This window comes from Chelonus insularis, unplaced genomic scaffold (assembly GCF_013357705.1).
Source record: "Chelonus insularis isolate UGA/USDA-ARS -01 unplaced genomic scaffold, ASM1335770v1 contig_88_pilon, whole genome shotgun sequence".
In the NCBI taxonomy this organism is placed as follows: Eukaryota; Metazoa; Arthropoda; class Insecta; order Hymenoptera; family Braconidae; genus Chelonus; species Chelonus insularis.
The window spans coordinates 3,879,641-4,324,299 of NW_023276776.1; the positions used below are offsets into that span (position 1 = coordinate 3,879,641).

At 29.5% G+C, this 444,659-nt stretch overlaps 51 protein-coding genes, 2 long non-coding RNA genes and 2 other non-coding genes across 99 annotated transcripts; 31 read left to right on the plus strand and 24 right to left on the minus strand.

Annotated features, from left to right (window-relative positions):
- The first annotated feature begins 5,714 nt into the window (after positions 1–5,714).
- Hdc (histidine decarboxylase) lies at positions 5,715–14,898 on the plus strand. 6 transcript variants are annotated; one of them, XM_035091746.1, is made up of 16 exons: positions 5,715–5,790; positions 7,535–7,567; positions 8,182–8,468; positions 8,652–8,906; positions 9,013–9,156; positions 9,680–9,746; positions 9,874–10,036; positions 11,906–11,976; positions 12,291–12,310; positions 12,399–12,497; positions 12,569–12,789; positions 13,286–13,395; positions 13,483–13,653; positions 13,756–13,832; positions 14,012–14,135; positions 14,509–14,898. In XM_035091746.1, the coding sequence occupies exons 2-16, from the start codon at positions 7,540–7,542 to the stop codon at positions 14,811–14,813; spliced, it is 2,142 nt and encodes a 713-aa protein (XP_034947637.1). In that variant the 5' UTR covers positions 5,715–5,790; positions 7,535–7,539; the 3' UTR covers positions 14,814–14,898. The 6 variants fall into 6 exon arrangements, with proteins under 6 accessions (XP_034947637.1, XP_034947640.1, XP_034947636.1 ...); XM_035091749.1 differs by lacking the exon at positions 5,715–5,790 and adding an exon at positions 6,473–6,514; XM_035091745.1 differs by lacking the exon at positions 5,715–5,790 and adding an exon at positions 7,205–7,462.
- A 2,953-nt stretch (positions 14,899–17,851) lies between these two features.
- qvr (protein quiver) lies at positions 17,852–24,644 on the minus strand. Its single transcript, XM_035091570.1, is given in 7 exon segments — positions 17,852–19,056; positions 19,058–19,262; positions 22,103–22,249; positions 22,380–22,427; positions 22,913–23,057; positions 23,663–23,908; positions 24,075–24,644. Coding segments are annotated over 5 exon segments (525 nt in total). The 5' UTR covers positions 22,938–23,057; positions 23,663–23,908; positions 24,075–24,644; the 3' UTR covers positions 17,852–18,956.
- Positions 24,645–26,073: 1,429 nt separating this feature from the next.
- Positions 26,074–30,844, plus strand: LOC118071810 (uncharacterized). 2 transcript variants are annotated; one of them, XM_035091222.1, is made up of 3 exons: positions 26,074–26,297; positions 30,036–30,200; positions 30,283–30,844. In XM_035091222.1, the coding sequence occupies exons 1-3, from the start codon at positions 26,231–26,233 to the stop codon at positions 30,729–30,731; spliced, it is 681 nt and encodes a 226-aa protein (XP_034947113.1). In that variant the 5' UTR covers positions 26,074–26,230; the 3' UTR covers positions 30,732–30,844. The 2 variants fall into 2 exon arrangements, with proteins under 2 accessions (XP_034947113.1, XP_034947114.1); XM_035091223.1 differs by lacking the exon at positions 26,074–26,297 and adding an exon at positions 29,733–29,847.
- Positions 30,845–30,962: 118 nt separating this feature from the next.
- LOC118071631 (MATH and LRR domain-containing protein PFE0570w-like) lies at positions 30,963–34,622 on the minus strand. Of its 2 annotated transcripts, none has more exons than XM_035090865.1 (6): positions 34,214–34,622; positions 33,863–34,134; positions 33,618–33,791; positions 33,055–33,523; positions 32,850–32,971; positions 30,963–32,632 (listed from the first exon to the last, which is right to left on the minus strand). In XM_035090865.1, the coding sequence occupies exons 5-6, from the start codon at positions 32,908–32,910 to the stop codon at positions 31,074–31,076; spliced, it is 1,620 nt and encodes a 539-aa protein (XP_034946756.1). In that variant the 5' UTR covers positions 32,911–32,971; positions 33,055–33,523; positions 33,618–33,791; positions 33,863–34,134; positions 34,214–34,622; the 3' UTR covers positions 30,963–31,073. The 2 variants fall into 2 exon arrangements, with proteins under 2 accessions (XP_034946756.1, XP_034946755.1); XM_035090864.1 differs by having other exon boundaries at positions 34,209–34,622.
- Positions 34,087–39,085, plus strand: LOC118071630 (4-coumarate--CoA ligase 2-like). Its single transcript, XM_035090862.1, has 10 exons — positions 34,087–34,216; positions 35,598–35,839; positions 35,997–36,204; positions 36,902–37,071; positions 37,165–37,351; positions 37,419–37,573; positions 37,658–37,838; positions 37,919–38,244; positions 38,335–38,530; positions 38,615–39,085. The coding sequence occupies exons 1-10, from the start codon at positions 34,096–34,098 to the stop codon at positions 38,692–38,694; spliced, it is 1,866 nt and encodes a 621-aa protein (XP_034946753.1). The 5' UTR covers positions 34,087–34,095; the 3' UTR covers positions 38,695–39,085.
- LOC118071632 (transcription factor CP2-like protein 1) lies at positions 39,074–41,412 on the minus strand. The gene is made up of 3 exons (XM_035090866.1): positions 41,239–41,412; positions 40,318–41,099; positions 39,074–39,226 (listed from the first exon to the last, which is right to left on the minus strand). Exons 1-3 carry the CDS (start codon positions 41,283–41,285, stop codon positions 39,180–39,182), a joined length of 876 nt encoding a protein of 291 aa, XP_034946757.1. The 5' UTR covers positions 41,286–41,412; the 3' UTR covers positions 39,074–39,179.
- Positions 41,413–41,652: 240 nt separating this feature from the next.
- Positions 41,653–53,093, minus strand: LOC118071602 (transcription factor CP2-like protein 1). 2 transcript variants are annotated; one of them, XM_035090807.1, is made up of 11 exons: positions 52,414–53,093; positions 51,416–51,653; positions 49,455–49,602; positions 48,562–48,642; positions 47,235–47,570; positions 47,014–47,158; positions 46,596–46,808; positions 46,250–46,498; positions 45,719–45,795; positions 42,837–43,438; positions 41,653–42,654 (listed from the first exon to the last, which is right to left on the minus strand). In XM_035090807.1, exons 1-11 carry the CDS (start codon positions 52,543–52,545, stop codon positions 42,602–42,604), a joined length of 2,274 nt encoding a protein of 757 aa, XP_034946698.1. In that variant the 5' UTR covers positions 52,546–53,093; the 3' UTR covers positions 41,653–42,601. The 2 variants fall into 2 exon arrangements, with proteins under 2 accessions (XP_034946698.1, XP_034946700.1); XM_035090809.1 differs by lacking the exon at positions 48,562–48,642.
- Positions 53,094–54,058: 965 nt separating this feature from the next.
- LOC118071603 (probable inactive tRNA-specific adenosine deaminase-like protein 3) lies at positions 54,059–59,235 on the minus strand. Of its 8 annotated transcripts, XM_035090811.1 has the most exons (5): positions 58,932–59,235; positions 58,701–58,837; positions 58,432–58,612; positions 58,163–58,268; positions 55,698–57,133 (listed from the first exon to the last, which is right to left on the minus strand). In XM_035090811.1, exon 5 carries the CDS (start codon positions 57,095–57,097, stop codon positions 55,910–55,912), a length of 1,188 nt encoding a protein of 395 aa, XP_034946702.1. In that variant the 5' UTR covers positions 57,098–57,133; positions 58,163–58,268; positions 58,432–58,612; positions 58,701–58,837; positions 58,932–59,235; the 3' UTR covers positions 55,698–55,909. The 8 variants fall into 8 exon arrangements, 5 of the variants coding, with proteins under 5 accessions (XP_034946702.1, XP_034946701.1, XP_034946703.1 ...); XR_004690923.1 differs by lacking the exons at positions 55,698–57,133; positions 58,163–58,268 and adding an exon at positions 54,391–54,498; XM_035090810.1 differs by lacking the exon at positions 58,163–58,268.
- A 1,611-nt stretch (positions 59,236–60,846) lies between these two features.
- On the minus strand, positions 60,847–80,504 carry spri (sprint). 4 transcript variants are annotated; one of them, XM_035090846.1, is made up of 12 exons: positions 80,058–80,504; positions 73,518–73,682; positions 72,416–72,489; positions 67,523–67,649; positions 67,190–67,396; positions 66,644–66,828; positions 64,529–66,396; positions 64,134–64,437; positions 63,632–63,867; positions 61,526–62,361; positions 61,232–61,427; positions 60,847–61,150 (listed from the first exon to the last, which is right to left on the minus strand). In XM_035090846.1, exons 2-12 carry the CDS (start codon positions 73,602–73,604, stop codon positions 61,047–61,049), a joined length of 4,224 nt encoding a protein of 1,407 aa, XP_034946737.1. In that variant the 5' UTR covers positions 73,605–73,682; positions 80,058–80,504; the 3' UTR covers positions 60,847–61,046. The 4 variants fall into 4 exon arrangements, with proteins under 4 accessions (XP_034946737.1, XP_034946736.1, XP_034946738.1 ...); XM_035090845.1 differs by having other exon boundaries at positions 64,529–66,399; XM_035090847.1 differs by lacking the exons at positions 73,518–73,682; positions 80,058–80,504 and adding an exon at positions 68,616–68,748 and having other exon boundaries at positions 64,529–66,399; positions 72,416–72,470.
- On the plus strand, positions 74,782–75,824 carry LOC118071622 (general odorant-binding protein 72-like). The gene is made up of 6 exons (XM_035090849.1): positions 74,782–74,939; positions 75,028–75,106; positions 75,183–75,271; positions 75,347–75,461; positions 75,530–75,597; positions 75,672–75,824. Exons 1-6 carry the CDS (start codon positions 74,853–74,855, stop codon positions 75,687–75,689), a joined length of 456 nt encoding a protein of 151 aa, XP_034946740.1. The 5' UTR covers positions 74,782–74,852; the 3' UTR covers positions 75,690–75,824.
- On the plus strand, positions 76,238–77,953 carry LOC118071623 (uncharacterized). Its single transcript, XM_035090851.1, has 5 exons — positions 76,238–76,333; positions 76,862–76,910; positions 77,012–77,064; positions 77,143–77,257; positions 77,411–77,953. Exons 1-5 carry the CDS (start codon positions 76,277–76,279, stop codon positions 77,485–77,487), a joined length of 351 nt encoding a protein of 116 aa, XP_034946742.1. The 5' UTR covers positions 76,238–76,276; the 3' UTR covers positions 77,488–77,953.
- A 246-nt stretch (positions 80,505–80,750) lies between the features above and the next one.
- Positions 80,751–83,078, minus strand: mldr (mitochondrial ribonuclease P catalytic subunit). The gene is made up of 5 exons (XM_035090780.1): positions 82,826–83,078; positions 81,889–82,743; positions 81,543–81,798; positions 81,309–81,445; positions 80,751–81,205 (listed from the first exon to the last, which is right to left on the minus strand). The coding sequence occupies exons 2-5, from the start codon at positions 82,740–82,742 to the stop codon at positions 80,851–80,853; spliced, it is 1,602 nt and encodes a 533-aa protein (XP_034946671.1). The 5' UTR covers position 82,743; positions 82,826–83,078; the 3' UTR covers positions 80,751–80,850.
- A 180-nt stretch (positions 83,079–83,258) lies between these two features.
- Positions 83,259–85,846, plus strand: LOC118071586 (leucine-rich repeat-containing protein 58). 3 transcript variants are annotated; one of them, XM_035090784.1, is made up of 5 exons: positions 83,261–83,437; positions 83,539–83,880; positions 84,083–84,804; positions 84,890–85,079; positions 85,166–85,846. In XM_035090784.1, the coding sequence occupies exons 3-5, from the start codon at positions 84,112–84,114 to the stop codon at positions 85,330–85,332; spliced, it is 1,050 nt and encodes a 349-aa protein (XP_034946675.1). In that variant the 5' UTR covers positions 83,261–83,437; positions 83,539–83,880; positions 84,083–84,111; the 3' UTR covers positions 85,333–85,846. The 3 variants fall into 3 exon arrangements, with proteins under 3 accessions (XP_034946678.1, XP_034946675.1, XP_034946677.1); XM_035090787.1 differs by lacking the exon at positions 83,539–83,880 and having other exon boundaries at positions 83,259–83,437; XM_035090786.1 differs by lacking the exon at positions 83,261–83,437 and having other exon boundaries at positions 83,493–83,880.
- On the plus strand, positions 85,844–89,166 carry SrpRalpha (signal recognition particle receptor alpha). The gene is made up of 5 exons (XM_035090781.1): positions 85,844–85,996; positions 86,320–86,743; positions 86,834–87,650; positions 87,759–88,173; positions 88,267–89,166. Exons 1-5 carry the CDS (start codon positions 85,880–85,882, stop codon positions 88,390–88,392), a joined length of 1,899 nt encoding a protein of 632 aa, XP_034946672.1. The 5' UTR covers positions 85,844–85,879; the 3' UTR covers positions 88,393–89,166.
- On the minus strand, positions 88,569–92,281 carry Rh50 (Rhesus blood group-associated glycoprotein Rh50). Of its 2 annotated transcripts, none has more exons than XM_035090782.1 (9): positions 91,848–92,281; positions 90,563–90,749; positions 90,265–90,415; positions 90,043–90,190; positions 89,725–89,943; positions 89,410–89,492; positions 89,168–89,311; positions 88,856–89,021; positions 88,569–88,763 (listed from the first exon to the last, which is right to left on the minus strand). In XM_035090782.1, exons 1-9 carry the CDS (start codon positions 92,023–92,025, stop codon positions 88,600–88,602), a joined length of 1,440 nt encoding a protein of 479 aa, XP_034946673.1. In that variant the 5' UTR covers positions 92,026–92,281; the 3' UTR covers positions 88,569–88,599. The 2 variants fall into 2 exon arrangements, with proteins under 2 accessions (XP_034946673.1, XP_034946674.1); XM_035090783.1 differs by lacking the exon at positions 91,848–92,281 and adding an exon at positions 91,437–91,621.
- A 1,403-nt stretch (positions 92,282–93,684) lies between these two features.
- Con (Connectin) lies at positions 93,685–151,068 on the minus strand. Of its 3 annotated transcripts, XM_035091226.1 has the most exons (7): positions 151,034–151,068; positions 150,665–150,731; positions 100,940–101,516; positions 98,944–99,437; positions 95,016–95,192; positions 94,789–94,931; positions 93,685–94,427 (listed from the first exon to the last, which is right to left on the minus strand). In XM_035091226.1, exons 3-7 carry the CDS (start codon positions 101,497–101,499, stop codon positions 94,203–94,205), a joined length of 1,599 nt encoding a protein of 532 aa, XP_034947117.1. In that variant the 5' UTR covers positions 101,500–101,516; positions 150,665–150,731; positions 151,034–151,068; the 3' UTR covers positions 93,685–94,202. The 3 variants fall into 3 exon arrangements, with proteins under 3 accessions (XP_034947117.1, XP_034947116.1, XP_034947115.1); XM_035091225.1 differs by lacking the exon at positions 151,034–151,068 and having other exon boundaries at positions 150,665–150,850; XM_035091224.1 differs by lacking the exons at positions 150,665–150,731; positions 151,034–151,068 and adding an exon at positions 104,134–104,336.
- LOC118071814 (glycogen synthase kinase-3 beta) lies at positions 104,922–117,995 on the plus strand. Of its 2 annotated transcripts, none has more exons than XM_035091229.1 (7): positions 104,922–106,554; positions 111,641–111,831; positions 112,014–112,097; positions 113,112–113,222; positions 113,309–113,546; positions 114,461–114,654; positions 116,453–117,995. In XM_035091229.1, exons 1-7 carry the CDS (start codon positions 106,470–106,472, stop codon positions 116,840–116,842), a joined length of 1,293 nt encoding a protein of 430 aa, XP_034947120.1. In that variant the 5' UTR covers positions 104,922–106,469; the 3' UTR covers positions 116,843–117,995. The 2 variants fall into 2 exon arrangements, with proteins under 2 accessions (XP_034947120.1, XP_034947119.1); XM_035091228.1 differs by lacking the exon at positions 104,922–106,554 and adding an exon at positions 110,235–110,894.
- Positions 123,079–124,351, plus strand: Prosalpha7 (proteasome alpha7 subunit). Its single transcript, XM_035091233.1, has 4 exons — positions 123,079–123,229; positions 123,318–123,400; positions 123,484–123,875; positions 123,965–124,351. Exons 1-4 carry the CDS (start codon positions 123,209–123,211, stop codon positions 124,231–124,233), a joined length of 765 nt encoding a protein of 254 aa, XP_034947124.1. The 5' UTR covers positions 123,079–123,208; the 3' UTR covers positions 124,234–124,351.
- LOC118071816 (blue-sensitive opsin-like) lies at positions 124,479–127,110 on the plus strand. The gene is made up of 6 exons (XM_035091231.1): positions 124,479–125,066; positions 125,144–125,238; positions 125,593–125,703; positions 125,924–126,180; positions 126,674–126,789; positions 126,875–127,110. Exons 1-6 carry the CDS (start codon positions 124,887–124,889, stop codon positions 127,088–127,090), a joined length of 975 nt encoding a protein of 324 aa, XP_034947122.1. The 5' UTR covers positions 124,479–124,886; the 3' UTR covers positions 127,091–127,110.
- Positions 129,879–136,265, plus strand: LOC118071812 (UDP-glucuronosyltransferase-like). The gene is made up of 7 exons (XM_035091227.1): positions 129,879–130,796; positions 131,049–131,327; positions 132,195–132,393; positions 133,038–133,214; positions 134,398–134,715; positions 134,997–135,225; positions 135,331–136,265. The coding sequence occupies exons 1-7, from the start codon at positions 130,572–130,574 to the stop codon at positions 135,470–135,472; spliced, it is 1,569 nt and encodes a 522-aa protein (XP_034947118.1). The 5' UTR covers positions 129,879–130,571; the 3' UTR covers positions 135,473–136,265.
- On the plus strand, positions 136,628–139,875 carry Dnai2 (dynein, axonemal, intermediate chain 2). Its single transcript, XM_035091787.1, has 8 exons — positions 136,628–136,819; positions 136,913–137,074; positions 137,524–137,782; positions 138,169–138,775; positions 138,848–138,983; positions 139,129–139,275; positions 139,397–139,603; positions 139,778–139,875. Exons 1-8 carry the CDS (start codon positions 136,628–136,630, stop codon positions 139,865–139,867), a joined length of 1,800 nt encoding a protein of 599 aa, XP_034947678.1. The 3' UTR covers positions 139,868–139,875.
- On the plus strand, positions 140,411–145,353 carry LOC118072146 (jouberin-like). Its single transcript, XM_035091788.1, has 4 exons — positions 140,411–140,854; positions 141,074–142,262; positions 142,585–143,689; positions 144,198–145,353. Exons 1-4 carry the CDS (start codon positions 140,411–140,413, stop codon positions 145,351–145,353), a joined length of 3,894 nt encoding a protein of 1,297 aa, XP_034947679.1.
- Positions 146,301–149,395, plus strand: Tmx3 (Thioredoxin-related transmembrane protein 3). Its single transcript, XM_035091230.1, has 9 exons — positions 146,301–146,574; positions 146,818–146,906; positions 147,063–147,226; positions 147,320–147,503; positions 147,571–147,715; positions 147,784–148,024; positions 148,104–148,296; positions 148,535–148,730; positions 148,851–149,395. Exons 1-9 carry the CDS (start codon positions 146,529–146,531, stop codon positions 148,883–148,885), a joined length of 1,293 nt encoding a protein of 430 aa, XP_034947121.1. The 5' UTR covers positions 146,301–146,528; the 3' UTR covers positions 148,886–149,395.
- PDCD-5 (programmed cell death 5) lies at positions 149,357–150,442 on the minus strand. Its single transcript, XM_035091234.1, has 4 exons — positions 150,125–150,442; positions 149,897–150,005; positions 149,646–149,809; positions 149,357–149,559 (listed from the first exon to the last, which is right to left on the minus strand). The coding sequence occupies exons 1-4, from the start codon at positions 150,188–150,190 to the stop codon at positions 149,512–149,514; spliced, it is 387 nt and encodes a 128-aa protein (XP_034947125.1). The 5' UTR covers positions 150,191–150,442; the 3' UTR covers positions 149,357–149,511.
- Positions 151,069–152,114: 1,046 nt separating the features above from the next.
- Positions 152,115–159,901, minus strand: LOC118071684 (uncharacterized). 2 transcript variants are annotated; one of them, XM_035090994.1, is made up of 7 exons: positions 159,820–159,901; positions 159,674–159,736; positions 154,476–154,925; positions 153,802–154,187; positions 153,470–153,741; positions 152,735–153,354; positions 152,115–152,618 (listed from the first exon to the last, which is right to left on the minus strand). In XM_035090994.1, the coding sequence occupies exons 2-7, from the start codon at positions 159,706–159,708 to the stop codon at positions 152,180–152,182; spliced, it is 2,202 nt and encodes a 733-aa protein (XP_034946885.1). In that variant the 5' UTR covers positions 159,709–159,736; positions 159,820–159,901; the 3' UTR covers positions 152,115–152,179. The 2 variants fall into 2 exon arrangements, with proteins under 2 accessions (XP_034946885.1, XP_034946886.1); XM_035090995.1 differs by having other exon boundaries at positions 159,807–159,881.
- TRNAL-AAG (transfer RNA leucine (anticodon AAG)) lies at positions 156,504–156,585 on the plus strand. Its single transcript has one exon. It is a non-coding gene; the product is annotated as a tRNA-Leu (tRNA).
- On the plus strand, positions 157,116–159,070 carry LOC118071685 (uncharacterized). The gene is made up of 3 exons (XR_004690929.1): positions 157,116–158,466; positions 158,537–158,554; positions 158,618–159,070. It is a non-coding gene; the product is annotated as an uncharacterized lncRNA (long non-coding RNA).
- On the plus strand, positions 159,519–159,590 carry TRNAA-UGC (transfer RNA alanine (anticodon UGC)). Its single transcript has one exon. It is a non-coding gene; the product is annotated as a tRNA-Ala (tRNA).
- Positions 159,902–160,744: 843 nt separating the features above from the next.
- Positions 160,745–164,062, plus strand: Jabba (jabba). Of its 2 annotated transcripts, none has more exons than XM_035090765.1 (10): positions 160,745–160,947; positions 161,552–161,591; positions 161,746–162,066; positions 162,125–162,214; positions 162,395–162,538; positions 162,665–162,844; positions 162,952–163,167; positions 163,264–163,435; positions 163,516–163,617; positions 163,749–164,062. In XM_035090765.1, exons 2-10 carry the CDS (start codon positions 161,574–161,576, stop codon positions 163,880–163,882), a joined length of 1,377 nt encoding a protein of 458 aa, XP_034946656.1. In that variant the 5' UTR covers positions 160,745–160,947; positions 161,552–161,573; the 3' UTR covers positions 163,883–164,062. The 2 variants fall into 2 exon arrangements, with proteins under 2 accessions (XP_034946656.1, XP_034946657.1); XM_035090766.1 differs by having other exon boundaries at positions 163,516–163,622; positions 163,749–163,875.
- A 95-nt stretch (positions 164,063–164,157) lies between these two features.
- Positions 164,158–175,476, plus strand: fdl (fused lobes). Its single transcript, XM_035090764.1, has 6 exons — positions 164,158–164,816; positions 169,066–169,119; positions 170,719–170,865; positions 171,362–171,624; positions 171,802–173,137; positions 173,461–175,476. Exons 3-6 carry the CDS (start codon positions 170,729–170,731, stop codon positions 173,606–173,608), a joined length of 1,884 nt encoding a protein of 627 aa, XP_034946655.1. The 5' UTR covers positions 164,158–164,816; positions 169,066–169,119; positions 170,719–170,728; the 3' UTR covers positions 173,609–175,476.
- LOC118071577 (uncharacterized) lies at positions 167,059–169,839 on the minus strand. Its single transcript, XM_035090769.1, has 4 exons — positions 169,196–169,839; positions 168,743–168,972; positions 167,840–167,993; positions 167,059–167,658 (listed from the first exon to the last, which is right to left on the minus strand). Exons 2-4 carry the CDS (start codon positions 168,913–168,915, stop codon positions 167,368–167,370), a joined length of 618 nt encoding a protein of 205 aa, XP_034946660.1. The 5' UTR covers positions 168,916–168,972; positions 169,196–169,839; the 3' UTR covers positions 167,059–167,367.
- A 1,980-nt stretch (positions 175,477–177,456) lies between the features above and the next one.
- On the plus strand, positions 177,457–180,444 carry LOC118071576 (vasoactive intestinal polypeptide receptor 1-like). Its single transcript, XM_035090767.1, has 7 exons — positions 177,457–177,722; positions 177,799–177,994; positions 178,448–178,764; positions 179,093–179,353; positions 179,492–179,779; positions 179,935–180,165; positions 180,248–180,444. Exons 2-7 carry the CDS (start codon positions 177,925–177,927, stop codon positions 180,434–180,436), a joined length of 1,356 nt encoding a protein of 451 aa, XP_034946658.1. The 5' UTR covers positions 177,457–177,722; positions 177,799–177,924; the 3' UTR covers positions 180,437–180,444.
- A 218-nt stretch (positions 180,445–180,662) lies between these two features.
- Hexo1 (Hexosaminidase 1) lies at positions 180,663–183,290 on the minus strand. Its single transcript, XM_035091361.1, has 4 exons — positions 183,130–183,290; positions 181,270–182,634; positions 181,070–181,200; positions 180,663–180,937 (listed from the first exon to the last, which is right to left on the minus strand). Exons 1-4 carry the CDS (start codon positions 183,273–183,275, stop codon positions 180,705–180,707), a joined length of 1,875 nt encoding a protein of 624 aa, XP_034947252.1. The 5' UTR covers positions 183,276–183,290; the 3' UTR covers positions 180,663–180,704.
- A 458-nt stretch (positions 183,291–183,748) lies between these two features.
- Positions 183,749–184,825, minus strand: MED10 (mediator complex subunit 10). The gene is made up of 3 exons (XM_035091090.1): positions 184,681–184,825; positions 184,436–184,519; positions 183,749–184,237 (listed from the first exon to the last, which is right to left on the minus strand). Exons 1-3 carry the CDS (start codon positions 184,818–184,820, stop codon positions 184,048–184,050), a joined length of 414 nt encoding a protein of 137 aa, XP_034946981.1. The 5' UTR covers positions 184,821–184,825; the 3' UTR covers positions 183,749–184,047.
- Positions 184,826–184,891: 66 nt separating this feature from the next.
- LOC118071953 (epimerase family protein SDR39U1) lies at positions 184,892–186,573 on the plus strand. The gene is made up of 6 exons (XM_035091461.1): positions 184,892–185,084; positions 185,202–185,314; positions 185,448–185,721; positions 185,794–186,059; positions 186,119–186,232; positions 186,321–186,573. Exons 1-6 carry the CDS (start codon positions 185,063–185,065, stop codon positions 186,444–186,446), a joined length of 915 nt encoding a protein of 304 aa, XP_034947352.1. The 5' UTR covers positions 184,892–185,062; the 3' UTR covers positions 186,447–186,573.
- An 84-nt stretch (positions 186,574–186,657) lies between these two features.
- Positions 186,658–188,651, plus strand: or (AP-3 complex subunit sigma-2 or). 2 transcript variants are annotated; one of them, XM_035091463.1, is made up of 3 exons: positions 186,658–187,016; positions 187,103–187,486; positions 187,784–187,983. In XM_035091463.1, exons 1-3 carry the CDS (start codon positions 186,948–186,950, stop codon positions 187,847–187,849), a joined length of 519 nt encoding a protein of 172 aa, XP_034947354.1. In that variant the 5' UTR covers positions 186,658–186,947; the 3' UTR covers positions 187,850–187,983. The 2 variants fall into 2 exon arrangements, with proteins under 2 accessions (XP_034947354.1, XP_034947353.1); XM_035091462.1 differs by lacking the exon at positions 187,784–187,983 and adding an exon at positions 188,279–188,651 and having other exon boundaries at positions 186,663–187,016.
- A 316-nt stretch (positions 188,652–188,967) lies between these two features.
- Positions 188,968–190,087, minus strand: LOC118071715 (GATA zinc finger domain-containing protein 1). The gene is made up of 3 exons (XM_035091051.1): positions 189,631–190,087; positions 189,352–189,557; positions 188,968–189,263 (listed from the first exon to the last, which is right to left on the minus strand). Exons 1-3 carry the CDS (start codon positions 189,907–189,909, stop codon positions 189,068–189,070), a joined length of 681 nt encoding a protein of 226 aa, XP_034946942.1. The 5' UTR covers positions 189,910–190,087; the 3' UTR covers positions 188,968–189,067.
- A 148-nt stretch (positions 190,088–190,235) lies between these two features.
- Positions 190,236–191,116, plus strand: LOC118071703 (uncharacterized). Its single transcript, XM_035091031.1, has 3 exons — positions 190,236–190,472; positions 190,548–190,860; positions 190,933–191,116. The coding sequence occupies exons 1-3, from the start codon at positions 190,277–190,279 to the stop codon at positions 191,114–191,116; spliced, it is 693 nt and encodes a 230-aa protein (XP_034946922.1). The 5' UTR covers positions 190,236–190,276.
- A 47-nt stretch (positions 191,117–191,163) lies between these two features.
- Positions 191,164–203,117, minus strand: kkv (hyaluronan synthase-like protein kkv). Of its 2 annotated transcripts, none has more exons than XM_035091021.1 (13): positions 202,208–203,117; positions 199,128–199,245; positions 198,305–199,053; positions 197,849–198,205; positions 196,195–197,769; positions 195,971–196,125; positions 195,059–195,364; positions 194,678–194,925; positions 194,299–194,605; positions 193,871–194,047; positions 192,458–192,625; positions 192,154–192,382; positions 191,164–192,071 (listed from the first exon to the last, which is right to left on the minus strand). In XM_035091021.1, exons 2-13 carry the CDS (start codon positions 199,229–199,231, stop codon positions 191,755–191,757), a joined length of 4,692 nt encoding a protein of 1,563 aa, XP_034946912.1. In that variant the 5' UTR covers positions 199,232–199,245; positions 202,208–203,117; the 3' UTR covers positions 191,164–191,754. The 2 variants fall into 2 exon arrangements, with proteins under 2 accessions (XP_034946912.1, XP_034946911.1); XM_035091020.1 differs by lacking the exon at positions 195,059–195,364 and adding an exon at positions 195,547–195,852.
- On the plus strand, positions 201,460–207,230 carry Taf9 (TBP-associated factor 9). Its single transcript, XM_035091029.1, has 4 exons — positions 201,460–201,660; positions 205,797–206,245; positions 206,343–206,789; positions 206,988–207,230. The coding sequence occupies exons 2-4, from the start codon at positions 206,107–206,109 to the stop codon at positions 207,134–207,136; spliced, it is 735 nt and encodes a 244-aa protein (XP_034946920.1). The 5' UTR covers positions 201,460–201,660; positions 205,797–206,106; the 3' UTR covers positions 207,137–207,230.
- Positions 203,169–205,843, minus strand: LOC118071699 (myb-like protein H). Its single transcript, XM_035091022.1, has 5 exons — positions 205,711–205,843; positions 205,440–205,582; positions 205,192–205,361; positions 204,862–205,110; positions 203,169–204,685 (listed from the first exon to the last, which is right to left on the minus strand). The coding sequence occupies exons 2-5, from the start codon at positions 205,571–205,573 to the stop codon at positions 203,463–203,465; spliced, it is 1,776 nt and encodes a 591-aa protein (XP_034946913.1). The 5' UTR covers positions 205,574–205,582; positions 205,711–205,843; the 3' UTR covers positions 203,169–203,462.
- LOC118071705 (cilia- and flagella-associated protein 20-like) lies at positions 207,213–208,571 on the minus strand. Its single transcript, XM_035091033.1, has 4 exons — positions 208,449–208,571; positions 208,153–208,344; positions 207,821–208,053; positions 207,213–207,764 (listed from the first exon to the last, which is right to left on the minus strand). The coding sequence occupies exons 1-4, from the start codon at positions 208,530–208,532 to the stop codon at positions 207,245–207,247; spliced, it is 1,029 nt and encodes a 342-aa protein (XP_034946924.1). The 5' UTR covers positions 208,533–208,571; the 3' UTR covers positions 207,213–207,244.
- Positions 208,572–208,951: 380 nt separating this feature from the next.
- LOC118072147 (uncharacterized) lies at positions 208,952–210,394 on the minus strand. The gene is made up of 2 exons (XM_035091789.1): positions 209,285–210,394; positions 208,952–209,174 (listed from the first exon to the last, which is right to left on the minus strand). The coding sequence occupies exons 1-2, from the start codon at positions 209,503–209,505 to the stop codon at positions 208,952–208,954; spliced, it is 444 nt and encodes a 147-aa protein (XP_034947680.1). The 5' UTR covers positions 209,506–210,394.
- A 409-nt stretch (positions 210,395–210,803) lies between these two features.
- LOC118071700 (oxysterol-binding protein-related protein 2) lies at positions 210,804–214,553 on the plus strand. The gene is made up of 6 exons (XM_035091023.1): positions 210,804–210,949; positions 211,389–211,587; positions 211,999–212,108; positions 212,183–212,542; positions 212,621–212,921; positions 213,016–214,553. Exons 1-6 carry the CDS (start codon positions 210,927–210,929, stop codon positions 213,331–213,333), a joined length of 1,311 nt encoding a protein of 436 aa, XP_034946914.1. The 5' UTR covers positions 210,804–210,926; the 3' UTR covers positions 213,334–214,553.
- A 105-nt stretch (positions 214,554–214,658) lies between these two features.
- Positions 214,659–215,717, plus strand: ND-18 (NADH:ubiquinone oxidoreductase subunit 18). The gene is made up of 3 exons (XM_035091032.1): positions 214,659–214,799; positions 214,955–215,284; positions 215,357–215,717. Exons 1-3 carry the CDS (start codon positions 214,699–214,701, stop codon positions 215,532–215,534), a joined length of 609 nt encoding a protein of 202 aa, XP_034946923.1. The 5' UTR covers positions 214,659–214,698; the 3' UTR covers positions 215,535–215,717.
- Positions 215,718–215,849: 132 nt separating this feature from the next.
- Positions 215,850–220,738, plus strand: LOC118071701 (tumor protein D54). Of its 4 annotated transcripts, XM_035091026.1 has the most exons (7): positions 216,967–216,989; positions 217,054–217,657; positions 217,865–217,989; positions 218,071–218,219; positions 218,436–218,495; positions 218,652–218,814; positions 218,907–220,738. In XM_035091026.1, the coding sequence occupies exons 2-7, from the start codon at positions 217,210–217,212 to the stop codon at positions 219,045–219,047; spliced, it is 1,086 nt and encodes a 361-aa protein (XP_034946917.1). In that variant the 5' UTR covers positions 216,967–216,989; positions 217,054–217,209; the 3' UTR covers positions 219,048–220,738. The 4 variants fall into 4 exon arrangements, with proteins under 4 accessions (XP_034946919.1, XP_034946916.1, XP_034946918.1 ...); XM_035091028.1 differs by lacking the exons at positions 216,967–216,989; positions 217,054–217,657 and adding an exon at positions 215,850–216,184 and having other exon boundaries at positions 218,907–220,690; XM_035091025.1 differs by having other exon boundaries at positions 216,895–217,657.
- A 1,659-nt stretch (positions 220,739–222,397) lies between these two features.
- LOC118072011 (hyphally regulated cell wall protein 1) lies at positions 222,398–245,202 on the minus strand. Of its 3 annotated transcripts, none has more exons than XM_035091558.1 (2): positions 245,076–245,202; positions 222,398–224,707 (listed from the first exon to the last, which is right to left on the minus strand). In XM_035091558.1, exon 2 carries the CDS (start codon positions 224,641–224,643, stop codon positions 222,811–222,813), a length of 1,833 nt encoding a protein of 610 aa, XP_034947449.1. In that variant the 5' UTR covers positions 224,644–224,707; positions 245,076–245,202; the 3' UTR covers positions 222,398–222,810. The 3 variants fall into 3 exon arrangements, with proteins under 3 accessions (XP_034947449.1, XP_034947448.1, XP_034947450.1); XM_035091557.1 differs by lacking the exon at positions 245,076–245,202 and adding an exon at positions 239,362–240,520; XM_035091559.1 differs by lacking the exon at positions 245,076–245,202 and adding an exon at positions 227,887–227,966.
- Positions 245,203–258,582: 13,380 nt separating this feature from the next.
- Positions 258,583–262,282, minus strand: LOC118072043 (serine protease inhibitor 88Ea-like). 2 transcript variants are annotated; one of them, XM_035091607.1, is made up of 4 exons: positions 261,309–261,675; positions 259,953–260,300; positions 259,480–259,849; positions 258,583–259,274 (listed from the first exon to the last, which is right to left on the minus strand). In XM_035091607.1, the coding sequence occupies exons 1-4, from the start codon at positions 261,321–261,323 to the stop codon at positions 258,679–258,681; spliced, it is 1,329 nt and encodes a 442-aa protein (XP_034947498.1). In that variant the 5' UTR covers positions 261,324–261,675; the 3' UTR covers positions 258,583–258,678. The 2 variants fall into 2 exon arrangements, with proteins under 2 accessions (XP_034947498.1, XP_034947499.1); XM_035091608.1 differs by lacking the exon at positions 261,309–261,675 and adding an exon at positions 262,123–262,282 and having other exon boundaries at positions 258,592–259,274.
- Positions 262,283–263,011: 729 nt separating this feature from the next.
- On the minus strand, positions 263,012–266,329 carry LOC118072042 (thiamine transporter 2-like). Of its 3 annotated transcripts, none has more exons than XR_004690973.1 (8): positions 266,119–266,329; positions 265,833–266,023; positions 265,381–265,765; positions 264,836–265,198; positions 264,520–264,712; positions 264,235–264,376; positions 263,330–263,991; positions 263,012–263,249 (listed from the first exon to the last, which is right to left on the minus strand). XR_004690973.1 is itself a non-coding variant. In XM_035091606.1 (7 exons), the coding sequence occupies exons 2-7, from the start codon at positions 265,953–265,955 to the stop codon at positions 263,851–263,853; spliced, it is 1,347 nt and encodes a 448-aa protein (XP_034947497.1). In that variant the 5' UTR covers positions 265,956–266,023; positions 266,119–266,329; the 3' UTR covers positions 263,012–263,850. The 3 variants fall into 3 exon arrangements, 1 of the variants encoding a protein (XP_034947497.1); XR_004690974.1 differs by having other exon boundaries at positions 265,833–266,040; XM_035091606.1 differs by having other exon boundaries at positions 263,012–263,991.
- A 910-nt stretch (positions 266,330–267,239) lies between these two features.
- On the minus strand, positions 267,240–278,574 carry krz (beta-arrestin protein kurtz). Of its 6 annotated transcripts, XM_035091609.1 has the most exons (10): positions 278,398–278,573; positions 278,124–278,312; positions 277,985–278,040; positions 274,608–274,813; positions 274,027–274,396; positions 273,145–273,438; positions 272,459–272,596; positions 269,859–269,945; positions 269,269–269,403; positions 267,240–268,947 (listed from the first exon to the last, which is right to left on the minus strand). In XM_035091609.1, the coding sequence occupies exons 4-10, from the start codon at positions 274,738–274,740 to the stop codon at positions 268,869–268,871; spliced, it is 1,236 nt and encodes a 411-aa protein (XP_034947500.1). In that variant the 5' UTR covers positions 274,741–274,813; positions 277,985–278,040; positions 278,124–278,312; positions 278,398–278,573; the 3' UTR covers positions 267,240–268,868. The 6 variants fall into 6 exon arrangements, with proteins under 6 accessions (XP_034947500.1, XP_034947501.1, XP_034947506.1 ...); XM_035091610.1 differs by lacking the exon at positions 277,985–278,040; XM_035091615.1 differs by lacking the exons at positions 277,985–278,040; positions 278,124–278,312 and having other exon boundaries at positions 278,398–278,574.
- Positions 278,575–278,805: 231 nt separating this feature from the next.
- LOC118072046 (protein FAM8A1) lies at positions 278,806–280,812 on the plus strand. Of its 2 annotated transcripts, none has more exons than XM_035091617.1 (6): positions 278,806–279,174; positions 279,246–279,432; positions 279,491–279,646; positions 279,908–280,028; positions 280,178–280,310; positions 280,378–280,812. In XM_035091617.1, the coding sequence occupies exons 2-6, from the start codon at positions 279,246–279,248 to the stop codon at positions 280,720–280,722; spliced, it is 942 nt and encodes a 313-aa protein (XP_034947508.1). In that variant the 5' UTR covers positions 278,806–279,174; the 3' UTR covers positions 280,723–280,812. The 2 variants fall into 2 exon arrangements, with proteins under 2 accessions (XP_034947508.1, XP_034947509.1); XM_035091618.1 differs by having other exon boundaries at positions 278,806–279,170.
- Positions 280,813–281,132: 320 nt separating this feature from the next.
- Positions 281,133–286,331, plus strand: Rab6 (RAS oncogene family member Rab6). Of its 2 annotated transcripts, none has more exons than XM_035091359.1 (6): positions 281,133–281,376; positions 281,722–281,780; positions 281,876–282,035; positions 282,312–282,517; positions 282,603–282,669; positions 284,321–286,331. In XM_035091359.1, the coding sequence occupies exons 1-6, from the start codon at positions 281,307–281,309 to the stop codon at positions 284,392–284,394; spliced, it is 636 nt and encodes a 211-aa protein (XP_034947250.1). In that variant the 5' UTR covers positions 281,133–281,306; the 3' UTR covers positions 284,395–286,331. The 2 variants fall into 2 exon arrangements, with proteins under 2 accessions (XP_034947250.1, XP_034947251.1); XM_035091360.1 differs by lacking the exon at positions 284,321–286,331 and adding an exon at positions 282,916–283,421.
- A 166-nt stretch (positions 286,332–286,497) lies between these two features.
- Positions 286,498–395,784, minus strand: Nlg3 (Neuroligin 3). Of its 2 annotated transcripts, none has more exons than XM_035091181.1 (11): positions 393,197–395,784; positions 299,405–299,563; positions 296,218–296,415; positions 294,370–294,485; positions 293,457–293,683; positions 291,293–291,505; positions 290,883–291,021; positions 289,017–289,168; positions 288,798–288,916; positions 288,565–288,695; positions 286,498–288,337 (listed from the first exon to the last, which is right to left on the minus strand). In XM_035091181.1, exons 1-11 carry the CDS (start codon positions 393,585–393,587, stop codon positions 287,762–287,764), a joined length of 2,421 nt encoding a protein of 806 aa, XP_034947072.1. In that variant the 5' UTR covers positions 393,588–395,784; the 3' UTR covers positions 286,498–287,761. The 2 variants fall into 2 exon arrangements, with proteins under 2 accessions (XP_034947072.1, XP_034947071.1); XM_035091180.1 differs by having other exon boundaries at positions 290,874–291,021.
- Positions 371,196–372,287, plus strand: LOC118071785 (uncharacterized). Its single transcript, XR_004690940.1, has 2 exons — positions 371,196–371,600; positions 372,118–372,287. It is a non-coding gene; the product is annotated as an uncharacterized lncRNA (long non-coding RNA).
- Positions 395,785–406,433: 10,649 nt separating the features above from the next.
- Positions 406,434–441,937, plus strand: LOC118071932 (uncharacterized). The gene is made up of 11 exons (XM_035091429.1): positions 406,434–408,005; positions 409,351–409,593; positions 430,814–430,963; positions 431,969–432,163; positions 433,208–433,490; positions 433,600–433,717; positions 433,792–434,034; positions 434,596–434,753; positions 437,985–438,100; positions 438,176–438,905; positions 439,745–441,937. The coding sequence occupies exons 1-11, from the start codon at positions 407,774–407,776 to the stop codon at positions 441,882–441,884; spliced, it is 4,608 nt and encodes a 1,535-aa protein (XP_034947320.1). The 5' UTR covers positions 406,434–407,773; the 3' UTR covers positions 441,885–441,937.
- The last annotated feature ends 2,722 nt before the right edge of the window (positions 441,938–444,659 follow it).

Here is a 444,659-nt window from a genome sequence, read left to right on the forward strand (position 1 = left end):
TTGGAGTCTGGTATGTTACAACAATTATATTGATTACTCCAAAAATAAAATAATTGAATAAATTTCATTTTTTTTTATATCTAGATTCTTTTCTCTTTGGATAGCAAGAAACAATTATTTTAATAAACTCATTAACGATGATCCAACAAAAAAAAAATCAAATACAAACGGTGTTGAAGCCATATGATATCCCCGTAAATTCTATTTTATGTTTCATCAAATAAGGCTTCCAATGATCATATTAAATCACTGAAGTTAAATCCTAAAGTATGTTGCTTATGAGGTGAAGGGTTAGTTGCCTGGAGTAGTTTGAACATTTGAGAGTTATAAAATTATCATGTTTATTGCATATTACAACTGAATTAACTTGTATTGTAATATGTACTTGAACATTAATCCAATGGTATGAAGGTTATTCTACTTCAATGAAATATATTTAGATAAGTACTTCATTCTTTCCAACTTTATCACTCATGAACATAATAAGCCTGGTCCTTATCTATTACTTGAATGCAAATACTATTCCCTAGCATCATTAAACCATCATCTGATCTGCTATCAGTAAATTATACTTTCTTTCTATCAGCAGAGTCTACATCTCTTGCTGGATAATTGAGTTGCCCAAGAGTTGGATACCAACTAGTAGATAATTTTTATTCAAAAAGATATTCCAAAAATTTTATGAAATAAATGATGGCATATTTTATTACAGTTTTTAATAAATTTAAAACTCTATTAATTTTTATTGATTAGAATAAATTCTTATCAGAGTTGAATATAGAAACTTTGAAATAACATTCAAAATAACTGGAAACGGTGGAGTATGTTTCCTAGGCTACTCTCTCCATCATATTTATTAACTATTAGCTATGATTTAAACAATAAACAGTAGAAGGTAGCTCTTAAAAAGCCATAAAATATAAAAGAAAAGGAAAAGATATAAAATATAGCATAATTTTATCAACATATCATAAACTTTCTTCATTCCTTGCAATGATTCTGCTGGTTCCCATGGACCATTTGCACCAACATTACCATAAATCAGGAAATGCGTTTCAATAATTTATCACTTAGAGCTTGAATGTGAAAACACTACCTATCACTTATTCCGTCATCTATATTTTACAACTGACGAAGAGTCTTTGATTAATCAGTTTAGATGCTCATGATTCATCACTATAGTCTCTTTCTCTTTTACATTTATATATTTCTTTTACCATGAACTCTCGCGTGTAATTGGCACTTAACGCTGTGGTATAGCGGTACCCCGTTCCTTCTCATGTGCGAAGCTTCATAGTATGTAATATAATGCTTCTGAGTACCGTCGCACGCGACATATTGTGCCGTTTCTCGCCGAGGGCACAGAGGCCACAGGGGGCAAAACTCAACAGACTTTGAGATACAACAACTTTTTGCTGAATCGTGTTATTGATACACCAATAGCTTTACGTGATTGTGAGAAGAATGAATTTTTACCTCACTAACAAAACGATACTTTTGGATCAAAAATAATTCATTATATTCTTCAATAATACATACATAACATGAGATAATAGCAGGATGGATCCAGAAACATCATACTATTTCTGTCATTATTCTGCCATCATATGGATTATGTTGAACAAGTATTATTGGTTTATTTAAGAATAAGGGTACATACAATATATTTCAGGAATTTAATTATTCACAACTAATTTTTTTCAACTTAGTCTTAAGCACATAAATTTTAATCTTTTTTTAACATTAATTTAAATTTCTAGATCTTGCTAATAATAAATGATTTTTGTTTGGCATTATTGATATAACTGAAGGAATGTTTTAAAAAAATTTGATCAAAGTTAATAATTGCAAGCCATTTACAATTGATCCTTAGTGCAAAAATTTGTCATAATAATTCAAACAATTCATCTCTCAACACAATCGATTGGCAAACGTGATTGTTTAGCATTGTTATCCTATGGACCATTAGCTATACGACTCATAAACCTGTTTCCTTTGTTCTCGTTGTTGGCTCGCTCTCTTGACTCATCTTTTAGCACAGCACTGGATACAATATCTTCCCTCTCACATTAGTAAAGTAATGTTTTATCGAATCAGAAAAATTTATTCTCCAGACAAAATCGTTATCCAGAGGCGAAGTAATCGATTCAGGTAAATTGTAGGCACGTGCTGTGCTTTCATCTTAAGAATACAACTAGAGTGTAAGAGAGATAAACGTCTTTTCAAGCTGTCTCTCCATAAACTTGGTACAATAGAATAGCGTTTCCGTATTGCGCGATAAACAGGAATCAACTGAGAAGAAACTTTTAAGAGTTAGGCTCTTAGCGGTATCCAAAGACAATCAATAGATCGATAGATAGATTCGTAGAAGTCATGACGCTAAGAGTTATGGTGATAACTTGGCCAAGTATCCTTTTTTACCTCTTTTATCTTTGTCTCTCAATCTGTCTGTCTGTCTGTTTTACTTGAGGTTATTTAACTCTTCATGAGTAGCATCTGGCAATTTTGACACGTCGTTTTAATTACGTAAATATATAAACATGACAGCTTGTTACACTAAATATTCGTTTGTATATTATATAAATAACCTATTCGCTTTCATTTAGAAATTTTTTTTTTATTCACAATAGCACGTCATCAAGATTAAATCATTATGTACATTTTGTACCATTATTTACTCCGTTTAAAATCAATAAAATTTATCAATTATTTAAACTTTAAAATAATCATCAATGACAAGAATTAAAATCGTTTTTAAATAATAATTTGAAAAAAAAATATTATGTAAAATTTATTTGTTTATTTTAGTTTTTTACAGGGTTATTTATTTAATTTGATTTTTTAATTAATTATGATGATGGATCAAAACATTTGAAAACTTTTCATAATAACAAAAAAAAATTAATCCATTTATTATATCGTTATTATTATTATTGTAAGAAGCAAGAGGGACTATAAGACAAACAATATCTCAGATGACTCGTGAAATTAACATAAAAAATTTGAGAAAATGTCTCAAGCTTCGAGCCGCAAAAGGAACATCAGAAAGATCAAAGGGACAAGGTAGAAGTACATGGCTTGAGGCTGTTAACGGTACCTTCACATAACGTGGTATAACGTACACATAACGTGGAACCCAATCTCATAAACATGCGGCACCATTACCAATTATACATCGATTTACTCACTCACATTCATTATACCAAGTAAAAATGATTCCTAACCAATAATTAATCATTTTTATTGAATTAATCGAACCAGAAATGAAAAAATAATCAAGTAAATGTCATTGAATAATTCATTTTAAATTTATTGACCAGTTCAAATTTTTTTTTTTACTTCTCTCCAATCCAGTTGAATTGTCTCGCGAAATATAAATTCATAAATATTTTAAAATATCTGTCAGCATCTATCTACTTTCCATTCATTATGGTCATCAAATTTAGGTGAATTATTTTCTCCATTTTCTGTACATTAAATTTGCATGTAACATTAAAAAATCACTCGTAAGCCGTTAGGTTAATCGAATATTGTATGAAGAATTTCATGAGTTCCGGATTAGGATTTTTCGCTAGTTATGTGTATCATAAATATAACGGTTCAATCGGATTCGATGCATATTTTGCTCATAAGATTATGAAGCCATTGATTTCGATTAAATCGATTGAATTCCTTCAAAAAAAAAAAAACTTATCTCACAAATAATCTTATTAATATTCTTACTCATCATCAGTCTATTAATATAATCATGATGATAAAATTAATTGAATTAATCATTCAAGTCAATTAATTTTAATATTTTAATTAATTGCTGATAATTAAACTTTACATAAGTACAGTAAAAATTATTAGTTCATTAGAAAAATAGTTGTAAAGAAAGTTACATCATGCAATAAGTTTTCTCAATCATGATCAAGATCATGATGAAGAATCAAGTTACATTATGACGTCAGAGATTAAGAGATGTGATACCCTTGGCTTAAGGCAACAATGCTTATGTTAGATAGGATGTTGAAGTAATATATATGTATACAGAGTTTAAATGAAACATTTATTACCTTGATCAGGTATGCCATGTAGCGGTACAGTAAATTTGAGAGAGACTTCGATTGGTTAAGTTTTGTGATCCTGTTACTCGACTGTCGAACCAAAGTGTCATCAATGTTTCTTTCACCATTTTAGTTTTATAACATTTTTTTATTTTATAGAAAACGTGTCCAAAGTATAGATGTCGTATCAAAGCACTTCAAATGGCTTTTTATAGCTGAAAAAGTACTTGATACGTGGAAAAAATAACATAAAATGTAAGGAAACTTGTAAATACATGGATATAAAAAGTATTGGTATGAATACAGCTTGAAATTTATGAATTTTATAATACTCGAGCAAATATAAATTTTTCATGATAAGAATCTGTAATAATGATGATGATGATGATACTATCATGCAAACAATGTAATGCAGATTAAACATTAGATGAACATCAAAATACATACTGAGTAATAACATGAGCAAAATTGATGCTTGGTTGAGCATAAAGTGAATTGAAATTTAACTTACAATTAGTTATTTAGATGTTAATTTAACATCAAGATCTTGTAGTGTTAGGGATGAATAATGGGTATCGAAAAATACTTGTCAATTACAGACAATTATTCCTCGATTATTTACATTAATATAATTGTTGCTAATGACAACTGATATTACTTAATATGTTTCATTTTACAGCTGTATTTCCTTTGAATACCAAAGTATGACCTGACCGCATGTAGCTGTGCAGTCAGGGGTATGACCTGCATATGTAATTTTCTACTTTTCAGCTATAAAGTATAATTTTCTTAAGAATTCGTTTTTCAAGTGAAGCATTTATTTATTGAATTTTCTGATAAGAATAAAGAACATTTTTTTAAAGTATTTCCATTAAAAAAAAAAAAAAAAACATTAATTTTTTTTTAAATGCTCAATAATTATATGATTTAATATTTTTATTTATTAAAATAATATTGGACTATTTAAACAATTTAAAAATATTTTGAAATAGCTTTTGTACAAAGTAATTCCATCTGTGAGGTGACTCGTGATTTTTCAAAGCAGCTGCCCTACTTTCTCTTCACCACGAGCTATTCCTACTTTGCCCAACGTCAGTAATATTGAGTGAGATTCAAAAAGAAAACCACCAACATGATTTTATTACTTAAACCTTTTCCAATTGTTCAATTATTATTGATAAAAATATTATTTATCTTCAAAATTGCCATATTTGTTTTTTTAAATAATGAAATGCTTTCGAGTGTCATTTTGATAAATATAAAAATTTTTCATTTCCTTTTAATGGCGCAGATGTTAGGATTTTTTAACTCATTATAATTAAACAGCAATCTCACGGATTCATCAAGGAAATGATAATACAAAAAAGTAAGAAGAAATGATGTTTATAGAGACAACAGTAGTCACAAAAATACTTAGAACAAACTGATTTGTTCCAATTGAATTGTCGTAACTATTGTTGTCGAAGGATATAAAGTAAATCTTAGTGTCTGTCTAAAGACAAGTAAGATTGAGAAAAATAATGCGATTCCCAAAGGATCATAAAGTGTTTCCAGAATATATTCCTGAGGACGCGCTTGCGCGATATCTTTTCCAAGTATCTCCTTCGGGGGTTCCTATATAAAACCCGCCACTTGTTGAGCAATGTTCATACCTTCAGAATACTGTAGGTATCATCTGTAATCACCGTCCAACATTCGAACGTCCAATTAATTCAAAAGATTCGTAAATATCCGGCATAAGGTAAATACACGAATTCTTTTAATCATCAATTCTTTATTTTCAATTTAAAAAAATATATTCTTATTAATTTCTCTTGAGACTTTTTGTTTTATTTAAAATTATTCCAATGAGTGTTTTTTTATTTAAAAAAAAAAAGAATTTTTAATTTCCCTGTCAATGTAAAATTTTTTTTCCTCAAAAGACAGTTGATATTTTTTTTTTGCTTTTCTCTCTAATAAAAATCAAGTAAGCGAATTTTCCATGACAGTAGGAAAATTTCTCGTCTCATTTGATATGAAAGCTCTGAGGGAAATGAGAAAAGTCGGAAGTGCCGGACGGCCACCAGGCTTTTAATAATATCGACTGTCTTTTTCCTCATTTATAAGCTGGATCATGATGATCGTCACGTGAAAAAAAATCAGTGCTCATTCTTTCTTATATATTCTTCGTCACTTTACATAAATGTTCACTCCTGGAATCATCCAATAACATTATAATACAAATACATATAACGAAAAAAATTAAAATAATTGTTCGAGACATTTATCCCTTTAAGTTAATGTTTTTGAACACGTGGATGTCCTTAGTGGATTTCCTTGTTACTGAAATGTACTTATCAAACTTCGCAGTCAGCCCCTCTCATATGCTAACGTTCATTTTGTATAGATTTTTTGAGTGAAAGTGGTTTTGGTGGAAAAATTTTACAGCATAGAAAACCAGTTAACTTCTAATAAAAGATCAATAGGTAATTTTCCATTTTAATGATGTAATAATAATATCTGAGTGATTAGACGTTAAATCGGATCGCTGAAGTAAGTCATGTAATAGATAAATTAACACTTTTACGTCTTCTTTCACTTTTATATTTCACTCTTTTAAGTGAATACCAAAAATAATCACGAAAATGTGTCATTTAACGAAAGCTTATTTCTATTGTGTTTAATTTGATTTAAATCATTGATTTTATCTATTTTTAATTTAAATATTTATTTTTATCACTATTTTAAAACCTTTATTCATCAAATATTAATGCAAACTGTCAATTTTTTAAAATCATTTCTCCATAATTCGCCCAATTTGAATTAATAAAATAAAATAATAAAATATTATTTAAATAAATTATTAAAATTTTAAAAAAGTAATCTTTAGGACTGATAAAAATTAAATTGTGATTGAATACTTTTTTGATTAGTCTTCATGGTTGATGATAGCCAGTGCTACTGGTTACACTAGAAGATTTGAATACTTTAATTAATCCGAATGATGTTAATGATGCAAAAATGAATAGAGAAAGAAAAAATTAAGTTCGAGGTTACTCTGAGCTTTGTCACACTAGCCTAATAAGCTTGACGAGTGATAGGTCATTGGATCGATGATGAAACCGTAGAAAATCATTAACTCTAAAAGCTCAAGTCACTTCAGATCTTCTTTCGTTCATAGAATTTATTTAACAGTCATTTGATCGAGTATTGACGTGATGACTCCACGTTGCATGCAACTCACCAACTCACCTTGAATTTCATCAAAATAAGTGGTTAAAATCTTCAAGTCAGACAAATGCGTGTAAAACGGTGTGATAGAAACTTTGAGATTTGGGTATTGTGAGAAGAGTAATCATTCATTGATCCGTTTGTTCGAGAGAACGCGGTTCAGATCTTGGAATAAATGTTATTTTGAAAGGCTGACAAAGAATGTAAAATAGTAGCAGGAAGAAAGAATATTTTTTGATCAAGTGAATTTAATAATAATGAAAATTTCTTTACAGCAAACATGAATTTGGAGGAATATCGTAAGCATGGTAAGTGAACAACTATTTGCATATACTTTATGTTTATTATCTTCAATAGATAAATTTTATCTGAATAAAAAATTGCATTCACTTACTACTGAATTACTGATTGAAATTAGTTTAACTTAAAATTTTCCCATCTTAGACAGAACATTTTCGTTATTGTTAATTCTTGTGATATTTCCATACAGATGTACAGTTGTGTAGATTGTAAGATGTTGTTTTTTAAATAAATAAAATCAATTCAAAAGAAAAATGTCTATGTAGGAACATCTAGAAGCAATAAAAATCAAATAAAATAAAGCTTAGAATCGAATAGATTGGCTTGTAAAGTTTATGTAGGGAATAATACAGTCCTGTGACATTTATGCCTTTCGTTTTCTCCTCTTTACGATTTCGAATGAATTTAAACTAACTTTTACTATTTATCAAGTAAGCTTTTTTCAATTTTACATAGTAATACCTTTTATACACAACGTAAAACTGTCTTGAATCATACAGACGTTATAAACTTCCAAGATATCAAAAATACTTAAAAGTATAATCGTTTACTTTATCACTTGACCCATCTTCTGATTAATTACTTTCTTGATTAATGTCTTTGTCTGTTTACTGAAAACAAGGTAAAGAAATGGTGGATTATATTGCGGATTATCTTGAGACAATTCGAACCAGAAGAGTTTATCCGGCAGTTTCTCCAGGATATTTGAGAAATATACTACCATTATCAGCTCCAGTTGAAGGCGAGCCATGGGAAAATATCTTCCAGGATATTGAAAGGTGTATTATGCCAGGAGTAACACATTGGCAAAGTCCTCATATGCATGCATATTTTCCTGCACTTAATTGTCCTGCTAGTCTTCTAGCAGACATGTTAGCTGATGCAATCAATTGCCTTGGATTCACTTGGGTAATAATCTATGTTTAAGATTTTTTTATTTATTTCTACAACACTCATTTGCATGAGTTAAACTTTAGCTATAACTAAATGTAATGATTAAAGGCTGTCAATCATTAATTTTATTTTTCTAAGTAATTATTGATTTTTTTGTGGGAAGACAGTTCTTGATTGATAAGGACATTTTTTTTCTAGGCATCAAGTCCAGCATGTACTGAATTGGAAACAATTGTGATGAACTGGCTAGGAAAAATGATAGGACTGCCTGATGAATTTTTGCATCGACCTGGTGGATCAGGAGGTGGAGTTATTCAAACTACTGCTTCAGAGTCAACTTTGGTGTGTCTTTTGGCAGCAAGAACTAGAGCCATTCGTGCAATCCAAGAAAATGAGCCTGAACGAGCACCAGGAGAAATAAACTCCCATCTTGTTGCCTATTGCTCTGATCAAGTAATTATTTTTCTTGATTATTTAAAATGCTTATATGAGTTATAAATAATTGAGAGAACGATTAATTACTGCTATAATAAATCGTGGATGTTTTATTGAATTTTAGGCTCATTCAAGCGTAGAGAAAGCAGGACTCATTGGTCTAGTGCAAATGCGGTACATTGAATCGGATGAAAAATTAAGCATGAGAGGAGATATGCTAGTTCAAGCAATAGCTCGAGATCGAGAAGCTGGTCTCGTTCCATTTTTTGTAAGTAAAAATACATTGACTGACTATGAATTTATATTTTAATAACAATTTTTAAAATTAGTAGAGACTGTTTGATTTATGAAATTCATTATTAAAACTGGAGAAAGTAAATGTATCTTCATGATAAAGTAAAAGAAAATGCAAGAAAAAGACACATGAACAGACAATCTTCTTAGTTCTACTTATTTATACATTGATTGACTTGTTTCTCTAATTATTTCTATGTTGGATCAAAAGCAGCTTAAGTGACTCGAGACCACCAATTTGTCTAGAGATGATTAAATTTCAACTAGTAAATCTATGGTAGTTTAAAAGTAGGGGTTTTATAAATAAATAAATTTTTTATTCCGGAACCTCCGGACTTGCTCTTGGAGGTCATATCCGTCAAATACTTCCAATCATACGACTTTAAGAAATTATTGATGTTGAATATATTTATCTTTCGCGAGTATTAAACTCAATCATTTTCACTAATTATTTAATTTACCGTTTAATTAATCATGAATGTCAATCTTGTTCTCAGGTTTGTGCTACTTTGGGAACAACAGGTGCTTGTTCATTTGATAATTTGAAGGAAATTGGTCCAATATGTAAGTCATACTGCTTAAATAAACCAATTAATAAATAGTTTAAATTTGAAAAAGAATTTATTTATTAATTTCTACCAATAAAGTTAAAATATTCCACTAATATTAATCCAATTATCCATCCGTTAAGGTGAGAAGAACTGTATGTGGTTACATATTGATGCTGCATATGCCGGAAGTGCTTTTGTCTGTCCGGAATTCCGTGGTTGGCTCCAAGGAATCGAATATGCTGATTCAATAGCATTCAATCCAAGCAAGTGGTTAATGGTTCATTTTGATTGTACTGCCATGTGGTTAGTATATTCTTGTTCTCACTCGATGTATTTTTTAACAATCCTTACAGTTATTTTTTCACTTATTCATTCAAGTACACAATTTCCGGAAATTTTATTTGAAGTCAATTTATCATTTCCTATTCCAAGACATATTTCAAACTTCGTGGAACTATAGGGAACGTTTGGGGAATAAAATTATTTTTTTTTTGCAAATTTTTCCTCTCTACACCAAACGTACTTTGAATGTTTTCTACTTGCAATTAAATTGGAGCAATTTCCGGTTTTACTCCATTTTAGGTGTGAAAGAATCAATTTTTTGAAAGTTTGACCGGATTCCGCATTTCTACGCATTGAGACGAAGAGAATGAGTGGTCAAACTTGAAAATCGGACAACTTTGATTTTTCGACCCCAAAAAATGGCAAGTGGTACCCCTTTCCATTTTTTTTGGCCAAAAAATAAAAGTACTTCGATTTTCAAGTTTGACCACTCATTCTCTTCGTCTTGATACGTAGAAATGCGGAATCAGGGCACCGGTCAAGCAAAATTCACTTTAACACCCTCAAAGAGGGGTAAAACTAGATACACATTAAAAGTCATCATCCCCTTGACTTTAAACCCTTATAACTCATAAACGGACGTCCAATAACTATTTTTAGGGACGTTTTAGAAACTATAAAATCCAAGCTACATATGGATATCCATAAAGTAGGTTAAAAAAATTTCCTTCACCCTTAAAATCGCTAAAATATAGAAGAAAATCACATTTTTTTGGGAGTTTGCTAACTATTGTGGCAATTTTGAGGGTGAAATAAATTTTTTTAACGTTTATCATGAATATGTATATTTAGATTAGATTCTAAAGTTTCTAAATAACTCTTAAAAATGATAATCTGTTCATTATTTCACGAGTTATAAAGATCCGAAGTCAAAGAGTAGATGATTTTCTGACCGTTACTCGACTTTGGACCTCAATAACTCTCATACAAGTTACCTAATAACGATTGTGAGGAGGTCTTTGAAAACTTCAGAGTCTAAGCTAAACAAACATATCCATAAAAAACGTTAAAAAAATTTATTTCACCCTCAAAATGGCCAAAATAGTTGGCAAACTTCTAAAAAAATGTAATTTTTTTTAACTTTTTAGCGATTTTAAGGGTGAAGGAAATTTTTTAACCTACTTTTATGGATATCCATATGTAGCTTGGATTTTATAGTTTCTAAAACGTCCTCAAAATTAGTTATTGGACTGTCCGTTTATGAGTTATAAGGGTTTAAAGTCAAAGGGATGATGACTTTTAATGTGTATCTAGTTTTACCCCTCTTTGAGGGTGTTAAAGTGAATTTTCTTGATCGGTGCCCCGATTCCGCATTTCTACGCATCAAGACGAAGAGAATGAGCCCTCAATCATTGAAAATCGGAGTACCTTTATTTTTTGGCCTAAAAAAAATGGAAAGGGGTACCACTTGCCCATTTTTTGGGGGTCGAAAAATCAAAGTTGTCCGATTTTCAAGTTCGACCACTCATTCTCTTCGTCTCAATGTGTAGAAATGCGGAATCCGGTCAAACTTTTAAAAAATTAATTATTTCACACCTAAAATGGGGTAAAACCGGAAATTGCTCCAATTTTAGCATGAATTATGGTCCAATTATGATTTTAACAATGTTGACTCTTTTCCTTTCGTCCAGACCTTCCATTTGAGCCCTCGATCACCCTCGTACCATCATTTGCATAGAAGTTATGTACATTTTCATACCTTGCATTTGTTCTCCTAATATTCTCTATAGTCCCACGAGGATAACGTCGTGGAACCTTTGGGGAACAAAATTTTTTTCTCCGGGTAAATATTTCCAATTTGTATACTATTAATAACTTTATTTTTTCCAGGGTCAAGAATAGTCAAGCTCTTCATCGGACTTTTAATGTTGATCCCCTTTATCTAAAGCACGAAAATTCAGGTGAAATTTTTTTTCTATCGCTTTATTGCTTTATTATATCCGACATTCCAAAATAAATGGTGTTGTATATATTCAGTTTATACAGTTTTAGAGTAAAAAATATTATAAACAGTTATACCGTCTTTCTTTGGCTCACGAGATAGTACAAATAAGATTCTTTATATTACCGTAATACCAGTTACTCTTAACTAACTGTAATAAATAGTATTGCTTCTATATATAGCTTTAAACCTCAATTAATCAGAACTCTGTTATTTTTTCAACTTTAATTTTTCTCACTTGATTCTTTAAATTATTAATCGAATTAATTTCAGGACTTGCAATTGATTATATGGTAAAAATTCATAATTTAATTAATATACATTTATAAACAATAAAATTCGATTTTTTAAATATTTATTTTAATTGTTCTTTTTTTTTAGCATTGGCAAATTCCTTTGTCTAAAAGATTTCGAGCATTAAAGCTGTGGTTTGTGATAAGAAACTATGGAATAACTGGACTTCAGAAACATATTCGTGAGGTGAGTATTAAAGTATTGTAAAAATTTTAAAATAAAATATTATAATGATTTTCACATTTTTATTCATTTAGGGTGTTCGATTAGCTAAAAAATTTGAAGCTTTAGTATCAGGTGATGCAAGATTTGAAATTCCAGCAATAAGACACTTAGGAATGGTTGTATTTCGTCTGCGAGGAGAGAATTCTTTAACAGAAAAGTTACTGAAAAAAATGAACACAAGAGGAAGAGTTCATTGTGTTCCTGCTGCATTGCATGGAAAATATGTTATTAGATTTACAGTCACCTCCACTAAGTATGTTTTCCATTTTTTATACATTAAATAATGATCTCACTATTATTTTATACGTAACAAAAATATTACAATTCTTGATCATACTTTTTAAATGATATTATTTTAAATTGTTCTAGTTAAATTTTCATTTTGTTATTCTGACAAGCCAACAGTTAAAGTGGTAAAATCACATGAAGATGGTAAACGTTTTTTTTATTTGTATTTATATCGGTCATAAAACTAACGGCAAAGAACAGTGGAATGGAATAATAAATAGAGTGAATAAAGAAATGAATTGTAATAAAATGTAAAATAGTAATTACGGTAAAATTGATGCGAGATTGTGACCTTAGATTGATTTTTGTTAGAAATAAAGTGGGTCATAATTTGTTCTTGATCGCGATTTAATTAAAATTACAAATGTGAAGAATTGATCTTTAGATCATAACTCATATACTCTTAATTACATTAAATTAAAATTTTTCTAACTATTAATTTTAATATTATTCTGTTCAAGTACTACAAATGAAGATATCTTGCGAGATTGGGCAGAAATAAAAAGTACAGCTACGGAGATTTTAAATTCAACACCTGGATCACCAGCTAGAGTTAAAGTTCCACTTGCAGGTATTTCTGTTATAAATTTTCCAGATGATGTTTTTAAAAAATAAAACTTTATATGTGATAATTTACATGGAATATTTATAATTTTAGAAACGCGTCAAAAGAATGAAAACTTTGGATCAAGTTTATTATTGGCTAACTCGCCAATGTCGCCTAAAATAGTGAATGGAAGTTTTGCGGCAATATATGATACAGCAGATGTTTTTAATGAGTGTATGAAGGCATTTGGTCAAATTCGCTTAGAAGCTCATGACAGTCCAGGTAAACTTATCAGAAAATTTGAAGACTTACATTCTATCTAATAATAAATATAAGTAATAACTAAATAATTCCTTACATATTTTCATTTTTATTTAATTTTAGCCATGAGACGACGTATACGTGGGATATTGATGTCTGGCAAACAGTTCTCTTTGGATTCACGCATGGATTTAGTTCAAGTTAGTAAAGTGGTCTATTCATTTTATCTAATTAATAACCATCTACCTTCATTACAATTATTTATATTTTCAACAGTTGTTGTATTAAGTAATACTCAATGAATTGATTTTTGTAAAGTTTATTTAACATCTATCGGTACCTGATCATTGATTTTATATTAATAATGAATATTTTCCAGGGCTATGTATCATGTGGACGTCCTTTATCAGAACCTGGAACTAATCTTCCACTGATGAAAGAGGACGAAGATTTAGCAAGAACTGATTCAGACTTTAGTCTTGATACAGCTGAACAAACCAGTGGTAAGGAGGTTAAAATAAACAGCAATAATTACCAAAAGTAATCAGAAAAATAATGAATCATGTTTTAGTTTTGGTAGAGTTATACTTAAAACAATTGAACATTTTTTTAAATTAATTCCTCATTTAAAATGTATCGAATCCTGTAGAAAATGTTAAAACTTTGGAATCAGTAGATAAAATAATTGTGACAACCTTGTTTAATTTTAAAAATACATTAACTTATTAGCTTGTCGACATCGTAGTTATTCAAATAAATTAATAAAATAAAAAAATTTTGTTGTATTTAGTCTGTATCACATCAGTAGCTGATTGACTAAATAAAAATAAATTAGATGACAGTGGATAAATTATTAAATAATATCGAAAAATTTAGGCATTTCTAACGATAACTTAACATCGAAATCGAACTCTTCAGACTCAATCAACATGCATTTCCAAAAGAATGAACAAAAATCTGTGGTTGGTAATAAAGAAGATACTGAAGATGAAAAATTGAACAAAATCAATGGAATTGGTAATAATTATGAATTCCAAATTAATAAAGGAATATTCAAGAGTGAAACTATTGGTGGAATCAGTCAATTAATTAACACCATCACAATCCAATCAAAATCTGATAATGAACCTGAAAAAGAAGATTCTATATGTGCTAAATGTGGTCATTTAAAAAACAAATAAGTAAATATAAAATTATCCAAGAATGTTATTTATTAATCTGTGAGTAATTAGTTTTAATTTTCATGCTTTCATCAATATATTTTAATTATTTCCATACATTAATTTATTGTAAAATTCCATTGAAATGATTAAATTTAATTCAATAAAAAAAATGATTTAAAAAATCTACTTTTCTTCATCTTCTAAAATACTTTAATAAATAAATACATTAAGTTGAATTGTTAATTTATTTATCAGTTAAATTTATTTCTAACAACTTTATTAATAAAAGGAACAAATAATACACGTATTTTGTTTAGACATAAATTTTAATGCGAGAGATGATATGACATGATAGATCACTACAATTTAATTGTATTATTTCTATTTTCTTACATTTTCAACATTTTCGCTTTAAAATTAATAATTTCACAAATTAACAATTAAAATTTATTGCATCAATATTATCTGGATTTTTTTTTAGCATAATCACTCATTCTTACATACTAATGATATCTTTTAGAATAAAACTAATGTTTTATTCGACAATAATACTCTTATTTGGAAAACTCTTATCTGAGCACATTATCTCTATTACTCTATGATATCTTTGCAGTGCATCGCAATTGTTAAAAGCTATAGATACTTTTAATTGACAATAATAAATAAAATTAACATTAATTATATATAATAACTTGTTAGATTGATTTTCACGAATCATTTATAGAATTTAATCGTTCAATAGCATATTTTTGTAATATTTGCAATAAACAATTTTGTATAAAAATAAAAATATAAGTTGTAAGCATTAAAATGATATAATTTGTAAGCATTAAAAATTACATATTTACTGAAGCGATCTTAAAAATAAAGTTCAAATTAATTTGATGATTTTTTTGGTCATAAATATAATCAAATTTTCTTAGTTTCTATATATTTTAACCAAAAAATAAACTCTAATATTTGTAACAACATTATACATATATTCTCTGGTGATAAATATTTTTAGTTTTCTATTGGTTGATTATAACATAATTAAACATAGTAATTAGTTGGTCTAGAAAAGTATAGATGTTGTCATCTGATAACTAGTTTCATTAGAATTTATCTCTTATTTTTTGTTTAATTTATCCAAACTGTTTATAAAACAAGGTGTAATATTCAATAACTAATCGGCTTCTTCGGAGCAAGATATTTGTACAATCTACGTCGTGCATATCGATCGTAATTATTCTTCTAATTCCATATAATCCCAAAAGATTAAAACTTTTATTCGACAAGTTTATTAATAAAAAATTGTCAATGAAATGACCCAGCTCTATTGATCAAAGTGCACGATATCTTACTGGATTTTGCAACGAGGATAATTAATTATTGTTGAAATAATTATGTCTAACATAAATGTATGGATTAAAGTGCTGCGTCCAACGTTTCGACACTCAATATGGGTGCAACATAAATTATATGTTATACATTAAAAATTTAAAGGTAAAAACATGTCATTTATAATTACATAATGCTTTTACGTTATTGATAATTGATGGCTTATCGATATATATGCAAGGTATATATATATATTGATAATGCTGTCTAATCATAATGATGTCATAAATATGTATAATGTTAATATAAAAAGCTTCTTTACTTGACTGCCAACATCCAAGAAAATTTGACAATCGCGAGAATCTTGTTATTCTTAATTTCATTCACCTCACATGGCACGTGGATTTGAATCGACTGCGAGGCCAAATAACTACTAAATATCATCTATTTAATAACTCATTTTTGAAATAAAGTTCTCAAATCATTCGCACTTCAATTTGGCATCTATAAATAATTTTTAAGTCATAGCTTGAAAATTATTCACACGAATCTAACGATAGAGACTAAGGCACTTTTATTTCGCGTGATTATAAAATAAAGTATTGGTACTTATGGTAGTTTTACTATAATTTTTTGGCAATAATATAAGAAATAATTAAGTTAACATTAGTAAATAAGTCATTTCTGAGTTGTAAATAAGATGATTTTTACATGAGTTAATGGTTTGAATTACAGAATAAATCTATTTACAACGATGTTAAGAAAAATGTTAATGGACGCTTTTAGTTGTTAGCAAATAATGTAGCAAATGGCCTCGCCGACGTGCGTGCGAAAATGAACAAATGACGCGACACGAGCCGCATGGCTTGCCAAATAAACCTCTCGAATCTATTATTTGGGAATCGTGAAGTTTGTTTGGCAAAAGGCTCCGTTATAAAGCCTTTCTGTGAGGACATGCGCGTTCAACTCAAGCTTGATCTCTATTTTTCACCTTCATCATTATACATTTAAAAATAATTATTAATTTAACATTATAATGATAATTGTTAATTCAGTGAATCGTGAAATTTGAGACAAAAATCAAGAGCTGAAGGCCCACGTAGTGCTTTCGTTAATTTTTTATTTTAGGGTGGTAGGTGGGTTAATTAATTGTTCATTCAAAAAGACATTATTTATATCACCATTATAGTATGCAAAAAAAAAAAGAATTTTGCATGAGAATAAAAAATTATTATCAAATTTACTTAATCTTAAATAAATGAATTTAATTCATTAATATCACAAAAATTTCTGATTAACTAATAAGTTAATTAAATGTCACATTTGAACAAACAATTCTAGACAATGGAAGAAATATTTACATTAATATATCAGGGAAAAATTATTCAAAATATCTCATGCAATCATGCATAATTAGCATTCGTAAATTTATCACATAAAGAATCACATTAAATAGAAAGAATATTTTAAAAATAATGAAATAATATTTTCGATTGAGTGAATTTTAAAAAGAGCATGTTTAAAATAGTTCACAAACCTTATGACTACATTCTTTCATCCATTATCATGCTGAAGTAATATCGAAATTAAATTGAAATAACTAATTTAATTATTTGAAAACATACTTATATAAAATAACAAATATAACATATAAATATAAATAAAATACAATGTTCAGTTCTCGTGTTGAACATTTGATTTTTCAAGAGAAATAAAATATAAAACTAAAAGCATACTGAAGATTAATTTAATAAGCTTACTAATTATATATAATATAAATAATTATAAATAGCATATAAAAATATTTAAAATCATCAGAGATAGACTTTTTAAAAATATTAACTAGAAATTCGTCACTTTGATACATCTTCCAATTTTAGAGACTCCATTCCATACTCGTCATATCTACCTAAATATTCATCTATCTACATTCAATTAAATTTGAAAGCTCCAACCGGAAATCACCTTCTAATTATATTTCACATAAATGAACATGTTTGATTTAATTTTATATATTTTAACAAATCATCATTAACCATTTTTCATTTTAATTAGAAAAAAAAAAGAAAAACCTTGACACTGATATGATTTTTTTTTTGCAACATAAATACTACTAAAGTCGCATTTTAAATTAATACATGTCCTTATAAATCATTTCCAGTTGGAAGTTTCTAATGTAACACAGCTAATTGGTGGGCATGCTATAAACACGCCGTGAAAGACGCTCTCTAAGCGTATCTAATTAGTTTTTTCTTGTTCTGAGAGTAGATTTGAGGATTCAGAATTGTAAGAAAAGGTTGGATTTTATGATTCCTTGTGGAAAGGCAGGAAAATATTTTTTGTTTGTCATTTAAGTATATGTTAATATATAACAAGAAATATTACTTTTCTTACGCAAATTTCAATAATTAATTATTTACTTCTATTCAATCCAATCGCTCTTTTTTTTTAAAAATTAATTATTATCTTTTTTTTTTAATTAGATACTTTTATCTTTCTAAACTCTATATGATAATGATATCGATTTGCATTGATCGTTAAAATGACGATAAATCTTTTATAGACGAGAAAAATGTAAAATTTAAAATGTAATCTTTATCTATATTGTCAAGCTTCAATTTGTCTGAATGATAAGCGCAAGTTAAAATATTTATTAATACGATAAATTATTGAAATGTAGCTTAAATTTATAACCGGTATTTTTGGAAAAATGTTAAATTTATATGAAATTATTAAATGAATAATATTTGAAATATTTTTGAATCAAAAATCGAATTGTTGACGGTATATATAGATTGAGAGTGTATGAAAAAATTTGTAATGCCAATCGAAAGTGACACATTATGTGTACTCATCTATGAGGACTTCTACAGGAGAAGAACGAGCAGTGTAGTTACAACGGTGATGATCACAGCGACCTACAAAGCAAGCCGGGGCTCCTTAGGAGCGAACTAAGAATTAGGAAAAATGATAGGATTAAAAGGAAATCTGTTTTTGAACATGAGGATGGAGGTACGCGATTGCACATATCTTCCTCACAGAAGCACATGTGACCAGTGCCGGTACTTTCCATCATGCACACGTGGTCCACCATGAATAAGTTTATTTGTAGTTGTGAAGTGCACGTTCTCCGTACACTTTCGTAAGCTGCAAAAATAGTTGATTTATTAATCTAAAAGCTTCAATGATTACTTTAAAAACATAATATTTAAATATCAATAGAACTATCGAGTATAAGAAAATTTCATTCCCCGACGTTCTCCTGGTGGGACTATGGGGAACAAACGGAAAGCATAGAAATGTGCATAACTTCCATGCAAATGATGGTACAGGGGTGATCGAGGGCTCAAATGGAAGATCTGGACGAGAGGAAATAAGTCGTTATAGTTAAGATCATCATTGAAGCCTAATTAATGCTAAAATTAAAGCAATTTCCGGTTTTACCCCATTTTATGTGTGAAATAATTAATTTTTTAAAAGTTTGACCGGATTCCGCATTTCTACGCATTAAGACGAAGAGAATGAGTGGTCAAACTTGAAAATCGGACAACTTTGATTTTTCGACCCCAAAAAATGGCAAGTGGTACCCTTTCCATTTTTTTTGGCCAAAAAATAAAAGTACTCCGATTTTCAAGTTTGACCACTCATTCTCTTCGTCTTGATACGTAGAAATGCGGAATCGGGGCACCGGTCGAGAAAATTAACTTTAACACCCTCAAAGAGGGGTAAAACTAGATACACATTAAAAGTCATCATCCCTTTGACTTTAAACCCTTATAACTCATAAACGGACAGTCCAATAACTATTTTTAGGGACGTTTTAGAAACTATAAAATCCAAGCTACATATGGATATCCATAAAGTAGGTTAAAAAAATTTCCTCCTCCCTTAAAATTGCTAAAATATAGAAGAAAATCACATTTTTCTAGGAGTTTGCCAACTATTTTGGCCATTTTGAGGGTGAAATAAATTTTTGTAACATTTTTTATGAATATGTATGTTTAGCTTAGATTCTGAAGTTTTTAAAGACGTCCTCACAATCGTTATATGGTGACTTATATGAGAGTTATTGAGGTCCAAAGTCGAGTAACGGTCAAAAAATCAACTACTCTTTGACTTTGGATGTTTATAACTCGTGAAATAATGAACAGATCATCATTTTTAAGAGCTGCTTAGAAACTCCTGAATCTAAGCTAAACATACATATTCATAAAAAACGTTACAAAAATTTATTTCACACTCAAAATGGCCAAAATAGTTGGCCGACTCCAAAAAAAATGTGATTTTTTTTTAACTTTTTAGCGATTTTAAGGGTGAAGGAAATTTTTTTAACCTACTTTATGGATATCCATATGTAGCTTGGATTTTATAGTTTCTAAAACGTCCCTAAAAATAGTTATTGGACTGTCCGTTTATGAGTTATAAGGGTTTAAAGTCAAAGGGATGATGACTTTTAATGTGTATCTAGTTTTACCCCTTTTTAAGGGTGTTAAAGTGAATTTTCTTGACCGGTGCCTCGATTCCGCATTTCTACGTATCAAGACGAAGAGAATGAGTGGTCAAACTTGAAAATCGAAGTACTTTTATTTTTTGGCCAAAAAAAATGGAAAGGGGTACCACTTGCCATTTTTTGGGGTCGAAAAATCAAAGTTGTCCGATTTTCAAGTTTGACCACTCATTCTCTTCGTCTTAATGCGTAGAAATGCGGAATCCGGTCAAACTTTTAAAAAATTAATTATTTCACACATAAAATGGGGTAAAACCGGAAATTGCTTTAATTTTAGCATTAATTAGGCTTCAATGATGATCTTAACTATATCGACTTATTTCCTCTCGTCCAGATCTTCCATTTGAGCCCTCGATCACCCCTGTACCATCATTTGCATGGAAGTTATGCACATTTCTATGCTTTCCGTTTGTTCCCCATAGTCCCACCAGGAAAACGTCGGGGAACTTTCCCCCACTGAGGAACATTCCGGAACCTTTAGGGAACGATATTTTTTTATACACGATTTTCCAAATTTACATTAATTAAAATAATTTTGTTTGTTGAAAACATATTTAATCAATAGTTATAAATATTAATACCTTATTTGCATGTGATATTTAATTAAAGAGATTATTTAAATTCAAGTGGAATGTATTCATTGAAAAAGATAGATAAAATTTTATCTTTATCATATTTACTGGAGCTTCAATAATTGTAACTTTAGTTGAAATAGTTTTATCAATATTTTAGTTATGGACTATATTCCATATCTCATGTTGAAACACTTTTTCAATACCGTTCATGTTGATATAGAATGAATTCACAATAGAGACAGAATAGAATAGAATTGGTGTGAGTCGTTTTCAATGAGGAGTTTGAAAGCTTTTATAACTTTAAAATTCGATTTTTAAGAAATATGTTGGTTTTTATATTGTATTAAAATTATTATAATTACATTAAAAAATATTTGAATACAACATGAACATTTATATTCAATTTACTTCGAATAATTCTTGGAAAAATATAATGACAAGTTGAAACTTTTAAATTGAATTTCAAAGAATTAAGTATAATTTTCTTAATAGTTACGATGGTATAATTGGAAGAACTTGGAGTTCACATTGATTTTTTAAAAAATAATGTAACTCAGAGAAAAGGTAAAATATATTCAGATTATTATTTTTTTATTTATAACTATGTGAATGATTAAAATAAAAAAACATAATGAAGAGTTTTAAAGTATACTTATGAAGAGCTCAAGCTTTTGAGAGATATTTTTTTAATGTCAATAAAACCATTTCAAAGAGATTTACAATTCCATAATTATAATTCTAAAGAAAAATTTTCTCACAGTGAAATAATTTTAATAAAAGTTTTCAAACTATGGAAATAGTTTAAAATCATCAGCTGAATATTTTCCCAATGTTATGTAGAAAATTGCTAAAAATACTGATAGCTATTAATATTGATAGGAAATGAATGATTGATTGTCACTCACGTGATTTGGCATTTCGGACCATTTTAACGCAGCATCCATTGCAAGTCATGAGTGGTGGTTGGTCTCTTGGTAGTGCAGTGTAATTGAATGGATCTTTGCATCTCAAATCTGTCCATGAATCACATTCATAGCAATAAATGGAGCGTGCTGTTGAATTCATAGGAACCACAAAAGTTTAATTAAAATTTATTTCTACATGATAATTAACTTAATTTTATCATTACTCATATTCAAACGCATATCACTTATTCTCAACCTAATCCTATTAATCACTCACTTTGACATTCAGCATGACAGACGTTTGCGACCGCAAGTAAAATTGACACTGAAAAATATCCAATGGTATTTTAAAAAAGTTTCTCTAATATTTTACTCAAAAAAAAATCTTTCAATTTATAAAAAAAAAAAATTTCCATCATAAATCTATGTTACAATCATCAAATAAACATCACTACTAGTCTACTAGTTCAATTAACTATATTCTACCTGTTCTACATTGAAACCAATTGTTGTTTACTCAAAAAAATAGTTTATTTACATTTGATTTTCTCTTGTATTTACTTTTTCTACTACCGACTTACCCTCAGCTGATATATCACCGTATGAAAGCTCATTATTTCCACTAATGTCATTAATTAATATTATACGCAGTCTTAAAGACTAAATACAAATCTAATTTTCTGTGTTGATTATTTTTATCTTGACTATTTAATGTTATAATATAGATACACACGTTAAAATACAAATATTTTTTCCTTTTATAGACACAATAATAAAAATGAAATTTAATTGTTTATAAAATTAACGAACCTGCTATTAAATAGTCAAACTCCATCGTTGACACTTTTTTTAATTTTCTATTCAAAATAAAAGTAATTCTTATGAAGCTCACAGCAACATTTCCAATGTGCTATTTTATGTGCTGAATGCTTGTTATATGCCACGTGAACTCGACCTGAAAAATAGGATTATCATTAAATGACCTTTTAAAAATAAAACCTTGAAATGATTTGATAGGATAAAATGTAGATTAAACATGACATGTTTTATTCACTAAAAATAATCCATCTTATCAACACCAAAGAAGACTTTTTCAGTCTTTTAAATATTCTAAAAAAAACAACTAATCACAATAATGATAAAAACATAATCAATTAAATCACAACAATTAAATTTCATTGATTCATCTCAACTAGTGTGTGAAAATGTTTTTATTTCAAAATTAACATATTTAAGTTCCATGCTTTTGTTGAATATTCATTACTCCATGAATACAAAGAACGTTTCTGTAGCAATTGAAAATGTGGGTCAAAATTTTTAAAAATTAAATGGATCTTTTTTTTACAATGGCTCTCATTTGTTCAAATAATTGTCAATGAAAAAGATTGATTCTTTACACAATTGTTGAAAAATTTAAAAGTTACTGAATAATTAATAAACTCCATATTATATAAGAAATTTTGGATCATGGTAACTTTGAAATGTCAACCAATATCATTGATGTAGATAAAAGGATGTAGGTGTAAGAAAAGATATAGTTAACATTCTTTAATTAATTACCTGGTGTAGTTTGTACTATCCCAACTAAACTGAAGTTAATAAGATCTCACGATTATTTGCTTCAAAACGAATTTACTCGTTGTGGCACTCGTCCAAGGCCATAAGAATTTTATTGTTAACTGCATAGGTGAGAAGAGTAAAAATATAGAAGAGTTTCAGGGTTTATAAATGATATGAATACCATGATGCTGCTTTGAAACCCATTCTTCAAATTTTTTCGTGCAACAGGAGTATCATGTACAATAGCTGTTCATTGAATAAAGAAAAACTGTATTTCTTATTTTTATTATTTTAAAATATTAATTTACACATCTGTATGTCAATCACAGTTTCTGTGGATTTCTTTCTTTATACTATTAACCACTAAGTGTAAAATAATTTCATTCAATGATATTTTTTGTCATTTAAATACCTTAAAAGCTTTCAGTAGAAAAATAAATTTGGAATAATAACAATAATTAAGAAGTTAAAAGTGTATATTGCACTAAATGATTATTGATGGAATGTCACGATGAATTCATTGTTGAAATCAGTTTAGGAAAATAGTACTCATTTGAACAGCTCAGTGATGCTATTCATTGACTTATCAATCCAGGTATCTGAAGCCTAAATTTCAAATCAAAAATGTTAACATAAAATGTTGATAGAAAAATACGATTGTTATCATGAAAATAATGCACGTGATCGCAAGTATTTTTAGTTCATAAAAGTAAACAAGTAAATTACATTAGAGGTTTTTAAAAAATTTTCTTGAACGAAATGTTACGTTATTTCATTTATCTTTAACTTAGAATTAAGAGAAAACATAATACTAAATTATAAGAAAGATTTCAAAAGTATCAAATTAATCATAAAATAAGATTCATTCTATCTGTTAACTAAGACAAATCACGTGCAATACAACTTGAGAATTATTTTCCTATCTTTCACCCACGAGAATTGAGGTGACAGTTTCGAGGCGAATTCACTCACTGCACTAGTATTGCGGATTTACATAGACTATGGCAAAAGCATTCAAGTGGCGCTGGTGAGCTTTCTCACAGAGCTTGCAAAAGCTTCGTGCGATTGCGCATTGCAAAATCATAAAATCCACCAAGTACAAGTGAACGAGATCAATATTATAAGGATTACTGCAGCGGCGTCGTTTTCAGATAGGGGTAAAAGTACATGCATACTTGCGCAAGCGTTTTATTGACTTTGTAATGTATAATAGCACCAAGATGATCAACTGAAAAACTTCACGTGTACGAGAACCGCGTTAATGTCATTATCTTTATTTCCTGTCACTTTGTTCTATTTTGTTATTTTTAGAGTAATCAATTTTTATTTTTTAACTATTCATCATATCATAGATAAAAATAAATATTTCTGATTGTTTTCCAGGAAATCTGATTTTGCATAATGACTAAATCATTGCAGTCTATCATTTTCATGATTTCAAATATAATAATCCAGTATTTATAATTAATTAATAAATATTTATTAAATATGAGATACAAGAAAATGAATTAAGCTTAGTTAAGGGGTTTTTTAAAAGCATACTTGTGCTAATTAATTTTAAATTAGAATAATAGCTTGCTCTTAAATGGTAAAATTTATAATATAGCTCTTCTGCAGTGCATTTTAGGTATGTGACTAATTTATTGTTCAGTTCAATATCGATAAATTTTATTAGAATATTTAATAATACTTTTAAGGGTATCTATGAGAAAATTCCCACATGATTCATCTATTATTAAAAAAAAAAGTCATTTGCATTCCAGTTAATAAAAGTACGTCCATACTTGCTAAAATAAACTTCAACTATCTATAAAAAGTGTAGAAGAGTAAAAAAAAATTGCTCCTTTTTTTATCTCAATGGACTCGTTTAAAAATTCATTTATTGGTTTGCTGGTTCTGCTTTTTCTTGAAGAAAAAAATTATATGCGCAATCAAACACTAATTTTCAGATTATTTTTATTGCTACTAATGCTCATGATAAATTGAAAATAAATAAAACATATAATTTATGAAATTTTGGTGTATATAAAATGATTGATCCATTTATTGTACAATTAATCAGATATGATGAATGGATCATATAGATATTATAAGAGTATTTGGTGTTATAAATCACTCCTTGATGTGATAATTTGATTTCTCTCCCTACACAATGAATAAAATGTTTACCAAAACAACAATACCTTTTAGACATAATTCTAAAGACATTTATATGATCATGTTCTAAATAAAGAAATAAATGAGATAAGTAGTAGTGAAGACCTTCTTAATTGGCTTTATTAGTTTGCTTTCATCAGTTAATAAATTTGATCCATTAATTCAATTAAAATTTTATCATTACATCCTTGGATACTAAATCAGGTTCAATTTATAGCTTGAAATAAATCTTGCTATCTTGATACCTTGTCGTTGAAACCATTAGATTTTAGTGCCTGCTACCACTACCTTGTTATTTTAGAAAGACAGAGTAACTTGAAAGTTTGTTCAAGTGGTTTAGTAGATATGACTAAGTTATATCCCAACTTTGAAAATAAATAAAAAAAAACCAATCAGTGAAAAAATTGGAATATGATCCCAGAAGTGTATTTGCCAATATTATTAGCATTAGGAATTTCTCATCAAGTTGAAGAAATTTGTAAGTCACTTCAGTTTTTTTGCATAAAAAAAAAATTATTTTTTTTAATGAAATAAAAAATTGTCAGCCAAGATTTTTTATTATTTCTTCATTCAGAAATATTTGACCAATAATATAATAATAGTACGGTCCTGAATAATTGGAAATGTCTTGAAGAATGATGTTTCATTACCAATTCTCTTCAGTAGGAATTAATAAATTTATCACATGTCCAAAGAACAATCAAATTCATGTTACACTCATTGGGAAAATCATTACATTTTAGTTTAGTATTTCAAACACTCTCAAAACTAAAATATCTTTTAATTTAATTACATGATAAGCTACGGAAGTGTATTCGTTGATCTGAATCATTAATTCATATTGCAAATGAGAGAATCAGCGTAATGGTAATGTTACTCGTCAATTATAGCTCATGAGTACTTGCAAAAACAGATATATTTATTTCAATTTTTATTCTCTGTTAAAATGAGGTGGTCGAATTATCTTTTAGTTTTGCTATTTATTTCGATTTCTGCAAAAAAACCTACACCTATATATATTTATGATCATTACAAAATTCCTAATGTAGTAGATCAGGAAGAGTCAGGTATGATAACATATATTGTCGAGAATTTTTTAATATATATATATATTTAAAGTTCAACATAACAGAATTTTATCAAAACAATTTAATTTGATAAATTAAAATCGATGTGCTGTCATTATTGATGTTTCCATTTTTAGAGTCTGATACACAGGAAGAGCCATTCGATCCAGAAGTAAGTTCTCGAATATTTTTTGGCGATGAATTCAAAAACATGAAAAAAGAAATGCAAACAATTAAGTCTCAAATTTCCGAGCTGTCTACAAATGTGACAGAAATATTCGACTCAGTTGATACAATACTATTAAATGTCTCGGACATATATAATGTCATTCAAGCAGATTATTCTGGATTGTTGAATAACTATCAAACATTACAATGGAACGTAAGCAACTTTGCTGAAAGATTTGAAATAATATCTGCCATGTGGAAAGATAATGCAATTCAAATGAATGATACACTTGCCCACCTTAGTTCAATATCTTCTGATTGTGAAAGAGTCATTACTCGACTAGATGATCAAGACGTCACAATGAAATCTCATTTTCTACGCATCGATAAGAAACTCGACCATGTGGTGATCAGCATTAATACAGAAATAGCAAGAGTTCACAGTGATATGATAACCTACTTCTTAAATTTTGCTAATCGGTTTTCAAATTTGGAAAGTTATCTAGGAAACTGCACATTTTGGAAGAACTGCGCATCTGTGCCTGGTAAAAAGATTGCTGGTACGCCTTTACCCTTCCAACAGCTGTCAAGTCCACCTACTTCATCATTTACTATGTATCCAACTTCAAATCAATCTTCAAATCTTGTCTCCGATACTATGCTTCCAATCAGTCCATCTCCTACTAAAGAACCTCCAACTCTTGTTTCCACTACTATATCTCCAGCAATTCAACCTTCTAGTATAAAACCTACGATTCCTATTTCCAGCACTTTATTTTCAACAAGCCAATATTTTAGTAAAGAAACTTCAGTTTTTGTTTTCAATACATCCACCACTCCAAATAAATCTTCGACGAAACAACCTCTAATTCTTATTTCTAGCACTACACCTCAAATAACTCAACCTTCCTCTAAACAATCACCAATTTTTATTTCTATCACTACACCTCTAATAAGTCAACCTCTTTCTAAGCAACCTTCAATTTTCATTCCTACCACTACTCCCCTAACAATTCAGCCTCCTTCCAAACAACCTCCGGTTCTTATTTTCAACACATCCACCACTCCAAATACAAATTTTGTCATAAATATTCCTTTTTTCAACACCAAACCAATCATTTCTATCAATGGCATTAATAATCAATTGTTTAATCAACAAGGCAACAAATTGGGAATATTTGGAGGTCTTGGAGGGTTCATATTTTTTTCAAATCTACCTGTTTCTATAACAGGTAACCTAACAAATGGTCCACAGCTTTCAGCAATAGTTCAATCCCCAATAACCCCAAATGTTGAATGTAATCATAGCGATACAGGGCATCTTTTATTACCTGGCTCTCCAGTAACAGCTTGTGAAATTACTCCTACCACTTCTCCTTCTCCTATTACTACAATAAGTACAGTTTCTACAACTCCAACATCAACTTCAACCACAATAATAACTACTTCATATCTTGAATATCCTTTCATCAATTTATCGACTTTATTAACACATCCTGAGACTCAAAAACCTTCATCTCTGCCTTCAACCTTTATTGAAGACCTTTCAACTTTAATTACAACTATTTCTTTTTCAGAAACACCTTCGCGTTATCCATCACATCCTGAAGATCCCACTATCCCGACTGATTCTACTTTTGCTCCTCAACCAAGCCTTGTACCTAACAGCACTACTCCTTCATCAACAACTCCTACAACTACGACAACGGCAAAAACAACATCTACAACTACAACTACAACAACTACTACTACTACCACCACCACTACTACTACTACAAAAATACCAACAACTATAACATCAACAACAACACTATCACCGCCAGTAACATCTACTCCATCCCCCACTGTTATTGTACCACCTATGCCTCTGGATAAAGCAGGTTTCAAGGGGCAATGTCTCTGCATTTGTGGTTGTCATTGTCGCTGTCCAATAGTCTCTTCTAGCATACCTCGTGGTCGAACTCCAAAGAAAACAACGTGGCCTAAAGTTTACACAGCAGTTGATGCACCACTTTGCAGTTGCCTTTGTCCATGTCCTTGTGAACATAGTACAATTACTACGCAATTAGTAACCACTTCAACAGTCAGTTTTGTTACTACTCCGATCATAACTACAACTACTCCAATACCAACGCCTGAATTAACTTTTCCTGGAATTGAACCAGTTACTCCAACAGAACCATCTTTAGATTATGGTAAACCACAAGAAGAAAATTGTGTTCTAGATTTATGTGCAAAAGTTGATAGAATTGAAGAAAATATGTACAGAATAAAAGGAGTACTTTTGGATCAAATGACAGTTATGAAGACAGGACTTAAAGGATTGATCAATAATAAGATTGATGAAGTTAATTATTATATATCTCAATCGTATCATTCCAATTTTGCTCTTCATTATGACACTAGAAATATCACAGAAAATTTAGGCCGTGAAATTACTACAAAATTCAATGAGGTTGTTCATTTCTTTTACAGTATTTCTAATATTTTATCTGAAATACATACAAATACTGATACCCTAGGTAAATAAAAAATCATGATTTTTAATGATAAAGAAAAAGATCACAATCATTCTCCGTAGTTTTTTAAAATAACATTAAATATTTTCAGTGCATAAAATTAATGAACAAGAAACTCATTATGACAATGACATATATTATCCTGAGTCTGAAAATAAACCTATAAGTGGTGCTAGTGGAAATAGTCCAGACTATTACGAGCAATACAAGTCTCCAAATACAAAAGAAACTGAAAAAAAACCAAAAACTCCATAAATAATTTTTAAGTATAAAGGTAAAACAAATTTAATTGAGTGAACATATTGTTGAAGTAATAAAAATTATTTTCTATTAACATCATTTACTAAAATCTATCTTGGCTGACATTTTTATCAATGCTAAAAACATTCGTTTCTGACATTTTATAATTAAAAAGTTTTCTATCTGTAGCATTTATTTATTTTCCAAATACTATTTTTTCAGACAATGATCGTATAGAAGTAATGGATTTGATTGATAACAGTAACAGCTTGAGGGTAGAATACATTCATCCGACAACTTTCAGACCAATTGACATCATACACAGAAGAAAATATAGCAAAATATCAACTGGATATATAAATCATCATTTTAAAAAAAATCGTTACGGTAAAGATTGTTTTTGTTCTATTTTAGTTTTGTTTTTTATAAATAAGTGATATTTAAACAATAAAATAGTTTGTTTTTTCAGGTCAACAGTCAAGAAATATGAAACACAACTCCTTAAAAAGTCCTTCTCTCCGTAATCGTATGTCTTCAAATGGACTTATGAGACATATTTTTCCTTTCAATGTTTATGTCCCTCAACTAAAGTTACCAATGATCATTCGTCGACCAAATAAACCACTTCTAACACCTATTAAAATTCACTCATTCACAACAAAACATATTTTAAGTAAATTACCTTCTATTCCACCTAAAATTATTGTGGCTGCAAATCAGGGTAAACCTTACAGTTTATCATACAGTGATGGAAGAGGAACTAACGTGAATGTTCATGTTAACCGTCGAAATAAAAATTTTATCGACGATAGTAATAGTGATGATTATTCTGAGGAACAGAAAAGTGATGATAATGGAAATTTAAGTGACGATAAAACTGGAAAAACTTACAATAAAAATCAAGAAGACGAGACCTGAATGTAGTTAAGAGATCATGTTTATCCTGCAATGATCAAAACAAGTAGAATAAGCTTTTAAATAAATGTAAGATGGTAGAAATTGGGTCTAAGTGAAAGTGACAAATTGTTCAATAAAGCCTTGACATTAAACATTTATTCAACATGTAAATTGTTAAGCGGAATTTGTAAATCCAATAGAAAGTTACTGACTTCATGAGAAATTAAATTTATTTCAACACCAAAGCTCTAATTAAAAATACAAGCATCAAATAATTTTATCAACTAAATTAGCTAAGTAATCATTATATAACATACGCAAGCAAAATAGTTATATATATATACTTTTAATTAATAATTTTAATTAATTAATAGATTTCACGTTAGGATATAACTTCCATGAATTTTTAGACTTCATAGATGTCTTCATGGGAACCCATTTAACTTTTTCTTTAGCTTTAGATTTCCATTTTTTCACATCAGGTTTTGGAATATGAGCTTTTGTCGATTTTTTTAATAAAACATTGTCATTAACTGACCTTCGAATTCTTATTTCAAAATTTTCATTATCAATATTAACATGTGCATTATCAGGTTTTGTTTTCTGAATTTTTTGCATACCATTATGATAAGAAATCCTCTCAGAAGCAATAGCCACTGGTTCTTGATCTTCAATTACATTACGATTTTTATCAACATATTCATACAGAGAGTTTGTAAGACCTTTGGAATTATCCATATTACTTGAATGTTTATTTTCTCGATTGATTGAAGTCAATAAAGCAGCATTCTGTAAATTATCATTTATTGCAACATAAGTATTTGTATTATCCTCACCATCTATTTTTATATCGTTATCAGTGTCAGTTGAATTAAAACGATCTATTATGTCTTCTGGGTTTTGTATTATCTGTTCTACCTCTTTAAAGTCTTCAACTTGAATATTTATTGGAAATATTTCTTGCTTAACTTTATCGTCATCATTATTATTCATTGTTTCATTAACATTTCCGTTATTTATTATTTCATAATTTTTATCTTTGCTTCCATAATTAATCTCTTCTTTATTGGAACTCTTAGTAGGTTCTACATAATTTACAATGCTGTCATTATAGCAAGATGAAATCACTTGACCATCAACATCGATTTCTTCAGTACAATCATTGGTAACAGCACCATTCTTTTCAAATTCATTTGCAGTGACGTCTCTTGTATTTCCCACTCTATTCGCTTTATTTACTACCGAGCAAGATGACTCAACACGTGGTTCACTCAATTGAATCACTCGTTGTTCAGTATTTTTATAAGTATCTGAAGGAACTTCAACTTGATTTATTTTATTTATAGAGTTTTCAACAGCTTCTTCTGGATTCCAATCTTTGGAGATATTTTTATCATCTCCAGAGGATTTTTCTTGATAGTTGTCATCATCTACAGCATTATCAAATTTATGGAATTGATAAAAATCACGACGGATCGGATTAGTTTGAGAATTTTTTCCATGCTTTTCATGTTTTATTCGTTGATCTCTGTTAATTATTGCGTTATTATAATGTTCTAACTTCTTCTTTTGATCATAAGATAATGGATACCTTCTATAACCTCGAAATTTTTTTTTCAAATTACGTAGATTAGTTTTAGATCTAAACTTTTGTGGTAAATAATAATTAATTTTACCTTGATATGTTTTTGTTAAAAAACCTTTTTGATCTCTGTTGTTAGAGATATCAGACAATTTATTTTTTAAAGAAACTGATTTATAATCTGATTTGAGTAGTTGATTTTGCTTAATTCGTTCAAGTTGTCGCCTGAAGTCCAAAGTTAATTGGTCTACATTTATATTTGTTGGAGAATTCTCAGGTATGACTACAGATATTATATTGCCAACGTCCAAAGAGGCGTGCGTCATCACTGAATGTGATTCTACAAGTTTTAATTATTTGATTGTCAATCAGAAGCTAGTAATTGAAAAAAAAAAAATTTTGAAATGAATTCATCAAGTAAATATAAATTGAACTTCAATGTATATTTATCAATCATAATTATTCCAATAATAAATAATTTTAATAATTTAAAAGTGCAAATAAATAATAGAACAGTGAAAAAATTAGTATAATTTGTCATGTCTGTTTTTTATTACCAACAACACCAGTCGTGCACCAAATGAATAAAAATACAAACGAAATGGATGCAAATCTCATGACCTTTTGATTCTTATATTCTTTATTCAATCCAATTCACCAACTAGCCAAACTCTATCAGCTATAAAAAACGACATTGCAAAATGAATGTGCACAATAATTTAAACCAACAATACCATGTTTATAAAACTAAATGAACAATACCACTATAATTAGATCCTTTTATAGTCGATTGAAAGTACAAGTGACATTTTTTTAAAATATGAATATCAACATTAGAGTAATTACGTATATTTTGGAGCGTAATTATTCAGTATTCTAATGCTAATTATGCAATGCTCTGAATATTTCATTTCCATTGATTTCACATAAGCTGAATTGAAGAATAATAGCAATATAAATTCAACGAATCGTAATAAACTACTAATGTTAAATTACTATTATGTAATATAAGTTAGGAGACTATTATTTTGGTAAACTACAAAGCGGCTTTTGAATGTAAACATAATTATGTCCATGAAATTAAGTGTGGCAAATTACAGTTATTCGTCATAATTTGTATAATTTTTAAAACATTAAAATAACTCAGAAATCATTAATGTCATTATTTTTTATTCAAATCAGTAACATTTGTATCTCATCATTGAGGTTCGATGATACACTTTATAATTATCTGAAATAAAATAAATAATTGTGATGATTTATAACAATAACAATTTATTAATAAAAATCGATTTTTTAAAAGTTTTCCTTAAGAAAATCAAAACCTTTAGTCACATAGTCAAAGTCGATGACTATTTTCTCTTGGTGCTCATGAATTAAGTTTTGTTTCCATTGTTTAGAAGTGCGATATTGTTATGCAATAATTTTATTAATTTCACCTGACGATTTTTATCATCTAGTTTTAATTCAACTATAAAGTTTTTATAATTCTAATCAGACTGTAAAATAAAATATTAATCGTAAATGATAAAATCTGTATCAGAAGACTGTAAAAAATAGGAAAACTTACTTGATTGTAAATAAATATGACTTGTTTTCAATGTAACTACTTTTATTGCTATTTAAATTCAAGAGGTCATTTAATATTCACTAGACATCATTTTTCCATAATTTTGCTTTTGTATAAATTGAATAAGTGTATAAAATAAAAAATCATGTATTTCCGCTTACGTAAAATACAAAAGTCCGAGGACATATTATTAGTGGAAATAATTCAATGGAGGGGGAATAATTGCTATCTGAATGCTAAAAGTTGAACGGCCATCCATATACCCTACTAGTCTGCAAAGCAAACGTACATATAACCGGCTGAACGAACCAGTCGTCAAAACAACAAGTTATACACAAATATTTACGTCACCAGGTACGCCAGTTGCTTCGGATTCTAATTTTTACTCGAAATTTGGAGTGATCTTACGCCTTTGGTCGATCACATCACTAATATAACCCATACAACATCAGTCCCACATGATTCCAAGAACACATTTACACACAAAAACAAGCATCGAGTCTGCTTCATTCCATACACTAAACCTAAAGAAGCCTTGCATCTTCTCTTTTTCCATAACGGCCAGTCTGGTTCAAACTCGTGTCGAGCCTCCTTCGTGTTACATATGTTGATGTGTGTATTTACTATACCATATCGATTAATATTTCACTACACGCGACTGCTTTAAAAAAGTCCAATAAAAATAGATAAAGATTGTGATAAAGTTTCTAGTGTTTCTACATCAGAAAATGTATAGACTGTTTTCTAAAAGAAAAACATCTCAAACTGGTTCAAGAAAATTTCATCTCATTATATGGAGCATACTTTTATGGAACTGAGACGTAGTTTTTACAAAAAACTATTAATAAACAAGTTTTTTCATGTTATGTAAAGGTTTTTTTTGCATATTAATTCCACATTGTTTATCAGAATATAAATAAAGCGTATGATAAAAGGAAATTGTAAAATATTAAATAATCATTTACTTTTGTTTAAATGTTGATAAATGTTAAGTGAAGTAGACACTTTTTTTATGAATTGTCTGAGTAAAAATTCTTATCAATCAACAAAGTGAATATGATAGAGATGAGATAACAGACATAAAAAAAATATTAAAAACTGATTATGATTGTTATTTATAACGTTGATGTATGGAATACTGGACTTTGATTCAGATGAATTATTAATTTTGCACAGTCATTAAGATTTGGTACTTGTTTCATTGATAATACAGTGTAAAGTGATATCATAATGATATACTGTTATGAATAGTATAGTTAAAATTATATTTAAATGTAAGTTACGTGAAATATTTTATCATTATGAATGTATTCGTGCAACTTGGACTTTGAACCGGACCATGCGAAACTGATAGATTCCAAATGTTTTTATCATTTGGGGGATTGACTTTTTATCACTGATAATTTATTTGTATGCATTTTTAAATCTATGTTTTATAATTATTGATAAAATTAAAACAGTCCTTTTAGATTAGAGACTGATAAATACTCGTCTTCTGATTATTAGTGAGACGTGCCCCTAATTTTTTTATTACTCATTTTTGATTTGCTCAAATCAGTCTACCCAAAGTCCAGCCACAATTTTTTTTTAATAAATATTAATTGTATTAGTTAAAAAAAATTATTTGCAGTATTCTTTTATAATAATTTTTTGGTTTTTTTTTTGGTATTTATTTTTAATATTATTTGAAAACATTGACATTTTCAGAAATTAAAATCATTTTATTAATTAACAGGAAATATGGAGTCACTCAGACGCGGAGTACAACGTTTAGGATTAGTTTTAAAGAATGGTCAGAGGATTGCTAATAAAGCAGCTGTACGACAATCATCAACTTTGCCTAGATGTAAAGAAATTATTGGTAACAACGGCGAACGAATTATTTCCTCATTCTATGAAGACGTAGAAATTCCTTCTGTCACAATACCTGAATACATTTGGCAGAATGTAAACAAATGGGCGAAGAGAACTGCAGTGGTACGCACAATAATTACATTAATTACCTAACTATTACATAATTATAAAATTAACATAATAATCTAATGTTAAAAATAGCAAACTAATTATTAAAGAAACAATTACTTCTTTTAAAAATAAAGTTACCAGCAATTAAGACATAATTTTTTCTTTGTAGGAATGTGGAATTACAGGGAGAAAATATACATATGCACAAGCAAGAGACAATGCTAATTATATTGCAAGAAGTCTGAGAAAAATGGGATTGAGAGAAGGTGATGTTGTGGCTCTCATTCTCCCTAATTTACCAGAAAGTCCAATATCATTTCTTGGGATCTTAGAAGCTGGTTGCATCGTAACTACAGTTAATCCAATGTACACAGTTGGTGAGTGGATTAACTCCATCAGTTTACTTCTGATAATTATTTTCTTGGCCTTAAACCTTCATCAGTAAGGTCAAGTGCATTTGTGTTTATGACCTATCAACACATTAAATTTTTTGTATTTACTTATATTATATAAATCTTTGAAAACTATAAATTAAAAAACTAAGCATCCAATTTAATGAAGAAAGTCACTTATCTGATTTAATTCTTGATTAGATTTGCTTCGAGATTCTTAGATATATTTTTATTCTTAGTTAATTTGTACTTAATATTATTTCCATAACAAATTAAAATCAAATAGTTAATAATATTAGGTCAGTGATGTATTTAGATAAGTTTGACCTACACCACTTACATGTTGATTAGCAACTAAGTAAAAAGTCTGTAATACTTTTTATGAAAATATGAGCAAAGTCTAGAAGTAGCCTTATGTTTTTTTTATCATAAACTTCAACATTGTTGATAGCAATAAAGAAAACATGCTATGGAAATCATTATGTAAAATAAGAATTAAATTAAAACTTAGTATAATGCGCATTTCTTATCCTATTCAGAAGTCAGTCATGTATTATATGTTTAGATGTAGTCTGTAATATTAATAGTAATGTTAAGATTGAAATTATAATATACTTTTTTTATAATTAAGGAGTTGTCAACAATAAATATGATCAAAGTTTCCCACCATTTTATTTTATAGATGAAGTTTCAAGACAATTACATGCTTCAGCAGCTAAAGCAGTTATTACATCAGCAGAGATTGCAGAAAATGTTTTAAAAGCTGCAAAAGCGACCCTTCCACCAAATTCACCAGTTATTGTTGTTGATGACGGGTTTCAATCAGCGCCGGACGGCACGATTCGTTTCCAAGTAATGAGAAATATTCCAAAATAAATATTAGAGTTCATTAAATTCAATTCAAAATATTTTATATTAAATGAGATATTGTTCACTCGATAATAGGATATTCTAACAAAAGGAAAAACACTGCCACAAGTTCCTGAAAAATGTAGACAATCACAAGATATAGCTGTGTTACCATTTTCGAGTGGAACTACTGGCCTTCCAAAAGGAGTGATGTTAACCCACTATAATCTAATTTCGAACATTGCTATGACTGAAGGCAGCTGTGATGTTCTATCGGTACCAGGTAATTTGACATGAAAATTCTTAAAACTCACTGAAATAATATTTTTAACTTAAATATATATTTTTAGATGGTTTTCAAGACGTTGTACCTATTGTTCTACCTCTTTTTCATATTTATGGAATGAATGGAGTAATGTTACCGAGATTAACGGCTGGTTCTAAACTAATTACATTGCCAAAATTTACTCCCGAGTCCTATATAAAGACATTAGCAAATAATAAGGTATTTGTGATTTTTTATAATAACAAAAGTACATTTTTTAATTTATTTGAAAAAGTACCAATTGTTGATTGCTCTTGTGAATAGTGTACTTTGCTGTATTGTGTGCCACCAATTGTGCTATTTTTTGGAGCACATCCTTTAGTCAAAACAGAATACTTTGAAAATGTAAGATGTCTTATCAGTGGTGCAGCACCTTTGGCTGCTTCAGACGTTGAAAGAGTACAAGAAAAATTTAAAACAGCCGAAACACTGAGATTCCTTCAAGGTAAAACTCTGTAATATTTGAAAATATTTTTAAAATACTTACCATTTCAATCTTTAACTAATTAATGATATTTCTAACAGGATATGGATTAACAGAATGCTCTCCAGTGTCATTCTTTGAGATGTCAAATAAAAAGTTTTCGAGCATTGGCCATCCAATAAGCAGATGTGACGTACGCTTAGTTGATCCAATAACCGGGAGTGATGTTTTAACTCCAGGCCAAACTGGAGAAATCTGGATCAAAGGTCCTCATGTGATGTTAGGATACTTAAATAATGAAGAAGCTACAAGAGAAGTACTTCAAAATGGATGGTTAAAGACAGGCGATATTGCCTACTTTGATGATGATTTTTCCTTTTTTATTACTGATAGACTGAAAGAGCTCATTAAAGTGAAAGGATTTCAAGTAAATAACTCATAATAGAATTTATGAATTATAAGTGACATTTCCTAGTGAAGGAATATTTCTTATTATTTTTATGAATATAATCTGCAGGTACCCCCAGCGGAACTGGAAGCTGTATTAAGAACCCATCCTGCCATAGCTGATGCAGCAGTAATTGGAGTTCCGGATCCAAGATCGGGAGAAGTTCCTAAAGCTTTCGTGACCCTTAAGAAAAATCAAACGTCTACTGCTGAAGAAATTCAGAACTTTGTAATAGGAAAAGTATCTGAATATAAAGAACTTAAGGGTAAATAAGAATTTTTTCATGAGTACGCGATGAAGATGTTTTTATATTCATTTTATCACGAGCTCAAACTTTTTTTTTATGTAGGAGGTGTTGCTTTTGTCGAATCAATTCCCCGAAATCCTAGTGGAAAAATATTAAGGATGCAGCTGAAGAATCTCAGTTAGAGATTAAAAATATTTTTTATAATTGTTTATAAACAGTGAAACTCTGTTTAATTAATAATTTACAATATAAAACAAATGCACTGTGCCTCAATTAATTTGTAAAAATATGAAAATGAAGGTGAATGAAAGATAATATCAATTTTAAAGAGAATTACACGACAAAAAATATAAGATGATTCAAGACCTCTTGTGCCTGTAAACTATTAAATAACATATTTATTACTAATAAGAACTTGTGATTTCTGATGAGAACTATCTTAGCAGCAATTAAGTGATGTGATTTTATAATTTTCTGTAATATAATGAAGTTAATACTTTATTTTTATTTTGTATTTAAGAAATTTTCTAACTGATTGTAATTAATGTAAATAAAAGAAAATTTTAAGGGTTACAAGTAATTTTATTTCTTCACAGAATCATTTTGTTGTTTTTTTTCTCAACAAATAGTACAGTTTTATAAACTTTAGTCATTGCAATGTAATTAGTTACAAATATTTTTTTAAAATAATTTTATAATGCTCCACGGCCGGATCTGTAAAAAAAAATAAATTAATTAATTAAGAAGTAACTGAGTAACTGTGAAAATAATGGAAAATTGAAGGTTAATTTGATAAATTTACTTATACTTTAATTAATAAATCAAGGATTTTAGTTTAATTTAGATAATATAACATCAATATAATCATAATATCGAATATTACCATTAAACATTAATTATTTAACGATTTATTGAAAAATTTTGTCGTACACTATTCTTATACTGACTTCGCGTGGATTTAACGTCGATTTAGCGTCGTTAAATTCTCAATAGTATCCGGATAACATAAAGAGGGTGAAGCTCTTACGAATTTCCGCTTATGTCGGTAATAGAAGAAAAAGTGAAGAGGTATTTTATTTTTTAATATGTTTGATCACCGACAGATGTCATTATCGGTATATTTTGCCAATTATGAATAGACCAATCACAATGCATGAATTCAAATTTTTTTTTAAATATTCGAAAACTACCGAAGTTGTACGAAAATTACCGAAGTTATACGAAAACTAGTAAGACCTCTTCGTCGATCATGTTGCTCGGATAATAACGAGAATTTTTCGAGCGGTAATAGTCGCAAAATAGTGGTTAAAGCCGGTATAAAGTCGGTGTAAACATTTTATAAGCGTAGCATATGGCTATAAGTTCTTTAATAAATCAATAAATAATGTATGTTTAATAGATAATGTTTCATAATGTGATTATATTGATCTTCAACCTATTGAATTGAATTTTAAACAATAAATTTATTGATAAAAATATAAATAAATGAATTAAATTAATCCTTGATTGTTAATTTTTTTCATACTCATTCAGGTACGCGAACTCGTTTTTCAAAACAAACTTATTAATACAATTAAATCAATAATAAATTTTGTATTTATATACTAAATAATTAAATGATCAATAAATTAATAAATATTACGAAAAAAATCAAATTATTATAAAAAATAGAGAAATTGTTAACGCTTGTAATTAAACACTTATAGACTGGTGTGAATAAAAATTGTATCAAAAATTCATTCATTGACTTAATTGTGTATTGAATATTATTATAATTATGCAGTTACCATGACAAAAATACTTACATTCAACCAAACGAATTAAAAACATGTCGTTATCCTCCATATATTCTACAAATTCATTATTTACAAGGATATGAATTCCATAAGGCCCTTCTATCCAAAGTGAATGTTTACGTGTTGATAACTTGAATCGTGCAACAATTTCTGCATTAAAGTCGATAGCACTCAAACAATGAAGATAAACTGGTTGCCATATCATTTTATTGTTATCTATTGGTTCCAAAGCACAATAAACAGTCCTTAAAGGTCGAACTGGTTTCATTTGTACCGCATTGAATATTTGAATTCCTTTTACTGTTCCACACATTTCAATAAAATCATTTCGATTCAAGCGTCGCAAATCATAATAGTTGAATCCATTGAAAATATCGATTAAGTCTCCAAAGTTATTATATCTTAACCATGCAGTAATATCTTCCTGGGTTGATGATGGTCCTAAATGGAAGAATTGTAACAACGTACTTCCATCATCAGATCCAACGTTATCATCCTCAGTACAATTTACATTATTACACTCGGTTGAAATAGATTCTTCTGTTTCTTGAATTTCCTCTTCACTTTCTTTCGAATTGAAACTTTTATTTAAAAATTCATCATCTGGTGAATTTGTTCTCATTAATATAATTTTTTCACGTAGTCTATCAATAATGGAAGCTGTGTAATCCTTAGAAGATAATGATATTTGTGTATTCACATCATTCATTGAGGGTTTCATATTTTTACTAACAATACTGGAACTGCTTGAGTTTGAACTACTTGAACTACTTGAAGATGAATCATCAGATCTAGAAAATTCAGAAAATATTTGCACAAATTTATTTCTACAATTATTAGAAACCCAACGATTAGTAATTAATATTTTTATGAATAAGCTATCTTTGAATGTTTATACAATTATTTATTATATAAAAGAAATGAATTTACGTGTCATCGTCTGGAAATTTGTATGCCAATACTCCACTCGTTTCCATTTTCAATAGAAATTAACAAAAATAAAATCAGGGTTAAAATTAATCAACTTAGTCTTCACTTTCTACACTAACGACTAAACTCAAGAACCAAGTGATCCTCGTTTGAAGCGTGGGTCCCCACTTATTTTCGTACAAAAACTTTTCTTCGTTCTCACTAACAATATTAACTGATTGCTTTGAATTTGAATTTCTATTCAAATTTATATCTATACACCTATATTTATTTATACTGATTTCAAATTTAATTATACAGTAATTTTAATGTATAGGGAAAATGAATGGATAATAAACTTAGATACCATTTGAATTTTAGAACATTTATTCGTACTCGAATAAAGCTTCGAAATAACTGTAAAAATTTTCTGCTATTTATAATTATAAAATATATCATTTAATTAATACATTTGAATAACAAATCTATAAAGTTTTCTTTAAAAAAATAGTATGACTGTAGTCAATTTTCATTAAATTTATTTGAAACTAAAGATTTACTATTAGCTACCCACATGCTGAAAAATATTTCCAATCATTTCGTTTCTCATTCAAAAACTTTTTCTTTCTGCTAATAAAAGTAATATATAAGAATAAAAATAAAATTACTTGTATTATTAATGAATTAAATGAAAATTCGGAAAATCTAATACTAAACAATTCATCATAGATAAGATATGTAATTATAAATTTACAATTAATCGTACAGTACAATAATTATTTTAAATGAATCTCTTATTGGCTCAAGGTCATTCTAAAACTATTAACAACGTAAATCTGTAAATAGACATTACATTATAATAACAACAATACAATTATTGCTATTGTTATCAATAGCAATAAAAATATTGGTGATTTCCATAATTCTAGCAATTACAATTACAGTTATAATTAAAGAAATAATAATGATAATTAGTAAACTCTTATTATTCTAAAAATATTTTGATTACTTGCGATCCAAAGAATCAATAAAAATAACAAGAAATTAAAATTAATAATATTCATTCGAATGCATATCTAGATTTGTTTTTCTGCCTTTAAAACAATTACAAAGTAATCATTTTTTTTCATTACATTCTATTTAGTTGTCAATTAAAATTCATCAATCTACGTATTGACTGTAAAATCTTCATGATAAAAATACAGTACAACTGTCAACCGATATTGAGTTAAACCGTGATAGAAAAATAGTTGATAATACAATATTGACAGATGTTGTTATATAAAAATATCAGAAGAATAGTTGATGTAAATTATTCCTGAATATCTACTCAATCACGTCCTTTTTGATTAATCTCCTTTCATTCTTTAGCCCATTTTGAAATTTATCCATGAGAAAATGGTTTTAGAAGAAGTTTATAACGATCATTCGGCGAATCTGTAATGTTAAAAAAATTTCTATTAACAACAAATACTAAAAAGTTTAATAACATCCAATAAATGTTTATTTTTAGAATACCTATTGATTAATAAATAAAAAATATAAATGGTAATAAATTAATTATCTGAAGAGAAATTAAAAATATGTAGGCCATCAATAAAAAACACTTGTGAAATTACCTTTAATAATTTCAATTAAATACAAGTTTTCTTCCTTCATGTTTTCCACAATCTCATTGCAAATCAGAATGCGAATACTCCGAGGTCCTTGAACCCAAATGGAATGTAAACGGTCTTGAGGAAGATTAAATTTGCTGAGTAGTTCAGTTGTAAGAGCTTCACTTGTTAGATTGTGAAGATATACAATTTTCCATACTGGAGAGTCATTATTCTCAACAGCAAAATACAATGTTCGTAGAGGTGCCAAAGGTCTTGATTTTATTCTATTGTACAGCTGAATACCTTTTACTAAACCACAAATTTCAATCAAATCATTTCGTGTAAGATGACGAAAATCACTTGCAGAATAATCTCTAAAAGTTGCTTCTAAACTTTGGAAGCCATTAGCACGTAACCAAGCACTTGTTTGAATTGGATTGGCGTTTTCTGGAAGTTCAAATAAACCTCCAGTAATATTGACATCAAGATTAGATGTCTGATCTGGAAGAACAGCTTGAGGAGATTGTAATCTCGGCATTTGAGGTGATCCTTCACTGGTATCTTCTTGTCCAGAATCTGAAGGAGATCCACCACCACCAGGGTTTCTAATATTCTGGGTTAAACTGCAAAAATAAAAAAATGCAATACATGTAATTATAATTTTTATGGAACGTTTTGTATATTATTATTACTGTTGTATGTAATGATTATGTTTACACCGAATAATACTATCTAAAAATAAACATCTCCCAGTTAATACAATTCGTCAAATCGTCATGATTATCTTTATGACTGATTTTTATTGAAGATTGGGAGTGATCTCTGACAATCAGTGAGCTATTTTAAGAAGATTAAATTAAAAAAATATAATTGGAAATACTTTAAGACTTAAAAGATAAAATAAAGTGAGCATTTATTATTTAGTTAATTAACAAATGAAAATGAAAAAATAAAATTGAATAAAAACAAATAATAATGATCACATTCTTACATTAAATTTTTTTTTATCATCTGAATTCTGTTCACAAGGTTCTTTTGATTTTCTCGTCTTCGATTTCCATTATTACTTGAGATGTTTGTAATTCTCTTTAACATATGTCGTTTTCTTGATAATAAATTCATTAAAGAATTACGAACAGAAATGTTTATCGGTGTATTATTACAAAATAGGGTATGTAATAATTTTGCTACTATTTTGATTTTTACTCCACCACTCTGGCCAACTTTTGTCTCTTGCTCAAGAATATATACCAAAATCATAGGAACTGAACGTCCCTCAACGAATATCCAAATTGGCAAATTCTGAGGCATTTTATAAAATGCTAATTTGAAATGAAGCTCAATTTATTGATTATTACGATAAATAACAAATTTTTTGTTTTATATCGAATTATCTTTTGAGTTTTTGTTTCTTCTTTAATGATGATTAACACAAATTTTTAACATCGGGACACCGATGATCAGGCTGCTCGTCATCTTAAAAAACGAGCCTTTCCTGGAATTAATTTATTTGTTTCTAACATCATGTTGAAGTTACCCAAATTATATTGACAGTAACTAATAACAAACATTTCCATGGATAACTGAATTTTCATCAACTTTTGCAAAATAATGATTAAATTATGAAATACGCTGCTTGACAATGTAAGGAGCTTGTATTTTTTCTGCTCCAAAAGATAAAACACAGGTACAATAAAAGTGATCATTCCAATTACAATCCAATTAGTATTACGTCAATGTTTATAGTCGGATCTCTGTATCACAATATATAAATATATGTATATATATATATATATATATATATATATATATAAATTCAATAGCGAATAAATACTTGAAACAATTATAATCACTGTATTATTTATGAACAAAAACACTGTAACATTGATTCACAGGAATCAACAAAGAATATTCTAACGATAAATCATGACTGCGTTTTTTAATCGTTCTATTACAATGCCAAATTATTACAATTTAGTGAAAAATATAAATGGAAAAATCTTCAGGTGTTCTTTAAAACAAATTTACAGTAAAAGATCAATGTTCAGCTTTGATAGATGCGTGAGTACTGATGAACTTCTTTTTTGAAACTTCGAATGTCTTATTCGTTTGCTCTCTTACTCGTGCTGCCTCTCTACAATCAACTTAAGTTTCTATCAATGTCTGTTCCGTTAACGACAACGAAATAAATTATTGCGTAAGCTTTGGATTTAGCTAGTTAGTTCCAGTTGATGGTCGTATGAATAAACTCAAAATAACGATAGGTTCAATTGTCCACTCTAAGTTAAGTCCCCGGGCGTTGGCCAGAGGCTTCAAAATGATTCCGACACGAAGCCACACTATGGTCAGATTGTAGATTCTGGATTGTGCCAGTTTTAGCCGGTTCAGAGGCTCGGCTAAAGCGTTTGCGAATCAACGAGAAATGTTAGTCGTCCTCTACTACTCCACATTCGCCTTCTGTGAATTCTGGTTGGTTCTTCATGTTATTACGTCAATTTTCCCTCTCTTCGTCAACTCTCTTGCCCCTCTTCTACTTTGTTAATCAACGGAACTACGCTGGATATTTGCAATTTAACCGACTAAAATCAACCCAACGAAAACTTGAATGCTAGGACAATATGTGGATTCAATTGCCAACATTCTCAAGTGATAATATGACTATATTATTTGTTAATATTACTAATTTAACTCTTTCCATAGTACAACTTCAAAATATTCTCATTAGAACTAATTGAAATAAATTAGTAAAACTAGGTCTGAATTTTAAATACTTTCGCTCTTTTCTTCATTTTAATTCTTGACAATTATACCACAATTATACATTTACATAATTTATTGGTATTTTCAGTACGCAATTTGAAACTGAAGTTTTATAATAAAATTAACAAAATATTTTGACTTACATTATGTCACTAGCGATGAATGGACTTTGGGAATTCCGTAATTTTGGACTGGACGGTGGTAATAAATTTAATGGAACCTAGAAAATGAATAAAAATAATTTTTTATTGAGCTTTGATGATAAAAATAACTGATGATTCATTGAATAATAAATATAAGTTGTATTGTGCTTGAAAAATTGAAATAATTCAAAAAAACACAATTGACCTACCACTAAAAATAAAATTTTAGAAATCGTCTAATTGTATGATTAGAAAAATATATTAATATTATCATTTCAGGTGGAACGTTCACGATGAAATCTGATAAGAATGAATTCTCTATTGTTTAATTTCGTTCTTCATTGATTTAAAACAGCTTTTTTGGTATATTAAGAAAAATATTTTTATCAATTATACTTAACTATGAACATTAGTATTCATTTAATATCTAGATAACACAGTATGCCTACTAAAAATTTTGTAGAACTAAATTAAATATTGTAATTTTCTATGAAAAGGATAGCAAAACTAGAAGTTTATTATTTTACTTACATCAGTAAGAACTGTACATTCACAACTTGATTGATACAACTCCTGTTTTTCGAGTGGCTTTCGACGTATCTTTTCTTGATCTTGTTTATGTTTACGATCAGCACCTTTCAATTTGAAAACCTTTATTTGACAAGAAGCAGCATGGAGACGTAGGCCACTACACAAACGTGTTTCTACTTGTATTCTAAATGGAACACCTTTTTCTCCACCATGTTTTTTTGCTGTAAATTCAGTACTGATACAATTGATCTGAAAATAATTTTTTTTTCCATGAAAATATATTATAAAAACCGAAAAAAATAAATGTAATATCATTGATGTGATTAATAAAAAAAATAATCTTAACCTTGATATAAACATTGGCTTCTTTGGTTGGATCCCACGTAATTTCAACAGTATTTTTTGGTAAAGAATTTTGACTAACTTCCAACATTCCATAACTCAAAGGCACATCAACTTCTAACAATCGCTCACCAGGTCGTGCACGTTGCCAAGCCATCATTTGCTCACGTTCTGTGTATTGCAGTCTTCTTTCATGGAAGCATATTTTTATGGTAGACTAAAAAAAAAATATACATATATGGCTCTATTATTATAATATTATTTAATTCTTAATGAATTTATAAAATGAAACGCACTTCAAACTAGTTAGTTCTCATTCTATGATCTTAATTTTAACAATAGAATGATAATAATACTAACTAGTTGAAGAAGCAAATATTTTGTCATATAAATATGCTTATAAAGCAAATAGATTATTTCACCTTGAGTATTCTTCCTCTGTATGCAGACAAATCTCCAAGCTTTTTTAATTTTAATTCATAAGGCTGGCCCTGATTTAAATATGTTAAAGTTTCTTCAGTCAATTTTATCGCCATACTTGTCGCTGCGCCGAGGACATATTGAAATCTATAAAAAACAATTTTTCATTTAAACAAATCATTTAATTTTAACTGTTTGAGAAAATATAATTATTAAAACATACCGTGTATCTCCATTGAATTCAGATTCTTGTTGAGATGATGAAACGTGATTGCCCGAGGATGAAGAAGAAAATTCTTCATTATTTGAATATAATAATTGATGAAAATTATATGGTGTCATCTGCCCTTTTCCATTGTTGCTAATATTTCGAGAATTTAGTCCTGAAGCTGTGGTATGATGATTCTCTCTGTCAATATTGTTTGTAGAAGCTGTTGTTGTTGAAACATTATTACCAGTTGTGTTGTTATTATTGTTACTATCAGGTTCAACTAAAAGACCAATGTTCCCACCATTTTGAAATGAACCATTTATATTTCTTTGAGATACATGATTTAAACTGAAAAAGAAAACAATAAATCATAAATATATAAATAATTAATTTTTAGAAAAAAACATTAACAAGAAAATATATTAAGAACAGAAAAAATTTGATTCTTCTAAACAAAATTAGTAGTTTTGCTATAATTATTGACTGTATGAATTAATACAAACTTTGTTAAGATAAAGTGAATAAACATAAAAGAAAAATATAAATAATGAGTATCTAAAAATTATCAGCATTGATTTATTATAATATATGCTGCAGAAAAGATTCTTAGATTATAAATTCTAAATTAGTAATAGATTATTTCCACTCTAATAGTAAATTTTTTATTGAATACTAATATATTATTTTTTAACTGAATAATTATTGTTTAGTCTCATCTTATGTACTTACTACTAGGCTTTAACGAAAATATTATGGTACATAAAAACATTTAATACACAAATACGTCATATGGAAATGAAGAACTTGTTATAAACTACTACTAGTGTAATTCCACATTCATCAATATTTACAGCAAAACTAGAAATTATATTAATATAAATGATAAGAAAAAAACAGAATAAAAAGTATAAGTGTAATACAGGAAACTAAATAATGAACCCAAAGAAGTTGGTGTATTCTCTGCTGAGTTTCTCATTTTCAATTAATGAAATGATAGCACAAAGTAACGGCGTTAACTCTGTACGAGTATATTCATAACTAATATGTAAGTTTCGGAAGTTGAAGAAACATCAGAATTCAAAGAGCCATGACATACGCATAAAACAAGGCAATGAGATAACGTTTTTATCATGATAAACGCTACGAACATGTTGGGTTGAGACCGGTTTCATGCAGAATCTTGATATATAAACTACACTAATAATCCATTCCGTAAAAGAAGATTGTTCCAAGCTCTTTAGTATGTTCTTCATTCTCATTATATTTTATTACTTTACTATTATGACTAAAGTAGAGAAAATCAAGTGAGGTAAGACCGATGCGAAGATTATGCACTCACTTTGAATTGTTGATTTGATTTTCTGGCGACGGAGCTTCCTGTTTGAAGACAGTCAGTGAGGGCAACGCCAGTAAAGCTTCGCTGAAACAACCCTGAATTTAGCGAACAAATGCGACAAAGCTATCTATATCTGCTGATAATGATTTTTTACGATTACCTAGCTTTCGCGTGCATTTTTAGTTATGTTATTTAAAAATTCTGTTGATTAACACTGAAATACTTACATTTCATTTAATAGTTCAGATAAACAGTCTAAAAATGTGGAGCAATTGACTGTACCTAATGGTTACAATTCGATTTAACTATTTTTCATAATATTGAGTTTATGAGAACACGATTAAATAATGATAATTAAATTTATCTTTTCAAATTGAAAACCGTGATTTATTAACAACAATATATAGCGGTGTAAATTTAACATACAGATGGTTAAATGGTTTCAACTCTTCTCAAGAAGAATATAATATCATCCTACATGGAATACATGAGTATAAGAGCAGCATAACCGAACTAAACGAGATATGAATTTTTGTATGGAGAGTAATCTACACTTAATAATGATTAATTCATCATTTTACGTTATCCGCATCTATCATTACGTAATTGAATTTAACTTGTAGTTAATTTTTTTCAATCTTTAATGTCGAAAGCGCATGCTTATTTTATCCAGCCTGAAATTTGACATACTTACTAATATTTCATTAATTTTTTTACAATCAAACTTCAATTAAATATATATACTCAATTGCTTATGTGTTTTTTATCACTTCCATATTATTTATTTGTTTGTAAACATTCTTTACGAGTATTTTGGTGGCTACTGTTGCATCAATGTAACTAATCAAATCCAATCTGTAATAAATTTTTTACTGTATTAGAAATCTCATCCTTACCTCATATTATAAGATGCAACAGCATTGACAAGGTCATTTGCTGCTATTGCAGATAACGATCCATCAAAATCTGCTACCAAATGTTCAGCAAATTCCTCCACTTGTTTTGAAGACCATCCTTGAGATGAAACATTACTGCCAACTGAACCTAAAAATATACATTTAAATGTAGTTTCAAGACTCATTTAATTTTAACGTAAATCACTATAATTAATTAAGTGTTCATAAAGTATAAGATGGGTATTTCTCTAGTAAATTTTCTTTTGAAAACAGGATATATCTATAAAAAATTCGTTAAACTCTACTACTCAATGTAACACATGATTCACTTTTTTTATGCTATATTCGATTTTGTAGAATTTTAAGATAATTATTTTTTAACTAAATGGCTTATTTCCAACTTGATGATTTAATTTTCATAGTAAATTGTTTTAGTACACTGAAATTGATCCAAAAATTTGTAGACGATTTTGCATGCTATAAACTAGAATGAAAGTTTAAAATGGTCCATCATTTTATTTTATCAATAATATTTTTACATCAGTAAGTAATATTTTCATATCGTTATTGATAAAATGAAAGTTTATACACAGAAAAATTATTGCTAAAAAAAGATTTGTAGTACTAGCAGACTATTTTCAAAGTTCCAGTAAATTTGATAAAAAAGAAGTTACAAAACTCTTTGGTCATTATAAAATTCTGCTACGGACTATAGTAAATTCTGTTTTGGGCTTGTTGTACAAGAGAGAAAAAATTTCTCATTGATCTGGACCTGAAAATACAATAAACCACAGTAGAAAGTTTTATTTTTCTTTATGCATTTTCATTTTTCTTAAAAATGTTTTGAACGTGGATTAAATATTCATAATTAATTTTAAAAAAAATAATTGACTTAAAAACTTATAATCGAATTCAAGTTCGAACTAGTTCGATATTGGACTTTCTACTGTAAAGTTTTTTACAGTGGTTTGTAGTATTTTCAAGCCCAGATCAAGGGAAAAGTTTTCTCTTAAGACATTCTACTATAATCCATAATATAAAGGATTACAAGTTTGATCTAGACCGACATCATTACATCCTATAATAAAATTTCATTTAAATCTGTAGAAAAAAATAATGTAATGTGTACTAATAATCTTGGCTAATATAATTTTGTTACTATTTCACATTGATTTTATTTTTAGATTCCAGTCCTCGTTTACATTTTACATGGTAAAGCATAGGAAAGTAAACATTTGATTTTATGTCAAGTTTTTATCAGTTTTATGTTTTACCAAAGTTAAATATTTTCAAACAGTTATCTATTACTATTTTTTAAGTATTAGTTACATGACAATCTAAATTTCAATATCATGTAACTTGTGGGGTTTAAATAACCTAAAATATAAATACAATACTTCCTCTTATTACAACATGTTTTAGTTAAATAGAAGATAGTTTTTTTTTATTAGCCAAGATAAAACGTAAGAAATGAGTATTAAAAAAAACTATTATTTACGAAGATAAATCGAAACCACACATCAACAAGGTCATCCAGTGGTTCATAAATGTGGCTCCAATTCTTTGTCTTGAAATTCTATGATACGACACATAATATTATATGAATAGGAAGACAACAATTTTCATTAAGCAAAATAAGACAAGAAGGCAGGGTCGTGGTTGATGCTGTTGATATCCCTACTCTAATACTGAAATCTACACAATAACAGCTGATGAAGATATGTGTCTGTGTATAACAACGAATGAATTTAGTTGTCGCACAAATTTGCGTCGGGACTACGATCTCTGATGGTGGAAACACGTGATCGTCTCGAGGAAATTAACAATTGACCCGACATTTGAAGCTTCACAATGTGTTTCATCTTTTTCTGCTGTTGTCCTTGCTTACTACTATCTTCAGAATCAATCGAACAAAATTATAATCATAAACTTATAAGGACATTCTAATATAAACAATTTACCATCTCTTTTGATGTATTTTCTATCCAAATCATTAATTTGATTATTCTCATTGGATCGTCGTTTACGATTATTTAAATATTGATGATATGATGTTGATGGCTCCCCTCCAGACGGAGAATTTTCACGAGTATCAGCATTAGCTTGTAAAGGATCATTAGAGTCGGGTGAATTTCTTGGCGATTCATGTTTTTCATGCCACAAAATTGCTCCATCTGGTATTTGATAACCCATAGATATCTGAAAATTTTTATCATTAATTAAAATACAGAATGGATTTAAGTTTTAATCGAGCAGTTTTATATATTATGACGCATTTATATCTCTCATTCAGCTTAGAAATGTCTGCTTGAAAACAATTCAGTGTGAATTTTAAGTTAAACTAATTTGACTGATTTTTTAAATTGATCCATGGGCCATCCATAAGCCGTGGATGTAATTTGATATTTTCAAGATAAATTGACTGTTGCTTATAAATTTTGAGGTGAGGAATCCAAATTCATTGGTTATTTTTTTCTAAAGTTACCAATTTTTTTATTATAATCAATTTAAACGGTTGAATGCGATTTACGACTCATCTATGAGAAATTGCATTTAATAATTTAAATTGTTTATAATAAAAAAATTGGTAACTTTAGAAATAAATAACCAATGAATTTGGATTCTTCACCTCACAATCTATAAGAAACATTTAACTTATTTCGGGGACATCAAATTGCATCCACGGCTTATGGATATCTTATAGATCAAACAGAATATGAAAACACAATTAATAATAAATTGTTCAGCTTAAATGAGTATTTTCCAGCTCTCAATCATTTTTAATAAAAGTATGATGAATAAAAGATATGAAATGGTGATAAGTTGCTTGGATTATTACAATATTTCGGTACCAAAATGGTTTAATTTGATTTTTAATTAGTTTTTAGTGAAATAAGTTGAAAGAACTATAAAATTCCATTGACATATTGATGAACATAAATCATAATATTAAACATACTTGTTGAGTAGCAACGACGTTGCGTCCGCCCTGTTGAACAGGCGGTGATAATTGTTGATACGATGGTGATGGTGACTGATCAAGCCACATCGTTTCGTTCAGTGTGTCTGTGCCGGTCTCTTGTAACTCCATTCTAACAAATTCAGGACAATGACACTCCTCCTTAACAATACTTTTATTTTTTAAACCTTTCTCTCTTAATCAATAATTGCTATGAATTTCAAACTAATAAAGCAAAATAAAATTTACTGACAATTCGATCAAAATGCATAAGAGAAAACAGTTTCAATATCAGCCAGAATCCAAAGTTCATAATCCCAAGTATCTTGAATGTTTCCTTTATTGCATTTTACTCCAATAGTTTGTTGTTTTCTTTACAATTTGGCTGCTTTAACTTATCATTTTAAACTCATTCAAGTCTGTAATCTTGTTTTTTTCTATTTAATGATTTCTAGAAAATATTATTTTTGTCACTTTTAAGTTGTAAATAGCACAGTTAACTGAACGTGTAACCCTTTAAAAATTTTCTTCTCTACAAAGATATATTCTGAAATGATATACTTCTCGACTCATCACACACTAATTGCAATGTGGATGCTAATTATTTTCTTCAACTAGGAAAATGTCAATTAAAATTCAAATGACAGCTACGAGTTTTTTAAAAGTTAACTCGTCTTTAAAACATGACAAAGAAACTATTGTACAATTTCTTAATACCAGTCGTTTCACGCTGTCGGTGTGTTTCCAATAGTGCACATCCCCGTGATTTCAGCGATAGGAAACGTGAAAAAACAACAAATGCATCTTGAAACATCATTGTAGAACCTCGGTTGTATCGCATTTTGTGTTTCTTTTGATCAAATATTATTTATAATTAATTGAAGTTAATTTTTTCTTTTATTTTTCAATCACTTTCTTCGAAAATGGAAATTTTTCTATCTTTCACTTTCTTACGATACCCAATTGTATATTATTTGTAACAGACTTTTTTGAAGCCTTTATATATCGAACAATTATTTTTTCTTCAATTAATATAACTCCAACTATTCCACAAATTTTAATTATCAACAGTGACTAATGATTGAAATAAACACTCCCTTTGTAATTCACAAGCACCAAATGATTTCTTGGAAATTCAACAAGTTAGCAGCTTGTATATTGTTTATATTTAACGTCAATTTTTCTTATGAACTTGTTTATTTTACCTTTTTTATATTTCTTTTTATACGACCATTCACACACTTGATAGTGTCTTGGTTGGCGACGAAGGCCTTGGTGCTTGCCACGTAGTCACAACATTTTCAAAATTCTTCTCTCCATAGTGATAAAATAACTGATATTATTTTCAAAAAAATGTTCACTTATGTTGCAACCACCCAATAAATTTATTTGTTTCGAAACTTCACCGATAAATTATCCTTTCAATCGTTCCGTTATTTACTGCAGTAGAGCTTCAATGTGTCTTTTCAGAAGAAAATATTGGAAATGACTTTGTATATGGTTCGATTTATGAAAACTGGCTTTCCAAGACAATCTATTGAGCCACGTCTTAATTCTAAGTGAGTATGATAACTATCACCGTTAGTTCTAAAGACTCACTCGGGGCTAATTTGATGTTTCAAAATGGATAGCTTTAGCGTTATCTGATAAATGGTGAGTATTTTTTGATTTCAAATAGACTTTCACTTCTTGAATTTTAACTATGAAAATGAGAGATCGGAACTGAGATATCCGATCTTTTGAAGCTTATACTATCAACTGTTTTTAAGTGAATAACTCGGTGGAGTATTAGAGTTAACGATGTAACGTTAACAGTGTTGGTGATGAAGAGACACACAGAGAATAGCTGTGATGAAGGAGGCGATCGTCTAAATGACGACAAGAATGACGGAAACTCGTTGTAGTGGTGCAGCGTTTGGATCTTAGAAGTCAGGGGATTAACCGTCTGGCCAATAAGAAATCACTCGGAATCTTTGCGTCAATTAATTTCACTCAGGATTCATTGTTTTTTTCAAAATCTATATCTTCTTCAAGGAATACCACACGAGGATGCTCAATTTTCAATTATTTGATAGCCAAGTTAATCTGAAAAATAAAAAAATTATTCTGAAAACTTATTAACGACGAATTTTATGAGGTTTTTTGGTTTTATCATAACCAAAATTCAACATACAATAAAACTTTTCTAAATCCTAAACTAACGTAAGAAAAATGTAAACGATTAAATTCCCTGTATTTTTTGAAAGATGGAAAGATTTTTTGAAGAAATAAATGATATCAACTTCAATTTATGACGATAACTAAAAAAAAATTATTTTTCTATATAAAAGATCAGTTTTTATCAAAATATTAAATTATTTCTCATAATTCATGAAGTATTTAACTTATTGTATATTTTATAAAATAATTTAATTAGTTTTTTAACATTTATTTCACTATTATATAACATAGATTTATGAACAGAAATTATTTAAGTACAAAAAAATTATATAAACTGTTGAAATGATTTTTATTGAATAAAATGCTTGGATGTCAATTGAAGACACTAAAATAAAATGATCAATTTAAGAAAAAACTTCCAACGTTTGTTTGAACTTTAACTAACATTAAAATATCGTTTAAATAAAAAACTAACCATTTTTTCCCTTAAATAGAATTTATCCTTGAATGATTTATTTCAGTTGACAAGCATGATACCAGTGTTAATGAAAAAATCGACATGTTATATATAATCATGTATTAAATCTACCAAAAACTAACATTGCCATTTAAACGTAAATAATTCTGATACAATTTAATCGGTTACACAGGAAGTAGATGCTGAATAGATGAGGTTTGCCATTAGAATTGATCAGATACATCATAGGCTTGGCGTTCAATTTTTTTTACTCTGAACAATAATTTTAATTTGAATTTATATAAATAGAGGTTTTATAAAATATTGTAATGTGCCTCAAAAAAATTTAATCATCAAATATATTGTAAAACGTTTTTCAACATATTAACATTCATTCAAATTAAATAGTTTTTTAAACATTTCCTACCTCACGTATTTTTATCATTATAATCATTGACCAAATTTACTAATTGATGAATAATTGTTGAAAATGATAATCCGCAGGTATTACTTACTTTGTTTTATTATTAGAAAAAATAATAAAATAATGGAATCTAGTTCGTTGAAGGAATTTATCAGATAAAATGATAAAAGTTTTTAAAACCAATTCAAAATTCTATTGTAATTAAAAAAATATTTAATTTTTTTTAACCTTTTATTCGTGACACATATGCTTAATAATATCAAAATAACATTATCTCCAGAAAGAATCAACAACGTAATAAAAATATGATAAAGATTATTCAGTCCCTGCGTAGAACATCATCGTTCTTAATATTTAGATCAGTTAACTACAATTTTAGCTAACATTGAATCATTTATGTGATTTGTACTGTACATTCATAACTACCATTCATTCTGGACACCACACAAATTTTTCTAAATAATTTTATTGCTGCGTTGAGAAATTTCGAGTACAATTCTCATACAATCATCCTCGAGGACACTAGACCAGACTTTATAACGATGATTTAATCCAGCCAATGTATGAAGCAAAGACTTGCTCCCTAGAACTCCACGAGATTTATTTGAAGCTCCATAAAAAATCATTGAAACTCTTGAATGCAATAAAGCCATTGCACATAAAGGACACGGTTCTTGTAATAAAAATGCCCAATAACTTGTACACAAATAGGAGCAATCTGTATCGTTGTTATCATTATTATATTTGATTGATGACTTAATGTCAGCAGTTTGTGTGAAAATAGGAATATCTATTGAGTTTAAGCATTCAGGATAACATAAAGGATTTTGTTGACACTCTAATTTTCTCTTGTGATAATCAACAGATAAATTTTGAGAAAAATCATCAGAATTATCTTTTGTAATTAGTTTCCATGCTCCTCTACCTCGCATTTTAGCTACAAGATCCACTGCAAGCATTGCTGAGTGCCATAAAGGATGTTCGTTTAATCTTGAAGCAGCTACTGCAATAATTCGACCAACGCTACCGTCATTAGGATTGAATATCACCGTACTTCCATTACAATTATCATTCCCAATAGATTCTCGTCTTGCTGATTCAATGCAAACTTTCATACATGCTTCAATAATTTCAAGTTGAGCTGAATTAAAAAAATCTCCACTTAACAATTCCTCTATATGAAGATCAGGATGAAAATTAACTGGCCAATAGTGTGATGCCTTTTTAGCTTGAATCTTTGTTTTTGGTGCATTTTTAGGCACAGTCACAATTAAAAAATCATGTTTTAATAGTTCTAGGTTAAATTCATGATCAATTAAATATTTTTTCAAATCTTCTTGTGAAGTGAATGATAAATAATGACCTTTGTCTTGATTTGATTGGTCATTAAAAAAGGTGAGAAGTAATTTACCATTAGAACATCGTTTGAAGTATCCAGGTAATGGTAAAATAGTTGTTAAACTCTTGATTGCAGTAGCTGTATTTTTTTTATCTTTCAAAATTCCTGCAAAAGCTTTAGTAATATTTATATTGTCTGAGAATTCATCTCCCACAACTGGTTTTAAAACAATTTTTGGCTTATCAAGGGTTGCTTCAGCATTTTCAGACATCAATCGTCGCTTCTTTTCTTTAACTGATGTCATCTTTATTGTGTCACTGCATTTGAGTCCTCAATTAGCCTGAAAAATGCTGCCTTCATTTGACTCTTATCATTTTAATTTCTTAGCTTACTTATTGTGCATTATTATAACAAAATTATTTTAAATCCTATTTTAATTGTTAGTAACATCAATTTATTCTGATTGAATACTTTCAAGATACTATTAAAATTGATATTATCAAGAAAATAGATATTTATTGAAAAAAGATTTATCTTCAAAGATATACACGTCATTACCTATTACGAATCTTTATTACGATTAAGTTGGGCCACGGTCAAATCATTTGTCAGAGTTAGGCGCAATTGTTAAGCGGCAATCTTAAGAATATACCATAATATAAGGATTATTTCATACAAAAGAAAATCTAAATGGTTGGTAGTTATTTCATTGATGTAAAATGGCTGATTAATGAGAGATTTAACTAATAAATTGTAATTGAAGCTTATCATTCTAATATTTTAATGCATTAATAATCAATTAATATCAAAGTAAGAAAAAATCAACTCAAATGGTGATGCTTCATGATGCAAATGAGTCATGAAAAAAATCAAAAATAAATTTTCAAGTTAAAAATAGTAAAAAGCAATGCTTCAATATATAAAACAGTAGTCATAACTTTATTCTAATTTTTCTAGCATTGAAAACATAAAAAATAAAATACCAGGTTTTTTTTTTAATTGTTTAACTTCACTTTAGCATGAAAATTCCTAAATCGTTAATCAAGAAAATTGAAAATTATTTGAATAAATATCTATGAATATCTAAATGATATTTCATTCAGTAAATATATAATTTTAATCATTTCATTTTCCTCTTCTACTCCTTTACTCTAATGTCGTCAATGTATGTCATTCCAAACGCACGTGATTTAAAAAGCGCGCGCAGTAATTCATCATAAAACACACATGAAGAGTGTAAATTCGAGACTTATGATTGTGAGAGTAATATCTTATATAACGTTAACTATATTTTAGAAAATTTCAAGTAAAAACGTAGAATATTATAATCAAGTAATCAAAGTAATCGAAAAGCAAAGATACTACATACTTGTATTTTTCTTACTTATAACCCACGTGTTAATCTAGAACAAACACATATGAATACTGCATGGTTGCACGAATGTATGCTTATCCTTTATGATATTTCCTCAGTTCTAGAAAATTATATGATGAAATCGAACAATTATGACCTTGTATATTAATTTTTTTTGTAAGTATTAAGAAGTTCGTATTGCTAAAGAAGCTCACTGTCAATTACATTACAGAAAAATCTATCGAAAAACAATTTAGGTATTCCACTAATTCTTGACAACTAACCTCGAAAAATTTCTTGATAGCTTGATTTTTCAATAAACTATGCTATTGACCTTATATTCGAGTTTAATTATTAATTTTTTTCTTATTAATTGTTATCGTTTCGATACCAGACTTTCCATTGGAAGCAAAAGCGTCGACGTCAGGTGGCAGCGCGTTCGTCATGTGTTTGTTGTAACCTTTCCTATCGTGTGATAAACCATTTAATCTTTTATGTAGGTCACATTGGTACAATTTTTTATTGACGAATAATTCATTAGATTAATGTTTACCTTATAAAGTTTCCACCAAATACTTGATGACAATTTAATCCAATTATCTATCAAATATTTGTGATTAATCTAAGGCACTTTGTATAACAATTCGCACTCCGCAAGACGTTCGTAAACACTATGGTAACGGCACGAAGCTAGAAAGGAAAAACGATAAGAAAAAATTAAATTGACGTCATTATATTGATTTAGCACATCAATTATGATGTTTTTAAATAGTAAAGAACGTACTAAGTATAATTATCTAAAACTTTAGAAACGGAGTTATCGTCTTACGAGATAACGGTGGTAGCTGAAGCTGTAAGGTAACGAATAGGAAATGGTGGGGTGAACAAGATGTGTAGTTGTAATGTTACTTGTGTTATTTGTATATATGTATTTAATGAGTATATCAAGTTTTATTCACACTGTTATGTAGTAATTTTGCCGTGCAGATACTTTACATATTTACAAATGACAGAAAATGTCATTCGATGCCAATACATTCATTAAATATCTTCTGCTGGTAATGGAATTTCGCAATTATTTATTTCTTATCAATTTATATTGCACACAAAAAATTAATAAATATAATAAATATTCATTATAAGTATTTATAAATTTTCAACTGCTAATTCATCTTGTGAATTTAATTAATTGATTTTTTAAGATACATTGTTTTGATTATTCAAAAAGACAAAAAATTGTTTTCGTAAATATAACTTTACATTTATCAACACCCTTTAATTGGCTCATTGTTTTGTAATGATATGTTTTTTTCTGAATAAAAAATATTATGTTGAGATATTCGATTTAATAAAGGATTTCTTATTTAGTAATCGCCAATAATAAAACATTCAAGATTAATATTTTATTGATAACAATTTGTATAGAATAAGAGAGGCTTATTAAATTAAAAGTTGTTTCTTAATAATTTCATATTTTAATTATTATCACGTATTAAAGACAAGAACAAAATTTACATGTATAATTAAATTCGTAAAAAATAATGAATGAAAAATATTGTTAAATCGTTCTAAGAATTTATAATCACATCATAATTTTTTTTTTTTCAAAGTAATAATAATTGAAATTATTATTATCACATTTTAATTGTAGAAAATTGTTTATTGAGCATTGTTACATATAATTATGGTAATAATAGTGACGATGACATCGATAATGTAATATAATAATAATAATTAATAACAATTGATATTTCAACAAATAATAATTGATATTGCAGTAAAAAAATTTTTTAGTTCTCTCATCTCCACCTGTTTGACTAGCATGTTAAAAGCAAAAAATCAATGCAGCAAATAATTTTCTTATATTTTAGTGTAAATAAAAATAATTGTTCACTCAATTTAACAATGAAATTTTACAAACAAAATACGAAATAATAATTAATAAACATAATAGATGAATTATTAATTCGGTAAAATCACAAATCAACTAAACTAACGCTGCTTAGTTGGATTACATATTATAAATCTTATAAAATCATTCGTCACATACAATTGTACAATTGGTATAGAGAAATATATTTGTATAAGTTTGTAAACTCCACTAAATATTGTTATTTCACCTGGAAAAAGTTTTGCTTACTCGTTACGTCATTAATGATTCTTTTAATATATATAAATTAATAAAATAGATCCTAATATTTATGTTTTAAGTTTCTTATTGGAAAAATTATCTCAAATTTTTCTAAATACATAGTACGACTGATTGTATAAAATGAGCAAAGTTACATTTTCACATTTTAATATTTTTTTAAATTAATACTTAAATAACTTTGCTTTTTTATCCATATAAATAATTAATAATTGATAATTACACAATTTTTAATGGTGTAATAAATAATATTAACCAGATATAAAATGATAGTCATTTTTCATTACTCTGATTAAGTAATAAAATGAGAAATAAATACTTAGAGAATATAATATAAAAAACTGCAATTAAATTGCATATCGTTTGGTTTTTTAAAAAATTTAATAGATATTTAAATAAAATTATTTAAATTGATTTCAACTTGTAAGTAGCATTTTTAATTGTATAAAAAATTACTGAATGATTTTTGATTATCAAGTTATTGCGTATCGCATAATTTGAAAATTTATATTTTCTAATCTTTTATCAATTTGATTTTTAAATGATTGCTTATAGTTATTTATTTTTCAGTTCGATTATATTATTATTAGTGCGTAATTATCAAATATATTGTTTGAAAGTTTTAAAAATTTTAACTGTCAATTTTTGAGATTTATTAATTGCTTTTACTTACTCCTTGATATATGTTCTAAACTTCGGTATTAAATACCTTCAAAGTTTGTTTTGTCATAGAACACAAATTTTTTCGTCTTAAGACGTAGTTTTTGGCCAGGCAATCTTGGCGTCAATCCGTTTGTAAGCAAAAAGGCAGTGAGATAGCTCTTGCGGACATTCATGATCACCCAATAATGTTTCTAATAAGAAAAGAATATTTAATTGAAAATTTGAATCACCTAATATTTGATTTTACAATGTAAATAGAAGTTAATGTTTACCTTCGCCTTGAACGAGCTTGAATAGACCATAGTCTTGTGGATTTGTGCATCGAGTTTTGTGTGCAAGAATACGGCAAATTTCTCTAGTATTCATATTTGGCCTGACTGGGAGAGTTCTGGTATTTAACGATCCATGAATTTCGTCTGGTACGAGAACTCGAAGTACAGAAGAGCAGCAATCTGGTGTTCCACAACCCTTAACATTGTTTAATACAAGCAATTTATTATTACCTATTGAACTTAATCAAATATTTTATCATTATAATTCATTCTTCTTCATGCAAATCAACTTACATTCGACGTAGACATAGTTCCCTGACTATTTTTAAATGTTTTTAACACATGAACTGCGCTGGACAACGTTGTTAAGTAATATCCGCCCTCTCCGGTAAGTAAAGACGGATGAAGAAGACCCCACATAAATTCAGCTTCAATTTCAGCATCTACAACTTTTCCTCGGACTAAAACCCACACCAACAATGGTAATAAGTCATCAGCGCCGAGAGTTACATGTTTTTCACAATTAGAATGCTTGACAGAATTAAAAATGGTTGATATGGCAGCTAAAAGATGCTCCAATTTTTCCAGAGGTGAATCAGCCTTTTGTAAACGTTCAATATGTTTAAGAATTAAATTTAAGTAAGCATCAGTAGGTGGAATAATTGTAGCACGAACTCCTAATTCTTGAATATGTTTTCCATATGCATACTGAATACTGTCTGCAAGTGTTTTGAGTGATCCTGTGGTACCGTAGTGTTCAACAAATAATTTGTACACGTGTTCCCTTAATGGACGAACGACAAGTTTCATCATTACACCCTCTAATATAGCGTCTAGATTAAGAAACTCATTAGGTTTCAATTTAAGTCTCTCTTTCTCTACTTCCTTCTCAAATTCTCGTTCTCCATGTTTAACCAAATAATTTTTCATTCCAGACATAAATTGTCTGATATTCCTCATAACAACATGAGGACTTGCTTCCTTTCCTTCCATAGTACATTGAATAAAGTTATCAATATTCTGTGAAAATGTTGTAGTCTTATCAGCAGCAAGTAGTAATGCATATGTTCTTATACTCGATCCTGTTCCACCAGCGTCACGATTTTTCAAGGCTTGCAATCTTGGAGGAGCTAAAAGGAATAGAAATATATGAATTAATCAAAATTGTTTGAGAAACTTTAATTAAATTTTATCAAATATTATCGATTAAATATTTTTATCAAAAGAATTTTTACATTTGAAAAATATTCTACTACGCTGTAATTTCTGACAGAAGCATCGAAACCAATAGCGCAGCTTTTTAAACATTTTCGAACTATAAAATGCCTTTTTCACACTAACCACTTGTTCAGTTGTTATTAAGTTGGCTTCACTTTAATTATAATTCATTGATGAGTATAAGTTACTTGAGTTGATTAATAATTTAAGAATATCTTGATATTCGTTCAAGTTGATTAGTTTACTGGAATCACGCAAGCACTGGACATTTCTAGCACACAATACTTTGATAGAGCAAGATAGAGTAAGACAAAGAGAGGGAAAGCAATGAAAGATAAGACTCGTGTCAAGCAGATCAGTAAAGCAGACAAGCTTTACTTATACAAGAAGACTGAATGACAAACGTTGATAATCTTATAAATAAATCATTGTCTTGTGAGGTCGATACCTATAGATATGATGAACTTTTTTGTGGATTGTAATGTGCACTATTTTTAGTATTATCCAAAAGTAATCGTATTATTTTATTTTATTTTAAAACTGATAAGCTACTATCATTTTCAAATCCTTAAATTAGAACTACCGATATCAATTTGTTTCAATAAATGAAATACGGTCAAACCGATTGATATTTCAACATCATCATCAATCATTTTCTATAATAATATTCGAGTAAATTTTTTATGAAACTAAAGTGTTATCTAAACACGGGTACTTGAAGTATTAATTTAAACACTTTTTAATGTTAATTATAAATCTATGTACGATATCTCTATATCAAGTTAGATTGTAAATGAAAGTCATCCACTTAAATATGTTTTAATCGTCGATCGAAGGAAAAAAAATATATTTTTAAAAAAAGAGAAAAATTTATAACACTATTTAATGATATAAACTTTCCAGTTTCTATTTTTAAAACCCGCATAAAAGCTTACGTTACGCTAATTAGCTCAATTATATACCTACTAGTAAGCCGTCTAGTTTTGACAACGACTGCATTTTACCGGTATAATTTTTTATTTTCTATTTATCTTGAATAATCGTATCTATTATTGGCTTGAACTACATTATATTTTATAATCTTTTAATCATTACTAATATCTCGAGTATTGCTTTTGTGTTACCAATCTTTTCTTCCGGATATCTATTCTGATGCTTATTAAGTAGACAATAGTAACTTACACAAAAGTGGATCCAAGCGTTCTTTAAAACTAGCTTTTCGTTTAATTCTCTCATGATCACTATCATCAGTATCTACTGTAGTTTCCCATTCAGACTGTTCAAATGTTGTCTGATCACCATCCCAATCTGATGGCGTTGTTTCTCGGTCTTTTTTCTTCTCTACATTGTCATATGATGAATTTCGATCACTGTGAAGAGTTCCTGTTATTTCCGTTGTTTTCACCAACTCTGGATATCTATAATAGAAATTTATATATCAACTTATTACGAATAAATGTTATAAATTTTTTATATTTAATTTATATTCTAAAAGTTATCAATGAATTAAAAATCTTTAAAATGGATTTAAATATTGATACTTTTACAAAACAGGTAGGATAAAAAAAAATATTTAGAAATGATTTGATTGAGTATTCTAAAACAATATTTAAGAATGAAAAATACGATTGTCTTATATAAATATTTATCCAAGATTTAATAAAGAAAAAAGAAGAAAAAGTACCGTTGAAGGATAATACTTTGAACAGTGAGACAATTTCCTCCATCATCTTTATTACTTTCATCTCTAGGAAATTGTCGCAATAAAATATCACCCACAAACTCGGGGCCATCTTCAAAATCCGTTTCATTTTCTGTCTTAACGTCGCTAACATTATCATTTCCGTTCTCGTTTCCATTCTGCTTCGGACTTTTCTGTTTACTTTGACTACGCTCACTTTCACTTCCATACTTGTCCTTGTTTTCATCCTCATTCTCATTTTCGCCTCTACGATCAACGTCAACAGCCGTTTCATCTCCTTCATTCCCTAAGTATAATAAAACAATAAAAATGAAAAGTCATTTAAAAGTGTTATAAACATTAAAAAAAATCATATCTTAATAATAAAAAAAAATTACCAATAAATTCCCAACTTGAATCAACAGTCCAGGAAGTATCAGAAACTTTCGGTTTAACTTTGGGTGGTTGTACAGGTTTGGCTCTCGGGTAAATTTTTTTATTTTCTTTACCAGCAAGTCTTTTAGTTAAATTATCAACGGAAGACGAAATAAGTGGAATTTTATCCTCAGTTTCTTCAGATTCATTCCAATCGATAGGATGAACTTGATTAAAGTGATTATTTCCTGGCATTTGAAACCATCCGGGTTCACTGTGTCGATATTTACTCGTGATTCCTACATTTTTATGTCTTCTTCGAGGTACCAGAGGTTGAAGTTGTTGAATGGCATCAGCAGGCTCAGCGTAAAAAGGGCTACTTTGCTTAGATTCGGGAGTTAAGGGACTATTGCTTTCAGACTTTGTAAACATCATGGCTAATTTATTTTTAACGGGAGTAATGGCAGTAACAGTTGGGCTATTTAAAGAATTTGCGCTACAAACTCTCAACAATAGATCTGGTCTTCGAGGAATGCCAATCTCTTCGGGAGAAGTTGACCCTCTAGGACTTTTAGCGCACGATTCTGCTATTGGTTTAAAGCTACTAAATTCAGGGCTTGCAATCTCCATATAACTCAGCTTCTCTCGAGATCTTGAAGACCGATCATTCCTTAAAAGCATAACTCGATCAACTCCGAAAGGATCTTTAGCTGCAACTTGGCTTGGACTTAACGCTTGTGAATCACTTCGGTCGTGTGGAGACCAACTAGCATTAGATCTATCAGTTGTATTCCAAATATCCTCGTAATCAGAAACTTTATCTGCTGGTGAACTTCTACAGTAAGACTCCAGGATATCTGATTCTTGATAATGTTGAGAATTCTTTCTTGCTTCACGTTCTTTGCGTCTCCGTGATTTATTTGTACTTAACGGAGTCGTCGGAGATAACATATTTGGTGTTTTAGATCCATTAAAGATCATTTTCGATGTCGGAGACAGCAATGGTGTGCTCGGTGATAGTGTAGATCTACTAGTAAAATTGGAAGAAAATGATTTTGTTGATGTAACACTTTGAGGGCTTAACATAGAGCTTCTATCAGAAATTGTTTGTTGAAAACTATCACTCTGATTTACATTCAATGATATCACTGTTGTCGTTGTTACTGTTACGTTGCTTTGACTTTGATTGCCGGGTTTGGCCCACCGTGGTGGTGGAGTTGGTGGTGTTTTAATATTTGTTCCTTGTTCTTGATTATAGACAACTATATTTCGTACTTCAGATAAGCTGCTAGGCGATGCAGTGCTCTCACTTAGATTACTTTGACCTGCTCTATGAAAGTTAGTCTCAAAATTAAATTTTGAGTCGGTGGGAATAAGTACGTTGTTTTCAACATTGTGAACTACGGGAGAACGACATCGAATACTTTGCACAAGATTTGGTGATACAAGTTTTTGACTTGGTTTTTCACATGGCAAGATTACTTCAAGTCGTTCTTTTTTGTCATCTAAAGGCTCGTTGAACCTCTTTAAATTCAATGTATTTGGAGGTGTAGGTCGGGGCAATCTTGGTTGAGGAACGACAGTAGTTGTGGTAGCTGGTTTATGAATTGGAGCTGCTGAATTTGGTGTTGAAACAGGGCTTAAATTTAAAACAATACTTTTGTCTCTTGGTATTTCAACATTATTGTCATCATTATGAATATCGTTGTTGGTATGAAAGCTGCCGAGACTCGAAGTATTACTACTGCTTCCCGCACTTTCTGGCTGCTTCGGATTCGCCATCGGATATCTCCAAAATTCTTGACCTAAAAGTGCAAGTGAAGACAGCTGTTGTCTATTTTTAGCCTCACGCATGGCTCGTGGCAATGTCAATTGTACAGGTAACTCGTCACTGCTTGACAGAAGAAAGTAATTATTTATATAGAATAATTTTTGTTAATCATGGTAGTTAAATAAACTCCACTTAAAGTAAAAGTGTGATTTATTTTATGATTAATCATCTGACCGGTTTATGAGTTAAAAATAAAATTTCGAAAATATCTTCAAGAGAAGAATAAATAATTAAATTTTAAAATTAATTATGTTGATAAATTCATTATTTAATAGATATTTTATTGCTTTTAATTTTGCATACTCACCAACATTGTGAATAGTGTGCTATTAGAGAAGGAATGTTATCAAATAAATTGTCACTGGTCTCTAAACTTAATTTTCCGTTATTAGCTTGAATTAGATAGTGTTCGATGTATGGTCCTTTGCCTGCGGGCAGTCTTACTGATAGCGCCATCGTATCGCTTTGACTCGATTGTCGTACGACAAAATTCTACACAGAAAATAAATACAATTACTGTACCAATCTATCGAAACTTTTTATTCATTTAATCATATTATTCATGCACTCGTTCACTTCATTTTTTTACGAATAATTAATGCAAAATTAAACTCTTTTATTTAAATCAATTCAATTATTAGAATTCTTTTGAAAATTTAAATATGTAAATTGTGAATCCACCAGCAATGTGAAAAGCGGATAAATTCCTTTGAAAGCACACGCATGCTTTGATCAAATTCGTATCTTTTATTGTTTTCCTGGCTTTTAGAGCCTTTTATCTCTATTGATAGAGAAAATTCTTGACATAAAAGAAATCTTCAATCTCATATTTTGTAGCTACTTTAAAACTTACTCCTTCTTCTTTTCCCTGCAATAAATGAAATGCGCCGGCTCTTTGAATACCAGGAAGAAACCAGATTGGATGAGAACGTATTAGTCTTTCTATGAGTGTAATATCGCATGCAACTTCACTTCCTGAGTCTGAAGGAGAGCCTGAAGAGTCTGCAGCTGATGTACCTTGGACTGAAGACTCTCCCTCAGAAGAGAGTGATTCCGAGCTCTGAAATTATTTTTTGTTCATTGGAATCATCATCACGTTCATTTATTAAATATAAAATTAATAAAAGAATAATAAAAAAATAAGTAGATGAAGATATAAAAATATTGCGGCTCTGAAAAGAATTACCTGAACATGATGAAGGTGCGCAAGTTGATGCTGCATAAGTGGATTAGGCGGGGGTGTGTCAGGCGAACCATCAACTTCCGAAACAGTTCCATGCTGCTGTAAATAAGGTTCAAGGAAGACGTCGTTCCTGAAATTTTTCGATATTATTAACATCATAATTCTTGGTATTTGAAAAGCATTATAGTCATATAAAAGGTCGTGATATCCTGTGGTTATCATAAAAGCAGTGAAAGAAAAAAAAGAGAAAAAGCCAGAGAGAGAGAGAGAAAGAGTATGGATGGCTTCCCTGTCTTTGTACGGGGGTTGCCATGGCAATTGGAGGTTCTCAACACGTGCTCGATATTTTCTCATTTCTCTGGCTTCTATTCACCACCTTTTTGTATGCTTTTTTACACATTTTTTATGCTTTTTAAATGAAGTAGCTCGTCTTTTAACGAGCTACAATTTTCGGAAATGAATTTACGCATGAGATATACTGGTAAACTAAAGAGATCCCTGTTACTGGAGCAAAAAGAAACGAGTAGCGAAATCGAAGCCGAATAACGTCGCTTGGATTTCACGTTGGGAGTCAGAGCGAAACGAGATTGAGTTACCATTTCATAGTGTGGATTGGCAGTCCACAAGACGTTGTAATTTTTCAGTTAATCATTTTATAAGGAAAACAACATTGTACATCTTTGTTTTATTTACGTATAAATTAATATTCATTGGTTTGTGGTTTCAAAACCAATATGAGTATTCAATAATTGAAAAAAACTGACTTTTCATGTTTGTTATCATAATAAATTTATTGCTCTCTTTTAATAATTAATTAACAATGATATAAGTTTTTTAGTATTTTTCTTTAATAATTATTATTAAAAGTTTTAAATTTTTCCATGAAACCTATTAGTAATTATATGAGGTTATTTTATCAAGAACTACTAATAAATTTATGATTCAATGGAGACATGAACTCTCTTTATTGATTAATAAATATTAAATATTAAATATTGATGTTTTATGCAGTTATTCAAGTTTTTTGGCTTGAATAAAAAAGATGAATCAGCCAAATCAGTTACTAATTATTTGAAAAATCCATTTTTTTATTTACCTTCGGATAGAAATTTCTGCATAACGACCTCTTGTTGCTGGACTTCTAGCTTGTCTGTCGTGTGATGGACTTGCATAGAAAGCCATGAAACCACCATTGATATGGCTTAAAAATGGTGGTAACATTTTCTGCCCTTTTTTAAATTAACACACTATTTATTATATTATTTCACATTATTTCAATATTTATTTTTTAATACTGGGTGCAGCTTAAATGTTCGGAAATGATTATCAGTCTTTCATACATGATTGTTTCTTTGGTCTCGTGCACAGGCAAAGAGCAACATTACGCAATTTTATCGTATTTTGATGAGTATTCAAGCATGACAGTGAACTTAACATAATTGTTTAAATAAATAACCGGACATACTGACTAAATGCACTTCTGAATAGGCTATAAATTGGATCAGTAGTAATAATAATGAATCAAATAATTCTATGTTAAATGGACTTGACAACGGATATTGAGAGAGTAAAATCCCTAGCAACGGCTAAAGACAACAAATCAGCTTGCAGACTAGAATCTTTGATAAACCTTTGACACAGTTCTTTTTATAACATTAAAGAGTTAATTGAAGTCTTAAGAAAACCCACTGACACACTTGTTCACTCTCTAATGCAAGAAATCACGATGATTCTTCACTAATACCAGGACGTTGATAAAAATAAATTAATGAATAACAAATACGAAGTTCAATTTGATGAATGTAGCATATTAACAACAATATTTCTGTGATGGCTTCTTTCTCTTGGCACGTTTATTTACTTTAATATATTATTGAAAACCTTTGTTCTGTTTTATGTAGGAAAATTTATCAAGGTGGAGCATAGACGAGAGAACAATTTCAGACACCGGTCGACGTCGCACTGACTAGCGTCCGAGACGTCAGTGGTGATGGTGACGTAGAGGGGCGTCGCGACGCTCTCTATATACCCACCTACACATAACGTCGCCATGTATATGCTTTCATACCCAGCAATGGCATTTTTAATCTCTCATCTTAGCGCTACGTTTAAAGTATCAACGAATCTGCGGCTTGCAATTATTAGTCAAGGTCTGGGGTCAAAGTCTCCTATTACTTGACAGCTTTTGTCCTGCCATTTTTTCACCAGTTTTTCAACTACCTTTTTTATTTCAATATTTCAAGTGAATGTGTTTTTAAAGTGTTCGAACATATGGCTGCTCTTGACGGTTTGATCGACTGAATAATCCCATGACTTATCTCTTGCTTTTAGGTTTAGGGCTGCGGTTTGGTTGTCACTGATCTTCGAGATAGAATTTTTTAGTAATCCGGTGATCACTATAATTAACTGGGAGATAGTTTTAAATCAGGTTCTTTTTGTTGATGCTTGACTTTTTAATATTTCATTTATAGCAGTTGAAAGAAAAAAAAATGGCTTTTATTCCAGGTCTTTAGGAGTTATCAATAATTTTATACAATATAGTCTGGTTGTTTGTACAGAAAATTGAATTTATGAATATTTAAAGTAATTATTATAATTAATCTCATTGAAAAGAATTTCTTTGAAACTAAATAATTAAATTCTCATGGAAATGAAAAATTTAAGTCTTTTCACAACTTCATTAATTCTTTGCAATATGAACCATATTTCAGGTGGTACTAGATACTAATTATAGCTAGAAAAGTATTCATCATTCATACAACACACAATGTAACTAGAATTTTTTTTTCTGTAATAAAAAATTTATCAAGAAAGTGTTTGATGCAAATTAAGTTAAAACATTTCATGAGAGTATATATAATAGTAAAAGTTAAAAAAAATATATATATATATATAATTTTTAATCAAATTAAACTCTTTTCTCGCCACTCTTTTTCTGTATTTTATTATCACATGGAAACAAGAATTTCCTTATGAAAACAAGTCTAAATTGTAAATAAAATGAGATAAAAGTTTCTCGTGGTATCATTTGTTTGTACTATTTGGAAGTAAATATTGTGAACAAACATTCTTTCTCACTAATTAAAATGTGAAAAATGAGTTATTACAAAGAATTTTATAGATCATTCCTTTTAGAACCAATTTCTTTCAATATTTTTACTCTTCTTGTTCTATTTCGAATGTTAGAGACAAATAACCTTAGAGATGAAGGTTTTTTCATTTAATCTTCTTTCGTAGTATACCGAGATTGATTTAATTTGTAGCTTTTGGCTGAGTCTAGCAATAAAAATCCCACAATTCAGAAGATCATCTTCATCAAAACCTTAAATTATTAACCGCCAGAAACATGATCAAATGTTTTAAATAATATTTCTAATATTGTAATGGACGTGGCGAAAGTTCGAGGGGGCGAGAGACGACATTTTAGCAACGGTTTTGATCTCATCGGAGATGCTGGCAAGAAAATTCTTGTTCTTGCTATATTTAGAGCTCATATTTCGTTTCATGGCACTCTAGCGAGGGCAAACTCATACAGAAGCAAGAAAAAGGGGAACCAAATAAAATGTTGAACCCAATCTCCTTGACAATACAAACTATGAGTTCTTTCCTTTTTTTTTTCATTTCAAATAAAAAATAGTGACAAATGTTTACTCAAGCATACAGGATTGATGACAGTAAGTATAATAAATATAGTCTGCTAAAGTTAGAAAAATAGATAATAGGAAAAACAAAAGTTGATTATATTGATTATGAATAATCATAAAATACATCAAATAAAAAATAAATTGTCTACAATTATTCTCAATTAATGGTTTAGAGAACTAAGTTATATAAATCGTGTAACATAATAAATAGAAAATTAAGAGAAAGTTAGATACATCAATGATACCTAATAGAAAACGTTCACCTGATTCTATGATTATTTAAATAACAATCTACTCATTTCTTATAATGAAATTCATTTTTCAAACATTTTTTTTTCATTATTATTATAACAACACTAAATTATCCTTCATTTAAAATAAAAAAATTCCAGAGAAAATTCATCGAGGTATTTTATGTAGTAAAGTCTACAATTACTTTTATTACATTGTAAAAATGAAGTAGAGTAATTTCACGTCACTGCTTGGTTTCTTAAAAAGAGCAAAAGTAACAAAATTTTATAAGTTTAATTTTTCGCATGATCAAATGTCGATAGCAGCATCTATTCAAGCAAGAGTATGTGAACAGTATGACTATAACGGGGTAGGACTTGACCCTCGGCGTTTTAGAGGGATACACCCCTCTTGCTACTGCTAGCGGCCATTGTCTGCCACCCGCTTTCACCTCATCCTCTTAGTGATATTGTAGTCTGTCAGCGGGTAGGCTTTTATCTCTTCCCAAGCTTTGCCATAATATCTCGCTTTATGTATCCACGGAAACACATATACACTTGAAAATGGTACAGTGCAACAGTCAGATAGATTGTGAAAAAATGTATGACAATCTGCTAGTGCACCTGGCACTCGTTTTAAAAAATAGCTTGAAGCTAAGGAGAAAACCAAGCGAATCAATTCAATTTTTTAAAGGATCACGACCCTTGGAGTTTGTATCTATATTTCACGACGTTGCTTCCCTTTTTTCATTTAATTCATCCATTTATTTAATTTAATAATTTAAGGAACAAATTTATTGATATACGTGTTATGAATGCATGTTCTTTTACTGGCTTATTTATGCATAACCGTTAACATCGTATCTGCGTGACTCGCAACGACAGCTGCTCTTGTAATCATTTGTTGCTTGTTTAATAAAACTATATTTTTGCTTGTATTTTTTATCTCACTTCCTTTTATGATACTTAATCACAGATTTAATTGTCAGTTAGATAGATTAATAATAAGTATTTAACCTTACCTCTGATACCGATCAGGTGGACTACACAATTCACTCAACATGCAGTCCAAATCGTTGGCAAGTGAATTAAGTAACTGAAACATCCATCATTATTATGTTTAATTGATATAATTATTCTTTACTATTGGATAAATTAATCATTTTTTTTTATTGAAAGAATCTTTATCAACATTTGAATGTAATCATTTAAATCTTTATAATTAATACTTGATTTATTTCATAGTTGAGCTTTTTAAAGTATAATTTCTTAAATCAAAATTTCCATCAATTAAGCTAAATCTGATAAAAATGATGCAATTCATCTAATGAGTAAGAAGAATTTTTTTGCAAGTCAGAGTTATTAAATTTATTAAATTAGAAAACAACACTACTATTGACCCAATGAAGATTTCTATATTAGAAAATAAGTTTTTTTATGATCAAGTGTAAAAAGAAGATAAAAATATATAATTAAAATAAATGTTATGATTAATCTATCCAACAATTAAAAATTTGTAAATTAATAACTGTTACAGGTATGATGGATGTATTTAATAATCGCTCTATGTTAATCTGTTGCATGAATCATAGTTATTTATCAGGCGATAAACCACATTTTTTAAACGAACAAAACTCAATAAATGAAAATGAATTTTTTAGTTAAATAATATTCTAGATTAAATTGAAAAATTTATCGATGATAATTAAATTGTTTCCAACTCAATTAATTTATCTTTACTCGTTTGGATTCATCATCAACTTCCTGTTTAATTCGTTTCAGTTCATCAAAAAATTGAATAGGTTCCAACTCATGATTAAATAATTAGTTAATATTAAATAATTCACAAAAAAGTTTTTAATTAACAGTAGAAAGAGAAATAATATATGAAAGAGTTATTTTACCTAAAAGATTATTTATAACGATTGAAAACTTCCATTAGAATGTAGTTGTGGCCTCAATAACTCAATTCACAACTTTTTATGAGTTAAAACTATTTTGCAAAACACTGTTCAATTATTCAAACAAAAAAGTGTCTTAATTGCGGTGAATTTTTTTTTAAAGTGGTGAACAATCATCTTTTTCTTAGTATTTAACAGGCTCTTAATAAATGATGTTTCTTACTAGTAAATAGCTGGACGCATTACTGCTAGTTGATTCTCTCTTCTTCTGATTATGAGACCCAGTGTCCCTACTAAGAAGTGACATCATCCAGTTCTCATGTTAGTCACCGCATCCCAAGCTCTAGCAAATATCGACATCCCTCTTAGCCATCCGCTTCAACAACTTCTGCAATCACATACAAACTTATTTAATACATTATGGTTTCGATTTCAGTTGATACAAACATCAGACAAACAATGTAATCCTGATAATCTTTTATTACTCTACAAAAGTTTCCGTCAGCAAAACCCAGAATCTTACGACTAAATTTATTATTTACCATAAATTAGACATTACTCCAAAAAGCAGTAACAAGGATTACGTTTTTATTTATGGTTTGAAAAATTACTCAAGACTTATTTGTATATTCAAATCACTTTTATCCTATCTATTACCTAATTTTATTAATGGAAATTATGTTAATACTCAGCAAATAAATATTTTATACTTTTGATATGAATTGTAAGTAAAAATATTTTTATTTTATCAAAGATTTTAGGAATTGTTTATTCAGATGAATGGAATGGAGTGAAAAATGTATGGAATTCATAACGAGAATTAATATTGATTTGTAAGGAATGAGTGACATTGATATAATGAAAAAATCCTCTTAAAGTTGAAGATGTTTTCTATGAGCAAGGATGAAATTTTTCTAAGAAACTTCTCGAGTTAAACATCATTTCTTTGACAGATGCTGACTATTTAAACCACTTCCTTACTCTAACTATTTATAATTGAGTTATGTAATTTGGATCTTACTATATAACATTTGCATTGTATCCAATTAATTTAACACTATCAAAACTGTGTAAAGTATAAAAAATGTCTCATTAAAAAACTATAAATAGTATTCATTATAAAATTAATTTACTTTTTTGTAATTATACAAAAAAAAATTCTTACTTTTATCTATCAAAACATGACTAAAAATTGCTAGCATCTTATGTCAGTAATGCTACATGAAAATCATCTTTCATTCACTATTTCGACTTCCGTAGCTTCTTCTATCAACACTTTAATTGCACATCAAGCGATCGTTGGCCAGTGGAATATTATTTGTCCTGTATTTTAAAGCTTACGTAAATGTATATTATTCGCTAGTTGTAGTAGTCATATACAACTTGAAATACCTATTTGATACACTAATTACTCTATAATTTGAATAATGGAAACCAGAGTAGAGGATGAAATAGCAAACTATAAAAGCGAGCTACTATTTTTCTTCGAAGATTCTTTATTTAATAAGGCAGTTGAATAAGTGAACCAGTGTACTGTCGATTTAATTATCCGATAAAAATGAAAAGAAACGGAATAAGTCATATTTTTGTCCTCACATTCGTTATTTCTATTCTTGTGGCGATCAATATCCACGATGTCGATGCTGTAAGTGCTGATTTTTTGCCCTAATAAATAATAATTGGTCTAAAAATAAATATTCCTTTTATAAGTATATTCTTTGTTTTATTTTTAGAAAATGAATCCAGATCAGCTCAGAAATATGTTGAAACCTATGGCTAAAACTTGCATTCAAAAAACAGGAGTGGACAAAGGTAAAAACTGATTCATTTTATTATTTTAGTTAAATTTTTTCAATTATTAATAAAAAAAAATTTAACATTACTCTAGATCTTGTTGCTGCCACGAAAGACGGCGTTTATGCAGATGATCCGAAACTTAAATGTTACGAGACTTGTCTTATGAGAATGATGAAATCTGTGAGTATTAAAAAGTAGTTTTTTATTTGAATATAATTTAGAAACAATTTAAAAACTTTTAATTATTTCTTTTAGATGACAAAAGACAATAAACTCGCTGTTGATTCTATGATAAAACAAATTGAAATGATGGTTGAAGATGAATGGGTTGAAAAAATGAAAACAGCGACAATAACGTGTGCCGAAAAATGTATAAAAATTTACATTAATTGTCATTTTTAGAATTTTAGTAAATTAAACATAAATTTTTTTTTACAGCATCAAGTACTGATCCATGTGAAATTGGCTGGGAGTTTGTGAAATGTTACGATGAATTTGATCATTCGGTAATTAAAATTATATTATCATTATCTTGATTATTAAGAACAATGATTAATAATTGAAAAATTATTTGTTTTAGCTGACATTCTTTCCATAATTTTATGCAACAAGAATCAAAATATTTAATCGAATGAGGAACTAATAAATATTTATGATAAAAATATTATAAAAAAAAAAAATTCTGATTCAATAAAGAATTACTATCATTATTAATATAATGGATAATAAAAAAATAATTTCTTCCTGTTGTATCATGTTTTTTCCGAGAAAAAGAATTATTTTATTCTTATTTTACTTTTTCAATTTTATGATTAGTAAAAATTAGTAAATATCAGATCAGCAATTTTTTTATCAAAACCAATTGAACACATTGTTGTATTGTCAGTGTTACGTAATTAAACAGAATCAGTCGGTCAAAAGGAAGTATAAATTATTATGAAACAATGTTTTGAGGTAGCTAAAATAGTTATACAATTAAGAACACATATTCGCTTATAAAAAAAAAAATAATAAAACCTACAGTGATAAGATAAAATTTATTTCAAAAACTATCAATAAAACATTTTTTTTCATACGTGAGATTATCATCATTGATTTCTTCGGCTTATATATAAACGCTTGCCATGATTATATTTATTGTAACCAGTTCTGTGATTGAGATTGTAAAAAACCTCATTTTGCACAATGTCTAAATTTGTCGTACTTGCTTTATGCGGTGTTTATCTTACAATTTTTGCTGCAGTAAGTATTAATTACTTATAGAAATTTTTTTTTTTATAATAAAGATGTTTCTTTTTTTTATGAGTAAAAAATTAATTTTTCGTTTGATAATTAAAGATAAATGATCGAATAATGAACTATGACATTAATTGTTTTCTATTCCACAATCAACTTCAGTAATTAAAAAATATATTTATTTGCATTGAAATATTGCGTGTTTTTCCGAATATTAATAATATTAATAATGTATGAGTTTTTATTTATTAGATTAAAAAATAGCTTTATTTAGTGTAAAATGCCAGGTTTATTATTTTAGATTCTAATTATTTTTTAACCGATAATCATTATTACTGAATTTCATTACTGAAGAATTAGAGAGACTCTGTTCGTATAAATTAATAAAATGCTCAGCGACATACGGATTCTTATTACTACTTTTTTAGAGTTTACAATTTTTATTACAATTACTCCGAAAATTTCATTTAAATAACAATATTAAGAAAATTTATTTTATTCTTATCATGGTAATTTATTAAAATTTTTAATCAGGTATCAGCTCAAGAAGAGAGTAATAATACCGGCGACATGTTTTTTTCAGGTAAATATCGAAAAATCATTATTATTCATATTATTATCATTAATTTTATTCTAATTACATTCTTTATATAAAATTTATGTTTCCAAAAACTGTCCAAACAGTCAATTTTATTGATGAATGTACGCGCATGGTATTCGATATAATTTCACGATTCGTAAGAAACCACAGTCATATTAAATATTCTATTCACAATTCAAGAATCTTCATCACTTAATCTATGTGCTTTTCACAGGTCAACGAAAGACAGCTTGATATCAGAAATTTGGTGGCAGAAATTACTGTAAGGATTAAGGATGCTAATCGGGCTCAAATAATCATAGAAATCATTAGAAGATGTGCTGTGTCAGGTAAAGAAATACAAGTATCATATTATTGGTTCTAATATTTAGAAAAAAATTCACCAAGATTCATGCTTGAAGATAAACTTCAGCTCGATATTTTTCTAAATTCATATTAAAAATATTCTTAAACTAATTCAAATTTTTATTTTATAATTGAAGGAATAATAACAACTGATCTCGAAATTCAAAATTTACAAAATTGCATCAAGAAGGAATTGCAACAACGATCAACTTAATTTCACCATGTGATGAATGGAATTGAATTATACTTCGAATAATACACAAAAATGCACTAAATAATAAAGATTCACTGACTGCAAAGAAATTTTGAAATGGAATTAAAAATTTCTGCACAAAAATAAGAGAACTTAAAAATAAATAATATTTAAATATATACCTATATAAAAGCATAAAGTTTTTCTTGTACTTCACATAAACAAGCTAAACTTGCATAAAGTTTACTTTAAAATTTATTATCCTTCATTATTTCTATGCCGTTAAGACTCTAGACTTTAGAGCTTCAAAGAGAATTACGACCTTTATATGTTTAAATAAAGAAGAGCGTTGCTCTTACAAGCAATAGTGATGTATGTACAGCATGCAGCTAGGTCTCGTCCATATCTCAACTACCGTCGAATCGATTTTAAGCTCATGGGACACCATAGGCGTGGACCAACCGGTGTCGCTGTGAGCTTTAGTACTCTCATATATCTATCCCCTCAAGCTTCGTTTAATTTATTAGCAATTCATACTACGAATTAATGTAATTCACCTGTTTTAGTAACAGTTGTTCCAAATAAACGATCAAACAGTATGTGATTTAACAAAATTACATTTAAGTTGATTAATTAAATAATTGGTATTTAATTAAATAGGAAATAAATGGATAAAGCAATGCTATAAATTGAATCTCAATGTATATTATCGGCTGAGAAAATATTCAAAGAAAAAGGAATGAAATCCATGGTCAATCGACTTACGGGCCAAATACGTAATTCGCGTGGGTTTTAAATTTTTCACTGCACCTACTCGAATCAGATGAAAACGGGTTTCGAGAGAGCCGAGCCCACTTGATGAACCTAAAGAATCGGTCCAGCAAAATATATCCATTACATACACATTCACTTTTGCTTAACAAAGAATTTAATTAGGAAGTTTCATTTCAAGAATTTTTACCAACTTTATTTTATATTCTATTGATATTAAAATAGGAGGTATTAAATATCTTTAATTAATCTTTAGCTGTTTCTTTTCTCTTATAGTAATTTTAATTATGTAATACTATCAATTATACATATGCATGAGAATAAAGCCTTTAAAATAATTATATCTGTATTTAATAAAATTTATTTAACCTTAAGAATAACATTTTCTGATATATTTAGCTTGTTTTTGCAGTAAAAATTTATTGATAATTTTTTATGAATAGATATGGAAAAGATAAAGATTAAATTTTTCATTTAGAAAATATATTTTAAAAATTATTCTTTAATGTTAGTCATGCTTTTAAAATTGTAGATTAGTTATTAATATGGTATATTTAATAATCCATATTTAGACGTCCTCATTCTGAAACACTCACAGTGTTTAATTCATTCAATTGTCATTTACTCGTCGACAATTATTAACATTTAAAAAAAAACTTGTTAAAATTTGAAGATAATTTATCTGAACATGACACAAAAGTATGAAAATGATAGAATTGATTTATTTATAAATGTTTCGGCAAAATATTAATGAATTGCATTGAAAAAAAAAATAGGTAGACATAGGTTGATATTTAATGGTGATACTAAATAATTACAACACCTGTAATTAACCCTGATGATTATCTAAGCAATGATGGACGTATACTAAAGTCAATATGTACTTATTGATAATTAGATTAACCAGAATATAGACTGATAATATTAAGGCATACTTTTTTTTTACAAGGTATTGTATTTTATTTAGCTCATTTGACAAATTTACATTTCAACAATAAAAGCTAAATCAAATGTTTATTTTTACTCCAAAACTTTTATATTCTAGAGTTATCTATGATTTACATAATTTCCCTGAGGTGAAATTTATGCAGACCATTTTTGACTTTTTATTCTTTTGCTCCATTGTGTCTAAGTTTCATTCTTACGATTCCCCAGGCCATACTCAGTTCATTCTTCCTTCAATGATCCTTATTATTTTTAATAATTCCAGCTTGCGTGCGCAGAGTCAACATGGCGTACTTAGTCAAGGATATATGTATAACAAGTATATATTCAGTCTCGTATTGACTGTAATCATATCAACTATAATATATTTGCCAATTGTTATTTCCATTGAGAAAAAATAATTATACTTGATACTTTCCATTGCAATGTTTTATTGGTTTAAAACTAAGAATTGGCTTTGATCAAGTTAATAAAAAAGAATGGTGGCAATTGCTCAAGTAAAGGAGTTTACAGATATTGTATATGATATATCATGCTGACTCAGACTTATCTGACAAGCTGCACATGGTTTAGAGTAGCTTCTTAATAAAACGTGTGAATCAACACTGCGATTTTAATAGTTACAAAATGCAATTTTATTATTACCCTTTTTCAACATATTTTCATTTGTCAAAAAACCAAAATGACTCTTGACAACTGTAATAATGACTATTAAATAAACTATAAATAGAAATAATGATTACTATAAACATAATGATAAAAATTACGGTTTGTTTATTTTTTTCATCCATGAAAATAAGGTTGACTGTATAAGAAAAAAAATAAACATACCTTTGAAAGACATTTATTTTAAGATGAAATAAAGAGTTACTCACACTCTCGATGATCTCCTGACGTTAGATTGAAAGTTTTCGCTTTTGTTTGTTAATCACATTTCTTATGAACACACATACATACTGCCACTTACTGGAGAATAATTAGATAGTTTGAAAAAACAGTAGTAGACATTAAACTACTCAAATTCGTCACGGTTTCAGTCCGTTACAATCGACAGGAAGACAAATTTCCGGCTCGAAAAACAAAAATAAAGACTACTCACAAAAGACGCACACTGCACTTGGTAGCTCTCTTTATCACGTATAAAATGTAAGGTAAACGTGGGAAAAGAAAAAACATGAGACACATAGCACATCACCTGTTGCGTTTCTAAATGCGACGGAGGGAGACAACAAGAGGAGTAGAGGGAATACAGTCAAGTGGAAGTATCAAATGAAATGGAATAAACGAAGAACTAAACAAGCAAATGTGTGTGCGAAGTACCGCCTCCATGCCGCCATTTTAAATGCCATCTGATGGTGAAATTCTAAAAATAGACGCGCCAATATTCAAAACAAACCTTTAACTTATTTAAAGAGACTACGGTTTCTGTGACACCGCGCTTTTTTTTAACAGGTAAAATTTTATTCATCATTTTATTCTTATTTTAGTCCGTTTTATCGGAATTTATCATTATTTTGCGACGCCACGGAAATTATAGTCGTGGAAAAAAATAATTATTAAAATAAAAGTATGTCTAGAAATAAAAATTTTTATTCAAACCTTGATACAAAATATAAGCTTTAAGAAACTATCTTATGCTGTTATTTTGACTGATTAAAATTTTTCTGGTTACGACAAATTCTTGTTTTCAATTTTTTGTTTTATTCGTAAACACATCCAACTTTTTGGTAGTTCATTTTCAGAATTTTCAAGACTTTCACGGTATGGTATATGCCAACCTTTTTCATCTTTATGTAATGTTATAACATAAGGAGGGGGATAGATTATCTGCAAAACTGATACAGAACCGATCTGTTTATAATAGGGCATTATTTGATGAGTTAGTTGCCAATTTCGGAATATTCGCTTTATTTTGAGATCTGTTAAGATGAATTTATGATCACGTAGAAAATCTCGAGACATTATATATGTATCGCTGCCACTAACTAAAGCTGCATAGATGGTAAATAAATCGTCTTCAGACCTGTATTTTTATTTTCAAAAAACACAATATATCAATTGAACCGTATGGTTAGTATAAAAAATTCAGTATTATATAAATTAATTTCAAATATTAAGCTACTTACGTATTGTTAGTTAAAAATAAAAAGCTATTGTTTTCTATAATATTCATTTCTTTTCTTGACCACTTTAACATATGTCTCTTTCCCAATATAAAAATTCGTTTTTTTTGTTCACGCAAGAGAGTAACTATTTTTCTCAGCTAAAAAATAAGTATTCTAGTAAACTTTTGATTATTTCTATCTATGATAAATTTGAAGAATTTAGTAATAATTTTAATATAAATATTAATATTATACCTCTTTTGCTCGTTCAGTAGGCATTTTAGATTTACGATTCAAAGAGTAAGCAGCATTTAATCCATCAATAACCACATCATAAGGCTTAGTCTCGTCGATGTATTTTAAAAATTTATTCAATTCTGTTGGTGTAGTATTTTGAAAAACATCTTTTCCTACAATTGCATTATTTAGGATATATTTTATTAATGCCTTATGATCTTCTTCACTCATTTCAAAACGAGGCATAGAAGTATGGCAACATCCACACGCACCGCTATAAAATAAAATTACAAGGTAATAATTTGATGAAGTTTTTACATACTATGAAGATTTGGAAGAAAAAGTGGAAAGTACGAAAACTTACTCCTTATCAACAGTTGTAGATGCATAATTCCAGTTCCCAGTATTACTAAGATATTGCATAAATGCCATAATAATGGTTACGTGAGGATATATATCATGTCTTACCCAAAAATCAAACATTTTTTCTATAGCTTCTTTCGATTCATCGAAAGTATGATAATGTCTTTGACAGAACTGTATATAAGCTACGTAAACCTTTTTCTGTGGTCTTTGATCAGGTCTTGTTTGTTCCAAATATCTCCAGGCAATTTCTGGTTCATTATTGTTAAAAGCTGCTGTTATAATTGATGTATAAGCAATAGTTGAAAAATTACCAAGTTTTCTGCTCTCTTCAAATATATTGATAGCTTCTTTCCATCTATTTGTTAATGATAAAGCAAGAATGCACCCTTCAGCAGTTTTAGAATCAAGAACATCATATTTTTTTCTAATGTCATCATAAAATTGAAAAATTCGCTTTACATCTTCAGAATCTAGAGTTTGTTTATAATTGCTTAATAATATAAAATATTTTACAATTGAAGCAATATTCAAATCTTGCTTCCTTTCATCTACTAAATAACTGATATAATTTAATGCTAAAAATTGTTTGTTAGCTTCACAACATCGATTAATAATAATATTATCAACATTGAATTCATTAACAGTGCTGACAGTAGTTAATACTTCTTCACGAACGGTTGACCATTTTTTACCATCTATTTGCTCATTATTTTCAAGTAATCGATTTAATGTTAATTGATTTGTACGTTTTATTATGGACTGCAAATCAATTTGCCTTGAAAAAAATGATTGTTGTGATTTGGGTAGCCGTAACAGTAATAAATTACTCCCAAGAAGTTTGCGTACAGCCATTCTGTAAAAAATAAGGATTTATTTATTTTTTTATAAAATTACATTTAATTTCTTGATAATTTTTTATAAATATATTTGTTTACTGTTATTGTATTAATTATCTTCTATCTCTAATAAAGTATTCAAACGAGATTTAAGCATAACCTAGAATCTAACATGCCACATAATCACATGTTTCACATTAAGAATACAATGATTTATTAACTTAAAAAATGTAACTGATTTTTTAACAATCCATCGTTATTATTATATCAATTTCGCTTGATAGTAATATCAATTATCTGTTAAAATAAACAAAAATATTATAAAGTAATTTACATAAGTACTTAACTTGGATTGTGTATTAAAAAGCTTTCTATTGACTAGTTGAGTTAATATACTCGATAGGCGCGAATTTTTAGCAAACTTTGAAGTATAAAAAGATGTACGTCCATATTAATTGATAAGACTATGGTAGTAATGTTGCAATAAATCAATGAATAATTTTTATTAGAAAAAATTCTTTGCAATTTATTTGAAGTGAAGGTTTTTCATCATAAATATTCATTACTATAATTATTATTGGTATTATGATCACAGCTATTTTAATCAATTAAAATGTTTATTGTAAAATTTGACCTTTCAAATCGAGTGATCAAAAAACACCGTGAAGTTTTGATGAATAAAAGATAATAACGATAAGTTTACATATTTAGGTAACTATACTGTTAGTCGATTTTATAATAGGAATATATATTAAAAATACATTTTATTAATTATAAAGTTATAATTATATATTGCATTCATGATTATCCAGTAAAAAGTTGGATTTTTTTCTTAAAATAACTTCACATAACCTCAATTCAACGATGACGTTTTCATACTTATAAAGAAAAAAATGAAATAACGTTGAAATTGAAGTGATGTCGTTACTGCAAAGATTCTTATAATTGATAAGACGACTTGGATAAAAATAAAGCTCTCTGGCAATAGTCTTTTATTCAGTGAGACTTCGTGTTTGAGATATAATGTGGTTACATCAATTCAAAATTTATGGAGAGTTGTATATTTTATAAATAAATTGGTGATTTCCAGTTATTTAATGTTTATTGAAAAATTTTTATTAAGGAAAATTAAATGAAAAAAATTTCAAGATCAGGTAAATCATATTTTTTATCAAAAATGTTAAAATTTTCTTATTTTTGATTCAGGTTTTTTGATAACAACATTTTCTACAATGACTTTTCATTATTGCAGACAATAAAAATTTATCGATAAAAATTTTACAAGTCATAATTATATTTCATGTAAATTAGTATTTATATTATTTTATTCTAAATAAATTATTATTATATTTTTAGCTCAATAATATAGGACAATATTGTAAAAAATGGAAAATTATACATCAGACTCAAGTGATTCAGATTCTGGGTCAAAAACTCTAGATTTATCGTACTTGATGTTGGATTTAAAACTCTTGGATCAGCACCTGAACAAAGAAACAAAAGATGCTAAGAAGATAGAAATTATTTTAATTCATCAAAATCGGATTGAAAAAGTTCCACAAACTATAACGAAATTTACCAATCTTCATACATTAGATATCTCTCATTGTAATCTTACTTCTTTACCAGATTTCATTGGTGATTGTCCATTAACTTGTCTCATTGCAAAGCAAAATTGTTTAACCAATGAATCTTTACCAAAGACATTTGATAATTTTCCTATATTACGAGAATTAAATTTAAGTGGCAACAGATTGACAGAATTTCCCGAACAGATTGTTCCATTAAGTGAATTGAAATATTTGTATCTTGGTGGAAATAGTATTACAGAAATAAGCAAAGACATATGGAAAATGCACAAATTAAAAATACTTTCAATGGGTGGAAATAAATTGACTGAAGTTCCTGCTAGTCTTGGAGGATTAACATCTTTAAGTGCTTTAATATTATGTGATAATATGTTAGAAAATTTGCCTTCTTCTATAGCAAATTTGAAAAACCTCAAATCCTTGTTGCTTCATAAAAATCGCTTAAGAACTTTACCCACAGAAATTATCACATTGAAAGGCTTAACAGAAGTAAATAATTTTTTTTTATTTCATATAATTAATGCACAAAACTTAAAAAAGAAACATTACAGAGTAATGATATCTATTGTTGCAGCTTTCGTTACGTGACAATCCATTAGTTGTAAGATTTGTAACAGATATGACCCATAATCCACCTTCGTTACTTGAAATTTCGGCACGTGTGATAAAAACTATTAATATTAGTTACGAGAATGGAAATTTACCGAGAACTCTAATTGATTATCTCAACAGTGGACACCGTTGTGTCAATCCAAAATGTCAAGGTAATATTTTGAAAAATATAATAACCACTTTCTTCTTGTGTATTATGTAGCGAGATAATTAACTCTATGGAATTTATTTTTTTTAGGAGTTTTTTTTGATAACAGAGTTGAGCATATTAAATTTGTTGACTTTTGTGGAAAATATCGTTTACCTCTTCTTGAATATTTATGCAGTAGTAAATGTATTGGACCTTCTGACACTGAAGAAGAGGTTGTCAGTGGTGCAATGATTCGAAAAGTCCTCCTAGGATAAAAGTTTTTATAATTTTATTAATTATTACTTCAATCATGATTAGATAATGATACTACTTAACTCCTACATAAAAAATACTTTATGTAAGAGTTTAATAATATTCTGAGTGAAATCGAGTTGAATAGAATTATTAAACGGTATTATAAGAGTTTCATTTTTACAAAACAAAAATATAAAGTAATTATTTTGATTTTGTTATATAATATATAAAAATATATCAATATTTTTCTAAAACATAAAAATATTTCTCAAGTTGTTGGATACAAAAAATCCTTCTTAGTAAAAAATTTATTATTATGTAAGAAAATTTGAATCATTTAAATTAAAATGAACGTACGCGCGCTTTTTGATGACTCAATTCCTCTTCCGGGAATATGACGTGTACAAAAAACATATGGATGTAGGAGAAAGACAACACACAAGACATTTAATACACATAAAGTGTAACAGCTGTAGGTTAGCTCCAATAATCAAAAAATAATACATAAGAAAAATAAAACGAATTAAAAACATTTTAATAGAAGATTAAAAATTTATTGTTATCATAATGTTAGATTTATTTACTATATTTAGTAAAGGTGGGATTGTTTTGTGGTGTTTTCAAAGTACTTCACAAGTATTTACACCTAGTGTAAATGCACTTATTAGAAGTGTCATACTGCAGGTAATAAATTATTTGATATTTATACCATATTTTTTTAGTATAAAAATCTTATAACTTTATTACAGATTTACATAAGGTATTATTTGTATGTTACTATGAATTCATAAGAGTTTTTAGGTTAGACAGCACGTTAATTTGATTAAACATATGTGTAGAGTAGGTTTGGATGACTTGAAATTTGCTTGTCATTTGAATTATTAAATATTTATAAGGATACTGATTATTGAATACATTGGAAAAATTTTTTTCAAGTATATGTAAATATTTTTAGAATTACTTAATACCATCTTAACTAAGAACACAATTTTTTTTATAATTTACAGGAACGTACAGGGGTTAATTCTTTTGAATATGAATCACTTCGTCTGCAATATAAGCTCGACAATGAGTTTGAACTTGTTTTTGTTGTGGCTTATCAAAAAATACTACAATTATCCTACGTAGATAAATTTTTAAATGATATTCATTTAGAATTCAGAGATAAATTTAAGAATCAATTAGAAAAAGCTCAATTATGCTTTAATTATAGCTTTGATGATAATTTTAAATGTACTTTAGCTGCTGCTGAACAATGGGGTAAACAGCAAGCTAAATTACCAAAACGAATGCGAACATTCGATGAGAGTATGAAGTCAAAAAAGACTGTTGCTAGCATGATTGAAAGAAAAGATGATAAAGATAATAAAAAACAACAACAGCAGTCAAACAAAAAGAAAAAAGGAGTTACTGATAACGGCGACATTGAATGTAAGTAATAATTGTATCTAATATTTTTTCAAATGATTAAGTAGTAATAAATAGATAAGAGTAATGAATATGGTTCGTGACTGATTTCAGTGGAATTTCAAGAACACCAAACAAGTAATGGAATAGACGGTATGGTAAATAATGAAAAAGAAAATGATAATTCTGATACTTTGATTGTAAACCGTATGAAGCTCGCGCAGAAATTGAATACTATCAAGAAAAAATCTGAAAAACAAAAAAGTCCTAAAGAAGAGAAAGCTGGAAAGAAGCCGCGAGTTTGGGAACTTGGTGGTACAAACAAAGATTTACCCAATTTAGAACGAACAAAAGACAAGCCTTCAGAGTCTAATGAGCAAATACAAGCTAATACTGCTCTTATTGGACAAATGAAAGGAGCCATTCGTGATATAGAAGTTGAAAGCGACTCAGAAGATGAAATAGAACAGGCTCCTGTAAAAAATAAAACTCAAGCTAATAAATCAGCTGGAGGAATGTTTTCAATGTTGAAAGGTTTGGTTGGTAATAAACAATTAAAATCAGAAGATTTGAATCCCATTCTTGATAAGATGAAAGATCATTTAATTTCAAAAAATGTTGCTGCTGAAATTGCAATTAACCTTTGTAATTCAGTACGTACCAAACTTGAAGGAAAAGTTCTTGGTACATTTGAAAGTGTGGCAAGCACTGTAAAATCTACTTTAACTGAATCATTAGTACAAATTTTATCACCGAAACGAAGAGTTGATATATTAAGAGATGCTTATGAAGCTAAAAAAAATAAAAGACCATACGTAATGTCTTTTTGTGGGGTTAATGGTGTTGGCAAATCAACCAATTTGGCTAAAATTTGCTTCTGGTTGATAGAAAATAATTTCCGTGTTTTAATTGCAGCTTGTGATACATTCCGGTTAGTATTTATTGTTGATTTTAATTTAAAAAATCTTATTAATACCAAATTTCTTGATAAACGTGAAGTAAAACACAGAAAGATTATTAAAGTCAATTAAAATTACAGAGCTGGTGCAGTCGAACAGCTGCGTACTCATATGCGTCATTTAAATGCATTACATCCACCAGAAAAACATGGAAACCTCACTATGGTTGAATTATATGAGAAGGGATACGGGAAAGATGCAGCTGGTATTGCTATGGAAGCAATTCGTTACGCAAGAGATTCAAGATTTGATATTGTTTTAATAGATACCGCTGGAAGAATGCAAGACAATGAACCTTTGATGCGTGCTCTTGCTAAGTTGATAAAAGTTAACGAACCAGACCTCGTTTTATTTGTGGGCGAGGCTTTAGTAGGGAATGAGGCTGTTGATCAGTTAGTGAAATTCAACCGAGCTTTAGAAGACTATAGCAACTCTGAAAATCCTCGAATTATCGACGGAATTGTTTTAACAAAGTTTGATACGATTGACGACAAGGTTAGTATTTAATTAAAAATTATTTCAAAACTTCAAAGTAAAACTAAACTTCTAGATGTTTTTATTCATTTTTTTTTCCTTGTATTAACGTAGGTTGGTGCAGCTATTTCCATGACTTACATCACAGGCCAGCCAATTGTCTTTGTCGGAACAGGTCAAACTTATACAGATTTAAAAACACTCAATGCTAAGGCTGTGGTTCATGCGCTCATGAAATAAATTTACAATTAAATCCATAAAATTTGTGGCAAAAAATTTTTGAATCATTAAATTTGAAACAAATAACCAAGCAATAGATTTGTTTGTAAATATTTATTGATATAACTATATTTATATAAGACTTCCGCAGTATCATAAATTGTAATTATTTCAACAAAACTGAACCAAAATTTCAATATACGAATTATTATTGAGAAGGGATAAATTTTACATATTACTCATTACAATTTGTTCAACTCTTGTTATATTACTTTCTCGAGGTTTATGGGAAATTTCTTGTTCAGCATCATCTTCAAGTTCCCAATGGAAATTATCGTTAAATTTTTCGTCTTCCGTTACAATTCCACAAATATCCATACGTAAAATTATTCCTATAAAAAATACTAATTAATATAAATTTTTTACGTACGTAGAAACAATTTGATTCAATTTCTCCATAGTTAATAAGTCAAAATCACTTTACCTGTAATTAAACCGGATACTATAGCATTTGCAAGAGTTACAGCAAGTGCAGCTAATTGATAAACAGCTTGTTGACCACCAGTTCGATCAAGACCAGCACATATTCCTAAATTATCTCTTAATTCAATCAGCCTTCCACCTGAACTGGGAGCTCGCGCAGGAAATATCTGTCAAATTAAGATTTTGATTTTTCCTTTTTAACTTTAAATATCAACTTATTGAAACTATTGTACTGTTAAACAAGATATTTATAATAACATATTTATATAACAAAAAAAAATTTTGAAAATATTAAAAATTTGAAAGTTTAAACCTGGTATATTGAATCATTGTACATGTCTTCAGTAGCTATGCCTGCCATCAAAGCACCAAAAATTCCAGCAATTACTCCCGGCATTCCATGCAAGTTATGTACTCCGCACGTGTCATGAATTCTTAGTCGTTTTTGGATTAGTGGCTAGAAAAGTCATCAATAAGAAATATCTTCCTTCATCTACTTTAATTAAATTTATGATTACTCAATAATAGTAACAACAATTTTAATCGATAGCTTACAGTGAGATATTTGTATCCAAGAACACTCAAAACACCGGCTAATCCACCTAAAACTAATGCTCCAATTGGTTGACACATCATTCCTAAAATTTAACAATAAACAATGATTAAAATAAGAAACATTGAATGTTAATAAACTTACTGATTGATGAATAAATTTTCAAAAGAGGATTATGTTCTAAATTCATCAATGGCAATTCAAAGAGAAACTTGAGTATTAAATTTATCGATTAATTAATCCTTGTCAGTATGAATTGTGTATTAACTTCTCTAAATAATTGATTATAGTTGAGTTTGAAAAATCATAAATTTCACCTGCAGCAGTCCCAATGGCCACACCGCCCGCCAGTGTTGAATTTTGAATGTGGACCATGTTGAATTTATTTTGATTAGATACGAGAGCTGAAATAGCAAAGGACATCACACAACTTGCAACTATTGCAAGTAATGTATTTATGATGGCTCGTTGTTGGTCATCGCCTTGAAGAGTGGCACTATTGAAGGAAGGCCAGAAGAGCCATAGAAAAATTGTTCCTGTCCATAAAAGATTTCATTCGTCGATTAAATATGGATTAAGATCATATTAGTTTGTTATTGAAGATGATGCAATGAATTATTCGTAAATATTGTTACCAATCATAGCAAAAATATCAGATTGATACGTAGACCCTTCTAGATGATGCGCTTTAGGTTTCTCTTTCATCCCAAAAGCAAAACTCACAGCCAATCCAAAATAAGCTCCAAAGACGTGAACGAACATGCTCCCTCCAGTATCAACTGCCTGTGAAATTTGAGAAAAATCAATAATAATAAGGGAGCGAATGACTATGACAGTTGTAAAGAAAACATACATACCATAAAATAATACTCGCCAATGTATTTATTGACCGTGTACATTGCAAGTTCGACGATACCCATAAAGATAAGTTGCATATAGGTAGTTTTACCCAGAACCGCCCCCATAGAAATTAAAGGGGCTGCAACTGCTACATCAGCATTCAAAAGTCTACATAAAGAAGAATTATTTATTAAACTGCTAACGTTTCTGTTCTTGAGTTTTATTTGTCTGTTTAATTATCGATTAATACATCATTCTTGTCTCTTAATAATTTATTATAAGGATTTAGTTTTATTTATGTTTAAAGAAATTTACCCTATTAAAGATAGGGGAGCCTTCCCGTTCTTGCTAACATTGACGACTCCATCAAAGAGCAAAGCTACTTGAACGAGTATGGCGCCAACCAGAAATGTTAATCCAACTGCGCTCTGCCCATATCGTTTAGGAAAAGTCATTAGGAAGCCGAATCCAATCCATATCATGACGTGGATGTCTTGATACACTTAATTAAGATATACAATAGTAGATTAATCATAAGCTCATTCATAAAGGTCTGGATGTCAGAAGTTTTTTTTATAAGCAAAGAAAAAAACAGATTAAAAATTTTTTAATGAATAAATATTTTAATTAAATTTTAGAATATTCTCTGAATAAGTTATTTTTGTTATTTAATTATTAAAATGAATTTTGTGTTGGTTTTATAATGTTATTATTATTCACAATAAATTCTTCTTTACAAAGTTTTTTTAAACTCTAATGACCTTTCATTTCGAGTTCATTGTTGACAAAAGAAATACCACATCTCGTTAATGTAGACTATATAGACATAAGTAACTAGTACCTATAATAGACGTTATGATATTGGGTCGAATAAGATCTAACTAAATGAGTCATTATGATCTCGTCACTAACATGCCACCAATTTACACCAACTAAGCTACTATTTTTACAAGTGAAGTTTTATTTAACTCTAGTAGTTTATTGATTCACTCAACAAAACCTGAAACTTACTTTTAAAGATGTGAATTTTTCATCAGCTTTTTAACTATATAACTAAGTTATTAAATCAAAAATTACAAAAAAAAGTGTTATAATAAATGTTGTCAATTTTTATCCAATTGAATAATATTTTCATTCATTCAACAATTTGTATTCACTATTAATGGAAGAAAAAATATAAGTAACTCACGTGGATAATTGAGTGGCAATGAAACAATTTTTCCATTTAAATGCGCCGAAAAACTATTCTCACTACGGGAAGCATTTGCTTCGGGTGCATAATCAAAGGTTGCTAAAAAGCCACAGACTAGAAACCCTTGAAGGAAACAAAGGATTATCCCAAGAGCAAGGCTAGTCGTCATATTGCAAACTCAAGTATCTCTACAATACTCTCGGCCTTTTATTATAGGAGACTGAATAAATTTTTACTACTTCTCTTCAACAAATAACTCAAGACCTCAAGATCTCTCAAGACAATTTGCATTCGTTTTCATATCTGATCCAACAATCGAGTGAACACTTTTTAACTCATCTTACTCTCATTCAAAGTCTATAAAATGATTTTTAAAAATATCTCGGTTAGTAGTGGTACTATACTTACTTGGATAGACAGATGTGTCTTTTTGAATTTTATTTGATGCTTCAGAAGTAGCCTTGACCGTCACATTTCGTGGTGACACCTCGGGTCCATAGGCTGTGAATAATCCCATCAGTACCATCAGAATGACTTCAATAGCGATAAGACGCAGCACCTGGCTCTTTTCTGACCATCCGAACATAATTGTTTCCTAATGTTATCCACTTTCAATAATTTACTTTTTGTGACTGTTAAAAAGGAAGACACACTTATACAAATAATAGTTACTTTTTGATGATTTATCACTGAAGAAGACAATCAGAATCTATTTCAATCGTGTAAACCCACTTCTAAATCAGCTTTGATATCGTATCATCATCTGTACTAGACAGCTCTTTGAGAAAATTACTCAAGCGGATATACGCGATCCTCTTAATACCGATACTTCCGATGCACGATCAAGCTCGTTGTCCCTCACTAATGCACTTTGCTTGCTCGACGTCATGTATTCATAACTACTTATCCATATTTATTTTGTCCTTGTCATAAAAAATATTTTATATTTAAAAATTTTATTGAGTAATGACAAAATATCTTTTGAATTTTAACAGAATCTCTTTATTGATATAATATTAAATGATTTATAGATATGACAAATGGAATTTTATATTCAGTTTTATTGGCTGTGAACTAATTTTGATTCATTCCAAGTGGTCCTGATGAGAACTTGTCTATGACACGCGAACATTGATCACTGAACATGGATGTCTTTTGTGCAGGATATTTCAAAGAGAAATATCGACATCTGCTACTACTCTAACGATCGATTTATTTTATAATTCATCATCTTAGACATTTATAACTAATTTAATTATAAATTTATGAAAGGAGAAACTTTTCATTCTTCTTTAACTTATTTAATTTAAATGAATAATTTTGACATACCTTCTAAATTGTAATCAAATTTGAAGATTTGTTTCTTTTAACAATTTTTTATTTAATAAAAATTAATAGCTTATTGAAAAATCATTACACTTTTATCAATAGATACATTATTTTTTTTAAAAATTATAAGCTATTCTAATTCCGTTCAGTAATTCAAGGAGAATTATTAAATAATCTGTATTGATAGAATTTTTTACTACAGATAGGCACCAAAAGTGACTAGTCTCGATTCTACTGCATACAAGTAAGAATATTTCTGTGCATAAATAAAATTCAGCTCATCATAAATAAAGCATTCTTTCTTGGTATTTTTACAACATTCAAATGCAAATTAATATTTTATCAGTTAATTTTTTACTTATGATGAAAAAAATAGATATTTATTAGCAGAAAAATTCTGTTTATTAGATGTAAAATGAAGGCTAGTCTTTTTTCTAGCTAAAAAATTAACTCATTGTGAGGTTTATTTGAATAATTCATTTTTAAATAATTAATTTCTTTATTCTTAAATTACATAGTCAATTATAAATAAAATACTAAAAGTAATGAAAATTAAAAATTATTGAATGTACGATATTTAAATTAATTTATTTATTTATGTTACTTTAGATTAATCGTATAGAAAAATTATATATATATATGTATATATGTATATATATATATATTAGGTTGTGAAATATTACAATAATAACTATCATTTGATATTGAATACCTTAACGACATTTCGAGACAATTATTAGTCGCTAAGATTTGTTTAATAATTTTACATTTGACTCTAAAATAAATAAAAGAATTTAAATACAATTATTATTATTATTAAATAACAATTATTATAATGACTAAATATAGCGAAATTTATCTTGAAGCTACATTGTCAAGAAGCGACTGATAACAATTATCAAAGATTTCACCCGAAAGTCATTAGAGTATTCAAATTATTATATTATAATCATTTATATTAAAGTGAATATTGTACTTCAACATTCTTCAGTGATTTATCTAATAATAATTATAATGAATGATTTTAAATTACTATAAAATATTGATGTACAAATGGCAAAAAAGAGTTAATTGGCAATAGATTAACTATTAATTTCTTTAGTCTACCTTGGAGTCCAGGACAGATTGAATGAATGATCTTAATTATTAATATGGCACTGGCCAAGTGAAAATACTAAATGCACTGGTCGATACTTTACATTCATAATTCATTAAGATAATTTAATCAATAATGACAATCACTCAAGCACAGAAATGATATCAGATTGAGCAATGAAAATAAATTGCTCTTAGAAAATCAAGCAACTTTAATGATTATTATGTTCTCATTTTTTTCATCATTATTTTCCTTGATTATACTTTAAGTTTATTTGGCATTATTTGTGCAGAGATTGATGCACGATTGATGATTCATTGAAGATGAAAAAGCATATTTTACACAAGAAGCAACGGAGCAAAAAGAAGGAGCCATTGACCTATCGTGACTACGTGTTGTATATGGGTAGAAGCTTCTGAGGCGACAGCTGCATTTTCCCGACGATTCGAGGGTTGCTCAGAGGCCAATGGATCATCCCTCGATTGTTCCGGACACGGGAGTTTCTCTAGCTTCAGCTCAAAGAGATGTTTTATATATCCCATTCTTCCATCAACTAACTGGAGCTATGAATAGAAACAATTCAAGAATTTTTCGTTTATATTTTTTCTATAATACCGTTACCTATTGATGTTAACGAAAAAAGTAAAAAAAAAAAACATTCTTTTAGGTGAAAAGATGATTTCATTCAATGTCTTCAATAAATGTAACTTTTTTTGGATTATTTTTTAAATTAATCTTAATCTTGGGTAAAAAAACTTTCTTTCCAATTAAATTAATTTACTGAAGAGCTAAAAAAGTAAATATTAGCCAACGAGAAGTTAACGTTTGTTCTCCTTCTATCCATTTAGAGTATATTTCTCTTTTCTGTGTGGTTGGAGTGTGTTCATGAGTATATGTAAGAGAAAAATAATTGTTTATCAATACCTTGGCATTGTTTGTCTTCGATGGTGAGTCTGGGTAATCTTCGTAATAATCGTTGTCGCTTTTATTATTGTCGTCCATGTAGCTGGCTGTCTCATGCTGTACGTGATGTCTTTCCCTCGACTTATTGACGTCGAGAATTTCCCCTAGAATACACATGAATTATTCTCTCGTTAATCACTATCATATATAGTCTTGTTCGTATACGTATCTAAGTGTATAATTCTCACCAGTACTTCCTCCAGCCGTTCCAGTTTTAACTTCTTTAGCGTCAGTGTGAGTGCTTATATTTTTAGCTTCGCGGAAACATGTCAAGAAATCAAGAGAATCCTTTAATTTCTGGTTGATTGTTTCATTTTTCAATCCTTCTATCCATGCCAGGTTGCAATCGCAAATTAGTTTATTATCTGAAATGGAAATAATTCGATATTAATATCAAATAAATTTATGTATTACTCTCAGAGTTTTCCAGTTTTCATGCTAATATTAAACTATGAAAATTTTTATTTTACTTCAGGATATTTTTTATTTGTTTTTTTTTTGCTCTTTAAAGTTGCAACTTGTTGGCTGTATATGTGTACGAATGAAATTGCTTGTGTCAATTCATTATTCATCCAAATATGTCGAACCGTATGTGCTCTTATATTCATTGTGACTTCCAATACATGGAAAATTTTTGTCTTCTTAACTTAGGTCACAATTTTTTTATTTTTATTTCTATTATTAGACTAGTGAATAATATTGGAATTATATTTAGTTTAATTTTAAATTATTAATTTTAAATTAATTTGTTAATTTCAATTGAAAGTTTACTTCTAAATAATTATTCAAAAAATTAATTAATGAATCATTTCGACACGAATGTCAGATAATAAGTAAATATTAATTGTAATGAATAATGAATAAATTGATTAGCATTGCAAACTTGCATTTACTATTATACTGAATTGTACATATTGAAAGAATGAAAGGTTGAAAATTTTACGATCAATGTTTAAATTTTTTATCTACTGCGAACTGTATTTCATATTTAACAAAAAAAAAAATGTCTAAGCTCCAAAAAGTATCATATGGAATGAATGCACCATTTTTCGATATTTCCATTTATTATCTGATATGAAAAATGGTTTTTATTTCGAAGTAAGTAAAAAATAAGTATATTTACAAATGGCACCGTAAACTAGCTATTAATTTATGTTTTTTTTTGTTTGATATGAATTAAAGCAAATCAATATTTGAAAAAGCTGAAGTAGTACTCCATAAAAGTGAAGTGTACATAAGTGCGATCTCGAAGGTTTGAGGAGAAAAGTGGACAAGATTTTAGATTGGAGATGTTATTTTTTAAAGGGTGTTAGTGTGGTCGTAGTGGTCAACAGTATAGGGAGATGAGAATAAAACATGAAGATCTGTTGAAATTATTCCATTTTCACTCTGTGTACTTTACCATACACCGTGAGTTTCAGCGAAATAAATTTTTTTTAAATTAAATATAGAAATGCAAATTATAATATTTAAATATCTACTGAAAAATAATATACGAATTAATGTAAAATGGTGAAAAGTGGTATAGCTCTATCTACTTCATTTTTAGAATTGATTAAATATCCATGTCATGATATTCTGGTGATTATTGATATTTTATTATAGAAGAAATATAACAATACTGGTTAATAAATAAATTAAATTAAAAACAAATTTATTTATGAAATTGTTATTAAATCTTTTTAAAATAATTGATGAAAAAACAAATTTTAATGTCATTAATTTATCTAAAAACGAAACAAAATTTAAATATTATAAATTTAGAGGTTTTTTCACATAAATCATTCCTTCAAATAATATTTAGTAAACAAGAGAAAATAGATAGTAACATTTTTCCTGGAATATTTTATTTTCTTATGATAGAATTAATTTTCTTTCATCGCATCTATCTCCATAGCTACCTTGGAAACTGAATGAAAAGATACCGTCATTTCTGTGTCGAATTTTATTTAGATTTATTTTACTATTGAATCAAATAAAATAATTAAACAATAACTGGAAATATTAATGAAAATGAATAAAATAAAGAAAAATGTTGCGTATAATTGACAATTGGTTGAATGAATCCTATTTTATTATATATGTAAGCAATGCGTTGCACCCTTGCGGGCTAGATATTTCCTGCGTAAGCTTCCCTACGTAATACTGGCCTGAGGCTCTTAGAAATTTATATGGCGAATGGCAGTGAGGACGCATCAGAGCTCGGCAGTCTTTACGCCTTGCAGGCTATAGAAGCTACACGAGAGGTTCTTTTATACAGTATGTATGTAGAAATACAAGAAAAGAGGGAGAAATTGGAAAAAAAAATTGAGGAGAAACCTTTTTTCCTCGAATACTCATTCAGGTAAATAGCAAACGGCATCAGCACCGGACGTCATTGTGACCTCAGAACGAACAGCCAGGTGGTCTCCGGCTTTTTATTCAGATGGTTTGTTGTTGATGGTCAAAGTGGCACACATAAAAATATCTTGACAGTGGTGTCCACGTTTTTGCAACGCATTAGAAGCTTGTATGAGGAAAACGATTTGTTTGATTGTTTAATGAGAAAGATAAAATGAAATAGAATGCCTTTGGCGACTTAAAAGTGGCTATGGGGATTGGAAAAGATAGACAGACCAAGCAAAAGCAGACAGGAAGGGGTGTTCCCGGTAGGGAAGCAGACTACCACGCCTCCGACCCTGAAATTTCATCCCCTAAATGATTAAAACCTAATATAGGGGCACGCCTACTACGCGATGGAGCTTCGTGAAAGTTCACCCTCTCCTGTTGCAAACAAGTTCACTTTCTGTCAAATTATATCCTGCAGTACCAAGTGATGTAATTTTAGAAAAAATAATAAACTCTGAATAAAAAGAATTTTTAACCCTCTATTACGTTCCATTTTCTCTTTCGTTATTATGCATGGATTATATATATTTCCACAGGTTCATAATGCTTACTGTCCGCTGGATAACAGTGTAAGTAATGCACTTGAAGGGTAGAATTGGAAATTGTTTTAATCATAACATTTCAGTCATATAATTATAGATAATTGATCTACTTGGAGAGTCATGGAGACAATGTGGGACATTTTAACCCTTCATTTGAAGTATTAAGCATGCTTAATCGGAACATTATTTTCGTCAAAAATTTTTGGAGCAACTTTAATCACTTCTATCAATCGAAGTAGAATAAATATGCAATTTATAAATGAAAAATTCATATTTTAATTGATTGGAATATTTTTATGATATCATTACCTTAATTAAATTCTTGAAAGTAAATTATGCAAATAGTTAATTATTTTATCCATCTATCTCTAAATTTTTTGTTATTATTCATCCAAATGGATAATTTCAATATTTATGAATTCCAATAGAGAATTGTGAATATAATAAAGTATGAATTATTTTGAAATTTTTGAAAACTTTATGATACCATTGATAGAACAATTTAACTTGATTTTTTTCTTTATTAAACAGAAAATTATTTGTTTTAATCAAAATTAAATTATTGTACCGATCATATAACATGACAGTAAAATATTATCTTTTTTTTTGTAAAATAAAAAACAATAAACCTGAATCGATTGAAAAGTTAATCAACAGAAATTGGATTACATTTTGACAGCACAAAATGTGCATTGTTTTTCTTATCATTTTTTTTTAAAAAAAGTAAATAAAACATATTATTATTATCAATAACTTCTGACATTGTTCGACATTAAATATAAAATCTCAAATATTTTGATTCAGCCCCAACGAGATGTTTAGTAAAAAAAAATATACAAAAGGCAGAAGATCCAATTGTATTGAGAGATGCAAGGTTGAGTATATATAATATAGTAGCTTCTACATCCTACGAGAATGTGAATCAAAGTGAAAGGAATAGGAGTAGGGTGGGAGAAAAAATATGCGGAAAAGGGTTTGTGAATTCGATCCCTCTACGTAAATGTAAAATCAACGGGTTATTGTTCTCTGTTGGACTTGCTGCATCGTATGGGGTCCACTTTGGGGACTGGTTTACGTGCCGGTTCTATATGTACTCATGGTTATGAATAAAAACAGATGCAAGTAAGAATAAACATACAATTCATAATATCAAAATTATTGGGTAAAATAAACCTCAACAACTTACCTTCAAGATACAAGTAGCCGGTATCACCGTAAAAGTTTGTTACAATAGGTTTGATGTTGTCAAAGGTCATTGTGACCAAAGAATTATTTCGGAGATCCAGAAAATTGATGGCCGTAGCACCAGCAAAAACATCTGCCTCCAGCTGAGTCAGCTTATTGTCACTTAGTGACAATTTTCGTAGATTCCTCATCTTGTCAAAGGCATTTACCGAAATATATTCAATCATATTTCCATCCAGTTCCAACTCCCTCAACTCCGGCATCTCAACAAATGTGCTATCTCCTATCATAGAGATTTTATTCGACCTCAGTATCAATCTTATCAGTGATTTCAATCCATTGAAATTATCTGTAGTAATTACTGAGATGTTGTTGTCACTTAGCTCGAGTTCTTGAAGAGAAGTTAAATGCTTGAACGCTCGATCATGAAGGAACGTAATATTGTTACGGTTTATAAAGAGCTTCTTCAACACCGGAAGATGGACAAAGACCTCCCTAAAAAAAATTTATTGAAGCTTTAATCTCTAGTTTTTTTCACAGCTACTGAGGCGTTAATAGTAGTCATTTTTTTTTTTACAATTTATATGCTGTCATGGTTAAAATTATCCAAACTTCTTTGAAGGCTCATATAATATATACTGAACTATTCACCTTAGAAACATTTCAATGAATGCTCCCAAAAGAATACACCGAACGATTTCTAGAATTGACATATCGGAAGTTTCTATTCTCTCATTTGTATCGGATTCTGGTTAGTCAGTTACCGCTTACATAAATAAAAAAATCTGTTTTTTTGTTAAGATGAAAAAATAAGGGAATTTTATATTCATTTTTTGGTAGTTTTTTGTGATATTTTTGTAAAAGAACTTTTACGAGATATTTCATCAAGGTAGATGACCTCTTAGAATATTGAAATTATTTTAATTAAATTAATTCCAAAGTAAATTTATTCGAATATAAGATAGACATTTTGAAGAGTAAATTTGATGAAAGTATGTCTCCAATAATCAAATCATTTGTTTGATTGAATTGTCAATTAAAATTGGAAATTTTCTAATAATTTTTCAGCTGAAGATATCATAATTGAACATGTACGTAATTTTGACGAGATATTTATAAATGTGAACAAATATCATGTTATTTTATTTTTGTTATTTTTATTTTAAAAAGGCAAATGAAAGTTGATGATAGTAAATTGAAGTATCGAGAGCTTTTTTATAGACTGCCTGTTGAGGCCTCAACCGCAGCTCAATCGATGCATTAAACTTGATTACATTTAAGCTGAATCAATCAATTCGTGTTCATGAAAATAAACGTTAGTTTTTTTTATTGGAAACGAATCTATTGCTTTCAGTAGTCAAAATAATAATTAATAATAAATTAAAAATTTATAAAATAATCATAACCTTTGTTCCATTTAATTACAAATTTTTTAATGAAATTATATTTAGTCAAGCATATTATAAAAAAATGTATGACATTTATTTCAATTAAAAAATAATCTGATTAAAAGAATATATTTCCAGATCAAAGGCTTTGCTTATCAGACATATTCTTTACGATTCATTTTAAATTAATTTCTAAGAATCATATTTTTTTACAACATATTTACATAAATTTTATATACTATTTACATGAGAGTAAGTAATTAAATCAATTTATTTAATTTATATATTAAACTTAATTAATTGCAAATGATTGATTGAATTTTATTCATTTATCAATTTATTTTCATTTCAATTAATCTTTAATGGAACAGTTTTTTTGCTTTCAATTAAATAATTCATCAATTTATAAAAAATTATTGAATAAAATTGATGAATGTATGAAATAATTCCAAGTTACTGCATTTTATGTGCAATGGTTTTTGATAATTTAATAAAAAAATATTTCAGCTTAAATTTTCCCATTAATTTTTTTTTTTGTGCACATTCATCACAAAAAAATTTTTTAACTTATACTGATCAAAAAATAATAAATAAAAATAAATATTTTACCTGTTTATTTCTACGATGTGATTGTCATCAAGATTAATAACATCAACTTTACTAATATTGACGAAGGAATGTTTTTTGAGATTTATAATCCCACATCGAGCGATATTAATTACAGTAATGCTTGGTAAATCTGAGAATGCTTTCTCAGCAACTTCTTCAATATTCGCATACTGGATATTAATAACTTTCAAATTAGGTAATAATCTAATAGTTTTACTCGGTACATGGCTCATATTTCCTCCTACTCGTACTGTCAGTGATAATTTTTCAATAGCAGATTGACTATTAAAGTAACCCCATATCAAATCATCAGATTTTAACGTCTCCAAAATAAGGCAATTGGCATCTGTGGCAGTACCAATCTCATCATGATTACAGTAACAATACATGGGGGCTTGTCGTTGCTCCAAGTTACATATGTTAAGTTCAGAGGTTTTCTTCCCTTTGTGCTTCGGTGAAATATTACTAATCGTCTGTACAGACAACTGACTAGATGGAAATGAAAAGCTGCTATAAATACATAATTGCAGAGCAATTATCAGCTTGGCTAAGTTCCTCATTTTTTCTCAGAGTTGTTCTGAAAATAAAAGAAAAGAAATTATTGATTATCTCCATTGTGCTTTTATTTTTATTGCATGAAAAAAAAATATTAGACAAGTATTATTAATTATCGTGCGTGATGAAGTTTGCTTAATAATACTAAAATATTTTTTCATTTACTTAGGATGTAGATGTTGCGAGATAATTAATTAAAATTATAATGATAATAATTCAAGTAAAGTCATAGTCGGTTTTATTGTTATGATGTCTTATATTCGTGTAACAAATAATTCTTTTGTCAATTATTTTTTTAATTTTCAATAGAAGCTTTTAACGTTTCTGTTGTACTGCCAATATCCATTTAAATCAATGAATGTATGATGCGATAATCTAATGAAAAATGCTTTTGTTTTATATTTGGTCAAACTAACAACAAAAGTATTGTTTAACTTGACGTATTTACTTACCTACTTTCAATATAACTAAATTGATATCCTGATGGATGTTAAAAAAAAATTCTCTCATTTGTCATTCAATATTTTTCTAGAATGCTCTATTCAATTTATCAAAAAGTATTATTAAACTTTTTCTACAAAACATTTGCTATCATTTATCATTAATTTATTTATTATGTTCATAATTCATTAAGATAAAATTATTTAAAAAAATTTTGTCTGGATAAATTTTGAATATACATTTAATGATCTACTCATTGGAGTACATAATTCAAGCAAACTTCATTGAATAAATAAAGTTTTAAAAATTTTTTGTCAAGTACTTCCTTAGAATATTTTCAAGCGTATTTTTCTTTAATTTTTTTACAAAGTCGTCTGCAAGAGGCAAGAAAAAAAGTAAAAGAGACGTTTTTTTAACGCGGAATAACGTCAAGATAAAAACATATACTGAAGTTCATATAACCTTCGTGAGTCTCTTTGAAAAATTATCTACAAAGATGGATAACTCTAGAACTTGTTTCTCTCACAAAAGACAGACTAAGTGATATTTCAAGCAAGTTTAATATGCACTGTAGATCAATTCTATTGAATAATTAATCCTGAAAGTTCTGCCTGTACGTTCACAATTGATAAACCCTACAAATACATCATATCAAAAGTTTATATTCTTATAACTTTAATATGGTCACTTTGGAGAATTGTCTAGTAAAATCGACTGGAAAGATAAAAAATAGACAAGTGTCTCCAACCAACTGAATGAAAAATAACTGAGTTTAAAAACGTATCAAAAACTGTATAGAATTACAAAGAAATAAAACTAAAACATGAAAAATGAAAAAAATGATAAAAGCAACAATGAAAGATTATCGAGTAACATTTGTCGTTTACCCTAGTACATTTGTATTTATATATTTTTCCCTATTTCATCCAAATAACCAGACCGAAGAAATTTCATACCAGCTACCCTCTCACCCATCGATTCGTCATCCCGCATTAACCGTCTGACTAAAAGTGCATTCGAATAAAAATGATTCAAATGTCCCGCACGAGAGAAAATCTCCTCTCCCCTAGCAAAAATGCGTTGCACTTCCCACGATGTCACTATATTCTTATCCTGCACGTCTTTAATTCAAATCAAAAGCCGCTTTTATAATTTACCCCTCTTTCCCTAGCTTAACTCCCATTAGCATCCATCGTACACATACGATTTAAACCTTTCCACTGGTACATTACCTTCATCAATAATTAACAGCAAAGATTACACTTTTTTTTTAAACTTATATTCTTTCATTACGGCGGGATAACAGTGGTACATACGGTGGTGTATCGAGTCTAGTGGCTTGGATTTATCAGGAGGGTCACTCAGTGGGCTCATTCGATCAACTCAACGGGGTGCTTGACAAAAACCATTGTTGCTCCAACACAGCTGTCGAAATGAGCATGTAGAGGCTACCACCCCTGGCTCAAAAAACAGGGCGCCAGTACTCAAGTAAATATAATCTAAATTTAAAACATGCTAACTCATTTTTATTACATACTCTAGAGTGAAGCTTCATTTGGTTTGATAATCAATCAGCTACGATTTAGGGATGAACTATGATGCGAAGGAAAATATTATTCCATCTACCTGTTTAGTATCTCCAGGGGTTTTTTCTAATCCTAAACTGGACCTTTGAAACCAAAATAACCCATTTATATTTTTCTTTTAGGTTCACGTTGGAATGTGTCAGTTATATATTTTCATGTCAAAGTTTAGTGGACGTAAGACGTGACGCGATGACACGGTCTTAGCTAAATTGTAAAGATGCAGGTGCAAATCGGTCAGGTAGCCAATAGTTTTTGTTATACATCGTAGTATGTTTAGCCGTCAAATGAATCTGAATAACTGCGTACCGGTCGTTCTTTCTTAAAATTCAAGATTCTTCAGGTAGATTTTGTACCTGCGGTACTACTTATAATCCCTTACGTCCTTTCTGTTGCTTTTTCGCATCCATAGACCGTAAGAAAATTCTTAAGCGCTAAACTTTTTTATGCTCAGAATTTTCCGTTCTTAACTGGTCTTTTTTCTTTGTATTTTTATGGTATGAGAGAAAATGTTTATATCAAGTTGTTTTTTACTTTTAATAATTTAGAACTAGAACTCTTTTTTATGATGAAGTTTACATAAATAAAAAAAGGATAAATAAAGCTATTGCTTACCTTTTGTACTTAAGTTAACTCTAAAAATTTAGAAAATAAATAAAAACAAAATGTCACAATAATATTTTAGCACAATTCATGAAAACACAACAACTAATAAACACGCGTAATATTCGCTCCAAATATTGCGGAGAAAGTGCGTAATAAATACTTAAACGAACCTATACGGAAGGAAGCTTTGAGATACATGCGCAGCGCGTGGCTTCCAAGATGCAACTTAAACGTCAGCCCGCGCTTCTCACGAATGAACCCGAAAAGCTAAAAAAATTCCTGGCTTAGTTTGTAAAGATGCTACCTAGGGGGTGTAGTTGTTCGTGAAGCCAATTTTACGCAAGCAGTCACTGCTTGATAACATTGGAAATCTGTTACCGACAATTATCGACACAAAGTTAGTTAATGAAATTATTTATTTAACAATACTGTATAATAAAATAACATTTTAATATACTCAAAAATTAGTACAAAAATGTCATTCCGTCTTATTTTAAAATTATTATAATTTAAGAATTGAAAAAATATTTAAATAAAAAACTAATATTGAGTATTTGTTACAATGTTTAAAAAAATATAAGTTTATTATTGTGAAAATAATAAAAATATTTTCATTTTAAAGCATAATTTAATGCTAAAATTAGATATTGTATTTAAATTAAAAATTCAAATTTCGCGGGCAATGAGGAATTGACAACTACTGCTTCCTATCAGCCACTTATGAAACTAAACATTGAAGAGGGAAGCGTTGACGTCATGCTCGGGAAGATTCGTAACTGCTCGAGTGGCCCGATCTCGCCCGAACGGGTCAATGTCTGAGAAGGCTTCGAAAAATCTGTGGCTGGTGTGGTGTTTCCGTGGACAAGGATAAAGGCGGAAAAGAACGACGAGACCCAGTTCCGCGTTAAATCGCGCGAACACTTACGACTAAAAGTCGTAGTTAAAGGTAGTGATTAGTAGTTGATTAATCGTTGATGATAACGACAAAAACGGTCGTGACGCCGCCCACACTTGGTCGTCAACGCGAGCTTGGCTTTCGTCGCCCCCGCGCGAAAATGGTGTGCACCAAGACTTGTGTTTCATCTACTGCTAGTATATGATATAAAATGACAATAATGAACGACTCCTGAAGTCTATGGGTCGATTATTTAAACAATTATTGAAGACAAGTGAAGGAATCCTTGAAGAAAAGTGAGAATTAAGTGCAAATGGTGATCAGAAGAGCAAGTTATCATACTGTGTGAGCTAGTGATAGAGATAGACACTGACACGAAACGAAGAAGGACAAGAGAGAGAAATAGACGAAGAAGACAAAGTAAAAGGAGCAAGAAAAAAGTAAAAAACGTGAACGAAACCTCCGTAAAAGGAATGGTTATGACAATTTGTAATTAGTGGAGCAAAAAAAATGGTGTATTGAAGACAGAGACGTAATAAGTAACAGATAAAGGTGGACAGTGTAAATTAGGTGATTAAATTCTTTTCTTGATTTTAAATAAAATGAGCATAAAACATTAAACTAGGAAGTGATTCTCCGTGCTAGTTCCTAGAGTAAAAAAATTTTCAAAGTGGTGAGTGTGTGTGAGCAAGAGAGAGAGAGAGAGAGAACGAAAGAGAAAGATTGAGTGTGCTATATAATCGACGTGGTTTAGGCCGTGCTTGGCTATACACCGTTCCAAAAACGTAGAGTCACTGTGCTCTTCTTTTTCGTATCGCGGCACCCTCTTGTCCGCTCATACCTCGATTATTAGCAAGTGCGCCGTGCCGCTTCTTCTCATCGTTGTCAAGAGTTAGCGACGAAAACGGCAGAAAAGAGAAAAAAAATAGAAACGACCACGACGACGAGGAAAAAGCAGGCCACATTATTGCCCCGTCAACCCCGTGGGGCAGGATCATCAATAACCGGCAGGTATAACACGAAATCGGGGACCAGAAGCCATAATAACAACGGAAGTTGGCACTTTATTAGTGAAGAAGTGAAGATATATCTGAAATAATAAAAATAATTAGTTATTTCAAGTGCTAACGTGTGTTTGTCCATACGACATCCCCGTTATTGTCGTACGTCTGATTAATAATCGTGTCTGTTAATACCGATTGAGTTCATAGTGGTGAGAAAGAGCTATCAGTTATCATTCGTAATATAGCAGAACGGGTAACGCGATGTGATATTGGTTGTCATTGATGTTCGTGACGTTTAATACGAGTAGTTACGAGAAAAGTTCACGTGTTTCAATCCAAGCGGAAACGTAGTATTGCCATTGTCAAAAGGGGAGCAATCACAGGTCATAGGCATCTGATTTGGTCAAAGCGGAAGAGGCAAAGGTGGAGGTGACTGACGATTCAGAATGTTCGGCCGTCCAAGGACCACCTCTTTCGCTGAGGGTACCAAACTTCCCGCGAATCCGCCCCTGGGCGGCATGAAGATCAGCAGTGAGTAGTATATACCACGCCACTCCATAACCTAACCTTTCGCAACTTTTTTTTTACTTCTCATACATGTTAGCACTCTAATCTCTTTTTTTCTATTCCATTTTCCTTGCATTTTACTTCCGTTCATATCACATTACTTTGCATTTTTTTTTACCATATCTTTCTGCTCATTTCATTCTTTTATTTACGGTTAATTGATTGTAATTTACACCAAGATCAGATCTATGACAAAATAAAATTTATTACTAACGAATCGCTACGTTGTAAAATGAAATTGATGGCTTTCTATCGTGGAATTGGGTTAGCAAATAAAAAAACAGTGAATTATCCGACATACGTGCTTCTATATTGACTCTGATGTTATGGAAGACTGCATAGACTTTATTATTTATCACATCTTCAATTTTTCATCCATGAAGCACTAAGAACTTTTTTGTCATTTCCATTAACGGTTTTCAATGTAATCAAATTTATTGCTATTAGTGATGAACCATTTCCATTAATACAATTATAATAAATTCAATCTTAATGAAAATCTAATTCAATTCTAGATACTTTGAAGCCTTGAGAGGCTATCTAGATATTGTTTTATCATTTTAACTTGATATCATTTTCATTTTTATGATTAATTTATTTTAAACCATTCATTCTTTTTCTTCATGTTTTTTTTCTTACAAATTTAATATTGCTAGCACGTTCCTAACCTCTATTAAACTATTTATTTATTCATTAAAGATATTATATTAATTAAGTCTCGGTGATCTTTTATGTAACAAATGGTGTTAATTTCATGCAAAAAATTTTCTTAATTTCATGAAAATGCGTATTTTTCTGCCTTATTTAAGTGATAAGATTTCCAACTTCTTCGAACATTGAAAGCTAAATGAGATTAATTTTACCGTTATCTTGGTATAACGAGGGAATCTCTTGAGAAATATCATTGGATTTTACAGTTGAAAATATAAATCAATCAATTAATAAATCAACACCCCCAAAAATGCATACTTCATCCCGGCCCTGAACTGCTTTAACTTTAACGTCAGCAGAATTCGTTCTTGCGACACTTTATAAATAAATCTTTTATTTTTGCAAACCCATTGACGCATTTATTGGCTACTTATTTATTTTAATTATTAATTTCTACCGATCCAAAACTAGTTTTTTTTTACGTTTGTAATATCATCTCTATCATCATATTTCTTAGTTTATTTTAAATTGTTCCTTTGATTAATGTTACACATTGGTAGAATTTTCTATGTATTTTTGTTGATTAACATCTCAGATTTACAAGTCAATAATTTTTTCTAAAATATATTTATCAAAAGTTTAACCACTATTATGTTTAATTAATAAAATTTCCTATCATTTCTCGACTTGACGATAATGGATAATATGGTGCGCCCGCGCTTGCGCCAGCGCATTTGCAACTTGTATTCACCTGACGACTGGATTAAAATGAGACTAAAATTCATTTGATAAAAAAAAATATCCCTTAATTGAGTTAACACTATATCAAATTAAATATTTTTTATTTCACTTTTTTTATTTATTTTAATTTGTCAGGTTCTTTCTAGTTATTATTTTTTAGCAGAATATTTTTTTCATTCCATGACAGCAAGAGAATTTAATTTAAAATAACAAAAAATTTATTATTAAATTATTTTAATAAGTAAACAGCATAAGCTTTCTATTTTTAAGTCAAAAAGAATGGATGTTTTTTTTAAATAATCTACAGTTACTAAGGAGACTGGCGATAGTTTATTAAAATAATACATCTTTGCTATTTTTGTAGTTTACAGAATAACTATGAGCTTAATAATATTTATTAAATGTTGATTTATCGATTGTTTTTTTTTATGAAGATTAGGAAAATTCTTTTCTTTTCTGTTCAAATTCCTATTAATTCAGGTAATATATCCCCTCTATTTTTTGTTGCCCTCATGCCTCCACATAAGTTTTTCCGTTATGTCATGTTCAACTAATTATGATTCACAATATGGCATAAAAAATGGTGAACAAATGAGGATTAATATTTATTGCTTGTGTTCAAGCTTGTAACTACATTCTTCATGCTTTCTGAATTTAACAAAAAAAAATATTCAAAAAACCTTTTTCCCCTAAATATAAAGATTAGATGAAACGGTAGATTATTTAACAAAAAGTAATCAATGCATTGAGAAAGTTGAGTTTTCAAAAATTATCATATCTGATTGAATATAAAATTTTTTCTACTAAAATAATAAAATGGCTGATAACAGTAATTGTCTAGTAATAGTTGAATTAAAATAAATATTAATAATAATCAGTAACAATGGTAATGAATTTATTTGTATTATAATTTCAACAGTAATAGTTCTTATAAAACAATGTGAATAATAAAGAAAAAAATTGTTGGATTGAAAACAGTAAAAGAATTGAATTCACAACATAACAATAGCTTTCTTATGTCTAACATTATTTTTTTTTCTCTCTCTCTCTGTACAATTATCATTAATTTATAACAATGAAGTCTCTACTTTTATTATACAAATTTTTAGTCACAATTATGAGTAATTTTACTGAGGGAAATCAATAAAAAAGATAAATTGATCTGTCGAGCTATCAGTTCAATTACTCTTCGTTTTATCAAGTCAATAGATATCGATTATTCATATTAAACAAAATTGATATAAAATCGAAAGTATTTTTAGAAAAAAATATTTAGTTTTTTTTTAGATAACAAATTAATGGAACATTATCGTTAGTCATAAAAATAATTAATTTTAACTAGAATTTACTTTGACAACTTATGGCTTAAAAGTAATTAGGCTATTAATGTTGAGATGTGCGGATTTTGACCTTAAAGTATTTACTTATCATTAAACGATTTAACTGAGGTTAATAAAATTACAGGAGTTATATTTATTCAGTCATTTAAATCGCTAATTTATTTTTGATAAAATAAATGAAATGTATTTTACATGAGAAAAAAAGGATTATAAACGATAGAAAAATTAAATCGTTACGCATCATTGAACTTGATAACATTCGAAAGACTGTTGAAGGACGTAATACGACATTGATGACGACAGTGCGAACCTCAACCAACGCTGTCAAACGGTTGAGAATAGACTTTGATGTGCTTCTTCGTTAATCGTTTGAATCCTTACATATTTCACTGAAATATTGGGAAAAATTGACGTTTTTAAGCCAAAACAAACTTTACTTCAAAATAACTAACTTGATTATTATTCCTAACCATTTTTATGTCAATTTAATATGGAGCTAGCAGTATTTAAGTAAATAAACATTATATTTAAACAGTAGAATTTCATAAATGTTATGAAACTCACGGAATATCTTCTGAATGGATTATTCGAGGTCGTGTAGTAAAAGATATCACTATATTTTATCTAGTATCATCAGTATTTAATTATTAATAGTTATTTATTTATGAATAATATAAACTCCAGACATTTTGACATTAATAACAATAATCTGTTGTAAGTGGAAACTGAGAATTAATAATAAAATTTAAATTAGCATCAATTGTCAACTGCAGATTAAATAAATGTGATATACAACTAAGTATCCGAATGATAAAAACAAACAAGAAAGTTGACACAAAATATAAGATCACTTATACACTTGATTTGTGCGCTGGCGCACTAGGTCTTATCTGTTCAACATTATCTTCTTACGTTGACTACCTAAATATAGCGCGGAACATTCAACGAGTAACGTGAAAGTGAGCATTACCACGTTATCGTAGTATTTTAAGGATATATTTTGTAGTATTTATAAATTATTATTTTTTTTATATTTTTATATTTTTTTATAATTTATCAATAGTATAAATTATTTTCTAAATGTGAAATAATCAATTAGTTAGTGATAGAAAAAGTGTGAATAGTATATGTATCGTTAATTACCGTGCTAATATGATCATAGGTATCAGTTGCTATTGCTAATACATTCTTTCACAACGATCGATAAAATTATAATAAAAGCATGTGTATTTGTTGTCTTTGTATGAAAACGATAAAGTGAAGAAGTTTTATAATTTTCCATTTTTTTTTCTTTTTTGGAATTAAATGAAAATTTGATAAAAGTGTGATTCTTAGTATTGCTGTTATTAAGAATGACCTCAGTTACTGTTGTGAGTTGGTCAGAGCCATGTCAAAATTGGAGATATCCAAAATTTAATAATTTGAAAACTAAATCTATTATAAAATCAAAGGGTATTGGAAATAATGACAATAAAGTAAAAATCAATAAAGCACAAGAAGAAAATAAAAAAATGTCTATTCGCACTTACAAAAGAATTCACAATCTATTTGTGAAATTAACCTCGATTAAATGTGAGTAATTTATATTCTATATTAAAATCTAGTAATTAAAAATTGTACTTGAAAATATTCGATTTAAAGTTAATATAGAATCTAAATTTATAATTATAAAATATTAAATAAAAGAACAGAATATTGGTGTATTGTATTTGAAAATGATAAATTTTTCTCTTTTTCAAATTTATCTGATAAATAATAAGTATAGTGAAATATATAGTATATTTATTCATAGGAAATGGAAATGGAATGTTTAGTAATGAAATACTTTTTTCCTATTCAAGTTCCATGTATTTATTTATCGATGCACAGTCGATTAAAAGTAATTTATTTCTAATTAACAAGTTTATATGTGATCGTATATTGGACTGTATATAAGTTTAACTAACGTCAGACTGTTAATCATGATTTTACTTACGCTAGACAAATAGGTTTTGATTCACTAAAATTCCCTTGTTAGGTCTTTTTGTTCTTTAAAACAAAGCTTTATAATTTCTAATAGATAAACTGATATATTTTTATTATTTTTGTTTCTCCAATCAGTATTTTTAGAATTTATATTCCCACGGCAATTTAACCAACAAATACCTCATAAAACTATTTTTATCAATCCTTTATCTGTATGAATATTCACTCTTCTTTTCTAACATCATCTTTCTACAAGTTTCTTATTATATAACAGTGTTTTTTTTTGATAAAGTTAACTATATTTTTTGGTATTTTATTTTTCATTTTTATGGATAACAAAATGTACTCCACAGGCAAGGATGGCAGTAAAGTGACAACTGTGGTGGCAACCTTAGGTGCCGGACCAGATGTTCCCTTGGAAGTATCATATACTGATACAAAGGTTATTGGAAATGGAAGCTTTGGAGTTGTGTATCAAGCTACACTATGTAACAGTGGAGAGATGGTAGCAATCAAGAAAGTACTTCAGGATAAAAGGTTCAAGGTGAATATGATAAAACATACTCAATAGTAGCATTTTCATTATCAACTAAGCATACAAAACTTATAGTACAAGCTCATAAACTTGTACCTATAATTAAGATTGCTAATTTAATTTATTATCTATTGTTTATGTGACATTTATCATAAGATATTAAAATTTTTCTTCTATTTATTATATTTCAGAATAGAGAACTTCAAATTATGCGACGACTTGAACATTGTAATATTGTTAAGCTTAAATATTTCTTCTACTCCTGTGGTGAAAAGGTTAGTAATTTTTATATTAATATTTCTTTCTATAAGCTGTTAATTATATTTATAGCAATAATAATATTCACTAATTATAAGAATTTTTATTTTTTATTTTTTTTTTAATTTATGAAAAAATAATTAATATAAGGTCATTAATATAAAATACTTTAATAGTTATTTTATTTTATGAAATATGTTCAATAAAATAAATAAAAACGTATGCCGATACTAAAACAAATTTTTTCATTGTAAATTATCATAAAATTTAAAGAAACTTGTACATGAATCTCATTTAATATTAATTTTAATAAGTTGAAGCTTAATAAAAATGATTTCATGAATAAATTGATTTAAAAAAATAAATGAGAAAAATTTTGTTCAGTATTTAGAGCAATGCATGAACAATTGTTATTCCTTTATTATTTTGTAGAACGTCTTAAATGCGACTAATCCAGTTTTTCATGTGTCCGTAAGTTAACAGCGTATCCAGTAGTAGTTTTTCAGTAATTTCTCTTACGATTTTTAGGCTAAACACGCTTAACTTATGTGATTAAGCTTGAATGCATATTTAAAAAAGAATAAAAAAATATAACTATTAACTTCAGTTGAAATTTAATGTAAAGACTAATTATCACTAGAATTACTATTATTATAAATAACAAAAAATCGTAACGAATTATTATTAAATTAAAAATTGAGTAGTAGAAGCAGCTTCATTAGTTTACCGAAATAGTGATAGTTGATTGTGCGAGTTGTTAATAAGAATATTAAAAAATATTTCATGTAATCGAGAAAAAAAAAATTATTCTAAGAGTCACATTATGAGTGTTTTTAATGCCAATCAATCACTTTTTGCCATTTGTAATAAAACAATAAATGGTAAAAAATTACTTAATGACATAAAGTAGAACTAAATGTTTGCTTATGATTATTATGAAATTTTTCGTTGGTTATTTATTTCATTGGTTTATTTTTTATTATTTACTTTTTCAAAAATATTATATTGATTGAAAGATTTATTTCCTTCAGAGGGATGAAGTTTATCTCAATTTAGTCCTGGAATATATACCAGAGACGGTGTACAAAGTAGCGCGGCATTACAGCAAAAATAAACAAACCATACCTATGAACTTTATTAGGGTAAGTTTTATAATAAAATTTATTTCTTATGAATATTTATTTTCAATATATAAAATTGATTTAATACATAATAAATATATTTTCAGCTGTATATGTATCAACTGTTTCGTTCCTTGGCATATATTCATTCATTAGGAATCTGTCACAGGGATATTAAACCACAAAACTTACTTCTCAATCCAGATACTGGTGTATTGAAATTGTGTGACTTTGGTTCGGCTAAACACCTTATGCAGGGAGAACCGAATGTGTCTTACATCTGTAGTCGTTATTATCGAGCACCTGAACTCATTTTCGGCGCCATTGATTACAGTACAAAAATTGGTAAGTTTAATTACACATATTATTGTTTATTTATCGTTATCATAATTTTTTATTTATAATTCAACGAAATTTATGACACCAAATAACTGTAAATAAGTTTCATCCATATAATTACTTTAATTTTATTACAGTTTATAAAAATATTAAAGATTTATCGATATATATTTTAGACTTTCATTAATGACGATTCCTTTAGCTTCTTCAAAGAAAGTTGGAAGTGTCATTTTCATACAAAATGATTAAGTTATTCAACTCGAGGAAAAAAATTAAAAATAACTATTCGTCATCAGACAGAAGAAAGAGTAAATATGCAAAGTGAAAATGTGATTTAGTTGTTTTTAAAATAATTTGACTGATTCATCAGACAAATAACTATCAAATATCAAATTTAATTCATCACTTTTTAATATAAAATGCAATTATAAATAACATTGTGTGAATATGCATATTATTCATTTTTTTTTTTATTCGAAAAAAAAGAGGTACGTCTTTAAAAGAATTCATCATCGTTACTGACCTATCGTACTTTTATTCTTTGTTTCATTTGCCAAAACCTGTTTTTACGACATATTTTACAACATTGGAGTAAATCCATGTATAAAGTTCACAGTCTAACTCAAAATTTATTCTTTAATTTTCTAAAAATAATTAAGAATAATTAATAATTTTTTTCTTTTTTTTTTCATGAAAAAAATTCAACTTTTTTATATGACTTTATTCGACTCAATCATTCGATTTAATAAGATAATTATAAAAAAAAAGCTACATTATATCAAAATTTTTATTGTAAATAATTATCAGTTGAATAATTTTTCTATGGTATACATAAAAAATGATGCTAATTTTGGCTGCTAATTCCATTATTTAAGTGATAATCAAATAGGAATAAATTAATGAATAATTTCTGTTATCAGATGTATGGAGTGCTGGCTGCGTATTAGCAGAACTGTTACTTGGTCAACCAATTTTCCCAGGTGATAGTGGTGTAGATCAGCTTGTGGAAATTATCAAAGTTCTTGGAACGCCCACTCGTGATCAAATTCGCGAGATGAATCCCAATTATACAGAGTTTAAATTCCCACAGATCAAATCACACCCCTGGCAAAAGGTATAGTTACTTGATCGATCAAATATTCCTTATAAATTATGTTTACCATGATGATTGTTGTTCTAATTATTTCAATTCACATCATGCTCTTACCCCATGTCAATACCTACAGGATTATTAATCATTAAAGTGCTTGTGAAGTCTGTATATTATGCCTCATTATCGCGAACCAGCATTGAAGATGAAATTGATAGGAAAATTTATTGTAATTGAGTTATTATTACTATTTTTCTGCGTTTTATTATACGTGTTATTCAATATTAAAATTAATTTTTTTCTGTTACTCGTGTAATATTATTCAACATCTAGATATATTCTCGTCATTACAGTTCATGCTCCAACGAATGAGCGCTCCAAAGTGTACGACAAATCATCAGAAAATTAGAGTAAGTGGTGTTTCTCTTCAAGCAATGCTGCAAGTTGTCACGGATTTTTCTCTTTTTTTCTCCATTTACCAATTCAAACTAACATTAAACGGCTGATATTATGACATGATAAAAACATCAAATCTGTAAAACCAATCAAGATTTTATCTCATATTAATTGGTTATGTAAATATTCCTCTTAAAATTTTTTTATATATTATGGTTTTCACTCCTTTTTTTTTCTTTTTTTTTTTTAATTAAAAAAATTTAATTTTTAATTAAGAAAAATATTAAATTACAATGATAATTTTTGTGTCGTGTGATTACCAAATATCTATCGAGTTGAATCCAAAATTTTCATTCGCTGAATCATCGAAAATTAACACTACTAATGACAAAACCATTGTATTGCAAATGATGACATTGGAGCTGTGCAGAGAGAAATCACTTACTCTATAATGATGTTTTACAACAAATTGAAATGATATCAAAAATTCATCTTTATAGAATTAAATAGCTAATTTTAGTTAATAAATCATTTAAGCTTAAGTCTTCAGACAAACTCACAAATTAAAACTTCTATTGAGGTAAAAAATCTAGTGCTTTAATAAAGCTAAAGTTCATTTATCATTATTAACTATTTCTCCGCTAAATATATTAATATTTTATATAATTTATAAAAATTTTATAAAATAAATTATTTTAATAGTACTGATTGAAGTAAACAATCAATAACTTTATTTCATTATTATAAGAGCTGTACTTGACAAAAGATATATGTTGATTTTTTGAAATGAATTGAAATTTTTAGATAAACTTGTAGTAAATATCAATATTTTTGTTACAAATGAAAAAAATATATGTACGATTGTAAATGGAAATTGCAAGGTTCAAGTATATTTATAACAATAAATGAGTCATTCAATATTTAATATTCAATCAGTTAAATCAATTTACAAACATGTTGTGAAATTTATTCATGTTATATTTTTTATTAAGTGTTGAAATGTTTTTGAATGAAAAACACATTATTAAGTATTGCATCGAAAAAATCAATAACAGTCACTGTTAAAATTTTATCTTACAATAGACATAGAAACGACTGCCAATTTTGTTCGAGTAAATATTGAATTACTATTTTATTCAATAAAAATCTGAATAGTTTTAATTGATCAAATTCGTTTGTAGTATTATCACATATTTAATTTTAATGAATTTCTAATTAAATTATAATATATAAAGAATAATGAAGTTTTAATAATTGTCTCATTATCGATTATTAAGACTTTTATTTTATGATTATCAATACTTGCTTATTTTCTCATTTATTTATGCCCTAATAATTGGCCGATTGCGCTTACAATACCAACCGAACCTTAGTTAATAAATATAATTGATTGTAAATAAAGAAGTAATAATACAATTTGTTTTAGGTATTTCGGGCACGTACTCCACCGGAAGCTATGGAATTAGTTGCCCGACTATTAGAATATACACCACGTTTACGAATAACACCTCTAGGCGCCTGTGCTCATCCATTCTTCAATGAGCTTCGAGAACGAGGAACTGTTCTACCGAACGGTCGAGAATTGCCACCATTATTTGACTTTACAGAGCACGAATTGCAGATATCACCAAATCTCAATTCAATATTAATACCTAAACATATGCAAATGTTCGAATCAACAACTGAAGACCAACAACCGGCAGAAACTACGAGTAATACCGCGGGTGCCAGTGGCAATTCAACTGAGAGTAATGTTAACACGTCTTCACCATCAGAAACACAAAATACTGATCCTAATCAATCGACCATGGCTTAAATAAGCCAGATTACTATTATTAATATTATTACCATTATTAATATTATTTTTATTTTAATCGTTAAAACTCGAAGATTTATCATTTTAGAAAGCACATCCTACAAAATAAAAAAAAATAATGATAAATAAATAAATATATCTTTAGACACTGTAAGAAAGATGTTCCGTTTGTAAATTAAACTTGATTCAAAAATTGACTATGCTGGTATAAAGTTACTTTGTAAAGAGGAAAATGAAAAAATTATAATAATAAAATGCTTAAGAAAAACTTAATTATTATTCGTAAAATAATACATCCTCATTGCAATCAAGTCAAAGTAAAAATTTATATCGGCTTTGTCATAGATTGAATTCAGTGTATATAATAATAAGAAGAACTGGTGTGAGGCCTCTAAAAAAGGTTTATGCTAATTATACTTGGTTAAAGAGATGTATAACGTAATAATGTGGTAGTACGTTAAGTTGTTTGCGTCGTCTTTTTATCGAGTTTAGCTTGAAAGAGTGCAGGTCAATATTGAAAAATAAACATAGACCGCATTATCACATATTTAAAAAAAATAACAACAAAAAAAGAATAAAGTTAATATGCAAACATAAAATACGCTGTTGCATTTGCGTGATTGGAGAAAGAGCTATTCTTGATGTTCGGTTATTGTTATAAACGAGTGTTTTAATTATTATAATTATTTTTATTACTTATAATTGAATTTATTATTAATCTAATTATTATTATTTTTTTTAATTATTATCATCATTAATAGCGTTATATTTTTTGTATTCAACGTGGGATTTGATTTTAAATTAACTGTAACGTCACAATTTCGTGAATTATAGTATGAATATAAAGTATAAGAAATCTTCCGAATTCAATTTTAATGAGTTATAATTAATTAATTATTCATTTAAAAAAATATTCAAAAAATTATCGACTGATTTAATATATGTATAGTGAGCCTCGCACTTCTGACGAGTTATTGTCAAAATTTTTTTATGTTTTCATTTTTTTGACGAATGCTGTAGCGTTGTGTGATATATACTGCGCCTATTAGCTCGATTCAGACTTAATCGTAAACATTATTATTAATTATTAATTGTGTAATTAAACATTATAGATAAAATGTCACGACCAAATAATACTCTTTGCACTATATAATTGTTCGTTTGTGTCTAACAATTACTGTTGGCAGTGTATTTAACGAAGAAAAAATTTAATCGATCAATTTTTTATTGGTTTACTAATGTTTCTTATTGTGTCAACTTTCTAACCCTTTGAGAACTATGATAAGAAATAATCCGTTTATTTCGCTTATGTTCATTTATATATTTTCTTTCGTCAATTACACTAAATCATATTATTATCATACTAAAATTAGTAATCGTTATAATTCATTCGCTATCAGTGAAAATCTGAACTACTTTTTTTTTCCTTCAATTCTTACAGGGTGTTTGTAATGAAAGTGCGCAAGCTTCGACAACAGATTGCAGAGCATAGTTCAAAAAATATAAATCTGAAAATGTGAGCTTACTTATTCTCAATTTTTAAAATATGGCAGCTTTAATTTCTATTTTTAGATTATAACTAATAAATTGCTTATCAAAGAATGATAAAACTTTTTCTTCAAACAAATGAAAATTTCCTTATTTTTTAAACAGATAATTTATTTTGATCACTTTATCACCCTAAAATTGTTCTCTATTCGAATATATTAAATCATTTGTTTGTGAAAAAAATGATCATTTTTGATAAATAATTTATGAGTTATAAGCCAAAAGTGCGTGATATTTTAATAAATTGAGCCAAGTAGTTTTACATTTGACAGTATTATCGTAGATTGATGCAATTACATTCCAAACACTTTGTACAATACGAGTAATGAATGTTTGAGTTTGATTAGTTTCTAAAGAAAAAGTTATATATTATTACATAAAAATTCATCGCACATCATTCACAAACATATCATTGTAATAATACACAGCAAAAAAAGTGAAAAGGATTTTTTTATCTCTAACAATATATTAATAATTAATAATAAGTAAGTACAGAATACTAGATGCAATAAAAGAAAGAGCAAATAAAATTATATAATTCAATTTGAATTGTTATAATATATATAATATGATTTTTTTTCTACAATAATTTTGTGAATGAAATAATTCAATGTAAAGAAAATTAAGAATCATTAATTTTATTTTTATCAAATGATTTGACCATTTTTCTTATTTTTGGTCAGCCGAGTTATTTATATATATATATACCAATACATGCATGTTCAGCGCCTACCAAATTATTAAACTACATAATATATAATAATAATTTAATTTCTACTAAATATTGTTCATTTTCAAAATGAATAAAGCATTTCAATGATGAAATAAAATTCAGAAAATATAAATATAAATATAAATAAAATGAGCGGTCGATGATGATAATAGTAATAAAAATGAAATAATGATAAAATTGAAACAATAAAAAATTGTAAATGATTGATCGTTTAGCACTAGACACAAAGTGACTTATTTAATTTAAAAATTAATTGGGGTTATAAAATATAGTATGTTGCTCGATGATTAATACGTCAATATTTATCTGACCTGCGATATTCTGAGCGTATCTTACAATGCAGCTAGTTGAATTAACTGTAATAATTGTTTATAAGAAAAAAGAACGCGCATAGATCTTTATATGTATGAAAATGCATATACATTTATTTAGATTGCTTGATGTTATTAATAAAAAATAAGAGTGTATAATATATGAATATATCTATGTGTGTGCAAAAACATGTATATAATGCAGGTACTTGAAACTATAGATATAAATAATTATATATACATTATTTGCCTTTTAGGAAAGTAGAGAAGAAAGTCAAAGATTATGTGATAAAATTCACACTCTTAACTTCCTTCACTCTTGCCTTTATTATTATTGACTATTAATTCATTCATTTTTAATTTAAAAAATAAACCAATAAATCATCTATTAACGACAAATGATGAAGTGAATCTAAATAATTCGGGTGAACTAATCAGAATATGGATACTCCAAGTTGTACCACTTGTAATTGTTTACAAGTTTCGATTTTCATTTAACGGTGATATAAATTAATAATATTCTTTAACAATAATTAATAATACACCCCATTTTTAAATTAATCGATGTTAACTGAAAAAATGGATTTAGCGACATTTATATAATAAAATACACTTGATTATAATTTTTTGTTTTAACAGAATGATTATAAAAATATTACAGTTAATAATGTAGAATTAATAATCATATTACAATCTGTGCTAAATAGAGTTTATTTTCAGAGGAAACAAATATTAGTTGATGCAATTTCAATTAGTTTATATTCTCATCAATAAAAACTTTATTAACTCAATATTTAGTATTCATGATTTGGCAAGTTTACCCTTATCTATTAACTTAATAGTATTGAATTTAATAATTAACATTTATATTAATATATATTATTTAATTCACTTCTTTGATAATGTATATTATAAATAAATGCCATCTCAGAGTTACGTCCGAATTTAATTTTATTATTTTATTATTATTATTATTATTATTATTATTATTATTATTATTATTATTATTATTATTATTATATTATATAGCTGTATATGTAATTTTCAACAAAAAATATGTATTCTCAGATAAAAGGACGATGCAACGGAAATCATGAATCAGTTATACAGTTAAATATTAATCTATGAACAAAAAATAAATAAACTCTGTACAAAAAAACTACAAACTACTGCTACCACTTACTTTGAGCGTTATATTCACTTTTTTTTTAATAAAAAAAAATTATAATAAATTAATTATTAATAATAGTAATTATTATTAATTAATTGAGTAATTAATAATAATAATGTACCCATGTTGGAGAAAATGAATATACGAGTGTAAGAATCTTATTGAGCGTAATTTACGTCTATTACCCTGGCACGTATTAGTGATAGTTATTGTTTTCCTATATGAGTAGAATTTACAAATTCAATGACAAAAAAAATACAAGAAATACATGACAAGTACCCAGATAACACTATGTTGATAGCGATTTTAGGCCAATTTTTAACGATGATTATCTTTTAGATCAATAAATTGATTGAAAACTCATTTTAAAAAATTTGTGAAGTATTAAAGCTATTTGGAAGATTTATTTGTTGTGTGAAATAAGTGTGTATAGATAACATGTCAATTTATGACAAAAAAAAAAAAATATTGATCAAATTCATGATTTAAATTTAACAATGATTGATAATTTTTCTTCCTCCTTTCTACCATTGTCTTATAAAATAATACCACGAGGACACGCTTCAAATAAAATACAAAATAAATTGGTAAAGAATAACTAAATAAATAAAGATAAAATAAACAAACAAATAAAATGAATGCTTTTGATTCATAAAAAAATTATTGGAGTAAGTTTTTACACCTTAGAAAGCAATGTATTGTGCGAACTGCACGCTTTCCTAGTTTCCACTTTTTCATATAAAAAATGTATTAATATAAAAAACTAATTGTTTATATGATGCATTATACTCTTGTATATGCGGCAATCACCGATATTTCAGAGCTACTTTGTGTAGTATAAAGTGAACTAAAAAAATAGATTATTATATAATAAAAAAAAGAATTAATAATAAAGTTGATGAAACTTAAATAAAAGGGAAATCAACTAAAAATATTCGCAATTGATACAGTCGTATAATCATACAGAAGAAAAAACTAAAGAAAAAATTATGTAACTGCTCATTTCATATTTTACTTATACACATTACAATCATTTATTTGAACAAAAACCAAAATAAATAACAAAATCGTTATGAGCGATTGCTTATCTTAGATATAAAATAAAAATACAGCGGCTTTTCTTTCTAATAGAAAATATATTAATATATTGACATGAGATAAATAAATCTCATGATGTAATTAACATCATTAATTGATTCGATTTCAAATATATAGTGTAATTATAAATTTCCTTTAATAAGGAATATAAAAAGAATTAAATAAGTTTATGAGGAGTGATTTAAGTAAAATAATACATTAAAGAATGGAATACTGGATATTATGGTGAGATTAAGAAATAAATAAGAATCATCAGTGTGAATCTTGTAATATTTGATGATTTTTCAGTGTATGATATTAGGAAATAATTGTTTAATGCGTTTCACAGCACTATCATTATAATGAAAATTAACAGTGACCAGAAATAAATAATGAATAAGTAAATAAATATATAAATAATTAAATAAATTTAATTAATTATTAAATAAATAAAGAAAATATAAAAATGTCAAACACCGTAGACGTGCATGCTACTCATACAAAAATTAATGAAAAGTAAGAGTACCATAAATTTTATTCGCTGGTGCATAAAACAAGAGAATAAGAATAATATAAGAGGACGAAAATGAAAAAAAATAACTGGAAATTTGAGTGTACGAGAGAGAGAAAGAGAGAAAAAGAGAGAACGCGAAAAATGAGAAGTGAATTGTGGGCGTGTGTGAATTTAAAATATATGAGAGCTAGCAAGACATAAAAATGGGAAGAACGTTTATTAGTGCAAGTTGAAAAAATCATACGAAAAATTACAGTGTATACATACATATATGTATGTAACATATGTATACAGGAAAATACATGTATATGAAGTATGTATATGTATGTATAATTACATTATAATTACCTTACACGATAACCATAGCCAATTATTGTTATTAACATTGTCATTCAAATGATCATCATCGTTATTATATTTTATTATTATTATTATTATTATTATTATTATTATCGAAATTATTTACAAGAATAATTTTTATCAAAAATAATAATAATTATTATTATTTTTTGTTTTTTAATATAAATCTTTTTTTAGTATAATTTTATTTTTATTGAACTATTTAATCGGTCTTTGAAGTTTTTTTTTCATTTATATCATGCATATTTAAGCAGTTAATTATAGCATACCAATTAATGTATTCATACAGAATTTGGTTTCATAAGCCAATCCCAGTCAACTATATGAATGTACATTTCGTGGTTTATTTAAAAATAAAAGATTATCTGTCACGTCAGTCAATTTATTTCTAAAGGAGTGTTCAAATATAAAATTGATAATTAAACTCGTGACGACAATATTGATTGAAATTTAATTTAGAAATCAGCCCTAACGCCATCTGTCTACGTAGGTCGGTAATGTCACTGGAGGTTTTTTCGAACGTTGTATCAGGAATCCGGTGACAAGAATGATGTGATTTTCGCAAATTCACGCGATTACAAAGCATCAATACTTGTGGAATTGCGTGTTGTTTGAATAGTCAGTTAAATAGTTGAATCAAATTGTGTTCAAAATGAGTTCTATTGGAACTGGGGTAATTAAAAATATACATTTCTAAAATTTAATCCATATTCTATCAAAAATATATCAAGTCATTTACAACTAACCTAACAATTTTACAGTATGACTTGTCTGCATCACAATTTTCACCTGATGGACGAGTTTTTCAAGTTGAATATGCACAGAAAGCTGTTGAGAACAGTGGGTAAGTATTGTTTATTCATTAAAACCACTTAATCATGATGTATAAACAATCTTTACTAGTAATGAATTTTTTATTATGTTTAGAACTGTGATTGGTTTACGAGGAAAGGACGGAATTGTATTTGCAGTAGAAAAGTTAATTACATCAAAGCTTTATGAACCAGGAGCAAATAAACGAATATTTAATATTGATCATCATATTGGTATGGCAGTGTCTGGATTAATATCAGATGCACGACAAATAGTAGAGACTGCTAGATCAGAAGCAGCAAGTTATCGTTCTCAATACGGAATTGGGATTCCAGTAAAATATTTAAATGATCGTGTGGCCATGTATATGCATGCATACACTTTGTATTCTGCTGTAAGACCCTACGGATGCTCAGTTATTCTTAGTGCTTACGAGAAAGATAATCCTGCTATGTATATGATTGATCCTTCTGGTGTTTCTTACGGATACTTTGGTTGTGCTGTAGGTCAGTAACACTGCCAGGTTTGCAGATGAATGTTTAAATATTTATTGTAGTTCTCTACGATAGTAAACTGAAGCTTTTAAAAATTTCAGGGAAAGCAAAACAGTCAGCAAAGACTGAAATTGAGAAACTGAAGTTAGCAGACATGTCGTGTAAGGATTTGGTGAAAGAAGCTGCACGAATTATTTATCTTGTTCATGATGAACTTAAAGACAAACAATTTGAGTTAGAAATGAGCTGGGTTGGAGCACATACAAAAGGTAGACACGAACGAATTCCACATGAAATCAAATCTGAAGCTGAAGCAAAAGCTCGTCAAGCAATGGCAGAAGATTCTGATAGTGACACTGAAGATATGTAAATGTAAACAATATTAAAAAATTTATCAATATTAATCTTAAGGATAAAAAATGTTTTTTAACGTACTACTTTTTCAAACATCGTTATTTTCATCACCAATAAATTTAACTCTTCAAATAGATAAATTCCTTTTTTCGATACCATCATAAATTGATATTTTTATCAATATAATTGGTTTGACTTCAACATCTTTAATTAATACATATCAAGGACATCATGGGACAATTGTTGGTTATTTTTTTTCGTACAGATGAACAACACTTTAAAAAACGAGATGTATAGAACAATTGTCAATGTTTAACTATTATTCTCTTCACGTTTAAAAGTATTTGAAATACTAAATCCCAATTATTCTTATAATGGAATAGCATTTTATAATAAAAGATAAAAGTATAAATATCCTTTTTGTTTAAAAATTTAATAATTTTATTGATTATTCACAGTAAAGAAATTAATTTTCTAACTATAGCACGTTTTAACTTTTCTAAAAAAGTAATAGGTTTTGCAGAATAAGTCATTATTTTTTAGCTTTTGATCTCACGAATTCGTGGTGCGCAGTATCATCCTTCGACATTAATATATAAACGATGTGAAATTCGAATCCTACTCGCAGTTGTGATCGAAACACCCGCGAGTTGTTCAAAGTATCTAACAATGTCTAATGATTCTTTGACATTAGAAGAAAAAAATCATGCTGGCTATTTAGCAGTCACAGTTATACTCAGTTTTATTGGATTATTTGGAGTTGTTTTTAATTTAACTGTTATTGTTGTCATTTCTGTGGATTCTAAAATGCGTCGAACACCGATTAATGTTATTTTAGTTAATCTTGCGGTGAGTTATTTCATCTTTTATTTGTTGCTAAATCCAAAAGTAAAATTATTATGCTTAATCATTTTTTTTTAATGAAGATTGGGGACTTTTTAGTAGCACTTTTGGGTGATCCACTTGCTTTAATATCAGCTTATCACGGAGGATGGTATTGGAATCATGAAGCTTGTGTTTGGTAATTTATTAAATAAAATATCAAAACAGAATATCATTTTTAAATTCGTAAAATATTATTTTACATTTTTTCTTTAAACGTAGTAATTTTGTGTAAATTTATGTTTAATAAATAATTTTTATTTATACTTTATGGAAAAGTAGAATTTTTATTTTAACTACTATAGTTATTTAAAGAAGAAAAAAATGTCAGTAATGCATCTATAAGTATTATATTTCATTGACAATTATAGAATATAATAATTGGTTCATGAGTATAACAATTTCGTTATCATAGAATATAATTTTATTCAAATGGAGTTATGTTACAAGTATCTCATAAAGTTGACAATTTATAATATATTCTGAATTGAAGGTATGCATGGCTCATGTGCACCTTAGGACTTGTAAGCATTGGACATTTAACAGTCATGGCAATTGAACGATGGTTCTTGGTAGTAAAGCCAATGTACACACTAACTTTTAAGTGAGTTTACATTAAAAATTATTTCCATGCATGAATTAAGTAAATAAAAATTCTTAATTTCTCAATTCTTATCACTTAATCAGCCATAGATAAATAATCATTTACAATTTTTTTAGATTTATACAAAATAATAAAATGATCAATTATTGTTTAATTTAATTATGTGAATTAATATCATTTTTTTAAGGGTGTTTTTAAGAAATATTATTCTAATTATTAGATCTACGATGATACTAGTATGTTGTATATGGGTCTATGCTCTGTCTTTAAGTCTACCACCTCTAATTGGTTGGGGTAGTTATGGTCCCGAAGCTGCTAATGTATCATGCAGTGTCCGATGGGAAGTTCGCGATACTAATCATACAGATACCTACATTGCATTTTTATTCTTTTTCGGATTAATTATGCCAGTTATTATCATAACGTCTGCTTATGCTGACATCATTTGCACTCTGAAGAAAGTCAAAAAACGAATAGGTATGCTATATTATTAATATTCATAAATGATTTGATTAACTAACCTTGATCAACTTTTAAGAAACCTAAAAACCTAGATTTATCCAAATATTTTAATAATAAATTTTTATTTTTTTTTATTTTATTGAAATAGAATTGCAAAAATAATTACCATAAATGAGTCAGCAAGTCTTTTACTAAAATAAGAGTGGAATGGTTTGCCAATAATTTTCAAAAAATTTAATTACCATAAAAATATTATTTTTTAATGGAATATCGTATTATTGTTTATGAGCTTCAATTACTTTCAATTCAATTTTTTTTTAATATCCACAGAGTAAAACAAGGCCGTGACTTGGAAAAATTTTCTTTCTTAAACTAATCTATTTTCCAATAATTAATGATCAAAAGAAAGTCTTTGAATTTTTCTTTCAATAAGTCTAGTATCATACATCGAATTTTTCTTTAATTTTTCATTAATTATTAATTATTTTTAAATAATAATGATCAATAGGGACCAGCAGAAGACGAGAAAGAAGAGTAACCATCATGGTAGCATTAATGATTATTGCATTTTTAATTGCTTGGACACCTTATGCTATATTTGCTATCGCAGTGCAATATTTTTATGTAAGATATGACATATTTTCAAGATTATTCAAATGTTTTATCTCACGAAGTAATTTTATGTTTTGAATGAAAATATTATTTTCAGTATCATCCAACTGGTTTAATTACCATCATTCCTAGTCTCCTAGCTAAAACTTCAATTTGTTACAATCCTATTATTTATGCTGGATTGAATACACAGTTTCCTCGTTCATTAAAAAAAATTCTCGGAGTCAAAGATTCGACTTTTTCGACAACAACCAAATGTCCAGATACCAATGCTGTAGCACTCAGATCAATTAATACAGATGATAAAGAGTAATAAATACTTTAAAACTTGTAAGTTCTATATTTAAATTTCCTTTAATTTATCAGTATTATTTCTTAATAAAACTAATTAAAAGAATTACATTAAATAACTTATCTTGTAATTAATTACTAAATGAACTTGTAAGATAGAGCACTTTTTTGATTTACTCCTTTATTCCATTGTTACCATTGTGTTAAATATCACACGGATAAAACTTTTATTTAGAAAATATTCTAAAGACTTTATCGTCTTCAACTTAGTATCTAAAGTAGTGATGTGATAACAATGTGACTGGATCGAAGAATGTGAAAAGTTAATTCATTTATTACGTTTTAAGATGAAAATAAATGTAATTGTTATTTTCAAGTTAAAAAATTATCTTCAGTTTGAAAATTTGTCATCATATTTAAAAATAAAGAATCAAATTTCTAGAAATTTCGTTCAATCATTTGTATAAAAATTCTAATTAAAGTAAATAAATGATATTTTTATTACTTAAATTATTTTGTAATTGAATAGAAATTATTTTATTTATTTAATCTAGGATATACATTGTTCGTTAATGAGTGTAATCTAAGATATAATGTTATGATCCAGTTTAAATATCTGTATTATTTAAAATAAAGTACAATGTAAAGTTGATTTAATATTAATATTAGCTATTGCATAAAATAATCAATCAACAGTTATTATTTCATACCTGTATTGTGAAACCATTTTCATGTAAACTACTAATTGTGTAGATTTTCCATTTACATAAACATTAAAGGCTTGTCAGCTGCATTATAAGATTTCATATAAATTCAAGCACAGTACGGAGGTAAGCAGGGGTTTGGAATTCAAAAGTTGATTGAACATGATCATTTCATCAAACTTTAAACGGTGATACCATAAATAAAAATTTCGTAAACGCTATCCTCAATTTATAATCTTGTTTTTAATTAATTGTCCATATCTAGTTTGCAGTTTATTTTTGTATATATTATGCTATAATTTACTGAGTCTTTATTTAAATCACGCAAGCGTGTCTCCAATCGCTACCAACTAAAGGGAAAGTGGAATTGCATCAATTGCATTAATTCTTGAGTCACTCAATTAATTAACTGACAGGATTTTGACACTTGTAGTTATGAAGTTTTTAAGTCATGTTGATATTGGAAAAAAAATTTTTTCATTGTTTTTAAAAATTATGTTTAAGTTGAATCTTTAATAATATTTCTTTTAACTTGCAATCTAAGTTGAGATGAAGTTTTCAGAATATGAAAAATTTTTTATAAAAGTTGGAAAATTATTTCACCATCATGAAATATTGATGTAATGTAACTATGAAAATAAGGTTCATTTGTAAATAAAACACCAACAAATACGTGTGGCATTTTGTATGTTTTTATTAGACTTAAATCAGGTTTGATTTCATGTATAGAAGAATTATGTCAGCATAACTTTTTCTCTCCAAGTTTATTTTACTACCTACTTGAGTTAACTTTAATTATCTAAGTGGTAATCATAAAACCGATCACGAGACATCCATAAATGATCATAAAACAATTGATATTATGGTGAAATATGTAAATAGAATAATATTTATAGTTACTAAGTCAAATTTGGAACTGAGCCAAAAAAAAACTATAAGAAATTTGCAAGTTAAATTTTTTAGTCAAATCATTTATGAGAAGAGTTAAGAGATGAATTAGTCAATAACTTAGAAATTTATGAGTGATTTATTACCATAAGCATTATATTTTATGGTCTAACTAAATATTCAATTAATACCTCATTTTATTTTAGTGGCCACAATAATTGATTTTTTTTTTTATGATCATAACATATTAACTTGAAGATAAAATTACCCACTTTGTCCTAATTATTTTCTATTCATTTCTAGTCCTTCAGCAACCAACAATTATTTACCAATTCGAGTTTTTTCTTGACAAACTGATATATTGTAATCATATTTTTTACAAACACACACTAAAAACGCACTAACTGTCAAAATAAATTGTTTAGTATAGAAATAGAAATTATTTTATTTATATAACAGAAAGAGTGATTAGGAAAGCAATCAAAGTTTAAAATTAGACGATTGCTCCAATTGATTTTGAACAAAAAAACAAAGGTTTGTTGACCTCTACATGAGTGTTTTCCTTTGGGATGTCCGCAATTTCACTTAATTCTTTAGCTATAACCAAACAACTTACATACCACCAAGTCTTGCGAATAAATTATTTATCACATGTATGCACTGAAACATTGATATTTTAATGTTTCACTTAGTATTTCTACAAGTAAACGAATGATTGCATATGTCGTGCCAACTATTATGTGCACTCTACGCAATATAATAAGAGTCAAGTCATGAAGCTGAAATACAATTTACGAGATAATGCTAGTCGATAATTATTAGCAAACGTCAGAAAAGGAGTAAGTTGATCGAAGAAGATATTTGATCACGAAACTTACTCTCTCTCTGCATTGATATCCCTTTCTCTTACAATTTCTTCTTTCACTCTAAACACTCCCCACCTACTTTTAAATATATACTTCCTTCACTCTCTCGGCATATTTGTATCATTCCTTGAAACTTTTTGTTCTGTTATATTCCCGTTTAATTCTATAAAAATACGCAATATCCAGTTATCAATTGTTAATTAATTCATTAAGAAAATATTTAACTGATTTATTTTTATCCGAATGGGTAAAGAATGTACAATATTCGCTTGCGATAAAAGAGTGAATGAAGTTTAGACGTTTAAATGAGAAGCTATTGGTGGGAGAAAACTCGCTGTATCTCTTTTAAGTAAAGCCTTCGCCAATGATTAAACCTGGCGGTAGACCCTGGTCAGTCAAACTTTCACACTCCGTGTGAATATTTCAAAGCTGCTTCCGTACCGCGATTTCTCATTGCTCTACTAATAAAATCAACCGTGTAAAAGAGTCCTAGTTTAATATAACAGTGTCCAATTTATATCGATAAATCTGTCGCCTTTCTAAAAATGTCTCATAATAAAAGTCTATCCATTATTTATTTTACCATCATTTTCATTGATTAAGTGTACAAAAATGATTATATTAATCATTTGAAGTCAATTTGTATTAAAATTGTGAATAATAATTTTTATTTTATTATAATTATAGATAAATTTTAATTATATATAAGTGAAAAGATCAACAGAATTAATTGTCTGTTAAAATTCATTAGTGTTTAATTTTTTTCATTGAAATAATTATGAAGCACTAATAATCATAATTGTTATGGTCTCCAAAAATTATTTTCACTGGTGTCATACTGCAAAGGTCTTTCATCTAATAGCAATTATTTTCATGAGTTAAAACTATGAATAACTTTGTAGTATTACAAAGATTACATTAATTAAAAAAGCAGAAGGGAAGAAAGTATTGTTTGGTAACATTGTTTACCGTGTTGATAGAGAAGAAAGAAATTTCAATTAGCGGGGGGAAAAAAATATTATTCTTACTTTAATAAAACGTTAGAATGAAGAGAAAGACGATTTTCTTAATCTTTGTACTGTTTTGTAATTATTCGGATGGTTATAATGTTCTTTTGGCGACAATGGGTGGTACGAAATCCCACACAATTCCGTTTGTGGCTCTTGGAACAGCTTTAAGATTAAGAGGACATAATGTTACCCTAGTGAGTGCATTTTCTGGTCCTGCCGCTAATAATGGACTACGAGAGCTGGTTCCCTCTATTTTCGAGGTATTTTTCAACTATTTATTTTTGTATCTCCAATAAAAATAATAGAAAAATCTCGAGTTTTCATTTCATATATAATAATTCAATTGCAAAGCAATGTAATTGTTGATTTTTTTATTTTCAATTTTTCAACATTAACGTTTGAAAAACATAAACAAAGAGAATTTTTTTCAATAGAAATAATGATTACTTTCTGTTATTATTTGCAATGTATTATTTGCTTTGATTTCTCCATTTTTTCAAAATACTTAATAGGCTTATGTCGGTAATTACACTTCCGATTGGGACCTAGTGGGATCACGATTCCGAAACGAGCTTCCTCTTAGTCCATGGGATGCCATGCGATACGGATGGGAATCCTGTGAAGCAGTTTTACGTGACAAAAGCTCTGTTGCTAGAATCCGTCGACCGGACGCAAATGAAAATTATCAGGCAGATACGAGTTGGGACGTTGCGATTCTTGACGGTGCTTTTCCTGAATGTCTTCTGGGAATCCTACATGGAGAAAATGTGCCTACAATGATGCTAAATACGGTTAGAAATACTTTCCGATTGAAATCTCATCGGAAATAATTTATTTGTAATTAGCATTCATAAAAAATTGTTCAATGTGAAGGAAAATTTTTTTAAGAGTGTAATTTAATATAATTCTTGATAACATAAAAATATTCTTCCTGTTAAATTTATTTTTTTGAGTGAAGTAAAAACTAATAACAAAATACTGTTATTATTTATTTTTAAAATAAAATTTATTCATCATAAAATAATAAGTAATTCTATGAGAAATTTTTTAGGAGAAACATTACTTAAATAAATTTATTTAAAAGTATATAAAATAAAATTTATGATGACGCAAGTAAAAATATTTTTGATCGTGCTTGCAATTCCGGATGTTCTGCAAGCCTTTTTCATGCGTGTACATTTGTACTCAGAGATCCTATCATCATACCAAACAAACGAAAACTAATTAGAAAATAAACTAGAGAACAGTTTTTCCAAATAGACATAAAAGTAATGACGTATTTTTTTTTTCTTTCATCAATCATTCATGCAAATAAATATTTTATTATCTGAGAAATTTTATTATTTTCAACTTTTTGTACAAGTTTCAAATAAAACTCTTAATATCTTCCTAGAGAGAGAGTTAATTTAAAATAAAAATGAGTAGTATTGTCTTAAATTATTCTAACCATTAATATTCACAACTTTCTTTGAATTAATTCGAGCAAAAATAAATTAGAGATCAGCTAAAGAGTGTATTACTCAAATGCAAAATATTATTAATTAATTTATAAAAATTAGTTATATATTCACTCTATTTTTTACAAAAATATTTAATCTGAATAAATATTTAATGAAATGTTAATAAAATAAATTGAATTATTTAAATATATTTTCCAGGTTGCTCTTTATAGTGGATCCATAGCTCGTCAAGGCAATCCATCACCATGGTCAATAGTTCCATATTTCGGCAAGGGTTATACTCAAGACATGAACTTTTTCGAAAGGATAACCAATGTCGCCTGTTTGGCTATCCTACAAATCATGCATTGGGTGATGACAACAGGATTTCTTCAACCAACATTGAGAAAATATCTAGGTAAGAATTCTAATAAAAACTAGAGACATCCATAAATTAAAAGTTTTACGATTTAATTACGCAAAATTTGGCATGCTGAAATTTTTCAAGTATCTTCTAAAATCAATAAAACTAATAGACAGAAAGTTAAACTCTCTAAATAATAAAAATAATCATATCTTAACATACTAAAAATTTTATTTTTATTTGAAGATGTCCATTTTAAATTTCTTAGATGATTGACATCTAAGAATTCACGAATATAAACAAACGTGTTTATTCAAGGCTAAACTTATTGGAAACAACTACTGTATATTTACTTATGCAATCTTTAATTCTATAACAAAATTTATTGCTTCACATAAAATTACTTAACATGGCTACTTCAAGTGCATAATAACATCCTTGATTAACATATCTGTTTACTCTTTAATTATATTTTTCAATTTTTTTTAGACGACTAATTTATTTTTTCATTTTTTTTCCTGTCATTCTTCAATATTTATCAATACTTAAACTGCTAATCATTTTTTTTTTTTTCTTATAAATAAACATTCATCTACACATTGAAAATGACATGTATGAACTTTTCTTTCTAACAAAGTTAGTTAAATATTTTCTTTTCTAATTTTTTAATTAAACATTTAACATTTTTTTTTCTACAGGAGATCAAGTTCCTGATGTGAGAGAATTAATTACTGAAGTATCAGTGACACTTCAGAATAGTCATTACTCTGTAGGAGAATCTATGCCTTATCTACCGAACGTAGTAAATGTTGCTTGCCTTCACTGCCGTCCTGCAATGGACCTCAGTCCAGATTTAGAATCATTTCTTCGAAAAGGTATTTTATTTATACATTCACCTTTCGTAACTATTCTTTTTTTATCCTTTCCTTTTCAATTAATTTTTACACTGTTTCGTATTTTGTGAATTATTCAGCTAATGAGTTGTCTACCATCAATCATGATACTTGCATCAGCCAAACACATTAGACAATGAATACACGATTCTTCTTATTGAATTTTTCAAGAAAATATTATTTATGTAAATTGGCAGTCATTTAAAGTTATATTTTAGTTTTCTTAGTGATCAGTATCAGCGATTGTGGTATTAATCAAGTTTTAAAATAGTTAAAATTCAAGGTTTTCGAATTCTTTAAAAAATGGACTTGGATTAATTTTATTAATGATGAGCAGGTAGTACAGTAAAAGTCAGTTAAGTTGATTTTCTAATTCTCTCAAGCGAATGAGATATAATTTGAAAGAAGTGAATTGATAATGTGAATAAAAGAACTTCAAAGCTTTGTAATAACTAAAATATTTCTGATAAGTATCTTGATTAATGATGAATTTTATTTATAACATGAATTTATAAAAAAATGTTTCATTATTTTGCTTATAAGAAATGTAATTAAAGAATATTTTTAAAAAATGAAGAATATTTTTTCACACATAAATATTTACTTTACTTCACTTGCTGACCCTTTATACGTCATTCCCACTGGAAAACAAGCAAAAAGCTTTTGATTTTAAGCTTCTTTTATCAGCACTTGATTTTTGTTTGCATACAAATTGTTAATAGAACTAAAGTAAATGCCAATTTTTTAACAAAAGCAAGAGCATTTAATACGATCAAAAGAAAATTAATTGAACAAAAAAGAGCTAATACATTGTTATTTTTTTTTATGTAAAACATTAATTTCAACTAATAGTTGAAAAAATATTTTGAAATAAAAGTTATAGCTTTTATAATTGTATTTAAATAATTCATTTTATTATGAGCATTCGTGTGAAATGACTACTGCTTAAATCTTAATTCTCTTGACGAAAAGAACCCCTATATTTTTTCCAAGCTTACAAAAAAAAAAAGTAGAAAAATGATCGTTAATGTGAAATTCTTTTGATCAAAGAAAGAATAATAAAAACTTAGACCTTTGTAAGAAAGGACATAAAATGCGTCACAAGCAGATAAGTAGTTGTAAATGATAAATATAATTATAAAGATATTTCAATTTATATTTACAGGTTTTATATTTGTGTCAATGGGCTCATCTGTACGAGCGTCAGGAATGCCTGATGCTCTAAGGGAAACATTTATTGCTGCTTTCTCTACACTACCTTTTAATGTAATATGGAAATGGGAAGGAAGTAAAATAAAAAATCTGGCAAGCAATATTAGAACTGGTGCTTGGTGGCCTCAGCAAGAACTTCTTGGTCATCCACATTTAAGAGCATTCGTATCTCATGGTGGACTATTGTCTCTTCATGAAGCAGCTTATCATGCAGCTCCTACTTTAGTACTACCAGTTTTCTGTGATCACGATGGCAATGCTGCTCAAGCTGGTAAATTATTAACTTCTATATCAATATAAATAGGCCAAATTTATACCTTTATTATTATTATTATTATTAATAATAATATTAAAAGTATCAATGCTACTGATCAATAAGTCCTGACCATCTTACTCGTAGAGATCATATCTCTCTAAATAGAGATGTAAATTATCCCTTAAATTGCATTCCTAGGAATCATCTTTATAATATCAAATACCACATTATTGAATTATTTATTATCCAGCTTTATACAAGCCACTTCTAGGAAACTTTTAATATGCGAATTTCAGAAAAGCTTGGCTATGCTCTGGTGATGAATTTAGCAAGTATATCAGTAAATGATTTACGTGAAGCTATCCTCAAAGTAGCTGCACAGCGAAATAATCCTTATAAAGAAGCGGCAAGAAGAAGAAGTGCGTTATTAAAGGATCAGCCACTAGGGTCTAGAGAATTAGCTACTTGGTGGGTTGAACACGTAGCAAAGTATCAAGGTGCTGAACATCTCAAGAGTTCTACAAGGTTTATATTTATAATTCATTATTTACTTTAATAACTAGTATCTTTAATTAGTTAATTATATTTATTGACTTATGTTTTTTATGACTTATTTATTCATTCTTGAAGGTATATGGGTGTCCTTCGATACTACTCAATCGATGTTTTTGTCTTCTATATGGCTGTGCTTTTCTTATTGGTAAAAACTCTTCGAACATTACTTCGACGGTATTCTTCAAAGCATATGATTGTTAAAGGCAAAATTGAATAATTTGTTTACCTTTAAAATGATTATATCAACGCTAATGAATGGACTTTCTTTATCGACAGATTTTCTAGTTACTTTACGGATTTATAGCTGTGTGAGGTAATTAATATCTAATAGAATTAACTAGAAAATCTGTAGGTCATTGACATTCAAGTATTAGCATTCATGTGTATTTGTTTGAATAATACTATTTAGAATTCTTTATTTATATTTATTCAAAATTATTATTTTATTGTTATAAATCTTCAAATAATGTATTAAATATGATAGACAATAAGCTGTAAAGTTATGATAATTAACATTGTAAGTTTAGTGAATAATGATACGTCTTTACTTTTTTTCTTTTATGAAAATGATGCAATATTAATGTTGTGAGAAAATTGTGAAATTTTTATTATGATTTTGAGGAGAATGTATGTTTTGCATGTTCGAGTTGTTACTTTGTAAATTCCACCTGACGTTATAATTGAGGAATTTTCATGATGACCATATGTTGTAAGTCTGACAAATTAGTTTATAAGTTTCCTACTGATTATGCACGTATACAGATGTGATTCGAAATGAATGAATTATTTGTATATACGTACATGGGCTAAGAAATAATTTATTGTTAATGAAAAATATCATTAGTGATAGTGAAAAATGTAAAATTTTTTGAATTAAATTTTAAGTATTAATGTTATTACAATTGTTTAAGATTTTTATATTCCCAGGAAGTATTGAATGTATAATATAATGTTAATAGAAACTTGTATGAAAATTGTATTAAAAAAATTAATAAAAATTTTATAATTTATTCTATTTATTAATTTCAATATTTTATATAACTTTTGTTCTAACTATTAAGTGAAAAAAATATTGTACAATATGATAATAAATTTTTGATCAATACAACTCCAAAATGAATATTAATTTTTTATGCCCTTATGATTGTAAATATTTTAAACAGAACAAGTAAACACATTGTCTTTAGTATCCTTGGCCACTATTGAATCATCGATTCAACAAAGTTAAAAGTTTGTTGTGAGATGTAAAGTCAACAAGAATATCCATTAGAATGGGGAAAAAATTAATTTTTGAAAATAGATTTTTAATATATTCATAAGTAAATATTTTTTATCGATCGTAAGCACTTATGAAAAAAGTAAAATTAAAAATATGGAGAAAGAAAAAGAAACTCAGTATGTTTACACAAAAAATCGAGGACAATTTGGGAGATGGTGTAATTTTACGGAACAAGATAAAGTGGAAGTTGATATAAAACCTGATAAAAGTCTAATGAATAATTTTATTCGACTTGATCCAGTAACTGCAGGTACTCAATGCAGTAAGACATTTGCAGCCCATGAGGTATATCACTAACAATAGCTCCAATGGAAATTATATTTTTTTTCATTTTTATTTGCAATCTGTTATTGAGTATTTTACTGAATATATTTCCAGATAAATACAACAACTGCGACTTTCAAGGAGTCGGGAATGCATCATGTTGAAGGTGGATGGCCAAAGGATATAAATATGCATGATTTAGAACAAACAGTTCGATACAGGCGTAAAGTAGAAAAAGATGAGCTGTACATTCATACTATGCTTCAATTATTACCAGTAATAAGCAATGTATTTGTATAATTTATTTCCATTATCATATTTTCTTTCAAGTCAACATATCTGCATTCAAATAGAACTAGGGTTTTGACCTTCTCGATAATGAAATATAATTTACCCTATGTATATTTATTTCGACAGAACAAAGAATGTGAAAAAATTATTTGAAAATTATTATTACTGTTTTTTTTTTTTAACTTTCTTTGAAATTAAAACACTTTTTTTTATTTGATACACAAAAAGTATGCCAAAAAATTTCAATGATTGATAACTTTCTAAACGAACGAAAGTTAAAAACTTTATTGAATACAAATGTGTCATATCGTGAATTCTCTTTAGTCTAAATATTTTATTTGATGTTAAGAATATTTAAAAAATGCATTGAATAGTGTATGTTAATCAATTTTTAATAATAATGAATTGTCGATGAATGATTCATACTTTTTCAGGGCATGGAGCATTGTATTCTTCAAAATAATGCATGCAATATTTATGAACAATATTTTGATGATACAGAAGCAGTTCCTTTAATACGTAGGGCATTTTCTAGAACCGTTAACGTTTATCGTGACCCGATTCCTCTAAAACGTCCTATTACTCATCTTTCATGGTCTCCAGATCAAGGAACACGAATGGCAGTCAGCTATTGCAATATAGACTTCAAGAAATCTTCAATCCACAGTAATTTTTCATACATTTGGGATATAGGTAATTGGAATATATATAAATATAGACAAAAATAGTTACTCCAATTTTTATTTAATTTTAAAACTCTGATAACAATCTTTATACCTTGGAGGTGTTTTGAAAATTAGAAAAAAGAATTCTTTTAAAAAAAAGATATTCTATTTGAATTTTCCGTAGGCAAAATATGGATCTCTGTTGATAAAATGTTTCTAAAATACATATACAATTGTAGAAAATGACTAAACTTTTATTTGAAACTTTTTTGTGTAAAATGACTAGTGAAAATGAACAAACTTCTTTCTAAAAATTTGAAAAGTGAATTTTGAAATATACTTTTTCAAGCTTTTAAAGTAATAGCGAAAAAATTGAGAGTAAATGGTTTTAAAATGTACCTCATAAATTTCCAGAAAATCCCAACAATCCTTTTGTGACATTCAAGCCTTTTTGTCCTATTGCTTCAATGGAATACAATCCTAAAGACAGCAATACCTTGGTAAGTGGATTGACGACAGGTCAAGTAGCTTGTTGGGATATCAGACGAGGCTGTGAACCCGTAGAAACTAGTATGATTGAAAACAGTCATCTAGACGTTTGCAGTAAAGTCCTTTGGATCAATTCCAAAACTGGTACAGAATTTTTCAGCTCATCAAAAGATGGACAAATAAAATGGTGGGATACAAGGAAACTCCAAGTACCTATGGATACTTTGGTAGTTGATCTATCAAAACCAGAAGAACAGGACATAGATCGAGCAACCGGAGTCACGGCCTTACAATTTGAACCATCTATTGGAACGAGGTTTATGTGTGGTTTAAAAAATGGTACTGTTATTTCTGGTAATCGTAAAGGAAAGACACCTGGAGAAAAAATGGCTATTAGATTTAGGGCTCAGTACGGACCAGTGATCAGTGTCGAAAGGAATCCAACTTTTGTGAAAAATTTTTTGACTGTTGGTGATTGGACTGCACGACTCTGGTCAGAAGACTGTAGAGAATCTTGTATATGTTGGACTCCGTAAGTGTTTACTTGATAATTTTGACATTTTGTTTCACATTCAAAAGTGTTTATATGCTATTTAAACTTCAGAGGTCATCGTGAGCTTCTGACTGGAGGTACTTGGAGTACCACAAGATTTTCAGTTTTTTTTTTAACCAAGCTAGATGGTACTTTAGATGTTTGGGATTTACTTGTTCAACAAAATGCTCCAGCTTTGAGTATAAAAGTAAGGAATAATTATATAATAATTATACTCATTTTATGTTATATTGAATGAAATTTAATTGTGAATAATTTTTTGTTGATGTAAAAAATGCTTCAAAATTTCCTTTGAAGTGAAAATGAATTAACCCTTAGCATTTTTATTTTAGGTTTGCGATGAAGCTTTAACTTGTGTTAAACCTCACGAGCAAGGCCAACTAGCAGCGGTTGCGGGGAAAAATGGAACAACTTACTTATTAGAATTTTCTGAGACTCTTACTGTCAATCAAAAAAATGACAAACTATTATTCACTGCTGTAAGTATTCACTTAAATAAATTGTGTTTTTTTTTCCTTTTACTTTGTTGTCTTTAATTATTTCTATTATTTATCTATGAAGGTAAAGTTATTAAAAAAAGCATATAAAAACTTATTTTAGCTTTTAGAACGAGAGACACGAAGAGAAAAAGTGATAGAAGCAAGGAACCGTGAAACGCGTTTGAAAATGAGATCAGTGAAAGTCGAAATTGATCCCGAGCTTCAAGGAGTCAGTTCAAAATCTAAAAAAAAGGTATCATTACCACCCGACCCTCAAAACCCTGCAATTCTTCAAAGTGAAAACGAATATGAAGTTGCACTAGAAGCGGTAAATACCTACTTTTTAGATCATTCAGACATATTTACCTAAATTCAACATAGATTATGTTACCGATTATGACTAATGATGGCCTTGGATGTAAAAAATTTCATGTTTTTAAACAAATAATTTGATGTAAATATGGACTCTGCTAACAAACATAAAATATTCGTAACTTTCTAGGAAATAGCAAGGTACGCATCAATGGAGGAAAATGAAGTAAATAATAATCATCTGCCTAATGAAGTAAATGGAGTGACACCGGTAATATGAACTTTAAGAATGAAATAAATAGCAATTATTTAATTCATGAAATAGATAAAATAATTTTTGTGATACAAAGTTTTGCCGTATTTAATAATAAATTATATATTACATAAAAATGCAAGAATGTCAAGATTTCTTCATACAAATTTTTTCTCAAGACTCGACAGAAATAAAAACTTTCTTTTTCTTTTCAATTTTCTTATGATTGTTTACAATATTTATATCAGATATTCAGAGCCTTGGCTCGACTGGGTTACTTTTTCACCAAAAGAAAAAAAATTAAAAATTTCGGTTCAATGACAGATATTTGCAATTTTTTCATTCATTACTAAATTACTATTCACCAAAAATTCAATCTAATAATAATTGATTTGTTATAAATGGTATAAAAATAATAACTCACTTTGTTGTGGTAAAAAATATCGATTGACGTTGCATGGATACGAGTCTCGTGCAGAGACTCTAGCAGCTGGTAGTGACATACACCTGGTAGATTTACTGACACATCTATGAATCTCTCCCATGGTTTTTTACATATAATTATTGACCATGTTAAAAGAATCTAAAAGTAACACAAGTAATGATAAGCCAGTAGGACGTGGCAGTAGTTTGACAACAAAGTTTCCTGGACTTGGTAGCAAGATGCAGAAAATTTTTCGTGTGTTCCGCAAAGACAATCTTAGCCAGTCTACACAAGATTTGATGATGGAAGAAGGTATGCAAAATACTTCTCAATTGAATAAAATAAAAACACAAGACAGTGATGATAATGGAGACGAAATTGTGAAAATTATCCATGAGAAACAATTTAATAAACAAAAAATAGTTAAAGAGAAACGAAAGATGATGGTAAGAGCACAAGCTTTAAGTAATTCTGATTGGTCTTCTGAAAATGATTTCGGATCAAAAACAAATTTGGTACTTGAGAAGGGTGAAATTGATGAAGGGATACAAGAAATTAAAGATATAGATAATAATAAAGGGGTAGTGGAGGTATTGAATTCACGGAAAATAAATAAGTTAAAAAGAAGTGAACAAATTCGCTCGAATGGTCTAGAATCAAAGTCTATGGATGTTGTTGTAGATATTCATCAAGAAAATATTAATAAATTACAGCAAGAAAAAAATGAAATAGAAAACATTGAAGAAATATTATCAGAAACTAATGAAGAAGAAAATAACAATCAATTTTCTCCAAGTATTCATCAAAAGTTATTTGAAGAGCGAAATAAAAACTCATTCAGTTCTGGAAAAAAACAACGAAAAAGATGGTCTACACCTATAGATACTCATATTATTAGTGTTCCCAGGAAAGGATCGTCTTCGAGTACATCTGAGAAAGGTAATTCATGGTTTAAACCTGTCAAGCCAATTCCTGCTCCTAGAAAGAATAAACTCGTTAATGTTGATAATAATGATCAAATTGACGATCTTGGGTTGGATAATCATGGTTTTGAATCAGACCAAGATAGTGTTGAACAAATTCTAAGAATTGAAACAGAATATGGGTCAGTTAAAACGATGAAGATGGAAATGGGATCAGTGAGAGGTGATTCTGAGGAAATGCGAAGTAATTTAGAGGATATTTCTGAAATTGAAAGATTGTCAGTGCATTCAAACAAAGATTTAAATGTTTTAGATGTTAAAGACAGCGATAAAATAGAAAGACATCCAAAACCTCTGATGAACATTGATTCTATTGATAATGAAGTTCAAGATAATGTGAGTTTAGCAAAGAGTTCATCGAATAGTACATCATCACGACGACAAAAGAAAAAAAATACAAGAAGAATTCCTCAAGAGGTTGTAATGACAGATGAATCTACCAGTTCAGTGGCTTGGAATAAACAATCAAAATACAATACTGCTAGAGTGGAAGAAGATGAAGCAGTAGCGCGAGAAATAATTAGAACCAGAAAAGAAAAAGTAGAAAAGTCATTGTCCTCATCAAGTCATAGTCAGACAACATCACCATCAGACATTTCACATTCAAATAAAATTAAAAGTGCTACTAAATCACGAAAGGTCAGAAAAAAAACGAAACACCTTCGCAAAAAAAAATATATTTCAATAACAGTTTTTAAAGCTGATATGCTAGAAATTGATATTATGGCAAGACATCCTATGGTAATTGTTCATATTGTAGAAGAGAGTACAGGAAATTATTTGCAAATTCCTAGTGAATCAAGTTCTAAAAATGTGTCCTTGCAACCTTTGATAACTGGAACATTTGATTTTCAACAACATAAAACTATGGTACCTCATTGGGAAGAAGAATTGATATTTGAATATGACTTTGAAGCAATTGTGAATACCAGTGAAAGTAATAAAATCCTGATTTTATTTGAAATAGTTGATCTTCCAAGCTTCGCTGATGCCAGAAACAATTACGATCATTTAGGTAATAAAAATGAATCGCAATTAATGTAATTAGCGAAAAATAATTATGCAAGCAAATATCTACAAAAAATATCTTTTTAGTAATTACTGTGATTAATTGGAATTTAAAATATTAATATAATAACAATAATAGTTGTAATTGCAGTAATAATCATGAAGCATTATTATAAATAAATGCTTTATGAAAGTCTATAAAAACCTCAAACCTCAATCCTTTTGTTGGAAGTTTTTAAAATATCTTTATCAAAATTAAAGTGTTTTTTTTTCTTAAAGAAAGTAAGTTTTACGAAAAATTATTAATATAAATATTTTAAAACTTTTAGGTGGTGGAAACTGTTGGTACAAAATAGCCTGGGCATTCTTAAAACCAGTAAGTGACAGAGGTGTGTCACACATCGATAAATCATTAAGACTGCAATTATATAAGCCCAAACGGAACACGAAGAAATCGATCAAAGAAAAATGTGAGCCATACACCTGGTGGAAATTAGGGTATCGAGATAAGTATCCAAGTACTTTATACGTCATGGTTACGTCAGTGGATCAACCTCACTTAGAACCAGTTTATTATGGGCAATTATTACTGAATGACTTATCAGATGAACAATCTAAATCCAACAAAGATTTAAGTCCGTCATCTTCAGACGCAAAAAAGCATACACAATGGAGTCGTTTATCATCTCAATCGTGCAAAATTCCGAATGAAGTCTATTTTAATACTGAATCAAGTGAAAACGGATGTTTTTTCGTGGCTTTCAGTAATAATGGAAAGTATTTAGCTTGTGCGAATTGTGAAGAATATGACTATCCAATAACTGTATATAGAATTGATGAAGAGAAAGTTTTCATTAAATTTTCTGGTCATAAGAGTTTTATTTACAGTTTAGACTGGTCCAGTAATGACCACTTTTTACTTTCGGTTTCTTCCGATCAAACAGCCAGAATTTGGGATGTCAAAAATAAACACTTCCATGAAATAAACATGCTTCCGCATTCTTCGTATATTTATTGCGGCAAATTCAACCCAAAAGATTATCAAATCGTCGTAACAGGATGTTATGATCATATAGCAAGAATGTGGACCCATAACAGTAATCGTCAAAACTATGAACTCATCCAGGAACTTGAGGGACATAAAGGTTTTATTAATTGTATATGTTTTTCAAAAGAAGGTGATTTTCTCACGGGCGATAGTTTAGGTATTATAATTCAATGGAATGAAAAAAAGAGAAAGGGAAGATCTTCCACAGAATGGGTCATTACAAGAAAGATTAAATTAAAAGAAACAAACAACGTCGTGATTAATACTATTATTTTATATTCTACAAGTTCACAATTAATTCTTCATACTCGAGATAATCAATTGAGGATGATCGATTTGACAACAGGAACTGTCGTTCAAAGATATAATGGATTGAAAAATTCAAGGTAAACTTCTAATTTAATGCTAATTTATAGACAGAATTAAATTAATCGATTGAAGTGTCTATTTTTATTAAAAATTTTAACTGATATATTTTTTATATTTAAGAATAATTTAAATTACTTTGACCTAAATTGACAAAATTTTTTTAAATTTTTTTAATAAAAATAATTTACGAAGGTCTTTTTTCCAAAAAAAAAAAAAAAAGAATAATAATAATAATAATAATAATAGTTAGATACTTGCAGAGAAAAAGTAAAAAAAAAAATTAAAGGTTTTAAAAAATAATCACATTACTTTATTAATGTAAAAAGTCTTGTTATTATGTTAGTAATAAAATACTTGTTATCATTTTAATAGAATTATTACTTTTTTTATTATTTTAACTTTAAATAATATTTTATTAAAATTAGATAAAAATTTTTCATTTTTTATTTAATACAAAAATTATTAGTAAACTAATTATTTTGTATTTTTGACTTAATTAAAGCTAAACTCATTTATTTCCCTCAGGATTCAAATAACAGCAAGAATATCTCCATGCGGCAAACTACTTCTCTGCGGGGGTGAAGATGCAATCTTGAATGTGTGGAATATTGAAACTGGAAAGTGTATTGCAATGTATCAACAGAATGAATCAGACGTAGCTATTACTTGTGTTGATTATCATCCTCATGAGCATGTGCTAGCGTTTTGCATTTTTGGATGCACATCAGAAGTGAAAATATTACGATTTAATCGACTATTGTCTGGAGAATCAGTGGGATTAAAAATGCTTGATCCAACTGGAAGTAAAAGAATCCCAAGTGGTATACAATCTTATGATTCGAGTTCACCATCCAATTCAATTTTGACAAGAAGAGAATCTGATGATTCTGATTTATTAAAAAATAAAGAAAATAAAAACCTGGATGAGAATCTCAATGATAGTCGTGAAGATTTACGATTACGATTGAAAATGTATCATGAGCATGAACAAGAATTAAAATCTAAAAGTACAAACAAGTTATCTGGTATCATTGCTAAAATTGACAGAATGTTATCACACAGTCCCTCTATACCTCGATCATCATATGACATCGAAGTAAACAAACTTGAAGATACTTTAGATTCAGTGCAATCACCAAAACTGAAAAGTTTAAAAAAATCTAAAAATATTTCTTCACTATCATCAACCTTTAAAGATAAACTAACACCATCTTTAGAAACAGAAACAATAGAAATGGAAAACTTAAGTAAAAGACATTCCAAAATGCGAAAAAGGTCGAAATCTAGACATAAAAGGAATTCTTTCTCATCGAAAAATCAAACTGATAATTTAAAGAATGTTTTACCAGATAATACTAAAAGAGATTATCACAGAAAATCACGGAAGCGAACAACTAAGAGTTCTTGTCGAGCACGTGATCAAATGAAAGAGATTCAAGAAAGAGAGAACAGAATGCATGAAAGTAGTGAAGGGAGTGGTGGAACGTACACAGTTGATATTGATAAGACTCCTAAAAGTGATAGAAGTGATGATGCCAGGGGTGAAAGTGGTAGTTCTGTTAGAAGTAATGTTACTTTCATTATCGAAAAAGAAAAACCAGTAGCGAAACCGAGAAAGAAAAGTACTAAAACTTCTGATAACAGTATCAATCATAAATCAAGCCTCCATGATCTAGTATAAATGAAAAAAATATTGATAATAAAAAACAAAAATAAATAGATCTACAACATGAAATAATAAATAATTATTGAGCAAGAACTGTCTCCAAGAATATCATGTTTATTGAACAATTATAATTCATCGTTCAATTAAATAGCAATGCTGAGAATGAATTAGACAACATTTTTTATTTTATCGTGAGATATTTATTGAAAAGGAATTTCTAAATGTATATATTAAAACAGAGTATGTAGAATAAAGCTAGGAAAAAAGCTAAATAGAAACCATGAAAAATAGAAAAAAGAATGTTAAATATTCTTTCTTTGTCAAATATTTTCTTTCAATGTCGAATTATTATGCAATGTCTATTACACAATAGTTTCAGATTTTTTATTAAAATTTAAACAATGGTACCGTTAATACTGAATTATGTTTTTTTGTTAAACTCCAATCCTCAATCGGATGTATTATCTAGAATAATTAAACACAGTTGATAAAATATTCATTTCTAATTACCGGAATATTATCCTATTTATTTTTAAAGCAATTAAATTATTTATTTATCTATCAATTAATAATTATTTACTCACTGGAAGTTTGTTTTTTTAAAATCTATTTTTATGATTCTAGCAAAATATGATCTTAATGCATAATAAATATTCAAGACTCTTATACTCAAATTTCAAGTATTTATTATTAATTATATCAATTGTTATGTAAATATCTGTAAATAAATATTGAAAAAAGATGTAGATAAAAAGTGCATATTTTCTGTTGATTGTAAATATATTTGAAGTTAATAAATGTTTCTAAAAATTATTTCATGCTGTGAACAAATTATTTCGTTACATTAAAAGAGATACAATAAAATGCTTACGTGAAAAAAGAAATAGGGGCGTATATTCAGTATGATAAGGGTGAGATTTTTAATGTTTTTGACGAAGAAGAATCTTTGAAACATCTGCTCTACGCATAATCCACTATGGCGTCAGCAGTACTAGTCACGATGTGTCGAATGTGCAACGTATAGTATCGAGTTGTATTTCTTAAGTATTTTAAAGTGTATAAATTAATAATAATGAAATGAAACTGAATGTATATATTTTAATATAATATCAAAGCATTGAGCTGCTATACTATTTTATAATTTCATACTCAAACTTTTGATATTTAATCATCAACATACACAAATCATCATGAAATCACTTTTCACAGTTTGTTTGTCTACTATTATTTTTTGTGGTAAGTACAAAAAATTATTTCTAATTATTTTTAATACAATTTAATAATTAAACCATGAAAAATACTTTCATACTTGGTTTTTATAAAAATACAGTTAATAACCTCAATTTAATGGATCAATAATCTGAGTTGATAATCTGTAAATTAAATTTCTCATTTCACGATTACAGCAATAACAACAAATTAAATAAATTTAAATTATTTTCTTAGATAATAATAAATCATTTACTTTTTTATTTACAGTTTTTATTGTGAACTCAGCTGGATCTCGAGTTATTGAATTAAGTGACAGGTTTCTTGACATTTATCAAGATGGACATTGGCTAGTAATGGTATGTTAAAAATTAAATATCAACTACTTGTAGTTATTTAATAAAATATTCAATGAAGTCTTTTATAAAAATGTTAATATTATATTGATTATATACACTGTAATTCAAAGGATAATTTTATATAACTTAATTAAATTGATTAATTGTTTTCTTCAGATGTATGCACCATGGTGTGCACATTGTAAAAGACTGGAACCTATATGGGCTCATGTAGCTCAACACTTATATGCGAGTCCCATCAAAGTCGGCAAAATCGACTGTACGAGATTTAGTAGTGTAGCTCATAGTTTTAAAATCAAAGGATTTCCTACTATTTTATTGTAAGATTACATTTGTTTATGAATTGGATTAGTTATTTGATTACTTTGATTATTCGTGTAAAGTAAATCTCTACCTTCAAATGTACTTTACAGCTTGAAAGGAGAGCAACAATTTACATATAATGGAGACAGATCAAGAGAAGAAATAGTCAAATTTGCGCTAAGATTAAGTGGCCCTCCTGTTCAAGAAATAACTAGAACTCAAAGTTTTGAAACACTTAAGAATGAACGTGATATATACTTTTTATATGTGGGAGAACAAATTGGACCACTATGGGTAATTATTTTATTACTTCGTTTATTCAATAAGAATAAAATTTTACATTTCTTTTTACTTCTTTCAGGAAATCTATCACAAAGCAGCTCATACATTTCAACCCCATGCATTTTTTTATCAATCACATCCAGTTGTTGTTGATAAACATGCGCCTGTCGAAAATACACCAGTGATTTTCGTTTATAAAGAAAATTCACATTATAATTTTACTGGTAAAGTTTATAATTGCTTTAACTTTATTTTACTTCAATCATTTTCTTATCTTTAAATATTTTCTCAGCACATAATTACAGTGATGTGGATACTCTGAATAAAACATTACACAGTTGGGTTAATGCAGAACGTTTTCCAACATTTCCTAAAGTCACTCATGGTAATATACATCAGTTATTTAAAACGAATAAAAATTTAGTACTTGCAGTTGTTGAAGAAAATGCAGTAGAAGATGTATCACCAGATATGCTGGAATTTCGTGACATGGTAGAGTCAGTAATAAAACGAAAAAGAGATAAATATCATGAGTAAGTAATTTTTATGTATGAGATTTTTTTCTTAACTTTGTATAATGAGTAATTCTGATGAATATTATCTTCTATTAAGACATTTTCAGTTTGGCTGGGTAGCTAATAGCAACCTTGTAAATAGCATAGCTATGACAGAAATGCCTTTACCAAGTTTAATAGTCATAAATACAACTTCACATCATCATCATATTCCAGAAGATGAACCAACCAAACTCACAGTTCAAGCAATTGAAATGTTTTTGGAGCATATTCGTAATGAAAGTGCACCGGTAAGAAATCATATAGATATCTTATAATGCAGTATTCAAACTATTAGAATGAAATGAATATGATTTGTTATATAAGAGAAGAATTTTAAAATTTATCAAAAGCAATTTTTATCATAATAGAGTAGTTATTTTCATTACTTGAGATCTTCAATTTTCATTTAATTTATACATGAAAGTTTGAATTATTCATGATAGAAAAATAGAAATGAATGACTTAATATTTTCATCTAATTCACAGAGATACGGAGGAAATAGTATTCCAATACAAATGTACCGAACATGGTATGATGTTAAATCATCTCTCCTTTCTATGTGGAGAGGGAACCCCGTCTTAACAATAGTTATATTTGGATTACCAACATTATTTTTGATGCTAATTTGTTACGGTAGTTGTTGTCCAGATATTTTTGATGCAGCAGAGGACGAAGAAGAAGGTGAGAATTATAAGTTTTTTCATTTTAAAATTCATATGAATTCGTAAAGTTTTTTATGATTAATATGATAATTTTTCATTTTAATATTAAAACATTGTAACATTGTAATTTTTGTTACAGAAGATTCGAGCCAAAAGCACATGAAAAAGGATTAAACAAGATTGTGTAAAATCTTTAAATTGAATGAAATTGCTTCCATTTACTCTGAGTATTTCACAAAAATTCTAGATAGGTGAATTATTTATCTAATTTGCAATATATTACATTGTATAGATGTTATTTAATTTATACATAGAATGAATGTGACAGTGCCATAGTGTCTTAATAACTATCATCGTATTTAATGCAAGAATGCATTATTAATGAATGGAATTTTTATCAGACAATACTAAATAATATTGATAAATATGTTGGTTTTAGTCGCGTGAATGTGTTCCTATAAATCTGTACAAGAATGGTTTGCTTTTTAATTGTTTTATGGTCACTACGTAAAAGTGAAATTCTATTGAATTTTATTTATTTATTTATTTTATGAGCATCGAAACAATGTAGTTCCAAAATGGTTGGAAATGGAGAATAATTTATTAGAATATAATGAGACAAATATTAACATCAAAGATTAAAATTTGTAAAGTTTATTGATAATAAAATGTGAATGGAGTAAATTAAACTTAAATACTATATCTCAGATAATAATTTAAAAAAAAATCGCAAGTCTTTTTAGTTGTACAACAAAAAATTAGCTTAGCATTGTAATTTACGAAAAATGATTTTAACGGTGCTAAAAATCATCATCATCGGAATCTAGTGCTGCTCGTCTTCTATCGAACTAACTTTCAATCAAATTGGAAAATCGGAGTTAAGTGATATAACTTTAAATATTCACTTAAAAACTATAGTAAATTTAAAAAATACCTTAACAGTAGTAGTTTTTTGCGTTTGTTGATTAACACTTTCCAATATATTAATCAATTCTTTTTCGCCTAATTTACCAGGTAGCTGACCCCTTTGAGCCATGCTTACAAGCATTTCTTCAACCATTCTAGCTTTTTCTGGTTTTCCGAGAGACAAAGTGTTTACTACAAAATTAATAATAGTTTATCAATCAATTGCTTGGTCATAAAACTGTTAACAAATTTATGAAAATAAAAATGTAATTTCTTTACATCTTGCTCGAGCTGATTGATCCAGTACTTGTGTTAATATTGAATGTTTCATATCTTCCATTTGCTGTCTCCTCTCTTCTGCAGCTTTTTGATTAGCATCATTGCCTCCCTAAATAATTTAATCATCAATTTTTTTGTTTTTAATGAAATAATAAAGAACATACTCTATTGTTATAAGAAATAACCTCTAATAACACTTATAGGTTAATGATTACTTTATTTCCATACCTTAAACTGAGATTGCAATTCAGCCATACGCTGTTGCCGAAGCATTTCTAATTCAGGATCAGCCATTTTTTTTAAAAAATTGTATTGTTTAACTTCTTTCTTCTTAAGAATAATAAATCACAGATTTACTTAAATACACATTTTTTATGGCATTTGACGGCACCAACACAGCACTGGTTTTACTTGTATATATCAAGAACTACCATATTCGGTTATTTTCGATTTATTTCGGGATTCATCGCCATTACATTGCAGTTGGATGAATCCCACGCAATGAAAAAATTATTTTCAAACACCGAATTAAAGATAATTTGAAAGAATGGTAAATTTCGGGTTGAAATTCTTTTATATTAGTTTAATTTATAATGAACGTTATAAAGATAGTAAAAAGTAATCACATAGAAGTAACAAAAATTATTTTTAGATTGAACATGTAAATACGTTTGAATTGGAGCATCATAAAAGCGCATTCGGTAAAATAGGAATCAAAAATTTGTTTTATCTTCATTGGATAAAATAGAAATAGCATGCAAGGCTTACCGGTCGATAAATTTCTGCGAAACAGTCGACGCTCTCTCTCTCCGGCTTTTCTTCGAAAAACTCCTGTCTGGTTTATGCATTGAAAATTGATTAATATTTCTCTTCTCTGGCATTAATTATAGCTATTTCTCAACAAAAACATAGAATCTACTTTTTTCAATTAATTCACCAATTCTACCATCAAGAAAGACAATATCTTAGAAAATTATAATTATATGCACGTAAATGGTAAAATTGATGAATTTTTTAAACTAAAAATCCAACTACACTGTCCACAATTTAAACATGATATCATTTTGATTATATTTTTTTACTTGACTCAAACTAACAACAAATATACAATCACGATTATTTTGATTCCATACATACACGTCAAAAACACTTTTATTAAATCTCCACTTTGTTTTCACTGTTATTCACATAAATAACCGCACAAAATGCCGGTTGTCAATATTATTTTTCATAAGATTTAACATTTTATTGTTATAGTTTGTAAAACACTTCAATAGCAATTTTTTATCACATTATTCTGGAAATCGAACCTGTGTTGTTGTCTAATGGACTAAATCTGAAGGCTTTGTAGTCCGTTGCCGCCAACAACAAACAACGATGGTGGGGGCGTCACTTACATTGGGTATTGGCACTGAACATCACTCTAGCTCCTTCTTCTATTAGCCTTCCACCAATAATAAAATTAAAATCAGTCACATTAGTCTGTGCCGTATAATCAACAAGTGTGTATCGAAACGTGAGCTTTATATTTTATTAAATTATTATAAGAATTATCTGGATTCTTTTTATAACAAATAGAAACATATAAAGCAAAAGAATCATTTACTTTTTATCAAATTATTATCTTCGTAATTGTAATTTTAGTTCTAATTAGACGTCAAAGTAAAATAATTTTACGTTAAAAAATTATGAAAGAGTGAACACAGTGTGGTAAAAAATGAATACATAAAAAAAGGATTTTTTTGTCTTTTCAATAGTTATTTTTTTATGAAAAAGTAGTTTATTGTGAGATTATTATTGTAAAAAATGGATATTGTATTTTCTTAAACCATTTTACAAAAATCATTTCCGAGAAAAGTCGTTGTGGCTAAGTTCATTCAATTGATGGTAAAATCGGTCACAGACTTATAATACCGTTGATAAATAAGCAATTTTTATCATCAACATAAAATCACAGTTGATTGAAAATTTCGATTTGAATTGTTTCTAATTAGGAATGAAAATATTTTTTGCTCAAATAATTAACATTGTCTTTTGAAATATTTAAGTAATTATCACTATATACGAAGCTCAAAATAATTCTCTATTTATTTTTTTTTTATCTGTATATATACAATCATTTAAAATAATTACATTTTTCAAATATAAACAATTCTCAATAAAGCAATTCAAAATAAAAACAAACACAATAATTAGTATTAATCTCAAATGGGCTTTCGGCAGTGAATTTTTTGAATAAACATCAAATTAATCGTTCATCTAAAACACTTCATTTTATTAAAATTAAATTGTACTCGTGTTATCATACCAGGGAGGCATCCAATTAGGTGGAGTTTTATTTCTGTATCTTATTTTTGGATCTCTCGACATTTCATTGTTAGAATTATTATTAAAACGTGTTCGACGTGTCTCTGACGTAGCTTGATTATTCATTGAATCATCTAAGACAACAAAAGCACGGTTTCCATTGTTATTTGGTTTTGGCTGTTTTCCAAAGCTAGGAGAATATGGTCTTATATTGTCTTCATCAGCAGTCGCATCAGCCATAGGACTTGATTGATGCATGGATGCTAATTGTCGACGACGATTAAAACCTCGAGTTTCATCATCTACGTTACAAACATGTAATCGGTAAGTTGGGCTTGGAGATCGATTCTTTACTGCTGATGGGCTCATAATGTCTAGATGTGTGGGTCGAACAGCTTGAGATAGAATAGAACTCCTAAAAAGCAAATAATTTTAAAATTAGAATTTTTTTAATAATTATTCTTAGATTTTTAATATTAAAAATCATGCTGTTATATTTAAAAAAAAATTTTTTTTGATTTCAGATAATACCTTCTACTTCCTGCTGGTGGTTTTCCAGCTAAATTATCATGCTCAGCTTTCGAATGGAGTATTTGAAATGCATTTTGTCCGGAATCAATCATTTCAGTTTGATCAATAGTATGATCATTAAGGTTATTATTATTATTATCATTATTATAATTCATCCAGTTACTACTTCTTCTTCTGGAGCCACTATAACTACGATCACGATTCCTATACCTTGATTCAACCACCGGATGATCTTTTTTCCTACAATAAGCATCTCGATACTCTGGTTGGAGATTCATACTTCCTTCAGGACGTAAACTAATTGGTCTTCTGAATGTTTCTACTCGTGGTACATGTCCATATGGTACGTATTGAGATCTAACTTCACTTGTAGGCACATAATGTCTCATATCAGGAACTAAACGTTTACCAAAATTTGAACCTCCAGAAGGCCTTCGTGACATTGGAGGTTTCCTGTACACTGGACGATCTCTATCAAGATACTTGGACTTATATTCCGGATCTTGGTCTATTTTTGTTGAAAACTTTCCTGAACTTGATGACAAATGAACTTTCGAACCATCTGCACGACCAATTTCGTCCTCAGGTTTCAAGAGTTTTGGCCTTTCTCTTGGAAAATCCTGTTAAAAGTTTTAAGAACTTTAGAATAAGGTAAGCTAAGTTGATTATAGAATAAAAATTTAATTAATATTTATCAGTAATCGTTATCAGTTTAAAATTGGTGTTTTCTTTTACTTTGTAAGCATCTTTGTATTCAGGTACTTCGAGAGGTGGTCCTTTAAGGTGTTCTAACTTTGACACAATCATCTTCATGTCTTCTTCTGTTCTTTGATTATCATTCTGATGTTTGATTTGATTTTCTGTATCTTCAGTATCAGAATCCTTATGTCTGTCATCAATAGGAACTGCGCCTCTAGGATCGACAAAGTTTTGAAAATTTTCAGTATGTCCACTGAAATCTCCGCCAGTTTTTAAATGAGATTCTGGAAACATTGGATATCTTTTCTCTACAAAAAAATTATCATTAGAAATATTGATCATCTACAGAGTTTTAGATTATTTCATACCATGTCTAACATGTGGTCTGAATACATCAGTATACTCCGGAATAAAGTTCGATTCTCCTTCAAGTTTTAGATGAGCATTCTGACGAAGTATTTCCGGTCTTCTAGCTCCAATAAATGGCACATATTGGTCGTGACTTTCTGTAGAGGTTTCCAGTCGACCCTCCATTTTCAAGTGTGTAGGAATTCGTGCCAACTCTGGTCTACCGACGTTCATCCACCCAGTAAACTTCTCACACTGCTCGGTGACAGTTTGCATGTCTCCCTCCATTTTCAAAGACGTTGGTCGACGAGCTAGTTCTGCACGATGAATACCTTCGTATGTTTTGTAGTTGGTAGAAGACTCTGTGTCTGAATAAAATTCACCACCACGTCTTAAACTGGTACCTCTACAAGTAAAATCAATAGAGAAGATTTATAATTTATTATGATGTCGATATTTATGATATTCATCTATAATATATTTTATATTATTCATATTTTGAAGTAAGAACTAACTTTTTGCTGATTTTAATTAAAACATTGACCTGATTTTTATCAACTTATATGCATAATACCTAAGAAAACACTGATTTACGTATAACACTGTTTCCAGTATCACAACTGTGCGTTTCAGAATGACTGAATATCTTTTTTATAGTGCACTTTGATCTATACATTGTTCATTTTTTCATTACCGTCTGATTGGCTGTGGTCTGGAGGCATGACCAGTAATACTCAAGAGTCCAGTATTGGACTCCATCGACTTATCATCTGGCTTATTCACTTCAGTACTAGTACTCAGCTCTGCTGAAGTTTTAGTTTGTAAATTTCGTTCGAAATTTCTTAAGTAATTATCCCGAAGAAGTAATGAATCTTCACTAAATGCTCTGAAAGCTCTTCTATACTCGGTAATAAGATTTTCAACAGCACTGTCACTTTCTCCATGGTAATATGGATCCAAAGTATCTTTCAGGATATCTTGAACTCGTCTTCGGCGATGAAGGGCGAGTTCGTCGACCGTAAGAGTTTCGATAGCCTTTGGCCATGGTAGTAAATCCCTCTTAGACTTACGGTCTTTGAACTTTGATTGGGCTACCTCAGAGTCCGAACAGGACTTCTGGGTACCCCGAAATACAGCTCTACGTCTGTAAACAAATTCATTTATTAATTATTAGTTTACGAGTTTGCTACCTATAAGGTCTTGAAGTTTGTTGATATTAATTACAGTTAATGAACCGACTGAAAGTGGAGTTGAGGAAAATGAATATTTCACAAGCAGTAAAATATGTTGACTAGAAACTATTTCAATTTTGAGGTCAATTATTTGAATTCATTTATGAAAAATTATGATTAACATAAATTCCATTTTAAACTTCTTTCTCTCAAGAGAAATTAGGTAAATTGGAATAATTATTTTTTGAATATTAAAATGAAAGTAATTGTGATAATAACATTTTTTATCTAATAAATTGCTTCAGTTTTGCTATTATTTTACCATCATTCAGTTGTATAAATTACTCCAATATTTTACATCTTATTAGGAGATTCATGTAAAGATACGTTTTGATTCATATACATACTTCTAATCTTGCTAAAAATCTCACCACAAATGAAGATTAATTACGAATGAGTCTGACTCGAAATGAGTAGCAAAAAAAATATTATGCGTGCGACTATAAAAAACTTTCTGATAACATTAATGATGTTTTTAGTATAACTTTTTTACTAATATAAAGGTCAGTTGGTATAAAAATAAACATTTGATACAATTTGTGACCTAATTATTTCACTAAATACTGCTCGAGCAATAATCTCATGATGATCAGTGTGTGATAATCAACACCTAAAATTAATTACGTCAGGTGTCAAAATTTTTATTTCAATTAATAGACAAATGAATGCAAAAACAATATTTTTTTATTAATTAAGTAAACTAGGAATTTTTTAATAATTAAAAGAATATTTTAATCAAATTTTTTTTTATCTTTGGTCTTCCTTTTTTGAAAAATAACTTTAATTAAAGTCTTTAAAACACGGATAATTTATTCCATACAATATTTTTAGCCACATCAGGATATACATATTTTCCATTTTTTAATCTCTATTAAATGCTATAAAATGTTCTGTTCTCTGTGCATGAATAAACAAGATGGTAATAGGTACCTTATTTAAATGATTTTCTGCATAAAAGCAATATTTTGAATACAAAAAAAAAGTTTAAGCCATGAAAATACAACAACTTTAGTAATAAAGGTAATATTCTTTATAAAAATAGCTCCAGAGACTGTAAAAAACTTCTGGACTATCTGGTTGTTTAGAGAAAACTGAGATATCTCGAGGTATAGCTGAAACTATGAACAATTTACAAGGTGGGGTTGAGGATCCAAGCTAGAGAACAGGAAGAGGGTGGTACGTACAGGCTCGGCATGCCTCAACTTGGAGAAGGTGAAAGAGAGAGAAACAAAGTGTGTGTTAGAGACTTCCTGACGAGACGAATCGATCTGTTACTGTGGAAAAAGCTCTTACTTTCTCTCTCTTCTTAGAATACATTTTGAATTTAACGATTAACGAGCACGAACGAATTCTATTGGCGTACTATCTTCCAGTGATATTCACCTAGGACTAAAATGAGCGTACCATGTCAGCATGTCGCTCAGTGTCAAAAATAAACATATGTACTCCACGATCACGAATCAATCGTCATCCGGAGTCTATCCCCCAGGGGTAGCGTGGCCGAGCGGTCTAAGGCGCTGGTTTAAGGCACCAGTCTCTTCGGAGGCGTGGGTTCGAATCCCACCGCTGCCAATTATTTTGCCTATTTTTTACTAATTTTATAAAATAATTCTTTTGAAATCTTGTTAGATCAACATCTCAATTATTTACAACTGATTTTATTTTATTATCTACACAAATTTTTTTCTAATAGTTTTGAGATAATTAATAGATTCTCCAGAAAAAGTTGGCAAACCATAAGGATGATCTATGTGAACATTTAGAAACCACATTAATTATTAATAGTTTATTATTCTAAGGCAGACTAGCATTAATAGCAAGATTTTATTGGTTACAGTGAGAATTTTCTAGATTAAATATCGAAAGAGGAAATTTTTCAATAAGAAAAGATGATTTAGAAAACATTGATTGAACTTGACATTTTTTGAAATCTTGTCTGGCTTACTCATCATTGCATTACTATAAATAAATCGATACTTTGTATTTTTTCATTGATAAAAATGTTACAAAGTTATCCATTTGATATAGAAAGATATTAAATATCATTTTTACTTAAAATAGAGAATTTTAATAATTAAAAATAATAAAAAGGGATCAAATAAGAGAAGTAAAAATATTAATCAACGTTGGAATGAAAAGTTAAAACCAGAATTAACTGCAAATAACATGTTGGAAAGCATCTAAATATTTAGTGATAATTATAACGACTATCATGTCAATGTAAAGTCCAACATGCTGACATAGATTGAGGAAATGAATGTTAAAAGGAAGGAGAATGGAAATGGCCTAGAATCTTTTGAAAATGTTAGGAATTGAGTTGCAGAAGTCAGAAATGACTTCCTGCCTTAAGTGAACTGGAAATCGTTTCAGCAATAATAGGTGAAAAATTTCTCTTGACAAGTATTTTATATTTAAATTATATAACAAAAAAAAATACTGATAATATAAAAGAATCCAATAACTAAGCTGATAATCTGTACAAAAAAATACTGACAAAGTATAAAAGTAAGCAAAAATTTAAACTACTGACTGTTCTGTCAAGTAATCAAAGTCTTTTAAAAGAATGGCAGATACTTGGAAATAAAAAGACATTTTCGAGAAGTTTAAATAGCACCTTAAGTGTAGCTTATGTACTTGATATGAGAACTTTCGTTAAAGGACAAAGGAATTGAAGAGCAGTGTATAAGGAAATGTATGCACTGGAGAAACAAAAGTGGAAAAAATACTTTGAAGTTTAATAGAGAACTGGGAGTGAAGGCTATCAGAGAAATAGTAAAGGTATATGCTGGAGTTAAAGTTGGAGTAGTGACCTGAAACAAAGTATTTATGTTGATACATGAAACATCTATTTGAAAAGATTGATTGAAAAAGTTTCTTCTTCGACATGTTTTACACAATTCCACGAATAACTGATGCAAAAAGAACTATATAACATAAAAATACATTGGGTTATCAATAAAATAATCTATGAATTAAAAAAAATTTTTCAAGCAACTGAAGGAAGAACTTGGAACCCATTACAATCGTCACAGTTACATCGTCTCATTAGATATGTATTTATACAGACGTGCAAATGAATTGTCTGACTGTAAATCGATCGTCGTCGTGCAAGATGCTCCGTTTTTCATGTCTACATATTATCGACCAATGTGGTGTCCGAGCTCAAGAAACTTAATTCTCATTCATCAGCAAAGACGCTTTATAAGTTCCCTTAACCACAAGAGGTCGGAGTCCGACCTGTTGACCTCAATTTTGGTGCTAACAGATTTGCATACATAGGGTGGCAAACAAAACATTCGTGTGGTGATTTTCTACGCGTGAGGATATCATACAATTTTATTTCTTTACACATAGTACCACTACGCCCCAAGACACACGAATAGTATATTAGGTAATATACCGTATGATTGAAATTTCTTAGTGGGTTTATAGAAGTATAAAATGTAGCAAGAGGTAAGTAAAGCACGCGAGATCGTTTATCTTTTATTTTTATTTTCGTTTATACGTTTCTTTTTTTTTACAGAATATCTAAAATGCATTAGTAAGTTCACTTTAAGTATTTTTAAAAGTAATAAATATTTATTATTTTGTTGTTTCTTTACAGAGTCACTTAAAGAAAGTGGATGGAAATTCGTTTTAAAGATTATGAAATCAACGCGATTATGGATAAAACATTTTATTACGTTCCACAATTATTATGTTGAAATTTATTAACCAGCACCTTTTATCATTCATGACATTACTCTACAAAGGTGTATTTCAGGTCACAAGCTAATCTTTAGATTCAAAATTAAGACAACTTTTCGTCCGCATTGAATCGATACTTTCAGTTTATTTTAATCGGAACCTAATGTTTATAAATCACGTCAATTCAATGGCCCAGATTTACTTTAAGTAATCACTAATAATGGGTGCAGTCAATTTCAATTTTTACTAGTGTAAGCTTGTTATTTACTACTAGGTGTGTACCCACGTGGATGAATATAATAGTATCGTTGAAGGAAAGTGATTTGCTGATGTTCGAAATTTTTTGCAATTCAACTCTTTCATTTTTTTTTAAGCATGTTAAATATGTTTTCATAATAATCTGATTTCATATGTAATCATTTGATTAAATATCAATCAAGGTTATTGATTATAAATGTTAAAAAAAGCTCAAGAACATTACTTGTTGAACAACTGATCAATGATTAATATTTCTTGAATCTTGCTATTAATTAGAAATATAATTATTCTTGTGTAATAATGCATTCACTTGTTTACTCGAATAAATGATAAATTAATTTACAAAGATTTAAGATTGTTTAAATAGAAATGTCAAGATAAAAATCACCAACAAATATTTCTTAATAAACGCTCAAAAAATCAATTGAAATTTATAAAAAAAAATTATTATTATTAATGATTAATTGTATAATGAAAAATATTTATTTCTTTTATCAGAAGAATATATAAAAAAATAATAAATACTTTGACAGCTGTAAATTTTAATCCTTTATCAAACTGGGGATGTAGCTCAGTGGTAGAGCGTTCGCTTTGCATGTGAAAGGCCCCGGGTTCGATCCCCGGCATCTCCAAATTTTTTTATTTTTTTAATCTACTTTTTTCTAAGTGTAATAAATATATCTTAATTGAATAATTTTTTTCTTATAACAATCACCTTTTTGCAATACGTTTGCGTTTTCCCTCGCCCATAGCATCGTCGCTATTGTAACCAGACTCACTGAAGAAAGAAAGAAGAGAATGATAAAAATTGAATGAAGTAGGAGTGAAGGATTAAAAAAATCAGTTACACTGTCTCCTCACAATGGTCAGTCACACTGCAGCTTATTTGTTACCAAAGCCCACCTCTCGAGTCCTTGTTAGCGTGACTGGACTTAACAAATTGTGATAAGGAGTCTAAATGTATAATAGAGAGGATGAAAGGGGGAATAAAGCACCTGCGCAGCTGCAAAGGAAAATAAAAAATTGCGGGCAATCCGGTAAGAATTACTTGAATTAATAGATCTTGAGCTTGATGTTGGAGATGGTATTTTGGAGTGACATAAGCTATCAAGATTATCTAGGCCTGCTGATGTTTTACATGAGAGATAATTTCAACCACAATGAAACAATTTCCAGCAAGAATAAATAGAGAATAATAATAATAATCATCATCATCATTAGTTTTTTTTCTAGAATAATAAATAATTGATCAATTTTATTCTTTTAAAAGAATTATTATTAGTCATTTTCCTGATTCTATGAATGTAAAGTATTGCACACTATTATTTTACTCATTATTTTTTTTATAGACTGAAAATGGTTCAATAACAAAATTACTCATAGAACTTTGTATATTTTTCAATTGCATAATATTTTATAACAATTCTTCAATTGGTTTCATCACGAAAAATCATGAATTGAAAGATTGATTATTCAAGAATTATAAATAGCTTTCACGGTAAGTAATATACATGAAGAATGTAAAAAAATTAGTTATCAATAATTGAGAAAAATAACGCATTTGATAACAACGTAATATTAAATTGATTTATTAATATAGATAAAAACTATTTATTATTAGTATCCCTTTAATTTTTCTCTGTAACGCTTAACTATTTTCATTATTTTTGACGTTCTGAGCATTCAAATTATCTCTAATAAAATTGGCGGGAATAATCATATATTTGATTGACCCCCACTTGTTTTCTTTTGTTTATCTTCTACGTAGATATTCGTCTTAGTTTATACGAAGTCAGATCAGTTTTCATTCGAGCGTAGTTGGTTGTCGAAAGGAATTCAATTCCACGATTTGTTCATCCAACGGTTGCGTGATTTTTATTTAGACGCATTATTTTCATCAGCAGTTTGATTATTATGAATCTTTGAAACCAATTTTTTCTATTTCTGTGTTTTTCTTTTTTAATTTGAAAACGATCGTTTTTTCTAACGGTAAGTAAAAATATATATATTTAATTTATTATGCCAAATATTTCTTCCCAGACAGCGAATACAAAAATTGTGAAATAAATTCAGCTGATAAATAATGAAAAAAATTATTAAAAAACAATTGATAAAGTAATGCAAAACATGAAAATAATGATAAGGAAAGTTGCACTAAATAGATGTACGTTGAGCAAATAAGAAATTGATATAAAAATTCTATCGAACAAATTTGATGACAAGTGATAAGCTAGACTAAATAAAATAAGAGACAACTAAAAGGTTGAAATAATTATAAGAATAAAAGTGTTTGTAAATAATCAATGAACTTTGTCCTCAGTCTGATATCTTAGAATTTTCAAAGACTTTGATGAACCAAAAGTTTTGATTATATTGTATTATATTGAAATATACACAGATTAAAATTGAACGAGGCAGACAAAGTTCTTATGTCGTAGATTGATAGGAAAAAAAGAGCACAAAAAAATTGAGAGGTCGTCAACGACTTTGATATTATACTATCACTTATATGTTTCTTTTGTTTATTTATAACTTTCCCTTCCTTTGCTTAAATTTTCCATGACTTATTTATTATTTTATTGTCATATTACAGAATCCTCCTCATAATCAGCCTGATGTCCTCATCATTAAACGTAAGTTATCACTATTATTTTAATATTTTATTCTTTAGATTTATAATTTATTCAAATAATCGAAATCAAGATAATTATTAAAGAAAATACTTAGCAATGAGTCAAAAAAAAAAATTGCTTCAAATTTTTATTAACTGGGAAATTATATTTGCAGATGTTTGAAAGAATAATTGAAAGCATAGGCAGCATTTCCATCACTTCGCTCGAAGCAATCTCACACCTACATGTTGGACAAATATTACTCAAAGGTTTTGATCGATGCTTGGGAGTCATTGAAAATACAACCCAGTGGAGTCTTCCTTACCATGAAATATCTCCAGAAGAAAATGGGAAATCCTTCAATGAGATCAAACTTGTGAGACCTCTTCCGTGGATATTTTTCCTTCCAAGTCTACTCATCCTTCGAGGCTTCAGACTTGTATGGAACATTGGTGCATGCATCCTTGGTTATCCTGAAATCCAACCGAGTGATATCGTAAGTTTCATTTTTTTACAAAAGAAAAATCTCAATACTCACTGTCTTAAAATTTTAGGTAAGATGTTTACAAAGAGTTCGACAACGTTTACGAGCAATTCGACTGAATGCAGGAAAGAAAATAAGGAAGACTAGACCTGCAGTAAGGGTGAGTTTTTTTTTATTGAGTCAAGATTATTGATATCAGAGCTATTTTTCTAGAAAGTTTTGAAAAGTAGATTTAAATTAAAAGTTGCATGATGTGCTCGTATATCAAACGTCTATCTATAGACTTTGAATGATCCTTTGAGGTATCCTGAACGTAATAAAAACATGGTGGTGGGTGTAGGACACAAATTTAAGGATAAATGATGCTAAGAGAAGCCTGATGAAGTCAATTCAACTCACTCTGTCCAGTTTATCCTGTTTTGATGCATCGAAGGTAAAATCATCACCATCCCCAACCAGAGTTCGTGTGTATACTAATAATATCGTGAGTGCTGCTTTTTACCGTCTATATTTTATTTTCCAAATTCCTTAGTTCAATCTTTTCTATGTTGTTGAATGTTTTTATTGGTAATTTTATTAATTTAATAATAGACTTTTTAATTTTCTAAAGTCAATCACTCCTGATGAAAAATCAGCAACAGAATCAACTGCTGGAGCTCAACAATTCGATATGAAACGCAAACATACTATCATTAGCTCCGATGAATCTGATGAATCTGATCGAGAACCTTTCTACACCAAAATGGAACGGTATGCTGTTTTGAATAGCTCTGAGGATGAAGATTTTAACGTAAGTATCAAGCATAAATGCCTTATGATTTGAAATATAATATTTATATTAATTATATATAATTAAGTTAAAACTTGATGTATTAATAAATCAATTATCATTGCCAGCCAGCAGAATACAGCTCAAGCTCCACCGAATCAGAAGATGAAAAAGTAAACACTAATGAACTCATTGCTGAATTAAAAGAGTTAGCAGAAACTGATGATAATTATGAAATTCTAAAATCGTTCGGTGCAAAATTTATCCGAGCTACAGAGGTTGAAAAACAAAAGGTATTCGCAGAACTTCAATCTCTTTTTTTGAGTAAAACTGCCAATTTACAAGTAAGATAATTTTATTTCCCCAGTAATTATTTATTAATGGATAAGAACAATTAATTGATAAATATAAAAAATCATATTGGATCGTTTATTTTATAGAGTGACGCTGATGTAAATGGTGAAGCGCCATTACAACTACCAGACTCTTTTGAGTTCTTTTCTCCAAGAAATGATGTAAGTGTAGGAGTTGATAATGCTTTCTATTCACCATTGAGTAGTTCAAGTCCTGAACCAGAAGATAATGACGTTGTAGGACCAGTTATTGAAGATCGTAAGTTAATATATTTAACTATGAATACTATTACGTCATTTAAAATAATTTTTAACAAATTAAAAATAATTATTATACAGAAAAAAATGAATCAAATAATGTAACTGACGAAAAAAAGTCTACACCACGAAAGCTATTGTCAGAGAATGGCCATAAAGAGGAGAATGTGAACAATCCTGAGGGTAAGGTACATCGTCACCAACTACTTTTCATTCTATATCATTTATTTAATAGATATTAATTAATCCATTTTGCAAATTTCAAGCATACTGCTTATTTTATTTTCATTATTTTAATTTTTTTTTCTCTATAGTGAATTTAGAAGTTGGAGAAAAGAATGCTAATTCTTTGGACGTAGTTACTGAGAATTCGAATGTAATGTCTGCTGGAAAGAACAAACAGAATTATTATAGAGGAAAACGCCACTGGAACCGTAAAAAGAAATAAGACAACTTTTTTAATTATTTCATTTCCTTCATAACTTTTTTTTTTGTTAAAAACTTATTTTCACTCATACAATCTACAATGATTATTCATTCATTATATTATTTAATCCAATTATCATTTATTTAAATTATAACTTCCTAGAAAATAAGTGAGATATTATCGTTAATTACTGCACGTAGTCGCATATGATGACTTTATAATTATAAATTATTTAATTATGCATCTTCAATGATATAAAAATATAAATTTTAATTTTTTAAACAAAAGCATTGAAATATTTTGTACCATCAGATGTTATTATCGACATAACTAGCGTTGAAGAAGTTAAAAAAATCCGTGGTAGATGACGGGGTAATGCAATTTGATCAATTTATCTATATTTTGTCTTTCCCGCGACAACATGTAGATAAACGTGTACATACGAATAGGTGTACGGAATATACTAACGTAGTAATGCAAGCACATATACATTAGCACACGATAAATAGCGGTAGAGACATGCATGAGATTGTCAAAGTGAAATGAGAGATGCTAGTCGGGTTCCGTAAAGCGTCGCAGTAGATTATTGTCAGAAAAGTCTCAAGTAAAAAAAAAATTAGCTAGATGTTTTCATTGCTGTTTTTTTCGTACAGTCACTGAGAAATCGACGTGAGTGTGCGCGCCAGTAAAATAGTATTTTCTCCTCTGATATGGCACCGGGATACCGTTGTGGGATCGTCACCGTTCATACAACAAGCATTACCGTTCTCTTTCTCATTACGCTGTGAATAAGTAAAATACATAAATAATCTATATTTCCTGGAGCTTCACTCAGAGTTTAATACAATGCTTTTGTGATATTGAATGGAATTAAAACGAAGAAAAAAGAAGATTTAAAAAATAGCGAGTGTTGAAAACATCAAAGCGTCTAAAACAATAAAAGAGACGTCTGTAGGTGAGTGTTGCACAATTGTAAACAGAAGAGATGCTGGAGAGATTTAAGAATATGTCCTTAAAGTACCTTCTTGTGAACTATTTTGATTCTTTTTTACTGTGTTTCAAATTCAATTTACTCTATAATCAATGTAACTCACAAATTTTACAGGTACAATATTTGTGTCTACTCAAAATTTAAAATTTATTTTCGAGTAAATAATTTTTTTTGAGCAGTAAAATCCTTTCAATGATTTTGATTTAGTAACTTTGTATCTCCTAGAGTAAATATATAACCTCAAAAAATACTTTATCCTTCAATATTTGTCAAGTTTTTTTTCATATAATTTTTTCTTATAATATATAGCAAGGTATACATTGTTTAACTACAATGGATATTTTTTTCATAAAATTTAGAATACAATTTTATCTGATAAAAATATCTAATTAAAGAAATATAACATATTTAATGTCACGCAGAGTATGAGAAGGATTAAAATAACTTCATACTTTAATTGAGTATCAAAAAACTTCGGTAATATTATGTATTCTAATGAGTTCCGAAAGTTGTTTTTTACTCAAAAACTACATTGTCTAATAAAATTTAAATAATAATTTTATGATAGTTCTGATTAACCATAAACAATTTTAACGTACATAATGAAAATACTTTACGTAATTATTGTTTAAATAATCTCTAGACTTTTTATTCATGCAATATTTATCTATCTTACGTAAGAATTTAATTGGATTTGATCTTATGTTGATTCTCATGAAACCTTAACTGTTTAAAACAAATATCACTTTCTTTATTCCAAAGACTTACAAGTAAATAATTGAAAATTTTGATTATGTGTCTCAGTAAAGTAGAAAGAAATGTCGTACAATTAAATAAATGTGGTGTAATATTTTCGCTTGAAAAAAAACCGATTTTTAATTGATTTTAATTCAATTAAATTGTCAAGACAATTACACACATTATAAGAGCAATTGAGCCATAGTAGAAAAAAGATCTGTCTCAGAATGAATAAAGCTTGTTATATATCAAATGTTTCAATTTTATTACTATACATAAATGTTTCTTATTGCAGTGTTGATTTACTATGAGGTTTATCAGTGTGTATTTTATGTTTATATATAGATGATAATATTGTCGTTTTAAAACACATAAAAAATATTCATAAAACTATTTAAACTTCTGCCAACGACATCCTGCTAAAGAAAACGATCGTTTGCGCCCACATAACAGTGTAGGACGATTGTGATAATTGCTGGACTTTGTGAATGATAATTATTAACGGTAATTTGTTCATATTTTGTTTGTGACTAAGTATTAAATAATTACTATCTTATTCAAATTGAGCTCGAAGGGGTTTATTTATAAGATGACCGGCTATTCAGGGCAATGAATGTCTGACCTGAGCGAAACTTGGCTGGATTTGAAGATTTATTTCAAATTTCCATGAATATTATTCTATTTATTATATATTTATTACTATTGCATAATATTATTTTTATCAAAAATAATTATTTCATTTATCAAAAATCAAAAGTAATAATTTTTAAATTATTTTTATCATAAAGTTGTTAACTTTCTTTTATGTAATGATTGGTATTTCGATAGCTGATTATTTTAATATATTTACGTAAGCTTGGTATAATTGAAAAATCAAAAATTGACAGAATAATGTGTGATAAAAATTTGATTGATTAACAGGCAATCGATATGTTATACCAAGTTCGAGGTTAATTTTGCAAACTAAATAGTGTTTGTCTCTCTATTAAACAAAACTATTATATAGATCCATGTATTATTCATACTTATGACAACACCCGTGTATACATTTGCGTTCGATAAGAGGGTATTTATACGATTATGTCAGAAACAGTTACATATGTATAAATGAATGGATTGGAAGAATTGCTTTGATCGATCATTCATCATCAATAAAAAATTGTAAGCTTCGTTCTAGCCAAATCAAATATATTGACTTTAAAATAAATGATTTCATTTATAAGTATTGAAAAATTGATAATAAATTATTATATATATATATATATATATATGAAATATTCTATGAGAATAACTATTTACATTATCTATACATACATAGTAGAAATATCTAATGAAGAATATAAATTATAATCTTAAAATTTTTTGATATTGTATAAACTAGCTAAATGTTTTATTAGCTAGTTCATTATCTATTAACAGTAAACGAATGCTATCTATGATAATATTTAACAATAGAATGAGTACTTGTTAAAAACACTTGTGTTATTTTACGATACAAAAGAATATTTTTACTGCAAATTACATTGAAGAAAATAAATAAGAAAAAAATGGAGTAATAATTGGCAAAAATTAAGTATCATAATTAGATAATTGAAGAAAAATTTTAAACTTAACTACTATTTACAAAAGTATATTGTAAGTAACTTTAACAGAAGGTTTGTATTTTTTGCAAATATCAAACCTAATCAATTTAACAACTATCTCTTTATATCATTATTATCCTAATAATTAACCTGAGTATTACTATGAACTTGATCGTAGCATTTGATTTATTAAGTTAAACATATCCATCAGCAGCCAGTTTAATGGCTGCTTCATAAGGTGGTAATCCATCATCTATTCCCTCATCTTTTTTCTCTAGTTTTTCTAATGAGCAAATAGTGTTCTCATTAATTGTTGATTCTTCTTTTTGACTTGGTGATGGTAGACTTGGTGGCACGAATATTAAACTCTCGTAAGCTGGTGGTGGGCCAGGTGTTCCTGGACACGTTCGTAGTGATACTGGTGTTGTATCTTCATTTGAACGATCTAACCAGTCATCATAGCGATGCTCTTCAAATTCTCGATCCTTAAAAAGTTGTTAGCCAATTATTAACATGATTTTCGATTATTTTATTTATCCATTTCTATTCTACTTTGTATTCTTAATTTGGTGTAAAATAATTGAGAAATAAATTTTGTTTATTGTGAAAATTATTTTATAAACATGTTTATATAACTTTATTTTAATAAAAAAAAAGTGTATTTACTGTGTACGAGTTCGTTGTAAATACTTGAAGACTTTGAACGTCAGGTTCTGCTATAGTGTACTCAGAACATTGTTGCTGACGATTTTTTGAAGAGTTTCGTAAACAACAATAACATACTAACACTGCGGTGATTATAGCTCCCATTAATACTGCTCTAAAAATTATAAAAGAAATTTTGTTTCAATTTTGATCATCAAATTGTAAAACTTGAATAGAAGCTTACAGTAGGTTTTCAATTTTGTGAATTAATTCAAGTAAAGAATTTATTTCATTGATACACCAAGAAAATCTACTGTATTTAATTAAATCAATACTAGTGATGTAAAAATATTTAATTGAAAATAACAAATTACCATCATTAGATTTTGTGTATTATATTTTAGAAAGTTTAATTTTTAAAATAAAATCAATAAATGGTTGTAATAATAATAATAATAAAAAATCATTGTGGTTTGTGCTGAAGAGAAATTCTCTGTTAATGGTTGAAGTTTATCTACATCACACTGCAGACTACAGCAATAACTCTTTGGAAAATACAAGCTTTATTTTTTCGTGGCATACTACATAAGTTGATTGAAATAAAATAGTAAGAAAAAGCTTGTTTTCCATCAACTTCATCTGTTACTTGATAATAATTATTTTAATAATTAATCATCTTAATTTATTTAATTTTACTTTATATATATTTATTTATAAAGGAGAATTCTCTGTTTAGAATTAATGCAATATTTGGTTAACCTTGTTGAAGTCGACATTTTGCAGAATAAAAAGTATAGATACTTATTTAAAAATAACTTCTTGTTTTTTAATAGAAGTCATTAAATTGGATAGAATTTTCATAGGAATCAATGTGATGGAAATACTCAGTTTTGTAAATTTCTAAGTCTAAAAATGGAAACGTACCCTTGAATTAAAACGTTGCTATGAATACTAGCTCCAAAAATGCCTACGTTTCCGTTATAGTTACTGGACATATTATATCCAGAGGGGCAAGGATCACTTTCTTCAGAAACAGTTCCATTAGATTGTAATGATTTTATAGCGGACAATATAGCAAGTCTTCTTATCATTGACATTGTTCAATAAAAATCCAATTTTTGATACTCTTTCAAGTTTCCCTATAACTGCTTCTACTGTACTTAAAAAAATATAGTTATCAATGTGATAATTCATTGGTTAAAACTATTAAAATTTATTGAATATGCATGAATTTATTTCTGTTGCAGATTAGAGTGAGTTCAAAATTGTGGATGATTTCGTTGCCCAGGGAAGATTGACAGGTGAGGTTTAATTTTGATATATAATATGTTGATGAAAATATGGTGCGTAAAGAACTAGTAGAATATTTGAACGAACCCTAGTTCCCATCGATCATCTATATTCTTTCTGTCTTTTCATTTATGCACGACTAACAACACAAATCCGTCATTAAAGTATACTGTAGCTTTACTTGAAGCTTGTTTATCACTGAGAGTCAATGTTATCAATCAGCAGTAAAAATTTGCGATTATTACGATGTCTTCAAAGATACTCAAAAAGGTAATTCACTAAATTAATTTTAAATCATCAACTTTAGCATGGTAATGGCTTTTGACACTATTGAAATCAGGGTATTGCACTTTTTCATTTAATTTCCACTCAACTTCTTTACCTTGAGTATTAAATATCATTTTTTTTCACTTTTTTAAAAAAATAATTTACACTAAAATGTACTAACTTTTTTTTGCACACTCTTCAAACATTAAAAGCACTCAGGAAACACGAAATGCACCCTGGGAGTCGAGATATCCTTCGAGAATTTATTGAATGTATTTTCCGATTAAATGTCTTTGGAATTCTGTTTTCTTATTGACACAGTCTCTCTGGGATACATATCAAATGAACGCACATCTTCAGGGCAAGTGTTAACGATGACAATGATGATAACGAGGACACAGGAAGAGGTCAAGTTCGCCCGATGTTGATAATGCTTTATGCTCGACTGTGGTCATTGCGCGTTGCTTGGCTACAATACACTACTTATAAGAAAGCGTGTGTGAAAATATAATCCACCAACCAAACTTCTACTTTTACTTACGTCATACTTTTTTATAATAATTGCAAACACTTGTCTTTTTATTAATTTTTGTCGTCTAATCCTACAACTCAATATTTTCATTCTTTTTCATTATATTGAATTAACATATTTTCATTATTGACGTTTAATGCTGTTTCATTGCAGATTTTTTTCTATCAATGAAATTTATTTTTAATTTTGAAGATATTGGTATCTCAATTGTAAGTCATCGCGTGAAAAAATAACATAGCTATTATTTGAACTGTTTATCATGAACTTATTAATAATAAAAATGAAAATTGCGTGCATTAGAAAAATTTTTTTTTATTATAATAACAAAGCTAATAAAAAATCAATTGATAAAAGAGAAAAATGGTCGATTAACTGTAAAGATTATAGATAACCTTTATCTAATGATATTAAAGTCAACAAGATTGTTTTACATATTGCGTTGATATTAATTTGGTTATTTAACGATTAATCATCAAAAACTAAGATAATTTATAACATTTGATATTACTAGTTTTCGAAAAAAAATCATTCTTAAGTGGTATAGATATTAAAATGGTCAGACATCAGTGATAAACAAACAAAGATTTTGAAAAATGGAAAAATAATGCTTGTATATACGTATTATTAATAATAATTTCTCTAGTATTGTAATGTTGAAGGTAAGTCGATAACAAATCGACCTGAATTCATAAATGAAATAGTCACGCAAATATACAACTATTTAATTTAGCATTTATTCAAGTTTAAATAAATGCTATGTTGGCTACAATATTTATTTTAATAAAATATCCGTTGTTTGTATTCCTCACAGGTTGAGAAGAATGATAGGAGGAGGACTTCCTAGTGGTTGGATGAGGAGGTTTCTCCTTTTCCTTGTTCTAATTACTGGGATTTTCCTGATTGCTATGTACACCCATGCACCACCACTTGTTTCTCTGAAACCATTTACTCCAAAAAGGTATGAATATCATTTTATCAAATAATAACATATACAAATATTTGAACATTTATTTAGATTGTTGGTTAATTGATGATTATTTAAAAAAATTAATGCATGCTCACGATTTTATCAACACCAAATTTAAGTTTCAAGCAGTTGCACATGCTGTCGATTATTAATAACATTACGATTGATAGTTGGGAGATTAAACTACAACTTTACATAGATAATTACAGGTAAAAGTTGAAATTGATAAAACAACCACATAACAGCAGACAAACCATGGCGTTGATTAATTTATTGAGTGCATAACATTTTAGATGTTATATGTTAAAAGAGAAAAATATGTTTTTCAAAGATTAAAATTTATTTATGAATATTTAGAAATATATTTTTCTCTTTATAGAATTCATGAATCTTTAGAATAAAAAATTCATTAGATGCTTTGGTTATTGTAATATTATTTATTCATGAATTAATGATTAACGATGGTTTATTTATGTTGATTATAAAGAACTTTCCATTCGCCATGGTCATGGGTTTGCGTGGCAAATAGATGTGAAAGAAAAGCTGTGAAAACACCACAAAAGTCTCTAGCAGCTTGTATGGCTATGTGCGGCGGAAACGATCGATTACTTTGGCCAAAACCAACAGGCAACGTAATTCTTGGTGATGGAAGTGTCATGTTGACTATCCAACAGATTAAATTTATTACGACTACTGCCAGTAACCAGGAAGTTGTAAGTCTGTTGGAGCATGCTAAGGACGTATTCATTGGTAAGTGTTATCATAGAAATTCAGAACTAATTTTTTTTATTAATAACTCGAAATAAAGTAGTCTTATTATTTAATATATTTTCTCAACCAAGCAACTTAATCTAATTGATTGGTACTATAAGTTCATTCACTTTAATTATGAACTTCAATTAATTGATCAATTCTTTGTTATTTCAGGAAATATCCGAAATTTGGAAAGATCTTCAAACATAAAAGAACAATCGACCATTGATAAGTTTGAGATACATCTAAATACTGGAGGAGGTCAAAGTACTAGACTTCTCTTAGACACTGATGAGTCCTATAAGCTCGAGGTGAATTTAAAAGAAAGAGTTCTTTACGGCAGAATCACAGCTAATAGTTATCATGGAGTACGACATGGTCTAGAAACGCTCAGTCAATTGTTCTGGTGGGATGAATCGACAGAAAAACAAGGTCTTGCTGTGTTATCAAATGTCCTTGTAGTAGACAAGCCCACGTTTCATTATCGAGGTTTAATGATCGATACTGGAAGGCAATTTTTCCCCGTGTCCGAATTAAAGCGAGTGTTGGATGGAATGGCAGCTTCTAAATTAAACACTTTTCATTGGCACATTTCTGATAGTCAAAGTTTTCCTTTTGACTCTAGTGTCTTTCCACAGATGGCTCGATGGGGTGCTTATAGTTCTGAAGAAACCTATTCTCCTGAAGATATTCGAGATATAGTAGAGTATGCGAAGATAAGAGGGATCAGAATACTCATGGAAATTGATTCACCAGCACATGCTGGAGCTGGGTGGCAGTGGGGTCCGGAGTTTGGATTTGGAGATCTTGCATTGTGTGTTGATCAAGAGCCTTGGTCTTCTTATTGTGGGGAGCCTAATTGTGGACAATTGAATCCGATCAACAAACACACATACAAAATTCTCGAAACGCTTTACAAGGAGCTCTTAGACTTAACAGAAGTACGTGATATTGTACATTTAGGGGGAGATGAAGTCAATTTAGAGTGTTGGGCTCAGTACAGTAACATAACAGCAGCAATGCAAATGCAAAACTTGACTGATCTCCATTCAATGTGGGCTGACTTTGAAGGAAAAGTTCTTCAACGAATAATTCGTGCTAATCACGATGAAATTCCTAAGGCTGCCATTCTCTGGAGCTCTCCATTAACCAAACGCCCTTGGATTACATTACATTTTGATCCAAAACTTCATGTTATTCAAACATGGGGTGGCAGTGCGTGGCCAGAAACGGGAGATCTTTTAGAGGACGGATTTAGAGTTATTTTATCTCATGTTGATGCTTGGTATTTAGACTGTGGATTCGGGAAGTGGAGGGAAACAGGAGAAGCTGCGTGCGGTGAATATCGCACTTGGCAAACTGTTTACAATCATAGACCTTGGAGAGATTACCAAGCAACTATTAATCTTATTCTTGGGGGAGAGGTGGCTCTTTGGAGTGAGCAAATTGGACAAGCTTCATTGGGACCTCGACTATGGCCCCGAGCTTCGGCTTTCGCGGAAAGAGTATGGTAAATTTCAATAATTTGATTATTTAATGAATTTTAAATAGATGTTTTCTATTTTTTCACATTACGTTATTAACTATTTCGATTAATTTCATAGAAAAATCTATTTTTTGATTATGAAATGATCGAATGAAAATATTTCCTCTTCTCTCCAAATTAAATTTTCAACAAATATTCTAATAAAAAAATTGGATTACAATCTTATACAAATTTTAGTCTTATAATCAATAGTTTGGATTTTTTATTAAAATCATAAATTGTATGAGCTACGTAGAAAAATGATTTATTTAAATACTAATTAATTTATTTAATAAAAATTTTTACAGGAGTGATCCTTTAAGCTCAAGTTACTTAACGGAAGAATCAGTATACACAAGATTAGCTTCTCATATGGATCTCTTACAAAATCGTGGATTAAAAACGGAAGCAATGTGGCCTCAGTGGTGCTCTCAGAATCCAGGTAAATGCCTCTGACCGCTTTCTAAATAGAATCAAACAGGCTTAGAGTTACTACGGATTGGCGATGCAAAAGACATAAAAAGTCATTATTAATATTGTAATTATTATAGAAAAAATATTGGTTTTTTTTTTCACTGTGATTGTACATACAAACAAAATTTCTTCGATAAATCAATGTCGACGCGATGATAATAGTAATGATTACAATCAATTCTAGAAGGACATTTGATCTAAACAATAATAATTTGTACTATAAAGCCTGAGAAAGTGGAGCTTATAGATGAAAAATAGTTTGTATTGTGAGAAACAAAAGACAATGATACGTGATCACGTAAAGTTCTTTATCTCAATTTTTATTTTTATCACAATAGAATTTTTGATAAAGCAGAACTCTACATGATTACGTCAGAGAGAACATATATAAATTTTTGATGGTATTATTTAAAAAAAATAATGACTGAGAACCAAATTATGAATAAATTTTTTTTTAATCCTGTCGTAAGTTGGGTTAACAATATTTTATAATTTATTGATTATTTCTATGAACGATGACAACATAACAAAAATTAAAAAAAAAACCATCATGTAATTTATTTAATGATCTACTGACATTAGCGAAGAATAACAATTGCATAAAATCACATTTATTAATTAACATAAATCTAAAGTCCAACTTTTGCTCATTATATTTCGTGTTCATAGAAATTTGTTGGATTTACTTAAGGAAGTGATAAGAATATTTTACCTTACCTTTGCTTCTAGATGAGTGCATTTTTTCTCAGTATCTATGAATAAATGTATAGTAGTTATCGGTCGCGCAAGAGTTCAATTGTACATTAGTCAATCATGCGATAAGATGATTCGTACTTGTTTTCTAAATAGATTTATAAAAAAATATTAGAAAGTGTTTAAAATCTCGTTATTCATTTAATTATTATTAGTGTTGAATATAAACTGATTGTGAGATTAAATAATTGGTACTTGACAATGGTCTTTGAAATATTGTCGGAATCAAGCTTAATGTTATTTGGGAAAATTCGTTTAGCGCGACCGTTGACAAGTTTGAAAAGAGACTAGTATAAATTCATTACTAATAAAATAATAGTAAAAGGTATTTCATAAGATGAATTAAACAAAAAAATTAATATTGTTGGCATTTCATTCTTTAAAAGTGCCTTTATAAGACTCAGTTTTATAATTTTAATCACGTACTGTGAAGCTATATCAACGAGAAAAACAAAGATTTTTAAAAATATTATCTAGAAAAAGTTCATGACAACTAAACAACAAAAACTATAACAAAAATTTTTTAATGAAGATATAAAAAAAAGTAAAAACAAAAATTAATAATAGAATTAAATTATGTCATCAAGAATAAAATTTAATGAAATTATGTGAGCTATTTTATAATGTAAAATACTGACATTTTGTTAACATACTTTATACGATTGTTATGCTTAAAAAAGCAGAAACGATGAAGATAATAAGACCCAAGTACTATAAAACCGTGGTTTGTTCATTACCTGAACAATACAAATGACAATGTTCTCAATGACCCAGAATTCTTTAATTACGTTCACTTTTGAACTTTACAATTAGCAATTTTTTACTGTAATACCTTAATGATCAACTTAAAAATTGTAACATAGTGTATAATAGTGATAAATGATCTTAATCATATATATATATATATTTAGAGGTGTCGATATTTGTATTAAATTATTATTATTTCTACAAGCATAATTAATTTTAATGGCGATCACAACTTAATTAGCCAATAGCGGTATTTTTATAATCCTTAACCCCTAGTATTTTTTATAAATCGTATAAGATGAATAAATGTGCTAAACCATCTTAATAAAGTTTTATTTTTATTTAAATAATACAATGTTTTATTGTCATAAACACTATGACAATCCTACTGTTCCTTTTATTGTTATGTTTGAAATCGAAGTGTTGTTCAATTTGTTACAGATACAGAGTAAATTGAAATTTTCGAAAAGCGTCATATTGAATTAATAAAAACAAATTATTTTATTTTTTTTGTTATCTTTATATTAGTGGTTAAGGATAGGTTGGAATTTTTCAATTATTAAGAAGTTTAAAGAATAAATACTTTCGATATGTCAGATTATTTTTTCGCACTAGAATGCATTACTAATGCTTTGAAATGTTGTTGATACATCGAATGAATGCATCAAAGCATCAGTAATACAATCTTCTCTCTACGGATTTGTTCTATAGAAATTGTATAATTCTCTATCATAGAAAAATATTATGTTGATATATTTGAACGAAACATCGTTCTCATCATTATCGAAAATGTTTGAAAATATTGAGTTATTTTATTTGTGAATAAAAAAAATAAAAAATTAGGGTTACATATATGGAAAAATTTTTTAATTGAAAGTACTAGAGTTTTAAACAAAAAATTAGTCAGATAATGAACTAAAAAAATGATATATAGACTATGTAAATGTTAATTTTTAGAATTTATTATTTATTATCAATTATTAGGCACATGAATCATGATTTTTATCAATGTCTACTATTTTTGTATTGTTATAGTAGTTGATTAATCTAACCGCCGCATAAATTATTGGTTGAAATATGTATCGCTGGGCAAAAAAAAAGTACTAAAAATATTATAGTTGCATTGATAATGAAAGTTTTAGACATTTAAACTAATGTTCATTCAGAGATTATATTATTGTCCTAAATGTTTGAAAAACGATTTAAGATCAGTTTAATTGGGATTAATCAAGAGATACTATAAACATAGACTTATACTTGTTTTTATGATATCTTTTATGACTAGATTATCATTTTTATAATGACAATGGCCTATGACTATGAATAAGATTAATGTAAATAATTTGCAAAAAAAATTGTACATAAATGAACTTCAAATATAATTGATGTGTATACGTACTTATGAGTTTGCTGATAAAAGCTCATGAATAGTAGAAAAAATGAAATACTATTCGTTAGACATTGTAGCGATAAAAATAAATCGCTTTTTAATGCTATTGATTAATCTTTCAGCAGAAAATAAAAATCATAAAATAACACTATTCTGCCAAAATCAATATACTATTGAAAAAGACATAAAATAATTTATACAAATTTATTTCATTTTTTTTTCATGTTATAACGCATTGATTCAATATGTAGCTTATTAAGTAAAAAAAACAATAAAAAAAATTCTGTACTGGAAGAGAAATAAAATCAGAATTTCCACAAAAAAGTTAACTTGTTATGTGTGCTTAGAGTTATACATTTTTTACATGTATTGTTCACAATTCGTGTGACTGTGATTTCTATCCACTGGAAATTCATTCATAGAATAATTCTATTAATCTTCTCAAATCCTCTTCTTGAATATTATTGTGACTAAATTTTTATAAAAAGATGAAGATTAATTATAATAATAGTTTTTAATTAGAAAAAAAAAAATTCGCTAGCATTACAATCTTTTTGAATGAAAACATTTAAGTAAATCAATTCTCTTCAATAAGCTTTAAAAGTGTAAAAATAATAATTAATAAATCGAATTTCTCATTCTATTTAAAAACGTTTTTAATTATTAAGAAAATTAAAAGTCAACCACTTTATTAAATGCCATTAGTTGTCAATCTTGTTGAGCTCATATTTACATTCTACATACTCTTTAGAATTGATTAGATAATGGATTCGAAACATTGGCTGTACTTGATTATACCGGAACTTTCATAATATTATTGTTTATTATGGCATGTAGCCAATAATTATTTTACTGTAAAAATACTAGTATATCCAAAAGAAATATTTGTTATACAAGTATTTAATAATAAAAATGTTTTCGAAATGCTGATATTCTACGTCTCATGTATCATCCATCATATACAAGAACAATTGAAACTGACAGTAGACCGACGCTTGCGCGATTTTTTCACGTGGAAAAAAAATGCTCAAGCATCGAGATTTATACCCGGGCGCGCATTCAGACGCATCACAGTTGTCACTTGAAGAGGATCAAACTGTTAATGAAATTTTTTCATTTATCAATTTACTATGGAATGTTTCGCGTTTCATTTGAATTCCAATAAAATTTAATATATCATTTTATCCTAAATGATAAAGAAATTCGGTAAATATAATTTAATTTAAAAGTTTGACTATCCATTAATTTATAATTCAACTATAAATGTTTTGCTTTTGTCAAGTTATTAAAGGAAGTGCTACTAGAAGATAATTGGAACGAAAATTAAATTTTTTTTAAAGCAAATTGAATTATTCATCAAACAGATAATATAATTGTTTTAAATAATGGAAATTTTATATTGAAAACAATGGAATACCAAAAAATCAACAAGTTTTTAGAAAATCAACGACAATGGTGTCATCAACTCTACGAAGATTGTAAGTATTTTTGTTCATTTCATTAAACAACAGCTGCTCTGTAACTGTTTTTTTCAATTCTTTTTTAACATCTAATGAATGAAAGTTAATGCATAAATATTACAGTAAATTTTTTTTTTTTTTTGGTGTATTTTATTATCATACTGTGGCCAATTCTATAAAAAAATTTCTAAGAATATAATAAAGAACAATATTTAACACAACAATATTGTCACCGCGGTCATTTATACGACCTTTTTCACACTGAAAAAATGTTTTATTCATCAAAAATGCATAAATAATACAGAAAAAGGAAATAAATAAGTGATTTTAAAAAATATATATAACTTACATTTAAAACCATTTTTTCTTTTTATTTAATCTATTACCAATGAAATTTGTAAATATGTTTTCATTAATATTAATATCACTATTAATTATAATATTAACAACTAATTACACTTATTTCAATAGACATAAAAACTAATTCGTCAATCAATTGTCCTCCATTCTTTGACGGACTTCTTTGTTGGCCACAAACCAATTCAAATGACACCAAACATCTTCCTTGTCCACCACACTTTGTTCTTGGTTACAATAATTTACCAGAGAATGCGAAAGCTACGAAATACTGCAAACCGAACGGAGAATGGTATAAAAATAACGAAGGAATCTTCTGGAGTAATTATACTTTATGCACTTCTCCACCTGGACACTTTGCTACTGCAGTGGCTGATTTAGAAATTTCATACTCTGATTACGGAAAGTTTTGTAATTCATCTGCATTAAATGTATGTTTAATAGATATTTGAAAATTACCTCTTTTCAATGATTGGCTATTTATAGAATTATGAAATAATATGTCTTTTTCGTTTTCTAAACTGTTTTGACCCATTGATATTATCAATTGGACTATATATCAATATCACTAATAACTCTGAATTCATTCATTAAATTTTATATTGTTATCAGTATTTTAATTAATGTTTATCCTGATCAGAGTTTTGTGAACTTCATCTGCATAAGTCATTTAAATTTTAAATAAATGATTTGTTCAATAAGTCATCAACATATTGATAATAATAACTAATAATTCATTTTAATTATTTTATTTTTTAGAAATGGTTACCAATAATAAAAACAATCTCAAAAATTGGATATACCTCTTCATTGACAACTTTAATTCTAGCCATGATCATTTTTTCATTATTAAAGAAGTTGAGAAATCCGAGAAATCGTCTACATATGCATCTGTTTGCATCGTTTATCATGAGAGCTTTTATGGCATTGTTGAAGGATTGGCTTTTCGTCGACGGTTTAGGACTCTCTTGGGATGTTGTTTTAGTTGATGGAAAAAGTATTTTTATCAAAGAAAACAATGTAAGACTCTATGTATTAATTTATTGCATGATAATGATTATTAATGGTTAATAGCATCTTTAAGAAGTTACAAAACTTGATTTTCTTTATCTTTGTTGATTAATGATTATATTTATTTATTTATTTGTTTACGTGCAGAATTGGATATGCAAAGCTATAACAAGCCTTTGGCAATACTTTATTGTGGCGAATTATACTTGGATATTTATGGAGGGATTGTATCTTCATAATCTAATATTTATCGCCTTTTGCACCGATTCAACAACTACCACAGTCTATACGATCCTAGGTTGGAGTTTGCCCGGTTTTGTTGTTATTGTGTGGATTATAGTTCGGCTAATCATGGAGGATACATTATGTTGGACCACGCACAGTAATCCATCATTGTTTCTCATCATTCGAATCCCCATCATGGTTTCTATTTTGGTATGATTTATCACTATTCTTCAGCTATCCTAACATTGACCTCTTCTTTTAATCATTAGTCAATGATTCGAAGGATGAATGAATAAGCAAAATTATTTATTTAATATCATGATTAATTTTTATTTTATTATCTCTGTTTTCTTTTTGTCCAACAGCTTAACTTCATTCTTTTCATTAATATTGTACGGGTCCTACTGATTAAAATGAAAACTTCAGTATACTTGCAACGCAAAAAAATGCATTATGGACGCTGGGCTAAATCAACTTCAGTTTTAGTTCTCCTTTTTGGAGCACACTATACCATCTTTTTAGGCCTTTCGTACCATAAAGATTATCATTTAGAGTTAATTTGGTTGTTTTGGGATCAATTTTTTGCATCATTTCAGGTAAATAAATACTTGTGTCTGAAATTGAGCAGCACTTATTTTGTTGATATTCCACCGTGAAATTTTGATTTGCTTCTTGTAGGGATGCTTTGTGGCACTACTTTACTGCCTACTCAATGGTGAAGTTCGAGCGGAAATGAAGAGAACATGGAAAACTCGGAGATCACGACGTGGTATGGATTCTTTAAGTCTAACTCATCGATATTTTATTAAATCTCCTGAATCACGAACACACACCAGTCGTGCTATTTTAAGTAACAATATACTTTAGTTAGTGGTATGTAAACATTTATTACATTCATATGTCATTGAAATTTAATATTGAATATAAAAAAACTTTTTAAATCAGCTTATGAATTTATTAATCTTATTATTTCGGAGCTTTTATTTAATCAGTTAAATTTATAATATTTCACGGATGATTTTTTGTAATCTCTTTCAATTTTAGTCATGGAATGAAAATTGAATGTTGTTCTTTTATTCAATAATTATCATAATGAATACGTAAAAAGATACTTTATTGTACAAGTATAAAAAAATTACAAATAGCAGTGACCCTGGTTTTGAAGACACCACTCTGGTTCTAAACTATCTGCAAATATTCCTCGCTGAACTAATCTCTCTCGATGTCTTAGCATTCGATATTCTACCTGCTCCCAAGAGCATTCAGGTTCTCCCCATAATCTTTCTGCCATTGCCGCTGACCTAGGCCACAAACGTGAGTCCACTGACGCACTGTCAACTTGTTCAGACCACAAAGCTGCTTCTCCACCTAAAAAGTTTCCCCATGAATTATTCATCAACGGTAGATTCCATTTTTGTAGATAAATTGGAAAATATTTCATATATGATAAAATCTAAATAAAGTCACAAAAAATTCGAAATTTTGAAAAACATTTCTCACCTAAAATCAAATGACTCTTTGATGCCAAGTTTTTTTGTTTAAGTATTTTTGATGGAGAATTCATAAAAACTTTCTGCCATCCTTTATAAGGTGCGCACCAATTAACTCCTTCTCCTACCCATGCTCCAAAACTAGAAAAAAAAACGAGAGGTTAATTAGAAGTATAAGTTTAAAAAAAAATTTTTTTAATATATTCTTACCCACAATCTAAGTACAAAGCATCATAATTCGAGAAAATAACTTTGAAATTATTTTCAACCAATCTGTCAATAGTATTATCAGCTCCTGTTGTCCAAATCTGAATAATATATTTTGTTGGATCCAAGTGTTTCAAATTTTCTTCATCAGTAAGCTTACTTGTCCATAAGATAACCGGTATATCTTTCCCACCATTTGCTAATTTTAGTTTCTCGTAAGCTCGCTCTTGGAAAACATCCCACAGTTGAATAAAACTTGACTCTGACAAATTCCATCCCATCTTCTGCTGCATCCAGTTACGAATTACATCGGAAGAGTTCCAACAATTTACATTTACTTCATCACCACCCATATGGAAAATATCTGGTTGGAAGTCTTGAATCATGTCTCTATAAATTCCCTCCAGTATTTCATAAACCCTCTCGCTAGTAGGATTAAGCTGACCACAAGGTGGTTCAACACAATATTTTTGCCAAGGTTCTGCTTTAAAACATACAGTAGCATCATCTCCAACCCATTGCCATCCTTCTCCTACATGAGCGGGAGCATCAAACTCTGGCAAAACTCGGACTCCATTAAGTAAACCAAAATCTACAATTTCTTTGACGTCTTCTTGTGTATAAATTTTGGAAGGCGTGTATGCTCCATACTTGGTCATTTTGGGCCAAGTTTTACTGGAGTATGGAAAACTATGAGAGTCAGTGATATGCCAATGGAACGTGTTTAACTTTGACATTGACATAGCTTCGATGGTACGTTTAATAGATGCTTTGTCCATAAAATTACGACTAGTATCTAACAAAATACCACGATATGGATATACTGGTGCATCATCAATATAAACATCTCGTGCTATTTGAATTTCATTATTTAAGTCATTAAAAACAATTAATTGCGACAAAGTTTCAAGGCCATGGCGTAATCCAAAATAGGTTTCTGCCGTAATTGTCGCATTTATTGAGTCACTAAGAGGTTGATTAATTTCTAAACGATAACTTTCTTTAGTGTCTAAAGTCAATTGAACGTCATCAGGCTTTTTAAGACCTTTAATAGAAATACCAAGTGATAAACCGCCTTTCTTAGCATTATTTCCGCCGAGTTTCTTGGTATTTTCTTTGAAAATATCAAGATTACGGTACATAAGAGTTCCTACAGCTGATTTCGGTATAGTGCCACATAAATCAATTTTATCTGGATCTAAATGAGCTACAAAGTTGCCAAAAGAGAAATGACCAGTGGGCTTTGGCCATAGTGATCCGAGACCACAGAATAATTGACAAACTTCTGAGGATAAGGGTGAAACAACATCCGGAGTAATCTCAAACTTTTTACATTTTTGCTCTATGCATTTGTAGTGCCATGGTGAGCTGGAATAAGATTTTTTTATAAATTAATATTAGCTAGTCTTGAAAAAAAATAAATAAAAAGAAATAGAATTATAGTAAAATAAAATATATTGAAATAATTTAAAATAGGATTGTATTTATTGATATCTATAAGTATAAACTATAACTGATTGTAATTTAAATAATGTAGGAGTAGTCTAAGAATCTACATTGTATTTATAAAATGATTAAAATGAATGCTAATGAAATTATTTTAGTAATCAAATAAAACAACAAAAATGATAAAACTTTCCAAGTGAAAGTAGAACAAAAGCAGAAAAGTTTTGAATATGATCATCTATAATTTCTAGACCACAGTCTACTTATTATAATACTTGTTAAGACTTCAAAAAAAATGTTTACGATTTTTACTTTCTATTTTCATGCTTAAATAAATGTATCCTGTTCAATCTAAAGTGATAGTAATAAAAGACTTATTGACTTATCGATAAATAGATGATTTGGTAAAGTCTTTACCTGAAATCCTCAGCTCTAGCTGACCAAGTCTGAAAAACGAGTACTGTTATAAGTAAACTAATCATACCGATAGAAACTATGACTATTGAGATCAACGGACGTAGTCCAAGTCTTGGTCGCCAGAATGATTTTATGCTGTTGCTCATGTTGTAGTCATCAGAGGAAGGGGAACTCAAAAGGAAGAGGGGATTGGCACATTCAATACAAACTTGAAATTCACTGTCAAACACAACTGGTTCACTTTGTTTAATAAATTAAATAGAAACCAGTTTAGCAAATATAAATCGATGATTCCATCTAAATTGTTTCGAGTGTTAAGTATTACCTTAAGATTATCATAACTGATACTATCTTCTTCAGAGATAAAAGGAATTATCATATATATTGTCATGAAAATCCATAAGCTATTGTTTTCATGATAAAGGACTTTGAGTATTGAAGAAAAAGTCTTTAATTTTAAACTAAATATAATTTATTGTGCTATTCATTTTGTATTAGTAAAACTTAAACACAAGTTTACCAATAAAAGTATTCAATATATACATATACTTATATAAACTAATTTATATCATAATTAAATATTCATTTTATCTATTACCTAATTACGAATATATTCGAGTAATTTATAAAATACGTCTCACATTAAATAAATAGTAAATTTCTTGCTAATGGATAAGCAAACATACTGAGTTACAAGATCACTCAGCTGAATATTATTAAATCGATCATTTAATATAATTACAAAAATTTTTAAATTCTCTGAGTAAATTTGGACATTGTGTAATTGTACAGATATTTGAATGATGATTGGGTTAATGTTAAGAAATTGATATTGTTTTAATCTGATTATTTAAATTATTTAATGGCTTGTAAAAAATTGCAAGGTACTGATATAATTTTTTTGGCCATTTCAGTCATTTACTCATCACCGCGTACAGCGCGATATTTTGCAAGTTCATTAGGAAATACTCGATTTAATTCAACTAGCAAGTTGGCTTTGAATTTTCTATAGGCATCAATCTTTCCCTTGACCTGTTCATTTTTCGTCAAAGCCTTTTCCATGCAATCTTTTGTGTAAAGTTGAGGATTCCTTCCCTGATCAATGTAGCTGTAAAAAAAGTATTCATTATTATAAACTGTCACAGGCTTAAATTTAAAATTGTATAGCCGGTTTATCGAAAATAATACTATAAAAACTACTTAAATGCAATAAAAAAAGATATACAGACATGAAAATAAATGGTGTGGTCTGCAAACTAAAACAGACCTTTCGATTCGAGATTAAAACCGGTTTTATTAAACTTACTCGAAGACCTCCAAAGGAACGTGAACATCTTGAACTTGCGATTTTAATTTGTCGATTTCTTGAAGCCCATTAACAAGTCCTTGTCTGAAAAATTCAAATTTCCCGCATTAAAAACAAATGTTGATACGACCTCTTGCAGGGTGTTGTGGAATTACCGATGTAAACGATTGAAGCAACAAAGTAGCAAATGAAATAGTTACTTAATAACTTTAATAGATACTAAAAAATATTAATTTAATACTCACATTTTCTGGTTTAATACATTCTGTCCCTGAGGTTGAAAATCACTCACTATAATACGTATTTGTCGAACATTTTCAATGAAAAGCTCGAGCTGGGTTTCTAAGCTTTCTAAGGGAGTCGACGACATCTTTACTATTGACATGAATCCTTCACCCCCTCTATTACGTACGTAGGTTGATACTACTGCCACATGTAGTCAGTGTATGTATTGAGCACTAATTATAATATACAATTACCGGATTTAGGCTCTACATCAGTTAACATAATCTTTTGTAAACAAATATAATGCAATTATGCTCATCTAAATCAAGTAAATGTAAAGAATAATTGCAATTCTTATGATTATAAATTTATTATGAAATATTAAAAATAATAATCATAGCAATGATGAGACACGTAATTATAGGTAAGCAATCTATGTTTCAATTAGTAAATAACAAATGCTCATAAATTGAAATGTTTTTTTTTTTTAATTATTTAAAGTAAATCATCACCAAATATTACATAATAATTATATTTATAGCCGGAGGGACTGGATTTATTGGATCAGCTCTTGTACATGTTTTAAAAACAGAAGGGTTTTCAGTAACAGTTTTAACTCGAAAACAAAAAAAAAATCCACAAGAAATGTCATGGGTATATACAATTTTATAAATAATATTTCATTATTTTTTATAAAAAAGAGATAAATAAAAAATACTTCTTTAATCTTTTGATGATTTAGCTTATGTAATCTGCATTTATAAATCTGCATAATTCCTTTTGATAGACTGAAGTTAATGTAAAAGGACTTCCAAAAACTGCAACAGATATAATAAATGTAGCTGGTCAAAATGTACTAGATTTACGTTCACGCTGGACTCCAAAATTTAGAGAAGCCGTTTGGCAGAGTAGAGTTAATACAAATCGAATACTTGCAGAGGCAATTCCTAATTCAAATGTAAAATGTTTCATTTCAATTTCTGGAGTAGCATATTACCCACCAAGTGATACAAGGGAGTATACTGAATATGATAAATGTGAAAAATATGACTTTTTCTCAGGTAAAAATAACTATTGATGAAATATTAACACATTGATTTGAACAATACATTCATAAAAATAATACTCCAAAGACTTGGTACACAATTGGGAAGCGGCGTCAGAACTTCCATCCACTAGTAACTGCAGAAAAGTAATTATTAGATCTGGAGTAGTTCTCGGAAGGAAAGGAGGAATAATTCAACAAACGTACTGGCCTTTTTTCTTTGGATTAGGCGGTCCTCTAGGAGATGGTAGCCAGTATATGCCTTGGATTCACATAGATGATTTGGCAGAATTATTTCTTTTTGCTTTAAATGAGGAGAAGGTCGATGGTATATTAAATGGCGTTTCAACTCAGGTATATAATAATAAACAAACATTCATTTTCTTCAGATCCAATAAATATCATTTTTCTAGATGATCACCAATAAACAATTTGCCACTGCCTTTGCAAAATCATTGCATAGACCGGCAATTATTCCACAACCAAAATTTCTTTTGGATCTTCTTTTCGGAAAAGAACGAGCTACGGTATTGATACTCATAGAACTTATTTTTGATTTATTATATTTCAAATAATTATCAATCGAAATGTGATGATTTTTTTTCTGATTTCTAGATTGTTACGGGAAGTCAAAAGATATTTCCTAAACGACCATTAGAATATGGTTTCAAGTACGGTTACTCAGATATCAATGATGCATGTCGACAGTTTGCCAGTTTAATGTATACAGATCCTTACTGAAGGGATTATTATTTAGTAAAATAATAAATACATTGCTGTATTTATTTAAAAATTAGAAACTTTATTATTTTTAATTGTATTTTTTTGTATGATAATAATAAGAATTATACGGCTTGTTATAAACGAATTATTTATTAAAATTTATCTAATTATCAAAAGTAGAACAGTTGTAATATAGATACCGCAGTCGATAAATTGAAACAGTATATTGAGTAGTATTCGTTGCATCAACTAGTGCAGTGCTTGTCAATATTTTCACAGTAGTACTGTGTTTATAAGCTGTAATATTTATTATAAAAAATTTATAATTTTTATTACCAAAATAATTATTATTGAAAAAACTTAATAGTTAGAGCTTAAATATGCTCTTTATAAGAATAGTTAATAAACATACATGACAGATGACTTCCTAACCTCAACTATTATAATCTTCCCATAAATTTTAATTTTTCGAATCAATTCAAAAATATTTCACATTTGATTAAAATATTTTTTCAAATCATGATTAAGGCAATTTTAGTATTTAATAATCATGGAAAGCCACGTTTATCGAAATTTTATCATTATTTCGTGAGTATAATTTATCAGTATCACCACTTAATCCCATAATGATCTAAGAGTATGTATTACTTCAAGCTATTTTATTAATTTTTTAGAATGAAGATATGCAACAACAAATAATAAAAGAAACATTTCAACTGGTATCTAAAAGAGATGATAACGTGTGCAATTTCTTAGAAGGTGGAAGTTTGATTGGTGGATCAGATTATAAATTGATTTATAGGCACTATGCCACACTTTACTTCGTATTTTGTGTTGATAGTTCAGAGTCTGAACTGGGAATATTAGATTTAATCCAAGTTTTTGTAGAAACGCTAGATAAATGTTTTGAGAATGTTTGTGAACTAGATCTCATCTTCCACGTAGACAAAGTGCATTACATTCTCAATGAATTAGTGATGGGTGGAATGGTTCTAGAAACTAATATGACTGAGATACTTACAAGGATCGAGGACCAAAATAAATTAGAAAAACAAGAGGTAAGATATTTTATTAAATTGTATTTACATTTATTGCATTTCTATTATCATTTTGTATTTCTTTCAAAATTTCTTGAAATAAATTTTTCACTATATATTTACTTATTAATTTATTATACTTGTTAAAGGTCCTAGACCTAATACAAAGAGAAATTTTTTACTAGAATCATTATTTATTATTTTCATTATATATAGCATTAACTTCATTTTATTCCAATATTAAATTCAATATAAATGTGTATATAACAATTGATTCTAAACTACTTAGATTTTTAATACTATTCTCATGCCTTCTAGGAATTAAACAAATCTAGAATTCCTAATCTTCCTCAATCAGTTGTAGTTCCAGGCTCTTCTCTTTAAATTTAATCACTGCTGGAACAAAGATCTGATATTCTATTGAAAATTCTATTTGTTGTGTCAGATTGATTGAAAAATATTTAAAGCATTTCTAATTTTTTCGAACTGTATATAAAGTTTAGTCATCAATATATTTTTTGCATTTATATTTCTTTAAAGTTTCATATGACTTTTTTTATATCGATTAAAAACTTTTTTGAAGCTCAATATTATATTTTTATACGTCGAGAAACAATGTATCATTCAACAAATAGTCTCTAATAAAATTGGAATATTCTTCTAAATTTTTGTATATTCTAAATTTGCTCTTCTCTCCTTACCTTCTTTTCCTTTAATCTTTGAATCTTTATATTACAAAAAAAATCTTCATACTGTTTTTGTAATTTTTAAAATAATTAGAGAACAATTATTACTTATAATATTGTTATTCAGGCGGGAATTACAGCAGCCCCAGCAAGAGCTGTCTCTGCAGTGAAAAACATGAACATTCCACAGCAAATTAAGGATATGAAGTTACCCGATTTACCACAAGCTATAAAAGACTTGAAATTCTGACCAGCAATATCATCTTTAGAACCTCGCTGACGGAATATTTCTAGAGAATGTGCAATCAATTTAAAATATGAAATCTATTTACCTACAATACCATTATTTATATTTTGATAAATGTAATCAAATCATACGTTTTCTTTATCAAATGATTTAACAAGACGATCGACTTCACATTTATAATTAATATAATATTATTAGACAACATTTATAAATAATAATATTAATCCATTCAGTACAACCTCTGATTATTATGATTGTAAATAAATATACATATATAAAACAGAATTATAAAAGAATTAAAGAGAATAATAAATAAATAAATTATGAAGAAAAAGTAAAGTTAAGTAAAGAAACTATAATTGTAATTATTATGATTAATCAAATAATTATAAGTCGAAAATTATTTCATATTTTATTAAAGATAGATCAGTCAAGGGTAAATAATGAATGAAATAAATATAAATAGTTAATTTTAATTGAATGATTGGAATGATTACTCCTACATGAAATAAAAAAATAATTCACTCTTTGTAATAAGTACGCCTACGGATTATTAAGAAAATCTATAATATTTTTTATGAGAAAGATTTCTAATGATTTATTTATCAAAATAAACTAAAAAATAAAAACATTGTTCTTAATATAAGTCTTTGTTATTTACAACAAAAATTATTCATTTTTAAGTGATGTCCAAATATAACCGGTTCCTGTTTCTGTAAGTACAGGTGGATAAGGAGTATTTTTGAGCTTAAAATAATCAGATGGAGCGTGCATTACAAATTCCATACATTCTAGTTTGCGTGGTAAATCTTCTTCAGGGCCAATTATGTAGGTTTCTGGGCTAAACTCTTCATCTGGAGGAGGACTGGAAATTAAATTTGTTCCATTGAATTCACAATTAGGTGACTGATACTCTACTCAAGTTTAGAATACCAATGGAATCCGTGACAAACCTTTCAGTCGTGGGCAAAAGCCATGTTAAAGCAGCACTTTTTTCACAGTACTGATCAGTTAGAAGACCTCTGATTTGAGCATAATAAATTCCTCCATCAACATCTCTTACAGAAACGATGTCACCAACTTGAAAATATGATCCTTTATAAAATACAAAATTACTCGTGACGGGGGTCGCAACTGCTGAAGGTGCTTTAATCGGTTGCTAAACACAATGATTTTTATAATTTGTTTGTAGACAATTTATTTTTATATAAACGTAGGTAATTTCATCTTACTTGTTTCTTAAAAATATGTCTTCGACCTTTCCCTTTGGGAACAACTTTCATAGAAATATTTGTTTTAGATGGCTTACAGTATCGAGTAATTCTAGTACTTTTACGCGCTGGTTTAGACAACCCATTCCTATCCTCCTCATCATTTTTTTTTGAAGAATCACTGGCATTTCTTTCATCCTCTAAACAGTTATTACACAAATTTCCCAAATCTGTTGCGTGCCATAAAAGACTTTCAAGAACTCCACATTTCACACATTCAGGTTTCACTCCTAAAGGCATTATGTTTTGTAATGTCCGCACAAATTATTAATTTATATCGTATGACAACACTTGTAAACGTACAGAATTGGCATCTTTTGTATCATCATATTAAAACTTCATTCAAAAAAAATACAATTTCATTTATTTTTCCAGAATGTAAACATGACTTGATATGGAAATCGAGTGATAAAGTAAAGTAAGGTTAGATGGAAACTGGAACATGTTTCATTTGTCATATTGGCAAGTAATAAAATTGGCAGTCCTGAAGAACGAAGTTAGATTGGAAAGTTTAAAATTGTAAACAACATGAAATTGTTGATCAAATAATGGTGTAGTAATGTAAAATGATTGACTTATAAGCTTTGAATATTCTATAATTAATAACATGCTTTTACATGCATTAGTATCGTCTGGATATTTAGTATTTGGGTCAGGTTATAATATTTATCGTCTCATTAATTATTCAGTCATCAAATATTCCAGAATTTTACCTCAATTTGTTTATGCTTCATTAGGCATTGCATCAATTAGTGCTAGATCACTTCAAAACTTAGTCTACAATTTATTATGGAAACGTTATCGTAAGTAAAATAAAAATATTTGTTTACTTTTAAAAATATAAAAACGTACAATAAGCTTTATGTACTTTTCTCCAGCTATAGATCCTATTTTAGCTGAAGAAGAACAATATAATAAAAATAATAATAATTTTATCAACTGGGGGTTAAGGACTCTTGGTTTTAGTTTGATTTTTCATGCATTATTAGTAAATTATAAAATTAGCATTACTGGTTCAATTGTTCTTATTTTATTAGTGACGTCAGAAGTGATAAATTTTCTTAAAAAAAAGTTGCCCATACAACTTTTACTTGAAAGATTAATTTCAACGACTAACAATCGAAGATTGGCGTCATTTGTAAAAATTGATTTCGTTCCTTATTTTTGGATTATATCTACTGAATTATTTGGGTAATCCATTTAATTTATCTCTACTCCTTTATTACATGTATTATCATTGAAAGATAAATTATATATTTATAGGTTAATTGTAAGTAACAATTACATACGCGCAGCAAATTTTCCATTCAGCTTAGCAGCTTTAACTTATCGTCCACCTGAAGGATTTAATCACGAATGGTCTGTTAGGTGTGCAATGAACGATTATATGATGTTAGCTTATACTATTCTCGTTACTGAAGCATTTTGTCAATCTCAAATTGATTAAAACATTTATAAGGATTTAATGAACTTATGATTAAAATAAGTACAACCTTTAATTTTTAAAATGATGTATTAATTAACTATTTAAGACATTATGACAAAGAAGTTATTCATAGATTCATTAAAATGAAAATTTCCCGAGTCTTTTTCGTTGTTGATTCGAACACTTCTTTTTCTATAAATATTAGTTCTTATGAATTAATCATGATTATAATTTGATATAAAATTGATTAGTTATGTAATGGAATCGCAGCACCAAATTTTTTTATCTTAAGGCTACGATTAATATTTTATAACTCAATTGTCATTACAAAGTATCATCAACCATACACTGTACAATATAGATTCACTCACTTAAATTATAATTTCATTAATTATCATATCACATAATTAATTAATCTAAATATTGCATATGAGTAGAAGGTAGTACAAGTTGATTATTTATGACTTTTTTCATTACAATTAATTCAGTAAAACATCTCATTCTCATTGGACTCTCCAATTAAATACAATAATATAATTAGCTAATTATATAAAATGAAATAATTTTCATTAAATTACAAAATTTACTAATATTTTTGAAAGTTTAATTCTGTCTTTATGGTTGTTGGAAAATAAGGAAACTTATTTTCACAAAATCTCTTACATTTGAGAGTTTGATTCACGCCACGTATTTCCACCCATGGGCTGCATTCGTAAACTGTTTCGTGGACTTTCTTCGCTATCATAGCCTACATTTACATGTCCAGTATCAGCAAAAACATCTTTGACTGATATTTGACTACTTCGCGTGGGTCGTGGCTGGATTCCTAATGGGTTTCCAGCAACACCATAAATATTGTTGGCTCCTAAAGTTTGCATTTGAGATTTTCTTCGTAAAGCCATGATACTATTTCGACGGCCTTCAAATGCTTTAAATGCTTTTGTTGATCGACGCATTGATATATTTCTTGGCAACCCTAAATAGATATGAAATATTACTCGATAAGTTACCTAATAAATTCATAAACATGAAATTAATCTCATTGAATAAATTCATACCATTTCCTTCAGCCATACTGAAGAAACGCTGCCGGAATGCAACATCGAGTGTATTGATGGCTTGTGTTTTTCTTCTGCTTTTTTCTAAATTTCTGATTGTTTTTCTTCGTCCAGGTCCGCTTCCACTGCCTTCTTCATAATCTCCTTCCATTCCATCCAGACGCTGCAAATCTCGGACTATTTCTACAGCATGTTTTGATAGCAAAGCTTCTTCCGAAAGCTCCTTAGTCTGTAAAAAATATAGAAAATGAATAATCGTCATTATCATTCCATTTATGCTTGTTAAAAAAGCTATTTTATTGACCTTTTTACAACAGTACCAATCCAAAACAGTACTGGCAAGAATATGTGCAAATGTTCCAAATCGATGGAACAACATAGCAGTAAACTGGATGACCAAAATAAGAGCGAAGAAGAAAACGAAAACTAAACCTATCGGCTCCAACTGTAGATATTCTTTTGTAATGAGTACCTAGAATCATCATCATATAAATATTTAACATTGATTTTAAAAAACATAGGTAAAAAAGTAGTAACACTGAGATAAAAATATATTTATTACCAATCATTAAACTTTAATAGAATATATTAGAATTAAAACATTAATAGAAAGTTAGATTTTTAATAGATTAAGTTAAAAATTATAATTATCAATTTTTATCTCAATGTTGAACACATAAATGATATATTATTTACAAAGAATGATAATGCATATTTATAAAGCATTATGTTATTTTTTAAATCACATACACACATATATGCTTCAATTTCGTATTTTTACCGCTGAATTGAGTTCTTTTTATCAATAATTCATAATCACATCACCATTAGACACAAAATAGGGAACCCAGGAGTAAGATTCCTCATTCTTCTTCGTGCCCAAATTAAAAAGTCAATGCAGTTTTGTGAGACTGCAACCATGTGAGATTAGTTCATTCACATATCAGTGAAAAAAAAAATTGATTCATATTATGAGAAAGTGTGGAATGTTAGATGCATTCCAATAAGTTGCTTCATATGCATTCGAGTTGTTTACAGATTGGAAATATTATAGTTATCGTGATTTCATTATATAGGATGTATTTATAGGGGGAATTCCGAATATAAGTTAGAATTTGATGTTTTATGATGTTTCATCGTTAAATTGAAGAACTTCGTGCCAATTTTCACCTCACTTAGTTAGTTATTTAAACTGTAAGTGTGTTGGTGTCTAATTAGAAGAAAAAGATATATAAGAGAAGGAATTAAACTTAACCAATTGTTTTAATTTAAGAAAAAAAAATAGTTAAAATTGAAATTTCACTGAGAGGCCGGGTTGCCGGTACCTCTGAAGTTTCCTTAATGAAGGTGATGTTCGTCTTGACTCCCAGCGGCCACACAACGTGTAATTGATCTTTGTTCAATTGAAGTAAAAATACGATCAGCACAAACAGCGCATTGAACATTAAAAATGCAAACACACTTTTGTTCCGTAGCTCAATTAAGTCCGCGGCGATCCTGGCCTATTTTATTTCGTTGATAAAAAAAAGCAACAGACAAACAAAAACAAAATACGAATTAGTTAAATAATAGAAAAGCCCCGCTAGTGTCTTCGTACTTTTCCATCGTTGGTTTGACCTAATAGTTCAGTAAAAGTAGACGTTTTGATAGGATTCATACTAGGTAAATATATATCAAGAGATGTTAAAGTATTTGACAATAGCGGAGCGGTATTTACCTCTTGTGAATTAGCATTATAGGTGATATTGGTCTTCACACCAAAGGGCCATTTGACATGGAGTAAGTCTTTGTTTAATTGAAGGAGGAAGACGATGAGGACGAAGAGTGCATTCATCATAAAGAATGCGAACACACTCTGGTCTCGCAAATCCTTTAGGTCTTTTGCTATTCTTGCCTGATATCAGCATTAAATTGTTAAAAAAATTTGGCAAAGCTTTTTAATCCTTAATTTTATAGTTAACTATATAAATTACTAGTTGGATAATTTTTCAAAAATTTTTAACAAAGAATGGAATTTTTTTGCATCTATTTAAATTCTACACGCTATAAATTAAGGATTAAACATTGAGTTTTATTCAAACTCAAATAGCTTTATAATAAAAAAAATATTAAAAAAACATTTTAACCACTCATATGACATTTTACCTTCTCAGCTTTATCTTCATCGATAGGATAAAGATATTTCTCCAATAAATCTTTCCAGAACATTTCTTCTTGCATTGACAGTACATCAATTTCACCTTTCTTGAGACCTTCATCATTCAACCAATACGGACGATCATTGAAATTATCTCGAGGCGGTTCATTAGGTTGACTAGCTTCTGTTTCAGCTTCACTTTCAGATCCAGATGCATGACGACCTTCTTCTTCGATAGGTCCAAGGTGATCTACTCGAGAACTTGTAGATGATGCTCGTCTTCTGCCTGATGAGTGGCCATGAGGATCCACAGTTCTAAAAAAAAATTATTTTCAACTTCAGACTTCTTGAATACTTCTTCTTTATCAGATTATGGCCTTCAATTACCTCTCGATATTTTCCAAACGTTTTCCCAGTTGTTCAAGAGATTCAGCGATGGCAACAAGCTGTTGTTTTTCGTCAGAAGGTTTACCATGTGTACATAGAATGCACTTGAACAATCCTGCTAGTGATATTTCAATAGAACCTTGATCATCATCATTATTTCCAGCACCATTTTGAAGGAATCCAAGAAGTGATTTTTGTTTCGCTTTTCTTTTTGCCTCTTCAGCTTCTTTTTTCTCTTGTTCAAGCTCCTATTATTTTCCATTTAATTTAATTAATTATAAATTAATCATTCAACTGATAAGTTAATAAAGTATTAATCGTGAAAATGATATATTACATAATAATCAGCTCAAGCAATAAATTGAATAAATCTTTATTTACCCTAATACTTTTTTTAGTTTTCACTTCCCTCGTGCCCCAAGTAATGTTATTCAAATTGATAAGAGAATACATAATTAAGATTGCATACATTGAAGGAACTGAAATGTAATAAATTAAGCCATATAATAGGCATCCAATTTCTCTAGGATGTAATAATCCACTGATGACTATTTGAGCTGTTACTAATAGTAAAAATATAGTTGTAGGAGCTAACCATCCATCTTCAACGATGTTTATTGATATTGCTGTTATCACTGCTACCATGACTAGTGCATAAAATATACTAACAAAACCCGCAACTATAACCTGTTGAGATCGTGAATTGAATTCATGCATTAATTACTGTGAAAGATATTTTTTATTTCACCATAACCACTACAGACACCATTAAAGCTTAAGCAATGAATTGAAAACTTGTCTTGACTTTGTTCCCAAATGTTAAGGGTTAATTTATTATTTATTTCCATTCCATGATTATTTTTACGGACCTTCTTTGTTTTCTTGACTTGGACTTCTCGTGTTCCCCATGATACAACATTTAAATTAATGATGGAATAAAGAATAAGAAGCAAGTACATCGAAGGAATGGATAACAAATAAATGATTCCAGGTACGATACACCAAAATTCTTGAGGATGAAGACAAGCTGCTATGAAGAATGAACTAGACAATGATATCAAAAATATTGCTGAAGGAGAACCTATTCCGTCCTCGCCAAGTTGAAGAGCTGTACCAACTATTACAGCCATCATCACCATAGCATATATTGTCGACAATATTTGAGCACATAAAAGCTAAAAAGAAACAGGAAACAAATCGTCACTGTCATTATTGAACATCACTTGACATTTAAATTTGATGATTACAAAAAGCAATAGACGTCACTCAAAAAATTATTTGAATTTAACTTACCTGTATATTTGCTTTACATGTGAAACAAACTATCATGAAAATTAAAATAGGAATAATATTGTAATAAAAACTGGTCCAATTATCAATTTTAAAGGCAGCCACAAAAGCTCCCACCAACATAAGAAAAATCGTTCCAGGTCCAAGAATCGTACCACCTATTTTATTTAGTATTTGGTTATTAGCATTTGAAGAAAAACATATATTCAAAATTATTAATAACTTACCCATAAGCAAAATCTGATAGGAAATATAAGGAAGAGAAATATTATCATTGATTCTAATAGTCTTCTTTGCATCCATTAGTAGATCCATAATATTGGCAATGGTTGAAGGTACCCAACGTCTTCGTTGATTATAAAATTCATTAAATCCTTCAGGGGCATGAGTATAAGCATCACTAGCAGCAGAATATTCGACTCGATAACCTCTTTGTAGTAAAAGAGTACAAAGCCATCGATCTTCTCCCTGATCATATTGCACATAATGTCTGGCATCCTCAGATTTTGTTGTATATTTTTTCATAACATTGTCATCCATTAAAGCTTTACCACGGAAAAGAGAAAAACATCCAGGACTACAAAGTACACAACCGATCATGTGTTCAGTGGCTTTTTGAAGCCAATGACCAATAGCATACTCAAACATTTGATACCAAACCATAGGGCCTGAGCCTACCGGATGAATACGACCACAGGCAGCTCCAAGATTTTTATTTTTCTTCATCAAATCTACAAGAAGTTTTACTGCAGCTGGTTGGAAATCAATGTCACCATCTAGAGTAAGGAGGAAAGTATTTTCGGCAATTATTTCTTTACGATCCACACTGATAGGAAGTTCCATTAAACGATGTCCAAGTAAATAATACATGTACATGACTTGGCTCCATCGTTTTCGATGACGGATCTTGTTTTTGTCTTTCAAATGAGCAATCATTTTAGTTTTTCCTGGCAAAGTCCAAACCAAACGTCCTCCATATGGTGTTGGATACTTTTTCGGAGCTCGGACATGCATTCGCGTTTGATGAACATCTGATGCAGCTTCATCAAGAGTTCCTACTAACAGTTTAACGAATCTATTGACTTGAGTCTCGTTTTCATCGTGATCTGCCAGTTCAAAAGCGTCGTCAAAGAAAATATGAGTTTCGAATTCATAATAATCAGGGTCAACGACTTTTAAATATTTCTGAGCGACACGTCGAGCACATTGATCTTCGTCCAAACGAAGAATACTCTTCAAGAATTCAATCATTTCTTCTTTGTTCTCATGCCACATCGTAGCACATGCGTAAATCCTGGTAACATGGTCACTACTTTTTACTGCCGATGGTGGTGTTGTTGATCCATCTGTTTGTTCATAAATTGTTTCATAATCACCATCGCCCTTTTCACGTTCAATTTCTGCTAAATCTTCAACTTTTACTTCTGGCTGATCATCTCTTTTTCTATTCAATCCCATTGATTGGTCAATAAGTAAAGAATCATACATCGGAACAACGAAGAGTTTCTCTGTTGCTGCAAGTCTCTCACATTTTGGTGTCCAAATGTGAAGAGTGATCCAAGTTTGTGAGAGTAGCCATAGAAGCCAAACCCAACCATATTTTTTCGATATAAAGTCATTAAGGAAAGAAACCGGAGGCGATTCGAAAAACAGGTAGTTTGGAATTGTGCCATCAAAGAAACATGGATCACCATTGCGCAAACCACAAGCAGTTATCAATAGTGAAATCAGTACTGGAATAGTCAGATTTACTGGAAATGCGTAACTGAAGCCTTGGATTAAAATTTTGCAGGCAAATTTACCTAAAAAATACATTTATTTAATAGTCACGTTCATAAATAACGGTCATGGTAAAAATTCAATCAGAATATAATATCTAACCGAAAATATATGCAAAATACGATCCAAATATTTGCAGTAATAATACATAAACTGCTGCATTCATATCAGTAAATACTTGCTCAGTATCTCCATTGGAAATAATTTCTGATAAATCGGGAACAGCTCCACCAGTAACGGTTGGATTTTCTCTGATTGATGCATTGATCGTAATTTCCCGTCTGCTAAATGCTGTTCCAAACATAGTAAAAATATGTCCAACATTTTCACCTTTCACATACAAAACTACTAATGAACTGATTATAAAAATAATTATTTTACAGACTGAGATAAACATGTACGTGAAGTATCTCGTCAGTCTTAGTTCTTTTTTCACTCTTCCAAGTGTCCGTACAAATCCTGAAATTTAAATTTAAATCAAGTTGTGATCATTAAAGTAATTAACAATAATTATAGTAATTAAAGTCAATCAATTAAATACAATAATCGATGAATTACCAATTGGACTTTGTAGTGACACATAATTTTCCCACCAGCCGCAGGAAGTAAGAATTAATGCTGCAGGCATCAGCCAAATGCTGGGTTTAGAACTGTCAAGTAATGCCCAGACGACAAATCCACTTGCTTGGGCAGCTAAAGCTGCGAGATCAACAAGTACAAGAACAAATCTTCTTGATTCATCTTTGCTCTTATATCTGGATAATAAACCGAGTAATCCTGGTACAAAGCACACGCAGTTGGTAATCATGGCGCCTTGGATGACGTCTAGCTCTGGCAAAACCGCAAAGAAAAGCAAAGCCAAACCCACAACATGGAAAGTCTCCATAATAAATACTAGAAGAAAATGTGACGACCAGGGTTTCTTGCATGACTTGAAGACACACATTCGAATACTTCGAAAAAGTGTTCCAAATTCAGGAACAACGTAAGCAATAATTATACACCAGATCCATAAAATTCGTTCTTCTTCAGGAGGTGTGAACCAATAACGCTTATCACGTTGAAATCTTCGATTACAATACTCTACATGTCGATTTTGTTTAAGTTGGGAAGTCATGAACAGTACTGATCCTTTAGCAATCACACCGCTACCAAGTACTATTATAAATACTACCAAATATACGATTACTTTGGTTATTTGGACTGTTGCATCGAGGCATTTTTGATTTGCCATCGATCCTGAATCAATTTTTGGAGGTGGATCTCTGAACACATCCCATGCTTTTGTCTCCGGAACTGTTCTTTGACTGGAAAAAAAATCAGTTTATAAGACTAATCTTTGTTATAATTAATTTGTTGATTCGTTGAAGATTTATTTTACCTTCCTGCATAGTCTTGGTTTAATGGTGTGGTATCATCATCAGAAAAGTCTCCAGGATCAGCGCCCGCACCTGGCATCATTCCATTTTGATGATTTTTAGCCATTTCGTATAACTTTTCTGAAAAATTTTAATTATTTGTATTCTAGAGAGTCCACTATTTCAATCACTAATCCTTTAATATTAGCAAAATTATTTTATATCTAGAAAAAGGAGTGATTGATAACTGAAACTATTATGATTCATTTATAGAAAAGAATGATTTATTGCAATATTGTTATTTAATTGAAGTAATTTATGAAGAAATTGTTTGCTGCATTTCATTACCAATTATTGACAAGATGATTACTACACCAAGTGAGATAAAACTAGAATTTTTAGATTAGAAATCATTGAAAGGTTGATTGATAGCATGAGGACAGTAAGTGGAAATGATTAAGTGATAATAGGAATGGATTAAACTCTCAATCCACATATGAAAAATTCAAAGAGCAGCATATCTTTGTTCTGCTGGCGGATATAAGATAGGGTGGGGAAAGAGTGAGAGATTTTTAACTGGTTCTTTGGTTCTTGAAAGTGAAAGGCTCTGAAACACGGCAGAAATAACATATAATAGCAGCAAGGACGTCCACTGCAACTTCGTGGTGTGTCAGTAAGCCCCCTCAAGGCTCGTCATGATATCTATTCTCTCTCTACTTTTATCACCCGCATAATTTCATTTTTCACTTGAATTCACTAACCAAATATGATTCAATCTGCATCAAATTAATTAATAATTATCTTATTATATAAAAGTGTCCTTTTAAGGATATAGAATTTATCAATGAAAGAAAAGTTAGAATTTTTGTAATTAATGGAAACTTGATGATGTGAATTAACTTTTGATGAACCAAAGATGACTTATGAAGTGAATACTCTGAGGGTCGAGTCATACTTTAGTATATCTGTCATTTCTCGTGGGAAACAAATTTCTTATTAGTTATTTGATGAATAGAAAATAACATTTATAATAGATTACATATACGTATGGACATAAATATCAGGGCTTGAAATTCCTTTGTTATTATAACGGTAACGCAAAGAAGAAAGCGAAAGTATATCAGTGAGTTTTAAGTTTCATTCTTTTTCTCCCTCTTTATGTCTTACTTTTTTATCTTGCTTATTTCTCAATAAATTTTTTCAAAGAAATTTTTAAACAATGTTTCTAGATCACGAATTGAATTCAATTTAGAGTGACCAATATTGCAAGAATAATATTCAATAATTGTGAAATTTTTCTTGAAACATTTTATATAAATTATTTATTTAACTTGATCTTATAAAATCATTGAGTTAATCAATATTAAAAATGCAAATATATTTTTTTCAAAACTGGTTTTCATTTGTATACTTTCATTTTAAGTAGTGACAAATATTTTTTTAAACCCAATGACAGAACTTGATACAAATAACATTCACGCAAAGATTAACTTACAAAACTAAAGAGTAGATAGAGTGTTGAGTGATTCAATAATAGATGAATAACGTGATAAAGAATTCAATAGTTGCGAAAATTTTTACAAGCATTTGGACTATTTTAAGTGATATCATCAATAGTATTACTCAATCACGTTCTCCAACCGGATATTAAAAATAGCCGATTGAAAAAATTTTATTATGAAACTTTTTAACAAAACAGAGAAATATGACAAATCTAAAATGAATACATAATATAGGAATTAATTTGTGATAAACATTATATTTCAATTAATGAATCTCAAACCCCTGGTATAGTTCGAGGTAAGGAAATGTTTAATTTTCCATTGACCTTCTAGATACATGGACAATTAAACTGATAATATTTTACGGAAGTATCATACAGAAGATAAAAGTTTTTTTACTCAGGCATAGAAAACTACATGTATAGTGCTGATAATGCATTGATGATTTGATATGATAAGAACAGTAATGGTGCTTTTTTTTGCTACAATGATGATAATAATTATTATCTTACATGATCAGCATTAATGAAAAGTGATACACTATTGCACACAATTATTGAAGCTTTCATTAAATATCAATAACAAATAGTTGCAAAATTTTCACAAAAATGATCGTTGACGTCGTTAAAATCAATCAAATGAAATTAGAAGGCATAATTCCTAATGACATTCAGTTTTTAATTGAAATATTCGAAATACATTAATCATATTTAATTATACTAATCATAGTTAATTTTTTAAAATATTATTCAGGAATTTCACTAGTTAATAATAAGCATTATAATTCAATTATGTCAACAATGTATTTTAATGAAGAAGAAAATTGATTTGAAAATCTAAGTTAATGTAATTAAATAAATTTACCGTATGTTTATTATCATTTAAATGACAATTTTGGAGTTTATAAGAAATATCACGTGTCTTCCGGTAACGAGTGAAAGGTGTAGCTCTGAGAAAAGAAGCGCAATGTAGGAAAAAATTGTGTTATGGTCTATTTTAATTTAAAAAGCTGTATTCAAATTAATGTGTATACTTATATCGAAACGAGAAAGCGGTAAGTTACAGCCTGAATCTAGTTTAATGATTTAATACGTTACTATATAATAATTGAGCCGTATTAAATAGTTTATAACAACATGTATTAAATATAAAAATTTTTTTATTATTTATTATTTCTACACATACTCATCTATAAAATTAGTTTACATTTATGCAATTTTTCATTTCTATTCTATTATATTCAATTAAATTCATTCATACTACATAAAAGTTCTCAAGACATACAATTTTATATTAAAAACATCAATGATTTCATTTTCTCTCTATTAATTAAACTATGTCATGAATATATTGAAAAATAATACCGAAATTCAAAGCCATATACAATAGTTTTAATACATTTAACCATTTAAAAATATATAAATTTATATATAGCAATGGAATTTTTATTTCTCTTCCTTGAGAAATCATTAAACTATCATACTGACAGAACTGACATGTGCATTATACCTAACGGTAAAGTAAAAGTTTAGATTTGTCCTCGATTAGTATATATTATTGAAGTTTCATTGAACCCGAAAAATATTTAATTAATTACTTACTTCAATCTTTCTCCAACGAAAAATCGTTCTTTGTCCTTAGAGTAATTTCCACACTCCTTTCTAAGGATTACACAATTATTTTAGCTAAACCATTTGTGCTTTGACTTTTCCACTCGTTTATTCCAAACTGATCTCAACGACGTCTTATCCTCGTCTTGATGACAAGACAAGTGAAAAAAAAATTATTTAAACATTTTTAAAATCAATTTTTCATTATTGAACTTATGGATTGATAGACAAGGACCAATCTTCACATATAGACAAATATTACTGTGGTATGTATCTTGAACTAGCAGTCACCAGCGCGCGGAGGTGAAAGCCGAGTAGAAGGAGAAGAACGTTACCACGCGACTGGCCGATCCAACACCAGTAGAAAAAGAATAAATGGTTTCGTCCCTTCCCGGTGTGCTTGACTTGTACCACGTTACTTTCACAAGAGTCTTTCAGGTCGTGGTGAGGCTTACGTTTACAGTTGGACTTAAGAATCTTTCTTGAGGCTATATTATGTGTTGTAGGGTCCAACTTCAACCTACTCAAACCACGTTTCTCGTGGTCTGGGTGCGGTGACGTCAAAAGAAAAATCTGTTTCACTACGTGGGTGCATAGAGATAAAAAGGAAGGGAGACCAGTATCCTATCGTCGCATATCCTCTTTGAGGGTCGACGATCTCTTGTAATGCGATTCTTCAAGGTCCTTTAAAATCCTTGAGTGTGAATCCTCAACCAGGACCTTAGTATTCGCTGATGCATTCTTGAGTTTTTTTGAAATTTATTTTATTTCCTTTTTATGACATTCTTGCCATACTCAAGCAGCAGAATCATATCAGAATTCGATATTAATTATTGAGTTACTAAACTTAAAAAATTATTCTAAAAAAATTTAATTGTTATTAATTTCATAACAATTTCAAGAATACCTCTTTTTATTTTATCTTAAAAGTTTATTTAAAATATTCTAATTCATAGAATTTCTGATAATAATATAATATTTGCAAAGCAATCAGTAAAAATTTACTGGAGATCATTCTCAATCTTACACATTTTAAATCAATTTTGATTAATAATATTACTAATAGACACTAATGAACATATTGTATATAATTTGCATCTATTAGATGTATTAAGTTTATAGACATAATTCATGTATCTATAAATCAGTCGAAATCATAACATTAAAATTCGCACATTTATTTCACACATTCCAATATTCAGTTGAATTATTGAGTATTATTTTAATAATTTCAATTTTCACGTAATTACGATCGATCTTTCGAAAGATTTAATGATTCATTCGATTCATTCAAGGTTACCGGTTGTTGCAATTTTCGGTACATCATGGGTAAATCAAGTTTTGTAGTAATATCCGGCCTAAGAATACTGGACAATGAATCATCAGGAGCAGCAAAATAACCCGCAGATCGAGCAGATTTGGCAATTTCATTAGCAGTATCTAAATTTTTTTTACGATCCATCAAATCATCTTGTCTACAAGAATCCATTCCAAATGTAGGCTTAATTATATCACTAGCCATAAAATCAGTTTTTCTCTCCATTCCCAAATCTTTTGGAGGTGTTAAAGGATTAACTTTACTCAGAGGATTAAATAAGTTAGCAATATCGCGAGCATATGCAGTCGATGACGCTTTAGTTAATTCACTTAAAGGAAAACCTGACAATTTAGCAAGATCAGCTGGAGAAAAATTAGCAAATTTACTTACATCTGATAGCGGATTCATTTTTAAAGATACACCAGGTAACATTGAGTCTGATGCTAAACTAGATCGTAATTCACTAAAAGGATCATAATCCATTTTCACATTTTTTATAGATACTGTGAGTTCACCAGATCTGAATGTTGGAGAAATATCTGGTTTATCTGTTTTATGATGAGATCTTCCATCTTTTTGAGAATCTTCAGAGCCTTCTTTTTTATCGGAATCTTTAGAAGATGTTGATGGTTGAGTATTAAATGATTTAGGTAAAGATGACATAATATTATTATCTGGTTTGAAAGACATTGGCGTCAAAAAAAGGTTGTTGGCTCCCAATCCAGAGGTAGTTTGTGCTAATGATTCAGATAAACTGAGTGGGGGAAACTGTACAGTAATAAAACCATCTGTCGATCCAGTTTCGTCTTTAGAGCCTGGAAGAATCATTGCTTTGATCACTTCCCAGTAACCAGCATCATTTCCTCGATTACGACCAGGTAATTTTGATGCCAGAGAATTTCGTAAGCGTTCCAAGTACGTTGTTGTATTATTAAAACTGGCTCTAAAATCAATCCCACCTTCACTTCTATAATATTCAATACATTTTTTTATTTCATCAAGTGCGTCTTGTGGTAGAAATAATTCTTGAGATATTGTGTAGCTTAGAAGCATTGGTCTAGGATATTCATGCGGTCGATTTTCAGGCGGTGGCATTGACCAAAAGACGTTGAAATTGGATTCGTAACAATTACCGTCAGCATTATATGGAGCTTTAGAATGGAAAATGAAACCGATTTTTAAGTATAATTTTGTTTCATAAATTTTTAAAAATATCAAAAAAGTTTATCTATTAAACATGCTAAATTAATTGAAAATAGTGAATTATTGAATTCAATAAAGAAATAATAAATTTCAAAATAAAATTAAAAATAATAAAAATACTTACAACAAATTATTCCTACGCAAGGAGTATAACCATTATCACTAGGGCCTTTCATTTTTATTTGATAATCTAATTGATAATCAACATCTCTTAATGATGGAGATGCATGAGATCGAGGATGAGAATGATACCATCCTACTAAAGTAACCCTTTGCCATTCCATAGCTTTTGCTATCTCAGCTTCCACCATACCAGCAGCTGTTTTATCTTTTCCAGCATATCGACAAGGGAAAGCGCTAGTAATTGCTAAATCTTTAATAATAATTATAAAAAATGAATTCATTTATCCTCACTGAAATTTTTTGAATTATTTCATGTTATTTAATGCCTTACTGTGAGAATTTATATCCCAGTGTCCTCCTAAATATCCACAAACTTCTTTATCAGTTAGGTGACAGTGAAGATCAACAATTAGGGCAGCAGTAGTAGAAATTGTCACTAAGAATGGTTGAATTTTTCCAAGAGTACTAAATGATGTTAACTCCACCATAGTACTCATATCCCTATAAGAATAAATATATATATAATATTACAAAACGTTAATTTAAGTAAATATGAGTAATTGATGAGTTTAATATTACATTGCATGACTCCTTATTCCTAAATTTGCATGTTTCACTGGTACTCTAACGATTGTTGTTGGATTGAAAATTTGTTTCTCTATCTTATCATTTTTTTCATCAGCTCCTTCATTAGTAAGTTCCATTTTGTCCATTTTTTAGCTCTAAAATAAAAACAATTTTTAAGAATACATGTTTTTGGTTTTTTTAAATTTTTAACAGAGAGGCTTATAATAGAATTTTGTGTGAAATAAATGATCAATTTCTTATTATCTAATAAAGTAAAACTTACTGAGAAAACTTAGAGGATTTTTATATTTGTTTATAATAAAATACTATAATATTTTTTTCATAAACAATTCATTCGGATTTCTTTAGAATAAACACAACAAAATCAGAGAATACACATTTATATAGAAGTTCCAATTCTTATAAATGCACGAAATTTTATTGAATAATCAGAAAAGAATCGCCAGGTGGTGCAGTTGTGATTGTCAGCTAACTTCAAGTCAGTACACCAACTGGTGGTGGTGATCAGTGATGATAGAGTGAAATAGCAATGTTGCGAATACTATCACTATATAAGTGCAGTTAAAAACATTCTAAATTAACAACAGTTTAAATAATTAATTAAATAATTGGTTAATTTTAAAGTAAGAGAAACTTTTCTCACTTGTTTACCATAAAAATGGCGGAAAAAACTAAAACAATGAACCATGTGAAACATGTTCCAAAAGATGCTCAGGTTATCATGTCAATAATGAAAGACATGGGTATTGTTGATTATGAACCAAAAGTTATTAATCAATTGTTAGAATTCACTTATCGTAAGTATAACTGATAAATTTGATACCTTTATGTTATCAATTATTTAAAATATGTCTACAACTAAAATGATATCAAAAACATTTATGAACATTTTAGGTTATATTACTTGTCTTCTCGACGATAGTAAAGTATTCGCCAACCATGCTAAGAAAAAGCTTATAGACTTAGAGGATGTTAGATTAGCAGTCAAAATGCAATTAGAAAAGACTTTCACCAATCCTCCACCAAGAGATGTTCTTCTAGAGGTAGCAAGAGCTAAAAATAACATACCTCTACCATTTGTAAAGCCAAATAATGGACTCAGATTGCCACCAGATCGTTATTGCTTAAACTCTGCCAACTATAGATTGAAACCTTCAATGAAAAAACCTATTGGAAAGCAAATGCATTCATTAGTTGGGAATAGTTTTATGGGACAATCAAAAGCTAAAATTGACAACACTAAAGGTGGATTGTCAATTGTTAAAAGGCCAGGAACTCTAACAACAGTCGCAAGAACACAAACTATTTCAGTTCCTAAGCCAGTTTTTAAGTTTTCGACGGGTAATTATTTTTTTCTATTTTATTTAAAATTCCTAATGAACTTTTTTTTACCTCTGTTCTCCAGTTCCTTACTCGATTCCCGTCATAATCCCTCGTCGTCCCAACATTTCGAAAATTTTAATCTGTAAGAATTATAATTTTTTTTCTGATGAAAAGTATGTTTATTACAATAAAGATGTATTTTACTGTTTTATTTAGCTGGTACAAGCAGTCCGAGTACACTATTGAATCCAACTGCCAAACCGAAAATACAAATTACAAATAGCCAATCGGCATCAGTTATCAAGATGGAAACTGATGAGAGTTCCAAAAGAAAAAGAGAAGAAGACGACTATGATGTACCGTAAATAGGAACGATATTTTTAATATTTATTATTTTTTATTTATTTTTGTTAATCAAAAATTTCATCACAATATCAATAATACTAAATTTTATCAAAAGCTCGATAAATTATTTAATATGATTCTACGTATTTCTTAATATTATTTTGTTCGTCGGAGTTATTGAAATAATTTTCTTCACGTTGTTCGATACTCAATGATTCCTCTTCATTATCTACGGATTTTTGTTCATCACCAATATCAAATCCTTCATCATCCACGGATTGTTTATCTTCGATTGATGTCACTTCATTAAGTTCATCTATTTTCTCTTCATCTTTTGTAAAACTTTCTTCGAATTCAGAATCATGTTCTATTTCTCTATCAGTTTCTTCTCCATAATCTGCACTGGGAACATGTATATCTAATTTAGGCTGTTCTTCAGCAGTTTTTATGGCTGACGTAGAAGATAAAGGAAGAACTTCAACTGATGTACGTTGAGAAGTTAGTAATGGAGGTTGTGACCCATTAGATAATTGATCTTTTAAATTTTTCGATGTTCTATCTTTACTTCTTTTATCTCCTGCTCGAACACATTTTGGTAAAGGCAAAACTAATTTAAATTCTTCCGGCAATTCATCCATACTATATAATCTGTCAAATCGAATATATTTTTAATAAATGTATAAAATAGAATAATAGCTTTTTACCTGTCAGCAAAGTAAATGCGGCGAATTCGACAGTTGGCATTAATTTGTATTCTTGTCGTTTCTACATAATTAGATTTATATGCTCTTTTTACACAATCTGGAAGATTAAATTGTAGTTGGGCCCATCCACCTCTTAAGCATAAAGGTAGTGTTGTACTGAAGGGTCTGATTGTAACTAATTTTTGAAAATTACTTAGACGAAATCTTCTATGCATACGTTTATCATCTAAGACCTAAATTTTTTTATTACTATTTATATGTAAATACATGTATTTACTATGTAAAAGTAATTTTAATTATAAATTTAGACTTATAGTGATGGATTTAATTACTGTAATTTCAAAAGTAAAGTATCTTCTCATATTTTTTACAATCATGATGCAAAAAGGAAGCTCAATTCCTAATGATGTCTTTGGATCTTTAGGGGTATAAATATAAGTTGTTGAAACATTTGTCCCAGCTATTTCTAACGCTAATGAATTTATTTCTTGATCAGTAACTCTTCTTATAAATCCGTTCTGAACCTAATGGTCAATTATTATTTTTTTTTTTTACAAGTTATTAGTGCTATTATTTTCATTTTATAAAATTCGTTATTTATAATCAATAGAATTATGAGTAAACTAACATGTGTAGACCAGAGTTCAAGAGGTGCTCCTCCACAGCTGTATAAGATCGATAAATATCCTTTTTGGAATTTATTACGAAACATATTCAACAATATGTCAGAATAAATTAAGGAATCTATGACATAAATATATTTACTTAATGAATGCCATGAAGTTAATCGAAAAATACTTGTATAATTTTTCTATTGTTTTATTAATATGATACAATTTTTTCCATGAAAATTTATGATCATTTATGGTTGAATTAATAATAACGATTAGAAAGTTGTATTTAGTAGATGTAAATTTATGATTGTACAAGGAAATGATAATACATTAATAATTATTTTTATCTTAAACAATCTGTAATGAATAATTTGTTGTCTTAGGATTAAGAAAAAGTATCTTTAGTTATAATAAAAAACCTTTAACTTTTTTAATAAGTAATTATTTGTAATATAATAAATTTTTATATAATATTTCAACAAAGTTTTTGATATATTTTTTTATTAATCCTTGATAATTATCTTTCATTTAAAAGTTGTCTTATCCGACGTCTTTCTTTATCCGTAGCAAAATCTGGTACATGTAATGCTTCTTGAGGGAAACCGACATTGAAAAGTCTATCAATCCTGACACTTGCTAATGCGTGAGATTGCATCATTGCCATGTGCATAATTTCTTGATTCATTCGTCGATTAATCTGTTTCTTTAATTTTTGGATTCGTCTTCGACAAACTACATAACTCAATAATTAATAAAAATAAATTTAACATTAATTTATGAAAAAAATCATTATTTCAACTTATTTCCACAGAGAAAATTGAATTTTTTTTTATAATTTTATTCAACTTACTAGGGTAAATTTAGTAGACCAGTATAACTTGGATGAATAGAAACATCACTTCTAAATAATTCTGGATATTGTTTCATTAAATTATTTTTGTATTTTCTTGGCCTCGAATTTTTTTCATTTTCTTCATTGGCTTCTGATTGCGCCAATTTCTCTTTTTTTGAAGCCATTTTTTGTACCTTCTCTTGATGAATCCATTTTTCATTGGAATTTATATGTGTCATAGCAACTTATAGAAAATTGTGATCAAGAAAATTGTCACGAAGAACTGTATTGAATTTAAAAAAAAAAACTAGAAATTTAATATCATCAACAAACAGATATTAAAATTTATCAAGCAACCTAATTATTCAACAGATTTGATTGTAATATATTATAAAAAATAAAATTGTCATTGAATTAATTAATTTTTATGAGAGCAGTTAAAAGTGCGCTCTTGAACTGTGAAAGCGCAAAACTGGGAGCGGTGAATTTGAAATATAGCTCGTGACTCGCGCTCATGGATAGGAAGCATGGTACCGTCTGTTTGTCGATGTCTATTCAGTTAAAAAAAAAGTTAACGAGTATATAAAACGAAGTAAGCTGTTGTGTCACGTACGATTATCGATTTTATTTTTTGTTTGACCTACAATTCAACTTTATTTTGACAAGTTACCCCAAAACTTATTTATAGTTTAATTAATCATCATCACAGCTGCAATTTTGACCAATGAACTAATATAAATAGCATCTAATTCATCATAAAGCCTGTTTATCATTTTGTTAATTCTAAACAATTATTTACGGTCATCGACCAAACGTTTTCTTTGCGTGCAGAGACTAAATAATGCTCAACAGCTGTCTTTCCATTGATTTCAAGCATTTCAACCTTTTTAAGTCCGTGACATTCCCTCGAATACATGTTTATGTTCTCATAGATGAACATGCAAAGACTGGACAGCAATCGAGAGCTTAAATTCATTTTGCGCAAGCTCAGTTTCTGTTTATTTCAATGCGCACACCCTGTTATTACCAAACTACCCTCTATACTTGTTCATATATATGTATATATATTAACGAACTGAAATTGGTCTTATACCCATGCTCCAATTTATTGACATTCTCCAGAGCCAAAGAAATTGAGGCAACAAAAAACTAGTGAAGGTGCGCGGGATCAAGAATAAGCTGAAAAGATCGATGTGAGGAAAAATATCAAGGGGATTTAAAAATTGAGTTGTTGATGAGAATGTTGCGATGTTGAGCATCAGATCCGTTCAGAAGCCTCGCATAGTTCTCCGGACGAAGTTACTTATAGTAAGAACACTCAATTTTTGACAATGAAGAAGTGAAGATTTACTAGAATTTTAAGATTTTATTGCTGATAAAAGGAATTAAATAATATTGAAAATGTATTTAATATTACAACGGTGATAAAATTATTTAAGTCATAGTTTTTTAGTTGTTTTTTTTTCAATATATTGGAAAACATGAAGTGGTGAGGAAATAGAATTTAGTGGATGTTGATGGTTGGGATAAAAATTATACGGTGGTTGACAGTGATCTGGAAAGCAGATATTGGAAAGTTTCAAGTTGAGAGAATTGATGAAGGTGGTTTTTCTTGCACACTTCAAGTAGTAATTGATTGCAATAACATATACATCAAACAATGGCTAAAGAACATATGTACAGGTTGGTCGTAGTTGGATTATTAAGTTTTTAGCTGCTGTAAAAAGTAATTTATTTATTAGTTTTATTTTGGAATTGTTATTTTTAATTAATAAAAGAAGTATATTATTCATCATACGCAAACTTATATTATTATTTATTTGATTTTATGAATGCAAATGCATAATAGTTTTTGTATTGCTGGCATCAAGAAAAAGTTGAAGAAAAAGCTTATAAGAAGAAATGTAACATAGTTACAAAGCATATGCATGAATAAAATAAGTCTTGTTGTGAAAATTGAATTTGTCACGACCGTGGCAAACACCAGCTTATAGATCGGGGCCACATTTTCTCTTACGCAATTCGTTTGCACACGTAGGTTGTTGCAAATCACTAGGTACTTTTTTATTTTTTAATTCAACTTTAATATTATACGGAAACGTAATTGTAATGTCAACTGAAGAACTACGCTGCCCGTACGTGGACACACGGAGGTGAATCTTTGCTCAGTTATATCACTGGGCAAGGATCTCAGCAAGATCGCAATGCCTGTTAACTTCAATGAGCCTCTGTCCTTCCTCCAACGTGTTGCTGAGTACATGGAATATGCTAAGCTTCTTAAACTAGCTGCTGCTGAAGAGTCACCGGTTAAGAGGATTGAGGTAATGACTCACTTTGTTTCTTTTAAATTGATATTGACAAATTATTAAATATTAATGAAAATGAGATGCATACAATATTATTTAATATAATTTAAAATAATCCTTTCTTAAATATATCCTTTTTATGAATGAATTTTGATTATAAAAGTTGATGCATTTATACTATTTTCTATTTTATTAAATATTCCGATATTATTATCATCATTATTATTTGTAGTATGTGGAACAATCTCGACATTTTGACAGAGCTTTTTAGTAGAATACATTGAAAGGAAATCACTAAAAACAATTAATTTAAAAAATAATAAATAAAATCAATTTTAGAGTAAAATGGCATTGTCCAAAATTACTCGGACATTTTTCAATTAATCTTTTAAACTGAATTCTATCCAAAACTTTAATTACTTTTAGTACGTGGCTGCTTTTGCTGTAAGTGCACTTGCATCTAATTGGGAGAGACTTGGAAAACCATTCAATCCTTTATTGGGTGAGACTTACGAGTTGGAGCGTGAAGACTTCCGGTATTTAATTAAATATATTTTTTTTTTATTTTTCAATTAACTCAGATCTAATCTTATCTTCATTTTCATTCTAGGATCCTATGTGAACAAGTATCCCATCATCCTCCTGTATCAGCATTTCATTCAGACAGTGAAGACTTTATCTTTCATGGAAGTATTCATCCAAAGTTGAAGTTTTGGGGGAAAAATATTGAAATACATCCCAAGGGCGTCGTAACTGTTGAATTACCTAAATGGAAAGAAGCTTACACTTGGCAAAATGTCAATTGCATTTTACATAATGTTCTTGTTGGACAATTGTGGATGGAACAATTGGGTGCCTTGGAAATCAAGCAATACGGAGGTGCAAATCTCAAAGCAACATTGGCATTTAAAAGTGCTGGGTCTAATGGAAAAGATTTACATCGGGTTGAAGGCTTTATTACTGATGCTGAGTAATATTTATTTAACATTTTTAATTAGTTTTAAAAAATATAGAATATTAATGATTAATAATACGTAAAAATTTTTAGTAAAAAACGATTGGTTTTCTTATATGGAAAATGGACTGAACGACTTCGTTCATGTGAACCACATCTATACGATGAAACTCTAGAGAGGATAAAACGTGAAGCAAAAAGCCCTATCGGTAGTCCAAGTCACAAAAAAGTTTTAGCTAGACTTCATAGTTTGAAAGTTGGAGCTTTCAAACCATCTCATCAAGATACAGTAGATGAAACGTCTACTGATGGTGAAGATTGTCTTCCAGTGGATGAAATTCCGGGCTCCACAACATTGTGGGAGGTGACTCCACGTCCTAGTAATAGTGCAGATGTAAGGAAATAGCTAATAATAATTTTTATTATAAATTATAATCATTTATCATTACTGTCGATGTTATTAAAAACAAATATTCTTTTCCTTTTAGTATTATCAATTTACACAATTTGCCATGTCTCTGAATGAGTTAACAGATGACTTGGCTCAAAGAATATGTCCAACAGACTCGAGGTTGAGGCCAGACATTAGAAAATTAGAAATGGGAGATCCTGATGGAGCAGCATCGGAAAAAATAAGACTTGAAGAGAAACAGAGGGATAGCCGGAAACTTAAAAAGCACAAAAAAATATCAGAAGGTCCAAGATGGTTTCAATCAGGAATTAATTCTTTTACGGGTCTAGAAGATTGGTTGTATCGTGGAGGTTATTGGGAACGTAATTATGCTGACATCGAAGATATTTTTTAGGTCATCAGTTATTCAAAGTTCGATAAAAACAATCGGTTTGTGATGAATGATTCAATGAAGATGCTTTTGTTTGTGTTTTATGATTGAGAAAACATATTGTAGCATAACTTTATTTATCAAACATGAATCTAGGTCTAACTGAATTATTTAAATATGATATATTGTATAAAGTGTGACGAGTGAGAATTATGTAAAACAATTCGAATTTAAAGCCTGGTAAAAAATATTGAAAAGTATTTTAATAATACGAGTGTTGATTCACAGAAAAGAATTTATTTAATACTATCAAAAAAATATGATGAATTTTACGACAAATCAGAAAGTCATTAACAATTATTGCGTGACTGATCTTAAGTTTTCGTCCACACGCAATATAGTTGTGATGCCTATACCTGACACTTGAATAAGCTAGTTTTCTTGAATACTTATAGTAAAAAATCCTTATATTTAGATACAAATATCTATCTAAAAAAATATACATATATCTATCTTGAAAAATATTTGAAAACAGTTGATAAATCTATTTGGAGGATAAGAGTTTTCTTCACATGTAGTTGAAAATAATAATTGAAAATGAAGAAGACATATTTATTTGAAGAATATATAATAAATAAATCATGAAAATAATGATTCTAAATAAAAATATTAATATAAGTGATAGCTACAAATTTTACTACGCGATGTTTAGTTGAAAGAATCAATTTGAAAAAAAAAATAGTCTGCATTTATTGTAACATAAGATGTTAGTTTGGAATTTCAATTTGATGCTTGATGTGCCAATAGAAGACTGCTTTTCACAGTCATTGTAACGCAATAGCTCATGTAAAACATCTAAAAAAATTTTAAGTTTACGCAATAGTCATGTATCAATTTTTGTTGCTAACATTGAGAAACGTAGCATTAGGAAAAATTATAAATCTTAGAGACAAATTATTAGCCATTGTGTGTTCTACTGGACTTCATCGTCATTCAGAAAAATTGGAATCTAGTAAAAATGATAATAAAATTTTATTGTAATAAACTATAAAGAAATCTTACCAGCTATTTACACTTGGCTTGTGTGATATACTATTGATATACTGATATTAACATCATCAGTAAAAAATAATAATGTCAATGAATCATCTACACAAAACAAAATGCTTTTTAACAAATATCAGTGTATAATAAACTGAAAAGAAATAAATTATAATGGAAAATGCAATCAATATTTTTTTTCTCCATAACAACTTTTAGATTTTAACTCATTATATTAAACGAAACATATAAAATCCCTATTTAATTTTAACTAAAAAAATACCTTAATTATTTATTTTGAATGTTTTTATGTTTTTACATCCATGACAGATCTTTAACAAAATAAAGATGGCAACCCTTGCCATTCTACGCTGTATTTCACAAGTTGAAAAAATGAGTTCCGGATTAATTTTGAAACAATGCCTCTCAAAATTGCCCAGTACTCAAGGGTATGTAAAAAATTCATCAGTTAATACTTTTGTGAAGTCAATTTTATCAGAAAATCGAATAATTGGTTAGAACATATATCAAAATAAGTATAACCTCACTAATTTACGTAAGTCTAGTTTACATGATGATTATTTACCTTATTTCATATTTTTAGGTACAAAATTTTTACTTTAGGAGGAATAAAAAACTTTAGTGATGAAAAAAAACCAACAGTAGTTCCTACTGATTTGCATAATTTAATGCATGGTCCAATTAGTGAAGAACAACGTCGTGAAGAAAGGAAAAAACTTATTACTATTGAAACTGTTGAGGACATAGCTGTTACTTCAGGAGTACCTGAAGAGCATATCAAAACAAGAACTGTTCGAATTTTTCAACCAGCTAAAAATGCAATGCAGTCTGGAACAGATAATATTAACCACTGGCGAATTGACTTTGATACTCGAGAAAGATGGGAAAATCCACTCATGGGCTGGTGTTCCACGTATGTATCTTTATATAATAATAAATTATTTTCAATAATGAATGAATTTATATTATTCAAATTAATTTTCAGCGGTGATCCTTTATCGAATGTGAACGTTCAATTTACTTCGGTGGAGGAAGCAATTGCTCATTGTGAAAAAATGCGCTGGAAGTATTATATACAAAAGCCAAATGCTCATGAGCCTAAACCAAGATCATATGGTACCAATTTCTCATGGGATAAAAGAACTAGAGTCACTACAAAATGAAGAGTATCAAAGTGCTGTTTAGATTAGTAAATTTTAAGATGAATATTATCTATTGATTATTAATAAATTCATAAATATAGTGTATGTGTGAAAATTTTATCAATTAATCAATGATACTTGACCAAATGTTCAAAATAACAACAGTATGAACACAATAGAACAAGTGTACATATTATATTAAAAGTAATTACACAAATAAAAATGCAATCTCCATTTTATTCGATAAACATTCAAATTTATGAAAATAATGGATTTTAAAATTGCCGCGTTCACTAGGTAGCGCCACATTAATCACAAAATGGCGTCTTTAACAATATGGCGTCAGAATAAAAAGAGACGATCAGTGATAAAGTAGTGTAAAGGTGTATAAAAAACGTATATGTATATAAATGTGACTTTATGTATGTAGATAATTAATCACCACAAACTTGCGAGGAATTACAGAAGTCTAAGCATCGATTTCGGTAGTAGAGTCACTAAAGTACACGTCGTTTATCGGTCCGTGGTTTCTGTACAACGCAAATAAAGTGAGCAATATAAGTAAACAAATTCAGACCTGTCTGAATTCAGATTATCATTAAAAGTGAATAAATTTGTGCAGACGTATTAAAGAATAACAAGTTGGAGCAAAATGAGTACAGTGCCAACAGGTGAGAATGATTATTATATATTTTTCCTCTAAAGTATTTTCATTTTCACATAATTTTAAGCCTATAATTCAATTATTGATTAGACTAATAGCTACTAAGAATTTGACATTATTTCTTTAGAATGTTCTCCGAAAAAGTCAAAAAATCATTACGGTTGATAAACGTATGCTGGTCTAGATAGCTAACCTGAGATAATCAATTTATGTAAATTAAATTTTAGAATTATAATTAATTAACACGCACCTTTTTAATTTTTTAAATACAAAGTAGGTAGTTTAATTTATAACAATATAATTGAAAAGTTAGATGGTACTGTAATAGACATATTTTTATTATAATCTCATTTATTTTTCCTTATCTGTTTTATATTGAAAGTGATATCAAACATGTCATAAAAACATTATAGACTATATAAGTAATTTTTTCATCATTAATCACACTTGACATCCGGTATCAATGTTTTTTTCATCGATCTACTTTAGATATTAATGCAAAATACCTACGAAAGCTACTTTTATTGATGGAAATATATAAAAACAAGTAGAGAAATCATAAATTATTTCCCAACAAACTTCAAACTGAATCATTTATAACCACAAATCAATTTTTTGCATATTGTCTTTCACGCCTTTCACTTTTATGCTATTTTTATGTTTTTCGCTTACTTTTGTTGATGGTTCTGGTGCTTAACTTAGTTACAATGGAACGAAACTGACGCCATCATGATTCAAGATCGGAAACTAGCCACGATCGTCAGTTCTCCAAGAGAAATCAACAATTGTGACCAGCTGTTGAGTGTTGTCAGGTGTTTAGTAGTGTTGATTGTACACGCGACCGCGACTTATTTAATTTAGCGGCTTTTATTCCAGATGGAAATTGACGAACATGTTGATCGATCATAATTGTGATTTATGACGACCGATTTATATACAAAACATTATGAAAAAGTATATTTCAAACAAGTATTTCAACTGAAAGATTGATATCTTGACGACTCATACCTACCTGTTAGAAATAAAAACAAAATGAAAGACGATACTGTGGAAGATTCTGAAAAGCGAAAGTCATTGAATAATCATAAGACAACGACGATTAACCCAACCGATCGTGGTAAAAAAATATGTCAAGAACATGGTGAAGATTGTCCAAGCGAAAACGAACGAGAATTTGATTCCTTGGAGTATGAGGAAGATGTTTATTATTCTAACCTTGCAGAAACACCGAGTTTTGATGATACTGATGAACTTTTTGCCGATGACAATGAAGAAATCATCGTTCATTGTTGGAAAGATGCTAATACTGATTTAGATGAAATTCTTGTAAATGATATTGATCTTTCAAATGACCCTAACTTTCAAGGAACTTCTCAAAAAAAGCGAAAGTTAAAATCTGTTCGAGTTATATTTCAAGAAATTTCCAAGTCTTATCGAGATAAAATCAACGGCAAACCAAAGTTCCTTGAACTTTTAAAAGGTGCAAGAGGTGTTTCAGTGAATTAGACCGTTAGAAACATTTTATAATAATCATTACTCTAATAGCTCAAATTGCTCTCTATACATTGTTGTACACGTTAAATTGATACCATTATTTTTTTATTGAGTTATTAAAATAATTCAGACTATTTTATTAAGTTTCTATTCGAGATACTTATTTTACAAAAAAAAATTGTTTCTTTTTCAGGTGAAGATGCCCTACATTCCGGTTCTCTTTCTCCATCAGCAGACAATGCGGCGAATGAGTTAGCTGGACTCACGCTTGAGGAACAAGAACACCAAAAAGAAGAATGGAGGAGGGAATTAGCTAAGGTAAAAAATAGCTCCAATTATCATACTAAAGTTAATGTCTTTATCTATGTACTACCAACTATGTTTTAAAATAATTTATAGGTTGAGGAAGAAATCCAAACTCTAAGACACGTACTAGCAAGCAAAGTACGCGTATCTCAAGAGTTGAAACGTAAACTGGGAATTAGTGTTTGGAAAGATATAACTGAAGATGTAAATCAAGGCCTTCGCAACGTCAAAGAGAGTCATGTGTATGTAGTTCACCATTATATCCAATATCAGATTTCATTAGACCCGTAATCACGTTCAATGAAGGTTTTACTGTATCACTGTTCTTTTATTACTTTTATTGTCGGTTATTTATTGCTTTTTTCCGTTAAATATCCATCACTTTTACCGTTATTTTGGTCATTCACATATTATTTAGCTATTTTTTTTTCTTTCACTTTTGGTACGATGTCATGTAGTTATCAGAACATTGGTGAGAAACTTGGTCAGATCTCCAGGGCTGTATCAGAGAACAGTTTGTAAGTATTAGATACGGAACTTGATTTTTCAACACGTGCTCTTCATCGTTAGATATTTTTTTCTTTTTGTTTAATGCATTTTTTTCTTTTTGCTACATACAGCCTACAAAAATATCTATAAAAAAAATGTTAACGGAATATTTTTCTATTTATTAGGTTCCAGAAAACAGAATCGGTATGTAAACAAGCTGCTGGTTTAACATCTAGTATTCTCGGAGGATTTGGTAGCGGAATTTCTATGAAAATTGGTCAAATGCGAAATTCTGACAGCTTTCGTTCATTAGAAGAGCGAGTGGGATCTGCTTATGAGAACGTAAAGGTATATCTATGAGTTTTTTTAAAAATAATTATCAATTTACATACAATATTTTATCATATTCACTAACAAATAAATTTTAATTTTTTCTCTAGACCAAAATCGGACCGTCGCGGTCAAACTCAACTCAAAGCTTTGATGAAGCACTCCGAGAGTCTGAGGCGACACGACGGGCTTCAGGAATTCCATCAGTCGCAACAAGCCCGACTATTCCTGAGGAAAAAATGTTCTTATAGAGCTTACCATTTCGTCGACCTTTAATCCAACAGTGTGACATAAATAATAATTACCCTTATAGATGGCGAGCTTTGCTCAGTTGTTTACTTAGTCACCAACATCCTCAATGTCACGCTGTTCAGGGATGTAATTATAATTATCAATATAAGGTCGTACGAATGAAATATTTTGCAGAAAAATCGTTGACACTGAGATGCAGTTAGTAATGTGTATGTAGGAGTTGAATGAGTAATATTCCAAGGTAAGCTACATTAATTAATATACACATTAATAAATAAAAATAAATATAAAAAAAAAACAGAAAAAAAAATAGGGGAACAAAAAAATAAATAATTTCGTGCATTTATAAGTACGAGCAAAAATAAAATAAACTCGTCCTCTGACAATATTCTTCATACACGAGACTTATATTCTATTAACACAATTATACTTAATATTTAAAAATATCAATTATGCCTATAATCAGGCAAGGTTTGTGTATTACACATCTTGCACTGTTGAGCCTTTTAAATACAACATATTGATATATAATATATGTATATGTTTTGAAAATTGTTATGTGAATTATCAAAATAATTTTCAATTGCATATATTCCACGGTTGAATTTTACACCATGAATGTTTTTTTAATGCCTACTTGAATAGAAATAAACTATTATAACAAAGAAGGTGTTTTATTATGTATGTTTGAATGTGCTTAAAATTGTGCACTTGGGATTTATATCAAGATATCCTTATAAAGGTTTTTCGCTTTTACACTGTAAAATGATTTTGGTATTATTGGTAAATAAATAAGTTGATTGATATTAATATCACTTTTTTTTTTTTTTAAAAAAAGCATACAAATTTTTATTAGAACTAAGTACAAAAATAGTAGGTACATTTTCTTTGCTTCACCTAAATTATTTCTCTACTTCAGCTGGTTCGTCACGTCGAAAGACATTGACGTGTTTTATTAATATTATTATTGTCATGATGTATTCTTTTTTAGAGGAATATCACATTTTCTAACTAATAGATATGCGATTCAAAATCTATGATAGTATTTAGATAGAGCGAGAGGAAGAGAGAATGAGAAATATAAAGAAAAAATACGAGTAAGAAATATTTTAAAAAAGAGAGTACAGAATAAAAATGATGATAAGGAGGGATATGAAAATTTTTATTAAAAAAATTGCAATGAAAATTGTAATTATTACACTTATGTCATTAAAAATAGAAAAAAAAACAAACTCTCACCAATGGCGTCACGATTATTTGATAACATTTCTTACGAATCACAATACGATAAACTTTCGACGTGCTCACCATAACGAATTTACAGATATAAATATTTAGCTATCTACATTAAAAAATAATCATAATAATGATAATAAAGTAAATTGCAAAATAAAAAAAGTTTAAAAATGAATTTTTTTCGACAGTAAATTATTACAAAACAAAAATGTCTACATCGTTAGTAAATAAAGCGATGGCTTTAATAAATCAAATAACAAATGTGCACATTTTGTGCTACAGACAATTATAAAAATTGTAAACACTGTACACCCGAGCTATTGTTAGTAAGAAAACTACGTTCCTACTATCTATTTTTCAATGTATCTTGTCTTGATGTATCAAAAAGAAAACAAATTCTAAGGAATTGACATTTAATTTTATGAAATAAGAATGAATAATTTTTGATGAAAAATTCTATAGTATACCTATTCTATTCTATTTATATATTTATATATATAATATCTATAAATTTATGATAAATATTACGACCTCGGCAACAGTATAAAATTGCAGTAATATTCACAACATTATTATATTTTTTTTTTTTAGAAATTCTTCTATAACGATCTTGTTATTTTTTTTTTGTACTGTAATAGGCCAACGTAATACAGTGAAAAAATATTTAACAACTCTAGTTTTATTCATTCATGCATTCAGGCCTTTGAGTATTATCGTCAAGTAAATGAAGAAATATATATTTTTTTATTAACCCTTTAACAGTTTATATTTTAAAATATTTAATATTATTAATAAGAATATAAATAATTATTTTTCTTTTATTGTAAAAGACATTTTTTATTCGTTGAAGGGTTAATAAGTAAAAATAAAAACAAAAAAAAAACATTAGGACATCTTTATGAATGTATTTCATTGTCATGGTAACTTGTATAAATTTTCCTATCAGAAAAATGTACATGCTTCGATAGTTCATATCACTTTTTTTTACTGTATCATTATTTCCACCATTTAATTGTTTAAAAGGAAATTTTAATGTACGAGAAGTTTGATATAAAAGTAAAAAAGAGTCGTTGTTATGAGTATTAACTTTAACAAAATAGTTTGGAAATAGAATCCTTAATTAACAATATTAAATTCTCTTAAATGCTTATGATTGAATTTAAATCAAATAAAATTAAAAAACACAATTACACAAATAAATAAAACAATTTCGAGATCCGATTAAATATTGGTCTTCTATATAGCCCAAGTGGATGGTAATAACACACGTTCTCAAACACATATTTGCAATTGAAGATAAATATACTACATTCTTACAGAAAAATTGTAGAAAGCAGGAAATTGCGCGTAAATGTGAGGGCAAATATTACTCTAGATATTCTTTTTCACGGTCATGAAAATTTTCTTGCTGTGGAATGTTATTAGTTTATATATATGAGTATTATATGAAGATCCAAGGACTTTTTTGCGTTAAAGATTGGATTTAATCTCCTTTGGAATGAGAAATTTAATCCTAATTTCGAATGAAAGCCTAGACTTTTTTATAGCAAACTATTTTTATACGAAACTTACTATAGTATATATAGACAGACAAGGTTTTTAATATCAATCAATATTTAGAAAAATAATTATCATCCACATAATTGCCATTGATGCACTTTTAGTATTTTATGATTTTTTGTTTAATATTCTAATGAAAATTTAATATTATGAAGAAGAAAGTATAAACTCTGATAATCAATTCACTTATCTGCATTTTCTATGATATAAATAAAATAATAAAAATGACAGAATTAATTGATTAATGAAAATTAATCAATTATTACATTAATTAGGACGATGTTATCCCATGAATATTGTGCTCTACTACACACACTTTATGTCAAATGTTTCTCAAGTATGAATCTAAATCACAGATCATGCTATTAATTACTTACAGATAACAGTAAAAATAATATGAAAAAAGACTACATTTTTTCTATATATATATATAAACATGATCTTATTTATCTCTTTAGTATTATTCAAAAATATTTTTCTTATTTATAAAATAGAGTTTTATGATATAATTATTATTTATTTAATTTTCATCATCAATATTAATTTTCTCCTGATGCTATAAAATTATGATTGCTTATTTATATAAATAGTATTTCTTTGAATAACAATGATACATGTTTTATATTTTCATCAACATCAAAATGTTGTGAAAAATCTTTCTAATTATTAACAAAAATTTTTCGATCAATGTTCGAATTGTTAATTAAAAAATAAATTAAATGAGACCACTCGTGTGTTTGAGTAACGTGTGCAATACATCTATGTTTGTATACATTCTTTTGCGAAAAAAGTGTTATTACTGATCTTGATATAAATATTATAAAATATTTCGAGATTTCATCACAATCTTATAATGAGCGACTCGTTGAACGCGTCTGGACGGCTTTGATAACAAAAAAAAAAAGAAAAAATTTAGCAACAAATTTTTATCTAGAAAATATCCTAGTTGCTATATAATTATTAGCTCTAGCTTGAAGGACTACACACTGCTGTTTCTGCAGTGTGACTTCCTCTTGATGAATTAGCTGTTGGACTTGGAGTACTGGTTGTTGTTGAGCTTCCACAACTGGTCCCGTTGCCAACATTAGGTTTCTGAGTTACATGAGTTTGATAGTGCTTCGCAAGATGGGCTTTCTGGCGAAAACTTTTACCACATAATGAACATGCGAAAGGTTTCTCACCAGTATGAGTTCTGATGTGAACGTTCACACTGTATTTATCTTTGAAACCTTTATGACAAATGTTACAATAGTGTAACGATCGTTCTTTTCGTTGAACTGTAGCACTAGGAGAACTTCCTGATCCATTACCTTGATGTTGTCCTCCATCATTTCCATTAGCAGAACCAGTTGTTGAAGATCCATTAGCATTACTATTCGAATTATTACGACTATTTTTCCTAGAATATTTTTTAGGAGCCTTTGTTCCTGTAGTGTTTGTTGCTCTGGCACTCACTACTTGAATTTGACTTGTTGTTGATGGATTTTCTTCGGCTCTGGGAGTCGTTTGTTCTATTAAATCTTGTTGTGTTGCTGTAACAACTGTCACTGTTCCTACTTGGCCAAGATCAGCAGGCAATGTAATGGTTCCTAAACTACCACTGGTTGGATCCAAGGTATACATCACTGTTGTTGTTGCTGAAACGTTGCAAACTGGTTCCAAATTACAATAGGATTCGACAACTTCGTTTGCAATACTCTTGAGTTTTTCATAATCACCAGGCCGATAGGTCGTTGTTTCTAGTTGAGACAATAACAGATCTTCTTCAGTACAACCATGCATAGATTCATCTTGTTGTTCTTGCTGTTGCTGATGTTGAGTCTGTTGTTGGTGATCAGTTATCATTTGAGATCCACCAGAACAACTGGTAGATAGAGATACTGATATCGGTGAAGACTTTGTAGATGGTAGAGTTATTTGCGTGGGCCCCGAGTATAATTTACCTTGAAGAGCATTCCTCAAGAGGCTCTCAGCAGAATCTCCACTTACTTCTTGAAGATGATTCTGATCTGAAAGCTTCCAATCATTATTATTGTCTCCTGTTGGGTTGCTTTGTCCTCGACATAGTTCTTTACTCTCCACGAAACCACTATCATCAGTGGCATATTGCGAAGAAGGTGTGGTTGAAATTATGTGGTACCTCTCAGTACTTCGCGACACTTCTGCTGAGGTTTGAACGTCATGGGAGTCTTGATCATTATGACTAGACTCTAAATTAAGTATTGCGTCTAGATCAATGTTGGGTCTCAAAGACCAGGAGTCATTGGAAGGAGCGACTGGACTCTTACAACAATCAAGTCCATCCATAGAATTAGCTTCATTATTCAGCACGGTGAGCGTGTAAATGGCGCCGTCCGTGTTTTGTCGATCATTAGCACTACTTACTCGATGATTCTCACTGTCTGGAGTATCGCCTCGACATGTAGGATTAGCATGAGCTGACCAGCAGTATTTGTTGAGGTCTTCTAGGAGTATATTACACGTCTGTTGTTCTTTACCATCATCAGTTCCCCAGTAATCACAGTCTGACTGGTCCATTGGTATTTGCTCACTACTCTGGATACAATGGCTACGTACACTGTGGTGATTTAATGATCCAGTAATGGTTGAGACAGGAGGTAAAGCTGGTAGAGTATTGTTGTTAGTTTCCTTGATAAATGAAGTCGAAGATGTAATCCCACCGGAAGTACAGTGCGAGGGTGTAGCTGAGAGTGAAGGCGAGACGACAAAGTCGAAGAAATCGGTTTTACCGAGATCCTCAGTCTCGTTGCCGGGCGCAAACGCCTCTGTAAGGTCCATGGCCTCTTCGGTTGTTCCACGATTACAGGTGTTACATCGGCATCTTCGGCTTCTCAAGGCTGGTCTGTAAACAAATGAAATTTTCTTTGAATCATCGTGGTTATTTTTTTAAAGAAAAAAATTTTTTTTAATTAATTTTTTTTTGTATCAAAAATGCATTTATCTTTAATTATCTGAAAGTAGTACGAATTTTTTGAAAATAATTCTCGATATTTGAAAAATAATAAAATTATCATAAAAAATGAATAATTTATCAAGAAGACGAGAAAATGATTGATTTATTACATTTTTTCTGTCTTCTTTAATAAAAAAAAGTTAATTTTTATGGAAAATTATTACTAAAGCTCAATGATTAAACATTGTTTTAAATAAAGAATAAAATTTTTATAAAGTTATTGTATACGTAGGTCAGATAATTTTTTTGATGAAAAAGAAAAAAAATAAACCGAATGCTAATGAATTTTTAATTATAAAAAATTATGATAAATATAACCTTAAAGTGTAGGATATACTTTTTATATAATTAATTATTGAATAAGTGCTTTATTTATTGTTACAACAACAATCATTTTTAACTGTCAAAAATTTTACTGACAATTTTTTAACGAAATAACCTCGCTTAAGAAATTAAAGTTCTTTTTGAAAATGATTTTTACACAGACTAAATATAATGAGAGAGAAAAAAAATGTTATAAAAAGAAGAGGAAATGGTATATATAGAGACGTGTATTGTTCACTTTAAGTAAAGAATTGTATACTAAAAGATTGCTACAATAGCTTCGGGCTTTGAAATGAGAAAACTTTGATCCGTCATGTCAGAAAGATTTATAGAACAAAATTGTAGGAGCCAATAGTGGGTTATAACATTGTGAAATGCTTCGGCATTTCTTCTCGACATCAAGAGTATAAGAAAAAAAAAACCGGTTTGGAATATAACCTCATGAAACCGTTATTGGTCCACTGCTGTCTGATATGCAGACGCTCGTACTAAGCTTTTCGACTATTATTTATAATTATAATTCCGGCATTTCATTTTATTTTTTATGCCTCGTCACTGTCAGTAATATCTTATACATTATTTATACAGCATAGATGCTTCCAGCAATGTAGAAAGCACGTGTACATAAGATGGAACGCAGTGAGCTCTTGTTCCATATCTTATACTTGCTTCTTGTCTACCTATGTATATAAATGTTAAGTATACAGCCAATGTAATACTGTTGTATGCTGCACAAATAACAGATATACCAAATGGAGGCCTTTTCTCGAGGACCAGATTCGCATACGTTGCTCTGTTACTGACGCAGTGTCGGTCGTGGGAACGCACTGTATCCGCATATAAATTCGCCACACTAACCTATGCCGTTGTAAGATGCATTCTGAATAATTTAACTATCATGCATAGTTAACTATAAATGCTTTCAATTTCTATTATTTTCCTAGTTCAACTCGAGAGACAATGCAAACGGAAATATTGATTCTTTTTTGCAACCATTATTGTACGTGACTTGTGTTGAAATTTATTTTTAATCGTAAAATGAATTATAATATCAGATGAATATTTCAGGTGATTAATCAGTGATAAAATAAAGTTTTTAGATGTCTGGAGTTGGAATAATGAATTAAATTAAATTATGATTGATTGATGTATGTAGTAAACTTTCCTGACTTTGAGTTTTATAGTAATGAATCAAAAAATTTTCATTTATTCCATCAAATGAAAATATTCAATAATATTAAAATAACTGAACATCTTTTAATATTTATTTATTTTAATTATTACATTTTAACTCTAAAAATTTTCAATTTATTTATTTAGTTTTGATTGATTGGTTTGATGGATTATTTAACATAAATTCTTAATGTCAAAAATAAATCATCTTTTTTAAGTTATTTAAAATAATAAATAATTACAATATCTAAAATATAATTTAAAAAAAATCATAATTGAGAAAAAAATTAAATGTATACATTATTTATAATAATTATGATCTTTTTAACCGTTAATTGTTGAGAAAACATAACTAATTGTTGAAAAAACAAGCTATGGAACAATAGAATATTTGTTAAGAATGAATAAATTAAATTTAATGTCTCACAGAGGCAATCTTTTTAAACAAACAAAATAAATAGAAATATAATTTTTTCATTTGAAGTTGCGAGTGTGTTTGTTGTTTTTAAAAGGTTGAACTATTATTACATGAATATATCATTTCGAAACAAAGATAAATTTCATGTTAAACATAATGATAAAGAATCAATCAACATTACAGATAGAAACTTTAATCACAACTCAACGATTTCAATAGACTAATTTTTCTCATATAGAAAACGGAGTTGTTACAAAAAAAAATTCCATTAATTTTTTATCATTTATTTAACAACAATAAAAATAACTTGTAGGTTTATCAAGCCTATTCAATAATAATAATAGAATACCATGCGCGAGTATTTTCATAACGGATATGTATACAATAAAAAGTATTTATTACTTAAAATAGGACACCCTATGTATTGGCTTGCACTGCGGTCCGGACGATATATACCTATAGATCTTTCGATCTTTCAGTGCTGCAGCAGTGCTTGCGCAACTAGAGTTTCCTACAACCGATTCTCTATAACGCACTGTACCATATTAATACCTTTGTAACGTAGGTATTTATATATACATGTAAATGATTGCACATATACATGTACATTAGGCAAGCTTAATGCAAGGAAAAGAGAGAAAGGTATATAGATAGAGGACGATGGTAATATAAATGCCATAGCCTTGCTTGTATACTTTACCTGCGGACTGAGGAGATCTCTCGAGGCCCCGCGCGCGCAAACACCCGGATGTCCGAGCGCGGTTTCTTAAGACTTGCTTGGTTATATGTTATTTCACTTCTTTTAAAAACGAAAGAGGTGACGAAGGATGATGCAGAAATTAACGGGACTCTTATTATACCGTGGCTCGCGTCATTCATGACAGTTTGGACATTTCTATAGAAAATTTCCTTGACTGATGAAATTTTTTGATAGCAATGAAAAAAAAAAAGTTGTCGAGATGAACATTAATGAGCTTTGGTCAATTACTTCTATGGTGTCTTGAATGGCTTGATATTAACACAAGAACATTAGTGTGTGCGTGATGGCATTGTTAATAATAAGACTACCGGTTAAAAGCTGAGTAAGTTTCAGAGAGAATGCAGAGAAAAGAAATGGTCTTGTCGAAAATAATCATCTGAGATGGTTACTTACTCACTCGACTCACAGCCACCGCAGTTGCCTGGGGTATCATTTAATGAACGTCCGTATACTCACAAAAAACCACGTCCAAGAATACCCACGTCCGGTTACGGTCAGTCGAAATTTAATGAGAAGCTTGTATAGATGAGGCAGTGGAAAAGAGATGGCGAAAAACAAGACAAACAAATATTTTTCACGGCAACAGATGATTATATATTTATGGAAACTCCAATGGTTATTGCCGACAAATTGAAGGAGGATCAAAGAGAATAAAAAATAACGTCATCATGGGATATATGGGAAAAAATATGTAGGTATGTCGGATAAGGAAAAGGTCACGCACGTGCGCCTCTTAGGTGGAGTTTAAACCTTTGAAAAATTTCCAAAATGCTCCTCGCTGAGATGATGAAAATATTTTTTTTTTTGTCGAGAACAAATCATTGCTTTTCGACTATAGGATTTCTTTTTTTTTTTTATGCAAATAAGTGTTCTTTATGTTTAAATTTAGTTTTTTTTTGTAGAGTTTTATCAATTTAAATGATATGTTTTTTTTTTTTTGAAACCTTGAATTAACACGAGTTAAAAATATTTTTTAGTTAATTGAATAAATAATTTTAATATTCAGTAGTTTCGGAGAATAATTTTAACCGTAATTATTTTAGCTTGCATGGGATATATTGTTAATTAACCAATTGTATTTATTATCAATTTTTTGTTGATTTATAAACAATGAAATGATTTTTTGTAAAGAAAATAATACTCCAAAAAGAGTAAAGTTACTCCAAAATTTTGTTTTTATGGAATTTTTTCTTTTTAAATGATCGATTAAATTAAAACAAATAATATTTATGTGATTAAAATGATTAAATGCCAAATAAAGCATCAGCAATTGGATATAATTAAGAATTTCCTTCAGAAACTGCAAATCAATGATGTAATATGAGTAATATTTTTATCAGCATATGATTAATTTATCGGATGAATTTAACCATTAAATAATGACAATTGCATACGCTTGAACACATATGAATAATGCATCAAGGAAGTAACGAAGTCTTAATGCGGTTTACTTTCTTGAGAAAAAAGAAAAACGGTATTAACATTGATCTCAAACAAAATTGGTAAACTTTTACGATCGTCTTTATAAGCCTTAATGATGAGTTGCTGTTCAGTATTATCGCTTCATTTGCACGAATAATTTCAACCTCATTCTTTTTATTTTTCTTTATACTTCTTATTATAACATCTTCTTTCTTTCTCTATTTTAAGACCATTTTTTTTTTTAACTTTTGTTTCGGTAAAGATTCCTACTCCTTGAACCCTCGAGCTACCGCGCACGCGATGTCTCTTTTGAATGCTCGTTGGCAGCTTGTACACATTGAGAATAAAAAAAGAAAAAAGTGAGTAACATGAAAAATTTTCGAAATATATGTCTAAAGATAAAATGTTGAGGAGGTAAAAGCTGACCTTAATTTCTTGAACCGGTAATATAAATAATAAAATTAAACAGGGTTTTATTATCTTGATAGATAGATTTATTATCGATAGTAGAATATCGATGGGAAACAATTGGTCGTGCAAAGTACGACCTTGCCTTGACCCATTGCAAGATTCAATGTACCACGTTATACTTTCTCCATAGAGACATTGCACGCGAGACGGTCGATTGGTTTATCTCAATCAAAGTTCGCCAACGATCATGGGGTTATTATTATTATATATTTACGTGACTCATTGCCAGTAGGAAGAAGAAAGGCAATCTATACTCTGCTTCTCTTGATGCGGTTCTATATAGATTTTTTTACTCCAAAAAAATGATATTGCTCTGGTACGTGTGTATAGCGGTAGCCAAGAGACTAAAGGAGGCCGAACAAAGAGAGGAGGAGGGCTAGGGGGTACAATTAAAAAATTATGAAATTCTTAGGATCGTAATTGAAGCACGCCCGAGCATATAGTCCCCCTAACCCACTTCCTACGGGTAATTAAACGTCTTTCTGACTGCGGTCGTGAACGATTTACTCCATGACTTTATGAACGAATTTATTCGGTGAACTTAAAAATTCATATTTTAAGATTTTAACTTGAAATATGAAATATTTTATAATGAATAATAAATATCAAATATCCAACTCCGGCTTTAAACTTCAGACATTCATTATTATGCAAAGAAAATGTCTTTTAAAAGGAAATGAAAGACAGATTATTAATGAGAATTTATAATCCAATTTTTTTTATTGTACATTAAATTATTTTTTATAAATAATAAATTGTTTATATAATGAGTAAGATTATTTTTTTTTATGTTTCATATTTATTTGGAGAATATTATTCTCTTTTTAAAAAAAGTAACTGATAAATTTTTTTTAAATTCTCTGCTCCAAAAGTCTTGGGGTCTTTTAGGTAAAGAAAAAAAAAATTAATTCTTCTTTTTTTTCCGTTACCGATTAAATGTGTTGGAGTAATTATTTTTTTTTTTTTAATGTTAACCTGAGAGATTTTAGTTATTTTCTCAAACTATTTCTTCGAAATAAAATCCAAAGAAAATTAGTCTTTTTAATTAATGACTGCACGTCCGTGAAGAATTATAGGATTTTGATAAACACGCTTGCATTTAAAAGCTTGTACTTTATACTTCGTTAATCTCTCTTTAGAATTTTTATCACCTTTTATGGTACCATAAAAAATTGAAGAAGAGTAGAAACAGATTCTTAAGCTTTAAAAGATTTAAGAGTTGTTTCGAAAATAAATAAAAAATTTATTTTTTTCAATCTCAATTATTTAATATATCTTTAAAAAAAAAAAAAAATTAAATATGTAGAAAAAGACTTTTTTTTATTAATTATAAATTCATTAGAAATAAAAATTACATTAATTAACTCATTATTTTGTCAATAACAATATTGATATTGCATTTACTCGTAATTTATTGCTTAAACGATCGTAATTCACTAAGAAAAATTAATAATAATTATTAAAGAAATTTTATCTGAGCTAAATATATTTTTTCTAGTTTATAAATCGTTTTTTTTTTTACATGTGTCGATATAGATATCTATTCAATATGCAGAATAATATTTTACCCGCAGAAAATCTTGATTGCTTGCGACATTAACGAGAATTGTTATGCAATTATTTTGCAGCAAGTGCAACAGTCGATAGTTATAATTTATATATATATATATATATATATATATATATATATCCATAGTCAACCAAAGAAAACTTGAGAAACACGATTATTGTTCCGTGCAAATAAAAAATGGAAATAAAAAAATTAATAGAGACACATTTTTCTCGAGTTATCGATAAAACATTAATACATGCGATGTCCCAAATGAAAAACCAGATGTGCAGGCTATTTATAATGGTATAGATAAAAGAGTGAGAGTCGCAAAGTCATGCTTGATGATTGCAGGGAAGCAAGTGGGCCAAATCACTAGAAGAGCTAGGCTAGTGTATATACAATATCGACACAAAAGGCGTCTGTGAAAATAAAAGTGCAAGCTAACGCGTTGTGTGTTGGAAAGTGTTACACATTCGGCACGTTCTCACACATCTACACAAGACATAAAAATCAAGAAGTTAGGCCGATTAGTTCTTATGTACTTTCTCAATCATTTCATGTTGGATGAAATATGAGGATAAGTAACAAATTATTGCCGGGAGATGTTTCATAAATTGAAGGGAAAAAAAGCAGTGTACTTCTTCTGATACCAAGTGCTGGGATCATACACCAAGTATTTTACTATATAATAATACTACAGGGCAAAATTGAATTAATGTATGCGTGCAGAGAGCTTGAATACATGTTTACATTGGGAGTGGGGAAGATTTATGACTATGGAGATTTTTTTGCATGCTTCTGTCACCATCAATGACTCATTCTTTCTCGTGGGTCCTCGACATGGAAAATACTGTTGGCGGAAATGGCAATGCTTCCAGTTGCTGATGATCCGACAAGGATATCCAAAGTGCTCCACTTGACTTGTTATTCATTAATTAATTAACGAATTAACGGAACGTTATAACGGTGGGTATTTAAAATGGTTTATTTGTCCACAAGTAGGACGGATGAACGCGGAGTTCTTCGCTCGGTCAACCGCGATCGGACGCCCACATGAAGGCCGTTCTCTTTTCTATTTTCGCTACAGAATTATTTATTATATACTTTCTTTGTGATTTTCACTTCTCTAGTTCAATTTAAATACTTTTATCTTAATCATCATCTGATCCATTAATTTAACATTAGCATGAAATACATTTTTTTTTCTTTTCCGCTTTTTATTTACGTAGTATTATTATTATTATCATTTTTTTTTTTTTTTAATAACGACAAAAAATTCAGGGCATACTCAGTCTTTTCAGTTCGACCACGCCTCTTTGACCAATTTATTCTCAAAGTTGTTATTATGTAATTTACCCAGACATATCGCAATCCGGAGATCTGACAATTTTATTTTTCTCTGTTTAAATCTTGCTACGAACTTTACATTGACTTTTTAACTGATCTATGGACAATAAATGTTTTTTTAAGAACTCGACATCTATATATATAGATATATTATATATGTATACAATAATTAATAATAACAACAACAATAATCACCTTAAAACAATTTATTTTAATTGTCAGTTTCTTTTTTATTATTTTCAACAGTAAATCGTGAATTTTTTTATTCATTACATAATTACAAACAATTAAATTTACGACCCGATAAAGTATACAAAGCACCGGATGTGAAATACCGAAAATTGGGATAAATAAATTTTTATATTAATCATAAAATATTTTAATTAGTCATTAGTTATTGTTTCGAAATGATAGAACAATGAAGTGGCAGTATTAAGAAAAAAAAAATAAAGAAGTAAGCCCCTCTAAGATGTTATCAAAAAATAAAATTTGAGGTCAACGTCATGTTAAAAAGAAAAAAAAACGGGACCGGGAAAATGAGTGATTGACAGTAAATAAATAAAAACTTGATTAAAAATATTTTTCATTTAAAAAAAAAAAATAAGATTTTCAAGAGGTTAATCCTCTTGTCGTCAATCATCAAAACAACAGTTGTGTTCAACCAGTAAATTTTTCGACTGACATTTGTTGACGTGGGATCTGTGATTGCAGGCTTATATGACCTAACTATATACATACGATACATCCGTTAAGTCGATGCGTGTAGGGACGAGGGTTGCGCAAGTCACCATCAACAGCCTGGTTCTTAAACACACGCCTCGAGTTGTCTAGTCTTCTGATAGAGGCATATAACTAGCATACTTATAGAGTTTCCGTGCAACAATGGCGTTGAATGTAGTCCCCATGATTACTCTTAAGTTATATTGCGAGCGTGAATGTATGTCTGAACATGTACTTTATGCAATTTATCTACTAGAAATAATATATCTAATCGCTTTTTATCACGATCGTTCGACAAATATTTATTTTCAAACTATACGCTTATTAATTTTTTATTTACTAAGTGTTAATAAAAATAGCGGAAAAATATTCTATGACTTAATAGTATGTCAATAATAATAAATTTCCATTAATGTTGGTATAAATTATAAGACAGATCGTAATTTTGCTCTTTGTTTTGATATAGGAGTTACTACCATAGCAACTGTTGCGTCCGGGTATTTTATACTTGAGTTTTTATGACTCTCAGATAATTATGGTTAACACTTTCTTGCGCAATAGATTCATAAAATTCATCTTTTGCTGCCTGTTGTTTCCTGTTCATTGATAGTTATTAAAGTTGCTTGTTATTGGTTTTTTAATTGTTAATTAATTGTTTGTTTAGAGCTAACATGTGTCATTAGAGATAATCAGATAAAATTTAATGAGATCAAATAAATTATTTGAAAAATGTTCATGATAATAGGTATTGTGTAGAGTAACATTGCTTGCGCAGTCATCGAGATCACCAGTTTTCTCGTGAGTCAGACACTCTGAGACTGTCTCTACTTAAACCAATATATAACGATGGTCGCAGAGAACTTGCGAAACTGACACGTCGAGCGATGACAACGACCGTGTATCGAAAGAGTCACGCTTGTTGCTCATGTCTTGTTTATTCTTTTCTTCCTTTTTACATTAGTTTTTTTCTCTTTTGATTCACACAGACCGAAATGTTTACTAAAAGGAAACAGTGTATTTCAAGCTCAGACTATTTTTTTCATTGGCATTGAAAAAAATAAACCTTTTTCGTTATGAATTTTTGTTTTTTAAAATTATAAATGATGGAGAGCATGTTTGAGTGTTGGTGTGTGATAGTTTTACAGATAATAAAAAATTGCAGAGCGGAAATAAATTTAATTTAATAATTGGGAAAAGTATTTAGAGAAATTTAATAATGGATCATAATTTAATATGAAAGTAGTTTGAATTCAATTAATATAATTTATTTTTATTCTAAGAATTAATTGGATTTTTTATTCATTAGTTTTTACTTGATACTATCGGTATTGTTGTAAATTTTTTTTTTATTGATCATTAATGGTAGGCAAATAACTACTTGATCAATAATTTTTTTTTATCATTCAATAGTAAAAAATTCACTGATATGTAAATAAAAAAAAATATTATTGAGCTTCTTAGGAATAATTATGATGTGTGAATTAACAACTAGAGTTCATTTGTGTTTCGATTGTAAAAAATCATGACTATTCTGACTTTATAAATTAATAATGTTACTGTTTAGCACATCAGATTAATAGAAAGATTAATTTTTACTCCAAAAATGATTTTACTATTTTCGCAACTCCATTAAGACTGTATTACATATTATAATTTTTCTGATATTATTTTTTTTGTTAAATATAAAAATAAAAGAATCTCAAATTTCATAACAGAAATGGATGAAAATAAATTTAAATGAATTATTAGCTGACAGCATCGCAAATCAAAGTGTTAAAGAATGACTTTAAAATAAAACATCGAATGCATTCGATGTAAATATTGTCATGAGTAGCTATAAAAATTTTGTAGTCGATTTTTCAATGTTTAAAAGTATTTTAAAATCCGTTACAAAAGACTTTATTTATGATATTCAGCATTGAATGTATCGACGTGTTTTATTTTTTACAAACATTTAATGTGTCTTATTTTAAAATGTCTGAATATGCGGTGAACTGATCATAAAAAGGAAGTAAAGCAAACATGAATCATAACATTTCGAAAGTAATTTAAATTTTCTCAAGAATTATGAAAAAAAAAAAAAACATTGTTTCTCCAACGAAATTGGAGTCTTTTTAAAAAATTAATTCCCATGAACAAACACAATTAATGATTTCAAATAAAATTTTCTTTAAAAAATATGAGATTTTTTACATAAATCTTAAATTATCTGATTGAAAAATAAAATATGAGAATGACTTGAAATAAATTGAATGAAATTTTCTCTATACTAAACATCCTCATCTCAATCCATACTTTGAGTTTACTGAAAGAGAATTACGTGTAGTTGGATACTTTTTGAAAAGCCTAAAGATTTAATGAAAGATTGACTGGAGTACATGTGTTTTGATGTAGCAATAAAATATATATATACGCATCGTAATATCTCTAAGGGGAAAATAAACGTGTACGTACGTATACTTTCGTGATGATATCTCGTTTTATAAGCGAGAGATGCGTCTGTAGTATGACTAGATAGATTCTCATTTAAATTTTTGTAATATGAGATAAACAACCGCAAAATTTCTCTTTGCCGCCAACGCGTTCAGTAAAGCCGCGAACTAACCCCATGAACTGCGTTATTCGTATATAACACAGCCTTATTTACTAGTCGGTTTCTACTGTGGAAAATTATTTTTTTTAGTTCTGCAATTGAATATAAACTCAATGTTCAACTTATGCATTATGGAACATTCTTAAGTGGAAAGGGAAATTTATTTAAATCACTTCAATGTTCATTCGAATAAATAAAGTTTTACTTTTATGATAATTTCAAAATACTGAAAAGTTATTAGTTCTTACATCTATTTACATTGAAAGAACGTTTATAGAAAAATATTGCTTTAGATTTTGCAAAAAAAATTTACTGATGAAAAAAAAAAACTCTATCCTTATTCAATAATAAATATTTCAATCTTCAATTAATTAATTTATTAAAAAAGAAAATTATAAATGATTTCCTTAAGAAATAATTTTTTCTATCAATTACTGAGCTGAAGGAAGAATCATTAATCATTAATATAAACAATTTAATAGTCTAGTGCACGAATTAGATGAATCTTTGATTGAATGAATTATCTCAAGTGAATTCATCTTAAGAAATAATTTAATAAGATAACGGTTGAAATATGCAAATAAGTTTGTTATTAAAAAAAATTCTCTTTTCATTTTTTTTTCTCTCTTTATCAGTAGATTTAAACCTCGCAAATGGGAGTGTCGTGAATCGTGATCTAGATCGCACACGAAATCGCCTCGCGGGTTATTTCGACGTTCCACGGAATCTCTTGAAACCTGAGTTACGAGCTTAACGGTTTTACTATTTCAAAGTGTCTCTTTTTCCCTTTTATTTATTTACTAATCTCCGTTTCGGTGTCTTTTGAATGGTCTGTAAGACTGTGCACGCCGAGTTGATGGGATCCATGCTGTTTTTTTTTCCACTTGGAACGTCGCCCAGGGAAGTAGAAAATAGCAGGAAGTCGACCGATACCGTGGCCAAAACAAAGGAAACTACCAAACAACGGAGATACCCATCTTTTAACCGTGGGATCGGTGTACTCGGCCAACCCTGACACTAATACAAACCATACAATCTTTATCATTCTATTGTTTAGGTGCTTTATAAGCTAACAAAAATGTTTTTATTACTTGAAATATTAAAAACAGAAGAAAATATGCTCTCTATAACGGGAACAAATGGTTTTTTTCGTAAGTATAAAGAAGGTTAAATCAATTTTCCCAAGAAGTTAACGTTTCCTGCCGATTTTCTAATACCTCTAAGTGCTAGGAAGATTCACGTACAACTTAACGATTACATACATTCAGGAACATCAAGTTGGTGTATATGATCGGTATAGAGATGCGGGCCTGACTGACCCTGTTACGTGCAGAGCCATAGGAGGTAATTACAATAGACTCCTCGCACCCGCACACCGATAACAATAAAGTGTAACGCCGTCTCATCTCTCTCCTCTTTCATTAGCTATTGCCATACCACTATGATTGCCGATGGTAATTAATGCGGCATCACGCGGTTGCGGATTGTGGACATGAGGAATTTTATTAATTAGAATTTTATATTTTATTACCTGCGAAAGCTCACGCGCGTCACGCAACTTGTTTACTTGTTGTCTTTAAATGTACGAAAAATCTTTTTTTTGTTTTACTGTTTCATGTTTTTCGTCTGACAGGAGGGTTTCTAATCTTGAAATCGAATTTATTTGATTTTTATAAATGGTAAGTATTTTTATTCAAGCTTTAGTAATTTACTTTTATTTTTAATTGTTTTTAATTCAGAATTTAATTATTTTTAATATGAAAGTTGAATAAATTATAATAAATTTATTATTTCATTAATGATAATGGAATTATTTTTATTTTGGCTTAAATTTAAATATTTATTGTTTAATGATAAAAATTTTTTTTATCAAAGATATTCTGTAGAGGTTATTGCAAATAATTGTTAGTATTCTTATTTTGATTAAGATAAAAATTTCTATTAGATTTAATTGAGTATTTAAGTGTTTAAAAATAGCTGGTTAAGTAATTCAAAAACTCCATTAACGGTAATTCTCTATTTTATAATTTTTTCAACTTTCTATAATTAAATATATTTTAATTATTATCATAAAAAAATTGGCAATTAATTTTAATTGATCGTCTGGTTGTTCTTAAAATGAAAAATCGATTACACTAAAAAACTCAATCTTTCAATTTGTAGAAAAAGAAAAAAAAATCTTCTAAGAATCACAACGAATGATATTTTTAATTTTAATTATTCTTTGAAACAAAACGTTGTTCATGTTCACATAAAAAATTCTGGAAAATGATTAGATCTTTTATTCAGTAGATTGCTGGTTCAATTATGAACATAATTAAAATTTTTCAAAAATGTTTTTTTCTAGATAACATTTTTAAATCATTTTAAATCACAAATTCTTCAAATTAATATTTTTTTTCCTTTTTTAATATCTTTTCTTACCTATCAATTTTCCCTCGTAATTCATTGCCTAATTAATTATGCAAAAAATTTTCTCATAGATGAGTAAGTAATAAGAAAAATTTAAATTTCATTACAGACTATTGGCAGATGTGGTCGCAACTTTAGTAATTACCGATCGTCAGACGAGAGATATCGATCTCACCGATCTCGCATTTGGATGTTGTTTTATTCCACTGGAATATTGTGCAATCGCGGCAGGGAAACCAGATCTCCTGACAAGGGACCTGATGATGAATCCAACTCGTGACTTTGTCGCTTCTATTTATGACCCTGTCTTTCCCTCTTCCTCAATCTAGTCTTCATTATTTATTCGGGAAGCTTTATAATTTTTCGTGGATCTTTGATGACGATCGCAGCTATTTCTCAATAATCAACTACAAAAACAAGCTGTTTGCATCAGCAATATCAAGCTTCTGATCTACTAGATGATATTTATAATTTAAATGTTTTTTAATTTTTACTTTATTGTTATATTTCCTTCCTGATGCATGAAAAAACTTCGAAGGTAAAACTTATGAGCATTAACACAGCATCCTATTGTTATTCGTAATAATTCACTCGAGGTCCTTGTTGATTACATCACAGTGGAATAATTAAAATCAGAGTATAAAAAATGGTTTACTAGATCTGTAATAACCATGTTGTTGGGCTTAGCACCTGTCGATACATCTCGAAGATTAGAGTTTAGCAAGATATATATTTCTCCAAGCTTGTTATAAATTACATGAATTAATGCCAATAAGTAACAAAACTAAACATAACATTCATGGTAATTAATGTATTCATTAATTATCATCGATTCGATTGTGATTTTTTTTTATCTTGAATATTTAGCTGAAGTCGTATATTTTACCTCAGTCGTGATTTATCCCTACAGAAATCGCGCCTCTATAACACTACGGTAACTTAAACGTATACACGTAGATTATCTGAGAGGAGCAAAGATCGTGAAAGTGGCACAGAGCTCGTGTGCGTTTTCAGAAGGAAAAATCAAAACTAACGATCTGAAATCTCTTGAGTAGTATTCATCGTACCATGTTGTAATATATTGCCGTACTTAAACTTATATAATTTTTATTTCCTCCTTTTTCCCCTATTAAAATAATAAATGTATGAAATGATAAAAGTAATATCAAAATGTTGAGTGAAATAATAATGAAAATAAAATGTATTTCTATATAGGGGTTAGAGAACGATAGTAATGCCACGAGTGTCACGTTTCTCTAACGGTTCGCGTTGTTCTCTGTTGAGTATACATGAGTTTACGCCCTTCTGTAAATAATACTCCAATGTATTGTTTATGTAAAGTAACACTAACCTGTGATAAATGACAAATATGTAGCAAGACTTTGATGAAGCTTGATGTTCACTTTAAATATCAATTGAGAGTCGATAAATGATTTTTTATTATTCGTTGAATGAATTAAAATACAATCACTTGTTTAAATCACTGGTTTCAACTCATTAGTTAATTAAGAACTCACGAACGGTGTACGTATTTATTTATGTATGAACATACAACTTGATACATATATATATGTATATGTATATAAAAAGAAAACTTGGACAAGTAAACGAGTAAAATCACCGAGGGGAAAGTGGTAAGACACGCACTCTCAATAAGTCAAGAAGGAAAATACCAAAGGTTTATCGATGTATTTTCGCGTCGACACTGATCATCACCATCATTATCATTATCATCAACAGCATCATCATCATCATCATCATTACCATCATCATCATCATCGTCACATCTGTACAGACTTGTTCGGGACGATGCACACCGATGAACCCGGAAAGCACGACGCGGAACCGAAAGAAAAGAAGTAGAATGAAAAAAATGGGAATAAATGGGAAGAGGAAAAGGGGGAAAAGGAAAGAGTAGTAATAAACTCTAACTAAGACACATCATCTTTGTGGGCTAAAGAAATAAGATTCGAGGCGCCACGTACTTGGGAACGTGCACACGCGCTCGATCGTTTCCAGATGTTGACGTGACCGAAGCATTCGCGTTTATCAATAGTTCATCAACGATACATAAATAAATAATTCACACCGAGTGATTATCAAATGTAAGTCCTGGATAAATCCAATGATTACTTATTGGCACTGATGAAAAATACTCCACTGGTTTTCTATAGACTACTGTCAACACGAGACACAGCTGAATTCACCTCACTTCACCTCCTTGAAGTCGCTTGACATTTAGCCGAGGCAAACGACACGGAGTTTCAACGTGCTCTCAACTTGTTTCTGACTGGGGTTTGCTTGTTTCCCAAGTGGGGGATAAAGACGCAATGAATCGTATCATTGACTACAACACTACTAAAGTTATTTTATCAACACATTGATGTACTGTGGTTGAATATTCAGCAGTTGGAAACTTTGAGGATCCCAATGATGGGAGAGTTTAACGCACAGGAAAAGAGTATACGTTGCGCAGAGCCTGAGCACAATAGTCTGCTCGTGAGGAGGCGGCCCAGGCCACTGCCGCAATGATCCCCGAGGTACTTGCCTAGAGTGCCGGCCTATGGCGTGCACCGGCCGCCTCGATTACGGTATAGCCAGGTATATCCAAGGTGGTAGGATGGCAGCACACAGCATGATTACTATATACTGTGTGTGATTTTGTAATTGTGTGCGGTGTGCGCACGAGAGTCAGAACGACAAGTCCGGCATGGTATCGAGCTAGGTAGGTAGGTAGGTATGTATTTTGCCCGAGGCAACTCCAAGCATAGCGGTACTTCTATTCCCCACTCTCCCATCCAGCCAGCTCCTTCTCTCCATGCTTCATCCCACCACCCACTACATCTTGCTCCCAAGCTTGGTGAAAATATATATGTATGTATGGTCTGATCTTTAAAGTTTATGTGTAAGTATTATATACGTATGCTAGCTGCTGGGGATATTATTTCCAACAGCTCTATGGAGCTGCAGGATACACCAAGGACGTATGGAGAGAAAGAGAAAAACTGTATATGACTATTTGACTGAGAGAATTCGATGTTGGACTTGTTGCTGCTGCTGACTCTTTCAGCCGTCAGAGACATCGACGAGGAGGTAGACAACGTGCTTAGCAAACTGAGTGAATAAACGATGGCTTTTACGTTACGACGTGACAGCTAAAGTATTATCATATCATACTAGAAGGATATAATGTGGGCTATTTATACGAGCAAACTGAAATATTTTCATCAATGTAATACCTTCTTATTATGTTGAATATTATTTACTTGGTCGGTTTCATTTAAAACATGAAAAACTCACTGCTTGAAATAGTCTGCTATGTCTGTAACTACTTGGCCAACTTCGCTTTCTTTTTCCACTGCAAGTAGTTGTGTTGCAGAGCCTAGTCACACAGTTCAAGTGTGCAAAGGAGAAAGATTCAAGCATTATCAGACTTTAAGTACAACATATGTCTGTAGCTACTACCACCACCACCACCACAATCATCATCATTACCGCTACTACTACTACTACTTAACTTGACTACTTGGCTGATTCGCTTTCTTTTTCTACTGCAAACCGTGTGTTGCGGACCAGTCATACAAAGTAAGCTAAACAGGGGAGAAAGAGTCCACGGATCACGTGGCATTGCACGCGGCTGATGGAAGAAATGCAAGTTGAGAAGAGCACCAAGACTGGGCGTGTACTTATATAGACTTCTTTTGTCAACATTCCAGGGCATCTAGTATAAGAAAATTAGTCACACTATTTTTCATGTTGACTGTTTGTAGTAGTAGTTTTTCCCATCTAACGGATCTCTCGATGCAATTAATCTTCGACTTAGAAAATAAAATTAATCATAAAGAAAGAAATACCCAGTTAACTTGGAGGGTGAGTAGAGAGAGAGTCCATCGACACTTGTGGTAGCCGAAACTCGTCGGGGGTCAGCGAAGCGAGAAATTCCGTGGGCGCCCCCTCAAGCAGAGAAGCAAGAGACGAAGGGGGTTCCGGTATGGTTGCGCGCGCGCACACCCAACAGGTGAAGTCTGAGTCCGCTACATCGCTGGATACTGGAACCACAGCCGGAGCCAATCGGCATGCGAGACCTACATACACCCTGACTGCACCCCACCATTTACCGACGTCAGAATATATAGTATCTATGTACCTATCCACCAGAGTTCCAGTACCGTTAGCCTGCACTCAATTCCCTCGTTGAAGGAACTCATGTCGAGTCAAGCGTCCAGTGTAGGCTGCACGCGTACGCGCCAACAAATAGAAGACATCATGAACATAGTAGGTAGATAGGTGGGTTGCTAGGTATCCCAGAAGAACCTCATCTCGTATGTTGCTATGCTTTTTTTTTTACTAACCCAATTCCTGGTTCTTTGTCTAGTGTCGTCTTTTCTCTTCAAATACGACTTTTGCTTTTTATTCACTTTCTGAACTATTTATTGTGGTTTGCAACAATCAAATACATATTAAACCAGACATTTTACTGACTGTTTTATTTTTATTCTCCATCAACTACTTTATTTATGTAAATAATCTTTTTTTATCTCTTCAGAATAATTATAGGATGAAGAAAAATCATGAGTCAATGAGCAAAAGAGATTTAAATGGTTCAGATGATTAATTCTATTGATGATTGAATCAAAGTTTTTTTTTGCAATTAAATTTTCATTAATAAATTTCTTGATATTTCATGTCAAATGATACATTTATTATCTGAATTTCAACAATTTTATTATTCATAAAAAAAATATTTTATTGACTAAAAAATATACCATTTTCATTGAAAATATTCTCTATTTTTACATATTCATAATTTAAAAGAAACCATTAGCATATGTACCTACTTTCGGGACAAAAATATTTAAATAATTCATTGATATACTAAATCATTGACATGAGACAAAAATATTTCTTACAGTCACATAAAAGACATATCAAATCTACTTATGCAAAATTTTTTATTATACATTATACTTCAATTTTTACTCCAAAATCTGGTTTGACATTAAAAAAAAAATCATTTTTTAATAAACAAATTAAATTTATTTATACCTAATAAATAGAATCAATTAAAAACTTTTTTTTTGCATAAATAACTTCTTATTGAATCAATTAGTTACATTTTATACCTAACGAATACATAGTTGCATAAGTTTTAGTAAATAATATTCCACATTAAATCAATAATTTATCAAACCAAGTAATTTTTTATCTCAATCTATTCTTTCTTATAATTAAAAAAATAAAAAAAAATATATATATAACATTATTTCATTGACTGTCAAAAAAATGGATGAAATTTTTTTTCTTATTCCACATTTTCTCAATGTTCATTGAAATAATGAATAGCTCTTATTTCTTACTGTCATATTTATTGTCATATATTAATTGCACTTTTTTGTTAAAGTAACTATTTCTTTATTAATACCGATTACGAATGACAGCAGAATCATGATAATGCAAATGTTTCGTTTTTTATCCATCTTACTGACACTTATAGATGTATGTGTGCAGGATGCTATGCCTACTCCTTCGCCTTAACCTACGCTAGGTACTATTATATTGAGTGATGCATATACTTTTGCATGTATGTAGCAACACGTTGGGGCTACACACCTTCGTGCTTAGACTCGATGCTTAGATTTATTGGCAGTCGTGTACACGAGGGCGTATGTAAAAGAGTTAATTTTGCTGCAGGCCATTCGCAACATTTGATGATCATTATAGCGGTGTAGCTCATTGTGAAGACAACGGAACACACGTGCTGCTACACGTGTGAAATTTGTTTTCATTTCCACGCAATTTAGATTATTTATTTTTTTTTTTTAATTGCCTCCTTGCTATTAAATATACTAATGGATACTAAACTGATATTGTCGCATCTTAATCACCTGCTATTTGAGATGCCCAGTAGATAATTCTACCTGAGAACTCGATTCCTATACTCAACCCATAAATCGAGAGCAACTTTGTACTTACATTGCGAAACTTGCTAGCTATGCTACGTAATAAATGTCGAAGTCTTATGTATATCTATATATATATATTTTCTATCGTTGCATCTAATGTTCAATATTTTTTAACATTAGAAAAGCTAACAATTTTAGTAAAAGATGTTTATGGCTATTATAATTGAAGATAAATTTTTTATGATTCAAGAAATTCTTTAGTTCAGGAATAACTTGATTGAAAACTTGTACAGTTGGAAATAATAAAATTGTTTTTTGGGTCAACGTATTTTTCCGTTTTTCTACGGAAAATCATTGAAGATAATTCTTTACATTTTGAAACTTTCAATTATTATCTTGAAGATTTATAAAGTGTGATTTTTTGGAACAGATATATATGTATATATATTTTTATTTATTTATTTTTCTTTTTTTTGTGTCACATTTTTCAACGAAATTGTGTTCTCAATATTCATGATTTATCATTGAGCATTCCATTACTTTTTTAAGCATGCTGTTGAATGCATTTAAATATTTTTTACTATAAAAAATTGACACATAATCAAAAGATTTTGGTACTTTTATAAGTCATGTGGTGTGTATTTCTAAATTATAATAGTCATTAGCATATTATATTTATTCAAATGAAAAATAATGATATAATTGTGTAATATAACTAGTAGAACAATATTGTATAATAAATAAATGCTTATTTTTCAACATTTAACATGAAATTTTTTATGAGGAACTTGAAATCATGAATATGCACATCAATGAATGACAATAATAATATTAAGTATTATTATTAATTATTATATTGAACAGACAGTCAATCCAAGGTGTAGCAAGGTCGTTTGAATGATCTATTATATTGTGTAATTGCTCTCAGTGTGGATTAGATAGCAATTATCTAGTAACTATTGCAATATGACAGGGACATAAAAATCGGTGGTTTCTCTGAAGTGAACATTTATAAAAATGATGTTTACAATTTGTATGCTTAAGTGTGTTTTCTTCCTCTCCTTCATTTCATGCTACCGTCCGTTAGTTTTTTTTTGCTGAAGGTGGTGCTAACATAAATAACAAGATGATGGAACAAATATGTATATGCTTCTTTACTCACCAACTACTTAGTAAGATGACCTCCAGTTGCCTCATCATCCTCTTGATCATCATCTTCATCATCTTGATTATCTTTATTCAGTAATAAAGCAATCGAGAGAATTATTTATTAGTCAGTCAAATCCAATCATTTTGACGATAAATCAATACTTGGCCATGCGAGTAATTTTAAAATCCTTTTCTTTTGTGCTGAAAAATTGGATTAACATTGTAAATCAATGGAAGTTAATCAATATTTTTTCTTAATGTAGATATGGATAATTTTTGGATTTGAATGGTTATTTTTCGCTGTTGTTATTGAAAATTTAGTTGGAAAAATTCATTTCCGAGTACTTTATATCTCCCGCATAATAAAATTGTGTTCCCTAAAGATTCCTTGAATGTTTCCCAGTATATATAATGAAATTAATGAAATAATGATACATAGGCGAAAAACTGTAAGACATGAAAATGTGCATAACTTCTATGCTGCTAATGCTACTGGGCTGATCGAGGGCTCATATTCAAGATCTAGACGAGAGGAAACAAGTCTATATAGTTAAAATCATAATTGTAGCATAATTCATGCTAAAATTAAAGTAAGTTCCCATTTCACCCCATTTTAGGAGTGAAAAAATTAATTTTTTAAAAGTTTGACCGGATTCCGCATTTCTACGCATTGAGAGGAAAAGAATGAGTGGTCAAACTTGAAAATCGGACAACTTTGATTTTTCGACCCCAAAAAATGGCAAGTGGTACCCCTTTCCATTTTTTTTGGCCAAAAAATAAAAGTACTCCGATTTTCAAGTTTGACCACTCATTCTCTTCGTCTTGATGCGTAGAAATACGGAATCGAGGCACTGCCTAGAAAAACTCACTTTAACACCCTCAAAAAGGGGTAAAACTGGATACACATAAAAAAACATCATCTCCTTGACTTTAAACCCTTATAACTCATGAACGGATGGTCCAATAATCGTTTTTAGGGACATTTTAGAAACCTTAGAATCTAAGCTAAATATATATATTCATAAAAAATGTATAAAAAATTTCCTTTACCCTTAAAATCGCTAAAATATAAAAAAAATCACGTTTTTTAGGAAAGTTGCCAACTATTTTGGCAATTTTGAGGGTGAAATAAATTTTTTAAACGTTTTTCATGGATATGTATTTTTAGCTAAGATTCTGGAGTTTCTAAATACCTCTTCAAAATCATTATTAGATAATTTTTGTGAGAGTTATTGAGGTCCAAAGTCAAGTGAGAGTCAAAAAATTATCTACTTTTTGCTTTTGGACCTCAATAACTCTCACAAAAATTATCTAATAATGATTTTGAAGAGGTATTTAGAAACTCCAGAATCTTAGCTAAAAATACATATCCATGAAAAACGTTTAAAAAATTTATTTCACCCTCAAAATTGCCAAAATAGTTGGCAACTTTCCTAAAAAACGTGATTTTTTTTATATTTTAGCGATTTTAAGGGTAAAGGAAATTTTTTATACATTTTTTATGAATATATATATTTAGCTTAGATTCTAAGGTTTCTAAAATGTCCCTAAAAACGATTATTGGACCATCCGTTCATGAGTTATAAGGGTTTAAAGTCAAGGAGATGATGTTTTTTTATGTGTATCCAGTTTTACCCCTTTTTGAGGGTGTTAAAGTGAGTTTTTCTAGGCAGTGCCTCGATTCCGTATTTCTACGCATCAAGACGAAGAGAATGAGTGGTCAAACTTGAAAATCGGAGTACTTTTATTTTTTGGCCAAAAAAAATGGAAAGGGGTACCACTTGCCATTTTTTGGGGTCGAAAAATCAAAGTTGTCCGATTTTCAAGTTTGACCACTCATTCTTTTCCTCTCAATGCGTAGAAATGCGGAATCCGGTCAAACTTTTAAAAAATTAATTTTTTCACTCCTAAAATGGGGTGAAATGGGAACTTACTTTAATTTTAGCATGAATTATGCTACAATTATGATTTTAACTATATAGACTTGTTTCCTCTCGTCTAGATCTTGAATATGAGCCCTCGATCAGCCCAGTAGCATTAGCAGCATAGAAGTTATGCACATTTTCATGTCTTACAGTTTTTCGCCTATGTATCATTATTTCATTAATTTCATTATATATACTGGGAAACATTCAAGGAATCTTTAGGGAACACAATTTTATTATACTGGCTGTCTTTATACTTGAAATTGAATAACTACAAGGTAAACAGTTAGGAAGTTTTCCGATAGCGCAACTTCAACTAATTCACCTAAATCTTGGAATTTATTACAGAGGTATTTAACTTTTATTTTTTAAATTTGAATGAAATTGTAAGATTTTTATTCGTTAGAAATATTTAACAATTAGAAAGAAGGCTTCTTTGAATCCATATAAATTCTGGTAGATTCAAATGAATTTTTTTTAGCACGTCCATAAAAATTTAACTACAACGTTTATTCGTAAATGGGCCCATTGAAAGAAGTAACGACGTCAATTTAGTAACTACGTGATAGGTTAATATATTAAACTAAAATTGAAAAATTCTCCCTCCAAATAATTTATGTTTCTTCTGATATTTTCCATTACATCGACCTGTCCTCGAGTAATTACTTTACATAATAATTTTTACGAGAAAATTCTTCTCAACTATTCCAAATGAAATATTGCACAAATATCTTATGGATATCATCATTATAGAGATAAAAATATATAAAAAATAAGTTATTCAATGAATAAATCATCTTCTTAACATTAAAGAAATATTTAGAAATAAATAAAATATCATTTTCCAAGTAAAATAGTGATTACAGTGATATAGAGAAATAGAAATGCATAATGGTATGACTGGAATAAAATAAAATATAAAAATTGGCATATTTTCATCATGTGAGTAAATTATTTTACCTAGAGTAGGAAGAGGCGCGCTTGGCACGTGCCAGAGATGAACCGCAAGTGATTTGCTCTCTTTTGCTCTTTACCGCGTGTGGAATGTTCATCATCAGCCGCAACTGTCGGCCTAATCTGTATCTAATCCCAGGACCGCATTAACCTAGAACCCAGTTGCAACAGCGGTTCCATAAGCGTAAGTAACACGCGGCAAAAATGGTTGGATTTCGCCCGTTTAAAATGTCACGGGTACTCGCACAAATAACAGTTTCCATGACGACAAGATACATATACTGCAAAGTTTCGAGATGAAAACACAAGAGAAGAATAATAACCCATCTGACAAAGTATCATCGCTGCACACCTCCGCATAACGCGGACACACTGGGACATGATCGTAACCAAGATCGCGTTCTTCTCGTGGTTTTCTAGAGCGTGGGCGAGTCAACAACTCTCGATGTTGGTCGACACGTCGTTGTCTCCTATCTCATCATCTTTTTTCTTATCTCACTACTTGAACATTGACTCCGCCACCGGAGTAAGTATGAAATTTCTATCATTTTTCTTCTCTCTCCATCGTTAAGTCACAGTACACTGATACAAGAATTCATTCGAGCAAACTATGCAGAGGTAATTTCATTGTAGAAATTCATATAACTTATTTTGATGTTGGAATATTATTCAATGATGATTCTAACTACAAGAAGTTCGAAGGATATTTATTTTTAAGTATGATCGATTAATTTGATTTTATCTCGTGATAAAAATTATTTAAATGAACATAAGATTCCTCGGATGCATCAGGAAGCATAACATTTTCAAAATTTCATCAATCTATTAGATTAACGGGAATTCTTTTTAACCATCAGAAAAGTCAATACTGATTTTAAATTTATCCATTAATTGATACAATCAGATTCACATTACCCTAAATACCAGTATATTTTTAACAGAAACTAAAAGACTGACAATAACTTCAATCAATTAATTAATTGATTAAATCAGTACTTTTCATTGATTTCATAAATATGTCGATTTAACTGATTGTTCTCAAGTTATTTTATCAATTCCACCTTTTCTCATACTCGAGACTAATCCAATCAGTAAATACATTCTGATATTTATTGTTTATTGTTGAAAAATTCAATTCCAATAATAATCAAAGCTCAGCTATCTGATGTCGACTAAGTTGATCTAAAGTTGAAACATTAAAGAAAATTTTAATCTTTAAAGATTAAGCAAAAGGTTACAAGTAGTTAATATTACTGTAAAAGCAATATATAATATTCTAAAGTAATAAATTGAAGGTTTTAAATTAAATTAAGCTTGAAAAAATCAACATTGTCAATCTAACAATCCTCACTATTGTTACAAAGTGTCAACACAAAAGTGTATTGTGATTTGTGTGACATGTTTTACTACAATAGCTAAGCAAATTGTAGCTGTAACGATAGAGTAAGCAATAGTAAAGTCATTAGACTGTTGGAGAAAGAAGTTTTTTCAATTTTTATAATTGATGAAATCATGGGGATAATTTTTTCAACTGCTAATATTAACCTATAAGTTAATAAAAAAGAAGAATTATAGATCCTTTACTAGAAATATACGTATTTACTTGATCTATAATGATTATATTTATGTGGTTCAACATCAAAGAATAGTGGAATAATATTTTGTTCAAATTAATGTTTGAAGTAATTAACTAATTACATAATTAATGTCAATGTTTTAATGATATAATAATTATATCACAGCAGGATGGAATCAAATTACCTTAAATCCGTTAGAGATAACACGAATTTTTAATAAAGGATATACCTAATTTATTCATTTGCTCATAAAAAGCCGGAAACTTTTCTATTTTGTAATGAGTTATTAATTTAATATTACACACTGTACAATCTGCGTGTTATATTAGAAATATCATTCGATACATTGAATATAAATTTATTCACTATTAATAAATCTACACTTTGGTCTTGTTAAATATAAAGTCCACTTAAACTGATTTATGAAGTCTAACCGAATCAATTATTTCACCGTATGAAAAATAATTCGTTTCTCTACAAGTAATTCTCTCCTATCAACCGGGGTAGATATATTGTTTGCAGCCACTGTAAACATTTCAGTGATATTAATTAGTGTGTCACTGGAGGATAGGTTTAGAGAGAAAAAAATAATAATAATAGAGGATAATAATTCTTTATATGCAATTATTAATCTACAAGTGATTAATTAATCGACAGCTTGGAGTATCATAAACTGAATTTATCTGCAGGAAAACTTTCTCTGTAAAAAAAACTTTCTTTTATTTATGGCTTATGCGATAAAATAAACAAAAATGATGAGAGGATTTGAAAATCATTATAACTTTATCGTTACTTTACATGAAAAATTATCATCATATTAAAATTTAAACATTTATCAGACTCTTTAATCATAATAAAGTATTATTCAGCCTACATTTTTATTTTTTTTTATTGAATTAAAATCGGTAATAACTTTTGAGTAAATAAACTCTTTATTTATTCAAAAGTATTATCATAAACTGATTTATGCCATTTTTCAAGTCAAATGAAGTTCTAAAGAGTTGATAAATAAATCAATTTGATAAAAAAAAATTCTACTATCAGTGTAGGTCTTGAAGCTTGGTCAGCCGGGCTCGACAGTTGGACAAATGCACAGGAGACACGCTTGGTCGAGGATCATGCACGAAAGTATCTGTCTTTCTTCAATTCATAATAATATTTTTCTTCAATACTTGGCCATTTTTTCTATGAAAATATATCATGAAGAATTATTGTTTAACCGAACATGTTGGATTGTTTTTCTCGTACGAAAGGTGCAGTTTAGAGTACCATGACGATATGGTTATTGGAGCGTTGGTATATGCAACTCGAATCAATGAGGAAATTGAGCAGGTGTACGGTCAAGTAGGGTACATTGTAATCTAATGAGGAATGGTATAAAACATACCAGAAGTACGCTGGACTATTAAAAAATTATTCAAGATTTATTAGACGAGATCGTATATAAGAAGTCATAGAGTAAACATACCCACTTTTACCAGATCATCAGTTTAGTATAAATATTATATATGTACATATTTACTATATGTTTATAACTAGCACTAGAAAGCTAATGGAAATCTACTAGTGGATTTTTCAAATAAAAGATTAATATCAGGATATATAAAGTCTCATCGCTTCTGCTATGTTTAAAGTCAATAGGCGAGGTTTAATCACACCAATTTTCATTAAAAATCTAAATGACTTTTTTAAATGATGAGGTTGTAACTGCTAACTATTTTATCCACTTCGTTTACTGATAATAATGAGGAAATAACGTTATACTAAGCCTTTTAACCCTAGTACCATAAACCATTTAAAAATATTTTTTTGTCATGATTCTATGAGGAAAACAAGAATTTAGTTCTCAAACACTTTAATCTAGGGAAAGATTATTTAATTTTACGGATGAGGTTTTTTTTTTTATATATTTCAAATTTCTCGAATCATTAACTGTGGAATAAAAAAATTAAATCCGCAATCGGATGTTTAGGTCAATGAATTGTGTTCTAGAAACAGAAATTTTCAATTATATTTGTTTATAAATATCTAGAGCCATTCAAAAATATCTCTTCTTTGACATCAATAAATTTTAAATAATTTTTATCAATTCTTTGCTTTTAATTATTTAGATCCAATATTCCTCAAGAGATTTACTTGCAATAAATAAATCTCTACTAATAATTGCGAAAAAAATTTTTTTTTTTCATTTATATCAACCGCAATTACCGTAAAACTCCTGTCTTGTTAAAACGAAAACTTTCTTTTTGATCTATAAAAAATGTATTTTTCAATGAATTAATCGGTAATGAAGCAACTATTTTATCATGCTGATTTATTACTGAGCATAAGTTGCAAAAATGTATTTATTTCATTAAGCCTTTGATAACAAAGCAATTATTAGAGAATACTCAGTAAGATATCTTATTAAAATGCTCGATAATAATGCATCTTCAAAAAATCATCTTTATGTGCAATAGAAATCTTAGGTGCATTTCTCGCTATCATCAAATGGTTTTGCCATTGTTGTAATCTATGACTGCCAGTTTACCATTTAAGTCTATCGTCACGCCGTTGAGAACACGTTATACGACGATCACGACCCCATCGCTCGACACAATTAGAAGCGCTTTGAAATGGCTGTATACTAGATCGTTATTAGTCTTTGTAGCAAGTTCTCTTCTAGGATAGAGAATAGTTGGATGCTCAGGTGTGGTTCTGTAAGCCAAGAAAATAATCCGATAGAAAGGATGCCTTCTCTTCATGACTGCAATAGACCGGGAAATTTATATAAAAGAAAAGAAAAAAAAAATATTTTTGTCTTTTACGGATAACTAAAGGAAGCCTTGCAAATACCGATTGTAATGTTTCTAGAACAATCTTTCTATCGAACAATAAAATTAATGGAAGATTTAATGAAAAACATGAAAAAAATATCAACATTTTCCGGCCATCATCGGCATTTCTCTGCTCATTTAATTAATGAGAAATAAAAAAAGATATTTTACGGCTCTATTCAAGTGCAGGTGTGGATTGAAGGAATGAAAAAAATGGACAATTGTAAAAAGATTGATCGCCGGATATCGTCGTATGCTGATTAGTGATGCATAGACAAGCGATGTAAAGGTTTAGTTATAATCAATGATTCTATTATATTATTCTCAATGCATATTTTTTATTTCAAATCGTTATACTCATGCGCATTTGGCCTCTTATTTGTGTCAATCGTCTTCGACCGCTACGCATTGTTGTTCGATGTACCGATTATCTATTATAAGATGAATGCATTCAGATATAACTATCAGATCGTCGTGATGACACTTTTGCATCGTCATTTAGCTTCGTATCAGGAGTAATCGAATTTGACTTGGATCAAGTTAGTATTAATACACTCTAGTTGAGACATAGCATGTTCTATTAAGCATCTACAAAGGCATTATAAGGATAAAATTATTTCAAAGAAATCTCTGATAATCATCATAATATCATCATAGAAGTATTTAACTTTACTCAATTCTAAATATTTTATTTATAATGAACTCCATTTCATTTTTGAATAGAAATTTCTTGTTTAATTAGATTTTTAATTGATCTGCAGGAAAAATTTTAATCTACTTTGATTATATCTTTAAAAATAATCATAAAAAGAGGTAATGTGAGATGAATTTAAAAAAATTATATTTTTAATATTATACGTTTTTTTTCTTTGTAATTTCTTTAGTGATTTGTTTTCAAGTAACTGAGTCGTGAAGCTGGAGAGACAGTTTTAAACCAGGTGACTCGATAAAAAATTGAGTAACGTTTTTGTTAGATGATCTTAATACTTTAGATGTAAAATTGAAACTCCACGAAAAAACGATGTTGTGATATTTTTAAACTAAGATATATGTCAAAGAAAAATTAGATTTTTTTCCATTTTACCGTTGAATTTAATGATATATTAATGAAGTTAAAAATTGAAGAAATTTTTTAAATGTTAAGTTTCGAGTTAAAATACATTTTTTGATGTCAGTTGTTAATTAGTATTTAAAGTAATTATTATCCCAACTTTTTCTTAAAATAACGATTTTTCAATTTTTTTTTTTTATGTTTATGTAATTACTAGATAAATAATTATTATAATTTTTCATTGATATTTTTCAATAGATAATTACGTGAGTATTTATTAAAAAAAACATACAATAATATATTTATACAAAAAATATTACTTTAGTTAATGATTGTGTCTATAATTATTATCATCATGTTTATTAACCATTCTGTTATTTATTTTATCACATTACATAACTCTTTAATAATTTTTATTATTCTTAGTTTAAAAAAAATCGATATTATATCAACATAAAAGTTCTGCGAATATGTTTTACTTGTTCAAGGACTAATATATATATATATATTTAAAATGCATATAAATAAATATAAACTCATTAAAAATGATAATATACTGATAATAAATGTGTAAATGGACTGATATTTTATTGATAATCTTTGATGAAACTTAATTATAATATTCATTAAACAATATTTAAACGGAGGAAGGGAAATAAATATATCTAAAAATCTTCAAATACAAAAAAGATGTGTAAGGTAATAAAAACTATAACAAAAAAGATTATTTTAATTGTAAGAATGGATTTTTTTAATTTTTAATGATAATTTAATTTATGTTTTGTATAAATCTAGTTATCAATATTTTTATTTTGAATGTTAGTACGAAAAAATCCTGAGATAATTCTTATAAATCCAAGGACTGAAATATATTTAAAATGCTTATAAGTAAATAATATATATTCGTTAAAAATTGAAATAGAATATTAATTCTACTTGTTTTCTTGTAGTAAAGATATGTTTTTATATAGAATAAAAATAGTCAAGTTCTTCCAATAATCTAACGTATATATAAAATTAGTGCATTCGTGATTGGTCACGGTTGGTCTGTCCTACAAGTTTTCTTGTTATACAGACACGTTTTATGAGATTTCTCAAAGCACACCCAAGATTCCCTTGACGTTATTAGAGCTCTAAGAAAACGAATAAGAGAGTGGTTGAGGGGTGTTGTTCACGTATAAGTTGACTACCTGAGCGCTCACCTTTGCGCGTACGGGTGTGGTATTTTTTTCCCTGATGTTCCGGAGACCTACTTAAGATCGGCGTCTCTCGAGAGCCGCTCCTTCGGTTGGGTAGACTCTCCGCTCCTCAATCAGGGGCCAAGCAACTCCCTTGTACCTGCTGCAACATGCACATGTAGGCATCTTTGTTCGTGGTCGTTCACTATAATTGATTGTACACGCGCGCACTACACCCCATCTCGAAAGTCCATTTATTTATTGCTATCTTAGTGCATCATCAGTGCGCACGATGAGTGCATCTTTTCCCCACTTTCCTCTATCTTATCTTTCGCACGGGACTCACTTGTATCGAGTTGCTCTCAGAGATATTCTGGATATTGTACCGTTACATCTTGAATTTCGTTGTTTCATTTTTTTTCCTGCATCATGATTCTTCTGATGCATTTATAATCATTATTGAGCATATTTCATTTATTTAAGAGTTAATAAGATTAATTATGAGTTATCTTCAATCAATAATAATTTTTGAATCTTTATATCATACAGATGAGTAATAATTGATTATTAAGTATTGTTATTAATTATTTTTATTATTATTATTGTTGATTATAACGGTGAGAATATAAACCTGTTTAGTGAGAAAAATACTTTGTCGCTGCTGACAAGCTTTGTTAACAATAGATATTTTTTCATGGGGTTTAAATAAATTTTCTTATTATTCTAAATAAATCACTTGTTTCAGGATTTCTATTGAACTTTATTGTTAATAATAGAGAACAAACTTTGACATTTATTATAGAAAAATTTATTTATTGTTAATTAGGTTGGCATACAAAATATAATTAAGTTAAATTTTTTATTAAAATGTAATTAATTATAGTATTTACATATTTATAGTCGCTTGGTAATTTTAAGTTTAGTCTTTTTTTTCTCAGAGTTCAATTATTTATTAAATACGCAAGTATGTATATATTAGAAATGACTTTTACCATATTTATTTCAAAAAAGAAACATTGTTATATTTCCTTAGTATTCGAGTTGCATTGATAATAATTGTGAGGTGTATAGTATTTATTAAATCCTTTAAAAGATTAATGACAAGTTATCTGAGATCAATAATAATTTCAAAGCATTTATGTTCAATTGAGTAATCATTGATCATTGAACGTAATTATATATTGCTATTATTTCATATTTTTGATGATTCATTTTTAAAAAATTAAAATTTCATAAAATTTCCTCAACAAGACTTAACTTTCTTATTTCATTTTTTTTTATTATGTAAATTAAAATAAATTTTAAAAAGTTTTCTAATGTTGAGTAAATCCGTTTTGATTTTTTCTAACGAAAAGATTCATTTATTATAGATAAAAATGAAATAAAAACAAGAAAATAATATTATTAAAATTACTGAGACGAATTTTTAATGAAAATAATATTCTTTGTGTAATAATAATTAATCATATTTGTTGAAAATAATCTTAGATCAATAAAGAAATCCAGAATCCTTCTGAATAGATGAGTAATCATGAATCATCAAATTTTTCTATCGAATCTAACAAGACATTTTACATTTCCGACAATAATTAATTATAAACTTTCGTTGGAAAATTTTTAAAATAATCAACGCACATTTGATACATGATTGAAAGAATGAAAAAAATGAAGATATTTTCCACGTTTCTCAACTGCTGATGTATTAAGCGTTAATAAGATGAATTACACGATATCGCAGGGTAAATAATAATTTTCGAATCTTTATGCAGATGAGTTTCTAGCTGTATGTACACTAATAAATAATTAAATATAATTATTGGTTATTTAATATTTACGATTATCAACTAACGGTTGGAATAAATAAGAAAGAAAATACTTTAGCATTTGCGTATAGTTCAAAGAGGTTTTTATACTTTTGTAGCACGTTGGTCATAAGAAATGTATGCAAAAGCAGCGTATATCCCTCGATCCCGTGAAGGCCGTCTGGATTGAATCATATGTTGGTGTATTATAGGTCGTTGTGTGTGTAGTGTTTCGTGAGTGCAACTAAAGGTAGTAATGTATCAAAGGAAAGAAACCCCACTAGACACGTGACATGAATTTTTCTTCTTCCAGTTTAAAAGGTCGATGACTTAGCTTGTGGGAGGATCAAATGAAACGAGATAATCGGGATAGAAGTAAAAAAATATTTTATCTATTGCGTTGATAGATTGTTGTTTTAAAAATTAACCCGAAGGTCAATCACCTCGCGCTCTCTTACAATTACTTTATATACATAACAACTTCATAATTTTCGCTGGCATATGGCTATCAGCATGTTACATGCTGGGTCCTGTGCAGGTATGCAAATGAATTACGAAACAACCATGACAAATTAGTTTAAGTAGATAACATATAAATATAACGCATCATACTTAGGTACGTTTACAAACTCACAGACTGCATAAAGCACATGCAGAATACTTGCCAACTTGAATTATCAAAGCGTAAAAATTGCGCTCAGTCGGGCGGAGCAACGTACATGATTAACTTTTCGCGGTAGTGTACCACCTTTTAGTCTTTTCAAAGCTCATGTATAATTACATGGATATACGCCTACTTAGGATAATAATTTATAATTTAAAGGAAGAATGTCAGTAAAAAATTATCCAGGGAAATTTTTTCCTAAAGCTATTAAATTAAAGCCGAATCTTTGTTTTGTTGTAAAATATCCAAATGTTCATTATTAATTTTCATGTTATTTTTTATTATTATACCGAAAGCAGCCACGTCAATAATGTAGTAATTTTGGAGTTTTTTATTTTTTTATTTATTAAAGTTAATTATTTTTATAATTTATTTTTTTAATGAAATTTGATTTTAAATTGAATTTTGTTGTAAGTGAGAAAAAATTCAATCATCAGAGATAATTTATGAATAAATAATTTTTGATATTATCTATTGGAGTTACATTAAAATATTTGGGTTTTGAGGATAATGAGAAAGAATAACATGTTTAATATTTTATTCAAAAATTTATTTCCAGTCATTGAACGATTTTATTAGTAACAGGAAAAGTTGTACTCCGTATTTACTCTGTTTTATCTGTGGATTTAAATTTGTTCAAGTCTATAGAGTGCGACTCGTTCCAGCTATCGATTATTTAAATACATGAAGAAACAGACAGTTTGTTAGCTTAAATAATTTTTATTCAAATATTATCATTTTTTGAACTCTTTTTATTATTTTTTTTTTTCATTCAAAATATTTTTTATTCGTTGTTTATTTACCTGAAAAGCTGTGTCAATAAATTGTGTCTTCTGGGATGAATAATTAATGAGATCAGGCTCTTTAAAGAAAAATAAATTCTCAAATTCCCATAGAGATTACAGATTCTTTTTAAAATTCAAGATTTCAAGTTATTAATAGAAGATTAATAAAATTCTCAATCGGTTCTGATATTTTTCACATCACTAGAGGAATAAAAAATTATTGTTGAGATCCAAAAGATTTTGATTTATGATAGAATTTTTAGTATGAATAAAATCATAATAGAGAAAAGAGAATATATGATAAATTGAGACGATGAATTTTTAGTATTTTTTTTCATAAAGTTTGTATACAAGTATCAACGATGGAAAAATTTTCATATTTAAAAATAAAAATGCGTATTCATAAATTTAGAAAATCATTAAATCATCACATTTATTAAATTGACTTATATGCTACTTCAATTTTATTTGTATCAATATTCAATCACAAAAAATTAGAATATTCTGTCACATAAGATTCTATATTATAAAAATTCCCTAGATTATTTTATTTAAATACAAAATGAAAAATTTTAATAACTGATAAAAGCTATATTAAATAATCTAAACTTAAATTAAAAATGAGTGATCTTTATTTAAAAATAAATATAATATTTATTAATATATAAATCATTCAAAAGTCTTAATAATTTATCAGCATTTCTACATTTATACTTCATATACACTTATATATAAAGTACTCTCAACACACAATGAGTATATGTTAAATAATCAACCTTACAATTTAAGCAATTTATTCAAATAAATCTAAAACTTGTACTACTATTATAATTTTATCAAATAGTTTTGTATTTTTTATTGAACTCATGCAGCTGCCCCAGGTGATGTTGGTGTACGATAAATTCCAGTGAAAATAATTGATCGTGATTGTTTATCGTAGATGAGGTAGACAAATGGATGATTAGCATTAAAGGTAACAGGTTCAGTCGGTCTGCTGGAACGGAAGCTCAAAATTGCTGTAGCACCTGATGCTGTCGTTCCTTCTTCAGTCAAATCAATTTTAGCTCGATGAACTGCATCACCAAGATGCAAATTATCTTCAGCACTACTCAAAAAACCTCGGAGATCAGCTCGTCCTGGTGTTAGAATTTCTCCAGCTCCCAAAGCATGGAAAAGTTGTGTTACTGGAAGCTCTTTTTCAATACTGAATTTAGGAATTGATAGTCTGACTTCTCTTTCCAACATTCCTCGTTGTAAGATTCCATAAAGTTCTTCAATTCCTTTTTCTGTGTTTGTCATTCTTTCAATTAATTGGTTTATGCGGTTCTTATTTCTTTCGTTAGCTGTTAAATCTCTCTGCATTTTGTTTGTTACAAAAGGAGGTAGAAATACGAACATGGAAATGGTGTTACCTTTGTAAGGCAATTCAATTACATGAGCTCCCAAGTCTTCTGACACAGCTGTAATGAAATAATAATTGTTAGTCATAATTATAACGAATAAAAATTTTTAACATTATCTCTGCTTACTAATTAGTCATCCAATAACTCGAATTTAATTATCTTTAAGATTATATCTGTTATTTCATCATTTATTGATAATTATATTGCTGATTAAGATTGTTTTTTAATAAAATAATGTTTTTTCATAAACAAATATACTTACTAAAACTAAAAGAACCTTTTTGGTTCATGAACGTAACCAATGAGTCTTTAGATCCGAAGAAAATAGCTCTAGCAGAGCTGGCTGGATCGAATTTTTGAGCCCAAAGTCCTTTGAAGTATACAGCATTTGTAAGTACCAAGTCAGTATCCTCAGCAATAGCATCTGTTGCAAGAAGATCCTGGATGTGTCCTTTGGTAATATTACTAACCCATTCATTAATCTGATTCCTAGCACCTTCTGGGTTGGCTTTAAAATCCATTTGCTGTAATTCGCTACCAAAAAAGTCTAACATACATTCCCTTATCTTCTTCTTATCACTAATCCATAAACGGTTAGCCGTGTTGAATTCATAATCAGTTGAAATATTCATCTGCAATAATATTTTATATATTTAGAATATTTCACAAGCATTTTGTCTATTACTTAAATATTCTAAAGAATTTATAATAAGAAGTTTGACAACTAGCTATTACCAGTTTGAAAGATTTTTCAATTATATAATTTCCCCAAACATCTCGTTTAGAAAGACTTTCAGGTATTCTAAGAGCTCGTTTCAAAGATTCTTCTGTAGTTCCACGAGCTCCAAAATAAGCTAATGTCAGAGCTTCATAAAGACTATGAGGGCTGAAGAAAAGATTATCTTCAGACTCAATCAAAGCTGCTTCTTTCAAAGCATCCAATGCGAAAGAAATCTTGCCCTTTACCATGAGCTCATTTGTGTCAGGTGCTATAGCTCCTGCTGCATCATTGTCGGTGATGCATTGTGCTAATGTACCCTCCAAAACGGAGCCTATTAAAAGTAGGCTTAGAGCCGAGATTGCCTGAAATAAACAAAATTGTTAGACACTATTAACATAATTCATCAAATTTAATTAATAATCATTAGTGAGTTTTAAAAAGTCATTTTTTTTAGCAATAAAAAATGGATTTTAAAATAAAATGTCATAATAAACAGGATACTGATTCAGAGGTTCATGCTCGGTCATTGGAACGTTTCCTTTTGTTATCACAAAAAATACTGGAACTAAATGAGTTTGACTATATACATAGTGATACATTTTCAAATTACTACATTACAAGGCTGTTTGTCTAATCATGGTGTTATCCTTGTACGTAACTAAACAAGTTTTGTAATGAAACATGACTTCTATCGTGTTCAGAAACAAAACGGAAAGAGAATATTAATGATGATTAAGAAAAGCAACCATGTTCACATGCTTTGTGAGCATCTAATACTTTTTTAATGATTTCGAAATGAAAAGTCATAAATAAAAATATAATGATAATAATTGAACCTCAAAGACGTAATCATTGTATTCAGGTACTAACAGAGGAGCTTTCTCGACTAGTACCTGGAGAAAGCGACATATAATTCGGACGGGTGTTTCGAAGACATTGTGGCAGAATTGAGAACATTACCCACTACTGAGCTCTGACTGTTTATTTCGAAATCACTGATGATCTCTTTCTTCTTGGTCTGGGTAATTAGGTCAGTGTTAAAGAAAATATAACAAATGGATGTCATACATAATATAGGTATTGAATATTTTTTTTTAACGATTATTTATCTAATAGAGAAAAAAATGCCTAGACATCATCGAAATCAAATCAGTGAAAGTTATTATAAATAAAGGCACAAAAAAGTGAAAGTAATGAAAATATAATCATAATAAAGTGCATAAAGTGGACAAAAATCATATTTTGACGTTAATATAAATATTGGCTGATGTGAAACTCATTATCAGCAGTTCAATCATTCTAGTGAAATCAAATTATTAAAAGGAAGCATTGGAGTACTTCCTTTCATGATGAATATTTTTATGACTTACTTGTAACTTGGCCATGAGAATAACTCAGATAGGGATACAAAAATATGCAAAACAAAACGTCGAGACACAAAAATGATACAGTATTTAGCCAATGGCAAAGTAAAACTGAATAAACGTCAGAAGAGAAACTTTAAAACCGGCTTGTTGAACATCCTATCCCCACTTTCTTTTCTTCCCTCTTCAAATACAACTCTCAATAAACTTGAAGCCATTTACAATGTCATATCGTGGGTACATGTAGTGACAATATGAGGATCTCATGAATATGTAAATTGCTTAACAAGCGAAAGCGTTTACTTTAGAAATAAAAAAATACAACCCAACTAAAATAAATTATGACACATTTTCAAAACAGGTAGCAAAAGCACGATTCATCGAAATTGATGAATCAATCGAAAAGTATTTTATTTTATTAGCTTAACTTTCTTCTTTTCAACCTTGAAAAATATTTAATTTAATCTATATTTTCTACGTTGTTATCTAAATGCTAAGTATGGACAATATAAAATTTGTTATGATCAGCTTATAATTTAATCAATAATTGGCAATTGATAATTTTCGATTGAAAATCATGAATCTATCAAGGGAATCACTAGTCTATTTTTATTTATTGAGTGAGAAATGATAATCACATAACTATTATCCAATTGTATTGACCAATGTTTCTATCTTGTAAAAACAATTCTGATAACAACCAATCAAAGGTCAACAAAGCTATGATGATATCATATTTTAAAATCCATATTTAATATTCAGCACAAATTTTCACTTGCAAGTATTTCTTTTATATATTATTAACACTCTTCATACGTACTTTTAATTTCATTTTCAATAGGTAAAACGATTTCGATCAGATTGCAGAATAAATTGATCGATGAAATAATCACTATAACAATATTTATCTCTTGTCATAAAGGATAAAAATAATTAATGTTGATAAGTTCACGTGTTCTTTCGAGTGTGTGATGCTTACTGTAAGAGAAAATGTTCGAGCACACTGTTTTATATGCTGGGTAGCCTCTCTGGGACAAGTCAAGTTAGTATTGGTCTCCTTGCATTCTCATACGATTGTGTATTCTCACTGATTTGACTCCACTTGGTTAGCTATCAACTACGTCAATGAGCATTCACTGTTGTACATATGCGTATACATAAGAATATTTCATCTTCTTGAATCGATGTGAGGGGAAAATCCCAGCTAAATTGCTTATTCTCTCCATTTACCGTTTGAAAATTTATAGCTGGTTGCTTAAAAAAAATTTTTTGTGTTGTAATTTTGCTTACGTATTTTTACGATCAATTTTTACCGGTCACTTGGTTGCTCCAAATAAGAAAAATTATGTTTCTTGGTAGAATGATGACGGAATTTCCCATTTTCAAGAGTTTAATTTGTTATTCCAATTTTCGAACACTCAAGGTTTTCTCCGGTGTTTAATGTCCAAAGAAACAAGTTCCGGGTGGGTAATTCCATCGCTTATATTCCAAATAGTAATCTATCATCTGATATTCATCATTGTCTCTTTTTTTCATGCATCAACAAATATTTCATATTGACATTGTCAATTTTTATTATTTTTAACTTGACGTTTTTATCGGATTTCTATTTCAAATTTTTTACTACCGAAGTTATTCAAATTTAAACAGATAGTGTGTATTAAAAAATATCATAAAAAGAAAAATTTTCCATTTAATAGCTACCTTTTTCTCCATTAGAGACAAATTAATTTTATTTTTTCGTATGTGAATAATTTATTGAATATAATCTTGGAAATAACAACCTCTTTTATGATTTTTTGAGTGGAAATAATTGCTCCCATGATTTTTTATCTCCGATACTGGCTTTTCCTTTCTTTTTGTTTTACATAACATTGTTATTATAGAGAATGGGCTTATAATAAACATATTAAATACTGCAAAATATCCGGAGAAAACAGAAGACTCCTGAAAGGAAATAGAAAATTCCTATAATTAAATATAACAGAAAATTAATAACATAATTATCATAATTTTTAACTATTTACCTGACATATTTTGATGTTCCATTGGATAATATTCACATTCGTGACTAGACACTTTAATGCATTTGGAAATTTTAATGTTAGAAAAATATTCATTTTAGAGACAAGGTCATAATTATCATTATTGTTTTTTTTAACTACTTTACAGCAACAAATCGATTAAATAACAATTCTTGATTGTTTCAATGGAAATCTTTCTCTTTGCGATTAATTTATCAAATTAATGTGACAATGTAAAAGGATAAAATAATGAAAAATCACGTTTAAAATTATTTCCCCTTTATTCCTGAATCTTTTAGATTTAGAACTATATAAAAATTTAATAAAAAATATACTTTTAAAAAGTAACATAAATCCATTAATTTTATCAACAAATATTATAACTATAATAAACTATGAAACAAAAAAAAGATATTATTTCCATATCACAATCACAATACTGTAATGAAAATACTAAAAATACAAATAATAAATACTATAATAATTAATTCCATATTTATTTAATTCAGCCTATTAGATGAGCATCAATGACTGTTTCGATCATCTTTAACTTCAGTCCATATTGTAAGCTTCTCTTGTCTTCTACACAATGAAGTTATTGTAAAAACTGCTATGACTCCAAATATGGCACCAAGTACTCCAAAATATGCAGAATAGACTGTAAACTAAAAGTAATAATTAAATTAGTAGTATTAAATAATATAAAGATTCTTTATTATATATTTATCAATGTTAAATAGTTATTACTAAAGCTCATGCATTATGTAATGAGCTTTTCTATATATACTTTTTAAATGTCAATCGATTAATTTTCTTATAATTAATCTATACTAAATAGCATTAAATGTTAATATTTATTCAACATTTAAAATGTTAATTAAATAATATTTATGGATTTTTTTCTATACCTGGCCTCTGATATCTAGTAAAAAATGATTTCCACCGATAACTATAAATGTTAAAATACTTTGGAAGGTTAATCCTAAAAATACATTTATCCCAAAGATGAGGCCAAAACTATCTTCAGATATGTTTTTTGCCACTTCGAAACTGTAATATAAAGCAACGATTGAATAAGTAAGCTATCAATATTTTCTAAATTTAAAATAAATTTATTCAATTGTATAAGTAAGAGTAAAGTAAACTCAATTGTCTTCTATAAAAATCACAACGAACGTTTATAATTACATTACCTGGCGATTGTCACAATGGTATGATAGATGACACCAAATATTATATATAATGTGTATTGTAACCAAATATTATAGGTTTTTGTCATAAAAAATAATAAAATAGCTTCTATGATGGAGAAAAATGATAGAATTATTTCGCCAAGTAACTCCCAGTTTAATTGTAGTTTTCCAACTCCAAATACCGTGAGACCACCTATAAATTATTATAATAAATTCTTTTTAAAATATAAACATTAAAACTTTAAACTTGATACCAGCTCTCACTGGTAATTATTCACAAATAAATAGTAGTGTTTGAAATATGAAAGCTATATACCAATTATTGTATAAAACGCCTCTACTGCTCCATTATAAATTATGTCATCTGTTTTAACACATGTCTCCCAAATTATTTGAGCGTAACTAAGTACTTGTAAATATCCACAACTTGCTGCTGCCCACCAAAATGACCATTTCAATACATGAATATTTGTATAAGCTTTTATAAAATCTTTCCATAGTAAATAGTAAGCTCGTTTAGTTTTTTGAATAAAAGATTGATTAGGGTATAAGCCTTCAGTTGTCACTCTTGAATTAGTTATGCAATCGTCCTTATCAGGTGAATCTTCAGGACGGTGAAAATATACTGATTGTTTTACTGATGGAAGGAAGACGGCCCACAATGTAGCTAGCACTTGTCCTATAATAAAAATATTTATAATTTTTTAATTAATAAAAAAGTTGAACGATAAAAAAAAACAAAAGAAGATTAAGATAATCTGAATTTCAGGCAAATATTCAAAGAAGATTATTGTTGAATCTTTATAATAAAAGAAGTAATGAAAGACGAATTAGAATGTTATCATTTAAATTGTTTATTACCTAGCAATGTGAGATAATTAAGCTCATGATAGTTCAAGATACTAAATGAAATAGTTAATTGAGCTACAACACCAGTGATAAATCTTCCAAATAATAAAGCTGATCTGATATAACTTGATACAATTTGATAATGTTCTTTGTCAACTTTGGCATAAATATAAGTATAGTAAGCAACTTCTGTAGAAAAATATAAACCATATAAAAATTCTACTACTTGAATAATCGGAATAGAGTTTCCAACAATCAAAATGATGTATGCAGCAATTCCTGAGATACCACATAATATAATAACCGGTTTATATCTCAAAAAATCAGTCAACAGAAAAACTACTACTAAAGTTGCAAAATTACTGTAAGTAGCAATTGGATATATTTCTTGGTTCACCTGAAAAAATAATGATCACTCAAGAATTCAATTGATTGAAAGAATAAAGAATGTTATTGTTATTTACCTGTTTATCAGTAAAATTTTTTCCATGACTTGTTAGATAATTATATATAAATGGCTCACTTGGTCTGAATTCTTTAAGAAAACCAAACATACAAAGAATTTGTGAAATCCTTGTCCATTCCATGATTAAATGCACAATTGGATTATCTTTTGTTAATTAATTCATTTACCGAAAATTTTATTTGGTACCGGCTGAAAATTATTTTAATCTTCATTCATGAATTAAAAATTAAAAATTACACAATTCTGTTTGTCGTTCAATATAACAAAAATTTTTGGAGACTTACTTGACAAGTGTATGTTAATATTTACAATCATGTATAAAAAATTCTATCTCTTGGGTTAATCAAATTTTAATCATCAACATGCGTAATATTCTTAACACTCCACTTACGTCTTGTAAGTACTTAAGTAAGACTCGAAGTGGATACATGTTTTAATTAGCACTGGTTAACTTGCACAAGAGATCATGCGATCACATTGATATTGTCATAGAAATGGAGAGTTTAGTTACGTTTTCATCTACTAGTAGCAGCACCGTTAAACACAAAATCGTCGAAGCCAATAATAATGATAATATTGAATAAATTGCATGTAAATCAACATAAATAGAGATTTTTGTGTGTGTATGTATAATATATTTTTATTAAATTATTACAGACATAATTCCAGAATACATAGTCTATACATAATACAATATATTATATATACTTTATTGTTAATTATTTGTTTACTTTTATACAGATAAATACTTAGTCCTTTTTGGAGCATACTTAGTATGACACAAGAGGACACAACAAATTAAAATAACGAAATTCAAAATTTAATGTAGCTATCATTTTTTGAAATCCCAATAAGTACAATTAATTTTATACAGTTACCAACAATTAATTATTACAAATTTATCACTTTTTTAAAGTTCAAAATTTCTCGAACCGAGTGTATATTAACATTCATTTATAATTTACAATCTTTCATATATTTTAAATATTTTTTTTCAAAATTGATGTATTCAATTTAATTGTACTATTTGAGAATAGAAATAAATTGAAAAAAAATTAGTACGATCTAGTTTTTGTTATTTAGTAATGAGATTTAAATAAAAATTTAAATAAATATATGTATCAATTTTTATGATATTCATATTCAATAATTTGTGATAGTATTATTTATCGTTGTCACATTATCATGTAGATTCGTTTTCATGTTTTTGGTTTTTACCAAATGATTGTATTGACATTATTTATCATGGTGTTTTTTGAAAAATTACAAACTTGTTGAGAAATTCACTTTTATAAATTACACTTTTTAAACGTCTCATTAGTAACGTTTTTATTTTATGGTACATTCAATTATTATAAGGTAACGTAAAGTGATCAGTTTCAATTGGAAATAAATCTAATGTATGTTTTATGTATTTTTAGTTCTATCAAAGCGTTTATTTAATGGATTATCCTGACCAAGTCAGTAATTCATCTATAATAGTGCTGAAATTTTGAACAAATACATTTTTCCATTCATATACACTTACATCAGAATTACTTTTATAGTTATTATGTGTAAATATTTGTAAAATAATTAAAAAATATTTATTCGACATTTACAAATATTTTCATTTCCAATTTACTTTCTATTTATCATTCGTTGCTGCGCAATATGCCCTCAGTGATTATCATTCTTTCAGAAAATACAATCATAGAATTTTGTAAACATTTTAATTTTAGCAAAACGGCATTTGATATAAAATTTTATTTTTTGTTGTTTAAAATTTTTTAAAAGATTGAACATTTTCTCCGAATAAATATTAAAATTCAATAAAGTACTATAGTAGAATTTGCGCAACATAAAGATAACGCTGATTGGCAAAAATTTATAAATTTTTGTTCGAGTATTACAAAATAAAATATTTTCTTTTTTTTTTTAATTCTTACAAATATTATTTATTCACGTCTGTTTATTTATTTTATTTTACAGATCGTATTTTTTTAGGTTCTTACTTATTTTATTCATAATCTAATGCCACATTTATTAAAACTACATAAAGACTATTTACCGTGCATTTAAGCACGTTAATTAAACATTCGATTGACCATTTATTCATTTTTACGGAATATTTTCAATGCACACGTGACAAATGATTTTTCAATAATTTATAGACAAATGCATTTATGATCCAAACATTTTATTAGTGTAAGCCTCTGTGCAAACGATTGTTCCATCTCTTTTTTTCAAATTTATAAATAAATCTCTTGAATATTATTTAATGACTGAAAGCATTTTGTTTGGAATTATATAAGCCTTGTGCAATGAATCAAAATAAATATATACTGAGGTAGAAATTTCTTGTTAGAAAACACATAATACAATCGATTGTTATCCTCAATACTTTTACAATTCCAAATGCCATTATTACTATTAATTAATTATAACAAACGAGCATATTTGTGTGTGTAAAAGCAACCTGCTGTTATAAAATTAAACTAACAATCAACTAAGACAAAAAATAATCTAAGACAAAAGTGAAGATTAATTAGTAAAAAAAGATTGCATTCCTATAGTATCAATAAATTAATTAATTAGCTGTATAAATTAAATCTTTGCATTAGTGACAAGATAACTCAGTAGAAATCTACGTAATATACAAACACATTCAAGTTAATTTATTTGTAGTGTGTGCAAACTGTGTGCGTAAACGGCTTATTTTTTTCTCTTGCAAAATATCCTTACTCGTGCCCGCACGTATAAGTGCAAATAAAAAAATAGTTCAATAAGCGTAGTTGGTTTTCCACCAATAATACAAATTAAATCAATTGTTGTTGGCAATGAACATTAAAATGTCTTCTCAATGATGTAGAGAGTCTTTTGCTCTACGTATAAAAAATGCATCATTTCACAATGCACTGTATATCTTCATTAACAACGAAGACAATTCATGAGAGTATTATTTTAATAATTTGTATTCAGTTTGTAGTCAACTTTCCACATATTATATGATTGTTTTTTGATGATACATACAAGAATCACCAATACTATATCTTCAGACATCTGCTTCGCCTTTGAGTCTAAGACGAGCAAAATCTTCAAATATGATGTCATCATCCGCATCCTCATTTTCCCTGAATAGAAAGTAAAACTTTTTAAATTTAACTCAGTCACAATATACATTTTTTATTGTTAGTTCATTGACTTGATAATATTTTGAAACCTCTATTAATGTAAAAAAATATGTAAACATCAATTTAACGTATTTTTTTTTAAAATAAATTATCAAGTAGTACCTAATGAAAAATATGTTTATAAATAGATCATTATTTCAGATAAATTTAAACAGTAAATCAATGTTTTCGATAGTTGAAATGAATTTTACATTATAATATGATAAATATCGTATGTATTAAACATAATTTATAATTTATAATCTATGTGGATAAACTTACATATCCAGTTGTATCAGATCGGCCGGAACTTCCCCGTTTTCAGTTCTATGGGGAGGATTTACTGGTGCAGGCTCTGGTGGTAACTCTTCTGGCTTTGGATGCATTAGTATAAACGGTAGTTCAGCAACAAGTTCACTGAAAGTAGTTTGAAAATTATAGTAAAATAAATTATAGTATATTGATAATAAACAGAGGTCATTTTTCTACGTAATATTTATCGAATTTATTGCCTCTAACTAGTATAGAACTATAAAACTAACCTTTCTGAAAATAGAATATGCGATTTATTGATAACTTTGATACATAAATTAAATTGGGTAGGGTAAAAACTGATCTATATTTGATGTGATCAGTAGACTGTGATAAATTGAGTTTAATAGTTAATAATATTTTTACGTAATAGATCAATAAATCATCTAAAAACAAATTTTTCAAAATAACTCATGTTTAAAATACATCAAATAGTCAATATGAATATCTTTTCAATTTAATTCATTAAGATCATTAAATAGTAAAAATTCTATTCCATGAATTTAAGTAATTGAGAATAATCTAAGATAAAATATTCGTTAATTAATAAAATAACTTACCCTCCAAGTGCTCCTAAGCTTAATTTAACTTTGACTCTGTACTGAACAATAATTCCAAGATTGGCTTTCTGAGATGGGTCTGCTACACTAAAAATAATATTACAGCAATGTAAATACTCATTATTCATGATCATAATTAAACATTTATTAGTCATAACATCTATAAAAAACAGAACCAACTAACATGCCATGCAATTTTAATACAAATAACGAGAATTTGAGCCAAAAAAAATGAATGAATTAGTGTAATGAGTAAACAATATAAAATAGCATGTGTTTAATTATAAATAGATTCAAGCTAAAAAGGTATATGCTTTGGCATAGAAATAAAAGAAGTGAGATTCAATCAGTTACAATTCAATGGATACAAATTTCAATTTACAAGCAATCAATTTCTGTAAATAAATCGAAGAATTTGTAGCATTTCAGCAATGAATTAAATATCTACATTTCAGTGAATTTGAACTATTTTTCTACTAAACTCTTTTAAATAATTATTTATCAAATATTTATTGTTCAAAATGTACCTGGTAAATACTACAAGTATCTTAATTTCTCTCATATAAAATAAATTCTAGAATAATCAAACATAGGGCCTGGAGCTATAACAATAAATTTAAATAAATAGACATGTGATGCGGCATACCTAATTACGTTTTATGTTCCTTTCGACCGACTGTTTAGTAATGCGAAATATTTACCCGACCAACAAATCTATAGCAGACAAGAAGTTTATTGACAAGTAAATGCGCCACATTTATCTGTTATTATTATTTTGAAGATAAATAAATAAATGTAAGTGACACAGTCGACATTTATAATTACAAATTTAATTAAATAAAGAGATATATACATATTGACATTGAAGATTTATTTTATCAAGTCTGAGGATATCCGAAAGGTTGTAAAATCCAATTAAAAGACATAAACTATATCTTTTATCGACCTATAATTTTTTAATGGAGTGCAAAAGAGTTTGCGACACCCCACGGATATCCTGCATGTGACTGAGTGTTGTGCGAGAACAAAAACAACAATTATATCAAAAGAAAGACGAGAATTGAAAAAGAGAAATACAATAGAGAAATATCAACAAAGACATATTCGTATAATTTAATTTTTTTTTGCTGTTTTAATAATGGGCCTTACAGCGTGCTAGACGCCAAATTTGTGTCCTCATATTTGAGCTGGCCGTCTAGAGCTAGACCCGTTTTATGCCTGTTGTTGGCGAGAAGCGGCGTCACTGTTAACACTTTGCTTAGTGTAAAACCTGGCCCGACTGTGCAACCCACCCTGATAAACATCACCATAAGTCAAAATAAACATGAAGTCATGCGTATATTGTTGTCATCACGAAATGTTCCTTTTTTTTACACCCAAGTGAGTAAGAAGCCGAGGTGAATGTGACGTTTTACATAAAACGTGTCTACGTTCATGGAAATATGAAATTGAATTGAACATTTTTTGAAGAAAATATTCTAGACAATAATTTCGGAAACCAGGTTATTCTGAAGTTGGGAAATTTTTTTTAAAATAAAATTTTTAATCATAAACGAAAAAAATTATTATATGTATATAAAATTATTGGAGTAGATAATTTGTTATGTACTCCAAAGTGAAACTTACTATGAGAAAGAATGAAAAAATAATTAAATGTCGGTCGAAAAGAATTTGATCTTTGACCATACTTTAACTCTTACAATTTAACATACAAATAATCTACCATAATTCATAACATAATTTTTAGTATGCCGACTTATATTTAAATCTATTACTTGGGACATTTAAAAAAAATCTGAAACTACGATCAATAATTTAATCGTGCGAAGTGCGCATGTAACATATAAGTATGCGATTTTTCTTTCTTTCAAAAGTTGATTCCGACTATGATACATATTTAAAGGTGATCGGAAGATAAATATTTAAAAGAGTTCGAGAAAACATAAATAGAATGTAATTGAACAATAAGAGGTGACTTTTATAAGTTGATTAAAGCATTAAAAAAAATAAAAAAGCTACCACAGTTACAAATAGTACGTTGAATTAGTTACGTGTGAATAGTGAGAGAAATATAATGTTTTCAATTGAATTCCACAACCGGAACATAATGACAGACCAACGTAGCCAATAAAAAAAATTCCAGAACATAAAAATACCACAAAAGGAAGAGAATTAAAAAAGAAAAAAAAAATAAGAGCGTAAACGTTACTGGCATTCCATCCACCAACAAATTTATCCTGTTACTCTTACAGTTTCTTTCGGAAAAAATCGAGTGAGGACTGTAAACGGGCCGTCTCAAAGGGTCAATTATCTTCAGAAGATTCACGAGTAATTTTACGATGAACCGTGGGATCCAGTTCTAGTTATATAAAGCTCTCAAATCCTTGGTAATATTAAACCGGTCTATCTCATCAAAATGAAGGGCACTTGAAGTAAGAGTGACTTCGTGAGAACCCCACAAGAAATGTTAAATTTTAAGAAATTGAATTAAATTTATTAAAGTGTGGGTATAATTCAATTTAAAAAAAAAAGAAGACGGCCAGTTTCCAGTTACCACTCTCTTAGTAAATTCGATTATTGGCCAATATTCGAGCGCTCACATGGTACTAGAAGCGAGATTGGTGTCCTCGTGTTTAAGTTGCCCATCTAGGGCGAGACCTCGTTTGTCCTTGTTGGCAGCAAGAGTTGGTTTTAGAGAAAATACCTTGCTCAAGGTGAATCCTGGCGCAACTCCTACACTGCCAGGTGTAATCATTTTATTTTTTTTATGTACTTAATCAATTATAATACTTCATCATGATTAGTCTATTATTCTACTTATTCAGATTACTCATTATTTAGTATAATTCCTACTCATTCATAACAAATTTTTATTTTTTAATCAATTAGATACTTGAAATAGAATTTTTCAACTGAATTTAAAAAGCTAAACTCGTGAGAATTATTTAATTGATTGAAAAATTAATTTTTCTAATGTAAAAAGGAAAACTATAGAATTTGTCATTAATCAGTTAAAGTAAATTCTCATATTAATAATTTTAATTCAAACATTCAACGTAAATATGGATAATAATTGAGTTATTTTTATCTATCATAGTATTAGTTCAAATAAATCATTTTATCTATTGTGTAAATAAATGAAAAGAATTTTTGAAAATACACACGAGTATTACTATAAAAAAGTTTCATCTCGGCTTCCACATTTTATCAAGTACCCTTGCTTTTTGTCATTATCAGTATTGATCATAAATTAAAAGTACAATAGATAATCAGATAAAATACTCACTCGCTTTCAGTTTCAGCTACAGTACATTTATATTGTGCTGTCGTAAAAAGAGAAATATCAGAAATCTGCCTTACAGACACTTTAATTTTTTTCACTGTTCTGTTACTATTATTGGCTATATGAACATTCACGGCGATGCTTTCTCCATGATGATAGAGTTGTTTATCTAATGATGCTTCTAAATGAAGCTTATTTGGCGACATCATGAATACTTTGCTAACTTCTACTGAGGGTTGTTCTCCTGGATTAGACGGTGCATACATAATTTTTCTGATGGCGAGTTTCACAGCGTTCCTGGAAAATCCATTTAAATATTGAATAAATAAATCACCACGACTTTTATAGTTATTATTTTAAAAAATTCATTTTTGAATCAAATATACGAATCGAAGTACGATATAAAGTCAACATTTATATAGAGCTTTCATTTAGATTTAGAAATTGTTTTTTTTTCTACGTAACAGTAATGATCCGTAATAAAGTTTGAAAGTTTACGACTGGAAAAAAAGTTTTAGATATAATTAAATTTCCTATAAGTGGTAAAGCTACTAGCTTAAAATGTTACGAACTCATCAAAAATATATATTCTTTTATTCTTATTAGTACGAAAAACAAATAATTGTCAACTTAGATTGAACAAATAATATTTTTACTATAAAAACATTCATGTTAAGCTTTTTTGGAACATGAAGCAAAGTTTAATGCTACATAGTACAGTAAATATTTAAGCCCGAGTTATATTTGTTTATCACGCTCATCAACTATTAATAGCTCATTAGAGAACGAAAAAGAGGGTTACAGATAAGTTGCGTAGATGTTCAAGTTTCGATAAATAACTAGCAAATTCATGTTAACAATAACTTATAATCATGATATTTATACCGTCTTTGTGCTCTGTCATCATCGGAGCCGCCTACGAATACTTTAACTTCATAATCAACACCACATGGCTTTCCAGTATCACCAGGGCCTGGTTGAAGTGTCACCGATGCGGGACAATTTCGTGATAATTCGAAAAAAAATGGGTATGCATTGTTTCCTAACTTCCTCAGTAACCTTTCTTGTAACCGTGTCAACGGTCTTGTTGTATTGGAGACTGGTGGATAAACTTGTTCCGATACTTGGAAGAGATCCTTTCGGAAAGTCAATCCAAGAACATCAAGATCTTCTCTGCCATATTTGAAGGCTGCCAAAACATGAGCAAATACTTTACGGTCCTTCACATATTCAGGATCAATCAACACCATACCATCTAAAAGTATTAACAAAGAAGGGTTTAAATAGAAAATAATGATGACAATGAAGAGAGTTTAAAGGTAGGTACTAATTAGGTTGCATAACATGCAATATGGTCATGTATTCATGTAGTGATTTTAATGAAATAACCTTGAAAAATCAATTTTACCACATGATTGAGCTCTTAATAGACATTATAATATGTATTGATTATCTCAGTTTATTACCAATTGGATCAATGTGTGTTCCATGATCAACAAAGTCACGTTTTCCCAAATAAACGGTAATTTTTCCATTGTTACTAGATTTTTTGAATACTCGAGTTGCTGGTCGTCTCCCAATGTTGTCCTCAGCATCCATGGCCAGGTTTTCCGTTAGTCCAGCAGTCAACTTCGAGCCATTTGAATCCTTCGTATGGCGACGACAATAATTTCTAAAGTAAACAAATCAATCTATGTTATTTTTATGATTGAATAAACATTAATTTGATAACGATATTTGAATTTTTGAATTTTTTTTATCAGAATCTTAAATACACATTTATTGAGATTGTAAAGAAATATGACAGAAAATTTGTCTTATAAAAATCACTCAAAAATTTTAATAAATTTTTTTCTCATTTTTTGCAAAATACTTCCTTTACAAAGTAACTGACAAATAGGTTATTGAATTTTTGTGAGTTTAAAATTGCTTTTATGGATTTTTTATGTAATTTTCGAGTTTATTGAATGGGCAAACACACTCTTAATTAACACGAGGGAAAAAATGCAATTTCTCATTATTGAATACACCTTTTCTTTTTTTTTCTTTTTTCTACTGAACTTTATGTTATTAAAATTGTTACTTATTAAACAGTATATGAATTAATTTTTTTAATTCTCTTCTCATATTCTATATGAATTTATCATTTAAAATCATTTTCCCCAGGGTAATATGAATTCATAAAAAATTACTATACCTTGGAAATATTTCATCATTTTATATCCAATTTTTTTTACAACAACAATTAAAGATATTAATTCAAAGTTATTTCATTTTCGTAATACCTTTTTGTTCTTGATTGAATATTTTTCGATTTTTTTTACGTAACAAAACATAAAAAAATAAATAACCAATTAAATTGTTAATAAAACAGAATATTTTTTTTCTACTGATCTCCTATCAATTTTTATCTTCTTAGCGTTACATATTGGTTTTATTGATCGGAAAATAATTATTTTTAATTGAATGAGAAGTAAGATATGATTGATATCATAATCTCAACTAATTGCCATGAGAATAAAAATCAAATCAAAGACTTTTTTTAACTTCAAGGCTTTGTATCAATAACAATGTTATAAAATGTCACAACGAATTACAAATTACCGCTATTACATGTTCTTTGAGATTACACGTGTTTATTACATCCGATAATATGTATCATATCGTATTGTAAGACTAATGAATAGAATAGAAATGACTATCAGCAATTGAGTATAAATTTCGAACATTGATATTCTCAAATATAAAAATAAAAATGTAAATATTTAAAAAAAGTCACAATTCTCAATACTTGAATCACAATAAACCACGAGATGTCTATTGAAATTTATCTATCACGTATAAAATGGCGATTCTAAGTACACTTTACCCCAGTTTTCCTGGAAATTGTGGTTATTTGATACTTGATATAAATGTGAAAATATTGTAGTATATAGAAATTGCACATGTAGAACATTATATATTCATCGATTCTCTAACCACAACTTCATCACATTGACACGTGTAATTGGATGATCAAGTATTGTCCAGTATCTACGAAATTTAATCGTCAGACAATTTATTGATGTGTGTCAGCCTTCATAACTCATGTGATCGATACATCGAGACATAATAGTGTGTTTTTAATGGTATTGAGAAAACTTGAGGTGTATGACAATAAACTTTGATCTAGAAATGATTGACACTTTTTTATCATTTTTGATAGCAAAGGATTTTAATTTAAAAATTAATAATTTGTTTACCCAATGAAGTTTATTCTACAATTGATAAATATTAGTTTATTAAAATTTATTAAAAAATAATTTAAAAAAGAGAATTTAATTTTTTTTATTCGCAATTGATATTAGAGCATTTATTTGCAAAGATTAATTGTCAAGGATAATAATAAAATTCAGCAATACTTCCCAATCAATATTTTATAGACATTTAGAAATAAATTGGCTTTTGTTTTCCTTTCTTTTGAAACTCAATAAAGTAACATTGACACAAAGTGCTCAAACATCATCAAATGCATTTTCCACTCTGCTTTTTAATGCAATAAAAAAATATGAATTTCAAATATTTTAATTTCCATGAGCAAAAATGAATTTGCTTATCTCCTTTCTAGTGTTTATATTTACCTAACAATTTTTTGCAAACTAAATTTTTTGCATATCTATCATACTCATCCCTACAAATAGAACTGCGAAAATTAGAGAAGATTAAAAAAAAATTTTTATACAAATTTATTTTTAGATTTGGATGTTTTTTTCTATAAGAGGAATTTTAAAGCGAATGAACAGTGTAACTAAGCCACACCATCTCTTGTCATTGCAAATGACTCTTGCAAGTTTTCCCCAGTAACAAACTACTACGACAGATAGTATATTACAGTGAAATGTCGTTGGGTGAGCACCACTAAAGTTGGGAAGTGGAATGAGCAAGTGGGAATACAAGGGAACGAGCAACGAGAGAGAAGGAAAATTGAGTTATTTACCCTGCTTGGAAGTTACTAAAATAACGTCAGATTTATTCAAGCCAACAATGATTTATTTTATTTTTGAGAAAATTGCGTTCTGTATTTTTAAGGTGTAAAAGTTATTAAATTTTCTAGAGCGAAATAAGTTATGATAACGAGAAAAATAAGGAAAAAAATGTGAATATTTAGTTAGCATCATATACGAGTATATTTAACCATTATCAATGAAATTTATTAAATGAGAAAATGAGGATTTGTGTGTTGACAGCGTATCCGCTTTTGATTCCTGTTGAATTATAGGTAGGAAATGTAGTGAATGATGACCACTCTCGACATTTCCTCTCTTCGCGTGTTCCCGCTACATATTTTATTGGATTGAGAAAACTAATAAACTTTCTTTGCTATAATTGCTCCAATATCTGAATTATAAAGTTTCTATTGTTTCTTAATTATGCTTTTAATAGTTACTTCAAAAAGTATTGTTGATTAACAATTTTACTAATTTATTGATGATGAATATTTACAAGAAATTTACTGAGTAGAATTTAAAATAGTCAGGTGCATGCATAAATACTTAATTAATTATGAATCATAGCATTGTCGCAATTCTTTCAACGAATAAATTTTGTGTGGCTTGTCATTAGAAAAGCAAGTGAAAAAGTGAATAAGAATTCGCGATGACGTTTTCGAAATAACTTTCACGTTTTGTTTGTTAATTCGCGCTAAATTTTGGCCATTGAAAGTAAGTACAGGATCAAACTTTCTGGGCATTCAGGGAAGTCGGAAATTGGTAGATTCTTAGAGGATGATGTGATACTTCACTCATTCAATTCTGGTAATTTTTAAATTAAAACCGAGCAATGTTAGCATTAAAAAATCACTCACCCAATGGTTCTTGTATTGGCGTCAAAAGGAGAAGGGGAGGTAGCCCACACCCTATTCTAAGAAACCAATTAACTTACTTTACACAAAAAATTTTCATCAACTTATATTACAAACATTTATGAACTGATTTTATACGCACTTTTATATTTTTTATGATAAGAACGACTTATAGGGAGTACGAGTCGTTGGAGAACGTCGCTGTAATTGTAGCACGAATGTATTCGATGCAAAGCCGAGAGAGAATAGGTGAAGTAGAATGATAAGCAAAGTAAAGAAGTTGCGCATGTGAATTTTAGCGCGCTCTACTCGTTTATACTGCAACTAAATCCTACAATTATTTTATTACCATTTTATTCGCGGGTTATAATTAATCGTAAACAATTATGAGTTAATTCAATTCTTAATTGTATTACCTGTGTAATTAATAATATACCGATGTTTTCTTCAAACTCTTATCGCATGTCATCTGTTGTAGAAAAACTTCTCTAAATGTTTTAACCAAAAAGGTATATTACTGGATGGAAAATTACCACATTTATTATCAATGCGATTAATTGAACTCATCAACTTTATAATTTATTAACAAGTAAACTTATCAATGATGACTTATTACTGTCATAATATTTTCTTTCAATAATATTTTAGTTTATTGTCAATGAAAAAAAATCGTCTTCGTGTATTTATAAAATATGCCGCATTGAGATGTTAAGTTAGGAAATTGTGTTATCAATAAACGAGATACGCCATCTCATGGATTAATGCTAAAGTATGAAGATGAAATAAAAAATTCTACAACTGTTAAAACAGTATTTAAAAATGGCTTTCATTTTGGGATATGTCAAAAGTGTTTATACGAAATGTTGAAATAGTAAAACAGAATTGCATAGATGATTTGAAATAAATAATGTAAATTGAATACATTATCATTTTTCATGCGATTTGGTAAAAGTTTTTTTGAATCAAAAGTTTTATAATTATTCGAATAATTAAAAAAAAAGAAAAAGTATCATTCCCGATATTCAATGGTGTTGTTTACATTCCAAAAAGAGATATTTTGACGACACGTATGTGAAAATTACTATATGACTAAAAATTATTGTATTGGTTTATTTACTCGAAAAGTATTCAATAAAATTCTATTTTTCAATGGCTTTGTTATTGTGACATTTTAAGTTCAACTAAACAAGTAGGTAAGTTAACCATAACAATTGTCAGGAAATCACCGGATAATTTTTAATAATTATATAAAATAATATTACAGATGGCTGACAAAGAAATAAATAAAGACAATAATAAGTCAACAAATAATATAACTAATATGGAAAAAGAACGGGCAGAATACTTTGGAAAATTAGAAAAATGGTTACACGAAGCTTATGCTTGGCACAGTGTTGCTGCTACTCTTCCACATTATCTAATGTCAGGTCAACTGTTGCATCCAATCAATGGTAGGAATATCTCGATTAATTTTAATGAGTAATATTGATCAATATTGGTTTATTGTAGGCACTCCACTTTTAACTCAGGTACCTGGAAGTACTAACAGTTCTGCTTCAAGTAATAACAGTGCTTCACAAATCGGATCAAATGCATCAACTTGGCAAAATAATAGTCAAAATAGGCAAGGAAATAGAACATCTGGACCAATAGGACGACCAGAAGGTAATATATAGGTTTTCCAGGCCATACAGCAAGAAACAAAAGTAACCAACCATAGCTGCTTTTTCTGTTGAATAATTAAATAATGAGGTCTTGAATAGTAGGTGATAGATAATTGTAGCATACTTTTGATTTAACTCTGAGAAATCAATTTGAATAACTATAGTGAGAGTCAAAAAGATGTGATAAGTGGGTTACTTTTGATGTATGCTTTCTATTGTAATGATAAACTAATCTCAAGATTTCTTTAAATTGATGTTCTAGGGTATGAATACCTTATTCCACCAATATGGAAACGTATTGTGGCTGAATTAATCGATTCTGTAATGTTATTTGTATTAAAGCTTGTAATTACGTTCGTTGCCCTGGATATATTTAGTGCTATGTAAGTATTTTGATTTAATTGTTTGAAATTATTTCGATTATTTGCGATTAAGCTAAATAGGGATTAAAATCTACATTTCTCTATGATATAATAAGAATGGATGTGATTGAATAAGAACAAATTTAACGTAATGAATACGATTTTTACAGGAATATGGAGCTCTATACTCTCGATACCTTACAATCAAGTCTTCGAATTGTCGATTATAAAATGGCAATGGATGTTGCGTCAAGTATTTTAATATGGGAATTGATGCATCGATTCATAGTTTGTGTGTTTGAGGTATTTATTAAATACCTGTATGCAATTAATTAGTAAGATAATATTTATTAATTGGTTACATTTTTAGGCCATTTGGCTTCAACATGGAATGAATGGGCGAATAGGTGGAGCAACACCTGGAAAGTCAGTCATGGGTCTTCGTGTTGTGCAGTGTCGTAGTATTACTCCAATTGAACGTTCGGATGGCACTGAAGCCGTTCTAGTTTCTCCAGGAACTGACCTGGGATTACCACTAGCCTTGGGTCGATCGATTGTGAAAAATATAATAATGACTCTAGTATTTCCTATTTGTTTCTCACTGTTTTCATTCAGGTTTAATCGTACTGGTTACGATCTTGCTTGTCACTCTCTCGTAGTAGAAGATTCTTATAGAACTCCAAATAATAACAACAATCACCTTCATCAACAATAAATTGTCCAAATATATAGAAAAATTATTATTATTTACTCTATTAATATTTCTAAAAGAAAGATATCTACGTGTACATAAAATTATGAAATATATGAATAAAAGTTATCAATCCTTTTTTAGATCTCTTTCCACCTACAAATATTTTGATTAAACGTGTAATAATTTTATCCTACACAATTGTGTGGGTACTAATAAATTTTCAATTAAAATAGTTCTTTTTGAAAACTTATCATTCTATAGATACATAATAATATAAATAATTTTTTAATTTATAGGTGAAAAATATCAAAGATAAATAATAGAGCAATAGTCCTTGAAGATAAATTATGTACACACTAGCTGCAATAGCATTTGAGTATGAATCATATTATATTATATGCTGCGAATTTGAAGATACAACTAACCTATGACGTCACTTCCCAGTCAAACGTGGCGGCCGCGACAGGAGAACGAAGGAGTGGCTGTACGATCTGTCAAGTTGCTCAGTTTTCATTGTGTATTTAATGTTTTTTTTCGTAACTGGATTAATAATTGTGTAATTACAAGTAGATCCAGTAGTATTATTAATAAAACTCATTAGAAACATGTCGTCGTCGGGTGATTTTGGTAACCCGTTGAGAAAATTCAAGCTTGTGTTCCTAGGTGAACAAAGTGGTGAGTTTTTTTCTACACAGTTTTAACATATTCTAGTATTATTGAGAATTAAATTAGAAAATTCAGCAAGTTATTTACTGTAAAAAGTTATAATTTTAATTGATTTATCCTAATTATTTAGTTCTTGATGCATTTTTTAAATTTCATTCGAGGTTATAAATCGATATTACTTAAAGACCATCTCGTATCCTCTCTCTCACTTTTTCTTTTAGTGTACCATGTACTCACGAAAGCTTTTTTCATCTTTGTAAATTTTATTTGTTCCATTTAAACTACATTTTACAGTGACTTTAATAATATATCTATCAACATCTATTCTGTAACATGAGAAAATTAATGTTTCAGTTGGGAAGACTTCTCTTATTACACGTTTTATGTATGACAGCTTCGACAATACTTATCAGGTAGAAAAGTTTAATTAATTACATGTCAGTTTATTGATTTTAAAATTAATTAAATACTTTATTACATTTTTTATCACTATTTGTTTATTTTATAGGCTACAATAGGGATAGATTTCCTGAGTAAAACCATGTATCTGGAAGATAGAACTGTTAGACTGCAGTTATGGGATACAGCTGGTCAAGAGAGATTCCGTTCTCTAATTCCAAGTTATATTAGAGATTCTACCGTTGCTGTCGTTGTTTACGATATTACTAGTGAGTAATGTATAATATATTATTTTTTGTTATAATCTTTAAATAATTTTTTCGTATTGATTATTGATTTTGCTGTTTTTTTGTTATTATTGTATTTATAAAGACATTTACTTTTAAGCCATCCAGAAGTTAACATTACAAAAAACTTAATAACAATAAAAAGTCCTACTATAAATATTATCTTCTTAGAAATAAATTGTATAATATTGTTGTGTAAAAAAGAACACTATTATTAATGTGCCAGTTGTTGATAAGTAATGGTTTGAATTGACACAGATGCTAATTCATTTCACCAAACATCAAAATGGATTGATGATGTACGAACGGAGAGAGGCAGTGATGTTATTATTATGCTTGTTGGTAATAAGACGGATTTGAGTGATAAACGACAAGTTTCAACTGAAGATGGAGAGCGTAAAGCTAAAGAATTAAATGTGATGTTTATTGAGACTAGTGCTAAGGCAGGATACAATGTCAAACAGGTAAATAAATTATAGTTATCTTTTATATTATTTTATAAATTTTTTATTTCACTTGAAAAAATTTCTTTTTATTTTATTCAATTAGCTATTCAGAAGAGTTGCTGCAGCATTGCCTGGTATGGACTCCACAGAAAATAAACCTCCAGAAGACAGTATCCTTTATTTAATAAATACTTTTACTGAAGTGTTTCTCAATTCTTTACTTAATAGCATCAAGTATTCATTTATTAAATGTTTTATAATTTCATCATATTTTAATGCATGTTTCAATGGTTTGATTAATAATTTTTTCAGGATATTTTAATCACTTATTTTATCATTTAATTTAATTATTAATATTATTATTATTAATTTATTTATTTTGTGTTTTCCTTAATATATTTTTTCGAAACCTGTAGTGCAAGAAGTAGTTCTCAAGGATACACCAATTGAACTCAAAGCGTCGGAGAGCAATTGTTTATGCTAAATCAAGATAAGTCATAATAGACAGACTTACATTTCTACACTCCATAGACACGAATTAAACAAAATTATAAACAAGATTCGTCGTCAATTGGTGCGCTAACGATCTTGACAGATCACAATTGTAACAATAATTTTTACCCACATATTAAACAGTGCGATTTTTTAAGAGTGGTGCACATATCCAATATTTTGTATAAATTGCTCATTAATTTTTATTTCCGGGAATCATTCGTTTTTATCAGCATTTACAAATGATGAGATCAATTCTTTGTACTCATTTTTATCGCTTTATCCATGCTATTCATCGTGACAGCCACGGCACTAATAATTATACATTAATCATTTATACAAAAGCAACGATTAACTATTTTCAAATTATAAAATTCTTATTGATCACTTTCGTTATCAATTTATATACATTTTCATATTTACAACAAAACATTACATAAAAAATTTAATATTTAATTTATATTATTAATAATAAACTAATTATTTAATTGGAATTGGATTTAATAAAGTAATGAGAAAAATTATAAAAACTAAATGTTGATAATAAAATTTAGATTTTTTCTCAAGTACAATAAATAGCAATAAGAAAGAAAAAGAGAGAGAGAGAGAAAAAAAGAAAGAGAAGACAATGAAATGATTTTAAAGACTTAAGCATATTATAATTTATAACACAAAAATAATTTAGATTCATTCAATTACACGTACTGATTTAATGATGGTAAATAAATAGCTAAACATAAAAATTTTATTTGTATCAAATAAATCATATTTTAATTTACTTTATGCTTTTATCGTTAATTTATAACAAAAATTTTCGTTTAATATTTGTTAAATATCATTAATACACAAATATAAGTAATTTTATTTGAAATTTAATGAAACATCAATTGTAAATAGTTTTATTTTGGGAAATGGATGATTTTAAATCATTTATATAGGTATTCTATTTATGTCATCGTGCTTTCGTTGTTTTTAATATTTCCATAATTGTAATCATTTAACTTTTATTAAAAAAAATCGAAGCTAGGGCTTAGATTTTATATTTTAATACTTTAATGATATTTCTTATTTCTTTCTAGATTCCTAATTTATATTGTTTACTGCAATTTTCATGTTTTATTTTTAATAAAAGATCGGACAGCGAATACGTCATGTCTTATTGCATTTTCTATACATAAGAGTTGTAATTGCTGATTGAACTTTATGTATATTCCGTCCGATTTTTACTGATGAAAAATCTATAAAAATTTATATCACGACTGCAAGCTATGAAAAATAATGTGTGATAAAAATATTTCTATTATTAAAACACCTTAACAATGAAAACAGCTGTTGATTTGCAGAATCAATCATCAATGCAGAATGGATCCGAGTCAGAAGGAGAAGGTGGATGCATTTGCTAGGAAAAAATATTTCAAAGGATAAACGAACCAAAATGGTACATTTTAATGTACGTGACGTTCATTTTCTCTATCGTAAAACCAAATATACTTTATTATGTAGACCTTGGTTACTTATTGAACGTATAAATATTTCAAAAATCGTTAAAGCGTCGTAATAATAAATTAATAATGATTTTTGTTTATAGTAAAAATTTATTATAATTTAAGTGTGCTTGTACTATTTTTAGCGATATGTGAAAGTGAAATTGTGCGACTTTTCCCATTTGAAAGTTTATAGACAAGCACTGTGATATATTTTTCGTTAAAATGATAGAAAATGTTTAATATTTATTAACTTCTTGTACAATATTTTTGCTTCATTTTGTAAACAATTTTTATAACTTATAAATATTGAAGAAATTGTTTTTTTTCATGTGAACAATGAATTTGAAACACTTGATAGTTTGAATTTCATCTTTTTCTCGGTTGAATTCATTATTCTTAATGAATAATTCTATCATTTCAGCAGTATAATAATCTGATAATGATTATTTTATGATGAAAAATAATTTGATGGCACGCAAAATAATAAAAATGTTGTGGGAAAGCGTATAGTTAACATACTTATATAAAATAATTGCTTTGGACTTGACACTGGCAGAAAACTGTTACGTTTAATCTAAGAGACTGAATGTTTTTCGTACCTTCATCACGCCATCACCTAAAAAGTAGAACTAGTTTAGATTTTGGGCTATTATGAAGACACGGGCATAATAATAATTAAATAAATGCAAAACTTAAAAATGAGATCATATTATGATGATGATGATTATTATTATTAATACAAATAAAATATAATTATGCCATGATTAATGGGCCAATTTTTTACCAACCTAATGAATAATTATCAAGTACTGTGCCCATGGTAAATCATCCTATGCTAAATACTATTAATGCTAATACAAATTCCCTGCGAATTTAATCTGCCTATGCATGAAATTGTGCAAAAATGAATGATAAACACCAATTTGTTAATGTGAATCTGCAAGAAGGCTCAATTTCTACGCTACATTATCTTTAATCACCCCTATAACATTATTTATTGTAGAGTTTAATGGATAGTAGAGCTATGAGAAATGTCAATTACTGTTTTTTTTATTGTTATTATTCATTGAGTAATATACCGTTACATAAGTTTATTCAAAGTGGATTGGAAACAGAAAACTTACATATGAAGTTAAATTTTGTGTTAATTCATTTAAAGTTCATGCAGTAAAAATATCTTAGGTTTTACTTTTTGATTTTAAATGAAAAATTAATAATCAAAACTTATCAGTATGTGTTGTTTTCAAATTCATAAATTTTATTTCATTTATAATAATTATTTCTTGCTTCTCATAATTAATTTATAAATAATGTAAGAGTTTATCATTGTAATTAAAATTTACAATTATTTGGTGTGGTGAAGGATGTAGAGAAATAGGATTTAATTCTTTAGCTTTGGCATAAGTGTAGTAATTTACAAATATATAAATTCATTATTGTTAAACCATATATATTCAACAGGAGAAAAATTCAAATTGTGTCTTTAAATTATTGATTTTAAACGAGAAAAAAAAACAAAAATATCAGATGTTATAATCAGTTACAAAAATTGTTATAAGATTAAACAAATCTAGACTTTTGAATTATTACAAAATACCATTTTCGATTGGTTTTTATGATGTAAGCAAAATCGTTCAGCAATCTATTACATTTGCAAACTATCGAAGCTTGTTAATGAAAGAAGATAAATAGTATAAGAATGAATAACGAGTTATTTGTGTTCACGGAATTTACCGTTTTCTATTGCTTATATACCTTTGTATCACATACAGCCACGCGATTGTAACACAATACGCAGTGAAATAAGAAAACAAAATCTGTATCGGGTGCAATAAAATAGATATTGACAACTATTCTCCGCTTTTTTTAATTTAATAGCCCTATAATCCCGATTCGTTTTGTTTTTCAATCAAAAAAAGCTTCAAGGATGATGACTTCAATGGATCAGTCGTTTAAGGTTTTTTGATACGCGTCTACAAGTCGGATGATCAAAGTTTTATAAAGTAATGAATACAAATATATGGGTTTACGTACTTTATTGTAATATCAATTATATACAAATTTAAAATCATATCATTTTTCTTTTATTTTCTTCGAAACATACTCACTTCAATCCTAATTTATATTACACTGCATTCTTTACCTAAATCATTATTTGTTCAGTACATTCTTTATCAAGTATTATTCGCTTAGTCTTTTCTTTGTTATTTACAATGATTATCTACGATTCACATAAAAATTCCAGATTAAAACAGTCCTTTTTAAATGTTTTTCCTTACCGGAATAGCGATTGAGATTAATTTTAATGACCTCTATATTTGTTTCTCTGTAAAAAAGACGAAAAAAATATTTTATATCATTAAATGACTATTACACATTTTTTGTCATAATTTTGGTAATATAATATCAAATTACAATAGTTTAAATACTTGTCAGTAATTAACTTTTTGGTGGCAGTTTCAATTATTAAAATTCTGAAAACCTTGTTCTGATTTGAATACAATGATGTAATATTTTGTAGATGATACATTCCATATTTGAGCAGTGGCACAGTGAGTGCTAAATTATAAATGAATATACTTTCCCAATCGAGATGTAGTGTTCTTTGATCCGGTCTCGATATATTTATTTATATACTTTAATAAATAACTATTAAAATTTTGAAGAATTAACAGTCCCAGGCTCTAATGGTCATGAACGAATATTTTTAACAATAAACCTTTTACATTTTTTTAAAGTCAGTTTTAATGAAAATTTATACATATTTTTAAAATGTGAAAACTAATTCATCCATTGTGAAAAATGATTCTTGACTTTAATAATTTTTCCTAAATAGTCAAACATTTCTTATCAATCAAGATGATATTTATATTTATCTTCCTAATCACAATCATTCTTTCGTACAACTGGACTGATTTCTGAAATTTCAAATCTAACGATTTTTTTTTATTACATTTATAGAATAACTGTACAATTAATTGCCACTGGCCTTTTTTCAAACAAAAATTTTTCAATCGCACACACAATTCACTACATCATATGTATGTTTATTTTATATCCATGTTTTTCCACAAATAACGTGGCAGAATGAGAAATTCTGTAAATTATTCGCTCCGTCAATACGAATATGGGATTATTGAGAGTCCATAAAAAGGAATTAAAGGCCATTTGTTTAAAATGTCCCGTGGCAGTAGTAAGATTTATTTTCTCTGGAGGATAATCTTTTTTAAACAAATGATCAGAGGAAAATCCGAGAACAGCTCTACGAGCTGTTGTTCTAAAGTCAGACTCGCAATTCTTCCATTATTTGTTGGTGATTTTGACCTTTTTTTAGTGTACCCACAGCCGACATTGGCATGTTTTCCTGTTGTAGTTGATTTGGACTCATTATTAAGTTTTGTCCACTACTGGGTTTAGCTGGTTTAGTATTTTTCGGAGGTGGAGGTGGCATAGGCACAAGACAAGAGTTATTTTGCAAATCCGCAAAATCTGGTGGTGGCATATGTTGGATATGATGTCGTTCAGTAGAGGTTTTTGTTTCTAATTCACCACAAATATTGTTAGGCATTTGACCATTTTCTTGACGTTTTTTCGGGCAGTGATGAAGATTTTTATCACGTTGATAATATATACCAGCGAAAATAAGTACATTAAGAATTAGTAGGCTGCATCCAATAGCTATAGTCACACTCAATGCAGTAGAGTAGGCGGCAAAACCATCCTCTGGTTGAGAGGTCGTTTCTTCAAAGGCCAGTTCACTTGATGGCACCGTTGAAGTGTTGTGAACACGCTCTGTAGTTATCTCTAGTGTTGTTACTCTCACCGTCGTTGGTATTCTTTGAATAAACCTGGGTGGTACCTACAAATTAAAATAATAAAATGAATTAAAATAAAAAACTTCTTTAAGATTTCATTATTTTTTTTTTATCATAAAACTTCTCAGATGACATAAAAAATATTATAATCGTAATTTTTATGCACAAAATTTCATTCATTCTCAGATGTATTAAATATTTTAACATTTTATGAATTTAATTTTTAATAGCATTAATATGACTAAAGAAGACATAATTTTTAGTCAATTACCTGTTCAGCATCTAGCAAATGATGAGATCGGGGTACATCATCTCCGCCTGGCTTATGCAGATCCGGAATAAGATTTAACCAGAAAGATAGACGATGAGCTCTGTAGTGATTCTTTAATTTCGATTTTAAGTCTACAAAGAGTACGGTAAAGAGTTAATTAAAATTTTTTACAAGACTGAGTTTTTGTTTTTGTTTTAATAAGTTTTATTTCGAAAGATAAACAGGATAATTACCAAGATTAAGATAATTTTTATGCACTGCTTCATAAGCTGTCCAGAGAATATTTTTAAGTTTAGTTCGCTCTGGACGTGAACCTCCTGGACCTGTATCCGGAGTTCCTTCATTTGGATTTCTAGAAAAACACACATCATTATTTTTCAATTATTCCATCGAAATATTTATACTATGTTCTCAGTAAATGTTGGTGTTTGAGTTCTCGTCTAGCTACTTACCCAGTACGAGCAAAGTTTGTAAAATATAATATAACGCTTTCAGACAACGTTATCTCTGCTCTTGTGTAATTTTTTGGCCAATGCGCCAACCCTCCAACTAATGGAGCTCCAAAAAAGTAAGGCAATTCTTCTCCATGAATACATCCTTGCCTCTGAAAAATTTAGTTTCATTTTTGTATTAAAAATGAAATATGTTGACTTATTAAAATAGTACATCCATGAAAAATAGACGGAAAAAGAAGAAGAAACAGCGAAAGTAAAATTTCTGTCTTTCATCAAGACCTGAATTAACTAGACTTTTAATCTGGTCCTGAGGTAGACTAATTTTATCTCACGCTCTTTTCTTTATGTATACATATATACATAGAAAATTATAATTTTTCTCACATACTTTAAATTCTATATCTCATTAAAATCTTTATGGTTTATAATTTTAATTTTAAATAAAAACCTATACTAACATAATAAATTTCTCTTAGAAAAATTATTTAATTTTTACGTAATTGGTTCTTGTTCACTACATAAAATAATGTGTACATTGTATATACAATTTATCCGTCAGCCTCATTTACTCTATTCTGATTGATTACTTTCAAAAGTTTAAATGAATATTCCTACATGAAAAAAATATAAATGAAAAAATACTACTCCATGTTCTCTTACAGTTTCCATCAAATTTATGATGTTGTAATAAAACTGTAGGACATGAAAATCATGCCTTAGACGAGGATAATTTTATTTTTCGTGGTTATTATTCCGCAGAGGCATCTAAATATTTCCAATACCGGAGCAAGGATAGCTACAAAGGGCGAGATGTTTTAGTAAACCCTTGGGACAGTTTCTATACTGGATTCCAAGCAAATTAGCTATGTATGACAGCACAAAGGCAGAAAGGGTGGCTTCAATGATTGGCTCAATGATTCAACTTCAAACAAAATTTTATTTAATTAATGAAAAGCAGCGGAAAAATTTTTTAAGATCCAATTAAAATGACTATCACGAGAAATAAAACATTAGGTGATAAATTTATTGATTAATTAAAGTAGTGAAATGAAATGTAATTTAGATCCATCTATTTGTCTATAGACGCATAAATTTTCTCGTTCTTTCTTGTCTAGTTGGAAACTTCGGTAATCAGATAATAATATGAGTTATGAGCGTGCGTTAACCCGACGTCGCAAGGGTTGAAATCAGCGCTCAACGTATTGCGATCTTCAACCTTCCGGCATATCGTAGGAAACGAGGAAATTAGGTGGGAAATGAGTGGAGCGTTGATTCTCCGAAAACAATCTTTTAGGATTGAGATTGTAATTGTTTAGTATTCTTTTAAAGATTACTAACCGAATTTTATCTTGAAAATGCATCCAAAAAATAGCTAATTAATTATTTTTCCACAGTAATTCTTAGTAATTGATTGATAATTACAAAAAACAAAAAACAAATATTTAAATTGTTTTATTCATTTTGGCAAAGCAATAAGTGTCCACTTGAAATTGATAATTAATTACGAAAACCAAATAAAATGTATTCGTTTACATTAATTGAATATTATTTTATCTGTTATTACGAAGAATTTCAAAAGTATTAAATTGATGTTAATTAATTAACAATTGTTCAAAAATTCCAACTTTACCAATATTGATGCTGTAAAATAAAACCTTAATTTAATTAAAGTTTTTTATACAACATGATAAGTGATAAATTTAATTATCTACATGAATTCTACTACTAGTAATCTTTTTGAAGAGCTGATGGTGAAAGTAATTTTTATTTTATTGTCATTTGATGAAATGTTCATGATAGTTTCAAGTATAAACATTTAATACAGTAATAAAAGATAAAACTAATAAGGCTTACATAATGTACCTGTTGATAATCGCCAAATTTAGTTTGATAATCAAAAACGTAAAGATAAGAATTCCTATGAGATTGGCTGTGGAGATCAGCAGTTCTTGTTGCAGGTGCTACGGTATTAGCATCTCCCAATGCTTCAAGCGTTTCATCTCTGAAAATGTTTAAGTTAATTATTAGTTGTTATATCAGTATTTAAAACATTCCATCAAATCAAAATGTCAATTATGGTAGAAAAAAAATTGAGAATTAAATGGAAACTTTTCCAATTTAATTGACGCGTGGACAAGAGTTAGAGAGTGAATAGGGATGGCACTTGGAAATACATCACAAGCGTTAACTCTCACTACACAAAAATTCGTTTGTTGGAAATTAAAATTTGAATTGGTAAACAAATGAAAAACTGTATATATGAATACATGTACCGTATATTGACTGGATGTTGAACTGGTCTCTCCCAATCAGTATATTCATTGATAATTGTCGCCAAAATTTCTGGTTGATGATACGTATAAGTATTTCTCACAAATTCACGAAGAATTTTCGTTCGACGATCAACTTCCATTCCGTATTGTGCATCGTCTGATGTTAATGAAAAGTAAGATTCTGAACGGACGACTCCAACCATTAAATCATACCTGAAATATGAAAAATTTTAATTAGTTGTTTCTATTGATTTCTATGGAAGTACAGTTGATTGAAAATTTCAATTTTCACATCAATGATCTGCATCTGAAGTTTCAATCTCTGTTGTAGTCATAATTAAGTATATTATATTATACAGTTATTATTAAATTATTATTAAAAATTATAAGGAATACATGAGTGACTGAACATTGGTAATTTATAATTAAAGTGTAATTTTGAATTAATTGAAACTCTTCGAAAGTTTATTAACAATTATCTGTATTGATTAAAAATTTTATTAGAGCAAATATTAATTGTAATCAAATGAAAAATGTAGAATTAAGCATACACAATCTTTCATATTATCAACTAATGTAGATTTATCTTTACATTTTTATTTTAGTATGTATAATTAAATATGCTTCATTCACCACAAAAAATTTGTCTTTCTATATAAAAGGAATAAAATTTTAATTTAATTTATTTTAATTAATATATAAATTCATGTATAGTAGTACTTCTATTTTCATATAATAAGAATGGTCTAATAATGATAATCAGTAATGATGAAGTGAATTGTATTTAACTAAAAAAATCGTTTATTTAGTATATCCATATGATGAGTCTGGTGTTTTTTAAATGCCCTAGGACTGGTTACGTATCTCATAGCAGACACACACATAAAACGTGGTAATGAGTTTTCTGGGATGCATCCTTTGATACCAGTATATTTGTTGTTTGCGCGAGCGCTTTTCATATCCTCCATCAGCGGGAAACAGCCGAATGAAACTTTTTCCGACAGCAGAGGAAGGATGAGTTAACAAAGTCATTGAAATTTTTCGACTTTTAATGGATACAAGTCACACAAGGAGTATACTTCAATTACTCATTTATATTTATTATGATTATATGAGTTAATATTAACTCGGAATATAATATAATTTACTTTCAAAGATTGATTACTAATTACATCTATTTGTGATTAAAGTTGAAATCTTTGAATAATTTCTATCTACAGTTTAATCGTTAGAATAGATTAATTTTGATTGTAATATTGTTTCTAAGCCCTTTGCAACTGAGTATCGTCTAATTACGAAACTTTTGAATCTCCAATTAATCTGAAGTTTGTCAGAAAACTCATGAAAATTACTAATAATAATAATAGCTTCAAACATAATGCATGTCTAAAGCAGGTCTTATCATTAAATTAATGAGGAACAGCAAGTTAAATGAATGACACTTCATATGTTGAAAATACTGATTCTTATTAAGTCATTATCAATTCTTTGGTGAATTTGTGATTTCTAAATGTCCTAAATTATCTAGCTATTGTATGAAGGATGTTGAAAATACTAATTGTCAATAATGAAATTTTTTTTGGAATGTTATATTATATTTCATTAAATTTACTTATGTGTAGATTGTTATTATTAAATTTACATGATTAATATTCATTATTTTCTCTGTTGAAGTTTGTAGAATATCAATCATGATATTCAGTACTCATCATTATAAATTTACAATAACACAAGTTAGATAATAAATGTATTCTACTTTCTTTGTCTCTCTTGTGAATAGTAGTTAACTATTCGGGTACCTCGCAATGGGATATTCAGTTTTCGCGAGCCCGTGGCTAATTTCTATTTCGTTTACCTCATGCCCAGAGACATTTTCTTTATGTAATAGAGCTTATTATCTTTTACGATAGTTATCCAACTACCTGGATGCTCATGAGAGTTAGTATTCACTGCAGTCTTTGTTTTTGTATATAGATATCGAACAAATTTGTTTTTATATCTGACTCCAAATAGTGCTTAAAAAAAATTTTCATTATTACCATGAATTTTTAAGCAATTTTAAAAACTTAAAATATTTATACAAATGTAACAAGAAGCTGTGGAAAAACTTTTTAAAACTTCCCTTCAAAATGTTTTTACATACAAAACAAATTATTTCAATTACCTGGTTAACTTTGAAACTACATCTTTCCTGAGTAAAATGTTGTTTAGTGTATTAATTGTGTCCACTTGGAGAGTGTAACTATCTGAATCTCCAGGGTCAATAACAACACCGTCAATGCTCGGGCCAAATGCGGGAGCAAAAGGCAGTCCTTGAACTGGAACTGCTAGAAGGTTTTCCAGTGGGACATCTCTTAAGCAGCGTAGTAACAGCTGTGGATCGTGGATAACCTGTCAACATTAAAATTACTGAAAATTTATGCACAACATGAGTAGATTCTAATTTAATCCATGGAGAAAAGTTTTTTATTAATTTATCCACTGAATCAATTGAAATGAAATTCAGTATTTGATATTTATGAGCTTATTTATTTTTATTTCACTTATTTGATTATCTTTAAATTTATTTCAAATTGAAATAAATTTCAATGACCCACATAATTAATCAAGAAGATTTTCTTATTATAACTGCTCTAAAATAATATCGCAAATTGAATATTGATGAAATATAATTAGATTTTATTTTATGAAAACATAATTTATCATCATTGTTTCGATTTAATCATGTTAAATGTAAAATAAAAAAAAATAACTATTCTGAAACTTGTTATTGGAACTTATGACAATATGAATTTTTTTTAAATCAACATTCCAATTAAAATACAATACTGATTCAGCAAGGTCAACTGAGAGAGTTGACGTGATGTTAATTATTGTATCTGTTTTCATTTAGTTCATCTCAACATACACGATAAACGTTTTCCCTAAATAATTATGTTGATTAATCTATTTTCGATTAATTTCGAGGATCTGCTAATATTCGTACTATGCACATTGGCCATAAATGTTAATCAACAGTTGGATCATAAACAAAATGCTCTGCTTAATATTAGCTCTTAATATCAATCGATACTTACTGAGGAACAATTTAGATGTTTAGCCACTTGCATGGCATAATTAGCAGCTCCTCGAACTAACGCCCAAGGTGACAAAGCACTTCCAGACATCAGAACACTTCGATGAAACAGCAGACCTATAAAAAGAAAACTCTATTAGCAAAAAATAAATGTTTCCTCCAAAGATAAAAATATATTTATCGATGGTACGAGCTCAATTAGTAGAATCAAGGGAATTGCAAATCTTGAGTGACCTCTCATTAAATTCACGACAGGTTTAGATATATATATAGCAAGCGATTTCTACAGTTCATCCAGTTGTCGGGGTAGAATTGGCTATCGTGCAAATGAACTTGGTTCTCTAGCTGATGGTTCCTAATACAGACTGTGTTTAGTCTCAGAGGAAGGCTTCAATACAGTGTCCAGTGAATCACAGCGTACGGAAAGTGGTTAGGGTTTGTAAGCTGGATGTTGATGGAAGTGTAAAGGTTCAGTGTTGATTATATGGTATATTGGACGGACAAATGATCAAAGGAATTCACTTGAGGGTATCTTGGCTGCAGTAAATTAATTTCAATCAATTCCTTATCAAAAACAATTGTCATCATCAATAGTTGAAATATACCGTTGTTCAACCTTGGTAACGTAACTTCTTCATAAGAATAAAGTTAAAAATTATCTTAGAAATGATCTTCTTTGTTTTCTTCTTTATCTTAACGGAAATACTTTGGTCCGGTTGTTCATCGATTTACTCAGTTGTCGACGATTCCACGGGGTAAAAAGTGTTTCCGAAAGAATAAAGTGACAGAGGGAGGGAGTGAGAGTCTTTTCGTCTTGTTCTCCTTCCGGAAAATCTTCCGAGCGCGGAAGTCGCGCGACGGGATAAACGAGAGAACGACCGGGGCGTACACATTTTTTTTTCATCTCATCCGGGATGAATTTATTTTCTTTTTTACCGCCACCGAGACTCAAAACGTTTGCCAGCTCTCTCTTTTCTCTCCTCTTCTCGGTGACAGCTTTGCGGTATACCACTCTAAAACTTTTTCTCACTCACTCTTGCTTCTCACTGCACTTTTGCTTTCTTTATTTTCCTTTTCTGTTGGCTTCTATTTTTTCTATCTTCTCTCGTTCATTTTATACCCTGATAAAAACCACCGTATCTGAATCAGGTACTCTAATTTTACACAATTCTTGTGGTTACATTTTTTTTTTTACCTCTTTTCTTTTTCATTCAGATTTTCCGAGATCCAACGTGACCCAGCCTTAATTATTCTTTACATTACTTCCATAAATATAAAACAGCAAGCTCTTCAGTAGTAATTCTTGAAGAACTTTTTCTTCAAATACGTCACTTAATTCGTCATTAAATTAACATGATTTTATTCTCAGAGAATGAATTATACTCTAGAGGTAAGGGCAAAAAAATTCTCAAGTGAAGCTGTTTATTGTATACATTGAATAAAAAACCATCTTTAAGTGGCCAATTATTAGAATAAAGAATTTTTAATATCTAAAGGAAATGTTCACAATTATGTTTTATGTTGCTAATTTTTTATATCCACCAAGTAATCATTTTTTATAAATTTTCTTTTCTAAAGTAACTATTAGAAAATAATCTTCATTCAGATTTGAATTTTAAAGAAAATTTATTACAAAAGAGATAATAATATTTAAAATTCACTTTATATTTTAAAGAAAACAATTTTCCAGTTATTTATCTCTCTTAAGAATAACTTAGCTTTTTCAAGCATTTTATTTCACAATTTATAGTTTTTCAAAAATAAATTAGGATAATATTGAGCATGAAAAGCATATACACGACTATTTAAGAAATTCAAATTTACAAGAAAAAATATTAGATATATTCACCATCTGGCACAGCAGGACTAGCCATTAGGAAATTGACGCAAGCTGCACCAGTTCCATGCCCAACAAGAGTAACATTGCTCGGATCTCCACCAAAGTAAGCTATATTCTCTTGAACCCAGTGCAATGCAGCAATTTGATCCATGAGGCCGTAATTAGCTGGAGAACGTAAGTGCGAATCCGTGTTGGCGTTGAGAAAGCCTGTAATCAAAATGCCGAATAAAAGGATTGTATAAAATTTGGTTATCTCAATTTTGTTACTCGAGAAATTCCTTTTATTTGATATTTTTTCATTTTAATATAATCGACAACAAACACAAAAAGAAATCCGAAATCGGATGGCATAAATTCATTTTTTTTTTTATTTTACAGTGATGGAATGGATTTGATAACGAATGTGTATCGAGAGGAAAAGCAATAAAAATAAGAAAAAATGCCAAAAGAATCAACTAGATTCATCGATAAATTGCATGTGTAATAAAGAAGGTAGGACGAGAGTATAGAGTGTGGATAGCAAATAAAGTGGCAAATTTACTTTGCTTCACTCATGTTACTCACTTTGCATTTTCGCCGAAATATGAATTTCATTGATCATCTGATAGCAAAGTAATATTTATTGCTTTTATATTAAACTGCCAAATACGTATTTTATTATTATTATTTTTTAATATCAGAGATATAAAAGAGAGATTGCAGTATTTTCCAAAGTATTGTTGGAGCTTTAGCAACTTTAGCAACTGAGATTTTCATTTTCTCTTTCTTTTGAAGCTTCTGATATTTTATAGGCTGTCTCTTTTTTCTTGTCTTCCTCTTTCTCACATTCAACTTTTACATAGGCGTATGGGTAGCAATTTTCTTCTTTGTGATAAAACAGGAAATTTTTGTGTCATTGGGATCAAGGAGAATAGTTTGTTTGAAACAGCAGAAGTTTGTGACTGGAGATTTGAGTTTTTGAGATACTTTTATGAAATTTCCAAGCAGGCAAAGAGTAAATAAAGAATGCTGAAGTGATAAAAAAATATAAAAATACTGAAAGGTGTGAGAGCTGTATGTCAACTTTGAAATGCCACTTCCGGCAACCGCTGTCACAAGCGAATTCACCCAAGCATCCGCTATAATATTTGTCATGCGTCAGGGTCCGAGTTTACAGCAAATTATTCAGCAACCGGAAAATATTCTGACTCACTCGAGTCGTTTCGTCGTTTCATGAATTTTAAAAATGCATTTTTTGTGACACTCTGGCCGCAAGCTCGCGACTTTTATTCATTTCCATTGTCGAATTGTTTGACGTTCAGTTCTACACGAAAATTGATTGAGTTGTACTGCAGCTTTATCAAAAGATTATTCGAACATTTCTATGCAAAGTTAATTTAATAAATTGTTATCTGAGAATTTATTATTTTTATTATTTAAAAGTAGAGTAGTTGATATTAGTTGTATAGTCAACAACTATACCTTTACCCTAGTTGTTCATTTATTTTTATTTTTTGTGCATATACATGCGCTAGATTTAATAGGAAAATAAAGTCAACAAAAGAGTCTAGTCTCATGTATATTCTTTCAACTTTTCACCTTTTAAAATTTAATTAACGTTGTGGAGTGAAAATCTAAATAATTGAATTTAACTAGAAATTCAAAAATAAACTATGAAATTAAGTTCTACATTTATTCAATTGCCTTTTTCAGAAAGTTATTTTCTAGTCAATTTTTATGCAGTAAAAAATCGACCGAGTAAATTGTGGTGACACGTGCAACAAATCCTAGAATTGTGAATGGAAAAGTCAAGAGTTTAACCTAGTCAAACGGAAGGACCAACTGTAATGAGTTTCCTATTAGATTTGGTCTCCTTCGTTACCAAGACAACCGGACGGAACTTCCAATCTCTTTATAGTTCCTTTTACTTCACCCTTCTATTTTTTCTGTTATTTTTTCTCACTTTTTTTCATTTTTTTTTTTCAACTAACTCTTTTTATATATTTCTTTCTCGTTTTCTTTACATTTGTTGTGATCTCCTGTGACAGAAAATCAGAGATTTTTCTGCCAGACAGCTGAGAAAAAAAACAAAAAATAAATTTGTGATTGGATGCTGGTATACAAAGAAAAAAATTGCAAAAGTACATACTGTCTCATAAATCAGGATATATAGATAGATATAGTGAAGCATGTGTCTATATATCTATATGTGTACTGTTTACGATGGCTATAATTAGAAACGATCGAACATTGAATTGATAATTCACTGAGGGCAATGACAAATGACAAATCGATTCGTGGTTACTATTAATTTACAAATTTTCATACAGATACATGATCAATTATGACGTTTTAAATATTTAACAAAATTAAGATAATATTTTGAAAACATTTCTTCAATCTGAAAATGGACTGTTCGAAAATAATATAAAAAAGGAAAATATTTCTGTACCTGTCACTATTTCTACTATCAGAATTTATTCAATACATTTTGATGATTTTATATAGACCAGGTCAAGCTCGTGTTAAACATTCATGGTTTGTTTTCTATGTGCGATTGAAAAGATTAATAATTTCTATTATTTGCTTTGCTCCAGATAATCACGTTTGTATTGATTGAATAGTTCTGTTTTTGGATTTAAAACCTCGAGGATTGCAATCATCTGCATCATCAAAAAGTGGAAATAGCTACCTCAATCCTTTTATACTGCAATCTCTGAAAATGTCAATAAAATATACAGCCAATTTGAATTATTAATTTAACAATGTCAAATCTATTTCAGATATATATTTTAGAAGATTAAGATATTTCTCAAAATATAATGCAAAAATTTAATTTATTAAAACTTTAATTATAGATTAATCTAGATTTTATAATAAACAATTGAAAAATTATCGTATCACTGTTTTAAATCGAATTAAAATTAAATAAAAATACTATACCTCATATGGTTGAGTAAAAATATTCATAATATATCATTTTATTTATGATTCAGAAGCACAAGCTTAAAAAGGATAAAAGAGCTTGGATTTTATTGGCTTTTAACCATCAAGTTACCAACAAAATTGATGTTTAAGAAGATTCTCCTTTATTTTTCACCTACTCTAAGATTATTAATATAAGTGATAGATCTTTAGGAGAAAAAATAAATAAAACTAAAACAAAAATGTAGGATAAAATGATTAATGAAGAAATACATTGGTATATAAAGCTTACCAAGAATGCCAAGTCTGTAGTTAATGGTAACGACAACGACACCTCCGTAACTGGCAAGGACGCTTCCATCGTAAGGATTGCCGCTATTCCACTCATAGCTTTCTCCATGCACGAAGACTATCACTGGATATCTTTTACTGGCGCCGTCTCTGGCGCCGGCTGAAATCAATAAAAATTACGGATGATTGATCAAGAACGCTGACAATGCGTTCAGGGCATTTTCATATTGGGACGACGGATAAAATGTTATTTTTCAACGGAACTTCATAAAGTCGTGATACTTTAGTGAAGAATTATAGAAGATTTTTCACTAGACCATGATTCCCCTTTAGAGCATTGCTGTTATAACTGATATACTTTTATATGAAATATGTACTACGATATTCCTTCACTTATGTATTTTGATCGATAGTACATTGAATTGAATCCAATAAAGACAAAAAAAAAGATGAAAATACAAAATAATGTATAGCAAACGATATTGGATTCTTATATGATGGAACTACCATTTATCAGTATTGATATTTTATGATAAAGAAAAGTTTGTATAGCAAAAAAGTGGATAAAGATAGAGCAAAAGAGAATCAAAAAGAGAGTTAAAAAGAAACTGGATAAAAAACTCTTGATTTGAGCTGGAGAAGAAATAGAGGAAACGCTTGGAATGGCGTCGAGAACAATTTAATTTATTTGGCTCTCTCGGTCTTTCTCTTTTCCCCTTACACTTCACTACGCTTGAATGAAACTGTTTGTTCCATGAAAACAGCATATTTGCCTCTTGGCAACCAGCAAAAAATGATAATGCACTTGAGACGTAATTGCGAAAATATTGAACAAAACTGCCAGTAGTGTAAATCGTTTGGTAGAATCACTTATGTGTGTATATTCTCAGTGAATCGTTCAAAGTGATTAAATTAATTTGTCGTATACTCTGTGGCGATGTACATCGATAGGGGGTTTACCCCAAATATCGATAATTAAATAGCTAGATGCCGGTAATGAGAGTCGACTGTAATCAGTAAATTTCCCCACTTGAAATTGAATCTGATGAGCTGAAATTTGTTGCCATGTTTCGTCTTTACTCTCTATACTCATCTCTAAATGACCCCCATTCAGTTAGCTAATAAAAGCATGTGGGTAGTATAGATATGATAAAATTGATGATTTCAACTTGAAGACTCTCTCTTCATAGTACCCTAATCGTACATGGTGAAATTGCTGTTGGAAAGTCTGGATCTGTCATATTCCTGAATGATGTGAGAGGTAGGTACAACACGTGCACGCACCACTTGGCAATCTCTCTCGTAACGCGTAGCATTGTAGTTACGGGAGTTGATGGTGAGTCGGCCGCACTATCGTATATGCGATGGTGATGCGTGATTCGTTGAGTTACGACCTGCGTTCGTTCCACCATAATACGGTCAGCTCGTGTATTAGCATACTAAACCTCAATTGATGTACCCAACGGCCTCCGGGTTTGCACTCGGTTTTAATTAGTACAGATGTCGCATTAATCCTATCTTGGTGTTTCCCATCACACGTTTAAATTTATCACAACTCACTTCAAATTTTATATCTCTACTTCATAATTAACTGCTTTGGATCATTCAATATGATCAAGGCTTTTTGATATTCCAACTTAATTGGATAATTCCATTTTCCATTAATTTACATTATTTGAGGTGTGAGCTCTTGTAAGTGTTATTATAAGGTTTGTGGATGTTAAAATTGGTGATAAGACTTATGATTGTCATTATAATAAACATTGACATATTGATATCCGATTTCTTGCATATGAAGGGAACATTACTTTAACGGTGAATAAATTTTCACGAAGCTTCTGTCAATATTTGAAGAGTTCAAGTGTTCAAACAATTTTGTGTCAGTGTGCGACTAGTTGGTGGTGGTTAGACGGCAATTTTACATATTCATAAGGCAGTATACTGTATATAGTTTGATCGCGAGTACACTAAACGAGCCATAGTAGCGGCAATTCTCTCGAGATGTAGTTTCGTTTTCAAGATGTTCGTAATATCGACATCTATCGATGAGAAAATCCAATATTGTATCTATAAGTTTTATAATGAGAGTAATTAATTTAATAACGGATTTAATGAAAATCTGTATCAAATTTATTGATTATCACGGTCTAATAAATAAATGATAATTCACATGAGAATTCTAGTTGAATATTTATTTAACATAACAGCCTTTTACGATATAAATCGTTGATCGAGTTTCGTTTCAATCATCAAAAATATCGAGACGATTTATATCCAACTGAACAGCCAAGGAACTTTGATAAGTTTCAAATTGAATCAGAAAAATTTTCGTTACGGTTGCACAGCTACACCTTCTATATCTTCTGAAATTCTTGTCACTTGAGACAAGGTGCAAGAGTATTTTTGCTTCGTTTCGTATTTTTTTCTATTTTATTTTTTCGTATTTGCAAGTTGATGTACTTAATTTCCATTTCTAAAATAACATTGCTTGGCTGTTATCTTTATTGCCATCATGTTGATCATTATTATCATCATCATCATCATTATCTACAGTACCATCATATTTATTTGCATTGCTGTCCATTAGCTGTTGATGAACTCTGTAGATAGCATACTTATTAGAAAAATCATTTCGTTAATATTTTCGTCGAGAGACATCCTTAGGGATAGGCAATACCTGAGGGAAATCTGACCTAATACTTCTTTTCAGTTCATTTTTCTCTTCGTTTCTTGCCGTATTCTCAGGACTGGTTAAACAGAAGAGTTAGCAATCAAGTTAAGCGAAAAAATCAATAGCTAAAAGACTTTAAAAAAAAGTTTTCAATTCCATTTGTAACTTATATAATATTATTTTACATCACCGAGCAGTATGGCCTTTTATGATAGTAAAATATTAAATTTTGAAGCATCAAAGTTGGCTTCAGCCTATGTGGGCTGAATTTGTAATGACTTAACACGATCGTATAACCACCTCATAAGAGTATTATGGCCTCTGGGTCGTGGACAGTATTCATGAAAGCAAGAAGATCACTTGTGATACCTGCATATACCACTCATTAATAAGGATAACGATCTCTAGTTAGATACTCCTAGTACAAAGGTATCACAAAATGGAAGAGGATCACCCTATAAGTACAGCATTTACCGTACCTGCTTGTTCACAATTATGTATTTATTCGATATTGTATGTAATACGAACAATTGGGCTTATAAAGGTCCGGTAATTTTAGTTGATATTTCAAACCACCTCACAATTGATTTATACCATAGAGATATCATTTTTTTTCCTTTTCTTCCGGCTACCCATTTGAAAGCTCTATCTCAAAATAATCGTCAGTTTGATGTAAATGGTAGAAAAATTGATAATTCTTCTGAAAAAATAATACCATTTTTATCTCATGTTTTTTTTTGACGTTCAGAATAATAGTTTAATTATTCATTCATTTACCTTTCCATGAAAATACAAAATTTTTATGGCTAAATCCAGGGGAACAAATTTGAATAGTGTTATAAATTTTATCCAATGAAAAGATAATTAATTGTTCAATTTATCTCGTTTAATTCAGATTCTAATATTTTTATAGATTTATAAAACATCTATTTTTTTGGTGGATAATCTTCGTATTGTTTTCTACAAATTTATTCAATTTTTTAGGTGCCCAATGAAAAAGTATTATCAATGAGCAGCTTTTGACACTTTTTTTATGAGTAATGTATTGACAAAAAGTATAACAAGTAGTTTATTAATTGTTTTTATTGAATTCAAAATTATACCAGTGGATGTTTCCAGCTGAGGAAACGTCTCAAGATAAATTTCACCACTCAAGCTTGTAGAGTTGGAAGTAACGAAGTATATATATATATATATTCTTCATCAAGTAAGTGTAGCTATTCAACAGTCTTCGTTATAGTATTTCTCCAGCTCATTACTTCTGTTAAATGTCGAATGTTCTTATCCACAGATATTTTCTTCATCAAATGCTACCTCGAGGAATAAAATGGAATGAAATAAAATCAAATGAATTTCACCAGTATAAACTACAGAAAGGTGTATGAAACAGGGGTATTTATTGCTGGAGTGGTAAAAATTAATTATATTTTACATATAAAATGTTGAGAGTAATTTCATAAATTCAGCTTTCGTTGAATTTCGTTGGAACTCCAAGCTGACGTACACATATGCCGTTCTGTGTTACAGACCCTCATTCTAGAAGTGTCAAATTAAATAATTTAGTAGTCGAGCGTTAGGGTATGCTCTCTGCGAACCCAGAGTGAGCTTCACTTCGTGTTAGGGATTAAGCTTTTCGCATACCCTGTGATGGTAAATGCAATACTTTTTCCTCCACCCATTACTCCATTTATTCTTTCCGTTTTGCTCTGTGATTCTCAACGTATACTATAGCTTTCTGCCTAGTCTCATATTTCGTCATCCCATGAAAGATTGAACATGACGGATGGGATTCAGGTGAACTTTAAATAATATTCAGTGTTGAATAATACAGAAAAAAATTTTTACCTTTGACGTTGCATTTATTAAATCCACAATATCATCTAGAAATTTTTTTGATAATCCATTTAATTTTTTTATGCTTTATATGTCTAATAACATCCTCAATTTATAAAAAGATATTGTGTAAAATGTTACGTCTGTTGAATTTTTCATGAAAGAGATCGTTTTTTCGAGCTCATGTATCTATTTTGCATACATTTATCAATGACAATTTTTATGAATATAATTATTTAAAATTTTATTGTGAATTGACTTACATCATCATATTTGTAGAAAGGCATGTTATGCAAAAAGATGATTATTATCGTCACAAATATTCACTTCAGAAAAATGTACGTGCTTGTTCATTATATTTAATCAATTCAAATGTACACAAACTTGTTCCAGTTAATTGTTTTTGAAAGCTCTCAAAAGTTTCTTTTCGCAATTTTATTTTTATTGTGGGAAACAATCCCTTTATTGTGATAGAAAAATTATGCCAATGTACAATGGTATTTATCTGATGGGATTTTTTTAGTTCACTTCAATACATTTTTATCTATTCGATACATGTTCTAATAGTAATTTTATTCAGAACTTGATAAAATCTTCTGTAGTCATTTTTTCCAACTAAAATCAATTCCAACAGCTGATTGGTTAAAAGACTACGACTGATTGAGTTTATTCCCTATTTACTGCATCCATCGTGATTTGTCGTTTCCACATAGATTGACGTACACATACATTCACACATTACATACGTAAAACTTTTAAACAAGAATGTATGTGAATCAATCTAATTTGACCTTCATCTGTCTCGTTTATTGATATTTGAACAGGGTGATAATTTTTCCTTTTGCCTTGATTGAGTCATTCTCGTAGATCCCAACAAATTAATCAAGTTGGGTTAATTAAATGTAGCTGAAGGGAGTTAAGAAATTTCTGCTTACAAGAAGGAAGTAAAGCTTCAAAGCAACATGAAGGTTACCTATAGGAGCTGGAGAAGAGAATCAATTTAGTCAGGAGTTTCAAAGCGATGCAGCCTATTAAATTCCGATGGGTTGTGCCCCTTGAGAGGTTCAAAGACTTACAAGTAAAGCATCTGTAAGTCAGATGCTTCCGCGAGCATAAACTCACAACGCAATATACATTATACTATTGATTATATGTAGAAGCCTCCTTCTATCTTCCCAATCAACGAGCTGAACATATTAAACACTAACTCCTTATTCTCCTTCCGTACTTTAATGTCTACATTTATTAGCTTTCTTCAGAATACGAAATAAACCTAATCTGGAGCTTTACTTTCCCCTAGAACACGTCCGTGTTTTTTCTTCTGCTCTTTAATGACCCTTTAACTCCGGACTATTTTTTCTCGTTTCTTGAGTACCTTTTATCCTCTTCCAAGTATGGCTTTCAGTACATCCATCTGACTTCTTTGTTTTCATGTTCGTGTTTGAGACATTGACAGAAGCCTGATCACAAAGTCGTGTGATAAAGCAAGAGTGCACTTGTACATTTGTGTTGATAGCACTGGCAAGGACAGGAATACCAATTCTCATGTACTTTTCTCTCTCGTGTTCACATCCTCTGGCCAAAACCATGCAATGTTTGCTATCCCTTGCCATTCGACATGCACCGTTTGTTGTTCACAATCCTCAATAGATCCTCGTAACAAATTACACGCCGATGTGGTCATTCCCTCTCTGTACAATCTTTAACTCTTGCTTCTTTTTTTCTGACTTTCTCCTCCACACTCGATTCGTTTGTAATCCTGATATATGGGCTGTAACATAATTCAAAATTTTATCCTGACAATGTTCAAATATAGATAAAAATGAAAATACATACATTCTTTGAACAGGTTAATATGTGACTGGTATGTCTGTACATTTCCAATCGACAATGTATAAAAAATGTAACTGAACTTTTTCCAACTCTCCCAATATATTATACATTTTTTGATATTGGTATTTAAATTTTTTTCAGTACTTATTAATAACGTCCTTCTAACGATCAATAAATCATAAAAACGCAGATAAATCCAAAAAAAATCTTCAAATTTTATTGGACATTTCTTGATTATTTCTCAAATAAACAATTTTTAAATACTGTATATTATTGATTTGCTATACATTATCATTGCAGCACGTATCAATTTCATTTTATATCGAAAGTATTTCATACTTTTCAGATGTAATATTTCTATCCAGGTAAAGTTGTAAATTATTATCGTCATACACATAACCTCTTTTCACATAGACTTTTAGAACCTCCAAATTTCGTTTGCTGATAAATGTAACATGACAATAATGAAATTACTGAGAAAAATACGATTCAATTGGTTTGAAGTAGAAATCCATGTCCCTTGCGATCATTTCCTTATTGCTTTTTCTCACTTCTCTTTTTTCCTGCTTTCTTCGCTTTGTAAGTTTTTCTTAGTTTGACAAGATGGTGTTATAGAGGGCGTTCAATTCTATTTTTTCGGATATACTCGGTTCTTTTCGGGTGTATGGACTTGACCTATTTTTGACAGTAGGTCATTCACCTCATCAGCTGATATTCCCATATTCTTTGAGTTGCAATACTTATTATATGCCAGACTGAACGCTGACATGGACTACTGAAGCGCTACGTCAGCCGATATAATTACAGTGTATTGTAAATTCACAATATACTTTTTTTAGAACTATACTAGTTTGTAAAAAAATTAACAATAAAAACAAAAATATGTTTTTATAGAGATAAAGTATGTACAGATATTGATGTTATTATAAAAATTATATTCAAACAGTTCAATTTAAGTTCAAATAAAAATAAAATATTAAAATAATACTGAAATTTCGATAGTAAAAACAACTTTACTTTTGTTCAAATATTTATGACAAAAATAATAAATAGAAATCTATCGGTATATTTGATACAGTTAATTGATTATTTATTTTGAAATTTACTTTTAATTAATTCATAAAATGTTACTATAATTGAATTAAAAAAAATTTTTTTAACTACTTAGTACTTATTTGACGAGTTTCTTTAAAATTTAATTTTCAAAATATTAAACCTTTCAATGAAGTTGTAGAATTAAATAGAGAATTATTAAGTTTTATTCCTTTTTAAAACTTTGTGATATTATAAAAAAAATAAACGTGTTGATAAATTAACAAAATAATGTTTTTTACAACACTGATAGTTATTTCAAGTGATTCAGAACATTCTCGTGTCAGTAGAATCGCAAATTTAGTTATTATGGGAACGATGGTGTATATTGTACATTATGCACGTAATTGGGGTAAAGTAGCATCAACGAAGTTCACCACAGGTTCAACTTTTCCCAAGGACATTATAGCAATGTGTGAGCAAGGTAGGGCAGAACGACGTAACACAATGTTGTTGTTATGTCATGATGGTTGAGTTTCAATGTGACTAGTGTTATAGTAAGTTCTAGTTCCAACCGACATCATGGAAGATGGGCCCTGAGAGAACTAGAAATGAAAATCGACCAGTTATAATACATAGATGTAGATAGAACCGTAGGAATAATATAAACGTTATAGTACTTGTAATAATATTTATTTATGATTGTTTATTGAGGTATAATGGATTGTAAAATATTTTATTTTCCGATGTAAAAAATAAATTTGATTCCTTCAAGATTTCATGAAGCGAAAAAGAATCGTGTTATAAAAGTTTTAATACTCGAGTGGAATCAAGAGACTATTTCAAGAGGTTTTCTTTCCATTCCTGAACTGACTTCTGAGCTTGAAAAATTTATAACTGAACTGTGAGGTCATGAGTAACCGCAAACTATTCACCGATGTGTTACTTATACAAGACCGTCACTACGATTGAAAACTGTCGTCAACGTGAGGTGATCAATAAGTTACTGCAACGTCTAGGGGTAGTAAAGTTTTCACGATGTACCAGAGTAATTCTGACGAAGGAAAATTAATGTTTAGTTTATTGGTATGTAAGTATTATTACTTTCTTTTTTTTATGATTTTTTTTTATTACTAACATTTTCCAACTGGAAAAACTTTTCAAGCGGAATAAGAGAATAAATTTTTAAAAATTTTCAGTATTTTCTACACGTTATTCAAGTATTTGTGCTAAATTACAGCTTTCCTTCAAATTTATTGTCATGATAAAGTATTAGCATATAGCTGGAGAATGAAAATTTGTTATTGATGTAATATTGCTATCTAAGTTGTCTCCAAATTATTCTTGATGAATTTTTTTATTTCATTCTCAAATTCTATTTCCATTTTAGAATATTTATTGAAATCGTCATAAAACAATACTTTTAATCAATTCATTCTTTAAAGGAAACAAATATTTTCCAACTGCCGTTGTATAAAAGATAATAATTGATAGAAGAAGTTATTTCAAAAATTTTCTTGAGCTCTTGATATTTTAACTAAATATCATATTCGTTAAAAAAAAAATCATTTTATAAAATATAGATACAATGTTGAAAATCAATGACTTTATTGATGGTTTTTGTGAGCTCACATAGCATGACGTAGTCCATTCATTTGTCCAATTAATTCTCTTCGTGGTATTATTTAATTTAATTACAATACAATTATAAGGCTACAATTCTACTTTATCTCATTTTTAATTTTAATTGTACGAAAAATAAACTAAAAAAGAATACATGAATTAATTTAAAACGTACTCTAATATTACTTTGGAGGTCTAAAATTACCCAGACGACTGTAATAATTGTCTGGCGAGTAAGCAAAGCAATGAAAGACTTTGATCAATGCAAATAACGTCGAAAATGACTTTAAACGGATGAAAAAAATAACAATAGATGATACAAATAAATTGGATTGAATTTAGCGAGTATTTTGCGAGGTAATTGAGATAGTAAACTAATATTCAGAGGTATAGAATAGCTCTGGAAATGCATTTCTATTGGAAGCATTGAGGATGAGAAGAATGAAGAAGTGCAGCCGGCGTTGGATAACGGCTGACTGATATACTCTCTAGGGAATAACGCAGACTTTGGCCTCTTGTGAATAGAGCAGAGAATTCTGAAGGGAATAAGGAAGAGATGAAGATAATGTATGACGTAATATAATATTTCAAGATGGAATGCGGTATGTGGTGGGCGTACGTGAGCAACTTAGGAGCACGCTTGTTCATTCGCACGTGTGAATCTTCACGGGACGTTTAATGGTAGGAAACGTTTTCTAGTCAAGGCTAAGGATGAATAATAATGTAAGTCGATCGAAAATTTGAAAAGTGTCACAGTGGTATTGGAAATAGAAGAAATAATGAGGTCGCTAGATGACTTATTTTATCAACAATGTTATTGGCTTGATTTTCTATAGGTTATTTCAAGCAAATATAATACCATAAGTTGTATGAGACCATTTATAAATAAAGCAACGTGATATCCACTAACTAAAACCAATAAAACAGTTGAGAAATCGAATTGATCCATTCAAGCGTTACACTCTTCTTTAGTTCAATCTCATTTTTTTATCACATCTGCACTCTCTTGACTTTCTTCAACGAAAACCGCCAAGTTTTTCCGTACTGGCTGTCCGCTCGGGATATCGAGGTCGACACGAATAAAAGAGAAAAGAGGATATAGGACTTGTAAAAGGTGAACGACACACAGAGGAAGCAGAATGAACGATCTATCGTTCCAACATGACACTGGTGCCTGGTTTTTATCATCAGCCTCCCTATTCTTGGCTAGCAATATTTGTTCACCTCATACCCATTAGTCTTCCGAAATTATATACCAATAAGAAACTTTGAAAATAATCAAAAGCTGTGGTCCGTTAAACCACGTTAGTTGGAAGTAGTTAATAGTAGTGATTGGTTTTTGATATCTAGAATTGTTCGTAGACTCGACGGGAACCACCTCGTCGGATAGTTGGCGCCGGAAATGTTGTGTAACAGCGTTATCGTTGGTACTCTGGACACTTTGTTCCCCAGAGAAACCACGCGAATACATAACTAAGCTTGAATGGAGCTTCAATATATACTTTCGCCAAAGTATTATCTTGCAAAAGCATTCATTTGAAGTAGGAGAATAAATAAAATGATCATCATTTGCATATGAATTATTTTTCAAACGAATATTATTAAATAATGCAAACCAACAATTCATAATGTTCATGTTTAAATAGGATCGTTCAAGCAATCAAGATCATTTGCTTGGAAGCTTGTATGGTCACGTTTTTGATTGTATCAGTTAATTATCTTTTAATAATCTTGTTTATCTTTCTTGCTATGTGCCTACGACTGCATCTCTTATACCATTTTATTCTCGCAATGTATAATTGCCGCTTAAAATTCAACAGAATGGCTGACTTGGCTATCCTAATATCGCACTCGTGCATTGCGATGGCGAGTGTCAACTACACAACCCGCAACTGTTGCGATATAGAAAAAATTAATATGCATTATTCATGGATCCACTTACGTGACGCAGGATAAAGTGGAAAATAGGGTGGGAAGGTCCAGTAAATGCTTTGTGTAAAACTTATTCGTTCAATAAGGAAGAAAAACAGGCTGAGGAAAAAAATGAAAGAGTAAAAGAGACGAAAAGAAAAATGGAATAATTATCAACACAGAAATAATTAAAGCAACTTACTTGCACGCACTTCTTTGCAAAACATGATTGCATGCTTTCTACTCCCCTTTTACAGTCTCTTTTATTAGAATATATGATTATTTCATGCACTGCATAGATAAATCATGCTAAATATTCAAGAGAAATAATTTATTATGACTGGCAAATAGTTTATGTGACTAATATATTTTTTTTTCTCTTTTATTTCGTGTTATTTTTCAATATGCCGTCAGAAGATTGGATACCAGTACAGTCCTCATCCGTTTGGGCTCATTTCATTCATGTCATGCATGACAATGGCTCCGAAAACGAGCATCGAAGTTATCAGTAAGCCCTGGAGCAAAGACAGTCCGGGTTTTTTTTTCACTGACACCACATTGAGAGATGAAGGTAAGGAAAGCTGGAAAAAAAATGGAAAGTAAGAAAATTCAACGTTCCATATTTCAAAGAATTTCGTGGGAAGTGGTAGAATACATTGCCTCAGGGTACACGATGCAACATCTCTTTATTCCTTACACATATAGAATTCATATTATTCCATATAAGGAGAATTTCGATATTTTTCACTAGACTATATAGTAACAGCTTTAGTACTCAAAGGAAACAATTCTTGAGCATTTTCATTGTATATTTTCTTTCGGCCGATATTCAGCTTGAAGATTTTCTGAAGAAGATCTTAACAGCTTCTCTGATATCTGATAAGAATTGTAATATACGTCTTTGTTGTGACAAAAGTATTTTTGTTGGAAAGAAAACTACGTTTGACCATTGTGAAGATTATCTCCACTGGAGATTTCCAATGTTTGGAGTTGTTTAATATGTTTTATTTGGATTTGACGAGTTTCCAGAAATTCTTCAACTGAATAAGTAATAAATCTATCTGATCCTTCTTGCATTGTTATGAAGCATTGGTCTAATATTGACATGGTATGAGATTATCGGATTTTCGTTTTCCCTCTCTTCCTCTATCGTCATTGATTATTCGGCATTTTGGATTGTGTACAAGTGAGAGTGTTGGATACCCAAGTATTACTACATCTGTAGAACTTGGAATGCGTCGAAATTCGAGGATTATATCAAGTACATGCTATCACTGACTTATTATCAATGAAGTTCTAGTCAACAATTATCATTAAGGTATATGTGTACAACAATTATACTCAGTGATTACAACTCAGTGCATATAAATTAAGCGTATATTAACCAACTTGTGTCACTCGACAGCTCTACATCTTTCATAATTAAATTTTCATGTTGGAAATATCCAAATTAGCTGTAATAGATTTGACTACTTGTCGAAGAAACTTGAAGGAGAAACCAGGCCACACAGTGCACCGAGTAAGTTGGCGACAAACTTTTCCGTAATTTATTCGATAGTGATAAAATACGACCTCGTAAATTACGTATGGTTTTATTGAATTACCATATTTTCTGGGCAGTGTACATAATTATGTTAAAATATCTTCATCACTTAACTAAATGAATAATTAACGAGAATTTAAATTTTCTTTCGAGTACTTATTTGCTAATCAGATTTATGAACATCGTTACAAAGTAATTCCATTCATTAGCTCATAGATAATGAAAAATTCGCTTCCAAGTAAGGTATACATATATATTTTAGGTTGGCTGCCGGAAAAAAATTGATTTTCAGATTTTTAAGGTTTTTATCTAAGCTTACCTTCTAGTGTAATCAATTTTTTTTCCTAAGTAAAATCTCGATTGATTTTTTTAGAAAAAGTATTTTGCTACGAATAAAATCTTTTGATTCGTATTTTTTAATCTCAGATAATCCAGTTCAAAGAAATCCTGCTTAGAATTCAACGGAATACTAAAGAAAAAATTCGAGTGCATCTGGTAACTTTTAGTTGAATCAAGCGAATATACTATTGATTTTGTATTAAGGGAATATTTATTAGTATTGAATTATTATTCACTTGATTTACTTTACAAAATTCCAGTGAGTGATAGTGAATAAATTTGCTTTAATTAATTATTACAATAATATATTCCGGTCATTATTTAGTCTGCTCAAGTAGAGAAAACTAGGATTAGTCAGCCCTCTGGGAAAAATGACTTTTAAAGAGTAAATACTCGAACAAATAATAGTAAAAAATTTTTCTCCAATTATTATTTATAAAATAAACAAATTTTTTAAACATACAAAGCTTTTTTTTTAATCGAATAATTTGTAATTACAATTTAAATATTTTTTAATAAGAGTTGATTGTTGAACAATTTGATAAATGAATATTGAAAAATAGTATTAATTATAAATGAATAAATGGTATGTATTTATAAACAAGATAAACTATTCAATTGATAATTGAATAAAAAATGAAACAAGCGTTGCAAACAATTGACATTTGGTGTAGATTAACAGTAGTTAATGTTGTGAAAGGTATAAATAAAATTAATATTGATCAGTCAAATATGGTAGGTAGATAGCTAAATTTTATCCATCTGTGTACATAAATATTATGGTAAACATTGGATTTTCATTATCGTCACTGGAAATTGTAATTTTACGCTTGAAATTAAAAAGATTTGAATGCTTGGTTATATATTGACTCATGATTATAAGTTAGTGAATTGGAATTAATATATTTTGTGGATACCTACACACGTATGTGCCTTCGCGTTAATATATTCCCCAATGTTTAATCCTTTTTTGCAAGCCCGCATGGCTATTATATGATTGGAACGATCCCATTAATATCCATTATAACCGCTACTATAATAACTCTCACTCATTTTCATCAATTGTATAATTGTCCCAATTAAAAAAAAAACTATTAATACATTATCAAAAGCGAATGATTAAATATTAATTCAGTGGAGATTTACAAGGTCAAATTATGAGAATATTAAAATGTCATGAAGTAGATGAGGCCAACTAGAGAATATATATCTCAAGGTTGTAGATTGAAGTAGTTGCAGGTGCATTTGTCAGACAGACGAGTAAGTGTGTGGAGGGGTCAAGCTGTTAGATATATATGATTTCGACAGACGTCAAGACCGGATGTTATATCGACATGACTCTTATAACTAACAGCATTATCATCAAACATAAAAAAATTTCATTGCGTTCAAAATGCTGTCAGACCAACTGTGAAATGAGATGAAAATATTCCAACAGTTTAACTGTAACTCTGAATTCTTGTCTTGTTGATCCTTGCAAATAAAGTGCTAGATATAATAGCCCACTGTGTTTGGACGTACGTTAATCCACCTAGGATTTATTTCTCATTAATTCCAAAAGGATTGTCGAATTGGCTGTAGATGTACTTAAACAAAGCTTTTTGACTCTACTGAGAATTAAAAGAAAGTCTAGATAATGATTCATTTTTATGTAGCTGATTTTTGAATTATTTTATTCTTTCTAGAGAAGATTTATTGAAGTATGAAAAAATATTCGTACATTAATAATTAGTTATTGTGTGTTTATTGAAAAATGTTTTATGGATCATAACAAGATAAGGAAGATACAAAAGGATGTTTGTATGTTTTAAAATTTATTTCTTTATGATAAAAAAATTCTTTTCACCATTAAAGCTTGAAATCAACATTTATTTTCCTTGAGGTAGAAAATTTCATAAAGCAATGCATTTCATAGGATTTATATATTTAGTTTTTTTTTTTTGCTTTACTCCTCTTGCATTTTATTTATTGAAAATATCTCACATCTAAAGTATATAAACATGCATCATTTTGTTATCAGAAAAAAATGAATGTTAATATTATGAATATAATTCTTTCTGAAAAGATTAGCTTCCGCATGAAATTCGCATATTTATTTATTACTAACATTTTATTTCATAGGAAAAATTTTATATTTCCTTCTGAACATGAGTTTTACGTTTTAACATAGCAGCAACATACCTAAGGTTGGGAAGTTCAAACTTTTTAACTTAATGATGTAGATATAAGCATAAAGTCGATCGTATTTTATGTCTTACGCTCCTGATCGTCTCAATTTTATCAAGCTTTATTACTTGAATAGATAGAGATCTTGAAGAAAAGGTAAGAGTATTGATTTCAGTAACTTTTTCTTTAAAATGATGCCAATCGGCGTGGAAAATAATTACTCTTTGAACGACTGAATGAGGAAAAGAGTTTTATCGTTGATTTAGTGAAAAATTGAAGCAAAAGTACTCTTTTCAAAGTATCCTCTGATAGGAAAGTACTGATAGAGAACACCAAATTCATGGCATCTCTTGGTACTCGTGACATACACTTGAGTGGTAGACGAGCTGGTATGGAATTGATTTTCTGGTGGACAATGACTCTATCTATTATCCGTTATCTATTGGGGATTCGAAATTGCACTTGGTACTCAGCATTGAAGAAAAGCTGCCGTTTTGCACCTTCGTTTCAATATGTTACATGTTCTTAGCTTCTTATGAGAGAAGTTTACTTCTTTATGACAGATATCAGCTTCTTTATGGATCAAATCATTAAGAAGTTTTTTTATTAAAATAAAAAATGGTTATGGAGTTGGATTCTGTTTTTGTAGTAATGGGAAATAAAACGTTTTTTTATTTGACTTTTAGATAGATGTGATGTCATAAATTTGCCTAGTTTTTTTGGATAAATTTATGAAGGTTGTAGACAAGATTTTTTATTGGAGGTTATTAATAAATGTGGCCTACTAATCAAATTTTACTGATCGATGAGATTTCATTTTCATGATAAAAAATATCCTAGACCATTTATTAATTAGATTACAAATTTTAAACTGTTGGAAAATTGTGAAACTTATATATATATGTATTCTATCAATAGCTAGATTTCTAAAAAAAAATCCACTTTACTTATTGCAGTATTTTGAGAGCATTGAAAAAATAATGTTCTAAAATCACAACTAATTTCATCTTAAAGATAATTTTATAAATTTTTAAAAAAGTAGTATTATTACTGTCACTGATTCACACTTTTTTTAAAACTTGGTAACTATTTTAAAAAAAGTTTCTTAAGATAACAATTTTTTATTCCGAATAAAAATCAATGTTGTAATATAAAAAGATGGTTTATAAGTTATCGAAGTTAAATGATTTAGAAAAAAATATATTACTAAATATAGAGACAAGTATTTACAGAAGCAAGTTTGTTGAATCAAAAGTTATGTGAATAAGATGGCTGAGTCTGAGATTCATACGAATTTACACGAACCTTTTTTTTTATATTTATAATAAAGTAGTTAAGTTCAAAAGTTTCCTTTTGAATCAGTTGACTTTTTTTTTATGTAGCTTCTTACTTTCAACAAAGTAATTCAACTCATGAAATTGAAGAATCTTTCTTTGGTATAAAATAAAATTCATTTAGTATCTTATTTACAAAATATCCCAACAACTTGGATACATTCGAAATAATTCTTTTTAAAACTTTGACACCATCTTATTTTAATAATTTATCCAAAATGAACTAGTGTAATTTACATTTACTGGCGGAAAAAATAATTTACAAGAGTGTAAGGATTTGAAGCAATAACAAATTTAAAAAGTTCTAGTCTCATTTCAGTTTGCAGGACAAAATTTCCTCGTACTTCATTTCATCTCTCTATCAAGAACTCTAGAGAACTTGCATCACCAAGTTTCTCAGAGATATTCGCTCGGGAGGATGCAAGTCAGATTCGATAGTTGAGTAGCTACTTCGACTCTTCTGTTACTCGATGAATTTGTAATATGTCCAAAGTACTCACTTGGGTTACTTCGTCTTATTCCTAATATTATGGATATCATTTCAAGCATCATTCAAATTTATAATAATACATAAATTCTGTTCAAAAATAAAAATGTAATAAAGGATTGTTAGGAAGAAAAGTTTTCATTTAGACTGCAAGATAAATTTGAAAAGTACTCGACAGATTTTACAGGTGCACCAGGAGTAACAAGTGTTTGACATTATTACTTGGGATAATGGAATAGTTGGTCGTAGATTATTTTACCAAATGCTTTAAACCTGCATGTTAGAGTACAGAGGAAAGAGAAGTATGAGGAAAACTTGCTGCCGAGTATGTATAAGTTATTTCTCTAGATTCCCTTTCTCTCCAAGTTACTACTCACTTCATAGTAGCAAGTTGAAGAGTAATTTCGTTCATGTTGTTAATATCTGATAGTCTTGATATTTTATAACGTTTTTCATGAATCTTGCCTTCCAATCTTTTCTTTCTTAAAAATTACATTATTTATCTTTTAAATGAAATTATCTTTCAAAATAATTTTTTACCCAATTATTGCAATACTCCAGATGGAAGGACAATAATTTTTATTTAATCAACTTTGATAAAATTGGAATATAGAAATAGCTTTTTTTATGGAGATAATGAAAAAAAAAATGTGTTTACTTGAAATGAAAATTCAATAAATGTCTAATAAAAGTCTGATTCATGACTTCAAGCTTTGAAGAAATTTTTCATGAGGTAGATTTTTAAAAAGATTTTTCTTCAATATAATTTTTTATAACTTTTTCTTCATGAGAAAATTTTCATCATTTATAGTCTACAACTAAGTAGTTGGCAGTGCAAATAAAATTGCATGGATTTAAAAAAAGGTGTAATATTTTATTTAGAGCATTTGCTGTAGAAGTAGAGCTTGTTTCGGATAAGATTTTTTTTTTATTTTGTCTCGGATATTTCAAATTGATGCTAATGTTGGTAATTTAGTCGATAATGTATTGATGAAAGCTTTCGTGAAATTATTTGAGATCAGTAAGACATGCTTGTACAGTGGAAGTGCTTGAAAGTTCTCCAATAATTAATGAAATCATTGGAAAGAGTATATCCACGAAATAGGTGAGAGAAAAGAGCTAGAAAAGAAGAGAAAAAAAGCTAGTCGAATTGTAAAGGGTCAAAGTTCATGTGAAAATTAAATTTTTTCTTCTCGGAATAGTTTTTTGCCTCGATTTTTTTTCACTCCGTAAGGAATGTTTCTATCTGAGACGTGGCCTCTCTCGAGGTTTCAATTACGACAGGGGATTTTCAAGGCGGTGTTGCAGGTTGGTACTGAGTGGATTGAAAAGAACCAAAGAGATCAAACCATGATGAATAGCCTTAAGGCCAATTGAGACTCTTTAATATCATCATTTCAATCTTTTGCTTATATAATTTCTTCTAAATTAAAAATACTCTCTTCAAAGCTACTTCTTATTAAATAATTTAAAAACCTTTAATTTTTTAATTGGAGAGTTTAATATTGATTTAATTTTTTATGTTAAAATACCATATAATAACTGTCGATTAATTGCTTATTAATTTTATGAGTAAAATATTTGAATTTTAATCATATTTATGAAGTTCATTTCAATATTTTTTCCTGTATATTTATTGAATTATATTTAATTTTTTAATTCAAACAATTCAATTGTATCATACACATAATTAAATATTTAATTTCCAATTTAATATATTTTAATGACCAATATTTCAATATGTATTTTAAATTTATTATTTTCGCAAAACAACGGATAAATTATTCAAATTATTTTAAATAATTAAAAAATATTATACAATAAATGGAAGAAAAAACAAACATATTGCAATAAAAATAAATTAAATCATTGGCAGAATAAAGTTTATTTATGTCACATCGAAAGTCCAAGTTTCTTTGAGTTATATTCTTCTTACTTTAGAAATTACATGGACAAATTGAACTTGTCCATGCGAGTGTCGTAGAGTGGAACACGTTCATGAGCAATTTCACCCTTGACTAGAGTTCCCTCAATTAGGCAGCGTCACTTGAAAGTAACGTATGGGTTTCTGCATTTGACTACAATTGACCAGAAAAGTTTTTGTGGTATGTAATGGATTCGTATAATAATGTCCTTAATCCAAAACATTTAGGTAGCAGAGACACATGAGAAGACGACTAACAATATATTGAGTGCGATCTCCAACATCATGGCTTCAATTGTGTATGTAGCGATCACCACAGGCGAATCCACGACAATGTATACCTGTGATGGGCATTAAGCTGCTAGCCGACATAACAGGCGTTAATACCTCACTCGTGCGTGTAGTCAATAGCTGGCTTGAGAATCACAAACGATCCAACGAGCTACGTAGGCTCTAGGTGTAGAGAAGAAGAGGGTGAGTGAGTAAGCGTAATTCAAGCACAATTTCATGTTATCCATCCTACTTCAATGAATCTCTCTACGATCAAGTGAGCTTTCAACATCATATTTATCTTCTCATTAATGCATTCATTCCTCAGCACTTAAAATATCTGCTTATTTTCTATGAATTTTTATGAAATAATATTATAGAATTTACTCGAATTCAAAGACGCTAAACTTCACGTAGATAACCATGGAATCTCTACTCAAGTGTTAGTACTTGAAGTACTGAAGTACTGAAGAACAGTTAGTACTTGAAGTAAATAGGAAGATAGGGTGCGTGTAGTATCTCAAGAACAGTTAACCAAGGTAAATACCTCATAATGACGTGAGGTCGGGTCTTTAGAAGTGTGAAGAGGGTGAAACAACTCTGGAATGAGATAATTGGGTATCAAGCATCTTCTTCGAGATAATTTTTCCCTGATATTTTTTAATACTATCCATTAACGTTGAGCATTAAATTATAGTTTTGTTTTTTCTACTTTATGTTATTTTTCTTTTTTTCTCGAATCTCTGCTTCATTAAATTGGCTTTTATGAAGTGAAGAATTTCCATTTTATGACTACAAGGATAGATACATTTTATGTTAATAAAAAGTCTTGAAGTTAATAAATTGACATTAAAATGTAATACTTTACTTTAGGGAATATAGAAACAAATTATTTATTATCATTAGCTTGATATTTAATTTTTTCTGATTACTCTTAAATTAAATTCTTTTGTAAAAATTTTTCATTTTAGAAACAGAGAAAAAATTTAAAAATAATATGTCATACAAATTTTACTATAAAATATTTTTTGTACTAAAGAAAAGAAAGAATAAAAAATTCTTAATGATTTCTTTTCAAGATATTTTTTTTCTTATTTTTTGTATCTACCTAAAAGCTCTATTATTCAATAGGAAGTGAGTTTAGAAGGAATAATTTTTTTCCACAATATTTCTTTTATCAGTCAAGTCTTTTACACTTAAGTTGTTGGCGCCGTGTGTTGATGTATCGACTGTCTCGAACGATTACTTTGAGAATTGGAAGAAAACTCAACGATCCACGAGTCCCATTAAATTAAGATAAACGATTCTTCATTCTTTTCTGTGAATATAAAGCTCTTAAAGTGCTTTTAGTGTCAGTAAAAACAAAGCGGGAGTAATGCCAATTCTGGTAAGAAGCTGTAGTATTCAAGATGTTACGTCAATAAGTCTGCAGTATTTCGAGACTATTAGTCTACTTCTCCTCCGTGTCCAACACTTACTCTGAATGTCCGCCCTAAGGAATTATCACCCTGCAGTGCATGGATACCCGGATATATCGGTTGACTACAACGATGGAATGAGCAGTGGTAACATGGTTGTGTGGGCTCGTATATTTAGCGGGATGTCAGTACTTTGTCTGACCGAATGAACCACTGCCGGCGCGCCGGATGTTGGTGAATACAAGCTACGGGTACCAGTACATAGTTACAAAGGACAGACACAAGTGTTGCACTGTATTCAGCAATAGATTTAGCAACCCGCTGAGGTGATACACGTGTCAGTTCAAAAGATAGAAGCTTCATCTTGTTAGGAATTAGCAGCAATTTTTCCTACCATGTTTAACATACAGCAAAAAACTCTGCTCATAAGTCAACTCGAGTGAGACTCATCTTTGAAACATGAAAAACCTTTTACAGAATTTCACTGAGGCGGAGAATTGTTTAAAAGCAAGAGAAAAATGTAGACCGAAAGAAATTTATTTTTAAATAATAAATATAACTTATGAGGAACAAAAATGAAGGAGATTCTGCAAGTGGATTTAGGTTGGCTTGATGTATCATTTATGATTACAGTCTAATAATTTTATATTTATATTAATATTAGTAGGAAAAAAAATGTTATTATGGTATTTTTATTAATGTAATTATGATTGGCTGATAGACAAGTTGAAAAATAATGATTTGTTTTTAATATGAAATACAAATATTGAAGGATAATATTCTGATTTCCCAAGAGTTCCAATTACAAGTTATCTAAAAAATATGTAGAATTGATTCCAATATCTGTGCAGTGTTTACCATTAATTATTATGTAAAATAAATATTCTTTTTATTAATATCCCATCTCTTTCACATACTATTTCTATTTTTAATTATTAAATTGATAAAGTTTATTTAATTCATGATTCCCATCTTAAAATATTTGGTGACTGAAAATAATCAAAACGCCATTTTTTAGTTTTAATTCCTTATGATTATCAAAATTGAATGAGTTTTTTTAAAACAATAAATTTTGAGATATAATTTGAGGTTTTGAGTGACATTTATAATTAATTATACGCATAATAGTTGACATGGAACATCATTTCCATAGCTTTTAACTTGATCTTGTCCAGTGACCACCGCGATGTTCATCGGTTCCCAACTGACCACAAGGATCTGTCGCGGTTACGCCAGCCCCCTATATTAATGTCGACGAGCATGGTGTTAATTGATGACGTCATAATTATTATGCACGATTATGTAGCGCGAGAGAACATCCGGAGGAACATAGAGTAGCTTAACGATAAACTACCCGGGAGACTCGTTCATATTATGCATGGACAGATCCCTGGGATTATTTTGTGAAGCAATAGGTTGAAAGTGTTGTCATACAACAACGTTTATCTTGTAGAAATCAACAACTGTTATTCTCTTTCACTTGATGACTCAGATGAGATAGATTCAAGTGTATGTGTAACAATGATAAGACATATATAACTGCAGTTGCCAATGACTTCTTATCTAAAGTCGTCGAAAAGCAACTTTCTAGATGCTTGCAATCTAAAAATGCATCTCTCGTTCTTTTCTTCTTTATGCTTTTTATCTTCTTCCCCTAAGGGTAGATAACACTTTTATCACTCAATTTGCTATACTTCCGGGACTATTTGACCAATGGTAAAGTTTTGGGAATTGTCAACAACTCAACATCCAATTTCCACTATGAGCAGATTTTCTAAATTCATTCTTCTGTTTTTCTTCTTTCTGTCTCTTTCAACTCCACTCGTTTGTAAATTGAAGAATATGTAGAGTGGAATGAAATAGAAAAATAACTTGCAGTCAAATTGATTTTTAGATATTTTTTACTGAGAAACAGGAAATTGGAAAACTTGTAAAATTTAATTAGAAAGTTTCTTGTAAACAGAAAATTAAAATTAAACAAAAATATTTTTTCCTCCAATAAAATGTTTTTAATATTGAATTTCTTTTGTCAACAATCCACTTTTTTTTCTGCTAATTTTATTTTTACTTATATATGCAAATACTTTCATCTCTATTGAAATAGTCAGCTACAATTGCAAAGCTAACAAAATATCCATATCTCGGCATTTTATTTACCAGTCCTGCAAGTGATTTTACAACTTTACATATGTAAATAAAATTCACCGCTATTGTGAGGATTTTAAATCCCCATCACGTATTTCCCAATAACGTAAATAATTCAAGCAAAATAAGGTGATGTTATTATAATGAAGTGTTAACGTGCATGTGTTTGACGTAAAAGCTCTGATCAAGAGTCCAAATGGAAGGGAGGAGTTCGTAGAGAGAATCTAGGGCAATAATTTATGGAGCTTGGTGGTAGTAGCCGCAAGTAAGGTAACAGATTGGCCATGTCACAGTGTCGGGCAAGGACGTAGGGATTAGCGGACACCCCCATCAGATGATTTAAGCCACTTCGTCGTTACCAACCTCTCTATGTTGCCCAGAGATGCTGTCACTTGGGAGCTTTCCTAGGAACTTTGTAATGCATGTAGCTCAATGTGTACCTTGACACTGCAATAGTTAACAGATATTGTACTGTTTCATCATTCAGGGACACTTATTAGCTTCTAACTTTCTAACGTTCAATTTTAATTAAACTTTTTCCTTTTTTTCTCCTTTATTTAACATAAAATATCTTTTCTTAAGAATTCCCAGCGAGTTTTTGGAGACCTTTATTTACCCTCTGGTGGTTAGATTACAAGTGGGGTTGCATTTTATGTAAGATGTGTTCTGTCCGGAAAAAGTTTGGAACGTGACAAACTTTTACAACAACTTCGTTTTCTTGTACGTATACTGTTTTACTGTAAGAGAAGAACAAAAACTCTGTCAGTTGCACGATCAGGCAAGCTGGTGCAACAACACTTTTTCACTTCGTTTTCCAACGTCTCTTGAAAACGATTTTTATTCTTTTTCATTCGCTAGTAAATGAATAAAGAATAATAAACAGGAAAAAAAAATGAAATTATATACACAAAATAAGTTTCATATTCTGGAAAAATTTTAAATGCATATTTTTATTACTTTTAAATGAAATTAACTTAGCTTGTTTAAAAGTTTTTTTTTTAATGAAGTTCCATGAAGTTTCGAAAATTGATATTATAAAGGAGTAGAAAAGTCTTCTTTTCTTAATCTAAACAATCATTAAGCTTATTTAAATGTGTTAAAAAACACTTACAATAAATCATTTACTTTGTTATAAATTACAAAAGCTGATTTATTTATGTATTCTAAAAGTATCACGAGGATTCCTAGAGGTTTATGTTTGTATAAAGAGCAAGAGTGTTATTTTCTAACATTTAATACTACATAAGAGCTTTAAATAAAGAGAGTTGAGACTCTAAAGTCTATGTAATCAGATCATTTGCTTTAGAAGTAATTTATGTGCACGCAAAAAGTAATTAAAGTTTCATTAAATCCGTTGTTAAGCAATAACAGAGTTTAGTATCTCGACACTACCACGATTTAATAATCCAGCAACCATTATGCTGTTCGTTAAATATTAAAAGTCGTTCCGGAGTAAGTAGTGTGAGTGGAATTTTCAACCGTTGTTAAATGCAGTTGAATTGAAAAAATACTACATTCGGAGAGGAAACGATAGAAAAAATGAAGAAAAAAAAGTAAAAGAATAGGAAAGTTATGTAGAAATAAAAAAGGACGAAATTACGATAGCATGCAGTGTGCACGTGATTCGACGAGAATTTCCAACCGACGTCCTGCTTTCTGTTTAAGACAGTTAGAGCTTCCTATCCTTGCGGCTACTTCAGTACCCACTGGAACTTCGTAATTCATTGTTGGCCTTGTCATTGGTCGAGTTCGACTGTAAATCTACAGCGAAAGGAACTTGAAGTTGTTCTAGAAAATTATTCATTCGTTAAAACATTCAATGGAGATCAAATTCATAAGAGAAAGTTTAATTCTTTATTATTATTATAATTTTCATTTTTTTAACTTTTTTTTTTTATTTAAAAAACTTAATAGATAAATAAAATTCAAACTTTATTGAAATAAAAATGATAATTAATCAGAAGATAAAAATGTTCCGATCGTAAACGATGAGAGTTTAAAAACAATAAATCTGGAGTTTAAAAGTTGAGAACAAAATACGTGACGACGCTGCGGATGAAAGAAAATCTACTGGGATAGAGTGACAAGAGGCTACGAGACAGAAATTGGTAGAATAAAAAGCTGATGTTCTCGTATATACAATGATGGCATTGCGTCCTTTGGTAATGAGGCTAGTATCTCGTTTCAAGATTTCTAGGTATTAATTTTGTTTTACCACGGGAAAGGAAGAATAAGAGACGCTATCAGTATAATACTTTTCTCTTCGTTTGCTCTAAGATCCTTTTACTATTCTTCCATCTTGATAATTCTTGACTTTAAACAAGATTTCTTTTGAAATTGAAGCGCAATTTATGTAAAAGAGCATTGTCGTAATGTGTAATTTCAAAGAAAAAATAATTTCCTTTCACTTAATACATAATTAAAGGTAAACTCTTTTTTCAAGATAACTTTTTTAGTCTTGTTGCGGTGATTTAATTACTGACTAGGAAATTCCTTATCAAGTCATTTTCATTGAAGAAACTCTTTTCTTATAGTAATATTATTAAGTTGATAAAATGTACAAAAATTACGTAAGTTTGAACGATAAAATTGTGTTTTATGTTAAGAAAAAAAAATTTATTAAATTAAACTCGATTTATTTCTGTTTTTTTTTCTAAATAAAAGATGTTTTACTTGAGATCAGTTCAGATTATCACAGATAATATAATAAATATTTCTTTCAAACAAATTAAATTAAATGTAGAAATAAAAATTATTTATAAACTTTTTTTTTATTTTTTAATATCAATTTTTATAATCTTACGATGAATCGAATGAGAAAATATTTATTAGGATAATCAAAAAAATTTCCAAGTTTATTCTGTAGTGAGAGGATTTCAGTGGAAGGCATTTTTTAAATTCAAAAAATGAGTATTACGAAAAGTGAAAAAAAAACATATTTTTTTTTATCGCAGTTACAAAAGCTTCACTAGTATAAATGAACGATAAAATTTTTCAATAATATTTGACTGAATATTTTTTTTTTCTTTTTACTAAAATTCAATTTGAAAATTGGTTTTATGGATAAAAATATCTATTTTTGAACCATTAATTGAATGCTATTGTAAAATGGAAAAAAAAATATTTCATTCATCCAATCAGATCAATTTAAATAAAATCATTCAGTTATAAAAAATTAACAAAATCATAATGCTTTGATAATCAGTTATTTTATTCACTAACAAGTGGAAAGAATGATTACGAACTTCCGTTAATAAATTGTTGTAAAAGGTTTTAAGCAATTAATATTTCAACATTTTATATTGGTAGTAAAACAGTGCTTTCGAGTATTTAAAAACTAAATTAAAACAAATAATCACTGCATTTAATTCGTCTTTCAATTCAGATTACCATTTGTAAAAATTTAGAGTGAAAAAAAAGGAATGAAAAAAATTTATAAAAGTTTTTAATTTCCAATGCAATTAGATGATACTCTATCCTCTTGACTTTCTAACAGGTGTATATCCCATCCAGCAAATGATACAACAATATACGTATCTGTCGAAGATTTATTTAGATCGAATTTGAACTCATTCGTCTAGAAACCGTCAATTTTCTCCTCGTAAATTAGTGGTCCAGAGCACTTTGTCATTGGTCTCGTAACGTTCACGCACGTACATTGACAGTGAAATGGAGAAAAACACGGCTATAAAAATAAAATTATAGTCTGCATTCTGTATATATCGTGGATCTGATACAGCTATCGAACAGTAAAGTGTTTCTGGTGATATATTATAGCTAGTAGACTGTATTGGAGTACAGTGCACTTTGTGGAGTAACTTCGTTACGTGCTTACAGATACTCATCGAATATACACTCTTTCAAAATTAATTACAATCTTACATGCATATACAGACATAGATTAGTCTAGTGTGGCTTAGTGTAAACTAAATCTGAGTATTATGACTCAAAGTCACGTAATCCAGGTCTTACGAGTCAATGCAAATAATTTCGTGTTTTTTTGTTAACAGAAGTTGGATTATGTTTCAGTGCACTTCTTGTTTGAGAGCATGAATTTCATGAGAACAATTGACTGGATACTCCTTGTTAAATAATTTCTAGCAATATGATAAAAATGATTTAGTTGCTTGCCAAATCCTAGGTTTACTAGAAAAAGTAAGCGATTTGATATCCGTAGATCGAGAAAACTCAATCTCTTGACCAAACAGCAAGCGTGTTAGTAGTAGTAGCTTGTATTGGCTAGACTTCGCTGGACTTTATCGAAACTATCTCGATACGCTAGGCTATTACTTTCATCCTCTTTTCTTTCGATTTTTCGGTCATCCGCGGATCAAACGGTGCAGCTCTGATACTTCCGATCGTTCCGGACTTTTCGTGACGAACAAAAGCTTTTCGGATTTTTTGGATTACTGTTCTCTTTTCATTCTATTCGGATAATAATCTTCGATTCATGTCATCCTATATGCTACATCCTACATTTCTTATTTCGCATTGATAAAACATAAATAGGAAATGGAAAAGTTTTTTTTATGATAAAAAATAGTGGGTTAAAGTATTAATAAACTGTTTAATGAAAAAATTTATGAATTTATCGATGCTTTTTTAATGAATATTGATGTTAAAAATGTATTCTAAAGCTTTTTTTGGTCAAGTTGAATTTCGTTTACAGCTCGAAAAATTGACGAATGTAAATTCAATTATTGATAATGAAAAAAATATATATAGCACTAAACGATATTGGAATTTTTATCTTTCTAGTTAATGTGAATGAAATTTTTGTAAATTAAAATTCAATAATTGATTATTTACATTTCAACAAAATGGTAGTAGTTATTGATTCTCCGTTTTAATTTATTTAAAGCTCATATCGATTAAAAAAACTCCTGATGTTAACGCTTAAAAGAATTGAATAAATCCCGTTCCCGTACAAAAAAATATCGTTCCCATATGGGACTTTTTCTTTATTAATTTTACCTCTTTACGCCAACGTACTTTGAACGTTTTCTATTTGCAGAAACAATATATGTATTAAAATTGATGAAATAATGATATATGGGTAAAAAACTGTAAGAAATAAAAATGTGCATAACTTCTATCTTAATGATGCTACGGAGTTGATCGAGGGCTCAAATGAAAGATCTGGATGAGAGGAAAAAAGTCGATCTAGTTGAAATCATCATTGGAGTCTAATTGACGCTGAAATTAGGGCAAGTTCCCGTTTTACCCCATGTTAGGTGTGGAAAAATTAATTTTTCAAAAGTTTGACCGGATTCCGCATTTCTATACATTGAGACGAAGAGAATGAGTGGTCAAACTTGAAAATCGGACAACTTTGATTTTTCGACCCCAAAAAATGGCAAGTGGTACCCCTTTCCATTTTTTTTGGCCAAAAAATAAAAGTACTCCGATTTTGATGATTGAGGGCTCATTCTCTTCGTCTTGATACGTAGAAATGCGGAATCGGGGCACCGGTCGAGAAAATTCACTTTAACACCCTTAAAATGGGGGAAAATTGGTTACAAATTAAAAATTATCATCCCCTTGACTTCAAACCCTTATAACTCGTAAACGGATGGTCTAATAATCATTTTTAGGAACATTTTAGAAACCTGAGAATCCAAGCTAAATAGATATATCCATAATATATGATCAAAAAATTTCCTTCACCCTTAAAATTGCTAAAATATAAAAAAAATCACATTTTTGTGGGAAGTTGTCAACTATTTTGGCCGTTTTGAGGTAGAAATAAATGTCTTAAGCAATTTTCATGAATATGTATCTGTAGCTTAGATTCTGAAGTTTCCAAAGACCGCCTTATAATCGTTATTAGATAACTTCTATGAGAATTATAGAGGTCCAAATTCGAGTAAGGGTCAACAAATCATCTGCTCTTCGACTTCGGAACGTCATTACTCGCGGAAAAATTATCGGACGACAATTTTCAAAAGGTATTTGAAAACCTTACACTCTAAGCTACAGAAACATATCCATGAAAATGGTTAAAAAAAATTATTTAACTCTCAAAACGGCCAAAATAGTTGACAACTTCCCACAAAAATGTGATTTTTTTTTATATTTTAGCAATTTTAAGGGTGAAGGAAATTTTTTGATCATATATTATGGATATATCTATTTAGCTTGGATTCTCAGGTTTCTAAAATGTTCCTAAAAATGATTATTAGACCATCCGTTTACGAGTTATAAGGGTTTGAAGTCAAGGGGATGATAATTTTTAATTTGTAACCAATTTTCCCCCATTTTAAGGGTGTTAAAGTGAATTTTCTCGACCGGTGCCCCGATTCCGCATTTCTACGTATCAAGACGAAGAGAATGAGCCCTCAATCATCAAAATCGGAGTACTTTTATTTTTTGGCCAAAAAAAATGGAAAGGGGTACCACTTGCCATTTTTTGGGGTCGAAAAATCAAAGTTGTCCGATTTTCAAGTTTGACCACTCATTCTCTTCGTCTCAATGTATAGAAATGCGGAATCCGGTCAAACTTTTGAAAAATTAATTTTTCCACACCTAACATGGGGTAAAACGGGAACGTTGGCGTAAAGAGGTAAAATTAAAAGAAAAAAACAAATTAAAATTGTGTTCTCCAAACGTTTTTCATGGTCTTATGAGGGGAACGTCGGGGAACTTTTCCAATAGGGAACATCGGGGGAAAGAGACTTTTTCATACGAGTTGTATTTTATATTCCATAGATATTCGATACATCAAACAAAATAATCTTTTTTTTGTCACATTTGATAAAAATTGGATGAAAATAAAATTTCAAATAAAAACTAGTTCTAATTATCAAACAACGTTATATCCATAAATAATTAAAAAGATTTCTCTTGAAAACCTACAACAAATGAAAATAGTCAGAAATAATTAAAAATTCTCAAGATAAGAAACAGAATAATTGAAAAATTATTTATCTACATAATAATTAAATTACTTGCAGTTGGTTTAGTAGAAGTTAATTTCTTTAAAAAAAAAGTAATTTCTCACTCTATTTTTCGTTTTACTTATTCTGTATTTCATCCGTCACATCGTTTAATTTATTATGCAGTAAAGCGACTGCAAAATGTGGATCAATTTCCCGAAGGAGGTAGAATTTAATTCACGGTATTTGGTCGTGGTATTTCTCGTTTATTTTACCGTTTCACGGGGTTTACTCGCTTTTCAACCATTGAAAGAGGAAAAGAAGTAGAGTAAGAGAGCAAAAGGTTGAGCTTAATTCAGGGAAGGGAAAAAGGATTATATTACTATAAACTGTACGTTGGATATACATTTGTAGCTTATACGATGCTTTTCTGATATTCATGCTCGCATTTATACATATTGGAATATTTTTACCTATACAACCGTGGCTGATATGCTACCACAAAATCCTACAATGTTGTGTATAGAGAGGCCATTTGTGGTACCAGTTGGCATTTATATTCTCTACGAGGTTGTGTCTAAAGCTTGTGTGTAGATTCAATGCTATTTGTTAATTTGTGTATATTTACTGTATCGAAAATGTCACAGATGGTATTTTCTTTGTGTACTAACTATGAATAAAATAACTAAAATTTTGTCGTTTATCAACGAGTGTTTTAAATATCTTTTTTTAATTTCATCCATTTCGGTATTAATATCGATAGGAGGATAAAATGTATCTGAAAATGATAAGGGAAAACCATTTCACCCAGACGATATAAATTTTTTTTTTTATATTAATAAAATGTTTGCTAAAGAATTTTTTAATTGCAATTACTAAGCGGATTTATGTAGATTTGATGGAAGTTTTAAAAAAATTTTTTTTTTATTCTGAACATTCTTGGAGATCATATAAATTTGTTGTATATATTTATAATATTTTTTAAAGTTTAAAATTTAAGAAATTCGAAAAATTTATATCTATTATAAAGCATTTATTTAATATTTCCAATTTTTTTTTCTCATACCCCCGCCCAAAGTTGAAGTTTGCTTCCCGTTTTCAGATACCAAAGTGACGTATTCTATCCCGCATAAAACGAAAAAAAATCATCTATGCGCATGCCCAGACAGATGTTGCTTTTCTCTGCGAGAGAAAGAATGTCATTTTCTCAACTTCAAAATAAACAACAAACTTAAGTTCGGATGATTCTATCGTAAAAAATAATATGTTGGCCATGGAAGCAAAGTAAGAGATCCTTACCTGGATGTTTGACACGCAGATCAGAAGATCATACTTTTCTCCCTTGGTTAATAATGTTCTATTTAGTTACAAATGATCCTGCGGAAATGACCTATGCCTTTAATAGATATTTTAATCTTGATAGAATTATAATTTGTAATGTTTAGTTTCCGAATTGATTTATTTAAATAATGCTTCAAGTATTCAAGTAATAATTTTACGGAATTCGTTTGTTTATATTATCACTTTATCATACATTATAAGTACATGTTTACTACCACAATATAGAAGCATATTTGAGTAGCAAGCGAAACCTTTGTTGAGTTTATTCAAAGAATTTTCATTAAGGTGAAAATTCCGACAGGTTGTCTAGAACGAAAGTAAAGGAAGGTTAAATGAAAAGGGGAACAGGTGGTGGGAGAACAAGTACTCAGGGGAAATGATGCACAGTGCATAATGTAACAACGCATAAGTGATGCCTGTGGATTATTGCCAAGCTTGGTGGATGTCCTGTTTGTGTTCTGAGACACATCGGAATTATTACTTAGCACTCCACGCTTGTGAAACGACCCGTTGTAATCGGCAATGCTATAATAGTGATTGAGTGCTTTATGACTAGGTCAAACGAGCAGTGATTCTCTCACAATGACATTGATTACATAAATTTCTCAATTATTTCAGTATCCTCTCTATTGGTCGTTTTGTACTCATCGACAAAAGTATACATCATAAAATTGTAAAAGTATCCATTTAAATTTATTCACCAACTTGAAAAAACAATTTTTCTTCATGGTTCATTGATTTCTCTTTGATCAGCTAATAATTAACATCAAGAGCGATAGAAAATATTTTTATTGCAATTAAAATGTCATTTGTATCAACAGTTGGATGAAAAAATATTTTAATGACTTATAGTAGTTATGAAAAAAAAATATTCTCATCAAAAAAAAATGTATTTCCAATAACTACGAATTAATTACTCTGATAGACAAAGGTTAAAATGTGATATTAATTTGAGCTTAATATGCTTATATTACAACATATTGAGTTCAAATTGATGTCAAATTTCAACTTTTATCTATCGGGGTAAAAAAATCAAATTATTGCACTAAATTTATGTAGCTTATTCGCAAATTTACTATGCTATTTTTTCAAAATTATCGCATCCTATATTAAAGGGAACAAACAATAGTTCTATTTGGATAACAGTCTTCCAATGAATGTTGAAGCAAGAACTTCTCAGTTGATAATTAATTTATTATATCGAATACAAAATTCCATTATTAATATATTATTACTGAAATCATGATAATTAATATCTTTGCCAAGAATTTAATTAAATATTATTATAATTTTCAAAATGAAGTCCATTTAATTAAAAACTCAATCGATGTCTATCAATATAATTATCGTAATTAAACTGAATTATTATTTAGCCTAAATAATAATAAAACTTGAAGTATTCAAGATGGTTTAAACGACAAATTGATGTTGTGGTGCATTTCAGGATAATGGAAATGTAAATACTAGCAAAAAGTAGGACAAGAATGACGTGTATTCAGAAATGTTAAGAAAAAGTAGTGTAGAGGAAAAACGATTGGGAGCAAGGGATGGTTTTTTGTCTGGAAAACGTTCATCGAAAGTGGAGCTCTCGTGTATTCGCCAAAACATGTAAGTAGTGCACGACGGTATTTCGCGATAGAGTCAGAATGACACAGAGTGTTTTGTCCTTTACTGTCTACTCTGTCTCTCATGTGCCCCGTATGCTCTTACACCGGTAGTCTTTGTCAGTGGCAAGAAACAAAAGCTTCTAGGCAGGCTCAGAGAGATAAAATGGAAATGTACACATATACACATTCAACACTGGTCTCCATGCTATATCGAATTTCCAGTTTAAAACTACTTGTATTCGTTCAGACTCTCGGTTCTTCTCAGCTTTGCATTGACACTTCAGTGCTCTTTCATTTTCTTTTATCGAAAAAGACACAAATTCCAATATAGAGTAAATGTTTCTTGCTGCTCTATTTAATTGAATGTTTTTATTTTTTTCATCTTCCTAAAGACTTTCATTTTTTTTTCCTCACTATTTTACAGGGTCTCAATAAGTCTTGGTGAAATCAGATCTCGTATATCAATATTTATTGGCACCAGACATTATTCGTTATCAGTTTGCTATCAATTAAACCAACGTCCATCAAATTACAATTGGTACTTTAGCTGTTAATTACCGTAAATTGTCACTAGCAGACTCATTAAATTGACGCAATGGCTACTGGCGTGTGCTCATCGAAACTTCCGTTAGCCCCAAGATCCTTAGGAAGAATCACTCGCTTGGTAATTGAAGCTCGTTAGCGAGCTGACGGCTCGAATTGAGTCTATTCATGATGAGAAATCGTGATTGCCGATTGAACTGTTACGCCCTCGTTGCACGAACCATAGACTTCCTTTAAGCCTTTTTTCACGTCATTCTTTTTTCTGAGCCATTTCAACCGCATGCGAATCATTTATCCTAATTCATTAATAAAGAGGAAAAAAAAATAGTGTCAGTAAGGTAAAGGTTTCAGTTATTGACAGCTCTATTAATGAAACTTGTGATTCCGCTAATTGTTTCAATCAATTCATTAGATATAAAGGAATAATTCTTTTTTAAAAAAGTAATCTATTGATTTCTGTTTGAATAAAAGTGTTTCTACTGCTGATGGTGAGACAATGATATTTTCTAGAAAATAAATACTTTATCTGTTCAACATTCAATAGTTATGAAAATTGAATGGACGTTTGGAATCTTTTAACATAAATTATATTAACCTGTAGAATGAAAGTTCTTTCAAAATGAATATTCAAGTAATGTCAATTCTTTAGAATTTTTATTTGCTTCTATTCGGATTGTATATTATAGAAAAAATTTTCAGGCAGAAATCTTAATTATTAAATGATATATTCCAACCAAACGAAGAGATGGAGACTATGAAATGGTAGGTGAAAATTAGGATTACGCTTAAGTTTCATAGAATCACTTTGTCTAGTTCAACTGGAGAGAATATTTGAAAATAAAACTTGGCTGTAAGAAAATATGAATACTTGTTCTGAAGTTTTAATTTCTTTTTTTCAAATGAAAATTTAATTTTCATGTATACTTTTCACATGTGAAAATGGCACTCATAACAAAGTAATATACATTTTCACCCATTATTATTTTCATTATATGCTTCTTAATGGGTTGTAATAAAAAGAATAACTATGAAGCAACTCTACACTAAGTAAAGTGATAAAAAAATTTATACTAATATCAGAGTATTATTGGTAATTAATTTATGATACTCAAGATTATTATTGTTATCAAAATACTAATTTTCTTTGAAAATTTTTTTAAAGTCAGAAAAAGAATAGAGGTTACTTTTGTTAATTAATTTATCTTACTTTGATGTTGAATAAAAAGAAACGAAATGTGCAAAAGTTCTTCATTAAAAAACCTTCAATTCTAACAACTGAATTCAGTACCAAATTAAAGTTTATTTATCTTTTTTTTTTCATCTTCAAGATCACTACAATGTTGTTTTTTCTCTCATACTACTTGATTCTCTGATAAATTTTTTATGAAGATTAAAACAGAAATGTGTATAATAATATTTATACTTATCTGTATTTAATACCTGAAAAAAATAGTGGACTTTCAATTCTATCATATTAATTTTAAAATAATGAATGTTAATGTTATCAAAAAAAGGTCATAATTTATTTAGAAAAAAACATGTAAGAAATTTCTTGTTACAAATTATCTTTTTGAATGATCATAGAGAGCCATATCTATCTAAACCTTAAAGTAATATTAACAAAATTACAAACTTTTATATCAAAGCTCTTAATTACACAAAAATTTCTAAAAACTTCTTTCCAAGTAAAAAATAAAATCGATTATTAGATTATTATCGATGAACTCACTAAACTTATAACTATAATAAATGTTTATCAGAAGTTATTCGCCAAGTTTTCCTATAAATCAGGCTGCTAGAGATTGCAACGTGTGTATTAATCTCTAGGTCTCTAATTAATTATCGTGTTATCGCACGACGAATAACCCTTAGAGACATAGGTTAAGCATTCAAGTTCACCATGCAACCCAACTCATATTCGAGAAATCATTGAAATCTAGGAGTGCAGCACAGAGAAGTCAATCGGACAAAGCAAATTGATTGACAGTGAAACACAGCGAGTACCATTAATGTAACTCAATACTACTGTATTTAATTAGAGAAAAAGCCTCGTGTAATAACTGAATTTTTGTAATTCCTCAATCACATAAGTGACTTATGGTCAAAGCCGGATTAATGTTGAATAAATTCAATGAAAGCAGTTTAATGATGCTCAAGTAAAATGCATGAAGTGAAATTTTAGCCGCTTGTCTATCAACTGTTTGTATCATCTAACTCACTTGTATATACTGATATACATATAATTCACATGGACGAGATACACTCGTTATCGAAAACCGGGAATGGTCGTCTGTCGAATGCGTCGATATCATCTAAACGGAACATGAAGCATCCACATTTCTATTGGCAAATATTATAGAATGGCAGGTATATAACAGGTAATGGGACGCGTATTATCATTCGAGAGGATGATGAGAAACGCAGTACAACAAGAGATGGTACGTGTGGCTAGTAAACATCGTGAGTATATGTTTAGTGACCATGGCTAAAGATTTCAATGCAGCCTATCGAATTATTGCCTTGAATATTCAGCTTTATCAACGACCATCGCGACCAAGTGTTATATGAATCAGAATATTATCATTTATACATCGCTGATATGAAGGACTATGCAAATGTCCTGGCAACCAAAATCTCATTTTGATATTGTCACGTATAAATACAAGAGTAGTTTGGTCCTGTCTGTTGTCTATTACAACTGCTCCAATTGATCGTAATTGGACTTGATGAAAAAATTATTTTGTTGCTTCAACAGATTGGAACTTCAATAACAGTCATGATTTTTGTAATGTTTGCAGAAAAAATTTGTAAATGAAATGAGTCTGTTGATGGAATTGACCTGGACCTTTGGAACAGTTGGAACAACAAAATATTTCTTTCATAAAGTCAATGGATTAAATTCGAATTTATGAAAGGCTTTCGGAATGAACTAGATCGGATTATGTAGCTTGTTTTATTAGTCAAATATTTGATAACCATTTGAGATCATCAGGATTTATGATAAAATCTTATTCTTTTATTGGAAACGGATTTCTTCGTGAGTTGAAAGAAATATTTATGGGATTTTGAAGTGGTGGAATATATGTGGAAGGAATGTGTGAAAGAAAAAAAAGTGAATGACAGATTGAGGTGGAAGAATATAAAGGTAGATCTGAAGATACAAATGCAGATAAGGCCGAACGAAAGGTCATAAAATGAGGAATAAAACCTTTGGAAAGTGATTCTTATTCGAAAGAATTTGAATTTGACATTTATTATGGTATTTATGGACATTGTTCATTAACAATCATTTCAATGAACAATAAAAGTTGGTTAAAAATAATCCAAGTTTAATTTTATTTTTAATTAAATACTCTAAGGGGATGTAAAAGTAAATTCATCAATAAACCAATTTCCAACAGTAATGAAGAAAAAAAACAATCAATTAGGATTGAACTATTTTTATCTTAAGTATAGAATTCTTTGTTTGGATTTCAAAATGGTTAAAAAATTATTGGCATCAATCATCAACGTGTTTAGAATCCAGAAATTCTAGATCACCTGTTCATTTATTGATCTTAACCTTTCATTTACTGGCTTGTTTACTGACTCAATTCTTTTCAACCGTTAGATTGAAAAAACTCTTTTAAACGATTTAAAATGGTCTTCCTTTTTATTCACACCACGTACTTATTCAACCACTCAATATCAGTTTTTTATAATCAATAAATGAATTACGCGTATAAAAACATTTCGTTCCCCAAAGGTTTCTTGAATGTTACTCAGTGGGAAAGTTCCACGACATTGCCTTCGTGGGGAACAAATTTTTTTTTTTTTGCAAATTTTTCTTTTTTACTCCAAACGTATTTTGAATTTATTGTACTTGCGGAAACAACACACATATAATGAAATTTACGAAATAATGGTACATTAGCTAAAAACTTTAAGACATGAAAATATGCATAACTTCTATGTTAATAATGCTACAGGGTTGATCGAGGGCCCCAATGAAAGATCTGGATGAGAGGGAAAAAGTCTGTATAGTTAAAATAATTATTGGAGTATAATTAATGCTAAAACTAGGGCAAGTTCCCGTTTTACCCCATTTTAGGTGTGAAAAAATTAATTTTTCAAAAGTTTGACCGGATTCCGCATTTCTATACATTAAGACGAAGAGAATGAGTGGTCGATCATCAAAATCGGAGTACCTTTATTTTTCGACCCCAAAAAATGGCAAGTGGTACCCCTTTCCTTTTTTTTTAGCCAAAAAATAAAAGTTCTCCGATTTTTAAGTTTGACCACTCATTCTCTTTGTCTTGATACGTAGAAATGCGGAATCGGGGCACCGGTCGAGAAAATTCACTTTAACACCCTTAAAATGGGGGAAAAGTGGTTACAAATTAAAAATTATCATCCACTTGACTTTAAACTCTTATAACTCATGAACGGACGGTCCAATAACTGATTTTGAGGACGTTTTAAAAAGCTTGAAATCTAAGCTAAATATGCATATTCATAAAAAACGTTTAAAAAATTGTTTTCACCCTTAAAATCGCTAAAATATAAAAAAAATCACATTTTTTTGGGAGTTTCCCAAGTATTTTGGCCGTTTTGAGAGTTAAATAATTTCTTTAACAATTTTCATGGATATGTTTCTGTAGCTTAGAGTCTAAGGTTTTCAAATACCTCTTCAAAATCATTATTAGATGATTTTTGTAAGAGTTATAGAGGTCCAAAGTCAAAGTAAGGGTCAAAAATTATCTACTCTTCGACTTTGGACTCCTATAACTCCCATACAAGTTATCTAATAATGATTTTAAGGAGGGGTATAGAAATTTCAGAATCTTAGCTTCACATACATATTTATAAAAAATGGTTAAAAAATTTCCTTTATCCTAAAAATTGCCAAAATACTTGGGAAACTCCCAAAAAAATGTGATTTTTTTTATATTTTAGCGATTTTAAGGGTGAAAACAATTTTTTAAACGTTTTTTATGAATATGCATATTTAGCTTAGATTTCAAGCTTTTTAAAACGTCCTCAAAATCAGTTATTGGACCGTCCGTTCATGAGTTATAAGGGTTTAAAGTTAAGGGGATGATGATTTGTAATTTGTATTTCGTGTAACCCGTTTTTAAGGGTGTTAAAGTGAATTTTCTTGGCCGGTGCCCCGATTCCGCATTTCTACGTATCAAGACGAAGAGAATGAGCCCTCAATCATCAAAATCGGAGTACCTTTATTTTTTGGCCAAAAAAAATGGAAAGGGGTACCACTTGCCATTTTTTGGGGTCGAAAAATAAAGGTACTCCGATTTTGATGATCGACCACTCATTCTCTTCGTCTTAATGTATAGAAATGCGGAATCCGGTCAAACTTTTAAAAAATTAATTATTTCACACCTAAAATGGGGTAAAACGGGAACTTGCCCTAATTTTAGCATCAATTATACTCCAATAATTATTTTAACTATACAGACTTTTTCCCTCTCATCCAGATCTTTCATTTGAGCCCTCGATCAACCCTGTAGCATCATTAAAATAGAAGTTATGCACACTTGCATGTCAAATAAATTTTTTCCCTATAGTCTCCCGAAGGGGTCGTCGGGGAACTTTTAGGGGACGAGCTTTCCTTATACGGGATATCTTTAATTCAAATAAAAACAATACTATCTAATTTTCTAAATATTTTTAATTCCAACTATTCTTCCTACCACCGAACTTCCATTGAATTACACAATTTATTCAACATCTGATAACAAAAAATATTGAATGTATCTCCAAAGTTTCAATAGAACCTTATTAATCAATTGCTCTTAGAACTGGTTATCGAGTCGAGTTATTGTTACTCGATCTAATGAAGTCTGATAATGGAATAAATAATTTAAAATCACGTCAAGAGTAGAGTATTATATCAAATGCTGAGAGTGTGGAGTTGGTGATAGTGTTCTGATCGACATGCTCTGATCTCTCTCATGCATGAGTAGTTTAGCCAGGGGATTTCAGCCCCTTTCTGAACACATAGGCGTGAGAGTAACATCGGGATGACAATCGCGGCCGATCGCTGTTACATGTTCGCTCAAGGACGATGCACATCTGACCCAATTAACAGACTCCCTCCTCTTAACCCCTCCGTAATACTGTCGTGTAGAAGTTGTATTGTTCTTTTGTAAGATAGGCAGCATTATCCGGTGCAGACAGGTTGTCTGTTGCTGAAGCGGAAAAATATTAATAATGGCATGGTAGTGTGTATTTATAAAAAAAAAGAAAAAAAAACCTCAAGAGTTGAATGGAAAAAAAATAGAAGAGAAAATATTCTACTTTTCAAGTGAATAATTTTATGTTACTTTATATTATGTGGTAATAAATTTTTCTCATCTTTTCTCTTTATTATTTAATGAGATTTTTTGTTGTAAAAAATAGTATAGATGAGTAATTTTGATTCGGATCATTTTCCAAGTACACTCAATTTAGCTGAGTTAAAAATCTTCATTACAACTTTCTCAATACGATTTTTAGTCCATTAAACCTATTTTACTAATCCTAGCCAACCTTGAAAATCCACATCTCCGTGAAATATTAAATTAAAGTCTTGGGTTCAAAGATCAGTTCAATGGAGAAAATATTCGTCTTTAATCTTGTGAGAGAAATGCAGATTTAATTCAATGGAATAAATTTCAGCACACATCTGACATTTTTTTGAATATTATTTTAATGAGCCACTTATCTGATTTAATATTGAATAGAAATATATTAAATAGTAATAGTTAATGATTTTATGTAAATGATAAGGAATAAAGATAAATGAGAAAGCCATGAGAAAAAGAGAAATAGGTTAGTAGTTATTGGGGGAGCGAAAATTGGAGAAAAAACGAAGAACACAGATGTTTTTCTTTTATTTGGTAAATCCAGTTAAGGAACTATTGAAGATGGCAAATTAGCCAAAATTTCGAACATCATTTTTTGATATAAATTAATTATGTATCGAAAAATTGTGTCTACAATAGCTTCTTAATAATAGCTTAATTGTTAGTTAAAAAGTGTTTAAAGATGAAGAAAAGCAAGTTGAATAATACTCTGTAAAAATACATCAATTAACAATTTTTTACTGTTCAGGGATTTTTAGTAAAAATAAAAATTTCAATTATCACATTAAGGTTATTAACTACCAGTTTATAAAACCTTTATAAAATAAATTCGTTCGATGTTACATTTGAAAAAAACAATTTTAAATTATCATTATCCATGAATAATGCTCCATTATTTTTCAATATTTTTATAATTGACTGGTTAAATAAAATGTTGATTTTTTTTCACCAATACTAAATATTTACAATATTTCTGTTATAAAAAACTGATTTTATCCAATTATTTTAATTCAATGTAATCTGATAATAATGATAAATATTTTAATAAATTTACAATCTAATTGACATCATAATATAATAATGAATGTTTGAAAATTTGGAATAGACAAATTATTAGTTGATAAGTGGCTTGTGGTGAGTCAATTACAAGCTTCTAAATACTTAAAACTAACCAATCATGATCTAATCATAAACCAATAGTTGACCAATTATAGTTCTAAAAGGTATGTATTGGATTTATTATTGGTCAATAATTTATCTATTTATTTTTATACAGATTGAATTTGAATAAATATGACAAAAATAAAAATAAAAAACTACTTTAAATCTACAGTTATTTATTTTTTACGTTTGTAAAACAGTTTAGCTAAAAAATTGCTCACATGATTTAAACCAGATGGAAACTTCTGAAAAATGAATGATTCAAGAAACTTATTTACTGACATTTGCTAGATCTATCAAGAAAGATAGCAATCTTATTTATTAATTTATTTGTTTGAAAAAGTTATAAACTATCTATAATTTGCAAAGTTGGTGATAATAAATCCTATTTAACTTTCATATAGATCGATTAGTAAAGTCAAGATGAGTTGAGCTTCTGTGACCTGCTGATAAATTTAAGAGGAAGCGATAAGTTAGGCAATAGCCATGCTACATAAAACGGTCATGATACGAAACTGTTATATGTTTCGAACTCATTTGAAATGTCATCAAAGTTGATAGGACTTTTTCTTATTGGATTTCGTTTTTTTTTATAAGCAGAAAAAATGGTAAACTTTGTTCCAATAGTGAACGGAGTAAATGTTTGTTCATTTTTTTTTTTTATGTTTTGGTATTCGAAAAAATAGAGATCCATTGAAAACTACGGCAATCATACATATCTTACAACTGTAGATGGAAACAGGATAGTGAACATTACAAGCGAGTGAGTATTCAAACAATAGCACATCACGGTCTACCTAACGCGTACATTTATACTATCGGCCACACCATCCACAGAGTAACGTGAAATACCGGAATATATACTCGCGCATGCTGATATTCGACAACGCCTGATTACACATGGCTAGCATTGGTCAGTTACTACCTGCCTATTTGGCTTTGTTTTATCATTGACCCAGGCTGGGGCAAATCAAGGCTACAGAGATCAGGATGCGGCCTCACGCGTCATCAATCCACGTAAATTCTCGTGACATGACCGCAGATATTATTACAGTTGGTAGATTCTATCATGACCATGATTGATCGTAATTAATTTGCATCTTGAAAAAAAGAGCATGAAAAGTTGTGTAATTCAGTTGCATATATTACTGTCATTTTTATCATCACTAAAAGAGATATGTAATTTCTATCAACATTCTCTGGCTAATGGCATCGATTTAACCCTCGACAAATTGTATACCGTCATGGCTATGTTCAATCCTTTACACGCAACCTCGTGTTTTTTTTTTCTATCAATGCTGGTTGAATTGTTTCTATGGAATTATATTTCATTTGGTCGAGAACAATTTGAAATGGCTTGTGGAAAAATGATGAGAGTTTTTAGAAATTATTGTTCCAATTGTTTATTGGAAAACCATGAAGATAAGTTGATTATCAAAAATTGATTTATCACAGCTTTGAAATTTTGATAATCATGTTTTTTTTAGTCAAATTTTTTTGGTAAAAATAATTATTTTACAGCAAGTCAAAAGCCTGATTCATTGAATTATTTTTTAATAAACCAAAAATTAAACTATTTTTCTATGTCAAAGGAATTAAAATAGGTAATTTGATTTACTTTACTATACTTAATATGAGCTTAATTTTATGATGAAACTTTGAAAACTTTAAACTCAAATGCGCTCATTAAATACTTTCTGTAAGAAAGTGCTATTTAATACATAAATAAAAGAAAACTTATTAGAAAGTTTTCCAAATTTAAAATCATTATAAATATGTTTCAGTTAAAAATTATCACTTAAAAAACTTCCTCTGCATTCAAAATTTTTCTCTCTCATGTATTCTTTAAAGAATATTAAATAAAATCATTCAATTAACTTCTCAATTTTAAGATAATTAATTAAAATATAACAAACAGTCTTAATCTTCCGAGCTCACTACTGAAAGCTGTTAAAAAATGCATGATTATCACTGAGGACAGTGATAATTAAAGGCTAGAGTAAAGATTTGATAAAGTTGGTCCGAAATGAGTAAAAAAGTGAACTATGGTGTTTCAGCATCACTTGTGTGAAGACGAAGGAGATAAAGAGGAAAAAGAAGAGTCGCTCTTCAACCAAAGTAATCCATACTCTTTGTTTACCTCGCTCGAACAAACTTATGCGCCGTGAACCGTTAAGTCGTTAAGCACCCTCTCTTACGGCCGAGTTCTTTGACCCACAGGGTTGGTTTTAAAGCGAAATTTCTCGACCCCTTTTTCTTTCTCTTTCGCACTTCCTTTAAAACATATACGTGCATGTATCCGATATATCGACAGTGCTTCTTTTCTCCAAGCTAGATTTGTAGATCCGTGCGGAAACGGCGCCTTCTCCTTGCCCGAATCATGTAACGGATCTGGTCGGCTGGAATCCTGTTTCGCGTCGTAAATTTTAACGTTACAGAGTACTTTTCTTTTTTCAACTTCTTCCTTTTATTTTGTACATCCTTTTTTTTGTCATTCGTAATAGAGTAGTCAAAGTTCTAGACAAAGGGTAAAAAATGTTTGCTATAAATTTGTCCAAGTCTTGAATTCCGTACGTATTTTCTTTTCTTGTACTGCCAGTTAATAGAAGCAGGAAAATTCGTTCAAAGGACTTCAACGTACTTCTTTATATTTTTTTATTATTTGTTTCATATAAGTTAACCGATAACCGGCGTTTACCAGTGTCCTCTTTGTAGATATATATGAGGTCCACAAGAACTTTTTAGATCTACTGGTAATCCCCGTTGAGCCATCGTAATTCTCTTTTTCCCCTTTCGCTTCAGTGAAATAGCACTTGACCGCATTTGTCCCCTCCTCGTAACCGACGATTGTACGGTTTTCTCTATTGAGTTAAGTGATTTATTTTTCAAGTACCGTTTTAAATTAACAGCAACTCACAAATGCTCTTACAAAATTACCTTATTAAATTACAAAATTACATAATCATAATTCATGTGGTTTAAAAAAAAAATAAACTGCTAAATAAAATGTACACAGTTGAGTGAAGTGTATTTTATCAAGGACTAATGTCTAGGTGATGTTGCTAGTAAGTTAAGTAGATGGGTTTTAATATAGTTAGACGGAGCAGGTTTTACACCACGTCTGACACTGACATAATGCTATTTAATGCTAATTAAGCTTATATTTATGTTTAATATTTCAAATTAAATTTTTTAAATGTGCTTCTGAGTGTCATAACATACACAAAGAGCTTGTCACTCTGGAAAAATTTAATTTACTTAAGAAGTAAAGTTTTAGAATACTTGACGACTGTCTGAGAACTTTTAGAATATTTCAACATGTTCTCAGGAGGTCAACTTTCTCGGGTCTATTCAATATACCTACATCATATCCTTGGTATGCTGCTAAATCTACTATATATTATATATAAATTACACCAAAATAATTTACTACTACTTTCTTGTTCAACTTGGTCTGTTGCAAACACCCCTGTATTTAAATGAAAAAATAATGATGAAAGTTCACATTAATTATTTGTTGATATTTGAGTATTTGAAAGCTTAATTATTGGTTACAAACGTCCACCCACGTTTCCTCGCACATGCTGTTCAAATTCCAATTTGTAGATGAATAATTATAGCAGACATCGCGTGGGGTTTGCTACGCAGATATTCAATAATTGGTTCCTAATTAAGGTGCTCGACCCACTTCCATATCCTACCATCGACCGCAATTGATCACTCACTCAAACTATTCATTTTTCTCTTATTCTGCCGAGTTTTTCAAGTACATTTTCTTTTTTCCCTTTTTTTTTTATTCAACTAATAACAGACTGGATTTTTATCCGATTTAATAAACACTAAAACTCATGAGATTGAAATCATGAAATAGTTCAGATTAAATTTCCAGAGCACTAGATTAAAAGCCGAGTCAAATCTGTAGTTTGTGAGGTAGGAAGGCGTAGCGGAGCTTGTGAAGGCCAAGAAAACAAAGGAATAAAAGGTGAGAATAACTAAACGATGAGAATACGGGCGTGTCTCACTTGTATAAAATTTGTCTTACCTTTGGACTAACTCGAGAGCTAGTCTTTCTTAGAACACAGTAGGAAGGAAACTTAATTTAAGTTGAGAAGTTAACCACTATGCAATATATATATATATATGTTCTTAAAACAAACTAGCAATTTGCCTACCCTTTTAATGTGTGTTCATCGCTTCTGTAATCGTGTATAGCAAATCCCCGTGTAAATATCCCGAGCCAGAATCATGAGAAAGAGGAAGCTAAAGATGAGTATGCTAATTTATTTCAACTGTCGATTTTACGCGGTGAAAACTTTGAGTTCATTTAATTGTTACATCCAACAGCCAGAAGGGGGAATTAGAATGTCAAATGTGAGTTCGTGAATTGAAAATAGGCAAGCAATATATTTTTTCTTTGTTTTTTCTGTAGTTAAAATTAGATTTTATTGAGTGTAAAGTTATTTTATCAGGAATGGTTGAGGTTTAAGTTTGCATTTTTTAGATTAATTACATTTCATGGGTTTGTTAGTGAATATAAAAAAGGTTGATGTTAGAAAAACATCTAGATGTAAATGAGGAAGTTATTTACATATTAAATCAGTTTGAATATCTTTTTGGAACAATATTTAGCTTTGAAGAGAGCGCAATTTAGATAACCATAAGTAATGCTGTAGATTAAGGATAACAGCTGGAATAAGCTGAGCTATGTCTACTGGAAGAATCACTTGACTTTGTTTATTAAATAAATTGAAGTGAACAAGACATCAATATTTTCCATGTTTTCTGCTGATTAAGTAAAAGCTGAGTGAATTAAGACTTCTAACATTCAAAACTTGATGATAATTCTAGAGCTGCTTTTAATTAGAGGAATGCGGACTAAAGAAGATCCTTGAAGTGAGACGGATCATTAGAATTCTAGTAATTTCGTGGTGTAAAATGGATTCCATGAACCTATTGAAAAAAAGTTTATTTTGGTATGAAAATATTGCTTTTTTCAATCAAATTGTTATGTGTATTAGAAATGTTTGAATCGAGGAATTCATTTACAACAAGAATTCATCTTGCCTCCAGTTCCCCCATATAAGTCTGCTATTCTGATCTAAATTAGATATTTTTTTCCAAAGTAAATACTTTTTATTCATGATTAATTATTTATATCAATATGATATTCTAACTATCAAAGAATATATCTTTTATATGATAATTCTCAATAACAAATTTGTCAACAGATATTTGTCTATCAACACAAAAGATGATTCGGAAGCAGAAAATTTTTATAGAATAAATAAAAAGAATACCTTTCATTTCAACATATTTTGTATGGACTTATAAATGTAAATTCAATGGTTGATGTCATTAGGAAACATATTGAAGTCATTCTTATTATAGTCACAATAATAAGTGATGTGGAAAATTGACAAAATCTCCAACAATACGTCAAGGTTTGACAGAAGCGGAAATGTAGGTAGACAGTATTGAAGATGATACGTGTAGGTACTTCTAAAGATTTAGGGAGATGTTGCCAAACGTTGGGTCGCAAACACCACACTATAATTAAGTTTACTCCAACAAGCATGGGCGATTTTGTCGAGTTCTGCATTTGCCAAGTCGTCTCCTCCTCTCTTTCATTCGCTGTCGTATTCAAAATCCTGGCTAGGTAAGTGGGAGGAAGTCATAGGTAGCTATCTCTTCAACAATGAAATATAGCTACATGCTGGTGGCATTTTAATTGCAATGTGATAATTAGTACAAGCTACCTATGGGATGGAATGATGAGAAAGATTGGAGGAAAGAGGAAGTGTAGTATATGGCAAAGAAGGAACAAGATGATCTAGTTATTCCTAGCGATAATTAGTTTTCTTTTTAAGTTTCAACATCGAAGAAGTTCAACTCCTTCATCATCATGAATTTCTACAAGTACCATGTCACTGCTACAAATTAATAGATCTTCGTTCATGTCCCTAGGGTTTGAATCACGTTGTACCAACTTAATGCTTCACTTCTTCATTAATTTTTCTCTTACTCGTCGACCAAGATATGCGAGTTTGCGCTTTACATTTTTGCAATAGCTGGAGGCGCTACACTTGCCCCATCTCAATCCCTTGGGTCTCGTTCTGTGATACTTGGGAGGAAGCAGGAGCTTATCATATAACGAACTTACTTGCTATAGTGTATATATATATGCTTCTTTTGAGTGCATCTGTTTCGTGTTGAGACTCGACGGTCATCAAGACTATGCTGTTACTTTTGTAAGAAAAAATCTGCATGACCTAATTTTTCTTTTTCCTTTTTTACTGAAAAGTGTTCTTTATTGTACATTTCATTACAACGAATCTTGAATCTGACTTTTAGACATGTATTTCTTTATTTTCAAATAAAAAGTAAAAAAAATAGTTCTTACTTAAAATCGATAAAAAAATTTCTACTTTTGCAGTCATCTTTTTTGTAATAAAAATACCGTGAATACCTGAATTTATCAAAATTTCTTTTCCTTTGAAAAAGCAGCACAAAATAAGAAATTTTCATTAAATATTTTTCTTCGTGAATAGAACAGATATCATAAATATTTCATTGTGCTATAAATGATATAGCAATATTTAAATCAGATTCAGCGGTTATTGAGGGTTATACGTTTCAAGGGAAATGATAAAAAAAGTGTCTTCAACTCAATAGTGAGGTCAAGTCTGTATTTTCCTTCATAGGCATGTTGTGTAATGTGACCGGAATGTACACTTTGACACTAGACGTCCATATATTTGCATACAGAGATGTACAGGTCAGGTCAAAGGCTCCAGATTCCTCAGGTTTAAGCAAGTTGAGAACCACTGAAAGCATACCGGAGTTTAGTCATTCAAGAGTCCAGTCAAAGGACTTTAGGAGTTGAAAAGCCATTCACTGTAATTTTATCTCGGCGCCTTATCGCAAATAATGCTGTTCTCTTCTTTTACTCAAAGGATTAACTTTCTAAGCACAAACCACGCGAGCTTTTTCTTATTCTTCTCTCCTCCCACTTTTTTTTTCTAATTTAGTTCTCTCATTTTTTCTCATTACCTACACTATCGCATACTTTCCACTTTCTTTTGAAATTCTACTCTCTACACTCTAAACTTTGCTTACACAAAGCTACGGGTGCAACTAAACGGCCTATTCCAGCTTTCACATTGCATACTTCACGCGTTCAAGCTGCTTTTCTGATTATTCTCCATCGTAAGTAGGTTGAGGGCAGATGCAGTTAGGAAATAAACGTTCATAGAAAACTCTTACGTCATTCTTTCCTGCCTGTTGGAATATACAAGCATGACTCTTGTTACTAATTGTTGCTATTATTTTTTTTTAATAATTCCTTCTTAGTAAAAATTGCTAGACACTTGAGATTTGACTCTTGGGGTTTCATAAAATATGTAATTCAGTACAAGTGTTTGCTGTCTGCAAAATTTCTTTTCTTTAATTTTAATATTTAATTTGACAATTTGTCATTAAGTTGGTAATTCAAATTTGACTTAGATAAATTAAAAATATTCTCTTTGTGAATAAACAAATTACGTCGGACAAAATTAAAGAAAATAAACTTCACATACTATTCATTCTATAAATAAAAAAAAAAAACTAAGATGAATTAAAACATACGTATAAACGTGAAGTGTTTACATGGTTTAATTAATTTTAATATTCTTTTTTTGGTTTTGGTAGAATTAAAAAAACTTGTATACATGACAAGAAACATTTTTATTTCTATTTTTATCGGGTAATATACATGTCAATATTAAATAAACATTTCAATATAACGTAAAAAATGTTTTACCAATATTATAATGAAAATAATATGTTAACAATGTAGTACAAAGTATATCTTCATTTTATAATATGATGATCCATTATCAATATAATAATGACTTTAATAAAAAATAAATAACACTGTAAAATGATTGATAGCTGAAATAATAATAATGTTTTTATGTTTAATGAGCTATCAGATATGAAATTAATCAAGCAGTATAATGAAATGAGATGCATACATATGATAAGTAGAAATCTTGTGACGTAAATGTGTACAATTAATGAGATTTGAATAAAATTCATTATTCTAATATGTTATTTGTAATTAATATTTCTCCATTTATAGAAATTAGATATTGAAAATAAATTTCTATCGTTTGCAGTAAATTGCCAGTAGAATTGAAACTGAAGGATAAAAGGTAAAAGGTCGAAGGATAGAAGATAAATTACATTAGATTTAAAGTAGATTACTTTTTATATATAGTAACACTATTATTAATATATGTATACTCGTGATCTATATTAACTTAAATATTAATAAAATAGCATCGATTGAAAGCTTTAAAGAAAATACATAGAATATTTTGATGTAAAGTATTTCCTCATTATCATGGATGTGAAAGAAATAATGGCATCGTATATTGTACGCAAGACATAAGCCTTGATATAAAGAAAAAGAAGAGCAAGGGAATAACAATGAAAATACATTCGCAGTCATATCGAAGCCACGTACGGTTTCTTCGCTGTATACTGGACTTATTTTATTTTATCTTTGGAACGCGCAAAGTGGTTTCAGATAATATTAAAGGAGAATCTTCCGACTTGAGTAAAGATCTTTAGACCATTTTTCATTTAAAGAGAGATAACTTTATTCATTTTCTAACATTTATTGACTATCATTTGAGATCATAAGATGTACATTTTACAGAGTAAATGATTTTTTAAAAATTAATAATCTAAAATTTATTCGATTTTTCCTCTATATATTAAAATAAATTTTCAATCAATAATATTTAATTGTAATTAAGACAATTAATATTAAAAACAGACTGAAAAATGAGCATATCAATTTTCAAAGCTTAATATATTTTTTATAAATGTATTAAATTTTTAACGAAAGTAGGTATGGAGCTTTTAACGGATTGAGTATTAAAAATATAACTTCAGAAGAGTCTCCATAATATCGTTTTTCATAGAATTAAACAAAAGTCCACTGATACAAATTAATACAGTCAAACTCCTGTAATCTGTCGGTGAATGTGCCATTTTTTCCTGGAAGTCAGATTACAGGAGTTCCCCCACTAACTTACAATAGAGAGAGAAAGAAAACTCTATCTCTCTCGATTGTAATGAACATAACCTGAAAAATATTAATGCATGACCGAAAAGAAGATAATAAATCACAATTGAATACTTGATGAAATGATAAATTGTTATCTTGAACAAACTTTAAAAATTTCTCTTTGAAAGGGTCAGTTGCCTCAATATTTGCAGATAACTTTTCTCCACAAATAGTCAATGCACGAATTCCGTGTCTTTCTTTCCAGCTGCGTAACCACCCGTTACTTGCCTTAAAGTCTTCATTTCCACCAAATATTGAATTAAATCGTAAAGCTTGAGCTTGGATCATAGGTCCATTTATTGGAACGCCCGCTTGACGTTTATCTTGAAACCAAATCCACATAGCATGATTGACATTTTTATTGTCTTCATGGCTTAAACGTCTTCTCGGCATCAGCTTATTATTACCACGCTCAGCAGACCACTTCACGAATTTTTCCTTATTTTTTAGCCATGACTTGACAGTATTATGATGTACTTTCAATTCATTGCAAATATCATAAATCGAAGATCCCTTTTCAATCTCACGGATTGCTCTTAACTTAACCTCTATCGACACTTCATTATGTTTTCTTTTTAGGCTACTATCACAAGACATTTTTTTGGCAAAAGTAAACTTTGATAAATAATAATAAATATTAACTTTAAACTTTCTAATTAACTCGATAATAATTAATTGTTACTATTAACTTATCTTAACTTAATCTAAGGCTACGATTCAATCTATATTTTATTCCATAACCTAAATAGAGTAAATGTCTCTTTCTTTTTGCGCATATTTCGCGATGCGCCGAAGGGGAAATAATTAGGAGGGAGAATATAAAACTCCGCCTACTTAGGGGAAGGACAGATTAGAGGAGTTCGAATTACAGGAGTTTGACTGTAAATGAATTCAGTTATTTTTACATCCTTTGTGAACTAAACATAAAAAGAATTTTTAAAAACAACATGCATTAAGTTTCATTAAAAAATTATTAAATAAAATTTTTTCTATCCTTTTAAAAACATTTATTAGCGATACAATATAACGTGAAAATGTTAAATTATATTATTACTAAGAATTTAACACGCTACTTTGATATATATTTGAAAATATTTTATCTAACGTGATAAGCTTATCCAGCAAGGTGAATAAAAAAAAATACAATACAATGATTGTACTTCAAAATAAAAAAAGTAATTTCGTGTTCTAAGATAATCCAAGTTACAATCTAAAACTATAAAAAAAAATCATGAGAATAAAAAAAGCGTTACTGTTGTAAAGACAGAAAGGTAGATTCGAGATAATTTAGCTTCTGTAATTTTTGTTGACATTGTTATAGGGTGCCTGAAGGCTCGAGGGGTTGTCGAGTAAAATCATAGTGGGGTTGACTTAGGGTAGAGTAAACGCAAACTTAATAAACCCCCAAGGGGCTTTTGAAATAAGGGTGTTGAAAGATGCGAAAAGTCGAAACGAGCTCCATCATCGTAAAGACTGTCGATAGTTTCATTTAGATTCGATAATTTTCTCTGAAGAGTAAATCAAGAGGGGAAATATAGGGAGAGTAATAGTCAAAATGTCTCTCTATTTGAAAACCACTTTATTTGGCATCTATCTCAATCTTATCTGCATTGTAGGTTGTAAAAGCTGAAGAATAGTGACCGGAGATAGAAATTCTAACGCTTTTGTGGGATTGGTGATGGTTAAGAGTAAAAGAAAATAAATAAATAGATAGAAAACGCGGGAGATAAGCTCGAAAATCTTTTGAAAGGAATTTAAAGTGTAAAAGACGAAGCCCGGCCAGAATTTGGGGCGTAAAGTCTGAAAGGAAAGTTTTCACTATCTCAGAGACGTAACGAGGGAGTATAGAACATTTTTCCTACTCTTACCATTTTTACTTTAGAATAAACTCTGTTGAGAGGTTGGGTAGATGCATTCGAATGAAAACTAAAATGAAGTGCAATTTCTGTGTCGAATGGTCACGGATTCGTAGCCAAAAAAAATTCGTTCATTCGAAATGACCTGAATTCACAACGCGCGAAGCGTGATTTATTTAGTTTTTTTAGGCGTCCTAGTGAGCTTTGCCTACTTGTTTAGTAAAGCGTGTTATATTACAAGTCCACAGCCGTAGACTATTAAGTTAGAGATTGTTTAATTAATAGTATTGTTTTGCTTTGTTTTTCAAGAGTAATTATTAAAAAATATTTTTATTTCTTTATTTGAAGTTTGAAAGATGAAAAAAAAAAAATTTTAATTATTCTTATAATTATTTTGGCATTAATTCATAAAAATTCATACTTCATCATTTATTTTAAATTCACACTAAAAAAAAATCTTGACATATTTTCTTGTATGGTATATTTATTTAGATGATTTCTTCTTGCTTCGACCACTGACATATTTTTAATTTCTTCGAAAAATTCTACATACCTGATGAAAGAATGTATTTGATAATTAAAATGAAATTGTTCTTTGACAAACTTATCATTAAAAATTAATTAAACATTCTTCGACTCACCGAAGCTGCATTAAAAAAAGATCCGACGAGAAAAACAATTAGAAATTTTTAATCTTTCGAAAGTTCAATGGCCAGAGGAGGTTAAAATTCATTAAGGAAAATCAGGAGAGGACAGCACCCTGGAGCTAAATGATTCATCTCTGAAAATTATTTTAAAAAATCTTTTTTTATAATTCCTACTAATTAAATTATTCTAAAAAATAAATTAACGAAGAAAAGAAGTTCTTCAAAGTACCATACAAGTTTCACTAAAAACAATTTAATTTTTAATCTATCAATAAAAACTTCATCATACATTGTTATCATCCCCAATGAAATACTATATTTATTAAAATATGTATTCCATTGAAATAAAATAAAACAAATCGGCAAAAAAATTTATTTTGTATAAACAGACAGATTTGCTTTCAATTAAATATTGTTTTCCAGTAAATTTATGATTTCATTTAAATAATTATCTTTTCACAACGTTTAGCTCTAGGGATAATACTAGTTAGATACTCGAGATAAAATGGAACAAACTTTTAAGCGAAAATAAAACGATATTTTTTTGTATCCAAAGATAAAATTTAATATCATATATTGAATTGGAAAAACAAAGATCAATTGAATAACATAAATAAACAAAATTTTTTTAAAAAGCACAAACAGTGAGTCAGGACATAGCTTTAATGTTTTGATTCGGTTGGATGTTGTTATACGTATGCAATTATGATCCCATTGTTTTACGTTTTACGCAGTTGACCGTGGCGAGTAGCGCAATGCGCGTCATATATTGTCGTTCGTGTAACAATAGAGAACATTTTTATGACCCAGGAGTGTTCCTGGTGAGTTTCCGGCGAGAGGTGAGGTAGGAATCCCAGAGAGGAACTTTTCCTCTCATTGCAAATGAGCTAGGATATCATGTATAAAACAAGGGACGTGGTTTTGTTCCCATAGGATTTTCAACGGATTTGAATTTCGAAGCGCTCAAGTTAAACACATATTTTGTCGTCTACTATTTTTTTCTTGTTCCGATAAAAAGTAAATCTTGAGTACATATCTTTCAACTTTAACTTAACAAACGTTCACATATTTCCTAGTGACACAAAGTTACCGGATGAGTGTCCGAGATTTACGATCTTCAGATAACTCCCTTGTAAAATACTTGTTGAAAACATTTAAATTAAACTCTAAAGTCGATTTTCTGCAAGAGAATAGATACCGAGAGAATACGGAAAAGCTAGTTTTACTTTATATATACATAGTCATTTATTACAAACTTAGATAATGATGTTTCTATTGTAGTTAATTATTATAAATAATACTATACAATCTATTATTCGCTATCAAGTGCTTAAAGACCATTGTTTAAAAATAGTAATTTGATCCAAGAGAAAAATATGAAGAATAGTCTTACGTCAGTGGAAAATTGTAGACTATGGTGATAGATAATGGAATAAAATGATATTATATTTACTGAAAAGGTAGAGTTGAATTTTTAAAAATTGATCAACCAGTTAGATTATTTGTTTCTGCTAAAGTGAAATATTCAATGTTGTGATTGTCTATCTTTATTTCCCTTCTATCTGGAAAATTATCATATTTTTGTATAATGGAATCAAGCGCAATGTCTACGGAGCTGTAATACGCTTATCCGCATTGAAAATGACGCAAGAGTTGTGCTGAATAACAATTCAACGGTTTGTGAAATTTTTTTTTCTCTATATACATATATTACTCCTAAATATATCATTCTTTCCAACATCAAACATGTAATTACATATGTATTCGTGGTACGAAATATTTAATAAGGAAAATTTGCTTTAGAGATTTTTGCATATAAACCTTTTTTTTAATTATAAAAATTCTGTATCCATGTTACGAATGATTTTAAAATTAGAATTATTTTTCAGAGAAGAAGATATACGATGGAAAAAAATAATTATGCGGAATTTTTACAATTTGAAGTCTTTGAATTTTTAACTGGAATAGGTCAGGAAATACGTGTCTGACTCAACGACGAAAAAACTACTTGATGATTCTGTAAGGTGATTGCTAACTTCTAACTTTGAACCATCACGAAAGAAAGTTCATCATGCATAATTAAAAATCCTATTTCGAAGAAGATTTCACTTTTTTCATATGAAAAAATTGATTTTTAAATATTCTTTGTTGAAATTCATTTATTTAAAATCCTTCATACTTAATCAAATTTTTCCATGATTATCATAAAATATTTGCAACATAGTCAATATGAAAAACCAAATATTTTTCAAATAAAAAATGCATAACATTCTTTTCAACTACTTCAATGAATAATTTATCCCTCAATTTTATTTCAAAATCATAGCGGAATTTTCTTTAACCCAAAAATTGGATTTACCACACAATAAAAAGGAAATGATTTCCAACAGGAAATATCATTAGACCTAGTACATGGCATTACAATCAGAAATAATAATATATAGAATATTCTCAATCCGCTAATTTTCCATATTTATTTCAAAGATACTAGACCAAAGTACATGGAAAATAGAGGTATAAAAGGAGAAAGATGTATGATAGGATCAATGTACAATTGTGTCTGTGTGTATGATAGGAATGGAGTTGAAATGGCTTTAGCAATGGTCTAGCAGATTAATTGGGCATTGTATTCATTGTGGTAGCTTTTGTTCCACCGATGAAGCTTCGAATTTAAGTATTGATTTAATTACCATGATAAATAGAATATTGAATTAATTAATTCAACAATTTTTTTACATTGCCTAGATAATGTTAATTACTGTAATACCTGGAAACGGTTTGTTTGATAAATTATTGTTGTTATTTGTTATTACCATTATTATAAATGTTCATTTTCACTGTCTAGAATGAATCTATGTTGTATTAATCAAACAAGTAGAAGTGGTTAATTAGTACTTTGAGCCAAGCTGAGATATCACAATGTTGAGTTAAACTCAGGTCAGTGATGCTCACAAGATGCTAGTGAGTTTATATAGGATTAAATCCATGCTAGTTAGCAAATTTGTCTTTTACAATGTATTAATAATATTCTCAGATTGATCAATGAAATTCCGTATTACTGTTATTAATCCATAAAAGAGAGTAATATTATTTGTAAATGTATATTAAATTTTGAAACAATAAACTTTTTTATTATTGAGAATTGTCAATAAAAATGATGAAGTGGAAAACCATAACATTTTTGTTGGTATTAAGTGAAACTGTTTTTCAACAATCAAGTAATTGAGAGAGTTATAAAAAAATATTATCAATCCAGAACATTCATTGCTGATTGTTTATTAACACTTGAGAGAGAATTTCAAAGCATTGTTTCAATAACGAAACTTCTAAAGTGAGGAACAATTCTTTCTTCAAAGTTTTCTATAGAACTATTATTTACGAGTAATGTTTCTTGAAAGAGAATTATTGTTTATTGACTTTAATTGCTATTCGAGTTGCATAAAAAAATTGGCATTAATTTATTGATAAAAGAAAAAGAGAAATGGATAAAGCTTTTATATCAATAGCTGAGAATAGCAATATTTTCAATAAAAATGTCTCAATCTGAAAAATACTTCTTTATCATATAATCTACTTAGCATAATAAAATATAGATAAGCTAAAATTTATTTGAAAAATAATCTTCAGTTCTTTGTCATTTCAATGGATTTTAAATAAAAGAAAACAATAAAGTAAAAATTCATGTTACTTTTGTTTTGTTTTAAGCTTGAAATATGAGACATTGAAGACAGGACACTAGTTTATGGAAGATAATATCACGACACATGTGTAAAGCAGAATGTTTATGTTTTTCTTACGCAGTCTTGTCACCTTAATATCATCCTGAGCACAATGAAGGGTAGGAGAGATTGAAATATAAGATCCCTCTTCACAGGCATGTTATGTCGTTGTTCATTTTAGTGGAATGATGGCGATGCATTATCAGAGATGGTGCAAAGCTCAAGGATGGCCGGGGTACGTTGGAGGGTATGGAAGAGAGTGGAGTAGGTACACATTGGGAGGACGTTGATGATGAAGAAAGGATAACCGAGCAGCGAACGCACGTTCAAGTATATAGACTTGGAGAGAATGAATAGAATTTAACTGGCATCGCTCCTGGTTCAATTCAGATAGCCCCTCAGTCGACATATTAAATTTATGGTATGCTTGCCGCACATAACTCAGCAGCGTGTGCAGTCGGGTTGGTAGGTCCGCTGAACGATGGAGGAGAAGGAAAACTAAACCTCCTACTCCCTCTAGTGTTTGCTTTTTCCCTTCGTGAGTATTTCAAACCCTCCTTCACTCCCATTCATCCACCCTTTAGCTCAGTTTATCTTCGCACTCTGCAGCCCGCGGGTCTTTTTTGTCCCGCAGGATCAGCAGCAGGTGTGGGAACCAACACATCTAACGGTATATAAGCACGTCATTTTATAAAAAGCACCCTGCATCTTCAACCGTCAGGTATAAATCAGTCTGCCGCCTCTGACAGCTTGAATAAGCGATTGTACTGTTATTAAACCAGTAGTGAAGGAAGTCATTAATAAAATTGTGTTAATTTTATTTTATTGAATTTTTTCACCATACTTTTTGCTAACTTGATACTAATGTTACTTGCGAGAAAAAATTATTAAGATTAAGTGATGAATTAAGTAATATGATTAAAATTATCTGATTATTCTGTAGCACACCAATCTCATAAAAAAGTTGGAATAGTTGTGGTCGACATATACAGGCTGCTCCAACCTCAATCCAACTAACAAATCTTTAGGCGTCAGCAGATTTTATAATTGGCTACGAGTGGTTCAATTATGTCGATTCGTTTTATCATTGCTCCACTTTCATCAGACTCTCCCTTTGTTCTTTCTGATTTGTCTTTAATACCGAATCACTAGATAGTTATGACTTTTTGTTTTAATCAACAAATCCTACTCAATTTTTTGTTCTGATTGAATTCCATTATTTTTACTATGACTTTGCATATGTCTGCATTTAATACATTTTGAATTCATGAATCTCAATGTCATGATAATTACATCTTAAAATTTCCATACATTATTCATTAACATGTGAATTAGATCATTAATATAGAAACTTGATAAGAGCACCGAGTTTTTATTTTGTTTCTCCTTTTTATTCGACATTCGTTTGGTTTTTTTCTTTAATTTTTCATCTCTTGATAAATCACTGATATAGGTTGGAACAAAAGCGAAAAAAATGTTGTTGAAAAGGTCAAATTGGTGAAAAAAAATCTGAAAACTTCACCTCCCACTGTGTATCTCGTTAGAGAATGAACAATACATGCATAGAGGTGAGTTTTTTTTTGTTTTTGAAGATAGATCATTTTTTCTTTCCTTTTGCTTTCATTTGTGATTGTAATGTACCTACAAGTGATCAAGAATATAACGAGTTCTGGAAATGTGTCATGTTAAGAATACACGGCTTGATTTGGTGTGCACATATCTTCAATAGGTGTGTGAATGTAGGAGGGTTCGTTATTTGATTTTCAGATAGGAAAGTATTGGAGTAATAAAGGGGTTGCCCTTAGTGATATAACAAGGTCGAAGTATTAGAGATGTTAAATTGACTCGCTTTTAAATATAACAACTTCGTGATCGTTTTTGTAGATTAATTAAAATGCAATATAGTACTGTCGAGTATTTATTAACAACGTTATCCATTGAATTTCATCAGAATTATTGCATACATTGGAGTCTTCTTGAATGAAAAAATTTTTCTTCGTAAAAATGGATAAAAATAAATGAACTCTTTGCTTTTGGAAAAGAATAACATGAAAATTGTGATGAATATTTTAATTAAAAAGTTTTATTTTTAAAAATAAACTGCAGTTTTTATTTTCTTTTATTTTTTTCATTTTAAAAGATTAATATACAATTTTTAACGTTCTTATGAATAAATATTGCATGATAATTCGAACGAAAAATATGCATATTTAGTTAAATATGTTGAATAAATTAAACGAAATAACAACAAAATATCGTATGTACATTGTATGGTATGAATAGAACATAAAATAACTTGCAGTTTATCAAATTTCCAATAATTAGCATTTGTCAATATTGGCACAGTCTATCAAGAGAACAATGAAGATGCAAAATATTATAACCAATTGAGGATTGAACGAATATTTCATTAATATAAATTTTCCATAGTTAATCAAGCTCTAAAGCTAACTAAATTACATTGTAATTATACTTGTTCTCAAATTATTACTGATTAATTTGTAATGATTTTAAATGAATATTCCCTAAAGCTACATTAGTTGAAAACCTCTCTTTCATACTTATTCAATAAAAAAGAATTCTTTATATATATCTGTATCGATTCTCCTCGGAGGCTTGAATAAAAATTAAACAATTATTCAAATGTGAGTTCCGAAACATCAAAGACAAATTGTTGCATTTTTTTTTTCAACATCATTCTAGTGTATTTTTTTTGTGGTCCAGACATGAAATACAATGAACTTAAAGTTAGAAGCTTTAAAACTGTATTGATGTATATGCTACCAAATAGTAATATCAGAAGTCATATCTAGAGATGACAAAGTTTGTAAATAAATTGTTTCGAATGAGTGTTTTTGACTTCTGAACGTATGCTGAGTGTCATTATATTAGTTTTCCAACTTCACATCTATCATTGATTTTTCGTCGTTGTCTTAGTGTGTAAGAAGGGAAATGAAATAATAAAAAATAAAGAGATTGGGCCAATACTTTGAAAGATTACTCGTTAAACGGCTATACAAGTTGAAGTTGTCGATGGTAGAGCAAGTTAAAAGTTTTATCGTTTGGTATAAAATCTTGAAGAAACTTTAGAAAAACAGTGAGGTATCTTTTTCTATTTCTGCTTGAGATCTTCTTGATTTCTTGTCACTTGAGAAAACTATCAGCCATCCAATGAATTGATAAAATTGGTGTGAAACAATCAATCGTCACTTTTCGTCTAGAGCATCTTGTTTCAGCTTTCTCTACTTCCAGAGATGTGCTTCTATAAGGTCAACTTGTCACATTGGAGCACGTTCCCTGTGCTAGGTACGATCGATTCCACTTGTCGTAGTTCTATCTCGCGCTAAAATTCACATTGATTGAAAGACGACTGCGACTTCTTGTTTTCTTAAAGAAAGAAGAGAAGATGAGTCTTCTAGAATTATTGGTACAGTAAACATACCATATAGCAGATATTTATTTCCCTTGGGATTGGAAAAAAAGTAGAAATAAAGTTATTAGATGAGGGTAGTCTTATACTTCGATAATGATATTTGACGCATTTATTGATTTGGAAAATATTGGAAAAGTTTAATTTTTTTTTTTCATTTTTATTGGCCAACAAAAAAATTCGGTTTTATGCTTGGTTGAAATTCCAGTAAATTTCTACCAGGGATTGTACTTGCAGCAAAAGAATTGTTTTTACGAAAAAAGAAATTCAAGGTACTTTCTTTTTCAATTTGAAAACGGAATAACATTTTAACGACTTTTATTTTGTTGTTGTAACGATCTTTTTTTCATTGTGATTGATGAAGTTGAGTTATTACGATGTGCCAATAGGAAATAACGAAGGAATAATAAGACAATCAATCTGGAAGATTCCTATTAAAATGTCGAATATTTGGATAAAACAGTGCCTTCATATTCTTGCAATTTAATTTTTCTGTGCTCCTATAGTTAGTTAGTAATTGGCAGAAGGTAGCTAATAGAAATTCGTTAATAGACACAGAGTAACTAATTGGTTCATTTTTTTTTAAGACTTTTCCAATTGATTCATTGGGGAAAAAAATTTAATTCAGAATAAACATTGATTGATATTTGATAATTAAATACAAAAATATTATTTGATGGTGGTCATTAAATATCTCAATAATGGAATAATTATTATTCATCCGGAAGTTTTTTCGTTAAATAAATGTTTGTTAATAATTTACAGATACATAAAATATTAATTTAATATATAAAATTCTAGAGCAGGTGGTAAAATAAATGTAAATTCTGTTTTTTATCTGGTATAGATAAAAGAGTACATGAATGAATAATATTTTTAAATAAATAAATAATGAAAATTTTCAACCACAATTTATAAATTTTGGCAATAATTTATACTATCTATTGTTATAAAAAAATTTTTTTCCGTTTGAAAAAGTAATAATATTAATAAAAATATTTAATAAAAAACGGGTTCAAATAATTCATTCCATTTTAAAAACAGCTTTATCAGGATATAAATCATATACAAGTATGGTGACTGCGACAAATACAAGTTTATCCTCTTCAAAATTTACTTCAATAGAAACTAGCAATTGCACTTTTAGGTAAACATGAGATTCTTTTTATATTTAGACTGCGTTTTTCCATCACATCAGATTTATTTGCTCAATCAAGTAAATAAAATTTAAAAAATTTATTATTTTATTTACACATTTTTTATATTTAATTGACGTTTACGAAATACAACCAGAATTTAATCAAAAAGTAAACAATGGTTTTGAAAAGTTACTAACACGTATAATAAAAAATTATATCTATAATGGAATATTCATTCTCTCTACATCAAAGTAATCCATAAGTGAATTTTATACCCGAATTTCAAAATACATTTATGACACATTTCACTTTGATTAATTTTTGTTAATTTTATTTAAAAACTACATATGTATTATTTCTCATAATTTCATATCCTATTGTTACATGACTACACATTTCATAAAACCTTTATTTAAAATTCGTGAAATAAATTTATATCAAATAAATTTTTCTATCACGGATAAGCTTTTAAATATCGCTTATATAATTTGTCTGAAGCATTTAGTCATAAAATAAATTTATTTTCATCTCACGTACTTTGTATTTTGAAATCAAAAATTAATCATCGTGTTTTCGAGTCTGTTTTTTTTTCATAAACCATTGACGAAATTTTTCATTTCTTGAGCGAGAAAAAAAATGATATGTTATCTTTGAAAGATGTTATCATAAGGAAGAGTGTTATAAGGATTTGAAAAATCGTCTTTATATCCCATAGGCTTTGTATTCATATTCTTGAAAGAAAGAAGCAAGAGGTATTCGCAGCTACAGATTTATTATTTTCAAGCTGAATTTATTATTTTCCTGAACCAGCAAAGGATATTAGTTAGATGGCTGTGCATTTCAGGGACAAGACGAACGGAAAAGACAGAGGGCAAAGAAATAGACGGCACTTCGTCTTTTTGGTCACTTGGGAAAACGTACCCGCTAACGTTTCCGCACTAAACCTCGATGTCCAAGCGAAAAGGTTGAAAAGCTCAGTCACATCTTGTAAGGGTAGGGGCTTTCTCACGGGGCCAAGACTCTAGCGTGTTGACGTGATCGATGGCCTTGTCGACTAGTTCGTTCGTTTTATTTTTCTACCAGCTCTACTCCTTTTACTTTAATGTCACCTTTCCTTTAGATTTTCTACTTTATAGCTTTCATCGCAAGCTTTTTTTTACAATCCGCAAGTAGTGAATATGCGTGTTTTCAATAAAAAAATAAATAAAAAAAGTTTAAAATATAGAATATTGAAATATCACAACGGTTGCATAGCAGTAAATGGAATAAAAAATGATCAGACAATTTTTGAAGTTGAAAATAATTCTCGGAGAAAAATTTCTCTGCGAGGAAATATCTTATTGAAATTAAAGAAAAATATGGATTTCGGTTCTTATTCAATTTATAGAAATTTTATGAAAATTAAATTTATGTAAAAAGAAAATAGGATTATAGAAAAGTAATAAAATATTTGGATAAAATAAATTCAATATACAGCTTTGAAAATAAAATAAATATTGAATTATTTATTGATTCGTTTTTCCATAAATTTGTTATTATCGATTTATTCAAACAATTGTTCAAGTATTATTGGAAAATTTAAATGCTAAAAAAAATTTTAATTTCATGAATATAAAGCATGTTTCATCATGATGTTGATTTTTTGTTGTTTTGTCTTCTCATTATTTTGATGTCTAAAAAAAAAAAGTATTTGCTCGGAAGTTTGATGTTTGGATTGCAAATTTTTGATGCATTTATCTTTTCATACTTGAAAAAATGATCATACTTTGTTTTTGTATTTCCAAAGTCTTTTTGCTAAAAGTCAATTTCCAAGGGAGCTTTTCGATATTATTGAAAACCATTTGTTTACCCATTCTTTACGGTTGAGTAAGTTTCTCAAGTTATTAAGGTTGCTATAATTTCTATCTCTATTTATGTATTTCTAGAATTTTCAATCTTAGAAGATAAATATTCAGTTATTTTCAATTTGAAAGATACACAGAGTGAATTTGTGACAAAAATAAGTCATTTCCTTCTCAAATTTAACATGTATTATTATCCGCAGAGCCAGTGGATGCGATTTTTCAACGACACCCATTTTCCGTTGAGCTAGGAAGGATACACATTAATTTTCTTTCTTTTCTCTAAAAAATGCTCTCGTTCTCTGTACAGCTACAGCCGACTACAAGAGAGAAATAGAATGTTTTTTTGTGAATTTTTCTCATTTTGTTTGTTCACTTCAGGAAAACAGAAACTTCCGTTTTTCTCAAACCTCCCAGTGGTTACAGTAAAAAAAATCCAACAAATTTTTCTCCAACTCAAGTGTCAGGACTGTCAACAAAAACCAGATACAAATGCAGCTTAAAAGCTCAAAGACCGAGTCGAACTTTACCTACGATTTTAAGAACAATTGGAATTTTGTTATTTTATTTACTTAGTTTCACTTCTGATAATGAACTTACTCTGTGTGAACGCAAAATTTGAAACTTTTGCAACGCAATTATCTCCCTCGAAAGAGTTAAAATGAACGCAAATGAATTTTCAACCAACGTGAGTTAAAATTAGTTTCCAAGACTGCATTATTAAGAGGTTTAAATATTTAATACCTATAAATGAACAAAGACCGGGCAAATATTAGTATTATAGAATAGAATCTCAATCAATATTTAATATTCGGAAAGGTGGTGCAAAGGTCATACGGATATGAACAAGATTCATAAATTAATACTAGTACACAAAAACTCGTTGTAATAATGAAATGCAAACTAATTGTATGTACACAATATGCAGTGTGTATACAACTCCACCTTTTCTAGCTGTTCACACATAAACTTGTGTCACACTACCTATTCTCGCTACACACGTTCGGTGAGAAATACGCAACAATTATTATTATTACCCGTGCCTTTAGAGCAATGATTTACAGGCTTGTAAAGTCGTGTACTACTATTTCTCGCTTCATACTATTCATTTATTTTTGATCTTCATTTCCCGCGTAAACCATTAACAGGATTAATTGCCATCGTTAAAATTTTATGTCACACCGTTTTTACACCCATAATACACCTCGGAAAAAATCCCTTTAAAAAGTTGAAATTAATTCATAGACATTCTTCCTTACTTTTTTTATTTCTTTCATGTTGACAAACTGTGAATTATTGGATAGTAAAAAAGTTTGGATGACTTTAAAAAAGAAAAATTTTTTTTATTGACTTCAATTATTTTAACTGATTTAGTTTTTTTACCTCAAGAGTATTAAGCTATTTCTTTGATAGCTGTATTATACTCTGATGAAGATATTATTGATTCTAGATATTAGGAACCTCTTGATATCTCGAAACAACTCAAAATTACTTAGACTTCGAATTGATCCATTAAGAGTCAGAAAAAGCATGCTGATGAAAGGGAAAAGGATTTTATTGTACAATTTTAATTGTTTGGAGATGAAGATAACTAACAACTCATAATTAAAAAAATCCTTGTTTACTTCACCACCACGTTTTTCAACACACACCGATGCAAAATCATACTTTTCCGAGGTAGAAATGCTTTATCACTTCAAAAATAATGAACAGCAAATCTGCGTTGTCAAGATCAATAAACTTTTTTTTCCGTAGTTTGAAAATTAGTAAATCATTGATAGATTGGATTTTCAATTGGAATTTTCTTTTTTATATTAAAAACAAAAATTCGAAAAAATTTTTTTCATCATGAAACAACTATTCCTATCTAGAGATTCTTCCATAGTACAACGTTAATAGAACTGTAGTTAAATTATTGAAAAAGTACTCATTTGAAAATTCCAATCATATGTAAAATCGAAAACTAAACTCTCATATAACTCCTACATCTCGATAAGAAAAAATTACACTTCGTATTTTGTTGGAAGTTGAACCAATAATTTTATAACCAAGCCAATACCTGGAAACCATTTTGCTCTGTATAATAAACATGTATCTTCAAACATAAAGTATTTATTCGGATACTCAAAAAGTGTAATAATTTTACAAAAATATTTCTCTTTTCCAATAAACATATTTTTACAAGTTCGATATTACAATTGATTTACTTGATCTGAATGAAGAAAAAAATATATAATATCTTCAATATTTTCATACAATTTATCGTGTTCAGTGTTGTATTGTCACACGCCTATGTGCGCAACGGTCTGGAACCTCATAGCACCAAGATTGGGTTCTCAATTTTCTCGCAAGCTTTTCCCCTCACTGGCGAGAAAATTCACAGTAAATTTATCCTGTCCAGAAAGGTTTATTATACTTTTTCCAACGTTTTTCATCGTGCAATAGTGGTGTTCTTTGTGAGAAATTTTGAGATTGTGGAATATTATAGTCAAGTTAGATTTTTTCTTTATACATAGAACAATCAAGTAAATTCGTGCCATGTATCGTGTTATCCTACTTAGCAATATAATCTGGTCCTGTTCAATCTGCTTCCATTTCCATCGTTATATACACGACCTTCCCCCCTTCTCTATCTCATCCTTCTATCATTCTATCCCACGCACGCTAGGAATTTAACCGCAGCCTTTTGCTCGTGTCACGTTTATATGAGAGGGCACACCATTGGAAAACGACGATGTGCTTTAATTGAAATCGTTAGTGCACATTGAGTAGATTGCCGATAAGAAACAGAGAAGTTCCGGAATATAAATCAAGACAAAAGTCGTTTATCAAGAATTTATTCCTAAAATATTAGGGAAGATTTCTATCATCACAAGAGTTATGTTAATTATTTTAAATGTGGATTTATCAGATAGAAGAATTTTATCAAATTCACTCTGGTATAGGTAAAACCAACGTTTGTGTTATCAATAATATATAGAAAAATGCATTTTATATTTTTCGATACATTTTTATGAATTGTTGGACTATTCTACCATAGACCAGTAGAGTTTGACAAAAAAAATTCGATGAATACATTTATAAAAATGTCAGTCTGAAATTTTTGGTAAATATATTTACCATATATGACCTCTAGAAATTTGAAATATTGTTGAATTCGAAAAATATGTTGTAGTTGGCTCAAATACTCCAATTCATCATTATAATAGTGGATAATGATGAAACATAAACATTGAAGTCAAACATAGTTGGTTTAATTGTAATTATAAATATAATGAAACTAGTTATATTTGATTGCTATATTTATATTTCTAAATTTTCATGAACAACAGAATTATAATTATTGAATCTAAAAATTAATAAAATAGTAAATATAAAGTACTGCCATTTTATTGCACCCTATTCCCGAATTATATTTCTACTGTTTGGTGTAAATTACGTAATCGAATTTCCTGGCAAAATTTACTGTCCAAAACACCGATTTAACTGGTCATTGTTAAAAACATAGCAAATCCCGTTATTTCAATTGAATATTTATCCAAACATTTCGTTGCAAAAGGGTGTTTTCATTAAATCAACAATTAAATATCATAAAATTGTCAGAGAATTCATACAAATTTACAAACACTTTATGTATTCACTGTGTGAGTCAATGTTGTAATTCATTCATTAAATTAATGTGAATTATTTACTTCTTTTACTAAAAGCCGTTCATTGCTATGTGCATTCAAAGTGAGAGGATCTCTTGTTGAAAAATAGCAATTACAAAGAAGTTTTGTTCGAAAAGGCAATGGTGTGTCGACAAGTATTATAATCGTATGCATTTCTCGGCTTCTTCCAATTTAGTCGACGGTTTTCAGTTTTGCTCCTTTCTCGTTGGTGTTACCGGCACGTCCTCAGGCATTTACCTTATTTTCTTGCATTCCACGGATGTACCCGCCGCGGCTGTCTCCGACGACATGGGTATTCGTGCAAATGACAAGTGGCAGCTCAGTAATAAGTTTGTCGGATACAAAATGGCTGCCCACGCTTCCAACGTACGTCCGAGTAAAGTCGTGCTAGGGGGTGAGGAAAATGTTGAAAGCGTGGAATTTACATTGCAGACGTGGCGCGCAGAGCTCGCGTACTATTCAATCGTCCGAGCAAATTTGTTTCGTTTCTGCACGTTGTTGGTCGTTTTGTCTTTTTTATAGCTCTTCTGCCATGCCCTATTACAGGCCCAACACATTCGTATTTCTTTTTTTTTTATTTCCACCATGTCTCGAGTTTTTTTTTTGTTTTTTTTCCTCCTTTTTTCCACACCATCCTGGCGTGAAATATTTAACGGAGTGGTAAGAGAGTCTCGAGTTGAGTTCAAAGCACTACCTTCAGATTTCATACAGGACATGAGTAATAGAAAGAAAGAGCTTTCGAGCTTTGAATCATTCAAACCAAGAATCAAGATGTAAGAAAAAGCAAAAAGAGAAGAAACTTACAGACTCAACGAATTATACCGACATAGAGCTTGAATAAATTGCAAAAATCAGTTTCTGTCAAAATAACAAAATATGGCTTCTGATATTTTCAACAGTAGAATGCTCATTTTTCTTAACGTGTTGAATAAGATATATTATTTAAATTTATTTCTTCTTTGTATTTTAATGAAATTATTAATTCATACTCTTTTTAGGATGAAAATAAACATCATTCCCTCTACTTTTGAATTATTTTACATGACTGGTAGACAAAAACCAAATACATATATATTTCATAATGGGAGTTCGTGCTCGTCATGCAAGTGAAGTTTCCAATACTTTCGTACTGACACATCATTGTTTTTTATGTGAAGCAAAGCTTCGAATAACTGTGTCTGCTGACACGGCGAATTTTATTGACATGAGAGAGGATATTTTATCAGTTGCATGAGAATCAATAGAGATTGTGAGGTAGGGATTATTAAAAACTATCGACGTATTATTTCCAAAAAGTTATTTGGCATTTATCTGTCAACAGGCCATTGTGGTTTTACAATACCAAAATTTCGAGCAAGAATGAAATTGTGATTGAGAACAAGTGAATTGGAGAATAGGTAAAGGAGTAATTGCATAAAGAAAGATTTTCAAAATTAAATTATTTACAAACAACAAATCAAAGTCAATGAAAAAGCAAATTATTGTAACAACACTCCAATCATTTGATTCCACTGAATAAATGGGTAATAATCCAATCATAAATGAATTACGTCTATTGACATTTGACGTTGAAAAATGGAAAAAAAGTGAGATAATTATTAATGAAAAATTTTTTCCCCAATTGAAGTATTTATCATAGATAAATCTCCTAGTATAATATCCGGAAAGTGTATAAGATCAGAATGGTAAGCTCTGCTTACCCCGATATTTACATAAGTTATAGTTTGAGATGATAAATAATGTAGATGAGAAGATTTTATCCTGGAAAAACATTTGACGGAAGATTAAGTTATAACTTGAGACCCAAAGATCGTAGAGTTAATTTGTACATAATAAGAATACATGAAAATCTTTTAATGTCAACGATTTTAATATTTTAATTTTCAAAAATTGAAACACTCCAAATCTTAATAAAACAGTGATTATTTACTAATTTATTCATGAAAATAAATATTAAATGTAAATGATAAAACATAAATTCATTGATAAAATAAAAAATTTAAGAAAATATTATCTTGATAAAAATACAGTTCTATCTTTCTTACATGTAAAATACTACAGCATCAAACATAAATCCATTTTTAAATTGCTAAGCAAATATAATCTCTAAAAATTATATTTTCCTAGAAATATATAATACCCAAACTCATCAACAAAATTTATAAAAAAAAAAACAATACCTTGGCAAAGAGTATTCCTACCAACTAGAAAATCATGCACGGAATTTAAACCTCAATTTTCCTGAAATATTTTTGAAAAATTTCACAAAATGTTGAAGCTGGCAAAGAGATTAAAGCAAATACGTCATATTTAAGACTATTTTTTCCTTCAAATACTTGTATACATAATATTAAAGATCATTTTGCGAGGTATATGCCGCGAAGGGCACTCGAGAATACTCTAGACGGTTCTAAGCTCTCGTGAATTGTATAGCTTGTCTGTGCTTCTGTTTCCTCTTGTCGCTTTCTATGCTTCGTACGTGCCTGCAGCTCTATCAACCTCGATAGCTGTGAACAGGTGCATAGTTGACATGAATGAGACTATAGTGCTCATTTTCTGTTGCTCTATGATTTTTACTTCAGCTTCATACAATACACCTTAGCCATTGACACTAGCTATTATATAATTTATTTCAACATGGTTATCCTCTTGCTTTTCACTTTAATTGATTTACGCCATTTTTTTTTGTTCCTCATGACATTATGTACGACAAAGTGCCCTATTTTTCTTCTCATATTACGCAATAGATAATCGTATTAAATGAATGAAATCAGATGGATTTAATGCGATTATTCAATTATCCAAAGCGTAACAGACTTTTTAATCCATCTACTCAGTCAGAGAGATGCATCTCTGAAATTCATTCATCAACAATATCCAGTTACTTTAAAAGATAAATAAATGATGAATAATTTACTGTCATTTCCAGTGGACAATGTAATAATTAATTGAATTAATGATAACCTTTAGTGTGGATAGTGAAAAATACTCTCAAGTGTGAGGATAAAAATGATTTAATGAAAATACAGAAGAGTCATTGAAAATATTTTATTAGTTAGCTGTTAGTTGGTGGAGTTGGTGGATGTGGCAACACCTGCAGTTACGATACTCGAATCGAACTAATATATATCGCAGACTGTCCCTATCGAGTTGTCACACAACGCGAGATTGCTAGTTTCGTTATCTCACTTTGCGACGGTTTCATACGCAAAATTTTTATTCACTTATTTAGCATTGAATGTATACATATAGGTACGTTATATCGAAGTATTCATACATCTGTGTAGCCACATGATTCGTGCGGCCAACCAGCAACCAATGAGTTACGGCTACCCCTATCAAAAGCACTCGGTCGTGATTGGCCGACTCCATCATCAAATCTAATAGCTTGCCGATTCAATGCTCAGTACGATTTACTAGAGTATTCCACGGATGCAAATTTTTTTTATTGGTCACTGGTTGTACATTATATTCACTAAACACAAGCCCATCCAGTCTAGTATTTCACCTCTACTCATAAATATTCAACTTGGAAATAAATTATCTCGACATCTTAAATGTTCTTCTATTAACATTGTTAGAAGTTAATGAAGAGTTTCAAGTCCTTATTTAAATAGTTATTAATTTTTTTCAACTTAATATTAATAATGGAAAGCTGAAATAGCAAACTGCTCGATTGATGCTCTTCATTTAATGCAATAAAATAGTTTCTCGATGAAGAATAAAAAAGTTCAAGTTTCAAGCAACTTTCAGCTTTTAATTGTTGTTCTAAAAGTTTCTACAAATGATTCCTTCTCTAGTTATAAGCGTTTAAAGTAGAATGATTTTTGTTTGGTAACTAATAGCACTCGAGAAGCATCAGAATATTCTTGAGAGGAAATAAAAGATAGGAATCAAGTTAGAACGGTCATTCTGATTTTTAAGATATAAACTAAGTTTCTTTTAATTACTTAAGATTTATTTTTTATCTGAAAATGATTCACGAAATTTATATAGAAAGCATCTATTGTAAAAATTTTTTATATCGACCTGAATTTATTTCAATGCAAAAGTTAATTTCATTTAAATAACTTATTTTATTTGACTATAAAATGGTATCTTTAATTTAAAAAAGTCGCGTCTAGAACAAAAAAATCAAAAGTCATTTTAATTTTTTTTTAACAAAAGTTTAATGTGATTTGTAAATGAAGAGCAACAAGAGACATTTTACTTTGTAGTTAGAATTAAAAAATAAATAAACTATGCTAACAATTACATTATTTTGTATTTTCCATGGCACTGTACAAAAAGTGCAGCAAAAATTATACTTAATGGATAATCATTATTAAAACTATTTGTTTTTTGTTGCGTTCTTGCTTGCCTCTTGTATCTTATACATAAAATTATGAACTATTTGAAAGCAGCGTATCCTATAAAAAAGGCCATTCAGAGAATAATTAATTAATTGAAGAAATTTCATCTTAAATGTTGGAAGTTAAAAAAAAATATTTCGTTCCTTATTGCATTAATTTATTTTCGTTAAAATTTATTTTACATTATTTTTAATGCTTAAAATGATGAATAAACATAGCCCATTTTTATAGGATCTATTCTGAATCATTAGTAATAAAAATTTATTTCTTTCCACAGGTTCCTTCACTGCATTCTAGAGTATTAAAATAATCTTTCTCGAGTATTGCAGCTCATAGCCTGTTTTTCATACCGCCATAATAAAAAAAACTTGGCGTAAAATGTGCACTTGGAGGTAATATTAATAATCCATCTTGAAAAAGCATCTTTACCATACTATAATCTTAAAGTCAAATAAAAACGTATAGTTTCCCGAGAAGATTATGCCCAGAATATGGTAATATACATGGAATAATAGAAAGGTTTTGTTTGGATACATTAAAGTTTCGAACTTTAGTAAAATAGTCTACCGTCAGTTTATAGTTTCCATAGGTTTATTTTGGCTGCAAATATTTGATAAGTCGAATGAAACTTGTCTATAAAAGTATATCGTGTTGATATAGAATAGATACAATACAATCATAACATAATAATATTTGCTTGATCTACATTTGAACTAGATAAATCTATTGATGATCTGGTGCATGGCATTATCTTCTAAACGATTGCATCGAGGGGGATGTTTAACGAGGTGTGGATGATGAGCTCATCGAGAACATATCTAAAACAGTATATGATTGTTGCAATTTGGAATATTCTGAATGTTGAATAGGATTTCACAAGGGAGAGAGAGAGAGAGAGAGAGAGAGAGCAAAAGGAAACAAAATGAGTAAAAAAAGGAGAAGAAAAAAAATAAATGTAAGAAAAACTGAACAAAGATGAGAAGTTTAAGATTTGAGGAAAATAATCAAACAGATACTGAAAAATTTCAACCAGTTATATACCATTTGATTCAAAGCCAAGAAATATCAAAAATCTGGCAAACTGCCATGAGGGAAAAGGCCAAATGCAAACCGCCAACCACATATACGACGAATGACCGGTCGACTTGGCGAATAATGGAACTTTATTGTTCAACTACTAGCCTGTCTGGAGGTACCAAAGTCTCAAGCGTACCTGAGCCTTCAGTTGTGTATGTTTCCAGTGGGATATTGTTAACCCTACAGCTTTCAACAAACTAAGAAACTGCTAGGATTTACCAACACTGTCGAACCATATGAATTCTCATTAACTTCGAAACTACCCCTAGAGCTTGTTGCCTTTAAAATTCTCTTCATTTTGGTATTTTCTCATGTTTTACTCATTTTAAATATTCACTTGATCACATATTTACTGTAAAATATGAAATCACTGTTTGTTTTAGAGAAGAAATAATCAACTTTTTTGATTGATTTTTATATTTTTTATTACTTTTTTTATTCATTAGGATTTTTATTAGTTGAAAAATACTTTGAAGCAACTTTTATAATCTGTTTAAAATCATGATGTTACATTGTTACATTAACACCATTCTTTTATTTTTAATAAAATGATGAAGCTAAGACTACAATTTTTTAACTAATATATTTAGTATAAGGTTTTCGTTAAGAGTCTGTTTCAAGTACTCTCATGTTTACTTAAGTATTGGTTTCCATTCATCTGTTGATACTTTTATTACTTTCATGATGATTGTACCAGCACATGAGTCTCTGATCGACGCATAATCAGGACAAAGAAAGAGATGTTTGGTTTTCAATCAAAGATATCTTAAAGAAAATGAGTCAGTCTTTAAAAAAGTTCCAACGAGTGCACTGTGTCGTTTTGCTGTAATTAAATACATCTCTAGTGTGGTCAATCCAAATTGGAATTAAGCCTCTGATTTTCTCTTTCATTGTTGTTTGATCAATTACAATAAGTCATATTGCTGGATTCAATCTTCAACTAAGTTGTGAGTCAAGTTCATTATTGTTTGGATCAAGCCCAGCCTTGATTCTTCTTATGTTACTAGATCAATTGCGTATAAGTCACATTCTTGAGGAAGTTAAGATGGTCTTCCACGAAATTATACACGATTTCTGCTGACTTATACCTTGATCTATATCTACAATTGATAAAAAATGAAACATATCAACTACGTAAACAGCCACATTCTCAAGTGCTGAGATTTTCTCAAATCTCAATGATTTCCAGATAGGAACATCTGCTGGCTAAACTGGTTGATATGAAACATTCTAGAAGATCAAGTTTTGTTGTTGAGTTTCAATTGGCAATCAAGTGAGTCTCTGATCACATGTTATTGGAAGATTCAGCATGAATCTTCACGAAGTTTATTTTACACTTCTGCTGACAGAACCACTTGATTCAATTCTAAGAAAGTTTGATTAAAAATGTTGATTCAATGTTGTGTCTAATTACGGGCATACGTTTCACTCTCTGAGAAAATACCAATTCATATTTTCTTTCAGGATTCAACAGCTTCAACCTCTTAATTATTGTTCAAACACTGGTCTGCGATCACCTCGACGTGTAACCAGCTCTCTACATTCTACGTTATTTTAGATCAGCTATTTTAATCTCAGTTATTAATGCCTAATTCAACTTTTGCTAATAAATAAGTTTAAATAATTAATTAAAATTTCTCTTATTCTTTTTTTTGTTTCCATTTGATTAATTAACTTTAAAACATATTAAGCAATTTAAACCATATTATTTCTCTTTTAATCATAATCAGTTAAATGATTTTAATTATGTTCAGAAAATCATCCATAGTTGATATGTTACTAGATGAAATAAAATTTATCAAATATTTGCTTTGTGGTAAAATTTAGTTCAAAAATTTCCTGCTTTACGTGAAGATTGCTTTTTTTATTTGATTTAAAACTTTCGAGTGGAATTATATTTAATAAACTGATAACAGTATTTGAATTTTTGTCACATAATTATTATAATGTGATTTCCTCTTACACAGATAAATAATTTTTGTTGATAAATTATTCTTCATTAAACGACCTTTGAGAGAAGCATTTAATTAATGTTGTCAAGTTTTTTTAATCATATGATTTATATTCCATATTATTTTATAATAAAAGAATAAATGAAAATATTTTGTGTAACATAACAATTTTCGTTTCAAATTAATCTCAGACAATTCGATTTAGGGAATAGCGTTGTTCAATTAGAGTGAACGACAGTGCCTACAGTGGATTTTGTGAAATGAAAGGAAAGCGTAGAAATTTCCGAAAGTACTGTATACATCCCATTATCTTCAAGCACGTCGTTTGTTTCGATAGTTTCAAACCAACTCTAATGACATTGCGCTGATTGCTGTGTTGGTAGAAACTTGGTTAAAAGAAGATGCTGTAAAGTATGAAGTTAACTTATTACAATTACTCAGTAAAGTCAGATATGAAATTAATTGAAATAACCCACTAACAGTCATTTGATATTCATTTCGTGGTACATCATGACGACGAAGCTGAGTTTAGCATCATGGCGAAAACGTGACCACGACAGGAATCAAAAAATCTCTCAAGTCGAACTCAAAAGAACCTTTTACGTGACTGCGTGATTTTTAGACGAATAAGTATCCAGTGATATCAACCAAAAACTGGCTTAGTTGGTGATCGAGTATTACGCGCACGTAGAAGTATAATGAAGGTGCAGTGGAGAAGGAAAAGAACATGGAATGAAAGAAGAGAGTTAAGGATCTGAGAAGGATGGATAGAAACGAGTAAGGTCGAACACTGAGTCATGTGTTTTATGTTCACATTGGTAAGCAAGAATATATCTCCTAAATCCACATGAACAACCAAAACCGGACGGTTTATTCCACGAATTTTTTCAGTCTTTACAGCAATGACCTCGTCTTTCTCTCGCTCTGACTCACACTCGCCAAAGCTCCACCATATTTGCATATGGATCCCTTGCAATCTCGCTCTGCAAAAAGCCCCAGCAACCGAAACGAGCAAAAGCGTCCCACATTTCCGGATATCTGGCGATTCCAAAATCGCATAGAAAATTCAAATCACGGCTGTGCAACACTCTAAACTATTTTTTACTTTTTTTTTTTTTCAAATGATCCATTATCGTACTTCCCCAAATTATTTAACCTTCGTACTTTTAGAGGCGTTCCGTGCTGCCATACTTACCACTTGATACTGAGAAAAGTTATTTCCCCTTGAAACTTTCTCTTTCCCCTTTTTATTCGTGTGGTTTTCTCAAGTTTTACTCCAATTTCCAAAGTTCCTTTTCCTCTCATCATAATCGCTGCTCATTGTGTTAAACGACGGAAATAAATCTTACAGCTTGCAAAAACTTTGAAAAATATTTAACTTTTGAATTCATATTATTGTCTGCTCTGAAAATGATGCATTCTATTGCATCCTATTAGTCTTCTAATTTTTTAATAAATTATTTTATTCAAATTGATAACGAAAGTTGGAATTGTTAAATTTGTTTTTTTTTTTTTATTAAAGTAAGAATACTATTTTTAGAAAGTAATAGAGGAAGAAAATAACATTGAAAAAAAAACTTTTTCAATTTTAGTGTCATGCTAAAACGTGAAAAAATATTACAATATTTTCTTCATTATTTTTGATTGATTTTTTTTTTTTCAATTATAAAGAGTAAATGTGAGAATTCAATTTTTTTGAAACTTCGACTTTAAAAAAAAACATTCAAGAAAAAAAAATGAAATGTCAGTTTCGTGACTTTCAAAGCACATTGTGCCATTTTGGAACGGGAAGTTAAATCGACCGTTACAATACTTTTATTTATTATAAGAATTTTTTTCCCAAAAAAACTTCTGATTTATCTCAATTGACATTTTATAAAGAGAGTTTTTAAATATTTTTAATAATTGATGCTAACATTTCAATGTTAAAGATAAAAAATAAAATAAGACATCATCGATTAATAATAATATTAATATTGAATAAAATTCTACAATATCCATTTTCATCTGTATTTTTTTTTTATCTTCACAAGAGATAAAGAAGAATTTTAATTTTAAAAATTTATCAATCGGAAAAATATACTCATAAATACTTTTCTTAAGAGTACATATTTTTTTTTCTTTTCTTTCCAACTCCTTTTAGCTGAAATTAATCTAGATGAATCTCTATTTATATTAAGTAGCCTTAAAAAAAAAAGAATTAAATGATAAAAAATTTAATTTCCATTACTCAGTTTTTCTTTTGAATAAAAGAATCTTTGCAGCATATTCCCGGATTTCATTCCTAAATAATTACTAAGAAAAGGAATTATCAAAATTATTATAAAATTACTTGCAATGAATGTTGCACATTAAAATTTTTTTTTTATTCTGTTGAGTAATGTGGTTGCTCATTCTACTCTAGAACGTGCTCTTTTTCTTGCTTTTTCATGGTTTCGCGGTGGCTTAGGTGAAACGAGGCGCATTATCTTGGAAGACAGTAGAAGTAGATGGCGGCGAGTGTTAGAATGTGTTTAAAAGGAGTGTGTGTGGGAAGCATATAAGTGTCGTGTGGTAGATTCCAAACTGAACAGAGTATGAAGAATCTTCACTCATCTCTGTCATCTAAGCTTCACCCTTGTTTTTTTTCCTTTCTTTCTCTAATGTGTTCTAAGGAACGTTTTTCTCCCCTTCGTAAATTTGACACAAGTAAGATTCGTTTGCCAAGAAGATTTAAGGCTTTACGAAAAAGATTGGGTGAGCTTTGGAGTTATAGTGAACGCCATTATCGCTGGAAAATTCACGGACAATCGAGGCAAAATATACGAGAAAAACTAACTTAAGACGGCTAAAAGTCAAGGAAGAGGATCAGAATTGTTGAAAGAAGTGTAGATTAAATATTAGTTGTTTGCTTCGAGTAAGTAAAAATCAATTTTGAACAAAAATTAAAGTTTTAATCTTAAATACCGTGTATTTGGCATGTAAATAGCGCAAAAAATCGAAGAACCGGCAGCTTGAAATTCTAATTAAATAATAAATTGGGAAAAAAATAAAAAAGCTCTAACGATGTAGAAACGATGGTAGAAAAGGAAGAATATGACAGTCAGTGTCACCATAATAATTGATGAAACAGAGTGGCGCAGATTGCTAATTCGTATTCCACGTCGAGACTGGCCAAATTGATGGCACTGAAACCCTAATGACGCTAGCGAAACCGCATGAGGCGTCATGGCGTCACGCGCCTTTAACTGCTTTTAATTGATAAGTTTCAACCCTCGTGTTAACTTGGAAGAGTTTGTAATTTATATTAGATTATTTTCAAAGATTAACCTTCTTAATCTATGAAATTTAATCATGTCCAATTCACTTTTAGCTTATTATTTTAATATTAATTATTTCATCATTTTCTTTTGAATGGATAATTTTCATTTGCTTCGTAAGTTATGTGTAAATAAGTGGAAAAAATGGTATTGCCTGTGGAAAAAGATTCGAGAAATTTTTTTTTTTTTTAGTTCTACTTATTCAAGACAGCTTACTTTAACGAGGATTTGTCACACTAACTAGCTTATCATACTTAACTTTTTTTAAGTTCATGCAAACCTATGTTTTTTATATGCTTTACAAGATTATGATATAAAAGTTTATAGAGATCTTAATTTTATAAATGTTTTTATAAAAGAATTTTTATTTATAAAAATGTAATTTTTTTACTGTAATATAAATTTCAAAAATTCTCAATTATAAAAAAGAGCTTTTCTTTGTTTCCGTAAAAATATTAACACTTTTTTCGGTTGACAAGTGTCACTCAAATAAAATTTATCTCTAAAAAAAATTTTTCCATGTAAAAAAAAATCATACAATGGTTAAATAATTCAATCCTTTGTAAAACCACACTCTTTTTTAATTATCATTCATGTTTATTCCATTTATTTTGATAGGCAGCATGTGCCTTTTTCAGGACACCCATATCCAATCCCAGCCACTAGAAGCTGTCAGTATTAAAATAAATATGGAAAAGAAAATTTTATTTAAATTGTCTGCATTGCTTATTTAAAATCAAGTACAATTTTCAAGAGAAATATTACATTTTTTGTAACTCGAAATTACAGTTTTGTTTTTAGCAATATTCAATTATTTATGAAAAAAACAATAAAATCAATATTGAATGTAAAAGAATGTTTCTGTAACAAATGATTCGAGAGAATATATAAACAGTAAACACATTGGAGCTTTTGTGTAGCTGTTGACGTCATCGATCTGTTGACACTACAGTGCTTCTATTATTCTATCTTTTTTTTCTTTGCTTCCACTTTGCCGTTCGTCCAACCTCACCGTCGAAATATTAAGCTTGCCCTTCGTACAGCCGTACGAGCTTTTAATCTGGATTTACGAGCGCGTTCAGGGGCTTTCGAAAACGAGTTGGTTGGGCGGTGGATATGGAGAGTGTGCAGTATATAACAGTAAAGTAAAGGAAGCTTTAGGTTTATAAAACTGGTATACTTTGGGCCACTGAATATTCGCACATTTACGAGCTGCTACAAGTGCGTTGTACGATTATACTTGAGCTCAACTTTGACAGGGCTTGAGATGAATTCTACTTTCAAGATATGTTGAGAGAATTCCCCAGTTATATTCCCGTGTGAACTGCACCTTCTGTATGAATAGCAAGGAAGATGAAGCTTCACCCTGGAATTATCTCAACTGTCCGTTGAATATTCTCTCTGAAAGCACTTGAATTTGTTTTTAGTAAATAATGAAATATTTTCACACATAGCATAAATTTTACGGAAAACTACCAAATGCGTGTTGCCCATGAAAAAGGAATATGCAATATTTCTTCGAGTATGAAATTATAAATCATAATAAAAGCTTTTGAAATATACATAACCTTTTCATCTTAAAATGACGTAAAGCTGACACAGAATATTCATATTTTTATGCATTGATCAGCAGTTTGAAAGAAAAAATTATTTCGAGTATCGACACACAGTTTTTGCAACAAGTTTTTCTTCATTTGCTGAGCTTGAAAAAAAAGTTCTTGATGAAGTTAAATATTTATACGTAGAGAAAAAAAGTTATTGGTTTAATGAGAATTAATGGAGTGGAATAATTTTAAGTCGTTGACTTATTAGAGATGTATTCACCATTAGCATTATCAAATATTTAATTACAACATCCAGCTAATGTGATATATTGAGAGAAAAAAATATACTTATCAATGAACTCGTTCTTTCAAAAATTTTTTATTTAGAACATGAATTTCATAATTCAAAGAAAATTTTTCTTTTTCTGTTGTTATTAAACCATTTTGAGTTTAAAGATCAGTCATGAAAACTCATTGAAAAGTTTTATTTCTCATTACTCCTACTACCACTTTTATTTTTACTCATCCATATTTTGACGACCATTAAAAATCTTTTAGATCTGTATTTTTAATTAAACACTAAATCACTAGAAGATTCTCTTGAGAAAAAATTTTTATTTCAAATACAAATTCACGATAAAAAAAAAAATTAAACTTCTCTTTACCCAGTTCTTCTTTTAAACAGATACTTTGGAGGTTAAATTAAAAAGTTATCTGATCTAATAGTTGAATTTTTCAAAATGAAGAATGGATTTCAATTGTCTCCCATATCAATTCTTTTTACTGAAGAAATTTGAATACACAAATTTTGGTAACGTGTTAAAAGAAGCATGAAAACTTCTAAGAAGTTGAAGTAGAAATTATTGGAAGTCTGAGTGGGTCCCATATCTATAAAGTTTCTTCAGTAAAAGTTTGCGAGTCGTTTAGTATCAATATTCTCTCGAGAAGTGCGTGTCCAGGTTCTCGGTTCCAACTAAGTTCGTGAGCTGAATCTACAAGCAGCAATAATCGATTTAGCATGGTTGTAGAAGATGGGTATGTTCACTTAAAGTTAGTGTTAAAGTATGCCGTAGATTCTCTGTTCACTCAAGGTGATGATATCCAAGATAGCCACGAAACCGCGACTTCTCGCGCTTAGTAAATTATTAAACAATAGTTTAGCTGGCATCGAAAGTTTTACAGCTTATAGACTAAGTAGTGCATTAGCACAACATTCTAAAGTTCTTCACTTTGAGCATATCCGCATTCTCATTTTCCAGAATGAGTAAACAGCCTCTTCTATATGCACACATGGCTGTGTGCATTAGGTGACACTTGCTTTTGCAATGAATTTAACAACTTCAACGACTGCTATTGAAAAGAGAATTGATGTGTACCATCAACAATTCGGTTGGTGATCCTGAATATTCGATGTTGTTTATCGAATAAGCGTGAGAGCAAGAATAAAATCTGATGAAAAATAAGCGAATACTCAACATGATACCACCAACAGCAGTATCGTTTTCAAGAGCTACCATTCTATGACCCTTTCTCTTCAAAAATATTGCTCGTTAAAAAAAATAAAAATGTCATAAATCATTTCAAATTAGCGACAATAGTTCTTTTATTGCTTACGTAAACCGCAAACAAAGAAATTTAATACCTACGAATGGAGTCATAAATTTCTCCATTTCTTGTTAATAATTGTCAGGAACGTTGATTTTATTTCAGTAAATAAAAATAAAATCATGACAAGGCAGTTTATAGAGAGTTGAAATTAAATCCACTGAAGAAGTCATTCAAAAGCTCAGCAGTAATAATGTCAAAGGAATCGAACATTTCAATGAACGAAAAGTCTTTAAGACCAGTTGAGAATAACAGATAAAACTGAAAAGGTCTAATATCTTTTGAAAAATTTCACTACAAAAGTTTAAGCGAAAATTCCAGTATTTTTGTGATTTATTTGATACAATATTCATGAACAATTGATAAAACAGTCATTATTTATTGCCTTTCTCATTTGACAACTCATCAATGAAACATTTTACTGAGCATTATTTCAATATACATCAACATGATATATATGTATGTAGAATGTTACGATAGCGTTTAGCAAATAAACTTAGCAAACATCATGAAAATCTCTCTTAACATAAACTGTTATTGGAATATAAATAATTATGAAGGAATATTATAAAAGAATATGGTATTATCGAAAAGAAAAAATTATTAAACAATACGAAAAGTAGATAGAAAAAAATGTAATAATAGGATAAAGTATTATATAATATCCTTTTTGTAAATCCAGTACAGATTCTTCTTTTCATGGGAAACTTTTTTCTTTCAATTTTTTAGTTCTCAAATGTTACTAAGAATATTACTTTATTTTATATAAGAAATATAATTTTCAATAGACGTCAGCAGTTATAGTTTTATGAGTTACTTTCCAAGTGTACTGATGTCATCAATAAGTTTTCTTCTTGAACAAAACTGTATGCGGCAAGTAGCCAAAGGCTCAAGGGAATATCAAGTACTAGGATTACCGGTGTAAAATGAAAGTATTGAGAATTTGTTCACAATGTTGCAGATAGAATTTTACATTCAATCAAGAACAAGATATTGAAAGAAAAACTTACTATGCATTTAACGTAAGAAAATGATTATTCTTTATATAACTAATGTAATATAATTATGTAAGACAAATACACCCTGAAATTATGTTTGCAGAATACAGTATAATATTGAATAATTTCAAGTAATAAATCATTCACATGTCAGTTATAAAGTATGATACTAATGTTAACAGAAGTTAGTGAATGTAAATTTCTATAATATCCTTACTTTTAGCCTGATAATTCAGCAAACTCGTCGAAATTAGAAAATTCAAGCATGATGCGAGAAATTACTTGTACAAGCGTCCGTACTATGCAACAAAACTTTCGTTGCAAATTTTACTTTCCTCTCACTTGCATCCGATTTTTTTATTTTTTTTCATTTACTAACAAACGGATTTAGTTGATGAGTGGTTTCATTTTAATTAACTACGTAACCACCAAATTGCAAGCGAGTAATTAAATATGTAAAAATTATAAGTTTGCTGATTCTAGACTATCAAAAACGAGTATTATTCTGTGGGCTAATTGTTACGATCCAATAAGAATTTTAAAAATGATTAAATTTCATGAAGGCTTTAATTTCATTTACACCAGAAAAAACTTTTGTGATATTTCAACGTTTAACAACAGATGAAATGCAATGGAAAATTGAAAAAAAAAATGATGAAAAACTTTGGAGACAACTGAAAAAGAATATTCCTACTAATAAAAAGTTCAGAATGAGGGAATCTAATCTCACTAAAACCATTCAATAGACTACCGCCAAGCAAAGCTTGAAAAATTACCGAGAATTGATTCTTACACTCAAAAGTTCTTACAAAGTTTTTTTTTATCGCAAACAAAATGATCCAAATTTACAACTTGATATCATTGAAAGGTGAATAATAGGTATGTAAAAGAGAGGAGTGTCAAGAGACAGGAGAATGAGCCAAAAAGAAATTCAGTAGAGTACTTTAAAAGGATAACGGTCGACCGAAAGTGGTACGTGTAAACAGTGGCTTTGAAAAGTTACTTCGTACAAGTTTTGGAGGAGATATAACGTGAAATGGTTCGAGCGATACTTGAAAAGAGACACGATCATGAACACAGGAGGTTGAGTGAAAGAGGATGTGTAAGTGTGAACAAAAAAAAAAAAATAAACTACAAAGTGTAAGCTCGGTCATCCTCCGAGACTGTTGTAAAAATAGTCACGTCAAACCTCAAAGTGTGAAGTACACCTTACACATTTTTTTTGCTTGATAATTGTTTCTTATATCAAAACAATATAAAACAATTTCTAGATTTTTTTTTAAACGTTATAATAGTGAAAGCAAGTCTTTATAGTGGTACAACAAAACTTTTTATCATTAAATTTTTTTTTTCTATATAAATCATTTCTTATATAAAACATAATCTGGGAAATAAAATGCCAGTCAGAATTTCTAACAGCATTCAATAACTTCCAACATCATTTCCGTTCTACGGTTCTACGTTAAATCTCGATAATCGTTTTCAACCCGTATCATTTTAGCCAGTTGATGTTGATAAAACTAAAGTAAAAATTGTTCCTAAAATATTCAATATTTGAAAAGAGGGCTTAAACAAATAAAATAACTGTAAAATAAATCATAATAAATAAAAGATAAAATTAAAATAACTTCGAATAATAAAATTGTATAAATCAATAAAGAAAGACTTTTTAAACATTTCATAAATTAATCCCAATCAATTTTTCAAGAATCAAAACAAGAAAAGTATTTTAATATTTTAAACTTTGAATAAAACTTTCACCAACACTATTGATTGGCCAGCTTTGTATATATTTTAACTTTATTAAATATACAACATCTGCAATATTGATGAACATGTTCAAAATTGTTTAATTTTTATTCGAAAAATAAATTTATAAAATATTCATTTACATTCGATATTTTTATTCAAGAAAATACTCTTTTATTTTCCCTAACGTATCCTTAAACACATTATCTCTGCTATATGAATAATTTCGAAAAACGAAGAAATATTAACAAAGATTTTATCATCATCATCATATTCCTCATTATTAATAATTCCCATTCACCCTACTTGTCCAAAAGGAATGAAAGAGAATATATGTAACTACTGAACCATTGAACACAAATGATCCTGTATTATCTACTAAACTCTTCAACAGGCCTCTTGAGACTCCTATTCATCTGATTCAGAAGCGAGATCTTTACTCTTTTGGAGTACCATTCGATGGTACCAAGAGGACGTTAAGAAAAAAATCGACAGCTTTAGTATCTTATGTCTTGGCACTCAGTTTCAACATCATTAATCTTGTAGATTGGGTATCAAAGCTTTGTCGCGATACCAGTGATTCGTCACGTCTCGCAAATCCGGATTTAGGGAGTCGTCGACGTCGCAAAAATATGAGCATGACTTAGTTGCAAATGACTGCGGTTTTGTTACCATTTTATCATTCCAATGCATACATAACATAATTATTAACTAATTACCAAGTTTTTTCTATAATTTATACAATATAAACATAACACACAAATAATTGTTCCAATTGATTGAATATGAATGATAGATACACTGATTGAGTAATGATGTTTAATAAATTTGTTAATTCATCATCATAATTTATCGAATAGTTATGTGTATTATTTAAATACACATGAATATAATTAAAATAATTGAATTTGATGATGTTATTTCATTTTATTATACAACAGAGTGAAGCATAACAATTCCCTAGAGCAAAGTGAATTTGTTACTCTTTATAACACAGTTCAGAGTGATATTATTTTTGAAAAAATTATCAAGAAAAGAACATGATACATAAAATATTGATGATGATATATTTATTCAAGATGTCAACAAGTTCGAGGGAATACCCTCGACCACTGTTTTTAATATTACTTTGATTTAAAATGTATCACGTTGAAAGGGTTTTCTACGTTTATTTTATTTAATGTTGTTTAATAATATCAAAATAATTGCTGGTTTTGAAAGATTAAATCCATTTATGTATTTTACATTCACAAAGTTGAAGGCATCCCTTTATGTTTAATAGTCACGAATTCAATGAAAAATACTTTGCTTTATTTTAAGTTTTATTACAAACTGTATGCAAAGAGGAGTTAAAAATAAATTTTACTTTTTCTGTATTTTTAAAATTTATCTCAAATAAAAAAAAAACTTTTTTTTTAAAATGAAAAAAATTTTTGGTAATTTTTTAATTTTGCTGAATCATTTGATTCGAAAGAAGAGTTTGAGAGGCTTTCATTTTTTAAAGAAGAGTATTTCTTAAGAATAATATAAGACCGTATTGTATGAAACTATACATTCTACCCCAATGATTCTTCATACTCAACTCCAATCTCTAAAATAAGTCCAAAATGTAGAGATTATGTTTGTTTTTTTTTAGAATGAAAGATAAAAATTAGCTTCAAAATAATGACTTATCAAAAAAATTGTTTTGTGTTAAATATATTTTTACTCTAAAAATGTTAAAATGGAATGAAATTAATGAAGCAACTCATTAGTTCTCTATACTGAGAGTCTATGTTAGTATTTTGTAAAAGTTAAACACGAATGTAAATTAAAAAGGTTCAAGTAGTTAGAACATGAAACATAGCTAACTATTTTTACTCTTGAATTAAAAATTAAAAATTTTTTATCGCTTCTCATCCTGCGTTGCAATAAAACCGTAATTCAAAAAGTTTGTGAGATTAAAAATATGACTGTACTATAGTGAAGGCCAGACTGTCGTCGTTTAGTTCGTTCTCAGTTCTCAGAACTCACCCCCTCATCCAGTTGCCTCGAGAGTACCCTCAAATGACCCGAGAGTACTTTTGTACTCGTAGAGTTTTTGTGGTTTTCGTCCCATGGTTTTCTCGATGAGATCACGTGAAAGAGAACAAGTACAAAAAAATCTACCATCTCATATGTGAGCTATTCACATCTGTTTCTACGAGAAGTAGTTAGAGAAATGAAATTTTCGAATATCACAGTAATAGAATAAATATATTTAACATCTAGCTTTGTACTAGATATTCTAGATGAACAACTCGGAATCAAAGAACCAACTAAAGACGAGAAATAACATCAAAGTTACCGGTGGTTTTTGGTCAAGACAATTTGTCTAATAGAAGTCAACGGATGTGAAAGAGACTCGTCGGTGAGGTCATCATTGTCCATACAGTCTGCTCTTATATAAAGGTAATATAAAACCAAGTAATGGCAGGTAGGAAATTTCAAAAACATATTCGAACCTATTCAGTCCTTTATGACATCGTTCAAATAATGTCCTGGCAGAGAAGAGCATTCATGACATCAGCCACACACCGCAGGCAGTATCCACTAACTACGTACGTCTGTACAGAATTGGCCGTAGTTACTAATTATTGAGAAAGACATCTCATAGAAATTCGCCTTGCGCTTTTTACCCCACAACCATTACAATACCACCAACCTCTAGTGACTGTGTAAAAAGCGTCGAATGAGAATGAGAATGAGCTAAATAAAAATAAAGAATCTCACTCGAAATGCAAAAGAAATTCTTTAATGTGATGGTAACTACTATTGTAAAGTAGCTGAGATAATAGTCTCTTCATTTTTCCCGTGGCTTTCTTCGAGTGATGCTTCTTCGTCTTTTATTTCAGAATTGAGTTACCAGTGACGCGAAATAGCCGAGCAAAGTACGCCGGGTGCTTCTTGCCTCGTTGGCTTCAATTAACAAGACAAGGGACGAGCCAAAGTGAGAGACTTGATCGAGGGAGTAGCTTAGTCTTTACCGTCTTTGTCGCTGGCCAGTCAGTAACTTGAACGCTTTCATAGACTAGGGTTGTTAAAACAGAGAGAGAGAGAGAAGGATAGTAAGAACCTTTGATTTGTGACTAAAGGAGTGAATAGACCGGGTGTGACTAAATACCACGTTATAAGCTCGATAATAGAGAATACACTTTAATTACTGCTTGGAGTATTTACACAGACGTTTGGATTTTAAGCAAGCGTTATAATAAAGCTCCCAAAAGTTGTGAAAAAAATATTTTAGATAATAAATACTTTTAAACATTGATTTAAATTGAAAAGTTTCCAATTGTAGAAAAAATATTTTTTACCAGTTATCAATAGTTAATTGTATTAACAAACATTGTCAATATCGTAATTGTGTATTTCTTGTCTTTAGTAATTACTCATAAACTTGCTGTCAAATTCATTGACTTGATAATCAGTCAATACAAACAATAATCTAATTACTAGTTACGTGTCTGAGAACACTAGTAGTTTGACTCAATAGCCAAGCAGACGTACAGCAAGTTATCAATGTGAAGAATATTGAAGTGTCAAATGATGAGGTCAATAACTTGTGGAGGGATATAATTCATGTTCACTGACCGAAAGACCTAAAATTTAAGTTTCTATGATGTAAGATCAACTAAAACGATTTTTAAAAAACCAATTAGGTCACTTACCTCAGTGTACTTTTTAATATCTATTGTAAACATTTTGTTTGTATTTTTTTAACTTTCAACAAATTTCAAAGATTTTGGCTTCAATGATAGCACAACGGCAGAAAAAAAAATGGCAAATAAAATGAAAAGAAAGTTGTCTTTAACTATCACCAGCCAATGTAAAGGTAAAGTTAAAAAAAAGAAGAAAATGAGAAGAAAAATGACAAGTAAAGGAGATTGCAAGGGACATAGATCCTCAATAAAAGGTGACATAGATATGTGTGCATGGAAGAAGAAAACCCCTAGAGAAAAGAGAAGACTCTGGGCAGTCTAGTCAGAGTTAGATTGAGTTTGCGAGACAGCTAGTGGCTCTTATTATTGATCAATAATTATATTAAGAGGACATGATATGAAACAACGTTTGTGATCAATAACTTTGTGTATTTTTGCATATTAAATTGCATAAACTTACTTGAAGTTAAATTACTTAGTAGAAAATAGATGTAGATGATAATAATTTACTTATACTCATTATTGTATAATTCCTGTTGATAGATATGTGCTTGTAGCTGACATAATAATTATATTTTTTGCGACTTAAAATCAGATTAAAACAATATCATCATCAGTCAATTTTTTGCCATTATTGTAATTTCGCGTGACTTTAACTATCAAGATACGCTTCATCATATCATAAATCAACATATTAATGTATATTTTTTATTCATAAATATGGAATAATTTCGCATCATTACTACCTGTGTAAGTGGAATATAATAGGCAACGTAATGAAACACCATGTGAAAGATATAATTTTCAGAGCATGATAAAATTGCGCTGTACAGGATGAATGATCTAAAGTGGCTGGAGTCTTTATTATATCATTTGAAATAATTCAAATTAACCTTTCAAATAATTTATTCTTTATTTAAAATTTAGCATAATTAAACCCTTGAAATTATTGACTTATAAAAGATCATTTCAACTTGTGCTTTTTTATTATGAATTTAGAGATTAATATTCTTTCTGCAGCATGCATTCATCAGTAGATTGAATCGAGTTATCAAGCTTAAGAGATTTGCATATCTGTGGTATGAACAAACATTGTATGGTACACTAGTACTAGACAGAGCATCTGTCACATCGTAGAATCACTGATACCTTTAATCCACCGTGAGTCTCTACTTCAATCCAACCTTCTCCTCCTGGATCAATATGCTGTCTTTAACATAGCCAAACACCTCGATTTCTTTATTGAATTCTCCATTGTCATACGATGCTTTTGTCTTCTAATTTTTCTGCTTTTCAAACTACTTTGTAGAAACAAATATTCGTTGTTATTGTTATATAGACTATTTCCTCTCCACTTTATTTCATAATGTATTTTATACTTCAAAGTACAAGTTTTTTTATCATGTTTAATAATAAATTTTTGTTTTAAAAATTTGTTCTACATTGAAAATAGAAATATTACAGCTTTATAGCAAATGTAGAATGTTTCAGTTTCAATTAATGTTTAAAAATAAATATAATTCTAGAGATAAGAATTATAAAATGACTTTATATTTACATTGCATTAGAAAATAATGACTTTCTGTGAATATATTTGATAAAATCAGAAAAGTATAATTTAAATATATGAATTTTCGTCAAAGTACGTATATAAATTTTTTTAAATAGTTAGAGAATTATAAATGAACTCGAAAAAGTTTTTTTGTTTTAATAAATGGTACAAGAATAAATATGAGAATAATAGCCAGCTTTCCTGCTAAAATAAAAATGTCCGTAAATCCTAATATAATTCGCTTGTATCGTGTGTATCTCAAGTATCAACCTACTGGCTTAATAAAATATGAAAAATTTCCTTTTATTCCATCATAAATTTTTAGTCTAGAACTTAGTATTTATTCATGAATTATTTATTTTTTAATACATTTTTAAAATATTAATACCTTTTGATGTTTTATGAATTTTTGATCTCTGTTATTAAATGATAAAATTTGTGACTAAAAAATAAAGGTGGTATATTGTTGTCAGAAGGATATCAACAATAGCAGGCAGATAAACGAGTTATCCGGGTCGATTTTAGCTAGGAAATTTTTTACAGACCTAATAAACGAAGATTCTGGCGATACGACCTACAACTTACAAAGTCTAGCGGAAGAGAATGGTCGACAGTATAGTGGTTACGACGAGGTGCCAAGCGATTTCAGGCTCTCATAAGAAAATAAGAACCTTAATCCTTGAAAACCTATCTGAACGAACGTTTTATCGTGCTACTACGGGATTGGATGAAAGGATTTGTCGGATAGAAGCAAGACTCTCGGTCTTATAAGACCGACATGTATCTGTTATCCTGAAGAAAGAAAGCTAAAGCTTTTTCAGGCAACTGTGCCGCCACTAATCACATTACTGAATTGACATGGAAAACTCTTATTGCTCCAAAGGCTTAATGTAATTAAAAAGAGTATTTTACATTTTTATATCGGAACTTGGAATAGTGAAAAGAACATGTTTTTTGGTGATTCTACAAAGAAGACAAAATCGATAAGAAAAAAATTCATTCCAACTATCTCTGACCAACTTGGCTACGATTGCCAATAATAACAATAAAAATGTTTGATATAACTGTTTAGATAAATGGCTTTCCTTTTTTTTCCGCGTTATAAAAATTTTATACTTTTACGAAATAACACATAACCATGTGAATGAAGATTTTTTATGGAAAGGAAAAACTATTTACGTAAAAAAATAAATAAATTTCTTACACCACAATAATAATAAAAATAATTATATAAACTTTTTACACGCTGGTAAATTTAATAATATTCAATTCAGGTTCATATGTAGTTATAAAAATATCAGAAAATATTCATGTTAAAGTTATAATTATAAAAATAAATACAAAATAAATGTATCTTTTTCAGTTCTTTTCAACGACAATACATTTCTGAAAATAATTCCATTCTGTCTATTTTGACAAATTATCAAATTATCAAATGATGAAATAGTAAAAATAACTGTATGCATAAATATGTATGTTTAAATTGAAGTAAACGGATGCTTCAAATACAAGAGAAAATTTGGCAGTCACTGCTCATCGTGTAATAATGAGCATTTTAGCATGGTGAGGTATTTTAATTACGTCTGCGATTTGCACATGGTGTAAATCGTTTTCGCGTCTCATTTAACTATAGTTTCTCTGAATGTCCGTTAACCGACCCGTTAGATTCCCACATGCACCACTGAACTGATCGTTACTCGAAGGGATGAAATATCGAACGTTTGGTGTATGTGTTTTACCTTTATTGTAAAAGTGATGTAACCCAATGGGGTTTTAATGTTTATACTAACATTAAATAGGGGAAAACAAAAAATAAATAAGTCTAACTTTGATTGTCTATTTAGTAAAGTTAATTGTTATATTTAGAGTTATTTGAGCTTCGTACTCTTATTTGACTTGTGAGTTAGTTTGGATAAGTTAACAACACATTTGTCGACTTCTCATGACTATGGTATTATTACTTTCTGTCAACTCTAGTATACTCAGAGATGCATAGAATTCTTCAATATGCATACAACAGTTTTTCTTACTCGACCCTTTGTTCGTTGTTTTCTGGTTCATCTTAAAAAAATACTCAACGAGGAATAAGAAGATAAAGTGAATAGAAACATCATACAGGTATACTGGAATATATTATTATAAGAATTCAAATATTTTTAAGAAACAAGAATATTTTTTTTTAAACAACGACTCGTCACAATTTTTCAAAGCTGAATAAAGAAAAGTATTCAAATTGTTGCGCAAAAATGTGAATATATCTGACTTGGTTTCTTTTAGAAAAGTTGGAGAACTTTTTTTCCTTTCTAGAGATACCTCAGTAGCCACTCTAGCTTTCGGCTAAAATTGAAAAGTCATGTCCGGTACTTTAAGTACGTCGTGTATTTTCGATTCTAGGGTATACTGATCGATGCAAAAAGCACAAGGAAAGAAAATATACGAAAAGAAACTGAAGAAATCACGCACACCAAGTTGTTTTGTTTGTGTTGAATCGACAAGGCCATAGAAACCCTCAAGGATGCTCGTTTTTCTTCGTGAGGACAAAGAACAAGACATTGAGAGATCGAATGTAGTTTTTGCACTGCTCTTGAAATTAGATGGGATCAATCTTTACTATGGAATGTTTTTGTGAAACGATTTTTTTATCAACTACCGATTATCCGATTATCTGATAAATTACATTTAAAAATTGAGATCTTCCTTTAAACAGTAAATTAAGGAGTTATCAAGTCATCTTAAATAATTGTGCCATTGTTTTCTATTAAATCTTCAATTGACTATAATAACAAGAGCAAAGAATAAACGACATTAATAATTTAAATACAAATTGATTGATTATGCACAATGTTTTGATTCTATATGTACCTCAACAACTCTACTATTCATTAACGAGACTTACAATTAATTGAATCGGTGAAATTATTCATGTGAACTCGGTATGGAAATGTATGTAGCAAAGAACATAGTGTTGAAATTTGTCAACAATTAATATTGAAAATGGTCCATTTATGTATTCAGTGATATATAAATATATATTATGTACTACATTCAATCATCACAATCAAATAATAGAAAATGTTTTTATTCATTATTTGAATCTTCACTCAAAATAACTGATTTTTCTAAAAATGTCTACAATTCAATTGAATTATGCTCCATTGAATATCTCCATAGGTATTCCGATTGGATTTAATGATTGGTATTAATTAATTATTCAATTATTCAAGAGATTAATTTCTAAAAATTATTGTATCAAAGCTTGGTTGAATAATTAAACAATGGGGAAACAAATATGTTGAGTTTGCGTGAAAGGATTAAATATTGAAATTGATCCTCGAGCTCGTCTTTCATTCATTGAAAATTTAACTTTAGAATTATTTAGATGCGATAATTTGGGGGTTAACCGATAGTATAATCGTGCTCTCATGATCTTCGTATCTGATCTCCCGCGAATTACATTAAAGCAAATTGTCGACTGTATGGTAGTTGAACGAACACCCTATAGTCGTTATACGTTTTCACTGTATGCCTAACACAGACACCGACGATGGTGCTTTAATTAAATTTAATAATTAACTCTGGTATACACGTGTACCTGCAGAGACCATATATGAACGACCATGTCTATACATGTGCGACATTCACTTATATTTTTCCGTTATCTTATAATCCCCACAGAGAATACAATCTAACGTGACTGGAGAAAAAGAATACATATTGATGTGCTCAGCAAGTTTCACATCGCTTCATGAAAATCTCATTTTCTTGGAAGCAACAACAGGCACTTGTTTTCATGCCAACTGGAATTTACTACTCGTGCTACAAGCAATAAAAATGTTTTTATGTTTACATAATAAGATCTTCGATGATGGCGTTGAAAAATTAGCTTCAACCATTTGAATGTATATTTTTTTTCTGATTTCCCGAGTACACAACGATACTACCTACCAAGTTGTTCTTCTATTTCGTGGTAAAATTCCCTAGTTTGTTTGCCGTATCATTCTGAGACAAAACCTGCAGATAACCGAGTTTGTTTTGTCGTATACGACCGTCGAAGAAACAAGGAAATGGAAAAGGAAGAAAGAAAAAAGGCAAATTGAATTACCTACATCAAACTTTACGCGATGCAGAGGAAAATAATTCTCATGGAAGCATTTGGAGCTCATCGAAAAACTTTTTTCTTTTGTTATGTAACATTTGCATGAACTTTTAAAACTTTTAGAGCTTTGTTACAAATATATACGTGGCAATTAGATAATTTGAATTACTTCAGAAAAAAAATAATAATTCCACTTGATAGAGTAGTAATGGGGCACTTGGGATAAAAAAGATAATTTATTCGGATAATAAATGATAATTTAAATTCCAACTTAATATTATTATTACTAAGATGAAATTTTTTAGGTTGAAGTTATAAGACTGATAGCAACTACTCGTGTGGTTCCTAACGTCAATAGACAAAGCTTCATATCTAAAATTTGCAAAGTTTGATGGTATTAAAGTTCATCCGGAAACTAAGGTAGATATCTTGGTGCAATAGCTATGATAGAGTGCTATGCTTGCACTTGGGATTGCAAGTCACTGACCACACCAAGCTGTTGGTCAAGCCAAGTCATGATGGAATGCAACCGCTTCAGAGAGTATTCATTTATTTAATTAAGAAACCCATTACATCTCTCGAATTTACTTATTCAAAGTTTTTATTATTCTAGTGAAGCCATAAATATTGTTTGAAAGAAAAAAAGAAATAAATAAAAACAATAAAGCAATAGCATGCAATGATTATATCGTCTATCGAGGATGATTTATAAAATGGATTTAAAATACCTATCTCTTTTCTATATTTATATCTATCCAAAGTGAATCAATTGAATGACTGCCGAAAATTCTGCGCTACGTATCGAAAGAGAAAAATAACAAATTTAGCTCAACATCAGAGGAGAAGGAAATTTGGCGTGAAATTTCCAGCTGGGTTTCTCGTTGCGTTCCCTCGAAGGGAGTGTGTTGCACGTGGATGTGGCACAGTCAGAGGCCGTCTCTGTGCAGCACAGAAAGGGGTATATGCATTCCAGGGGAGCAGAATGTGTGACACGATTTATCGGAACGAACGCTTAGCTATAAAATAACACTTCCTATTCAAATCGGCAAATTAATGGCCGTTTTCATGGATTCTTTGTTTGCTTCACCCAACAATGGGCTCGTTGAGTTATTATACTGAAATGGAACGGTCGAGAGTAGGTCGGAGAATGAAGATAGGTGAAAAGCGGAAAAGAAGAAAAGTAAGAGAAAAAGAGTGGAGAGGAAATGTTTCAGGGAGTGCAAGCGTCTGGGATTCGCCGATTTGGACTGGCGATAAGTTCTCCACGAAAACCTTTCCGCGCCCTCGCCTTCAGGACATGGGGTGGTTTCCGTGATAACGATCGATGGATGCTAAACGTTTCTCTGCAGACTCTTAGCTACTGCCGTTGGCAGATTTCACAGAGCTTCGCTTTTCTGCGTACTCTGCTCTCATCTCTTTCACATTTTTTTTTCAACTTAAAAGCATCTTAAAGTACGGAAAGATGTAGTTTTGACGATAACCTAACGATATATTGAATTTATTAAATAACAATTTACAGAAAGCTTAACTTTGCCTCCAAAAAGCTTTGTAATGAAAATTTTTCACGGCTGAATAATTTCGTTTTGAAGTTCAATCTACTTTTTTTATTTTTATTTTTTATCAATCATACCAGTAGATAGAAAATACGATGGAATAATTTTCACAAGGTTTGAGTTAATAATCAATTAAAACAAAATATGTATCACAAGTCTCTGAGAGCAAAAAATGGAATATATAGAATTACTAGAGTGTTCGAGGTAGAAATGATAGTCAAAATAAATTGATAAAAATAACAGCTTTTAAAGAAAATTATTGAATATGGAGATGAATTAGGTTTTAATTAAATTTTATCTATATAAAGGGAAAAAAAATTGTATTGCTATTTTATGTAAATAAATGTTGAATGTTATTGTCAAAATGGTAGAAATTAAGTATTTTTATTTTGTCATAAATCAACTGTGTCAAAATAAAAATACCATTTCAATGATAATAGAATATTCTGTATGAAAGATATTGAACCATCAGCGATAACATTTCATAGTCAATAATTCAACTGGGCATTGTATTATACCTTGCGCTGGAGCGTAGATATTCAGATACAAGCAATCCTCACTCTGATTACGCAAGTAGGGTAACAGTCTCTTCAAGTATTCAACTCTGCCTCGCGGTAAATCATTAGTTAGTTCCGGTAATTTCTGTGGACAGACTGGTCCAAACTTATCAGCCACTTTAACTCCTTGCCATAAAGCACCATTGACAGGAGGCATGAATCTAAGTGAGCCAACTGGTGGTGAAGCATATGGTACACCACGAAATACTTCTACGCCCTCGAGATTACGCTCAAGAGTCACGATTACACCGGATATATCACCGTACTTGGTCCTCACTACCCGCGAGCTTAACTCAGCACAACTTATTATTGGCTGTAAAGCCAACAAAGTCATTAACATCCACCAAACCATGATTATCGACTTAATCAATGACCTATCACTTCATTGTCTTAATCACTATCACTGCAATCCATTGGTTATTGTGTTTGTTGATGAGCTATTTTTGTTATTTGATTACTGGTAGGTAAATGAAATTTCGTAGATGGAGGGATTTGAAGCTTAGGGTTTGGAGTTTCTCTCAGGATGAGATATGCCAGCCAGATTGTGGCTGGAAGTTAGCGCGCACGGGCCATTATCAAGTCAGCGTTTTGAAAGGCAAATAGCCGAACTTTGGTTAGGCCGTCGCAAGCACAAGCTTTCGACGCCGTTAGTATTCTCCCCTCAATCCGTCTTTGCCAACGAAAATGCTGAGGGGTGGACGAACTACCTTGAATGAAGCTATTCCTGCAGAGTTTGTCAGTAACTATTGGACCCGACACTGTCTCTATCTTATATACTTTCCTAGAACAGTAACTTTCAGTCTCTCTTCTGTATGATTGAGTTCAATGCAAATGTTAAAAAGCTAAAGTCATTTGAATTTTATATGGATCCAAGTCTTCGATCTTCCTGACTTATTCAATTACATTGTATCGATTTCTGCACACGTAAGCTAATTCAAATGAATTATTATCAATTGTTCAAGATGCGCTTTTCACTTGCTGAACATAAGTTCTTTGATAGGATCAGAACAATTTAATATCTTATTTCCACTAGCATTGTTCAGTGAATTACTTGACGATGAGAGTATTTTGGACCATAAGTTGTCTGAAGAGAATGCAAAATTGAATCTCAATCTGGCGGCATCTTGATTGCTTCTTTTACATGCACCTCATCTTTTTCTTTTCTCTCGATTTTTCTTCATCACACTATTTTCTTTTCTTTTTTCATATCCGTCGATGCATTAGGGATCAATATTTTCCAGACTTACTCGTCTTTCTATCTCCTAAGAACCGTCATCATCCCAGCTCCGACTCACTCTTCATCCGCCAAGCTGGTGCTATCCTCATCTCACCTTCAGCTGGCTCATCTTTTAAAGTCTTCGGCACTTCTTTCTCGTTTCTCTTGAAAATCCTTCTTGAGCCGGACGCTCATCCGGGTCCCTTACACGAGGACGATTTCGTTTCGAATGGCATGCTTGATGTGACGATAGACGCAAAAGCTACTGCTGCGGAGAAATGTGAGAATAAGCCCTCCCCTTTGCTGTTTGCTTGGTCTCTTCATCTTCGCTGGCCTTTGCCTGTCGTTGACAGTAATCGAAGATATTCCGTCTCTTTCTAACTTTTCATTTGCGTTTTTTTTTTAAATTTTTTCCCTCTAAATTATGTGCTTCCGTTCCTCTTTAATTCGTATATTCCGCCAAGGACGGGTGGATGTACCAGAAAATATAGAAACAAAGTCCATTACCAACTTCCTGGAGGAAAGGTTATTGCCCAGCATCCCATTCATTAAAAAAAAAATTGAAGGTCACTGGTCGATTAAACAACAGACTACCACTCACAGTATATATTTCGAAATGTTTCCGTCAATTTATTGAAACATCTATATCACTTATAAGTTCAATGAACTCTTACAATAACTGTGGGAAAAATGATGCAAAGAAGAATGAATTTGCTTCGTTAAATTCATGTTAAGCACGTACTGGAAATATTCTAGTGTCCCTTGAGAACGTGCTTGAGCAGGCCAACAGAAAAAATAAAATAATAATTCGCATAAGAGTAAAATAAAAAGCTGGCTTGGATTTTTATGTATCAATTAAACTAGATTCTTTTTTATTTTAATTGAACAATTCCAAAATTGAATCCTCAGTACATTGCAAAAATGATAAATTTATTTTAACGTACTGTTGACATCTGAAGACATTTATCATTTCCTTAATAATGACGAGATATCACTCACAATAGTGTACTCACTTCATCAATTATATTTCCTAACAATCAACTCTACCAGTAGAATAATTCCCACTTATTGTCATTTTTATTTTTGTGAACTCTTCTGTAAAATAAATCAAATTTCAATTAACAAGTTTCACTCACAGGTAGTTCACTCAATTCCTAATATTTACATGATTTAATAATAATATTATTGAATAAATATCGAACATAAAATTGAAAGAAAACATGTGTCATGTCACCAGCCATACATCGAATCGAACCGGACACTTGTAAAAATGACAGAGGATAAAAGGGAGACGTGTGCCCTCGTAGCCGGGCGTACTCGATTCGAGATGTTACCGTTGCTTCGACCCCCGACAAACTGGCGTCGGACGTGCGCTAGTACTTGGTGTTACGCATGCTCAGGATAATACCTCAACAGTGGTGAATCTTGGAGGAAGGGTGGTGCAGTACACGAACGGTCGATACGGCAGGAGGGTTTTGAGTTGGACGTGTGAGACAGCACTACTGAAAAGGTGGTTCGTGTCTGGGATTCATCCATTTATCCAGCCTCTGCGAATTACATTGTTGGGTCAACAATTTGTTGAGATTAATGAGGTCATAGAGACATAGAGGTTCTTGTGTGAAGTAGGGCGTAACGATAATAATTTGGAAGTGTTGATGGGAACTTTATTAACGACATGAAGAGTTTAAAAAAACTTGAAGTAATTTATCCGAATTAGTATACTATGATTTTTTCCTCAACAAACACAAATTTGATAAATACAAAATGTCATATGAAGTGATAGTTTTTGTAGAAGCTTGTTGTGTGGTGACACTTTGTGATATTTCATGATTATAAAGAGACTATTTAAATTATCCATTCATTTATATTACTTTCGATTAATTAATTTCGCTAAATCAATATGTCCTCTTTAAATGGAATTCGTGATAATTTGATTTATGATTAATGAAAATGCTTTTTAATCAGTTTGTTATTTTTAGATGCAAATAGACACTCATACTATTCATCTAAAATAATAATAAAAGCTAAATATAACTCATTAATTACTATAATTAGCCACTTTGTCATTTATACAATTTATCTATCATATCAGTCAAAGATAAAACAAATACACGCAGAATTATTTTTTATTTCATTTATAAATCGTTATGCATGATAAAATTAATTGAATTGATACCGTGATTAATTGGCTTTTATTACAGACCAAAGAAGTCAGTCATAAATTTTAATTATTAATTAAAAATTTTATCTTATTTTTATTTAATTATCGAAATATTTTTATCATCCTAAAACTTTTTTCAATCAATATAAATAAAATCTGAAGTAATGATACCGATACAAAAGAGAAGTTAACATCGATAAATATTTTTTCAAACTTCTCAAGTCTTATGGACGTATTGGAGGTTATTTCAAAGGTCGCTCTTAGAAGCTTACGATGTCGATATTACTCTTGTCACATTGAACGTTTCTATGAACGAAAGAGATGATAAATACCAGGATGCAGGTAGGTGCTCGTAAAGTCCATATAAACGCACACGTTAAGACCCATATCGAGATAATAAATCAGCTAGATGTATAGCTATCGTTGCTGACCTGACTTCGTTCATCTTCCTCCGTAACAGGAACTATCAAAGTTGACCGTTAAACACGTAGGTACATACATTCATAAATTGACAAAAAATGCATAAAGCAGCAAAAGTAAACTTTTTTACATCAGAGTAAAAATATATGTTCGTAGTGGAGAACATGTGTCAGATGATAACACAAAATCTACAAATTTTATTCTCAACGTGACGATCACATCGTTTTCAGTTGCCTAGCAAATCCACAACTGTTTCCACTAGTAGTTTTCTACATCATAGATAAAAATTATTCTGTTCACATTTTTCTAGTGAGGATGTGTTCTAAGGCAATATGGACAGTCTATGCATAGAGAAAGCAAGAGTCCAAACGATATGTGAAGAAAGTAAAAAGAAGTATAAAACATACTATTGCGTACTAAGCTTGGTAGCTTGAGTACGTGAGTTTACTGCAAGAATGCTAGAAGTGCTTTGCTAGCATAACTCATATCTCCTATGGGATTAAGAAGATTCAACACAATCACTGAGTAAAACAAAACGAATTGTAAATAGTCATTCCTTGAATTATTGAGTTAGAAACTTAAAAAAAGGTGGAATTTACATTGAGTATTCACAATCATTTTAATTAAGGCAGTGTACTTTTAACAAGAAAGCAAAATGCTGGATATTAATCAATTTTTTGCTTTATTAAAAGAGCAAAAAAATGATCATAAAATGTTGACGAGTTTCCCAACCAAGTTCTGATTTACAGCACAAATAAGCAAGAGAGAAAGAGAGAGAAAGAGCTGATGAGCGTGAAAAATTATTTCGTTTACACCTTGTGACGGTTACATTGTCCGTGTAGTAACGTATGTGAAAGAATAAAAGAAAAAATAGAGAGAAAGCACGGAAATGTATACATATGAGATATATGTAGATGCGAAAGTGTAGTTAAAGGGTGTATGTAGGGAGCTTACGCACAAAAGAAAGGAACGAAAGGGTTAGAGAACATGAGATAGGACACGCACATTCCATTTTCTATTGTACAAATACTGAGAATGTTGTTTAAAGCTTTACTAAATGTCTCGCGTCTGAAAGAGTACGTGACCTGACCAAAAGAATATTATTTACTTCGCTACCCGGCAAGTTATAATAAGTATATGAGAAATTTAACGCTAGATGCTGGAAAACAATGTGGTAAACCCGGACGGGGCTGAAAGACGCGAGAGGACGGCAGGAAAGGGAATTTCCGTTAGCTGTTACTATAACGTACAACTGCCACACGTTGCCTCATTAAATTTTCTGTTACTTGGGAAAATGTATATAAGTTTTCACAGTAAGTGAACAAGTGTTTGATTGTCACTTGTTCAATATTAAATTTCATATATTTCTTTATCAACAAGTAACTCTCATGAGATTGTTGTTTTAATTTTCTACAATGGTTACTGAAGCATTCATTCAAATAACGTGCTAAAGACATTTCACAATTATCGGTTTGTTTCTAATTTTAGTTTTAGTTATTGAGTTAATTAATTATTATTATCAACATTCAATGAAAATTATGCTGTATAATTAGTAAATATTTGCACACTGATTGAGAAAATTTAGCAATAAGTTCATTATTAAATATGCTCCAATTAACTGGGGAAGAAAGTTTATTAACAATGCTTAAAATTATGTTCAAATGTCAATTATTCTATAATAAAAACTCTTGAGAAACTTTACATTAAATAATATGGAAGTAAATCATTGCCTTTAATGTTTGATTTTTGGACGAGTAAATGATTTGTATCTGTATTATTAATCATTAACACAGCCCAAAGAATTAAGAATTTATTTTAAGTTAACTAATTTTAATTCATTTATTATCCTGGCCATTAAAGTTTAATTGAATGCTTTTTAGAAGTACAAAAGCAATTCATAAAACTTTCATTCAGTGATTTAAAGCGGATAGATTTTTTTTTATCTTTGTTATTTTTTTTTGTTTGACAGTGTTTATTTTATTCAGTGATTTTTGTTCAACTATGTAGACATAAATTACAACTTTTTCATTCGTTTCTGATATTTGAATATACGAATTTCCTTCATAAAAAATCCCTGGTCTAATTGCTAAGATTCCAAGATATATAGAGATCCTTTTTTGTAATAAAAGACGAGAAAAAGGGAAAAACACACTTTTTTATCAACGAATATTTGCAATCTACCTATGATCGTCAGTAATAATTGTGATTTATATATTATTTGTATGTCAAGGGGAAAAGATCCCTCTGAAAGTCTTGAAGTCACCATAACGTATTCATCTTTGTTATATCTCACAGAATTTATCCACATGTTCACCCTAAACCGAATGTCTTCCACTTATTTTTTCAGAAATAGCATAATCCAGGTCTTTTCGCGAAGATAGCCGAGTTTTCTTGATGTCATATAATATTTTTATGTAATCTTTTTGAATCACAAATTTTTTTTTCATATTTTTAAATTTAATAGAAATTGGATCATATTTTCTTTCAAATTTTCTCTGTGTACAAAAAAGATCCTGTTGGTTAGAACACTTTTTTAATTTCTTTTATATTCATATTCATCACACAGTTATAAGCTTTTTTAATTTTTAATTAATAGAAGATGAAAGGAGAAATGTTCTCAAGAGACTTGATAATTTTTCAGTTCTTTTTCTATCTACTAATCTAGCTGAGCATGAATCAGCAGATTATCGTGATTCCAGAAAATCAATCAATCCTATCATACGAACAATAGAAATAAAAGAAATGATTATTTTTATGATTAAATGCATTGAAAACAAGTTTATCCGAAACAACTCAAAATAGAAACTATTTTATATTTCTAATTATTTAATTAACAAAACTAACATAAATGTCATTTTTTGCTAATGAAAGTGCTATTTGTAATTATGGAAATGTGTGATAAAAAATTATTTAATCAGTTTTAAAAGATTTAAATTACACTCCAATTCTACTTGGTTCACTATTTGTTCCAACATACAAGAAATTCATCAACTCTCTCAAAATATATTCTCAATTTAGAAGCTTTGAAGTCATGTCGATATATTATTATGTTATAATTAACGAAATAACTAACTTTTTGGTTAATTCGAATACTGTGATGATGTAAATAAAAAGTCTAATGACTAGATTCTCCAATTAGCAACGGATTTGTCAGATTACATAAAAAGAGTAAGTAAAAGTACTAGGTAATCACCTATTGCTGAGAGTATTTAGAAGAGGAAAAGTAGTAAATTACATGTGATAGGACAAGCCTTATCCTTTCTCTTTCTCTCGTATTTTCCCACCTCACTGAAGGCACGGCTTATCTCGTCTGCGCAAACTGCACCGGAGGGTGTAATCAGTGCACCGGAATTCTGTCTTCCAATCTCACACGATGGTGCTTGAGAATTCCGCCTGAATGTCATTATGCCGTACGATTCTAAATAAGAATTGCGTGGGAGATGGTACTAGTGAGTATTTGAGCTACAAAACTAAGTCGACGTTCCTCCAGAAACATTTGTGGTATTCTTCATCGTTATGATCTTCAATGATTTGCTGGTTTCTGTCGTCAAATTTTCTTTGATCTGTTAAAACATAACTCCAAGAATTTCATCATCCAACACTTTCCTATATAATTATTTGGTGTTATATATTTCTAAAATTTCCCTGAAAACATTCTAAAAAATACATGAAATTTGAAGATCAACAAATGAAATAAAAAATATTTTGAAAAATAAACTTTGATTGGAACTATTATTGGCTTCATTTCATAAATAAAAAAAGTTTATAATACTTGTATTGATTAATTAAATTGAATAATATCTAATTACGTTTTCTCTACTCATAAAAGAACAAGTGGAATCACAACAAAAAAATTGTAATCAAAGTTGAAGACTTAGAAGCTAATAAAAGTTTTGCGGGAGCAGCTTGTAAGGAGTTTGGTAAGCCATCTCAGGTAATATCTATCTTTTTTTTTGCTTTTTTTCATTTGATGATAGTTAAAAACTCCAACTAGTCGGAGACACAACAAAAAAAAATTATTATTACTTTGATACAATTTCTTAGTGATTGATGAATGATGACATTGAAATAAATTTGTACTTAAGTAAAATAGTTTGTACTTTTTGCTTCCATAGAAATGTTCGTACGAGTGTTGAAGAAGTGGTTAAGGGTGATATATGAGAGAAAAGTATATAACAACTTTCCAACGTAAACGAGGCTGGACGTAATTTTAGTCTTAGAGTGATGTAAACGTGACTACCAGTTCATGGCAATTTTACTGAGACGAATAGAAACTTTTCTTGAATCAGTCTGGATTCTGTTAATTCCCAAGAGTTGTATAAAAGACCCTTACAACCTTAAACTTCTTGATACAAATTTTCCTCTCTAAATATCAAATCAAGAACTGACTTACTGATGCGAACAGAAGAAAATTACATGAAATAAATAAAAACAATTGTTTCGTCTCACTTTTACGATAAAATTTATCCTTCAATGGTCAATACATAAAACAACAACAAAGCAGATAAATCCTTCAAAGTTAGCCTTCTATTGAGTAAAATTTTAACGATTGTGTTAAATCGAATAAAGTTAGGATATATTTATTTTTATCAACTAAGATACGAGATCAGTGATAGTTTAAATTTCACACAAAGCTCAAAGCTTAACCACAGTGTTTGAACCGCCACGGGATATCGACTCACTCTCCATGTGTTAGATTTTGTCTGTACATTTGTAAAAAGTACATATGTACGTACATGTGCATAGAGTAAGTGCATTGGTAGGGTAGAAATTGTACGCCACTTGTTGCTAGAAAATTTACCGCAGACGAGACGTGAAAAGAATTCACGATAATCACTTGGTCTATTCCTATATATGTCTCAATAATTTGAACTATTTAAACTGGATTTATTTAGCAAGATTTAGAAACAAAATAAAATAGCTTCCTCTAAAGCTCTACATTTCGAAATAATCCGAAATGGCTGGAAGCACAGTCTTGGAGAATTGCAAAGATGCTGCAAGTAGAAGAAGATATGTCTTAAGTTCGGGATAATATACAGTAATATGTATGTAGTATATAAAAAAGAGCAAGGCTTCAATTGAGATAGGGTATTTGAAACGACCCCACGTTTTCGAGAGTCTTACTTGCAAAGTTAAGATTGGAAGTTCACTTACTTGAGAAAAGCCGGGATCTAAATGGAAAGATGCTTCCCCAAAACTCCACCCTCATCGTCGTTCTAATTTAAGCTCTCTCCTCCCTTTTACATCAGCATGCAGACTATCTACTCACACTCATGGTCTTCAAGGTAAGGTGGATGATATTTTAGCTGTATATAGGTGATAGGCTTCAGTGAAAACATAAGTATGATGATGCTTAGCTAGCAGACAGACGAGCCTAATTGAACCTTTCATGGTTTCGCTTTGTTTTTCATAAGCCTCTCATTTTACAGTTTATTCGGGGCTGTTATTAAATATGAAAAAAATTAATAAAGTGAATATTTAAATAACTTTGATTAAATAATTATACATGCTTATTAATAAAAAATTAATTAGCATATAGTAAACAGCGCAACAAAACCTTTATGAATTTTTGTTGGCTTTTACTTTTAAGAAAGTGTATAAAAACATACCAAGTATAATATTCAGAGATATCCGATTTAGGAGAATTGCCTTCATAATAACTTTTTAATGTTATTAGTTTAAATTCGTCAACATAACTAAAAAAGAAGGTATTACTGCACAACTTTAAATTATTGACATTGACTGAGAAGAAAAATATTCAGTTTTGTCATATAAAATATGTCATTTCAGCTTTTGTAATAAAGACCATGGACTTATTTGACGTACACACAGACTTTGATCATAAACTAAACGTGAACTTTTAATAAACAGAAGGTACCCAGTGAAAAAAATTAAATTAAAACTCTTTACGAATAAACCTTGCTTATTTTACATATACATTTCAGCTAGGCAAGTGAGCATCTAAAAAATAAATAGTCGTTGTTTTTATAAACTAAATTAAAATTTTATTTTTCATAAAAAATACTGAGGACGCGATGAGCTTTCATAAACAACAACCGTCTTTTTTCGCCATATTGGCTTCTTGAACGTTCGAGAATTCCGTTGTGTAAAAAATAGCGCTACCGCCCCCTATCAACAATTCCTTGATAACGAGTGCTCCTTCAATTTTTTTAAAATTAGAATTTCAAAATTTTACAAAACTTTACAGTATATAATAAGCGAAATTCATGGACATATTTTCTTCGAAGTATATTATTACTATGTTCTCATTAAAATTACATTATTCTCTTCATTCAATTAATTGTTTATTTATTAAATATAATATTGGAAAATGTCTGACATTCAGTAATACATTATTTTGAATGAAGACTCATTTATTTAAAAAGAAATTAACTTTAATTGAAATTATCAAAGTAACTTTGGTAAATAGATTTTAAAGTCAATTGATACTGATAAAGAAAAAAACGAATATAAGAGATGCACGAATGGCTCGAAAATCGACGTCGTCGGTTCAGTTGTTTCAGAAGTCAAGCGTGACAGGAAGAGACAGGTAAGGCATATATAGTAACACTTATTGCTTTCCTATTCCCCGGTCTCATGCTGGTTCGTTTGCAGCACCAATTGTGATCGATACGTCAAGTATTGTCGATCTTCTAACGCTATATCTGCAGTAAACGATTGAAAAAAAAAAAATTTATCAGAGTTTCGTAAATGATATCTCATCAAAAACTGTCATCAACTCACTATGTATTGTGATCAGATCATTGTAGAGGTTTAGCGATAAAGCAATTTACGTCTCGACAAAGTCTAGAGGTTCCTGCAATTTCACTTTGAAATATTCGCCAATGTATTCCATATATATAGTATGTCAAACAGACTTTGTGCAACGTTTCTCGAATAACAAAGAGGAGGAAAATGTTATCGTTATACCTTGTAACTATAACATTTCATGTTCAATTCATAGTTGTGAAGTTCTTTGTTAATGTGATCTATTTAAGATAACTTCTTTGTAATAGAAGTGTATTTGTGTATAGATCATTGCATAGATTAATAGTTAAGAAAAAATATTGAAAGAGAAATAGATCTAGAACTCTTATCAACTTTATTATGCAATTTAATTAAATCCCAAGATTTAACAGAAAGTTTTCTATTCATAGAGAAATTCATTAATAATTTCATAAAGTTTTCTTTTTCAAAACCATGCTATAGTAATCAAGAATTCAAAATGAATGATGATAATCTTCAACTTTAGATTATTGATGTTATAAGTTCATGGATTTTTTCTTTGAACAAAATTAATGAAAGTATCGCCCAGAAATTTTTTTTATTCCACTAAGAAGTAAAGAATAATTAAAAAAAGAATTTGTGTTGAGGAAAATAGCCTGAGTGCAATTGACAACAGAGACGATGACGATCACCTATAGTTGTGAGGTCTCGACGTTTAACAACCTTATAGTTTCGACGCGATTAAAAGTTGGTGCGACAAGGCTCAAGCGAAAGGCGGACTTAACGAGATCGTGAAGTAGAAGATTGGATGAACGCGAAGAGCGACAAGTATAGCAGTAAACGAGGAAGTGAGCTACTATTTTTTTTTCTTAGACTGTTGTATACAGAACTTGGAATTTTGTTATGTAATTAACGAATTCTAGACTTCGAAGAAACATAAGTAGTTCTATAATAAAAATTCTTATTTATCCATCAATGGAGTCAGAATTAATAGATTACATTAATATAATTGATATTCTGTTTGAAGAGTAATAAATAGATATGAATATGATTTTTTTGTGATACTTAAATAGAAATAACAATCACATATTGCATTGTTCTAACTCTTTTTAACAAGCAATAATGTTATAGAGCATTTATATTGTTTGATGATGACCCTATACTCATACGGAGTTTATAGATGCTGTAAAAACGAATTTCATTATAGCAATAAAAAATAATATTCAAAGTGTCGTGATATGAAAGTATTGTTTTTTTTACTTGTTTCTATTAAAAAATGACCACTAAACATTCTCATACAATGTCCTCTATTATCCGTAAGTATTTGCCGTAAATCTCAGTAGGATAGAAACGTATAAATCTCTGAAATTGAATGTGATAACATGAGTAGATGCGAAAGTAAAAAAGACAAACGAATCGTATGTTTCAGTAGCGTAGTTATGAATTATTTTTCAAACATTATGGATATTGTTTCTCATTGTCATCGATCAAGAATTGAAAAAAGTTGTCTAGCTTTTTTGTTATTGGGTTCATGAAAATTCTCTTTCCAGATTCCTTATGAATAAAAACTTCAGACCAAAATTCGAATAAAATTATAAAAAACGTTTGAAAGAAAGTTGGTTGTCTGAGTACGTTCCTGCTTCGTGATTTTGTGCGAAGATTTCAGCAAGCTGCTTGGCACTGTCGCTTCTGAACTCGACGTATAGATAGTCGTTAACTGAATCTATATATCCGTTGCTATTCTCCCAACTATCTCACACTCTTGTCCAATGTCTGCTCTTCTGTCTTCCTGTCGGAAAAACCCGTGCTTTTACTTCGTTGGCGAGCAAACCTTCTCCTTTTTCCTCATAGTAACTCTATCGATATGAACAGGATTTTTCTTCAAGCCACTCATTCCGTAGTATCTTACGACATTTCTCTCAAAAAGTATTTCAAAGTGTATCTCGAGCGCGAGATTTGATGCTACTGGCTCGAAAAATGAGAATCGACAAGACGAAAAGATTCGCCTATGAGTTAATGTAAGAGAATGAAAATAAAAGAAATGGAAATATGTTTTCAAGAGGATTGAAAGATGCAATGACGTTAGATCAAGTTCTACAAAGTCAAAATTCTTCTTTAGAAATGATTCGCTAGTAAATTTTATCAATCATTCTCAACAAAATTGATATTTATATTAACTCTAAATCAAAAAATGAATATGAAATTGCTAAATTAACACAGACCATCTATCATCTTTTCACAGAATGTAAATGTAGAATATAAATACAATAGGGATAGGTTTTCACAATCTTCAACTTTGCACCTTTTTAAGGTCAATTTTAAGATGACTGCTGTCGATTAGATAGCATTGGCTTATCAGTCTAGACTTATTTTAATATTTATCAGATGGAAATGCCTTCGAGGTTTTGAGATCCATTGTTATCGTCACTAGTAAGATGCTAAAGTTTATCCCCACAATTTCTTGTAGTAAGTACCTTTCTTCTTATGCTAAAATAACGAGCAAATAAACCACGAGAAAATTTATAAATTATCATTCTTCTTTCCCTCTTTGTCATTTCTCTATCTATTACCAAAAATATAAATGTTCACTTCACGAGGGTACCACGTTGAGGCGCTGCTCCCATCTTCACGTCAACTTAAATTTAGATTTTGTATTTCCGTACTCTCAGTTCTTATAACGTTCTCACGAGAGAACTGTCTCAAAGATTTGCCCTGTGAATATAAATATATTTTAATTAATTTAAATAAATTAATAATGTGAAATAAATAATAATAAGTGAGTTGAGTTTTTAAAAAAACCATCAGTGAAGTGATAACTTACAGTGAAATTGAATTCTTCTAAAGTGGTTCGTTAATTAATCAATGAATATTTAATCAGTTCAAAGAAATTATAAAACAGCTATACAAGGCTGTATGTCAATTTCATCGTTTGTGGATTCTTAAGGGGTTCTTTAATGTCCTGGTTAATCGATAAAGCTCTTGAAACCCACAGTCTTTAATACGACTAAGTTCGTAGTAATAAAGACAGATACAGAAGATATCAAAGTGTAAAAGAAAAAGCTACGTTAAACTCCTTCAACGATTTTCTCAGCTCTTCTAAGCACGTTTTAATACCCTTTTCCCATTTCTTTTACACAAACAATGCTTTTTTTAACGCTTTCGTAGCACTTGAAGAAAATAAACGATTTGGAGAGTATTAATTAGACGCTGTACCGTCATTCAATCAATCCAAGCTGATTTCCCACGGTTATTCCTTTAATTGTAGTACTTTAAAGACCTTTCATCATCGGTATCAAAGGAAAAGCGAAAATTCGTCAGCCAGTGGAATCACTTTTAGAGCAACATCTTTTACTTTCTAATTAAATACAACTTGATTACTCAATTGAATGCTCTACTCGCCATCAACAAGCTGAAAGACAGCTAACAATAAACAAAGGAAATAATTTTTCTTGATAGTATTGTGGAGATTACTCCTGATATTAAATCCATGTCAGAGTTATTGTTATATCGCAAGCTCAACTGCAATATTCCCGTGAGTTTGCGGTTGACGTGAAATTTACGTTTTCATCCGTTTTCCCTCGACGCTGTAGAACATCAGCAGTGCTCGAACCTCACATAAACCAAACAAACTTTGTGGATTCGATGGCTTTAAAATTTGCCATCTACTTTGGGCCTCAGAAAACGTTTGTCATGACTTGACGAAAGGTGTACTGCCTTCAAGTTTACCAACACAAGTCTTCTATTTGCGTCAAATTCAAGCTCCGATCTCTCTTGCCTGCTCTTTAACCGACGTACGTTCACCCTTGTTTGCTACGCGTGCTAAGAATATCACCCAGAGTTGAAGAGCTAATCGTTGAGCAAAGTCGCCGCATTAACTTCGAAATATCAACTGACCTGAAAACATAAACATGCGACGCTTGTTTAAAAATTCATAAAACAATGTAGAATGGTTGGGCAAGACATGAAAAATGTAAAGTTACTGATTATTGAAAACTGATAAGAGAAAATAAGAAAAATGATCAGACTGGAAATTATCGTTTTTCTTTTAATGTCATGCAGTCAAATTTTAACAGAACATCGTGACTATTATGGATCTTACAATCAATACGGGCACCAGAGGTATCATAATCAAGGCTGGGATGATGATAGAATGGTGAAAGAAGTGCGTGTCGAACAGGGAAGATTGAAGGGATTAGTTGTGCAGCCAAAAACAAACCCTCGTCTGCAGCTGGTCGACGTATTTCTTGGTGAGTCAATGGCGTAGAGTAAAAAGTCACGTCATGTAGATTTTGTGATGTATTTATATATTTATTGACATTGACAAAAATTATTTTTTTAACATAGAAAAGTAATTTTATAGAATGTTGAGATTTTTCTTGGCAGAATGCCTATAGTTAAAGCATCTCTGCATAAGTTTAAAGCCCTCATGTACAGATATCCTCATTTTAATGTTTATATTACATTTTTGCTTTGACACGTTCTAGGCGTATAGAACATGAATTAGAGTGCAGTGATTTTTAGTGCGCAAAATGCACGTGTTAGTATTCTCGTGTATAGATAACGAAAAAAGGAGGGATAGAATCACTGGTGTACACGTTCAAGAGTCAAAAACGACAGCGACGAATTGGATGTACCTATTTTCGTCAGTCCCTCAGATACAAGCATGTTCCATGTCTTTATTTCCTTTTCTCTGTCGCGCTCAAACCTCCATAGTCACTTGCCATCTGCTCTGAAACATTCGCACGTTCCTTCGTGGTTGTTTGAATACCTTCACACTCTAAAAAAAAGTACTAGAATATATTTTTTACCAAATAGGGTATATCTATGAGAAATGGAATGATTTTATTTGATATTTAAAAACAAAGTACTCGTATTTAGTATACTGTATTCGAGAGTTTATTTTATTGAAATTTAAAAAATATATATTCAAACAAATATTCTTTTTAGAATATTTTATATGTGATTTAATACATTGGAAACAGTTATTGATACATTTATTTTCATTTGTTGAGACAAAAAATCACCCTAAATGAGTTTTTTTTTTAACAGAGAAAAATTTATTGAATTTCAAAACGCTTATTCAGGATACACAAATAAACACAATAATTTTTTACTGTTTAGATAGTAAACAAATATTGTAATAATTTTGTTTGGATAGCTTCGATATGATAAATAGACTTCATTAGCGTTACTTAATAACCATGAATATTAATATAAATATTCATATTTAAATATATTTATTAATATTTTACTTTTTAGTTAAACGGTAAATAAACTAGAACGTAATGGAAAAAAATATTTACATTAGTAAATCTATTAAATATTTTTTACCTTATCATTTTTCCTGTTTTCTATGTTTAGTACTTTCGTCCCAAAAATTTAAACTTCTTGACAAAAGAATTTGTAAGAGCAAGGGAATGTTCTCCTTTACTCAGCTGTCAACTTTGTAGAAAGACGAAAGCTTTGTGTACCTTCGGTGGTTCAATTCCCTCTGGCGAAGCGTTTACTGCACTTGACCCAGAATGTTCGAACTGCAGTAAGAGAGATGTTACAGATAAAACCCATCATATCTACTCTTTTTCATTCTTTTAGGTGTTCCTTATGCAGAGCCTCCAGTAGGTCCATTTCGATTTTCTCCACCAAGATCACCACAACCATGGCGAGATATTAGATTTGCTCAAGAATTTGCTCCAGTTTGTCCCCAAGTGCTGCCAAATTTACGTGACGAGGTAAAACCCGGTCGACATGAGTATCTCGAACGACTTCTGCCATACTTGAAGAATCAAAGTGAAGATTGTCTCTACTTAAATATCTACGCACCACACCAACCTGAAGGTAAGCCTCTTGAAGAGAATGAAAAGCTAAAATAAGGAAAAAAAATGATATTAAAGTCTTCTAAGTTGAAATTTATTCACGAGAATTGATAATTTATAACAAGTAAGATAAGTTTTGTTCTTAATAGACTTGGAAAAGCAGGGTAGGACTTTAAAATCGGCGGTGGAAGTTGCGATTATCGTCGTTTCCTGGCGAATGAGCTTCGAAGTGTTTTAGAAACTTGTCTAAGAGTCGCCCATTGTCGTGCTATAGCTATGAGAGTAGCATACATATTATAGTAGAAAGGTACGAGACTGTTAAGTTTAATGAAACAGTGGTTTAACTTGTCATCGGTAAACCCATTAGTATCGGCAACTCATCAGCTTGGCCAATGAATTTTCTACTCAATAATTTTCTCGTGTTCATTAGTAATCTAAAAGTATAACTGAACAAGAATTTTTTCCTCTTCCTCAGATAATATAAAAAATTATCATTATCGGTTTTCTTTTCTTTTATAATTTAGTAATTCTTTTTAGTACTATTTATTTTGCTGCCTTCTAATTAAAAATATCCCTTCATGACTTAATATAGATAAAAGTTCCAACCATCGAACTAATTTAATTTTCAAAGAATTCCAGAAATAAAAAATTTCTAACTAATGAAATATGTTTTTCTCCGATAGAAGAACAATTGAGACAGGTTTAGAGGAAAATATCTTTAGTTTTTTTTCGTCTGATACACAGGCTATTTGGTGTCACTTGTCTCCCCCTCGCGCAATCTCCGATGATATCGTTATCAACTCGGCCCTCGTTTCCCTCGTCGTCGTTACACGCGCGATAGCGAAATGAAATATCGGCTTTTCTCTTAGCGATTAGTATATATCGATTGGACGCGACGAGGAAGCTAAATGGAAATCGAATCTTCAATGTTTTGGATATAATAGAGATGTCTGTCGATATTTAAAAGTTTAAATTACCTATCAGCCAATTGAAGATATATTAAGTGCATCTCGTTGATTCATATACAGGTTGCTTAAAGTAAAAAAGTTGCAGCGTTTATTGATTTTTGCATTTATGGAAAAGACTAGGTAGTTTATGGAAAGCGCGTGCGCTGTGGCCTCATGTTTGTCACTGACTTTAGGTCTTAATTAAAAAGAAGATTGCGGGTGGCCAATACTGAAATATCACCATTACGTGAACAATTCATATTTCAACCGATATCCGATAAGTTCGTATAATGAAAATTGTAATTCACAGATTGTAATCTGAACAGTAGGAAATCGTTATGGGAAATTACATTCTGAGAATGAAAGTATCTAAAACCTTGAAGTAGTAAGCGGATCTTCGAACTTTTGAAATAAATTTGAAATATTTTAACATCAAGAGATTAAAAGTTATTGCGTTGTTATAATGTGACTTGAATAATATTTAAAATATATATTTATCTAATTAGAAGTGTGGCTTGATTAGATTAAAGAGATTAATCTTTAAAATGGAATTTCATTTAAATTGCATAGAGTACAGAGTGAAAAGCATCAATAATGAAGAGAAATATTCTCTAAGGATTTAAATCATGCATGTGTACTAAAGTTAAAGAAGAAACTTTAATTTATCATCAACCGTAGACTCTACTCGTATTTCTTCATCATCAACATTAACCAAAATTATACTATCAATAAAAGCATACTTGTTATATAATGAACTCTCTAAAAATGATTTTCGATAAAATATTCATATACCGTTAAGTTGAATATTATTATTAAACTTTCAAGAGAATTGTGGATAATGCTATTATTCAGAAATTTTTTTATGATACCATCATTTGTTATTATTATTTTTCAATTAAAAAATGATAAAGTAACGATTAAAAGATATCTTATAAATGGTATGCACCGATTTCAAAGTTGTTGGCGGTTATAAAAAATTGTCCGCATGGTGCAGTAGGTTCTAAAGTGCAAGAACTTGGTTGTTGAGTTTTGTCACGAAGCCTAAACCTGGGCTGGATGCCATAAAATCCAACGAAACTAGCCTAACAATTCTCTATCTTCCCTTTTTAACTTTTTCCTTCATTCTTGCTTCCATTTTTCATCTCTCTTGTATGCAAATAACACTCGTTGCACTTCAAAGTATTGTCAATGACGCGATATATATACAATGAATTTATCAAAGCCAGTGTTCATTTCATGTAAAGGAATATTCACTATTACATGATCACAGGTGATGGATTTTCATCAAAATCATCCAATCGGAGGGGATATCCGACAATGACGATTTGTGACAATCAAGTAGTCGATAAACGATTCGTTTGCGTCAGCTAGTAGCCCTAGGCCACTGGTACGGTTGAGAGATGAATCTATCGATGCAACCATTCGAAACGTGAGATAGATATTGACGTTATAACTATGCTTATAATTCAAGCATTAGGCTTTGAATTTTCCTCTGGGAAAAATGTCAGCACATTTTCAATGAAATGAAAGTATATCTGTAACAAAACAACAATGTGTGAATGACATAATTAATTGTAACTTTATTAAATAAAAGTATGATTAAAGTAAATATATGTTTTGCAATTAAATAAAACTGTACTGTAGACAGTAAATTGAAGAATAAAATAAAGAGAATAATATATAAATGGAGCAGAAAATGCGAGAAAATTTCACATCACAAGAAGTCTCTCTGGATATACCTGCAGGGGACGCGGTAAAATGTCCAATGAAATTGGCTTTGTTACAGCCCAGGGAAAACTTCATTCGCTTCTTACTGAGTATATCCTTGTTCTCGATTTTTCTCAAATAGCCAGTCTCGTGTTCTCACAAAGTTACGTTTTTCACGTGCTAAGGTGTCGATCGCATTGTTCCACTATTCCTTTTTCCTACAATTTTCTCCAAGAACACTTGCGTTCATTTTGCCATTGTATCCCTTTTAGATTGAAATTAAATTTATAGCCCACTAGTAATATCTGAAAAAATAACCATATACTTTTATTAGACTGTTAAATTAAGATTATATCGATTATTTCTTATACTAAAGATAGAGATTAATAACGTACTAAAGTATACATTTTTCGTATTAATTCAGTTTTTTATTACTGAGTCATGAATTTTTTTATCGTGCTATATGTTTGGGTAGAGGCTAAGCTCAATAAATCTATGATATAAACACTAAAAAAATACTGTATTTAGAGCTCATATAATATCTGTTTTACTAGCATTTTACTCTGACATTTCATGGATTTCAAAGTTCAATACATCAGTGAGTTGTAGACTTTGAATTTTGTATTCAGTTTATTAACTTTATCTCAATATGTCAATGAAATGTCAAGATAAAATACACATGCCGTTGTAGATTCTTTTTACGCTCTTGTAAATAGATACAATTTCTGAACCATGTTAAAACGGTTAATTAACGTTAGCAGGTTGAAATTTTTGCTGTTGATTGTGTACATTAATTACAATAAATTTTCTTCAAAAAACGATGTACGGTTGTATGAAAAAGAACGAACAGCATGAACAACATCAACAGAATAAAGTTTACTTGCTTGCTAGTTAAAATAAGCGTACACTTTGGAGTAGTTAGCTGGCATAGCAGTATTTTGTAGTACTTTCACAACGAAAACAACTGCATTGAAAAACATACCTTGTAAATGTTTCAAGAAATTTAGTGTAAATTGATCTTCTGGTATTTCATTGAGTTTGCTTTTTCTTGATATTTGTTCAAACAATTAGGATAGCTTACTAGTATGTTATAGAAATCAATTGGATTAAAAAAGAAGCATGAGAAAATGAAGTTAAAAAAAGTTAAAGAAAAGGAAGAGCTAGAATTGGACGACTTGTAGAGTGATATAAGTCCACCTTCCGCATTGCTTCCTCTTTCTCACTTTTCCCTACCAAGCCCACATCGTTGGAGAAGTCCAAACTCACTGACTAAGTTTCATGGATTCTCCCCTGTTGGTTCTACGAGCGATAAACTTTCACATAGAAAGAGGCAAGGCCAAAAGATAGCGATGAAAAGAAAAAAATAAACGACGAAAGAAAAAGATAGAGAAGGAGGAAAAAATGCGAATTCTGAGTAGTCGAGACTCGCTACCTGTATGTCGACTGGGAGTCAAAAGAGAAAGATGCGAGCAAGGAAAAAAAAGGAAACGGAACCAAGAGTTCTAACTTATACGACTGCTATAGATAAAATTTGTCTAATGGTTTGGAGCTCAAGGCGCAAGTTGCCTAGGTACTTCTTTTCCTTCTCTAGCCGTTTCTACCCCAACCTCTTCACCTCTCGATTCTTTTCGTTTTTCTTCAGGTGCCGGTATGAGTGCAAAAGCTCTCTCTGTCTTCCTTCCCTTTAGCTTTTCCCGTTAGTGCAGTAGAGTTTTTAAAGAAGTTCTTAAAATAAACGGCCTCGTGGTCACGAGTACTGAAAGCCATGTGTATACCTCACATTCATATCTCTGTGTATATATATGCTGCTTGCTTGTCGTATCTACACTCTTCAGATCTGCTCTCACTTGCACTTCACCTACACGTAGACACATGTATACTACAGAAATTCATGAATGTATTCTACAAAAATTTTCGTATTATTTAACTCGACCATCTGACTAATAGCAATTGCAAAGGAATGTACAGCACTTTGGTCTCCAGAGAAATGCTTTATATATATTTATTTACATATTTACATATTTATATATATAGAGCTTTTCAATAAGAAAAATGTTGGAAGCCAGGAAACGAAAAAAGGTCTACTGGAGAGGAAAGAGAAACTGTACTGCATGATTTTGGTATTGGGAAACCAGATGACAGTAAGTTAGAAGTATTATATACCATCGTAGTTGGTGGTCTGATGATCCAGAACGCCTATCGTTCTAGTTACCTACTGGCATCGATTATCGATACAAGTTTTCAGTCAAAATAGTTGACTATACCTATAACGCATCATATCGGGTGGAAAAAATTCTCTAGAAAAAATACAGCTGTTTTCTTTTTATTTTCAAGGCAATCATTAGGTATTTTGCTTCGATTGTCGACAAAATAAAAAAACTTTCAGTGCAGAAGATATCTCATTGATAATGTTCAACAACGAATGTAAGATAGAAAATCTACTTTTGTATTCAAACAGCAAAGAAAGTAATCCAAAGTAGTATAATGAAGAGAAAATATTGTGGTATTTGAAAACAATATCCCTTGAAAATAATTGTGTTGTCTTTCAAAATAACTACACAATATAATTCAATTCAGAATCTATTTTCAATTAAACTCGTCTCCTATCGCTTATTTTTACGAACTTTTTTATTCCTTCATTGGAAATTTCCATCTTCTTGCAAATTGTGTCTATTTACAGAACCAATGGACAAGAAAATACTTATAGTTAGTTATTCATGTAACATGGTATAGCATAAAACATATTTATTCAATTTGAAATCAATAGTGCTTAAGCTAGAGAGAGAGAGAGAAATAGATTACGTTAAGGAAACGTTTATCGAAAATTACAGTAATATGAGGTAAAATCTGTCCATTGAAAGTTTTTATTTTATTGCCAAGATATCTCCAATCTAACAAAAAGGTCTCCAATTATAGAACATCATTTGTGGAGCTATTTAACGGGTTCTCTCTATTCATAGGTGTCATCTATTCTGAAAATAAACTGTTTAAAACTAAAATCAATCGCCTGATCAGAGAAAACGGCGCCTATTTAATATGGGAAGAACATCTTCGACCATAGACCAAAAGCTCAGTGCACTATCTAATCCCGGGTGCACGCGCTATCCGAGTACCGGGTAACACATTGGTTGGGCATGCTGTGGATTAAGCTTCATCATTATGTTAGTCTCGGATCTCTAAGGTAGTCTAGAGAGTAAGCATGGCATTGGATCTTGGCAGGCCAGCGTTTATCCTCAAATGACAGGTAGCTTCAAACATCAGACATTGAAGTCGTGATAGTTGTGTAAATAATTTCGAAGCTATCATATTGATGTCTTCTATAGCACAGATTAATATGAGTAATATAAATTTCCTTTGACGAGTTTGATTTGCCTTATTGATGATTGATGAATGATATATACCTTTTGGAACCATTGATATATTCTGGCATGCTGCCTTGTACCATGTCAGAGATAGTAGAAACGAAAAATAAGTTTCCTTAGGAGTATCAGGACTCATGAATTTACTGCGACAATGCAATCGATTTGATCGCTGTGGTGTAAGCAAGCGTCGTACGATTTGTGTCGAATGGTTACAATTTGTGGACGATAGCAAATTTATCTCAATTTCGTTCGTTGTTATAATGTTTCTGGAAATTTAGAAGGTTTATTTTGAGAAAAAAGAAATAGAGTAAATAAAAGTAGATTCGATTTTTTTCATGAATAACATTGTATTCTCTTTTGCATGACCAATGGATGGATATTTTGTAAAAGAAGTATTGAAATATTTAGTTTGGAATTTTAAATAAGAATTAAAAGAAATGAATTTTTGAATAGAAAAAATTCAGTGATACAAAAATAAATTTTGTATAAATGATTTAAACTCAATCACAACACCAGTTGTGAGTTTACTGTATTATTTTAAAGATATTTTACAGAATTTGTGAAATCCCCAATGTTTAATGTTATTTGAATAAGTTGAAAAAAAATTTGTGTATTCACTATTTGAAGTAAAGTTTTTCTTTTTTTTATTAAAACCACCAAGGTAAAATTTTCTTTTCCCAACACATATAAATACCATTGAAAACTTTAGAGTGAAATTCACACGTGTGCAAGATTTTGAGTTTCAAATCAGTCGGAAATTCTGACAAGAGAATCTAGCAGCTCCTGAGTTCATGGATATGCAGTCTATGTACAAGCAGTGCGGGTGCTATTGCGCACACAAATGATGAAGAAAACCGAGTACTTGGACGTGCCTGGCTAAAACTTTGCAAGAAAACTATTTCCCCTTTTCTAGATCTAGAGCTTGTGTACGAGATCGAACTTTAACTAAGGTCCGGGACGAGGTCAGAGCAAATGAAAAAAAAGTAAATAAAAATAATACAAGCGTAGAAAGCACGAGAGTGCAAGCTAGTTGAAAAGTAAAATAGGAAACGCGAGAGAAGAATAAGAAAAAGGTTACGAGTAATAGTGAAAAGGTGGTACAGAGATTGAAGCAACAAAATACAAAGCTGAATTTATGTCTTTTAGTTCTTTTAAAATAAAAATGTTAGGCTTCGAAGTATTCTCCTTTATTTCCTTAAATGGATTCTCACAGTCTACAGTCGTAAAGCTTTTACAACTGAGAAATAGCGGAACCTTCAGTAATATCGATTGACATCGGGAAATTGATTTAGAAACTATTCTATTAATCAACTATGATTTTCAACTCCAACTCATCAATTTATACATGACTATAATCTTTAATACATTCATTAAAATACATTAAATAATCATTATAACAAATTTTACGTTTTTTCTTCTTTGAATATTAAATATAATACCAATAATCAATTCAAAGTATTTCGATTCAGTTAAATATTCATTTTTTTAAAGAGAGAAATAAAGCGTTAATTAATTTACACTAGCGAAAATGGCAAATGAGGAGTTAAATCGACTACAATACTAGATTTGTAATACAAGAAAGATTACAGTGCTCATGACGAAAACTAGAATAAGCGAGAATTAGAACAAAGACAAACGTTGTAGGAATTTCTAATGTTCAAGTGTCAACGAGTTGTCTGAAGTTTTCGAAACCATTGTCAACGAACAATTGGTTGACTTTAGACCCTCATCACGTAGTATTATATCATGAACGCTGTCTTGTTAAACTTGAAAATCTGTTGATTCATGATATCTATACTTCACGTTTGACAAGCGTGTTTGACAATTGGCGTAGTTAGCAGTTATTGTTAGAGGTTTGAGCTTTCAATCAAGGTTGAGATGAAACAAGTTATAGCCGTATGTATTTGACGAATCAGCTTATCGAGTGCACAAAAGCAACGGTTTTCATCAATTTGACTGAATTTTATGTTCAAAGTAACGAGACTTTGGTAAATTATGATGACTGTTACTGTATTGAAGCAAAACTAACATCAAATCCTGTTTGATAAGTTTCAAAGCCACAGGAATAGAAAGTTTAGAGGTACCTGCGAACTTACTTGATTTGTTGCTTTTCCAATCTCTTCTATTTTAACTCTTGGATTTTCTTACTTCCTAATTAATATAAATATCCCTGTCGTCTTATTTTCCGATACTGTATAGGTATAATTGTTTCTCTAAGAACTTATTTTATCACAGTCTTCTTTTTCATCTTCCTTTGATGACAGCTCTTCATCATATCTTGATTATACAAACGATCTTTTGAATTTATTGCTCTTTCTTACGATCTCATTACTCTTCTGATTTTATTAAATAAACTTTATTCATGGAAGCAACGGAAGAAATAGAGTTCAAGTTCATTTAGAAAGTTTAAGACAGAAGCTTGGATCTTCAAGAGCTATATGTAACTTTTCCCAATTATATTTAATAATAACTCCATGCTAAATGAGATTGATCATGAATCCTTTGATCTATCATTCAGAAATAACGAAATTGAATTGGTGTAGTCAATGGACCCTGCAAAAAAATAAAACAATTAATAATAAGAAAAAATTTTCAAGTATTATTCTATGTAAATAAAAGTTTTTTTTTGAAAGTATGTCAAACAATAGAATATGCATCAATAAATTTAAAATTTTTTGCGATAGAAAATTGAAGGTTTATGATTAATTATTCTAGGTTAAACTTTTTTTTTCAATACTTCAGGCATTTTTAGTAGAGTTAAATTACCGAGTTTGAAGTTAATTTAATGTATGGATGAATACCAAATGATTTTTTTTCTACTGCAGGAGTCAGAAAATTTTGCAATAAAATAATTAATTAATCAAATTGAATTATTTCCAGCAATACTATTAATTCAATTATGCTAAATTGAACTTTCATCAATAATTGAATCGGATGACGTTTTGAATCATCAGTTAATCTTATTAAAAGTTATTTTTTGTATTATTCCCCATTACATGAAATTATTTTAAGTATGAATACTGTAATGTGGACTATACATATTGTGTACAATAATGTAGGAAAACCCAGTCATTTTTAAAGAGATGAGCTTATTCTAAAAACTAAGTCTACTTTAATATTAATTCACGCCCCTGATACTAAAATACTGATAAAAAAATCCACTATAGTGTAAACGAGTCTATGGAATTCTATGGAAACAAATCCTATAGGAGAAACGAGAAAAAAATTGATATTAACACAACTTTGAAGCATATCTTACATTTATGTAATTCAGAATTGATGTACAACGAGCAAAATACGAAGCTGCTAACGTATTTTCCCGTCGAATCACTGTCGTGGCTGGAGTAATCAAATTACGTGGTCCTGGACAGTCTGAACAGAGTAGGGTATATCTAGCTCTCCATCCGTATCCTCCTTCCAACATGGTTAACCAGGATTTCATTCGCGTTTAATTCCGAAAAGCGGATCTGCAAAGTGATTAAATGATTACACATTCATTCCACCGAATCACATGTGAAAATGTTTTCTAAATATTATTTTATTTCTTCAAGTGATTAACATAAATCAGCATGTCAAGGGATTGCCGCAGAGTTCATGTCATTCATGAAATTCGCATTAGCTAATTGGTGGAAGAGAAGCACAAGGGAAGAAATGAAATAGCGAGGGAAATGGCGGGAATTGAGTATCTTGTAAAGTTAGGATGGAATAAGTTTGCTTCAACTGCTGAGCTGCTAGACTATCTGATTCTTTTTGTTTGTCTCATGGGTGCTAATCATCTTAATTAGTTGATGGCATCATTGGCAATTAACATAATTATTGAAAACCTTTTAGTGACATGATGAGAAGTGAGCATATGAGTTTTCTGTAAAATTTACACGATTGCCAGAACTTGAAATGCGCAGTAGTGACAGTCAGTATTGTATCAGACTATCGATTATTGGAGAATTTACAACAGATAAAATAATAGAAATATTCAAAATACCAGTTGTCGAATTTATTAAGTACATACAAAGAAAATGTTACATTGAATAAATTAGATTCGATGTGAACATTTCATTCGGTCTACTTGTTCAGCTTTTACTTCAGGCAGCTCCAACTGTGTAAAGCACGAGGCTCAAGTAATCGCGTTTTCATATTTTATGGCGGACGAAAGTTTTGCCGCTGTCCCCTAGGGCAATGCAGTCGCTCTCTGCATCCATCTCGCAAGGATTCAAGCACTTTTTTTTCATTTTTTTATCTTACATTTTTTTTACGTTTTGAAATTTCCCTTAGGCTCTCAGAATGTAACAGCTTCTCTGAAAGAATAAAATCACCTAGCGAAATTCAATCAACTATATATCACTTAAAATAATTTATTGCAATATCAAAAAATAAATTATCGATACAAAATATATTTATTCAAGTTACACAATATGTATATATATAATTAAATTTCATAACGTCACAAATAATATTTAAAGAAAAATGGGGATTAAATTATTACAAAAAATATAAATACAAATTTTACACAAGGAAATCAAATCACTCTCTTTCAAGCACTCAGGCCTTCTATTATTGTGTCAAGAAGAACGAGAATGTAATATTGAAGGAAATTATTATGTTTACTATTAAGAAACTTGGATTGACATTTCATAAAGTAACCTGTCTTTCATTTTTCTTTTGTAATTTTTCGACGACAATGAAATTGAAGAAATATAAAGCCATATATTATTATTCTTATCCGAAGAGAAATTTAAGAAAATTTATTTTGCAATCAACGCCATGAATTTTTCCTTTGACTCATAAATAATCACAGCAGCATCGTTTGGAAGAAATGGTAAGAAACAAATAAAAATAAATACGGTTCCTATTGGTGGATATATTTTCACCTGGATTTACTTGGGAACTGCAGTGTATGGAGACATATAGAGTAAGCAACAAGAGAGAGCTATATTAGGTATAGAAGAAACCGTACGTTAGCCAGCCCGTTTGTTTCAACTGTGGGTACACATAAGGATTTCTTGCCTTGCACGTTTTCGTGTACACGCTAGAATATACAGTAGTTCACGAGGTCGTGTAAATTCACATGAATAATGTATTCAAAAGCACGCATACGACGCTCAGGGTATTGCAGTGTATGTGAATTCCTTCTCTGTGTTCACCAATAGTCCAATGGTCGTTGGATAGAAAACAAATAATACTGTTATCCCAATCTAAAGACAAGGAAAGTATAATCAAAAGTCCAACATGGTCTGTATCGAACGATAACTGTAAAATTGACCTTTCTTCCAGCAGACCGTGGATAGTTAGTTGACTACGAGAGAAAATAAAAACGTGAAAAAAATAGGTAAATAATGTGGAGAGGAAAAAAGACAAATTCGTAGGCACGTGGAATTCAATTTGGCAGAACATTCATGAAGCCTCTGTAACTTGGTACTAACAAGCATCGAAGCGAGTCATTTGCCAGAGCCCGATGGCGAGAAAAACCGAGAGAAATTTCATCTGCAGCATGTTTCAACACGATCACCCTTGGCCAATGGCTATGCTGTGTACTCACACTTGTGCGTGTTCCGCTCTTTCGTATTCATCCGAGTCAAGTTGATGCTGTGCTATGCAAGCTGTTACCTACTCCATTGCCAATGCAGTCCACAATTACGTAGTTCCAGTACCAATAATAGAATATTAAGATTAAATTGATTTTCTCATTTGATCAAGAACATTAGCATATTTTCTGGTTGAGAACTATTTTCTACAAAAAAAACCGACGTGACATTTATGGTAATATCTTTCCATCAACTTTTATTTGTAAAATGACAAAATCAAGATAATTATTTGAAATGTATTATTATTGTTAAAATTTATCAGTTGATTTAATCAAAAGTTTTGCCACAAATAATTTGATTCCATTGGAATTTTTTATTCTAATTAACAAATCCATTAATTTAATATCAAATAATTGAAAAAAATCATTTTAAAAAATAAACTTGGAGTAATTTAATATTGAAATTTATACTTTGCCAATTATAAAAATATATTTTAAACACAAAATTTGCGTTTTTAGTTTGCCTAAATGCAATTAAAATTGATGGCAGTGATGAATATTTCTAATTTATAAATATCGAAATCGAAAAATCGTTGAATATTGATAAATATTTTATGCTATGTCAGTTTCTCGAACTGGTAAATAAGTGAAGTATCCCCTGTGTTCCATTACTAGAAATGGATGGTAATTGAACATGAGTTTATTGCTAATTGATCTAGACTATGCAAATCCTCGAGGCTTGAGTAGATTGGATGCATCACCAACCTCTCTGTGAATGTTTGAGAAGGAATATGCGAATATAGTCAGCAGTTTGACCAGAAACGATATTTGGCAGCTTTGCCGGCAGCTTACAAGATATCTCAGCTGTATTCCCTGCTTCAATATCTCGATTATGTTGAAACAATGATAGGTTATTCACTAGTAAGACTAGGTCAGGTTTCTCATCGTCATTGCAATTGCTGCGAAGAAAATGTGAGTGCAGGTTCCACTGACCTACGTAAGCTAAAGGATGAATGTTGCATGTGCCACTACTCAGCAGATTGCTGCACTAAAGTCCAGCTGTACTGAAACTCGGTAGAGTGAGCAGACTCTGCTATCTACGGAATTGAGCTAAGACGACTGTTCTTGATCGTAAAAAGGCCGAAGAGAGCTAAGATGTCTAAGCTTTTTTTCTTTTACCATTTTTATTTCCATTTTTAAGTTGCTTTATAGCACAGCCCATCGATATCTACTCAAATACCTATTTCAGAGTTTAATCAACTTGCACTCAGTTCAATGCACTCGTAGAAAATGAATTCCAGAACCCGGAAGATTACAAAAAACTCACGTATCGATAGGACTTCAGGCTAATATTTTTTTCTCGAGAGATCTTTAATTTAATATTTACATTGGGAAGCAAAAATTATCAGTTAAAATATTGTTTTAGACGCTGAGTAAAAGATATCATGCATGTGTGTTTTATATACTAAAATTATACTAAAGCTTTTTATCATAATTTTATGCTTAGGAGTTATATAGGCATCACATATAAAAAAATGCACAAGGTCCCATTTTACCCCATTTTAAGGGCGAAAAAATTAATTTTTTAAAAGTTTGACCGGATTCCGCATTTCAACGCATTGAGACGAAGAAAATGAGTGGTCGAACTTGAAAATCGGACAACTTTGATTTTTCGACCCCAAAAAATGGCAAGTGGTACCCCTTTCCATTTTTTTTGGCCAAAAAATAAAAGTACTCCGATTTTGATGATTGAGGGCTCATTCTCTTCGTCTTGCTGCGTAGAAATGCGGAATCTCGGCACCGGTCGAGAAAATTCACTTTAACACCCTTAAAAACGGGTTACACTAAATACAAATTACGAATTATCATCCCCTTGACTTTAAACCCCTATAACTCATGAACAGATGGTCTAATAACCGTTTTAACGGACGTTTTGGACACCTAAAAATCCAAGCTAAATAGATATATCCATAAAAAACGTTAAAAAAATTCTTTTACCCTTAAAATCGCTAAAATATGAAAAGAATCACATTTTTATGGGAGTTTGTCTAGTTATTTGGTCATTTTAAGAGTAAAAGAATTTTTTTAACGTTTTTTATGGATATGTTTGTTTAGCTTAGATTCTAAAGTTTCTTAAACGTCCCTAAAAATGATTATTAGATCATCCATTCATGAGTTATAAAAGTTTCAAGTTAAGGGGATGATAATTTTTAATTTGTAACCAATTTCACCCCATTTTAAGGGTGTTGAAGTGAATTTTCTTGACCGGTGCCCCGATTCCGCATTTCTACGCAGCAAGACGAAGAGAATGAGCCCTCAATCATCAAAATCGAAGAACTTTTATTTTTTGGCCAAAAAAATGGAAAGGGGTACCACTTGCCATTTTTTTGGGTCGAAAAATCAAAGTTGTCCGATTTTCAAGTTCGACCACTCATTCCCTTCGTCTTGATACGTAGAAATACGGAATCGGGGCACCGGTCAAGAAAATTTATTTTAAGGCCCTTAAAAAGGGGTAAAATGGGACCTTGCTTTAATTTTAGCATGAATTATGATTTTACTTGTATCGACTTTTTTCCTTTCGTTCACATCTTCCATATCAGCCCTCGATCAACCCGGTAGCATAATCAGTATAGAAGTTATGCACATTTTTATGTCTTACAGTTTTTCGCCTATATATCATTATTCCATTATGTACATTGCTCTCACAAGTAAAGAACATTTAATGGACGTTTGAAGTAGACAGGGTAAATTTAAAAAAAAAACATTGTTCCTCAAACGTTCTTTGTAGGCCTACGCGGGGAACGTCGGGGAACTTCCCCCGCTGAGGAACATTTAGGAAACCTTTGTGGATTAAAATTCTTTCATACGGAATTATCAATCAAAATTCTCTGATTATCTAACTTGTGCAATCATGTAATTTTTATTTATTACTTATATTATTCGTAATGAATTAAGATAAAAAATTGATAAATGAATTTATCTTGAGATGAAAAGTATTCTTTGTTTTCCTGATTGGATTTATTTTTGCTAGCAAACTAGAACATCACGTAGACTCTACACTGAGTCTGTCAATCATCAAGATGAAGTGTACAAAAGAAAAATTGAAAGATAATCTAATTACAAAGGAGTCTTAGAGAAAACGTTTTTTTTTTTCGTAATTTCTTTATGCTTTTAATGAAAATCGAATCAAATGTGAGTAGATATTTAATTCAATTTAATAACATTATTAAATTCATTAAGATTAATTAGTTAGGTAACCCATTGATGCTGAAATAATACTTTATCGATATCTAAAAAACTATGTGAAAAAAAATTATTATAATTCTCTTCGTGTGTCTGTATTAAAATCAATTGAAATTTATTTTCATTCAAAATTTGTTTTTATAAAATGCAAATACACTTTTTTTTCATTCTCATTATAAAAATTTAAATAACAAAAATATTTCCAAAATGGCTTCATTAAAAATCAACACATAAAATTGCAATATCATGCGAAGACAATTCTTAAAATTAGAATATCAAATTTATTTCAAAACAATCGTTTCAATTGTTATCTATTGAATATTATTATTTTTTATACATCATTTATTTATTTTAGAATTTTTAAATAATAAAAAATTTGTTTTAAAATCATCTCACGTAAATGAAGTTGGTATTTATAAAATAAAAAAAACATTTTAAAATAAAATATTTTTTTTTACATCAATTTATCATCTAGGACAGGTGAATATAATAGAGCTACTTATTTTCCTTTGACTCGTAAATACAATTTTGATTGAAATGACGTACATGAAGCAATTACTCTGAGAAAAATGCAAAAATAAAATATCTGTAACTTTTTATGACAATATATTGAATAACATTATTCAATATTTTTCATACAAGTATATTTTTTGGTTTCTTATTCATGAATATCATCGATGTTTTCGCAAAATATAATTTCAAGAGGTTGGGAGTCAACGGCTCGAGAGTAAGTCGTTTTACACTGATGGCGTCATTTTTCATGACGTCAGTCGTTTTCCACTCGGCCAAGCTGAATCGGGCACGCGAAATATGCGCACCTCTTTTGCACTGACTTGCTTTTTCATTCACTCACTCCCATTTCCCCATGCTACCAACTCATGCATCGCACCTTTAATGCTTCACGGTATAATGATATTCCGATATAAATATACATAAATGGATTCCATATTTAATTTTAAATATATGCAAAAAATTATATCGTCATTTAGACGACGAATTTATCATTAAAGAGAGAGAGAGAGAGAGAGAGGAAAGCAAAAAAAAGAATCCGGCGATTATTTATTTAATTTTATGTGTCAAAAAGCTATTGTACTTAATGGATATATTTTGTAGAGTTTCCTCTTACAGTTAACCATAAACTGGAGAACGGTTCAATCAAGAATTGTAAATGTAAATGTGTCTGATAGTCAATTAACCTTTGCAAACAAGTGTATGAATCATTCCGAATCAAAGTATTCAGGTCACGTTACATTGAAAACCGAAAATGATTTTGCTTACCAATTCTTTCCACTTTTATGTTTATTTTCATACTCCATCCATTGCAACAGTTATAATAGACAATTATTAATCAATATATATTTAATTATTCATCCTGTCATATTGATGTTGCTTGTCAATCGATATTTTGTATTCGGCTTTAAATGTGACGCGAATTACAACGAGCAATAAGGGATGCTCTTTATGCGACTGATTATCGATTAGTTAGATGAATCAACGCAGTGAAATAATTGATACGCTCAAACGCACAATTTAGGATGCAGAATTCGATAATTCACTTTTCCATCATCATCAATAATGGATACGTTAATTACATAAATAACAGTTGTGAATAAATATTTTTTTCCAGTTAGCACAGCTCGAAAAATGGAGAAAAGTAGCCAAGATAACAAAAAATTGTAGACGAGATAAAAAATTAAATAATAAAAAAATAAATAGTCTTGATGGTGCTACGTAGACGCTTATTGCGAAAACCACCCAACCTATTCCCACTCCCTGTCTACTACCCTTCTCTCACCTCTTGAGCTTTTAAGCCACGTTTTAAAAAGGGACAGTCCGGTTATCGCGGGTTGCATAAATATGTCGAGAATTCACAAGTGGCCAAGGAGACTAGGAAAATAGTGAAATGGAAAACTCATCTACTACGACACGACTCTTTACTGTGCTTGAATGTGTGTAATGCATTTAAACTGCCCTGCTAAAAATTCTTTATTTCACTTAATAACTTTATTATGCATTTTTTTTTAACTTTTATAAAAACACTAAGTATCAAATGAAAAATATAACGATTATTTACAGCTTTAACATTCTTTGAGAGTGTGAAAATAACCGTTTATTCTTATGATTCATATTTTTCTCTTATCTTACGATCGTTTTCAACTTTTTATTTTATTTATTAACCTGGTCTTTGCTTCGTATTTTGATTACAAAATTATGAACTCTTTAATTAAAATGTATGTCTAGTTTTTTAGATCTAATTCATTAAAAGAGTTAAAATTAGCTTACTTAATTGACTTATGATACTGGTACTTATTATTTATATAGAAACTATAATTATACCTCTTAAAATTTATGTTATGATTGAAATATTGTTTCTTCTAAACTATTTATTCTTTCCATAATTACAACATCACTTTTTATGGCATATAATACTTGGAATGATTGTGAAAAAATTTCTAGTTTCACTGAAGAACAATTTCCTCAATAAATAATGATTCTATTCTTAACTATAATTACTCTAACATCACAAGGTCCTTCATTTTAACGCTAATATGAATGCCTTGCTCTTGATTTAGGAATATTATTCTTTCATTATTCTACTATTATATATATTCAGTCTGAGTACAGTTTTATTCACTCGTTAACAAGTTGATAGGAATAGATTTATTTAAAATAGCACCTCACTAAAATCATTTCTCTTATCTCCAGGTATTATTGATTCACGATGAACGAATTACTACAAAAGATAGACATTACTTGGAAGATAAATAGATTTTTCGAAATGAGAGAATAGTTGGAATTGGTGTGGAATTAATTTTTTTCGGAGCTTTTTAATTGAAGACTTTTAATTAGGGAAAAGGTTGAATTTAAATAAATGTTAATTGTAAAAAGTTCAATATGATTTTGTCAAGTAGAGTTGATAAATCAATGGGTAGACAAAATGTTAATGACTTTGAATTTTATTTAAATTCTAACGTGAGATTGCAAATTTTTTCCTGTGGGTTCTTATAGTATCAATACGATTGGTATTTGATATATTAACAGACGTATAATCACTAGTTAATCAGTTTGTCAATCACAAATCAATTATCAAAATCAGCGTAAATTGAACTGATTTGTGTTTATCAGATATCTTTAGTAAGTACCTGTTCAAATTCAAACTGCAATTTCTCTATATATCGATTCAATTACAATGATGATTATTTGTCTCTGATATCATCAATACATATCTTCAGAATGATTTTTAAAAATTTTCTGACTAAAAGTGAAATCAAATACTTCTTTTCATTCTATTATTACTCATTTTTCAGTGATATGAAATAATTCTTTCAATTGTAATAAAATACACATATTTTATATGCAATATTAATAAACGATTCTCCTGTACTTGAGATAATGATAATTTTATAATATTCATTTTATTTACCATTTTTATGATCTTTTTTACTCCTCAATAAACAAGGAGATAAAATAAAAAGTTTAACGATTAAAAAGAGTCTTAAAAGATTGTTCTATAAAAATGGATATTAAATATCAATTTTTATAGATTCTGTGTTCCATCTTTTTTATCAGTCGTTTATTCGTTAAAAAAAAAAGTCTAAAGCATTACATTAAGTCTTTGGAAACTGTATTTCTGTTCCCAATATTTTTTTGAGTTATTCATCTAAAATTCGCTTAATGCTCAAAAATAATAGAAGCTGAAGAATAAATAGAATATTTTGATTCATTCAAAAAATATACATCTTTTAAAAATAATATCAAAGAAACAAAATTATCGGCAGATAGAGAATAAGCCGCCGGAAATACTGACAAACCAACACATGGATACTTGCTTTTACACAGATGAAATTCAATGTACGATTATGACGATAAACTTGAAATTGTGACTTACTTCAGAATTAGTTGGACTGAAAAACGTTCTAAAGCTTGATAACACATGACGGATTTTGCAATTTTCAGTTATATGTGGCCTTAAAAAGGAAATGAAGTCTTCGAAGCGTAGCTAATATAATAATTAAAATGAAATATAAATTCGAAAGCTAACAAATGAAAATATTAGTTTACTTTAGAGTCAAAATTCGCGAAGATGTTAATTAGATCTCACAGAGTAGAAAATAGTGAATTGTAAATAATAATTCGATAATTATGTATGTATATAGAAATAATGAGCAACTAGATTGCGAAGAAATTGAGAAAATTCCATTGGACTTTGGAGTGTTGAGTAAAAATAGTTTTTCCATTTCTACAAAAAGAAATTACATTCTCAATCGTGACTCATAGTAAATAAGAAGGTTGTAGTCACGATGTTTCTTTCGGACAGGCAATTCATTTATCAGTCTAGAATTCTGAGAAACACCAATACCTTTGTGGTTAATTATCAGAAGTTTGGCAAAGTTTCTGGAAAGCATGAGCTTAGAAAGCTAAGTAGTAATGACAAATGTAGTCTACCGGTATCTATCGATTCTCCTAAATTGATGAATTAATAAATTTAATTGGAATTCATTAAAATATATATATATTTTAAATTCCTCAAGTTATTGAAATATTTATCTCTCTTCTTAGGAACTTTTTTAACTGGCCTTGGTCTAAATTCAAAAATCATTGATTTATTTCCAGCATGTTTCAATTCTGCTAAGCAACCTCGACACGCCATCTTGGATGAGTTCTTGGAACTCGGGGAATCCCGAGCTTGCAGCTTGTGTTGCCAGGTGGCTTTAGTTTTCTCTTCAGCAAATTGTGGTACATTTAGCCGACCCTGAAAAGAAGAAAGTGACCTATCCAGCATGGGGATCTAAATGCCAACATTTCGAACATCCCCAAACCTAAACTTACCACAAAATTCTTGAATCCTGGCCAAAGAACACTGATTTACTTTCCACTTGTTCCTGATTTATTTTTACTTTAGATTTTTTTATCTCACTTTTTATAGAAACTAAAGTTCAAACTAAAGTTTAAATTTACTAGAATCCTCTCTAGAGGTTTACTGAGATCTCTTAATATCTGTGTACAGACAAGTTAGATGATTTACGAGAATATTACGAGGTTCAACGTACCAGAGTAGGAGTGGAGATACAAGCTGACAATATCCATGATACGTCAATATATTCTTGCCTACGGGCAACCTTTCAATTTTCATGCAAATCGCCTGGCGACCTTTGGCTCTTAAGTTTTTTAACTCATGTTAGAGAAACAGCCATTAGTTTTTTTTCTCTCTTTTTAACGTCAATCTACTATACCTTGCTCAGACTTTGTATGCTCTATCATGGCAACCGGAAATTTATTCTTTGTCATAACGTAACAAATTTTCATCTTACTAAGATATATTACGATTGAGATTTTGCATTTATCGTTTCTCGGGCGATATGGGTGAGATAATGTTGAAAAAATCAAGAAGATGACAAATGTGCTAAGAACGTCATCATTTTTATAACTAAAAAAGCTGGTATGTGTTATCGGTACTAGAATTTTACATTTTTATCCTTCAGCAGATTTTTTCTTAAATTCTTAACAACTGTAAGATGAATGTACATTCATTATAAATTCAGAACAGATTTAAGAGTAATTTTTAAGCAATAAACATGATTGATAATCACTTTGGAATAATTAATTTAAATCAAACTTATACTACACTCAATTAATGATATTCTTAGATCAAGAATAATTTCATTCTTGATCACAATATCTCAAACAAAACAATAGCACAGTGTATATTTAAAAACAAAAACTAATCATTCATTGATGAAAATGATAATGAATCATTCTGTTTGGTTTCGAGTAAGACAGAAAACGAAACTCCGGAAGAGACAATAAAACTAGAATTATTTCGTAATTATTTATGTACTAGATAGCTCTGTGGTTGTAATAAGGTAATGACATCACGGTATACTATAAAAAAATATTATCAGACCCATAGGTGGCCATATTTCATTGCTACTTGGATAGCTCTTTGCTATTCATGCTTTACAAAACATCATCTTTAAGTTATACTTGAAGCTGATATAAAATTTATTAAGATTGGCAGAGCCTGCCTTACATGAGGCTGTACCATCTACATAAGACTCTATCCTTGATCTGTTGCAGCAACAGATTATTTTCTTTTTTCTACCAACAAAATAATATTTTTTCCAAATAAATAATTGATTAAAACATTATCGATAATTGAAAAAATATGCCTATAAAAGAGCGACTACTCTCGTTAATTGTTTGGGTTAATTAAATCTCAAGATAAAGTTGTCAGAGAGTAACGAGTTAATTTGGAAAGTTTCGCAGGCCCGCATACTCGGTGTCGAAGAAATTAAATCAGTATTCCTTTCCCCCTTTCTCTCTGAGTAGTTACTTACTCTCACGTTATTTACGAGACCCTCTGGTGTGGTGTTATTGAAAATTTCCGAGTATCCAACTGTCAAAAAATTCAATGAACTTTTAGTGTATAGGTATTTTAATAAAATTTCATTTGCGTTACAGGTCAAACTAATTTACGCAGATATCCAGTGATGGTATTTATCCATGGTGAAAGCTTCGACTGGAATAGTGGCAATCCATATGATGGAACAGTAATAGCTGCTTACGGGAATGTGGTGTTTGTAACAATTAATTTTCGACTGGGTATTCTGGGTATGTAGAATAATAAATATTAAAAGCTTAAATGGTATATATTATGTCATAATATAAAGAGTGCAAACAAACATTTATATGTTTATTTATTATGAATTTTTTGTTGGACTTTATTCGTTTTTGTCTAGCACGTGGTATAGAATCAGAACATCAATTCAGATGGTCAGATTTTTCTGCAGTTTTCGATGAAAAATCTTTTTACAGCAGTGCTGCTGGTGGTGGCTGTTAGCTTGCTCTGCTCATAATTCAGAGTGAGAATAAATTTTAAAATTCGCGCATACGGCGAAAGCCAAAATAAAAAAAGGGTCAAAAGAAAGACAGAATAAAATAGGTAATTTTACGAGTTTGAACCTCTGTTAATTCAAACAATTCGTATAGAAAAAATAATACATTTGTTGTTACTTTATGCTTACGAGAAATCGAGTAAAAATTTATCTTCAAAGTTGTGTAAATTTCGACAAATACATTTGTCTTCATAATTTGGAGTCTGGAAAAAGTTAGCTTCGTGTTTGAGGGCATGAGAATGCAATAGATGCGGGATACCACGTGCTTGAGACGAAAGCTCTCTCACCCGCTGTATCCGGTAGCAGAGTGGTTAGAAAAAAAAACACGAAACCATAATCATAAATTAAGTTAAAGTGCTGGGGAAGCGCTTAGTGCTTTCCCAACCACGAGTGCGAGACGGACACAGTTAGCCCGCGCTGTCGAGGAGGGTAAGTTTACTGCAACCACCATCTTTCTCTCTTCCTCCCTTTAGTTTGCACTCCCAACCGTCGTTTTAGGGTGAAAATATATGCTTCGAAATATGCACACTGATACTGAACAAGTTAGAAAACAATTTTCTGGATTAAATTTTAATCAACTTCTAAAGTTGTTATAAATATAAAAGCCACTATCCAGCTGATAATTGTGTTATTTATTATTTTTTATTTTAAATATCTAAAGTGTATTTAACTGAATTATCCTACAATAAAACTATGTAATAATTATAAAATTCATTCTTAGGCTTCCTAAGGCCTGGAACGAGCGACGATGTGGCGAGTAATTTCGGTTTATTGGACCAAACCGCGGCGCTGTTGTGGTTAAAGGAGAATATTGCAAAATTTGGTGGAGATCCGGATACTGTGACGATAGTCGGCCACGGAACAGGAGCTATTTTCACTAATTTACTCCTCATAAGTCCAGTCGCTAATAATAAAGGTGAGTGAGAAACAATATATACCTCGCTAATATACCTATATACATGGGCAATCCCTTTCAAGTGAAATATGTGACATTCTACCCTTGTTCTCCAAATTGGAAACGTCAGAAGAGAATTAGCAGCAGCAATTCAATTTTGTGCACTCGACCTCTAAATAGCTGAGGATAATTGTGACATTGATAGGATGCTTTTACTATTACTTTACAAACTACTCATTGTTGTAGAACTAACATAATAGAATATTAAGCAGAATTATCTTTAAAGCAGTTTATGAGCTTTATGTCTCTATAAATAAGCAGAGGAAAAAAAACATTGCTCAGTGCTTTTTTCTGCATGTTATCATTTCCATAATTGGCTAAATTGTTAAATGAATTATAAAAAGATCAAATTACCTATAAATTCATTAGACTTTTATTTATTCCATTTTATGTTTTGCTTTTCGTTGAAGATGTTTTTATCATGATTAAACCCGATAAAATGATAATGGTAATAATTATAATAGATTGGAGAATGCTATTTTGATATTAACTATACCTGGAAATAATTTAAAAAAAATTAAATGAATTAAAAATAGATATTTAATTATTTTAATTTATTATCAGTAGATGCGATCAACAGTATCTGTTTACCATTTAGTTATTTGATGTCAACTAGTATAGAATATTATTGAGATATTGAATATTAATATTGGCTGGAAAAAGGAATATTGAAAGTGTATGAAAAAAGTTTTTCCACATTTCGTGAGCATTAATTATGGCTTATCTTCTTCTATTTATACAACAACCTGTTTTATGTCTAGTATTTTTTTGTTTTATAATACATGTTCAAACGAATTATTCTATTGTCAAAATCAGCAGAACATTATAATGAATTAATTAAATCAAGGCTTTTCATCAACAATAATAACAAAAAAAAGTCTACAAAAAATTAAAAAAAACTTCTAACTGTATAATTAATTAAACTTGCTAAATTATCTGTAGCGAAATAGAGCATGATCTCATTTATTATTTGTGAAATTTTAATAATAAATTTTTTGTTATCAGGTCTATTCAAACGAGCTATTCTGATGTCAGGATCAGCTTTGAGTTATGATGCAATTGGAAAAGCTCCACTACAAATAACAAAACAAGTAGCATATGCTCTTAACTGTCCTACTACGGATGACAACGAATTGGCAGTTTGTCTTCGCAATCGAGACGTGGATTCTTTATTGAATGTGAAAATCGATAAACCAAGATTCGTACCAGCATTTGCTCCACTCATCGATCGTGCAGTTATTCCGAAGAAGCCTCTGAGATTGATGGAAAATGCTCAAGTGTTTGGCAGGTTTGCAATATAAAAACTTTTTTATATATATTATTATTATCAACTATATGTATGTTTCAACCATACGGCTAAAGTATTTCTCATGCAATTTCCCAATCAATATCGACAGCTTTGACTTGATGTACGGTATTACTGAATCTGAAAAATTCCACGTCCTACCACCCGTTGCTGTGCTCCATGGAATGCTAGACGGCCAGAGAGATGAAGTACTTCACGAACATGCAAAAGTAAGATCTTTACTTTGATACTTGGCTTCTCATAACTTTCATATTTACCTTGAATAAAACAAATATTTTTTCAGGCAACTCATGAGCTAGAGCCCGAGCTGATTTTATCTAAAGTTCTAGAACACTACGGGGGAGAGTCTCTAGATGGTTTTTCAAATGACTACCCAACGAAAAATCGAGATATAGTACTTGATGCTTTTTCAGACAGTGCTGTCGTTGCACCACTAGTACTCATGGGTAGAATTCATGCCAAAGCCAATCCTAAAAACTATATGTATGTTTTTTCACATCCTAGAGCCATGCACGATTACTCAGGAGTAAGTAAACATTTTTCATCAGCTTATGAGACTTTAATTTAACAAATGTAAACGTTTACTTACAATTAACAAATCACTATATTTCCTTCTTCTAACAATAACAAAAAGTTTCTTCATTTAATATTTGAAGATTATTGTAGATTATAAAAATATATATTTCTAAAAATATTATATCAAATAATATATAAGAAAAATTTTATTCAAATTTTGTAGCTCTTTATATAACGTCAATTTTATTATTGAAGTTTTTATTCCAGTTTGTATCATATAATTTTTTATTACTGAATAAACAAACCTCATATATAATGTTTGTTAATACAATGAAGAATTATTCTCTGTTTGTTCAACTGAATGAATTAAAAATTACAAATGCCAGGAAAAATATACTCTTTTTTCAAAGAGCTTATGATGCTTGATTAAAAACAGTTTCAATAATGAGAAAAATTTGAAGAGATCAATTTATAAAGATGCACCAATATATGGAAGAATAATTTAATGAACACTTGACACTAAAAGAGATATCAGTTAATGTATATCTATTTTTTTGTTTTTTTTTTTTAGCAACATCGACAACATACCGTACATGGTGAAGAAATACCTTACATGCTTGGTGTTCCACTTGATGGTGGCAAGTATCATTTGCGCGGTCGATACAATATTGGAGAAACACTTTTTTCAGAAGCCATGATGACTTGGTGGTGCAACTTTGCATACACAGGGTACGAATAAAAGAGAGAGAAAAAAATTTAAGTTACTTTGTAAATATGAAAAATCCGAAATGGTTTGTTGGTTGCGGCAAAATGGAATTGGGCAACGTTCCAAGCATTATCCGTGAATGTGTGAGTAATTTCCATAGGATGAAGAGGGTTGATCGTCTTTTTTTCTGGCTATACAACCTACACTTTAACGGTGAAAATTTAGTGGCGAAGAGTGACAGAATCAATTACGTTTATATATGAAAAGGGTACGAGTGTTAAAAAACACATGGACGAAATATGTACCATCATGGGAAATATGTGAGAAAAAAAAACATCTAACTTTTAATTAATCCTTTATTGAAATGTCTTTATATTCAGGTTTCTATTATATTCGTCATCTTTTTTAAAACGTACAATGCAGATTTTCTTATAAGAATATTTCATTTTTATTTTATTTTTGCTCTATTCGATATTAATAAAAATGTTCGAGATATATGCACAAGAGACATTTCATCCATTTAAGAGTATTCTGCAAAAGAGAATAAAGAGATTAATGATGGATGTCTATTTCTTTGATACTCTCGCATAGTTTTCGTGATTGGTGATGGTAATTTTTCATTGCTATGTACGTGAACAAGAAGGTTAAAAGATCAAACGATAGTTCCAAAGAAAGTTATTCAATAGAGAAAATAAATTACATTGTTTATACATACTTGATGCTTCTAAAAGTTTTATTGTTTCATCCATTCTACCATTCAAAATTTTCCATCTCAATTCAACTCATGACCTTGTGTTTTCTTTGTAATTTTAATGATACTATAACTATAATTACTTTCAAGGAATTACTTTCAATCGAGTTCGTGAACCTCTTCGATATAGAAGGAATTAATTACAAGAGAAATTTTTTTCATTCATGATGTGATTAAAATAATTCAGTCGTGATTAAAAAGGTGATTTCAATTTTTATAAACGTCTAACTGTTTTAAAATAAATTATTCCAAAATTATTCATTTCGCAATCATTTTCAGAGCTAAATATTTTTTATGTTAAAATTAATTTCTTTATTTTATGTCGACTATAAATTCAGTTATTCCATTTTTTGTTTCATTTTATAGATCAATTAATTATTTCATTATTAAATTTCTCAGTCTTCAATTCGATAAATTTTGTCAAATATTTTTATAAATATATTGAATCAGAATTAATAAAGAACTCTAAGTAGTATTGTTTAATTATTTATGTATTCATTTTGACAATAGTTTATTATAGTTTTCTCAATGGATGGCATAATTTTTTTAGATGTGCTTCCAGAATGTAGTGAATGCGGAAGTCAGTGGCTTCCCTTTCTCGTTTGAATGGTTTTCAGAATAATTTAATTAATGATTATTGATTTGATGGTCGACATTGTTAAATTAACGGTCTAGTGAATCGTTCGTTTTAATTTGTCCAATGGCAACGATTACCCTATACCTACAAATTACACTATCCCATTCCGAAGGGTAGATTTGCTAGAGAGAGAATTGGTTACGCTTTATCATTTTTAGACAGTGTCAGAAATTAGCAACCCTTCCGATTGGATTGTTTTCGATGTTCAATGTAACGCATAAAGTAAATGCTTATATTTTCGTACTGAATTTTATTATTTATCGATTGCTCAAATTTTTTCATCTTTGGAAGAACAAAAAAACATTGATTGAACATTTCATTTCATTTCAATCGGACTATGAGTATTAATCAGTTTAAAAAATATTCGATACTGCATGAACAGATTAAACCAAGTTATCCATAAATTAGTCGAGAAAGCATGTAATAAAAAAAACATCATCGACTATTAATCTTGTCAGTTAGAATTTTCCTTTATAAACTTAGATTACAGAGGAGTATTTTTTTTATCATCAAGTTTTGACTTGAAAACAAACTCTTGAAAGTGTCGGGTTTTTTTTTGATGGTCGTATAACAAAAATTTCTTTCCCAAAGGACGTTCCTTTCGTGGGACTATGGAGAACGTTTGGGGAAAAAACGCAAAGCCTATATAGACAATGAATTAAAGCAAGTTCCGGTTTTACCCCATTTTAGGGGTGAAATAATTGATTTTATATTTTAGACCAGATTCCCGCATTTCTACGCATTAAGACGAAGAGAATGAGTGGTCAAACTTGAAAATCGGACAACTTTGATTTTTCGACCCCAAAAAATGGCAAGTGGTACCCCTTTCCATTTTTTTTGGCCAAAAAATAAAAGTTCTTCGATTTTGATGATTGAGGGCTCATTCTCTTCGTCTTGATGCGTAGAAATGCGGAATCGGGGCACCGATCAAGAAAATTCACTTTAACACCCTTAAAAAGGGGTAAAACTGGATACAAATTACAAATTATCATCCCCTTGACTTTAAACCCTTATAACTCATGAACGGATGGTCCAATAATCGTTTTTAGGGACATTTTAGAAACTTTAGGATCTAAGCTAAACAAACATATCCATAAAAAACGTTAAAAAAATTCTTTTACCCTTAAAATGACCGAATAACTAGACAAACTCCCATAAAAATGTGATTCTTTTCATATTTTAGCGATTTTAATCATGAAGGAAATTTTTTTAACGTTTTTTATGGATATGTTTGTTTAGCTTAGATTCTAAAGTTTCTTAAACGTCCCTAAAAATGATTATTAGATCATCCATTCATGAGTTATAAGGGTTTAAAATCAAGGGGATGATAATTTTTAATTTGTAACCAATTTTACCCCATTTTAAGGGTGTTAAAGTGAATTTTCTTGACCGGTGCCGAGATTCCGCATTTCTACGCAGCAAGACGAAGAGAATGAGCCCTCAATCATCAAAATCGGAGAACTTTATTTTTTGGCCAAAAAAAATGGAAAGGGGTACCACTTGCCATTTTTTAGGGTCGAAAAATCAAAGTTGTCCGATTTTCAAGTTTGACCACTCATTCTCTTCGTCTTAATGCGTAGAAATGCGGAATCCGGTCAAACTTTTAAAAAATCAATTTTTTCACCCTTAAAACGGGGTAAAACCGGAACTTGCTTTAATTCATTGTTATATAGGCTTCGCGTTTTTTCCCCAAACGTTCTCCATAGTCCCACGAAAGGAACGTCGGGGAATTTATCCACTGGGGAACATTTGGGAACGAAGTTTTTGTTATACTGGTAGAATAACAATTCAATCAAACTATCATTTGCTAAGTGAGAATATTTTTTGATTAAATAGCAGCTAATTTTTATTTTATGTTTTTCAAAGGAACCCAAATGCACCAAAGAGACTGACTTATCTAACAGATGGACCAAAAGAGTGGCGACAATATCAACTTGATTGGCCTGAATTCAATTTCATTGATGAGACGTACTTCAATTTAAGTGAGTGTTAAGTTTTTGTGTTTTTTAAGTCTGATAATTAAAGCAGTACTTAAAAAAGAAAATTAAATTTCACAGCGATTCCACCGAAGGTGGGACGGCACTATCGATCGGCAGAGATGCAATTTTGGAATGAAGACATACCAAATTTAATTAGACATAGACCTCGAGGTCCCCGTCCTGAGTTTCTGGATAGAGCAGACGGGATCGGCAAGTATAGAAACATGAACTCATCCAAACCAGTCAATGGTTTTGGAATGAAATACACAACAGCTATACCGAGCAGCTTGGGTAGTGGATATGGTTTGACAAACGAACAGGAAAGTCCGTCCAATAGATTTCCGTTTTCTCAATTGAACGGTGATTCTAAACAAGACGATAGCAAACCGGTTATTGAGGAAGGCATGTTCAAAGGATCATCAGCTATCACGATGATTATTGGTTTCGGAATTGTGTTTCTGCTCATAAATCTTTCCGCTTTCTTTTACCTCTATCATAGACGTCAAAGTTTGAAAAACAAAGAACAATCGGCAGCAAAAAAACTCAATAGACGTTTCAGTAATAAGAGCGGACATAATGGAGCTGGATCACGTAAATCAAAAGCTAATAAACAGGTGGAAAATCCGATAGAACTCAGCCGCAAGTGTGATAGTAAGCCTGATATTCATGAGGTGGTTAAAAGTGATAAAGCGTACGATAACAGCTCTAACTTTGGCCGACAGTCAAAGCTTTCACGACAAAATTCAAACTCTACGATCGACACTCACATTAAAGTTAAGGAATGGATCCAACAGGAAATAGTTCACAGGTGAGTCGGAGTTGGAGACTGTTCTCTCTCTTCTGTACTTCCAACGCTGTACCTCTTATACATCCAAGTGTGTCTAATTGAGCGAGTCGTATTCGTTGTTGGAGAGTCCTTGTGTTAACGATTTGCCCCTGACTGCAATAGAGTTCTTGACCAAGGTGGGCCGGGTAATCCAATTACGTTTGCTGCTTCCTCGAATAGTCGTTGCACCAAAATGCGGCCGACAACCCCGATGAAACCTACCCACTTCTCTTGAAGTTTTGCAATTACTTTTATCTAAAATTGAAAATTGAAAAATTTATTTTTTTACAATATTTTTTATGCATTTTTCACATCGTTAAAATGTATCCCACTTTTTTTGTTTTTTGGTTTCTTTCTTTGCATATTTATTTGAATTTGAACATTTCTTGTTTAATTCATTTGAGAAACTGAAAATTTAATTAAAAGAGAGAATTAACTACTTTAGTAGAAATGAAATCAAGGCTATGATAAGCCTTGGCTAGATAATTTAAATTATGTTAAGACCTTGACCAGGAAAATTTCAACGGGGATAAAAAAGAAACAATTTATTTAAGAAATTAATGCTCGAGTTTAATTTAGAAAACTGGGATTTTTTTAGTCTTTTTTTCTTTGATGAATAATTTACTTATTAATTATAATATCAAAGTTTAATTTCACTTTTCTACTTCTTATTCCATTACTTATAAGAATTTATAATTCTTCAATTGGATAAAATTGACACTTCTTTATTTTTTATTCAAAACAAATCGACTTTATTAAATTTTATTTTTCATTGAATAATAATAATATTGGTGTAATATTTATTTATGTTTATATTCCAGATGCTCACCGAGGTTTCTAAGGAAGACTCGTGAGACATTACAGAAAGAACACGAAGAAAAGCTAACAAAACAGCATCAGAAAGGTGATGATGAAAGAAAAAAAAACGAAGAAGAACAATTGAAAACAACAAAGCTTGAACCAATATACGATCAGAATCCAGCTCTTATTGTAAGACCTGGTGGGAAAAAACCTAAAGTGCCTAAAGTATCTGTGGCAGTTGACGCAACACCTGCGACAAGAACGGAATCCATCCTCAATCAAATACCCATTGAACTTGTTAAAGATTTAAATTCACTCGAGGGAACAAGTCCATACGATCAAGTGGAATTTATCGACGTCCGTGCTACACCTCAGGTTGTCGTTATCGAACACCATCACTCTCGAAGTGATCCTCTACCTATGGAGACAGTTTTTAAAACTATAAGACCCAATTTTCCAACAAATCGTGTATGCGAATCCGATTCAGGCAGTGCAAGTAGTCTTTACGCCAAGATAAATCCAAAAGTAAAGACTAAATTACCTAGCTTTGATCAATCGGATACTCTAGAGGAGGATGTTTCCAACGATACGTGTGATGGGAGTGAGATATCCAAAATTACTGAAGGAAATATTTACGGAAGAATTCCCCAGATGACAACATTTGCAGTTGACCAACCAAAAGATATAAATGTCACATGTCGAGAGCCCATTACTGAAAGAGAGAACGTAAGTCCAGAAGAAGCTTTAAAGACCATTAAACGACGTAATTATCCAAAGGTACTGCCAGACATAGAAAAGAGACGATCTCTTCCAGCAACAAGTAGTTTTTGTCCCCCGAGACAATTTGGAAATGCTTTGATGGATCATAGAAAAGGTTCTCATCCACCTTGTGTAGGTGGGTGTCCACCTCAACCACCTCCAAGAATGTTTGGAACTTCCAAAAGCCTTGATTTGCCGGAGGAAGATGAAAGAGAACCAATTACGACTAATCTCCATGTTGGCCCCTTATTGAAAAGGCAAGATTCCACTGGTAAGAACCGTTCAGATTCCAGCATCATTGACTCCATTGAACGTATTGCTATTGATGCGCAGGAAGTTTTGTTTAATCATCGCAACGAATCTGCTGGGCTGAATACTACTACTTCGATTACCGCTAATCCTAAATGTCCAGTTCACGGAACATCCTTTGGATTGCTCGATGAAAACTTGGAAAGTGCTTCAAGTAGATCCGTTGACGGACTCGATAGGAACTTAAGTAAGAGTAGCAATCGAGATTGTAATTATTCATCAAGTTCGACCAAGACATCTACTAATACATCATTGCCTAATGTGAGCACGAAGAATCCTAACTGGTATTTATCCATGCGGAAAAGAAACAATGAGAATCAATTCACTGATGGAAAAGACTTTACTTCTTCAATAGAAAATACTCCAATTCCACCAAAAATCAATCAAGATATTCCGGAAGGAATGAAAATTGTCATTACTCCTAAAGTACCAAACATTCCTAGCACTCAAGATTTAATTACACCACAACTTCTAAACCACGAACAAAAAAATGCATTTGCACCAACAGAAAAAGTTTCAGTGATAGATATGGAATTATTGAAACAGAATGACGGATCGATAATTCGTCAAGGAGCTGTTGAATCTTCTGCACCAGTAATAAATTCTTCAACGCTCGATAGGAAAAATCCCAAAGTCATTATTGCTCCAACGGGAACACTAGAGCAACCTAAAATCATCATTAAACCAACTTCGAATTTAGGACGTAGCAGAGAAAGAAATATCCCCAAAGTATCAGCCATTCCTTCACCAGAAACTCCGAATCTTCAGAGTACTGAGAAAGTTAACAAAGGGATGACTGATACGATTGATAAAAAATCTGAGAAGCCTCAACTCAAAGAGAAGCCCAAACTTACAAGGGTTCCTTCAATTACTCGGAGACAACCCGGTGAGCCTTCGTCTCCAATTTATTCAGAAAAAGTAGAAATTGTTCAACGAATACATGTTGGACTTAACAACCCAGTAAGTTCTGATGGTAAATCAAATATTCCAACACTGAAGACAGAATTGATGAGAACGGATTCATTTACGAGCTCTAGTGATTCGAGTTTTAACACAAATACGATTAAACGAAAGCCTATGGAAAAAAATTAGTGCCTTTTTTATACATGTATAGATTAATTAAATAAAAATAACCTAGTCTTTTATCATATTTTTGTAAGCAACATTTTTTTTATTTAGATAAATTTCATAATTTTATACATCATTGATGAATATTTTGTTTTTAAAATAAGAGAAAACTTTCAATAAATATGTAAATTATATTTAATGTTGATATACCGTAATGAGTATTAGCCATGTTTCAATTGATAAAATAAAATTAATTCAAGTGTATAATTGATAAATGTTAAATTGTCAATTTCTATGAAATGAACAAGTTATTTGTTCTGGAAGTTGCATCACAGTAGTTGGTATTCAATGGAATAATTTTATTTATAAATACATTGCACAGTAAATGTTAACATTGTGCTCATCTTATACCAGTTATGAAAATAATATGCTCCACAGAAAACAACATTGGCTGATTTCATTTAAACTACAATTAACATGTCACTTATTTATGTAAAATAACTTCAACCCAATATTCCTATAAAATATACATACACAATTAATTTCAGAATACCATGTGTAGAACATAATCATTTCAACATAACATCCCAGATTTCATAACAATATGCTAGAAGAATAGAAGAAGTACGATTCAGCATTACAATGTCTTCTGGTGGTTTAGAATTCAATCGGTTGGAGATATTGACTCAGTATATCGTATTTGACTATCCCGTTTCAGATTTCTCTAGGGCTTCAAGTTAATTGAATGTAATAATATAATTTTGAGCAACTTTAATAATTAATTATTCACTAAATATTAAAGAAAATTGACATTAGAATTGTAAGAAATAATTTATACTCTCAAACTCTCTGGCTGCTGATGATGTTAGACATTCAACAGTCAATCGATAAGTATGACTGTATTGTTGATACGAACAATGTCTTAGACTGGTTGATTAGCACTGTTACAATCAAATGCTCGTAACAAGTCATCGATGATGTTCAAGCAAATTAAACAGTGTATTCAATTACTTTCCATCACGTCGTTGACCTTTCAAGCACAAATTAAACGAAAGCTTGCTGAGCTGAGAATATTTTCATTTGAGTTGTTTCTGATGCTTTGAAAGTAATTAACTCAAGTGTTATTCTTTTCCTTTCAATTCTAGAGTGAACGTCTGTTTGTAATAGCTGTTTGAAAAAATTCGCTACAGAAATGATGAAAGTTTGAAACTGACAAGATATTCACGTTTGAAAATGTGAATATTAGAATACTACAACAGTATTGCTTCTCAGTAAATACGAAACTCCCAAAGGGCCGCGAGATTTTGCGGAATTGGCTCGGGACCCACTATCCAGCCTGTACTCGTTACGCCACTAACAACTCAATAGCCGGCGCCTCGATTCCGCATCCGGTGTGTGCTGTTGACCTGAAAATATAGTTTCAATCGTATAGAAGCAGGTATAGCAAGCGAAACAAATCTTTCAGGCCAACAACGATAGATAAAGCTGGATAATTGACTTTAATCAACGGGTTCAATATGAAAAAACAATAACAAAGTAATATTCTCGTTTGTTATTAGTGGATGTATTCCTCCAACAGTACTTGCAAATAACTTTTTTCGTTGCGGAAATAATTACAGAAGAGCGTGGAAGTGAGTTGTATATAAAATTTTTTCTATTAAAACTGATTTGTGTAATCAGAGCTGTTAGTAGAATAAAATGTTAGAGTCAGGTATGTTCAAAAGACTTGAAAAAGCTCTTTTATTTTAAACAAAAATAAAAAAAATAAACGTTGGAAGTTTATCTATAATGAAATCTTGAGTAATATTTTCATCGCCGGCAGAGATGCCCTATCATCCTCGTTTCCGTCCACGAAGTTCCGAAGAGGGACAACGCTTCAGATGGCCAAGTGTCTATTCGTACACTTTTCATCGTTTATGCCATAGTCGAGACTATGCTTACTGGTTCGTGTTTATTGATTTTTCTCTCGTCACGTTAGAGAACTCTTCACTTTGTGTTATGAGCTAAATTGAATTTCGCACCGTGTTCTCATTCATTTTGTTGCGTCAAGCCGAGTAAGAACATCAGATCCGACAATAAAACAACCCGTGAAGAAGAGCACAAAGTTATATGACAGTAAAGTCATGAAGAGTTGAACGTTAAACGAAAATGCACAAGCACGCGTCTTATCATCAAGAAAAACTACTCATGAGATTATTTATTGTAGTCTTGAGAATTGAAACAGTCAAAGAATCAAATCTTCTTCTCTTGTTGCTACTTTTCTTTTTAATTAAAGCGACACTTCATCTCCACTGAGCTTTGTAATGATGAAGCTGGAGGTTAATTATTATAGAGCTCATTCCGTCATGCAATAGTTATGTGTACATTACCAGTATTAATAATGTCATTCTGACAATTACATATTGATATGTATAACCATTTAAAATGTTGCATATGATACTAGTGTATATGGAGATTGTCGAAATAAAGAGCATAGTGACCCTAGTGATAGATAATCGCGGGTCCTCTAATTAGTTTGCTTCCTCATAGTTGTGGTTTCAACTGACGAGACCAACTTGCCGCACTTCTGTTGAAGGATAATCATGAGTCCTCTAATTATCCTCACTAGTGGTTTTCATTACCCACAACGTGCTATCAAGATTCAGTATCCACTGACCGACTGATCAATGATTTTTCAAACCATAAACCATTAAGATTTTATGATTTGCTGCATTTAATTGGACCGAGATATGTTACCAGATTATTATTACAGTTATTACTGTATTTAAGTGATCATCCTTTATGGTTCTAATCTGTGGC

Coding starts and splice junctions, on each gene's coding strand:
- Hdc (XM_035091746.1), top strand. CDS start 7,540: ATGAATTTGGAGGAATATCGTAAGCATG. Junction 12,311..12,398: donor GACTTGCAATTGATTATATG/GTAAAAATTCAT, acceptor CTTTTTTTTTAG/CATTGGCAAATTCCTTTGTC. Junction 12,498..12,568: donor TTCAGAAACATATTCGTGAG/GTGAGTATTAAA, acceptor TTATTCATTTAG/GGTGTTCGATTAGCTAAAAA.
- LOC118071810 (XM_035091222.1), top strand. CDS start 26,231: ATGATCCCAGAAGTGTATTTGCCAATATTATTAGCATTAGGAATTTCT. Junction 26,298..30,035: donor TCATCAAGTTGAAGAAATTT/GTAAGTCACTTC, acceptor CTATTTTTTCAG/ACAATGATCGTATAGAAGTA. Junction 30,201..30,282: donor TTTTAAAAAAAATCGTTACG/GTAAAGATTGTT, acceptor TTGTTTTTTCAG/GTCAACAGTCAAGAAATATG.
- LOC118071631 (XM_035090865.1), bottom strand. CDS start 32,910: ATGAGATTTGCATCCATTTCGTTTGTATTTTTATTCATTTGGTGCACG. Junction 32,633..32,849: donor GTGCACGACTGGTGTTGTTG/GTAATAAAAAAC, acceptor TAAAACTTGTAG/AATCACATTCAGTGATGACG.
- LOC118071630 (XM_035090862.1), top strand. CDS start 34,096: ATGCTAAAAGTTGAACGGCCATCCATATACCCTACTAGTCTGCAAAGC. Junction 37,839..37,918: donor AACACTGAGATTCCTTCAAG/GTAAAACTCTGT, acceptor TATTTCTAACAG/GATATGGATTAACAGAATGC. Junction 38,245..38,334: donor TTAAAGTGAAAGGATTTCAA/GTAAATAACTCA, acceptor TATAATCTGCAG/GTACCCCCAGCGGAACTGGA.
- LOC118071632 (XM_035090866.1), bottom strand. CDS start 41,285: ATGGAAACGAGTGGAGTATTGGCATACAAATTTCCAGACGATGACAC. Junction 41,100..41,238: donor AAATTTCCAGACGATGACAC/GTAAATTCATTT, acceptor TGAATTTTCTAG/ATCTGATGATTCATCTTCAA. Junction 39,227..40,317: donor TTTAATTCGTTTGGTTGAAT/GTAAGTATTTTT, acceptor TTTTTTTTACAG/ATCCGGCCGTGGAGCATTAT.
- LOC118071602 (XM_035090807.1), bottom strand. CDS start 52,545: ATGGAGTTACAAGAGACCGGCACAGACACACTGAACGAAACGATGTGG. Junction 48,643..49,454: donor GTTGCATCTTATAATATGAG/GTAAGGATGAGA, acceptor GGGTTGTTTCAG/CGAAGCTTTACTGGCGTTGC. Junction 47,159..47,234: donor GAATTCAATGGAGATACACG/GTATGTTTTAAT, acceptor TGTTTTTTATAG/ATTTCAATATGTCCTCGGCG.
- LOC118071603 (XM_035090812.1), bottom strand. CDS start 57,097: ATGACATCAGTTAAAGAAAAGAAGCGACGATTGATGTCTGAAAATGCT.
- spri (XM_035090845.1), bottom strand. CDS start 73,604: ATGATGTCACTTCTTAGTAGGGACACTGGGTCTCATAATCAGAAGAAG. Junction 72,490..73,517: donor ATGCGTCCAGCTATTTACTA/GTAAGAAACATC, acceptor TGGATGTTTCAG/TTACTTAATTCACTTGCCAA. Junction 66,829..67,189: donor TGCAGGGAAAAGAAGAAGGA/GTAAGTTTTAAA, acceptor TTTTCTGTGTAG/AATTTTGTCGTACGACAATC.
- LOC118071622 (XM_035090849.1), top strand. CDS start 74,853: ATGAAAAGAAACGGAATAAGTCATATTTTTGTCCTCACATTCGTTATT. Junction 74,940..75,027: donor ATATCCACGATGTCGATGCT/GTAAGTGCTGAT, acceptor TTTTATTTTTAG/AAAATGAATCCAGATCAGCT. Junction 75,107..75,182: donor AAAAACAGGAGTGGACAAAG/GTAAAAACTGAT, acceptor ACATTACTCTAG/ATCTTGTTGCTGCCACGAAA.
- LOC118071623 (XM_035090851.1), top strand. CDS start 76,277: ATGTCTAAATTTGTCGTACTTGCTTTATGCGGTGTTTATCTTACAATT. Junction 76,334..76,861: donor ATCTTACAATTTTTGCTGCA/GTAAGTATTAAT, acceptor ATTTTTAATCAG/GTATCAGCTCAAGAAGAGAG. Junction 77,258..77,410: donor TAGAAGATGTGCTGTGTCAG/GTAAAGAAATAC, acceptor TTATAATTGAAG/GAATAATAACAACTGATCTC.
- mldr (XM_035090780.1), bottom strand. CDS start 82,742: ATGGCTGTACGCAAACTTCTTGGGAGTAATTTATTACTGTTACGGCTA. Junction 81,799..81,888: donor TCTACAACTGTTGATAAGGA/GTAAGTTTTCGT, acceptor TTTATTTTATAG/CGGTGCGTGTGGATGTTGCC. Junction 81,446..81,542: donor CTACTGAACGAGCAAAAGAG/GTATAATATTAA, acceptor CTTATTTTTTAG/CTGAGAAAAATAGTTACTCT.
- LOC118071586 (XM_035090787.1), top strand. CDS start 84,112: ATGGAAAATTATACATCAGACTCAAGTGATTCAGATTCTGGGTCAAAA. Junction 84,805..84,889: donor CATTGAAAGGCTTAACAGAA/GTAAATAATTTT, acceptor CTATTGTTGCAG/CTTTCGTTACGTGACAATCC. Junction 85,080..85,165: donor TGTCAATCCAAAATGTCAAG/GTAATATTTTGA, acceptor TATTTTTTTTAG/GAGTTTTTTTTGATAACAGA.
- SrpRalpha (XM_035090781.1), top strand. CDS start 85,880: ATGTTAGATTTATTTACTATATTTAGTAAAGGTGGGATTGTTTTGTGG. Junction 87,651..87,758: donor GCAGCTTGTGATACATTCCG/GTTAGTATTTAT, acceptor TTAAAATTACAG/AGCTGGTGCAGTCGAACAGC. Junction 88,174..88,266: donor TTGATACGATTGACGACAAG/GTTAGTATTTAA, acceptor GTATTAACGTAG/GTTGGTGCAGCTATTTCCAT.
- Rh50 (XM_035090782.1), bottom strand. CDS start 92,025: ATGTTCGGATGGTCAGAAAAGAGCCAGGTGCTGCGTCTTATCGCTATT. Junction 90,750..91,847: donor AGACACATCTGTCTATCCAA/GTAAGTATAGTA, acceptor ATCTTAATTAAG/TGTATCAAGACATCCACGTC. Junction 90,416..90,562: donor GCTCCCCTATCTTTAATAGG/GTAAATTTCTTT, acceptor TTCTTTATGTAG/ACTTTTGAATGCTGATGTAG.
- Con (XM_035091226.1), bottom strand. CDS start 101,499: ATGAGGAACTTAGCCAAGCTGATAATTGCTCTGCAATTATGTATTTAT. Junction 95,193..98,943: donor CGGCTACTTGTATCTTGAAG/GTAAGTTGTTGA, acceptor TTTCCATTTCAG/ATAATAAACTAATTTGCGAT. Junction 94,932..95,015: donor AACGGCTGGAGGAAGTACTG/GTGAGAATTATA, acceptor TGTGTATTCTAG/GGGAAATTCTCGACGTCAAT.
- LOC118071814 (XM_035091228.1), top strand. CDS start 110,675: ATGACCTCAGTTACTGTTGTGAGTTGGTCAGAGCCATGTCAAAATTGG. Junction 110,895..111,640: donor GAAATTAACCTCGATTAAAT/GTGAGTAATTTA, acceptor TGTACTCCACAG/GCAAGGATGGCAGTAAAGTG. Junction 113,223..113,308: donor TACCTATGAACTTTATTAGG/GTAAGTTTTATA, acceptor ATATATTTTCAG/CTGTATATGTATCAACTGTT.
- Prosalpha7 (XM_035091233.1), top strand. CDS start 123,209: ATGAGTTCTATTGGAACTGGG. Junction 123,401..123,483: donor AAAGCTGTTGAGAACAGTGG/GTAAGTATTGTT, acceptor TATTATGTTTAG/AACTGTGATTGGTTTACGAG. Junction 123,876..123,964: donor ATACTTTGGTTGTGCTGTAG/GTCAGTAACACT, acceptor TAAAAATTTCAG/GGAAAGCAAAACAGTCAGCA.
- LOC118071816 (XM_035091231.1), top strand. CDS start 124,887: ATGTCTAATGATTCTTTGACATTAGAAGAAAAAAATCATGCTGGCTAT. Junction 126,181..126,673: donor GAAAGTCAAAAAACGAATAG/GTATGCTATATT, acceptor AATGATCAATAG/GGACCAGCAGAAGACGAGAA. Junction 126,790..126,874: donor TCGCAGTGCAATATTTTTAT/GTAAGATATGAC, acceptor TATTATTTTCAG/TATCATCCAACTGGTTTAAT.
- LOC118071812 (XM_035091227.1), top strand. CDS start 130,572: ATGAAGAGAAAGACGATTTTCTTAATCTTTGTACTGTTTTGTAATTAT. Junction 131,328..132,194: donor CTACAATGATGCTAAATACG/GTTAGAAATACT, acceptor TATATTTTCCAG/GTTGCTCTTTATAGTGGATC. Junction 135,226..135,330: donor CATCTCAAGAGTTCTACAAG/GTTTATATTTAT, acceptor TCATTCTTGAAG/GTATATGGGTGTCCTTCGAT.
- Dnai2 (XM_035091787.1), top strand. CDS start 136,628: ATGGAGAAAGAAAAAGAAACTCAGTATGTTTACACAAAAAATCGAGGA. Junction 136,820..136,912: donor AGACATTTGCAGCCCATGAG/GTATATCACTAA, acceptor ATATATTTCCAG/ATAAATACAACAACTGCGAC. Junction 137,783..138,168: donor TTCATACATTTGGGATATAG/GTAATTGGAATA, acceptor ATAAATTTCCAG/AAAATCCCAACAATCCTTTT.
- LOC118072146 (XM_035091788.1), top strand. CDS start 140,411: ATGTTAAAAGAATCTAAAAGTAACACAAGTAATGATAAGCCAGTAGGA. Junction 140,855..141,073: donor ATAATAAAGGGGTAGTGGAG/GTATTGAATTCA, acceptor ATTCATCAAAAG/TTATTTGAAGAGCGAAATAA. Junction 143,690..144,197: donor AATGGATTGAAAAATTCAAG/GTAAACTTCTAA, acceptor TATTTCCCTCAG/GATTCAAATAACAGCAAGAA.
- Tmx3 (XM_035091230.1), top strand. CDS start 146,529: ATGAAATCACTTTTCACAGTTTGTTTGTCTACTATTATTTTTTGTG. Junction 146,575..146,817: donor GTCTACTATTATTTTTTGTG/GTAAGTACAAAA, acceptor TTTTATTTACAG/TTTTTATTGTGAACTCAGCT. Junction 147,504..147,570: donor AACAAATTGGACCACTATGG/GTAATTATTTTA, acceptor TACTTCTTTCAG/GAAATCTATCACAAAGCAGC.
- PDCD-5 (XM_035091234.1), bottom strand. CDS start 150,190: ATGGCTGATCCTGAATTAGAAATGCTTCGGCAACAGCGTATGGCTGAA. Junction 150,006..150,124: donor AATTGCAATCTCAGTTTAAG/GTATGGAAATAA, acceptor TAAATTATTTAG/GGAGGCAATGATGCTAATCA. Junction 149,560..149,645: donor AAAAAACTACTACTGTTAAG/GTATTTTTTAAA, acceptor ATTGAAAGTTAG/TTCGATAGAAGACGAGCAGC.
- LOC118071684 (XM_035090994.1), bottom strand. CDS start 159,708: ATGGGCGAGGGAAAACGCAAACGTATTGCAAAAAG. Junction 154,188..154,475: donor AGACCACAGCCAATCAGACG/GTAATGAAAAAA, acceptor TTTTACTTGTAG/AGGTACCAGTTTAAGACGTG. Junction 153,355..153,469: donor AATACAAAGATGCTTACAAA/GTAAAAGAAAAC, acceptor AACTTTTAACAG/GATTTTCCAAGAGAAAGGCC.
- Jabba (XM_035090765.1), top strand. Junction 163,168..163,263: donor GTAAAACTGCCAATTTACAA/GTAAGATAATTT, acceptor TTTATTTTATAG/AGTGACGCTGATGTAAATGG. Junction 163,436..163,515: donor AGGACCAGTTATTGAAGATC/GTAAGTTAATAT, acceptor ATTATTATACAG/AAAAAAATGAATCAAATAAT.
- LOC118071577 (XM_035090769.1), bottom strand. CDS start 168,915: ATGTCAATGATAAGAAGACTTGCTATATTGTCCGCTATAAAATCATTA. Junction 167,994..168,742: donor AGCAACGTTTTAATTCAAGG/GTACGTTTCCAT, acceptor TATAATTTTTAG/AGCAGTATTAATGGGAGCTA. Junction 167,659..167,839: donor TTACAACGAACTCGTACACA/GTAAATACACTT, acceptor CAACTTTTTAAG/GATCGAGAATTTGAAGAGCA.
- fdl (XM_035090764.1), top strand. CDS start 170,729: ATGATAGGAGGAGGACTTCCTAGTGGTTGGATGAGGAGGTTTCTCCTT. Junction 170,866..171,361: donor AAACCATTTACTCCAAAAAG/GTATGAATATCA, acceptor TTGATTATAAAG/AACTTTCCATTCGCCATGGT. Junction 171,625..171,801: donor TGCTAAGGACGTATTCATTG/GTAAGTGTTATC, acceptor TTGTTATTTCAG/GAAATATCCGAAATTTGGAA.
- LOC118071576 (XM_035090767.1), top strand. CDS start 177,925: ATGGAATACCAAAAAATCAACAAGTTTTTAGAAAATCAACGACAATGG. Junction 177,995..178,447: donor TCATCAACTCTACGAAGATT/GTAAGTATTTTT, acceptor TTATTTCAATAG/ACATAAAAACTAATTCGTCA. Junction 179,780..179,934: donor CCATCATGGTTTCTATTTTG/GTATGATTTATC, acceptor TTTGTCCAACAG/CTTAACTTCATTCTTTTCAT.
- Hexo1 (XM_035091361.1), bottom strand. CDS start 183,275: ATGAGCAACAGCATAAAATCATTCTGGCGACCAAGACTTGGACTACGT. Junction 182,635..183,129: donor GCTAGAGCTGAGGATTTCAG/GTAAAGACTTTA, acceptor ATCTTATTCCAG/CTCACCATGGCACTACAAAT. Junction 181,201..181,269: donor GCTTTGTACTTAGATTGTGG/GTAAGAATATAT, acceptor TTTTTTTTCTAG/TTTTGGAGCATGGGTAGGAG.
- MED10 (XM_035091090.1), bottom strand. CDS start 184,820: ATGTCAATAGTAAAGATGTCGTCGACTCCCTTAGAAAGCTTAGAAACC. Junction 184,520..184,680: donor AATGTATTAAACCAGAAAAT/GTGAGTATTAAA, acceptor TGAATTTTTCAG/ACAAGGACTTGTTAATGGGC. Junction 184,238..184,435: donor GTTCCTTTGGAGGTCTTCGA/GTAAGTTTAATA, acceptor CTTTTTTTACAG/CTACATTGATCAGGGAAGGA.
- LOC118071953 (XM_035091461.1), top strand. CDS start 185,063: ATGATGAGACACGTAATTATAG. Junction 186,060..186,118: donor TAAATGGCGTTTCAACTCAG/GTATATAATAAT, acceptor TCATTTTTCTAG/ATGATCACCAATAAACAATT. Junction 186,233..186,320: donor TCGGAAAAGAACGAGCTACG/GTATTGATACTC, acceptor TCTGATTTCTAG/ATTGTTACGGGAAGTCAAAA.
- or (XM_035091462.1), top strand. CDS start 186,948: ATGATTAAGGCAATTTTAGTATTTAATAATCATGGAAAGCCACGTTTA. Junction 187,017..187,102: donor CGAAATTTTATCATTATTTC/GTGAGTATAATT, acceptor TTAATTTTTTAG/AATGAAGATATGCAACAACA. Junction 187,487..188,278: donor ATAAATTAGAAAAACAAGAG/GTAAGATATTTT, acceptor ATTGTTATTCAG/GCGGGAATTACAGCAGCCCC.
- LOC118071715 (XM_035091051.1), bottom strand. CDS start 189,909: ATGCCTTTAGGAGTGAAACCTGAATGTGTGAAATGTGGAGTTCTTGAA. Junction 189,558..189,630: donor GACATATTTTTAAGAAACAA/GTAAGATGAAAT, acceptor CATTGTGTTTAG/CAACCGATTAAAGCACCTTC. Junction 189,264..189,351: donor CTTTTGCCCACGACTGAAAG/GTTTGTCACGGA, acceptor TTTAATTTCCAG/TCCTCCTCCAGATGAAGAGT.
- LOC118071703 (XM_035091031.1), top strand. CDS start 190,277: ATGCTTTTACATGCATTAGTATCGTCTGGATATTTAGTATTTGGGTCA. Junction 190,473..190,547: donor TTTATTATGGAAACGTTATC/GTAAGTAAAATA, acceptor ACTTTTCTCCAG/CTATAGATCCTATTTTAGCT. Junction 190,861..190,932: donor ATATCTACTGAATTATTTGG/GTAATCCATTTA, acceptor ATATATTTATAG/GTTAATTGTAAGTAACAATT.
- kkv (XM_035091021.1), bottom strand. CDS start 199,231: ATGGCTAAAAATCATCAAAATGGAATGATGCCAGGTGCGGGCGCTGAT. Junction 199,054..199,127: donor AACCAAGACTATGCAGGAAG/GTAAAATAAATC, acceptor TTTTTTTTCCAG/TCAAAGAACAGTTCCGGAGA. Junction 194,606..194,677: donor CGTTTGGAAAATATCGAGAG/GTAATTGAAGGC, acceptor ATTTTTTTTTAG/AACTGTGGATCCTCATGGCC.
- LOC118071699 (XM_035091022.1), bottom strand. CDS start 205,573: ATGGACAAAATGGAACTTACTAATGAAGGAGCTGATGAAAAAAATGAT. Junction 205,111..205,191: donor CTGGGATATAAATTCTCACA/GTAAGGCATTAA, acceptor TTATTATTAAAG/ATTTAGCAATTACTAGCGCT. Junction 204,686..204,861: donor TTGCGTAGGAATAATTTGTT/GTAAGTATTTTT, acceptor TCCATTCTAAAG/CTCCATATAATGCTGACGGT.
- Taf9 (XM_035091029.1), top strand. CDS start 206,107: ATGGCGGAAAAAACTAAAACAATGAACCATGTGAAACATGTTCCAAAA. Junction 206,246..206,342: donor ATTGTTAGAATTCACTTATC/GTAAGTATAACT, acceptor TGAACATTTTAG/GTTATATTACTTGTCTTCTC. Junction 206,790..206,987: donor AGTTTTTAAGTTTTCGACGG/GTAATTATTTTT, acceptor TGTTTTATTTAG/CTGGTACAAGCAGTCCGAGT.
- LOC118071705 (XM_035091033.1), bottom strand. CDS start 208,532: ATGTTTCGTAATAAATTCCAAAAAGGATATTTATCGATCTTATACAGC. Junction 208,345..208,448: donor TTGAACTCTGGTCTACACAT/GTTAGTTTACTC, acceptor ATTGACCATTAG/GTTCAGAACGGATTTATAAG. Junction 207,765..207,820: donor CGCATTTACTTTGCTGACAG/GTAAAAAGCTAT, acceptor TCGATTTGACAG/ATTATATAGTATGGATGAAT.
- LOC118072147 (XM_035091789.1), bottom strand. CDS start 209,505: ATGACACATATAAATTCCAATGAAAAATGGATTCATCAAGAGAAGGTA. Junction 209,175..209,284: donor GGTCTACTAAATTTACCCTA/GTAAGTTGAATA, acceptor TTAATTATTGAG/TTATGTAGTTTGTCGAAGAC.
- LOC118071700 (XM_035091023.1), top strand. CDS start 210,927: ATGGCTAAAGAACATATGTACAG. Junction 210,950..211,388: donor GCTAAAGAACATATGTACAG/GTTGGTCGTAGT, acceptor TGTCAACTGAAG/AACTACGCTGCCCGTACGTG. Junction 212,109..212,182: donor TTGGAGCGTGAAGACTTCCG/GTATTTAATTAA, acceptor TTTTCATTCTAG/GATCCTATGTGAACAAGTAT.
- ND-18 (XM_035091032.1), top strand. CDS start 214,699: ATGGCAACCCTTGCCATTCTACGCTGTATTTCACAAGTTGAAAAAATG. Junction 214,800..214,954: donor AAATTGCCCAGTACTCAAGG/GTATGTAAAAAA, acceptor TCATATTTTTAG/GTACAAAATTTTTACTTTAG. Junction 215,285..215,356: donor CTCATGGGCTGGTGTTCCAC/GTATGTATCTTT, acceptor ATTAATTTTCAG/CGGTGATCCTTTATCGAATG.
- LOC118071701 (XM_035091025.1), top strand. CDS start 217,210: ATGAAAGACGATACTGTGGAAGATTCTGAAAAGCGAAAGTCATTGAAT. Junction 217,990..218,070: donor GGAGGAGGGAATTAGCTAAG/GTAAAAAATAGC, acceptor AATAATTTATAG/GTTGAGGAAGAAATCCAAAC. Junction 218,496..218,651: donor GCTGTATCAGAGAACAGTTT/GTAAGTATTAGA, acceptor TCTATTTATTAG/GTTCCAGAAAACAGAATCGG.
- LOC118072011 (XM_035091558.1), bottom strand. CDS start 224,643: ATGGACCTTACAGAGGCGTTTGCGCCCGGCAACGAGACTGAGGATCTC.
- LOC118072043 (XM_035091607.1), bottom strand. Junction 259,850..259,952: donor TTGAAAAATCTTTCAAACTG/GTAATAGCTAGT, acceptor ATATTATTGCAG/ATGAATATTTCAACTGATTA. Junction 259,275..259,479: donor AAAAGGTTCTTTTAGTTTTA/GTAAGTATATTT, acceptor ATTTCATTACAG/CTGTGTCAGAAGACTTGGGA.
- LOC118072042 (XM_035091606.1), bottom strand. CDS start 265,955: ATGGAATGGACAAGGATTTCACAAATTCTTTGTATGTTTGGTTTTCTT. Junction 265,766..265,832: donor AAAATTTTACTGATAAACAG/GTAAATAACAAT, acceptor TTATTTTTTCAG/GTGAACCAAGAAATATATCC. Junction 264,713..264,835: donor GGCGTTTTATACAATAATTG/GTATATAGCTTT, acceptor AATAATTTATAG/GTGGTCTCACGGTATTTGGA.
- krz (XM_035091615.1), bottom strand. CDS start 274,740: ATGGATGCTGAGGACAACATTGGGAGACGACCAGCAACTCGAGTATTC. Junction 269,946..272,458: donor AATCTCGCTTCTAGTACCAT/GTGAGCGCTCGA, acceptor TATTATTTTTAG/TGTAGCAGACCCATCTCAGA. Junction 269,404..269,858: donor AGCTTAGGAGCACTTGGAGG/GTAAGTTATTTT, acceptor AACTACTTTCAG/TGAACTTGTTGCTGAACTAC.
- LOC118072046 (XM_035091617.1), top strand. CDS start 279,246: ATGGCTGACAAAGAAATAAATAAAGACAATAATAAGTCAACAAATAAT. Junction 279,433..279,490: donor ACTGTTGCATCCAATCAATG/GTAGGAATATCT, acceptor GGTTTATTGTAG/GCACTCCACTTTTAACTCAG. Junction 280,029..280,177: donor CTGGATATATTTAGTGCTAT/GTAAGTATTTTG, acceptor CGATTTTTACAG/GAATATGGAGCTCTATACTC.
- Rab6 (XM_035091359.1), top strand. CDS start 281,307: ATGTCGTCGTCGGGTGATTTTGGTAACCCGTTGAGAAAATTCAAGCTT. Junction 282,036..282,311: donor CGTTGTTTACGATATTACTA/GTGAGTAATGTA, acceptor GAATTGACACAG/ATGCTAATTCATTTCACCAA. Junction 282,518..282,602: donor CAGGATACAATGTCAAACAG/GTAAATAAATTA, acceptor TTATTCAATTAG/CTATTCAGAAGAGTTGCTGC.
- Nlg3 (XM_035091180.1), bottom strand. CDS start 393,587: ATGGTTTGGTGGATGTTAATGACTTTGTTGGCTTTACAGCCAATAATA. Junction 293,684..294,369: donor AACATCTAAATTGTTCCTCA/GTAAGTATCGAT, acceptor TAATGTTGACAG/GTTATCCACGATCCACAGCT. Junction 288,917..289,016: donor ACAAACTTTGCTCGTACTGG/GTAAGTAGCTAG, acceptor GTGTTTTTCTAG/AAATCCAAATGAAGGAACTC.
- LOC118071932 (XM_035091429.1), top strand. CDS start 407,774: ATGATCAGACTGGAAATTATCGTTTTTCTTTTAATGTCATGCAGTCAA. Junction 409,594..430,813: donor CGCACCACACCAACCTGAAG/GTAAGCCTCTTG, acceptor TTTGCGTTACAG/GTCAAACTAATTTACGCAGA. Junction 433,491..433,599: donor AATGCTCAAGTGTTTGGCAG/GTTTGCAATATA, acceptor CAATATCGACAG/CTTTGACTTGATGTACGGTA.